The 489186-nt window shown below is 38.2% G+C and overlaps 9 protein-coding genes and 1 non-coding gene across 11 annotated transcripts; 7 read left to right on the plus strand and 3 right to left on the minus strand.

Moving 5' to 3' along the window:
- The first annotated feature begins 10200 nt into the window (after window positions 1-10200).
- Window positions 10201-11213, plus strand: LOC127414483 (C-type natriuretic peptide 3-like). The gene is made up of 2 exons (XM_051652526.1): window positions 10201-10343; window positions 10479-11213. Exons 1-2 carry the CDS (start codon window positions 10260-10262, stop codon window positions 10779-10781), a joined length of 387 nt encoding a protein of 128 aa, XP_051508486.1. The 5' UTR covers window positions 10201-10259; the 3' UTR covers window positions 10782-11213.
- A 2232-nt stretch (window positions 11214-13445) lies between these two features.
- LOC127414482 (brain natriuretic peptide-like) lies at window positions 13446-14332 on the plus strand. 2 transcript variants are annotated; one of them, XM_051652524.1, is made up of 3 exons: window positions 13446-13627; window positions 13708-13963; window positions 14112-14332. In XM_051652524.1, the coding sequence occupies exons 1-3, from the start codon at window positions 13511-13513 to the stop codon at window positions 14126-14128; spliced, it is 390 nt and encodes a 129-aa protein (XP_051508484.1). In that variant the 5' UTR covers window positions 13446-13510; the 3' UTR covers window positions 14129-14332. The 2 variants fall into 2 exon arrangements, with proteins under 2 accessions (XP_051508484.1, XP_051508483.1); XM_051652523.1 differs by having other exon boundaries at window positions 13708-14332.
- A 3856-nt stretch (window positions 14333-18188) lies between these two features.
- On the plus strand, window positions 18189-22148 carry LOC127414481 (natriuretic peptides A-like). Its single transcript, XM_051652522.1, has 2 exons — window positions 18189-18341; window positions 19980-22148. Exons 1-2 carry the CDS (start codon window positions 18228-18230, stop codon window positions 20283-20285), a joined length of 420 nt encoding a protein of 139 aa, XP_051508482.1. The 5' UTR covers window positions 18189-18227; the 3' UTR covers window positions 20286-22148.
- An 8506-nt stretch (window positions 22149-30654) lies between these two features.
- LOC127414471 (H(+)/Cl(-) exchange transporter 6-like) lies at window positions 30655-63722 on the minus strand. Its single transcript, XM_051652512.1, has 23 exons — window positions 63596-63722; window positions 62752-62817; window positions 59106-59171; window positions 58958-59023; window positions 58734-58800; window positions 58538-58644; window positions 57122-57248; window positions 56977-57044; window positions 55963-56021; window positions 54080-54212; window positions 53654-53767; window positions 51760-51926; window positions 51508-51619; window positions 48695-48821; window positions 48171-48324; window positions 45549-45705; window positions 45161-45267; window positions 43155-43341; window positions 41999-42156; window positions 40475-40631; window positions 37946-38053; window positions 35716-35841; window positions 30655-34497 (listed from the first exon to the last, which is right to left on the minus strand). Exons 1-23 carry the CDS (start codon window positions 63665-63667, stop codon window positions 34417-34419), a joined length of 2586 nt encoding a protein of 861 aa, XP_051508472.1. The 5' UTR covers window positions 63668-63722; the 3' UTR covers window positions 30655-34416.
- A 1746-nt stretch (window positions 63723-65468) lies between these two features.
- On the plus strand, window positions 65469-107238 carry LOC127414475 (methylenetetrahydrofolate reductase-like). The gene is made up of 12 exons (XM_051652516.1): window positions 65469-65595; window positions 66968-67217; window positions 75265-75503; window positions 76361-76471; window positions 78115-78308; window positions 87262-87512; window positions 87664-87798; window positions 87920-88100; window positions 88571-88753; window positions 91745-91846; window positions 91934-92053; window positions 101532-107238. Exons 2-12 carry the CDS (start codon window positions 66979-66981, stop codon window positions 101748-101750), a joined length of 1974 nt encoding a protein of 657 aa, XP_051508476.1. The 5' UTR covers window positions 65469-65595; window positions 66968-66978; the 3' UTR covers window positions 101751-107238.
- An 18272-nt stretch (window positions 107239-125510) lies between these two features.
- trnag-ucc (transfer RNA glycine (anticodon UCC)) lies at window positions 125511-125582 on the minus strand. The gene has a single exon. It is a non-coding gene; the product is annotated as a tRNA-Gly (tRNA).
- A 1076-nt stretch (window positions 125583-126658) lies between these two features.
- On the plus strand, window positions 126659-132648 carry si:ch211-40k21.9 (THAP domain-containing protein). The gene is made up of 3 exons (XM_051652520.1): window positions 126659-127629; window positions 128884-129573; window positions 130761-132648. Exons 1-3 carry the CDS (start codon window positions 127541-127543, stop codon window positions 130762-130764), a joined length of 783 nt encoding a protein of 260 aa, XP_051508480.1. The 5' UTR covers window positions 126659-127540; the 3' UTR covers window positions 130765-132648.
- Window positions 132649-188248: 55600 nt separating this feature from the next.
- On the minus strand, window positions 188249-192872 carry LOC127414683 (uncharacterized; the record flags this gene model as incomplete). The annotated part of the gene is made up of 3 exons (XM_051652868.1): window positions 188249-188369; window positions 188611-188615; window positions 192828-192872. Coding segments are annotated over 3 exons (171 nt in total), but the record flags the coding sequence as incomplete, so codon positions are not given.
- A 24586-nt stretch (window positions 192873-217458) lies between these two features.
- On the plus strand, window positions 217459-420892 carry LOC127414484 (1-phosphatidylinositol 4,5-bisphosphate phosphodiesterase eta-2-like). Its single transcript, XM_051652527.1, has 23 exons — window positions 217459-217648; window positions 225248-225725; window positions 351537-351683; window positions 359810-360053; window positions 361255-361384; window positions 367138-367308; window positions 371372-371465; window positions 374671-374874; window positions 375425-375545; window positions 385303-385474; window positions 389483-389590; window positions 390388-390543; window positions 392874-392972; window positions 393464-393564; window positions 393696-393781; window positions 398059-398244; window positions 400293-400400; window positions 400806-400930; window positions 402706-402790; window positions 403783-403929; window positions 404670-404749; window positions 408412-408742; window positions 417449-420892. The coding sequence occupies exons 2-23, from the start codon at window positions 225554-225556 to the stop codon at window positions 419050-419052; spliced, it is 4671 nt and encodes a 1556-aa protein (XP_051508487.1). The 5' UTR covers window positions 217459-217648; window positions 225248-225553; the 3' UTR covers window positions 419053-420892.
- Window positions 420893-423516: 2624 nt separating this feature from the next.
- On the plus strand, window positions 423517-463599 carry LOC127414477 (probable glutamate receptor). The gene is made up of 10 exons (XM_051652519.1): window positions 423517-423562; window positions 423800-423880; window positions 439565-439596; window positions 440058-440237; window positions 445171-445391; window positions 449949-450046; window positions 450309-450526; window positions 456446-456665; window positions 457391-457635; window positions 462614-463599. The coding sequence occupies exons 2-10, from the start codon at window positions 423820-423822 to the stop codon at window positions 462707-462709; spliced, it is 1371 nt and encodes a 456-aa protein (XP_051508479.1). The 5' UTR covers window positions 423517-423562; window positions 423800-423819; the 3' UTR covers window positions 462710-463599.
- The last annotated feature ends 25587 nt before the right edge of the window (window positions 463600-489186 follow it).

Here is a 489186-nt window from a genome sequence, read left to right on the forward strand (position 1 = left end):
GTCGATGTAGTGACACTAGGGTTCACTCTTGGGAGCCCAAAACACCTCTGGTCTTTGAAAAAAGGGCAATGAAAATTTTCACGGCTGTTCATTCACCTCTGCTGGATCTGACGGTGCATTTCAGCGGCTTCTCCCCCTCTGCACTGGTGCACTGCAGAGAATGCCCCTGGGCGCTTCGGCAGAAATAAAAGAGTATATTCTAAAAGAGTATATTTCTCTAAAAGAGTGGCACACACGGATTGTCTTTTTAAAGATGCCCTTCCGTTTGTGTGTTATTCCTGGTTGCGGTCGTTATCTCTCGCCTTCTGACGGTCATGATCGCTGTCTTTCGTGTCTGGGCGCTACCCACGCGGAGACAGCGTTCAGGGACGGATCATGTACTCATTGCGAGAACATGACCATGGCAACGTTGCGGTCGTGGCTTGCCTTCGTAAGAAAGCAAGCCACCCCAGCAGCTCCCCGCCTCGGTCCTGCTACCTACGGGTATGAGGCCAGCGCGGCTAGCACTGGGGGCGATTTGGGGACCCCAATGGGACCACCTCTGCCGGGTATCCCCCCACAGACCTTCCATTCCTCGGCACGCTCGTCTGCCCCGATCAGCTGAGTCCACCGGCTCATCTCACGGCGAGTTCGACCTCTTGTTCGGAGCCCGCGAAGGTGATGGATGAGCTCTCGAGCGCAGCATCGGAGAGCGGGCTCGTCCAGTCAGACGTGGAAGCCTCTGCTGGGCTCCCCCCCTCGGGTACGGTCGCCCAGTCACAGGCTGACGCTGAGATGATGGACATGCTTTCCCGGGCAGCCGCGAGCTTCGGGCTAGAGTGGAACCCTCCGCACTCCCCTGAACCCTCGCGGCTTGATGATTGGTTCCTGGGCTCGTGGCGTCGCTCACAGCCACACCCTGCCCCGCCCCAGTTCCTTTCTTCCCGGAAGTGCACGAGGAGCTGACAAGGTCGTGGGAGGCACCTTTTACTGCCCGTTCCCGATCTTTCAGCTCCCCAGCCCTCACTACCCTCGATGGTGGGGCGGCCAAAGGCTATTCTGCGATCCCCCAGTGGATAAGGCGCTCATGATGCACCTATGCCCGCAGAGCGCCTCCACCTGGCGCGGGCGCCCAAATCTCCCATCCAAGGCCTGTAAGTTTACGTCGTCCCTGACAGCCAAGGCCTATGGTGCCGCTGGACAAGCCACCTCCACCCTGCACGCCATGGCTCTCCTGCAAGTCCACAAGGAACTGCACGAGGGTAGTTCCGCCCAGGGATTGATGCAGGAACTGTGCTCGGTGACCGACCTTGCCCTTCGGGTGACGAAGGTCACGGCGCAGTCTCTCGGGTGGGTGATGTCCACCTTGGTGGTCCAGGAGCACCACCTTTGGCTCAACCTGGTCGAGATGGGAGAGGCCGACAAGGCACGGTTCCTTGCCGCCCCCATTTCCCAGGTTGGCCTGTTCGGCAACACCATCGAGGACTTTGCCCAGCAGTTCTCGGCGGTGAAGCAGCAGACGGAAGCTATCCGACACATCCTGCCCTGGTGTGGCTCAAGATCCCGCACCCCGTCTGCTCGTCGCTAAGGGCGTCCTCCTGTGGTGACTGCACCGGCTCCACCACAGCCCGCCCCATGGCCCAGCCCCGGCGTGGGGCCCATCACAGGAAGCAGACGCCACCTGTCTCACGGCCGGCCGCCAAGAACCCAAGAAAGGCTTCGAAGCGCCCCTCAGATGGGCGACCCAGGGACGAGGAAACCCACTGCTCTGGAGCTGGTAAGCAGACCACTCCATCCTGGGCTGGGAGGAGAATCTTTTGTTACCTTTTCATTTAATTTAGCCACATGCCCAAGTGGCTGCAGTACCCAAGAGTTCAGCAAAAGAGCGGTTTCCTTGTTCCCTGTGTCACATACCCAGTGCGCATGGCCGTCATCACGACCACCATCCACCATTCTATTTCGGCAGGTTTGACCGCTCCAGCGGTGGTCTCCCCGCCCCTGCACACCAAGCTGTAGCACAAATCCACACCCGATATGACGGTCTCCATGGGTTACGAGGACAGACCTCTTCCTACCCCGTCCCAGGCTGTTCCGGGGGTGGTCACAAGGAGCCAGGTAAGTGCTTCGATGTCCCTGAACTCAGCACGGCCACGGCATGACGTGGCGCCTCAGGCTCCGCCCCGCCGCGAGGCCCCACCCGCCAGTACGTCCGACGAGATTGTCCCACCCCGTGGTCTTCCTCGCCCGGAGCTTGGACACGTGGCTTGCACTTTCCAACCCGTCGTGATGGCTGGTCTGGACTGTCCGATTCAGCTACGCGATTCAGTTCACCAGGCATCCGCCCAGGTTCAACGGCATCTACTTCACCTCAATGAAGGACAAGAACGGCGCTACCTTGCGCGTTGGTAGACACAATCACTCAGGCTAGGGCCCCCTCTACGAGGCGCCTGTATGCCTTGAAGTGGCGTCTGTTCACTAAGTGGTGTTCTTCCCGACGCGAAGACCCCCAGAGATGCGCAGTCGGGTCAGTGCTTTCCTTCCTGCAGGAAAGGTTGGAAGGGTGGCTGTCCCCCTCCACCTTGAAGGTGTATGTAGCTGCTATAGTGGCACACCACGACACAGTGGACGTTAAGTCCTTAGGGAAGCATGACCTAATCATCAGGTTCCTGAGAGGTGCCAGGAGGTTGAATCCCTTCAGGCCGCACCTCATTCCCTCATGGGACCTCTCTGTAGTTCTTCAGGGTCTACAGGGAGCCCTCTTTGAGGCCCTGCAGTCAGCTGAGCTTAATGCACTCTCTTTAAAGACTGCCCTCCTGACTGTGCTCACTTCCATCAAGGAGACCTGCAAGCGTTCTCTGTCAGCGAAACATGCCTGGAGTTCGGTCTGGCCTACTCTCACATGATCCTGACACCCCGACCGGGCTATGTGCCCAAGGTTCCCACGACCCCTTTTAAGGATCAGGTGGTGAACCTGCAAGCGCTGCCCCAGTAGGAGGCAGACCCAGCCCTGACGTTGCTGTGTCCGGTGTGCTCTTTACGCATCTATTTGGCTCGCACGCAGAGCTTTAGAGTCTCTGAGCAGCTCTTTGTCTGCTTTGGTGGACAGTGGAAAGGAAGTGCTGTCTCCAAGCAGAGGATTGCCCACTGGCTCATTGACGCCATAGCAATGGCATATCATGCTCAGGACGTGCCGCCCCCAGCAGGGCTACAAGCCCATTCTAGAAAAAAAAAGAGAGGATAAGAGGCCATGACTGGGCTAGCCTGTCTCTATCTTTTGGGCAGTCGACTTGTTCCCGAAGTGCCATTCGACACTCATAACAGCATTGGGGGAGGTTACGTGTCGGCCTGGTGCACTGGCTACGAGGCACACAGTGGTCTGCCCGTCACACACCGCCAGTTCACGTAACAAAGTTCAGCTGTTTGTGGCGTTTCAAATAGGGTCCCCTAGTGTTACTACATCGTCACAATGTCGAGTGAGTGACAGATAGGGAATGTCCTTTGTTACTTACGTAACCTCCATTCCCTGATGGAGGGAACGAGACGTTGTGTCCCTCCTGCCACAATTCTGGACTACCCGCTGAAATGGCCGGGAACTTGTCTTGGCTCCTCAGCACAAAACCTGAATGAGTAGTTGCATACCAGCTCCTTTTATACCTGTATGTTCGGGGGAGTGGTATGCAAATACCACTCGACAATTTTCATTGGCCTTTTTTCAAAGACCAGAGGTGTTTCAGGCTCCCAAGAGTGACCCCTAGTGTCACTACATCAACACAACATCTCGTTCCCTCCATCAGGGAATAGAGGTTACGCAAGTAACCAGGACGTTCACTTGCATTGTATGGACCAAAAGAGCTGAGATATTCTTCTAAAAATCTTTATTTGTGTTCTGCTGAAGAAAAAAAGTCATACACATCTGGGATGGCATAAGGGTGAGTAAATAACAAGAGAATTAAAAAATGTTAACTATTCCTTTAATGTCCTCCTACCTCTGTAGACTGCAGATTTTGAACACAGCCAACAGTCTCATGTCACATCTTTGTATGTTGTTATAAAAAATAAGATTGCCCTTTTAAAAAGTGTTTTCCCATTGTGAGGCACTTACAATGGAATTTAATAGGGCTCACTGTTTCAAAAGTATAGCTACAAGACATAAACTAAATGCTTGTTAAAGGCGCACTCAGTAAATTTTTGTTCACATTCTCTTGGACATATGTACACTGACACCTAGGGGTGTGGATGCAGCATCTTTCAAACTCAATAGTTTTCAGTTTCAGATGCCATTGTAGAAATTCACTATTCACAGCCAGCCAGGTTTAATTAAATCCTTGAGTGAAAGTGTCCAATAACAGGGCAGTTACTGAGATTAAGCAAGCAGTATTCGGCTGGCCATGTGATCCTAACATGGCAGCCACCATGAGGGGACCCTCTTCATGTAAAATAAAACAGCTTTTATAGGGTGACTGATGTGACTGATATCTTTATCTCATATGAGTGTTCATGATTTTAGACATATGTTTCAAAATTACAATTAATTTCTTTAGAAGTAAAACTTTTTAAATAAGGAAAAAAATGACTGAGTGCACCTTTAACATGATTTTAGTGTGATAAAATGATTAACCTTTTCTGTGTAAAGTTATGTCCAATTTTACAAATTTGTTGCCATGACAACATAACACCATTGTGGCGAGCAGGGCAGGGCCGAGCAGCATCTGGGCAGAGCGAGGCTGGGAAGATAAGTGGTGAATGAGTTCCACCCGTGTGCCACACCGGTCTCACATTGCAGTGAGGGGCAGCGGGAGTATTTAAGGAGAGGACAGCAGCAGACAAGAGAGAGAGAGACGCTTGAAGCTATCTGAGTGTGTGTTAGGGCAGTGGTGGCTCAGCGGTTAAGGCTCTGGGTTGCTGATCAGAAGGTCAAGGGTTCAAGCCCCAGCACTGCCAAGATGCCACTGTTGGGCCCTTGAGCAAGGCCCTTGACCCTAACTGTTCCAGGGATGTTGTATCATGGTTGACCCTGCACTCTGACCCCAGCTTAGCTGGGAGATGTGAAAAAAAGAATTTCACTGTATATGTGCAAAATGTATAATGTGTGATAGATAAATATACTTATTATTATGTGTCTGCTGAAGAGCAGAAAGTGTGTAGGGACCGCAGAAAAATAAGCCCTTTGTGTGTGACACTGAAATGTGTTTTATGGTTAATAAATGTCTACGTGTGTTGTCAAGCCGGTCCCAGCTTCCTCCTTTCCCATCCTTGAATTGTTACAGGCGTAAACCCTAAAACCCTGAAATAACTGTAAAAATTGTGATTTAAACATCTTTACAGCTCAAATAATACACAAGTTTTAAAAGAAGAATGAATATAAGTGCTTTTATAATATTTTAAGCTTCACATTTCTGCTTTTAAACCCTCCAAAAATTGGCCCCATTCCCATCCATTGTAAGCGCCTTTTGTTTTGATGTAGAGATTTTGGTTTAAAACATTGGGATGGCATCAGTGTGCATATTAGGCTGTCGAACAGGCAGGGTTGGGGAGTAACGGATTACATGTAACGTGATTATGTATTTAAAATACAAAATATAAGTAACTGTATTCCACTACAGTTACAATTTAAATCATTGGTATTTAGAATACAGTTACATTCAAAAAGTATTTTGATTACCGAAGTGATTACTTTGCATTTTATTGTCAAAAAATTGTTTCATTTCATATTTAGTCCCTTCAGATGGAAAACATTTATACATATAAATGATGCGATCCAAAGTGCATTTGAACAGCGGTGAAACATTTTCTTATGATGTGTTACATTCACACGAGCAGACAGAGAAGTAAGTTTGAAGTAAGTTTGGAGCAGAAGAAATAGAAATAAACCTTGTGTAAATTGTCAGCTTTACGCTAAGCTAAAATGCTATTTCTAGCCATTTTACATGGACGTTACCAAGCACGATCATATTTTTTATCAAGAAAATTCACGTTGGATCATAATTAATTTTTTTCTAGTAAGACCTTTGATATTAGGGCAAAAATCGTATTCTTGATAATAATTTTTGTATTGTTTTCCTGTAAAATTATCTAAAAATCCTTAAAACAAGATCAATTTGATTTATCTTATTTTAGAAACAACACTGCATAAGATATTTAGGTTTTTCAGAGAATGTATTTTTAACATGTGTATTTTGTCTTACTGTACTGTCAGGGTTTTATAGTCAAAACAAGTGAAAAAATCTCCCAGTGCTGAAGAAGTAATCCAAAGTATTTAGAATACGTTACTGACCTTGAGTAATCTAACGAAATATGTTACAAATTACATTTTACAGCATGTATTCTGTAATCTGTAGTGGAATACATTTCAAAAGTAACCCTCCCAACCCTGCATACAGGTTAAAACAGGGCTAAATGCCCTCTCAGGTTTATTTTCTCCCTAATCACATAATAGCAACAAAAACTAGCACAGCACTTTTCTAATTTTCCTGATCCATGAGGTCATCACGAGCAGTGTCTACATGTTGATTTTGAATTACTTTAATTTAACATTGAATAACTTCTAAATGATGCAAAATGCTAAAAAAAAAAAAAAAAAAAAAAAAAAAAAAAAAAAACATTGTTTAATGTTTATGTAGATAATGAGAGTCCTTAAAATTATGGCATGTATTTTGAGATAAAAATATTTGTCATTTTCAGTTTTGTTTAAGGTGACATGGACCCACCAGACATAACCCACACTTCTGCATTTATGTTACATAAAATCACAAAATAAGGCCTCAAAAAATTCGCGTCGCAAATTAGCGCCCCCTAGAGGTAATGGGATAGAAATATTTGTATGAAAATAAAAATCTTTCACATAGCACCTAAATGGACAAGTCATATATCAAATGAAAGACTCTCATTCTCAGGAATGTGACAGCACAGTTAATTTTGTTGCCCAAATACCACAGTTTAAAAGATTTTCAAAAGAATCACAAAGTGAAATATGATTTCTGTAAGTCATCAAATACAAACAACTCTTTTATGCTCTGAAAACTGCTGCTGTAAGCCCCAAGTAGCCAAAAACATTATATCTGCTTTTACATTAGGCAGTTTTCAAAAAAAATAAAAATAAAAAATAGCCATTTTTTACTTGTCTGTGAACTTGTGTGGCTGAATAATCCAATGTTATATCTTAGATATCAGAACAAAATATGTCATCCAGCAGGAAAAGCTTGCAAAACAAATCATCACAAAAATATGTTTTTGACTAATGGTGATAAAATGTTATATATCATCGCCTAAATTGAGCTTCTAGTCCACTCAGAGGACAAGATATTCAGTGAAACAATGAAGGTGGTGCATGAACTGAAAATCAGACTGTATACTCTTAGTAGAAAATGTTCCATATATGACCCAAAAGGGTTCTGTCGCTCGCTTCATATTTGGAAACCCAAAAAGGTTCTGTCAAAAGAACCCTAAATGTTTTTTTGAGCCAGGTGAAAAGGTTCTAAATAGAACCTATCAGGGGTTCCCAGCATGGAATCGTAACATTGGGTTTTTATTTAGTTTATACAATTTGTTTTTGTTTTATTACCAGAAGAACGTTTAATGGATATGTGAATTAAATAGTTAATATATACTATATCACTAAGAAAGTGAAATAACCATATAAAACACATTTAAGTATTATTTAGTGAAACATTTTTAATAGTTTGTTTACAACAACACAAGCAATAACACAATTCATAATGCAATAGTTATAACAATTGACTTAATAAATCCACAGGTTTGTAATAATAAGCTAAAAGTCTAAAAGTAGAAATATTATATATCATCTAACATTAACCATAAATTAAAATTATAACCATACATAAGATTAATAAATAAGTATAAAAATAAGTGAAAAATAAATAAATAAAAACAAATGACCTATCTGTTAAACAATTTTAGTATTGGGGCAGATACAGAATAATTTTGTTGCCAGTAGGTGTCTTCATACAGCATGGTTATAATGAAACACTGAGTGAGGTCTTTTAGATACAACAAATTAAACAAAACTTCACTTCAGCCATCTCCATGTCGTCAGTTTGATGCTGACTCTCTGCCATATGAAAGATTAGGTTGAGGATGGATCTGCTGATCCCTGTAAGTAAGAGAAACATGAAATAGACCTGCTGTCAGTATGCAGAGTAATTACAGACAGAAAGTAATTGATATCTCTCTAAATTACATCTTAAAATTTACATGAAGAAGAGGAGGAAGTGTTGTGTTTTATCTTTTTGAAGAAATAAGTAATGCTGCTCTCCAGAGCCACTGCAAACAGAAATGAATCATTATTAGTATCATAAAAACCTTGATCCAATATAAAATAATGAGAAATAATGGGAAAATATATACCTTTTATGACATTGTTTATGTCATTGTTTTGAAGTCAAATGTAACCTTTTGACTTACACTTCTCATGGCTCTGATGATGTTGGTGGCCAGAACTTCAGAAGTGCTTTCTGAGTTTGTTGAAGGTCTTTAAACCCATGTTCAATTAATATGGCATCTTCACTTAAAAAATACATAATTATTATATTTTTGTGTATATAATTTTATTTTATATTACAATAAAACTACAAACACCAAATACTCACAAGTAGAGAACATTGAAACATTTCCAACACTTTCTTTCTTTGACATTACACATTTGAAATTCTCTTTAATCAGTTGGTGCCAGACGGGCTGGTTTGAGTATTTCTGTAACTGCTGATCTCCTGGGATTTTCACATACAACAGTCTCTAGAATTTACTCTGAATGGTGCCAAAAACAAAAAACATCCAGTGAGCGGCAGTTCTGTGGACTGAAATGTCTTGTTGATGAGAGAGGTCAACAGAGAATGGCCAGACTGGTTCAAACTGACAAAGTCTACGGTAACTCAGATAACTGCTCTGTACAATTGTGGTGAGAAGAATATCATCTCAGAATGCTATTCTGAGATACGGGTTGGCGCTGTTTTGGCGGCAAGAGGGGGACCTACACAATATTAGGCAGGTGGTTTTAATGTTGTGGCTGATTGGTGTATACATACATACTCCCATTAAGCAACTGTCAGCCTAAAGAACCCTTTTGTGCAAAAAGGGTTCTTTTTTGTAAATCTTTGTAAATACAACCTTTTTGGCAAAAAGGGTTGTTTGGAGCTGAGTAAAGAAACCTAGGGTTCTATATAGAACCCCAAAGAACCTTTTTTCTTAGAGTGTACTGTATGTCTATGGACAAGAACATATTTGGGCTTAAATGCGTTAGAGCGCCACCTACATTTCAGATCTTATTATTGTGATGGAATGTGATAGAGAAATGTTTTATTTATTTATTTATTTATTTTTTTGTTATTTATAGTGCTTGCTGCCATGTAGTGGAATGAAATTAGACTTTTCAAATTGAGGTAGAGTGAAAAGAACCAGAATAACATGCTTACAAATTTGGGACAACAACAACAAAAATTATTATTATTATTATTATTTTATTTTTTTTATCTTTGTTTATCATAAGATTATAAACACATACAATATTATGTATGAATAATTGGAGTCTTTTTATTATTATTTGGGAGGTTCTCCGAAAAATGAGATAACTTTTTTTTTCTTTTTTTTTTTTTTTTTTTTGCAATTAGTCCACAGTTTGTGTGAATGGTGAGCTTTTAAATTTAAGTGTGAAAAATGGCAGGCGGCAGCCCAAAAATGCACCAGAGTATAAAGGGTTAAATCAAAAGTTTTTCAATAACTGTACAAAATTTGAAAGGATAGCATAGGATTAAGGATAGAATTTAAAAAAAAAAAAAAAAAAAAAAAAACATTGTTTTTCTTAAGTTGGAGGAATAGAATTGTTATGAAGAATGGTCAAAATGGGCGCAGATTGACTGATCCAATCATAATGAAGATTCATTCGTTTGTAGAATTTGCTCCATCAATCAGTATTCCAAAAACTAATGCATTGTTCCAATCTTGCTACTTTGTGACCAAAAAAATGTATAAAAAATCTTATACTGTACATTCCTGTTAAGAGATGCACATCATAATGTTCTCTACTAGACAATCAGATGGAGCCTCTTCACGTCAGCATTGTATATGTTCGGTAACTGAAGTGGGAAACTTGATGAAAACAAAGAGCCCTCCCCGTAGGGTTTTGTGGGTCGTTTGCTTGGGTGTCTGTGACGAAATCAGCCAAATAAAAGAGCGCACCTGGACACGGCTCTCGGGTACGATCTGAAGGTGAACAGAGACGCGCACAACTACCGCTGAAGAGTGCTGACTGCAGCAATACAAACACAATGATCGCCAACATCTCCTGTTTCTGCGTGTCTTCACTTCTGTTTTTAAGCTTGGTCGGGGCCAAACCAATTTCCAGTTTACAGGTGAGTCCTTAAACTTTTAATCTCGCCCTTAATAGTTTAGTAGACATTTACACTAATAATAATAATAATAATAATAATAATAATAATAATAATAATATATATATATATAATTTTTATTTTATTTTTTTACACCAGAGTCTTAAGGAGTTGTTAGATGAACAAGTTATTACGCCGTTTGTGGAGTCGGAGGAGTCGGCGATGGAGCAGAAAGATGTGAAAGCTGAGAAGAGCAAGCTGGACGCGCCAGCGGAGCATCTGTGGGAGTCAGACGCGCGAAACTCAGCGCTGGCGGGAAAAGATAGCGCGTTCGAGCGTCTCCTAGGAGACATACTATCTACATCCAAGCGCTCGTGGAGTCGATTCAAGAAAGGTGGGCTGCGGAGCTGCTTTGGGGTCAGACTCGAGAGAATCGGGTCTTTTAGCGGGCTCGGGTGTTAAGCAGCAGGTATGCTCAGAGATGAACACAGGAAAAAAAAAAAATGTAAACGCGTATTTGAAATAAAGTACGTCTTATTACTTTATGTCATGTCACTTCTTGCAGTTTGGGCTTTTACTGGAATAGGGCACTGCGATTTCCTTACTTGAAATGTTCAGGCAGGCACCTCTGTTCTAAAAAAGAAATGTGGACTGCAAGTTTACCGTTGATTTGTGTTCAGGCGATATCTGTTGGTCATTATTTATTCGAGATTTAGAAATGTAAATAGTATGAAAATTTGAAAATACTATAGGCCACTGCTACTTGTACTGTTGTACTGTCTATCTATTTATTTATTTATTTATTTATTTATTTATTTTATGTCACCTCTAAATACACTCGTGTTATAGATCATGTATATTGCAGCAAAATAAATATTTTGCATAACATGTGTGTCAACTTGGTCTAAAATTAAAGTAAGAATATTTGGTTATGAATTTGCCTGTTTATGGACATGTCTTAAAATTAAATTCTTGTGAGTGTGGTCCCTTGCATCGTCAAGTTCAGGCCTTCTTATGAGTTTCAATACATGTAGGTGTGTTATTATGGTTGAATTTCGTCAATCTTTATTCAATGAATCAAACCCTCACGAGGAATGTATCTGCAGATTTCATAAATATCTCTTAGTTAGATCTTATATTTTGTATCTGGGTAGGCCTATGATAGTCAAGCAAAAACAAACAAACAAAAAACTGGCTAAAAATGGCCTCAACGAGTTTCATTGAATTAAAATAAATAAATAACAATGCTTTACTAGTATTTCTCTCTGATCTGACTCTTATAGATTACTTCATGTAGACTATTCTGGTTTATACATCCATATTTCATAAAATAATTGAACATGAATAAAAGGTGAAGAACAAAACACTTGAAGTAGACCTATATTTTTTAGGTAAAGCATTTTTTGAAGTGTATATACAGTAGCCTAATAATCAAGATCTGAGGAAAAGATTTACCCATGGTGTAAATAATTTTGTGTGTGTGTGTGTGTGTGTGGGGGGGGGGGGGGGTGTATATATACACTCAATGAGCACTTTATTAGGAATACCTGTACACCTACTAATTCATGAAATGATCTAATCAGCCAATCGTGTGGCAGTAGTGCATTGCATAAAATCATTCAGATACGGGTCAGGAGCTTCACTTAATGTTCACATCAACCATCAGAATGGGGAAAAAATTTGATCTCTATGATTTGGACCGTGGCATGTTTGTTGGTGCCAGACATGCTGGTTTGAGTATTTCTGTAACTGCTGATCTCCTGGGGTTTTCACACACAACAGTCTCTAGAGTTTACTCAGAATGGTGCCAAAAATGAAACACATCCAGGGAGCGACAGTTCTGCGGACAGAAACACATTGTTGAATGGCCAGACTGGTTCGAGCTGACAGAAAGGCTATGGTAACTCAGATAACCACTCTGTACAATTGTAATGAGCAGAATAGCATCTCAGAATGCACAACACATCAAACCTTGAGGCGGATGGGCTTCAACAGCAGAAGACCACGTCTGACAGTTTATCAGGACCATAGTGTTCCTAATAAAGTGTTCAGTGAGTGTATATACAGTGTATATGTAGCCTACATTTAATAGTTTGCATTAAGAACATTGGCAAAACCTTTTAACATTGCATAATGTTAACAGATCACTAGTTAAAATACGTTCAAATGAAATGAAACTGGCAGCTGTTTTTTTGTAAGGTATTGTTAATCACCACACAAACTACAGAAGAGCACATGATGACATGAAGTTCATCAATAGTGGCTCTTCCAGGAGCAATGACCAATAAACATGTATAGATAGTGCTCAGTGTCACTCACACAAACACTAAACACCATCAGGGTAACACATGTGAAATTAAAATAATGTAATAAACATGAACTAAACTACATCAAATATAACACAGAACACCCCAATGTACATAACTGATATAAAAAATAAGAAGAAACATAACAATTCCCTTAAAATATAATGAATAATAATGGGTCATGCAGGGAATTGTGGGAACGCCCGATTATAGTTTTTTACTGTAATTTTAACAATCATTTACTGTAAAAAGTACATGTACTCTCTTGTTAAACATAATTTAAATTTGTACAATTAATTATACAGGATAATCATACTTTTTACATCTAAAAAAATGTCATTTTTACATTTTATTTTAAAAGCAACTGTATTGTCATTTTTTACTGTATATTTTACAGTTAATACTTGTTAATCAATTAATGTTTTTTTTTCCTGTAGCATTTTTACAGTCTTTTACCTTTAAAATTACAGACATTTTTTACAGTACATTCATCTGTTAAGCATTACCTAATGTTTCTTAATTACTTATTAAAGTCAGTTACATTAAGTGTTACAATAAACCGTTCATTTAACACTCCGAAGTGCCATGCAAATTACTTGATATGAATCATTTTTGGGAAGTAGGGTATGAATGAAAGAGGAGTTACAGTGACAAGCTATATGGCACATTTGGACTTCGTCTGTAAGCTTTACAAGGAATCATTTCCGACAGCGCTTTATCAGAAAGAGGTGTTGGAATGCAGTAGTCATTCCCCACATAACTGGCATGTCAAACGTCTAGGTATAAAAGAGCTTGAGTCTCCACTCAAAGAGTACATAGACAAAGACAAGAAAAACGACACGAAGAAGAAAACGACAGAGAAGAAACGAACAGAAAACAGGAAACATGAAATCGTTTGACATTCCTCTAGCTGGCCTCTTCTTACTCTTAACTGTTCAGCTCATGGGTGCATTCCCACTAAAAAACACAGTCTTAACAACCGATGACATGGATGTCTTAAAGGTAAGTCTAAAGACTTCATAAGGACAATAATGCATGACTGTCTGTAGGCCACAATAATGACACATATGCGACTCTTTCAGCTTCTTCTACAACAGCTTGAAGAGTCCATTCCTGGTTCATCTCAAGACCGAAGACTGTCACAGGTGGAAGAAGAGGTGGCCGATCTTGAAGAAATCCACATTCAACCTCAAACCAAAATGGACATGAGAGAGTATCTGTCTGCTCGGGACTTGAAGACAGTCCGACAGGACTCCAAGAGATTCTCTGGGTGTTTCGGGCGCAGACTGGACAGAATTGGGTCCATGTCGTCTTTGGGATGTAATACTGTTCGGTCAAGTAGGTTTTACATTTTTTGTTTGTATTAGTAAATTATTTTTATGACATGAACTAAACTAGGCCTATCGCTACTTTTAATAATGCATTTCCTAATGAGCCAGTGTAAGTCAATACATTGTATGATTCACCGACTTTTTTCTTTTTTCAGGTCCTAAAAGGAAGTGATGTCTTAATGATTAGAGACTTCAATGTCATTATCTATGACAGCCTCCAAAATTGTTCTTAACTATGCATATTTCTTAACATAGGTCTATTTATTAAATTGTTTAAATAGTCAAATATATATTTATGTGCATCTTTAATGTAATTACTTGTAAATCAAATCATATGTAAATTCCTGCTTTAATAGTAATAAATGTTTACACGTGCCATGGTTTTGAACATTTGTATTTTTTCTTAATGTCTGAACCTTGATTAAACGAGAGCATGCATAGTCCTACATGTATATTACGTTGAGTTTTATCCCACTGAATACCAGGGACTGAAAATGTTCCAAGGAACAAAAACGAACGTGTGAAAACGTTATTTTTAAATGTTGGTAACTGGTTAATAATTTAGTTCCGATAATTTCTTTTCATGAAACAAAGTATAAATGGTTTATTACAGTAATTTTGTATAATTACACCACTCTCTGTTGCCCCAAAAATGTGTCTTCTCTCTTTTTAGTTAAACATGATAAGCATGTGCTTTGATTCTGAAGGAAACTGCTGCATCACACATTTCTTTGCATTAATGCACGTTGTGGATGTAGCCTTCTGTGACATGCTGAAGACCTTTTAGAGAACTATATATAATTACTATGTGTACATGCACGGTTGATCCAGATACAAGTAAAAATATTGAGGTAAAAAGTAAATTTCTCATTTGTTTCCAAGTGTTCACTGAATTATTGTTAGATATGGTGCAGTGATAGACTACAGATTTGATGCTGATAGGTTCAGACCGAGAAGCAGATCTGTAATCAACACGAATAATTAAAATAACATGTTTAAAATAAAATTATTTGGCCCGCTGTTAAACAAGGAAGACGTCCAAAATGTGTAGTACTGGGGAAACTCCAGTAACGATTTGAAAATAATTTCTCCACTCATTAACAGTACTACATTAATGTTTCAGCACCATGGACAGCAACAGGTGAATTGGCCAAAAAAATAAAATAAAATAATATTTAACTTTCCTTTAATCATAAATAAACCAAATGTCAAAAATTAATTTTATAAAATGCATTTTCATAGGTGCTAACCAATGATTATGTAATAACAAATCTGAGTAGGACATGAATTGGTCCTCATTTTAGACATATTCAATGCCATTTAGACCTAAAAAATTTTAACTTAAAAATAATGTTGGTTATATACGGTAACATATGCTTATAAAATTATAATATATTTAGTAAGAAAATACATATAATTTCACAGTAAATTATTGTAAAAGTTTTTAAAAATGTTTTTAGATGTAAAATGTATGATTTTACTGTATAATAGTAATTATATTTTATGGAAATCGTTATGTTTCATTTTTGGTATAAGTTATGTACACTGGGATGTTATATTTTATGTAGTTTAGTTAATGTTAATGTATTATTTTAGTGTCATATGTGTTACCCTGATGGTGTTTTGTGCACACACGTGTATCAATTATTGCTCCTGGAAGGGCCACTCTTGACAAACTTTTAAGTGATAGTTCACCCAAAAATGAAAATGTTCTCATCATTTACTCACCCTCATGCCATCCCAGATGTGTATGCCTTTCTTTCTTCTGCTGAACACAAATTAAGATTTTTAGAAGAATATCTCAGCTCTGTAGGTCCATACAATGCAAGTGAATGGTTACCAGATCTTTGAAGCTCCAAAAAGCATATAGAGGAAAAATAAATGTAATCCATAAGACTACAGTGGTTAAATCCTTGCCCTCAGAAGTGATATGATAAGTGTGGGTGAGAAACAGACTTTCTCCATGTTCACTTTCGATTTAGAGTACAAAAACTTAAATATTGATCAAATACAGGTCAAATTTTTTGTTTGCTAAAACTGGAAATTCCCGATCCCCTAGTGGCCACAGCTGGAACTACAGTTGTGCCCATGCAAACCTTTGCATGACGTGCTGTGCATACACAAGACATGACCAGGCATTATAAGAATAAAACATTTGAATAGATGTGATGGCACAGCGCATCCAGTTTTGGGAAATATTTGAATAGTAATTACATTAGTATTCTCCTAAACCTAATTTAAACCCTAAACCTAACCCTAACCATAACAGTACTGAGACCCAGGGCCGTAGCTAGTGGGGTGAAAGCTGGTAACGATTCTAGGGGCCCACACATCCAGGGAGGCCCCACAACAAATTCTAAACTTTATTTTTTTAATGGGAAAGGGGCCCTGACCAATATACAATCAGGGGGTCCAGAATACCTTGCTACGGCCCTGCTGAGACCAGAACAGTTACTTACTTCTTTGCAAATGTATTATCTCAAAAGAAGATCAAAAGAAATGTGACGTCAAGACAGCGTGACCAATTTTCAGGGTATGAACATTTTTGCAAATTGGGGGGGGGGGGTTGGAATCGGGAATAAAGCACTGATTTCCCATGTTATTATGTTGCTCAAGCAAAGGTAAAAAAGCAAACAAAAGCAAAGTATCTGAAATCTTGAGCTCGGTGTCACTAGAGCCACATCTAACATCACAAACATGTTATCAGCATATCATATTGCGAATCACCAGTGGTACATAGAGTGTATCCAAGTGGTACACAGCACAACTCTGGTAAATGACTAAAAATATTAAAAATATACGGAATATCCAATATTATTTCTCTTTAATGTTTCAGTTTTGTTTTATTATGTTCTTTCTAATTTACATTCTATGTACAATCTGCTTTGTATGTCTAAGAATCTGACGCATAGCCCATAGTCTTATATTGGTAATGCAGGATGTGCAAATACAATTAAATTCTTTCTAAATGTTACTATTGTAGTATAAGGCCTGTGTGTTAATTTTAGATGCCACTCTAGTTGGGTCCTTCTACAGATCTGCAAAAGTCCAGTCAAGGGACTGATCATGGTCTTGCAGCGTTATATCTGGACTACAGAAAAATGAATAAACAAAATATGGCATTATGTCTATTCTGGGGTCAATACAAGTTCTGGGTTACATTGAGGCACTTAAAATGGAAGTGAATGGGGCCAATCTGTAAATGTTAAAATACTCACTGTTTCTAAAGTATAGCTACAAGACATAAACAATATGCATGTTAACATGAATTTAGTGTGATAAAATCACCTACTTACCTCTTCTTTGTAAAGTTATATCATATTTTACTTTGTTGCCATAATGACGTAAAACCTAATACCCTAAATCGACTGTAAAAATGACAATTTAAACAACTTTGCAGCTCAAATAATACATGAGTTTTAAGAGAAGAATGAATGTAAGTGCTTTTATAAATATTATAAGCTTCACATTTCTGAAATTTGGCCCCATCCACTTCCATATAAAGGGCCTCACTGTAACCTCGATTTGCACATTTTTAAAGAAAATTATTTATTTGTGGAAATTATTTTTTGTGGTAATCAACATTATGTCACAAATGCTGTCGATTGAGCTTAACTTGTACTGAACCCAGAATATATTTTAAGCTTCTACTCAAAGATTTGATTTTCTCAATGCTGAAAAAATGTGAAGTATTTTTGTGACTAGGTGGTACTTAGCTGATTAAAGGTGGTACTTGCTCTAAAAACTTTAGGAACCACTGATCGAATCAATTCTAGCATATGGGTAAAGGCTCTGATGTATTTTTTACTTTCTGCTTGTTCCGTAAAGCCAATAGGCCATCTTTTCAAGCAACAGCAGTGGCCTATAAATAGTCCATCCACTGCTTTAACCCCTTATGGTATACTTAGATGCAGTTTGTATCAGTTCTTTGGTGATGCCGGAACAATGTGAGACACTCATGTAGAGTATGCATTCCAGGTGATGCATGCCACGTCTGCATGGCACCCTTAGAACTGAGGTCACCCTGTTTGTGTCCGAGTTACCAGAAGAATTATACATCAGGAGATCTCCAGAATGGCACCTTACACTGCAGCAAACAGCCACTTAAAAGGCAATCTACCCCACAAGCCTTATCCTAGATGAGGTGTCAGAATGCACTTCACACAGTCTACAAAGGATGAGCCGTTGACAGGAAACTGTCCCTATATAAGAGCAAGTCAGGCAGACTGCCAGTTCAGAAGGTAAGAACCAGCATCCAGAGGAACACAGAGATGATCAGAGGACTAATTCTTACAGGACTACTGGTCCTACTTTGGCAACAGATGGATGTACAAGCACACGTGTTGAGTAGACACGGTTCATCCAGCAACATTGCCAAACTTAAGGTACAGTTGGACAAATTAACATGAATTTCAGAATGTTTTAGTAAAAGAGCATCTTTCATGCTTCAGTGGAAGCAAAGAAATCTAACCATTTGTTGAAAACATGGTCAATGTCACAAATTGCTTACCTTTGATTGGACACCTAGAAATAGTGCGGAATCTTTAATATTACTTTGTCATTTTGTGTCCTAACTAGGGCTTTCAATTTAACGCAGTACGGTTAATTATCTTGAAAAAAAAAATAATGCGTACGCAATTAATAATGTCCCAATAAGTCAATTCCATAATAAAAATGCATATTTTCCTACCATGGGAGCAATTCAAGCTTGAAGTACATATAACTTGTGTTTTAATGATCTGTGCCAACATGGGGCAGTCAGCATGCTACCATGAACCTCTCAAGTCACATGGATGTTTTTAACAGTTGGAAAGCACAGTAAAATGCTTCTCCACATACCCCAGAATTACTTTTTACTCGAAACAGCATCATAAAAACAGCGAGAAGTTCCAAAAATGTCCGTCTGACGCACATTGACGGAGAATTAAAAATAGCGCAGACGGAATAAAAGAATAAGTCCTGCGAGAAAAGGACAGACTGACGAACTCAACTGCAAAATGAATTGCTGTCGACGGTAAGCTAATGTTATGTTAGCATATGATATGGGAAGAAAGCAAACAATATACTGACTTCTAAAGCCACTTTTTTGTATTGTCTAATCAATGCTTTGCTCATCTGACACAATAATGCAATACATTTAAATCTGAATATTTATAGGTCATACATATTATACTTCAAACTATTTGAATTATTATGTATTATTTATATTGAATTATATTAATCTTTGTGATTAATTAATTAATTTAATGCAATTAATTAATGTGGTGGCATAGTGGGATAAAGCACAGAACTAGTAGGCAGAAGGCTGCCGGTTCTAACCCCACAGCCACCACCATTGTGTCCTTGAGCAAGGCACTTAACTCCAGGTTGCCTGTAATAAGTGCACTGTAAGTTACTTTGGATAAAAGCATCTGCCAAATGCATAAATGTAATTAAGTCATAAGCAATTGAGTGACAAATTCATAACCTCACCATAACTTTGCTTTAATTTTTTTGAAATCTGATTGTCAAATGAAACAAATCCAGGATTTTCAATGTGCTCTCAGACTTTTGTGTCCCACTGCATTTCTGTTTTGAACCCCAAAATTCAAAGTTAAGACAAGAGAATTTATTAACCAAGCATTTAGATCTGTGTTATTTTGCATTAGGTAGTTTGGAGTCTGTTTCTGGAGTTATTTTCTAAAGGCCTTTATCTTGTGAAAGTAATTTTGTGCTAAACAGGGAAACAAGCAGTTTTTAAACACAATTCATGAGTCATGTTGTTGACGTTGAGAATACTAAGGGCACAAAAAAAAAAAAAAAAAAAATAATAATCTAGTCACATTTTCATCAAACCGCACAATGATGAATCGAAGACATTACAGACATTACAGCTTCCATTTCTGTTACAGCATAAATTTCTATAAAGCTTCTTTGAAACGATGTGTATTGTGAAAAGTGCTACAAATAAAAATGACTTGACTTGAATTGACAAAAGCATACTCTATAATGAATTAGTTATGGACTATTGGATTTCTCTCTAGAGTTTGTTGCAGCAGTTTGAGGAGGCCCTGGCCGCAGATGAGACTCCTGAGAGATCAGTTGATTATGATGACAGCAACTCCGCGCTAGATCAGAGCCCTGCTTCCACGTCCTGGGACAGAGACCAAGAGGAAGAGGCCCCTCCGGCAAAGAACACCAACCCTGCAGATGGATTTGAGACACAAAGAAATCATCTCATTGATCTTCTCATGTCCACCCGGAGTAAAAGTCTCTCAGGTTGTTTTGGGGGAAGACTGGATCGCATAGGGTCTTCCAGCACCCTCGGGTGCAACTCTAAAAAAGGTTAGAAGCAAAGAGTGAATATAGTGACATTAATAATATAATATACACTGATCAGCCACAACATTAAAACCACCTGCCTAATATTGTGTAGCCCCCCCTCGTGCCACCAAAACAACGCCAACCTGCATCTCACAATAGCATTCTGAGATGATATTCTTCTCACCACAATTGTACAGAGTGGTTATTCGAGTTACCATAGACTGTCAGTTCGAACCAGTCTGACCATTCTCTGTTGATCTCTATCATCAACAAGGTGTTTCCATCCGCAGAACTGCCCCTCACTGGATGTTTTTTGTTTTTGGCACCATTCTGAATAAATTCTAGAGACTGTTGTGTGTGAAAATCCCAGGATATCAGCAGTTACAGAAATACTCAAACCAGCCCGTCTGGCACCAACTATCATCCATGCGATTATCTAATCAGCCAATCATGTGGCAGCAGTGCAGTGCATAAAATCATTCAGATATGGGTCAGGAGCTTCAGTTAAAGTTCACATCAATGATCAGAATGGGTAAAAAAATTTGATCTCAGTGATTTGGACCGTGGCATGATTATTGGGCTGGTTTGAGTATTTCAGTAACTGCTGATCTCCTGGGATTTTCACACACAACAGTCTCTAGAATTTATTCAGAATGGTGCCAACAACAAAAATCATCCAGTGAGCAGCAGTTCTGTGGACTGAAATGCCTTGTTGATGAGAGAGGTCAACAGAGAACGGCCAGACTGGTTCGAACTGACAAAGTCTACGGTAACTCAGATAGCTGCTCTGTACAATTGTGGTGAGAAGAATATCATCTCAGAATGCTATTCTGAGATGCGGGTTGGCGCTGTTTTGGCGGCATGAAGGGGACCTACACAATATTAGGTAGGTGGTTTTAATGTTGTGGCTGATCGGTGTATATTTATAATATCTAAATTATTTTGCAAAAGAAATGTAGTGGCACATTACAAAAAGGAATGTATTTAAATCTTGAGCATGTGCAGGTTTTTTTTTTTTTTTTCTTTTTCTTTTTTTTTTACAAATGTAACATATGGAAATTACACAAGACTCATCAATGTACTGCAGTTTGTGACATGCTTTATATTAAACTGGTGGCTTTCTTTTAGATTGGATTGTTGATGTAATAATATTGCACAAGTGGTTATAATTTTAATGCTTATGAAGATATTGATATACATGTGTAGTTGACATGAGATACCGTTGGGAAAAAAATTACATGACCTGCAGTGTGACATACTACTCCATCTAAAACTGTTTTAAAGCATACTGATGATTCTCTAATATTTATTATGCATGCAGCTTTTATGTCCTCATTTTAATTGAAAAACTATATGGAATATTTGTATTTTTAGAAATGTATTTGTCAGACCACTGGACCATTAAAAATGAACTAGTGAAGGTTAAAATGTGATTAAATGAATGATGAACAACTTTAAAGAAATGTTGACCAGCTACAGTATACACGTTTGTACATTTATCTAAATTTTAATGTAAAATCCTGATGTTCAAAAAAAGAAGTTTGTGTGCATGTAATGCATCAACTATCCATATATGACATATGATGTGTACTCTTCATGTTTTATTTATTCTGAATCTGAATTTACAAGCTTTTGTGAGATAATAATACTCACGTCTGGTGTGTAGCTTGTTCTTTAAATGAGACTTAAGTAATTTGGAAAAGATTGTGTTATTCTGTTTTGAAACTGTAGACAACTCAAAAAATACGTATATTTTTTAAGTATATATGCCTATATTTTAAATACTTAAGCTTTTTGTTGCAAATACAGTAAAATTAGATGCCAGAATATTGAAGACCTTTTGATCAAACTGAAAAATGTAATGTTAATAAAATCTTGCTTTCAAATCAGTTGCACTGCATTCTTTTCAAAACAAAAGTTAACTTATGTAGAAACACACGGTCTCCATCGGCCCAACTTCTCTCGATATTCTTTGGGCATCTATGTAGTGACTCATTTACCACCCACATGATCTTTTCTAATAGCCATTATCAGAGTCATTAGAGGAAACATCATTACTATACTACAATGAGTGGAACAGCTGCAGGTGGTTATTACTCCAGAGCTTATCAACACCTGGCCTAACCCTTAAAAAAACTACCGCCATGTCAACCTTAATCCTATTCCACAAGCGCAGCAGGACTCTCCTGATTGCATGAATAATGCCCACGTATCCGACTGCTGCCACAGTGGAAGACTCTCATTAGAAATCTCTTATTTCCACTCTGGAGTGAAGCGGAAAGAACTCTGTCAAAGACTGATTTCATTGGTCCAGTGTGAGTCCAAGTGAGATACCACTGACAAGAGAATGATTGATAACCTCATATCCTCATAATTAGACTAGAGCAGTCTGTAGGAGCTCAAACCGCTGTTCCAGTGTTTATCAGCAGGTTAATCCATTGACCTGAGAGGTAAAATTACAGATATGATGTATGACCACACGCAAAACACCCCACAGGAGGTGGATAGTGTCTTTTGTATAATTTCTTATACACTTACTTTTTGCGCCACTTACATCACATCTCAATTTAGTAGCTGTTTGGTAGAAAGCAGTGGCGTAACTTGGATCTACGGACTCCAGTGCAAAGAACTTGTCAGGCCCCCTTTTTGGGGGGTCTCGGTCATTTTTCATCGGCCATCGGGCCCATGGTCGTTTTAATGTTTCCTTTTGGTTGACGTCGCGGACCCCTCTCACCCTGGGCCACCCTGCCCTCCCTGTAGTTGGTGGAAAGGAATGTACACCCAGTGACCTGAATTCTGAAAGGATATTCTAGAAGTGAGACAGAGTACGTCGGGGCTGGTTGTCACACTTTTTAACTTTACCATTATGAAATATGTCTGGCTTACTATCTAGACTAAGAGAAAAACTCAAAGCCTACGTAGCTGCAACACACACGATACAGCCTTGATATTTTATTGCTAAATGCTAAACCTAAGAATGAAGACTCAGTCACCTGAATGACCGTCAGAATCATATAAGTCTTCGAGAAAAGGCTGCTTTATTGTACATTGTGCTGGCCGTGGATTCATGGGTGCCACCATGTTGAGATCATATGACCAAACAAATTAAGAGCGCAAGAGTGCCTACTTTTCAGCCGTTTTGGTTCCCGAAGTATTTTTAGTATAATTTTTTTTTTCTGAACCCGAAGTGTAAAGATAACCATGATATTTATGTTAAATGCCCTGATGTGTATTACAGAAGAAAGCAAATCATCTGGGTTCAAAACGTATGTTTGCAAAGCATATGTGATTGGCTGATGTAAAAGTCTTACATTTTCATACAAATGAAGTCATGAGACTAAGTTGTTGTTTTTCCACAAGGATTTAATAAAGTTAAAGAGTTCAAAGCCACAAACCAAAACAACAAGTTTTGAGGTAAATCACAAAATAACAAACTGATTTGAGGCAACAAAAACAAAGGTACAAGACTGTGTACTTAATGTCTTCAATGAGAAAACTACAATTGAATTAAAAACGACTGTAAAATATAAAACTATTGATTTAAAGTAGCTGACTAAAGTCTGGAAATATTACCCTATATTTTACATTTATTGCAAAATATAAAGATATATGCAATTGTACAAAAGTTAGCTCCGGTCCTCAAATCTGAATGGACTAGAGGCATTCCAAGAGTGCTGATTGCTCGGCTTACTACTACACTATAGCTGAGAAATAGAGTTAAACTAACAGCTTCAGCATTAATGCTGATCACAGCTGAGAGTCACGACAGATGGAATAATCAAAAACGGTCAATCTTCGGATATTACTGCATGTATTTAACCGCAATAGTATTTACATTAGTTACATTATACTATCATATCAATATTTTAGATCACCTAACCCAGCCCTTAAACCTAAACCTAACCACTTTTCAACAAAATGAAATATGTAACCAGCAGATAACTTTTGTCACAATAATTTTAGTTACTTCACAGTATTACACCTAAACTTAACCACATCTTAACAATATAAAATATGTAACAAGCAGATAAAAGTACAGTTACAATAATTTATTTTGAAAAAATGATGAAAAAGCAGTTTAAAAGTATTCCAAACCATAGGATATTCCATGAAATTGCATTAAAAAACTTCGGTCATCATTGGTCACAAGACATGCAAGAGCCAATGGCATTTAACAACGCTGATGTAAAACCTGTGTTGTAATGCTTCTTGAGGCGTCAATGTTTGAATGTTAAAACGAGTGCAGGATTTGTTATGACAGACATCAGGGGACCTTTCTTCACACAAAGCAATCGGAATACTTGGAATACACCTGGAACAAAAGTGAGCCACTTCAGCAGAGCAGAATGTGAGCAGAAAACAATGGATTAGTTATTAATCACTGCAAACTAATAAATATTGCTGAGTTCAAATGAAACCAAAATCATTCCCAAACATGTCATTATGACAAAAATGTACCCCAACATATAATTTAAGAAAAATTTAATGCCATTTGCTTCAGTCTATCATGCAGATGTTTTTCATTGAAAGCAATGTGCTTGCCGGCTAAGTTGCAAAACAGACACTGAAGGCTGAAGACACTGTTGCGCTCTATTATTCGCTTTATCTGGATATCTGCACTAAGCTCAGACGTGAACCCCACTGAACACCTTTGGGATGAATTGAAGCACCGAGCCAGGTGCGACCCAACATCAGTGCGTGACCTCACTGAATAGTTACTTATATGCAGCCCTTGTGACAACTTCCCCATGTAATAACTCATGTAATAACTAGCTTAAATATATGCTAATGCACAGAATCATTTGGGGAGACTTTCTTTTTGACTGGTTATAGCAATCAAACCCTCTCACTCTTGCATTAGTAGAGTATAAATAATAACTGTGGACATCTTTGGAAAAGATAGTTTAAAAAACACACACTGTTCCATTAAAATTGACTGTGTTGCCTTCCTTGTTTGCTATGATTTTGCATCTTCAATAACCTCCAAAATCACATGTGAAGTGAAATGGGAAAAAAAATGACAATGTCCTGATTTGCCATTGAGGAGTGCCATGATTAGCACTTCATGAGGCTTGTTTCCTTAGTGGCAATTGGATCTGTGCTGAAATGGCCCATGTCCGACACATCAGCCTACATTAGGAGGTTTCCATGCATGTGTCAGAACGTGTTTAACTCCACGTACCCAGCCATAAAGACAGTAATGAAATCCAGCACTGAACTCCTCTGTGAATATGACTGACTGAACACCAGGTGCTGAGACTCTTTATTCATAACTCACTTAAACAGGAGGTGTCACATTACTACTATGCAATATATATATATATATATATATATATATATATATATATAACTCAGCATTTTTAAAGATGAAAATCAAATTTGTGTGCTTTTGTCACAATATCACAATTAAGTGAGCATATGGATGAATTTGAAATAATTTCACAATTTTGGTTTGAGTTGATGTTGCCATGTCCCCAGATGCTAAGCTAACATCTAAACTAGAAAAATGTCTATACAGTTGCAAGAAAAAGCAGTGTTGTAGTATTCGAGACCGGACTCATGGTCTTGGTCTCGTCATGGACTCTTGAAGATTTGTATTCGGTCTTGACTCGGACTCGAACAAGTGTGGACTCTGGCTTAACTCTGAGACCAGTCGAGTCCCTTTTAAAAAATACCATGAAAGCTTTGACTTAAATGACCATTTTTTTTTTTTTTTGACTGACAATATCAGCAATCTTGTGCTGCAGAATCAGAACTAGTGATGCCCGATTCACAAACAAATCATTCTATTGAGTCGGTTCTTTTAAGTGAATTGGCAAAACGGGTTAGCACAAAGGTCTGAATCGATTCGCTATTCCATCCAGTTCGTTCGGACTGCTGTCACACTGAATAATTTGCACCAATTTCTCACTCAGTGAAACAGCATTGGGATATTTCAGAAACGGAGAACTAATCAAACATTGGATTAATTGGATATTTACCTACAGTCATTTGAAACAAAAGACTGTTTTTTGAGAGGTATCTTTAGGAAACTTCCATTGGTGCTGTCATGTTAAAAACGTGTCATTCTAAACAGATGTCTTTGACTGTTGCACCACATATTGCTGTGTTTTCGGCGTCTCGTGCAGGAGTGCCACAATTATTTACATTCTTTTGTCCAAAAAAAAAAAAAAAAAAAAAAAAAAAGAACAGTAACTGTTAAAAACATGTCTCGAGATACCTGTGTTCAACTCTATTCGTTGCACTGCATTGGTCTGAACGGCCTCGAAGTCTTTTAGAAATGCTTTAGCCATTAGTTACATGAATGCTACACATACTGAAGAAAATTTTTAAATACTTCTCTCAATGGCATCCAGGGTTGGGAGGGTTACTTCTGAAATGTATTCCACTACAGATTACAGAATACATGCTGTAAAATGTAATTTGTAACATATTTCGTTAGATTACTCAAGGTCAGTAACATATTCTAAATACTTTGGATTACTTCTTCAGCACTGGTAGATTTTTCACTTGTTTTGACTATAAAAACTCTGCCAGTAAAAACCTAAATATCTTATGCAGTGTTGTTTCTAAAACAAGATAAATCAAATTGATCTTGTTTTAAGGATTTTTAGATATTTTTACAGGAAAACAATACAAAAATTATTATCAAGAATACAATTTTTGCCCTAATATCAAAGGTCTTACTAGAAAAAAAGAAATTATGATCCAACGTGAATTTTCTTGATAAAAAAATATGATCGTGCCTGGTAACATGTGCATGTAAAGTGGCTAGAAATAGCATTTTATCTTAGCGTAAAGCTGACAATTTACACAAGGTTTATTTCTATTTCTTCTGCTCCAAACTTACTTCAAACTTACTTCTCTGTCTGTTCGTATGAATGTAACACATCATAAGAAAGTGTTTCACCGCTGTTCAAATGCACTTTGGATCACATCATTTATATGTATAAATGTTTTCCATCTGAAAAGACTAAATATTAAATGAAACAAATGACAATAAAATGTAATCTCTTCAGTAATCAAAATACTTTTTGAATGTAACTGTATTCTAAATACCAATGATTTAAATTGTAACTGTAGTGGAATACAGTTACTTATATTTTGTATTTTAAATAAGTAATCCTGTTACATGTATTCCGTTACTCCCTAACCCTGATGGCATCAGAACTGAATAGTTATTTTTTCAAAAAATAAAAACGGTTTCTGTGCGTACCCGAAATGAAATCTTGCAGACGAAAGTAAACAGAAATGCTTTCTTGACTTACAGTGAATGAAATATAGTAGTACAATTGAGTAAATTGTTAACAATTTGAATGTAAAGGTTTATATTCACTTTCTGCATAAACATTGTCATATTTAACACATTATTGATTGGTTTTTAGGCACATTTTAGTTATAGTACAGTAATACTGATTTTTGTAAAGCAGGAATGTTTACTTGAATGGAATATAATTGTATACAGCAGCTGGTAGTTTGTATTGCCATACTAAGCCACATAGGGACTTTGCAACTTTTATTGAGTTTTTCACTGACATTTTAACGCTGACATGTCGTAATTGTAATACCATTTTGTTCATTTAACCTAAAATGTGGTATTTATTTCATTTTTATTCTCAACTGGAAATACTGTTTAACCAATATAAGCTTGAGCATATAATAAATGAGGTAAATACATTTTTGATAAACAAATTAGTGCAGTGGTAAAGGGAAGTTTCTTTCATCTAAGATCTGTGGCTAAATTAAAACAGTGTCTTTCTCCAAAAGATCTGGAGAATGCAATCCATGCTCTTATTACATTACGTTTGTATTACTGTAATTCTCTGTACATCGGAGTGCCTCAAACTACTATTTCACGTCTTCAAATTGTTCAAAATGCGGCAGCTAGACTTCTTACAGCACAAAAAAAAAGGGATCATATTTCTCCCATTTTAGCATCTTTACATTGGCTTTCCGTTAATTATAGAATTGATTTTAAAATTGCTGTCTATGTGTACAAGGCTTTATCTGGTGTCGCACCTAAGTACATCAGTGACCTTTTGAATCCTTACTTTCCCCAAAGAGCACTTAGATCGTGTAATCAACTTCTCTTATCTGTCCCTCGTTGTCGCTGTAAATCTAAGGGTGCATATTTTGTATTTTCGCATGTTGTTTATTAATGTTGTCACTTGCGTATTTGCACCTGGATTTTTTGTTTTATATTTTACTGTACAGCACTTTGGTGCAACTCTGTTGCTTTTAAATGTGCTCTAGAAATAAATCTTGACTTGATATATGAGCCTAGAGTAAATAGTTCTTTAAACTCTACATTTAATACATACATAAACAGTCTTGTCTCTGCCTCGATTCGGACCTCTCCGGTCTTGGTCTTGACTCGACCTCCTCTGGACTCAGCCTGGTCTTTACAACAGTGCTGATAAAAAGTATGTGAACCCTTTGGAATTTCCTGCCTTTATGTATAAATTTGTCTTGAAATCTGGTTGATCTTCATCTTAGCTACAACAATGAACAAAAACAATCTGTTTTAACTAATTACACAAATTATTGTATTGTTCTTGTACATACTGAATACATTATTCAAACATTCACAGTGTAGGTTGGAAAAAGTATGTGAACCCCTAGGCTAATGATATCAACAAAACCAAATTTGTTATTAATTGTTGGCATCCAATTAATGAAACGAGATTGGAGATCGGGTTAGAGATGCTTTGAATTATAAAAAGCACTCAAACATTTTGAGTTTGCTATTTACAAGAAGCATCTGCTGATGTGGACCATGCCTCGCAAAAAAAGAGATCTCAGAAGACCAACGATCAAGAATTGTTGCCTTGCATTGCATAAAGCTGGGGAGTATTTCAAAGTTATCTCAAAAAGATTAGATATTCATCTGTCCACAGTTAGAAAAGTTGTCTATAAATGGAGATGACTTAATACTGTGGGTACTCTCCCTAGAAGTGGTCATCCAGTCAAGATGGCTCAAAGGCCACATGCTCAATTAGGTAAAAAGAACCCTAGAGAGATAGATAAACATTAAAAGGAATCATTGGAACTGGTTAACATTTCTGTTCATGAATATACTGTATGGAAAACATTAAACAGGCATGGTGTCCATGGCAGGACACCACGGAGGAAGCCACTGCTTTCCAACAAAAACATTACTGCTCGCCTGAAGTTTGCCAAACACCACCTTGACACTCCACGATGCTACTGGGAAAATGTTTTGTGGACTGATTAAACTAAGGTTGAATTTTTGGGAAGAACACACAGCACTACGTATGGCATAAAAAGGGCATCACATAACAATATGAAAACATCATCCCAACAGTGAAGTACGATGGAGGAAGCATCATGATTTGGAGCTGCTTTGCTGCTTCAGGGCCTAAACCGCTTGCCATCATCAAGTTTTTCAAGATATCCTACAGGATAATGTGAGGGTAACTGTGCACCAGCTTTAGCTCAGTAGAACTTTGGTGATGCAGGGGAACAATGACCCTAAACATCAAGTAAATCCACTACAGAATGGCTTTAAAAGAAAGTCCACCTTTTGAAGTGGCCCAGTCAGAGCCCAGACCTTAACTCAATTTGCAGTTGCTGCCCTAGGCTATGGAATCAGCTACCACTTGACATTAGACAAGCTTCATCACTGTCTATTTATAAATGCAGGCTTAAAATGCACTTGTATTATCTAGCGTTTTGCAGTATCAATTGAGATTGTCTTGTCACAATTTATTGTATGTATTTTAATGTATTTGTTTTACTTTATTGTATTGTAGTTTTTTCTGTTCAGCACTTTGGTCAGCTTTGCTGTGTTTTGAGTGTGCTTTAGAAATCAATTTTACATTATATATATATATATATATATATATATATATATATATATATATATATATATATATATATATATATATATATATATATATACACATAATATAGTATTGTGCAAAAGTCTTAGGCACATAAGATGTTTCACAAAAGCATTTGTATTAAGATGGACATGTATATCTTCAGCTTTAGTGTATATCTTCAACTTTAGTGTGTTAATAGAAAATATAAATGTTAGACTCCCAAACGTTACTTTTACAAATAGAGAAGATTAGATGAACAGGGAGCCCTGCAACAGATGTCATGGCCCCCACAAAGCCCCCCACTGAACATCGTGTCAGTCTGAGATTACATGAAGAGACAGAAGCAATTGAGACAGACTAAATAGATAGAAGAACTGTGGCAAATTCTCCAAGAAGCTTGGTACATCCCATCTGTCAACAATCAAGAAAAACTGTGTCCAGGTGTACCCAGGAGAATTGGTGCTGTTTTAAAGGCAAAGGAGGTCACACCGAATACTGATTTAGCTTTTTATGTTTATTGGACTTTGTATGACAAAGTGATAAATGAAAACTATTTATGTCATTATTTTTAAAGACATCCTCACTATGCATCATTTTTCACAAGTGCCTAAAACCTTTGCACAGTACTGTGTATATATATATATATATATATTAGTTGAAGCCAGAAGTTTACATACACTTAGGTTGAAGTCATTAAAACTTATTTTTTAACCACTCCACAGATTTCATATGAGCAAACTATAGTTTTGGCAAGTCGTTTAAGACATCTACTTTTTGCATGACATGAGTAATTTTTCCAACAATTGTTTACAGATTGTTTCATTTTTAATTGACTATATTACAATTCCAGTGGGTCAGAAGTTTACATACACTAAGTTAACTGTGCCTTTAAGCAGCTTGGAATATTCCAGAAAATTATGTCAAGCCTTTAGACAATTAGCCAATACGCTTCAGATAGGAGATGTACTGAACTGGAAGTGTACCTGTGGATGTATTTTAAGGCCTACCTTCAAACTCAGTGCCTCTTTGCTTGACATCATGGGGAAATCAAAAGAAATCAGCCAAGACTTCAGAAAAAAAAAAGTCTGGTTCATCATTGGGAGCAATTTCCAAATGCCTGAAAGTACTACGTTCATCTGTACAAATAATAGTATGCAAGTATAAACACCACGGGACCACGCCATCATACAGCTCAGGAAGGAGACGTATTCTGTCTCCTAGAGATGAACGTAGTTTGGTGCGAAAAGTGAAAATCAATCCCAGAACAACAGCAAAGGACCTTGTGAAGATGCTGGAGGAAACATGCAAACACGTATCTATATCCACAGTAAAACGAGTCCTATATCGACATAACCTGAATGGCTGCATAGCAAGGAAGAAGCCACTGCTCCAAAAGTGTCATAAAAAAGTCAGACTACAGTTTGCAAGTGCACATGGGGACAAAGATCTTACTTTTTGGAGAAATGTCCTCTGGTCTGATGAAACAAAAATTGAACTCTTTGGCCATAATGACCATTGTTATGTTTGGAGGAAAATGGGTGAGGCTTGCAAGCCAAAGAACACCATCCCAACTGTGAAGCATGGGGGTGGCAGCATCATGTTGTGGGGGTGCTTTGCTGCAGGAGGGACTGGTGCACTTCACTAAATAGATTGCATCATGAGGAAGGAAAAAGAGGATTTATTGAAGCAACATCTCAAGACAGGAAGTTAAAGCTCAGTCACAAATGGGTCTTCCAAATGGAAAATTACACCAAGCATACCTCCAAAGTTGTGGCAAAATGGCTTAAGAACAACAAAGTCAAGGTATTGGAGTGGTCATCACAAAGCCCTGACCTCAATCCGATAGAAAATGTGTGTGCAGAACTGAAAAAGCGTGTGCGAGCAAGGAGGCCTACAAACCTGACTAAGTGACACCAGTTCTGTCTGGAGGAATGGGCCAAAATTCCAGCAACTTATTGAGAGAAGCTTGTGGAAGGCTTCCCAAAATGTTTGACCTAAGTTAAACAATTTAAAGGCAATGCTACCAAATACTAACAAAGTGTATGTAAACTTCTGACCCACTGGGAATGTGATGAAAGAAATAAAAGCTGAAATAAATCATTCTCTCTACTATTATTCTGACATTTCACATTCTTAAAATAGTGATACTAACTGACCTAAGACAGGGAATGTTTTCTACATTGAATGTCAGGAATTGTGAAAAACTAAGTTTAAATGTATTTGGCTAAGGTGTATGTAAACTTCTGACTTCAACTGTATATATTACATTTAAGTTGACACTCATGTAAGCAAACTTTCACTAGAGCACTCAATCACTGAGCAATGGCTTTAGCTCTTTATTTTCACCTAGTTTGGCTCCATCCTGTTGGGCATCCTGTTCATTTCCTTGCCATTGTGTAAGTAATCAATGTATAAATCAAGTTTAAAGTAAATGTTTTGTTAATGGCTAAACTTTTAAACAGTTCTTCATTGATCTGTACCTTCTTGTACACTTGTTCCTTGCACTGTTTAAGGTTCAGATTGATTGGATTTATGTAAATTCAGCCAATTCAGATTAATTCAATAAAAATTATTAAACCCATCATTTCAAGTCTTAGAAGTGTATATATTTAAATCCATTACCTGACCCCCATGACACATGCCATGATAACAGAGTATTGAGATTAGAAAGATAAGTATGACAATATCAGATAATGTTAACATGATGCTTTATGACGTTCTTATAACAGACGGATGGTAGATTTAGTCAACTCTCCACACCGGGCAGCATACTCAGTTAACAGAGAAAGCAAATAAATAAACAGTATGTTAGAAAACATACATTTTAAAAGACACATCAAATAAAACTAACAATCGGTTCTCTTCAATAATAATAATAATAAAAGGCAATATAGATAATTGATATTTTAAAAGCATTAACATTATTTGCAGCATATGCTTGAAAAAAATATACTCAGTGGAATCCATCTTAAATAATATAATAATAAAAAAGGAAATTATGATGAACAATATAAAATAAGAAATTCTTGGTGTACAAACGTGCCATAATTTCTTCCAATACTATTTAGTCTGCTTTTAAAAGTCCCTTGAAATCAAAAAGCTGCATCAAACCACAATAATCTTATGACACAAATATCATGACTGTAAGTTACAGTAACAGTGGATGTTATGTTACATTACCAAAAAAAAAAAGCATATTACTATCATGTCCCTGTAATTCAGATTCCCATCTGGAATGTGATTTTATGGTGGTTTGATTAGTTCATTGCAAACACACCCTGAGAATTTTCATCCCTGATAAACTGAGGTCGATAATACCAGGGCATGTCAACGGAATGGACAAAATATGTGCCATTACGTGTAGATTATATTTTTTCCTGCAAAAAATTTATAACATAATGCCACAAAATTAATGGTTCTTCATTATTATTTATACCGATTTAAAAATTGTATTACAATCTTTTTTTTTACTGTATTTGGGGTTAAAATGTACTTACATGTCATGGAAATAATTTTACAATGCAAAACATCTTAATGGTCCTGAAATAGGATTGATTTTCTTTATGCAAAATGTAATGTCTTAATAAATAAAAAAATAATTGGGCTATTTAGGGGGTGAAATATGACCCGTTTACATGAGATTCACCCAAAAATGTTAACCTGGAATTCAATCAGCTTACACTATATATCAAAACAGAACAAATCTGTCGCTAGAAAAAAAGTCAAAGTCATTATACATAACGACATGATTAACTGAAATTATCATCTATGAACATATGCATATATTTTATGGATGGTTCCTAAAAAAATAAAAGAGGCCTTCTAATACTTCAATGCCGCATCTGGATGCTTTTCCTAACTGACAGGAAGGTGTTCCCAGAAAAAAAGATCATCTTGATCTAGTGGTTCATGTCACTCTTTGTGCAAAAGCAAACTTTCATAAATACACAGAAATGGTGCACATGGTTTAAAATATTCAGAACTCAAAATGAAAATGAAAAGTGCTACAGTGAAGTTGGTAAAGCTTAGGCAGCAAGCATTTTCAGTATTGGATATCCAGGATGCTGTGCTGAAATGTGTTGATTAAAGGTACCTCACCTGCATTAGTGTTATCATGATGGATGTGTGTGTGTGTGTATTTGTTTATGGATGGTTGAAGTACCAAACCCAAGTGGTTCAAACAGTAACTAGGAAAGGTTTCAGGTCCGAAGTGGATCTAGTCTCAGGTTTGGGTCCCTAGAATGCTCCGCTCATCTCACATGAGCCGTAACTCGAGGTTGCAGGCTTGTTCGCAGACGGCACGGCTGGCGTCTTAGATTGTGATGTAATGTTGTCGGAGTTTAGCAACTAAAAACTCATGGGTGAGATTGTGTCTGGTGATTATTCCAACAATCTGAAAGAGATGTAAGCTGCATAAAAATCACTTTATATCATTTATACACAACAAAGTTAAAGGAAAATTTAAATTTTGTTAAAAAAAAAAAAAAAAAAATACATTTGTTATCATTTACTCACTCTCAGGTAGTTACAAACCCTTTCTTTCGTGAAACACCATAAAAGTATCATAAAAGTAGTCCACAAGACTTGTGTGCTATATTCCAAATCTCCTGAAACCATACAATAGCTTTGTGTGAGGAACAGACCAAAATTAAAGTCATTATTTACTGATAATCTTAAGTTTAAATTTCTTAAGTTTCTCACACAAAGCTATTGTATGGTTTCAGGAGATTTGGAATATAGCACAGGAGTCTACTGCTTTTGGTTTGTTCCCAATTGTGTCAACTGTATCTGAGAAAAATGTTGAGTTGATACGACAAAGCAATCAAAAGTTATAGCATTACAAATATAATTTATCATAGTGTCCAAAAGCCTCTCCAAGCAAATAAAACATAATAATTGTACACAAGAACTAATTCCACCTGCAAACACAACAATGACTAAAGGTATGCATAGCATGGAGACATAATTTCAGTAATAAGATTTCACAGAATGAGTTTGGTATGTGATATTTTATGTTCTGTTTGTTTTTCATGAAGTTATAAGTGAAAAGGCAGCATATAAACGACACCAACATAATTGTCAAAGACACACTCTTAGCTATTACTCGCTATATTTTTGTCTGGGAGTAAAACAAAAAAGCTGATTGTATTCCATTCTTTGAGAGCTTTCCAACAACATATGACACATGGCTATTTGATCAGTTTGATGTTTTGACTGATTACAAAAATATGTACAGTGCAGTTTAAAAAACAAAAAATGATCAAAACGGAACACCTCAGATTTGTCTGCAAATTTCAAAGCACTTGTTCAGTTCTGGTCATAATGCCTTCATGCATTGTAAAATACAGCTTCTAAGCTTCCAAACGATACCCATTTTGTGTTTGTCAAGACTGTATTTATTAATATTTTGACGATTCTTTTTTTTTCACAAAGCGCAACTGAGCATTAAAGGGTTAAATAAAGAAAATAATTCAGATTGTCATTTGGAAAGACAACTTTCCTTTTGGGTAAACTCTTTCTTCAAATGTAAAAATAAATGCTAAATGCTCAAATGTGGAGTTGTTTCTCATTTAGGTATGTTTACTCTTTGTTGCGTCTACGTAACACTTACCTCTCCCACTGCATTGACTACAGGCAAGTGTCTGAGCCCCATTGTCCTGAAAAGGTTGAACACTTGGGAGGCGCGTGTATTTGGAGAGACAGTATATGGACAGGGGTTCATGTAAGGAGTCACATCCTGTGAAAGAAAAGAGTTTCTGCTTGAGTGTAATGAGTCTAATTATGTTTGAGGGAGAGAGCACTGAACAAACTATTATTGTACAGCTCACATCACAGCAAGTGCACTTTAGCACTTCCTGTGAACCAATTAATATAAATTAAGAGCCATTCTCAAGCAAACACACACCAATAACATACATCCAAACGTTTTTCAATTAGACAAACATTTCTGCCCCCTAGGAAGATAAAGGAAAATAGCCTACCATCTGAGCAATTTAAGCTTGAATTACCACCTGTTTTCTCCAGGGGGCAGTAAGTGAATCTCCAGCTGTATAGGCAATGCGCAGCTTATACAGAGAACAAACCACACATACTGACAGCAGACAGCACAAGATGAGAACACATTCTTGCTTTCAAATACAGCATGATGGAGTGCAAATTACGAACGCAGGGAAGACATGTTTTTCAATTTTTCAATCTACGTTTGGACACAGCGACCTAAAAACGGTACGTTTATGATGCAACGCAACCAAAGTGAGACGCTCCAAAAGCCTCCGCCTTAGGCAGGTGAACATTTACGTGTCCTTGGACAAGCCCATATAATAAATCTCGGACTGACTGACAAATTTAGTTGCAAAATGAATTGCTGTGAACTGTAGGCAAATGATTGGCTTAAGCTCAATAATATGGAAATAAACAATATATTGATTTCTAAAACCACTTTTTGTTTTGTCTTATCAATTCTTTACTTATCTGCAACAATAATGTAACACATTTTAATGATATGAATTATTATTTTTTATAATATATATATTTTATTTAAAATTATTTAATCATATTAAATTATTTCTCAGCAAATATTTATATATGCGATTAATTGCAATTAATTCGATTAATTAATCGGCATACCATGCAATTAATTCGATTAAAAATTGTAATCGATTGACAGCCCTAAAATGAATATAAATTTTGGTTTCCTCGCAGTCATTTGGTCACGGTGAAGGTCGGGGAGATGAGAAAAAGGTTTAATCCAGGTAAAATTAACCATAGTTATACTCTATTAATAATGTAGTAACAAGGTTTTTTGGCGGAAGCCATAGTTTTAATGCAATTAACCATGGTGTTACTATGGTTATATGGTGATAATATAGTAACCATGTTTAATTTTGTAGTTATTATGATTTTACAACTAAATACCATAGTGATACTATGGTTACTGTAATAAAACCATAGTTAATTTTTGTAAGGGAAGGTTAGGGTTAGGTTTAGAGGTAGGGGTTAGTGTAGTAGGGTGTTTGTGGGACACTAAATAAACACAAACACTGCAGTGGTGCCGCCATACTGATATATTACAGTATAATAGCTTTACTTTTTATTGTGTTTAATGACTTTTTCCTCATTTTAAAGAGTGTAGAAACAAATCTGCCAGAATTTTGAGATTTTTTGCAATTTTAAAAAAAAAGTTTTAAAATTCTACTTTGCATTTTTTCCAAAGATATTTATCATATTTTCAATTAATTTGATATGTGTGTACATTTTGTATTTTTTTCCCAAATATTTCTGCCAGTTTGAAAAAGTGCATACTGTATACACACACAAGACCTTCACAGAGCTCCTTTAGAGTGCCTGATATCAACATGCAGTGACAGATCTGAAGCTCAGTTAATACAGGTACACCACTAAAATAACTGAGAATTCTCCTCGAAATTACCATTTGTGCTTAGATTAAATTCAGGTATAATAGGGAAAAATAGTAACAGTTTTTAGCTTGCTTTGTCTTTTAAACATTTTGCGCTTCATCATGCAGTAATACACTGATTTCATGACAAAATACATCAGTCACTATGCCAGAGACCCTCTCCTCGAAATCTGAAAACAAGTTGTCACAGGAGACACATTTGAGATGCACGTTAATACCAGGTGTAAACATGGTCATTTAGAACAATTTTTAGTTTTGGTTTAGGTTCTGATAAAAATAAGAAGTGAAGGGAGCACATCACTGAGTGAAGATTTTGCCCCTAGTTAAAGAGTCGCCCATCTCCAGCACTGTGGGCACTAGTTTATGAACTGCAGTGAGCATCCAGTCATTCTTCTACAGAGTTTGATAGGTCAGAGATGTTTACCACAATCATGCGTGGGTTGAGAAGAGCCAGGTCAAGATCATGGATGTCAGGGAATCGTGGGTAGTCCTCTGTCATCTCTGAATGAGAGAGTCGTGGTTGAGAGGCACTCTACAGTAGAGAGAGAGAGAGAGAGACTGGTCACAAAAGACTATTTTGTTTAAAAATAACACCATTACCAAACAAATACAATTTAACTTCAATTCAATAATTTTTATTATAATTATTATTTTTATTTTTTATCAAACTAAGATTAAAAAATGCACATACAGTAATTGGTACTTAAAAGTCCTAGTACTATTCCTATTAAGCCTTAAAGGTGCTGTAAGTGAATTTTTCATGGAAAGGTATGAATAAATTGTCCTACTCCCTGAAAGATATTCATGAAATAAGTGTCGTGAGATATCTCACTGGTCTCTAACGCTTTCGACCAGTCAATCATTTTGTGCGTTCTCATAGTATTGTAGTTGCAGCAAATTGAGGCTTAATGCCATTTTTATGCCATGTTGCTCATAACATTTGTCAGTTGAGGGTAGGGCTGAAACGATTAGTCGACGTTATCAACAACGTCAACAATAAAAAATTGTCAAGAAAAATTTCCGTTGTCGAATAGTCGTTTGATGTCATTTAACGCAACAAGAGATAATTTGAAACTCTAATGATGATGCGGGAGAGCAGCACATCAGCTCATGCTTGATTGAGGAGAGGAAGAAAACAGCTCACAGTCCAGACACACTCCAAACTTTCCAAACAGATTAAGGTGATGTAGATTGCAAAGTACAAGGGAATTATAATACAAAATAAGTAAATACAGAAGCAGTGTCGCTGTGAAATAAAACAGAGCCATACCCGAGCAAAACTTGCCTGTCAGAGCATCTACAAAGGAAACACCCTGGCATTATATCTTTAATGCATCCTTTATTAAAGATAAAATAATAAGGAAGCAGGTTGTATAAATAAGCACAAACTCTAAAAACTGGCATTTCTCTTTGCGGTATATGAGTTGCGTGAAAAAAAGTGTGAGAGAGTTTCAAACTTCTCCCGGCTGATACAATGTCTCGCACGGAGACGCTCATACCTCGTGCGTGCTTGCTGCAGCTAGATTATAACGTGATGGCCCATGATGTAGTGAATCATAATATGTGTCACAGTGTGTATGTTATCGTGAAGAAAATCGGATATTCGAGCTCTATTAAGAGAGAGTTTGTTTTTTGTGAGTTAAAGATGAATCAAAATGACCATAAAGGCGAGAGAGTGTAGTCTTTGCCCATTATACAATGCAAAGAAAAAAAAAATGGTTTTAGATTGGTATTTTTTGGTTCCCATTATAAATATCTAAAACTCCTTACGTACATTTACTTTAGAAGCTATACTGCTGAAGAAAAAAAAATTATTGGAGAATGTTGCATATAATATTCAACATTCTAATATTTTAAAAAATCCTTAGAACAAGAAACATTTACCCAAGAAGCAACATATAATATATTTAAACTTCCTTTCAGAGAATGTATTTTGAATAAGTATATTTTGTCTTTACTGCACAGGCAAAAGTGAATAAATACACTTATATTCAAGATACATTCTTAAAATAGATAATTTTAAATTAAAAACAAGACAAAAACACTTGATAACACAATTTTTTTATGAATTAAACAATAAAAATCTAAGTATTTGTTTTCCTTGTAATTCATTGAATGTCATTTAGAGGTATTTTTTAAAAGATGATTTTGTCCTCTTTATTGTTAGTAAGTACGTTTAATACAACCTTTTAACTCAGGGCACAAGCAGAATAGTCAGTTAAGAGCTAATGATTAATCATTGAAATAATCGCCCGAATAGTCAAATATTCGTTCTAATAATCGTTAGATTAGTAAATGATCAAAATAATCATTAGTTACAGCCCTAGTTGAGGGTGCTATTTTGCTGCTGTTGTTTTTAACAACCGTTTCTGCATGATGTCTGTCTCTATAAAGCTCATTTAGAATCTTTGGAGTGTGGGGTTTTGGAAAGAGTGGTGTGGCTAATTCAACGGCTCAGTCTTGTGTAAGTAGAATGGCTAAAATCGCTTACAGCACCTTTAATACAATAAAGCTAGGATTGCAAGTAAATGGGTGAATCTATAGAAACCCAAAAAGAACATGTCTGGGTCAAACTGTATAATCACAAGAAAGCAAGAAATTATTTGTTGCATACATAAAATGAAGCAGGAAGTATTTGATAGGCTTTGATTTCTGCTGATTTTAATAGTAAAAAATTATATAATAGTTTTTACTCTATTATTACAGCAATTAGAATATAACGTAAATCACCATTGAGAATAATGAGAATTACACAAACTTAAAAGTAAAAAATCTTTACGCATCAGTAATGAAATTTTAAGGGGAAAATTATTTAATAAAAAAAAAAAAAAAAAGAATTTGCCACTGGTCCTAAAAATAAGCTAAAACTTAGCTTTATGCAAAATAAAAAGGAACAAAAAAAGATGAGAAAGAAAAGGGGGGTTTGAGGGTTTGTTTATGGAGTGACACTGACCGACTGGTTCTCGGCATAGCAGACGCCACGGATCAGTAAGTTGACGAGCTGTGATCGAAGGATGAGCCCATGAAAGGTGAGCGGGCGGAACCTCTCCTCCAAAGTCCAATCCTCACTGGGAGACTGGTCAGGGTTAAGGTTCGGGTACGGAACATGTCTGCCAACATCAACAAAAGGCAACAAAATAGCAGTGAAATCATTCATGCTTGAATCATTTAAAAAACGCATATCATGGAAAAGAGGATTGTTCTTGCTTTTTTAAAGAGTTTGATGCAGATAAACTCTAACATTCACAATGCAAATATTCCTCCTTATTTCACCAATATAATTTGTTGAAACTTTAAATATGGCTTGTTCAGAAATCATCAGGATTATACCTTCACAATATCAGCACATCAACATATGAATGCCCATACTTACATATCAACACCTATTCAGTATTCACAGCAATTTCATTTGGTACACTGAGGTCATTTATTAGTGTTTCTTCAACTTCGGACACTTTCGTGTCTCAAGCTGATGTATGTAATTCCTGCGACACTTACGCCACCAAACGGAATTGCAAAAATAAACTTTGTTTTCAAAACAGCTTTCTGAATACGCCCCCCGTCTGACGTTGGTCAAACAAAGAGACAGTCTCGCCCCAACTCATGCTATTGGTTGAGTAACGTTGTTGGGGCCAGTCTAAGCAGGTCGCTCAAAACAAAGAGCAATTTTCATAGCGCAACAGAAACAGTGTTTAAAGTTTTCAAGAAATGTAGCCTATAAATGGCTTACTAATAGTTGCCTATTATTAATTTTTTTTGCCTCTAATAAAGTTGTCAAAAGTCTACTTGTTAACCAAGTCAACAAAAGTGTCAGTGATTAATTGACAACTTAACTTTTCATTATTTGCAATCAAGATGCAACTTGGCCAAATTACGCAGAAAGTGTGAAAATACTATTTACTTGTATTTAGGATAGATCAAATGTTAGCTATGAAATTAGCCTTAGTAAGACAAAGTAGTCGGCTAATTTATTTCAAAACATTTAAAAATGTCATTTCCACCTCAGAATTCTATAAAACACAATATAGATTTTGAGATGTGCTGGAAATAATAATAATAATAAAAAATACAAAAAAATAATGGCATAAATCTCCAGATTATATAATATATATATATATATATATATATATATATATATATATATATATGTACATGCCTGTTGGACATAGTTAAGAGTTTACTTTCTTGAAGTTGAAGAGACACCCCCATACATATCAAAGTCTTAAAGGTGGAAAATAGTCATTAATAACTACATTGACTGTTTCTGGTGCAAGAAACCTTGACTAACATCATAAGTAGACTTCTGTGAAAAAAAGAAATGCTCAAATAAATGTAGATAATGGCACCTTTAAATATTTGAGTGACAAGTTAAACTGCATTCTTATGTTAGGCTCACTGTTCTCATAATAAGATTAATATTTTTCAAAGGCACCGAGTGATACGTCAAAGGTAAAACGTCAAAGGTCACTCAGCTGACCTCCTCTCCAGCATCTGTTGAAGGATGTCCTGGCCTTCCTCAGCCAGCTCCACGGCAACCTGCTCGTCACACACATTACGCAGCTCACTGGAAGGGTATGATTTCATCGACTGACACCTCCTCCTCTGTTCACCCGCACGTGTCAACACGCTGGTTTTCTGCAGGAGGGGAAAGGTAAATGACAAAGCATTACTTCGCTGGATTAGCATTTTTAAAAAACTAACAAACAATCCTATAAACAATAAAACAATTACTGGATTCGCATGGAAATGTTAATTATTACTCCTGCATAAATACCAGAAAGAAAATGCCTTCCATATTTACATTTTGTAAGGTTGTCTGTGTATACTGTGATGTTCTTGTAAAAAGCCAACACAACAAAGCATTCCTGGTATTTCTTTAAAACTAGAATACTACAAACATATTGAAAGTTCTTCCAGACGGTGACTGACACTGTCAGAATGGATCCTCATTTTCACCTCACAATAATGGTAAGATATAATTCTTCTTTGTACATAGAGTTATGACTGTTGGTATACCAAAATTACTAACATTAAATAATCTTTTATCTTAGAACTAAAGTCACTATAGTGCATTGCTACGTGGTTGCAAGATTGGCCCAAGTCAAAAGAGCACATTCTGGTTTTTAGATTAGGCTCAGGTCCCTCCTTTAATGCAAGTCTATGGGATTTTTCATCCGTTTCATCATCAGCTGGTGAAAAGCATTCATGTCGGTAGCACAAATGGTGCAGGATGAGTTACATGCCACTAATAAATACTTATTGTTAGGGATCTGAACATCCTACTAATGTATTGTCTTCTTTCTTCCACCACTGGGTTCCTCCCTAATTTTAATTCTCTGAGCAATCTGAAACTTTGTATTGGTTAGGACGAAATATTTTTGCTGTATTCCTCATTTGTAAGTCGCTTTGGATAAAAGTGACTGCTAAACGAATAAATGTAAATGTGAACAAACCCCAAACACTTTGTGTGAGTAATAGTAACAGTGATGCTTGCCTCAGGCAACACGACTAATAAAACACATTTTCTACTGAACACAAGCAAGGCACAAAATACCAGTAGACTATTTGCACCATCTTGTGGTTACACTGATATAGTTGAACACTGGTATGATTAATAACATGTCATGACCTACCTTGAATTTGATATTGTTGCTTATAAGGATATTTCCCTTCATGAACTCCTTCTCGTTCTCTCTGTTCTCGGTGACGACAGGGAAGGCATGATAGACTGTGGACCTCAGGATGCTGACCAGAGACTGAATACGAGTGTGAGGATACACATATGTCAGATTGGGCTCCATTATGTCACTAGCTGTCAGTCTAAGAGAAATGAAGGCAGGACAGAAAGAGGAGAAATAAGTCAGAAAAGGAGACCTTTAGAGACAAAAAAAAGAAAAGAAATAGGAGGACACAGGCTGCAAACTGTGGCTCAATATTTAAAAAACACTACCAGTTAAAAGTTTGGATTGAATTTGTGATTCTCATGATCATAAAATCCTTTTGATATGAATAAATGCTTTAAATTAGTTTTGTAGACAACTGTAAATTGTGCCTCTGCATTAATTTATAAAACTAATATATATATATAGTGTCAAAAAAGTATGTGAACCCTTTGGAATTAGCTGGTTTTCTGCATTGATTGGTCAAAAAATTTGATATTATCTTCAAAGTCACAAGTATAGACAAACACGATGCGCTTAAGTTAACAACACACAAACAATTATAATCTTTCATGTCATTATTGAACACATCCCATTAATCATTTATAGTGCTGTGGAAAAAGTAAGTGAACCCTTGGATTTAATAACTGGTCGATCCTCCTTCAGCAGTAATAACCTCAACAAGCTTTTTCCAGTAGACGCGGATTAGACCTGCACATTCAGAAGGAATTTTGGACCATTCTTCCTTACAGAACTGCTTCAGCTCAGCCATATTCTTAGGATGTCTGGTGTGAACGGCTCTCTTGAGGTCATTCCACAGCATCTCTATTGGGTGGATTAGTGGATTTACTTCGATGTTTAGGGTCATTGTCCTTCTGCATCACCCAACTTCTGCTGAGCTTGAGCTGACAAACAGCCACCCTGATATTATCCTGTAGGATATCTTGATAAATTTGCAAATTAATTTTTCCTTCGATGATGCCCCAAATCATGATGCTCCCTCCACCGTACTTCACCGAAGGGATGATTTTTTTCATGTTGGTATGCAGTGCCCATTTTGTGTCATACGTAGTGCTGCGCGTTCTTCCCAAACAATTCATTCTTAGTTTAATCAGTCCACAAAACATTTTCCCAGTAGCGTTGTGGAGCATCAAGGTAATCTTTGGCAAACTTCAGGCGTGCAGCAATGTTTTTGTTGGAAAGCAGTGGCTTCCTTCGTGGTGTCCTGCCATGAACACCATGACTGTTTAATGTTTTCCATATAGTAGACTCAAAAACAGAGATGTTAACCAGTTCCAATAATTCCTTCAAGTCTTCAGCTGTCACTCTAGGGTTCTTATTTACCTCATTGAGCATTCGGAGATGCGCTCTTTGAGTCATCTTGGCTGGACGGCCACTTCTAGGGAGAGTAGCCACAGTACTAAATATGTTTATTTATAGACAATTTGTCTAACTGTGGACAGATGAATATCTATGCTCTTCGAGAAAACTTTGTAACCAATTCTTGATTGTAGGTCTTCTGAGATCTCTTTTTTGCAAGGCATGGTTCACATCAGGAGAGGCTTCTTGTGAATAGCAAACTCAACATTTTTGCGTGCTTTTTATAAGTCAAAGTAGCTCTAACCCACACCTCCAATCTCAATTAATTAACTGGATGCCAGGTTTGCCAACTCCTGACTCTAATTAGCTTTTGTTGATGTCATTAGCCAAGGGGTTCACATACTTTTTCCCAACCTAATCATTGAATGTTTGAATGATATATTCAATTTGTACAAGAAAATATTATTAGTTAAAACCGATTGTGGTTGTTCATTATCTTATGAAGATGAAGATCAAAATAGATTTTAAAACAAATGTATGCATAAATGCAGGTAGTTTATATATATATATATATATATATAAATTTTCACAGAAAATAATAAAGTAATAATTAGGTGTGACTCGTAGTGTATAAACAAAACACAGGTGGGATCTCTCACTTGTCCATCTCGACTTCTGTTTCCCACTCTAGCAGAGGAACTCCTTTTAGATGAATATGAATATCATATATTCCCTTATTAAAGAAATCTCCTGTCCACTTCGCCACCTGACAAAACACAACACCAGTTAGCAGTGCATTTTACTGAAATATTTTGTTTAACAAGATTATATTTTTCATATTTTTGTCACCATTAAATTTTAATTTTGCCAAAATGGTAGGATATCCACAAGAATGTTTCATAAACCTTCACAAACGCTCTTATGATATCTGGGATGCTGTGATGTGTGTGAATTCATATTACCTACTCAACTGAGTTATAGCTATTAATAGTGTTGTCATGTATCCTTATCTACAGTTGGTTATCATATGCATGTCTTTTTTCCTACCATCAGCGTGATCATGATGGGAAGTCCGTATGTGATCTCATTGGTGGATTCGATTAGGATGATCGTCAGGCTGATGGTCATTCTGACCACACCTCCAAGGAAGGCAGCTGCTCCAATTAAAGCAAAGGTCCCAGAATATATTTGCATATGGAAATTTCTGCAATTACACACAATATTAATTTACATTATTGGCATTATTAGCAACATTATTAGGCCCAGCGATTGTGATTTAGTTTTATGTTTACATTTTCTGAAGAAAACGCAAGTTTGTCCAGGCAGGTGATCTGGGTTGTTGCTATAGGTGGTTGCTTACTGGCCCAAGTCATAAGAGCCCAACCGCAAGTCTCTATGATATTCTGGTCTCTAGATATGACTCACACATCAAATTACACCAATTTTAAAAATCTGACCAATCATTTACTATGATTGGTAAAATGTTGCACTGACTGTTGGAAAACAGACTGCTTTGAAGTATGATATACCAGTGTGGGCTTCGCATAAGAACACACTGATGTTGCAAAAGTTTCACAAGTGAGCACCCTTAGGAACCATAATATAACATATGGGACACCCTACAGTTAACTTCACAGATGCAAGCGAACCATGGGCATAAGACCTTCTAGTCCACATCAAGTTAGCCATTTGGGGACAGGGTGAAAAATACACCAAGAACACATGATATTGATGCAATATTGAGTCAACCAGTGGGGGGCAATGTACCTCCAGATAAAACAAGCTCAGCACCAGTTGTTCACATCTCATTAATAAAAGGCTCATGAAATGGGCGTGAAAACATTTAGAAAGGTGGGAAGGTAGGGGTTGGGTCCTCCATATAAAAGGGAGTTATTACTTTTATATGATGATCCATTTAAAAAGTTAGTTCAATCTCTTTCCTGTTGGCTATGAATTAAAGTCAGGGATAAAAAAAAAAATAAAAAATAAAAACTTGCCTGTAATACTTCAAGTCGTCTTTGAGATAGGCTGCTTAATCTTTACATCTAACTACAATACAACTACCACAAGCAAATGTACGGAATGACCCTAAAAATGAAGTCATACAGTAATTTCCAAGTACTAAATTTGCTAACTCTGAATATGAACTAGATGCTAAAATTTACATGAAAGCACAAACAGTATGTGACAAAGAGGTCTGTGGTATCAAAATGCAATTTTATGATTGTATATGATCACACAATACTCAGTGTGCAAGTATGCTTTTTTCTGATCACTAGAGAAGAACATACTTTTAGGGTGCAGTATATGTCTGCGAATTGGGACAAAGTCATTGACTTTCGGTAAATATTTAAAGCTATCTGCCACTGTCAGTTTTGACTTTCAAAGCAAAAAAAAGCTTAAAAAGGTGTTGTAACTGTGGATAAGAACTTTAATCTTGCCTTTAAGTCCTTTTTGGAGCTTGAAAGTTTTGGCCCCCACTGATTTACATTTTATCCACAAAAACACTTCATACTATATATCCTTCCAAAAAAAATCTGTGTTCCCGAGAAGAAAGAAATGTATACGAGTTTGAGCATAAGGGTGAGTAAATGATGGCCATGGGTGCACATGTTGAGATCACATGATGACCAGCTGAATATTACTCGCTTTATCTCAATAACACTGGTAATTGGACGATTTAACTTGAAAAATAAATTAATCATGGTGAAAAGCGTTAACACAACATAACAAAACCTGTCAAGAAAGTGTTCTGGTATTATTTTACTCCAAAATCAAGTGAGACCCCAAAAAACAATGATAAACTATTTAAACTGTATTTATACATCATTGTAGTACTCTCTTCTGCCTTTCAATTTTCAATTATTTTAAAACAAAATAAAAAAATCATTGTACAACAGCATCTTTTTTACTATAATACATTGTAAAAAATGTGTTGTGGTTACAAGAATCATCTTTGAAAATAATGGTAATAGTAAAGATAAAATGTCCAGACACATTACTTACAGTAATGAATAAATGGGGGTAACATGTTTCAGTGTCCTGAAAATAATGTCACAATGAAAAAAGTCGTAACTGTAAGCTTCATTTTTTTTTTTATGCAAAATATATGTAACTTCATGATTTTTTTGGTATTGGTTTATCAAGTCATTTTTATTTGTACAGTGCTTTTCACAACACACATCACACGTTGATCCAAAGCAGCTTTACGGAAATGTATGCTATAACAGAAAATGAAGCTGTAATATCTGTAATTTCTTAAAGTCATCATTGTGTGGTTTGATAAAAACGCAAAGAATCAATCAAATCAATCAATAAATTAGTAAATAATATTTGTATTTAGACCCCCAGTGAGCAAGCTAAATGGCACCATGGCAAGGAACACAAAACTCCATGAGATGCTGGTTAATGGAGAAAAATAACCCTGGGGGAAACCAGGCTCACTGTGGGGGCCAGTTCCCCTCTGGCTATAGGGGAGCTTTAGGGAAATTTGTGGCTAAATATGAACATTTTCTTGACAGGTTTCACAAGAATCATGAAGAGTTCACCTTTAAAAATACTAGAGAATTTCACAGCAAATTAAGGGAATAAATCTAATTAAAATCACAAGAAACCAGGTTATACACATTATAAATAGATATATATATATATATATATATATATACTTACATTTTGAGGACATTGGCCAACAAGCGTCCTAGCGATGCTCCACAGAGAAGAGACGGCACAAACAGACCACTTGGGACGGAGACACCGTATGTCCAACAACTCAGAAAAAAATACAACACAAAGAACAGTGACAGGGTGACCGGACTAAATGTAGCTGTGAACAAAACCAGAGGACAGAGAAAGAGAGACAAAGAAACAAGAGGGTTAGAAAACACAGTAAATAGTACAGCTACATGCATACAGCTCAATTTCTATAAAGGGCAACAGTTGGGAATCCCATTCAAAATCTACCTAGACAAACCGATTTTTAACAATAATGTATAAACCTTTCAAGACAGACCTACCATGAACCCAGACGTTGTTAAGATATTTTATAATTAAAATTCTGCCCGATATTATAGTTAATAAATATTTGTATCTTATTATTACACATTCAAAACAGCAAAATGCAGAAAAATATAATAATAATATCATAAACCCAACCCATTAAGGTTACTATATATTTTTGTGTGTAACTCTCTAACCATTCTGATGGAAGAGCTGGTGAATTGCCACTTCTTGAGGGTTGAAGAACAGAGTAGCCATGTCATTATACGTGTTGTTGTAGCAGAAGAATTGTCGAATGGTTGAGTTCTCCTCATTTACAGATCCCTAAACAAACCATGCCTGCATTAGTCTCATTGACAAACTCATGTATAATGCATACAAAAAAGCAACAGCTTTCTCAAAATGGAAAGCTGTAATTGGATTGGCTGACATCATCAAACCTCTTTGGTTCTTTCTCGTGCATCTCATGACCAAACGTCTTTTCACTCTGTTTATTCCACGTTTTGTATGCGTTAAGACGACTTGGGATATGATGCACAAGTCGCATTGACTGCATGTAGTGCTGTTCCAGTCAAGCAGTTATGTATCATTAGCAGTGAGGTGTGCAGTTGCAAATTAGATCTTGTTCTTATATAATCTGTAAATCTGTGCTGCTTGGGTGCAGGTCTAAACATTTGGAAGGTTTTGAGCGAGACATATTGGCAGAGATGCTCTGAAGCTTTTGTCTAATGCTGGTGCACTTCACCGGTGTTGCGGTTTACACAGGGGACTCTTTCAGTGTGATGTTGTATATATATATATATATATATATATATATATATATATAGTCTGTTGGTTAGAGAAGGCCTTACTGCATCCACACACAAAACTAACACAATCACAGGGGAATGTGTCAATGCCAGAGGCCAGTTCTGTCCATTCAGCTGCTGACAGATTTAGTCTGACAGAGGACAACTGCTCTACTACTCAAAAAGGAACATCATACAGAACATTTGTTTTAGAAGCAGACATATACTGTACAAATCAATGGACTTTCAGTAGATGAACAAAAAATGCTAGATGAATAAATGGGAATAACTTAAATCAAGCCAAAGCGTTTATAAGTGACAGCAATGAAATGTGGATGCAAGAAAAACTAAAATAAAGAACAGAGAAAATAGAGAGATTAAAAAATAGAAATATCAATGAATTAGGTCATATAAATTTTTACTAAATTTGTATTTTTAATTATTAAATAAAGACAAAATTATAAAATATTACAATATATCATTATAAATGATGCAAAAATAAATGTATATATAAAATAACTGTTTAATTAAATAATTATTTTAATTACAATTAAATATAAAATAACTGTATATATACATATATTTACTATATATATATATATATATATATATATATATATATATATATATATATATCTCAGTTGTGCTCATAAGTTTGCATACCCTTGGAGAATTGGTAATATATGTACCATTTTTAAAGAAAACATGAGTGAGCAGGCTAAACACATTTCTTTTATTTCTTATGGGATTCATATTCAACTGTAGGTTATAACAGAATGGCACAATCATAAAACAAAACATGGCAACAATGAAAAAAATGAAATGACCCCTGTTCAAAAGTCTGCATACCCTTAGTTCTTAATACTGTGTATTGCCCCCTTTAGCATCAATGACAGTGTGCAGTCTTTTGTAATAGTTGTCTATGAGGCCCCAAATTCTTGCAGGTGGTATAGCTGCCCATTCGTCTTGGCAAAATGCCTCCAGGTCATGCAAAGTCTTTGGTCGTCTTGCATGAACCACACGTTTGAGATCTCCCCAGAGTGGCTCGATGATATTAAGGTCAGGAGACTGTGATGGCCACTCCAGAACCTTCAACTTTTTCTGCTGTAACCACTGGAGGGTCAACTTGGCCTTGTGCTTAGGGTCACTGTCATGCTGGAAAGTCCAAGAGCGTCCCATGTGCAGCTATCGTGCAGAAGAATGCAAATTGTCTGCCAGTATTTTCTGATGACATGCTGCATTCATCTTGCCATCAATTTTCACAAGATTCCCCGTGACTTTAGAGCTCACACACCCCCAAAACATCAGTGAGCCACCACCATGCTTCACAGCGGGGATGGTATTCTTTTCACTATAGGCCCTGTTGACCCCTCTCCAAACATAGCGCTTATGGTTGTGACCAGAAAGCTCTATTTTGGTCTCGTCACTCCAAATTACAGTGTGCCAGAAGCTGTGAGGTGTGTCAAGGTGTTGTCGGGCATATTGTAACTGGGCTATTTTGTGGCTTTGGTGCAGTAAAGGCTTCTTTCTGGCAACTCGACCATGCAGCTCATTTTTGTTCAAGTATCTTCGTATTGTGCTCCTTGAAACAATCACACCATCTTTTTCCAGAGCAGCCTGTATTTCTCCTGAGGTTACCTGTGGGTTTTTCTTTGTATCTCGAACAATTCTTCTGGCAGTTGTGGCTGAAATCTTTCTTGGTCAACTTGACCTTGGTTTTGTATCAAGAGATCCCCAAATTTTCCACTTCTTAATAAGTGATTGAACAGTACTGACTGGCATTTTCAAGGCTATGGATATCTTTTTATATCCTTTTCCATCTTTATAAAGTTCCATTACCTTGTTACGCAGGTCTTTTGACAGTTCTTTTCTGCTCCCCATGGCTCAGTATCTAGCCTGATCGGTGCATCCACGTGAGAGCTAACAAACTCATTGACTATTTATACACAGGCACTAATTGCAATTTAAAAAGCCACAGGTGTGAATACCAAAATTTCTGCCAGGGTATGCAAACTTTTGAGCACAACTGTATATATATATATATATATATATATATATATTATATAAAAATGTACAGTCAGGGGCATGATTGTGTTAATTTTTTAATGCAATATTTTTTATATAATTAATCACACTGAATTTAACAAGTTAAATGGACAGGCTTACAATATACTGTATATGTCTATATATAAGGAGACATAGGAAGGTGATGTCAGTCTAACCTGTGATGAGTTAGTCATAGTGGGGACTAAATCTCGACACTCCCCAAGAGTCACAGAGGCAATGAAGATCACTAGTGTGGTCACCATACACACCAACAGACTCTCCAAAACCCTGACAATCAAACAAACATAGAATAAAATCTCACATATGCATGTAAAGTTGATAGCTACTCTCTAAATCCTTAAAGTTGTTTTGAGTAGTCTAACATTAAACATGTTGCATGTTGTATAAATCCAAACATTCATTTGCACCTGACGAATCTTGCTTTGGGATGCACGTTTCTCATGCGGTATTTTGCGAGTCGTTTGTTAATGCAGTTGAACAGTGCGCCGAGCAGACCTCCGGCCACACCCATTAATACAAAAAATGCCAAATCTACTGCTGTCCACAAATGACACGTCTTATCTCCATCTAGACACTGCAGACAGCAAACAAACAAATAACATATTACCACAGACTTGTATAGATGAGTTTTTCCCAAGAGTTCATTCATGATTTTTAAAGTCAACATGAAACAGCATTTACAACTTACTTTACTTCTCTAAAATGACAGATTTCAGAGTGAAACAAAAAATGTCTTAATAGACAATCAGATAAAAAATTCACATACTGTATTATAGAAAACAGGATTAGTTCAAAGCATGCCTCTGTTAAAATGTCAGAACTATTATCTCATTAGCATATGACTGCTAACATTTACATATAGTTCAAGGGATAGTTCACCCAAAAAATGAAAATTCTCTCATAATTTACTCGCCTTCATGCCATCCCAGAAATGTATGACTTTCATTCTTCTGATGAACACAAGCACGTTTTTTTTTTTTTTATTTATATCTCAGCTCTGTAGGTCCATACAATGCAAGTGAATGGTGGCCAAATCTTTGAAGGTCCAAAAAGTGTATAAAGGCAGCATAAAAGTAATCAATGCAACTCCAGTGGTTAAATGGTGGTCCAGTGGTCTTCAGAATCAATATGATAGGTGTGGGGGCGAGAAACAGATTAATATTTAAGTCCTTTTTTAATATAAATTCTCCTCCCTGCCGAGTATATGGTGAAAGCCAAAAACAAAAGAAGAATGTGAAAGTAAAAGTATAACTGGAGATTTACAGTAAAAAGTACTTAAATATTGATCTGTTTCTCACCTATCATTTCGCTTCAGAAGATATGGATTTAAGCACTGGAGTCATATGGATAGCTATTGCATACATTTCTTATGCTTTTTGGACCTTCAAAGTTCTGGCCATCATTTACTTGCATTGTGAGGACCTACAGAGCTGAGATATTCTTCTAAAAATCTTTGTTTGTGTTCAGCAGAAGAAAGGAGGCGAGTAAATTATGAGAAAATTTTAATTTTTTGGTGAACTATTTCTTTAATACTATTTCAATATTGCAGAAAGTGTAGAGTATGGCCCATTAAATAGGGTTGTTTCATTTGAAGATTTAAAAGATCTTTTACTTTCTGCGTCAACCCTCTACAATGCCAATAAATCACTCACATATGCAACCAAATTTTGCAGTATGCAACTTAAAATGTGTCTGATTAGTGACTGGCTGGTAAATCCACTTGTCATTAAATAATGTCTCATTTAATACCCTTTCTGTTCTTTATACTCAGTTGTTTATCAAAACCAAAAAAAAAAAAAAAACATTAAATAAGCCATTCGACTCCACTCTCGTTATGTGCGCTTAACCAAAACACTTTGTGAGATACTCGCTGAACTGCTGCTATTCTTAAAGAGACAGTACCACTTTAGCAAGTGTTCTACAAGTCAATGAAAATAATTGTAAAATTATGCAATAAATATGTAACAATATCTACATGGAATACGTATATAAGCAATTTCAAGATTGTATTTATTGACAGAATAAAAATCTAAAATGTGACCAAATTATGAAAAACTAATGATGAAATTTAATTAGTAAAATTAATATTTCATGTACCTAGTTAGAAGGTCCCCTGTTTAATTAACAGCATTAGCTGAGATAATTTCTTTGATATGTAAGCAAAATTAACATTATAACTGAACTATACCCATATGAATCGGAATCTAAATGAATCAAGAGCTTATGAATTGGAATTGAATCAAATTGGGAAATCTGTATCAATACCCAGCCCTTCCCTTTTCATTTTAATTTTTTTATTACCTTGAACTCTCCAAAATTGAGCAGGCCAGGCAGCTGGAATGATCCCCATTTATTGTAGTTGATTCCAGAACGGAAGAAGTTGAGAGTGAAAGTTGCAGACATGGAGCAGAATAGCTGATGTGGGATAGAGAGAGAGAAAATTATCCCTTACAATGATCAAAGATCAAATTTAACTAAGAGCGCATCCACAGGGTAGATTTTACTTTGCGTATGCATACACTGTGAACTTCAATAAACATGCCCATAAAGTTCTTCAGTGGTTTTTGACATAAAAGCTTGATGGCACAATATCACTAACTCCTGGCCTGCAAGCGTTTTAAAGCATTTTTCTGTTATCATACAGAGACTTCCTCAGTACAGGAATTTGTTTTTAAATGGAAATGTACACAGCAACATTTGACCACAACCATACACATATTCACATACCACTTTCCATGTGAGGGCCTGGTTCCAGAAAGACGAGCCCTCCTCCAGACTGAAGAGTGTGCCTCCGATGGGTGCGCCGAAGGCAGCTGCAACTCCAGCCGCTGCACCCGCCGACACAAAATCCCTCTTATCCCTGAGTACACAAAGACTTCCAATATCACTTTGAAATAGGGCTGTGAATCGATTAAACATTTTTAACTAATTAATCACACAGTTTTCTGTGATTAATAGGGTAAAAACAAACTATCGGTATTCAAATATAATCATTATTATATTTACTTTATACTTTGTTTCAAAGAATTCGCAAAACATTGGTTAGTCATCATTTATTTTAATTATTTAAATATGTACTGTACATATTAAAATGTTCAGCTTTTTTGCAGATAGAGTTAGACACATTTTTACAGGTATAAATCTTTGATTAAAGTATATGTATACATGCCATAAAATCAGTGCACAAGCAGTAATTAAAAGTTGGTCAAAATCTTCTGCCGTTTTCTTGTGGACTTTTTTAATAATAGGATCAAATGGGCGGATTTTCAAATCTCAAAACTATTATTTTATCCGGCTGCTGTTCAAACTCTATCGCACGCACACTGGGTCTACCTCACGGTTTTGTTTGTGACTCTGGTTCAGATGACAGTGAGTGAGCTTTTTCTTTTGGACGATGCAAAGAGATTTGGCAGCTTGCCCGTATCGCTCCTACACCTGGCTCACCACTTGCAGGTAAAGTCTCCATTTTCCATACAGTAAATCTGCTCCTGTGTTTATATTCCCAGCCCTGCTCTACACAATCAGTTTCTGTGCTAGGATGTGCAGTAGAGTCGAGTGTGTACCGCCTGGTAATTTATAAATACACTCACTGTGCACTTTATTAGGAACACTATAGTCCTAATAAAGTGCTCGACGTGATCATCTGCTGTTGTAGCACATCCGCCTCAAGGTTTGACGTGTTGTGCATTCTGAGATGCTATTCTGCTCACTACAATTGTACAGAGTGGTTATCTGAGTTACCGTAGCCTTTCTGTCAGCTCGAACCAGTCTGGCCATTCTCCGTTGATCTCTCTCATCAACAAGGCGTTTCTGTCTGCAGAACTGCCGCTCACTGGAAGTTTTTTTTTTTTTTTTTTTTTTTTTTTATTATTCTGAGTAAATTCTAGAGACTGTTGTGTGTGAAAATACCAGAAGATCAGCATTAACAGAAATACTCAAACCAGCCCACCTGGCACCAACAATCATGCCACGGTCGAAATCACTGAGATCACATTTTTCCCCATTCTGATGGTTGATGTGAACATTAACTGAAGCTAATGACCCATATCTGCATGATTTTATGCATTGCACTGCTGCCACATTGGCTAATTAGTTAATCACATGAATAAGTAGATGTACAGGTGTTCCTAATAAAGTGCTCAGTGAGTATACCAATTTTAGCCGCAAGAAGTGGGGAAAACTTTAGTGAAGTTCTAGGAAGTGGGAAAAATAAATAAATAAATAAATACTGCATTAACTGTGTTCATTTATCAACTATTTATTGCAGAAATGAACGCGTTAAATTTCCCGGCTCTACTTTATAGTTAACATGAAAACAAAATTGACCCCATTTGACCTCGTATGACTTTAATTTTTTTTTTATTGTGGGACATAAAAAGAGATGTTAGGCAGAACAGTCAGTCACCATTCTTCTTTTTTCCAAACAAAGAAAGCAAATGGTGACTCAGCCCACACCTACATTTGTGTTCCACACAAGTAAAGGAGTTATACAGGTTTGGAACGACATGAGGGTTAGTAAATGATAACAGAATGAATATTTTTGGGTGCATTGTTTCTTTAATGGCATGTTATAATCAACAATTTAGTGTCTGGCGTGACGTATCACTCACCTGTCACTACGGAAATAGGGAAAGTGAAATCGAATCTTTTTGAATGTAATGCTCTGAAACTAAACAGACAAATAAGCATGTTTTTATTAGAGATGAACTATGACCAGTATTGGGTAAATTACTCAAAATAAGTAATCCACAACAAATGACTAATTACTTCTCTAAAATGCAATCAAATTACTTTACTGATTATTTCATCAAAAAAGTAATCACATTACTAATTATTATATTTTTAAGTTACTTTCTAAATCACTTTTCCTAGAAAAGTTTTTGGTTTTCCACTCAAATTCAAAATGTCTATATTTCCTCCTCATTCATTGTCGCACACCCTTCAGCTGTCACAGAAATGCTAGCAGACGTACATATGAATTCCTATTTTAAATGTATTCTACATATTACTTAAGTGCTGTAATCTGACTGCAAGAATTTAAAATGTTATGCATTACATTACTTTTTTGACTAAAATGTAATTAGATTACAGTAACTAATTACTTTGTAATCGGATACACCCAATACTGACTATGACAATGAAGATAATATATAAATCAAATCACTAAATAAATCACTAACATTCATATATTCTTAATCTTAGTCATCTTGATTACTGAAATCAGTGTATATACTGACCAGTGTCAGAAATTAAGTTTCACGTGAAGCAGCGACATTTGCCCACCGGATTTGATTTTCACAGGCATTTTTTACCTTTATGGGGGCATATTTTTTCTAACTATTTAAAAAAACACAGTCTCATCATCAATTTAATCAATTCATTAATACAAATTCTTTTTTTACTTCTTACCCTAATAATTAAATCAACATCAACCCATATCTTATGCCACAATATGTATACAGTAACTAGAACTATAATATTAAGAAATATATCAGATATTACAAATAAAAACAGAAGAATTCATTATGAATTACACTTTGAACTTGAGGAATTTTTGCCCTGAACCCCTCCTAAATTCTGATACTGATTGTGAGCGGAGTAATAAACAGCAGATGGAGGAATACCTGAGGAAGCCCCGCCCCTACTATCGCTCCACTGTGGATCATTGGTCCCTCTTTACCAACAAACAACCCTGAAACAAAAGCAATACTAAGTTAGCCATACAGAAATTGTGAAATTGTTAGCTGTATGTCATTTGTGCATTATTACCTCCAGCAACAGCAAACAGCACTCCTGTGACTTTACATACGAAAGTCCTCAGCCGCACAATACCGGGAATCTTTACTCCATTCAGGTAGCTTTTAATTTCTGGGATACCTGACCCAGCTGCCACAGGCTATGACATCACACAGGAAATGTATTTAATGTTACAATATTTCACAGATATATATTATGATATTACAAAATATTAGCATTTTTATAGCTTTTGAAAGTTAAATCAATTTTAATTTGTGAATAAAATTTAAATACAACATAAAACACATTCACAATGCATTAGGTTTTAGTGGGAAATTTGGTAGGAAATAAACTATGCATTAAGTATGGGAAAAAAATGATGCGATTAATCGTGATTATTTTAATCGATTGACAGCACTAATTTTGAAAGATTACATATACACAAACATTTCTTTAGAATAAAGCTTACTGAATAATTGTGCACAATATGACAAGAAACATATAATAATAAATTAAATAGGGTAAACTTTGATTTACATGTTTTAAATGCAAATCCAAAATAAGAGATACGTTATTAAAGGAATAGTTAACCCAAAAATGAAAATTCTTTCATCATTTACTCACCCTCATGCCATCCCAGCTGTGTTTGACTTTCTTTCTTCTGCAGAAAACAATCTCAAGAATATCTCAGCTCTGTAGGTCCATACAATGCAAGTGAATGGTGACCAAACCTTTGAAGCTCCAAATAGCACATAAAGGCAGCATAAACGTAATCAATAAGACTCCAGTGGTTTAATCCATGTCTTCTGAAAAGATCTAATTAAGTGAGAACAGACCAAAATGTAACTCCTTTTTCACTGTACATTTTGGCATCTGCAGTCTCCTCGGCGATCATAATTTTAAGCTCGATTACACTTCCTAGCGACATCTAGCACTCTGCGCATGTGTCAAGCTCTAGGAAGTATAATCGAGTTTGAAATCATGATTGTGCCAAGAGACTGCAATGGCAAGATGTATAGTGAAAAGGAGTTATATTTGGTCTGTTCTCACCCAAAACTGATTGGATCGCTTCAGAAGACATGGATTAAACCACTGGACTCTTATGGATTACTTTTATGCTGCCTTTGTGCTTTTTGAGCTTCAAAATTTTGGTCACCATTTACTTGCATTGTATGGACTACAGAGTTCTAAAAATATTTGTTTGTGTTCAGCAGAAGAAAGTCATACACATCTGGGACAGCATGCGGGTGAGTAAATGATGAGAGAATTTTAAGTTTTGAGTTAATTATTATTTTAAGGTCAGCCCTTTTGGATATAGGCTGTGTGTCAAATTAAACAAATATTCAATGCATCATTAAGCAATGTTTTTCATTTTTTAATCTGAGATTTGTGCAAGGTGCTTTCCCACTTGTATGTGTAATGATTTCAGTCTATAACATCAGTATTTACCTCAATGAGCACCAGAACACTGGCGATAAATATGAACAGCATATTGAGAGCGAGAAGCTCCAGTAATGAGAGAGCCAAACAGCCATTCTCACTGCATTCCTCCACAGCTGAACAACAGAGTCAAGGATCTCCTTTCAGAAAATAATGCACAATTCCACCAACCACAACACAAAACAGCACTAAGCAGAAAAGATACATCGTCCAACCAAACTGAACTTGAGCTGAGTGAATAGCCGCACGAAGAAATCAACAAACAGGCCAGTCTGTAAAGAGAGGAAAACGTAATAATACTGATGCCCTCAATTCTTAATGCATATGCAAGAATACTCGTGTAGAAACCTCAATAGAGCTTGAAAACACCATGCATTATTCTCGACTGATTAAACTGATTTTAGATGCATTAACTATCCTAAAATTTACCAGTCCTGTGGACACGCCGATTGCAAATACCAAAACCCACTTTATTGCTTCATACTTCCTAGCTTTCTGTAAGAGAAGAGAACAATATATTTGGCAAGGAACATGGAATCACAGTAATATGAAAAAATTAAAAGATCACACAGTTTACCTTATTGTTTAACCCCTCCAAAACCTCCAAGTATGGCTCATTAATACACCGGTCATAATCCAAACTCTGTAATTTGGACAACACAATTAAATACAACAGATTAAATTGAAAGTTATTATTATTGTAAGTAGAAGTACGTAGTTGACATTTCCTGCCATGTGACACTCTTTTTATGATCATATACTAATTGAGAGACTTCACTGAATATTTGTACTTTGTAAAAAATACATCACAACACAGGACCATTGAAAATGAACTAGTGAAGTTTCACTTGTCACAAAAGAATGGTGAACAGTTAAAGCACCAAATACATGTCTTACGTATACATTTCCTTACATACATACTATATATGGATGCCCAAACCATTTTTTTTTTTTTCATTTTGGTACTTGCCGATACCGATACTTATCTTTTTGTTTTATTTTTTTATGAATTCCATATCAACAGTTTTTCATTTTTTAATCAAAGTGGTGTCTAAATAATTCTATACAAATTTAAACAAATAAAAATAGAACAATTAAAGCTTTTATACAGAACCTCACAGCACATTCCAAAATACAACATTGTTTTTATAAAGTGCTGCGTAACAGAGCATCACAGATGTGCGATATTGCTTAAATATAAAACTGTGCAATTACTATTGATTTATTACTATTAGTAGTAGTAGCAATAGTGAATATAACATAACTACAGAGTACAGTAGTGATATATTTCTGTAGTACTTTTTATCCATTTAAACTGAGCTTTTATTTTGATGGAGGCTTTTATTTTGGAGTGAAGCCCTTTCCGTTTCTGTGTTTTTGTTGGTAGCTTCTCACCGCCGGAAAAGCAGGTCACTACGTCACCCAATGTGATTATCAAACCACAAAAGGCAGCTATTTAATTAAACAATATGTAGTCTGAATGTGCCTTGCCCTTCAAAGTGAATTGACCCTTAAAATGCCCTGCCTTAAAAGTGTTTCTGACCAATCCTGTCTTAGTAACTGTTGCCCCACCGCCATTTCTCTGACCAGCACTTGACTTTTTACAATGAGAGCCTAGGGGAGTAATGTGTTTGAGTAGTTTTAAGCAGGATTTAATCTAAATTATCCAAAAATATATAACGTTGTTGCTGGGACACTTATAATAGTGACACGAGGTACCTAGAAAGGATACACGCAGTGTTTTTTCTTTCTTTTTTAAAAAATCTTTAAAAAAATATTGAGAAGAGCATGCTATGGATTAAAGTGCATCATTCCTCATTCCCATATGAACATGTATAATATCAGCGAGGAGACCCTAAATTTGCTTCAAGGTTAATTAAAGCTAATAACTTAACATTCATTCATTTAGGTTTTGATTCAGTTCTTAGTAAAAGTGATAGTAAATAAAGAGTTCACAGCTCAAAATGAGACGTTATACGCAGTTCTGTTCACTTACACTATTGTTATATTCGCAACCAAAATTACACTTTTCTCTTTTCAAGTGACTGTGATGATGGCCGCTTGATTCACAGTCGCCACAGTTTTCAATCAAATCACTGCGTAATTAAATTTATTTGACAAAAAATGTCAGATACATATGCTTTACAATGTCACTCTTCATTCCAGCCTACGTAATACTATTATCCATTCCGTTTATGAGAATATTTAGCCAAAAACCGCTCCATTCACAGCAATCTCCCATTCATTCCTATGGGAGGTTCTGAAGAGCAAGCAACCGTAACCAAGGGGGTGGGGGTGGAGCTTAGTGAAGGGTCAACTAGCGCTCGTCTCACTGTCATCTGCTACAAACAGAGCGTGTGATGTTCATGATTGTGTTTTCCGTGTATGAGCTCTAAAAGTTATGAGCAGCTGGTGGAACACCAGCTCCACGTGTTTACTTTGAAGTGCGCAGTACATGAAAACTAAAAATGTATCTCATTAAATTGATTTGCGGTTTAATAATCACACAAGGACATAACGTGATTTTAATTTGTGCGCTGAATGTTTAAGGAATGACATTTGTACGTCAGATGGTATTAGGGTTGCTCCGATAGCAAAATTTTGGCTTCGGAATGATACCAGCCCTGGTACCTTGGTATCAATACCAAATCAATACTTGGGCAACAAATAAAAACCTCTGATTTTTGATGAAATTACACAGAAAATGGCGATTAAAAGAACTGCATAAAGTCTTACAGATTCTGTGTTTTCCGTTTAAATTTTTCTGGATTCCATGTTAAATGTTTTAATTAAATCTTATAATTAAAACATGCAGCTTTAATCAAATATAATCAATTTTTAACAAAAATGTTCATTTAATTTTTGGCCAAATAAAATTCTGCACAACAGAGCTTTACAGTATTGATGAAAACATTAATGAAAAAAAAATATGACTACCTCAGGCACAAGGCTGCTATGGCTGAGTCACAACATGCTGATATTCAGGACACTTTTGTGATATTGCTTACAGATGATTAATGAATAATCATAATACAACCGTTTAATATTATACTACGGTTATTATGAGTATTATTGCTTTTTTTTATACACTAGTTATATTTTTCTGTCTTCAATTTTCACACATAAATAGAGCTTTCATTTTAACGGGACTTTTATTTTGACAGACGCTTGAGTTCTTCCTTTTTTTTTTTTGAGGGCTTAGTTATATCAAGCTTCCCATTAATGCTGTAATACTCCTGTCACGAATCTCTGAGCTGCACTGGAGAGGGAGATTTGAGTGTTCATTCAACATTTTAAACACTAAACACATTGCATGAAAATTAAGCACAAGTAGTGTGTGTTGCGTTTGTGTGGGTGTGCGCACGTGCGTGCATCTGTGTGTGAAGTAGATAGAGCAGAGTGGCACCCAGGGGTGTAGTTTCCAGGGGGGATGGGGGGGATAGATAGATAGACAAACAGATAGACAGACAGACATACAACAGATAGATAAACAGACAACAGATGGATAGATAGATAGATAGATAGATTGATTGATTCAGTCAGTCCATGGGTATTGAGCACACACCACCCAAGTATAATATGTCCATTCTTCAGACAGACAGACAACAGATAGATAGATAGATAGATAGATAGATAGACAGACAAATAATCAAAACAAGCAAGTGCAACCCCCCCCAATATTCAAGCCAAATCTACGCCCTTGGTGGCACCTCTCGTTCAATCAACAATCACGCAGCGAATGGGACTGTATATTATTTCTTTAAATGACAACCTTCTGCTGTTTAATGATCACACTTGGCCATATCGAGATTTTATTTAATTTTATAATTGTCAATGATTTAATCTAAAAAATTTCACATCTCATAAGATTTTGCTAATGTCATCATACTGTAAAATGGTACCGAAATTAGGAACGAGATGATATCGTACCGTTTACAATTTTTTGGTATCGCGATATTTCATTAGTGTACCGCGCAACCCTAGATGGTATTGGTTTTTGGTATCAGAGCATTTTTACAAGCACCAGTACACATGACCACGGTACCGGAGCCGATTCCAATACTAGTAACAGTATATATCTGGACATCCCTAATACTATACATATTATATACTGTATATATGTACATATATACACAAATAGATATATTTTAACCTAAAATTTAAAAAGTCCATGGGTATTGAGCATACACCACCCAAGTATAATATGTCCATTCTTCACTGACCTCATAGTCTTTTCTTGGCAGTATTTCATCATCATCATCATCATCTCTGGTTTCACCCAGTATTGTCTAAGAAGGTAAAGTCAACAGTAAAATCAAGTTAATAGGTTCAGAATATTAAAATACATGCTTTAGAAAGTGACAATAGTATACCAATCTTAGGGTTTTCTTATGATAATTTGTAGGTTTTACAGGCTGGAAGATGGACCCTGCCTAGATTGAACAGATGGCCTGTGATGACTCCAAACAATGGACTGACTCATAAAACACCAGCCAGCACATTTCTGACATTTCACTTCATTATACCTACACAATGCAGATGCAAAATACTCCTCTATAACTTTACTAATATCTTATATAAAAAATAATGATTAAAAAAAAAACATTAAATCGGGGTTATCTTTATGATAGGAAATAAAGGATGTGTTTAATGGCTTAATAACTTAATGGTTTAGTAGCTGCTTATCAAGATTGCATTTTAGGGCATTGACAGTGTTGACAAAATAATATGATGCCCCAAACTGCTGTACTGGCCCATGACACCAAAAAATGCCGTCTAGGTAGGGAGCTCATTTGGTTTTGAAACACAGCCACAGTTACACCCTCACACTCCGTGATAATGCAGAAACACTGTTTGAATCACCCACATGTTGAGTTCTCGATGGTCTTTATCTTTAATTGTTAAACTCATTGTTAATGTACACATGACTGCCATGGTGCTGTTTACAGTGAATTTGGGTGGAGAACAACATGAGAAGCATAATTTAAAGTATCAGAAAGCATGCTCATTTATTAAATAAGCAGGGCTGCTTTAGAGAACAGATCATACAAATAAATGATGTCATACCAGCTCCTCTGGTGTTCTGGTTTCGCCTTCATTGCAGCAGAATTTACAACACAAGCATCCTCTGCACGCCATCTTCTACAGCACGCACACATACATACATACACAGCTCAGCTCAGCTGCAGCTCACGCGCATCACATGACCACACACACGCCACAGCTTACGCATTCAAGCGCTCACCGGCTGCGCAGATATCACGCAAACAAACTGGATTCAAGCACACAATCGCTGCGAAAGTTTAACGCATACTGCTGTTTATTGCGTCACAGTTGTGTGAGTAATGAAAATGAAAGCAGTTAAATACAGTATGTTACCATATGTATATGTAAATTATACATTTATCAAAATTTAGCTACTATAAGAACACAAATAAAAAACAATAAATAAACAATAGACAAAATGTTGTTATAATTTGCTTTACAGTAAACTTCCTGGAGATGAGTATTATGTTTTTCTAAACAAAAATAGAACACTTCAAAGATAGATAGATAGACAGACAGACAGACAGACAGACAGACATACAACAGATGGATAGACAGACAGACAGTCAACAGATAGATAGATAGATAGATAGATAGATAGATAGATAGATAGACAGACAGATAGACAGATAGACAGACAACAGATAGATAGACAGACAAAGTTAGATAGACAGACAGTTCGATAGATAGATATACAATAGATAGATAGATAGACAACATATAGATATACAGACAGACAGACAGAGAGATAGACAGACAGATAGATAGATAGATAGATAGATAGATAGATAGATAGATAGACAGTTAGATAGACAGACAGCAGATAGATAGATAGACAGACACACAGACAGTTAGATAGATAGATAGATAGATAGATAGATAGACAGACAGAGAGATAGATAGACAGACAGACAGACAGACAACAGATAGATAGATAGATAGATAGATAGATAGATAGATAGATAGATAGATAGATAGATAGATAAACAGACAGACAGTTAGATAGATAGACAGACAGACAGCAGATAGATAGATAGACAGACAGACAGACAGACAACAGATAGATAGATAGATAGATAGATAGATAGATAGATAGATAGATAGATAGATAGATAGATAGATTGATTGACTGATTGTTTGATTCAGTCAGTCAATCAGTCCATGGGTATTGAGCATACACCACCCAAGTATAATAAGTCCATTCTTCAGACAGACAAATAGATAGATAGATAGATAGATAGATAGATAGATAGATAGATAGATAGATAGATAGATAGATAGATAGATGGATAGACAGACAGACAAACAGAAAGACAGATAGACAGACATACAACAGATAGATAGATAGATAGACAGACAGATGGATAGACAGACATACAACAGATAGATAGATAGATAGATAGATAGATAGATAGATAGATAGATAGATAGATAGATAGATAGATAGATAGATAGATAGACAGACAGACAGAAAGACAGACAACAGATAGATAGATAGATAGATAGATAGATAGATAGATAGATAGATAGATAGATAGATAGATAGATAGATATACAACAGATAGATAGATAGACAACATATAGATATATAGATAGACAGACAGAGAGATAGACAGACAGACAGATATTTGAAAGATAATTTGCACAATATACTAAAACAAATAATGAAACACAATACATAAAATATAACATTACATCATACAAAAAAACAAACAAAAAAAAAATATTTTCTTTTGTGCCTTTGTCCTGAGCATGATAGCTCATTTAATATTAATAACTACATATGGTGTTACCATCATAAGTTATGACAAACCCTACATCCAATAGGAAGGCGTTTTGACCTGGAGTGGGCGTATCTCTTAGGTGAGGGGGCGTGCTCTATGTAAACACTACCCTTCTCTTGTCGAGGCTTTCAGCAGCGGCGAGACACGGTCTTCTGTCCGATTCTGAGGGTACAGCGCCACCCTGGGACAGAAGTATTCTCCACTCATAACGCCTGGAGACTCGGGATAAGCTCGAAGGTAATGAATGAATGACATCTTTAAACTATTACATATATTCCTGGGACCCATGTGATTGTTTTGGTTTCGGTACTACTAGTTTATTAAAGGGACCAGTGCAGTCGTGCGGAGCCGCATGCCCCCCCGGTTAAGACCCCCTCTCTCACAATGTTTAATAATTTCTAAAACGGGTTATCATGCCACTCTATACGCCGTTATCGATTGGTTTACAACACATTTATTTAAATACCGCCTATTATTTAAATCACGTGTCTACCTTAAATATGACAAATAGCTCATAGACTCATAGGACTCAATACATTCATATAATATAACATCATCATATTAATCAGTTGTTCTGTAGACTGCTAATAACCATTAATATTTATGATACAGCGGAGTCTGAGTGCAATTGTTACATTTGCATTTTCCTATAGGCTATAACTCTCAACTACTACAAATCTACCCGCCTTCCTTTGGTTGAGTAACATGCAGATGTGCCAAAAGTAGGTCTAACTTTACCTTTAATAGACTTATTATAAGAAAGAAAAACAGAGGTTGGACACATTTGTAACACATAAAATTATATTTACCCTCTGTATTTCAAATAAGTGCACATATCAATGTAATAGCCTAATACCATTGCTCTAATGTTTATTAGTATTACTGAACAGTTTTCACCTTTAATTCTTTTAGCTTTTATGAATAATAAATGCAAAAGTCTTTTGGGAACCTACATTATGATTATTTGAAATGAGTTTAAGTATCTCTAAAATATACTAAAAAGATATTCAGGCACTGTCTTATGCCAGATATTTTAAAGATTAAAAAGTCATACAATTTGTTACAATGGCCCCGACACATCTGTCATTCATGTCAACTTTTAACCAACATCATTGTGATAAAATAGACATTTGTTTAAATTTACCATCTTGTATCTTTTCTCATGCACCAAATTTAAATATGTGCTTTTCATTTCGCACTAATGATGTTTGAGAGCTAGGGGAGGTTTTCAGTGAATAACAATTTACTATTCTGCCTGTTCCTCACACAGAGCTATTGTTTGACTTCAGAAGACTTGAAATATAGTGCATGAGTTGTATGGACTACTGTTTATTTTGTTTTTTTGGAGCCCCTGGTCATAATTCACTTAAATTATATGAAAAAGAGCAGTGTGAACTTTCTGCCTAACATCTCTGATTGTTGTCTAATGAAGAAAGAAACTCAAATGGGCAAGTAATTGATGACTACATCATTTAATTTTTGCTTGAATTTTCCCTTTAAAAAAGTTGGTTTCCCCTACAAAGGTTTTTGGAGACATTACAACAAAATTGACATTAGCTTAGCTCCATGAGATCAGGTTATGTTTTGTTATGGTGTTGTTCAACCACAGGCACAGGAAACATGGTGAACCAAAGAGCAGACGTCGGTTGGCAGTCATCTAAGAGTGACTCGAGCGGGGCCAGTAACAGTGGAGAGAGCTCTAAAGAGAGCTCCAGGTGCTCCACACCAGTACCAGATGCTGACCGTACTGACCGCCTGCGGGACAAAATGAGACGGCGGACAGAGTCCGGGGACCGCTGGTTCTCCCTTGAGTTCTTCCCCCCTCGCACGACCTCTGGAGCTGTCAATCTCATCTCTAGGTAGGCAAGAAAAGAAAAGGCTGGTTTACTTTTTACGTTTTTGTAATTTGGTGAATCTCACAAAACTTGTCAAGAACATGTCTGGGTCATATTTCACCCCAAAATCAAAAGGAAGAAATTATTATATATCCAAGCCTGCCAGATATATACACAATACAGCCTAAAAATGGTCCTAAAAATTAGCTTTGTTTAGGGATAATGTACCAATCAGGGATAATTGACCAATCAGAATCAAATATTCCAGAGCACTGCGCAATAAGTGATATATATATATATATATATAGTACTGTGCAAAAGTTTTAGGCACTGGTGAAAAATTTTGCATAGTAAGGATGTCTTCAAAAATATAACATAAATAGTTTTCATTTATCAATTAATGTCATACAAAGTCCAGTAAACATAAAAAAAGCTAAATCAATATTTGATGTGACCACCTGTGTACTCCTGGACACAGTTTGTCTTGGTTGTTGGCAGATAGGATGTTCCAAGCTTCTTGGAGAATTTGCCACAGTTCTTTTATCTATTTAGGCTGTCTCAATTGCCTCTATCTCTTCATGTAATCCCAGACGGACTCGATGTTCAGTAGGGGTTCTGAGGGGGCCATGCTATCTGTTGTAGGGCTCCCTGTTCTTCTATTCTAATCTATTCTATTTACAAAAGTAATGTTTGGGAGTCTAACATTTATATTTCCTGTTGACACACTAAAGCTGAAGATATACATAACTATCTTAAGATAAATGTTTACAATTGCAATCAAAATTATTCAACCCCCCTTACCAGCAATTCATTCTGGTGATGTGAATTAAAACACATCAACTAAAACCTCAGTAAACAAAGTAAGTTTTTAATACACATTTGAGTGATTTTGAGAACAAAGAGTTCAGTTTACCCAAACTTTAAAATAAAAAATAACTAATTCTCTCCAAAAATTTAATGTAAAAAATATTCAACCCCCAAAGTCAATCATTTGTGGAGCATCCTTTATCCTTAATAACAGCAAATAAATGTTTCAGGTAATTTTTACACATTTCTCATGAGCAAAAGCTTCCAGCTCATTGACATTCTTTGGTTTCTGTGCTGCCACTGCTTCCTTGAAATCCCAACAAAGGTTTGCAATGGGATTTTAACGATGGACTGAAAGGGCCATTTAAGGACATTCCACGACCTATCCCTGAACCAGATTTTGGACAACTTGGATGTATCCTTAGTGTTATTGTCTTGCTGGAAAGTCCAGTGATCACCAAGCTTCAATTTACTCACTGAAGGCATCACATTTTTCATGCCAAAATGGCCTGATACCTGAAAGAATCAATTGTGTCAGTCACATAGTCAGGATAGTCGTTTCCTGCAGCCGCAAAACACCCCCATAACAGGACTGACCCACCTCCATGCTTGACTGTGGGGATGGTGTCATTCTTGTCATCACCTTGTCATCTTACTCCAGATGTACTGCTGACCCATGGGTCTAAAACTCATTTTCAGTTTAGTGTCATACGTCTATAAAACCTTCTTCCAGGACTCCACAGGTCTTTCCTACTTCTTTCCTATTACTTCTTGAATATTCAAGTCAACATTTCCCTTGGTGAAGTTTTGCTTTCTTCCACAACCCAAGAAGGTTGCTGTTGTACCATAATTACAAAATGTATGAATGGTGCTGCCAGATTTGTCTATTGGAAATTGAAGTGCCTTGGAAATATACTTCTAGCCATGACCTTTCTTGTGTAATGAAATAATCTCCTCTATTAGCTTTTGAGACAGCTTATTTTTAATTGCATTTTTTTGCATGGAAATACATTTTTGCTTACAACGCTAAACTTAAATTTTAAAACTTAAATAAGTGCCATTGCAGATTGATGATTTAATTTTGTTTTAAAACAATTACTTGTGTTGCCTTACATATTTAAGAAACAGCTACATGCAATAGGGGTTGAATAATTATGACATGGGTGTATTTAAAAAAAAATCCTGCTATTTAGAAATATTAGGTTATATATTCACACCATGACTTTGAATGTGTCACTCAACTGATATACAGTGCATCCGGAAAGTATTCACAGCGCTTCACTTTTTCCACATTTTGTTATGTTACAGCCTTATTCCAAAATGGATTAAATTCATTATTTTCCTCAAAATTCTACAAACAATACCCCATAATGATAATGTGAAAGAAGTTTGTTTGAAATCTTTGCAAATTTATTAAAAATAAAAAACAAAAAAAATCACATGTACATAAGTATTCACAGCCTTTGCCATGACACACAAAATTGAGCTCAGGTGCATCCTGTTTCCACTGATCATCCTTGAGATGTTTCTACAACTTGATTGGAGTCCACCTGTGGTAAATTCAGTTGATTGGACATGATTTGGAAAGGCACACACCTGTCTATATAAGGTCCCACAGTTAACAGTGCATGTCAGAGCACAAACCAAGCCATGAAGTCCAAGGAATTGTCTGTAGACCTCCGAGACAGGATTGTATTGAGGCACAGATCTGGGGAAGGGTACATAAAAATTTCTGCAGCATTGAAGGTCCCAATGAGCACAGTGGCCTCCATCATCCGTAAATGGAAGAAGTTTGGAACCACCAGGACTCTTCCTAGAGCTGGCCGCCTGGCTAAACTGAGCAATCGGGGGAGAAGGGCCTTAGTCAGGGAGGTGACAAGAACCCGATGGTCACTCTGACAGCGCTCCAGCATTTCTCTGTGGAGAGAGGAGAACCTTCCAGAAGAACAACCATCCCTGCAGCACTCCACCAATCAGGCCTGTATGGTAGAGTGGCCAGACGGAAGCCACTCCTCAGTAAAAGGCACATGACAGCCCGCCTGGAGGACTCTCAGACCATGAGAAACAAAATTCTCTGGTCTGATGAAACAAAGATTGAACACTTTGGCCTGAACGGCAAGCGTCATGTCTGGAGGAAAGCGGGCACCGCTCATCACCTGGCCAATACCATCCCTACAGTGAAGCATGGTGGTGACAGCATCATGCTGTGGGGATGTTTTTCAGCGGCAGGAACTGGGAGACTAGTCAGGATCGAGGGAAAGATGAATGCAGCAATGTACAGAGACATCCTTGATGAAAACCTGCTCCAGAGCACTCTGGACCTCAGACTGGGGCGAAGGTTCATCTTCCAACAGGACAACGACCCTAAGCACACAGCGAAGATAACAAAGGAGTGGCTCCGGGACAACTCTGTGAATATCCTTGAGTGGCCCAGCCAGAGCCCAGACTTGAACCCGATTGAACATCTCTGGAGAGATCTGAAAATGGCTGTGCACCGACGCTCCCCATCCAACCTGATGGAGCTTGAGAGGTCCTGCAAAGAAGAATGGGAGAAACTGCCCAAAAATAGGTGTGCCAAGCTTGTAGCATCATACTCAAAAAGACTTGAGGCTGTAATTGGTGCCAAAGGTGCTTCAACAAAGTATTGAGCAAAGGCTGTGAATACTTATGTACATGTGATTTTTTTTTTTTTTTTTTTTTTTTATAAATTTGCTTATAAAGATTTCAAACAAACTTCTTTCATGTTGTCATTATGGGATATTGTTTGTAGAATTGAGGAAAATAATGAATTTAATCCATTTTGGTATAAGGCTGTAACGTAACAAAATGTGGAAAAAGTGAAGCGCTGTGAATACTTTCCAGATGCACTGTAGATATAAAGTTGAGAAATTCTGGGTCATCAGAAAAGCTTACCTTTGTAAATCCTTACTGTATTGGAGGGTTGAATAATTTCAATTGCAACTGTATGTGAAACATTTTATGTGTCTAAGACTTTTGCACAGTACTTTATATATAAAATTAAGCAATATCACACGAGCAGGAGTGTGATATGACTTACATCAGCACTGATTTAGGGCCATATAGCACGATCAGGGTTGGGAGGGTTACTTTTGAAATGTATTCCACTACAGATTACAGAATACATGCTGTAAAATGTCATTTGTAACGTATTCCATTAGATTACTCAAGGTCAGTAACATATTCTAAATACTTTGGATTAATTACAGTAAGACAAAATACACGTTAAAAATACATTCTCTGAAAAACCTAAATATCTTATGCAGTGTTGTTTCTAAAATAAGATCAATCTAATTGATCTTGTTTTAAGGATTTTTAGATATTTTTACAGGAAAACAATAAAAAAAAAAAATAATTATCAAGAATACGATTTTTGCCCTAATATCAAAGGTCTTACTAGAAAAAAAGAAATTATGATCCAACGTGAATTTTCTTGATAAAAAATATGATCGTGCCTGGTAACGTGCATGTAAAGTGGCTAGAAATAGCATTTTAGCTAGGTATAAAGCTGACAATTTACAGAAGGTTTATTTCTATTTCTTCTGCTCCAAACTTACTTCAAACTTACTTCTCTGTCTGCTTGTAAGAATGAATGTAACACATCATAAGAAAGTGTTTCACCGCTGTTCAAATGCACTTTGGATCATTTATATGTATAAATGTTTTCCATCTGAAAGGACTAAATATTAAATGATACAAATGACAATAAAATGCAAAGTAATCTCTTCAGTTATCAAAATACTTTTTGAATGTAACTGTATTCTAATGACCAATTATTTAAATTGTAACTGTAGTGGAATACAGTTACTTATATTTTGTATTTTAAAATATGTAATTACATTATATATACACTACCGGTCAAAAGTTTTGAAACACTCATTCTTTATTATAATTTTTTTCTTCACATTTTAGAATAATAGTAAAGTCATTAAAACTATGGAATAACATAAATGGAACTATGGGAATTATGTTGTGACTAAACAAAATCCAAAATAAATCAAAACTGTGTTATATTTTAGCATCTTCAAAGTAGTCACCCTTTGCCTAGAATTTGCAGACATGTACTCTTGACATTTTCTCAACCAACTTCTTGAGGTGTCACCCTGGGATGCTTTTTAAACAGTACTGAAGGAGTTCCCATCTATGTTGGGCACTTATTGGCTGCTTTTCTTTATTATTTGGTCCAAGTCATCAATTTCAAAAACTTTTTTTTATTTTTTATTAAACTTTAGTTTTATAATGAAATAAATTAATATGTTGACACAATTATATTTTTGTCTACAAAACTAATTTCAAACATTTAAGCATACGCCTTCAGATCAAAAGATTTTTAAGATCATGAGAAACATTTCAGTCAAGTGTTTTAAAACTTTTGACTGGTAGTGTATTTCGTTACTCCCCAACCCTGAGCACGATTGCGAGTGTGATATTGCTTATATACAACAGATCAATTAACAAGAATTTTTTAAAAATTTGTACGGTCATAAAAAGCACATTTGTGCATGGAACTACTTTCTTATGCGATCAGAATCTGCCGTTGCTGGTTCAAAACAAATGATGTGTCCAAGCCTCTGTTAGTAATTCAAAAATGTCACTTTAGAACTAGTATCACGGCTTGATTGCCACACCAACATGTGTGTGTGCGTTTGTGTGTGTGTGTGTGTGTGTGAGAGAGAGAGAGAGAGAGAGAGAGAGAGATTGAGCGTGTGCGATCACCTGTTGATGATGCTGTAGTCTGTTAGTCAGCATTCTGAATATAATGTAATTTTGGTCAAATTCATCCTATTTTCTCTGTGGAAAAATAGCCGTCCAAGCGGGGGTATTCTTCCCTATTTCACAGTAGCTGTTGCGCAAAAGTCATTCACTATAGCACATAGAAAACAAAGCTAATTTTTAGGACCATTAAGGTTATATTGTGTATATATCTGGCAGGCTTGGATATATAATACTTTCTTGTATATACAGTATATATATATATATATATATATATATATATATATATATATATATATATATATATATATATATATATATATATATGTATGTATGTATATATATATATATAGTACTGTGCAAAAGTCTTAGGCACATAAGATGTTTAACAAAAGCATTTGTCTCAAGATGGTTATTTATATCTTCAGCTTTAGTGTGTCAATAGGTAATATACATTTTAGACTCCCAAACATTCCTTCTGTAAATAGAATAGAATAGAATAGAAGAACAGGGAGCCCTGCAACAGATGCCATGGCCCCACAGAGGCCCCCAACTGATCATTGAATCAGTCTGGGATTACATGAAGAGACAGAAGCAATTGAGACAGCCTAAATAGATAGAAGAACTGTGGTGAATTCTCCAAGAAGCTTGAAACATCCTATCTGCCAACAACCAAGAAAAACTGTGTCCAGGTGTAAGTAGGAGAATTGGTGCTAAAGGCAAAGTTGGTCACACCAAATATTTTGTGTTTACTAGATATAATATGTTTACTAGATTTGTATGATGTTAATTGAAAAATTGAAACTATTTATGGCACTATTTTTGAAGAAATCCTCACTATGCAACATTTTTCACAAGTGCCTAAAACTTTTGAACAGTACTGTATGTGTATATATATGTATATGCAATAAAAAAAAGAAATTATGAAAATAATGTTACAATATCTTAATGGTCCACAGCCTTCAATTTCTTTTTGCAAAATATAATAATATTTTATCTAAATGTATTTTAGAAAAGGAAATCAAAGTAAACTGACTATGATTCTTTTTATTTTTTGATACACAGCATTTAAATTATCAAAAATCTTCATTAAATATGAACATACCACTAGATCGCAATAACCCAAGATGACCAAGTAAAATGTAACATATTTAAATGATAATATACGGTATTTGATTTGCTAAATTTAAAACTAAAATTAACCCTAAATTTCTGTCCATACTGGGCTAACACTTGTACTGTTCGCTGTCAAAATCGACGAGTCTTCGTGTAACACCTTTTTTCCAATACACATACTAACACATTTTTTGACACATTTTGTATGTCACACCTATTAACTAACTTCCTGCATAATTATTATCACAATAGTTATGCATTTTGGGGTACTTTATGGATTTAGACCTCAATGAAATCAAGTTACACCATTACATTTTTATATAAAATAAGCACATTTTTTGATACCTTCACTTCAGTAAAAAAGCAAACATAAAATTTATGAAAAGGCTGCTATGTGTCATGCATTAGGGGCATCTGCTGGAAAAAACAATGTCATAACAATGACAAGTATAACCTATAGGTGGCCTCAGTGTTCCCCGCATTGTTGCTTGGTCTCTGTAACTCAATGCTGTAACTTAATTTTCACATTTTATCACAAGCATTTGGATATATATTTTGACATTATAAAATAAAAATTATTTCTCAAAAGTTTTTGTATTTTTTGTATTTGTTTTGCATTGTAACTGTTTTTATAACAAAAGTGTTTTTATAATTAAAAAGTTGTAATGTTTTTTTTTTCTTTTCTTGAAGGCTAAACTTTCCCCACAGTGGTTTCAGACATGTAGTTCTGTGTGTGTTTGTGTTCTGTATTGTGTCACAATCTCACCCATTCATTTCCATTCATTTATGTCTGTGTGTGTGTGTGTGTGTGTTGGGGTGGGTGGGTGTGGGTGGGTTTAGATGTGGGTGTGTTCTGCACTGTGGCAGTGTCATAGTCTCATCAATTCATTTCTGAATGTGTGTGTGTTCTTCATTTTGACTGTGTTATAGTCTCACTTATTGATTTCCCCATTCATTTTAATGGTTGGTAAATTTGACCGCAAACAGTACAAGTCAAGTCATTTTTATCTGTATAGCGATCTTCACAACACTGATCTTTTCAAAGCAGCTTTACAGAAAATCATGCTCTAACAGAAATTAAGCTGTATGTCTGGAATATCTTGAAGCCCTCCTTGTTTGGTTTAATTGAATAACTTGATAGTTAATAATGCCTTGATAAGTTATTTGTCTGTAGGACCCCAAAAAATTACAAGTGTTACTTTTTTTGGAAAACTACTAAAACTTAATGGAATATTTTCAGGATTTTGTGTGTGTTTAAATGGTAAAAAAATAACAAATTAAAAAAAAAGCAAAAGTCACAAAGTTTTATATCTATAAAAATGTAATAAAAACTATAATAACCCTGAACTGTACATAATTCTTTGAGATTCACCCAATTATGTGCTTCTAATTGCAATATATTGTTCTTATGCGTTAGATTTGACCGCATGGGTTCTGGCGGTCCTCTCTTCATTGACATCACCTGGCACCCCTCTGGAGATCCGGGCTCGGACAAAGAAACGTCTTCTTTGATGATAGCAAGCACAGCAGTCAATTACTGTGGCCTGGAGAGTGTCTTGCATTTGACATGCTGCAATCAAACGAAAGAGAATATCACAGCACATTTAAACAAAGCCAAGCGGCTTGGCTTAAAGAATATCATGGCTCTAAGGGGAGGTACGACTTTAACAAAATAGACAACATGGTTATGTTCAGAGTGGAATACTAGTGTACTGCTTACAGCATACTGTATTGTGCAGTATACACTGTATGATGCCCACTATTTTAGTATGTGAAACAGTATACATTATGAAAGAGATAATGTAACACTAGTCACAGTAATGACTAGCTTTGTGTACATTATCCAGTTTATTACACAACTAGTTCTCAAATAAATACATGGACATGAAATATTAATTTTGTTGAAATTATTTGATTATATTACAAAAGAAGAGCATGGAGTGCTACAAGAGACATGAAACTAGCACATATATGAAGAAAATCTGTTGCTTTGGACAACGGTAAATTATACCATCTACCATTCATTATACAAAAATATTTGGCCACAGAATGTTGCAAATGACCAATTAGAATCCAGTATTTCAGAGAGACGTGTAATGAGCAATGATAAATGGTACTGTGCAAAAGTCTTGTGCACAATTTTTGCACTGTACGTTTTAAACTGTATTATGCTACGTTGTCATCACATGACCATATAATGTTGCATATTTATGTTCGGTGAGTAGCATCCAGTTATCATCTTGAAAATAAATAGAACTGCATTTTTAATTCTTTTTTTTATGTAAAGTCTTAACTCTTGGCAGTCCAGCCAAATAATGAGTGAAGGAGATTTTAAAAATCACAGCTGGATAATACTTCTGGGTAACTTGTCACACTGGAAATGGAAGGACAAGTCGAGCACATTACATAACATACTGCATACTAAAAATTAAAGGACAAGGGATTTGTGGGAAACTTATCAAAATTAAGAGAAGTGAAAGTAGGTTCTAAAGGAAATTGTGCTGTTGTTGCAGATCCTGTTGGTGAAGAATGGGTGGAGGAAGACGGAGGTTTCAACTATGCCACAGATCTGGTCAAACACATTCGCTGTGAATTTGATGACTACTTTGATATCTGTGTGGCAGGTGAGAATTACACAGAGAGAGAATTTGTGGTGTTTGTTGTGGCAAGCATCACTATTACTATTGCTCATATTTTAAACAGCTCCTAAGTAAACTTAAACTTAGCTGTGTAACTCGCCCCCCACCGTTTGTGCTACAGACATGAATGACACCTCAAATCACGCTGCTTGTTGAGGAGAGGTGTGTTATTATTTTATAAGTGATCAGATTTCTTATTTTCGCCTAGTGAATGATTAATGGATGAAAAAATTCCATAGACTTACATTAAAGGGGTCATGAAATACTCTTTTTTTAATTTTTTATTATCTTATCTTCCTTGAGGTCCATTTAGAAAGTTAGTAAAGTTTTAACTTAAAACAGTCTTAATTTAGTCATATATAATAATTTTCCAGCCCTCTGTCTGAAACTTGGTTTTAAGCTGCCTGGCCCTTTAAGACTTCAGTGTAAACAGCCACTGTTGTGATTGGCTAACATCATGCAGCCCTTCCAATACAGGCATATTCGAAATGCAGTCCGAAGAAAATTTTCCAACTTGCATTTCAGGGTTAACACATAATGTTCACCCAACACATCTGAATGTATCAAACTGTTCACTCAAGAAGCACCATAAACTATCAAAAAGTCATGACATATGAAAAATTAATGAAATAAATTTGTTACTTACAGTTTTTCGTACAATAGTCCAATTTTAACTGCCCCATCTTTCAATAACAGTTCCTTTGCAAAGCTTGAATCATATTGTGACCGTTTCACAAGCAATTCACACTGAAATCTTATGAATACACAAACGTAATTCAATTCACGGTGATGTTGAGTGCTTTAACCGACTTCAACAGACCAAAGCAGAGACGCTGGTCATCACATCTCACATTTTCCCAGTGTGTTTACACACAGAAGGGCATGTGTTTCTCCCAGTCAGTGGCAGCAGCAGAATGAGACGCGTTTTTTGCCGCTTTTCAAATGCATGGCACATCACCGGAAACGCGTCAAAACGGTCAAAGACATCCATCAAGTGCATGTTTACAAAAGACCAACAATTAAAAATAGCACAGTCCTGGATGCCTTCAAAACAGCACAACAGCAAGACAGAACAGCTGAATGAAACACAATGGGGGATTAATTTTAGAGTTATAACTTGACATTGCATCTTTTAAAAGCGGCGTTGCATATGCAGATGTATTTGGTCCTTCTGACGTCACAAGTTCCATGAATTACAAACGGGCCGTTTTTGCAGCTTGGTTTAAATAAGTACTCTTTTTCTATTAAGGAGGAAGTTTTCAGTTCTGAAACTTACAGTATGTTTTTATAGCACAATGACCTCTTATATCAAAAGATCAAGGAAAAATGTATTCCTCATGTCATGACCCCTTAAAAAACTCAAGCCATATATAGAGACCAGAATATCATAGAGACTTGGGGTTGGACTCTTTTTCACTTGGGCTAGTAAGCAACAACCTTGGTATTTCCCAGAACACCCTAGCAACTGTATGGCACTAAAAATCACTCAGAACACACAGCATAGCAACTTTGCATAGTGACGACACGTTATGCATAGGCACTTCTTCAGAAAATGTAATTCATGTTTGTTCATCATGATTTCTGCATGATCCTTGAACAACTCAAACCCTCCACGACTGTAATGATAGGTTACCCCACGGGTCATCCTGAGGCAGAGAGCTATGAAGAAGACCTCTGGCACCTGAAGGAGAAGGTTGATGCAGGTGCACACTTCATAGTCACTCAGCTCTTCTTCAGAGCAGAAACCTTCCTCAAGTTCGTCAAAGACTGTCGGGCCATTGGTATCACCTGCCCCATTGTGCCAGGAATCTTCCCCATCCAGGTACAAAGACACATGTACACACCCCACAGGATATTAAAATGTAATTTGAATTGAATGGGCCACACTCATAGGATGTTGATTTGAAATTTAAATTGAATTGGTCACGCCCATAGTACATTGAATTGTAATTGGCCACACCCACAGAATGTAAAAATTGGAATTTGAATTAAATTGGCCACACCCATCGGGTATTGAATTTGAGTTGGTCACGCCCACAGGATTTTATTATAGGAATCTGAATTGAATTGGCCACATCCACATAGTTTTGAATAGGAATTTAATTGAATTTGCCACACCCTAAGGATATTGAATTGAAATTTGAATTGAATTGGCCACACCCACAAAACTGGTAACTAGAATTTGAATTGAACTGGCCACACCCATAGGATATTGAATTGGAATTAGCCATGCCCATGGAATGTTGAATTGGAATTTAATTTGAATTTTCAAACCCACAGAATGTGGAATTGGAATTTGAATTGGCCTCACCTACATTTCTTTTTGTGATTAACATTTTTATTGATTCACACAACAAACAAAGAAAAACAAAACATATATATACAGAATCAACATTTATCCCCTACTACCACCCCGACCCCCTCCCAGTCTCCAACCCCACCCCGACCCTCAACAAACACCCCTGTGGCCACACATGAGCACATACACACACACACACACACACACACACACAAAAATAAAATATATACAGGTGCTGGTCATATAATTAGAATATCATCAAAAAGTTGATTTATTTCACTAATTCCATTCAAAAAGTGAAACTTGTATATTATATTCATTCATTACACACAGACTGATATATTTCAAATGTTTATTTCTTTTAATTTTGATGATTATAACTGACAGCTAAGGAAAATCCCAAATTCAGTATCTCAGAAAATTAGAATATTGTGAAAAGGTTCAATATTGAAGACACCTGGTGCCACACTCTAATCAGCTAATTAACTCAAAACACCTGCAAAGGCCTTTAAATGGTCTCTCAGTCTAGTTCTGTATGCTACACAATCATGGGGAAGACTGCTGACTTGACAGTTGTCCAAAAGACGACCATTGACACGTTGCACAAGGAGGGCAAAACACAAAAGGTCATTGCAAAAGAGTCTGGCTGTTCACAGAGCTCTGTGTCCAAGCACATTAATAGAGAGGCGAAGGGAAGGAAAAGATGTGGTAGAAAAAAGTGTACAAGCAATAGGGATAACCGCACCCTGGAGAGGATTGTGAAACAAAACCCATTCAAAAATGTGGGGGAGAACCACTACGCACAGACATATGCAAGACATGGGTTTCAGCTGTCGCATTCCTTGTGTCAAGCGACTCTTGAACAACAGACAGCGTCTGAAGCGTCTCGCCTGGGCTAAAGACAAAAAGGACTGGACTGCTGCTGAGTGGTCCAAAGTTATGTTCTCTGATGAAAGTAAATTTTGCATTTCCTTTGGAAATCAGGGTCCCAGAGTCTGGAGGAAGAGAGGAGAGGCACACAATCCACGTTGCTTGAGGTCCAGTGTAAAGTTTCCACAGTCAGTGATGGTTTGGGGTGCCATGTCATCTGCTGGTGTTGGTCCACTGTGTTTTCTGAGGTCCAAGGTCAACGCAGCCGTATACCAGGAAGTTTTAGAGCACTTCATGCTTCCTGCTGCTGACCAACTTTATGGAGATGCAGATTTCATTTTCCAACAGGACTTGGCACCTGCACACAGTGCCAAAGCAACCAGTATCTGGTTTAAGGACCATGGTATCCCTGTTCTTAATTGGCCAGCAAACTCGCCTGACCTTAACCCCATAGAAAATCTATGGGGTATTGTGAAGAGGAAGATGCAATATGCCAGACCCAACAATGCAGAAGAGCTGAAGGCCACTATCAGAGCAACCTGGGCTCTCATAACACCTGAGCAGTGCCACAGACTGATCGACTCCATGCCATGCTGCATTGCTGCAGTAATTCAGGCAAAAGGAGCCCCAACTAAGTATTGAGTGCTGTACATGCTCATACTTTTCATGTTCATACTTTTCAGTTGGCCAAGATTTCTAAAAATCCTTTCTTTGTATTGGTCTTAAGTAATATTCTAATTTTCTGAGATACTGAATTTGGGATTTTCCTTAGTTGTCAGTTATAATCATCAAAATTAAAAGAAATAAACATTTGAAATATATCAGTCTGTGTGTAATGAATGAATATAATATACAAGTTTCACTTTTTGAATGGAATTAGTGAAATAAATCAACTTTTTGATGATATTCTAATTATATGACCAGCACCTGTATATATATAATAATCACACACATCAATAACTACACCTCTCTCTCCACTGCCCCACCCCTAGAGCCCTCCAAGAATGCCAAATATTTGCCCCATTTCCCAACAAACAAATCCAAATTCCCCAGTCTTCTAGATGACCCTTCTTCAAAAGCCGCCACCCTCCCCATCTCCAAGCACCACTCCTGAAATGGGGGCGCTCCAGCCAACTTCCATCCCCTTAAAACAACTTGTCTGTTGATCATGACACTGGTTGGGGCCCAATTTTTTATGTGTTTATTCCCTATATTGATGACTGCCCCATCGCCTAAAATACAGAGTCTGGGGCAAAATGAAATTTGTGTGCCCAATACGTCACACATAAAACTCGGAACCTTCAACCAAAATTCTTGGATCTTAACACACCACCAAAAAACATGGGTTGTGTCTCCAACTTCTGATTGGCATCGCCAGCAGGTGGGTGTGTCTTTAAGACCAAGCCTATACAATCTAGAGGGGGTCCAATAGAATCAATGTAAAATTTTGAATTGCATAAGACGCACCCTTGCATCTCTAGATGCAGACTTGATGTTTTTTAGAATCCTAGCCCACACTCCCTCCTCCAATACCAAGTTTAAATCTTTCTCCCATAATCTCTTGATAGAAGTTAAAGCTCCATCCCCCAGACTCTGAATTAGCAGGGAGTAATACACTGATGCCTCATGACCTTTTCCAAAAGCAGTAATCACCACTCCCAGAGTATCTGCCATTTTCGGGGGGGTGTATGCTACTCCCAAAATTAGTACAGAGCAGGTGGCGCAGCTGTAAATACCTAAAGAACTGAGATCTGGGAATTCCAAAATGTTGAACCAAATTTTAAAAGGATCTTAACACTCCACTCTCATATAGGTCACTATGGCAGGGCGGAGGGTGGGGCCGGGGCGTAACTCTCTCTCTGTCACACTGCTGTCTCCGGTCGCCTTTATCCCTCTCGGGCTTGATCAGCCTGATTAGGGGCCGGGTGTGCAGAATCGCCCTCTGCCCTGCCACAGTTACCAAGTGTATTAACCTCCCTCACAATCCACTCTGACCAGCAGAAAGGGGACTTATTAATACATAATTTTGGGTTCAGCCATATGCTCGAGGCAACATTTAAATAAATGTCAGAATAAAAAACACTCTGGATACTTTTGTCCATATCGGGTGCAAATGCAAGATAATGGGGTGTAACTTAACTTCTCCGATTAGTTTGATGGAAAGGCTTTGCAATGGCGAAATTGGGGCAAGAACTTCCTGTTCAATACAAAACCAGGGAGGGGCTCTCTCAGGTGGAAGCAACTAATGAGCCAAATGTCTGAGACCGAATGCATAATAATAAAACAAAATCTTGGGTAGGCCTAGCCCACCTTTGTCAATCGGCCTATGCAACTTACTGAAATGTAATCTGGGACATTTACCCTTCCAAATGAAGGACTTCACTATGCTATCAAATTGTTTGAAATAAGAGAGGGGTACATCTACAGGCAGTTGAATTTTGGAATACAATTCATTTTAATAACATTAACCATCCAAATCATAGATAAATGTAATGAAGCCCACCTGCCCACATCGCTCGAAAATCTTTTTATTTAAAGGGTCAAAATGAACTCTAACTAAATCACACAAATTTGCTGGGTATAAAATCCCCAAATACTTAATGCCCTGTTTGGGCCACTGGAAGGCATCCGGTTGAAAAGCCGTTACTGGGCAGTATGCTGTCAGAGACAAAGCTTCGGATTTAGACCAATTGATCTAGTGGGGTCGGAGACGAATAATAAAATATCATCAGCGTAAAGCAAAAGCTTATGCGCCATACCTCCCGCCACCACCCCTGGAAAATCATCTTCCTTTCTTATCGCGGCTGATAATGTTTCCAGGGCAAGACAGAACAATAATGGAGAAAGAGGGCAACCCTGCCGGGTAACTTAATCCACCCAATAAAAGTATTCCCAAACCTGTATATTTCCAAAATCTTAAAAAGATAATCCCATTCTACCCATTCCATATCAAACGCCTTTTCGGCATCAAGTGAGATGGCAGCAACCGGCGTCTGGACATTCGCTACTGTCCACATGATATTGATGAAACTCCTAATGTTATCAGAAGAGCTGCGTCCCCAAATAAACCCCACCTGATCTATATGTATAAGAGATGTCTTAACTTTACTTAATCGGTTAGTCAAAATTTTTGACAATATCTTTACGTCTAGCTGGATCAGGGAAATTGGAAGGTAACTCTTACACTCGCTTGGATCTTTGTCCTTTTTAAGAATCAGACTGATCTGGGCTTGTGTCATGGTTGGTGGAAGCTTTCCATTCTTTAATGATTCCGTATAAATTCTAACAAAAGTGGCACCAGTTCTGTAGCATAAGATCTAAAACATTTAGCAGGAAAGCCATCTTGCCTGTAGGCAAGGCCTTAATTACCTCGCCAAGCTCCTCCAAGGTTATCTTGGAATCAAGAGAATTTTTTTGGTCAGTCATCAGTTTAGGGAGTTCTAATGGTTCCGCAAAGTTTCTAATATCTTCATCAGTAGACGAAGATGTGGAACTATAGAGATCAAGATAGAATTCTTTAAAAGCATTATTAATATCAATGGCCGAGGTACAGTGGTGCTCAAAAGTTTGCATACCCTGGCAGAAATTGTGAAATTGTGTCTTTGATTTTGAAAATATGACTGATCATGCAAAATCGTCTTTTATTTAAGGATATTGATCATATGAAGCCATTTGTTATCACACAGTTGTTTGGCTCCTTTTTAGATCATAATGATAACAGAAAACACCTAAATGGCCCTGATCAAAAGTTTACATACCCTTGAATGTTTGGCCTTGTTACAGACACACAAGATGACATACACAGGTTTAAATGGCAATTAAAGGTTAATTTCCCACACCTGTGGCTTTTTAAATTGCAATTAGTGTCTGTGTATAAATAGTCAAGGAGTTTGTTAGCTCTCACGTGGATGTACTGAGAAGGCTAGATACTGAGTCATGGGGAGCAGAAAAGAACTGTCAAAAGACCCGCGTAACAAGGTAATGGAACTTTATAAAGATGGAAAAGGATATAAAAAGATATCCAAAGCCTTGAAAATGCCAGTCAGTACTGTTCAATCACTTATTAAGAAGTGGAAAATTCGGGGATCTCTTGATACCAAGCCAAGGTCAGGTAGACCAAGAAAGATTTCAGCCACAACTGCCAGAAGAATTGTTCGGGATACAAAGAAAAACCCACAGGTAACCTCAGGAGAAATACAGGCTGCTCTGGAAAAAGATGGTGTGGTTGTTTCAAGGAGCACAATACGATGATACATGAACAAAAATTAGCTGCATGGTGGAGTTGCCAGAAAGAAGCATTTACTGCACCAATGCCACAAAAAAGCCCGGTTACAATATGCCCGACAACACCTTGACACGCCTCACAGCTTCTGGCACACTGTAATTTGGAGTGACAAGACCAAAATAGAGCTTTATGGTCACAACCATAAGCGCTATGTTTGGAGAGGGGTCAACAAAGCCTATAGTGAAAAGAATACCATCCCCACTGTGAAGCATGGTGGTGGCTCACTGATGTTTTGGTGGTGTTTGAGCTCTAAAGTCACGGGGAATCTTGTGAAAATTGATGGCAAGATGAATGCAGCATGTTATCAGAAAATACTGGCAGACAATTTGCATTCTGCACGAAAGCTGCGCATGGGATGCTCTTGGACTTTCCAGCATGATGATCCTAAGCACAAGGCCAAGTTAACCCTCCAGTGGTTACAGCAGAAAAAGGTGAAGGTTCTGGAGTGGCCATCACAGTCTCCTGACCTTAATATCATCGAGCCACTCTGGGGAGATCTCAGACGTGCAGTTCATGCAAGACGACCAATGACTTTGCATGACCTGGAGGCATTTTGCCAAGACGAATGGGCAGCTATACCACCTGCAAGAATTTAGGGCCTCATAGACAACTATTACAAAAGACTGCACGCTGTCATTGATGCTAAAGGAGGCAATACACAGTATTAAGAACTAAGGGTATGCAGACTTTTGAACAGGGGTCATTTCATTTTTTTCTTTGTTGCCATGTTTTGTTTTATGATTGTGCCATTCTGTTATAACCTACAGTTGAATATGAATCCCATAAGAAATAAAATAAATGTGTTTTGCCTGCTCACTCATGTTTTCTTTCAAAATGGTACATATATTACCAATTCTCCAAGGGTATGCAAACTTTTGAGCACAACTGTAAATATTTCACCACCTGCAGATTTCACTGAGGGAATGGTAGAAAAAGACTCTCTGGCCACACCTACATTTAATTAAATTGCAATTTGAATTGAATTGGCTACACCCACACGGCTTTTAATTTGAATTTTAATTGAATTGGTCAAACCCACATAGTTTTGAATTTGAACTTTAACTGAGTTTGCCACACCCACAGATTTGTTAATTAGGATTTGAATTGAATTGGCCTCAGCCATAGAATATTGAATTGAAAATTGAATTGGCCATGTCCCACAAGATGTTCAGTTGTAATGGCAGGAAGAGTAATTTTCTAAATTGCAATTCAACACGGAAATTAAAAGCAGTCACATAACAGAGGAATTTCATTAGTCCACCATGGTGCATAAAGTGAAATTTGATTTATTACATTTAATGGAATATAAATAAATTAAATGCAGATTTCTATAGGTGGCATTTAAATCATTTTTGTTTCATTTCAAATGTTTAATTAATATCTAATGAGTCCCTATTTGTTCTGCAAGATATCTTGTTAATAGGTTATTCGCAGAAAAAATTTAATCTACTAAGAAAAATTACACATAATATTATTTTTGAATTTCATTTTATTTTAAATTTAAATTCTGCATCCTTTGTTACCTCAATTCAAATTCAATTCAAAATCAGGAATTTAACTGTAATTTAAAGCAGCTGTGGCTCAGGTGGTAGAGTGGGTTGGCTACTAATCACAGGGTTGGCAGTTCAGTTCCCAGCCCAAATGACTCCACATACCAAAGGGTCCTGGGGCAAGACACTGAACCCTAAGTTGCCCTCAATGGCAGGCTAGCACCCTGCATGGCAGCTCTGCTATCATTGGTGTGTGAATGGGTGAGTGAGTCACAGTGTAAAGCACTTTGAAAACTGCTAAGGTTAAAAAAGCACTACATAAGTGCTGACCATTTACCATTTAGAGCACTAAATGGTCCAAGTCTTTTTTTTAAAGACTCATACCAATCACTGCACCTCAGTGCTGTGGAAGCTGTCCAGTTCTCTTATCAAAATATTATTGCTGATGACCAGTTAAGATCTACTCCTGTTCCTTATCATGATCAAAGAAAATATATCTGGAAATTGAAGCAGTGAAATGATTAATGTTTTTGTTGCATTAAAGGTGCACTCAGTCATTTGTTTTCCTCATTTAAAAAGTTTTACTTCTAAACAAATGAACTGTAATTTTGAAACAAGTATAAAATCATGAATACTCACGTGAGATGAATTCTCAAGTCATATCAGAAACCTTATAAAAGCTGTTTTATTCTACGTGGAGGGGGTCCCCTCATGGGGATTACTCGCTTAATCTCAGCAACCACCCTGTTATTTGGTGCTTTTGCTCAGGGAATAAATTTCATCTTGGCTGAGTATGAAAAGTTAATTTCTACAGTGGCATCTGTAACTAAAAACTATTGCGTTGAATGATGCTACATACATGCCTCTAGGTGTCAGTGTAAGTCCAATATGACATTTTCAAAAAAATAACTGAGTGCACCTAAATGTTAGTGCAATTATAAATCAGGTCACACAAAGCTGCATTATTAGTTCAAACTACTGGTTATTCATTTATAAGCTATATATATAAATTTATTCCCTTTTCTCCCAATTTGGAATGCCCAATTCCCACTACTTAGAAGGTCCTCGTGGTGGCGCGGTTACTCACCTCAATCCGGGTGGCAGTGGACAAGTTCAAGTTGCCTCTGCTTCTGAGACAGTCAATCCACACATCTTATCACATGGCTCGTTGTGCATGAATGTGGAGGCTCATGCTACTCTCTGTGATCCACGCACATCTTACCACACACATTGTGAGCGAGAACCACTAATTGCGACCATGAGGAGGTTACCCCATGTGACTCTACCCTCCCTAGCAACCAGGCCAATTTGGTTGATTAGGAGACCTGGCTGGAGTCACTCAGCACACCCTGGATTCGAACTCACGACTCCTGGGGTGGTGGCCAGCGTCAGTACACGCTGAGCTACCCAGGCCCCTACTCATACTTAGGGGGACTTGAACAAACCTCTAACCTTAAAGGGGCATTTAGGCACTTTTGTTTTGGTTATGTTGCACTGGATGATATGGCAATCTTTGATGTATACTGACACCTAGTTACTATTCGATTACTGCTAGAAATATGCAATTCGCAGTAAGCAAATATTAATTACTTCAGCAAGACATGACATGAATGATACTGCACATTGTGGAGCTTCTTAAGAGGTGTGCTAAAAAATGTGTCTGGTGGTCAATAAAATGGGCGAAAAAATGTACTAGACTTGCACTGAAAGAGGGACCAGACTCATACCTAGAGACCAGAATATCATAGTGACTTATGGAGCAGGGGTTAAATTGGTATTTTTGCTGTCATTGGTATGAAACTGCACTAAATATCTTGCGTTTCCTGCTCAGGGATATCACTCTCTGCGTCAGCTGGTCAAACTCTCCAAACTGGAAGTGCCGGAGGAGATCACACAGGTTGTTGAGCCCATTAAAGACAATGACGCTGCCATCAGGAACTATGGCATCCAGCAGGCAGTGGATATGTGTAAGGTTCTGCTGAACAGTGGTGAGGTGCCAGGACTGCACTTCTACACACTCAATAGAGAGGTGGCCACCACGGAGGTGCTCAGACAGCTGGGTTTATGGGCAGAAGATCCACGGTGAGTGAATGACAAATGTGTCATAAAGGCAGGATCTGACTTTTTTTCTTTCTTCTTTATAATGGCGAATACTACATGGGGTGGGGGATAAAACATATATCATGTAGGTTTCATGAGATTCAAATTTACACTGATCAGATATGTTCTTTAGGCGACCTCTGCCCTGGGCTATCAGTGCTCATCCAAAGCGTAAGGTAGAAGACGTCAGACCGATCTTTTGGGCTTCTCGACCCAAAAGCTACATCTACAGAACACAGGACTGGGACGATTTCCCCAATGGAAGATGGTACAGTTTTCTGCCACATTTCTGAGCTCACAAGACTTTGAGTCTGTTTGAGTGAGTAGTTTAAGATGCAGAGGCCAAACAAATCTCATAAAGTTAATTAAAGTGTCTGCCTTTTTATTAGGGGAAACTCCTCCTCACCCGCATTTGGCGAGCTGACCGACTATTACCTGTTCTACCTGAAGAGTAAGTCTTCTAAAGAAGCCCTGCTGCAGATGTGGGGAGAGGAACTAACCAGTGAGCAGAGTGTTTATGAAGTCTTCACTGACTACATCACCGGCCAACCCAATCGCAATGGACACAAGGTAGAGTGACATACAGCTAAAATCAGTAGGGATGGTAATCGTAAGGAAATTAATGATTCTGCTTAAATGAATTGTTTGCTCTAAAATGAGAATTTGGTCATTATTAACTCACCCTAATATCGCTTCAAACCTGTATGTTTATTTATTTATTTTTTGCCACATTATGAAAGGTAATAGGCAAACATTTCTGTTGTCATAGCACTGTGGATATAGTAACACTACTGGAGTATTGTAGTATGGTTTTTCAACCACATTGGCAGAAGAATCCAAACCTTTAAGAAGTGCTGTTGGAATAGGAACCGGTAATGGTTGTGTGAACTGCTATTGAAAGAGAATGACAGAAAAATCAATGTCATGATTAATGGATTCATTCTATATGTGTCCTAAATTCCCTTAGAATGTGCTGCAAGTTATAGATTAACACTTGTCATATGTTGAATGTGTATATGATATATATGTGCTTCCTGTAGGTGATGTGTTTGCCATGGAACGATGATCCTCTAGCTCCAGAGACCAATCTGTTAAAGGATGAGCTAGAGAAGGTGAACCGCAGAGGTGTGCTCACTATTAACTCTCAGCCCAACATTAATGGCAAAGCCTCATCTGACCCCATCGTGGGCTGGGGCCCTGCAGAAGGATATGTCTTTCAGAAGGTCAGCAAAACACTATTAATCACTGTTAAAGAAATAGTTTACCCAGAAATGTAAATTCTTTCATTGTTTAATCATGCTGACTCATGTCATTCCAAACCTGAATGACTTTCTATCTTGCATATAACACGAAAGCAGATGTTTAGCAGAATGTTGACACTGCTGTTTTCCATACAATGAAAATAAGTGGGGACGGGTGCTGTCGAGCTCCAAAAATGACAAAAAAGGCATCATAAAAAAGTGCTTTTACAGAGGTCTATATGACTTTGTGCTGTATTCCAAGTCTTCTGAATCCCGATGTTAGCTTTGTGTGAGAATTTCAAAATGTTTATCTTAAGTGAACTATCCTTTTAAATGTCTTACAACTGAACGTAATGATGCTGTCTGAGTCTGCATTCAGAGGTTATTGGGCTTAGTAGCTCTTGACAAACAAAATGGTGATTTGAGAAACTTTATCTAAAAATGTATTAATCCTTGTGTTGTGTTCGTTTGTGTTAACACCTTTTGTGTTCCCGGTCAAAAATGACTGGCCAGCTAAAGATTTTTATAAATCTCTCATATTGCATATATTATCACTAGATATTGCCTTAGATCTTTTTGTCAACTTCTTTTTTAGTAATTATGACAGGATTTGTACTTCTTTTTGAAACGTATTTTTTTTTAAATGTGTGTGTGTTTTTTTGTTTTTTTTAAATCGATTGAAGGTCTAATTGAACTGAACTTCAAGTAGGGGGATCTCCCTGCAGAAAACAAATCAAAAATAAAAATTATGTAATAAATTAATAACCACTTGCTGGAATGTTGTTCAAAAGCTTAAAATCTGGACTTTGCAATGCATAAAGCATATATAAACTATAAAGTGGGAATTGGGCGTTCCAAATTGGGAGAAAAAGGGGATAAAAAAAAATAAAAATGATGAGATAGCCATGTGATATACTGTATATCGATTAGTAGAATACAATGAGCAAATTTGTTTCACTCAGAGACCAAACTACATTGAATATTACTGTATGAAATCACCTTAGATACACATGAATATAATAAACATGTGTCTTTTTGTCATATTTATTCTTATTACTTCCTGAAATATACTTGGAACATAACATGGAAAATGGCATATCATAATTTACAGCAGACAACCCTGATTCAAACGAGCCCAAACACAACATAATATGATGTGTAGATATTGAAATGTTCCTTAAAGTGTACATGGAAAGACGATGCACAAAAGGGCACTCAACACACGTGTGTTTGCATGTATGTGTGTGTACACATGTCCAAAGACTTTTTTGTACAAGCGTACATGCACATAGAGTGGCAAGAAAAAGTATGTGAACCCTTTGGAATTTGGTTTTCTGTATTAATTGGTCATAAAATGTAATATCATCTTCATCAAAGTCACAAGTATAGACAAACAACAATGTGCTTAAGATAACAACACACAAACTATAATAATACTTCATGTCTTTATTGAACACATTCCGTTAAACATTCACAGTGCTGTAAAAAGGTAAGTGAACCCCTATCCTAATGACTTGAACAAAAGCTTGGCAAATCTGGCATGAAACTAGATTGTAGTTGTGGATTAGAGCTACTTTGATTTATAAAAAGCACTCAAACATTTTGAGATTGCTGTTCACAAGAAGCATCTGCTGACATGGATCATGGCTTGCAAAAATCTGTCCACAGTTAGACAAATTGTATATAAATGTAGACAATTTAGTACTGTGGCTACTCTCTCTAGAAGTGGCCGTCCAGCCAAGATGACTAAAAGGGCACACCACAGAATGCTCAATGAGGTAAAAAAAAAAAAAAAAAAACCTAGAGTGACAGCTAAACACTTGAAGGAATCATTGGAACTGGTTAACATCTCTGTTTATGAGTCTACTGTACGGAAAACATTAAACAGGCATGGACACCACAAAAGAAGCCGCTGCTTTCCAACAAAAACATTTCTATGCACCTGAAGTTAGCCAAAGACCACCTTGACACTCCACAACACTACTGAGAAAATGTTTTGTGGACTCTTGAAACTAAGGTTGAATTTTTTTGGAAGAACACGCAGCACTACGCATAGTGTAAAAAGGACACCGAATGCCAACATGAAAACATCATCACAACGGTGAGGTATGGTGGAGGAATCATCATGATTTGGGGCTGCTTTACTCCTTCAGGGCCTGGAACACTTGCCATCATTAAGGGGAAACATGAATTCCCAAGTTTATCAAGATATCCTACAGGATAATGTCAGGGTGGCTGTGCGCCAGCTGAAGCTCAGTAGAAGTTGGGTGATGCAGCAGGACAATGACCCTAAACATTGAAGTAAATCCACTACGGAATGGCTTCAAAAAAAGAAAATTCACCTTTTTGAATGTCCCAGTCAGAGCCCAGACCTTAACCCAATAGAGATGCTGTAGAATGACCTAAAGAGAGCTGTTCACACCAGACATCCTAAAATATGGCTGAGGTGAAACAGTTGTTTAAGGAAGAATGGTCCAAAATTCCTTCTTGACATTGTGCAGGTCTAATCCGCAGCTATTGGAAATGCTTGGTTGAGGTCATTGCTGTCAAAGGAGGATCGACCAGTTATTAATGCAGAAAACCAGCTAATTCCAAATGGTTTACATACTTTTTCTTGCCACTTTATGTGCTCATCCAATGGATCAACATGTTCCTGCTCAATTTTTCTCTTATTTTTTTTAATCTCACCATTAATTTCCAATGGCCAGTCATTTATACCCAGGAACACCACAGGTGTAATAAAAATTACATAAAACCAATAACATTTTATGAAAATGGTCTATTTTTTTTATTTTTTTTATTCAAAAGTCGTGGCATTTTAATTCAGTCAGATTTTTTTTTTTTATTTTTTTTTTTGTGGGGAAAAAAATAGTTAATTAATTGTGTCAAAATGACCGGAACACAACATGACGGTTAACGGATGTTACTGAAATTGGTTTACTCAGCATATATTTTACCTCTTAATATCAACAGGCATACCTGGAGTTTTTCACATCAAGTGAGAATGTTACTGCACTTCTGCAAGTGTTAAAGAAATATGAACCTCGTGTGAACTACCATATAGTCAATGTGCAGGTAAAACACCAGTTACCCCCTCAAAGAACCACCCTACATTTTATAATATACAGTTTTTCCATTGACATTTTGAAATCTTGTTTTTAGGGCAGGAATATCACGAATGCCCCTGACATGCAGCCCAACGCTGTGACGTGGGGGATATTTCCTGGACGGGAAATTATTCAGCCCACTGTGGTGGATCCAGTCAGCTACATGTACTGGAAGGTGACGATTTTTACAGCAAATTTTCTTTTCTTGTCTACTAGCTACATAGGTAACAGCCTTCTAAGGCAGTATCCTAAATGACATAGAACATCATAAGTAGAGGTGGGAATCAGCAGGGACTTTGTATGATATTGTATCAGTATCGAGGTTCTGAAGAAAAATGGCACTTGCTTGTTTACTTTATTTAATATCCACTCTAAAGTGCAGGGGTCAGCAACCTTTTTGACATGGAGTGCAATTTTTTTATTTTCCTGGTCAATGGCTGTGCTGATCCCCCCCCCCCCAATATATACATGCGCATGTATATGATTTTCTGAAGTTTGAGTCCACTTGTGAAAATGTTTCTATTTTGCATTTTTCTATTTTAATAGTTTATTTTTCATTATAATGATATTATCAGCATAACAGTTTGTGAAAAATGTGTGCAGAACCCGCATGTGAAAAATCTTGCATGTGAATTTTCACAGAGCATCTTGTGAAAGTGCTTTAATGAAAGAAAACCTGTCCTTTTGTACAAAATGAGTTAACACAGTTAATGTCACAAATTTGCTTATTTGATTACTGATCACGAAATTGTATGGAATCTTAAATATTTCTTATATTATGTCATACATTTTTCAAAATCACACAGAGGGGTAATCACTAGCCCGCAAGCAACAGCGAGAGAGGAGCAGTCTATTTTATTTATATGAAGTTTTTTGCACCTGACCTGCATTCCAATCTACATCTTGATGTAATCCTTCCTCATGCTCACGCAGAATGTTTTCATCAGCTGAATGGGAGGCTAAACACTATTAAAGTGTGACTAGACTCGTGCTGCATTGCGAGCCATTCACACATCACAAGCCATTCAAACTATTTATCCCTTTTTGGTGAATCTTACCTGCACAACCCTGAAACTTTATTTCCAGGGGCCAGTTGTTCAAAAGTAATCTGATCGGATTATGGCTATTGGATTGGATCAAATCTTGAAAATGGGTTGTTCAAAAGAAAAAAAGGATTCTGAAATCGGATTAGATCACAAAATCCAATCTTGGTTTTGATCTGGATCAAATCGTCAGTTTGTGTTGTTCAAAACTTTTTAGTAAGATTGGGATACTTTTGATCCAAAAAATCAGGATTATACTGATCCCAGTAGAAAGGTGGATTTCAACAACAAAAATGTAATAAAACTTTAAAATTGGTCGAAAATACACCATTTGTATCATGTAATATATACAAAAATTTAGATTTTTTTATTTTGCTCTTGATTAGTTTAACCGTTATAGTGATAAAGTATACAAGTATAAAGTACACACTGGGCTACCAATTAAGCCTTTCAGTAAAGTGAAAAAGAATAAAAGATTTTGTCCCTATAAATAATCCCCCAAACAGATGTCAATAGCAAAGAAAAATATTTAATTTTAACTGTCATTTGTCACAGTATATTAATTACAATCAATCATCAGAAATCAACCCGTCAAAAGTAGTTTTTAACGATTGCATCCCTTATTGCACGTCCAGTCAGTTCCTCACTCTGAGAGAATGCCAGAGGTTGGTCTGGGTATTCAGCAGGCTCAGGTGGATCATTATCATTATCTTCATCACAGAGAGGGACATTGCGCCTTCTAGCAATGTTGCGCAGGACAATACAGGCAAGTATTATGTTGCATGCTCCCTGTGGTTCCACTCGCAAGTAGTTAAGGAATGCAAAGCGCCTCTTGAGGACACCATTCAAGCGCTCAATTGTACATCTTGTTTTGCAATGAGCAGTGCTGAAGCATGCCCGCTCAGGTGTGTTTGCTGCAAGAAAAGGGGTTATCAGCCATGGTAGGAGTGGATAGGCACTGTCTCCTAATATTATGCCATCCGGTCTGCTGTTTTGGAGCTCTCTGTATAGAGAACTCTCACTCAGGATACATGTATCATGGACAGACCCAGGCCACCTCACCACGCAGTTTGTGATGATGAGGTCAGCGTCGCCCACAAGTTGGATGTTGATGCTGTGTCTTCCCTTTCGATTGACATAATCCCACTACCTCTCATGGGGTGCTTGTATGTGCACATGAGTGCAGTCAATAACCCCAAAAGTATTGGGCATGTTTCCTAAAAGAAAAAGCTTGTGCTTGCTCTGGGCAATCTGGTCATCCTTTGGAAATGAAACAAATTGATTGACTTGGCTCGCCAATGCGATTGACACAGATTTCACCACATCACTGACAGTTGATTTGTTCACTCCTATATTGTCACCAACAACTTGGTAGAAAGTCCCAGTTGCATAGAAGCGTAGAGCAATCAGGACCTGTTCTTCCACAGACAGAGCGTGACTCCTTCGTGTTCTGCGTTGAAGTTTTGGCCTGATAAGGTCTGCAATGTACTTAATATCAGCATTCCCAAAATGAAACCGAGCATACAGTTCCTCAGTGGTGTACAGCTCCAGTGGTTTTGTACACTCAACGTACACCCTTTGATGAAATTCTCTCCCTCCAAACTGGTGGTGGCGATGGACAATGCCTGTCATGTCAGTGCCTCTCTGTAAGTCCTCTGAGAAAGGCTGAATAAGACGACTGTGATTGGTCTTTTCAAACACACACCCAGTAAACGTCAATTAGCTCATGTGCTTTGGCTTGTGTTCACTTAACTCAATCAAGACCAAGACCTATAAACTCTACATTCACTACACCAAAGAGGTGGTACCATGGACTCAAAAGGACCTAATTTCACAGTTCAAATCAAATCAAATCAAATCAAATCAAATCAAATCAAATCACTTTATTGTCACACAGCCATATACACAAGTGCAATGGTGTGTGAAATTCTTGGGTGCAGTTCCGATCAACATAGCAGTCGTGACAGTGATGAGACATATACCAATTTACAATAACATCAAATTAACACAGCACAATTTAACATCTGATATACACATGATTACACTCAACACTGTACAGTATACAATGCGCACTATATAGATATACATTATTCAATAAAAATAAAAAATAAAAATATATATATAAAAAAAGTATATATAATATAATAATAATATAATTTATGACAGTCCAGTGTGAGATATAAGAGTAAGGGTAATAAAGTAAGGGTAATAAAGTGCAGTGCTGATGTATTTTGATCGTGGGAGATCAAGAGTTCAGAAGTCTGATTGCTTGGGGGAAGAAGCTGTCATGGAGTCGGCTGGTGCGGGTCCTGATGCTGTGATACCGCCTGCCTGATGGTAGCAGTGAGAACAGCCCATGGCTCGGGTGACTGGAGTCTCTGATGATCCTCTGAGCTTTTTTCACACACCGCCTTGTATATATTTCCTGGAGGGAGGGAAGCTCACCTCCGATGATGTGTCTGGCAGTTCGCACCACCCTTTGCAGTGCTTTGTGGTTGTGGGCGGTGCTATTGCCGTACCAGGCGGAGATGCAGCCAGTCAGGATGCTTTCTACAGTGCAGGTGTAGAACCGTGTGAGGATGTGGCGGTTCATTCCAAACTTCCTCAGCCGTCTCAGGAAGAAGAGGCGCTGATGAGCCTTCTTCACAACGACTTCAGTGTGGATGGACCATGTGAGTTCCTCAGTGATGTGGACACCCAGGAACTTGAAGCTGCTGACTCTCTCCACTGGTGCTCCATTGATGGTGATGGGACTGTGTTCTCTGTCTTTTCTTCTGAAGTCCACCACAAGCTCCTTTGTCTTACTGACGTTGAGGGAGAGGTTGTGCTCCTGACACCAGTGTGTCAGCGTGTGCACCTCCTCTCTGTAGGCTGTTTCATCATTGTCAGTGATCAGACCTACCACCGTCATGTCATCAGCAAACTTAATGATGGCATTGGAGCTATGTGTTGCCACACAGTCATGTGTGTACAAGGAATACATTAGTGGGCTGAGAACACAGCCCTGCGGGGCTCCAGTGTTGAGGGTCAGTGACGAGGAGATGTTGCTGCCTATTCTAACCACCTGGCGTCTGCTTGACAGGAAGTCCAGGATCCAGCTGCACAGCGAGCTGTTTAAGCCCAGAGCCCGGAGTTTCTCATCTAGCTTGGAGGGCACTATAGTGTTAAATGCTGAGCTGTAGTCTACAAACAGCATTCTCACATAAGTGTTCTTTTTTTCCAGGTGGGAGAGAGCAGTGTGTATTGTAGATGCAATGGCATCATCAGTGGAGCGGTTGTTGCGGTAAGCAAACTGCAACGGGTCAAGAGAGAGAGGCAGCACAGAGCAGATGTAATCTCTGATTAGTCTCTCAAAGCATTTGCTGATGATGGGGGTCAGAGCAACAGGACGCCAGTCATTTAAGCAAATTATTTTTGATTGCTTTGGAACAGGCACAATGGTGGATGTTTTAAAGCATGTGGGGACTACAGACAAAGAGAGGGAAAGGTTGAAAATGTCCGTAAAAACACCAGCCAGCTGGTTTGCGCATGCTCTGATGACGCGGCCCGGAATGCCGTCTGGGCCCGCGGCTTTGCGAATATTTACCTGTCGGAAGGATCGGGTTACATCCGCTACAGAGACGGAGAGTGAACTAACCTCTGTAGCTTCGGCCGCGAGAGCTCTCTCCACGAGGGCGGTGTTATTTTCCTCAAAATGAGCATAAAAATATTTAGCTCATCCGGGAGAGAGGCAGCGGTGTTTATGGTGGAGTTTTTATTCCCTTTAAAGTCCGTGATGATGTTAATTCCCTGCCACATGCTTCTAGAGTTGGTGGTGTTAAACTGTCCTTCAATCTTGCTCCTGTACTGATGTTTTGCGGTTCTGATAGTTTTTCAGAGGGCATAACTGGCTTGTTTATGCTCCTCCGTGTTCCCGGAATTAAAAGCGGAGGTCCGCACATTAAGTGCCGCGCGAACATCGCTATTTATCCATGGTTTCTGATTCGGATAGATCCGTATTGTTCTGGTCGGAACCACGTCCTCTATGCACTTTCTGATGAAACACATTATGCTATCAGCGTAAAGCTTGATGTCGTCATCAGAGGCGGACCGGAACATCTCCCAGTCCGTGTGATCAAAACTGTCTTGTAGCATAGAATCTGATTGGTCAGACCAGCACTGGATCGTTCTGAGGGTGGGTGCTTCCTGTTTCAGTTTCTGCCTGTAAGCGGGCAGAAGCAGAATGGAAGAGTGGTCCGATTTGCCAAATGGTGGGCAGGGGAGGGATTTGTAGCCATCCCGGAAGGGAGAGTAGCAATGGTCCAAAACCCGGTCCCCTCGTGTGTTGAAACTAATGTGCTGGTGGTATTTTGGTGCGAAACTGGCTTTATTAAAGTCCCCGGTCACAATGAACGCGGCCTCAGGGTACGCGGTTTCCTGCTCACTTATACTCCCATACAGTTCCTTGAGTGCCCGGTCTGTGTCGGCTTGTGGGGGGATGTACACAGCAGTGTACCACTGTGAATTCCCTCGGTAGCCAGAATGGTCGACACAGAAGCATGAGAAATTCCAGATCAGGAGAGCAGAAAGACTTGATAGAATGTACGTTCCTCTGATCACACCAGGATTTGTTGATCATAAAACATACACCACCATCTCTGCTTTTACCTGAGAGGTCTTTCGCTCTGTCCGCTCAGTGCACGGAGAACCCCGCGGGTTCAATGGCTGAGTCTGGAATCTCCGCAGACATCCAAGTTTCTGTAAGGCAGATAATGCAGCAGTCCCTCGTCTCTCGTTGGAAAGAGATCCGCGCTTTCAGCTTGCAGAGCTTGTTATCCAGAGACTGAACATTTGCCAGTAGAATAGTGGGTAGCGGGGGTCGATTTGCGTGGTGTCTTACTCTTAAGAGAACACCGGCTCTGTTTCCCCTTTTCCTCCTGCGTTTCCGCGGCCGTGCTGCCCAGACAAAGGGCTCCGCTTGCGTGTTTGTAAACAACGGGTCAGCATTGAGGAATTTGAAGTCCGGTTTACGGTGTGAAATTGCTGAACCAATGTCCAAAAGTGTTTGTCTGTCATAGACAATAAGGCAGACAACATCCAATACAAAAAACATAAGAATTGTGAACAAAACAAACAAAACATTACTATGTTGTGTCGGAGCTCGCAACGCAGCAGCCATACTCGGCGCCATCTTGAGTCCTATCATCCTATCATCATTCAGTCCCAGTTGCAGAAACCCACGCATTGCTGGAGGGTGTTAGGCACCATTATGCCTCAATAGTAGGAAGTTTTAATTCTCCTAAGGGTGGAGAAGTGTCTAACAAAAAGAAAAAAGCTGAAGCCCAAAATGTGAATGCCATGGGGTGTTGCCAGAAGAGGACATCAGAGCAAGTGAAATTTAGATGGAAAAATCTGAAGGCCAGGGCAACAAAGGACCATGCTGAAACAAAATGCACCCAAACAGGCAACAGGCCTTTTAGGAGAGGTGATTACACAGATGTGGTTCTTGACATTATTGGAGGTAGAAACTCTCAATCTCTGCATGGGATTCAAGGTGTTGTTGGGGGACTGTGAGTCCATGACTGAAAAGGAAAGCGACACCGATCCTTCTAATGCAGAAGGAACATTTATTCTGGATCTCAGCCCTGTTATTGAGGAAGCAGGTGGATCCTCAGTGGTAGAGCCAGTAGTTATTGCCACAGGAGCTCTGAAAAGAGGCCAGAAGTGTTCTTTCCCAAACACAGATGATGATGCCTATAAATCACTTGTTAAATGAGAAACCGAAAGAGCAGAAATACAGATTCGTCTGGCAGAGGAACAAATCACTCTTACCCAACTACAGCAAACCAAAGCAAGACTTGAGATCCAACTCCTAAAAGCAGAGCTTCAAAAAGCTGGACTCTCTACAAATGAAGAGCTCTAAACATTCTTTCTTTTGTTAACTATTGGACATTTAGCCTTTTAATGATTTAAAACACATGTTCTAAATATCCACCATGTATTTGTGAATAATGTATATTTGTTTGTTTGTATTTATTTGTTGTGGCTTAGATGAGGGGTCTGACTGTTTAAAAGAAATTTAAAAAGGAAGGGGATGTTTGCATTGTTTTATTGTGATTTTTTCTGTCTCTTCAAATAAAAACACTTAAAGTGACCCCATGCTGGCTATTCTACCTGTTGTTCTTTACATAGCTAGTAGCCTACATTGTGATATGTAGTCCCATTTAGAACACTGGTAATCCGGATTTGGTAATCTTGAAAAATTTGTATCTGGATCAGGGTGATCCAATCCAATGTTGCTTTGAAAAACTGACACAAAAGTATGATAGATTACCTGATCCTGGATAGCAAAACATGGGATTTCCAAATCTGGATCATTCCGATCCAGATTAAACTTTTTGAACAACTGGCCCCAGGTTTAATTTATATTTTGAATAGATTCCGATTTTTGAACCCCACAGTGTGGGTTCATGTTTTTCTTTTAATCGTTTAATGTAATTTTGAGTGTGACCATGGTTTAAGGTTGGTGTACCTGTATGCTTTGATTAATAGTGGTGTTTTCCTTATTACATGACATGTTGTTCTGAAAGCAAAAAGAAACTAATGAAACACAGAATGTAGGCTGTTCTCGCATGATTAACCGAAAGTGAAGCGCTGCCGGCTCATGATGCATGAATGGCTTGCACGTGTTGCACGAGTCTGTTGGGCATACTGTAGTCTCGTCACATTTTAACTTTATGTTTAGCCTCCCATTCAGCTGATGAAAACACACTGTGTGATCACAGATTTGGCTGTTTTGGAAGTAAATTTGTACTTTAATTCACCAAAGTGGCATTCAACTGATCACAAAGTATAGTCAGGACATTACTGATGTAAAAACAGCACCATCACTATTTGAAAAAAGTCATTTTTGATCAAATCTAGACAGGCCCCATTTCCAGCAGCCATCACTCCAACACCTTATCCTTGAGTAATCATGCTAAATTGATCATTTGGTACTAGAAAATCACTTGCCATTATATCAAACACAGCTGAAAGCTATTTGATTCTTTAAATGAAGCTTAACATTGTCTTTGTGTTTGTTTCTGAGTTGCCACAGTATGCAATAGACTGGCATGTCTTAAGGTCAATATTAGGTCAAAAATGGCAAAAAAGAAACAGCTTTCTCTAGAAACTCGTCAGTCAATCATTGTTTTGAGGAATGAAGGCTATACAATGCTTGAAATTGCTAAAAAACTGAAGATTTCATACAAAGGTGTACACTACAGTCTTCAAAGACAAAGGACAACTGGCTCTAACAAGGACAGAAAGAGATGTGGAAGGCCAGATGTACAACTAAACAAGAGGATAAGTACATCAGAGTCTCTCGTTTGAGAAATAGACACCTCACATGTCCTCAGCTGACAGCTTCATTGAATTCTACCTGCTCAACACCAGTTTCATGTACAACAGTAAAGAGAAGACTCAGGGGTGCAGGCCTGATGGGAAGAATTGCAAAGAAAAAGCCACTTTTGAAACAGAAAAACAAAAAGAAAAGGTTAGAGTGGACAAAGAAACACAGATATTGAACAACAAATAATTGGAAAAGAGTGTTATGGATCTTAACCCCATTGAGAATTTGTGGGATCAGCTAGACTGTAAGGTGCGTGAGAAGTGCCCAACAAGACAGCCACATCTATGGCAAGTGCTACAGGAAGTGTGGTGTGAAATGTCACCTGAGTATCTGAACAAACTGACAGCTAGAATGCCAAGGATCTGCAAAGCTGTCATTGCTGCACATGGAGGATTTTTTTTATGAGAATTCTTTGAAGTAGTTTAAGAAGTTCTGAAATTTCCTTTCAAATTGTAATAGTAATTTTTCACGTTATTAATGTCCTGACTATACATTGTGATCAGCTGAATGCCACTTTGGTGAATAAAAGTACCAATTTCTTTCCATAAGAGCAAAATCTGTACATTATTCCAAACTTTTGGCCACCAGTGTATAAATAAAATAGTCTACTCCTCTCTCGCCTTTGCTGGCATGCCAGTGAGTACCCCTCCACGTGCCAATGCTGGCATGCATGCCATAGGTTGCCGACCCCTGCTATAGTGAGTGTTGCGTAGTTTGCTATATGAGGAAAACATGAGTGAATTCAGACAGCTGAAGACAATATTCTGCATTTAATATGATGTTAATATGCATTTTTTTCCCCGAATGATGAAAAAACTACTTGAAATCTGATCTGACCGCTCAGACTGAGACTCATTCCAGAAAATAATTTTAATCAGATTTCAAACCATATATGGATCTGATTTGGATTGTATTTGTTTTGTTTTTCTTTTGCTGTTCAGGAAACAAATAGCAAAACAGATTTGAGTCAGATATGCCAAAAAATCAGATTTTTGCTGTCTGTCTGAACAAAGCCTGATAGATGCTCGAACTACTTACAGTAGGTGTTGAAGGAGGTGTTTAAATGACACCATCTACATGTGACACTTCCAAAGTCCTCACATTTACACATTCTCCCAGTTTAGACAACCTTGACACTTTTACGAGTGCACTCACCATTTTTATCCTGCTGATAAGAGCAGAGCTGAGCTGTAGTAAAAGATAAAAAAAAACTGAGCTCATTTGGGTCTGTTTTACAGGACGAGGCATTTGCTCTGTGGATTGAACAGTGGGCAAAGCTGTACGAGGACGAATCGCCCTCCCGTATGATCATTCAGTACATCCACGACAACTACTTCCTCGTCAACCTTGTGGACAACAACTTCCCTCTGGACAACTGCCTGTGGCAGGTCATTGAAGACATGTTTGCGCTGCTGGACTCGCCTCCAGAATCTCTGGACGAGAGAAGCAGATCATAGCATCACAGAACACAAAAGTCTGTTAGTGCTGCTGTTTGATCACGAGACCTCTAAACACACAAGCTAGGGATGTGCCCAAAGCTGAATACCTTATTCGGAGAGGCACGAATAATGACTTCAAAATGAATAAAGGATTCATCCGAATAATATAAAAAATATTAATATGACTGATTATGCAAGAGGAACAAGGATAAAGCGACATTTTAAATAAACATATAAAAAATTACAAAGAATTTATTAATCTGTGCAGCTAATATTTCTAAAGTGTAAACCTTATGAATGAAAATGCGCACGTTGTGATTTCAAATCGAATGGGAGCGGTCTCAACTCCGTTTGCGGTCTCTGTTAATTGTGCACGTGTGGAGTTTATCAAGTGTAACATTAAGATACGATATCATATACACTTTCCACTTCTTGAAATGTCTATGTTAATGTATCACACGATTCACACGTGATCCCATGTATTCATTTATAGCCTAAACTTGAGCGCAATGTTAAATTCCTGACCTGAAGTGATGATTTCACGTCGGAGCCTGTCTATCCGTCTTTTAAAGTTGACCAAATGGGGGGAGGCATGCAGAGGGGGGCTCTGTAGTGGCCCCTTGAAAATGACCATGTAAGATGGCCTCTGTAGCACCCCCATTTTCACCTACAGTCATCAAACTTGGTACATATATATTTCTTATCAAGAGGACAACTTTCATAATTATAGTTATTAGCTCCTCCGTCCGAAATTTGTTCAACATCATGCCAAGACATTGTAGATGCTAAATTGCGAACTGATTTTTGATATTTTGAACGGTGTCACCATGGCGAAGCAATAAATTTATGGCTAAAAATGTGAAACAGGAAGTTGCTTACATCTTCTGTGTGCATTGTGTGATTTTGATGAAAATTCAGCTATATGTTTGGTAATGGGGGCTTTGAGTGTAGTGTCAGAAAAGGGCTATATAAATGTAATGTTCATTCATTCATTCATTTATTCATTTATTCGCTTTTAACAGACTTTAAAAGAGCCCTCTTATGTTTATATGATTTGCTTCAAAATTCTTTAGAATAATGTCAAGACACTGCTGATGTAAATTTGTAAAGGGATATAAAAGGAGGCACTTCGCATGCTTATAGTTTCCTGAAATTTTACACACACTTCAGAGTCGTTGGCCATTAGGGCTGTGCAAAAGTTCACTCATGGGTGTGGGGGGGGGCTCTGTAGCGCCCCCTTCAAAATGGGCGTGTAAAATGGCCTCTGTAGCACCCCCATTTTCACCTACAGTCACCAAAATTGGTATATATATATATATATATATATATATATATATATATATATATATATATATATATAGTTCTCATCAAGCCGGACAACTTTCATAATTATAGTTATATAACAGGAAGTCTTCCATTTTAGATTTTTTTAATATTGCAGTCTCTGAACTTTTAAATACTCTTAGGGGATTCATGAGACTGTCACCACATTTAGACAATATTATGTCAAGACATTGAAGATGCTAAATTGTGAAGAGTTTTTTGATATATTGAACAGTGTTGCCATGGCGAGGCATTAAATTAATGGCGAAAAATAGGAAACAGGAAGTGCCTTATATCTTCTGTGTACATTGTGTGATTTTGATTAAAATTCAGCTGTATGTTTGGTAATGAGAGCTGATCACATTGATGTGGCTATTATGGGTCACGGTCATAGCACCACCAACTGGCAGCAGGAAGTATGGCACTTTTATTAGACTTTGAAATAGCCCTCTTCTGTTTACATGAATTGCTTCAAAATTCTTTAGAATAATGTCAAGACACTGCTGATGTAAATTTGTAAAGGGATATTTGATATCTTAAATTTTATTGCCATGGCAACACATTCATTGTTATTATTCCTTTCTATATTTGGGTGTTTTTGAGGCACTTGGCATGCTTAAAATTTCATAACATTTTGCACACACATCAGAGTCATCTGACATTAGGGCTGGGAAAAAGTCTCAGGGGGGAGGGGGCATGCAGGGAGGGCTCTGAAGCACCCCCTTTAAAATGGGCATGCAAGTTGTTCTCTGTAGCACCCCCATTTTCACCTACAGTCACTAAACTTGGTAGATATATAGTTCTCACCAAGCCAGACAACTTTCATAATTATAATCATTAGCTCTGCCCAACAGGAAGGTGGCCATTTTGGATTTTCTTAAAATCGCAAGTTCTGAACTTTTAAATATTCCTCCTAGGGAATTCATGTGAGTGGCACCAAATTTGTGCAACATCATGCCAAGACATTGTAGATGCTATATTGCGAACAGATTTTTTATATTTTGAACGGTGTCAACATGGCAAAGCAATAAATGTATGGCTAAAAATGTGAAACAGGAAGTTCCTTATATCTTCTGTGTGCATTGTATGATTTTTATGAAAATTCAGCTATATTTTTGGTAATCAGGGCTGATCACATTTATGCGGCTATTATGGGTCACGGTCATAGCATCACCAACTGGCAGCAGGAAGTATGGCACTTTTAACAGACTTTGAAATGTTTACATGAATTGCTTCAAAATTCTTTACAATAATGTCAAGACAATGCTGATGTAAATTTGTAAAGGGATATTTGATATCATAAATATTGTTGCCATGGCAGCACATTAATTGTTATTATTCCTTTCTATATTTGGGTGTTTTTGAGGCACTTGGCATGCTTAAAATTTCATGAAATTTCACACATGTCAGAGTCATTGGCCATTAGGTCTGGGCAAAAATTCACACATGGGCGTGTAGGGGGGGCTCTGTATCACCCCCTTTAAAATGGGTGTGTAAGACGGCCTCTGTAGCACCCCCATTTTCACCTACGGTCACCAAAATTGATACATATATAGTTCCCATCAAGCCGGACAACTTTCAGAATTATAGTCATTAGGTCCGCCCAACAGGAAGTCGCCCATTTTGGATTTTTTAAATATTGAACTTTAAATATCTGAACTTTTAAATACTCCTCCTAGGTGATTCATGAGACTGTCACCACATTTAGAAAACATTATGCCAAGACACTGAAGATGCAAAATTGCTAACAGATTTTGATATATCGAATGGTGTTGCCATGGTGACCCGAAAAATGGGAAACAGGAAGTGTCTCCTATCTTCTGTGTGCAATGTGTGATTTAGATCAAAATTGAGAAGTATGTTTAGTCTTGGGGGCTAATCACATGGATGTGACTATTTGAGTCACGGTCATAGCGCCACCACCTGGCAGTAGGAAGTGTTGTTCTTACAACAGAATTTAAAATAGTCCTATTATATTTACTCATATTGCTTCTAAATTGTTTAGAATAAGTCAAATGCCAAATGCATGTCCACTTTGCATTGTTTTCTGAAAGCCGCCAGGTGGAAATGGACAAGTTGTGCTTGGGCCCGTCACCACTGCTTGCAGCTATATATATTATTATTACTATTATTATTATTTGTAACTAAATAAAGGTGTTTTATCATAGAAATTCCTGATAGATTTATGGGACTTTCACCTGTTTGTAGGCTATATTGATTTTATTTTCATTTCTTTTAATGTTTGAATTTGTATTTATTATTCACTGAAAAATGTGTGTTTGACATTTCACATTTTGATTGACATATCCTGCTTTCAGAATAATGTTGTTATACATGCACAGTCAAATGAAAATTCTGTTTCATGCAGATATTAATATCAGAAATACCAGGAGAAACCACAATTAACAACATATTCCACAGTTAATGTAGCCTACAAATTCAGCTTCATCTGGTAAGAAAAAAAAAAAAAAGAATACAATAATATTTTCAAAGTCATTTTCCAGAGCACATAATGAGACAACTAACTTTATTTGACCACTAAAAGAATAGTTTGCACAACAATAAAAAAAATTATGTCACAATATATTCACCCTCATGTCATTTCAAACAGATTGGTTGTTCTTTTTAATGCAGTTGCAATGAATTGGAAATGGAGCTTTTAAGCATGCAAAAGCACCATGAAAGTAGTCCATACGAATTGTGCACTATATTCCAAGTATTCTAAAGACATACAATACAGTAACTTTGTGTTTCAGTTTTTATTCACTGAAAATTCTAACTCTCCTTGGCATGATCATGAGTTCATGAGAGAAGTAGCGATATCCAATTTGTGATTTGTCTAATCTTTTCAATGAATAAGTTGATTCGGTTTACAAAATTAGTCTAAATTATTCTTTTGAAATTGGTCATCGTTACTTCTCTCATGTGCTCCAAGGGATAGTAGGGCAGATGCTGAGATTTTCAGTGAATAATTACTTACATTTCAGTCTTTTTCTCACACAAAGCTGTTGTGTTGGTTTAGTAGTTGTATGGATGCTTTTACATCCTTTTTAAAGCTTGAAAGCTCCCGTGCTCATTGTAATTGAACTAAAAAGAGCGACCACTACATACAGTAGTTTAACTTTTCTCCCCTTTTATGTTCCATGAAAGTCATACAGGTTTGGAACAACATGAGGGTGAAATTTTTGGGTGAAGTATTCCTTCAATGGTCACTTAAATGCAATTTTTTATGGTCCTAAATATAGGATTCATTGTCTTTATGCATTTTTTTTCTTTTGATTTAGATGAGATATGTCCCAGACATTCTTTACAACCCTTATGGTCTTTTACTGTCATGAGAGAATTGATAGCAGAGGAATAATTGGTTGGTGACAGTGGCAATGTGTGATTACTATCGTAATCAATGACAAATGTATGTGGTGCCTTTTATAGATCTGAAAGCTTTTGTTTGATTTTTTGTATATCTTTTCCTATGTGGCCCCCCCCCCCCCACACTTTTTTTGTTTTTCTTTGTCTTTTATCAGTAGAGCAGTCTGACCATTTTTGTTCTGCTGGAAATATAGCTCAATAAACAACACTCTCCCCCTACACACTTCATGTCCAAGTCCAAGAATGTTTTGTCTGCCTGTGATTCATGGATTTACGATTATATTTGAACTGGAGTTCACCTGTTGGACAGATCATGGCAACAGATTTCGTAAAGACAAACTATAGGAGAGTAGGACTTTGTTTGCTGATCAGCAGATGTTATGTTGAAGTCACTTTGACAGCTGCACACATTGGACTACACATTCGGTGTCTTATCTTCTCGTCAGATGAAACATGACACTTGGAAGGAGGCCAACTGAAGTCATAGCATGAACTTGACCTCATCTGTGCTTGAGCAGGCATGTGAAACATCATCAGTTAAACATAGTTATTATTACAGAATTGTTTTAGTTCTTCTGCTTTTACTCACTGCAGTACTTTCTTTTGAAATAATGTCTCATTTTCTCTGCACATGTGTAACACCCTGTCTACACCGGACACAAACGAAATCGCTCCCATTATAATCAGTGATGCTGTCTACACTGGAAGCATCCAACGAGATGCAAGCAAAGTGGTCAAATGCCCCGTTCTATAACTGCTGACGTGATGCACAGCTACTTCATCCATATTATTATCCCGCCCGTCTGAAATAAAATATTTCTCACCAATTTTTTTTTTTTTTTTACTTACATGTTTCATTGACATACAGTAGCTACAGTACCTTTAAAACCTTTTAAAAAGTTGCTTGGTGAGAGTTAGGTTTTTCATACTTTCATAAGCTGAATGCTCATTGCACATGAGAGCAGGAGGCATGGCCTGTAACCTGAAACACTTCATTTTATAGTTACTATAGGACTGGTTACATAAGTGAACCCTATGAACTGCTCCCTGCCAACTGTCTCACACATTTCTTATGGAAGTTCTGGGAATTGTGTTTCTTTGTGAAGGAAACTATCTATCAACACTTGCCTTGAGGACTAATATCAGAACATTCTTATCAGAGCTAGATTACTAATATCACCTTTCCTACAGCGTTTCTACAAAGGGCATGAATGATACCTCAAATCGCATGGTCTCTACAGAGAATATCATAGAGTTTGCTACTAGTTGGGCAGCACATTGTTCTAAAATGTTTCTGAACAGCGTTTAAGGTTACTTGGGAGGAAATGCAGCCAAAGTGAAGCTAAATTTATCCACAAGGGTAATGGCTTTGGGACTGCCATCAGACAGGGGGGAGGGGAATCCATTAAAGACCACATCTCCCTTTAGCTAGAATACTTCTGAGAGCCTGTTTAGGGAATGTTTTATTGTACTGATCAAAATGTCTGGTTTAGTTGTGGTCTAAAGAAGAATTTCAAACAGATAAAAGCAGACTGTTGGCTTGGTGTGACACTGCTAGTCAAATTGAACTGTCCTTCAAATAAGGTGTAAAATAAAGATTTAAAACCTTAAATAAAGATTTAAGGTGTCTTGAATAGATTTGGTTAAAGGTTATAGTCGGCTACTAGCTGCCTATTGATATGGTCAGGAAGAAATAAAATGTGCAGGACTTGATTTGATGTAGTCTGTTCAAATGCATAACCCTGAGTATGAACAAATAGTAATAGTGATGCATACCTGCATCTGCATTAACAGATCATAATTAAAGCTAAAACTATAGCTAAATAAGCCACTATACTATGACTGTAGACAAACATTTAGAGATTTTAAACCACTCACATTTAGATAATACACAGTTGAGCACTACATATTATTGAGATATTTAAATATACTTTGGAACAGGCCAAATAAACAGCCCACAATAAAAAGAATATATATAAAAAAATCTGCTTTTACTGAAACTACACTGAAAATAATTATTTTGTGTTGAAGTAAATATAGCAGTAAGATAAAGTACTTTCTACACTGAATAAGTTAAAGCATGAACTTGAAAATATTAAGTAAATTCAACTTAATTCAAACATGTAAAAAAAAAATATATATATTAAAAAAAAAAAAAAAAAAATTAATGCTCTAGCTCATTCCCAACCAGTTTTACCCTTGGGAAAACCTGTACTATCAAAATATACCCCAGAACTTTAGGGATCTTTAAACTAGAGCTCACAGTAAATATCATAAATATGCATACAACTTATTAGGTGAACATCCAATTCCACAATATTACTGTTCTTAAATTATTAGTTTTATTTTTCCAAGTTTTATCGGTTAAGTAAAATTAATACATTTGTACATTAGTGATTTCTCCTCCAATGCACTGATGTTCACATTAACAGATTAGATTTATCTCATGTTACAAAGAAAAGCATTCAATTCATTAATTTCATTCAACAAAGAATAAATGAATATATTGCTCATGTCAATTATTTAATTTGGAGAGGGGGTCATTCTGGATTTTGAATGTTAAAATAGGGGTCCCCTGGAAAAAAGGTTGGGAACCACTGCTCTAGCTTATAAGTAAATATTATTTATGATTGTTTGGTATCTTTACAATGTGTCAGTATGTACCAATCCTAAAGTAGAAAACATTGTCATATTTATTTGCAAATTTTAGTAAATTTCACTTAAACATTTTACTTTACTTTTCGAATAATTCATGAGCTTGCATGATTTCACTGTTTGCAAGTTTATTTACATAATTTGTATTGTTGATTTTGTTGTTGTGTTTGGTAAATTCTTGTTTTGTGAAGACTGAAGTAAATTTTAACTCAAAATGACCCATTCATGATCAAAAAAATATCTGTTGATCATTACTGTCATGGTGTTTTGTGCAAGTGTTAAGGTCTGCATGCACAGCTCTGGATTTTGTTTCAATTGCCAGCAATGCAAGGTGATGTTTTCTAATAGACTACACAACATGCATTAAGCTTCCCTGTGGAAGGCTTTTGTTTGTTATGTGGTACATGATTACTCGTGTTAAAGTAATAAAGTAATAAATAAGTAATAAAATATTTATTTACATTTTACTAAGTTTAAGTACAATACCATGTACATCAGATTTATATGGTAAAAGTTACTGTTTTAACTGAAATGTTTAAAGTTAACACTAACTTTAATCAATATTATGATGTGAAGTTAAGTAGACTTTATTTTATACCATTACAATTTACTTAGAAAAACTGTGTGGAAAAACATGCAAAATAAAAATTATATATATATAAATCTTACTATTGATTGTTTTTCAGTGTACTTAAACACAAAGGCATTTGTTGATATGTTGTGCATGAATACCCTGTGAGAAGTGGTCATAAAAGATTTTAAGTAAATGAGTTAGGAGCCATTCAGACCGAATACGTTCTTGCACTAGTCACAGTGCAGCAAGGTGAGTTGGAAGGTGATCTAAACTTCTGCTGAATACTATGTACGAATCGTTGATGTGAGCTACTGCAGTTCTGGCTGGTGTCCATCTCTTAACACTCTGTTTGCAAACACACAAGACTGTTTAGGACTCAAGGCCTGCCCACATGACTCCCTGTCACAACACTCTGAACATCTGCCAATAAAACACAGAGGACAAAATCTTTATTTGCTATCTGCACAGAGACACAGTTGGATAATTATCAAAATATGGTAACAAACATGCCCCTAGACTTTTCAGTCATAAAAAAGATTTCAAATAGTCAAGAAACCCTATTAAAAAGGCCTCATTCTAAATTCTATTCTAACTTTTATTAAATAATATGAAATGGTTTTTCCCATTCTTTTTTTAGAAAATATATTGGAATTTGTCAGTTGCCTGGAAAAACCCTTGCCCCCTTCATCTGCTGCACTATGGGCCTCATTCATGAAAATTTGGTAAATAAACGAAAGAAGGAGCATAGATTCCAGGGGGGATGGGGGGGAGGGTAACCTCCCCATTAATCAAAACAAGCAAGGAAACCCCCCCCCCCCCCAATATTTATACCATGATCAATGGAAACATGTAGATTGGTTTCTCCAATGATGCTGGCGATGTACTCAGCTGAACTAGAGAGGTGGTGAACATCCTCCTGTCTGCATTTTTACACTAAAGCTTCATGTCAAACCATTTTTATTGACCTCTTGGTCTGTTTAATTCACAAAAGAACCTATGATGAAAGCAAAGATAACTGTAAGTTCCTCACTTTCTTCTTAGTTGCGAGTGTTTGCTAAATCAATATTTTACAATGTGAATGCACTTTTATTGCTGTACGCATATATGTTAAAAGCTTCCTATTCTCATTTACTAGCGAGTCTAAAGCCTTCCTTATATGGCGTTTCATGGGCGTGGGTTATGATAATTGTGAATGAACGTGCATGTGCGCTCTATTTACAAAATGTCTGGAATTTACTAATATACACAGGTTGTACTAACATATCTGGGGAATTCGAAGCGTTCGGAAAGTTTTCGGGAAGCTTCATTTTACTCTGAAATTATTCCTAATTCTTTCGTACAAGGACGTAGATTTGGCTTGAACATTGGGGGGGGGGGGTTACAGTGTGATGCAACAGGAACAATCTTCAAAGAAATTGATAGAATGCCTAAAGAAGGTCTGAAATGCTGTAAGATATTACAGATTTAAAAGCTATACGACAGTGTGCGGGCTTTTTCTTAATATAGTGCATTAGTAATGTCTCATAATACACCTTATAATATGTTATAACTTCTCATAAATTATTGTAACCACAATTATAATACATTATAATACTTACATATTCATAGTTATAGTTTAGAGTAACACAATCAACATCCAGTTTTATCAGCATAAGTTATAATGTATTATATATACAATATTTGTAATATATATATAATAGGTATGCTTTAAGTAAAGTGTCAAAAGCTATTTCTTCTTATAAACATCCTTAAGCTATTTTAAGTGGTTATAAGACATTACAAGTCTTGCTGGAAGTTATATACATTACACATGTTCAAAATACAAAATAACACACATTAAATGTAAATTTAGAGAGATTATGAAAAACACTTGTAAAGCTACAAGGTTAAAATACATTAGAAACTCAGATAAATCAGAAATAAAATATGTATGTTGATCACACATGTAGCCAGTATTCTTAGGTGTAAACACACCCAATAAAAAAATAAAAATAAAAAAAAAATTCATACTGATTCTATGCTGGACTCTTTAATAAACTTGTTTGTGCATCTTATTTGCACATACTTATTTTATAAATAACTTCCATTATATAAGTTTGATTGTATTGTATTGAATGTTACAAGTTTATGTTATGGCTGTTTATTAGAAGATATTGTTTTATAAAGCAGGCAAAAACCACTTATAATATGATCACGCAATAAAGCTTTTTGATTGTTTACACTATACATCACTTATACGATTAACTTCATTAACTTCTGCTGTGTTAAAATTGGATGTTGCTTGTGTTATAATGCATTATACTCTAAAGTATAACTACGAATAGGGGACATCTTATAATGTATTATAACTATAGTTATAATTATTTATGAGAAGTTATAACTTATTATAAGGTGTATTGTGCGACATCAAGGATGCAGTATAATGCATGTATAATGCCTTTACAATTCATTTTATATATGGGCTTCATAGAATGTTACTGAAACGTGTGTAAAAAAAAAAGCTTTTTTCTCTCTCGGTTTTTATTTACGGTTAATTTCACTCATTTAATTTTTTTTTTCATTACTTATTTACTTTTACTTCTATTAAAATGTAATTATGTCTTTCGCATGATTTATACGTGGTCGGGAGCAGGTGTAAATTTTGTTCGTACCGACTAATGTTTTGAAAATACAAAAACTTTCATAAATCCGAAAATTTACGTCAGACCGGCTTTACGAACGTTTTACACAAAAAATGGTTCTGCTTGTGTTTTATGAATGAGGCCCTATGTGTTCATTTTTTACTAATTTTCTTTTCTCAGGTCAAGCATTAGTACAAGGCCTAACAAGTGTGCAAAAAAGCAAAGCAAAAAAGTAAAAAGAAAAGTAAATAATAATTTTTATAATTTTAAAAGAATGTTTGTCCATTGATGTCATGTCTTTGGTGTTATCAATGTTAAAAACATGTATTTTAAAAATACAAAAAGTTGCAAAAAAGAACTTTCAAGGTCAACGTTTAGAAATGCTGCTCAAATGTATACATCGTTTTATTCCCCCACCACGTTGAAGAAGTTATTAATTTACATTTTAACTCAAATTTTTTCACATGTATGTGATATGTCATTGGTTTTACATTGTTTAATGTTCATGTGAAAGATTTTTTTTATTGGAAAAAAGTTATTTAATGGTGTGATTTATTGATTTTATTCCAATCTGTGGTGTATTTTTTTGTAATGCTATTGAGACCATCTTAGAAAATTAATCTTTTAAAAGAATTTGTCACTGGTGTTAAAACACTTTTCGTTCGTGAAACAAAATAAAATAAAGATCTTTTAAATGTGAAATGTGGCATTGTACAAGTGAATACTGTATGCATCCTGCATTCCAAAATCAGCCATTTGTGTCTTGGAGTCTTTTCTCTATCAGTAGTAGCTGTTTAAAAAGTACATGCAAATTTTTTTGTAATCTGAAATGTATCCTCCACTCTACCATCAGTATCACAGCACACACTGAAAAACACTGCTAAGACAGTGTCAACATTCAGGGTAAGTTAATGTTTATAGATTTATTTATAGCCACATGGGTTTGATTAAGCACATACAACATCACTGTGACCTAAACTGTTAGTGCTGTCTCAGAGATACTAACATAACACAACCATGGTGTAACAGGGTTTAAAATGGGCAAGGAGGAGGCGGGAACTGGACAAACCATCAAAATAATGTTTAATGTTTAACAGCAGCTGCGTGTGGCTCTCTCCCGAACTGCCACATCCAGCTCGGCCTTATACCTCTCCTCGGCTGATTAGCCTGTTTGGGGGCAGGCCGTGCGCAATCATGTCCCGGACCCGCCCTCCTCCTCGTCACACTCCTCCCTCCTTTGCCTCAGGCCGGGGAACCCCCGGCATGACGTACCCCCCCCCTTTTCGAGGGGGGGAGTTGCCCTTCCTGCAGGCTTTACCTGCCTTTCGAGACCTGGGAGGGAGACAAGGGGAGGGAAAAGAGGAGAGGGAAAGAGCAAGGTGGAGCAACAGTGAGAGAGAGAGAAAGAAAGAGAGAGAGAGAGAAAATTGCTCACCGGTTCCCAGACACGCAGTCGCCTGGTCCTCGACCACTCCTCCACCCTCTGGCAGACAACAGCTGCTCCTCCCCGGGCAGACCGGAGTGAGTCCTCTGACTCCTGGCAGATGGAACACCCCTCCGCGTTCTTATAGTCATAAGGAATACTACATACCTGAGAAACAGTTAAGGCTGCACCTGAAGAACTGCAGAACTCACAGCATGAGGTGCAGCAACGTTGAGCTTGTAAAACCGAGTGAAAGTGCATGGAGAAGCCCAGGTGACAGCAGCACAGATATCTGCCAAGGAGACTCCTCTAAAAGCATCCCATGAAGAAGAAATGGCTCTATTGGAATGACAGGACAACCCTTTATGCTACAGTCTCTGGGCCTCTTTGTAAGCCAGAGTGATTGCTTCCATTATCCAGTGTGACAACCTCTGTTTTGACATGGGGGCACCTTTCCTCGCACCACCGTATCAAACAAGAAGCTGATATGACTGAAATGAGTGGTAGCCCCCACATAATGCCTTAAGGCATGTACTGGACACAAGAAAAGAGCCCTCGAATCCTCTGGTTCGAAGGAAGGCTGAAAAGCAGCCAGGTCAATGGACAGATTTATAAATTGAGGAATGAGAACCTTCGGAAAAAAACATGGACTGGGCCGAAGAACCACCCCGAAATCCTCTGGCAACCATCGCAAGCACAATTCACTAACAGATAGTGCATGTAACTCACTAACATGTTTAGCAGAAGCAATAGCCAGCAAAAAAGCGGTCTTCAAGGACACCTATTTAAGATCAGCACTCTGTAAATGTTCAAATGGGGAGGAGCACAAAAATGTAAGCACAAGTGGCAAATCCCACACAGGAAATGGGGATTGTGAGCTGGCCTCAGACGTTTCGCACCTTTCAAAAAACTGCAGACAAGACCATGAGAGCCAAGAGTAGAACCATCAACTGGAGCATGGTATGCAGAAATGGCAGCAACATACACTTTCAGTGTGGAGGCTGCCTTGCAATCATCCAAAAGATGTTGGAGAAAACTCAAAACCCTTGCAACATCACACTTCCCAGGATCAACCCCACGCTTCTTGCACCATGTAGAGAAAAGGTTCCAACATGCAGCATAGAGCTGCTATGTGAAAGCATCCCTGGGATTAGAAATAGTGTGAATAACTGCCAGATCACAGTTCTCTAAAAGAGGGTTGAACTCAGAGTCTACACCCAAAGCTGCAGGCGAGCTGGATCTGGGTGCCAAACACAGCCTCCCATCTGAGAGGGGAGGTCCCTCCTGAGTGGAAGCTGCCATGGAGTGCCCGCCAAGAGCTTCAGAAGCAGAGGAAACCAAGGCCTGGCCAGCTACCTTGGTGCCACCAGAAGAACCCAGTGTTATGATATGACGAACCTGTGCAACATTACCCACAATAGTGGAACAGGGGGAAATGCATATAGTAGGCAATTCGGCCATTCGTGAGACAGTGCTTCCTGAACCAAGGGGCTGGATGCTTCTGTCCTTGCGAACCATAAACGACAGTGAGTGGTCCTCTCTGACGCAAAAATATCCACCTCTGCCCTTTCGAACCCATCGCATCTGCTATCTGATTGTCTGACCCTGGAAAATGAATCTATCTCAGTGAGGCCAGTCATGGCAGGGACCATGTGAGAATCTTGTGAGTGAGTTTCAGGGACCTGCGGGACTTCGTACCCCCCCTGATGGTTCAGGTGGAACACTGTCGAAATGTGGTCTGACCGAACAAGTACATGATGGCCTGCCAGAACTGGCAAAAAGTACTATAAGGCCAGGTACACAACACGTAGCTCCAGAAAAGTAAAATGGCACCTGGATTGAGCTGGTTTCCAGCGACCGCAAATGCCTCGCTGGTTCCACATCGCCCCCATCCCATGAGGAAGGTGTTGGTCATAATTACTTTCTGGCGAGAGGGAATGACACCTAGTGGCACCCCCACTGTCAGGAATTCCAACTGACTCCAGCATCTCAGTACACATATGCAATGGTGAGAAATAACAATCAACCAATGACGATGTCTGGTAGGATTCAGCACTATAAACTGTTGTTCCACCTCTGAAGTGGTCTGAGGTGGAGTAAACCCAACAGAATTACTGCTGTGGCAGCAGTTAACATCCCCATCAGCCGCAGGAACATTCCGTACTGTAGTGACGCTCCAGGATGGAAATGAGTCAGAAGTTGCAGGATGCTGGTCGTTCTCATATGAGACAGAGTTGCGGTCATTGCAAGAGAATTCAGAGTTATTCTTAAAAACGTTGTGGATTGTACTGGAACCAGGCAGCTCTTTGACTTGTTCACAGAGAGGCCCAATCTCTGCACATGTTCTAGAAGCAGTCTGGAGTCGCACATCGCTTTTGCTTTGTGGGGGCGCAAAGCAGCCAGTCGTCCAAATAAGGCAAAATTCATATTCCTCTTGACCATAGAGGACACAGTGTTGCACTTATGCCTGAAATGTTTCTCATGATCTTAAAAACCTTTTGATCTGAAGGTGTATGCTTAAGTGTTTGAAATTAGTTTTGTAGACAAAAATATAATTGTGCCAACATATTAATTTATTTAATTACAAAACTAACATTTTATTAAAAAAAAATTTTTTTTTTAAAATGGATGACTTGGACCAAATAATTAAGAAAAGCAGCCACTAAGTGCCCAGCATATAGATGGGAACTCCTTCAATACTGTTTAAAAAGCATCCCAGGGTGATACCTCAAGAAGTTGGTTGAGAAAATGCCAAGAGTACATTTCTTCAAAATCTAGGCAAAGTGTGGCCACTTTGAAGATGCTAAAATATAACGTAGTTTTGATTTATTTTGGATTTTTTTAGTCACAACATAATTTCCATATTTCCATTTCTATTATTCCATAGTTGTGATGAATTTACTATTATTCTAAAATGTGAAAAAAATAAATAAAGAATGAGAGTAATGTTGCTACTGCTGCTGGCACAGGCAATGATGAAGACGATGACGATGATGAAGTGTAGAGAACCCAAGTGCAGTTTATTTACAAACATGATAACCCATAACCCTAACTACAAACGTGAAACATAAAACATAAACATGAACTTGACTATAACATGACTTGACTATAAACAACATTACTATGCACATACACCTTCAGTACTTGACAAGGGACAATGGAAAACATGGGGGCTTAAATACAAGACATGAGAGAACATAAACCAATGAACAAACAGAACTCTAACAAGATAATTAAATAATAAACCAATGAAAAGATGACACATGAACATAGAGGGAAAACATGAAATCACATGACAAGGGAAACAGGAACTAAACATTTCAAAATAAAAGACAAGAATCAACAAAATACACATGACATATCCCCCCCACTAAAGGGCAGCTCCCGACGCCCCAACACATAAATAAAACACGTAAAAACATGACATAAATTCAAAGTTCTGTAGGGAGCTGGGGGTGGGGTGTGTCTTGAGGCGTGGTGAGAAAGGGCGAGGGGCATGGGACCAGGGCAGGGTCCGTGGGGGGTGGAGCCATAAGAGGCTCGAGGGGCGGAGCCATGGAACTTGATGTCTGGAGAGTAGCCGAAGACTCAAAGGGCCAGGGCGGAGCCGATGGCAGGGAGGACCAAGGTGGCGCTGGCGGCTCAGAGGAGCAAGGCGGAGCTGGGGGATCGGAAGACTGAGGTGGAGCTGGTGGGACTGAGGACCAAGGTGGAGCCGTAGGGAAGGAGGTCCCCGGTGGAGCTGATAGATCGGAGGGACAAGGCTCAGCCAGAGGATCGGAGAGCCAAAGCGGAGCCAGGTGACCGACAGACCAAGGAGGAGCCGGAGGGACGAGGGACCCCAGCAAAGCCGACAGGCTGAAGGACCGCAGTGGAGCCGAGGGAATGCAGAGCTAAGGCAAAGTCGACGGACCGACAGGCCAAGGCGAAATCCAGGGCTCGGAGGGTCCACGCGGGGTCGGAGGGCCGAAAGTTCCCCTTGCCTGCTCAGGAGAACTAAGGGTGGGTATAAGGGTGGGAACCATCTCCAGGTCCAACTGCTCAGGTGTGGCTGTGACGTGGCATGGACCAGGCTGAGGTGTTGCTGTGACGTGGCATGGAGCAGGCTGAGTCGTTGCTGTGATGTGGCATGGAGCAGGCTGAGGCATTGCTGTGACATGGCATGGAGCAAAAGATGCCGCTAGTTCAGCGACCATGACTAGGAACTCTGGTTTGGTGGCCATGATGTGAAACTCTGGCTTTGCAGCCATGATGTGGAACTCTGGCTCGGCGGCGGCCATGTCGTGGAACTCTGGCTCGGCATCCGCTTCCCCCACAGTGAACGTGGAACCAATGATCTGTAGGGCGAGGTCGATATATTGAGCCAGGCTGACGGAACTGCGACCGTCAGGCATCAAGGAGGAGATCGGCTCACTCAGACCAAAGCAAAAAATATCTTTGAGGGCAACCTCATTAAAGTTCACCTGGCTGGCCAAAGCGCAAAAGTCCTCTACATACTCCTCCAGGGGACAATTCCCCAGACGTAGCCGTATGAGTCTAACTGCTGGGTTCATAGTGGGTCAAGTATTCTGTAACGTTGCTGGCACTGGCAATGATGAAGATGATGACGATGACGAAGTGTAGAGAACCCAAGTGCAGTTTATTTACAAACGTGATAACCTATTACCCTAACTACAAATGTGAAACATAAAACATAAACATGAACTTGACTATAACATGACTTGACTATAAACAACGTTACTATGCACATACACATTCAATACTTGACAAGGGACAATGGAAAACATGAGGGCTTAAATACAAGACATGGGAGAACATAAACCAATGAACAAACAGAACTCTAATAAGATAATTAAACAATAAACCAATGAAAAGATGACACATGAACATGGAGGGAAAACATGAAATCACATGACAAGGGAAACAGGAACTAAACATTTCAAAATAAAAGACATGAATCAACAAAATACACATGACGATGAGTAAGTGACCCTAAACTTTTGAATGGTAGTGTAAATTCAGACGTCTCATATCGAGAACAGGACAGAAACCGGTGTCCTTCTTCGGAACCAGAAAATAGGATGAATAGAACGTCCCTTTTAACGAGGGGATGAACCTTTTCTATGGCCTTCTATAACAATGAAAGAAATTCCTGAGAGAGAGCCATGGAATAAACTGTATCCCTGACAATCGTAGGGATAATTCTTGAAAATCTAGGGGGCCAGCGACAGAACTGTAGGGTATACCCCCTGCTCATAGTAGATAGGACCCGTTGATCCGATGTTTTGTCCCTCCAGTATTCCAGTTGATGCACTGAAAAAACGGCCGGCCGCCGACCAGAGAAACTCAGGTATTTTGGGTGTGACCTTTGGTGGCAGTGGAAGGACACTGATGTAGTCTCCCCAGAGGCTGTCAGTGCGGTGGTCGAAAACTTCGAGTATCCTCCACAGCACGAGGTCTCTGAGTGGTTTGTGGCTGTGGGGTAGTGTGTTGCCGAAAGCACTTGTTCCGGCACCGTGTAGAAATGTTTTGCAATCCTCAGGCAGTTTCGCCTGGGCAAGCCACACTTGGCGGCGTGCTGTTTGGAGCGTAGAGGTAAGTGCACCCAGCTTGTGAGTCACATGGCCCATTGCCAAAAGAGCTGTTTGCATGAACTGGGAAATGGAGGGGGCGATATTCGCTGTCTCCAATGTACTGGTGGTGGCGAGTAGAAACTGGCAGATAGTATTTTCTGCACATGTTATGTAGGTGGCAGACTCGTATGCCTTTTTCAAAAGTGTATCTGTGCGTCCACATTGTGTACAAGGGCAATGCACATTACCCCACAGAGCCTCGTCAGGAGACACAACCATGACTGCAACAGGTTGCTCTATTTCCGGTGCATGACCCACCCCGATGGAATCTGCTTTAGCCATGGATGCAAGCATATGGGCCATCCTCGATCGGCGCTTAGGTGCACTGGGACATGCGAGGGTGACTGAAAATTCTGCCACAAATTCCTTACATGGTGGCATGCCAAAGAAAGTTGTTGTTGACGACTATCTAAAGAAGACACTGGATTTGGTGGATTGGGCAGATGGGCTATCAAGCCCCAGATGAGCAATGGCCATTTGGAGCACATTCAAAATATAATCAGAAGTGTTGGAGCATTACCTGAAGACTGAACAGAATCCCCACTAGAGCCACCAGCTACCAGAAAACCAGTAAAAACGTCCTGGGGGAAGGTTGCACAACATCATCATTCAACTCCCCTGTTCATGAAAATGGGAGTTGGAAGTACTCGTAGAGAGAATATCCATGTCTGAATGATGTGCGAGATAAGAAGAGTCAAGCGGTTCCTCCCCAATTCCTGGATTTGAAATGTCCTCTTCCTCTTGTGTCACGGATCCAATTTGGCAAGACGAAGCCATCTCTCTGACAGAGGCAAAAGGCTACAGTGCAGACACGAGACAGTGAGAGCATCTCCCAGATGCTGAATTCCCAAACAGGACGGGAAAACATCGTGTCCATCATTGGGGAGAAGCGCTTGTGGACACAATATACAGGTCGGCGGAAAACCGGTAGCAATAGCGTTGTGAGCCATGATCCCATCGGTAATGAACACCTTCGGATTGGACCAAAAGGCTATAAATAGAGAAGCGACAAATGACGGGGAACTGTTGGGTTGATATAAACACAATATCCAATAACTGGCCATTGGATATTACCGTAAGACACAGTGTATCAAAGTTTGGCAAAAACACAACAAAAAAAACCTGACTATCAGCGCGGTTAACACCAGCCACCAGATAGCACTGTGAGGCACAAAGTGTTACCAACAAACAGAAAGATGTAAAAAAATTCAAAAGACAAAAACAATTCAATAATGAAAATACAATCCGTCAAATGGTGGAAAGCGCGCTGTCACAGCTTGCGAGGACGATACTTCGCTGCTCTAGTAAGATGCACTTGATGGTGCGAATAGCCTCTGGAGAAAACTACCTATCTCTAACAGACGAGAAAGCGAAAGAGGCGGAGTGCTGAGCTATTATGGTGTATAATCCTCCGAGCTCAGCCCACGTCACCACATGAATTTGTTGGTATATTTTCTTGACCTATCTGGCTGACACAGCGATAATCCACAAGTGTTTTACACTGCCTCTGGCAGTCATCCGGAATTCACAGAATCACAGTTACATATGTAACTAGCATTGCACATGATTACCTGCACCTGATCTCTATTCCCTATTGCCTTCTTAAGCTCCTCTTATGTGCTGTCCTGTGCCAGAATGTCTTGAGTTGTTCACCAGCAATCAGCCTCCTCCAGTCTAGTTGTTCAGTCTGTTTATTGTTTTCTGTCAGTCTGTTTGGTTCTCAGGTCCATCACCTGGTTATCGACCTGTTTCACCCTAGCCCTCGACTGTTTTGTCTACCTTCTCTGGATTACTTGCCTGTATTTTTTACTCTGCCTACCTATGAATTAAGACCACCCTTGGCTCTTCCTAGGACTGTTTTGTTCTGATCCCCATGCTTTTATGCTGATCCTGGGCTGGTTAGCCCTGTCTGGGAGTCATTGTGTTTCTGAGTTTGCCTTTCCTAGGCCAAGTTCACACAGCAGCAGAATACGGTTGTCAGACCTGTTTTGAATGCTTAGTAAGGTTGCGTTCACACACAGGATGGTTATTTACGAGTGTGACAACCGTATTCTATAACCGAACTGACAGCCACAAATTTTCAGGTCTCACAACCACATTCTCTTCAAACCTGTGCTGTGTGAACGGAACCGCACTGGACAACTAGTTGTTAGTCACGTCATATAATGTTAAAGCCACACTGCACTGTACACGCACGCGTCTTGTGTTAATCATGAGGGGGTTTGTTAACTCTCAGAGACAGAGATATGAGCTGTGTATCATCCGAAGATCAACCACTGTCTTTCCCTGAGCCACGCAACAAATGCTGCACTCTTAACTCGGTTAAAAAGCATTCAAAGCTGCTGTCGGTTAATTATGATCTGATGAATGAACTCGCGTCTCATGTAGACTTGTTTATTTAATAACATACCATCAATTGAGACTGTTGTTATGGACGTCGCCATCTTTGATATTTACTTTAGTAACTGTCACTATGGTTACAATTGTTAGAATACATGCTTGACTTTGGTTGTTCACTCATACAGACAGTATTCAAGCCGCTACTGTAAGCTGTTGAATGAACAGGACAGTTCAAGACTCACACCTGTAAGTAAATGTGGTTGTCAATGCCAAATACTGACTGTGTGAATGTAGCCCTAGTTTTTTTGCATTGTGCTCAATAAAGTGTGACTCTAACTGTTCTTTGTACTGTCCTCTCCCCTACACACACCTCGTTATGATGGTGAGTATTCTTTTGTGTCGAGCCTTTCTTGCACAATGCTGGCTAAAAAGATGAGTCTTTAGTCTAGACCTTAACTGAGCAAGGAGTTAATAATATTAAGAAGAGGTTCTGAGATTACAGGGAATACCTATTTTAAGAGCTTAGTTGGTATTGGATCTAACAAACATGTTGTGGCTTTTGATGTGTAATGTGTATTTATTATATGTTTCTCTGTTGAATGTTTTATGTTTCATTTCTGTCCAGTGTCCTTGAGCTTTGGAAAAGGGGTATACAAAATAAGCTTATTATTATTATTATTATTATTATTATTATTAATCATATTCATCTACAGACACACAAATCTAGTTTTAAAAGTGACTGATAGCTCTACTGGTGGAATCCCCAAACTGCAAATGCAGGAACTGATTTTAGACTTTGTGGTGAGTTACACTACTTCATCAACATACATGTATTAATTTAGCAGATGATACAATACACCCATAGTTTGCAAGCATACACCCACAGATAGCGCAAACACTCCCACCCACACCCACTTGTGCTTTGTGCTGGCACAAAAATTGCGCTTAGAATTAGCGATCTCATGAAAATTGCATAAGATGTAGCGCACGGTCATTGTGCGTTGAGTAGCGCGGTCACGGAAATAGAGCCCTGGGTGTTTCCTAAATCCTAAAATCAAATATACATGAGGAGTGGGATCATATTTACATATAATGGCAATTAATCTACAATAATGGAACCCAAACCCCAAAGCGTAGCTATAAACTGCTTAAAGGGGTCATGACATGCCTTTTTATTATTATTTTTAAATGTTCCTGAAGGTTCACTTATAATATTAGAAAAGTTTTTTGAACAAAAACAGTCATATATTCATGAAACATGATACTTTTCCATCCTCATTCTGACCCTCTGTCAGAAACATTCAGTTTTTGTGCTGCTTCTCCTTTAAGACTTGACAGTAAACACCCACTGTTATGATTGTCTCTCTGCCCTTGACTGACCTGCTCTCCTCTTGCCATGTCACCGCTCACCACTACTGGGCGGGTTATGAAAGTGATTAAAGGTAAAGTAGGTGTTGATGTGTTGTTGTGGAGGCAGTTAGATGCATATGTCTACCACACTGCTACATCGTAATGTGGAGGAAGTAGAGAATGACTTGTTTTGGCATCTTGGTTTCAACAAAACTATTTTTGCAGTGAGGAGGTAGTTTTGAGTTCTGAAACTTACAGTATGTTTTTATAGTACAATGACGTCTTATATGTCAAAAATCAAGGAAAATGTGATTCCTAATGTAATGACCCCTTTTAATGCCCAGATATACTTCATACGAAATCGAAGAACGAATGGGTATGGCGTCATTTAGAACAAAATCTGGCCAAAAAGGTGTTTTTGCATTTGTTTTGGTGGTTCATTTAATCTCGCCTGGACGAACTTTTAGGAAAACTTCTAACCGGCTGCTTCTACTGCCATTGGACCACATCATCGGTAGGTGTGACCTAAAGCTCCACCTACTACTTTGTTTACGTTTTTCAGTCAGTATTCATTATGAACACGCCGGCGCACAAGACCATGTCTTGATTTTTTTGTTTGTTTGTTTGTTTAATTAGTCTACAAAAGGAATCAAATCTACTCAAATACTCTCAAGTGCCCATTCACTCATGTGCCATCTGCTGTGAAAGCCGTTCACACATCTGCCCAAAGTAAGATATGCCTCTTTCACCATTCCTTTGTCTTTATTCTGAATATTAACACTCTTTTATGAACTTGTAGCTTTGCAGTAGTATCAGTGTCAACATAAATTACAATCACAGCGTTTAATCGATGCATATTATGGCCATATAGCGTGTTAGCGCAATAGCGTCATGAATTCAGAATCTAAACAAGACAAATTAAAAATGTTCTACTGCATATATATTACTTAAAAGGTGCACTCAGTAATTCTAATCCAGTACACTTTTTTGTCAGATTCTGCAAATATCTCCTCACAGTCTGCTAGCTATCCATTTTGTGGGTGGGCTGAAAAAAATCTAGTATAAATGAGACAAAAACAGAAATCGGACCAATCCACACATCACTACTCCAGCCAATCAGCAACAGTTGGTGATTCTTGTGCGTGCACAGGATGGGGGGTGGGGGCAGAGTGAGAGGGAATTTCATTAGAAGAATGACGGCAAATCTGGCTGATGCGAACTTTCTAAACTCCAAGGAGGACAAATGGCTGAGAAACGGACAAAGAGAAAAAGGTCAGACGAATATAAACTAAAAAAGAAGGGTTATGATAAGTCGAGGGCTAAGAGCCGCGTCAACATCAGCGAGGCTTTTCAGTGGTGGAGAGACCTCTGAGAGGTAAAAGGCTTGAAGACAGATGCAGAAGTTGGGGGGTGGAGCTTCCAAAGGAGCACTGAAGGGAGGGGTGTGTTTGTTTTGGCAGTTGAGTTCGAAAATCAACAGTGTTTCTCAGGAATCGCTGAGTGCACCTTTAAACCATCGAGTGTTTAAAAAACATATTTTACTGATCTAGAGTGAATTCTACTCATAGAATGAGGCATAAAGTCTTTTTAATGTCATATTAGTTAAGGCTTTACCAAGCATCCTCGTATTTAAATGTACTTTTAAACACCTCCCACAGTGGTGTGACAGATGTCTGAATGTTCGCAAACAGAATACCACTGCTTGGCTATTCAGAACGTATTTTTACCCGTGAACTCAGTATATTCACCATATGTGCCAGAGAAACTAGCACGCAGCCATCTTGAAAATTTTGTCTTTGATCTTCCGGTCTAGCGGTTGCTCTATAGATTTCTATGGTGTTGATGTCTAAATGTAATTATCTAGTGAAGTGGATTTACAGGTTATAGAGATGCCAAACATTATCATTAGCATTTTAAAGTGTTCAGGGGATGTCATAACAATGGAGCGGGGAGCTTTTAAAGCAAGTTTCATTCATAAATCCACTAGATCTTACCTTCACGCTGTGGATGTAATGATATGCACTCATGAAACTCCAAGAGACAACACAAAGGCAATTAAATCTCTGTATTATACTCCCTTTAGCATCTGTATTAGAAACCTCATCACAGAAGTGTTGACTATATTATGCTTAATGCCAAAACAAAATGCAGTGGTATAAATGATATACATTATATAATGTAAAGAGTAAAAACAAATATATATATATATATATATATATATATATATATATATATATATATATATATATATATATATATATATATGCTAAAATAAGATAAAAATAAGTAATCAAATTTTGTGAAAGGGTCCCTTCGAATTGGAACATATTAAGGTCAATTTTGAATTTTACATTTGATTATAACTGCTTAACTGCTTGCTATATTCAGACAACATGAGTTAGTTTCACTTTTCCACAGTGCAGTGTGAGCTTTTTGAATGGAATGTTACAGATTTATTTACAACTTTCATATTTTGAAATAAAAACAGCTTGCGTTGGCCGGGAATCGAACCCGGGTCAACTGCTTGGAAGGCAGCTATGCTAACCACTATACCACCAACGCTCATGTTGAGGAATAAAATCAACATAGAAGAGGTTGGCCGTCTTGTTGAAAGTCTAACGTTTGGATTATTAATATGTGATCCGTATGAAGACAAAGCCTCATTATGTTGGGCTACACGCACAAATTATTATAGATTTAGCCAAATTGTGCATAGTATTTAAGAAGACCCTGTTTGAACTGTTCCGTCTCATTAGCCTCTGCTTTATTATGGGGAATAATTATTACTCTCTTATAATTAAAACGAATGTTAGAGATTTAGGAGTTGTATTTTGAATGCTGTGTATGTGAATAGATTTTTCATAGAAAAGTGAGCAGCTCAAACGCCGAAGGTTTTTTAGCCGTTTAAATAAATCAGTTCAAAGGATTGGTTCCTAACACGCTGCAGGAATCTGTACTCCTTCTGTAGTAATCAAACGACTGTGATTGATCCATTCTTAATAGCGAGGAGAAAAGTAATGGGTACCACGTGATAACACCGTCTGTAAATGGTGTCGTGGTGCAAGGAACAGCAGCCGGTGGAGTTTTTGGTGCCCCCTAGGGATAGATGGTGCCCCCGTCGGGAGTAGGTGCACCACGCAGACTGCGTAATATGTGTATAGGGAGCGACAGTACCGGTCAGTAATACTACACCGAAGATGATTAATACCAAGAAACTGACCATGTATTCTGATTGTCCCTTATCACATCCGTCACAGTTTAAGCAATAAATTATTATTTTTTCCCTTCACCTGTACTTCTTGTCTTTATGACTCAGTGATTGTATTCATACATTGTTGGATCTGTGTAATTTTGTATGTTTTACTGAACCTTAAATTGAACCTGTTTTTCAATAATAAAACAAAATCCACAGTTTTAGCACAATATGTGGACTTTTCAGACAGTCCCTTTCCACCAGTGGTGGATTTAGGCATGGGCGACATGGACAGTTTCCCAGGGCGGCATCTTGTGGGGAGACGGCAGGAGGCACGAGGGGGCAGCACCACCCCCGGTCAACAACTGAATGGTCCGGCGTCTGGGGCGTTCTCATTTACAATCACCACCACCACCCCCCCCCCCCCCCCCCGCGGTCAACAACTTTGGGGGAGTGATGAAGCGGGTTTCGCCCAGGACACCATATAAGCTAGAACTGCTACTGCTTTCCACACCCTCAGTATTAGCAGATTTCAGCACAATGTGTGGACTTTTCAGACGACCCCTTACCCACCATATAAAACATTTCCAACTTATATCAATGTTAAATTAACAATCTGGAATGATTTTGCCGTGACGCCATCTGACCAGCTTACGGGACAAATCATGTCCCATATCGATTCGATGCAGTACGGGATGCATCATTTACGATCCCGTATGAGCCAAGTGTGGATGGAGAAAATCGTGAGTTTATCGGGAGGAATTGTAAATGTTAATGTTAGCGTTTGTCTGCCGCAAGCCCACGGATGCATTGCAAGAGATGTGAAGAATGTGAGCTGCTCTATGAAGGTGGTGTATTTGGACACAAGCAGGAAGGAGAAATGCATTCTACCATAATAATTGCGATTGCGAGCCTGCAAAGACGCAAATTATACGTCATCACAAGTGGTTCACTTCTGCGATTTGGTACGACTGCGTTCAAATCAGCAGCGAACCGTAGGCTACCAGAGTTCAAATGAACCGTAACCCTGACCACCTTTTTTAAGTGGACTTGGTGCGGTTCCCGTGCGCGCACCCGAGTTCGGAAAACAGCGTTCACTTTATCCAAACGAACCGAACTTTGACATCATTCGACCCCGGTGCGCACCATAAGTGCTAGTGTGAAAGCACCCTATCAGGTAAATCTTTTCCCCGCCACAAGCAATGCACCAGACTCCAGCCCAATAGGCGGCGGAAATTCACCATAAACTGGCTTGGAAACCAGTTATAACCATAGAAGAAGACCCAGAAGTTCGGTTGTCCAGGATAACAGCAGTAATGTTTACCTGATGTGTGTTTTAAAAGTGAATATGCCTTCGTGTTCAGCTTACAAATGCACTAATCGCTACTCACGAGGCTCCAGTGTCAAGTTTCATCGGTAAGTTTGTTGTTATTTCATTTTTGTAGCCCGGTTTGATCGTCCAGGCCACATTGTCAAGTAAAACCTCTGCTTTGGTTGTTTATTTTTACAGAGTTGTCAAATGTCAACCAAGTTTAACTGACCTATGAAAAAAAGAACCCCTTTAAAACCTTCATGTGCAGTATAGTTACATGGAAAATTTAAGTAGTGAATTCATTTCGTACTTGAATAAGATGTACTAAAACTTAGACATATAATGTGATTATTAGAGATAGACTGTTAACGCATCCAACACATTAGCCTACAGTATGACTTGGATTTGGATATTCATGTTAGTAACTATTGTAACTTAAAAAATGAATGTTGTTGTTGAAGAATTTCTGTAAAAGGATACGTCAGACTCTCAGAAACATATTCGTAGAAATGTAATATATGTGTTCATGTTGGCTTCACAATTTTTTTTTAAAAACGTTTATTGCATGTAGTTTTTTACAAAATTGATTTAATGACTAAAATGTCATGTGGTGTAACCATCAAGTAAAATTGATTAAAATATTTCCCTCGCACCTTGAGTGAAAACAAATTAATCATTCATTTAAAAAAGTTTCCAAACTTAATCTGAAAAATATTTATTACAAATATCATGAATTGTTAAGTCAAGAATATCAAGAAGTTAACTCGGGGTTACATCAAATGCCTTTTTATAACAATGTCAAAATATTCATATTTAATGATAGGACAAAATAATAGTTTTGGTACACCACACTAACAGTCTTGAGGGTCTAATAAGGTTTTGTTTTGTCACATGACAACACAATGACTTCCTACATGTTGGTCACACCACATTAATTTGATATGCTGAACAAAAGTTTTTCAAATATTAATCATATATATAAAATGTTTGACTGCTTAAGTAATAATAAAGTATTATTCTGGACTAGTCATGCCACCATTTCTTTTTTTTTTTCAAGAATAACAGCTTTTCATGACACTAATGGCTACACCACATGACTTTTGGAGTTTAAGACCCAGAAAAAAAATACCTAAATGACTTTGAATTCAGTAATTGAAAACATGTACACCATAGAAGAGGTGTATTCAAGTAATTGTGCAAATTGCATTTTTAATCTGTTTTTGAATATTTTATTAGTTTCTGGACAAAAAAAATGTCTTGTCAAATGTTATTGACCCATGTCCTGCAGAAAGCAATCCTCTCTCTCTCTCTCTCTCTCACACACACACACACACACACACACACACACACACACACAGATTCCCTTTAGGTGATAGCAGTAGGCTTCAGCGCTGGCTGGTGAACCTCCGATGGGACAACTGGAAGCCAACTCCATTTTCCCGTATATGTTCCCTGCACTTTGAAGAGAACTGTTTCTTCACAAACGGGCAAGGCCAAGTGCGCCTCACTAAAACTGCTGTGCCCACCATCTTTTCATTCCCTGAGCATTTGCAGAAGAAGGTACGATGCACCAGGTTAAGACAGACGAGTTTGGAAAGGACTCCACCAGTTAGCAAAGAAGCAAGAGGACACAATGATCCACTTCATGGATTTAGTTTAGATCATACATATAGCCTCACCGAGGATGCTAGTTTGACTGACTCCAACGGCAAAAAAGATTGCAGTGAAACTGCGGAGTTTGATAAAGAGGAAGTTGTTTTGGAGCCTGACATGGCTGAAGGGAGCAGAACCTCTGAGATTTACCCCAGCGAACAATGTGGCGTTTCAGTTAGCCGCAAACCTTCAGTTTGTTCTTACACGAATCATACCTGCACGGTGGATGAATCGCCAGAGACCCTGAAGCGCATTCTGGCCTTGACCCAGGAGAAGCTTAAAGCTTGCAGGAAACGGTTGAAAATGCGTGGTGCCCAGATTAGACGGTTAAAGAAAAAAGTGTCTTTACTGTCCTCTAACCGGCACTCCAGAAGCGAAAGAGAAATGCTTTTCAGGTAAGCAACAGTAACATAGAATATAAGCAAGCATGCACATTTGCTATATTTGGGAAGGTATTTTATAAAAAGAGAAAATATTGAAAAATAGTCGTTGTTTCAATATTCTGTGAAACACCAAAAAATAAGTATTGGTTGATATGAAAGTAAGGTAAGTATTGTTGCAGGTAGGGATTTTCTATTGTGTAGGTTAAAGGAAGTTCACCCAAAATGAAAAGGAATGGGGACTAGGTTTGTCAAGCTCCAAAATGAGTGCATAGAGACATAGAGAATGCTGCGAAAAACAAAAAACAACCAATGAGTGGCAGTTCTGTGTGTGAAAATGCCTTGTTGATGACAGAGGTCAATGGAGAATGGCCAGACTGGTTCTAGCTGACCGAAAGGCTACTGTAACTTTTTTTTCACACCATTCTCTTTACACTCTAGACTAGAGACTGTTGCGTGTGAAAATCCCAGGGGATCAGCAGTTATAGAAATACTCACACCAGCCCGTCTGGCACCAACAATCATGCCACAGTCTAAATCACTGAGATCACATTTTTCCCTATTCTGATGTTTGATGTGAACATTAATTGAAGCTCCTGACCTGTATCTTCATGATTCTATACATAACACTGCTGCCACACGATTGGCTGATTAGATCATCGCATGAATAAGTAGGTGTACAGGTGTACCCAATAAAGTGGCCGGTGAGTGTATATCGTTATCATGATAAGATTTTGGTCATATCGCCCATCCCTACATTGACCCCTCCTCAACATTACAAGCTGTGTATTTTATTCTGTTGCTGACATGACATGCAGTGTGCAAGCTGTCAATTGATTAATTGACGATCGATAAGCTTAATCGTTCAAATGATAAATGACGATTACTCATTAACATCCCTAAATGAAAGTGAAGTGCATGGTGACTGAGGTCAGCAACATTTTGCCTGACATCTCCTTTTATGTTTCAAGAAAGAAAGTAATACGGTTTGGAACAACATAAGAGTAAGTAATGACAGATTTTTTCCTTTTTGGGTGAATTATACCTTTAAATATCCCTGATGTAGAGTATTTCTGTTGCATAAGAACTAATAAGACATAAATGCAGTTAATTTGCAATTCACAAAAGGGTGTAAATGTTTTAGTAGAGGAAATGGTAATATTTTGTTCTGAAAATTAATGTCACCCTTCATTTCTCCACAGCTGAAAGGTTCTGGATTGTGGACTTCAGTCTAATCCAACATACAGAGCCAAGAGATGTTCAAAACCTTTGGCTTGAACCTTCAAGCCAGCCCGTTTTATCCAAGACCGGACAAATCTCGCACATGTTGGGAATGACGTTTTCACCTTGGACTTTCAAGGTTTTGTTACATGTTGAAAAGTTTGAAATGTATAGATGTTTATAGTGTATGTTCTGTACAGTTTTTGGTTGTTACATTACTTTTACTTTTCTACTCATGAATTTATGCACTCCTTGCAGAATCTGCAAGATGTGAATCATTTAAAAAAAGAGGGTCATAAAAATGCTTTTGTTTTGTTAGTTCTGCCAAGATGAAGCTATTTGACAAATACTGCACAAAATGATAAATGAAAACACAAATTACCCTGTTCAAAAAGTTTACACACCCTTAAAGAAATGGTTCACCCAAAAATGAAACTTCTCTCATCATTTACTCAATCACATTCCGTCCCAGATGTGTATAACTTTCTTTCTTCTGCTGATCACAAGTGAAGATGCACTGCCTGGCCCAAAAAAAAGTTGCATACTCTAATATTTCGTTGGACTGCCTTTAGCTTTGATTACGGCACACATTCGTCATGGCATTGTTTCGACAACCTTATGCAACATCACAACATTTATTTCCATCCAGAGTTGCATTACTTTTTGGACGAAATCTTGTATTGACCACGGAAGAGTCGAACCACTCCGTAAAGTCTTCTCCGGCACATCCCAAAGACTTAATGGGATTAAGGTCAGGACTCTGTGGTGGCTAATTCATGTGTGAAAATTATTCCTCATGCTCCCTGAACCACTCTTTCACAATTTGAGCCAAATTAATCTTGGCATTGCCATCCTGGAATATGCCCATGCTGTCAGGGAAGAAAAAAATCCATTGATGGGATAACCTGGCCGTTCAGTACATTCAGGTTGTCAGCTGACTTCATTTTATTGCTGCATAATGTTGCTGAGCCTAGACCTGACCAATAGAAGCAACCCCAGATCATCACACTGCGTTAAATCCAAACTTTTTTTTTGGCCAGGCAGTGTAGTAGAATGCTTTAAGCACACAATTAAGTCAGGGGGTGTATCAGAGACAGGCTGTGACTGGGACCAGTGCCACCATACCTGGTCGTGCACTGGGAGGTCTCACAAGCTGCTCACCTTTAAAGCTGCTCTTCAGGGCATTGGACGTCCTGAAGGTGGCACTGTCACTCTGACTAAATCTTGTTTACCTCTTAATATAGAAAAAATATGGAGCTCTGTGCCTGAAGTACTGAAAGAATTCCAAGACTTGAGAATAATAATAATGACCACAGAGACAGTAATATTGTTTATGCCATGATGTTTCTTCATTCAACATACTGTATGGCAACATGGACACAGATCTTCCTTAAGCCTGTTGAGACACTATATAAGCAAGCTCTAAAGGTATTTAATTTGAGTTTGCACATAAAAAAAAACAGGTGCTTTAAATGATATACAACTGGTACTTTTAAAAACAATTTACAAATGTAAATGAAATGGCCTTGATGATCAACACTCCTGTGGTCATCTGGTTTTCCACACAATTTTGCCAACTCCCAGTCTTGCCATTGCAGCTTCCACTCTGAGGTGAGGACGGCTGTGAGCGTTCTGATGTTGTTGAGATCTCAACTAAAGGAATGGTTCTCCATCGCTGCCTGTTCTGAGCCCTCCGGTTCTGGTACGGAGGGTTCAGTAGAGGGGTTTGAGGGTTCCACTGCTCCTGAGCTGCATAGACTTGCAACCTGCAAAGAACATAACCCATGACATGTAGCAAGGTGTCATTTTCAGAGCTTCCTTTATTACATTTAAAGCTGAAATGATACATTCTATTAATAAAAAAATGCACTCAAAGATGCTATAGATGCCAGTAAAAATAATCTCCAATTTTAAAACGACCACAGATATGCAAGACATCTCATGGCTTGACCAGAAACAGAATGTGTCTCTTCTGACGTGGCCTAGCACAAAGCAGAATTCTTCATCTGACCTGGTCCCCTGCTCTTCCATTTCAGCCTCATCATGGACCTGCTTGATGGTCTTGGGACCCAGAGCATCTCTTTGAGGAGGGGAAAACAAAATTAGGACTATAATAACATCTATTACCTTGAGTTCCACATACCTACACTATTTAACACTGAAAAACACACACAACTCACCAGTCACTGGTCCATGAATGGACCTGCCTAATATTGTGTAGGTCCCCCTCGTGCCGCCAAAACAGCGCCAACCCGCATCTCAGAATAACATTCTGAGATGCTATTCTTCTGCTGATCTCCTGGGATTTTCACGCACAACAGTCTCTGGAATTTACTCAGAATGATGCCAGAAACAAAAAACATCCAGTGAGCGGTAGTTCTGTGGACGGAAATGCCTTGTTGATGAGAGAGGTCAACAGAGAATGGACAGACTGGTTCGAACTAACAGAGTCTACGATAACTCAGATAACCACTCTGAATATCAGCTGATTTATCGCCACGCTGATATATCGGTAGACAGGGCCGGCCCTTCCTACAGGCAATATAGGCGACCGCCTGGGGCCCCGACGTGTCTGAAGGGGCCCCGTGAACACGTGCATAGTATATGAACAAGTCATAGAATTTAAAACAGTGATGACTTTTAATTTGAAACTCTCCACAGTCCAATGGTTTCCAGAGCGCTTACATGCTGGATAGCATGCAACCTGATCATCTAACACAAATCACAATGACGGTGAAAACAAAAAACATCATATTATGTATAAAATGAGCACTGAATAATCACAAAAAGACAAATAACTGAAAGTGACAAGAAATAAAATAACAGCAGTGTATCTAAAATTGGCAAGAAGTAAAGCTAAGCAGTACACACTAATCTGCATAATTTATTCATAACACAAAACATTGCTGGGAACTAGAGCGCGGCTTCTTTTCACAGTATTATTAGACAGGAAGGAATTCAGACAATACCGATATAAAGACGAAAAAAAAACTCAGTGAAAATATGAGCAATTAATCTGGAAAATAACCAAACCATCCTATCTGCAAAGATGTCAGCTCTCTAAAAGGTATGCTTTTTCTTTACATTTGTTTACAAATATATATTTCGAGGTGTTGTGTTAATAGGCCCTTTTTAAAATATGTAATTTTATTTATAAATAATTATACATTATACATTGCTGTAGTTACCTTATTTTCCCTGATGTTTTAACTTTTATTAATTTTTGCACACATTCTGGCCAACTTTTTGTTTTCATTGATTTTGTTGCTCTAAATAAACATTTCAAGCATTTTCAGCAGAATTTAAAATGGTGACATGTCAAAGCACCTAAAATACACATATTCCCTTATGCATGCATGTACATTTTAACCTGACCTAATTTCACCTAGGGCCCCACTAACCCACAGGCCAGCCCTGTCGGTCGACCACTAACTGCAGCCTTACAGGTATGTGTGTTAGTATGTGTGCTGCATCTGTCTTTCACCTGTGTAAAAGCATTGTAGTGTTTACCTGGGTAAAGGTGTTTGTGTGTGCTGGGAAGCTTCCTGGTGTTGCTGGTACTCTCTGACCCACTCTGTCTAAACACTCTTCTCCCTTCCAGCCAGAGAGCTATAGCCTCTGACTTCGGTCTCTGAGCTTTATATTTTGGTGGAGATAATACTCTTTAAAAATATCATATTAGCTAAATGACCCCATGCAACATGTTATCCAAGCAATGCCTGTATGCATCATTTCTATATTATCTAATAGTGTCTAAATTAATCTTATAGTGTCAATAAGGCAAAGATGAGGAAATAATATAAGCATACCTTTGGCCCGCAGAGACCACGTCCGTAGAGCTAACTGAGCTTCATTTATTGTCTTCTTAACACAGAACATGTCTGCTACGTTGATCAAGTCCCTGTTATGTGTCCAAAGCAATATTGTTACTTAACAAATGTCAGAAAGTGGAAATGATTAAAGTTTTACTGCTGTTTTATGCAGTGAGCAAATAATAAAATGATCAACGTTATTAAAACAATTTTTATAGTTCTTCTCCCAACAAAAATGGTCTTTTGTCAAAACTTTAATCTTTTTATATACAAAGATTAAGAAAAATATCTTTTAATATTATTTTTATTAGAGGTTGACAAATAGTGGATTTTTCCAAAAATGATAACTTAGTTGGAGAAAAGGCAGATAACCGATTATTCAGATTACTGTTTATTAAATCTACATTTAGAATGTAAAAAAAAATTCTTAGTCTTTCTTTACTAAGACGGGCACTGACAAAGAGGCTACAAGAGTCCAAAATGAATAAAACCTCATGCACAGTTTATAGTGAAAACAAAATCCCACTAATAACCAGATAAACGAAGATTTGGTGCATAACATAGGACTATACACAAGTCCAAAATACACTTACTTATTTAGGGACTCTTATTTTGAAATGACGGAGACTTGGCTTCATTACAATGCGCTATACTTAAATATTTACCAAATTATATCCTATATATTTACCAGATTAGAGATTTTGTGTTTGTGTATAAATATATATACTGTATAAATGCAGCATTTTATTATTATTTACAAGATATGAAGTTAGAGACACGATATAGTTGCATTTTTTTAACATTCGCTTAAATTTAGAACACTTGATTTACCTAATCAATATAACAAAATATGCACTGATGTGAGGTTTAATATATGAATGAATATTATCAATGATGAAAGATCTAGATACAGTAAATCCCCACAAGGTGTCAGTAACCTAGTTCCCATCCACTTTTCGTGCTATTTTGTTATCAACAAAAATATTTTTGCGAAATTTGCCGTCTTCTGCCTATTTACATTCAAATGGCCTTTTATCTGCCCTTAATCCGTTTCCATACAGAAATGTGTGTATATCGATAATTGTGTACCTTTCGCCTCCCAGAGGTCCCTAATTTTTGGTAGTTGGTAAAATGGGGAGAGTATTGAGACAATTCGTTGAAATTAGCCAGCTTACTGTCATTTTGATTTCACAAATAAACGCAATCAGAAGATGAGGAATTGCAATCAAAAGGGAACAGTTGCCCTTCTGATAGGACTGTAATATTGGTCCTGATGTTGCGCCTATCTCAGGTTTCCACATGTTCTGGCCCTGTTCCAGCTGGCAACCTGCTGTGTGCATAGCTATAAAAAAAAAAAAAAAGATGCGGTGTAATTTCAGGGTTTAGATATGATGCATTCCTGATATTCAATAGGCTATTATGAACAATCATCAAATCTAATGCATTACCATCACAACTGCATTATGTCCCGCATATTTGTCCAGTGACTTTTAACGACTACTGAACTTGATTGTCATCTAAAATTAATTTTAGCGTCATAATGGAATTTGCATTTTCTGAAGAAGCTCAGCAAATGCGATCCGAGGTAAAGGGTTAGATTTAAAATATTTAAATGTTTTAAAATGTTCAAAAGCTCATTTTCTGAAAGTGAACTCAGCATTAGACAAATAGTTCTGATAGTTTATAGTCTTGAAAAAAATTTAGAACATTCTGAGAATGTCATTCAGCCAACTTTTTTCATCTACAGAATAGGGTAAGGCTAATTTAAGTTTGTGTAAAGAAAAGGCAATTATTTTTTCATTTGGTAATTTAATGCTTTATTCATTTGTTAATTTAATGTAATACAGGGAATTTTGCCAGCATTTTTTCAAAAGCTAAACAATAATTTTATAGAATTGAGTTATATGTTAGTGTTCCAAAAAAGCACATTGAATCTTTTCTCCTAGTATTGTGTATTTATTTTATTTATTTATTTATTTATTTATTTTATTTTCTCCCCCTTTTTTATTCCCAATTTGGAATGCCCAATTCCCAGTGCGCTCTATGTCCTCATGGTGGCATAGTGACTCGCCTCAATCCGGGTTGCGGAGGACGAATGTCAGTTGCCTCCGCATCTGAGACAGTCAATCCGTGCATCTTATCATGTGGCTTGTTGAGCGTGTTACCACAGAGACGTAGCGCGTGTGGAGGCCCACGCTATTCTCCATGGCATCCACGCACAACTCACCACGTGCCCCACCGAGAGCGAGAACCACACATTATAGCGACCATGAGGAGGTTACCCCATGTGACTCTACCCTCCCTAGCAACCGGGCCAATTTGGTTGCTTAGGAGACCTGGCTGGAGTCACTCAGCACGCCCTGGATTTGAACTCGTGACTCCAGGTGTGGTAGTCAGCGTCAATACTCGCTGAGCTACCCAGGCCCTCTAGGGTGCAGTTGTGTTAAACCCCCCCCCCCCCCACGCCATAGTTGGAAGCATCCGTCGATACAAATGTGGGAAGAGAGGGGTCGAATAATGCGAGGACCGGCCTTTCAGCAAGCAGAGCTTTCAGTTCTTTGAAGCTGCAATAAGCAGACCTAGTCCATTCAAACGTAGTTTCCATTGTTTCTCAGGAGCGCGCGCAACGGCCTCGCTACAAAAGCAAAAGTGGGCAGGAATTTACTGTACTACAAAATCGGTCGCAAGAATGATCGTAGAGAAGCTATGTCATGCAGGGCAGGGGCTTCAATGATTGTTTTCATGTGCTCACTATCCAGAGAAAGTCAGTTTTTGGAAATTATATGCCGCAGAGGCTGCCGAAAAGCACACTTCTGACAAACGCTGCATGACATGTCGCATCATGAATAGCCTGAGTAACGCCATAAACAGTTATGTCGTCCAGATAGTTCTGCACTCCTATGCCTTACAGCACAACTCCCATCATTTTCTGGAATGCAGGTGGCACAGAGGCAAGACCGTACGGTAGTCGGCAGTATCTGAAGAGGCCGTCGTGAGCTATTAATGCTGTGATGTCCCGGCTGTCCTCGTGCAAGGTATGCTGATGATAAGCAGGCTAGGTCAACTGTAATGAATACTGGTGCTCCCCTAAGTTCACTCTGGAGTTCATCCATGTGCAACAGAGGGTGACTGTCAATGATCAGAGCCTTGTTCGGTTCATGCAGATCAAAACATAGGCATATTTTATTTTACCCCTCTTCTTTGCAGTAACCACAATAGGCGAAACCCACTGAGAAGAGTCAATCTTTTCGATGATGCCTCTTTGTAACAGTGAGTTCAATTCTGTGGACAGAGCTTGTCGGACTGAGAAAGGAAGTCTGAGGAGCTTTTGATGAGCAGGAATGGCATTAGGTCGGATTGTAGGCTTATGAATATAGCCTTTCACACAGCCCACCAGAACATCTGGAGCTGTACTAGTCTCACTGACAACTGCATTATCATCTGATGGAAGAGCAGTATTGAATTGGAAGGAGCAGTTCAGGGCTCGGATTAAATCCATACCCATCAAGGCAGAGCCACCTCTGACAATGGGTCAGAGCATCATTCAGTAAAATACTCGCTGAGCTACCCAGGCCCCCTGGTTATTGTCCAATATTAATGATTTTTCTAATTAATCGTTAATGGTCAATATTGAATACTTATTGTCCGATAAGCAAATGGTTGTCATCATGTTCGTTGTGCACAGGGTTGGGAAGGTTACTTTTAAAAAAGTATTCCTTTACAGTTTACAGAATACATGCTGTAAAATGTCATTTGTAATGTATTCTGTTAGATTACTCAAGGGCAGTAACATATTCTAAATACTTTGGATGACTTCTTCAGCACTTGCAGGTTTTTTCACTTGTTTTGACTATAAACAAGTAAATAATACACTAAAGTAAAGAAAATACACTTCACTGTAAAAATACATTATCTGTATTTTTACTTGCTACTCAAGTAATTTGTCTTATTTTAAGGATTTTTATATATTTTTACAGGGAAAAAATATTTAAATTCTCATTATTAATAACATTTTTGCAGTACATCTTTTCCATAATATCAAAGGTCTTACTAGAGAAAAAAAGTTATGCTCTTACATGACTTTTCTTCATAGAATTCATTATAAAATATAACCGTGCCTGGTAACAGATGCATGTAAAGGCAAGAAATAGCATATTAGCTTAGCATAGAGCTAAATGTTCATATGACAATTTACACAAGGTTAACTATTTTTGCTGCTCAAACTTCGAAACCCCACAGAGTGTACACAACGACATCATTATCTGATCGTATGTGGATTCTGTTCATAGAAAGAGGTAGAAAATATATTATTTGTAGATTTCTATACAATGTTAAAGGCTACATTGGTATTTATTGGATTTGTTTCATCTGTCAAAGTGTTTCTAAATGTTTTTTTTGTTAAGCTGCAGAAACATGATGTTGCTCCTCTATCAGGCTTCCAAGGGAAAGTTCCTCAATGACGTCATATCCACCTTTTCACTCACAACAATGTGAAAGCACTCGTATGATGAAACAAATCATAAGTGTTTCACCGCTGTTCAAAAGCTCCTTGGATTGCATCATTTATATGGATACATGTTTTTCAACTGAATAGACTACATATTAAATAAAATAAATGACAATAAAAGGCAAAGTAATCTCTTCAGTAATCAAAATACTTTTTTGAATGTAACTGTACTCTGATTACCAATGATTTAAATTGTATCTGTAGTAGTGAAATACAGTTAATTATATTTAGTATTTTAAATACGTAATCCCGTTATATGTATTCTGTTACTCCCTAACCCTGGTTGTGCAGACTTGAAGCACCATAATGAAGGTGTGCAGTGATTGTCACTCACATTGTTTGTCTTGTCTCAACTGCTGTAAGAATGCTTTGGCTCTCAGGTGGAGTGTGTGTTGTACTCTGATGTTGGTGAGCCGCTGCTGAACACAAATGATTCTCCACTGACACAAACACACACTCAAAAGTCTGTACTGCTCAAAGAACAGAGCCGATGCCTTCCTCTCTTTACATGCCTGCACACACCTCTGCCACACTAAAAACACCCAACAACACACACATATGCTTGTGTCATGGAAGAAGTTTCTTATAGCTTTTTTTGTACATCAAACGTTTCCTATAGTTAATAGAATGTATAGTTTAAGTAAAATATTTTAGCTTTCCACAAAAATATGAGCAGTTCATGAGAACATGAAAATGTTTGAGGTTTAATACAATTAAGCTCTATGGACAGCATCTGTGTTATTTCAAATCATGAATAGTAATCAAGGCTGCATCCGATAGCTAAAGCAGATGCCTTGCTACTTTGCTGCCTAATCAGTTAATGGCCTAACAACAGCATTTCTGTATAAATGTACCTCTTATGGAAACTGGTCTCAGAACAGTTTAAAGGTGTGTTCACACTTGTAGTTCGGTTCTCTTTGTTCTGTTGGTCCAGACCAAAAAAGAAAATGATACATTTAGTCCTGGTTCGCTTAGAGTTCACTCTGGCATTTTTAAAACCAAACCTGATGATACAAAACAAAAGGCATAAGGATAAGGTTACAACCTGATTGGACAGCTTTTATGACGTATATTTTGCGACGGAACTTGCCAAACATCCAAAACAATGCTGGCTGCTGGGCTAAATGCACTCGTTGGATTTATGTATATATGGTGGTATTTTTACCAGCTGAGAACAAACGAAGAGCTAATAAAATGTGTAAAGGAGTCAAAATAGCACCAGGAATTCCTCCATTGCACACACAAACGAAGATATGCTGCAAGGACGGCTGAGGCGGTTCCGACGCCTGTACTGAACTGTAATGGGCAACATACCTCCTATGATGGGAAGAACCAGGTATGCAGTAAAGGTCAGTAAAGGCTAATTACTTCCTGTTATTGGTCCATTTAGACGTCTTTGGTCCATGCTGCATTCATATATCAGTCGAACTGCACCAGAGTTCGTTTGGAAGCGGAGCGAGACCCACTATTCAGGGTGTCTCGGTCCACTTGTTTGGTGCGCACCAAGGTTCAGATGGCAGCGTTCACACTTGTTCAAATGAATCGCACTAACAGAGCAATCGCACCAGAGTTAGTTTTAATCGAACCAAACCTGCCAAGTGTGAACACACCCTAAAATACTTTTTCATCCTACCTCCACATTTTCCAGCTTTCAGACACAGACACTTGTTTATAGTAATGCATTTACAATTGAAGTATAGGGAGCAAGACAGCAACTCATATTTTTGTTAATGTGCTTATATTAATTCCTCCAAACACGCATGCACACCGCATGAGTTGTAAAGTTGTCTAAATCATCTTTATAGTGGTAGGGCTACTGTTCTATGTGGATACACTTCTGGATATGTTTAATTACTGTGGGTGGATTTGTATCTGTAAACCGTCCCTTTCTAGAGGTCGTGGCCATGTGTTTTACTGTTCCCTTCTGCATATTGCGGCACCGTTTTGTGGCCCCCTTCATATCACAGCCCAGTCTGGCATATCGTGGCCCTGTTTCTCAGCTGGTCTCCCGATGGCCAATTCGCCCCTGATGTCATGTGTAAAGTCTTGTGGCTATACTTGTGAAACAGTGTGTAATTGTGTAAACATTGCATTGCTCCTTTTACTTTCATCAAATGCATTACTCCAAATGTGATTTTTGCTTGCTTTGACAAACTGAAAGACTCGTTTGTGAACGACTTTGTGCTACAGATGCTGTCGTCAGAGAACCCAAAAGATTAATTTAAAACATGAATATGGCATCTCATATTCTTTAGTTAGTAATTGATGCTTCTATGATTAATCACGTCACCACTTTGTATGATTTAGAACCACTTAAAAATATTACAGAATAATGAGGTGTCCTAAAATTGCAGCCTTGTGATACTGAGTGATTTACCTGTTGTGTAGTGTGAAAGCAGAGACAGCTCGAGCAGTCTATTACTGTCTTACACATGTGACCCATGCGGTAAAACTCATCTTCAGTCTGTGTCTCTCCATTCTGCTCTCCATCCATTCCACAGCACACTTCTGCTTTGCTGCCCCATAGCCTACAACACACATACAAACATGAGGCTTCAAAGCTTACTGCAACAACAACAACAACAACAACAAAAAAACAGCCAGCTGCTTCACCTTATGAATGGCTGGTCATTATTAGTTCAGGTTTGGTTATAGGACTAGACAGAAGTACTTTTCAATGTAAATATTACGGATTGTCATGTCATGTCCTTCTTCGTGTCACTTCCATGGCATGGGTATGAAGCGAAGATAAGCAGGTTAACTTGTTTAGCTGGTTTTAGTGTTAATCTCGTCAACAGTATTCTAACAAAAATGTTCATTGATGAAGGTTTTTTATTTTTATTTTGTCAACGATACAAAGACAAGACAACAAAAGCAGCATGGTGATAATCAAACAGTTTTAAATAAGTAATATTAATTTAGTATTTTCATTATGCTCTATTATTTTAGGAGAGCAGGTTTTCAGGACATATACTAATATATATATATATATATATATATATATATATATATATATATATATATATATATATATATATATATTATACAGTTGTGCTCAAAAGTTTGCATACCCTGGCAGAAATTGTGAAATTTTGGCATTGATTTTGAAAATATGACTGATCATGTCTTTTATTTAAGGATAGTGATCATATGAAGCCATTTATTATCACATTGTTGTTTGGCTCCTTTATAAATCATAATGATAACAGAAATCACCCAAATGGCCCTGATCAAAAGTTTACATACCCTTGAATGTTTGGCCTTGTTACAGACACACAAGGAGACACACACAGGTTTAAATGGCAATTAAAGGTTAATTTCCCACACCTGTGGCTTTTTAAATTGCAATTAGTGTCTGTGTATAAATAGCCAATAAGTTTGTTAGCTCTCACGTGGATGCACTGATCAGGCTAGATACTGAGCAATGGGGAGCAGAAAAGAACTGTCAAAAGACCTGCGTAACAAGGTAATGGAACTTTATAAAGATGGAAAAGGATATAAAAAGATACCCAAAGCCTTGAAAATGCCAGTCAGTACTGTTCAATCACTTATTAAGAAGTGGAAAATTTGGGGATCTCTTGATACCAAGCCAAGGTCAGGTAGACCAAGAAAGATTTCAGCCACAACTGCCAGAAGAATTGTTCGGGATACAAAGAAAAACCCACAGGTAACCTCAGGAGAAATACAGGCTGCTCTGGAAAAAGACGGTGTGGTTGTTTCAAGTAGCACAATACGACGATACTTGAACAAAAATGAGCTGCATGGTCGAGTTGCCAGAAAGAAGCATTTACTGTGGCAATGTCACAAAAAAGCCCGGTTACAGTATGCCCGACAACACCTTGACATGCCTCACAGTTTCTGGCACACTGTAATTTGGAGTGACGAGACCAAAATAGAGCTTTATGTTCACAACCATAAGCGCTATGTTTGGAGAGGGGTCAACAAGGCCTATAGTGAAAAGAATACCATCCCCACAGTGAAGCATGGTGATGGCTCACTGATGTTTTGGGGATGTGTGAGCTCTAAAGGCACGGGGAATCTTGTGAAAATTGATGGCAAGATGAATGCAGCATGTTATCAGAAAATACTGGCAGACAATTTGCATTCTTCTGCACGAAAGCTGCGCATGGGACGCTCTTGGACTTTCCAGCATGACAATGACCCTAAGCACAAGGCCAAGTTGACCCTCCAGTGGTTACAGCAGAAAAAGGTGAAAGTTCTGGAGTGGCCATCACAGTCTCCTGACCTTAATATCATCGAGCCACTCTGGGGAGATCTCAAACGTGTGGTTCATGCAAGACAACCAAAAACTTTGCATGAGCTGGAGGCATTTTGCCAAGACGAATGGGCAGCTATACCACCTGCAAGAATTTGGGGCCTCATAGACAACTATTACAAAAGACTGCACACTGTCATTGATGCTAAAGGGGGCAATACACAGTATTAAGAACTAATACTGTGATAGTTACAAGTGTATTACCTGTAAACACAAACTGAAGGGCAAATATTCCTTAAAATACACTAAAAAATAACAGATTTTGTATAAGCCTCTACATGCTAATATAGATCAGAACAGATTTTGCTCCCATTAATAATCTTAAAGGGATTATTTTTATTTTTTTTAGTACTTTATTTTTTCCCTGGGGGTCCATTTAAAGGGTTAAAAGATGTTTTGGACCGAAAACTGCCATGTTTTGTGATATTCATGACAATTTTCCACCATCTCTCTGACCCTTAGAATAAAATAAAAACATTTTGCTGCTGTTTTAAAGACCTCCATGTGCACTTCTGCAGTCAATTATTAATCTTACAGTTCAATATCCTTTTAGTTTTAAAAATTTCCCACCAAAAATCTACTAAGTTTATTAAATGAATACATGACTTGTATTATACATAGCTAACTAATTTTGTCATTATATTTATTCTGTATAGCCAATGGGGAACTAGCTCCCCCAGCTGAGCCTAAGACCCCCCCCCCTTTTTAAGGCATGATTTTCAATTACGCTTTTCAATAAAACTGCTCAACGAGAACTTTACAAACATTAAATGATATTATTTTCTGTAAAGCTGCTTTGAAACGATGTGTACTGTGAAAAGTGCTACACAAACAAAAATTACTTGACCTCTATGTACAGGTAAATGCAGATTTGCTGTCAGATCCAGTTTAGTTAGTTTAGCAATTTAGGACTGATGCGCCATTCCTCCATAACAGCCTATTTACAAAGCCTGTGTTACATTGTGACAGTGATATTGTTAAAAATAAACTTCAGCCACTTGTTTCTAACACTGGGATCCTTTGAAAGAATGCAGACTATGCAGACTTCGCAAGGATTTGAGAAACAAGACATTTTTGCAACCTAAGCAAGATAAATGGTCTTGCTTTTGGACTGGGCAAGAGGTTTTGAGTTACGGTATGTTTTCATAGTACATTTAACTCTTCTATCTCAAAAAGGAAAATTTGATTCCTCATAAAATTACTTCTTAAGCATATTGTATTCCTGAGACAAATCCATGACATCTACTTAATATTCCATCTTTACCAGTGTGCTCCTTGTACAGAAGCAGTGTCTGAGAAGCATGGTTTTATGGGTCAGCACAGCATGTTGTTCCAACATGTGTTTCCTGTGTCTCAGTCAAAGCGCCTGTCTCCACTGAATGACAGCGTGAGAGAGCAGCCCTCTCTCCTGTTCAAACACAGAAAAACAACAGATCAACTTTAAAGTACAAAGCTTAATGTTAGACTTTATGAAATACAGTTGCAAGAAAAAGTATGTGAATTAGTATTGGAATTATCTTGTACCTATGTACCTATACATTTGGTTTGATCTTCATCTAAGCTACAAAAATGAACAAACACAATCTGTGTTAACTAATAACACAAATTATTGTTGTGCTTGTACATATTGAATACATCATTCAAACATTCACAGTGTAGGTTGTATAAAGTATGTGAACCCTTAGGCTAATGACATCAACAAAACATCAACGCTGCTTCGGGGACTGGACCACTTGCCATCATTGAGGGGAAAAATAAATTTAAGATATCCTACAGGATAATGTCAGGGTGGCTGTGCACCAGCTGAAACTCAGTAGAAGTTGGGTGATGCAGCAGGACAATGACCCTAAACATCGAAGTAAATCCACTAGAGAATCCACCTTTTGAAATGGCCCAGTCAGAGCCCAGATCTTAACCCAATAGAGATGCTGTGGAATGACCTGAAGAGAGCCATTCACACCAGACATCCTAAGAATATGGCTGAGCTGAAGCAAGAATGATCCAAAATTCCTTCTGAAATTTTGTGGTTGAGGTTATTGCTGCCAAAGGAGGATTGACCAGTTATTAAATCCTATGGTTCGCTTACATTTTCCACAGCACTGTGAATGTTTAATGAGATGTAAAAACATGAAAGATTATAATTGTTTGTGTTGTTAGCTTAAGCATATTGTGTTTGTCTATATTTGTGACTTTGATGAAGATGAGATCACATTTTATGGCCAATTAATGTTGAAAACCAGCTAATTCTAAAGGGTTCACATACTATTTCTTGCCAATGTAGTTCACACATTTACTCTTCGGTGTAGCACAAATGGAGTTATAAATGAGTGTGGACTGAAGCTGTCAAGCTCCAAAAAATCCTTAAGTCTTGTGCTCTATTTGCCAAATCCTCCAAGTAATATGATAGCTTTTTGTAAGGAACAGACAAATTTTAAATTCACTGAAAATCTTCCCCTCCACCATAGCTCTAAAATCCTATTAGCATTCATGTATGTTTAAACAGCATAAAGTCAGTCATGATGATCAGTCATAGAACCAATGACGTTTAATAACATTCACGTCAAACTTGGTGCGACACATCTTGATGCACTTCATTTAAATGTTTGTAAACAACTAAAATGTAAGAACTACGACAGAGAAGATTTAACTAACGAATAACAAATTACATTTTGGTCTGTTCTTCACACAAAGCTATCGTTAAGTCGTAAAGTCAGAAGACTTTAGTGTACGAGTCATACTAGATTATTGTGATGCATTACTGGGAGGATGTTCAGCAAGATCAATAAATAAACTTCAATTGGTTCAAAATGCAGCTGCCAGAGTGCTGACGAGAACCAAGGAATATGATCATATTAGCCCCATTTTATCATCGTTGCATTAGCTACCTGTTAAATTTCGTATTCATTTTAAAATTCTGTTACATACTACGTACAAAGCTTTGAATGGTCTAGCTCCACAGTACTTAAGTGACCTTCCACCATGCTATATTTCATCATGTTCATTACGATCGTAAAATTCTGGATCCTTTTCCTATTTGGCTCCTAAACTATGGAATAGTCTCCCTAACACTGTTCGAGATGCAGACACACTCACTGAGTTTAAGTCTAGACCAAAGACTCATCTATTTAGCCAGGCATACACCTAATTTATCCATGAACTCACAATTAGGCTGCTGTAGTTAGGTCTGCCAGAACCGGAAACATTTCTCAGAACTCTGCAATAAACTGAATGGCATCTATGCTGATATTATTCTATTTGTTTTCCTGTCTCAACCTCAGGATTTATACCAGAGCTGGCCAGCTCCAGCTCCGTTCCTACTTGGTGTCGGACTCCACTGCTATGTGTTGTTGAGTGATGATGACAAACTACAGCTGGTACTAGCCAGACATCACTTCAGTTTCAGAGGATGAACTGATGCCAACTCCTACTGTAAGACATTGGATACTTCATAAGCCACTGCCTGAACCTTTGACTTAGGATGGACCCCACCTAACCTCACCGAGATGACCTGCAGGTTGAACCATGATGCACCTCACTGATCTCTGCCTGCATCACCTTTGTCTATTGATGGACTACACTCTTGAAATGAAATACATAGACTATCAATTAAATACCAACAAAAGACTTCATCAGCCAATTAACAAAGGACAATGCATCTATGTGAACTTCTGCAGTTAATCCAGGATGGACTTCAAAGACATTAGTCATTAATCTTACAGTTAATACAAAATCTTTGTTTAAACACTGGCCCTTAACACTTACTTAGTTTACAAATTTTAATCAGGATTTGCACTGCACACAAATAACTAATATTGGCATTATATTCATGTTGTTAGCCAGAGGGGAACTGGCCCCCACAGTGAGCCTGGTTTCTCCCAAGGTTATTTTTCTCCATTAACCAACATTTTATGGAGTTTTGTGTTCCTTGCCACAGTCGTCATTGGCTTGTTCACTGGAGTTCTAAATAAAATTATTATTTAATTATTTCTTTTTATACTCAATTTGCAATCATATTTAATCAAACTACACAATGATGACTCTGAGACTTTATAGATATTACAGTTTCATTTTCTGTTAAAGCATGATTTTCTGTAAAGCTGCTTTGAAACGATGCGTGTTGTGAAAAGTGCTATACAAATAAAAATGACTTGACTCATATGGACTATTTATATGATGCTTTTGTCTCAGTTTTGGAACTTGGCAGCTTCGGTCCCCATTCATGTTCAATGTATGGAAAATAAAAAAATCTCCTTTTGTATTCTAAGTAAAAAAGAAAAAAAAAGAAAAAAGCATACGATTTCAATTCCAGTCAATTCATCACACAAAGTGTCTTCAGAAGACTTGAAATATAGCACATGAGTTGTATGGGTAGCTTATGGAGCTTTTATGTCAATTTGTAGCTTGACAGTCACAGTCCCCATTCATTTTTATTTTAAGGAACCAACTAGCTTGGTGGCTCAGTGGTTAAGGCTCTGGGTTGCTGATCAGAAGGTTGGGGGCTCAAGCCCCAGCACTGCCAAGATGCCACTGTTGGGCCCTTGAGCAAGGCCCTTGACCCTATCTGCTCCAGGGGTGCTGTATCATGGCTGACCCTGCACTCTGACCCCAGCTCATCTGGGAGATGTGAAAAAAAGAATTTCACTGTATATGTGCAAATGTATAATGTGTGAAAAATAAATATAATTAAAAAAAAAATCTTATGTTTTCTACAGTAGAAAGAAAATTATACAGGCAGTGCACCAGACTGCGAATAATATGGTCGCAAATGCAACCAAGAATAATTGATTGAGACCATAATTTAAAATCGAATTGTCACTGGCGACAGTCAGGTTGTGCGTTCATATGCGGTTTCGTCAGATATTATCTTGAGAGTTACTGAATTCATATTTCAGTGTATCTTGTGCTGCTTTTCATCTGTTCCATTTCTGATGAGCTCGCTGCACCACACGCAACAACAAACCCAGTGCGAGGGAGTCGTGAACAAAAGACTCTTTTGAACCGGATCTTTTTCATGAATCACCCGAAAAGAAATGTAAGCGCAGCGTAGTTCTAGCGGGAAGACTAGCAGCTGTACATCATCGCACCATTAGCTAGGTAACTCCTAGCCAATCACATGTAAGCCATTGCTTTATAAGTCTGCTCACAATCTATCACATTGCTGTTTCTGTTTCAGTGTGCTAACACGGCAACCTCCACCACCCCACCACACAGGTTGAGTCCCGTCCTGGACAGGGGTAGGCTCCTCGCCCCTGCCTACTATCTCCGGCAGGATATGACGGTTCCGAGTACAACTTCTTCGGACTGCCAGACGGAGCTTACGCCAAAGAGAGACATTACATTTCTGTTTTAAATTCATCAAATAAATGTCATCTTGAATTTCACTCAAGTCTGCGAGTCTTCTTGATAGAACTGAGGGTTTGAACTCAGGAGCTCAGTCCCGTATTATGGACCACTTTTTTTCTTCTGATAATTATTGATTGGGATTGGAGTAGCACAATAAACTACATCTGGGATTTCATTAAATTTGCACTCTTGTAGTTTCTGTGTCTGGGGCCATCCGGTAACAGTAAAGAAAGACTAAGGCTATATTAATATCTGTAATGTAGATTCTGAAGAGCAGTACTAAATAAAAATATATATATATTTATCTCTTATATTTGTATAAATTATGAAAGGGGTGTGAACATTTACGAGACAATAGGGAATGCAAACTTATCTTCTCAACTATATATACTGTTTATTAAACCTCAGATTAATGGGTTATCAGCTATTATTGGCTTTCTATCTTGTTTCTGGACAGCAATCTATATCGAGAAAATTTGTGATTTGGCTACTAAAAAAAGCCATTTGGCTCCTTAATGTTTCAGTTTAGGAGCCAATGGCTCCTAAGTCATTTTTTTTAGTCTGGAGCCCTGACAGGTTTGGAACGACATTATGGTGAGTAAATTATGACAGGATTTTCATTTCTGGGTAAACTAAACCTTCATGATTTTGTAAACTGATGGAGCTGCATGTGTTACTGTATCCTGTGCTGAACAGCACTACAGTGCATCTGGGTATGAGCTTTCCACATCCTGAAAGACACAGTCAGTTCTTTATGTCTCCAGCTGTTTCTACAGAGATCGGCCTGTAGTCAGATGTTTTTGTACTGAATTGACTACTGATATGGAAACAGCTTGCCTTCTTCTTCAGTTTTCAATATGAAAAAAAGGATATTTTTATAAGAGTGTATTAGAGGTGACCCTGTCTCAAATCAAATCCAAACAGTGATTTTGCATATAATATTGCTCCAAAAATGCCCTCCTAAATGAGGTCACAAATCACTGGGATACTAAACCTAACAAGTCTTTTACAGTATGTATTAATCCTGTTTAATGTTAATTACTATATGTATTAATACATTTTTTACATTTAAAGTTGTTTTTTCAACATTAGTTAATATATTATGAAATAACATAAGCTAACATTGAACAGCAGTGTATTTATAGTCTAGGATTAACCAAGATTAATGAATGCAGTAAAAAAAAAAATTGTATTGTTAGTTCATGATACCTATTACATTAATATTATCAGATATAGCCTTAGTGTAAAGTGTATCCATTAAATCATTATTTTTTCACATTGCATTAGGGTAGTAAGAATTGGGGGAATGTGCTTACCAGTAATTGTCATGAAAATAATGTCTGTATATATATCTCCAGCTCTGCATTGACTGTAGCCGCAAACATGAGTCTTTCTCTCTAGGTCTCCTCCATGCTCTTCAGCAACTTTAAAGTGGGTAAAACAAAAAGCAGAATGGCTTTTATTACAATTGCTTTAAAATTATTGTAAAATGTAGATTCGTTTTGAAATTATGTAGCTGGCATAACAGAACAGGCAGGCCACTATAAAACTGAATACAGAATAGATCAGATTTACGCAGTACTGCGACTAACCATGAAATGTGCCTGTGCTGTGCTGTGCTGTGCTGTACAAGCCTGCAGGGGGCAGTGTTGCTCTCCCTGTGTCAACACCTCGATCCAAACTCTCTTCTGCGGTGTTGTTTTCACACCCAACCATCGCACCCTGATGGACCATTGAAATCTTCTTCTCTCAATATACGTATAAATATGCTTATACATAATAATAATAATAATAATAATAATAATACAAATTGTTTTATGACATTTTCCAGTTGATTACTTAAACATTTTCCACATGAATTGAAACAAATATATCACACATCACATGGTAGTAACATGGTACGTTTTATAGTGTATAAAATCAAAATGCGCCTCTCTCTCAAGGCAGGCAGTGGGCAGTTGGCACTGAATCTGTACCTGTGGCACAGCTGTGATCATCAGAGGAGAAGAGCAGAGAGACAGTGTTTGATGTATGAAGCTGATCCAGTCAGAGCAGCCTGCTTAAGTGTGTACCACTGCAGAAGAACATCCCTCTGAAGAGCTCTGATACCAGCGGATTTATGAGATCTGTATGAGAAAGAATACCTGAGAGTGAACAAGGATGAAGAGAGAAAAAGAGAGTAGAGAAAGAGTAGGAAGAGCACTATCATACTGTGCCAGCTGCTGGTAGTGTAATCTTCATCTGATATATAAGATTTCTGTTTGAATGCTTCCATCATCGTTTCCTGCCCTACAAAAAAGGATAGACAGACAGACAGTCAGAATGATGGATGGATGGATGGATGGATAGAACAATGGAGGGACAGACAGACAGACAGACAGATAGATAGACTGTTTGTCATGGTTAGTTTTCATCTCATACACATAATCAGACTCATGAAGAGCACTAACCTGTTTGTCTGTCTGGTATTAAGCCATTTGATGATGAAATGCTTGTGAAGACAGTGTAACTGCAGAACTCTGCTCCACTGCTGTAAGGATGTCTTGAGTGTCAAAGCCTTTCTTTGATGACAGTAATGCACCAGCAATGCAGTACGCTGAACTAGTGCTCTTCATGCTGATACACACCTACAATAAACAAACAGAGAATCAGGGCCTTAACAACCACAGACTTTCCCACTACTTTACTAAGTGACTGAACTTGGGGTTTTCACCACCCAAGTAACCAATTTACAACATCCTTGCAACCACCCAGAACACCCTAGCAACCTCTTTAAAATGCCCTAGCAACCAACCAGAACAACACCCTGGCAGAACACTATTATTGTCAACACGTTTTGTATGGGCAAGCACATTCACATTTTCTTCAGAACACGTAAAAATCTCATTAGGATATCTCATGCAAAATTAAACACATTCTGCTTTATGTTTCACAATATACAAAAGAGACCATATGCATGTGCATCAATACTGCATATAATTAGAAAATAAACAATCAAACATTTGTTTAAATCAAAGAGCATCATGTAGTGTGCTGCTGATGCAATGGGAGTGTCATTCTATCAGCTGTTATTAATGTAACACTTTTGAGGCCTTTAAAAGCAAGCATGATATAAAAGCGATGCTTAATTGATAACGGCATACTATACATTTAAAATGTCAATTCTGTCAATATAACACGACTTAAGACCTGCAGTACTGTATACCATGCATCAAAATTAAAACTTTATTCTACTCTGTGAGAACTTTTGTGGTTTAAGCAGGCTTGATGGGATATTTTACCAAGACTGCAAAATGACTGTAATATAAATGTTACAAGCTCAGACTCATGGCATCAGAAAATCATCCTTGTGAGATCTTATAAATTTGTCTTAGTGAACGGCATCTCTCAGCAAAGTGTTTTCCCACCTGGAAGTCCCATCAAAAAATGGGGTTGTTAGAAATCTCTGAGGGGGTTACCTGGGCTACCAAATTTGAAGGTGAAAAGTTTTAAAATAACACAATTAATATCATTTAAAGCAATTACTCACAATTATTTTCATGATTGTTTGTAGTGACTGTGTTAACCTGTGGTAATGACTTTTTTTCTTCTGCTGAACACAATTGAAGATTTTTAGAAGAATATTTCAACTGTTGGTCCTTACAATACAAGTGAATGATGATTCGACCTTTGTAGCTCCAAAAATCATCACATATAAGAAACACAAAAGTAAGCCATATGACTCAAGTGGTAAAATCCATTTCTTCAGAAGCGATATGATTGGTGTTGGTGAAAAACATACCAAAATGTAAGTCCTTTTTACTCTAAATCTTCACATTCACTTTCACAATCTGAAAGTGAAAGTGGAGATTTAGAGTGAAAAGGACTTAAATATTTATCTGTTTCTTACCCACACCTATCATATTATTTCTGAAGAAATTTATTTAACCACTGGAGTCATATGGATTACTTTTATGTTTCCTTTATGTGATTTTTGGAGCTACAAAGGTCTGATCACCATTTACTTGCATTGTAATACCAAGATAGCTGAAATATTAAATCTTCATTTGTGTTCAGCAGAAGAAAGAAAGTTTTACACAACAGGGATTGCATGAGGGTGAGTAAATGATGAGAGATTTTTCATTTTTATGTGGACTATCCCTTTAAGCACCTCCTTTCACTGACATGTTATTATTTTTAAGCACTTCAAGTCATGTTTTATACCCTATTCCTATTAGTTACCAGCTTTTTAACATCGCATTTGAGTGTGACAGTTAAAATGCTAAGGCTGTTCAATTAAAGAAAATTTCAAATCGATTCTGATTCCAGCTTTGCAGAATTAATTAAAGTGATTCCAAGAGTGACTAATTTTCTCGATTCTTAAAGGAATATTCCGGGTTCAATACAAGTTAAACTCAATAAACAGCATTTGTGGCATAATGTTGGTTACCACAAAAATACATTTTGACTTGTTCCTTCTTTTCTTCAAAAAAAAAAAAAAGCAAAAATCTGGTTTACAGTGAGGCACTTACAATGGAAGTGAATGGGGCCAATGCGTAAACTTTAAAATACTCCCTGTTTCAAAAGTATAGCCACAAGACGTAAACAATTTGCATGTGAATATGATTTCAGTGTGATAAAATCACTTATTAATCTAATATCTATGAAGCACAGTATAACAAGTTGACTTACCAGAGCTGAGCTCCTTGTAAATTCTCCTGCATTATCCTTAACCCCTTCGTTGCCTGAATGCTTTGACTACACGCTGTAAACACAGTCTGCAGTCTACTCTTATCCTGCAGGTTGCGCTCCCACTCCAGACATTTCATCATGTCATGCTCATCATGACGTTTCATCTCTGTCACATCTCTCCACTTTCTGAAGGTTACTACACACAGCCAAACAGTCCTATTACTCCCAGTCTCTCACCTCAGTGGATGTCCCTCATGTACACTTTAAAAAAGACCTTGTGGGGCCTAGGTAGCTCAGCAAGCAAAGACGCTGAGTACCACCCCTGGAGTCACAAGTTCAAACCAGGGTATGCTGAGTGACTCCAGACAGGCTCCCAAAGCAACAGATTGGTCCGGTTGCTAGGGTGGGTAGAGTCACGTGGGTTACCTTCCTCGTGGTCTCTATAAGGTGGCTCTCACTCTCGATGGGGTGCATGGTGAATTGTGCGTGGATGTCGCATTGAATAGCTTAAGCCTCCACACGTGCTAAGTCTCCATGGTAACGCGCTCAGCAATACATGTGATAAGATGCATGGGCTGAATGTCTCAGAAACAGAGGCAACTGAGATTCAACCTCTGCCACCCGGATTGAGGCGAGTCGCACGCCACCACGAGGAATAAGAGCGCATTGGGAATTGGGCATGTCAAATTGGGGAGGAAAGGGGATAAAATCAAAACATGTTGTTATTGGACACTGTCTGTCAGTCACACCTGTCCAAAAGAGGGTATTTCAAAAAAATGTTTTATTATGATTTCCACTCACCTACTAATGTCCATCTGGAAAGCACCTTGTGCTCAAACATGTGAGCTTTGTCTTCTGGACGTAGCAATGCCAGGGTGCAGGGTGCATCTATACAGGGAAATATACAGGAAATTATGTTATATCAAGTATACACCGATGAGCCAAAACATTATGACCACCTACCTAATATGCTGTTGGTCCTCTGCGTGCTGCCCGACCTGCCGAGGCATGCACTCTACAAGACCCCTGAAGGTGTCCTGTGGTATCTGGCACCAAGATATTAGCAGAAGATCCTTCAAGTCATGTAAGTTGCGAAGTGGAGCCACCATGGATCGGACTTGTTGGTCCAGCACATCCCACAGATGCTTGAACTCTTCATTATGTTCCTCAAACCATTCCAGAACATGTGTGCAGTGCGGTAGGGTGCATTATCCTGCTAAAAGAGGCCACTGCCATCAGGGAATACCATTGCCATGAAGGGGTGTACCTGGTCTGCAATGATGTTTAGGTAGGTGGCACGTGTCAAACTGACATCCATATGAATGGCTGGACCCAGGGTTTCCCAGCAGAACATTGCCCAGAGCATCACACTCCCTCCACTGGTTTGTTGTATTCCCACAGTGCATCTTGGTGCCATCAATTCCCCAGGTAAATGGCGCACACGTGGCTGTCCACGTGATGTAAAAGAAAACAGAACTCATCAGACCAGGCGACCTTCATCCACTGCTCTAAGATCCAGTTCCGATGGTTGTGTGCCCATTGTAGGCACTTTCAAAGGTGGACAGAGGTCATCATGGGTACTCTGACCTGTCTGCGGCTACGCAGCCCCATACGCAGCAGGGTGCGATGCACTGTGTGTTATGACACATTCCTTCCGTAACCATCATCAAAACTTTCTGTTTCTTGTGCCACAGTAGACCTTCTGTCAGTTCAGATTAAACGGGATAGCCTTCTTTGCCAATGCACATCGATGAGCCTTGGGCGCCCAACACCCTGTCACTGGTTTGTGGTTTGTCCCTCCTCGGACCACTGTAGGTACTCACCACTTCTGACTGGGAACACCCCACAAGCCTTGCCATTTTAGAGATGCTCTGACCCAGTCGACTGACCTTAACAATTTTGCCCTTGTCAAAGTCGCTCAGGTCTTTACTCCTGCCCATTTCTCCTGCATTCAACACATTGACTACGAGAACTGATTGTTTGCTTACCATCTAATCTACCCAGACCTTGACATGTGGCCTTGTTAGAAGATGATCAATGTTATTCGCTTCACCTGTGAGTGGTCATAATGTTTTGGCTCATAAGTGTATACTGCAGACTACTGTCATACTGCAATTTGCACTGATATCTACACTTTAAATGTTTTCAGTTTATGAAGAAAATGTAATGATGCTTGCCCTGGTGGCTGCTTGCATTTTTCACACCTCACCTTATACTTATACCAGATTCCTGCTTGTGGAAAACGGGACAGCCCCCTCCCAGCAAAAATGAAATTGACGTATCCTTACCTAGGCTCATATCAATGTGAATTAGAGGGTGCATCTGCATCTGTAACTGTTGTCACCTTGTACTTTTCGCTGGCAGCATTTTTTCTCAGTGTGCACTTTTTTCGTGAAATGCAGAGCAGTCTAGTCCAAAATTAAGACGTACGTAAAGTATTGGCTTCATGACTGTTACACTGAGTCTAGATTTATCCAGTGTCCATGCTGCGTTCATTAATGAAAACACACACTCCACAGATGCAGATGTCCCAGGCAGGCATAAAACAAATTCCATGACCTTGGCTAAGACTCCGAAGTTGATGGTCTTGCTCTCCAGCTCACGAAAAACATCTGTCCATCTCTCAGACACAGCCATCTTATTCATGTTCCACTCAGTGATGCGACGCGTGACAATGTTTTTCACGCAAGCCCACTCATTAAAGAGCGTGGTTTCGTCAGTCAAACTGAGAACGGGGATTCTGGAGTAGAAGTGTTCGAGGCTGCTCTGAATGTCTTTCCACTCTGGGATGTCTCTCAGTAGGGCCCACTCAAGTTTATCTGTGTTCTCCAATGAGTGGCTCCAATTTTGGAGGTAATCCACTGATGCTGAATAAAAGATTCTCACTGCACAAAAGAAATCATCTGCTCACATGTCACCAGCTTCAACCAGGGCATCTAACTGCTTCTTAATGTCAGAAGGTATGAATGATTCCTCCAGCCTGGCCTGCAAGACTTTTCTTAGGTCACGAATGTGCAAAGCTATGGCCGTGCACAACAGAATGATAAGCAAAATGTCCTTCACTTGCGTGCACCTTGTCAGATTCGGAACTTTGCTTCACAAAAAAACTACTTGGTGTGGCACACTTACTTTTAGCATTTTTAGAAGTATCCACAGGCTTTTTTGAATGAACATGCTGGGCGATGTGGGTGCGGCCTCCATGGGTGATGGAAAAGCAAGCTCCACAAATCTCACACCTCACTACTAGGCTCTGTCTGTGACTCCTTTTTTAGAAATGTAAACTCTTTTTGAAGATCCTCATTAAATGTACATGCACGCTTCCTTGGCATTTTTCCAGCCGCAATTTCATCTGTGTGCTCTTTCAAACTGACTCTTCAATCAGTTCACTAACTGGATGTCTATTGATAGGGGATTGTGATTGAATAGTTTAATCAAATCATGTACTTCAAATAACATGGTGTGATTTTATTGGTTTTACATGCCGTATTCTTGGCTACCTTTGATTAGAATATTGGTCTCATTTTACAGAAAAATCATTCCAATAATTCATAAATAATGCTATATACAGTATTTTTGCAACTATGATGAACATTTATTTATTTATTTATCATCCTGTCTTTGAAAGCCTGTGATTCAGGCTCTGTTTGCTCTAGGTCCCTGTTAAAAGTGTTAGTTCACTGCACTAGATGGCAGCAAGTACTAGAAAAATAAAACTGTTCTCTTTCACCTTCAATCACAATATATACAGATCTGAGATGCAGGTGGCACTCTAAAGGCCTGTTCACACCAAATCTGTGACGATTTTGTGAGATGAACGTCTGATGGAAGGTCTATTTACATTGAGTCCGTAAAAGTATGAAATGAAAAATTATTTCATTCCTGAAATAGGTAGGCGGCGCTGTTGTCATACCAGTCTCCTGTCCAAACCCTTCAGCTGTTAGAGACTAAAGGTGCAATATGTAATATATTTACTGTACTAAAGCATAAAATTATCATAATATGTTATCAGAGATTTAGGAAACATGCTAAGTTGAAATACTGGCTTCTCCAAAAACAATGCTACTGCCAGTATAGTCTACTTTGAAATGTCGGTCCCATCTGTATTTCTGTTTATGTTTTGGCCAGTGTGATCCCGCCCACTGCCCATTTCCCAGTAGTATTTTTACACCCCAGGTTGCCAGATTTGAAACAAGTTAGCGGGCAAACACAGCATGCTGCCGTCATGGAAGCCAGAAATAAATATAGTTAACATTGACAGAGTTATAAAAAAATCCACATGAGCTGGTTTATAATTTTCAAACAATAAAAACATTGCAAACATATACATTAGCTGATCAACTTACAGTGAAAGGCTCGTCGCTTGCCATTGTCAGTTTGCTCGTTCCTGTTGTGTGCCTTCAACCTGGCAACCTGTGTGTTTCAAGTCTGGGGAGGAGGGGGCAGGGAAGACAACTCTCTCCAATATTTTCAATTTGGACTGCAGTATCCATTTTAAATGCTTGATGTCAATGTTACATATTGCTCATTTAATATACTGAACGCTGTTAAGGCATTTATTTACCTAATTCGGCATAACTGTTATGTTCTTTCCATGGTGTTGAAGCATTTTGAGGAGCATATAATCTGTTTTTTGTACGAGTGAGATGAGTTAAGAGCGCTGTTGCATAAATATATGTCCTATTTATATTTGAACGTACTATTTATCTATGAGTATCTTCCAAATGGACTCCAGAACCCAAATTCTCTTTTTATAATGCCTGGACAATATAACACAAATTACAGTGATATAAATACACGTGGAATAATGTACATTAAGAATAACAGTTTAGTATAAAATAGGATGGATTCTGTATATAAAAAATAATATAAAAGAAAATACTGACTCACTGCCTTTTTTTTATTTAAATTATTGCAATACTTTGTTATATTATCATTGCAATAAAAATAGCAGTGTGGTTCTGCAATTTATTTGTCTAAAACTTTGCATGTAACAAATCTTTTTATGGGATTTTACTACGAGCTTTGTCCAAATGAATTGCTGAACCTCGCCGCTATTTTTTAATGCCATGAGAATATCACAGGCACAGTTATATACATATTAAATAATGCACATTAAGACAAAACACCATAAGCAGACTTTCAAAAACAGAGCGGGTTTATGTTTGCAGTACCAAGGGTTCAATATTCATGAACTGCAACTATTTATTTTTAAGTATATAATTTTCGGGTATGCATCCAGTGCTGGTGTTTGCCAGTTGATTAGCACCCACCAACATACTGGATTGAGCAGCTGCAGCGACTGACAAAAATCTCTTATCTCATTGGCCAGTCAGTTTTCATCATAGTCCGAAGAAAAAAAAAACGGAACACTCTCCGTAAAAAACAAAACTTCGGATTATTGGAGGACGACTTGTCGGACTCAGTATGAATAGTGGTGTGGTGGTGGCATATTGGACTAAAGCACATAACTGGTAAGGTTGCTGGTTCAATCCCCACAGACATCACCATTGTGTCCTTGAGCAAGGCACTTAACTCCAGGTTGCTTCAGGGGGATTGTCCCTGTAATAAGTGCACTGTAAGTCGCTTCGGATAAAAGCGTCTTCCAAATGCATAAATGTAAAATGCAAATGCATAAATGAATAGTGTCATCGGAATCCATTGTTACTGTACAAAAGCTTGTTTGGAACGAACATTCGTACCGAAAAAATGGATTTGGTGTGAACAGGACTTAACGTAGCTGAGCACTCGCCATTTGCTCTTCCATAAGCATTCAGTCTATTTTGTGATCCCACACACCTGCCCCACTGTTTTGTCAAATATCCCGGCCTGTGAGTGGACTAGAAGCTTAATCTAGGTGTCATGGGGGGGGAATTTAACACCTGATCGTATGACTTCAGAAGACTTGGGATGTAGTGCACAAATTGTATGATACTTTTACGTTTTTTGTGTGTGTGTGTTTTTTTTAGCTTGGACAACCCTTTTCACTATATGAAAAAGAGCAGTGATTCCTCAAAATCCTCCTTTTGTGTTCAAGACAGAAAGTCAAATGGGTTTGGAGCAACATATGGGTGAAATGCATGCTATCATGGTTCTAGAATGAGAGCTAATCATAAATCAATAGGGCAGTTCAGTCATGACATCGATTTGTAAGCCAACCCGGAAGGCTAATTTGCCATGGGTTTCCTTTTGGAATTTTTAATTTCTAACTACCACAGGGATGAGTTCTAATTGACAACTTATTTAGAAACTGGTTTGCAACTTACACATTGAAAGCACACAAATGTTTCAGAATTCATGTTTGTGGTATGACAGCATGTACTTTACTGTATGTTGTACTGTATTTTTTTTAAATGTCTCTTCAAGTAATGTTAACCACAAACCTTATTTTACTCATAAATACAATTAAAAAAAAAATGTTCTTCTAAAACCCATTACAAATTCCAGAGGAACACATGGCTCAAAAATGCTAATTCTCTTCTGGGTTTTAGGACTAAACTAAGGCAGACTGGCTCTTACCAGCTTAAAACTACTCTTTTCTCTCTCTGTCTTTGATGGGATTCTGTTCTATTCTGCCAAAGATGGAAAGTTTTCTCCTCTGAGTGAACTGCAACAACTTCTCTAGCTTCTTCTTATTATTCCAAATCTTCCATTCTGTCCATGCTGATGCCATTAAATGCACTCTATAAAAAAAATAAATAAAAAAAAAATTAAAAAAAAAGACACACATGACATCAGGCACAGTGGTGATATGTCATGATTTGAGTGCTGCTACCTCTTACATATAAACATATTATGCTATTTACCATTTCATAACATAAACTACACAAAATATTTATTTTAAAGGGGACATATGATGGAAAACAGGATTTTTCCTGCTCTTTTGAAATAAAAGAGTTTGATGTACATGTGTTATGTGTAGTCAGCTGTTGTCTTTGCTAGGTTAATATCCACAATGTCCAGGCTTTGCTCTTGAGTTGCCTGTCCCACCACACACATGCACACCACTCCTGCTGTCTCCTGTAGACCTGCCGAAAACAGACAGACACACAGACTGTCAAGGTGAAACACACTTTACTGTACTGTACTTTACAAATCCTTGTCTGAAAGTAAAAAAAAAAAAAAAAAAAAAACAATCTTAAAAGTTTGAAGACACAAATACAGCTAGAAGTCAAACAGCAAACAGCCAGAAACTCAAAAAGGCAGACAGACAGATAAACACAGAGCACTCAAACAGGTAGAAAGTACATTAATTATAAGTGGTTGCTAAGGTCAATTGAGTGGTTGCTAGGTCATTGCTAGGGTGTTCTGGCTGGTTTCTAGACTGTTAGCTTGTTGGTAGTTTAGGGTATTTCCAGGGTATTTTGGCTGTTTGCTAGCCTTAAGCTAGCTGGTTGCTAGGCTGGTTTTGTTCTGTTGATCGTCGTTGTGAGGATTTTGTGGCTGGTTACTAGACGTTGCTTTGATAGCTAGTTGCTAGTCAGAAGATATAGAAGAAAAAGAGGCCTTGCATACGTGTGTGTGTGTGTGTGTGTGTGGGTGGGTGTGTGTGGGTGGGTGTGTGTGTGACAGTTTTGACAGTTGGAGTTTTGGCCTGTTTGAACATTCTTTCAATGTATGTCAATGGGATTTTGGGCATTTCACACTAAGTCAGAACAGTCTGAAGGTCTGTGCCACATTTGATGGATGTAGATTGAAAGCTTTAGGAGGAGTTACAATTGATAATTTTGATCTTTGGAAAAGTTTTGGAAAAACCCTAAATGTCTGCGGACTTTATAAGACTTTATATTCTCACTATAAGACTATATAAGAATACATCTTGAATTAAGTTTATTTTTCTTACTCCACTGGCAAATAGTTTTTTTTCTTCTTCTTGTTTTAACTCTGTAAAGCCTGATATATGAAAAAATTGACAGAAAATTCAAATTGTTTTGACATTAAACTGTTTTTAGTACCATTAGACACACTATAAAAAGAAACTGTAAAAAAAAAATAATAATAATAATAAAAAAAAAACATATATAAATCACTTTTTTTTTTTTCATGTGTCATATTTTATACATTAGGCTTTAAAGGTCATTGTCCTCCTGAGGCCCAGCAATTCATTTTTGTGTAGCACATTTATTATTTAAGTTTTTCTTAGCCCATACATGCTACCATGGTAAATCTTAGGGTATTATCAGAGGACTCCCTGGGCTTTTCAGAGATACCAAATGTTTGAGAGTTTGGCCATGATAGCTTCCTCTCCTTGGTCTATAAATATGGACTGAAATGTATCACAGTTCAATTTAGCACATCAAATACAATATGAATAAAATAATATTTTTTTCAAAAAAGAAAAAAAATATTATCATATGTATTTTATGCACCAAACACTATATTGACATTTAAAAAAGGGAAATTGAAAAAAAAAAAAAAAAAAAATTCACTGGGTCTCAGGAACTTATGGTAAGATGAAATCATAGTAGCTTGAAATGTAAAATAATGAGATCTTTACGACAGAGCAGGCTGCATATATGAATATACATGGAAATATTAGTTCACATTTTAAATATATCTTCAATTCAAAGCTCTGTGTTTTTTTTGTTTTTTTCTGGTTGTGATGAATGGAATGGTGATTGAGAGATATATATCTCAAAAACCTGTTGCATCATCTTTGATACGTATGGATTTCAACTGGCTTTTTCAATAAAATAATATCCACAGTTTTAACATCATGGTTACTTGTGTAACCTCCGTTCCCTGATGGAGGGAACGAGACGTTGTGTCGATGTAGTGACACTAGGGGTCACTCTTGGGAGCCCGAGACACCTCTGGTCTTTGATAAAAGGCCAATGAAAATTGGCGAGTGGTATTTGCATGCCACTCCCCCGGACATGTGGGTATAAAAGGAGCTGGTATGCAACCACTCATTCAGGTTTTATGCTGAGGAGCCGATATAAGGTCTGGCCATATCAGCGGGTAGTTCAGCGGTGTGGCAGGAGGGACACAAAGTCTCGTTCCCTCCATCAGGGAATGGAGATTACACAAGTAACCATGACATTCCCTATCTGTCACTCACTCGACGTTGTGTCGATGTAGTGACACTAGGGGTCCCTATACGAAACGCCACAATTGGCTGAACTGTGTTATGTGAACTGGCGGTGTGTGGTGAGCAGACTACTGTGTGCCTCATAGCCAGCACAACAGGTCGACACGTAACCTCCCCCAACATATTTATGTGTCAAACGGCCCATTTTGGGGACAAGTTGACTACCCAAAAGATAGAGACAGGCTTAACCCAGTCGTGGCCTCTTTTCCCCTTCTCTTTTTTCCACTCCCTAAAAAAGAAGGGGGATTATCCGACTGGGCCGCCAGGTCTAGTTGGGGGGTGTCCCTCCCAAGGGGAAGACACAGCAGAGACCACACATCGCCCAAAGAGAGGGGGGGATATTTAAGTGGAAGGATACGTCACATGGTCTTTCCAACCATGTGGAAAGTCTTCAAGATAGATCCTGCCCAATGGGGGAGGAGTTACTACAAACATGGAGACTGGGGCAGAGGGGCTCTGCCCAAGGAAGATGCAGTTTGCCAACAGGGAAATTAATTAGCGGAAGATTTCTGTCACATGGGGTTAGCCTTACAGGGAACCGCCACATGCGGAGCACCTACCCCAGAACAGGACTCTTAGTTAGCACGTGTACTGGGCCGGCAGCGAATCTCTCCAAAAACTCGACTGCCACAGGGCTTGGAGGAAGTCAACCAGGGAACAAACTTATGAACACTACTGGGAATTAATGGCGCACGTCTTCAGCTCAAAAGGAGGTGGAAGGCGCTATGTGCAAGCGATACACCCGCCCGGCTATCCCGGGCTTATCCGCTTGTGTTGTGTGCCACTACCTGGGACGAAACCGGTTCCACCCGGAGGTTGTAGAACCTTGCAAAGGTGTTGGGTGTTGCCCAGCCCGCTGCTCTGCAAATGTCTGTTAGAGAGGCACCCTTGGCCAGGGCCCAGGAAGCCGCTACATTCCTGGTAGAATGGGCTCGTAGCCCTACCGGAGGCGGCATGTCCTGGGCAAGATATGCCATAGTTATGGCATCAATGAGCCAGTGAGCAATCCTCTGCTTGGAGACAGGGCTTCCTTTCTGCTGTGCACCAGAGCAGATAAAGAGCTGCTCAGAGATTCTAAAGCTCTGCGTGCGATCCAAATAGATGCGTAAAGCGCGCATCAGACAGCGATGACAGGGCTGGGTCTGCCTCCTCCTGGGGCAGCGCCTGAAGGTTCACCACCTGGTCCCTAAAAGGTTGGTGGGAACCTTGGGCACATAGCCCGGTCGGGGTCTCAGGATCACGTGAGAGTAACCTGGACCGAACTCCAGGCACGTTTCGCTGACAGAGAACGCTTGCAGGTCACCTACCCTCTTGATGAAAGTGAGCGCAGTCAGGAGAGCAGTCTTCAAGGAGAGTGCCTTAAACTCAGCTGACTGCAAAGGCTCAAAGGGGGCTCTCTGTAGACCCTGAAGAACTACAGAGAGCTCCCATGAGGGAACGAGGTGCGGTCTGGAGGGATTCAGCCTCCTGGTGCCTCTTAGGAACCTGATGACCAGGTTGTGCTTCCCTAAGGACTTACTGTCGACTGCGTCATGGTGTGCTGCTATGGCGGCAACGTATACCTTCAAGGTGGAAGGGGACAGCCTCCCTTCCAACCTCTCCTGCAGGAAGGAAAGCACTGATCCGACTGCGCATCTCTGGGGGTCTTCGCGTCGGAAAGAACACCACTTAGTGAACAAACACCACTTAAAGGCATACAGGTGCCTCATAGAGGGGGCCCTAGCCTGAGTGATCGTGTCTGCCACCGCCGAGGATGACATATGCCCCAGGATCCTCTGAAAAAGTTTCAGTGGACCACTGTTTTCTGTTTGAACGCCTTCAAACAGGCCAGCACCGACTGGGCGCACTCGTTTGTAAGGTGCGCCGTCAAGGAGACTGAGTCCAACTCCAAACCGAGAAAAGAGATGCTCTGAACCGGGAGGAGCTTGCTCTTTTCCCAGTTGACCCGAAGCCCTAGTCGGCTGAGGTGTGAGAGCACCAGGTCCCTGTGTGCGCACAACATGTCTCGAGAGTCAGCTAGGATTAGCCGGTCATCAAGATAGTTTAGAATACGAATGCCCACCTCCCTTAACGGGGCAAAGGCAGCCTCTGTGACCTTCGTAAAGACGCGAGGAGACAGGGACAGGCCGAAAAGGAGGACTTTGTACTGATACGCCTGACCCTCGAATGCAAACCGCAGGAAGGGTCTGTGTCGAGGAAGGATCGAGATGTGGAAGTACGCATCCTTCAGGTCTACCGCCGCGAACCAATCTTGATGCCGGACGCTCACCAGAATGCGTTTTTGCGTCAGCATCTTGAACGGGAGTTCAAGCCACAACCCACCACCTTTTTCGGTACGATGAAGTAGGGGCTGTAAAACCCTTTCTTCATCTCGGCTGGAGGGACAGGTTCTATCACGCCCTTCCGTAGGAGGGTAGCGATCTCCGCGTGCAAGGTGGCAGCGTTTTCGCTCTTGACCAAGGTGAAGTGAATACCGCTGAACCTGGGCGGGCGCCTGGCAAACTGAATTGTGTAGCCGAGTCGGACGGTCCGGATCAGCCATTGCGACAGATTGGAAAGCGCTAGCCACGCGTCCAAGTTCCGTGCAAGGGGGACCAAGGGGACAAAGTCGTCGGACGTACCGGCAGGTGGGGCCTTGCGGCGGGACGGAGCTCGAGGTGCCATACCACGTCGTGGCCGTGCTGAGTCTAGGGACATCGAAGCACTTACCTGGCTCCTTGTGACCACCCCCGGAACAGCCTGGGACGGGGGAGGAAGAGGCCTGTCCTTGTAACCTGTGGAGACTGCCACATCGGGGGTGGCTGTGTGCCACAGCTGGGCACTCAGGGGCAGAAAGGCCATCGCTGGAGCTCCAATCCTGCAAGAAAAAACTCGTGGACGGTAGTCGTGTAGACGACCGTACACACCGGGTATGTGACCCGGTGAGGAAGGAAGCCGCTCTTTTGCTGAACTGTTGGGTACCGCAGCCACTTGGGCATGTGGCGAAATCAAACAAAAAGTCAACAAAAGATTTTCTGCCCGGCCCTCCACCGGGGGATGGAGTGGTCTTTTTACCAGCTCCATGTGAATGAGTCACCCATCTCAGGGGCGCTTTGAGGACCTCCGTGGGTTCTTAGGCGCTGGCTGTGAGACGGGTGGTGTCTGCTTCCTGCAGTGGGCTCCACGCCGGGGCCAGGCCGAAGCGGCGGGCTGCGGTGGAGCCGGTGCAGTCACCGCAGGGGGATGCCCTTGGCGACGAACAGACGGGGTGCGGGATCTTGAGCCGCGCCGGGGCAGGATGTGCCGGATTGCCTCCGTCTGCTGCTTCACTGCAGAGAACTGCTGGGCAAAGTCCTCGACGGTGTCGCCGAATAGGCCCACCTGGGAAATGGGGGCAGCAAGCAACCGTGTCTTGTCGGCCTTGCCCATCTCGACCAGGTTGAGCCAAAGGTGGCGCTCCTGGACCACTAGTGTGGCCATCGTCCGCTCGTGGGACCGCGCCGTGACCTTCATCGCTCAGAGAGTTCCTGCATCAAATCTGGGGCGGAACTACCCTCGTGCAGTTCTTTCAACGCCTTGGCTTGGTGGACCTGCAGGAGAGCCATGGCGTGCAGGGCAGAGGCGGCTTGTCCAGCAGCGGTGTAGGCTTTAGCCGTCAGGGACGACGTGAGCCTACTGGGCTTGGACGGGAGCTTAGGGCGTCCTCACCAGGTGGCGGTGCTCTGCGGGCATAGGTGCACCACGAGCGCCTTATCCACCAGGGGAATCGCCGTATAGCCCTTGGCCGCCCCGCCATCGAGGATAGTGAGAGCAGGGGAACTGCGGAATCGGGGCCGGGCAGTAAAAGGTGCCTCCCACGACTTCGTCAGCTCCTTGTGCACTTCCGGGAAGAATGGCACTGGAGCGGGGCATGGCTGCTTTGAGCGGTGCCGCGAGCCCAGGAACCAATCATCAAGCCGCGAGGGTTCAGGGGAGAGCAGAGGGTTCCACTCTAACCCGACGCTCGTGGCCACCCGGGAAAGCATGTCCATCATTTCGGCATCGGCCTGTGACTGGGCAATCGTCCCCGAAGGGGGAAGCCCAGCTGAGGCTTCTGCGTCCGACTGGACAAGCCCGCTCTCCGATGCTGCGCTCGAGAGCTCATCATCTTCACGGGCTCCAAACAAGAAGCCAGACTCGCCGTGAGACGAGCCGGCAAACTCATCCAGAAGCCTGATTGGGGCAGACAAGCGTGCTGGGGAATGGGAGTTCCACGGGGGGGATACCCAGCGGAGACAATCCCATTGGGGTCCCCAAATCGCCCCAGTGCTAGCCGTGCTGGCCTCATACCCGTAGGTAGAAGGACCGAGGCGGGGAGCCGCTGGGGTGGCTTGCTTTCTTACGAAAGCAAGCCGCGACCACAACGTTGCCATGGTCATGTTCTCGCAGTGAGAACATGAACCATCCACAAACGCTTCCTCCGTGTGGGTCGTGCCCAGACATGAAAGACAGCGATCATGACCATCCGAAGTTGAGAGATAACGACCGCAACCAGGAATAACACACAATCGGAAAGGCATCTTTAAAAAGACATGCCTTTAAAAAGACGTTCCATGTGTGCCGCTCTTTTAGAGAAATGTATACTCTTTTAGAGGAGGAAAAGCTCTTTCAGAAAATATACTCTCTTGTTTTTCTGCCGAAGCGCCCAGGAGCTTTCTCTGCAGTGCACCAGTGCAGAGGAGGGAGAAGCCGCTGAAATGCGCCATCAGATCCAGCAGAGGTGAATCAACAGTAGTATTCAGCTCAATCAGCATGAACGTTCGGCTCTGAAGAGAAAATCTGAATGAGTGGTTGCATACCAGCTCCTTTTATACCCGTATGTCCGGGGGAGTGGCATGCAAATACCACTCGCCAATTTTCATTGGCCTTTTATCAAAGACTAGAAGTGTCACGGGCTCCCAAGAGTGACCCCTAGTATCACTACATCGACACAACATCGAGTGAGTGACAGATAGGGAACCAAGCACAAGTTTCTTATATTCAGCAAATACTAATTTTAAAATATCAGTAACAATATAATCATTACTTTCACTTTTACTTTATTAAAATAAGCTGTAATTTATCCCAACATAAGAGTCAATTTTCACGCAAGTCTGCCGCAATTTTAAATAGATCGATGTAAACATTGAAACCAGCTCGTCATCTTCAGGCTTGTCAGCTTCAACAGAGAGTGAAACAGAAGCCATCAAACGTTGTGTATCTGTCACATCACTCTTATGTTTTCCCCAAAGGACTCTTATTTTGAAGCTTTGAAGAGACTCTTATTTTGAAGTTTTGTATCTTCCTCTGTTATGTCTATCTGCCAGTCCATTGCCCTAATTGTATCCCAGGTGTCCCTCGTCTTCTCGTTAGCTCATGTGTACATATACCCTCATGTTCTATGTTCCTTTGTCAGTTCTTGTTTGTATGTAGTGCATTTTTACCCAGCATACTGCTGTAGAGTTTCTGTTACTTTCTTTTTTGTATGTTTACTTTCATCGTTGTATCCTCTTCTTTTGTTTACAGTTAAAGTTCTGCATTTGGATCCTCACTCTCTCGTCTCTTCCCTTCATAGAACCCTGACAGAAGAACCGACCTTACATTATGGACCCAGCAGATCAAATTGGGAAACTTTCCCAAGGGTCCACTCCAGCAGGGTGTACTGCTCCATTGTTTTGGAAACTGGCTGCTCAATTGAACTGGCATGAGAGATCCCTCAGAACCATGTTCTGGTTAGGAGTTAATGACCCTGTGAAGAAGCTGGTCGCTTTAGACTGTGATTGTCAGCCTCTTCAAGATTTTATCATTGAAATTATAAGGGCTTCTGCTCTCTACTCCAGTGATTCCGGAGACCCCCTCGACAGAGGCCCCTCTGCTCCTAGCTCCGGTTGTTCCGGAGACCCCTCGAAGGAAGCCCTTCCCTTCCTGCAGCTCCACCCGCTCTTCCCCTTGCGGCTCCGCCTCCTGCTTTGTCTGTAACCACATACAGTACATGGATATAACAAAACTTGACGTGTGGAAAAGAAACCATCAGTAGTCTGAGTGAGTTATTCGTACATTGATAGATCGTTCATCTTGTTAATGATATGATCCATTGAGCACTGCTGCAGTTTATATTAAAATACTCTACCCTGCAGAATCTTGATTTTTAATGACAAGAAAACAAATTACTTGTCAAATAAGAATATCTTAGTTTTACTAGCAATAATTCTCATCTGTGATAAGATTGTAAAAGGATACACCAAGACGTGCAGTCCAGCACAAAACGTGTGTGAACGGGGATCAAGATGTGTTCTGTGAGTAAGACATATTCATGGTGAGGTTACTTTATATTTGATCCACATTACAGAATGACTCCTACTAATGGTGAATCACAGCTGTTCTGAGCTTATGGAGGTAGGTGGAACGTCTAATGCTCATCACAACCAAAGATCTGCTGGGATCAGTGAGTCGTTTTCTTAAAGCAGCCGTGGTGAGCTCAAAGTGACAGTCAGGGAATGATTTCACCAGATGTCTGATCTCATAATAATTCTTCCACTGGAACAAAATGTGTCAGATGTTATTACCCTTAAAATAGACATAGTGTTGAAATGGTGACTTGGATCTATGTATTACAGTGTTTGCTTGTTTAAACAACTGTCTAACACCATGTTATTGTTAGGCATTTTGGCTTTCAGTCATCACAGTTTCACTGTGCCTTGTAATAAATCATACATTATAATTTACATTTCAAAGCCTATTATTTAATTTCAAACTTGATGTTTAATTTCAATAAAAGTTAAATTTAAGTATAATTAAAAATATATCCTATATAACAGTTATTAACAGTTAGTTAACAGTTACTGTATATTGAACAGTTACATCATGTATCTGTTATGAATGGGGGCATCCAAATTGGCTGATATTCTGATGAATTATTTCATTTTAAATGTATTTTGCATTACACACTAAAAGTTAAAACTCAAAAAATGTGAACAGGTGCAGCATCTGTAATTATTCCTGTCATTTGTATCAGTAAGTCATGGGGACACAAATGGCACCATATCCTGAGATATGAGCAATATATATATATATATATATATATACTGTATGGCAACCTATGGTCCTCTTTTTACCATGTAAAAACTCTTACAGAGGAGTAAAGTATTTCTCCTCACTGCATCAGTCTGAGTACAGACCCATCTCAGTGCACACAGAGCCTTGCTCAGAATCCATTTCCTGTCATAACTAGTCAAGTCATTTTTATTTGTATAGCACTTTTCACAACACACATCGTTTCAAAGCAGCTTTACAGAAAATCATCCTTTAACAGAAAATGAAACTGTAATATCTATAAATTCTTAGTCATCATTGTGTAGTTTGATTAAATATGATTGTAAATTGTGTATAAAAATAAATAATTAAATAATAATTGTATTTAGAACCCCAGTGTGCAAGCCGATGGCGACTGTGGCAAGGAACACAAAACTCCATAAAATGTTGGTTAATGGAGAAAAATAACCTTGGGAGAAACCAGGCTCACTGTGGCGGCCAGTTCCCTTCTGGCTAAACAGCATGAATATAATGCCAATATTAGTTATTTGTGTGCAGTGCAAATCATGGTTTAAATTTTGTAAACTGAGTAAGTATTAAGGGCCAGTGTTTAAAAAAAAGATTTTGTATGAACTGTAAGATTAATGACTAATGTCTTTGAAGTCCATCCTGGATTAACTGCAGAAGTTCACATAGATGCATTGTCCTTTGTTAATTGGCTGAAGGCTTTTGTTGGCAATTAATTGATTGTCTATGTATTCCATTTCAAGAGTGTAGTCCATCAAGAGACAAAGGTGATGCAGGCAGAGATCAATGAGGTGCATCGCAGTTCAACCGGCAGGTAATTTCAGTGAGATTAACTACAGGCTTGAGAGAGCAATCTGATTCTTTTGGTCCATGTTCTCAAACAGCGCAATTGCAGACGGAACCTATACAGATCTTGGAACCTGCATTGAATCCACACATAAAACAGTGATGCCAACAGGCTGACGCCTCACACTACAAACATACCTAACAACAAAGAATTTGATTCATATTTACCTGGCCAAGCCCCAAATCCTACTTTAAACTGTACAGGTCACAACATGTTGGAAAATTATTGGACAAACTTCGCTATTCCTAGAAGATTATTATGCTTTAACAAACACGGACAAAGTTACTAAGATTTTCTTTACCTTCCTTCTAATTTACTTTCATCAGAGTTGTCATGATAAATCTCTGGTGTCACTGCAAGCTTTTTAAACAAAAAGAAACATGTTAAAAATGATCACAGTAAGGTAAAGTGCCCCTTAGAGGACAAGGAGGGATTTAAAAAAAAAAAATAAATTCTGAAATAGTTTTGCGTTCTCTCACAAAAAGTTTTGTGTTTCCTTGCTATAAGTTTTGTATGGCTTACAACTCAGTACACTTGACACTGCGTCACTAAGCTGACGCATATGGGGAATGTCCTTCTACACAACCTTGCTGAAACCTTTCTACAATAACGGCAGGATTGGCTATGGTCTTTAAGCCCCACCCTTTTAGGCGTGAAGCTGTCCGGTATAAAAGCGGGCACGCAAACACCATTCCTCAGAAAAAGACAATGATTCATCTCTCATCTAGAAGCCTTCTACTACTTCATCATCAACATACATGAGTCAGTGGGTGGGATCTTCACGCCAATGAGAAGACTCTCTGCTCCCCTGCAGTTTTCTGGCGAACATTTACTCCACCTTGACGCTTCGCTTGTGAACGGGCCGCTTCAGCATCCTGATTCCCCGCAGCACTTCGGAAGGAGTTTTCTTTCCTTATAGTATCCTTATAAGCTATTGTAATATTGTGTGTAATATTGTGTGTATAAGAGGACGCTTACAGGGGTGGGGATAAAGTCTTGTACAATCAGGCCAGGAACACACTGAACAAGGAAATCAGAGTGGCTAAAAGAAGATACTCTGAGAAGCTGAAAAACAAGTTGTCAGCTAACGACCCTGCATCAGTGTGGAGTGGCATGAAACAACTCACAAATTACAGGACTTCTACCCCCAACCCTGTGGTGGACCAACAACTGGCTGACAACCTGAATGTGTTCTACTGCAGATTTGAAATGCCCAATCTCACACCCCACACCCACCTTCACTTCACACAAACACCAACACCTCCTGCAACCCCCACCCCTTCCCCCTCCTGCTACTCAACCTGCACTTAAGATCTGTAAAGGTGATGTGAGCCGCGTCTTTCAGAAACAAAAGACGAGGATCGCTTCAGGCCCAGATGGTGTCTCACCAGCGTGTCTTCGATCCTGTGCTAACCAGCTGGCCCCCATCTTCACACAGATCTTCAGTAGATCACTGGAGCAGTGTGAAGTCCCATGCTGCTTCAAATGCTCAATCATTATTCCTGTCCCAAAGAAACCAAAAATCACAGGACTTAATGACTATAGGCCTGTCGCCCTGACGTCTGTGGTCATGAAATCATTTGAGAGACTGGTGTTGGCCCACCTGAAGAACATCACTGGACCCTTTCTAGATCCCCTTCAAATTGCTTATCGAGCAAACAGATCTGTGGACGATGCAGTAAACATGGGATTGCATCATATCCTGCAACATCTGGACAGACCAGGGACATATGCAAGGATGCTTTTTGTGGACTTCAGTTCGGCTTTCAACACCATCATCCCAGCTATTCTCCGGACTAAACTACACCAACTCTCTGTTCCCATGTCTATCTGTCAGTGGATTACCAGCTTTCTGACAGACAGGCAGCAGCTTGTGAGACAGGGGAAACTCACTTCCAGCACCTGTACAATCAGCACTGGTGCCCCCCAGGGATGAGTGCTCTCCCCACTACTCTTCTCCCTCTACACCAATGACTGCATTACCAAGGATCCCTCTGTCAAGCTCCTGAAGTTTGCAGATGACAACACTGTCATCGGCGTCATCCGAGATGACGATGAGTCTGCATACAGAAGGGAGGTTGAACAGCTGGCTGTCTGGTGCAGTCAAAACAACCTTGAGCTGAATACGCTCAAAATGGTAGAGATCATTGTGGACTTTAGGAGGAACACCCCAACACTGACCCCCCCTCACCATTCTAAACAGCCCTGTGGCAGCAGTGGAGTCATTCAGGTTCCTGGGCACTACCATCTCACAGGACCTGAAGTGGGAGACACACATTGACTCCACTGTGAAAAAGGCCCAGCAGAGGTTGTACTTCCTTCGCCAGTTGAGGAAGTTCAACCTGCCACAGGTGCTGCTGATACAGTTCTACTCAGCAGTCACTGAGTCTGTCCTCTGCACTTCCTTAACTGTCTGGTTTTGTTCAGCTACAAAATCAGACATTAGAAGACTACAAAGGACAGTTCGGACTGCTGAGAGGATTATTGGTTGCCCCCAATAATTTGGCTGGAAAAATCACTCTGGACCCCACTCACCCTGCCCATTACCTTTTTGAACTGCTTCCTTCTGGCCGATGCTTCAGAGCTCTGAGCACCAGAACCGTCAGGCACAGGAACAGTTTTTTCCCTCAGGCTATCCATCTCATGAACAGTTAAACTGCCCCATTGAGCAATAACTATGTGCAATACACAGTTTAGTCTTTTTTATATTTATCCAACACATCCAACCTCTTCTGCCATTTCATTCCTCTGAAAAAAAAAACAACAAAAAAACAAACAAACATTTGCACTGTACATTACAGATTTGTATTTGCACTGTACATAACAGATAACAGATTTGTATTAGATTGCACTACGTATGTGTATGTGTGTTTGTATGTACATATGTGTATAACTATTTTTATTTATTTATTATTATCTATGTCTTGCTGCTGTTTTTGTATTGTTTTTGTATTGTTGTACACTGGAAGCTCCTGTCACCAAGACAAATTCCTTGTATGTGTAAGCATACTTGGCAATAAAGCTGATTCTGATTCTGATATACACTGATCAGCCACAACATTAAAACCACCTGCCTAATATTGTGTAGGTCCCACTCGTGCTGCCAAAACAGTGCCAACCCACATCTCAGAATAGCATTCTGAGGTGCTATTCTTTTCACCACAATTGTACAGAGCGGTTATCTGAGTTACTGTAGACTTTGTCAGTTCAAACCATTCTGGTCATTTTCTGTTGACATCTCTCAACAACAAGGTATTTCCAACCGCAGAACTGCCACTCACTGGATGTTTTTTGTTTTTGGCACCATTCGGAGTAAATTCTAGAGACTGTTGTGTGTGAAAATCCCAGGAGATCAGCAGTTACAGCAAAAACTCAAACCAGCCCATCTGGCACCAACAATCATGCCACGGTCGAAATCACTTAGATCAAATTTTTTCCCCATCTTGATGATTGATGTGAACATTAACTGAATCTCCTGACCCGTATCTGCTTGATTTTATGCACTGAACTGCTGCCACACGATTGGCTGATTAGATAATCGCATAGATGATTGTTGGTGCCAGATGGGCTGGTTTGAGTATTTCTGTAACTGCTGATCTCCTGAGATTTTCACGCACAACAGTCTCTAGAATTTACTCTGAATGGTGCCAAAAACAAAAAACATCCAGTGAGCAGCAGTTCTGCGGATGGAAACGTCTTGTTGATGAGCGAGGTCAACAGAGAATGGTCAGATGTCACGAGTAATTGCTGAGATGAGACGGGAGATGCTGGATCTAATTGCAGGCTTTTAATGAAGATGATGAATGTGAAACAAACAAACGTGAAGTCAAATAGCAACAAACAAGAACTGACAAAGAGGGAACAAAACTAGAGGGTATTTATACACAGAAGGGCTAATGAGGGAATGGAGAACAGGTGAGAACAATTGGGAACAGATGGCAGTGATGAGGGCAGTGCATTATGGGAAATGTAGTCCAGGGGAAACAGAAGACAAAAACCACTTCAAAATAAGAGTCACTGGAAACACGACAGAAACACACTGTGTTTAGTGTGGGGGACTTTAAGGGGGACTCCTGGTGCCCCAAAATGCAGATGAGGAGGGTAGGATGATGCTCAGGTGGCCAGGGAGGAGACCCCAGGACAGGGACTGGGTCCGAAGGTCTGGGGGGCGGCCTCAGGGCAGGGATAGAATAGGGAGGCTTGGGGGGCAGCCTCAGGGCTGGGACAGGATCGGGAGACCTGGGAGGCGGCTGCAGGGCAGGCACTGGATCAGGAGGCCTGGAAGATAGCCACAGAGTGGGGACAGGGTCAGGAGGCCTGGGAGGCGGCCACAGAGCAGGGACCAGGTCAGGAGGCCTGGGAGGTGGTCACAGAGCAGTGACAGGAGGCCTGGGAGGTGGCCACAGGGCAGAGATGGGGTCAGGAGGCCTGGAAGGTGGCCACAGGGAGGGGACAAGGGCAGGAGGCCTGGGAGGAAGCCACAGAGCAGGGATCAGGTCAGGAGGCCTGGGAGATGGCCACAGAGCAGTGACAGGAGGCCTGGAAGGTGGCCACAGAGTGGGGACAGGGTCAGGAGGCCTAGGAGGCGGCCACAGAACAGAGACCAGGTCAGAAGGCCTGGGAGGTGGCCACAGAGCAGTAACAGGAGGCCTGGGAGGCGGCCACAGGGCAGAGACGGGGTCAGGAGGCCTGGAAGGTGGCTGCAGGGCGGGGACAAGGGCAGGAGGCCTGGGAGGTGGCCACAGAGCAGTGACAGGAGGCCTGGGAAGTGGCCTCAGGGCAATGACAGGATCTGGAGGCCTGGGGGGTGGCCACAGGGCAATGACAGGATCCAGAGGCCTGGGAGGCAGCCACAGAGCAGAGACAGGAGGCCTGGGAAGCGGCCTTAGGGCAATGACAGGATCTGGAGGCCTGGGAGGCAGCCACAGGGCAGAGGTAGGATCAGGAGGCCTTGAAGGCAGCCACAGAGTGGTAACAGGGTCAGGAGGCCTGGGAGGTGGCCACAGAGCAGGGACTGGGTCAGGAGGCCTGGGAGGCAGCCACAGAGCAGGGACCGGATCAGGAGGCCTGGGAGGCAGCCACAGAGCAGGGACAGGAGGTTTGGGAGGCAGTTCTAGGAAGGGAATGGGGTTCGGTGGTTTGGCCGCAGGAGGTGAAAACCTAGGGGGCAGAGCCATAGGTGGATCCAGAGGCAGAGCAGCGGGAGTAGGGACTTGAGATCACAATGGGAGAGCTGGAGATGGGTCCAGAGATGGAGCGGGTGGAACAGTCAGAGGAGGAGTCTCAGGATGAAGAGCGGGCGGAGCCGCAGGATGAGCCGGAGTTTGAGATTCAGGAGGTGGAGCTGCTGGAGGATCAAAAACTGGACACTAAGGAGAAGGACCCGGAATGGGGTCGAGCGGAGCCACAAAAGGATAGAGGATTTGGGTCTTGAGAGGAGGAACCAGAGGTGGAGTAGGCAGAGCCACAGGAGGATCGGGGATTTGAGACTCAGGAGGTGGAGATAGTGGCGGAGCGGGCTGAACCGTAGGAGGTGGAGTTTCAGGGGTTGAGGGCAGAGCCATGGAAGATTCTGAGGGCGGAGCCGAGAGAGGCTCGACAAAGGCAGGTGGAGCCGTGGAAGACTCTGAGGTCGTGAGCACTGGCAGTGACTGGGGAACGACCTCCTTGGTCGTGAGCACTGGCAGCGACTGGGGAACGACCTCCATGGTCGTGAGCACTGGCAGCGACTGGGGAACGACCTCCATCGTCGTGAGCATGGGTAGTGCCTGGGGAGCAGGAGCCCTTCTTCTCCTCCGCTTCTGGACTACCATGAGCACAGCTGTGGGAGGCTCGAAGTGTGGAGCCATGGTGGCCCCCCCTAAAAATTCCACTAGGGCTGAAACAGGTGTGTGAACGCTGGCTCTGGGATGGACGTGGCAGGCTCGGGCACTGGCTCGTTGCCCGTGGCAGGTGCGGGCACTGGCTCGTTGCCCGTGGCAGGCTTGGAAATTGGGGCCATGGAAGGCTTGGATGAAGGAGCCGTGGGAGGCTTGAAGCAAGGAGATGTGGGAGGCTTGGAGCAAGGAACCATGGGAGGCTTGGGGCAAGGAACCATGGGAGACTTGGAGCAAGGAGCCGTGGATGCAGGTTTTGGCCCGGGGTTCCCGCCATAATCCACAGTGTAAAGGGAACCGCAAAGTTCCAGAGCCTTCTCCACATACTCACAGAGTGTCCAGTGAGGATCAGCAGGAGGCATCAGTTCCTTCAGTGCACTATTCAGACCGGTCCGGAAGAAAACCACCAAAGAGCAGTCAGGATAGTGCACTAAACTTGCTAGTTCTAAAAACTCACGGACGTGATCCTCAACTGGACAGTCCCCTTGCTTGAGCAGAAGAATTCTGACAGCCACTAGATCCATGTCGGTAAGTACTTCGGTCACAAGTAGTTGCTGAGATGAGACAGGAGATGCTGGATCTAATTGCAGGCTTTTAATGAAGACGATGAAAGTGAAAAAAATCAAACATGAACTCAAATAGCAACAAACAAGAACTGACAAAGAGGGAACAAAACTAGAGGGTATTTATACACTCAAGGGCTAATGAGGGAATGGAGAACAGGTGAGAACAACGGGGAACAGGTGGCAGTGATGAGGGCAGTTCATTATGGGAAATGTAGTCCAGGGGAAACAGAAGACAGAGGACAAAAACCACTTCAAAATAAGAGTCCTTTGAAACATGACGGAAACACACTGTGACACCAAACTGGTTCAAACTGACAGAGTCTACATTAACTCAGATAACCACTCTGTACAACTGTGGTGAGAAGAATAGCATCTCAAAATTTGAGATGCAAAGAATAACATCTCAAAGTGGCGGCACAAGGGGGACCTACACAATATTAGGCAGGTGGGATTAATGTTGTGGCTGATCAGTGTGTAAACTTCTGACTTCAAATGTATATATAAATTTGAAGTCAGAAGTTTACATACACCTTAGCCAAACACATTAAACTCAGTTTTTCACAATTCCTCACATTTAATCGTAGAAAACATTCCCTGTCTTAGGTCAGTTAGGATCACTATTTTATTTTAAGAATGTGAAATGTCAGAATAATAGTAGAGAGAATGAGATATTTCAGCTTTTATTTCTTTCATCACATTCCCAGTGGGTCAGAAGTTTACATATACTTTGTTAGTATTTGATAGCTGTGAGAAATATAGATTTGCTCTCAGTTTCAGGCCTACTTTTTCATTTTGGGCCTCCATTGCCACTAGTCTTTACTTACACGTAACACCTGTTTTTCTGTTCTTTCTGCTCTCCTTATCTGAAGCTCAAGGATTTCTTAATCTCGTCTTTTAGTACAAACTGGTATAAACTGATATTCTGATAGCAGAGAGCGCCTCTTAGACTGGCACACAGATAGAGATGTCTGTTATTGACGCATTATGATTTTCCTTTATGCACTTTTCTGGTATAAATATATTTGATTGTCAGTAAACCTTTGAAGATGCTTTGATATCAATTTTGTGTCAGAGTCTCTTCCCTTGCAAGCATATTCCTGAGCGAGAGGACAACAGAGAGTGCTGGGGGGCGAAAAGGTCAAACTATATAGATTATAGGAGAAATAATCTAACAGTAGCGTTGCCTTTAAATTGTTTAAATTGGGTCATACGTTTTGGGTAGCCTTCCAAAAGCTTCTCACAATAAGTTGCTGGAATTTTGGCCCATTCCTCCCGACAGAACTGGCGTAACTGGATGGATGACTTGGACTGAATAATAAAGAAAAGCAGCTAATAAGTGCCCAGTATTGATGGGAACTCTTTTAATACTGTTTAAAAAGCATCCCAGGGTGATACCTCAAGAAGCTGGTTGAGAAAATGTCAAGAGTATGTTTCTGCAAATTCTATGCAAAGGGTGGCTACTTTGAAGATGCTAAAATATAACATAGTTTTGATTTATTTTGGAATTTTTTTAGTCACAACACAATTCCTATATTTCCATTTCTGTTCTTCCATAGTTTTGATGACTTTACTATTATCCTTAAATGTGAAAAATAATAATGATAAAGAATGAGTAAGTGACCCTAAAATTTTGACCGGTAGTGTATATATATATATATATATATATATATATATATATATATATATATATAGATATATAGATAGATAGATAGATATATATATAGAGAGAGTACTGTGAAAAAGTTTTAGGCACTTAAGATGTTTCACAAAAACATTTGTCTTAAGATGGTTATTTATATCTTCAGCTTTAGTGTCAATAGGAAAAATACATTTAAGACTCGCAAACTTTACTTTTGCAAATAGAAAAGATTAGAATAGAAGAACAGGGTGCCCTGCAAGAGATGGCATTGCCCCCACAGAGCCCCCCCGTGCCCTCCCACCTGCCTCTTCTGTGACTCCCGAGGGATCACACAAGGAGTCACGGCGGGGCCGCGAGGCCAAGCAGGATGAATTTGAGGTGGACCTTGTGCTGGCACACGCCCCGCGAGCCCCTCAATCTCCATATACTGCATCTATGCCGATACAGTATGTGCGTGATGAGCCTCGGCCCTCTGCAGGAGTGCATGGCCTCGTCACGTTCGGCGGTTGTGACACTGGGGATGATGTTTCGTCTCTCGCTGCATCTGGTGAATGGCCAGTGGATGACACTGCTGCCCCTTCCCCCAGCGAGGGTGAGGAGCAAGCACGCACCACTGACAAGGAGATGCTTCGCTTCCTTTCAAGGGCAGTTGAAGAGCTCAGTCTCGAGTGGTCTCCTCCAGAGGAACCTAAAAAAATCTCACCTTGATGAATGGTTCTCGCAGTCCGGACGCCATCAAGTGACCGCATTCTGCAGATCTGCCTCACATTTAGTCATGCAATAAAGACACTCACAAGACGCTCACACTTTTTCAGTAAAGAGATTTCCCACTTGCCACACATTATGCACAACCGCTTCCCAATGATGAGCGCTGCATTATATCATGTAATGAACATACAAAGATTGCAAAAAGAGTACAGCGCTCATTGTACATGCATGAGACGCTCACACTTTTTCAATAAAGAGCTTTCCCACTTCAAAGCCCACACATTATGCACAACCACTTCCCAATGGTGACCGGCGCATTCTATCATACAATGAACAAACCAAATTGCCCTCTGTCCCATTCGCGGGTGCGTGGCGAGTCCTTACGGGCATTTCCGACTGGGCGCTAAAAACGATCGAACATGGTTATATGATCCAATTTGCACGTCGGCCGCCCCATTTCCATGGTGTTCTGTCTTCCACCGTTCCGTCTGAAGACGCGCTGGTGTTACGAGCCGAAATAAACAATCTTCTCGCAAAGAACGCGATAGAGGTTGTTTTAGATTATTAAATAAGCCTGCTGTCTTGCTGCGCGAATGCGTGGCAAGCCCTCATGGGCATGTCAGACTGGGTGTTTAAAATGATCAAACACGGTCATATGATTCAGTTTGTATGCCAGCCACCTCGCTTCACCTGCATTTGCAATCTGTGGGCTGACCACAGAATGTGCCTGTGTTGCACGCAGGGATTCACTGTCTCCTCACAAAAAACACGACAGACACTGCCCCAGAATTCGACACACATAGCGGGATTTACAGCTGTTATTTCCTCGTTCTGGGGAAGGATGGTGGGTTTCAGCCCATTCTAGTTCTGAGACGCTTGAATCGCACGCTCATGACACGCCCATTCAAAATGTTACCTCAGAAACAGATCTTATCGCACATCCGTCCTCAGTACAGGTTTGCATCAATAGATCTGAAGGACGCGTACTTCATGGACCAATTGCACCGCATTACAGGCGGCTTTTTAGATTCGTGTTCGAGGGAACTGCGTATCAATTTAAAGTCCTTCATTTCAGTCTGCTTCTGGCTCCCCGCACGTTCACGAAATGTAGCGATGCGGTGCTCACCCCATTGAAAATGAACGGTGTGCATGTTTTGAATTACCTTGGCGATTGGTTATTACTAGCCAATCAGAAGCACTACTGAGCGAACACTGAGACTTGATGCTTTGCCATATGGAAAATCTGGTCTAATGTCAACTGGGTGAAAAGCACTTTCCCCAGCCAGTAAATCTCCTTTTTAGGATTTCGTCTCGACTCCGTGAGCATGCATGTACACCTCACGAATGAATGCGTGTAGACCATTCTTCGGTGTCTGTCTCAGTTCAAACTGGAAAAACATTACCACTGAAGTCATTTCAGAGATTGCTGGGTTTTATGGCGGCAGCATCCCCATCATACGGTTAGGTCTGTTACATATGAGACCTCTTCAGTACTGACTCAAGCGATGTTCCACATTGCGCCTGGAGCCTCGGGCACATGCGTATCGCAGTAACTTGCCACTGTCTGGCTGCTCTAGCACCATGGACAGCGCTGGCCTTCTACCAACAGGGTGTTATGTTGGGTCAAATTTTCATAAGGAAAGTGCTGACCACAAATGCGTCCAGCACAGGTTGGCATGTAGTGTGTGATGGATGCCTGACTTTCGACACCTGGACAGGTGCGAAACGGGCATGACATGTCAACCGCCTATAGCTACTGGCTGTCTCTTTAGCTTTAAGAGCTTTTCATTCCGACATTGTAAATCACCACATTCTGATTCGTTTGGACAACACAACAGTAGTGGCATATATTAGTCAACAGGATGCTATGGCCAGAGAAATGCAAGTATGCGTTTCCCCCGGTGTGCCTCCTTCATTCTGTCATCAGCAAAGTCTGAGTGAAAATGGAAACAGTTCTGTAAATTACGCCGAAATGGCCCAATCAGTCCTGGTTTCTGGAGATGGTAGAAATACTAGATGGGCCTCCATGAGAAATACCGCTGAAGAAATACAGCAAACTATTGCGAGGGAACGCAAACTATTGCGAGGGAATGCAGAACTTATTGCGAGGGAACACAAACAATAGCAAGGGAATGCAAAACTTATTGCGAGGGAAGGCAAAACGTATTACTATGGAACGCAAACTATTGCGTAGAAACGCAGAATTTATTATTGCAAGGGAATGCAAAATTTATTGCAAGGACTATTGTGAGGGAATGCAAACTATTGTGCGGGAACACAAAATATTGCAAGGTATCCCAAAACTTATTTTGAGGGAACGCAAACTATTGTGTGAGAACGCAAAGTTATTGTGAGGGAACAAACTATTGCGAAGGAATGCAAAACTTAATGTAATGGAAAGCAAAATATTGTGAGGGAACACAACACTTATTACAAGGGAACGCAAACTATTATGAGGACCTTTCTAAAATTACATCAAAAGGATGTCAGTCTAACTGAGTAGACATCTGAGGGTGTGTTGAAACCATGACTTTCTGATTCACAAATGCTGAGTGTTGTTTTGATGTAAGGGACTGCCCATAAGACATATTTTCAGTTCTACTACCTGTTTTACCTGTATCCCATTTGCTCTCTTCTCTAAGAGAAACTCTTTGTGATCTTTTCATCTGGTTCTTCAAACCCACTGACTGAAAGCCCAGTAGGTGCATTTGACTCAATATCTCTCGCATTTCAAATATTTCTTGAGTATAAAATTTGGTTGCAGTTTGTTTGCTGCTCTATCAAAGGTCAATTTGTGGGCATCAGGCCTGGAAAACCTATCTTTAACTGGAAAAATTACAAAATCATAATCTTCCTCAGATTTGTTGTGTACTGGAACACTTGGGACATGACTATAGCTGAATTTCGCATTCCAGTTTTGGCACAGCTCATTTCCTGATTGTCTTTTGATTTTCTCTCTTGGAAGGACGCTATTGTTCTTTTCTCTTTCACAGACAACAGGCATTGTGGGAGAGAAAACTGTTGATGTGGATTTGCAGTTTCCTTGATGTTCCACAAAAATGACTGCATGTTCGCATGTGTTGAAGTGTAGCATCGAACAATGCAAGTGTTCTGACATCCATGAAGACTTGAGAAGCTGATGAAATGTAGAGGATGAAAGCTGTTCATCTTGCCTTTGAAACTTGAGCCCTTCCTCGAGAAGTTTATAAGCAATTTCTCCAGAATTCAAGCAGATTGGTTGTCTGTTGTTCTTTGAAATTGTAAATAATGAGGAATTCCCTGTGAAATCACTGTCAGGAGTCTGCCATTGCACACACTTGTGCTTAGCTACTGTGTTACAACTTCTGAGGGCTGTAGTGTCACTGGTTGTTGTATCTCTCCTGGCATACTTTGAGCTACTTGTGTTCTCTGAAACTGAAGGCATATCCTTGTTCCACACAGTGTGCTGAGGAAGATCAAAAGTGCAACCTGCTTCCTTGCTGTAGAGTTTTTTGTTGAAGAAAAGGCTCAGATCCAAACACTAGTATGGAAAGTCTGCTCAGCGGGGTGTTCTTGTTTGAAGTTGTACTGTCTTTTAAAGCATACAGAGGGTCCAGCAACTCATCTGTATTTTCCTCAGGTGACGACATGCTGTTTCTTGCTGACATCTTGAGCTTGCTGTCTCAAGACAGATCTGCTTAGAGCTAGCATAATTTTAAAACAATGTCTTATTCCTTCAGACCAATGAAAAGTGGGTTGATTTACACAGTTCATAGGAAAAGTTCACCCAATAAGTCACAAGTATAAAAAACACAATGTGCTTTAGCTAACAACACACAAACAATTATAATCTTTCATGTCTTTATTGAACACATCCCAATAAACATTCACAGTGCTGTGGAAAAAGTAACTGAACTTGAACACAAGTGAAGTGAACACATGTGGATTTAATAACTGGTTGATCATCCTTTAGCAGCAATAACCTCAACCAAGCTGGGGATTAGACCTGCAAAATGTTCAGAAGGAATTTTAACCATTCTCCCTTACAGAACTGCTTCAGCTCAGCCATATTCTTAGGATGTCTGGTTTGAACAGCTCTCGGGGTCATTCCACATCATCTCTATTGGGTTAAGGTCTGGGCTCTGACTGGGCTACTCCAAAAGTTGAATTTTCTTTTATTTTGAAGACATTCTGTAGTGGATTTACTTCGATGTCTAGGGTCATTGTCCTGCTGCATCACCCAACTTCTACTGAGCTTAAGCTGGTGCATACCCACCCTGACATTATCCTGTAAGATATCTTGATAAACTTGGGAATTCATTTTTTCCCTTGATGATGGCAAGCGGTCCAGGCCCTGAAGCAGCCCTAAATCATGATGCTCCCTCCACTGTACTTCACGGTTGGAATGCGATGCCCTTTTTTATGCCATACGTAGTGCTGCATATTCTTCCCAAACAATTCAACCTTACTTTCATCAGTCCACAAAACATTTTCCCAGTAGCGTTGTGCAGTGTCAAGGTGGTCTTTGGTAAATTTCAGGCACACAGCAATGTTTTTGTTGGAAAGCAGTGGCTTCATTCGTGGTGTCCTGCCATGGACACCATGCCTTTTTAATGTTGTCCATATAAGAAACTCATGAACATAGATGTTAACCAGTTCCAATGATTCCTTTAAGTCTTTAGCTGTCACTCTTGGGTTCTTTTTTTACCTCACTGAGCATTCTGTGGTGTGCCCTTTGAATAATCTTGGCTGGACGGTCACCTCTAGGGAGAGTAGCATTTATAGGAAATTTGTCTAACTGTGGATAGATGAATATCTAAGCTCTTTTAGATAATGTTGTAACCCTTTCCAGCTTTATAAAAAGCAACCATTTTGGATAATAGATCTTCTGAGATCTCTTTTTTGCAAGACATGGTCCACGTCAGCAGACGCTTCTTGTGAATAGCATACTCAAAATGTTGAGTGCTTTTTATAAGTCAAATTAGCTCTAAACCACACCTCCAATATCGTTTCATTAACCGGATGCCAGGTTTGCCAACTCCTGACTCTAATTGGCTTTTGTTGACGTAATTAGCGTAGGGGTTCACATACTTTTTCCAACCTACACTGTGAATTTTTCAATGATGTATTCAATATGTACAAGAAAAATACACTAATTTGTGTGTTATTAGTTTAAACAGATTGTGTTTGTTTGTTACTGTAACTTTTTTTTAAGACAAATTTATACATAAATGCAGGTAATTCCAAAGGGTTAACATGCATGTTCTTGCCACTGTACTCTAGGTCTTCTGTAGTCATACGACAGCTTTGTGTGAGAAACAGACTGAAATATAAGTCGTTTTTACTGAAAATCTGCCCCTCCACTGCAGCTTTTAAATCTAATTTATTGTGTATATTCAGATATGGCGTGTCAAGGTTTGTCATGCCAGGTTTGATGTCAGTGATGCCCAAATCAAAAATTCTAGCATGTCTTGTAACTGATCCCAACAAGGAACATTTAAATGAGGTACATATTCAAATTGCGCAAATGAGATTTGTGAGCTACAATGCAGGTAAAGATTTTCAGAGAATAATGACTTAAATTTCTGTTTGGTCCTCAAAAAAAAAAAAAAAAAAATAAAAAAACATATTGCATGGCTTTGGAAGTTTTAGAATATAGCACATGAGTTGTATGGACTATTTTTGTGGTGCCTTTTGTGTAACACTCACCATTCACTTTTGATGTATGGAAAAGAACAGCATGAAAGTTTAACTAAACATCTGCTTTTGTGGTGTACAGAAGACTTTGAGCAAAATTAAGGTCAGTAAACAAGGCATAACAAAATGGAAACATATTATCCATTTATCCACTGCAAAAAATTTAATTAAAAATCTAATCATTTATACTTGTTGTAGTGACAATTAAATAAATAAATAAAATCATATAACTACATGAGGATAATAAGATGGCAATTATGAAGATCATTAAGCTGTAGCTCTTTTGTGAAGTATTCATTTACAAAAATTACCCCCTTGGGCAGCATGTTATATTTGCTAATGCTTCCATTTTTTGTAATCTCCACCACATGATCTGTATAAATGAAACCTTCAGACTGCAGAGCACACATAGTGTGAGTTCAACAGATTACAAGCCGATTACTGTACAACCAACTCCTTGGAGCCAGTAAATGAACTCTTTTACCCTTTACAACCCTTTAAAACATTTTATTTTATTTTTACATTTTTTTACAAATGTGAGTGGTTCTTGTCCGTGGAAAACTACTGTCACTATTCTAGAGTGCTGCAATGTGTTTTTTTGGGTGTTTGCTTACCGGTCCAAATCAAAAGAGCCCACCCACATATTCTGGTCATTAGATATGGCTCAGGATTTATTTCCTTTTTATCACCCTACGAGCAAAAATCGTATTCATTTTCTAAAAATAATTTTACAGCTTTAAAGCTAACAAATAGCATTTGACCTTCAAGTCCCTTAAGTTCAAAACACTTATGAAATCAACAAAATAAGAGTGTCATACCACAGGACAGTAAAAATTATACCTTTAATGATCAAGTTAAAACTGTGATTGTTTTAAAATAGCATGAAAAGCAAAAACTTAGCTTCTTACAGACAGTTCTTCTCAAGACAGTCCTGGACTTCTTGGATTGTAGGTGCGTTAAGTCATGTCAGAAATATGGTATTTTCGAGTTAAGTGGGCATAAACACCACCAAAAGTGTTACGAGTTTAATACTCTGGATTTTCTTCAAGCCCCGTCTTTCCGAGTTGGGGGCGTGTCGATTTAAGAATCATGGTGGAGGCAAATTGTTATTGGTAATAATTCTGTTGTACTTGAGGATTTTGACTACGCAGTTTAATTTGTAGTAGAGCTGTCAAAATTAACGCATTAACGCATGTGATTAATTAAAGTTAATGTATTAATTTTTCTCAATCGCGGTTAACACATTTACCGTTAACACTGCATAAACCAGCATAAACACTGGTTGGAAGGCTGGAACCTTTGTGATGTGTCTACCTGGTGTCATTACACTGATGCACACACCACAAACACACACATCGGTGATTCATTGTCAGTGATAAGTGATGGGGAAAAGACCTCTTAACGCTATTTGATGTACAAAACAAACATAGATGGAACTTGTGACAGAAATCAAGTATTTTTCGGCACATTTTAATGACCACAGAAGCACGGCAAGTCTTAACTATCGATAAAAAGCAGAATGAGACATTTTTATCTGCAAGCACTTTTCATGTGGAGTTCAAAATGGCCCTGACGCGAAGCATGAATGCGGTTTCACGACTGCTGTAACAAAGCGGATAGCCACAGTCTCCTGGCAGACTAATATTGTGGAGGATGAGAGTTTAAGAGATTTAATGCCCATTGCAATAAAATGCAACTGATGTGTGGACTAGTTCTTTCAATTAGTCAAACTCTCACTTAGACTGTTTAAAGTTACTTGAATTGGTGCTATTTTAGAGAATTTCTATCTTTATACTGTGGAACACTTTGTTTAGAAAATGTTAACAAAGCATTATACTGTTACATATTGTTTTATTTTCAATCAATGCATTTCGACTGGAAAATAAATATATTTAGAGTCAAATTTCAGCAATTTAAAAATCTGGGATTAATCGCAATTAACTACGAAAAATGATGCAATTAATGGTGATTAAAAATTTAATCAACTGACAGCACTAGTTTGTATGCATTTTTTATACTGTTAATGAAGAATGGTGTTAGAACTTGCTAGAAAATAAGACTCATTTAGCTGGTTTATGCAGCAATAAGCGTTTGCAACAAAACTACATTTCCCATCATTGTATGTGGTCACACAAGAATGATAAAATAGGTAGATAAAGCATTAATTACACACCTAATGCGTGGCTTTGCTATTCATTTTGTTGCATTGGTGCTAAAAAGGGTTTTTGCATATGCTAGCATCTGAAAAAGAGAGAAAGAAATATGAAACTGCAAAACCGCTCATCACATCATATCATATTTACAATTTCTGACCTCATAAGTACGGACTTCCCAGGAGGACTTGAACACATCATAAATCAAAGGCTTTGTAGACACTGTAGACAATTTAAATTTGTCTACATTTTAAAAATTGTCTAAAAAAAAAAAAAAAAAAACATTTTCTCCATGGATCATATTTATACAGGTATCATCTTTTAAGACAGACCCCTATGATATAATGCCAGATGGACTGGGGACATACCAGGCTATATTTCTACATTCCGCTCAAAATTGCTAGATGAAATTGAGACATATAGAAAATGTTTATATTTGAAAATCATGAAATTGCGGATGTACTTTTATTTTAAAAAAATGGTAAAATCTTTTTTATGAAGGGACAGTGACATGATGTCACATCAACTGCCCCTATATCAATTTTACATCTACGGTGGCCTGTTTCCGGGCCAACATGTGCCTCGCAGCTGGGGACCAGTGACATTCAGAAGGCCCACTGGCCCTATTGGCCCAATCCAAAACCCATCCTTGACTAAAAACGTACAATTTCAAGCTTGTTTGATTTGCTGAGCAATGTCAAATAAATTTAGCATGACTTTGCCAATTCATTAAATAAAATAACTCTATAGTTTACTAGAAATGCTATAATTTATTAAGCCCAATAAGTTTATAATGTGACCATTTGAACTTTAATGCATCCAGCTAGTCCCCTGCCTGTGGTGCTGGGGAGGAGGAGTGTTTATGAGAGAAAACTCTCATAACGTCCTACAGTGAGACCGGCTTACCTGCAAACAACTGTGGCAAGACAATTTAGAGGGAGTACATGAGTTGATTGGCTGGCAGTTTATAAGTCAAGGACTTATCAGCTTGCATCATGAAGAGTGAACTTAAAATCAGTTCTTTCTTTTCTATCTGTGCTTTACTAATACTCACTTTTCAGCTCTGCAGGTCTGCATTTGAAGTGTCCTACTCGCTTTTCTGAAATGAGACAACCTCGATGACGTATGTGGCAGACAAATGCGACCTCCGGAGGAAAATACGTAGCTCTCTAATAATTTTAGTGGGGGGAGGGGGGTTACTGGAGGGTCTTGCCTAGGGTGCCAAATGGGGTAGGACCGGCACTGATTGCATCACTCAGTAATGCACTCCCAGCAGAAGAGATGACCACAGGGAGTGCAGGTAGAGTGTCTGCACTCCTCCAAACACAAGATACGGCATGAAGAACAAGATGATGACTGACTGCCTGGAGGACTGAAAGAGTGAAAGAGATAGAGAATGGATAAAGGTTAATAAAATCTGAGTAACAGAGTATAAAGTCTATTAAGAAAGTGCCCCTGATACTTCATGATACTTAAATCATTCTTAATGTACTATATAATTGGTGCTGTCTGTGTAGCGGACTACCTGGGGAGCAGGTTTCTGTGCTGTTTCCACTCCTGTCGAGCTCTTTTTAAAAGATGAATTACCACAGCTCTGAGGGGGTTTCTATTACAGCTGCTGAGAGAGTGACAGTAAATTTGGCATATTCTCCCATTTTACTATCTCAATCCACCGCTCTCTATTTTTTTACTCTTCTAGAAAGCCATTCAAATGTAATAGTGGATTCTTTCTTTTGGTCTTGGAGCAAATGGGTAAGTGAAAATATTTACTGTGATCTCTTATTCACTCTCATTCACCGCTGTCGAAGTTTACCCTGCAAACGTTTACTTCTGCGTTCCAAAACCCCAAGTGTGAAAAAGGTCTATTCGTCTGTCATTAAATAATGTCTTTTAATATCCTTTCTGTTCTTTACAGTAAGTTGTTGATAAAGAAAAAGCTACAAAATTTTAATTAAAGAATCTGTGCCACTCCACTCTCGATAATATGTGCTTAAATGAAAAAGCTGCACTGCCGATTTTCTTATAGAGACAGTATAATTTTAGCATTTGTTTTACATATACTGTAAATGTAAATACTTGTAAATAGTAAAAATGGTGCATGTAAACAATAAAAATGTAGGTCTAACATATATATATATATATATATATATTTATACAGTGCATCCGGAAAGTATTCACAGTGCTTCACTTTTTCCACATTTTGTTATGTTACAGCCTTATTCCAAAATGGATTAAATTCATTATTTTCCTCAAAATTCTACAAACAGTACCCCATAATGACAATGTGAAAGAAGTTTGTTTGAAATCTTTGCAAATTTATTAAAAAGAAAAAAAAGAAGAAAAAAAAAGAAAAAAAAAATTCACATGCACATAAGTATTCACAGCCTTTGCTCAATACTTTGTTGAAGCACCTTTGGCACCAATTACAGCCTCAAGTCTTTTTGAGTATGATGCTACAAGCTTGGCACACCTATTTTTGGGCAGTTTCTCCCATTCTTCTTTGCAGGACCTCTCAAGCTCCATCAGGTTGGATGGGGAGCGTCGGTGCACAGCCATTTTCAGATCTCTCCAGATATGTTAAATCGGGTAAAATCTGGGCTCTGGCTGGGCCACTCAAGGATATTCACAGAGTTGTCCCAGAGCCACTCCTTTGTTATCTTGGCTGTGTGCTTAGAGTCGTTGTCCTGTTGGAAGATGAACCTTCGCCCCAGTCTGAGGTCCAGAGTGCTCTGGAGCAGGTTTTCATCAAGGATGTCTCTGTACATTGCTGCATTCATCTATCCCTCGATCCTGGCTAGTCTCCCAGTTCCTGCCACTGAAAAACATCCCCACAGCATGATGCTGCCACCACCATGCTTCACTGTAGGGATGGTATTGGCCAGGTGATGAGCGGTGCCTGGTTTCCTCCAGACATGACGCTTGCCATTCAGGCCAAAGAGTTCAATCTTTGTTTCTCATGGTCTGAGAGTCCTTCAGGTGCCTTTTGGCAAACTCCAGGCGGGCTGTCATGTGCCTTTTACTGAGGAGTGGCTTCCGTCTGGCCACTCTACCATACAGGCCTGATTGGTGGAGTGCTGCAGAGATGGTTGTTCTTCTGGAAGGTTCTCCTCTCTCCACAGAGAAATGCTGGAGCTCTGTCAGAGTGACCATCGGGTTCTTGGTCACCTCACTGACTAAGGCTCTTCTCCCCCGATCGCTCAGTTTGGCCAGGCGGCCAGCTCTAGGAAGAGTCCTGGTGGTTCCAAACTTCTTCCATATACGGATGATGGAGGCCACTGTGCTCATTGGGACCTTCAATGCTGCAGAAATTTTTCTGTACCCTTCCCCAGATCTGTGCCTCGAAACAATCCTGTCTCGGAGGTCTACAGACAATTCCTTGGACTTGGAATTCCTTGGATATATATATTCAAGTTGACACACGAGTTTCCAAGTTGGGACATTGGAAGGGGCATGTCATCATAAAAGATGATAGGAAGTAATAATTGGGCAAAATAATTTCAGCTTCTGTAATTTATTTAAATAATATACATTTGTTTTATATGACAGTCAACTAATGACTCACCCTTTGTGGTTTGTTTTTATGCAAATTAATTAATAATAAGTTAGATACCATGCATGAATAAATCATCTATGTCATTTATAAGTGATGCAGGTTTATTCACTAATGTTTATTCACCGGTGCAACAGAAAAAATTGCTTTTGCCATCGTTCATTTCGTAATTGTTTAAGTTTGGCTTCTTTCTATTTTGTTTCTCACTTGAATGCGTGACATGTCATTGTATGAGCTTCCCAGGTTCACTTGAAGGCAGCATCACTTACTTTTTCCACAGCACTGAAAATGTTTAATGATGTGTTCAGTAAAAACATGAAAGATTATAATTGTTTGTGTGCTAGCTTAAGCACATTGTGCTTTGTCTACCCTTTTTAATGAAGATGAGATCACATTTTTGACCATATAATGTGGAAAAACCGCTAATTCCAAAGGGTTCACATAATTTTTCTTGCCACTGTATACAGCTGAAGTCAGAAGTTTACATACACTTTAGCCAAATACATTTAAACTCAGTTTTTCACAATTCCTGACATTTAATCGTAGAAAACTTTCCCCGTCTTAGGTCAGTTAGGATCACTACTATATTTTAAGAATGTGAAATGTCTATGAAATGATTTATTTCAGCTTTTATTTCTTTCATCACATTCCCAGTGGGTCAGAAGTTTACATACACTTTGTTAGTATTTGGTAGCATTGCCTTTAAGTTATTTAACTTGGGTCAAACATTTTGGGTAGCCTTCCACAAGCTTCTCACAATAAGTTGCTGTAATGTTGGCCCATTCCTCCAGACAGAACTGGTGTAACTGAGCTTGCACATGCTTTTTCAGTTCTGCCCACACATTTTCTATCAGATTGAGGTCAGGGCTTTGTGATGGCCTCTCCAATACCTTGACTTTGTCCTTAAGCCATTTTGCCACAACTTTGGAGGTATGCTTGGGGTCATTGTCCATTTGGAATATCCATTTATGACCGAGCTTTAACTTCCTGGCTGAAGTCTTGAGATGTTACTTCAATATATCCACATATTTATCCTACCTCAAGATGCCATCTTTTTGTGAAGTGCACCAGTCCCTCCTGCAGCAAAATACCCTCACATCAAGGCTTGCAAGCCTCACCCTTTTTCCTCCAAACATAACAATGGTCATTATGGCCAAACAGTTACATTTTTATTTCATTAGACCAGAGGACATTTCTCCAAAATGTAATATCTTTGTCCCCGTGTGCACTTTCAAACTGTATTCTGGATTTTTTATGCCGGTTTTGGAGCAGTGGCTTCTTCCTTGCTGAGCAGCCTTTCAGGTTATGTCGATATAGGACTCTTTTTACTGTGGATATAGATACTTGTCTACCTGTTTCCTCCAGCATCTTCATAAGGTCCTTTGCTGTTGTTATGGGATTGATTTGTACTTTTCGCACCAAACTACATTCAGCTCTAGGAGACAGAATGCGTCTCCTTCTTGAGTGGTATGATGGCTGCATGGTCCCATGATGTTATACTTGCATACCATTTTTTGTACAGATGAACTTGGTATCTTCAGGCATTTGGAAATTGCACCCAAGGATAAACCAGACTTGTGGAGGTCCACAATTTTTTTTGAGGTCTTGGCTGATTTCTCAGATTATTCATGTCATGCACAAAGTAAAGTCCTAAATGACTTGCCAAAACTATAGTTGCTAATATGAAATCGGTGGATTGGTTAAAAAAACGAGTTTTAATGACTTCATCCTAAGTGTATGTAATCTTCTGACTTCAACTATATATATATATATACACACACACAGTATTGGCCAAAAATCTTGGCACCCTTGGTAAATATGATCAAAGAAGCCTGTGAAAAACAAAATCTGCATTGTTTATCCTTTTGATATTTCATTCAAAATATTCACAAAAATATAACCTTTAATTGAAATAAAACATTTGAATGACTAATTTAATAACTAATATTTTTTTCTCCAAAATACGTTGGCCACAATTATTGGCATCCCTAGAAATTCTTATGAGTAAAATATATCTGAAGTATATTACCATTTATATTTTAAATGTTTTAGTGCACCTGGGTGACTAGGAACATGAAATTGTTCAACCATGACTTCCTGTTTCACAGGGGTATAAATATGAGGTAACACACAGGTCAAATTCCCTTAATCATCAATCACAGTGGGTTAGTCTAAAGAATATAGTTCTGATGTGCGGCAAAAGGTTGTTGAGCTTCACGAAATGGGAAGTGGCTATAAGAAAATAGCCAAAGCATTGAAAATGCCCATTTCCACCATCAGGGCAATAATTAACAAGTTCCAATCAACTGGAGATCTTAAGAATTGACCTGGAAAAGGACATGTCTATATTGTCTCCATGCACAGTGAGGAGGATGGTTCAAGTGGCCAAAGAATCTCCAAGGATGGAGAATTGCAGAAATTAGTTGGGTCTTGGGGTCAGAAAGTCTCAAAACAAATATCAGACATCGCCTACACCACCACAATTTGTTTGGGAGGGTTTCAAGAAAAAAAAAACGTCCTGGTTACTTGCGTAACCTCCGTTTCCTGATGGAGGAAACAAGACGTTGTGTCAATGTAGTGACACTAGGGGTCACTCTTGGGAGCCCGAGACACCTCTGGTCTTTGATAAAAGGCCAATGAAAATTGGTGAGTGGTATTTGCATGCCACTCCCCTGGACATACGGGTATAAAAGGAGCTGGTATGCAACCACTCATTCAGGTTTTATGCTGAGGAGCCGAGACAAGGTCCGGCCATTTCAGCGGGTAGTTCAGCGTTGTGGCAGGAGGGACACAACATCTCGTTCCCTCCATCAGGGAACGGAGATTACACAAGTAACCAGGATGTTCCCTATCTGTCACTCATTCGACGTTGTGTCGATGTAGTGACACTAGGGGTCCCTATACAAAATGCCGCAACTGGCTGAACTGTGTTACGTGAACTGGCGGTGTGTGATGGGCAGACAACTGTGTGCTCGTAGCCAGCACACCAGGCCGACAAGTAACCTCCCCAAACATAGTTATGAGTGTCGAACGGCCCATTGGGGACAAGTCAACTACCCAAAAGATAGAGACAGGCTAACCTCTTTTCCTCTTCTTTTTTTCCACTCCCTAAAAAACAAGGGGGATTATCCGACTGGGCCGCCAGGTCTAGTCGGGGGGTGTCCCTCCCAAGGGGAGGACACCGCGGAGACCACACCTCGCCCAAAGAGAGGGGGGGATATTTAAGTGGAAAATACATCACATGGTCTTGCCGACCATGTGGAGAAGTCTCATGGTAGATCCTACCCAATGGGGGAGGAGTTAATACAAACATGGAGACTGTGGCAGAGGGGGCTCTGCCCAAGGAAGATGCAGTTTGCCAACAGGGAAACGAATTAGTGGAAGATATACATCGCATGGGGTTACCTTACAGGGAATCACCACATGCAGAGCACCTACCCCAGAACAGGGCTTTTAGTTAGCATGTGTACTGACGTTCCGTGTGTGCGCCGCTCTTTTAGAGAAATATACTCTTTCAGGAAAATATACTCTCTTTTTTCTGCCGTAGCGCCCAGGGGCGTTCTCTGCAGTGAACCAGTGCAGAGGAGGGAGAAGCCGCTGAAATGCACTGTCAGATCCAGCAGAGGTGAATAAACAGTCATGAGAATTCAGCTCAGTGAGCATGACTGTTCGGCTCCAAAGAGAAAATCTGAATGAGTGGTTGCATACCAGCTCCTTTTATACCCGTATGTCAGGGGAGTGGCATGCAAATACCACTCGCCAATTTTCATTGGCCTTTTATCAAAGACCAGAGGTGTCTTGGGCTCCCAAGAGTGACCCCATTGAAAATTTGTGGCATGAACTGAAGAGGAGAGTACACTAACATGGACCTCTGAATTTGAAGGATCTGTAGAGATTTTATATGGAGGAATGGTCTCAGCCAGTCCCTTGCCAGGTTTTCTCCAACCTCATCAGGCATTATAGGAGAAGACTCAGAGCTGTTATCTTGGCAAAGGGAGGCTGCAAAAAGTATTGAATAAAAGGGTGCCAGTAATTATGGCCAATGTGTTTTGGAGAAAAAAATGTATTTAATAATGAGATATTTCTCCTATTTCAGTTGATTTACTTCAATTAAAGGTTCGATTTTTGTGATTTCCTTGAATTTTTTTTATGAAAGATCAAAAGATTTTTTTTCACTGCTGTTTTTGCTCATATTTACCAAGAGTGCCAATATTTTTGGCCACAACTGTACACATTTTATATTATATATAATACATATCAATTTTTAAACATATCAGCTGATTAATCAGTTATCAGCCACTTTCAGTTATCTTTCTTTGACTTTCTCTTTTGATTCTGAACAAGCATCTAAATCGTTTCATGTTTCAGTTTTGGCGCCAATGGCTCCATAGTCACTTTTTTTAGTCTGAAGCCCTCATTATGTTAATCCTTCAGTGCCATTGTACCATGGTATTACAATTTGATATCTTGGTACCACCAGAGTGCTTTTTTAAGGGATGTAACAAATCATCTGCTTTTTTACTGTACTTTATTAAGGCATAATGTACAGTCAGCTGGTAGTTTTCACAAAATAAACCCTGATAGGGGTTTGTATAACCCTGGAAGTGTTTATTTTTTCAATAATCATCGGCTGACAGTACATTATCCTGCTTATTACATGGCTACCTTCCAAACAAATAAATAAATGGACATGAAATATTGAGATGCTCTGAAAATTATGTTATAATGTGAGAAGAAAAAAATAAATACAACTGAATTCCACCTCTGGTTTCAAATTATTCTTAGCTTTCTTGTAGAGATCACAGATTGATAGCGATGTAGGAAATATGACTCGCTATGAACCCAGATGACGGTCTGATATCACTTTATCCCAGGATATGATTCAGAAATATCAAAACACTAGATGGCACGAATTACCAATCAAAATAGAGTATTTCAGAGAGCTGTGTAATAATAAAGTATAAAAAAAGGTTATTCTTTTAGTACCAATTATGTAGCAGTAAAAGTAGAGTGGTGGTGGTGTAGTGGGCTAAAGCACAGAACGGTAAGCATAAGGTTGCTGGTTCAATCCCCACAGCCACCACTACTGGGTGGCACTTAACTCCAGGTTGCCCCTGGGGGTATTGTCCCTGTAATAAGTACACTGTAAGTTGCTTTGAATAAAAGCATCTGCCAAATGCAAAAATGTAAAAGAACAAATACTTACATAACTAACACCTGCAGCTCTTTTACCCATGTGATAAAAGGCTCTACTGATGTAGAAGAGAGTCACATGAAGCCTGTACAGGAGAGTTTTTCCCTGCTGCACGGCAAACACAACCAAATCCTTTCTCTGGTGTACCTAGGAGAATTGGTGCTGTTTTAAAGGCAAAGGTGGCCACACCGAATATTGATTCAGCTTTTACTGGACTGGTTTACTGGACTTTGTGTGACATTAATTGATAAATGAAAACTATTTATGGCATTCTTTTTTAAGACATCCACACTATGCAACATTTTTCACAAGTGCCTAAAACTTTTGCACAGTACTGTATATATAGTAAGGATGTCTTCAAAAATAATGACATAAATAGTTTTCATTTATCACTTAATGTCATACAAAGTCCAGTAAACATAAAAAAGCTAAATCTATATTCGGTGTGACCACCTTTGCCTTTAAAACAGCACCAATTCTCCTAGTACACCTGGACACAGTTTTTCTTGGTTGTTGGCAGACAGGATGTTCCAAACTTCTTGGAGAATTCACCACAGTTCTTATATCTATTTCGGATGTCTCAATTGTTACTGTCTTTTTATGTAATCTCAGACTGACACGATGTTCAAATGGGGGGCTTTGTGGGGGCCATGACATCTGTTGCAGGGCTCCCTGTTCTTCTATTCTAATCTTTTCTATTTGCAAAAGTAATGTTTAGGAGTCTAACATTTATATTTTCTATTGACACACTAAAGCTGAAGATATAAATAACCATCTTAAGACAAATGCCTTTGTGAAACATCTTATGTGCCTAAGACTTTTGCACAGTAATGTATATATATATATAACCTTTGCACGGCAGCCGAAACGTAAAATATAGGCTAATCATGTATAATTTCCGAAAAATATATAAATATGTTTCATTTCCTAAAAATATTTCTAGAAGTAAGGGTGACATGTTCCCCCACCCCAGGTCATAATAATTGTTACAGCCCTGGCTTTGTTACTTCAATTAAAATATATTTTTAATTATTGAACATGTAAAAATTGGCTATATCATATCAAGATATCAAATGTAGGCTACATACACAAAATTATTTTACTACTGAGAATGTAGTGCAGTCTCTGACTGGGATAGAAATGGCAATGTTGAATGAAATGAAGTGAAATATATAAATATTGTAAGAAAAGAACAATAGATTTAATAAAGGTTCATTCAAATATAATAATAATACAGAAAATAAAGTGCAAAGATGTAACATTAATTGTATTTCAAAAGGTTAACATTACTTAAAATATCAGGGGGTACTTCAAATAAATCATTTAGGTTAAAGGGGTTTGGCTGACAAAAAAGTTTGGGAACCCCTGACTTAGAGGTTGCAGAAGTTACGCTATTGTACATTTTCCATCTTGGTCTGTCTTTAGCCTTCATTCTTGTTTTCATTTCAAAAGTACTGGGGCTACATCCAGGGGTGTAGCATCCTTAATTATGGCATATAGCCTACATGACAGTGAATATATGATGTCAAGTCAAGTCAAGTCAAGTCATTTTTATTTGTATAGCGCCTTTCACAACACACATCATTTCAAAGCAGCTTTACAGAAGATCAGGCATTAACAGAAGATGAAACTGTAATATCTATAATGTCTTAGAGTCATCATTGTGCAGTTTGATAAAATACGATTGTGAATTGTTTAAAATAAGTAATTAAATAATAATTGTATTTATAACCCCAGTGAGCAAGCTGATGGCGACAGTGGCAAGGAACACAAAACTCCATAAGATGTTGGTTAATGGAGAAAAATAACCTTGGGAGAAACCAGACTCACTGTGGGGGCCAGTTCCCCTCTGGCTAACATCATGAATATAATGCCAATATTACTTATGTATAGTGCAAGTCATGGTTTAAAATTAATAAACTAAGTGTTAAGGGTCAGTGTTTAAAACAAAGATTTTGTATGAACTGTAAGATTAATGACTAATGTCTTTAAAGTCCATCCTGGAATAACTGCAGTAGTTCACATAGATGCAATTGTCCTTTTAGTTAGCTGATGAAGGGTTTTGTTGGCAATTAATTGATAGTCTATGTATTCCATTTCAAGAGTGTAGTCCATCATTAGACCGAGGTGATGCAGGCAGAGATCAGTTAGGTGCATCGCAGTTCAACCTGGCCAGTAATTATGGTGAGGTCTATCCTAAATCCAAGGTTCAGGCTATGGCATTTGAAGTATCCCATGTCTTATGGTTGGAGTTGGCATCAGTTCATCCTCTGAAGTCCATCGTAATACACTGAAGTGATGTTTGGCTGGCACCGGCTGATATTAGTCATCATCACACAGCGACACGTAGCAGTGGAGTCCAACACCAAGCAGGAATGGAGCTGGATCTGGTCAGTTCTGGTGACCTCAGGATAGGAGACCTGAGGTTGAGACAGGGAAACAAATAGAATAATATTAGCATAGATGCCATTCAATTTATTGCAGAGTTATAGATCATGATCACTGTTTCTGGTTTCTGGTTCCGGCAGACCTAACTAAAGCAGCCTAACTGTGAGTTGAAGGATAAATTAGGTGTATGCCTGGCTAAATAGATGAGTCTTTAGTCTAGACGTAAACTGAGTGAGTGTGTCTGTATCTCGAACAGTGTTAGGGAGACTATTCCATAGTTTAGGAGCAAAATATGAAAAGGATCTACATCCTTTTGTGAATTTTGATATTTTAGGAACTATTAACAGGCCAGAATTTTGCAATCATAATGAACTTGATGGAATATAGCATGGTAGAAGGTCACTTAAGTACTGTGGAGCTAGACCATTCAAAGCTTTGTACGTAGTATGTAACAGAATTTTAAAATGAATACGAAATTTAACAGGTAGCCAATGTAACGATGATAAAATGGGGCTAATATGATCATATTTCTTGGTTCTCATCAGCACTCTGGCTGCTGCATTTTGAACCAATTGAAGTTTATTTATTGATCTTGCTGAGCATCCTCCCAGTAATGCATTACAATAATCTAATCTTGAGGTCATGAACGCATTAATTAGTTTATCGGCATCAGCAACAGAGGTCATGTGTTGTAATTTAGCAATATTTCTTAGGTGGAAGAATGCTGTTCTACAAACATTGGTAATTTGATTTTCAAAGGACAGATTGGTATCAAATATAACACCTAAGTTCTTCGCTGTTGAAGATGATGTAACAGTACATCCATCGAGAGTCAAATTATATTTTATTGGCTTATGTTTAGAGGTTTTTGGTCCAATAATTAGTACCTCTGTTTTGTCGGAATTGAGTAGAAGGAAATTTCTGTCCATCCAATCTTTTATTTTATTGATACACTCTGCTAATTTGGAGAATTGTGAAATCTCATCAGGTTTTGAAGAAATATAAAGTTGGGTATCGTCGGCATAACAGTGGAAACTTATTCCATGATTCCTGATAATATCTCCCAGGGGAAGCATATACAAGGAGAAAAGCAGAGGCCCTAAAACTGATCCCTGTTGCACTCCATTCTTTACTTTTGTTTGGTTTGACAATTCCTCATTTACATAGACAAAGTAGTAGTGGTCTGCTAAATAGGACCTAAACTATGCTAATGCAACTCCACAAATGCCAACATAATTCTCCAGCCTATTCAAGAGAATGTTGTGATCTATGGTGTCGAATGCAGCACTAAGATCTAATAGCACCAAAAGTGAAATGCAGCCACGATCAGATGATAAGGGCAAGTCATTTGTAACTCTGATAAGTGCAGTCTCTGTACTGTAATGAGGCCTAAATCCGACTGACTTTACCAAGGTCCTGATTTAGATGTTCGGCTTGAGCATTGGATTGAGGATGGTAACCAGAGGTTAGACTCACACTGACGTTGAGCAATTTGAAGAATGCAGACCAGACTCGGGAGGTGAATTGGGGACCACGGTCGGAGACAATGTCTTGGGGTAGGCCATACAAGCGGAAGACGTAATGAAACAGGTTCTCAGCACATTCCATAGATGAGTGGAGCTTGGGCAGAGGAATGAAACTACAGGCCTTAGAGAAGCGGTCCACCACGGTTACGATGGTAGTAAAACTTTGAGAGTTGGGTAGATCCATGATGAAATCTACAGCGATATGGGACCAAGGACATCGAGGGGCAGGTAGAGGCTGAAGAAGACCAGATGGGAGCTGTCATATAGATTTAGAGGTGGCACACACATTGCAGTCTTTTTTACATAGTCAGCGACCTCAGTCGCTAGGTTCTCCCACCAAAACCGGTTTTGCACTAACCTGCAAGTAGCTTGAGTGCCTGGATGTCCCGAGCAGGCCAAGTCATGAACCCACTGTAGTACTCTGTTGTGTAAGGAGCTGGGAACAAAGACCTTATCTGGAAGGCAGTCAGCGGGAGTGGGTTCTTGGTTCTGAGCTTGGGTGATGTCTGCCATTATGTCCCATTGTACAGGAGTGACAATGAGAGTAGGTGGGATAATGGAAGTCACAGGGTTGTTGCCAGTAGTGGACCCATAAATGCAAGACAGGGCATCGGCTTTGGTGTTCTTGGAACCAGGTCGAAAGGTGATGGTGAAATAGAACCTGGAGAAGAAGAGGGACCATCGAGCCTGACGAGGATTTAAGCGTTTAGCAGACTGAATGTATTCCAGGTTGCGATGATCCATGATTACCAGAAAAGGATGACGAGCTCCCTCTAGCCAATGTCTCCACTCCTCGAAAGCCACCTTCATGGCTAAGAGTTCTCGGTTGCCGACATCGTAGTTTCTCTCCACAGCAGATAACCTGTGTGAGTAGAAGGCACAGGGATAAAGTTTGGTAGGAGATCCTTGTCTTTGGGAGAGTACCGCACCAACTCCTGAGTCAGAGGCATCCACTTCCAGCACGAAGGGTCGAGTGGGGTCTGAATGATGGAGAATGGGGGCAGTAATGAAGCAACGTTTGAGGTTATTGAAGGCTTGATGAGCAAGAGGTGTCCAGTTAAGTTTCTGGGCTTTACCATGGAGCAATGAGGTGGGTGGGGCAGCCACCAAGCTGAAACCTCGGATAAATCGTCTGTAGAAGTTGGCAAAATCAAGGAAGCACTGTAGTTCCTTGACTGACACAGGTAGTGGCCACTGCAGCACAGCTTGTACCTTGGAAGAGTCCATGGTGACCCCCTCGGGAGAGATGACATATCCCAGAAAAGAGATGGTAGGCTGATGAAACTCACATTTCTCTATCTTGGCATACAGTTGATGTTGGATGAGGCAGTTGAGCACCTCTCAGACATGTTGAACATGCTCATCGAGGGAAGAAGCGTATATAAGAATGTCATCTATATATACTATAACCCATTTGCCAATGAGATCGCAGAATATGTCATTTACAAAGGCTTGGAAGACAGATGGACTGTTGGAAAGTCCGAAAGGCATTACCTGGTATTCGTAGTGGCCAGTGTGTGTAGAAAAGGCAGTCTTCCATTCATCCCCCTCCTGGATGCGGATTAAATTGTAGGCATTATGAAGATCCAGTTTGGTGTAGATCTTAGAGTTTCATAACTGCTCTAACGCTGCTGGTACCAGAGGGATAGGATAGCGATTTTTGATGGTGACTGAGTTCAGGCCTCGATAGCCAATGCATGGATGAAGACCCCCATCCTTATTTCCTATGAAGAAGAAAGCAGCAGAAGCAGGAGAAGTGGATGGTCGAGTGAATCCTTTTTCAAGAGATTCCAAAATGTACTCCTCCATGGCTTTAGTCTCAGGTTCAGATAAGGGGTATATCCATCCGCGTGGAGGAGAGGAGCCTGGTATAAGGTCAATGGCACAATCGCAGGTACGGTGAGGAGGAAACTGAGTAGTCTTGGCTTTGCTGAATGCCTCCTGGAGATCTGAATAACAATGTGGTAGGATCGAACTCTCCTTTTCAGGGAGGATCATCGTGGTGCTTACAGGAGGGAGAGAGATGGGTTCAGGAAGGTTGAGGCAAGACTGGAAACAGGGAGCACTCCAACGAGTGATTTGTCCATCTCTCCAGGAGATCTCAGGGTTGAAGTCTCAGCCATGGCAGGCCAAGAACAATCTGGTTCTTAGGAGAGTGAGTAACTAGGAACTGAATTTCCTCATGATGAAAGATTCCAACTTGAAGATGAATGGGTTGGGTTATTTGTTGAATCTTGCCAGAGCCCAGGGGTCGTCTGTCTAGCGCTGAGACATGTAAAGGAGGGACACATGGGACAAAAGACATATTAAGACTCGTGGCGAGAGCCAGGTCAATGAAGTTACCTGCAGCCCCTGAATATAAAATGGCAGACAATTGATGTTCACTGTTTTGAACATGCAACATGACAGAAAGTTCAAACTGTTCAATAAGAATTAAGTTTGGAAGTTCTGAACTTACCGTCGCGTCCCCCTTCCTAGGGGGATGAGTTGGGCAGGCAGCCAGTAAATGTCCCGACTGTCCGCAGTAGATAAATTATCTCTCTTGGAGACGGCATCGTCGTTCCTCAGAGGAGAGAGAAGAAAGACCCACTTGCATGGGCTTGTGATGACTGGTTGCAGCGATGTCAGTGAAGTGACTGTAGAGAACTGACTGGACGACGGGCTTTGATCAGATTATCCAGGCGAATGGCTAGTTTGATGAATTCATCGAGAAATCTCCCCTCATCACGACATGCTAGCTCAGACTGAAGATCAGGATTTAACCCCTGACGGAACAACAGCTTCAAAGTGTCCTCCACCGACACAGTTTGTGCTGCTAGTGTGCGGAAAGATAAGGCAAATTCAGCAACAGACTTATTCCCCTGTTTTAAACTCAATAGAAGTTCTCCCAGATCCTTCCCACACTCAGAATGCTCAAAAACCTCCCGTAAACGAGCTAGGAAGTGAGACAAGGAACACTTTAAAATGTTTTCACGACTTCAAACTGCCGTAGCCCAGTCTAATGCTTTTCCTGACAGCAATGATACAATGAAGGAAACACGAGCTTCATCACTGGGATACATTAGAGTTAGTTGAGACAGAAAAAGCTCACATTGTAAGAGAAATCCTTGACACTTCTCAGGAAGCGAGAGTCCAGGATAAACAACGGTTGCAGAGTGCGTTGTGCTGCAGGCAGAGTTGTTAGTGGAAACCCCCTTCGGAGATACTTGCGGGTTTGGCTGCACAGATTTAAAGAGTTATTCCGTGATTGAGGTGAGCTTGCACAGCTGCTGATGGTGATTGTTAAGCATGGCTGCTTGCGCTGAAACAAGCTTGTGTAACTGTTGGAAAGCTGCTGGATCTAAGTCTGGCGAAGTCTTCTGTAGCGACGATGCCGAGGCAGGAGTGTTAAGAGAGTTTTAATAACAGTATAAATAATAAAACAAAGTAACAAAACAACAAAGAAAACAAAAGGCAGGCAGTGTTTCGGTACACAGGCAGACAGTCCAGGAAGGCTAACCAAGTAAATCCGATAGGCAGAAGGGTAATCCAGTAAACAGGCAACAGTTCGATACACAGGTAAACAGTCCAGAAAGGCAAACCAAGTAAATCCGATAGGCAGCAGGGTAATCCAGTAAACAGGCAATAAATCCACAAAACTCACAAGCAGGCTGGGAAATAAGAGGAACAGGCAGGAGTCAAGACACAGGGAAAACAGGATGGGTAAATAACGCTCAGAAATCTTGACAAGGCAAACAAGACTTCGCACTGAATACGAGAAAACAGGGAACTTAAATAACCAGAGTTAATGTGAAACAAGTGTGAGAGTATTCAGTCTGAGAGGAGGATTGTGGGAAATGTAGCTCGTGAGAAGTTAGTACTCTGGGGATGGCGACCTCTGGCAGCATACTGGAGAGATAGCAGGCGCTGCGGGTGTAACATTTAGTGCCTGTCTGTAGCTACAGACACTATCCTTCCATGCACCGCGAAATACCTCTGATTTTGTATTCTTCCACTTGCGCTCCATTTTCCGAGCTGCTCTCTTGAGAGCATGAGTGTGATCATTGTACCATGTTGCAGGGCTTTTTTCTTTAATTTTCTTTAATCGTAGGGGGGCGACACTATCAAGAGTGCTAGAGATGACTGTATTTATATTTTCTGTTATATCATCAAGTTCTTCTAGGCTTTGGGGTTTACGGAGTGTATGAGATAGATCTGGAATATTATTAGTGAAGCTATTTTTAGTGGTCGAAAGAATAGTTCTACCTGAACGATAGCATGGTGTAGATTGAGTAACATTAGTTGATCGCAGCGTACAAGAGACGAGGTAATGATCTGAGATGTCATCGCTCTGCGGCAGAATATGCACATATTATCAACATCAACTCCATATGACAGAATTAAATCTAGCGTATGATTATGGAGATGAGTTGGTTCTGTTACATTTTGTCTGACTCCAAGAGAGCTGAGAATATCAATAAATGCTAATTCCAAAGTGTCATTTTCATAATCTACGTGAATATTGATGTCACCAACAATTAAAGCTCTATCTACAGTAACTACAAGATCTGATAAAAAAATCTGCAAATTCACCAAGGAAATCAGAATACGGCCCGTGATCTATATACCGTAGCAAGGGTAAAAGTTGACAGAGTTTTTTTTATTTATATTTATATCTAATGGTGTCACATTTAAGCATAATTAGTTAAAAAGACTTAAATTTATATCATGTCCTCTGAGTAATACCAAAAACTTCACTGTAAATTGTAGCAACACCTCCTCGACCCTTCAGACGAGGCTCATGTTTATAACAATAACCTGGAGGAGAAGATTCATTTAAACTAATATATTCATCCGGTTTAAGCCAGGTTTCAGTCAAACAGAGCACATCCAAACAATGATCTGTAATAATATAATTTACAATTAGTGCTTTGGTAGAAAGAGATTGTAGCACTTCTCAGTGGAAGGAGGAGGCGAGAAGCAGATTTCCTGGTTCAGGTAGGCGTTTTTATTTTCCTCACTGCAGCACATACACACTCTCAAGGCTTTACGTTGTTCGATAACACAGTCTAAAAACATCCACAAACTAGCTCACAAAATAAAGTCTCAACTTTGTAATAATAATAACTCTTGGCTTCACAGTCCGTGCCCAGGCTCTCTCTCTCGTCTAACTGCTGTGTGGCTCTATTTATGCCGCTCTCCCCGTGCTCACTGAAATTAGAGACAGGTGTTAGACATAATTTAACTCAGGTGTAAGTGCCCTTACCGCTTTCTCTCTCTCCGGAGAGATGCTTGACCACGCCCCCGCTGCCACAGAGATCTAATGTTTAGTAGCCCTATCTTTACATGGTGTTTATCTTTAATTTGTTTTTATAAAGACAATATGTGTTTGATGTGGTTTTTTTTTAAACTTCTCATGTGCAAATCGGATAAAACCTAAGAGTTCCAGGGTGAAAGTTTTATATGTCAACTGCTGCTCTAAAAAAACAGCGTTTTTGTGCTCTTTTGCATACACATGTACAATAGGCTCCTTCACAGAACTTTAGTGTGCCTGATGTCAAAATGCAGTGACAGATGAGAAGCACGAACACCTGAAGCTCAGTTAATACATGTATTCTACTACAATAGCTGATAATTCTGCTCTAAACATCACATTTGTGCTTAGATTAAATGAAAGAATAATTGTCAGAAACAATGATGGAGAAATTTCAGTTAACTCAACCCCTGGTTACATGTAGCCTATGGCTAAGTGATAGCTAATGAAACTAACAACAATAAAATTGCTTATTTTTTCAAATGTGTTAATTCTCCATGAAATAGTTCACTACAAAAAATAAAATATATATTTATTTTACCTTTATTTTACCAGGAAGTCCCATTGAGATCAAAAAATCTCTTTTATAAGAGAGACCTGGCCAAGGTAGCAGCCATACAAACTCACAACATATTAAAATGTAACCTTTAAACATCAACGAAAAACAGTCACATGCCTCCTTCACCATATTCATTATTATGCCCTTAAATTAATCAATGGATATAAATAAGTTTAATTTTAGATGTCTCTGTAGATTATTCCATGTCCAATGAGCATAGTAGAAAAATGCAGTTTTCCCTAGATCTGTCACAGCCCGGAGTACATTAAAAAGCAACCACTTGGAAGAGCGCAGTTGATAATTATGAATGCTGAGACAGAGAAGGATACAGAGGTAGGCTGGAAGTTTACCTAGAATATCTTTATAGTTAAAAATATACCAATGCTTTTGTCTGCGATTGGACAATGATGTCCAACCCACTAAATCATAAAGAATACAATGGTGAGTAAGAGACTTTGCATTTGTAATGAAACATAGAGATGCATGGTACACTGAATCAAGGCTTTGTAACATCGAGGAGGCTGCATGCATATACAATATATCTCTGTAATCAATCACAGGCAGAAATGTAGCTTCCACAAGTTTTTTCTTGGCATTAAAAGTAAAGCAAGATTTATTTCTAAAATAAAAGCCAATCTTTACTTTGAGCTTTCTAACTAGATTAGCAATATGTACATTAAATAAAAGCTTGTCATCTATCAATATACCCAAATACTTGTACGAGCACACCCTTTCAATGGATTTACTATCGAACATCAGAATTCTAACATCATCAAGCAGCTGTAAACAAGCTTTTGAGAAGACCATAAACTTTGATTTCTGAGCATTCAAAACCAATTTTAAACTCAGCAGAGCAGTTTGTAATGACTGAAATGCAGTCTGAAGCTCTTGCACTGCCTGTACTATGGAAGGAGCATTTGTATAAATGACAGTGTCATCTGCATACAGGTGTAATTTTGCTTGAATGTCGTTACCCAATTCATTTATAAAAATGGAAAACAAAATAAGTCCCAAAATGGAACCCTGGGGGACACCTTTAGTTATCTCAAGAAAAACAGATTTATGGCCCTCTGCACAGACACACTGAGTTCGATCTACAAAAGAATTTCTGAACCAATTAACAGCCTTAGGACCAAGACCAGCATTCCTAAGTTTGTTCAGCAGCAATTCATGGTCCACTGAATCAAACGCCTTAGACAGATCCACAAATAAGGCTGTTTTTTTATCCATGGCACCAATAAGATAATTTGTCACAGCCATAGCAGCAGTAATGGTACTGTGGCCAGTTCTAAAGCCAGATTGAAAATCACTTAAAATATTATTATCAGATAAAAACTGTTTTAACTGCACATTTACCTGTGATTCAAAGATCTTAGCCAGGACTGAAAGTTTGGAAAATGGACAGTAGTTGTTCAACTCTGAGGGGTCTCCACCTTTAAGTAAGTGGTGAACATAAGCAGCTTTCCACATTTTTGGTATCGAATTTGTCAAAAGACTCAAATTAAAAATATAAGCAATGGGCTCAGCAAGAATATCTGCCGACACCTTTAAAAGATAAGGATCCAGATTGTCTGGACCTGCAGATGTTTTGTGGTCAATGTCTTTCAGAGCTTTACAAACTTGAGCAAATGAAATGGGTTTAAAATCAAGCAAATCCTAATTTCCATCAATTTCCATGGTGATAGAACAAGGGACTGAGGTATTTGCATTTGTGCTATCAAATACAGACCCAGCATGGATGAAGTATTTGTTAAACTGATTGACAATAGCGGCCATGTCCTTTATTTCCTCTGAACCAACCAGAACACGTTCAGGGAGGCTTGAAGCAACATGTGTACCTGACAAAGTTTTAATTAATTTCCAAAATTTTGATGGGTTATTTAGGTTCTCTGTAACTGACTTAAGATAAAACTCTGATTAGGAATTTCTGGTTGTCCAATCAGCAGAGGAGTTTGTAAATCTAGCTTGTGCCCATGATTTATTTCTTAAACAAATTAGTTCTGAAAGACTGTCAGAGAACCAGGGATTGTCCCTACCACTGAATCTAAACTTCTTAACGAGAATATGTTTATTAGAGATAGACAAAAAGATTGAATGAAAATATTCCCATGCCATTTTAACATCTGGAATCAGAGTAACTCTGCTAAGATCACTATGGCAAAAATCATGCAGAAAAGCCTGCTCTTCAAAACTTTAAAAATATCTTTTAAATATGAAGCAGGGTTTTACCTTGGGAAACTTACAAGCAATAGCACAATGATCGCTAACATCATTGCAAAAGATGCCAATTGAAGTGTATTTATAAGATGTATTCATTATAATTAAATCAAGCAAGGTAGATTTATTTTGTACTTTGGGATTTGGCCTTGTTGGTGCATTAAAAAGTTGTACAAGGTTTAAGGTGTCACACTGTTCTTTAAAACAATCTGAGGTCCCTGAAAGCCAATCCCAATTTAAATCACCCATTCAGAATCATTTAATTTCTGTACAATATCTGAAATAGATTTAAGAGCATCCTCTGAGGCAGACGGGGGTTTATAACAGCCAACCACAGTGATATGAGAATCCTTTGATACACCCACTTTGACTGCCAAGACTTCAAACTTGTTTATCTTTAGTGACTGACAGAGTTTCAGAGCTAATAAGCTTGGATTTGACATACATGGCAACCCTGCCTCCCTTACCAGCCCGATCAGTTCTATAGACATTGTAACTATTAATACAAATCAATTCATCAGTTACTGATTTCTTAAGCCAAGTTTCAGATAAAACCATTATGTCAGCGTTTGTCATATTTGCCCTAATCTTAATCATATCCATTTTAGGAACAAGACTCCTAACATTTAAATGTATGAAACCAAGTCCTGTTCTACTTTTAAAATCTGAGGGAGTAGGTAAACATTGCACAGAGGTAATAGGCCTCTGAATATTTCCAGATAGCATCAATAAAAGCATAACCATACATCGCAATTTTGATTTATTGGGCTGAACATTTCCAGACAGCATCAATAAAAGCATAACCATACATCGCAATTTTGGTTAATCAAAAAATTGACCATTAAAAATGGTTTATCAGAAGTGCCGTGACCTACGAACTGCAAGAAGGAGTCCTTTAACAGCATTAGATTCTGAAGATGCAGTCTCTTGTTAACTTGCATTTGAGAATGGTAAATCTTCAATTGATGTCATGGACTGATTGACTGGTGATATGACTCAGTAACTTCTGTCGAAGAAATTGAGAATTGTCTTAATGTAACATAGTGAATTCACTCTCCCTGTTATGCCCATTTAATTTAATTAATCCAGGGTTGCATTGAATAAGCATCAAAAATATAAAAAAGTACACGTCAGCTTAAATGCCATTTTGATAAGGACAGACCAGGTAGCAGTGCAGGAATCTTAAACTGAGCAAATAAACTAAATAAATGTGAACAGTGGACAGACATTTGCTGTGCCTGAAATCACTCGTTCATTTACTATTCCCTATAGCCTGTGGATGCCACATAGTGCACTATACTTTAGGGAGCGATTTTCAGGCTGTTCTGAAGGGAACTAACATCATAAAAGCTAAACACCATCTAAAGCTTAAGCAGAAGGAGAGCAGTTTGGTTAGAAATAGGTTAATAATGTGTTGATCTGGAAAATAATTCCAAATAAATAGCTGTGTGTCTCAATTTCTTTGCCCAATTGCCTCCCCCGCTGGGCTGCTGCCCTACAGCTAGCCTGTACACACTGGCCCTGAATAAATGCGAGCTTTTATCACCAACATCCACACATTTACATTAAATATGATTAATACTGGATAATTTAACGTGCACATGCTGCTTTTTGTCCATGTCAAAGTGTCTGTTATCAGATCTGTTGAAGTTACATTTTCAGTTCAGATTGAATTTCAAGATTTACAACCGAATTCCGGATGACAGAATTTCTAAAAGGGTACATTTACTGTGATATGAAATTACTATAACAGTGATATAAGATTTTGGTAATATAGCCCACCTTTAAGTCGTTCATTCAATAGAGATCATTCATTCCCTATTTGACCTATTTGACTCAACCACAAGATGTCACTGTGGCCTCCAAGCTTCACTCTGGAACTGAAGTAGAAAACAAGCCCCCTCATTACCATGTTGTGGACAAAGAAATGTATAAATACATAAATGTGAATATAAATAAATGTAAAAAAGAAATAAATCTGGAAAGAAAAAAAATACAATATAACATAAATAAGGAAATACATGTATAAATACTCATTTATGTCTGATATATACTGTGTGTGTGTGTGTGTGTGTGTGTGTGTGTGTGTGTATATATATATATATATATATATATATATAAATTACATTCGGTCCTCCATAGATTTGAGATCAATTTTGTAATCTTCAATTGGCAAAACGTCTTAATAAAGCTTAATGAACTGAGCTCAGTCTTTAGAAAGAAGGGATGATTGGTCAGCTTGGTGTAGATGTTAGGTTTCTGCTGGGGGTACAATCTTCCAGATACTGGTGATGGTGGAGACGAAGTTTGCTGAAACTTTTAATAAACTGAATTAATTGCTTCGCAAAATGATTTACTGTTTCAAAGTGCTCGAATCTCCGCACACTGGGGACATTTGCTGGTCACAGCCATGTTAATTCAATAAAAAGACTTGCGACAAACAGCAACAGTAGATTTTTTTTTTTTTTTTAAATATAAAATATACATGTATAATTAACTCTTAAATTTATAATATATATTTCATATATTTACTAACCAAATAGTTTTATTTAAATGTTTTCTACAATATCAACCCAATTAAAAATTGAAACGGCCAGAATTAGTATGATGAACTGAAGCTTTGTTTGCAGAAATTAAAAGTTTAATTCATGCTGAAGCTGAAGACGGTGTGGGTGTGCTTTTTATTCATACGGACAACACGTGTTCGATTCCGCCTTTTGCCCCACTTTTTTTCCCATCCTGTTTCCTGTCTCCACTCTTAATATTTCCTTTAATACTACTTATAATAATAAATTAAAATGAATATAAATATTGATTTCCTCACACTGATTTGGTCACAGTGAAGGTCGGAGAGTTGAGAGAAAAGTTTGATCCGGGTAAATTTAACCATGGTTTTACTATAGTAAAATGGTATAACCATGTTTATTGGCAGAAGCTCCAGTTTTAATGCAGTTAACCATGGTGTTACTACAGTAATATGGTGTTAATATAGTAACCATGTTTAATTTTGTGGTTACTATGTTTTCACTACAAATCGGTACCCATTTACTTGCATTGTGAGGACCTGCAGAGCTGAAATATTCTTCTAAAAATCTTCATTTGTGTTCACCTGAAGAAAAAAACTCATAAACATCTGGGATTTCATAAGGGTAAGTAAATGATGAGAGAATTTTCATTTTTGGGTAAATTATCCCGTTAATAGTAGGCCTATTCTTTATACACACATAAAATGTCTTTACTGTGCTATGCCAAAGTCCTCGGGTGAGCTCAGAATGGCATACTAACCATACTACTCCTACTACTTCTGCCATCTCTGTCTATGCAAGAAATAGTAAAAGTAGTATGCCATACAAATTCATACAAATTCAGTCCACTCGGTGGCCATGTTTTGAACACTTCTGGGCAGCTATCGTCCATGAATATAAGCGGCATAAAAGTAAAGCTCCTATCTACAGTATATGAATGGGGAAAGACAAAAATCTCCTTAATGGTTGGTCAAGATTACGATCAAAAAAACATATTTCAAATCAGCATTAAAATCTGACAACAATTGTATCATTAATTGTGCTGCTTTAGCTCAGAACAGGCTAAAAAATACTTTTTTGTTTCAGGCTGGTCCAGCTAATGTGCACACGCATTTTTGAGTTGACTGACAGGTGATGTCTGTATCTAAAATGTGATTGGCTCTTTTAAGTGTAAGGCAGGACTTCCTTTTCTAAATCCGCCATATTGGGTGTTCCAATTCCTCCCATTCATTTTATACCAGTGCTCCGTCTCTGGCTAAATAGTCTCTGGCTACAGTATGCACATTGCTGAAATAGTACAAGTGGTAGTATTCCTAACACAGCCATTGATTCAATACATGAATGTGGTAAATGATTCAAGCACCATTTCAATAACAAGTTCAAGATTTTAAATACTACATTTTGTTAATGATATTTGCTTTATAGTTTTTTTCTATTTCAACATAAGAGCATTTATAAGCCTCTCTTTGTGCTCAATCCTTCTTTATCCACTTTCTTCTCCCTTGCTTTCTTCTTGGTAAGCTGCTAACAAAACCAGCTTCTTTTACAAGGTTGTAAAACCTGTTTCTTTGTTACACTAATACACTTAGATCATTCAGCACCATTAAAATTCAAAACACACACCAAACATCTTTATTCAACCCTTTCGCAAGGCTGATCACGGAACCCATATTAAGGGTCAGACTGCAGTTTTTTGTTCAGCTCTCACAGAAGACTGTTTACTTACAGTTGCAGTCAATGAAGCAGTCCTATATGAAGGTAAAATAGTGCCTAAATGATTTGCATGCACAGAGTACGATTTGTGAAAGCGTAAATCAAATTGCCAGCGTAAAAATAAATTGCATGCGTATAGAACGTTTTTTAAAGGTGTAAATCAAGTTGCAAGCATAAGAAAAAAATATTAGCAATACTTTAATGCTTTGCATAAGTGTAATTCGTGTGTTGTGTAATTTCATATTAACACAAAGTAAATTTGGGGTGTATTCTTCTGACCTTTTTTGCGCGCTACATTTTTGGCACTGTTTTTATGCCTAAACATGGCAAAAAACATTGCAAACCTGCAATCAGCGATATGCAAGCAAAGAAAGGGTGTCATGAACAGCAAAACAGATTGACCGCGTAGAATCAGTCTGTATGTGTAACATAAACTACTGTAAATGTGTAAATGACTTGTGTTTGTGGCATAAATATTTTCCAGAAATAATCCGATAAACACTGTTCCATCTTCCCTTTGTTGTGCTCACACTTTTGGCACAAATTTCACACTGAAAATAATTTTGCAAGTGCAAGGGGGAAGGCAGGTCTACCTGCTTCTAGTAACCAATCAAAGGTTTTCGTTGACTAGTTTACTCTGACCTGATTGGTTTAATAACTTGACAGACTGCTTGTTCTTCATAAGCTCAGCATCGCTCCGTATCTCTCCTCTCTTAAATATTAAACTGAAATATTAATACATACACATTCTTGCATATCGCTGATTACAGGTTTTTCTTACTCTTAATCTGCACATGCAAATCATTTAGGCACTATTTTACCTTCATAGCCCTACTCTTTGCACTGGAGTAAGGGCTGGTCTTGCTTTCTCATTGAGACTCACATGCCAATATTTGCAGAGAGAAGTGAGGTCGTGCAGAGGGCAGTTAGGGAGGCCTGAGCATGGATTTAACAGCGTTAGAGCCAACTGAGGTAGGATGATCATGAATCACTGAGTTATGAGGAAATATCAGTCTGGTAAATGCATCTACCTAAATACAAAGACTGTAGTAATAACTGCACCAGTAGAATTCGGCTAAATTAACATATTCATCTTTAGATTCTATGAGAAAATAATTATTGCTCATTTTAATAATTTATTAATATTATTAAAAGTTAGTCATGAATGCAAATTTGGTCTTTTTATGGATAAATGAAGGTCTGTTCTGCAGTTCCCTATACCGGAACTGAAATTATGATGGAACTATGATATTATGTGGCAAAAGAAGCAGACAAGCAGTTTTACACCTTTACTCAAATACTTACAAGGTATAAAGTCTAGTTAAATGTCATACATTCTCATTTAGTTATATTTCTTTGACATAATGGAGCAGTAAAAATATCAAATGGTGTTATTAGAAGTCACTTCAAAGGACTTTGAACCCTTTTGGAGTTGATTTATGACAGCAGACAGCAGCTGCTTAAAGTTTCAGAGACAGATATCAAGAACAGAAACTGCTCCATTGAGCACTGCACATTTGGTTGATTCCATTTAAAGATCCCATAGAGCAAGATTAGTCATTAAATTCATATTACCATGGTTGCATAACACCATTTAATATGTTCAAAAGGTAACTCATTTACCATTAACCTGGTCTATTCAAAGAGAAACATGTCTCTTCATTCAAAATGAGGGGAATTTAAAAGGAATAGTTCACCCAAAAATGAAAATTCTGTCATTATTCACTCACCCTGCTTTAGTTCCAAGCCTGTGTGCTATTTTGTTTTTTTCAGCAAATGCAGAAATTTGAAGAATAGTTACATAGCGCTTGCCAAATAAAACAAGAGTTCATAATGACCAGGGGCTGTCAAAAACCATAAAAGCACCATAAATGTATATAACACATGCACTATATTCCAACTCTTCTGAAGTCACATGATAGCTTTGTGTGAGGAGCAGACTGAAATTTAAGTTGTTATTAACTGTTAAACCAGGTTTCAGAGATTGTATCTAGCCCGAGTTAACATCAGATGGAACTTACACTGAAAAACAAAACAAAACAAAAAACTATAGAATTTGGAATATTTTTCAGTAAAACTTTAATACATAAAAATCAATCTGATCTGGAATCCAGTTCTTTAAAAAAAAAAAAAAAAATGTCCTATTAACAGTGCATAAGCTTGTTGCTGTATTTAGTTAGTACTTCATTGTTCTCAAAATGATAGCAAAAGCAAACATTATTCCTAATTTTTTCAAAAGAAAGTTTTCCATATCACACGGGTGTACAACAGCTAGTTCTGTGTTGAATTCAAATGGGCTGCACAAGTTGCGCTGTGTTTACCACTGTACATCAGGGCGCGAGCGCAATGCAGGTTCATCAGGTTTAATCGCGATGGCGACTCTATCCTCGTATCCCAGTCCAACAGTGGCAGAATAATGATTCCTTCATTGTTGATATGAAACACATACCTGAGCCTTAGTGAGATGCTGGCAATTTTCCGTGATTTAACAGCAGGACTTTAACACTTCTGACATCACGGAAGTTTTAGGATCCATGTGCAGATGTTTATTAGTGCATTCAGAAGAGTAAATAGGCAAAGTGAAGGTCATCGGGGATGGTCGTGGAACAGGAAATGTCAATAACACAGTAATTTAGTCCAATGAGGCAAACAAGTCAAAAGGGATTGAGATAAAGACGTGGGTCGTAGAAACAGGCAAAAATCCAAACCATGACAAGAAACACAAGCAATGAAAAACACTCAGAATTGCAGACAGGCTAAAAAGACTTTGCAAAGAGTGCATGGGCTAGTCAGGCTAAATACTAGCAAACAGGAATTAAAAACCAGGTGAATGCAATGAAGAAATCATTGATGTAACAGGTCTAGAATTCGGGAGACGTCTCCCTCTGTCAGGCTGGAGGGGGAGCAGCAGGCTCAGATGCTACAAGGTCCAATTGAGTAGACTGCATGGAAAAACAGAAATATTTTCAGATTCAGAAATCCATAACACAATAAACATGCATTCAAATAGTCATATCTTTTAGTATCTAAACAGAAATGCGCTTTTCTACTTACCTGCGACAGTAAAAAGCATCTCGTCTGTCAATATTTCTGAATTTGCTCGATTTGAACTCCAAAAAGGCGGCAAAACCTGCAGCGTCAGAAATACTCTGATTCAAAATGTGCACCGCACGATAATGTAAAGCTTGGTTACGCATTAATTAAAATATAACAAATATAATGCTACTTTATTACATTATCTTAACCCATGATAAAGGATTTCATTCAGCCCTTTGTAAAATATTCCTGAGCTGGAAGCTGGATCTTATATGAAATTGTAAAGCTTTTCCACTTGGATAAAACAGATATAAAATTCGCATAAAATGTCAATTTCCTTTCAATTTGCTGAGTATAATATAAACACACACACACACACACACACACACACTATATATATATATCTTACCTTAAATTCTATGTCCAAATAACATTTTTCTGTCGATCCTGCTGGATGTCCGATGTTTTTGTCACCACGTCTCTCCTGTGGATAGTGCATGTGCGCATGCGTATGTGAATGAAATTTATTTTAATAGAATTTATGAGGCTTTTCTATGTGGTGGTTTTTAATTAAATTATTGGAGGAGATTTTCTGTAAATATATCAAAGGAAATTTACTGCTTCTAATTAAATAAATATTTAACTGTTAATTATTAAGTAAAGCTACCTAAAATTACTAGGTATACTGAAGATGAATATTAGTTAACTCCCCCAAAATAATATTTTCAGTGTACTGTGAATTTGACAACAGTAGGTCAAAAGTTTTATTGCTGAAATCGGTTTATGCTTATCAATATTCAAATCACTGCCCCCAGTGGCCAAAGCTGGAAGCGTTGTTAAACGTATGGGCATGTGTGAGTTCAGTTTCTGAGGTGAAATGTCCTCAGAGTAAGTAGTGTATAATTTATACACCATATATACACTGTATATCATCAGAAGGCTTGGAGAAACGGGATAAAGCCATCAAAGAGGAAATTGATGGAGAATCTACATTTTTCATGTCATGTTTATTTATTAGTTTACCTAAAGTTATTTGTTTCTCACAGATAATATCACTAAATAATATCATTACATATGCACCTTGGCACCCATGACACCCACTGAAGCTTCGCTATAGAATACAGTGCATGAGTCATGGACTACTTTTATGGAAAAGAGCTGCACAAATATTCTTCACATTTTTATTTTGTGTTTAATGGAAAAATAACAGCATACGGGTTTGGAACAACAAATTATACAATATACATTTTTGGGTGAACTATCTCTTTAAAGACTGCAACTCTGTGTGTTTCTTCAACTTTGGAGACTTTTGAATTTATAGAAAGTAAAGTCTCATTTAAAAATGTGCACACTTTTACTAGTTTATACTGTAGAATTTGTCTACAATTACCATAAGTGTATATACATGTACCACAGGAGACATGTCTTTTTTATCATTTTTTTTCATGAAAATTCTCACCACAGTGTCATTTCCAGCACATCTCAAATTCTGTATTGTATTTAATAGAATTCTGATGGAAATGACATTTTTTATGTTTTTGAAATTAAATGGTAGACCCATTTGTCTTGCTAAGGCAATTTTCATAGCTAAATTTATGTATCCTAAATACATACAATTAAACATAATTTTACCACTTGATTGGAAATGACGCCCATAAAAAATATTCTTCTCAAAAGTGATATTTTAATTTTTCTTTGTTTTCTTAAAATATCACTTGTTTCATATTTCATTGTCAATCATGCTCTTCACTGACACATTTGTTGACTTGGTTAACAAGTAGGCTACACTATTTTTTTTTTTTTAATGGTTTATGTTTATTTCATTCTTTGTTTAGATTATAATAGTTTAAACATTAGTATTTTATAATGGACTTGGTTAACAAGTAGGCTACACTATTTTTTTTTTTTTAATGGTTTATGTTTATTTCATTCTTTGTTTAGATTATAATAGTTTAAACATTAGTATTTTATAATGGATTTCCATAGTTTAATATTGAAATTCTGGTTCTGGAACAAGGCTAAAACTGTCAAATATAATTGAAAAGTGCCAAAAATAACTGATGAATGCCTGGTAACAACATGATCACACAATGAGACCTTCATATAACAAAAAGAAAAAAGTTGACATGTTAGTTGTAATAAAAATCAACCTCTGCAACATTAAATTGTCCAAAGACCCAGAAAGAGAAAACAAATCTAGACCTAAAGTCTGAAAATGTAACTCAAACAAAATATGTCTATTATAAGCTATTAAAACTCTTTTAAAAGAGACAAAAGTCAAAACAATCGTAATACTGGCTGAAAATGTAGGCAATTTCTCATACACTCAAGCTGTCTGTACTCCACCCCATATCCCGCCCACCTGTGCAACGACTCCTCTGCCCCTACTTGTCCAGTGTCGACACAGGGAAAACTGTTGCTCCATAAGGGAACACCCACTGTCTACAAAGAGCTTTCAAATGACAACTTCCTTTACCTTTACTGTGGAGCTGTGTGCCTCAAGCCTTTTCTCTGCGATGAAAAAACACATATTCTTTGTACAGAAGGGATCCAAGCCGTAAAACTGGTGCCTGGAGAAGCATTTTACTCACTATCACATCATCTAAAGCTCTTACTGTGAACTACCTGCTTCTGTTCCTCTTTCACAAAGGTAAAATGATATTTAACAATACTTTTTCTTTTCAACATTTTGCAATAAGTAAGTAAGGGAGATTGTGCTTGGACAAGTTTACGTATTAAAAGTTTGCTTGCTACTGTTAACATACACAGAACTAGACCACAGATTGGAAAGTTAGTTTATTTGTTTCGGTTGGGCTTTTTTCTCTCAGAGTTTTGTGTTCTGAAACTCAACACTTCTCACCTGGGTGCTGCAGGTAGACTGAAAGAATGAGAAAAATACTGAAGACGCAATGAACTTTTGAAGGGTCTGTTGTTTTCTTAACCTTGATAGGATGACGTCTTGAGAGTGAATCTCACAAAAACACATCCAGGTTACATTTCACCCCAAAATCAACAAATAAATAAGAAATGACATTGCATTAAGCACTCTATTTTTCATTGTGACATTATTTTCATGACCTTTTATTTTCAATAATGTTTCTCATTACTTCAGTGCATTAATAATAATAATAATAATAATAATAATAATAATAATAATTTTTATTAGAGGAATGTGAACATAATATCAAATTGCAAAGTATATTAATGGTCCTAAAATAGCCTTCACTTTTTAGAGCAAAACATCATTTATTTTATTTTTTTCTTATTGTTTTTATTAAAAAAATAAATACAAATAAATTTACCTAAAGTTCTCTGCAAAAACACTTTTAAGTTCTTCATGCTAATTCACAACATATTTAATATAGCAAAGCATGATGACCATAATTAACCACTTTAAATTAAGATGCATTTTCATAGGTTACTAATGTTGAATAAGTGTTATTAAGCATTTATAGCATGTGAGGTCAAATATCTCACTGTATTTGGCAAGAATTGCATAATAGTCACCCTATTATTCATGCTCTTATAACCGCATAGAAATAATATTATAAAGCATGTTTTGTTTTGTTTTTTGTTTTTTTGTGTGTGTAAAATGACCCTCGTGAGATTCACCCTTGTATTTTCTATCGTGTCCACAATTTATATGTTGTATGCTCTACAGTATGCATACCTCAGAGGAGAAACCTGATTTAAACTGTGTCTGATAACTTGACCCGTGCCTCGGGCAAAAACATGAATCAGACAGCCATAAATGAAACCTTAACCGGTGTACTTTAACAGGGAACACCCTTCTATCCATGTCATATTAAATGTTTATGTGCATTGACAATAATTCATCTTTGACTGTTGGCTTCATATACTGAATATGCATTATTTCCAATTAAAGTAGATTTTGTTTTGTCAGTGTGGATGAGACAGTCCTGTACTGACAAATTTAGTCGTAATGCAAACCGGTCAGTTGAAACTGAAATAAAAGCTCTATTGTGTCATCGTCTCTGTGTAGTAGTGAGCAACTCTGAGGGATCAACAGTCACCAGCCTGCCAGCTGCTATGCAGTATAGTTTGTTAACACACATAAGCTATGATCTTTCCATGTGGACAACAGAAAGAGAAAGAGAAGCATCTATAAATCAGTATAAGCTATATCTTTTTACTGCAGTGAAATACTTTTCAGCTTCTATAAAGGCACAAAATACATATTTTTCTGCTGTTATTGGTCTGGAAAAAAGATACAGTTCATTGACCACACGTTGACCCATAGCAGGGCACGTTGTCACACTATATGGGGTAAGCTGTCATAATGGAACCTGCCATCAAACCGTCTATTAAAGGCTTTTGAGCAAAATTTAAACATTAAAACAATTATGAAGCACAAAACAATTGTTCAATTCATCAGCAAAAATGTAAATGGTCACATAAAAAAATATCAAACCATTGTTTTGGCCAACAAATATTGTAATTAATAAATTGAGTAACACTTTACATTAATATTCCTTTTTTAAAGGGTTTATAAAGGGGTTAATTAATGATTAATTATTCATTTATAAATGCATTATACATCATTCATATGCCATTATAGCAACATACTTAAAAAGTGCAACTTTCTTCCAATATTTGCCAAAAAGTGAGCATTTTAACTTACATGTTATAAATGTTTAATAAATACACTTATTCATACTTAAAATAATTAAAAACTTAAAATGCCATAATTCATGATTTATGTAACAATGTAGCAAAAATCATATTACTGATGTCATTCTTCTATAGTCCATTTTGTGTTTATATTGATTATATATATTCTGTATTTATATTAAATTAATGTCTTGACTCACTTTTGTTGTCACTTTCCTTGTCATGTTGATGCCAGTAGAATGGTGCTACTCCGAGTTGTGTCCCAACTTAACTACTCCTAGTTACCTAAAGTTATCTGCAAAAATCTTCATGCTTATTCACAACATATTTCATATAATCTAGCTTGATTACCATAAACCATAATTAACCTTATATACATAGCTTTCTAATGTTGGCAACACCTTAATAAATGCTTCATTGCTTTTATACTTTTATGTGGACACAATGCACATCACTTTACATTAAGGTGCATTTTCATAGGTAACTAATGTTGAATAAGTGTTATTAAGGATTTATAGCATGTGAGGTGTTATTCATGTTCTTATAACAGTTTATACCACAGGGCTGTTGTATGCTTGATTCTGATTGGTTGACGAACATTCTAAGGTGTGCTATTATTTTTCAATAAACCAATGGCTACGAAGAAGTTCCAGGCCTTGACCGCATAAGGGTTCCATATCACTTCGCCAAACTATTTCAGTTATTTCAAATAGCTGTGCATGCTACCAAAGCAAAATAACCACATAAAACAAAGACAATTATTTATTTATTTTATTTATTTATTTTTTATTTTTTTTTCTGAGAACACAGTTTAATCTTTTGGTTAAAATCTGCCTTCATTATACAGTTGATCCTGGTCTGAATGTAAATCAGTGTGGTTTCATTGTGTTCACTATTTTAACAGCTATTTCATAAATATAAAATTATATTGAAATTTTAGTTTGGGGGATAGAATATATTAAAAAAGCAAGTTTTGAATCAGGAGTTTTAATCCAACATACAAAACCACTGCTAGAGACAACACACATTCATTTAATCAGACTTGAAATCTGTGTGTGTTTGGTGTAGCCAGATTAACCAGATCTCATGTTATGTTGTGTATTGTGTGCATTGTGTTGTTTGCTGGTTTGTTCTTTGGAGATGTTAAGACAAACCATGTGTCTTTGTTATTGCTTTTCAAAAAATGGCTTTACTCATGTGAAAGCAAATAATCTGCACATTAGATCGATATCGGCACTCCTTTTGTCTTACTTATATTTTGTATGACAGGGAATAAAAGAGCAACATTTACATGCTCACTGTGTTTCCTGTTCACACTGGGCTCAGGTTGAACACACAGTGGCTTTTGTGTGTCTTTCAGTAGCAGATTTAAAGAGGTGCCAGGGGCCCGAATAGATGTTTTGTAAGGTGATGCACCTTACATGGCTTCCTCAGCTCCTATAAAACTAAGCTTTAATTGTCTCTGCCTCTACTTTGAACCTGAAGTCAGTGGGAGAGTCTCTATACACAGTAATTCTGATTCTTTCTGAAATCTCTGAACTATTTAAAGTAGGGATGTGCCAGTACCAATACTGGTATCGGAATAGGGTCCGACACTGCGCTCATGTACTTGTGCTAGTAAAATGCTCCGATACCAATAACCAATACCATCTGACGTACTAGCACACAAATTAAAATCACGTCGTGTCCTAGTGAGATTATTTAACCGCAAAAGCTGAGATTTAATGAAAATATATAATTTGCATGTGTTGCATGCTATATACAGTATGCATGCAAGCGTTTGTGAATGTGTGGAACCGGTGTTGTGCTGATATAAAGACACAAAGAGCTCATACCATTTAGAGCTCCTTGACTCATACACGGAAAACACCATCATGAGCATCGCACGCTCTGTTTATAGCAGATGACAGGAGGCAGAGCACTAATTCACTTTATAGCGCAAGGCACATACAGATTACATATTTATTTCATTAATTAGTAAAGTTTGTGGTTTAATAATCACTTTGAGTCATGTAGTGACCGGCTTTTCGAAAAGAGAAGCTAGCGTCGTTAACAACACAGAAACACTTCAAAATAAAAGCTCTGCCAAAATAAAAGCTCAATTTAAATGGAAAAAGTACTAAATAGGTTACTACTGTATAGTTATGTGATATTCACTGTAATAATACTGCTACTACTATTACTAATAAGAATAAATAAATAATAATTGTATTATATTTAAGTAATATCTCACATCTGTAATGCTCTGTAATGCAGCACTTTATTTGACAAAATATAACTCCAATGTTGCATTTTGGATTGTGCTGTGAGGTTCTGCACTTAATTAAAAAAAAAAATAAAAATAGTTCAAGATGATATTGAAAATTAATTGCTCTGTTTCCATTTGATTAAAGTTTTAATTAATTAATTAATTTAAACACAATTTTGATGATGAGATAAAATGTTGATATGGAATTCAGAAAAAAAACAAACAGGTAGCAGATTTGGTATTGGCGAATACCAAAAGGAAGTATCGGTACTTGTACTTATTCTAAAAAAACTGGTATTGGTACATCCATAATTGAACGTCATTTAAAGCCACTGCCTGTTCTCTTCTTCTTCTTTTTCTTCTTTTCTTATTTATTTATTTATTTATTTATTTTTTATTGCTGTCACATTAATTAGTTAATAGAACAGAATCTCATGGAAACATGTCCAGGTCACATTTAATTAAAATTCAAAAGGAAGACAAATAAAAATTATATTTTGCAAAAAGAAATTAAACCTATTTTTAAAGAAACAATGCATTTTTTGTGGCATAATTTGCATTATTTCATTACAATTAAGCACATTTCCTTCCAAATTCTTGTTTTTGCTTTTAAGTTTTATGTGTTTTTTTTATCATTCTCAATGGTGACTGTCATTAGTTTGTCATTACTGTAATATATTAATTTTTTTATCCGATTTTTTTGACATTAATTTTGTGAGATTAATTCTCACAGTAATGAGAATTAGGCGGAGAAGTTCTTTATTATGATGAAATTAATTTCACAATTCAAAACGTCTTAATGGTACAAAAATAGTTGTTTTTGTTTTTTATTTAAACAAAATATAGGCTAATTTCTTTTTTACTTTCTTTTAATTTAGGGGTGAAAAATAACCTGGACATGAAAGTTTGTTTTTATTTTATATATATATTTATTTTTGTCAATTATTTTCATGACAATAAAGAATATTTCCTCCCAAATTCTCATTACTGTAATGTGTATGAACATATTACTTTTGAGATTGTTTTGTAATTCTTATTATTCCCAATGATGATTCTCATTAGATTCTCATTACTGTAATACAGTATTTTTTCACATAATGGTAATTAGAGATTAAAGCAGCAGAACTAACTGTTGTATAAAATGCCTTATAATCAGTTTTATGTTCTCGTAAATAATCGTATCCGCAATTATAATACATTATAATACTTGTCTATTCATGATTACACATTTAAAGAGTATAATGCCTTAAAACTCAAATTTCATGTGTTATACAGTATCATGCATGTGTGAGTCAGGCATTACACACTTTTAAGGTATAACCATGAATAGGCATTATAATATAGTATAACAGTTATTACAATTATCAATTATTATAATGTGTTATATTATAATACATTCAGAATACCTTTATAATCCATTATATAAACAGGCATCAAGTGAAGTGTAACTGTGCAGACATCTGCTGTTTTGTCTACTGAGTAATTCAGTGGGTCTTAACCTAGACAAATTTGTTTTAGTGGAGACTCAGAGGGGCATTTTATAGGGAGGGGATCTCTGGTTTCCCCCCGGTTGCCCCTGTCATCGCCTTGTCTGTTACCTGAGGCCAGGTGTTACATTGATGACACGTCCCATCCTGCACCCTCAAGTATCAACATGTCACAGTCAAACCCAACAAGCACTCACAGTTAACATTACTGCTTTTGTTCAGATCAGGAGGCAGTTGACATGTCTCTACCGCAGAAGTCTCTCTCCTGACAAACAGAATGTGCAATTTTGAAAGACACCATGTAAGAGATCGGCGCTGATTTTAATGGGAGTGTTCAACTTGTGTTGTGTCACTTGCTTGTGACTTTAGAGGCAGACAGAAAAATCAAAGATATGAGTTGCATGATTTTATCATTTGCTTTGAATCAGTAGAATACTCTGAAAGCTTCCTTTCATTCCTGATGTTATGTTTTTGGACTTTTATCATGGCAACACAATGCTTTTATTTGAAGCACACTGTAAAAATTTGTTTTCCTGTGGAAAGTCCTGTTACATACACTTCATGATGTCTGTATATTTTATTATGTGTAATAGGATACAGATAGTGTCTTTAAATATATCAAGATGCTTATTTTTTAGATGTTAGATATATAAAGTTGTTCACTTCTTATTTTCACTTCTAGAGAATGTTAACGTGTAGTGGCTATGACTACCAGCACTTCACTGTGCTTGCACAGACTTGGAGAATTAAGAGTGTTCATTCGGTATAACAGATGATATTGAGGTTACTGAAGTATTCTAGAAGTGATATTGATTTCAGTGAAACAACCCAAGTATGATGCTACAACGGAGATTCCATTTTTGTTGATATGGTACCATGGTTATACAAAGTTGTTGTTTTTTTGACATGGTACCATGGCAGTAACATGTTTTTTTTTAAAATATGGTACCATGGTAATACCATGTTGTTGTTGTTTTTTGACATGGTACCATGGTAATACCAAGTATTTTGTGAGATGTAATATGGCATTACCATTTTTTTTTAAAAAAATTTTTTAATTGTACATGGTATTACCATGGCTTCTGTGCATGGTTCAATGGAAATACTATGTTTTTGGATATAGTACGATGGTAATACCATGTTGTTGTTGTTGTTATTTGACATGGTACCATGGTAATACCATGTATATTGGAAATGTAACATGGCAATACCATGTGTTTTTTTTTTATTTTTTATGATACATGGAAATACCATGGGTTCTGAGCATGTTTCCATGGAATTACCACATTTTTGGATATAGTACCATGGTAATACCATGTTGTTGTTGTTTTTCGACATGGAACCATGGTAATACCAAGTATTTTGGAGATGTAATATGGCATTACTATGTTTTTTAAATGGTACATGGTTACCATGGCTTCTGAGCATGTTCCATGGAAATACCATGTTTTGGATATAGTACCATGGTAATACCATGCTGTTGTTATTTTTATTTTTTTTCATAATTTTTTTTTTTTTACATGGTACCATGGTAATACCATGGCATCTGAGGATGGTTCCATTAAAATACCATGGTTTTAACATGGTAATATGGCTATACCATGTTTTATATGGTGCGATTGTTATTCATTGAAGTACCTTGGGGTGCCATGTAAATACCATGGTATATGAATATAGTACTGATTCAGTACTTCAGCATATATCAATGTATCATTGTATTACCATCTGATACTGTACTATGGTACTGCTACAGTACTTTTTTGTAATGCTCAAGAGTGAGTGGATTGGTTTAGTCAATCATTTAATTATTTAAGTCCTTGTTTATGATATTTTTGTACAGTGTCCCTCCAATTAAACTCTTGCATTTGCACTGTGTCAACAGGTGTGCACTCCGATCTTGCTGCAGGCTATCAGTACTCTGACCTCTGTCTACAGGGGAATTACTGTGGAACTACATCAGATGTTGTACCACACTTCCAACACTAATCACTCCTAAACCCATACATCCAGTGAACATCCTGCAGCAGGCGAGAGGATCTCAGAGGGAGTTTTATCAAGAACAGCACCATTTGAAAACAACAGATACATCTGTCAAGGATTTACTTGAACCTGAAGTCCACAACATGAAATAAATATTATATGAGACTGCAGTCCCAAGGTTTCCATTGAATTAAACCAACTAAGCGATATGGATACAGTATCTGTGAACACTTCCCTGTTCCCTGGCAGTCAGAGCATCAGTACAGATTCTCCCAATATGTCCATGCGATCTGTGGGCTTTACCAATGATACGGACTCGTTCCGCAGCAGCACACTTTTACACTGGAACTTTTTCCTGGCTGCCAACTACATCAGTGTGGGTGAGTCAGTTTGTTATTATAAAGTGAAAAGTTATTCATAGTGCTGAGTGGCTATGTGATGGAATTGCTCTTGTAGGGATGAATATTTGCATGAAGGAATACTTGCATATTTTGGAGTGTTTGGAGTCTTTTTCCGATTAACTGTTTAGGATTTGTTTGTGATTTGCATTCCATTATATTTGCAGTTGGAGTAAACAAATGCATGAGAACACAAAATGATTAATCGCAGAGTTTTTTCCTTTATTAAAACAATCAAGATTCTTCACCAAAACTCTACAAAAAAGTTTTCGCTCTTATTTTTTGGGCTGATTATGTGTTATCTTCTTAAAGGAATAGTTCACACCAAAATGAAAATTCTGTCATCATTTACTCACCCTCATGTCTTTTTAAAAGCCATGTGACTTTCTTTCTAATGTGAACACACAAAAGGAAATATTTTAATGAATATCCAGGTCTGGTTTTTTTTTTCAATACAATGACAGTTGATAGTGACTTACTTTAAAGCTCATAAAAGGAACAGCAAGTATAATAAAAGTAGTCAATTTTCCAAGTGCTTCATATTTCATGTCTTCTGACGGTTGTTTGCGTGTTATCGTGAGAACTTGCATTGTTTTTAGAACTAAACAACAAGTTCTCATGTGAACATGCTTGCAAGCCACGGTGAACAAGCTTCTCTCATAGCGCACATGAACGGACGTTAAGATTTTAACTGAAAAATGACTTGAATTTCAGGTTGATTCTCACCAAAAGCTATTGTATTTCTGTAGAAGACTTAAAATATGATGCACACACCACATGGACTAGTTTTATGATAGCTCTGCATACTTGTTAAGCTTAAAAGTGAAACACTATCCACTGCCACTATACTGGAAAGACAGTCCGCGATTTTTCATTAAAACATCACTTTTGTGTTTTGCATAAGAAAGAAAGTCACACAGATTTGAGTAAATAATGACAATTTTCATTTTTGGGTGAACTCTTTAATGAATGTCACTGCTTGCAACACTGTTTACAGTGGTTGTCTGTCTTCCGTTTCCAAGATGAGTTTAGTGGGTGTGTCTGACTCTTTCATGTATGTGAGGTTATCTCAAATCACTCTCAGCTATCACATAAAGTACAGAGTCTAAATCAAATAAAGACAGCAACTGACAGTCCTCACACATTCAGTTTGGAATGAAGGACTTGTGTTTTGCGGTTTGGGTAAATCCCCTATGGCATCAGTGATTGATGACTGCATTTTGGAGCGTTGAGGAGACAGCCTTTAACAGTGGAAAGATGCTCTTGAGGACAGAGAACTGTTAGCATTAAGTTAGCAAAAAAAAAAAAAAGACCTTATGAAATGGCTTGATGAACCATTCTGTCCTGTGTTTAAGCATTTTCCTGTTGAAGTAGTATGTTGGGGCGAGACATTTCGAAGGTTGAGTCTAGATGGTAAACTCTCAAGATTTGCATTGCTGCTTGACTTGCTTTTTTTTAATAGCCACAGTGGGGCAAAAACACATTTTATTAGATAAAAAAATTTATGGGCCTGTGATAGGGACCAGTGCAGTCGCAAGGAGAATCATACCAGGAAGCAGGAATGGCGTTCCAAAAAGATGCTTATTTCATAGCAGATATGCAATATGGGCAAATAAATAGTGTTTAAAAGCAAACAAAACCAAGGTTACTTTATCAACAAAAAAAAAAAGTCTAAAAGCTACAACCATTTCTTGTACTAAAGCAGTACTTACTCCCCTCCAACAATAACAGAGGAAGTGATGGGCACTTTCGAAACACTTATCAAAATGTTTATGAATCTTATGTTTCGAACTAGTGCTTCGGACCGAGTATCAAACTAGCCAAGTCACATGATTTCAGCAAACAAGATTTCATTACGTCATACTGCTTCAAAACGTTTCAAAATTGTCCATGGTTGGATGCTAGGAGGCATTGAATCAGTATCAAATGCAGGCTGTAACTTATCTCTAGTCAGTTTCACAACAACATAAAATCAGACTAATTCAAACAAGAGTTTGAATCTAAATTCATTCTAAATTAAGTCATTTTGAATATAATCACCTTGAATTATACCAGAGAATATTTAGAGACGGGCCACTCCTATTAAAATGAATAGGAAAAATAGGATCACCCATCGGTCAACGGATGTAGAAAGGAAGTCCCGCCTTACAGGTAAAAGAGCCAATCACCTTTTAGATACAGACATCAGCTGTCAATCAACTTGAGAATGTGCATGAACATGTAGATTAGCTATACAAGGCAGGATTTTTTTTTTTTTTTTAAAGAAACACAATTTGTGATTCCAATGTTGTCAGATTTTACTGCCGATCTGAAATATGTTCTTTGATCATAATCTTTACCAACGGTTTCAGTCTTTCCCCATTAAAGTAGATAAGAGCTGCACTTTTATGCCACTTGTTTACAGAAAAATGGCTGCCTGAGAGCATTCCAAAGATGGCCGCCAGTGGACTGACTTGTTAGAAAGACTTTGGTTATACCATTGCAAACATACTGAAAATTAGCACCCAGTCAGTCAATTCATTACAAGATTAACTGTTACCACACAAAAGCAGTTGCAATGAGAATCACGCTGGCACCAATTGAAATGAACTGGGCCTCACACAAGACACCAAAATATGTGGTGATTTTTTATCACACTTCACTTAAGGTGTATGTGTGTGTGATTATTAATATCAGACGGCCCCTCACTCCATCCTCAGGGCACCAGCTAAGGAGTTTCACCTTAGCAGTAAAAGAATGATCCAAATGGACCATTCAATAAATAAAAATTATGTAAATTGGAGGGAGTTGGTCATCTGAATAATCTGAAGGATTCAAAAGCAGCCTAACCCTATAGAGCTCTTCTGTTTCATCAATGCAAGGAACACACGATTGTAATACACTTAGTTTTATTTAAAAAAGATAAACAAGAATAACTAACAAAAACTACAAAATGGTACTAATATGCTAAAAGATCAAAAAAATGAATAGGTAAATAAAGTGCATAGGATGGAAAGATGTACGTGGTTGAATTGAATGTAGCAATGTTAAAGTATGACTATTAACTTATGGAAAGATAAATAGTTGCTTCTCTGTTAATTAATAAGGTGAAAACCTTATTACTATTTAAACAAATAACTCAAAGTTTATTTGCTAGACGTTTGATACACAGGTTATGCATTCTAAAGAACATTAGAAAATCATAAACTGATAGTATACACTAATGCCAAAGTCTCTGGAAAGAGGTTTAGTAATGATATTTACGTTCTCCTTGACTGACTGATGAGTTCGGTGATAGCAACGTCTTCCACTGGGCCACATTACAGTGTGGAAAGTGCTGGATTCCATTTTAACAGCATTGGACACGAAGGAGATGAGGAATGCTGATCTCCTGGAAGCACCGAGTGGGTTCTGGAACACACAGATATACAGCCCATATGTCGGTGCAAGATTCATCATCTGGAACACGCAGATGCATGAAAATTGAAGCGAAGGTTTGCTCGCCAGAGCTAAACCTTGTCGCTGTAGTTGTCTCCCTGGTATAGGGATTCCGAACTTGCCGTTGCAATAGTGAGACTTGGTACTTGATCGATCTTCTTCTGTCTCTCGGATGGGCACGAAGAACGTTGGATGATCTTTTATCCTCTCTCTCATGGAGTGAGACTTAGCATGTTGGATGGTTTGTAATCTGTTACATCCCCTACCACTCAGGCCATAGATTCATAATGTTCATTATTATTTTATTATTGCCTCCCTCGTAGAGTGAGACCAGAACAAAGGTGTTTTAGAAGTGTATCCTGTTAATGACCCTCTGAACAGGGACTCAGCACAAAGGTGTGGTCATCTGGAGGATAGTTTTATACCTTCCTGTTGAGGTGATTTCAGATTGGCGCTTCTTGTTTCAGGGTTATAATTGGCTGCTGACATCGGAGGGGTCCCACCCAGTGTGGCTCACCCTCCATTCTCTGTGTGGAACATTTGCATATTTTAAAGTAATTAGTTAGAACAATGTCTTTAAAGATTTATCTATGCATTGCTCCTTTTGACGCTGTGGTTGACGTATAAGAACCAGATGAATGAGGCATCTATGTATGTATATCTATGGTTAATGCCATGAACTGACATCTTAAGTATTTCATATTTGAGTTTGAGTTCCATGCTGATTGTATACAAATTATCATCATCACATTTTGATAAAAAAAAAAAAAACATATTGCACAAACTGTATAAGCATGAATATTGTTTTTAATTTGTGCATACAAAACAAAGTGTTGTTTTAGAATGGAAAAAAGCACTGTTTAGTATTTAAAACCAATTAAAAACTATAATCACAAAAAGGCCAACTTAGAGGCCTATATGAAGGTCTACACACTGAAAAATGGGAAAATGCAGGTTGTCTGATTTACTAAATCATGTTATTTGTGATCTACACAACAAAATTGTGTTTCTCTTCTAAACTTGTTTTCTTTGTGTTTGATTAATGTAATTCTCTTTAATGTGCACTCTACTAGATTACATTATTTAGGGTGAATGTGAACCAATCAAGTATGTTTAAGGGGATTTGTAGTTCCCAGCATCATTTGCATGGTACTTGATGAGTAAAATGAGAGTAAACTCATGAGAGTAAAAATGTTTAAATTAAGTATTATTTTCCGCATTTTTGAGAAAGATAAGAAAAGGGGGGACTTTATAGTGTTATATTGTTATTTGGGATTTAGAACCGATTCTGATATGGGTTACCGTTGCGGTGAAGAGTGGAGCTTTTGCTTAGGTTGAGGACGGGTACACACACAACATGTTATATGTTGATATAATCAAGTAGATTAAGCATGCTAATGTATGCTATTGCTAGCTAAAAGTTAGCTATCCATCATAACTTTATAACATACTGTATATCAGTAATATGATACAAAAATATTATATAAAACTGAAGAAATTAATAATGTTAGGGACACCTATAAAATCATAAAATGAGAGTTAAAAACAACACCAATGAATACAATAAAAGGACGGATAAATCATTTGTACAATAAAACAGTTAAGATTTCCTAAAATAGCTAAAATGAGCGCTTCCCACAGGTATGCGCTTCCTTCAATGGTTATGCCCACTCGCTAACAGGAAATCAAAAATAGCAAACCCCACATGATTACTAAAAAGGTGAGTAAAAGAATAAATAAGTCCTTGGGACACAGTTAAAATTCCATGATGCAGAACCATCACAGCACCCGTTAGCAAGAGATGATTTCATACATTTTTTGGTCCGTTTTCCATAGAAAGAAAAGACTGTACCTTTAAAATGTGGATATAAAAAATTTAATTATCCTATAATCCAATTTGATTTCATTAAGTTTTTAAGAAATAGAAAAGAATAGTATTGTTAGGATACAGAACTGTTAGTGAACGGTCTTAAAAAGCTAAATTATACAGATATTTTACCATTTTGCTCTACAAAATTATGATATTCCACTATTTGATCTTTAATAATCAATTAAATTGAACTGAACTCTATTACATGAGTACTAAATTCCATGTCTAACCTCTTGTGATTATGAATCCACAGTGATACTAATTCCTGCATCACAGATGTGTAAATGTCGGGCAGTTAATTATCATGACCAGTTCTCTTGCATTGCACTTATTTAAGCGTACATGTGTTTGCTGTCTCAATAGAGGCCAATTGCTGCTAATAACTAGTTAACTCGTACATGGAAACATGTTGCAACATCGTCAGGATTCCATAACACTAAGACACATTTCATTTGAAAGTGTATATGCAAAAGAAGTCTAACAGTCTATAGTGCACAATAGGTCTAATTTAACTGTGGACAAATCAGTCATTCATAGTAAAATGTTTATCATTATAAGATCATGTGTAATTTGACAAGGCATTCATACAGACTGGGTATTTCTGAGTAACCAGTTAGAATTAACTTGCAACCACATGTTGTGTGAAGGATAATATCAGCAAGAAAGAAATGTTTCATGTTCTTGAAGCTTCACTTCTCCTTATACAAAAGCACCATCGAATGTTTGATCTCTGTTTAACAAAGGCAGAATCTATAGTTCACTTCCAAACTTAGGGATGTCAAACTTTTCGCCTCGGATTCCACTGTCAACTTGTCCCAGCAAGTCTCTGTCTAGGGCTCGTTGAAAAAACGACTACAAAAGAAATCGAAAGCACAGACCCCATTTATCATCATCTCATGACAATACAGCTCGCTCTTACAGGTTCCCTGCAGCTCATCGGGTGCTCACACTCTGATTACTCACCAGGCTTGATGTCACTTCCTGTTAGAAAATACGTTTGTCATACTTTCAGGTTTTAACGCAAATGTAACACTGTTGACACACCTTTATGCAGCATATTAAAAACACCATAGTGAGTTTGAGGTTCTTTCAGGATTTTTACAAGACAGACAGTATTTGTGGTGGTCTTCATTAAAAGCTTTCAAAGAAAACAAGCAAAGACTTTGATTTTAAAGGAACAGATCACCCCAAAATGAAAATTCTGTCGTCATTTATTCGCCCTAATGTCGTTCCTGTCATGAAACAAAAAATTTGATATTTTGAGGAATCTTCATGCACATCTTTTCCATAAAACAACACTTCATAGTGACCATGGCTGTTAAGCTACAAAAATGACAAAGAGCACTATAAAAGTAGTAGGGCTGTCAACAGAATTTCTTACTTAAATATCACCAAAATTCAAATTATATTCCAATTTTAAAGACATTATTTCAAGTAGGGGGAAAATATCTACAAGACATCTGATTTTTAAATTGACGTTGTCTCCTACATCCACAAGAGGGTGCAATAAATCAATATAAACCACACAGCACTGTGTCATGGCTATTGTTTATTGCAAAGAACATATCTGGCTGTTTATAAAAGTGTAATACGGATACATTTGAAAATGGCATTTTCATTTTCTAAACACTCTCCATCCACACTGCCGTTTTCAAGAGTTTTCCGAAAGTTGCTCGTTTACACTTAAACGTAGTTCCTCTTACTGCACATGTGAAAAATCGCCATTCCAAGTACAAACTGAAACCCAGTTGTCCTTGTGTTCTGTTGCCAAAGGTTGTACAAAGTAAAATTTTTCTTTAACAATGTTATCACTGTGAATAGCAGACACAACAACCACGCTACAAGATGGGCTGCCATCTTGATTGTTGAATGGATCACATGACTGCGTCACATGACAACAAATATGTCAACATTTTCAGATATCTCCATTTTCCCTGTCCACACTGCAACACGAAGACAGCATTTTCAAATTTATCCACTTGGTAGAGTGTTTTCGAAAAGCTCAGTTTTCGCTGTCAAAAATGCCATCTGAGTGTGGACGGAAGGCCAAAATGTAGGGAATTTTTTTTTTTTTTTCATTTTTTCAAAGGAAAATGTATGAGTGTGGACGTGGCCTCAAGCTTCATAACACCGGTGGTACCACAGTATTTTTCATTAAATACAGTTGTAGGTATGCACCTAAAGCTAATGCAGCAAGACTGACGTCTTTGACTGTTGCGGCTTGTCTCACTGTTTTTTCAGCATCTCATGCAGGAGCGATGCATTTTTTTTTAGATGCTGTGTCAGTTTAAAAGATAATTCAACCTTTAAAGGAATAGTTCACTCAAAAATAAAACAATTTTCTCATCATTTACTCACCCTTATGCCATCCCGGATGTGTATGACTTTTTTTTCCAGCAGAACACAAATTAAGATTTTTAGAAGAGTATTTCAGCTCTTTAGGTCCATACAATGCAAGTGAATGGGTGCCAACATTTTGAAGCTTCAAAAATCACATAAGTCAGCATAAAAGTAATCCATAGGACTCCAGTGGTTAAATCAATGTCTTCAGAAGTAATATGATAGGTGTGGGTGAGAAACGCATCAATATGTAAGTCCATTTTTACTATAAATTCTCCTCCCTGCTCAGTCAATCTCCACTTTCACTTTCACATTTTTCTTCTTGTGTTTTTGGTGATTCACATTCCTTATGCATACGCTCCCTACTGGGCAGGGAGAAGAATTTAGAGTAAAAATTGACTTAAATATTGATCTGTTTCTCACCTGCACCTATCATATCACTTCTGGAAATAAAGATTTAAAGGAGTAATAACATGGGGAATCAAATTTTCCTTGATCTTTTTACATATATGAGGTCATTGTACTATAAAACATACTGTAAGTTTCAGAACGGAAAAAGAGCATTTATTTAAACCAAGCTGCGAAAACGGCTCGTTTGGAAATTGTGGAACTTGTGACGTCACAAGGACCAAATACATTTGCATATGCAATGTCTGTTTGTCCGTCATTGCACCCTTGGTCCCGCCCACTGACTAGTCATCCTAAGTGGACTTACACAGGACACCCTTCATGTGCCTGTCTGGATTTGAATGTTTTTCTACATAAACATGCATAGACAGACGTCTTTGACCGCTTGATACATATCTCGGGTTGCTTTTAAAAGACACTGTGTCAAGTTATTTAAAGAATGGGCAGTTAAAACACTTGGACACGATCGCAAAAACTGTGAGTAAACTGTTTCATACATGAATATTTCATATGTCATGACTGTGTGATAGTTTATGGTGAGATATATCTTAATGTGTACTCTGCAGAAGAAAGAAAGTCATACACATCTAGGATGGTATGAGGGTGAGTAAATTTTCATTTTTGGGTGAACTATCCCTTTAAGACGCATTTCGAGACCTGCGTTTTGTTTCTTTCGTTGCACTTCGTCTGTTTTAGCCTAAGAATGCAATAGTAAGTCATTGTAAGTGCTTGGCACACATCCAAAATTAGAATGCTCAATTTAGCATTCGAATGTGCATTTTTGTCTTAAATTCAATGAATATTAGAATTTTAATTTCACAGCCTTAAAAAGTAGTCCATACAGTGCACTTATTTTGACTTATAGCGCAAAAGATTGGAAGATTATTTCAGTCTTTGCATTACACAAAGCTATCATATGGCATCAGGAAACTTGAAATATATAGCACACAATTCACATGGACTTCTTTTATGGTGCTTTTTGGTGTTAATTTTACTCATTTTTGGAGCTTAATAGCCGTGGTCACTATGAACTGCCATTGAATGGAAAAGACCTGTGTGAAGATTCTTCAAAATTCTTATTTTGTTTACCACTGAAAAAAATAAAATAAAAAACAAAACAAAACAAAAAAAATACAGGTTTGGAACAATATGAGGGTGAGTAAATAATGACAAAATTTCCATTTTGAAATGAACAGTTCCTCTAATATCTGAATGGGGTATAGTACATTCAGAAGCCTACTCCTAATATCCAATAGAGGGCAGATTTTGTCCTTTTGTGGTCTTGGTCAAGTCAGTTTCTGGCTATGTTCAAAATAGGATACAACAATACTACCTCACTATTTCTGCAGTATGCAGTATGTATGTTTCCGAGATGTTCCACTCACTGAGTTAAACATGCAATGTATTGAGGTCTTGACTCATCAGATGATACAATATATACAGTAGATACATTAAATAGGGTTAGAAACTATTTTACTAAGTTCAGATGATAATAATAATGTAGGTCACACTTAAACTTTTTCTTTAAACACATATTATTCCAGATAGCTTAATAAGGACCATACTGTACATGTGAAAATGATACAGTAATATTAATAAGTATTAAATCTATGATAATATTACTTTGAAAAGTGCTTTTCTTTAAACTAAAGTGGGTTGATATAATTTTTTTCAAGGGTTACAATTACCCCCAACGAGTGTATGGGACGATTGTAACGTAACTCCTTGTATTAAATTTGATATTGTGATCAAGCCTTAATCACTATAGGATACATCTATTAATGGTACAGTTACTTTTTGCACATATAAATGTTTCTTTAGGAACATTTGTAGTAATTTGTGAGCTATGAAAGAAAATTTAAAATATTGTTATAATTTCCCCTGGTCTTCCCTGGTGCTTGCTGAATCTGATGCTATCCTTCTTTTCCTTTGTCCTGCTTCTTAGTAAAAGCCATCTCACGGATGTGGAATGCTTACAAATGTCCCTCAAGGTCTTAGTATAATCACATACACCTTGTCTTTCTCTCACTTGCATTTATTTTATTGATTGATTGATTTTTTACTAGGGCCATCTTCATATTGATGTTCTTGATTGCACAGGAAGCAATTTTGTTTAATGGATTCCAGAGCCATAATCAAAAAATCTGAAAAAAGGCTTTGATGGTTATTTATGTACCGCAGAGCCCGAATAATCACAAGACTAAAGTAGGCCACTGATTTCCCAGGACTCATGCGCCCTCACTTTATTTAACAAACCGAGAACACCAGTTTTATTCAAATAAAGCTCTTGCATCCAGAGAAACATTCAAGGGAATATTACCGGACAAAAATAACTTCTCCTTGATCGTTCCTTCAGTACCCAGATTGGCACTGACACAAACCATATTTCCAACAGTACTGCAAAACTAGATGAAGAACATCTGAAGAATGCGTGAGTGGTGCTTCCTGCCACAGTGGTGGAATTTGACTCTGTACGTTGCCTGGGAAAAAAGCGGTTCCTTTAAAAAAAAAATACCGGGACTGTTTTATTATTTTTTTTATGACTTTCGGGTCCATTAATGGTTTTTGAACGTGCATTCCTCTGCCGATGCGAATGGGACATCAAGCTTTCATACTCATGAAAACATGACAGTGTTTTCTGCGCTACCATTCAGTGGCGTGAAACATACAGTGCAACCCATATAGTCCGATATCTGAACAAATTACTTTGATTAATCGGTTCTTTTGAACTTCTGCGTGAAACGTACAGTGTGACCAGTGTAGTCCGATTCCCGAATTGGACTACAGTGTGAGAACTGTAGTCCAATTCCCGAATGAATGACACATATGAGTTGGTTCTTTTGAATGTACTTCACCAAACATACAGTGCAAACATTGTAGTCCAATTCCCGAACATTTGACACTTTGAGTTGGTTCTTTTGAATCTAGATTGCGAACATACAACGTGACCAGTGTAGTCCGATTTTCGAACGACTAACTCTTATGAGTCAGTTCTTTTGAATGTACTCCGCAAAACATACAATGTGAGAAGTGTAGTTCAGTTCCTGAATGAATGACACTTATGAATCTGTTCATTTAAATCTACTCCACAAAACATACAACGCGACCAGTGTAGTCCGATTCCTGGTCAAATGACTCTTTGAGTTGGTTCTTTTGAACCTAGAGTGTGAACATACAATGTGACCAGTGTAGTCTGATTCTCGAACGATTGACTCTTTTGAGTCAGTTCTTTTGAATGTACTCTGCAAAACATAGCTACTACAGTGCGACCAGTGTAGTCTGATACCCGAATGAATAACACTTATGAGTAGGTCTTTTTGAATCTACTCCGCAAAACATACAGCGTGACCAGTGTAGTCCGAATCACGAATGAATAACTCATTTGAGTCAGTTCTTTTAAATCTACTCCGCAAAACACACAGCGTGACCAGTGTAGTCCAAATCCTGGTTGAATGACTCTTTTGAGTCGGTTCTTTTGAATCTTCTCCGCAAAACATACAACATGAGAAGTGTATTCCAGTTCCCAAATGAATGACAATTATGAGTCAGTTCTTTTGAATCTACTCCACAAAACATACAGTGTGACCAGTGTAGTCCGATTCCCGGTCGAATGACTCTTTTGAGTCGGTTCTTTTGAATCTACATCACAAAACATCCAGCGAGACCAGTGTAGTCCGATTCTCGAACGGTTGACTCTTATGAGTCAGTTCTTTTGAATGCACTCTGCAAGACTACATACAGTGCGACCAGTGTAGTCTGATTCCTGGCTGAATGACTCTTTTGAATCGGTTCTTTTGAATCTACAGCGGCAACATACAGCATGACCAGTGTAAACTGATTCTCGAACAATTGACTCTTATGAGTCAGTTCTTTTGAATCTACTCCTCAAAACACACAGCACTGTCTCCTGAATAAATTACTCTTATCAGACGGCTCTTCAGATGAAAAACTTACTGAACCACAAGTCATTCATTTCATCGTGTCTGACTCTCAATGAAGCAAGAATTGTTGTGTTATGTGTACTTAATGCTTGTGTGATTTAAATCAGAGTAATTATTGGATGAATGTTATGACAATGTGTAGTTAAAGAGACACATTATGAGTTTTGTTGTTATTAGTGGTATTTTATAAAACAAATATGAATTAATACATTATCTAATCTAATTAAGTGTATAAAATATTTTAATTAAACTTTATCAATTACTCATTATTTGGTAACAGGCTGCTGAGGCTAGTCTGAAGGAACCGGAATTGTTAAGCGGAATCAGAATCAGAACTGGAATCGTTAAGAGGAATCAGAATCAGTATAAAATCTAGTTTTTCATCAAAAATACTAAGGCTTCATTTGTCCCCGTTAAATGCAGTTGTCTTTTAAAAGAGCAATTTCAGAGCACAGGGCACACAAATTGGATTTTCTGAAATACATTAACTTCACAGTTTACAGTTCTGCACATCTGTGGCTGAGATACCCTCATTTATCTGTTGTTTGGATCAGCTTCAGTGGTTCTCTTCTCTAAATCTATCGCACTTGTCATTAAAGTGTTTTTGTTTTTTTGTCTGCAGTGCATACAGATGTGGAGCTGGACACTGCTAGGAGATTTTGAATTATGGAACTGAACTCCTCCTTTCACTAATAATTGGATTCATTTATATTTGTTTTTAGAGTTGAGATGATGGGTCATAGTGTTGACAGTATACATGTGGTGTTGAACTGGATTTTCCAACAGTTTAGCTACTCTCTCATTCAAATGTATGTATCATTTAATATATGACGATCTAATGGTTTATTAAGCTTCATTTGGTTAGACTTATCACTGCTGTTGTCAAATTTAAAATAAAATAAATAAATATCTTGTTTGAGACAATACTGGGATTTTCGCACTTGTTAATCCAAGCAAGGTCAAGGAACACCAATATTAAGGAATTATAAAATTGTGTTTGCCAGGCCTGGAAAAGTCATGCAACTTTGGTCTGTTGGCTTTTGGAGATGATTTGGGCACTTTTCAGTTGGTCAGGCTAGACAAGCTGGCCACCCACCTAAAAGAAGCTGAGCTCCTGCTTGTCCTGCCAGGAAGACCATCTTAAACCAGCTAAGACCTGCAAACCAACAGGCTGGTTTAAGATGTTTTTTCAGCAGGGTAAAACGTGCTAACAAGCCCGACTTTATGATGTATGATTTGGAAGCGAATCATTCTTGAGTTGATTCTGTTCAATGAATCAGTCAAACTGGTTCACTAATTGGTCTGAATGATTCATTGGTGAATCGGTCTGAATAGTAATGATTTTTAGAAATCCTTATCTAGTAATCACAAACCAATGGAAACATACTGGGAAGGTTAGTTTATGGTTGAAAAATAATATTAATTATTATGCACTGCAGACAACATTCTGGGAGCTAAAGTAAGTTTATGGTTATTAAAAAAAATAAAATAGAACCTAAAGAGAAAGTTTCTAGAAAGTTAAGAATTGGTTGACAAAAACAGAAGAAAATATCAAAGCGGGAACCATATGCTAACGTTAGGTGAACACACTGTGTTTGCTAGGACCCTGCGTTGTTGCTGGGTAATCTTGTTCCATGTTTCATACTGTTGGAAATATTTAGCTGTTTCCAACAGTCGCTGAAACTAATCAGAGCATCTGAAAGTTTTTGCAAAAACACCATTAGTTTGTGATTTATTGTCAGTTGCTAAACAATTCAATGTAGCATGCTAGCACCACACAGTTTCACATTGTATGTACACCTTTGGCATCGCAATTCAGTGCTAACTCTGGAGCAGGCTTTCATAACCCAGGGTTAAAAGCGGCACTAACACCCTTTTCAAAATTACAAGTGTGAAAGATTTCTTGAGCCAGCATTAAACCTGGCCTTAAGCAAGAGTTTAAAAAGAGGTTAACACCAGTGTGAAAAGCCTTTCTGTGCTCACTTCATTGTCGGTTCAGCACAGAAAACAGTGAATGCTCAAAATATTTCATACAGTGCTAGAAGCAAACATTACAGTCATCAATAACAACTTCAGTCAGGTTACGGCACTTAAGTAGAGTTAAGAAAAGAGTTTAATTTTAATGTACGAGAGCCACTAAATGCAGTAGCATTAGCTTTCTCGCTAGTTTAGCCATTAAAAATATTTGCAAGTGAAAGCTATTTGCGCTAATATTTCACCTAAAACAAAAGTGAAGACTGAAATGTGACTGAAAAGACACTCAAATAGTATCAAAAAAGTGTATTTTGTGTGCTGATGTGGGGGTGTGTGTATGTGTTTAGTTGTGTTGTTGGTACTCTGATGAGCTTTAGGAATGAAATTGTCCCCCATTTCTTAGTGAGCACACATGCAGTGTAACTGATCATCATGCATACATAGCATAGTATAGTTGTGCTGAGCAATACAGTAGAATCAACAGGCTTTAATAGCTCACTTAGAGAAGCCATCAGGGCTAATCAGGATAATGCGGTAGGCCACCAGTGTAAATCCACAACCATCTTTTTTCACAAATAGCCCAAGCTTTATGTGTTTATGTGCTGCACTAAAGGGCACATTAAGACAGAAATACAGTGCTTTAAGACACAGATATGTTGGCTTAATGGCCTACTACTGCCGGGATGTACATAAGTAAGCAATTCAGGGAAAGGATACTAGCATACGTGCTATTGCTCTTCCTTTGAACATTGAGAAAGATTGATGTGTAGAAGCCTTTTCTTTTCAGGGAAATTAAGACAGAAAATGTCCTGGTTACTTTCGTAACCTCCGTTCCCTGATGGAGGGAACGAGACATTGTGTCGATGTAGTGACACTAGGGGTCACACTTGGGAGCCCCAAACACCTCTGCTTTTTTAAAAAAAGGCCAATGAGAATTGGCAAGTGGAATTTGCATGCCACTGTCCAGGACATACGGGTATAAAAGGAGCTGGTATGCAACCACTCATTCAGGTTCTGTGCTGAGTAGCCGAGACCAGGTTCCGGCCATTTCAGCGGGTAGTTCAGCGTTGTGGCAAGAGGGACACAACGTCTCATTCCCTCCATCAGGGAACAGAGGTTACGAATGTAACCAGGACATTCCCTATCTGACACTCACTCGACGTTGTGTCGATGTACTGACACTAGGAGCCCCTATACAAAATGCCACAACTATCTGAACTGTGTTACGTGAACTGGTGGTATGTGATGGGCAGACCGCTGTGTGCTTCGTAGCCAGCACACCAGGCTGTCACGTAACCTCCCCCAATGCTCTTATGAGCGTCGAACGGTCCATCAGGAACAAATCGACTGCCCAACTATAGGGACAGGCTAGCCCAGCCGAGGCCTCTCTCCCTCTCTTTTCTCCCCCAAAAAAGTGGAATTTGTTAACTGACTGGGAGCCATAAGTCTCTGCATCAGGGGCGTGTCCCTCCCAAGGGGAAGACACAGAGGAAACCACACCCCACCCAAAAAAAGGGGGGGGGGGGGGTATTTTGAGTGGAACACGTCACATGGTCTTACCGAGTCTTGTCAGAAGTATGTCATGTGGAGAGGTCCCATGGTAGGTCCTACCCGAAGGAGGAGGAGTTTCTACAGAGCATGGCGACCAGAGGCCTCTGCCCAAGGAAGATGCAGTTTCCGACAGGGAAACGATTTTGCGGAAGATATCACATGGGATCGCCTTCGGGAACCAGCACATGTGGAGCACCTACCTCAGTACAGGGGCTCATTAGCACACGAACTGGGCCAGTCAGTGAGTTTCTCTGCAAACTCACCTGCCAGAGGGTTAAGGAGGAAAGTCATCCAGGGATCACAGTCTGTGAATACAACTGGGAGTCAAGAGTGCACATCTTCACCTTAAGGGAGGGGAAAGGTGCTATGCGCAAGTGGTACACCCGGCCAGTTGTCCCGGAACTTACCTGCTCGTGCCTGCCAATACACAGGATGAGACCGGCTCAACCCGGAGATTGTAGAACCTCACAAAGGTGTTGGGTGTTGCCCAGCCCACTGCTCTGCAGATGTCTGCCAAAGAGGCACCACTGGCCAGGGCCCAGGGGGCCGCCACACTCCTGGAAGAGTGGGCTCATAACCCCGCAGGGGGTGGCACGTCCTGAGCCTGATATGTCATCGCAATGGTGTCAATGACCCAGTGGGCGATCCTCTGTTTGGAGACAACGCTTCCTTTCCGTTGTCCACCAAAGCAGACAAAGAGCTGCTCGGAGCTTCTAAGGCTTGATTGCTGTGTGTGATCCAAATAGATGCGTAAAGCTCGCACCGGACACAGCAACGCCAAGGCTGGGTCTGCCTCCTCCTGGGGCAGTGCTTGCAGGTTCACCACCTGATCCCTAAAAGGGGTTGTTGGAACCTTGGGCACATAGCCCGGTCGGGGTCTCAGGATCACGTGAGAGTAACCCGGACCGAACTCCAGGCACGATTTGCTGACAGAGAACGCCTGCAGTTCCCCTACCCTTTAGATGGAAGTGAGCGCAGTCAGGAGGGCATTCTTCAAAGAGAGTGCCTTAAGCTCAGCTGACTCCAAGGGCTCAAAGGGAGCTCCCTGTAGACCCCGAAGGACTACAGGGAGGTCCCACGAGGGGATGAGGTGCGGTCTGGAGGGATTCAACCTCCAAGCGCCTCTCAGGAACCTGATGATCAAATCGTGCTTTCCCAAGTACTTACCATCTACTGCATAGTGATGCGCCGAAATAGCGGCTACATACACATTCAAGGTGGAGGGGGACAGCCGCCCCTCCAGCCTCTCCTGCAGGAAGGAAAGCACCGATCCGACTGTGCATCTCTGGGGGTCTTCGTGTCGGGAAGAACACCACTTAGGAAACAGATGCTACTTCAAGGCATACAGGTGCCTCGTAGAGGGCGCCCTAGCCTGAGTGATCATGTCTACCACTGCGGGTGGTAGGCCACTTAGGTCTTCCACGTCCTGTCCAAGGGCCAGACATGGAGATTCCAGAGGTCTGGTCGTGGGTGTCAGATGGTACCCCGTCCCTGAGAAGGAAGGTCCTTCCTTCCAGACAATCTTTTCCTGGTTTTGGACTATTCGGACGATTTGCTGGATATTTTAGTTGGAGGTGCAGCTGTATTGTTTAAGCGCGCTATGAGATGCAGGCGAGGGAAGCGAGCCGGCGTGCTGGTCAAGCTCCGTCAGCATGGCTTTCGAACAGCACTGCCGAGTATTCATCTAGCGAATCTCCGCTCTCTCCCTAACAAAATGGACAAACTAAATCTCACCTGTACAAACAAGGACTTTTCATACTCTGCTGCCTTGTGCTTCACAGAAACCTGGCTGAGTGAAGCCATTCTGGACAGCGTGTGTTACATCTGCCGGGCTTTCAGCTGTTCAGAGCAGATCGCATTGCGGAGTTAACGGGGAAAACGAGAGGCGGTGGAACATGCTTTTACATCAATGAAAGTTGGTGTACAGATGTAACAACATAAAAGAAGATGTGCTGTCCTAATTTGGAAGCGCTCTTTATCAACTTTAAGCCTTTCTACTCGCTGCAGGAGTTTTCCTTGTTTATTCTGGTGAGTGTTTATATTCCTCCACAAGCGTGTGAATGCAGCGCTGCAACAGCTGGATGATCAGATCACAGACATGGAACAACAATACCCGGACTCACTTATTATTATTCTGGAAGATTTTAATAAAGCTAACCTCACCTGTGAACTGCCAAAATACAGACAGCATATTACATGCCCCACCAGAGACAGAAACAAATTGGATCATTGCTATGCAACAATAAAGGATGAATATCGCTCTGTCCCTAGAGCAGCTTTGGGACTCTCTGATCACTGTCTGGTTCATGTTCTTCCAACCTACAGGCAGAAACTAAAATGAGCTAAACCTGTATTAAAGACTGTAATGAGATGGACCAATGAAGCAGAGCTGGAACTACAAGCCTGCTTTGACTGCACTGATTGGAGGTATTTGAGGCTGCAGACAACAATCTGGATGAGCTCACAGATACTGTGACATCATATATCAGTTTCTGTGAGTTTCATGTGCATTCCTGCTAGGACTTATTTAACATACAACAATGACAAACCATGGTTTACAGCAAAATTCAGGCAGCTTCTTCAGGCCAAAGAGGATGCTTACAGAAGTGGGGATAAAATATTGTACAATCAGGCCAGGAACACACTGAATAAGGAAATCAGAGTGGCTAAAAGAAGCTAATTTGATAAACTGAAGAACAAGTTGTCAGCTAACAAACCTGCATTAGTGTGGAGAGGCCTGAAAGACTTTACTAACTTCAAGACACCATCCCCCAACACTGTAGGGAACCAACAACTGGCTGACGACTTAAATGTGTTTTACTGTAGATTTAAAAGGCCCAGTCTCACACCCCACACCCGCTCTGACCTTCACTTCACACAAACATCATCACCTCCTGCAACCCCCCTCCTCCCCCCTCCTGCTACTCAATTTGCACTTAAGATCTGTAAAGAGGAGATGTGCCGTGTCTTCCGGAAACAAAAGACAAGGAAAGCACAGGGCCCAGATGGTGTTTCACCCATTTGTCTAAAATCCTGTGCTGACCATCTGGCTCCCATCTTCACACAGATCTTCAACAGATCACTGGAGCAGTGTGAAGTTTCCTGATACTTCAAATGCTCCACCATCATTCCTGTCCCAAAGAAACCCAAAATCACACAACTTAATGACTACAGACCCGTTGCTATGACATCTGTGTTCATGAAGTCATTTGAGAGACTGGTGTTGGCACACCTGAAGGACATCACTGGACCCTTTCTAGATCCCCTTCAATTAGCTTATCAAGCAAACAGGTCTGTGGATGATGCAGTCAACATGGGATTGCATCATATTCTGCAACATCTGGACAGACCAGGGACATATGCAAGAATCCTTTTTATGGACTTCAGTTCGGCTTTCAACACCATCATCCCAGCTATTCTCCAGACTATATTACACCAACTCTCTGTTCCCACGTCTATCTGTCAGTGGATACAAGGGAAATTCACTTCCAGCACATGTACGTTCAGCACTGGTGCCCTCTAGGGATGTGTGTTCTCCCCACTACTCTTCTCCCTATATACCAATAACTGCACCACCAAGGACCCCTCTGTCAAGCTCCTGAAGTTTGCAGAAGACACTACTGTCATCAGCTTCATCCAAGATGACGAGTCTGTATACAGAAGGGAGGTTGAATGGCTGGCTCACTGGTGCAGTCAAAACAACCTTGAGCTGAACATGCTCAAAACAGTGGGGATGATAGTGGACTTTAGGAGGAATACCCCAACATTGACCCCACTCACCATTCTTAACAGCACTATGGCAGCAGTGGAGTCATTCAGGTTCCCAGGCATTACTATTGACTCTATTGTGAAAAAGGCCCAGCAGAGGTTGTACTTCCTTCGCCAGCTGAGGAAGTTCAACCTGCCACAGGCGCTGCTAATCCAGTTCTACACAGCAGTCATTGAGTCTGTCCTCTGCACTTCAATAACTGTCTGGTTTGGTTCAGCAATGAAATCAGACATCAGAAGACTACAAAGGAAAGTTCGGACTGCTGAGAGGATTATTGGTTGCCCCCTGCCCTCCCTTCAAGAACTGTACAATTCCAGAGTGAGGAAAAAGGCTGGAACTGTTGCCTTCTGGCAGGCGCTACAGAGCACTGAGCACCAGAACCGTCAGGCACAGGAACAGTTTTTTCCCTCAGGCTATCCATCTCATGAATAGTTAAAACTGCCCCATTGAACAATAATTATGTGCAATACACAGCTTAGTCTATTTAAATGTATCCAACATACACTACCTCTTCTGCCATACATTCCCTTGCACTGTATATAACAGATTTTTATTTGTACATACGTGTGTATATATATATATATATATATATATATATATATATATATATATATATATTATTGTCTTATTGTATATTTCTATATTTACTTGTATTTTCTATTCACTTTTTACTTTTATTCTATTTTTTTTATTATTATCTCTGTCTTGTTGTTGTATTGTTTGTGCACTGGAAGCTTCTGTCACCAAGACAAATTCCTTGTATATGTAAGCATTCTTGGCAATAAAGCTCATTCTGATTCTGATTCTGATATAGCTGATTAATCTCACATATATAGGATGTGTTTACGAAATTAACACTGCTCAGACAGGAACGGGCCATCAGTTCGCTTTATTATGTCATATTTAGGAGGCCGCAGCATTGCCACAAGCAGCAGCATTTCCCTTTTGCATCTTTATACCTCACCTTACCAGCATTGGGCAAAAGAATGCCATATTGGTAGAAATCAAATATATCATGTAGGAATATTCCACATCCAACTTATATGAATATAATGCAACATTTGTCTCAAACAAAACTCTTCAAAAATATAAAGATTTGATGCCATAAACCTCACAAACTGTGAGATTCAGCAATTAGTCCTAGTTCTTTCTCATAAGTGCTCATTGTAGCAACCTTGTAAATACAAAATTTGCTTCTGATTTGCTAAAGCAGCCAATCAGAGCTTGATAGTTTGTTAAGCTTTGCCTTTTTTGTTTGCAAAATGCCTCAGACAGTCTGTGAGCATTCTGTGAGCTTTCCTTCTGAAGCTGAGACTATTGCCACCACATACAGTACATTACAGTTCATCTCAATTAGCATGAGAGCCCACTCCAAATAATGCATTTTCATTCACACCATGTTGAAGTTTCTTTCTGTATATTGCTTCTAAAGACAGTAATGTTGTTTTGTAGATGAGACAGTAAGTATGTGTTTATAGTTCGGAAAAAGCTCTTAGTTTGATATGCCTGGAGTCATTCCAGCAGTAAATCAGCACAGGAGACATTATGAGCTGAAGATGATGGATAATACCAGTGAGAGTACGGCTTATCTCACTAGCTCTTTCAGGAAAGTGATTTAGCTCCATTTCTGCTCTTTTTCCACCAATTGTTTTGAAGAGCGTGGAGCTCAGAGGATGGGGGATAATGTGCAGTTGAATGGAAACCTTCTACTGGGGGGTGAAATAATACTTTAGCTCCTTTGGTGTTGTGTTTGTCTGCTGTAGAAGCAGGAAACCATTTTGCTGCATTTACAAAAGAGCAACAGCTTTCTTGACAACACCTGAACCGTATGTTGTTGTTTTTTTTGTTTTTTTTTTTCAGAAAGGATGATGTAGGGAAAGTTTGGTGAATGCTGAGAATGACATTTTAAACCAGCCAAAGATTGTTTGCTGGTCTTAGCAGGTGTTAAACTGGTCTAGCTGGTCTCAAAGCCTGGCCGAGCTGGTTTCCCAACCCTGCCATGCTGGATTAGTGGTCTACATGGATTTGTAGACTAGTCAAGCTGGTCTCAGCTGGTCTAACTGGTCTCCCAGCCAAACCAAGCTGGCCTTAGCTGGTCTAGCATGTCCCCCAGCCTGGGCAATCTGGTGTTTAGTTGGTCTAGCTGGTTTCACAGCCAAGCCAAACTATTTTTAGTGGTCTAAAAATATTCTCCCAGCCTGGCCAAGCTGGTCTTAGCTGTTCCGGATTGGTTTCCCAGCCTGGCCAGGCTGATTTTAGTGGTCTACTGGTCTCCCAGCCTGGCAAAGCTGATCTTAGCTGGTCTCCCAGGCAATAAAGCAGGCATTGAGGTGTTCAAATTGGTCTCCTAGCCTGCAAACGCTGGTCTTAGCTGGTCTACCTGATTTCCCGGCCTGACAAAGCTGGTCTTAGCTGGTCTAGCAGGTCTCATAGCCTGGCTAAGTTGGTTTTAGTGGTCTATATGGTCTCCCTGCCTGGCTTAGCTGCTCTTAGCTGATCTAGCTGGTCTCACAGCCTGGCTAAGCTGTTCTTAGCTGGTCTGCCTAATCTCCTACCCTGGCCAAGCTGATCTTAGTTGGTCTAGCTTGTCTTCCAGCCTGGCCAAGCTAGTGTTTAGCTGGTCTAGTTGGTTTCCTAGCCTTGCCAAGCTGGATTTAGTAGTCTAACTGATCTCCCAGCCTGGCAAAGCTGGTCCTAGCAGGTTGACATGGTCTTCCACCTTGGCACAGCTGCTCTTAGCTGATCTTTCAGTCTGACCAAGCTAGTCTTAGCTGGTCTAGATTGTCTCCCAGCCTGGACAAGCTAGTGTTTAGCTGGTCCAGCTGGTTTCCCAACCCGGCCAAGTTGGTTTTAGTGGTCTGAACTGGCCTCCCAGCCTGGCAGATCTAGTGTTTCCCAGCCTGGCCAAGTAGATTTGATAAATAGTATATTTGCCCTGTGTAAATAAAAATATATAGGAACTGTATTTAAAATAAATAAAGGGTGATAAATAAATACTAATAAAACAGGCTGGAAAAATAGATATTTATTCATTTTAATATCCTATATGTATTTTGAATGTGTTAAACCTTGACACCGGATGATGCACCCTGAAAACAGCACCATTTGAATGGTTTCATGCTAAAGAGCCTTAAATATTTAGTTCATATGTAGGGTTACGTCATACCTAAGTTTAATGGTGCAACACTCAAATATTTAGTAGTGCATAAATTGTGACTTAGTGCCCATTTACACAACAACTAGGCTAAGTTGTAATGTACGTATAGCTGGTGCAACCAGCCCCTGGTCTCCTAGCCTGGCCAAGTATTGCAATTAATGTGATGCTTAGAAAACAGCATAATGTTACCTGTGACTTTTTGAAACTACATTCACATCAGGAGCTTGATTATGATGGCTTTAAATACTGCCTATGTAGGTAGCTCAGCAGATTTGTTTGCACAGAGCCCATGTCACATTTTATTCTCAGAATCTTGTTATAATCTACAATGACGTAATACTTTCACCAAATGGTTGACCTAAGAGATGTGCCATTCATTACTACAGCACACTCATTAGACAGTAGTTAGTCTTGAGGATGTGGTAAAATATAATCTAAATGTTAATGGAGACCCCAGGGTCAAGAGTCGTGTATTATACAACATGAGTGACTGTCATACAGTAGAATTGCACGGATGATACTGCTGGAGTAATCTAGGCAGACAGTAGAAGGATTACATTTACAGCCATGGCTTTAGCAGCCCAGATCTATAGACCTACACAACCCCAACCATGTCATGTCATATCTCACAAATCATTGATATTCCCACTTTACCCTGTAGTTGTGACATTTGAGTTGACTTGGATCCATTAGGTAGGTTTAGTGAAATAGTATAGTCAGTAAAAATAAACAAATACAGGAATAAGTAAAATCAAAGTAAAAATCAGTCCAAAGGTCAATAAGCTGTACAAATACTTTATGAATTGTTAAAAGTCATTTTATGAATCTCTCACACTATCTTTTGCATTTCTCTCACTGAAGTTACCTTGCAATGGTTATAAAAAATAAAAGAAAGAGTGAAATGTAGCTAAAATAGCAGCCACATTAGATCACATAATGAAAGATAGGCCAACCAGGAAATGCAATTTAGCCACGGATCAAGTAATTCATGCCACACATGACCCACATATATACAGTACATTTACACACATGCATGCCTCAACACACTCATATGAACTTAGATTCATGGATACACTGCAAAAAGATTTTTTCTTATTCAGTATATTTGACTTGTTTTACAGTAAAATATCTAAAAAATAAAAAAAATCTTAAAATAAGATACATTTACAGAAAACAAATTGCAGAAGATGTTAAGAGTTGTTTTCAGAAAATATATTTTGAATTAAGTTTATTTTTAAAGTTTTTTCCAGCCTGATCTCATGAACATTACGTGACCGTGGCAACATTTTTGCTGAAGAAATCACGTGCTTCATTACATGTTTGGCTGCAGTTTCCTAGTTAAATCCATCGGGGGGGCGCCTAAAGCGAATCAGACAAGGTTTTTAAGGTGAATATTATATGGAGGTTTTAATGAGTAAAACATTCCCCTCTAACATAAAACTTTAGCCTAAACCTAACTAATAGTGTTCTAAATGCAAATGAGTGCTGAACAAAATCTTATCCTTTACCAACACCTAAACCAAACCGATAGTGTCATAAACACAAATGAGAGATAAATAAAACAGACATCCTTATCCTAAACCAAACCGATAGTGTGGAAAAAGCAAATGCGACATGACAAGCACATTTTCTAAGCAAGCATGTCATTTTGTGTCGCTTTTATGACACTTCCGTCTCACATGTCAGCTTATGTGCTTGGCTGGGCTTGAGCCTTGGTCCTCTGAGTCTAAAGTCCAACACTCTATGAGGTGAGCTAGCATGGAAACTAATTTCATTGGAATATGTGAGTAAATGTAGGTTCGTCTGTAATACAAGTGTTAAAATGTATTGTTTTTCAAATGATGCGTAATAGTAAAAGTGTTTCGATATCATAACATAGCAGTGTGTGAGTAAAAAGTGTTTATAAAGTAATAATCAGCCGTTGTAGTCATGATTTGTGTGAAAGTGTATGAAACGCACAGTTGTTGTAGTGCCTCTAGTGATAATTTCACCAGGAAACTTCACTGAAATGTAGAACGGGGCACGTAAAAGTCCATTTGCAAATATGTAGTTATAGTAAAGTTCATTTTATGAGACTAGTTTCTGTGTGGTTTATGTAAAAAAAACAAAAAAAAAACATTTCAAGCGATATTTTCTGAAAACAACACAATTAACAAAATTTTGCTTCTCGGTTCATTTATCAGTATCATTTATTGTTTAAATATTTTTACTGGAAAATAAGTCAAAATGCTGAAAAAGAAAGGGATTGTTTGCAGTGTAATTTAAAGAGCTTTTGAAAAACAGTTGTGGTCCTCATCATACAGTACATAATGTGACATTTAAAAGCATACAAGGCTGGCCATCTGAAAAATAATAATCTTCTTGCCAGCAATATGTACTGCCCACACCCCAAGCTTAAAAAAAAAGATTATTAATCTGTTGAGTTCTGTCCATGCTAATTACCTTGAATGAACACTTAATGAAACATGATCCTTGAGCTGCAACAGACCTGATCCAGCCCAGCTGAATAGCTCACAGCCTCACACATTAGGCTGCACCTTATTGTCCTAGGAGATCAACTGAAGACTGGCTTTTTTTTTTTTTTTTTTTCTTTCAGACAAGCATACATACATTGTGCCCCCACAATGGTGGCTGCTGGCTTTTGTAAGGTCTGAAAAAATGGAATAAGAGGAGAAGGCACTGTGTGGCGTTGCAATTAGCTGCAATGGAGTGGACCAGCGTCCAGCTAAACTAGATTTACTGGGACCTCCCTATCAAAAAATCTAGAGTTCAATATTTTCATAAATCTTCGATTTTGTCGAGATGCATGTGCATGATATGTCAGGCAAACGGGGAGTTAAGTTCCATATGAGTTTCCAAATTGGAAGTTCGACTTCAAGTGGTGTTTAATTGTACTTTTCCGACTTTCCAAGTACGAAGACACAAGAGGCCATGCGTTACAGTGATTTTACCATGGGTAAGGGTGGTTCTTAGGCATGACGCAAAGACTACCTATGGTAAAATCACTGTAACACACATACTAAATGGCTTTCTTAAAAGGTTGAAAAAAATATACGATAAAAGACACCAATTTTCAATAAACTTTCAATTTACCCAGCATCAGGCCCAGACGGAATCTTCAGATTTTCCCACATTTTCTGTGCTGATTTAGAAGGAACATTTTTGGATTGATAGAAGAAACGAAACTATCCGTTTCATAATAGTTGTTTTTTATGTTAGAAGATACATGATTTCTTTGTCATGTATAAGCTTTCCCCTCCATTATTTTCTTAAAAATACTTGAGCTTTTGCGTATAAAGAAACTGCAGTTTCTTTCTTCCTGACAAATATTTTATGTGATTTAATTTTAGAATACATGCACAAATCAATTTGATGAAAGGTGTTGTGCTTTCACACTGCCATGTCATCTTCAACTAGATTTGGACATTTTCTGAAGAAAAAAATGTGAGAGGTGCTTGTCCATTCTCGGCACCAACCTCGGCACCACAATGCTTGTTGTGGGTGGTTGCCAGGGTGTTGCTATATGGTTGCCAAGTTGTTCTGAGCAGTGGTGTATTTGTTGCTATGTGGTTGCCAGGGTGTTCTTGGTTGTTGTTAGGGCATAGCTAGGTAATTGCTAGGGTGTTTTTTGACTTACTGGAGCAAAGTCAAAGAGCCCACCCCCATATCTATGATATTCTGTTCTCTAGATATGACTCAGCTCCCTCCTTCAGTGTTGGTCTATGGAATTTTTTCATCAAATAAGGCAAAAATGGTAATAGCACACCTCTCATCCAAGCCACACAATTTGAGGTATCATTCATTTCTGTAGCACAAGCGGTGCAAGATGAGTTACGCAACAAAGTTTAATACTTAAGATTTTGAAAAATCCCTAACCCGAAGCATGATCAATTTTAATAGCAATGCTTGGCAAAGCAAACACCATTAATAATTTGATAACATGAATGATATAATACTTTGATCATCTAACTGCCCCAATTTCTTTTCTCTCCTTTTATTTGTTGTTTCTTCCAATGCGATACTTCACCTATTAAATTAATAGCAAATCAGGAGCTTTGACCAGAAACCTTTTCCATCTAAATTCAAAACTGCTCCTTCGATATGAAAGATACATGATTCATGCTGTCTGATAACACGATTGAGATCAAGGGGTATCAGTGTGAATACATGAATACTGAATGAATGGTGGCAATGAGGGACCAGGGAAAATTGCCCATGGCTACTTCATTCTAAATTCAGGGGGATACTTGCTGTGCAGTTGCATGAGTTTTTTCTATGTAATTACTAGTGTGCGGGAACTGACCTTGCTTTCCACTGAATTCTAAAGAGCGTTAAGATCAAATGCAAAGGTACTGACTGCTGGCAGGAGCACAATTGGGTGAGAACGTAATGACATGTATTGAGAGCAGCTTTCCTGCCCATCTCCAGAGATGTCAGTGGAGAAACTCCAGGCGCAGGGAAGTTCTGTGGCGGCAACCTCATATTCAGCAATTCTAAAGCACTCCTGAGGGATCGAGCCATGGAGTAGAGGGATGCTTTCTGCTTTGCTGGATAAAATTGCTACCCAGGGATTTCAAAACCAATAGAACAGAAGGGAATGGAATTTAGCTTTCTCATTTCCTTTGTTTATGCTACAATCTTCCTGCTGCTCCAACTTTCTCCTCCTGGTCTTCAAACTGTCCACCATGTCACTGTGATATTCTCCCAGAGAGAGTTGTTTTTCCTTTCCTCACAAGCTTTTGAGGACCCTAGTGAGCTGTGTATTTAGACAGCATTGTAAATCATCAAAACCACACTTCCGGAGGCTGTTTCAAACAACTCCAAACATTACCTTGTTTTGGCAAGTGAAACAATTCACCCAAGATGATGAATGAAATGAGAGATGTTGATTATAAATACACTTATATTTCATTCTGTAATCTGTACCAAAAAAGTATCTATAAAAACATTTAAAAACCTAGCAAGATGCCTACATGAAGACTGATCCAAAAGGTACAAAATGCCAACCTGGTCTCATACAATCACATTAATATACCTACATTTTTGCAAAATTATTTTTACGTGCCTCGTTGAATGTATCAGTTTCCTGGTGAAATGAACACTAGAGGCGCTACAACAATGATTACTTTTATTCACTTTCACACAAATCATGAGTAAAATGATTATCATAGTTCATAAAGCCCTGTTCTTCACACAGTGCTATCTGACTCTGTTTCCACCTGGTATTAAAATGCATTTCAGGTGATCCAATCACATGTGGTCAGCCCTAAATACAGGTGTGGAGGCGAGGGCGTGGTCAAGCATTCGTCTGAGGAGAGAGGAAGCGGTAAGGGTTTTCATCTCAGATGAATTGCTGGTAATTGGGGGATTACCAGCAAATAAAAATAAAAGGGGCCAGACCTCAGAGTGAGGGGGAGAGAGACCAGCTGAAGCTACGAGTGTGTTGGCAGCTGCCAGTCCCACTTTATATACAGCATTTGATTGTTTGTGTGAAGCTTTACCGTTACACAGTCAAGCGAACGTGTTTTTGTGTGAAGAATAAATTTACCTTTTGAGTTGGATTCGCCGTCTCCGGCTTCCTCATTCCTTGAACTTTGTTCAACAGGACTAAAACGGTCTAAACCGTTTTATGATTGGATCACAAAAACCACATACGAATATGGTAAGAAAACGCATATGACCACATTGCATCTGAGGTGTAAACACTAATCCGTCCCGTATGCGTCCCGGCATCAGTGAAGCACCAGCCTGGTTGATATCAACACAAGATGAGAAGCACGAACACCTGAAGCTCCTTTAATACAAGTAATACACTAAAATAACGGATAATTCTGCTTGACATGTTGCGTTTGTGCTTAGATTAAATTTTAACTGCATCTGGGAGAAACAGTGCACCTTTTTATTCGAGCTTTCTTTGTCTTTTCTGACTTTGTTGCGCTTTATTATCAGGCAGTCACACACTGACATAGTGATTGATGTATGCTTTTGTGAAACAGAGACCCTACAAATCCAAACACAAGTGGTCACAGGAGATGCATTTAAGTGACCAGGTGTAAACAGTGATGTGTCTTACCTGACTACATGTGATCGGATCACCCGAAACACATCTTAATACCAGGTGGAAACGGGGCATCTTATACATCAAAAGATGTCTCTTTTTGGATCTTTTCATCTGGAAAGCATCACAATCTAATTAACATCTGCTTAACATCTTAAAGCGATCAGATTTACAAACATTCTAAATCATAAACATCTCAAAGACATCTGCTGAATGTCTTATTGACATCTGAGACATACTAAATACTAAAAATACGTCTTTCAGATGTAAACACACACATCAAATAGACGTTTGGGTGATGTTTGTGTATGTACTATCAGGTTATGGTGTGTGACTTGTAAGGCGATATATTTTAATGTTTACATTACATTACCAAATATGTTTACTGATAGAGCGTTGTACTTACAACTCAAAGGACCGGGGTACGAGTACTGAAGAACATGCAAATCGACAAATGAGCCGAAAGTGTCATAGAAGCACCACAAAATGACGTGCTTCAGCTTTTAATGTCCCATTTGCTTTTTTTGACACCATCGTTAGGTTTAGGTTTAAGGTTTCAGGCAGGGAGCTAGGTTTTGTTGATTTAAAATTGATAGAGCATTAACCTTAAAACATCATCTGTTTAGGAGAACATTTAGCTCGCTTTTAGTGCCTCACAGTGGACATTTCAAAATACCTTCCTTTTGCCAAATTTTAAGGCTGCATTGCACAGACAAAACAAGATAAACATCTACTATAAATATACTTAGAATTTACTCAGTACCAGGAAGTAATACATAAATAGTTGAATCTAATAAAAAACTGACTATTTTACCCAATATTTTTTAATGTGCTGTGTATTTTTATGCTTATTTATTAGCCTAGCAACATGCTAACATTAAACACTATTGGAATCAATCGAGCGCAACAGTCTGGTTCCGTAAGTAAAAATCCCATTCATTTTTTCCATAGACGAATTGATTTCAATAATAATTTATAAACCTTTAAAGACAGACTTACCATTAGCTCCCAGGTTGTTATTAAAACTTAATTGTTTAAAAATCATGTTTGATAGCAGAATTCGTGGTATACAACTACACAGTGGAGGGCCGTGCATTTAAAATCTAGGCCTTCAGTGTAATTCATGCCATTAATAGTTTCACAAAGAATAAGACACCCTATGCCTTTGGGCATCATACATTATGTCGGCGCTAACTAGTAATACCAATTGACATTTTAAAACCATGTCCACGCACGAAAGCTAGAACTTGAAATGACACTTAATGCTCAAGCAAGCCTAATTTTAACGTTTTGTGAAATGAACGTCTCCCAAACAGACATTCAAAAATTATATTTTTTCATATGAATCTACCAAGGAGGTCTATAATACCTGGAAAAATCGATCTAATAATATTTGCGATTTAAATGTTGCTTGCAGTACATTTTGTTTCGTCAGGGTACACAGTTACGCTGCGTTCCATTCAAATCGGATGTGAGATATTCCTACTTAATATCTCTGACCATAAATGCATTCTATTCCCCGATATTCGGAAGATGACATTTAAGGAAACAAAACTGCAATGCTCCCATTAGCTTAGCAGGGGTTTGACTCTCATTAGAGATGTCTCCTAACAACCCAACTGATAAACAATGCTGCAGCGCTAGCATTTGTGCTTCAGGTGTATGATTATCAAAAGAGATTATAACGTTTTATTCAACTGTTTCTGCAGGCGTTTGTTAAACAAGCTTTAATATCATGTAATGTGGAAACAAACTCATTTATTGATATTGCATAATAAAGTGAATGTTTATCACTTACTTTGTTTATTTATTTATTTATTGACCTTTATTAAGAACAAAACATAATTTACATACAGGAGTACATATAACATGTCAGGGGTAAAAAAAAAAAAAAAAGAAGAATGAAAGAAAAAATAAAGAAAGAATGGCATTTTATAGAAAAAACTTTTAAACCTATTAAACAGCTGTAAAGTTTTCTTTGCTTTTAAGTTTCTACTTTTGGATATTGTTTCTAAATATATTTTAACATCAATTTTAAATTGTTCAAAATTTGGCATTTTTTTCATTCCATTTGACTTTATGAATATAATAACGGGCAATTATAATAATTAAATCAAATATAAACAAAATATTTTTATCACCATCAAATGAAAACATTTTAGCATAACATCAACTTCTTCAAAGTTAACAAGAATCATAGCTTTTCTTTGCAAGTAATTATTGAGTTCTTTCCAAAACATTTGGATTAATAGTCTCAGGGGAAATTTTACAAAAAACAGAAATATCTTCCATGTTCACTTTAAAACGCTGTACCACAAGCGACTTAACTGGGTAAACTCGATGGAAAATTTTATATGAAACCTCTTTCACTTTATTTGTGATGCAATACTTATGAGGTGTCATCCAAATTTTACTCCAATCAAGACGTATTTTAAATAGAGAATTCCAGTGAGTAGTAACAGCAAGTATATTTTTAGATTGAAGAAGGGAACGCAAGAAAATATGATTACATCCAGAACTTGTGAAATCCTTGCCCTGCAACTTGATACAAGCAGTAAATTCTTCAACTGTTTGTAAAGAATAATTATTATTACATTCTAATAGCCTCAAAATTTCCTTGGGAATTGCATGTAAAACCAAAAAAATATATTGGATAGGATCAACTGAAATGTTGTAAATATGAACAAATTCAGGATAATTGTATAAGACACCATCATTTTTGATCAACTGTTTAACCCAAATAATTCCCTTTTCAAACCAATTCTCAAAAAAATATTGGTTTGTTTCTAACCCTTATGTATCTATTATTCCAAATGGTACATTTATGGTTGCAAGTTTAATGGGTATTTTGTTAATATCATAATCACATTTCAGTATGAATTCTATACCACCTACTTTTTGAAATATAAAGTTAGGTACTGTATACCATATACTTTGCTTATTTTTTAAATAATTTTGGAGCCATTTTATTTTAAATATCATGTTAGAGGTTTTAAAATCCAAAACATTCAATCCTCCAATTTTTGACCTACAAATATTTTCTTTTTTAATATAGTGTGATTTGTTCTTCCAAATAAATCAAAAAGTTTGATGTCTATCATTTTAATTAATGAGGGGGGTATATCTAACACTTGAGCAGAATAAACCAACCTAGATAAACCCCGACCAGTTATCACTTACTTTGTATATCTCCCTGAGTGTCGGCATATTTGTGTGACATCATGCCCCTGCATCTCGGTGAAATCAGAGTTGAGAATTTCTGCACGAGCTTACAAGTTGTAATTCTGACTTCAAGATGCATTCCATTGCACTTTTCCTGGTAGGAAGTTGTAAAATCTGACTTTCCGTGTTAAATGGAACACAGCACTTCTTTTCAAAACTTGATCCGACACTGAATGCTCAAGCAGCCTAATTTACACTTAGAAAACTCCTGATGTTGCTATAACAATGCAAAAAGTACTTACCAATTTGCTTGAAGTGAAAATTAGTCCTCCTTTCCTGTTTAATAAATTAAGCAATCACACGGTCATGCAGAACATCTCGTGTTTTTAAATCCATAAGGATCGCTTTCTCAACGGCAATACCAGAAGTGATGACAGCAGACTCGTCAGACAGATCTCGCGCTCTTCGCTTTCAAATTACATACATCACTTAAAGTGTGATTGCATCACTCAAGGCCAGCTAGAAGGCCTCGACCGGGACATATCCTAAAAATCACACCCACCAAGAACAAATAAATCAATCTGATTGGCTGATGAATCTGACAGTCTGACTTTAGTTGCCCATTCATTTGCACTGTTGAGGGATTCTGTGGAAATTCTGAAGGCCTGAGGGGGTGGAGCTCAAACTCACACGCTGCTTCGGGCATGTGATTTGTGAAACAGTTGTCACACTTTGCTTGTAAGCATCAAGGAATAAATTCTGACTGGACAAACTTTTAGTTTTTCTCTATTTGTTTGTAGATTAATTAAGAGTGGAAAGCAATTAAAAATACATAGGCAAAAAGGTGATTGAGAATGAAAGGATGAAAAATATTTATTTATTTATTTGGCATGTTAAGCCAGCAGAGAAGGCTTTGCTGGCCCTGAGAATTCGCCACTGCAACTGCATTACCCATGGTATAGCAGACAAAGCTTTACTAATCAGAGAACCACTGCCAACAAAGCCCAAAAAGCATTCCTCTGAGTGACCGCCCACTCCCATGATGCATTGTGAAAGACGTAATAGAGATCGTCTCTCTTCACCCTTAAACTAAACTAAGCAAAAAAAGAAACTTCCCTTTTTCAGGACACTGTATTTTAAAGATAATTTTGTAAAAATCCAAATAACTTTACAGATTTTTATTGTAAAGGGTTTAAACAATGTTTTCCATGCTTGTTCATTGAACCATAAACAATTAATGAACATGCACCTGTGGAAAGGTCGTTAAGACACTAACAGTTTACAGACGGTAGACAATTAAGGTCACAGTTATAAAAACTTAGGACATTAAAGAGACCTTTCTACTGACTCTGAAAAACACCAAAAAAAAAAAAGATGCCCAGGGTCCCTGCTCATCTGCGTAAATGTGCCTTAGGCATGCTGCATGGAGGCATGAGGACTGCAGATATGGCCAGGGCAATATATTGCAATGTCTGTACTGTGAGACGCCTAAGACAGCGCTACAGGGAGACAGGAAGATAGCTGATCGTCCTCGCAGTGGCAGACCACGTGTAACAACACCTGCACAGAATTAGTACATCCGGATATCACACCTGCGGGACAGGTACAGGATGGCAACAACAACTGCCCAAGTTACACCAGAAACGCACAATCCCTCCATCAGTGCTCAGGCTGTCCGCAATAGGCTGAGAGAGGCTGGACTGAGGGCTTGTAGACCTGTTGTAAGGCAGGTCCTTACCAGACATCACAGGCAAAAACATTGCCTATGGGCACAACCCACCTTTGCCGGACCAGACAGGACTGGCAAAAAGTGCTCTTCACTGATGAGTCGTGGTTTTGTCTCACCAGGGTGATGTCTGACTCGTGTTTATCGTCGAAGGAATGAGCGTTACACCAAGCGTTACACCGAGGCCTGTACTCTGGAGCGGGATAGATTTGGAGGTGGAGGGTCTGCCATGGTCTGGGGTGGTGTGTCACAGCATCATCGGACTGAGCTTGTTGTCACTGCAGGCAATCTCAGCGCTGTTTGTTACAGGGAAGACTTCCTCCTCCCTCATGTGGTACCCTTCCTGCAGGCTCATCCTGATATGACCCTCCAGCATGACAATGCCACCAGCCATACTGCTCATTCTGTGTGTGATTTCCTGCAAGACAGGAATGTCAGTGTTCTGCCATGGCCAGCGAAGAGCCCAGATCTCAATCCCATTGAGCACCTCTGGGACCTGTTGGATCGGAGGGTGAGGGCTAGGGCCATTCCCCCAGAAATGTCCAGGAACTTGCAAGTGCCTTGGTGGAAGAGTGGGGTAACATCTCACAACAAGAACTGGCAAATCTGGTGCAGTCCATGAGGAGGAGATGCACTGCAGTATTTAATGCAGCTGGTGGCCACACCAGATACTGAATGTTACTTTTGATTTTGACCCTCCCTTTGTTCAGGGACACATTATTCCATTTCTGTTAGTCACGTGTCTATGAAACTTGTTCAGTTTATGTCTTAGTTGTTGAGTCTTTTTATGTTCATACAAATATTTACACGTGTTAAGTCTGCTGAAAATAAAAGCAGTTGAAAGTGAGAGGATGTTTCTTTTTTTGCTGAGTTTACATATATATTTGTACATATCGGAATATTTTGCAATAAACTTAAAATATATTGTTTCTATACTTAGAATCAACAACCTAATATCAATAGTTTTATATATTCCCATCATTTTTATTCAATTACATCATTTGCAATGCTTCATGGGATTGTAGTTCGTGCCCTTGTGAAAGACGGTAAGTACACAGTCTTGTACCTTGGTTTTTTGTCTGATTTTCAAATACTTTTCAGCTTCAAAACCTATGCAAAAAATAAATAAATAAATAATATGGGAAATATACTTCTGGAACCCAGACGGCTGAAAAAGTGGCAGGGCACTGTTGCACTCTATAATGAGTTGAGTCTCCTGTTCTGTTTATAGCATTAGGGTTAGGGTTTATAGCATTAGAGTTGCTGCATATGAAGAGCATTCCAAATCAGTCACTTATAAAGTTTCATTTCAGTTAGGCTGCTGCCTTGAAATGTAGGCAGTAGACAGCAGGGCAGCTCACTAGGTTTTGGAACAGAGAATATATTTCAAATTTTTGCCCTGATTTCTAGAGTCAGCAGAGCATTGGCTTGTTCGGTAGCACCCCGAGGTATCTTTATTCTGCTGTCACTGTGGATATGAGACTTGTGCAGTTTTACTCTTTCCTGAGCAACTTGGTCTGGAAGCAGATCTTTCAGAGTCGCTGGGAAGAGATGAGCTGAATGTTTATTTCACTGTCAGTATTGCAATGCTGCTTTTTCGTGCTGATAAATATGTGACACGTAAAATATCAATAGCATCAAGAGAAACCGCATGACTCTAAATATCTGATGGACAAAATACTGCTGTGGTTGGTTCATGATTACTTCTGAGAGCAAGTTAAAAATAAACACCTGCAATTCAGAAAGTGAATCAAAGAAAAAAGAGATACAACATGAAATCAAAATGTATTTCCTTTTTACTTTCTTAATACATGTCATACTTCTTTCATTTTGATCAAATATTACAAAGACAAACATTGTGTTTTTTTGGGATAACATGCATTGTTCACAAGAAGACCAGGGAAGTGTATTAAGAAAGTAAATAATGTCAATTTTGTTTTCAGGTTGACTTTAAAAGGAATAATTCACCCAAAAATGAAAATTCGGTCATAATTTACTCATCCTTATGTCGTTCCAAACCTGTATGACTTTCTTGCTTATGCAGAACATATTTTGCAGTGAAAATGATCATTGTTAAGCATTAAACACCAACTTTTCTCACATGAACATGCAATGGATGCTAGGACTGGGTATTGAAACAGATTTCCCAATTCAATTAGATTTACAAGCTCTCGATTCAATTCAACTCAGATTTTGGTTATGATGTCCATTTTGCTTACATATGAAAAAAAAATATCTTACATAATGCTGTTGATTATACAGGGACCTTCTAAATTGGTAAATTACAAAAATATTAATTAGACAAATTTTGAAAAAATTACAAATTCCCTGTATTCCATAAATAAATATGATATCTTGGAATTGCCTATATTATAATGCATATATATTAGGGCTGGGAAACTTAACATGTTAAGTTAAAATTTCTACAATTAATAGTAGACTGTTTAATGCATTTAAGAAAATGAAGTGGTGAGCCAGGTGTGGGAGAGATATGGGCAAGCTGCTGTGTCTCGTCACATCACCCGAAAATGCTCACTCATTGTCATTTGAACCAGTGTCAAAAGCACTGAATGGCAGTCAGAGAAAATAATAGTTTTGAGATGTTAAACTTCAGCAGATTAAACTTCAGCATTCAATTTGTTTTATATCTGTATGTATAGTGTCTAATAATGCATTGGCAATGTACTCTTGCCAATAAAGCTTGTTATGAATTGAATCTGCCCATTTGATCCTATTATTAAAAAAAGTCCAGTGGAAAATGCAAAAGATTTTGCACAAATTTTAATTACAGCATGCCCACTGATTTTATGGCATGTATACATACTTGTCTCACAGACCTGTAAAAATGGGTCAAATTAACTCTATCCACAAAGAAATTAACATTTTAAAGTTTTTATACATATTAAAATAATTAAAATAAATGATGACTAAACAATTTCTTGTGCGTTCTTTGAGATACAGTATAAAGTCAATATATTTATTATTATTATTTAATATTATATTTTAATGTATGTTTTAATGTACCATGTACCATGATTAATCATGATTAATCACAGGAAACTGTGTGATTAATTAGTTAAAATTTTTTACTCAATTCACAGCCCTAACATACAGTATAAATTAGTTCTGTCAGTTGATTTCAATTTTTAATCACGATTAATCACAAATTTTGAAAATGCTGAAATTTAAAACCATATACCTCTTTTCCTGTCAAAATGCATTTATTTCCATATTAAGGAAGAAAACAAAACAATATATAACAATATAATGTTTATTAATATTTTACTCAAAGCCTTTTCACAGTATAAAGGAATGCACTAAAATAGCACCAATTCAAGTAACATTAAACATTTCCCAAAGTCTAAGTGGGAGTTTGACTAACTGAAATTTCTAGTCTCCATATAGGTTGCATATTCATTGCAATGAGCATTAAATCTCCTAAACTCTCATCCTCCACAATAATAATCTGCCAGTAGACTGTGGCTATATGCTTTCCTACAGCAATCGTGAAGCTGCGTTTATGATTCACATTAGGGCGTCAGCGCCAGCGTCCAGCGTCGCTTTGAACTCCACATGAAAAGCGCTTGCAAACAAAAATGTCTCATTCTGCGTTTTGGTGATAGTTAAAACTTGATGTGCTTCTGTGGTAATTAAAATGTGCCTTACATTGGTTGAAATATACTTGATTTCTACTCACAAGTCCCATCTAGGCTTGTTTTGTACATCAAATAGCACTAAAAGGTCCTTTTGTCCATCATTTTATCACTGAGAGGGAAGTGCTGTTGTGTGTGTGTTGGTGGTGTGTGCGTCAGTGTAATGGCTCTGGGCGGACACATTACAAAGGTTTTACATTTTACATTACAATGTACATTTTACATTTTACTTGTTTACTCCCAACAAGTGCTTATGCTGGTCAATGCTGTATTAACGGTAAATGCGTTAATCGTTAGTAAGAAACATTTACGTGTTTCAACTAAATGCAACTATATATATATATATATATATATATATATATATATATATATATATATATATATATATAGTTGCATTTAATTGTTTACATGAATAATTTGTTTACAAGTATTTATATAAGTATTTATATAACTATTTACAAGTATTTATACAAATGAGGAACAAGTTCTAAAAGGGTAATGTCTCTAAGAATAGCGGCAGTTCAGTGAGCATCACACAGATGTGTTTTGAGTGCATTAACAAGAGTGGAGTAGAATGTGTGATTGGAATTAAATGTGTCTTTTTTATCAACAACTGACTGTATAGAACAGAGAGGTTATTAAAAGAGACATTATTCAATGACAAATGGATTGTGTGGATCTCGTCTTTGGACACACATTACACGGAGTGAGATAAACCAAATTTTTTACTCTCAACATGCAGTGAAAGGGTCTCGGACTGAACTTTTTAGCCACTATACTATTCAGTTACTGTTGAAAGTAAAAAATTGATCTTGGGATTTTAAGAATCGATATCAGGATTATTTTGGAAAATCAATATTTTTTCTTGGCCCTAATGGACCACTTTTATGACACTTATGGGTTCTTTACGTTTAAATTGAGACACTATCTACTGCCATCGTATTGAAAAGACGGACAATATATTTATAAAAACATCTCCTTTTGTGTTTCGCATAAGAAAGACAGTAATACGGGTTTCGAAATAATGACAGAATTTTCATTTTTGGTTCCTTTAAGTAAAGAGCAAGAAATGTAATCTTGCAAATAAATTGAAGATGGATGATGGATTTTGTAGGACTACAGGGCTTACATTTAATTGCATTTCCTCTCTCATTATGTCAGATCATATCACATCCCCTCCCCCTTATCTATTTCTCTATATTGTTCTGATTACATCATTTTCCCTGCAATTTCAGGTCTCATGTTTTCGTTCTCTCCACTCACCCTCACCCTCACCCCCTCTCTGGATCAACCTTTTCTCTTAATCTCAGCACCCTGTCATTGATTTCTCTGCTTATCCACTCTTGCTTCATTGTTTTATGCTCTACTATTTTTCCCTCACTCCCTCCTTGTCTCTCTCTCACTGTTTTTTTTTCTCTCATCCCATCCACTGTTACAGAGATAGTTTACCCAAAAAATGGAAATAGTGTCATCATTTACTCACACTCTTGTTGTTCAAACTAGGGATTTGTGGTATGAAAATAATCTTATAACAATGTATGAGTACATTTATACTATATAGTGGTAATGGTATATGTAAGAGATAATGTACAGTTAGCCAGTCATTTTCGCAAAATAACAATTGTGATCAGGGGTTTTATGACCCTAAAGTGGTTTATTGGTTTATATTATGAATGACCAGCTAACTGTACATTATCCTGCTTATTATACAGCTACTTTCAAATAAATCTATTCATGGACATTCAGTTATTTTATGAGTTTACTTGTAGAGACCGCTGAGACACAGAGCATGAACACAGCTATGTAGGAAACATGTTTCCCAAACGAGTGGTTAGTTATACAGTGTTGCTATGGACAACTGTCATTTTCCAGAAATATTACACTACTGAATGCAGCAATTGACAGAATCAAGTATTCCATGTTAACACTTTACAATAATATTCCTTTTGTTAACATTAGTTAATACATTACGTATTATGAACTAACAATGAACAATATATTTTTTACAGCATTTATTCATCTTTGTTAATGTTAGTTAATAAAAATACAACTGTTCATTGTTAGTTCCTGTTAGTTCATAAACTAATGTTAACATATACAACTTTTGATTTTAAAAATGTATAACTATATGTTGAAATTACATTAACAAAGATGTAATAAATGCTGTAAAAGTATTTTTCATTGTTAATGTTAACCAATGTTGTTAACTAATGTTAACAAATGGAACCTTATTGTACATTTTTTACCTATTCCATAAATTACGATATTGCTATTTTCGCTGGAAAATCAAACCAAAAATGTTTTATATATTATATAACCATGTAGTAAGGCTTTTTTTTTTTTTTTTTTTTGGACAGTTCAGTGAATTAAATACTTAACAAATGAAAGAGACTTTATTAGGGTCGGGCAAAAACATTGATTTTCCAATGAATCGTGATCTTGATATTGATTCTCAAATCCCAAGACTGATCTTTTACTCTGTGTGAAACCCTCTGCAATGAGAAGAAATCACATGCATATGCAACCACATTTTTTGCTATGCATCTAAAAATGAATGTGATAGGCCACTGGCTGGTAAGTTTTCAGCTTTCATTCCCCATTGATTGAGTAGTATATTGGCAAAGAATTTTAGCACTGAGATCCTTTCACTGTGTGTTGAGAGTAAAAGTTTGGTTTGACTTGTTCTGTGTAATGTGTGTCCAAAGACAAGATCCACGCAATCCATTTGTCATTCAATAATGTCTCTTTTAATATCCTTTCTGTCCTTAGTAGTAGTTGATAAAAAATGACAAAAGTAAAATTTAGGGCTGTCAAACGATTAAAATGTCTAAATGAATTAATTATATAGTATGCCGATTTATTAATCGCATATGTAGATATTTGCCAAGAAAGCCCCTCAAATAACAATAATGAAATATATGATTAAATAATTATAAATAGTTATATTTCAATAATTATAAATAATACATATATGTATATATTATCAAAAATAATAATTTAGATAATTAAAATGCATTAAATTATTGTGGCAGACGAGTAAAGCATTGATAAACCAAAACAAAAATTGGCTTCAGAGCCCAATATATTGTTTAATTCCATATTATTGAAAATAAGCCTATCATTGTCCTACTGTCTACAGCAATCATTTATTATAAAGGCTTTTCTAAGGACGCATCAATGTACACCAGCATCAGACAGACGCTTTTGGAGCGTCTCAGTTTGGTTGCGTCACATCATAAACATACTGTTATTAGGTTGCTCTGTCAAGTTAAATATAGTTTGAAACTTAGAAAAACACATTTTGAGATCCCTGCATTCAGATTTGCACTCCATCTAGCTGTGTTTGAACCAAGGAGCTCTAAAGTATGGTTTGAACGCAAGAATGTGTTCTCATCTTGTGCTGTCTGCTGTTGGTATGTGTGGTTTGTTCTCTGTATAAGCTACGCGTTGCCTATACAGCTGGAGTTTCACTTACTGCCCCCCAGAGAAAACAGATGGTACTGCAAGCTTGAATTGCTCCAATGGTAGGAATATCCCTTATTACGGTCCGGGGACATGATTAATTGTGTTTATTTTTTCACGCGTTATTTTTCATAATAATTAATCGCACTGAATTTACATGTTAAATCAACAGCCCTAGAAAAACTTTTAATTCTAATCACACATACCACAGAAGTGGTACACATACCACATTCGACTCCACTCGTTAATATGCACTTAACTAAAACACCTCTGTGAGACGGTCGCTAAACTGCCACTATTCTTAAAGAGACAGTACAGTAAAACTGTGCTCTACAAATCAATGTAAATACTTGTAAAAAGTACAAATTACACATTTAAACAATACAGTATATGCAACAAAATACTGTATATACATGTATATATTCAATTTCCAGACACCAAATTTATTGACTGAATGCATGGATATGTACATTTGTTTAAATGCTAAAATGTCCCAAATGAATCAGAATCAAATCGAAATGAGAGCTTGTGAATCAGAATTAAATTGAATCGGGAAATCTGTATCAATACCCAGTGCTAATTATTATATTATTATTATACCCTTTCCCTCCTCTCTCTCTCTCTCTCTCTCTCTCTCTCTCTCTCTCTCTCTCTCTCTCTCTATCTATCTATCTATCTCTTATCTCTCTCTCTCTCTCGTAACATCATAACCCCGTCCCCCTTGTTTCTACACTGCCACTCCTGGCGTGAGCCAGGCAGCACACACGAGTGGGAAGGATCTCTCTCATTCACTCATTCATTCACACACATGTGCACTAAACTCTCAGAGGAGCATGGAGAACATCGGCACGCTGCCTCAGAAGCACAGTACGTACATTTGAACACTCTCTTGGTTTTTCTTAGTGTCTAATTGCCTTGTTTCAGCGTATGCTGGCTCATATTCTCCTGATGTCTCTTTACTTTTAATTAGTGCTGTCTAGCTCTGTTGTCAAACCTAGATCCCTTGTGGAGCTGTTGCTTCCGGCATTTGACTGTGTGTCTGACTTCATTATATGAAGACTTACTGGTCTGTTAATGAAAATATGAGACAGGTGACCTGCGGTGAAGTTTTAGAGTCTGTGTGCAGTAAATGAGCTTTCGCAGTGGTTGTCTTCTTCTACTGAATGGCTTTTTAGCGTTGGTTTCTAGATTTGTGAAATATAGTCCCATCTGTGACAGCAAACAGATAAGAAATGTTTTGTCGAACACAAACTCTGTTGCTATAATCTCACCTGTGATTATGATTATGAATTAATAAAGAATAAAGGTAGTCATGCACTATAAAAGATGCAGTTGTTACTTTAAGGAATAGTTCAGAGAAAATACCATGAGACATGGGTTCTGGTCCTGTTGAAACCAGAAAGTAATGGAATTCACATAAACAATGGTGACCACGATTCTGAAGTTGCATTTTTGGTCTAAAAGTATATTTTTACTCCACTGACGGTTAGGTTTAGGGTTTGGGTAAAAGGATAGGGTTAATAAAATATGCATTCCTATTGACTGCATTACATCATTTACAACTAAAAATACAAGTCGCTTTAGGTGCCACTCTGTGGACATTTCACCCAGAAACTGGAGCTCACACGTGCAATATCCAAGCAATATCAGAGAAATGGCTTTTAGGGTCAGAACACTGGCAGACCTTTGAGAATAAGAGATAACAGAGAATTTTGGTTACAGCCAAGGCATTCACACAAAACTACTTGTTCAAACATTGTTGTTATAAAACAATTTCCAAATGTAATTAAAATGTAATGCAGCTGCTAGGTGTAATGCCTTCTAACTGGCCTCCAGTGGCTGCGGTTTCTGTTGTAATGAGATTTTGTTTTGATGAGAAACAGGGATGAATGAAATAATGTATGCACTTCCGTCCTACTGAGTTGCACAACATTGTAGTGTTTCAGCTCGATTTTTTTTCTTTTTTATGGGTACCTGCGTTCAGTTATGGTCACATTGTGGTAATTTTATGCTAGAATTGACTTAATTAGAGCAAGAGAAATGCACTTTGTGCATGAAAACAGCCTGACGGGGTTACCTAATCCACTGTTAAAGGGACAGTTTACCAGACAATTATGTGACCAAAATTATTTCACAGTATGAGTATGTTATATCTTGGTATATAGCACAATTTAGTTATTTTGGCTGGAAATTCTACCATGCTACATTCTACCATAACCATGTAGTAATGCCCAGTTGATATACTTTAAAAATTCATCTCATTAAATTAATCTTGTTTACATTCTTAGTTGGAACTTGATGGATGCAAACCAAAAGGTAAGGTTATTTATAGCAAAATGAGTCTGCCGTGAGTACAACAGCTGCTTCACATTATGCGACACTTGAGTTCAAAACAAAAGACTCAGCTCAGTAATTCATTATTGGATGAGCCACGTTCAACATCAGCTGAATTTTATAAAAATCGCTCTCATTATAATCGTTTGACACATTTTTTACCATTTCATGGTATAAGGCGTCATACCGCCCAGCCCTATTCCAAACCCATATGACTTTCATTTTTACATTGTATGGAAAAGAGCAGCACTTTTCCATACAAATTGGATAATAACTGTCAGGCAATATGACTTTATTTACACTTAAAGGAATATTCTCGATTCAATACAAGTTAAGCTCAATCAACAGGCAATTACTCACTTTTTAGGTGAAGTGAATGGGGCCAATTTTTGAACATTAATTACTCACTTTTTCAAAAGTATAGCCATACGACATAAACAATATGCGTGTTAACATGATTTAAGTGTGATAAAATCACTTACTATATTCTATAGCCAATTTTACATTTTGGTTGCCATGACGATATAATGACAACAAACCCAAAAACTTTCAAACGACTATAATTGACAATGATGATTTAATCATCTTTACAACTCAAATAATACAAAAGTTTTAACAGAAGAATTAAATTAAGTGCTTTTATAAAATTATAAGCTTCACATTTCTGCCTTTAGACTCTCCAGAAGCCTCACTGTAACATCAATTTAGCCTTTTTTTTCTCCCTTTTTTCTCCCCAATTTGGAATGCCCAATTCCCATTGTCCTCGTGGTGGCGTAGTGAGTTGCGGATGAATCTCAGTTGCCTCTGTGTCTGAGACCGTCAATCCGCGCATCTTATCACGTGGCTTGTTGAGCACATTACCGCGGAGACATAGCCCATATGGAGGCCCACGCTATTCTCCGCGCCATCCACGCACCACTCACCACGCACCCCACTGAGAGCAAGAACCACACATTATAGCGACCACGAGGAGGTTACCCCATGTGACTCTACCCTCCCTAGCGACTGGGCCAATTTGGTTGCTTAGGAGACCTGGCTGGAGTCACTCAGCACACCCTGGATGCGAACTCGTGACTCCAGGGATGATAGTCAGCGTCTTTACTCGCTGAGCTACCCAGGCCCCAATTTTGCTTTTTTTTTTTTAAAGAAAAGGAGGGATGAGTTGAAATACATTTTTGTGGTATTCAATATTATGACAGAAATGCTGTCGATTGAGCTTAACTTGTATTGAATCCCGAATACTCCTTTAAGTGCTATATTCCAAGTCTTCTGAAGCCATAATTAAGTGTGCAACACGATCACACAGGAAATTGGTGTGTTACTTCAAAAACATTTTCCACCCAAACTTGAACCCAATGTGCCGCATTCTTGTCAAGTGCCATCATGTGGCACAGCATAGTTACACGGGAAATCAGCATGTTGCATACAGGCCCATGAACTAAAGAATATGCTAATATTGTTTCAGATGATTATTTTTCAGGCGAATTAATCCCACATTCATTTATCCTAATTCAAAGAGCATGGGAGTTGACAGTCAGCTTTTCAAGCTGTAGTGCTTAATTGTTATTGCACTCACTAATGTTTGCATTATTAATAATTCACAGCTGCACAGTTTTCTGCAATCCACCGTTCCCATAATTGCTACAAGTCTAGTTTATAAAGTACATTTCATAATCATTCTGAAGTTACGACAAGATGTAATAATGTATGGTTATGCATAGAACAACACAATTAAACCTTTAGATCTTTTTAGTGCCAATGAATTTTTGTGGATGTGCTGCTTGCAAGACGAGTACTGTGTGAATCTTTGTTTCAGCACTGCTGTGTGTGGACAGCTCCTCATAACTGACTGCTCACACACTAAGGCTTCATATGAGCACTTTACATCTATATTTGCTGTCATTTAAAAATGACAAAAAGCCAAAACAACAAAAACAACAAAGAATTGCATATGTGTGAACAGCAAAAATCAGTATGAATCTTACATTTTCCACTATAATATGTGGAAATAAATCATATGTGATACATATCTGATTTTTTGCAGTGTGACTTAAGTGTGAACAGTTAGGTTGAAATTATTATTATTATTTTTTTAATGCAAATCCAACTCAACAGTTAATTGTCTGCTTTATTTAGCCTTGAATCATAAATCATTTTGAATGTTTTTTTTTGTTTTGTTTTGTTTTGTAAAATCATGTTTGTACACAGGAAAGTGCAAAAATACACTTTCTATACTTGCATATGAGACATACAGTGGCATGAAAAAGTATGTGAACCCTTTGGAATTAGCTGGTTTTCTGCATTAATTGGTCATAAAATGTGATCTCATCTTCATCAAAGTCACAAGTATAGACAAACACAATGTGCTTAAGCTAACAACACACAAACAATTACAATATCATTCATGTCTTTATTGAACACACCCTATTAAACATTCAAAGTGCTGTGAAAAAAGTAAGTGAATGCTACCGGTAGCTGCAGATTAGACCTGCACAATGTTCAGAAGGAATTTTGGACCATTTTTCCTTACAGAACTGCTTCAGCTCAGCCATATTCTTAGGATGTCTGGTGTGAATGGCTCTCTTTGATTCCACAGCATCTCTATTGGGTTAAGGTCTGGGCTCTGACTGGGCCACTCCAAAAGATGGATTTTCTTTTTTTGAAGCCATTCTGTAGTGGGTTTACTTCGATGTTTAGGGTCATTGTCCAGCTGCATCAGCAAATGTCTACTGAGCTTCAGCTGGCGCACAGCCACCCTGACATTATCCAGTAGGATTTCTTTATAAACTCGATCGTTTGTTTTTCTCTCGATGATAGCAAGCGGTCAAGGCCCTGAAGCAGCAAAGCAGCCCCAAATCATGATGCTCCTTCCACCATAATTGTCCACTGAGATGATGTTTTCATGTTGGCATGCAGTGCCCTTTATACACCATACGTAGTGCTGCATGTTTTTCCCAAACAATTCAACCTTAGTTTTATCATTCCACAAAACATTTTCCCAGTAGTGTTGTGGAGTGTCAAGGTGGCCTTTGGCAAACTTCAGGCACGCAGCAATGTTTTTGTTGGAAAGCAGCAGCTTCCTTCATGGTGTCCTGCCATGGACACCATGCCTGTTTAATGTTTTCCGTATAGTAGACTCATAAACAGAGATGTTATCCAGTTCCAATGATTTCTTCAAGTCTTTAGCTGTCACTATAGGGTTATATTTTACCTCACTGAACATTTTGCGGTGTGTCCTTTGAGTCATCTTGGCTGGACGGCCACTTCTAGGGAGAGTTGCCACAGTACTAAATTGTCTCCATTTATAGACAGTTTGTCTAACTGTGGACAGATTAATATTTAAACTCTTCGAGATTACTTTGTAACCCTTTCCAGCTTGATGGCATGGTCCACGACAGCAGATGCTTCTTGTGAACAGCAAACTCAAAATGTTTGAGTGCTTTTTATAAGTCAAAGTTGCTATAACACAACACACTACAATCTCGTTTCATTATTTGGATGCAAGGTTTGCCAACTCCTGACTCTAATTAGCTTTTGTTGACATCATTAGCCTAGGGGCTCACAACCTACACTGTGAATGTTTAAATGATGTGTTCAATATGTACAAGAAAAATACAATAATTTGTGTGTTCTGAGTTAAAAAGATTGTGTATGTTGATTATTGTAACTTAGATGAAGATCAAACCAGATATTAAGACAAGACAAATGTATACATTAATGCAGGTAAATCCAAAGGATACTCACATACTTTTTCTTGCCGCTGTAAATATGAACTTGAACATGGTATTTTATCATACACTGTATTTAATTACATAAAAACTGGAAACTGAAAACAATCAATGGATTACTAGAGTAATACCTGTGTTAAACATACCCTGTACACAGTAAATGGGTCATATACAGTAGGATCCACATACTATAGTCTTTCTCTGGGTAATGATGCAAACTCTCTTATAATTAAACTACATTATTCAGCGAAATTTTAAAAAGTCACCTTAATTGAGGAATACCCAGAGTGGCAGATCATTTTTGACCTATTTTAAGTTTATGTGAAAAATCTCATAAAAAAAGGATTTGAGCAGAAAATAGGAATTGGTCACTTTGGCATATGTGTGAATGTAACCAAAAACAGTGTTTTTGAGATTAGATAGTTGGAAACTAAAGCCTCTAAGGGACCAGAACTCTAACCTACACAAAAAAAAAAAAAAAAAAAAAAAAAAGTACCTAAAAAAATGCGCTTCCTGTGGTAACATCTGAATCAGCTGGTTTTATTCAAGTCAAAAATATTATATTATATTATATTATATTATATTATATTAACTATGGACATGTTACATTAACATCTCACAACCAGAAAGTTTCAGAATACTTTTTGTCATAATTTTGAATAGGATATCTATTGTTTCATTATTTAAAACCTAAGAAACATCTTAAATAATGCAAAGACATTCATCCATTTTTAAGTGTAGCTTAATTGTCTAAATAGCACTTTTGGAGCTGCTGTATGTCTGTCCTCTCTTTTCTATTATAAACTACTTTATATACATTAATTTGCTTCATTCTGGTGTATTTTGTGTATGCATTTGGAATATTTGCTTCTAATGTTTAAATGAGCATGTTAGCATACAGCTGTGTTAATTACTTGAGTCTTGCATGAGTGCACATGCACGACATTACCATTCAAAAGATACACATTATCATTTAATAGCACACCTCTAGGTTGCAACATATTATCTGCGCATGCAACCTATATCTCTGTTTATGCATTCATCTCCACGTATTTGATTAGAAAAGCTGCTTGGCTGCATATGGCAAAATTGTATTTATTTATTTATTTATTTTTTTAAATGCAAAAGCAATTAAAATGATAAAACTATGCAATATTCCACAAGAGTGGGAAACAATTTAAGTCTATTTAAAACAGTATGTCACACGCTAAGTACTGAGAAGTAAATGAAGTGTGCTGTCAAACAGTCTTTTGCTCTTCAAACACACATAGTAAAGATGTTTCCTGAGCTCACACAGGCATAAAGCTACAGGGGAATCTGGGACTTTACCTTCAGCTAACTACAACAGTGATGAGTGTGTAAGTTATGCCTGACAATAGCTCTGATTTAATGTGTGTGTATGTGTGTAAAAGAGAAAGCCAGATGGGAATAATTATTTATCTCTTTCGTAAACAGGAGACAACATGACTTGTGAATCTAAACGCAGGTGCTGGCTGATTAATCGAGATGTTTTCGCAGCTTGAGGGCATTTCCTCTGCTGGAATGATAAGATGTTTCATTCATTGGCTGAAATTGATTTTAGCTGGTTTTGACTTCAAGCGTCTAACAATGAATTAAAGACATGTTTTGAGTTTGAGACAAGAAAATACGTTTTTAGAAACATCAAACAAACTTAAATATTTGTTGAATTTTGCTGAAGGAACAAAGTCTAAACTCTCTCTTTATCTGCCTGTAATACTAGTCTGTGGTCCGCACATTGCAGTATATTTTGGCCAAGAACCACCCACTTACACAGGAAGAGACCGTGTGTCAACATAAAGTGACCAATCACAGGTTGTTTTGTTTTTATGTGCTGTTCAGGGGCGGGGTTATCTAAACCACAATAATAAACTGACATGAGTAAATGTAATGTTTATGAACATTAAGATTTTTTTTCCCATTCCAGACAATTACCGTGCTTTCTGATTTTTGAAAAAAGTTTATGTAAAAATAAAACACATTTTTACAGTTTTCACTGATTTGCTGAATAATATAAAGTTACACTCTTTATCGAAAAAAAAAATATCTGATTTTTTAAAAATATAATAATCTGAATAGAATCTGTACATTTTACTAGGTCAACATTGTTCTATTATTTTCTGTATACTTTCTGTTACATACATTTTAAAATAAATAAATAAAAAAATAAAAAAACATCTTTTACTTTTGAGTTTGTAATATAGTAATCAAATCATCCTGTTTGGACACAATTATTATACTTTTTTATTTAAATATAGTGCTACAAATACTACCATGATGTATATTTACAATTCTACTTTACAACTATACAATTTATATAATAATAGCATTTTTCCTTCACATTAAAGTAATTAGATCAATATTTTTTTTAAGTAATGAGAATTTTGGCGTTTAATAAAATTCGAATTTTGAAATTAGAATATTCCACAGTAATGAAAATAAAATTTTTGGAAATGTGTTTCAGCCTGAATGGTGATAATAGATTTCAATGTTACTTTTTTATTTTTTTAAATGTGACATTTACGTTAAGTCATACACAATGCCAGTGTTGGGTAGTAAAAGACTACATGTAATCTGAGTTGTTAATCTGAGTTGTGTAATCAGATTACAGTTATTAAGTGCTTGTAAACGCTTGTAATTCATACCGGATTATGATTACTTTTTTGGATTACATGATTACATATGGATTACATTATCTGTCACTCCTGACTTCAAAAGCAAATAGCTGTTTGAGTTCATTTACAAATGTTTAATGACATGAGTGAAAATTAGTTCTTAAAGGGATAGTTCACCCAAAAATGAAAATTCTCTCATCATTTACTCACCCTCATGCCATCCCAGACATGTATGACTTTCTTTCTTCTGCAGAACACATAGATATTTACAAGAATATTTCAGCTCTGTAGATCCATACAATGCAAGTGAATGATGACCAGACCTTTAAAACTCCAAAAATCACATAAAGGAATCATAAAAGTAATCAATACTACTCCAGTGGTTAAATCCATGTCTTCAGAAGTGATTTGATGAGTGTGGGTGAGAAACAGATCAACATTTAAGTCCTTTTTTTGTAAAAAAGGATTGAAATATTGATCCGTTTCTCACCCAAAGTGATTGCATCGCTTTAGAAGACATGCAGTGTATTGATTACTTTTATGATGCCTTTATGTTATTTTTGGAGCTTGAAAAGTCTGATCACCATTCACTTGCATTGTATGGACCTACAGAGCTGAGATATTCTTCTAAAAATCTTTGTTTGTGTTCAGCAGAAGAAAGAAAGTCATCCATATCTGAGATGGTATTAGGGTGAGTAAATGAGAGAATTTTCATTTCTGAGTGAACTATTCCTTTAATAGATTTAAAATGAGATTTTCATCAAAACATGCAATAATCAATAGTAATCCAAAAGCAATCAGATTAGATAACAACAACAACAAAAAATTGTAATCTTAGTCCATGTCCATTTAATTATTTATTTGGTAAGTTGCTGTGTGATAAGAAGGATAATTTACAGTCTTCTGTATTTGATAGAAATCTGTTTGCTTTTGGTTTTCTTCATCATAAATGTGAAATGAATTAATAAAGCTGTTCAGCCAACAGTGTATTCAATTAAAGCCAACTCAGATGAGTCAACACATTTGTTACCCATAAACTATTTATGGAGGTAATAAAGTGCATCTTCATGGCTTTTGGCCTTTCTGTCAGGGCTGGTTTGCACTCATATTAACCCACACTCATGTACAGAAAGGTCAAGGCCTGTGCTGTTACAGAAAGGTCAGTGAGCTCTTTGAAGGTTAAAGCTTTGAGTTAACATCAACAAGAACTCTTTTACATGCGAGGAGTTGCCACAGGACTCTGAAAATGGTTATCGGTGGCAGGGAATGGGAACATCGACTTTTTGGTTAGATCAAATACCCAAAGTAGATATGGCAACTCAAGTTCAAAAAGTTACTCGCCTCAATCCGGGTGGCGGAGAACGAATCTCAGTTGCCTCCACTTCAGAGACAGTCAGCCCACGCATCCTATCACGTGACTTGCTGAGTGCGTTACCACAGAGACTTGCACAATATTTACTGTGGCATACACGCACAACTCACCACACGCCCCACCGAGAGCGAGGACCACCATATAGTGACCAAGAGGAAGACAACCCACCTGACTCGATCCTAGCTGGAGTCACTCAGCACACCCTATGTTCGAACTCACAACTCCAAGGGTGGTAGTCAGCGTCTTTGCTCGCCTTTGCTACCGTAGCCCCCTACTCAACTTATAGTTGTATGAAAGTGCTAAGATTTTGTCAGCAGGCATCCTTACAGGTCGAAAGTTTAATTTTTCACACATTGCATGATCCAGAGAGACTGAAGCTTTGGCTGCTCTCGCTTCACCTGCACTTCGGGCAGTAGCTTATCCATACCAACAAAATTGCCTTTGGTGTTGATGTCACTTCAAACTCTCAAAGTTCTTCAGCTAGCCGTCATATTTCAAAATATTTACCAAAGATTGGATCAGTTGAACTGCCTGAGGTCTTTTAAAGGTATACTCACATGGTAGTCCTCTAGACACCACACAATGTTTGTGATTTATGTGTTTCTCATTCTCATTCCTTGAATCTGTAACAACCAGCAAGTTTCTTCTGTAGCCTAAGAGCTATATACAGTTGCAATGACTGATCTGGGTTTTTCAACCATGCCAATGCCGATACTTATATCTAGAGATCAGCGTGGCTAGTAAACAGTGTTGGGTAAGTTACTCAAAAAACTTAATCCACTACAAATGATTTATCACTTATCAAAAATTGTAATTAGATTACATTTTTGGTAAAAGTAATCACATTACTAATAAATTTACTTTTAGGTTATTTTCTAAAACAATTTTCAGAGGAAAGTTTGTTTTTCCACTTAACAAATTCAAAATAATGTCTGTATTTCCTCCTTGTTCAATGTCACGCAAGTATACACTCAGCACCACACTTTTTTCCCTTACATATGAACAATTCATGTTTTAAAGGTGCACTCAGTAAGATTTTAGCTGGCCCTTACTCGTCCCATCGGTCCTAGTAGTACTTGTGGTTTTGGACTCTATACTGACACCTGTCATCCTGGATACTGGAAGTTTGCTTACTAACTTGCTGCTGCTTAACACCGAATATTCTTGTTTATCATCTGTTTTGTTACTTATAGTCTGTTTTTATCCATCACACAGTAAACACATCCCTACAATGGACATGCTTGCAGTCAATCCAAATGAATTTTTGCGCGTAATTGCGCTCTGGACTGTGACCTGGCAGCTGCGTCTCGCAAGCTCTCCGTGCCGGCTGAACACCGCCTTGTGCTCGCACTTGCTGTTTGATGTCACACCATTTATCCATAATCCGTGAGAGCTGCAGATAGTAGCGGTATATTTCATGACTCCAGCAGGGACCTATGATTTGGACATTTTACATTTCCACTTGCAATTATTCTGTTTGGACTGTCTGTTGACTTGGGCTATGTTATTGTCTGTACAGTAAGTATATTGTGTTTATTGTTATATTGTGTGGTTTGCTTGTTTTGTTTACATGTACTTTTATGTTTGAGCATTGGCTAAAAGTGCTATATAAAGTAAACATGTTATTATTGTCACATTATTAGTGGTAGTAACTCAGACAATTGCATGACACAGTGTCATGTGCTGTCAACATGGCAGCACCCATGAGGGGGCGACCGCTCCATGTAAAATGAAACAGCTTTATTGGGTTTCGGATAGGATTGGAGTCTTCATCTAATGTGAGTGTACATCATTTTCAACATATTTTTAAAACATGCTATTCATGTTTTTATGTGTAAAACGTATTATTATTACATTTTATTTAGCAATGGAACCCAAGTTATGTAATTGGTACCAAGTAATTAAAGGAATAGTCCCCCCAAAAATGAAAATTCTCTCATCATTTATTCACCCTTATGTCATCCCAGATGTGTATGACTTTCTTTTTTCAGCAGAACACAAATAAAGATTTTTTAGAATAATTTTTTAAGCTATTTTGTTCCATACAATGCAAGTGAATTGGTGCCAAAATTTTGAAGCTCCTAAAATCACATAGGTCCGCATAAAAGTAATTCATATGACTCCAGTGGTTAAATACATGTCTTCAGAAGCGATCTGATAAGTGAGGGTGAGAAACACATCAATACTTTAGTACATTTTTACTATAAATGATCCTCCCTGCTCAGTCTGTCTACACTTTAACTTTCACTTTCACATTCTTCTTGCAATGGAGAAGAATTTCTAGCAAAAATTGACTTAAATATTGATCTGTTTCTCACCCACACTTATCATATCACTTCTGAAGATATGGATTTAGCCACTGGAGTCTTTTATGCTGACTTTATGTGCTTTTTGGAGGGTACAAATTTTGACACCCATTCACTTGCATTGTATGGACCTACAGAGCTGAGATATTCTTCTAAAAATCTTAATTTGTGTTCTGCAGAAGAAAGTAAGTAATACACATCTGGGATGGCATGAGGGTAAGTAAATCATGAGAGAATTTTAATTTCAGGGTTAACTATTCCTTTAACTTTGATTAAAAATCAATAACTGTAATCTGATCACTTGAATGTAAAATGTAATGCACTACAATACTTTTGACTACAAAAGTAATTAGACTACAGTTACTAATTGCTTTGTACACAGTACAGATACGTGCATTTTAAAACTGAATGGTAGCAAATGAGACATTAACAAAATTGTGGAAATTAAATGAACACTTCTTTTAGAAACACTTTAACACTGATTAGAAAAAAAATTGAAATGTTGCATCAGTTTAGCACACTGCATATTATTCACTAACCACACACAATTAACTCTGAAATAGCACTACACCATATTTAAATTAAGTCATTGTAATTAATTTAAGAGCAAACATGCCTTCTTTCTATGTAAAGTATGCTTTTTATAGATGATCATCAAATAATGAAGAAAAATGTTATAACCAGGCATATAAAAGACACCAAAGTAAACGTCCACCTTTAATTTCGAAGTGCAAGTTATGCCATAAATATATACAGAAAAAAAATATAACTGCAAACTCAAAATTCATGCCATTTTTTTAACCGACGTTTTGGCTTACCAGCCTTTTTCAAGGTACATTTTCACCACAGTGGATGATTTTGTTGAAATTGTGGTGAAAATGTACCTTGAAAAAGCTGGTAAGTCAAAACGTTGGTTAATAAATTAGCTTGCATTTTTTTCTGTATATCCAGGCATACATCTAAATGTGCTCTGTTGTCAAGCGCACTTTCAGCTGTATTTAAGAGCTGTAGAGTGATGCTGTAGTGGAAGTAATGCTGTAGTTTTTATTGAATTGGGTGCTAAAACAATGCAGACAGCACATGCAAATAAACAACGCTATCAGCGGGTGCAGTTCATTCTTAGTGAACTCCCACCAAAATGTTTATCAATTGTTAAGGCTATTAGTAGATTTTGGAAGTGATAGGCCTACAAGAGGGAACTAACAATTCTTTTAATCAGCCAAGCAGGCATGTTTATCGGCAAATGCAGATAATATAAAAAATATAGACAACACAGTCATTCTATTTCATTCTCAAAGCATTTAGCCATTTTCCAAATCAGTATTGTGCTCTATATCAATAGGGCAATATCTAGATCCTCACCAAACGTTTGATATTTTCTTAATCTCATTGAGTCTGATGGTTGACCTATTGAAAAGGCATAAATGGAGGAGCTGACCTTAACTGTGCTCAAATTTCACAAACACCTGTGTGTTTTGGTGTCCACCGCTTCAAATAGTCAACAGAACAGGATGAAAAGGATTCAATTTGATGCCCTGACTGTCACTAATCATAAATCTCTGAAATATATTCTGCTGCTCGAAGGAATTCTTTGGACTCTGGGCCGAGATTCTCCCCAAGAGAATTGCATTAGCTGGTCTCCAGATGAATAGTCTAATGTTTGTTGGAGGTTTCTTTGTTCAAACACATCCTCAATGCAGCAGTGCTATATCTGAGGCTGATATTTCTGTCAGTGAAACTGAAAGCTCTTTTTCTGTGTAATTTATTAAGCCTCTGAGTGCTTTGTGGAGAGGAGAGAAAGCACAAAAAAGCCACTTCTGAAGATGCCATAGCTGCCTCCAATCCTGCACTGAAATGGATTTGCTGTTTTGACTCCCGTTGGCAAAGCTAATGAATCCTTAAATAAGGGGGATAATATGTTCCGCTTGCCAGAATGATGGAAATTCAGCAGAAATATTGCTTGCTCAATTATTCTTGTCACCTGGAGCCAGTGTTTTGTATTTTTCTTGTTAATGCGTAGCTCATCTGCAATTGATATTGCACATTGATGTCTTCTAACTGGTATGATTTTCAACGGTGTTTACTAGGGCAAGCATTACGATTACTGTTACTCAGGGATTTGAAAACCCCTAAACCTAAGTATTAAAAATATGTCACGTAACTCGTTCTGCACCATTTGTGTCATGGTTTTCACCAAGTAGACGATAAAACAATGGAACAAATTCCATAGGACTACATTGAAGAAGGGACCCAAGCCAAACGGTCGATTCTATTCCTATTCAGGGAGTCACAATCTGATACAAAACAGGTAACACATATTTTATTTTTAACTACACATTGTCATATGAAACCAAGCAAGAGCTGCTTTTCGTCTTTTTGTTTGTTTTGCTTCAGTATCTAAGCAACAGAGATATGAGATGACAGTATTGTAGTATGGTCTCGGACTCGTCCTTGAGACCATATTTTTATGGATTCTCATGGATTCTGGAGCATTTGGACTCAGTCTTGACTCGAACTCGAACAGGTGTGGACTCTGACTTTACCCTGAAACCAGTCGAGTGCCTTCAAAAAATATCCTGTCTTATCTGACAAACATTTCTCTGACTGACAATATCAGTGATTATGACATGTGTCCTGTATTTCTGTCAGCTGTGTAGAATCCAAACTAGCAATGCCCAAATCACAATTTTATTTTTTGAAATTTGTTTTTGTCGGTTCTTTTCAGTGAATTGGCCAAACTGGTAAGTAAAAAGGTCTGAATCAATTTGCTACTCAGTCTGATTCATTCACAGTTCACAGTAGCTTCCCCAACACTGACGTGCGAGGGCTCGGGATGCTTTAACAAGAAGCAAATAGGCAGTGTGCTCTACAAACTCCCCCCTTTCCATTTTTTCTATGTTTGTTTTTTTATGTCTTAGGAGAGTACTTTGAAATTCAGAAAGCAGTGGTGTGTATTTTGGGGATCGCTGATAAATAAATTACAGATCCTGTGGAACTTCAGGGGCTCCATAAATGATTCACACTCAACATTACACGCTAACAGACTGAATTCTCACTGGTGTAGATGTTGACATTGTTTGTACATGTGTTCAGCTCAAGTCAATCAACACACACCCAACATCAGTAAGCATATTATCAAGAGCAGCCTGCTTTGGTTTGAACTGTCACTCTTAGAATGTAACTACACATCTTTCTTTCCCATTAAGAATATTCCAAGTCTTGTTTTCCATACGATAGCTTTGTGTGAAATTTGACATGTAATTCACAGTGAGCTGTGAACTTGAGAACTGTGAACAAATCATTCAGTCCAGTTTTGAGAACCGGTTCAACCAATATCTGACTCAAAAGAATGATTCATTGATGAATCAGACATGAATCCGACATGATCACACAAGGAAAATTCGAGTAGATGCAAAGTTTTTCTGTGAATAACGACTTAAATTTTGGTCAGTTTCTTTCATAAAGATATCATATGATTTCAGGAGACTTGGAATATAGCGCACCAGTCATATGGACAAGGTTTATGATACTTTAATGGCGCTTTTGTGTCCTTTTGAAGCTTGAAAGCTTTAGTCCTCGTTCATTATAATTGCATGGAAATGAGTGACCAGCACAGTCTTCACAAGTTCTCATTTTGTGTTCCACATAAGAAAGAAAGTCATACAGGTTTGGAAATAAGGAATGAGGGTGAATAAAAAATGACAGAATTATCATTTTTGGGTAACTATTCATTTAACTTTAAGTGTTGGTCTGTTCAATTAAATGCATATTAGTTTGCCAGAGCCACAATCTCACGGTCACGTCCAACCAATATTCATAGAGGTCAAACTGGGGCAGGGCTCTGTTGGCACATTATTAGCTGTGCACGATGTATAATATTAAAGCTGCATGACCTCACAGAAAGGATAGATGACTGAGGGATTTGAACATATCAATCCCTCCAGTGTTAACACAAGGATCCTGTCCAAATCCACCACTGACTCCTACATGAAGATTATTGTGATTAAAAGTCTGGCATTAGCATATGGCAATATTATATGAATAATCATACATTATTAATGCATGCATTATTAATGCATGTTATCAATGCAGATGATATTTTATGATATTTTATGAATATAAATTCTGCAATTCTGCATATATATATATATATATATATATACATCCATCAATCTATCTATCCACCATCCAACCATCCATCCATCCATTCATCCATCCAACCATCATCCAACCATGAATCCATCCATTCATTCATTCATTCATCCATCCTCCAACCATCCATCCATCACTCCACTCAATCTTCCATCCAACCATCCATCCATCCATCCATCCATCCATCCTTTTTCGATCATCCACCCATCCATCCATCATCCATCATCAAACCATCCATTCATCCATCCATCATCCAACCATCTTCCAATTATCCATTCATCCATTCATCCATTAATCCAGCCATCCATCATCCAACCATCCATTCATCCATCCTTTAACCATCTATCAATCGCTCCACTCATTCATTCATTCATTCATTCATCCATCCTCCAACCATCCATCCAACCTTCCATCCATCCATCCAAACAACCATCATCTATCCATACAACCTTTCATACATCCATCCACACTTCCATACATCCATCCTTACATACATACATCCTTCCATCAATCCATTAGATGTTGTGCATGCGTCTACGCAGTGGATCAGTGAATTATTATTATTATTATTTTTAATGGAATGTGCAAATTTACTAAAATAATATGACTCCCCAATCCTTAATAAGGATCCAGTCCCAATCCAGTTTAGGTGATTGTGTTTGACTGTTACAGTATCTCAGTTCACTTGGTTGTAAAGCTATGCGTGCAATATCATGTGATGAAAAAATATTTTGTCACGTTACACTGCTACTTGTTGAAAAAAGTAGCTGGTTACTGGATAAGCAACTCTGTTTTGAAAACATCTGCGCTATTGCCATGCTACAGACATGTGTGTAAAATTACATGTGTGTTACAAGTGTGTCATTTTTTCTGTGTTAAAATACTTCCTCCTTTCCCAGCTTACAGTAAAATGCAGTGTTCTGGAAACCTATTTGAAAACAATCATTACATTTGATGTCGCTATAGGTGCAGAAATTACAAACTTCAGCTTTAAGATGGTAGTGTTGCTTCTTTTAGTTAGTAACGATACAACACTGTACTCTTTTCAGAGTCTGTACGGTAAGCGGTTGGAGCTGAATTAATAGCAGAAAATTGTAGACAAGAAAAAGGAGAAAAAGAAGAGGAATTTCAATGCACTGTAATGACATGTATACACACACACACACACACACACACACACACACAGTCATTGATTCCACATTCACTCATTCTGTCTTCAGTCAGGTCTTTAGTTCTGTGGGTGATGAGTAACAGACGCTAGAGTTTCTGTTAATTGCTTTCATTCAGAATAGAAGCTCTATAGATGAAAAATCTCTGACAGAAATATCTTCTCAATAAAAACCCTGTTCTCCCACCGCAGCACTAATGAGACCTCCACACACTTACACTGGTCATCTGTGTAGCGGTTTTGGCATAATGCAGTGGTAATGTGTTGCTGAATGTCAAGTGTTTGCGCTTACCAAACAAATGTTTAGGGGCTGCTGAATTCTTGTGTTAATATTGTGGACTGACTGTCGCATCCCGTAATAAACCGTATCCTAACTTTTTAACTTTTAGTGTCGTTTGAGGCACGTAGTAGCAAGTAAAGCAGATATCCACAAAGCAGAACTTTATATTCTGCTTCGTTTTCTTAGTTATGTCTGTGAAATAAAAGAAAGAACCTGCCCATGTTCTCGTGATCTGCTCAAGGTTATTAGATATCAGACGTACAGTTTCTCTCAGCAGTCAGGGGTCTATAGGGACATTTTACACTCCATTAGTGTCATTAAATGGTGGAGTATGTCCAATCTGACAGCTCATTACTTCGTATTAAAGTGGCTGTTGAGAAACTAATTTGTGAGATCTCAGTTAATGTGTGGAGCTGCATGTTCTCATTCTGAGACATTCATCTCGGCTCAGATAATGCTGCTCTTCACAAACACCTCCATACAGTTTTTAATGGTGTGTGTGGTATACTGTCTCCATCTGTCTTCTAAACAATCTTTCCTCTAAATAAGGCTTAAAACTGCAGTGAGCATGTAATTTTCTGTATTGGTCTGTATTGGCTCTAGAGGAGAGGTCAGAGGTGACCCAAGGCTACAAGACTCCAGAGAAACAGGCCGACAACAACAGTGCTGTAGTGGAGCTTTAATGGATGCCAAAAAAAAGCAGACAAGGCTTTGGAAGATATTGCAATATTATTCATTGTGATATTACATGGTTCCTAACACGTGCGGCAGTTCCGAGGTGAAACGTCCACTGTGTGTTGTTAAAAAAAAAAGAGTTATATGTTCTCCTAAACAGATAAACTGGTTAATAGTCCATTTAATTTTTAATGAACAAAACTGACCTCCCTACCCTAAACCTTAAACCTAAACCTAACCGATAGTGTCAGAAAAATGTGAGATGAAAAACTCGATTACTGAAGCAAAAATGTCATTTATTGGAGCTTCTATGACACTTTCGGCTTACGTGTTGACTCGTATCTGGGCCCTTTACATTGCAAGTGCAATGGCTCTATTAGTTGAACAAACTTGTATATGTAGTTGGTTATGTAATGCAAATGTTAAAATGTATCGCCTTACTAGCCATGCACTATTGTAAAAGTGTTTCAATGTCAGAAGATATCTTTGTGTGAGGAGCAGGGTGTAAAGTAAGAGTTTATAAACTGATAATCTGCCATTTTACTAATGATTTGTGTAAAAGTGAATAAAAGTCATTGTTTTATGTAGCGCCTCTTGTGTTAATTTCACCAAGAAACTGCAGCAATAGGTACAACAAACTACATAAGAAGCATTTTGAAAAAAATGAAAGTATCAAAATGCGATTCTACTAGACCTGGTTGTTTTTAAGACTCATCATTAAAATGCTGACTAGCTAGGCAGCTCTCTATGTTTTTTAACAAAGCTAATGTAGTTCAGTGCAGTTTCACACAGTTTGCTTTCAACCTGCCATCTGTAAACTGGAATTCTTGCGCATTATTGTGCGTTTCAGGTGAATGCAGGTAATTAAAATGAAAGTGTATCCCAAACCTTCCTAGAAATCTAATTTACAGTATATGTCAGCTTTATTGGGATGTCACATCTGCCTACAGTGTATAAAATCTTATTGAGCTATAACTAATGAGCTTTAAACAGTTGCACAGTTCTAGTAAAGTAACACAGATGCTGTATATACACCGCATGGGTATCTTTTTCTCTTTTTTTTTGAATGTGATATGCTAAGTGAATAACCTCATTTAACTCTGTGGACCAGACGTTAAAGGAACAGTTCACCCAAAAATTTAAATGCTTTCATTGTTTACTCACCCTCATGTTGTTACTAACCTCTATGACTTTGTTTATACTGTGGAACATAAATAACACAAATTCTTTTTATACAATGAAATCATATAGCGAAAATGGGGTGTCAATAAAAAGCAATCCATACAACTCGTGCAGCATATTCCAAGTCTTTGGAAGCCACATGACAGCTTTGTGTAAGAAACAGATTGAGATGTAACTCATTATTCACTGGAAATCTTCGCCATAGCTCTTAAATCTCATTTGCACTTTTGCATACTTTGCATATTCATATATTACACATTAAAAGTACACATTTCAACTTGTTTTTCAAAACAGCAGACATATTTTTTGTAAGTTTGAGATAAAACATATAGGGGTAACATTTTATAAAACTTTCATTAAGAAGTCATCAATAAATATTCTGCTTAAAAGTAAAAAATGTACATTGAAATACAGTATGATTAAATATATTTTTTAAAAGTCTAACTAATTGAATGTTCATAAATGGTCCAATGTAATAATGTTTATTATAAAGTTATCATTGACTATAGGTTACCAGATCGAAATATAGCAAACCATTAATGCCCTTCTATCATATCACACATATAAAGCCCAAAATAAATTACTGCTTAAGTTACTATACAGCATATCAAAGAGTTTGTCATGATCATGTGACTTCTAGTGCACTTGGTTTGACAAAATGCATAATATCAGTGTCTTTGGCTTTATTTTAATTCAAAGGAACATATTCCAGGTTCAGTCAAAGTTAAGCTCAATTGATAGCATTTGTGGTATAATGTTGATTACCACAAAATATTAATTTGTACTTGTTCCTCATTAAAAAAGGCAAGAATCTGGGTTCCAGTGAGGCACTTACAAAGGAAGTGAATGGTGCCAATCTGTAAATGTTAAAATACTGACTGTTACAAAAGTATAGACACAAGACGTAAACAATATGTGTGTTAACATGATTTTAGAGTGATAAAATCGCTTACTAACCTTTTCTGTGTAAAGTTATAACAAATTTTTAAACTTTGTTCCTATGACGACTTAACTCTGTAAACCCTAAAACAATCTTTAAAAAGACGATTTTAACGACTTTACAGCTCAAATAATACACACATTTTAACAAAAGAATTAATGTAAATGCTTTTATAAAATTATAAGCGTCACACCTTAAACTCTATGGACCCGCCGGCAAAAAAGTTTACGCTTAAAAGTCAGGCATATGATGTATCATTTGAAAGCTTAGAATCTGAACTTTTCAGGGATAACTATCACTTCTGCATTTATGTTACTTAAAATAACAAAATAACACCTCAAAACATTCACGTTGAAAATCAGCGTCCCCTAGAGGTAATGGGGTAGAAATATTTATATAAAAATAAAAGTCCTTCACATAGCAGCTAAATAGACTACTCATATATCAAATGAAAGCTCTCACTCTCAGGAATGTGACTGTACAGTTAATTGTGTTGCCCTAATACCACAGTTCGAATATTTTTCAAAAAATATTTGATGACTTACAAAAATCATATTTCACTTTGTAAAGTGAAATATGATTTTTGTAAGTCATCAAATACAAACATCTCATTTATGCTCCAATAACTGCTGCTGTAATCCCCAAGTAGCCAAAAATTTATATTTGCTTTTACCTTAGGAAGTTTTCTAAAAAATAAAATAAAAATGTTTTACTTGGCTGAATAATCCAATGTTATATCTTAGATGTCCAGAACAAAATATGCCATCCAGAAGGAAAAGCATGCAAAACAAATCATCAGAAAAACTATTGATGATAAAATGTTAGATATCATCTAATGACACCCAGATTGAGGTTCTAGTCCATTCAGAGGCAGAGATATTCAATGAAACAACAAGGGTGTTGCTTGAACTGAAAATTAGACTGAATGTCTATGGACGAGCACATCTTTGAGGACTAAAATGCGTTAGAGCGCCATTTTTCTCTGAAAAATGAGACCAATTTTTTGCAATTAGTTCACAGTATGTGAGAATGGTGAGCTTTTAAATTTGAGAGTGAAAAATTGTGAGCAGCAGCCCAAAAATGCACCAGAGTTTAAGGGGTTCGCTTCCAAAAATTGGCCCCATTAACTTCCATTGTAAATGCCTCACTGTAACCTCGATTTTTGCTTTTTTAATGAAAGGAGAGACGAGTCTAAATAATTTTCGTGGTAATTAACATTATGCCTCAAATGCTGTCAACTTGTATTGAACCCCGGGAATTTCTTTAAGAAGCATCATACTGCCATATTGAAGCACAGAAGCCTTAGTTTCCATTATTTTAACCACACATTTGCTATGCAAACTCACAACTGGTACACAATGCAATCAACGAAATATCTTATGCAATAGGCTAACTGTTAGTAAAACTAGTTAAACAGTACTAGTCTTTATAACATGACTCTCTGGAGTACCTACAGTAATTTAATCTTATCGGTAAATTGCACCACTCAAATATTTTGGTATAATGAGCGCTAAACTGTGTAATTGACCGTTGTCCCAGGCAACCGATTACCTACATAGCTCTGTTAGTTTCATGTCTCTTGTATCACTCCGCACTCTCTTTCTTCTCGCATAATTAAAAAAATGTGGGTTTCTCTGATTTCCCTATCTAGGTTTATTTTGCAATAATAACCAAATGACTACATATCCCTTACTTAATTTATAACATATTAAGTTTGAAGAAAATATTTAAATATCATGAAGAAATAAATAAATACATTAAAAATAAATCAATAAAAACAAAATCAATAAACAGAAATTAAAACACTGTAATCCATTATGGTGTCAAAAGGGCTATATTTAATGGTGTTAAAGGTGTCTGTTGTGTGGAGTCTTTTTTAAAGCAGCAGTCCTCCAGAGAGATGCTTGTTTGCCAGAAGCTGTTTAACATGGCCGTGGATTATCTGAAGTGCTACCTGTTATATTTTACATTACAAAACTGTATATACAGTTAGTGTAGCACATTCAATATTTATACATGCTTTATGGCAGGGGTCAGCAAACTTTTTGACATAGAGTGCCATTTTGTATTTTCCTGGTCAATGGCTGTGACAGTTTTGCAATGAGAACCATTCGGCCCGATGGTGGAAAAGCAGCTATAGTGGGCCGGGGGGCTATCTACGCTCCTGAGCACTTCTGGCGTAATAGCTCTGCTCATTATAACAGGAGTGCTGTTCACTTCCAATACTCTCAAGACTTTCACCTGGCACTGCAGAAAATCCTGCATGCTCACCTCTCAACGGCCCGAGACAAGGGCCGGGTGATACTTATTCGGAGTCCAGCCTGGCCATGCAATTCACTCACTCATTGAAGCGCTCGTCTTATGAAAATGTCACATGGTGTCATGAATAATTATGAGATAGTGCCTTCACATAGGATAAGGCTGCACAGTTTCATGAATAATCATAGGCTCGTTTGAGATGCCAAATGCCTCACTTTGAAAGTAGATGAAAGTAGGCGGGTGCAGTCAGGGGAGGAGTAAAATAAATGCTGTCAAGGTGGACAGTTCTTACTTCTCGTACTGGATCTAGATTAAATCGATTTCAAGAGTCGATTGCAGACTCAGGCTCGTTTGAGATGAGCAAGTTCTGTGCAGAAGCGATCACTGGTGACCACCGGCAGGTGCATGCTGGTTAGAAATCTGTGGCAATGTATGTCAAAAATACTCTTGCAAGAGCAAGGCAGCCCGCAGTCTTTGGAGGCAGGTGGCGGAGTTGCTTTTTCCCAGCTGTGCTAACTGCAAGAAGGATGGGAAATCACTTGGTGATGACACAGCTTAAAGGCCCAGGTACACTTTCTGCATTCTGGATCAGATCACGACCGGTTGACCACATTGCCTTTCAAAGTAAACTCGTTTGACCTCAAGCAAATGTGAACATGTTCGAGCCATGAGCAGAGCGATCAGCAACGTAGACAGCCAAATTATACTCAGGCCTTAACGCTCATTGGCTTAAACAACCATGATGTTTTGTTCTCCTTTAAAATATTTGCTTTTTTAACTCTGATATCATGTTTGTATGGGTAGAAACTATGTGTGAATATTCCCAACACTCTGACAGTGTGATCCCTGTATGGGATATGTGATTATCATATTTAAAAAAATTATCAAATATGTGTCTTCATTAAACTGAAAATGGATGAAAAAGACAAGGCTTTTGGGACAAATGATATAACAGGTACATTGGGTGACTTGTTCATCATATTGATTTTCATTTAAAAGCAGCACAATTCAAATTACATCCACTTTATCAGCAAGAGCACATGAACACAAATTTCACAATATCTGCCTTTGATCTCGTAGGTGGCTGATCCACTGCGAGAATTGAGAACTGTCCAACTTGACTGCACTTATTTCACTCCTCTCCTGACTGCAGCCGCCTACTTTGTCTACTTTCAAGGCAAGGCGTTTGGCATTTCAAACAAGCCTTAAAGCAACTGCGCCGCCAAAAGATTTTCTATTAATAGGTCTACTCTAAAAAGAAATATGGGCCTACATTCACATCCCAATGCAAAATGCTTGGGATGTAATCCCATAGGATGAATTTGAGGGACATTTAGTAGTATTTAGAAGAACTACTGCAAATAATGTTAAAAGCACCATTTTGCCTACAGTGAAATTGCCTGTTTCCAATCATCAGTTGTTCTTGTTTAGAAAGCGTTTTATAATAGTATGCAATTGTCCACTACCTTTTGTCACTGAATAAAAAGTCCAAACAATACACTTTAGTTGAATTAAATCAATCAATCAATAAATAAAAGTTAGTGTAAAACTGGATTTTTTTCATGCAATGGATTTTTTTTTCCATAGTGTGTATTTAAATATAATTTGATTTCATAGAATAATTCTAATGTAAAATTGTGAAAAATGTAGGCTAATGAAAAAAAAAATATTTACATTACGTTACAAAAGTTTGAAAACGTGATGTAAAAATGTCGAGTGCTAGATGAAGAGCAGAAGCACTACAATCACTTTACATGTGCAGTCCATTGATCATTTAAACTTTAACTTACCGATTTATTGATACTAGCTCAAATTATGAGTAGTTTGTGGTATGGCAAGCTACAGTTTCAAAGTAGCTTCCCTAAAACTGAATGCAACTAAATCTGATCCTGTAACATCAGTGAAGTGGTTACTGTAGTATGTCAATTTTTTTGTCACAAATTTGGCATTTTATTGATTATTCATTTAATCCAAAGTAAAATACCAGCAGACTATATCAGTATGGAAAGCAGCTGTCTGATGTGTTGAAGGGCTTGTGCGATTGCTTCAGATGTACAAATGGAGCGAATTTACTGATGGCTGACTGACTACAAAAATTAGTTGGGAAATTATGATTGTTAAGCTGCAGTCATTTTATAATCCTTTTGTAATTTGAATTAGTGCTGTTAAGGCTTCTGGAATGTGTAGTTGTTTAGTCGTCAAGGAAAAAAAAAAAACAGTCATATCACGCCCTGATTCCAAGCTTCAGAGTCAATTCTCGATTCCTGAACACCTTGGAATTGAAGAATCTGTTCTTTTTGGAATGGATTCCCAGCCCTAAATGGATCAGCCACTTACGAGATCAAAGGCAGATATCGTGTGATTTTGCATTCATGTGCTAATAAAGTGGATGTAATTTAAATTCTGTTGCTTGCAAATGAAAATTTATATGATGTACCTGTATTTTATAACCTGTTATATAACTATAACAATCACATATCCCATACAGAGATCGCACTGTCAAAGTGTTGGGAATTTTCACACATTTATACACATTAAAACATGATATCACAGTTAAAAAGGATAAAACATTTTTTAGAAGAGAACAAAACATCACAGTTGTCTAAGCCAATGAACATTAAGCTGTTGTCAGCAAGTCTTTTCCCTTCGTGCTTGCAGTTTACGCAGCTGGTAGAAAGCAACTGTGCCTCCTGGCTCTAAAAACTCTGACCGCCTTGCTCTCGCGAGAGCATTTTTGACAAACATTGCCATAACATCACAGCAAGTCACGACAGATTTCTAACTAGCATGCACCTGCCGGTGATCACTGGTGATTGGTTCTAAGAACTTGCTCACCTCAAACGAGTCAACTGAGATGCAATGATGCACTATATTATATGCACTATATGCACTATGTATGGAAACGTCATGTCCTGTGACACTGGCTCAATGTTGATTTTAAACCCAGAAGATGAAAATAGCGCAAAAAATCTCTAAATGAACCACTTTCCTATTGTAATTAAAATTGATGCAGATGCTAAAATTGTCTTCTATCATGTGCAGCACATACATATCTGTATGACTGACACTCTTCACATGCGCGGAAGTTTTGTTTGTAATACATGTAATGGACATGTCAACGAATATTTGTATTGGATTGCAAAGTTTAGTGTACATGTGAGCAGTATTCCGATTGAATTTATTCAGATTGATGAAAATGAGTAAATGTACTCTATACATACTCAATGATAATTCAATGCATCAATAACATAATTAATAACAGGCTATAATTACTATAATATTTACTATAATAATTGTAAAATATTTTGTTTCAATTCAATAAATGAATAAAATAGTAAGTAGCAAAACCTGCTGTATTGTTTTTGTCATATTCCACTGCAGTGTAATTCATCCCTCCAGTTACATTTGTGTCTTCAGCATATTTTTGAAAATAATTATGAACCATAATAATTTTGTTATGTTGAATAGAACCAAATCCTGACCAAATTGCATCACTTAGTAAAAACTTTTGTCAAATCTAATGTTCATTATTATCAGACATTTTTGCATCAATTCAAGTGTGTTCACATTTCCCTCTAGCACTATCTCTGAGACGTGGGTTCTGGTCCTGCGGAAACCAGGAAGTAATTGGTTAGGTTTAGGGTTGTGGTTTGGGATATGGGGTTGGGTTAATAAAATATGCATTCCTGTTGACTGTTTTGCATCATTTACAATTTAAAAGAAATAAAAACTTGCTTTTAACGCCAATCTGTGAACGTTTCACCTAGAACAGGAGTTTGCATGTGCCCATACATTTAACAACACTACCCTCTTCAGCCACTGGGGGCAGTGCTTTGAAATTCGGTTAGCACAGACTGATCCCAGCAGCAGAAATTTCAAACTTCACATTTGGCTTCCCTTGTTCATATCATTTTCATATAAATTAAGCTATGTATTTAGTTTTGTCACATTTTGTTATTGTCCAGAAGATTTTCTTCAATGTTTACAGTATATTGAGCACAAATTCTCACACTGCCAACTTTGAAACATAACAAATGCAAATGAGTGTTTTGAAAAATGGTATTTTGTGCACAGCCTGTTTTGTTGTGAACACCCAAGAGACATTATTTCACACTTGCATAATGTTTGGCTGCTGTGCGCATAGGATCATTTACAGTAACATATGGAATGAATGTGTAATAAAACTGCTGATGATTTTTGAAGGGAAAAAAGGGTACAAATATTTCCCTTAAACATGTATAAGTACACTTAAACACCTGTGTACTTATAAAAAAATTCTTAATAAAATGTAATTATAGATATAACATCATCATCATCATCAACATCATCATCAGAGTAAAGGCATGCATACAAGATGCTATTTTTGGATGTCGTGCGAGCTCCCGACCATTTTTTTCCAGTCGGGAGAGATCGTGTGGAAATCGTTGGTGCTCATGCGGTCGCGGCTCTCATCGTGTGAGAGGAATTATGAGCGGAGCCGAGCAGCTTACAAGCATTTCACGACCTCCCAATAATAAAAAAAAAAAAAATGATGTATAATAATAACTGTCTAAAAAATGGGGGTGCTCCCGGCTTGAATTTGTGAGGTGTGTGCGGTTGAATGAGCCGATTTGGTGATCTACCTGAAGTTGACCAATCAGTAGAAGGTGTCACAACCCACACAATCAATGAAAACTGAGTGTTCATGAAGGTTTTACACATTTGGAGAAAATGGTTGTGTTAAAACTGTGTTTTTCCCATTTTATTCACGACCACATCACTGGAAAGGAAGCTCTTCAAACAAATCATTTGCCATACGGGTTGCGTTAGAAAGCAATCTTTATCTTTATAATTTCCGTCATGGTCTATTTTTATTCGTCATACTTGCATTCGTTTCAGTTCTAGGGCTACATTTAGGGGGGTATAGCATCTGTTATAATTGTATATACATGATAGTGGATATGTGAGAGATATTTTCAACTCACCGAGCGCGAGTCTGGTGAAACCAAGGACTTCTAGGTTAAAAGTTCCACCTGTCAATCAGCCACTATATTTATAATATAATTACAAAAAATGCTTTCTGACATTTGACAAATTCAGATTTCAAAGGGAGGCTGTGTGATTTCATAACGGCATACATCAATCATAACGACAGTGTGTTGCTGCCAGTACTGCATGATAATAATGCGCACAAAATGTATATAATTTATATATTTAAATCAGCAGATGAGTTTTCAGCTAATGCAGCCCCTGGCCATGCCAGTCTTCTTTTTTATTTCTAAATCGCAAGCTACAAGGAATGAAAGCAATGTCCTCCTCTGGCTTTATGTCTTCTAATTAAAAAAAGCACAAAAAATTGTGCGATTGCTTTGAAATTCACCAGGTCATTAAGTCGTGACGTGTACGATTGCAACTGTGCGATTATCAGATAAACTGACTTGTAACGTGTGCAGGGGCTCACGACCTCCTGAGTGTCAGAACTCACACAGTGTATGCCCGGCTTACTCAAGATGGGGTACAGAAAGTCACTGTTAAAAGTAAGGACATGAGAGGCAGTTGATATAATGCAGGGTGCTTTATGGAATGATGGTAATGGAGAATAATGTGACAGATATAGTTTGTGAAACCTTCATGTCTGAGCCGCCCAGTCCAGTTACACTATAATAATATCCATGTAATACATGTATTATATTTCCATTTCTTATCCAAAACTAAAATTCTTGACCTGTTTTCAGTTGCAAAAAATTATCATATACAGATACCGAATCTACTTTTGAGTGTATCTCTACTTTCACTTTCAGATATGAAAGTGAAACTAAACAGGCACCACAGACTTCTACATTACTTTCATATGTAGAAGTGAAAGTGGAGATGGAGAGTAAAATAAGGACTTACATTTTGATCTGTTTCTCACCCACACCTTTCATATCACTTCTGAAGATATAGATTTAACCACTGAAGTCATATGGATTACATTTATGTTTCATTTATGGGACTAATGTTGCTACAACTGTCTGGCCACCATTTACTTGCCATTGTATGGACCTACAGAGCTGAGATATTCTTCTAAAAATATGTGTGTGTGTTCTGCTGAATAAAGATAGTAAAACACACCTGGGATGGCATGAGGGTGAGGAAATGATGAGAGAATTTTCATTTCTGGGTGAACTGTCCCTTTAAGATTTATGCTCTGTCATCTCACATTTGCTTTTATGACACTATGAGTTAGGTTTACGTTAAAGATTTGGGTTAGGGAGGTAAGTTTTGTTCATTTAAAAATCTATAGAGCATTAACTTTAAAAACCATCTGATTGGGAGAACATTTAAATTGCTTTTTTTTTTTTAGCAAAAATGTCGCCACAGTCACGTAATTTTCATGAGATCAGGGCTGCATTTCCCAAAGGCATCGCAAGCTTAAGTTGATCGTAGAGACAACTGGTGCCAATAGTTTCTACAATCTAGAACATTTTATTTGTGTATTGAAACGATTTGAATTTTTTTTGTTGATGGGTTGGTGTGTATGTGAATAAAAGTCGTTCGTTTTCGTACAAGGCAAGACGTATGACATTGGACGATTTCGCCATGTCGTACGAATTATTACGAATTGTCATAAGACTGTTTTGGAAATTCATTGTTCATGTGTGGGAATCCTGTAAATTGTCCCTCCTGTTACATTTGTGCCTTCATCATATTTTTGAAATTACAGTATATATGAATTGTCTCAAAATAATTCAATCGAAACAAATCATGATCAAATTTCAGAAGCATTATTGAAACTAATCTTTGTCAGAGCATATATCCACACCCCTCATAATCATACGCTGAAGCTCCAATATATTCTCTACTGGAGATTGGAGATCACTAAAATGCTTGGTGAAGTCATATCATAAAAAATCGACAGTAGAACTCACGGCTATGTTTAATAGTGAAAGTAAGAGCATTTCCACACGCACAATGGGATGAGAATTTACAGGATTGGGACTAAACAGCTTTGTGGCCACAAGAAAGCCACTTGTTAGTGAGGCTAGGGAGCATAAAGATTGGACTGTGGAGCAATGGAGAAAGGTCATGTGGTCTGATGAGTCCAGATTTACCCTATTCCAAAGCAATGGGCATGTCAGGGTAAGAAGGGATGCGCTAGGGTCTAGGGTCTAGGGTCAAGTCTAGGCTCAGCAATGTTATGCAGCAATAAAATGAAGTCAGCTGACTACCTGAATGTACTGAATGTCCAGGTTATCCCATCAATGGATTTTTTCTTCCCTGACGGCACGGGCATATTCCAGGACGACAATGCCAAGATTCATCGGGCTCAAATTGTGAAAGAGTGGCTCAGGGAGCATGAGGAATCATTTTCACTCATGAATTGGCCACCACAGAGATCTGGCCTTAACCTCACTGAAAGTCTTTGGGATGTGCTGGAGAAGACTTTACGGAGTGGTTCGACTCTCCTGTCGTCAATACAAGATCTCGGCCAAAAATTAATGCAACTCTGGATGGAAATAAATGTTGTGACATTGCAGAAGGTTGTTGAAACAATGCCACAACGATTGTGTGGCGTAATCAAAGCTAAAGGCGGTCCAACTAAATATTAGAGTATGCAGCTTTTTTTTGGGGCCAGGCAGTGTATGTAGACAGCAAACTGTGATCGAATGTTAATTTGATGTCATACTGGGATTGGGATTTGGGATGTGAGATTAAGCTATCCGAGAAATGTGTGAATCAAACTACCTCATTTTCTCATGCTTGTATCCCTAGACACGTCGACTGCCAGCTCTGTTCATACTGTGAATCTTACAGGAATTCAACATGGCCTGAAAAACTGGCCTTGAAAAGAATGTGACAGTCAACAGTGAGTGTTGGTCTTTCAGTAGCACAATACTCTGGATCATGATGTCTTCAGGGTTTCATCAGATGAATCTTTGTTGTTATTATTACTGGAAAACTATTTAGAATCGGATCGTCACATTCCTAATGTCTTGCTTTTAATTCAAATCGCATTTCAAATGTTGGGATGGCATGAGGGTGAGTAAATAATGAGAGAATGTTCATTTTTGGGTGAACTATCCCTTTAATTGTTTACTTCTCAAAGATCAGTTTAGTAATGATTTATAATGATTTGAGGAAATTCATATGGATACAATGGGGATCAAATTTAAATGTCCTTTGTCAATTTACCCATATTCACCCTGTATTATAACATTTGCCACATTTACATTCTAAATTAAACATGATAATACAACTAGATAGAGGTAACACAAGACTGCCCTGAGAAATGTTATGATGTTTAGACTTTTTAAATTATACCAGTAAACGTTCAGCTTTGGCAGCCATAAAAAATACTAAAACTAAAATAAAAACTAACTAAACTGAAACTGAGAAAACGAAAACTAAACTAAAACGAACAGAATAACTGTGAAAACTAATGAAAACTAAAACTAATTTGGAATGAAAAATTGAATATAAAATAGAAATAAAACCTAAATTAAAAATCCAAAACTATGATAACACTGGCCAATGCATGATGTTAAAACAAAGAGAACAGAAACAATATAATATCCAGTAATTGATTCTGACTTTCTTTTTCTCCGACACACACACACACACACACACACACACACACACACACACAAACTTGTTTTTATATCACTGTGGGACTCTCCATAGACTTCCATGCATTTTATGGATTTTATACAGATCTAATGATAATTTCTATCCCCTAACCCTAACCCTCACAGAAACCTTTTTGCATTTTTACATTTTCAAAAAAACATCGTTTAGTATGTTTAATAAGCCGCTGGCTGGGCCCCATAAAGTAGATGATCTCAGGTTTTACTATCCTTGTGTGGACATTTGGTCCCCACAATATAGGATAAACATGTACACACACACACGGTCTTTTCACTCATTCTGTCTTACACCATCAATCAGTGATTTGTTTTACATTTCATTTGGAATTGGTATAGAGTTTTGTTTGATGTTCAATTTTCAGAGTTGCAACAAGACTTACTTTCTCATGTCAAATGCACTAAAGAGGACTTTGTGGTTAAAGTTCAATAAAATAAAAGGACCATTCTTTTATCGGAATGATAATATCAGTAATGAAATTCAGTTGATCTTATTAAAATGAAGATTTTTAATATTATAAGTATTATTTACAAACTGTACATTTGGGTGTCCAGCTATACGACCCACGTTGCACAAATGCCTGTTTTCCACATTCTCATCTTGATATAAAAACTAAACCTAAAATAAAAACTAAATGTAATGAAAAATTAAAACTAGAACTAAACTATAAAATATTAAAAAACTAAAACTAAACTAAAACTAACAAAGAACTAACAAACAAAACTAAACTTTATTGGAGCAAAAAAGTTAAAGCGAAATAGAAATAAAAACTAAATAAAAAATGTAAAACTATTATAACCTTGATCTATACCTCACTGTGTGAAACTCATTGGGGGTACTCTTTTTTTATTAAAAGAAATACAAACCTCTAACTACAGTAATTCCACTGAAAGTCTTCAGTAGAAAAGAAGCCAATTCTCTCTGCACATTTTATTTTCAACTTGTATCTGGACTTAAAAGGATTCAGATCTCTTTTTTTGTTTACTTTAGTTGAAATAGGATATATAAGTCCACTTTTCATTCACACAATTATTTTTTGGAACCAGTCAATGTAAATATTGTTGTAATTTATAAATAAATAAATAAATAATAATAATAATTATAATAATAATACTTATTATTATTATTATTATTATTATTATTTTTTATAAAAACTTTTTAGAATTTAATTAAACAATATTAATATATATTCAGTCGTTCCTTCTTAATTTTAAAACCTTCTGGCTTTTATTTTGGTGGAACTCTCCAGGAAGTCCTTTGAGTGTGTATGCAGCCTAGTTCACAGTAGTTTAATATGCTTCTTATTAAAAATCTGGTGAAATGCTCCTCCAGGGCCATTCTCAATGCATGCTTTAAGAGAACAGTATTATTAAGCATCTACATCTGAGATGTTGTTTGTGTGTTGCTGCTCTGAGAGCTGAAAACAGCACCGCATCATGATAGCCCCACGCGTGCTATGAGTGTATGTCAACAAAGCAGCGTGCATTCACTAAAACTCGCTGCGGATGCGGACTATATATTAAGTTATTAAATGCAACCTTTTGCAATTCACAAAGCTATCGTTTGTCTTCAAGAGACTTTAAATAAAATGCAAGAGTCATATGAACTACTTTAATGGGGCTTTTATTGTACTTTTATTGTATTGTAAGGTTGCTGCTGGAAGAGGTATAAGAGAGGCCAGCAGGGGTTGCTCACCCTGTGGTCTGTGTGGGTCCTACTGCACCAGTATAGTGAAGGGGACACTGTATTGTAAAAAGGCACAGTCTTTCGGATGAGATGTTAAACAGAGGTCCTGACTCTCTGTGGTTATTAAAAATCCAAGGGCACTTCTTGTAAAGAGTAGGGGTGTAACCTTGGTGTCCAGGCCAAATTCCCTCCATTGGCCCTTAGCTATCATGGCCTCCTAATAATCCCCATCCCTGAATTGGCTACATCACTCTACTCTCTCCTCTCCATCAATAGCTGGTGTGTGGTGAGCGTACTGGTGCACTATGGCTGCCGTCACATCATCCAGGTGGATGCTGCACACTGGTGGTGGTTGAGGAGATTCCCCCTATACTATGTAAAGTGTTTTGAGTGCCTAGAAAAGCACTATATAAATGTAAGGAATTATTTGTATTATTATTATTATTATTATTATTACTTATAAGTAATTTTTTGGAGCTTGACAGTAACGACTATGACTAACACACAGTATCGGATTTGGATCGGGCTCATTAGACCAATACCCGATTCGGTTAAAAACGTCTGTATTGGAGCAATGCATTTTTATTTTATAACTTATTGTTAATAATAATTTCTCCTATAGGAGAAATTAATGGGATTTTTATTTCTGGAACCAGACTGTTCTGTTGCACTGTGCAAATTGTGTTCAGCACAATTTTGTGGGCGTGTTTGCGCCATTGCCTGGTCTGCATAATTCCTTTAGTAAATTAGGCGTGCAAGTAAACAGCGCTTTACCAGTTACAGATCTTTCTTAGTGAATTCCCCCCTAAAGACTTATCATAGCCCACCAAACAACCAACCAGAACACACTAACAACTACTTAGGAATGCACTAGCAACTACCTAGCAACACGCTAAAAACCACTGAGAACATCCTTAGAAACTGAATAACAACACTCTGTCAGCCACCCACAACCTCTCAGCATTGTGGCACAGAGTTTTGCCCAGGCAAACGCCACTCATTTTCTTCAGAAAATTTAAAAATCTAGTATTTTTGTTTTCCTGTTGCATATTTACCACTTTATAAGCACCAACAATCATGTTCTTCACATAAATCATCAATTCAGCCCTTTGAGATTTTATGTGAGCTTGTCAGACCTAGCAACAGTAACCATGGGGCCAGAGGGTCAACTGCATTTTGTGTTTAGAAGCTCTGTCAAGTCATTGCAATACTTCATTGAATTAGAGACACAGAGAGAGGTGCTAGTGGTGATTAGCTGCACACCGCACAGTAAATGCTAAAATCACTTTATAATCCATATTATTGATTATCCGTATTAGAAAACTAATGAGTGTGCAACAGCAGTTTAGCTGAACACAATCAGTATGATTGGCTTGTAGTGCTGAGCGGAGAGCTCTTCCTTATCTACTGAACATACCGGTTTAGCACATCACTCACTACAGCCGAGGGCTGATCCACACGCTAGGGATGTGTGCAAACCCTATTACGCTGTACACTCGCTGTGTGTGGCACCAGCCTAAATTAGCCTGCTCTCTCCGAGAGAGAGCAATTACGGAAAATGTTCCCTTCCGCCACAGCTCTCTATTGTCATTCGCACATCCCATTATTTACAGTATGTCATTTGCACGTCCTATTTCTCCTTTTTCTTTTAGGTTGTTTACGGTTAAGTTTAACCCTTATGGGATGTTCGGGTCAAAATGACCCATTTAAAATTTTTACTAAAAGAACAATTATACAAGGATAACATTTTTCTATCTCAAACTCCATGGCCTTGGCTTATTTTCTGTGAAGAACATATAAAAGAAAAAAAATTCATTGAGTACACATGCTACAATGCCCCCACACATTCATGTCCTTCATACGATGTTCGGGTCAATTTGACCCGCAAACACACAGAGAAACACAGACAGACACACAGAAACATGCACACACACACACACACACACACACACACACACACTCACTCACACATAGACAGAGAGAGAGAGAGCACACACACACACACACACACAGATAGAGAGAGAGACATACACACACATACACCTGCTATATTGTTACAATCCAAGCACCGAGAAGCTGTCTGCTCCCACTTTCCCGCTCTCTTTTACTCTCTGTAGTGTGGGAACCTACAGAGACACACAGACAGACTCAAAGAAACATGCACACACGCACACACACATGCACACACACTCACTCACTCACTAGATAGGTACATTTCCTGAAGAAAATGTGAGTGGTGCTTGCCGTGGCAAAATTTCTCACCACGATGTCCCACCAACTGCCCCAAGTTGAAAAAGGCCACCAACATGACAGTAGGATGTTCTGGTCCAGAGATATTGGTGTTGTTCCATAGTTGCTAGGGTAACCACATCTGGTTGCTAGGCAGTTACCAGGGTGATACTTATCAAGCCTCTTTGCTATCTTGAGTGAAATAAGTCAACCCCGAAGTCTCTATGATTTTCTGGTGCAGAGATATGCGTTTTGCTATTTGGTTGCTAGGGTAAGACAATGTAGTTGCTAGGCAGTTGCCAGGGTGATACTAAGAAGGCTGCTTTCTGTCTTGAGTCATACAAGTCAACAATGAAATCTCTATGACATTCTGATCCTGAGATACACATCTAAGCGATTTGGAATGGAAGTCAATGGGGTTTGGTTGCTAGTGTGCTCTTAAGTAGTTTCCATGATGATACTTGAAGACTGATTGCCCACCCAAGTTAAACAAGCCAATTCTCATGTCTCTAGGACATTCTGATCTGAAGATATCCCTCTCAGCCTTTTTGAATGGATGTTAATGGGGCTGGTTGCTAGGGTGCTCTAAATGGTTGCTAGGGAGTGGTTAACCATTTAACAGAGTGATTTTTATTGGCTGCTTACTAACCTGACTCAAAGGCGCTAATCCACAAGTCTCTAAGACATTCTGTTCTGAAGATATCCAAGTCTTTATTATAGTGGATTTTTTACATAAATTATAACTTTATCACAAAAAACGAATGACACTTCCACTGTTAAATGTGATTTAGCAGAGATTAATTGCAAACATTAATCATATATGTTATCTATATTGTTTGGAATTGAGATAAAGACAATATACACTACTGGTCAAAAGTTTTGAAACACTTGACTGAAATGTTTCTCATGATCTTAAAAATCTTTTGATCTGAAGGTGTATGCTTAAATGTTTGAAATTAGTTTTGTAGATAAAAATATAATTGTGCCACCTATACATTTATTTCATTATAAAATTAAAATGTTATTAAAAAAAAATTTATGACTTGGACCAAATAATAAAGAATAGCAGCCAGTAAGTGCCCAACTTTGGGAACTCCTTCAATACTGTTTAAAAAGCATCCCAGGGTGAAACCTCAAGAAGTTGGTTGAGAAAATGTCAAGAGTACATGTCTGCAAATTCTAGGCAAAGGGTGACTACTTTGAAGATGCTAAAATATAACACAGTTTTGATTTATTTTGGATTTTGTTTAGTCACAACATAATTCCCATAGTTCCATTTATGTTATTCCATAGTTTTGATGACTTTACTATTATTCTAAAATGTGAAAAAAAATTATAATAAAGAATGAGTAAGTGTTTCAAAACTTTTGACCGGTAGTGTATGTTAAGGAGTTTTTTATGTAATTTTTTATTTCTGTATTGCTTTTTAAAACCCCAATAATGTCCCGGGTCAATTTGACACAAACAGTACCAAAGGGTCCAAAAAGTGAACACCACACAAAGCTTAAAGGAATATTCCGGGTTCAATACAAGTTAAGCTGAATTGACAGCATTTGTGGCATAATATTGATTACCACAAAAAATAATTTCGACTTGTTCCTCCTTTTCTTTAAAAAAGCAAAAATCTGGGTTACAGTGAGGCACTTACAATGGAAGTGAATGGGGACCAATTTTTGAACGTTAAAATACTGACTGTTTCAAAAGTATAGACACAAGATGTAAACAATATGTGTGTAAAAATTATTTTAGTGTGATATAATCACTTACTAACCTTTTCTGTGTAAAGTTATAGCCAATTTTACAACTTCGTTGCCGTGACAATGTAATGTCAACAAACCATAAAACCCTAAAATGGTTGTAAAAATGACAATTCAAACAAATTTTCAGCTCAAATAATAAATAAGTTTTCACAGAAGAATTGTGTTTTTATAAATGTATAAGCTTCACATTTCTGCATTTAAACTCTCCAAAAATTGTCCCCATTGACATCCATTGTAAGTGCCTCACTGTAACCTCGATTTTCCACTTGACTTTAAACATACACTCGCTAACTTCCCTAAGCACTCTCCCTCGGGGGAATTCCCATTGCCATTTTGGAAGTCTTTTCCACTTTGTTAAGTTTACAAGGGAATTTTCTTCTGACAGACCCTCAACCCCTCGATTTTGACCAAGGGATTGTGCCTACACATATGTATGCTACAGGCAGCTCCATCTCCCAAAATGCAGCTAGACTGTTATATCACACCAGATCATGCTTAACCTACCCCCACCCTACACAGAGGTGGGTAGAGTAGCCAAAAACTGTACTCAAGTAAAAGTACAATTACTTAAAAAAATAATTACTCAAGTAAAAGTACTAACATAAATAATTACTTGAGTAAGAGTAAGAAAGTATCCAATTAAAAGAGTACTCAAGTAGTGAGTAACTCATTACTTTCACAAATGACATAATAGACGTTTACTACCCTATATTCCATTACATAATGCACATTGAACATGTACTACAGAATTATTATTATTATTATTATTATTATTAATGGAAATTGTCATCATTCACCATCATGTTGTTCCAAACCCGTATGACTTTCTTTCTTCCATGCAACACAATAAGGAGATATTAGACAGAATATTTGCCTGAGTCACTATTTACTTTCAGTGAATGTTTTTTTCTCCATATTTTGAAAGTGAATGATGACCGAGACTGTCAGTCCCTAACATTCTGTCTAACATATTTTGTGTTCCACATAATACAAAGGGTCACACGGGTTTGGAACACATGAGGGTAGGGAAATGATGACAGAATATTAAATTATGGTTGAGCTATCACTTTAAAGGGATAGTTCACCCAAAAATGAAAATGCTCTCAACATTTACTCACCCTCATGCCATCCCAGATGTATATGACTTCCTTTCTTCTGCAGAACACAAATTAAGATTTTTAAAAGAATAATTTAGCTCTGTAGGCCAAAATTTTGATGCTCCAAAATCACATAAAGGCAACATAAAAGTAATCCATAAGACTCCCATAGTTAAATCCATATCTTCAGAAATTATATGATGGGTGTGGGTGAGAAACAGATCAATATTTGTCATTTTTTGCTAGACAGCAGGGGGCGATATGCAGAGAAGTATGTGAATCACCAAAAACACAAGAAGAATGTGAAAGTGATCTGTTTCTCTGTTTCTCGTCCACACCTATCACATCGCTTCTGAAGATATTGATTTAACCACTGGAGTCTTATGGATTATTTTTATGCTGACTTATGTGATTTTGTTTAGCTTTAAAATGTTGCCACCCATTCACTTGCATTGTATGGACCTACAGAGCTGAGAAAGTCTTCTAAAAATCTTAATTTGAGTTCAGCAGATGAAAGAAAGACATACACATCTGGGGTGGCATGAGGGTGAGTAAATAATGAGAATTGTAATTTTTGGGTGAACTATCCCTTTAAGGGCTCTTGTCAGATCTGGATGAATTTGTCAATAAGAGAGGTTTGGAAACATTTCTAATAATTATTACAGTGAAAACATGAAAATGTCCCACAGGGACATTATATATAATGCTGAAATATAAACCAAAGCAAGATCATGCTTTATTAATGCCTTCTTTCGCTATTTCATAGCTTTTAAAGTCCTGCGTGGATTCTTATTTCAGTGTAGTTACAGTTTTTAGTGTTGTAAGTATTTAGATCATTAGTTCTGTACAGCAGTACCACTGCTCTCTAAATGTATATGCACAGCCTAGTGCGTAGGGCACCAACCCCGGTCGTGGAACACTTGCTGTGTCTGAAACCACCCCCTATCCACTGAGTGAGCCACTTGTTCCCTACTTTTGTTCACTCATTATTACGACAATGCACTCTAATTTCGAGTGTACATTTGATGTACACTTGACAGTGGTTAATTGCCCGCAATCCACCATGGGGAAGACGTATGAGCTGGGAGTTTACTGCTTCCTTCACTCTTGCAATGTTTTATTTCATGCTGAATGTAGTAAATTACTTTTTGACAAATCATTACTTGATTAAAATAACATAATAACATATAGAGAGACAAAACATACAGATACATTTTAAAATGTACTCTTTATTTGATAAAAATGTGTTTACTCTTTATATTAACACACAGTATATATTAAAAATGACTGAATGACTAAGAATTAAGATTTATTATGTTAATATATTATTTAATAAGAATAACAAGTAAGGCCCAAGTATTTTAAAATTTCATATGTGACGTTGTTTCTGCGACAGCCCCAGAGCTCCGACACTCGGTCAATATGTCAGCATCCGAATTCACTCATTTCGTTCACTTACTGCTGAGATATAGTGCACTAACTGCCATTCACTGTATAGGAAATAGTGAATGAGTGAACGATTGCGGACACAGCCACTCTCTTTGCCTTACGATTGCCTCGCACCCGCACATCTCACACTACCTCGCTGTGCACGCACAGAAATGCTGTCTGTTCGCTCTCCAGTTGTCGTTCACGTGAATGGCAGTGATTTACACTTAACTTGGATGTTTACATGGATTTATACAGTTAATCTGCCTGAAGTAGCTGTGATAGATTCCAGTACCCCTGCGAGGATGCAGGGTAAATGCATAAATACGCTCATGACTTGCGGGACGTGGGAGAAAGCGCACTGATATATTGCTTCCTTGATTTAAATGTGTACACTTAAAAACTGGTGTCATAAGAGCCCAGTTACATTATCACCCTGAAAATGACCATCTCATTACACAGAAAAGCCCGCGTTAGGATTAGAGCCTAAATTTACCTCAGGGTGCTGTCTTAAGTTGAAGCTGTGATTTTAATCTTGAAATATCAGCTTGTCTTGGTGTGACAAAACTATTCTTTTTTTTCACTGTGCGAAGCGAAGTGTTTCACTTTGAAGAGTTTGATGCTGCAGCAGTGATTGAGTGACAGTCTGTGACAGTGTGCGCAGCTGTGTGAACTTCCGCTGTTGTAAAAGTCCCATTCAATAATCTCTCAATGAATTACACATGAATTAAAATTAAACCCAGTAATGTAACAACAGGAATGCCACCCATTATAAAGAAGTAAAAGTAAAAAAAATTCATTAGAAATTTACTTGAGTGAGAGTAAAAAGTACCCACTTTTAAACCTACTCTAAAAGTAATTTATTTTCAAAAAGTTACTCAAGTAAATGTAACAGAGTAAATGTAGCGCGTTACTACCCACCTCTGCCTACACAACTCTAGTGTATAATGGAAGGGAAGCTGTTTACAGCTGTAAATAAAGTAACAGACAAGATTTCTATAAGTCGCTGAAAGCTAAACTTTTATTAATCTCCAAAGATGTTGGGTGTGTCTCAATCAGCTCCCTAGTTCACTAGTCAAGGCACTGACCAGGGAGTTGGCCATTTCTAGGGGAAGTTAGTGAGGGAAGGGCATATAAATTTGAACTGAAATGTAGCCTTAGAAGTTATGGCAGATAGCAGACAAACTGAAAGGTGCATTGCGCCACCTAAAGTACCGGAGGAAATTTCCTTTTCAGTAGGATCAATACAGTGTATTATCACTATCATAGTGAATGGTTTTGCATTTTGCGATTCATTATGCTTTTTCGTTTTGCTCTTTGTGTGAATGATCATCCCGCATTTAAAGATGAAATGATTGAATCCCGTAAAATATGGGATTGTCACGTATTTATAGATAAAATTATTGAATCAATACTGAATGCGATTTGTCCCATATTTAAGCTGGTCTTATGGCGTCACCGAGAAATTGTTCAAGATCATTAATTTAACCTTGATATTCCTTGTAAATTGTGCCTACGGTGGGTAAGGGACCATCAGAAAAGTCCTCATATTGTGCTAAAATGTGCTACAGCTGTAGAGAGAGTTTCCCCTATTTTATAACTTTAAAAGTGGCAACCTAATGAGAAACTCAAAAGCTTCACTTGCTCTACTGTAGGTTACAGTGTTTTAAGGGGGTAATAGTATTGAAAGCAGGATTTCTCTTACTTCCTCCTCCAATTTTTTTAAAACTATCTCCCAAGTCCTTCCAGACCATTTATTGAATCTAAGCTACGAAAACATTAACATAATACCTCCCACATACTGCATATCAACAGCTTTTCAGTATACATCAACTTGACACACCCTGATGAACGACATTGTGAACCACACCAGAGGTTTTCTCATACAAAGAGATTAGCCAATCATAACATTTCCATATAAAAGTCTTAAAGGTACAGCAGTCAAAACAGTTTAATTCTAAGGTCATGATCAGAAACCTCAAAATTACGTTTACACGACAACGATGTACTAAAAACAGGAAAGTTTTTCCTTTGTGTTTTTTAAAAGTTTCACGTACAGACGTTGTCAAAACGATCCCCGTTCACACGGATCCGCGAAAACGACTAAAAACGCTGTATTATGCATGCCAGGCCAGTAGTTGGCGATGTCACTTTGTAAAGAAACACTACATGCCTGCGCACATAAGCATTCTTCCACAGAGCGGTGAATACAAACAATGAAGATGGCGATCGTAGTAGTGATGCAGTAAATCTACACTGTGCTGGAGAAGCGTCAATAAACTCAAAATCTTGAGCAGCACAAACACAGTCCTGTAGTCCACTATTGTAGTTTTGAATGTCTCGCGCATTGTTTTGAAGTACTCATGCCTATAGACTGAACTCTCAAGATTATTCAATAAACTCTGCTCATTTGTATCATCACTTCGTCTCCTGCCTTCTTCTGTATTCCCCGTGCTGACATATTTAACAGGAGAATATGTTAACATAAGCTGTTGATGTTGACTGGTTTTGGATATCAGACAGAACTCTGATATATGGATATCTTCTGACGGAGAGAGAGGTCTTGTGTACACTGGATCTAACATGCATTGCCTCACATTTTCATATTCTAAGCATATTATTGATTACTGTACATGGCATCACATCTCTGTCTATAGGCTATATACATAAGCGGTGGGTGAATGAATTGCAGGGTAAAGGTACATCAAATAAAATTAAGTAAATGTATAAATAACTTTTAAAATACAAATACATTTTTCCCATCTGAATCCATACATTAATTTCAAGATTTTCAAATTGCAGGTTCTGCCTACTGTACAACGTTCACACTCCATACAAAACACTCCAAATGAATAGATTGTTGATTATTGTTATTTGCACAGACACCAGTATTCATATTGATAATTATACATCTCAAATTGTACATCTATCCATCATTCTTTATATAACACGTAATACGAGTGCGCATGACGTCATCATTTTCACATATTCGCGTTTTTGTACGTTTACATGGAGACGATAACGGCATCGTTTTCAAAAACTTGCACTTTGAAACCTGTTTTCAAAAGTTTGCGTTTTCAGGCCCCAAAACGCCATTGGCTTGTAAACGAACAGCCAAAACGTATAAAAAGTTTTCCATTTTTAGTTGAAAACATTGTCATGTAAACAGCCCCTAAGACTACAGTAGTTTTGGTGCAAGAAACCTTGACTGACATTTTAAGTGGACTTCAGGGAGAAGACATTTTTTTTTACAAAAGTGTAGGAAATTGTGCACTAGGAAGCTCTGTGTTTGACTCTTGCTCTAATTCATTTTGTTCCTCAGTGTAACATTCAGTTTTCTGAAAGATAGGTCAATGAATGTGGGTGTAAATCTGTGGCGCTCATTTATCATCTCTTACTCTTTCTCCCCTGAACTGTATTGTCGCTGTAACAGTGTCACATGTGTGTGTGTGTGTGTGTGTGTGTGTGTGTGTGTGTGGGTGGGTTTGGGTGGTTTATGAGGACTTTTTTTAGGTTACAAACTAGTAATTACAAGGGTATTATGCTATAAATGTGGCTTATGGGGATATTTCTAGAGTCCCCATATTTCAAATCGTTTAAAAAACATACTAAACGATGTTTTTTTTTGAAAATGTAAAAAGGCAGAACGTTTTTTGTGTTAGGTTTAGGGGTAAGGGATAGAATCTATAGTCCTTACAGTATAAAAATCATTATGTCTATGGAGAGTCCTCATAAGGATAGCTGCACCAACGTGTGTGTGTGTGTGTGTGTGTGTGTGTGTGTGTGTGTGTGTGTGTGTGTGTGTGTTGTAATTGCTCTGGTCTTCCCCTGAGTTCCAATTAGTCTTCACTTCTGTGAAAGTATGACCCAGTGGTTTGACAAAAACTGATGATGGTGGAGCGAACAACATGCTGCGGTAAGCAAACAAATACAGTGAGTATTATCACAACTCAGTACTGCTCACTATTACAGACAGAGTGGGAAATTATATGTTTTGCCATGTAGTCACAGTGGCTGGTGAATGAATAAATGAAATTGAACAAATGTGTAAAGATTTGTGGACCAACAATCCATTCATACACATCTGTCAATCTGTCCAAGTAGATGCAAATAATTCATAAACCTGTGGTTTGGTGTTTATTTATTTTGGCTTTTTATTTATTCATGTGTTGAAGAGGAGTATTATTCAGTATCTCTCTCTATGTCTGCGTAAATAAATTGAGAGCTGTGTTTATTTAATTTTAGAAGCCTTAGTATTAGAAGCAGAAGCAGAATGAGCTTTATTGCCAAGTATGCTTCCACATACAAGTTTTTTTTTTCTTGGTGACAGAAGCTTCCATTGCACAAATAATAATTAAAAAAATAAATAAATAAATAAATAAATAAAAAATACAAATAAAGAGCGAATAGAAATGTAAGTATATATAGAAATACACAATAAGACATATACAAATCTGTTATATACAGTGTAAGGGAATGTAATGTAGAAGAGGCAGGATATGTTAAATAATATAATTGACTAGGCTGTGTATTGCACGTAATTACAGTATAATTTTATAATTCAGCGGCATGAACATCAAGATGAAGACGCAGGGCCAGTAGACGACAATGATGCGGAGGCGCCAAGCCGGAGGGATGTGACAGAGGCCCGCGTGATGAGCGTCCATCTCCCAGGCCATGCTGATCGACTACATACTGACTCGGCCGCCTTTTCTCGTAGCGCAGAACCGATACTTACATGGCCAGGAGCCTTTCTTTGGAGGAAGGGATGGATTCAGCAACACCTCGGCAGCTGCATGAAGGAACTGCAACACAACCTCCAATATCGGAGCCAAGAAGCATTTAGTCCACACAAGATGTAGACCCAGACACCCACACGTCAGCTCAGCAGCCTCTTTCAAGAAGAGAATGAGACAGCAGGGACCGGACCCCTGGGGGGTCGACGGATGGGAGCAAGCAAGCTAACTTCAACATTCCATGGAGGCTTGAGCAAATGTCCCTGGGATATGCAGGTGTGCAGACAGTCCAAGAGGCCACATAAAACTTCAGCAATATAAAGGGTCGGTACCACCAGAGCCAAACTTCGCCCAAGTCCAGTTCGCAGTGTAGCAGGCCGGCTGGGGTGTGGAGGATGCTGCAGCCCACTTGGCGCTGGTGCTCGACAGACTGACTTTGCAAGTTCTCCTCAAACTTGCGCCAGCCAAGCAGCAGAATTACCAAGCACTCGTTGGTGCACTAGAACAGCGGTTCAGTGAACGAGACTCTGCAGCTGCAACGGGAACAGCAGGGTGGAAAACAGAGAAGAAAGGATGAGAGATTGGTATCCATAGCCTGAGATATACAATTCTATGTGAGACGTGGGTATGCTCAGTGTGATGGGACCGCACAAGAGGAGTTGGCCCTTCTCGTGTTCTTGCAGGCTGTCCGCCCTGAAAAATGGAAGCAGCATGTCAAACCCGCCACACCAAGAATGCTGGCACAAGCGTTAGCCGAGGCGGAGTAGGCAGTCTTTCTAATGACACAAGCAACAACGGCCGTCCACAGCTCACATGCGAGAGTATGGAAGGCTGAGTGTGTTGATGTCGGTGATGCCAAAGGAGTGTGTCACATCAGCACGGTGACCTCTTTGAGATGGCGGAGGGGAGCTATGGGCACAGCCCTTGTTATCGCTGTGTGCATAGCTAGCATGTGGCTAGAGATTGCCCGGTGCCTCGGACAACACCCCCCTTCATGCCATAAGACACCTGCAACTTGGTACTGGACTTCCTGACACATTTTGTGGCACGGAGGTGGTACCTCTGCGAGTAGGTCGGGGGAACACTGGGTCATCCCAGGCAGGCAGGCAGAAAAGTGAGGACAAGCAAAAGCGCTCAGAGCCCAGAGACTATTTGGCCATTCATGAGCTGCTGCCATGCAGAGAACTACCACAGCGACAGAGGAGGTGCCCAGAGGCCCTAAATGGAAATGTGTTCATGACTGAATTGATGGAAAAATTTCTGACGGGGAATTCTACTTGTCAGTAATTAGAATGTCAGTACAACATCCGCTGAAAAAATGTAGACCCTACTTTGTGTATTATTTGCTACTACTTTGTCATCTCATTAATTTCAGATTTACCTTTATATTTAATGTTTCTTGGCCAGAATAAGCTACAAACTGGAACATACTTTATGCACACAGTCAAACCTCTGGTTATGAAAGACTATAGTAGAGTAGATGTGTTAATGTGCGTGTATAATCTTATATGTGTTCGATTTGACCCCAACTCTCATGTGTCAGGTTGGTTTTATGTTCTGGAGGAGAAAAAGGTTGAGCCCTTGCTTCAGACACTGAATCAGAGCTTAAGATAAAATCCACCTGGTGAAAGACGCTATTGTTCCCTTTTCATCCATATCCTTCATGCCTTATCTTCCTGTACCAGAGCCTGTGAAGCCAGAGGATCTATCGCCAACACACCCAGCCAGGTCTATCTCACATAGATTCGAACCGCATGGAGGAGGTAATGCTCCATTCAGATTTAACAGATTTAAAAACGGTCTCAGAAATGAGATGAGGATTATAGGAACTTTATAACCATTTTTGATAGGTAATATCTAGGAAAAATAGGTTTGATTGCTAAGGTGTTTCAAGTGATTTTTAGCATGTTGCTATGCTGTTGCTAGGGTCGTTGCTATGGTGTTCTAGGTGTTGTTAGGTGGTTGCTTACCAGCCCAAATGAAAAAAGCTTACTCACAAGTCTTCATAATAGTCCCGTCTCTATATCTTTTTGCCAGTTTTTTCAGCTGGCAAGAAAAAATCTGAAGTCTGATTGCTTAGAAAAGTAACAATACACCTTTCCTCAATAAACAGCTTGGTTTAAGTATCATTCTATTGTTCAAATCCATGAACAATAGTAATAATGTGCATGCTTTGGTGCTTGCAAAATGCTTACCTTAGCAAACACCACTAATACAGTAGTATTTACATATAAAACTCATGCATGTTATAAAGCAATAACAATTCTACAGAATGCAATTTAAAGGTAGTGTGATATAAATATATCAATATGTTAATAAAAAGGAGGAAATTGAATTAAGTGGATTTCATTCAACCTTTAAATGTCCTGTTTTGGATTTGAGAGACACAAAAGCCATTTTAATAGCCTGAAAAACAGACTATATACTTTTTGGGGTATATATATATATATATATATACCCCAAACAGAAACAACGTTACTGTATTGGATAACAGTCGCATTTCTGTACATGTCTACTTCAGCAGGGTTGAAGCTTTAATAATATCTGCCTATTGGGTTTTTGGGTTTTATTAGGTCAGAATAAATTATTAAAAGAATCTGAAGTGGAAATAAGATGTTATTTTCAAAATTACTATTATTATTTATACACTTACATCAGTGGGGCCTCTGGGACCCTAAACATAAAACAGTAAAGTCATTTTCAACAGAGCATGAGGTTTAAAGGAATAAATCACCACAAAATGAAAATGCTATCATTATTTACTCACTCTCATGTTGTTCCAATAACTTTCTTTCCTCCATTGAACACAAAAAGAGATTTTAGGCAGAATGTTAGACTCATCTTAACCTTCAGAGTAACTGTTCACTTTCATTTTATCTTTTTTTTTTTCTTCATATAAAGACAGACAATGGTGAATGAAACTTACATTCTGCTTAACATTTCCTTTTGTGTTACTCAGAAGAAAGAAATGTATATGGGTTTGGAATGACATGAGGGGTTGTGAATGTTAAAAGAATTTCATTCTTTTCATCTAAGACTATCCAGTGCATTTAGTCAAACTAGTATGTCATCAGTTGAATTAACAAAGAGCCATCTAAAGAGGTGTTTAACGTACAGATGTTCCAATGCAGTACAGTCTCTTCTGACCTACTTTCATTGAACTGTGGGTGATTCCCACAGGCAGACTGCTGCCTCTGTCAGAACCGCAGACAGCCCCTAATGCTGCCGCACACTCTTACGGCACTTCTCCTGGGCTTTGCATTCCATCTTTAGAGTGAACGCATCCAAGCATTCTGGCTTCATTTAAAAGTAGCAGTAGTCAAAAGTACACCGGAGAAAGGGGTTACATACAGTTGTTACCTTAAAGTTGATGTCTGTAATGTTTTCAATGTTAAAATACTTTGTATCCAAGTTTAATATGCATAAAAAATCTATAAATAAACCATATGATCGTTGATTTCCCTGAAAAGTGTAAACATTGTGGCTCTATGAAGCTATATTGCTCTGGGCTGCATTTCCCAATAACGACTGATCTAAGCGGTTAAGAGCATTTTCTACGAGCAATTTTACGAACGTTCGTAAAACATTTAACATGAACGTGCGAGGACGCACTTTAAGTTCTACTTAAGAGAGTCGCTGTCCGTGAGACAGTGCTGAAATGTGACTGTATAGTGCTGTTTGTCATTGTAACTTCATTATATTTGTGCGTAACTTTACAATTATTTGTAATTTACCTCGCTAAAATTTGCTTAAAAATATTTTCTTAAATATTCGACCTAATTTACAACATATTTACATATTGTTTTTACAATAATTTTGTGCAGGACAATCTATTTCTTTTCCACAGTCTGCTTCCATTATCAGGTGTACATTTGTAATATTTCTTTTTCACAATTTTCTCTCGATATAAAATCTTCCAGGACTAGTGAAGACAAAGGAGGCCCTGTGTATGATCCTGCTTATTACAAGCATTAATTGAGTATTACGTGTTATCGCAGAGCGTAAAATTAGGAGACGTTTGGAAGATGCGCTTTAGGGACATTCACCAGTGCAGCGGAGGTCTGCTCTTTACTCCTAAAAGTGATAACGGTGACAGTAATGCTGCATGTGCGGTGCTACACAACCTGTAGTGCTGGCGAGATAAAAGCGTCTGCCAAATTAGTAAATGTAGGATGATGAGACAATATATACAGATGATTTTCATGCATGGCAGCAAGTTCATTACTTTTTTCTTCTTTTCTAATATTCATTTATACAGTTGTCTGCAACAATCATGCCACAACAAGGCCCTGTTTGTTTGAGCATCCCAACCGGCCCTAAGGTGCTATTTCTACGTCATCTTATCCTTAATAATGACTATTGTTGGTGTAGTCAGGTTTGTTGTCATATAAAAAATATTTGACTTGAAATGCACAAGATAACTTAGATGTTACCAAATAAAGTACACTTTTTTACCTGACCATTATATTTATTATTTTTTTGGAGTGTAGTCTTGTTCAGTTTTTGTGGTTAATTTGCAACTTGGGGATTGTCTGTGTTTCTGAATGTCTTATTCTCAACACCATCCAACATTATCTTTCTCAGTCTCTTTCCCTTATTGTGTCCTATTTGTTTCCCATTCTGTTCTCGTTAATTGCTTTACACGTACAATATGGGACCTGACTTGTGTTTGTGGTTTATGGCAGATAAAGCTTTGGCGATAGTATCTCAAAAGGAGGCAAAATGTTTGTCTTTGACATTATACAAGTGTCATTTATCAAGAGGTGCTTTACATGCTGGTTGTCATGACAGGACAAATGGTGTTATTTCATTATGGCATGAATGAAGAAAATTACATGTAGGTTACAATAGGAATGTTTTCAAAACACAATAGGACTTTTGGAAAGAACATGGAAGTTATTCTTATGCTTTAAATATTTGTATTTATAATTGTAACCATTTACAAGTTATAATATACAGTCAGATGGTCATTATTGCAAAATAAAACACTTCGTGCCGGGGTCATCATCACCCTGTTGGGTTTATTTTGCATTAATGACCAGTTTACTGTCTATTAACCTGCTTTTTACATGGCTACTTAACCAAATAAATAAAATAATAAAATTGATTTGAAATTATTTTATTATTTGAGATGAAACCGCATAGTGATACGAGAGACATGAAACAAGGACAGCTACAGTATGTAGGAAATCGGTTGTCACAGTATGGTGGGCATTGAACGAAAATATTTGACCGTAGAATGCCACGATTGGCCAATCACAATCAAGTATTCCAGAAAGCCATGTAATAAATAACTATTTGTGGTTGCACCTTGATATATCAAATGAAATTTGGTGTTGATCATTTGGTTTATTGCATTAAACTCTTTAAACTGAATAAAGTGTTTTATGTTGTAATATTTAAATTGACTGCTTTTATTCAAGTTAAAAATATAACAAAGCTGAATCAACCTGGATATATTAGGTTAACAAAACTAATTTTAAGGGTTTTATCAGGTAGATATAGCTCTTCACAGGTGTAACTTTTTGCTTGTGTCATCTACGACTTGCAGTGACACCTTGCAGCGTGGATGCAGCATAATTTAAAATCAATAGTTTAATGTTTAAACATTAAAATTCATTTTTTTAGGAATAAAACTTTTTTAAATGAGGAAAAAATGACCGAGAGCACCTTTAACCCTGTGGCCGAAAGCAAAAAAATTTTTTCAGATGTTGTTGTAGGAGGCCTCTGATGCAGAAAAAAAGGTTATTAAAAGTTTTTACATTTTTTTAATGACATGCTGTAATATTACAACAGTGGTCAGGGAGGGCAGCAGAAATCCTGTATTTGTACTTGCATTGTCTGAACAAATATACAGAACAACTAAGTGTTCATTTGCACATTTGATTGCTTATGTAGCCCCATAACTGTATATATCATGAATAATAATCACACAACAGTCATATTTTTATGAATTGTTATTTATTAATAAAAAATATAGGAAAACAGTAAAAAATGTTTTTACAAAACTGAACTTAGACTTAGTCCCAAAGTTCAGGTATGGTAGTCCCAAAGACAGTTCTTGTCCTCCGAAAAACAAAGACGAACGTTGCACTTGCGGCATAGAGTATTGGTGTAGCCAGTTTTTCAGAGTCTGCAGCATCCTCTTGTTGTCTTCACTGGTAAATGTGCAACCATGTCCCTACGCACGTCCTCCGGGGGGTGTGCAGATGGCCTCTTAGCTGGGGTCCCATTTGGTTCACTCCCATCTGAGGACGGTCTCTTGTGAGCATTCAAAGGGCTCCAGTAGGATTCAGAGGTGGACCAACATGACCCACTGATTATTTAAATGTGGTCTGAAAAAAAAAAAAATTAAAGATGTTTTTTTAGGATAGCTCAAAATAATTGTTGTAATATTACAACCATGGCCCTCACAGGGTAAGGTAACATGACATCTTATGCAATAAATGTCTCCTCAAAAAGTGATTAATGTTCTATACCACTTTAAGAATAACAGAAAACTGCATTAAATGTCAGTTTGTCTCCATCTTCTTTAATGGAGAGACAAACAACTGGCAGCATTGTACTGTATTCTCTGCTCAAATGTGAGGAATTATGCAAAAATGTATAAGTGATTTGTTCCTTGGTGCCCATATATCACGCTCCATTGCATCATAAGTGCACTGGTGTTTGAAACACTGAAAGCATGTTTTATCCTCAATGTCTGCAAAGCTTTTATTTGAAGCATGCACCCCATGTGTGCCAGACAAAAAGCATTATCAACCTCTAAAGTACTTAAGCAACTGAATGAGTCCCATTGTGATGTGAAGAAATCTGTGATGTGCTGTAAGAGCTCCTACTTCACACACTTTAACCATTTTTATGTGGTTTTATCTTGCTTTCATTTAGTTCTTTTTCATCTGCTTTAAAGAAAAGTTAACTCAAAAATGAAAAATCTGTCATCACTTACCCACCCTCATGTTGTTCTAAATCCATATGCTGGTATTTTTATGAAAGGAGAATTTTTGAAGAATCTTGATGCAGCTTTTTTCCATACAATGAAAGTTCATAGTGACCATGTTTGTCAAGCTCCAAAAAGCACCATTTCTGTGGATGTGGCAATATTTTTGCTAAATGATATTACATGTTTCATTGCACATATCGCTGCAGTTCCGAGGTGAAAAGTCCACTGTTTGGCGTTAAAAGTGAGATAAATCTTCTCCCGAACAGATGCTCTATCGAGTTTTAAATCAACAAAACCGACCTCATTACCCTAAACCTTAAACCTAAACCCATTCATATTTTACATTTTTTAGTACACCTGGGTGACTAAGAACATGAAATTGTTCAGCCATGACTTCCTGTTTCACAGGGGTATAAGTATGAGGTAACATACAAGCCAAATTCCCTTAGTCATCCGTCACAATGAATAAGACCAAAGAATAAAGTTATTATGTGCGGCAAATTGTTGTTGAGCTTCACCAAATGGGAAGTAGCTATAAGAAAATAGCTAAAGCATTCAAAATGCCCATTTCCACCATCAGGGCAATAATTAAGAAGTTCCAATCAACTGGAGATGTTATGAATCGGCCTGGAAGAGGACGTGTGTCTATACTGTCTCCAGGCACAGTCAGGAGGATGGTTCGAGTGGCCCAAAATTCTCCAAGGATCACAGCTTGGGGTCAGAAAGTCTCCAAAACTACAATCAGAAGTCACCTACAAGTTGTTTTGGAGGGTTTCAAGTAAAAAGCCTCTGCTCTCATCCACAACAAACTCAAGCGTCTTCAGTTTGCCAGACACTACTGGAACTTCAAATAGGACTGGGATCTATTCCCAGATGAAACAAAAATAGAGCTTTTTGGCAGCAAGCACCAGAGATGGGTTTGGTGCACACAGAGAGGTAGCCATATGGACAACTTCCTCATGCCCACGGTTAAATATGGTGGTGGATTTTTAACGTTGTGGGGCTGTTTTTATGCCAGATGACCTGGACATCTTGTTCGGATACATGGCATCATGGACTTTATCAAATACCAAGAGATAAAAAAATCTAAACCTGGCTGCCTCTTCCAGAAAGCTTAAAATGGGCCGTGGATGGATCTTCCAGCAGGACAATGATCTAAAACAAACATCAAAATCAACATAAAAATGGTTCACTGACCACAAAATCAAGATTCTGCCATGGCCATCCCAGTCCCCTGACATGAACCCCATAGATAACCTGTGGGGTGAACTGACGGGGAGAGTCCACCAGTGTGGACCTCGGAATATGAAGGATCTGGAGAGATTTTGTATGGAAGAATGGTCTCAGATCCCTTGCCATGTGTTTTCCAACCTCATTAGGCATTATAGGAGAAGACTCAGAGCTGTTATCTTGGCAAAGGGAGGTTGCATAAAGTATTGAATAAAAGGGTAGCAATAATTGTGCCACATATATATATATATATATATATATATATATATATATATATATATATATATGAGTGTGTGTGTGTGTGTGATAAATGTTAAACAATAATGAGATATTTTTCACAGCCTACTTTGCTCATATTTACCAAGGGTGCCAATATTTTTGGCCACAACTGTATCTACAATGAGCTATGTAAAAATAGTTTTTGCAAAACTGTAGGTATAGTAATGTGATTCTATGAGACCAGGTCAGAATAACAACTTAATTATGGTTTGTTCCTCATACAAAACTTCCATATGACTTCAGAAGATTTGGAATATAGTGCATGACTCATATGAACTACTTTTTATGGTGCTTTTATGGTACTTTTCAGAGCTTGACAGTCGTGGTCACTATGAACTGTTGTGGTACGAAAAGGAGCTGCATGAAAATGTTTCCAAAATTCTCATTTTGTGCTCCACGCTAAAAAATAACAGCATACAAGTCTAAAACAACATGGGGAGTCTAAAACATAGTTTTTAGGTCCCAAATGATGCCTTTAAATGTTGCTTCTATGACCTCTCTTTCGGCACTCTTTCATGTCCCTGGTTTCCCTTCACCTCGGTGTCTCCAAAGCTTTTCTTTCCTTAACAGACACACCCATTCACTCCCTCTGAGCAGAGCACCGTTGAATAAAACATGAGATGAACAGAGAGATGCTCAGCTTCTGCAAATCACCTTACGCTACACTCTCTTTGTCTTTCTTTCTCTTGTGAGTTAAGTTCTCTGGTCCTTTATTGATCCTCTATCTTGGATTCTTCACTTTTATCCCACCATCCTTGTTAAGGTGCCAAGACACCACTGACCCGTCCATGCACGTGGACCTCCTCTTTGAGCGAGCTCTTCTTGTACTCTCAACAGCGAGTGGAGGGAAAGAGCGCTAGTCGAGAGGGAGGAGGAGGAGGAGAGAAAGGAAGGGAGGTGGAAGCAAAGAAAAGAATCAAAGCAGGAAGGAGAGAGAGAGATAGGAGCAGATGCTTTGTTTCCCCATCTATAGGATGAGGTGCAAGAATCTGAGTATTCAGCCATTCTCTTCTGGAAAAGCTCCTGGGATTGTTCTCCTGGAGAGCTGCACACATCCCGCCACCTCTCATTAGTACATGGAGGCTTCTGAGTTTCAGTTATGGAGGATTGTAGCAATATTAGGAGTCTTAGTCCGGAGAAAGGTAAGCTTTTGAAGATTTTGTTGCAGAACAAAAAGATAAAGATGGCAAAAAAGATATTGCAGGTTGTTTTGTAGGTAGGAGTTCTTTTGAACACCTCTTTCTTTCTCAGTGGACCATTTTATTCTACCATTGTGTGTATGATTTTATTTATGCACTACTCTATGGCAAATACACTGAAAGATGTTCTCGGTTTGCTTTCTGGGTAAATTATGACTTTCAGATCTTCTCTTTCAGACTTTCAAAGTGCAGTGTGAAAAGTGAAAATGTGCTGTTTTGACTTCAAGGGGTAGTTCATCCAAATAAGAAAATTCAGTCATCATTTACTCACCCTAATGTCATTCCAAACCTGTACTTTCTTTCTTGGAGCATAAAAGGAGATATTTGGTGGAATGTTAGGCCCTGACAGTCTTAGTCACCATTCACTTTCATTGTCTAATAAATCTATGTGGGATCAGGTTGATTCCGTCATACTGAATAATAGTTTTGACTTGAATAAATCCAGTTCATTTATTTGTTTCCATATGAACCACATTTCCTGGTTACCTGACAAAACATTTTTACAGTGTGTGCTCGTGTGGATTGTTTGTTTAAGTCAGTGTTACTCTCCAAGATTATGTAATTTTCTCCTAACTCCCAAAGTTACTTACAAAGTTACTGAATGAAAATGGGTTGATATTGGGTTGTGATTTGTTAACTGTAGTGTTCTAGATATGAGATGCTGCTTTCGCCAGAGGAGGAGAGTGCAAAGAATATTGTTTTGTTTTAATTACATCACTATAGTAATGTGAATAAGATATGGGTATAACATACCATTCACTTTCTTTAAAAGAAGCTGGATTTTCCACCTCACATCAATGTGTTACAATGGTCACCTAATGACACGAAGGCTCTATGAAGACGTGATCATGAGGAATGTATTGTAAATGCATCAAAAATTTGGCAAACGTAACCGTAATCTTATTTATAACCATAATCATGAAAGCTCTCTCAGGACATAAAGCTGAAATGTGTTATTTTTGCAATGTTAAAATTCCTGTATTCCATCTTAATATGCAGAGTCAACTATAAACAATCAGTGGGAGAGAGAGATAAGGAGGAGCCAGGGACACCAGAGAGAGAGAGAGAGAGAGAGAGACACACACGCGGCAGTGTGTGTGTGTGTGTGTGTGTGTGTGTGTGTGTCTACATGACAGCGTAAAGTGTGTGCGACTGAAAAGTGCAACAATAATGTCTATGTGTACTGTTCAACCTGGTCCCAGCTTCCTCCTTCCCACACAACAACGAACCTTGTTACATATTCATTATCGTAGTCATAATCGTAGGTGTAATTGTAGTCGTAATTGTAGTCATAATCTTATGTGTAATTGTAGTTGTAATTATAATCATGAAGGCTTTATGAGGCTTTAAAATTATTTGTGAAATCTTCAAAGTTTGCTGATTGTATTAATAATTGTAGTCGTAATCTTAGGTGTAATTGTAATCCTAATTGTATGTGTAATTGTAGTTGTAATTGTTATCATAATCATGAAGGTTTTATGAGGGCTTAAAATTATTTGTGAAAGCATCAATGTTTGCTTATGGTATTCATAACCGTAGTCATAATCGTAGGCGTAATTGTAGTCGTAACTGTATGTGTAATTGTAGTCTTAATTGTAATCACAATCATGAAGGCTTTATGAGGCTTTAAAATGATTTGTGAAAGGATGAATGTTTGCTGATTGTATTCATAAGTGTAGTGGTAATCGTTGGAGCAATTGTAATCGTAATCATTTTTGTAATTGTAGTCATAAATGTAATCGTTATCATGAAGGCTTTATGAGGACTTAAAATTATTTGTGAAAGCATCAGTGTTTGCTGATTGTAGTTATTATCGTAGTCTTAATCGTAGGCATAATTGTAATCATAACTGTATTTGTAATTGTAGTTGTAATTGTAGTCATAATCATAAAGGCTTTATGAGGCTTTAAAATTATTTGTGAAAGCATACATTTTTGCTGATTGTATTCATAATTATAGTCATAATCCTTGGTGTAATTGTAGTCGCAATTGTAATCATAATCATGAAGGCTATATGATGACTTAGATTTATTTGTGAAAGCATCAATGTTTGCTGATTGTATTAATTATCATAGTCATAATCATAGGTGTAATTGTAGTCATAATCATGAAAGCTTTATGAGGTTTTACAATTTTTTGTGGAAGCATCAATGTTTGCTGATTGCATTCATAAGTGTAGTCGTAATCATTGGTGTAATTGTAGTCGTAATCGTATTTGTAATTGTTGTAATTGTAATCCTTATCATGAAGGCTTTAAGATGACTTAAAATTATTTGTGAAAGCATCAATGTTTGCTGATTGTATACATAATCGTAATCGTAAGCATAATTGTAGTCATAAATATTTTCGTAGTCATATGTGTTAATGTAATCGTAATCATGAAGGCTTTATGAGGCTTTAAAATTATTTGTAAATGCATCAATGTTTGCTGATTGTATTCATAATCATAGTCCTAATCGTATGTGTAATTGTTGTAATTGTAGTGACTTGGGAATTTTTGTAAGCATCAGTTTTTGTAGTCATATTCATCATTATAATCGTAGTCATAATCGTTTTTGCAATCATAAACATCTGTCTCTTCTGTTTAGAATTACACTTGGAACAATCTGAAACTAGCTCAGGACCAAAATAAAAGTGCAACAATAAAATGAAGTAAATTGCAAGAGAGAGACATATAGAATAAGAATCAGGGTTTCATTGTTGAAAACAGGGTGTTGATGAGTCTCATTTTACTGCAGTGTTGCGACTGCAGTGTTTCACAGGGTTACCTGTGATTCTCTAATGGTGCTCACTGCATACACAGGTTTAAAGGACAGTGCAAGCATCATTGCCTTCAACCACACCAATCCAAAATAGAGGTGCTCTGACAATCTGAAGTTTTGAGCAGCCTTCATCTTGTCAAGCCATGCTCACTGCTTCATGTCCTACTGTCACGCTTCTCAAGATTCTTTAGCCTGTACCTGTGGCCCTTGCCAACTTCCTGTCAGCTGCATCTGCACACTGTGGTCATGGCGTGACTCCCATCTGAAGAACACAAGCCGCTTATACTCAGCCCTCTGATTACAGTTCCCCCACTGACAGTTTTTTTTTTCTTTATTTTTGAGGGTTCACCCTTTCAGTACCAGAGGCGGCACAATAATGCGAAACAAATCACAGAATCACAATGGCCCTTTCACATAAAAAATTATCACCGTTAGCACGTCCACGCCTTTACAGTAGGCACTAATCAACAAGAAATCTGCCCAGTGGCCGAAGCTGGAAGTGCTGTTGAATGTATGGGCACATGTGAGCTCCAGTTTCCAGGTGAAATGTCTACAGAGTGGCGCCAAAAGCGAGAAGCATTTTTCTCTAAATGATGTATTACAGTAAACAGGAATGCATATTTGATTAAATCTACGCCCTAACCCAAACTCCAACCCTAAACCTAACCATCAGTGGAGTAAAAATGTAATCCTAGTTGGAAAATACAACCTCAGAATCGCACTTACCATAGTTTTATGTGAATGCGATTACCTCCTGGTTCCCATGAGACCAAAACCCGTGTCTCGGTGAGTGCTTGCGGTGATTCAATGCGCTATCAGTAGCGATAGAGGGAAATGCAGGTTGAATTTATGCAAAATATTTGATGGGTGATGTCTCTTGTCAGTAATTTTGCAGAACGAGGTCATTTTCAGGGTACATGAACTTTCGGAAGCAACATGCCAATTTCCTGTGTGATCATGTTGTCACAGTTAGTACTGGTCTGCTAATCTGATTGGACAGACGGTGTCCAATCAATCAAAGTGCTGATATTTAACAATGGGACGATTTGCTGTTTGTAGAGACAGGCTGTCGGTCTAGATATCTTGGCTAATGTTATCACAGAAAGCCGTTGCTTGAGTGAATAATAATTGTGGTACTTTTATTAGAGAAGTTCATTTTGCATTTCTTGTTCAAAGTCAATCTGGCTTGTGCAAGACTAGAGAGGGCTAGACTTGTTGAAAAAGAAATTACGCTCTTAGTAAAAATTAATCTGAGTGAATCTGTAAAGGTCAAAGTCCTACCAAATTAGACCCAGTAGCAGCGACCACATACAAAGAGCAGAAATCACCTCCATTTGTTTGTGTGCAGATGCCTGTAATAGCTTTTGAAGACCTCACGCTACTATTTCATTAGAAAGTCACTGAGAAAAATTCTTCAGTGCTGAGGATGTCATACACTGGCAATTTGAATAACACTAGAGGCATTGTACAAACTGAAAATACCCCACTGGAAAGATGTTAAAGATGAGGAGCATCACTTTGCTCAAATTGCTCAACTTTTGAAAGTGAAAACTCTTGACACTTTCTTCAATGTTCCTGTGAGCTTATTCCTTGATTACATCACACTGAACTGCCTCTTCGGTTGTGCTTTGAGAGGATCAAGCATTCTTCAGTGTTTCCTGCCTATCATGACATCTCTCTCAGGAGATAAGAGAAGGAAAAAGGTGTTTTTACCTCAGCAACGGTATCATTAAATTTAACACAGTGGAGAACAAAAAGCACCACTTCTTAGAAGGTTTTATCTTTGACTTCCAACAATCAGTTCTGTTCAAAAAGTGCACATCTTCACCGGTTGTATTTGAAGTTCCCATGCAGCTCCTGTGCGTCTTCTTATTATAATCATATTTTTAAAGTGTTCCAGCTATGTTATTTTAAAGGCTTCTGTGATGTATTTGCTTGGATGTTTCTGTTTAGTTTAAGTGCATATTACTTCCAGAAGCATTTATGTCTTGTAATATTGCAATATTAAGGGTAATACTAAGTGTCTGTCTTATAAATCAAGGTATGTGGAATTGTACAGCAGATATATACAGTATACATGTACATATAGAATTTTTTATTTTTATTTTTTTCTCAGCTAGTCAAATCTAAATCAAACAAATGGGTATTAAAGTCAACATGAAATGGCATTAAAAATCCATTTTACTTCCGTAATGTGACGTATTTAAGAGTATAAATAACATTCTAAAAATGTAAGATGGTGCTTGATTTAGAATGAGTGTTAATCCCAGTGTGAATTCAGTGACAGTAGGTGGAAAGTTCTTTAGCTGAAATCGCTAAATCACTGCCTCCAGTGGCTGAAGCTGAATATGTTTTTGAACTTATGAGCACATCTGAGCTCCAGTTTCTGGGTGAAATGTCAAAAGCGCCAAAGTGGCGCCAAAAGCGAGTTGTAATTTTAGTTGTAAATGATGAATACAGTCAAGATGACCCTAACCCAAACCCATAACCATCAGTGGAGTAAATACTGAATCTTAGAGTGAAAATGCTACCTCTTAATCGTGCTCATCATTGATTATATTAACACCATTACTTCCTGGTTTCCGCAGGACCAGAACCCATGTCTCTGAGGTTGGGTTCAGCAATATCAGCAGCGCCAAAGAAAAAGCTAAACAAATTCGAATTGATGCAAATAGGATGGCGCTTGTCAGTAACCTGGCAGAATGGGGTTAGAGTGTCAGGGTACCAGAACATTCAGTAGCAACGTGTCGACTTCCTGTGTGATTGTGTTGGCTTGATTTTTTTCATCAGGAATTGATTGGATGGTGAAAAGTAGGCGTTCGATTCCAGAATGGAACCAGATCTGAATGTGAGTTTGCAGCACATTGTGGAGGACTACTCCAATAATTAACATACTAATAACTTGCGTGGCTTACGTGACATCAAAGAAAAACTTTCAGACAAATTTTTTTTTTAATTATTATTTATAACGTATTAAACGTTTTTTAAGAGAGTAAATAGGATCAATTTTGATTTCACGTTGACTTTTAATCTAGTTTAAGTGTTATATGGTATCCTACAAATACATTTTATTGTTTACAGATCCTATTTAGTTCATAAAGAATACCAAAAACCTTGTCTGCTTTGTTGATATGGTAAGAGATGGTTTGTTCTTTTTTCTGGAATATGGCAGAAATAATGCTGTCACAGAGACAAAGCGAGCTGTATGTGGGAGGTGTGCTTTATGCTGACGATAGTGAAACATTTTGCTATGCTTATACACAGTTTTTATTGTGTGTTAGAATTGTGAGCTGTAGTCACAGGTAGACATGTAGAATGTGACATTCTGGTTTACTGTGACAACCCAAAAATTTTATTTTCTCTCTGCACACAAAGGTTTGCACACTACATGCAGGGGCTGTTCTAGAGATGGAAGCCTGGTCCCCCAATTGGCCCCCAACTCACAGCCACCAACCCACCAATTTCATGGATTTTCATGGATTGTTATCGTGTCTGCTATAATGAGACTCACTTACCCCACAGCTGTTTGTAGATTTGAACTTTTCACAAAGGAATCGCACAAACTACGATTGCAAATCGCTGTTTTTAATTTCCAAAGTGCAACCGCTGTGACAGATATGAGGCTAATTATGACCTAACGATGATTTTATATGAACAAAACCCATGGAAGGTCTAACGAGAAGAATGGGACCCCGTCTCTACCATCGCCATGCATAGGCTTCTGTTTGTGAAAGGATATGCGAATAAAAATAATGTCATACTGGTTAAATTATGTCTTTGCATTTATTTTGAATGCAGTAATAAAAAACAGCTGAAATTAAGTTTGAACATGGAATATGATGATATGAAAGTCAAACATTGTTATTTACAGTATGTGGGTTTACAGTTTAACCAGTAAAGATGCATATTGTATGTCTGGTGGTAGTTTTAATATGTGCATCCATCAAGCTACATGTTACATGTCCGACATAATCATACAGCCATAGTGAATAAAGTTTTTCTGATAATTTAGAAAGAACATAATAGGGTTGCTTGTGGTGTGAAGTCAGAGTAATTTAATCGTGTGAACTCAAGTTTCTAGAGAAGGATATAGCTGGAGGCCGAGCTCCAAAAAGGGGCAGGAGCTCCAAACCTAACCCTTTCCTAACCCTAACCCTAACCATGTGTGGATGTGTTGCCCCCTTTTGGAGTTGGCCAAGCCCTCTTTTGGAGTTGGCCCAACCCCCTTCTGGAGTAACTCCGCCCCCTTACGGAGCTACCTCGCCCTGTTTTGGAGTTTCCGCCCCGTTTGGAGATCTCCAGGCTGCAGCAATACCTACTTGTTTCTGGAAATGTCTACAGGGTGGTGCCAAAAGTGAGCTGTAAAGAGAGCTGTTTTTAGTTAATAAAGTTAACAGGAATGCATATTTTATTAACCATACCCCCTAACCCAGTGTTTCCCAGTGTAAGTACACCCACAGCACCATCAGTAAAGCTCTAGTACCCCCTGGGTAATGGAACATTCGGTAGCAAAATGTCGATTTTATGTGTGATCATTTTGCTTTGTTTATAAGCAGCATAAATGCAACCAGGGTATGCTGTAAACACAGTACATATGAGATGGTTAGTTTTTCATATTTAATGGGAGCAGTCAGTGTCATCCACAGACTCCAGGCACAGTATAAGCTAAACCAGAGCCCACCCCCTTTCCCAAGCTTTCACCCAGGGAAAGTTTACCAGCAGGGCACAGTATCCTTTCCCCTGTGCCGCCATCTGTTCAGCCAGACTCCTGTTCTCTCCGCACTGGAGGCCACCCTCTCCATGGCGCTTCTGACACTTGTGATCCAACAGGAGCGTTTCCTGTGAGTGTGTGAGTAAAGGGGAGTGTAATGTGATTTCACTTTCATCTCACATACAATTAATCAAAACAGGCCCTTGCTTTTGAAGGAGACAGAACACAAGCTCAATACTAGCAAATTAATGGAGAGTTAATCTTTTAACATAGCATAAATATATTTATGACTACCAGTACACAAGGGCATAGATTTGGCTTGAACATTGGTGGGGGTTGCAGCGTGAAGCATCTACTTGTTTCCATAGTGTCAATCGGTACTTACTTGTTTTGATTATTGGTGGGGGGGAGGGGGTTACCTTGACAAAGACAAATTGTCTGAGGTAAAAATGTGATGTCCAGTGTCTCATTAACAATGTAGCCTTCTACAGAACAACTTTTGAGCTACAGCGATGACTAATTTAGGCCAATAGCAAACCAATTACACATTTTGCTATGCATGTTTAGGCTACGCTTGATAGGTGACACTAGAATTTCAATATTTCACAAAAGGGATTTTAAATCATTACATTTCGGAAAGTGGGTCTTGCTGAAAGCTAATTAGCTATCTTGAGAGCATGAGGAAAAGCTCTTCATCTGAAAAAAAGTTCTGAACAATGACCTCTCTGAACTTCTGTAGGAGTTAGATCTTAAAGCTGAAGTGGGTGATTTCTGTGTCACTAGCTTGGCCAGGCTGGGACACCAGCTAAGACCAGCAAAGCAGCTTAGTCTGGTTTAAGATGTTTGTTTTTGTTCTTATTTTTTAGAGCAAGGTTAGTGTGAAGCCCAAAGTACACTTTGGTCAGACGCGGACGCTCAGAACGCGTGATGCAAATTTTAAGCCCGATTTTTCTAACCGCGCTTCTGTGAAAGCACAGAATGTGCATGCGCCTGGAAAAATGTGCACTACTTAGTGGGTCCACAAGGTGGCAATGCTCACATTTGAGCCATTGCTGTCAAGAAGAAGCACAAGAAGAACATGTAATCACTGCTAAACATCAGGAGATGAAGGTAGACACAACAACAGTGGATGTGCAAGTCAAGAGCGCATGTGTGAGGAGGTCTAGAAATACCTGCATTTATACACCTCGAGTCTGAAGCAATATAAAGACATCTTTATGTCTTTCTCATGAAGATAAATTGTCCGGGATCTCATAGCAGTCTTAGCGCACATGTGCCAACAGCCTGTGTATGCACGCACAGTTATATTGAGTATATTTTGACAGTCTCGCGTTCAACTGTACGCAGATGCTGAGCATCAAAATGGAAGTATACAGAGCTTTAGAATCACAAGGAAGTTGCTCAGCTACAGCAATAATGTGTGCCCAAAAACCACAGTAAGACCCTCTACTAATGAGCTGATGAGTTTTAATCAGGTGTGTTAGTTAAAGATGTGCAGTGCTGGAGGGCCCCCAGGAGCATACTGAGAAATACCGCACTAGAATATCATGCAAATGTAAAGGTGGCTTCAAGTCATGTCAAAATGTTTGTATTTATGAGGTAAGCACATACAAATGCCACCAAAATGTTGCAGTGGGAAATACTGCATTGCCCTGTCTTTGAAAGTTTAGGGCATGCTCATTGGCAGGTTTTTTTGTATGTGAAGGAATTAGTATGAATAGGAGCAAATTGCTGTCTATGTAAACACACACTGATGTCTGAATTCCTACACTGCAAAACTTAAAAATCTTCAATCTTCAAACTTAAAAAAAAAAATTAAAAAAAAAAACTTAAAACTTAAAATCTTCAGAAATCACAATGTCAGCATAAATGTAATCCATAAGATTCCAGTGGTTAAATCCATATACTCTGTAGCAATATGGCAGGTGTGGGTGAGAAACAGATCAATATTTAAGTAATATTTTTCTGTAAATCTCCCCCTTTAACCAGCTAGACCCGTAGATGGCGATATGCATGAAGAACGCCCCCAAAAACAAAAGAAGAATGTAAAAGTGAAAGTGAAAGTGGAGATTCATGGTAAAAAATGACTTACATTTTTATCTGTTTCTCACACACATTTATCATATCACTTCTGAAAATATGGATTTAACCACTGGAGTCTTTTATATTACTTTTATGCTGCCTTTATGTGATTTTTGGAGATTCAAATTTCTAGTCACCATTCACTTGCATTGTATGGACCAACATAGCTGAAATATTCTTCTAAAAATCTTCGTTTGTCTTCTGCGGAAGAAAGAAAGTCATACACATCTGAGATGGGATGAGGGTGAGTAAATGATGAGAGAATTGTAATTTTTGGGTGAACCATCCCTTTAAGGATGCTTAGATATTTTTACTGGAAACCAAGACAAAATAGTCAGAAAAAAAATAATTTTGCAGTGTGAAAGGTATACTGTACATTCTGACATAAAAGACTGTTAATGTCTGATTTTTTCTTTTACATAAGCTCTCACAGTGGTCATATCATACATAACAAGCAACATATCTGACAAGCAAGAATCGTAAAGGACACAAAAGATTGCAGAGTGTGCACCGTGCTTTTCCATATTTTCATCATATTCATTTTGGACAATGTGTACATTCTGGGATCTTGCGCTTTGAATCAAGCATTGGGTGAAGGCGGCACAGCACTAGCTGCAGTGTGTGTGGGCAAACAACAATGAATGTTTAACCAGATGGCCATATGCCCCATCTGTTGAAGGTGAGCTTCCAAGAGAACAGTTCCTTCAAGAGCTTGCTGCCGAGCAGAACCCCTGAATCCAGAGTCTGTGCTTTCTTGAGAGCACAGATTGCCAGCTGTACCTCATGAGTACCATGCTGCAACTTTGAGGGTTATAATGTTGTCCCACCTGTCACACTGATAGTTCAGCATCATCTGACTTTATCGCCACACAACTAGGGCCGAAAGAATTCATTGCCTTGACTTTTACACAATGTCACCACAGAGCAACACCATGAACCTATTACAGGCACAATCCCCCTGGAGTAACCTGGTGTTAAATGTCTCGATCAAGGGCGCAATGTTGATGGCTCATAGCTCACTCCATGCAGAGATTGAGCCATAAATCTTCCAATTACCAGTCCTAACCTTAACCACTACACCACAGCACTATTGTTTGAAGTATCATTCATGCCTGTGGCACAAATGGTGCAGGATGATTTATTTGCAGAAGTTTTGTACTTAGGGTTAGGGGTTTGTTTAAATTTTCAACCCCAAGTATGAGCAGTAGCAATATTGATGCTAAAATAATAATTGGTATGATATAATTGGTGTGATCTTCCTGTGTGTTTTCTAGACCAGTGGTTCTCAGTCAGGGCCGGGGCCCACTAGGCATTTCAGCAAATATCCAAGGGGCCGCAAAATGTCTCAAAATTATTTCAAAAAGTTATATTAAAATAAACTTCAAGGCATACTCCAGGTTCAATACAAGTTAAGCTCAATCGACAGCATTCGTGGCATGATGTTGAATACCACAAACAAATACCCTCCTTTTCTTAAAAAAAAAAAAAAGTGCAGAAATCGAGGTTGCAGTGATGCACTTACAATGGAAGTAAATGGGGTCATTTGTTTTAGGGTTTAAATGCAGAAATGTGAAGCTTATAAAAAGCACTTATGTTAATTCTTCTGTTCAAACTTGTATTGTTTGAACTGTAAAGTGTAAATCATTATTTTTATTGTCTTTTAGGGTTTGTGGCATTACGTAGTTATGACAACAACATTTTAAAACTGGACAAAGGTTAGCAAGCAATTTCATCACACTAAAATCATGTTAACATGCTTATTGTTTACGTCAACTGGCTATATTTTTTTGAAACAGTGAGTATTTTAACATTTATAGATGGTCTCCATTCACTTCCATTGAAAGTGCCTCACTGGAACCCAGATTTTTGCTTCTTCTTCTTTTTGTTTTTTTAAGTCAAAATTATTTTATGTGGTAATCAACATTAGGTTACAAATGCTGTCGATTGAACATAACCTATATTGACCCCAGAATATTCCTTTAAGTTTTATTTAAAAATAACTTATTTGAAATAAGTTATTTAGTAAGTTATAATAAGTTATGAAATATGGACCTTAAAATATCTTGGACAGTGGGGGGGCTTGGAGTCAAAAAGGATGAAAACCTCTGTTCTAGGCAGTCACAATTGCGTTATGTATGTCACAGCTTTGGTAATTGTCCACAGTTCAGTGGTTAGGAAACAATCACGTTGATGCATTTTTGATTATAGTGATAGCGGAAAATAACTCTCAATATGAGTTCTCTCTCTCTCTCTCTCACTGTAGTTCTGCGCACAGTAAGCTATCTAAATCCCTGGATAACAGTTCTGAGGGGATTTAAGTGTCTGCTTGACAGGTGTTGCAGAGTCAATAAGTTAGCATCTTTACTAGTACTGCATCTCTTAATGCATGCCATCAGAAAGAGGACTGAATATGAGCTAAAACACTTCTGATGCCTGCATCAAATCTTCAGCTTTGGACGTACCATTTTTATTTTCTTGCCATCAGATTTTGTTTGGAGAAACATTGTTGGATGGAGGCCAGTCTAGACATTTGTTTGAAATTGTGAATTTTAGAATATATAGACAGGAACCAAAACTCGAATAAGAATACTAGGACAGTAAGTCAGAAACAGCTTGGAGGGATGTGCGCAGCTGTCCTGCGGGCCAGTTCGGTCACTTCTGCTGTGATACCCCCTACACTGGCCCCTGAAGTGAAGTCAGCTGCTGCCACCAAGCCAGCGACCCCAGTGGCGGGCAATGCCTACTCTAAGGCTCTCCACAGGCTTACCCTGTCGCGACTCCTGGTGGATTTCCTCTGGACTAGAGATAGTAATGTGTATGGATCCAAATGGAAGCTAGGCGTGTTTGGTAAGACCTGGATAAATAGGTTGGAATGAAGTTAGACTGATTATATTTGTAATTGTTTTTGTTTATATGCTTCAAATTAATAACTGCAATGATTTATTGAAATGCTTTACTTTAGTCGATAACTCATAACTCCTTTTGGAAGGGGTCGTATTAACCCTGGTTCAATGGTTAATCTCTGTACACAGTAGCCTTGTAGATAGTGCTCATGGATTCAGGGCTATTGCTTGAGAGTCAGGAATGGGAATCTGTTTCATTGCTAACATAGCCAAAAGATGGTCAATTATTATTGTTTGCTATGTCACACATGACTACTACATTGCTCTAACCTGACATGACATGATAACGCAACAAGCGATAAATAGTAACTTTTCCATGTTAATCCGTGTTGCGTTTTTGTCCTAACCAGCTGCATTCGCGGCAATCAACGAGTGACAGGAAGAGATGACTGTGCCGGGTCACATAGGTGTTCACGTTTAGTGTGGACAGAGAGATTGCTTTTCACTAGAAACGTATCGCACTGTTTCTGGTTAGTTACACTCAATACATTTACATGGACTTTAAAAGTACAATTTCTTTCAAAGTCAGACTGATTTTTGTGAACTCGGACTAACAGACATATAAAATTGTAGCTCGGCTTTGCAAACATAGACATTAAGAGACCACTACTGGCCTCGACATTGTACACATGCATGCTTTGAAAGACAGAGGCAACGCACAATGTGTATTTGACGTCCTAACTTCAAATATACAGGTGCTCATTGTGTCATGTATTCTTGGACATACTACACAAAAACTCCAGTATAGCTTGATTATAACTGCGCAATGTTAGTGTTAAACTCTGGCGAGTAGCACTTCCGGCATGTATAACCGTTTGGGCTATGGACATTTATGATACCTCAGATAATAGCGTGCTTGTTATAGCTGTGCTATTACCTTTCTTTTTTTCTTTGTCTTTTTTATTTAATTATCTTTTTGATGCTATTACTTTTCTACGTGATTAGACTTAAAACAAACAGGTAATAAAATATCCCAGAACACCAGCAACCACTTAACAATGCTCTAGCAACCACTTATCAAGGTTCCCACAGTCATGGAAAACCTAGAAATTTCATGGAATTGTCAGTTTGCCATTGAGTGCATTTACATGCATATTCTTACACCGATTATGCTTAATAAGCATACAATGTGTGCTGTCAAGTAAACACAATAAACCATGTTTCTTTATCGGCATAAAGGTCATAAACAGCTTATGAATAACCCGGTCGACACGGGTAGATTTTTGCCCATTATGCCAATTTCATGTGCCATGTAAGCACCTTTCCCTGTGTTCTTCCCTGCTCATCCAATATTCGCACTTGTTGAGCGCACACCTCTTCACAGTTTGATGTCAAAAGTACAGATTAGCACGATTATTTCAAATGTCATGTAAACACGATTTCTTGCCTTGTCAGATTTTTAAATAAGATGATTTTAGAGAGTAATCAGCATATTGGTGTACATGTAAACGGGTTCATTGTAAGGCCTGGAAAAGTCATGGATATTAATACAACCTTAAAAAGGGGGCCTGGGTCGGGGCCTGCGTAGCTCAGCAAGTATTGACGTGGTAAGTTGTGCATGGATTGCAGAGAGTAGCATGAGCCTCCACACGCTGTGAGTCTCCGTGGTGTCATGCGCAGCAAGCCACGTGATAAGATGCGCGGATTGACTGTCTCAGAAATGGAGGCAACTGAGACTTGTCCTCCGCCACCCGGATTGAGGTGAGTAACCGCGCCACCACGAGGACCTACTAAGTAGTGGGAATTGGGCATTCCAAATTGGGGAGAAAAGGGGATAAAAAAAGGGGGGTCTGGGAAACTCAGCAAGTAAAGACGCTGACTACCACACCTGGAATCGCAAGTTCAAATCCAGGGCGTGCTGAGTGACTCCAGTCAGGCTTCCTAAGCAACCGATTGGCCCGGTTGCTAGGGTGGGTAGAGTCACGCTGGGTTAACATCCTCGTGGTCGCTATAATGTGGTTCGCTCTCGGTGGGGCACGTGGTGAGTTGTGCGTGGATGCCGCGGAGAATAGCGTGAGCCTCCACACGCCCTAGGTCTCCACAGTAACGCGCTCAACAAGTCACGTGATAAGATGTACAGATTGACAGTCTCAGACACGGAGGCAACTGAGATTCGTCCTCTGCCACCCGGATTGAGGCGAGTCACTACGCCACCACGAGGACTTAGAGCGCATTGAGAATTGGGCATTCCAAATTGGGGAGAAAAGGGGAGAAAATCCAAAAATAAAAAAAACCTTAAAAAGCCTTGGAAATTTCTATAGCGAATACATGTATTTCTAGTTAGCTAGAAAAGTTTAATTTTCTAGAAACTTCTCTTCATAAGTGCAATCTATATAACATTATTCTGAAAAATCCTAATCCAGTAATCACAAACTAGCTCATGGTGTGACATCTGCACACTATTTTACAAGTCAAATACTTAATTTGTGTTAATACTTTAATTGTGTTGTTACTGTGTTTAATTGCTACTTAACCCTCTTGGTCAGTGTTTGAGTTGAATTAGAGCTCTTGGGGGCGGGCAGCTGGTCAGGGGCACACCAGAATAAATGGACAAAGATATTTTTCAAAATAGCATCCATATAATTACTTTACAACTGTTTGATAGTGAGCTTACATATACTGCTAGATAAATACCAGCAAAAAAAGTGCATATTAACTGCGTGCATAGTAATCAACCTCTTGCGACTGTTTAGTTCTTAGATAAAAGATGATTTAATGTTAGTAATTTTGGTGTACCAACAGTCAAGTAAAAATCTAATTTGGACTTTTCATAAAAAACTGGGACACATAATGGTAAATTTTTGCGTTGTGTCAACCCAATCATTTGAATAAAAAAAAAATCTATTTTTATGTTTTCGACTTTATTTATGGTCTTTTAACTCTTATTCCCCATAAGGGCCCTGCCTTTTTGTCTGCCTTGTGGGCATTTTTATTCTGAAATAAAAACCTTTTAGATAATAAACCATGATTCTGTATTTATTTCAAACAGATACAATGTGTAAGTATTCCAATTATAATATTTGTTCTCTCAAAATAAAGGATTTACAGTATATCTACTGTATAAAAAAATATTGTACCATCACTGATGTATACGTACACTAGGTGGTTATTTTTCAAGATGAAATGATTCTATAAAAGCTTGTGTTCAGTGTAGAAAACAAGCATATGTCAATGTTGATGATTATGATTATAATCAAAAGGGAGGTGTATCTGCTGTACATTACCGGGTCATTTTTGACCCAAACAGGGGTGCGTTTTTTACACTTACCCCAGAAAGCCATTTAATGCAAGAATGCTGCTGAAGACACGAAAGCAGCATGAACTTTGTAATGCGACAGATACATTGCATTGCAATTGTGGGGTTTCCCTTTACATCAGACTTCGGCATTTCCCTGACGCACTTGAGTATATGCACATGCGCACTATTCAGAAACATATTAACGCCACTTATGCATTAACATAACACATTAAAGCTGTGTTCTCCGACAGAAACCGTGTGTGATAAAGCGCTTTCTATTTACGAGTCATTTCCAAACGCCACTTTCTGCAAAACCCCCGACTAAATCGTTTTCATAAATGCAAGTAAAAGTGGTCAAAGTGTTGACAGAATGAAAGATATATATGGAATGAAAGATACAGAAGCCTAACCGATGTCAAATGATGTCCAGACAACAAACTAACAAGGAACTATGTTTCAAACCACAGGTGGAGAGCTGTAGATCAACCACACAACTTTGTGATGCTGTTTGCGAATGTTCGTTAGAACTACTGTTTCGGGAAACACCAAATCACTGAACTATGTTGTTAACGATGGAACTTGCAACCTATACTTGGCTAACTATGCTTTTGGGAAACACAACCCAGAACAGATGTTTAGAAGGGTTGTTCACATGTGGGTAGAGCAAAAGTAATGTAAATTAGCAAACGAATACCACTGCTGTCACACAATATTAGTTGTTTACTTGCTTTCTAGAACTAGTTCTTTCTAGGTTGTTTACAATGCATCAATGTGACATTTGGCTTTGTAGGCACGTTCAGACGTCAAGAAACATGATTTCTTGTGTGGCATGTTGGAGCGGCACCTGTTTGTACAAGGAGTGACATATGGGCAGTCCCTCTAAGCTGTAATTCCCTGATGGATGAAGCGCAAGAGATACACATCCTGTAGACGAGCCCATCTGAACTGCAATGTGGCAGCATTAGAGGCTCAGAGCTTGAACGGCACCAATCGTTGCAGCTTCATTTTGACCTGTTAAGTGACGTTAACTCAGAAAGGGGTTGCAGTAATATATTGTCGCCAACAACATTCTTGTACAATCTCAGAATTCGAGATGCTCAATGAGTAACATGACTAGTCCTGCCCACGAACCACTCTCTAACCCATCTGATGCATATTGCACATGAAACTGGAAAGCACTTTCTCGATCTGGCAAGCTCTAATCTGATTGGGTGACTTTACAAAACAAAAAAACAAAAAGTCATTTTACAAGTTAGTGGGTCGATACAACAAATACCTCTGAGAAGTAATCACTGGATTTGCCAAAGTTTGCCAGGTAACATCAAATCGTTGAAAGATATTCAATGTGTTGTTTGAGACTTTTCTTCACAAGCAGAACTGTATATTCAACTTTGTTTTTGAGTTATGTCAGTGAAATAATCAGTTATTATTTTTCGATAGACATAAATTCTTAATGCTTTTCCACAATTTTTAGGTGTTTTCTTTACAATTGTGCCATTATTTAAATTATTTTCATTTAAATATACCTATTAATGTGGTATCATCTATTTCAGATAATCCTTTCAAATTTCCATTCAAGTTTCTTAACGCTTCAACCTTGAATCTGGTTTCCATAGCAACCCTTTCAGACCCACTAAAGGAGGGTTTTTGAAGATGTACCACACGGGAAATGCTGTTAGGCTGCTTTTTAACAACATGGGATACATTCACAAAAGCATTAAATTTTTTATTTTTTTTTTATTTTTGCTGCGTCTGCTGTTCATGCAATCAAAAGTGGTTGGGCTTAACCCCTATTGATTCTGAATATCCTGCTGTGTATTCAGCATTAAGGATCAGTTCAATTTAAAAGACCTCTGCTCTTGCAGCTATATCAAGGAAAGAAACGCAGGCTAAACTAACGGTGCACTGAGCCGCGACTGTTTAGTAGAACTTCATAGAGCATTTGTAGAATAACGCTACACTTTGTCTAAAGGTTTAACTTAAAATTTTATAGTGTTCTTAATTCAACACTATTAAAAATAAAGGGTTTTCAATGGTTCTTTGTAGCATCTTATATATACATTTTTCTGTTGCACGGGTTCTTGCGTTGGCATAATTTTTTGGAGATAAAATGTTCTTGATGTTTCTTCAAATCAGCATAATAGTTTCTGTTTTTTTTTGTTTTTTTTTTTAAGTCATCATGAAATCAGAATTGACCTTATTTATTTTCTTACTAAACATTCCTGGTCTTACTGTGCACAAATCATCAGTGCATGTTATTCCAAAGAAAATAGATGTTTGTCAATGTAATAACTTGCTCCACTTTCCTTTACAACTGATGTCACATAGGCTGGAAAACAGTGTGGTCAAGGCTATTAAGTAGGGATGGGACACTGTGATATTTTGAATTTCGAAATATCACAAACCAAAATAAATGGCAAAACATATTTTGCCAAAATTAAATATTTCAAAATTTGCAATGTTTTCTGTCTATGTGATCATACAGGAAATGACCCGTCATTCGCACAAGGTCCTTAAAGTACTTGAATTTAGCTTTTAAAATGTAAGTACTGGAATACCTGCAAAATCACCTTGTTTTGTTGAAAAGTGCTTAAATGTGCTTGAAATTAAAATGGAACATTTTTTCCGTGTTATGTATGTACATCAAAGATGAGATCCACACACTCCACTTTCATTGAATATTGTGTCTTTTAATATTCTCTATTTTCTTTACTGTCAGCTGTTGATCAAAAAGTAAAAAGTAAAAGGTATTTTAATCACACATAGTATAGAAGCGGTAAAGAATCCATGCGACTCCTCTCTCGTTAATGTGTGCTGGACCGCAACACTTCTGTGAACAACGCTTCTTGAACTGCCGCCATTCTTAAAGAGAGAGTACCAATTTAGCCCTTGCTATATAAATTAAAGTAAACCTAATGTTAATACTTGTATATTAAACACATTATTTTAAACAATAGCTATGTTTCCAACCAAGTTACGAATTTAATTACATTTAATTAAAAAAATCATAATATCGCAAAAACAATGTGCGAATAAAGCCACATTTCCATCCCATGTGTTCAAAAGAGCAAAATCGTCACTTCCGGAGAAATTGTAGCCACTGTGACGCTTTTATTCATAAAATACTCTGGGTTTAGAGCACACAGACAAAACACTGTAAAGAACTTGTCTCATGTCTAGGAGCAACAGCGCATCACACAGTTCTGGGAGCACTATGTTTGTGCACTCCTTCCATGCCTTTGCTCTTTGTGTTTGACTGATTTGCTCTGCAAATTCTATGCAGCCTTTGGATTTTCTAAACACCATTATTTCAGGATGACCAGGGGTGCGTTTCCTGTACAACTACGTAACTCACTGCTTAACCACCATAGTACTGTATGATGCATCATTGGAGAAATGAACTAGCTAGTGATGACTAGTAACTATGACGCACATCCATCATTCGAACCACATTGGTTGAGCTGTCCTTAATGACGTTACTCGGGGGGTGGAGTAATAACTTGCAAATATTAAATTATAATAGCTCACTTACATGTACTCCAGAAAGGTGTTTAATGTGCGAAAGCTGCTGAAGACATGAAAGCTGTGTGCACTATGTAAATGCGACAGATAAATTGCACTGCAATAGTGGAGTTTCCCTTTACATCAGACTTTGGAGTTGCCTTCGACGCACTTGAGCACATAGGCACATGCGCACTCTTTGAAAACATATAAGAACTTCACTTATGCATTAACATGGACACATAAGCTTTGTTCTCCGACAAAAGCCGTGTGTGATAAAGCACTTTCTTTTAATCGTGTTTGTGCGACGTGATGCATGTAAACGTGGTCAAAGTCTTGATAGAACGAAAGATAGCCTCAGTGAAGTCAAATGATGTCCACACAGCAAACTAATAAGAAACTATGCTTCTAACTACAGGTTGAGAGTTCCAACCACACAAATTTGCAATGCTGTTTGCAAATGTTCGTTGGAACTACGGCTTCGGGAAACAACAAATTGTGGAACTATGTTGGTAATGATGGAATTTTTGACCATAGATGGCTAACGATGCTTTTGGGAAATGCACCCAACAGCAACATTTGATTGGTCCACTGGTTAGTCCAGTTATGAACATGTTATTCAGTCACATTACTTTTTTTGATGCGCATCATGCATTCCTAATAAATTCAATAGTTGTTTATTCAGTAAATGTCTTTCCATCATAGTTAATGTGCATTTCTTCTTATTGAAGAAAATTGTATCCACCTCAAGCGAGCGTATACATTTTTATGCATATTTTGGAGATTTTATTTGCATCGTGGTGTTTCCATCCAGTAGTTTTTATGTGATATCCCAAAATGAGCATAAAAATATGTGGATGGAAACCCAGCAAGTGACAGCTCATATCATTATTACAGCTCCATCCCTATGATTTAAGCATTGTTTTAGGCTATTGTTGTAGGTAATGCAGCTTTTTGAAAATCTTGCCACTAATTAACACAGTAATTTCATGCAGTTAACATTATTATAATAAAGATTACGACAATAATAGCAAATAATGAGAGAACTATAAAGAAGTGTCACCACTGGCATACATTGGAATGCTCTTGAAGGTGAACTTGACCTTCAGCCTTCATGTCCCGGTCAAACGCTTCAAAAGATGGTGCCGGCTGTGGAGAGGAATCGAGTCAAGTCATTTTTATTTGTATATTGTCACATGATGATGTCACAACACACATCATTTTAAGCAGCTTTACAGAAAATCATGCATTAACAGAAAATGAAACTGTAATATCTATAAAGTGTTAGAGTCATCATTGTGTAGTTTGATTAAATATGATTGTAAATTTTGTTTAAAAATAAATTAATAAATAATAATTGCATTTAGAACCCCAGTGAGCAAGCCGAAAGTGACTGTGGCAAGGAACAGAAAACTCCATAAGGTGTTGGTTAATGGAGAAAAATAAACTTGGAAGAAACCATGCTCACTGTGGGGGCCAGTTCCCCTCTGACTAACATTATGAATATAATGCCAATATTACTTATTTATGTGTAGTGCAAGTCATGGTTTAAAATAAGTAAACTAAGTAAGTGTTAAGGGTCAGTGTTTAAACAAAGATTTTGTATGAACTGTAAGATTAATGACTAATGTCTTTGAAGTCCATCCTGGATTAACTGCAGAAGTTTACATAGATACATTGTTAGTTAGCTGATGAAGGGCTTTGTTGGCAATTAATTGATGGTCTATGTATTCCATTTCAGGAGTGTAGTCCATCATTAGACCAAGGTGATGCAGGCAGAGATGAGTGAGGTGTATCGCAGTTCAACCGGCTGGTCATTTCGGTGAGGTCTTTACTAAGTCCAAGGTTCAGGCAGTGACATATGAAGTATCCCATGTCTTATGGTTGGAGTTGTCATCAGTTCATCCTCTGAAGTCCATCGTAATAGACTGAAGTGATGTCTGGCTGCCACCGGCTGCATTTAGTCATCATCACTCAGAGACACGTAGCAGTGGATTCCGACACCAAGCAGGAACGGAGCTGGATCTGGCTGGTTTTGGTGACCTTGGAATAGGAATCCTGAGGTTGAGCGAAGAGTTAATAATATTAAGTAGAGGTTCTGAGATTACTGGAACTATCTCTTTTAAGAGCTTAGTTGGTATTGGATCTAACATACATGCTGTGGCTTTTGATGTTTTGATAAGTTTTGTTAGCTCTCCATGACCTATGACAGTGAAGGATTGAAGCTGCTCGTGAGGAAAATTATGAGACACTGTTTTCTGAGGTACTGTGATAGACGATTGCATAATTCAAATTTTATTTCTGATTATTTCAATTTTATCAGTAAAGCAATTCATGAAGTCATTACTATTGTGCTGCGATGGAATATCTGGTTCAGTTGAGGTTCATTTTTTCCTAACCAATTTAGCCACATTACTGAATAAACACCTAGGATTGTTGTGGTTATTTTCTATGAGTTTGCTAAAACATGCTGACCCGGCAGCTTTTAGTACCTGTCTGTAGCTACAGACACTATCCTTCCATGTACCGCGAAATACTTCTAATTTTGTATTTTCCACTTGTCCTCAATTTTCCGAGCTGCTCTCTTGAGAGTATGAGTGTGATCATTGTACCATGGTGCAGGGCTTTTTTCTTTAATTCGCCTTAATCAAAGGGGGGCAACACTATCAAGAGTGCTAGAGAAGACTATATTAAAATTTTCTGTTATTACATCAAGTTCTTCTAGACTTTGTGGCTTACTGAGTATATGAGATAGATCTGGAACATTATTAGTGAAGCTATCTTTAGTGGTTGAAAATGTAGTTCTGCCTGAACGATAGTATGGTGTAGATTGAGTAACATTAGCTGATCGCAGCATACAAGAGACGAGGTAATGATCTGAGATTTCATCGATCTGTGGCAGAATTTCTGTAGTATCAACATCAACTCCATGTGACAGAATTAAATCCAGTGTATGATTATGGCGATGAGTAGGTCCTGTAACATTTTGTCTGACTCCAAGAGAGTTGAGAGTATCAATAAATGCTAATCCAAATGTGTCATTTTCATTATCTATGTGAATGATGAAGTTACGTACAATTAAAGCTCTATCCACAGTAACTACTAGATCTAATAGAAAATTTGCTAATTCACAAAGGAAATCAGAATACGGCCAAGGGTGATCTATATACTGTAGCAAGGGCAAAAGATGACAGAGATTTTTTATTTGAATCTGATGGTGTCACATTAATCATTATTATTTCAAAAGACTTAAACTTACATCCTGTCCTCTGAGTAACACCAAAAACTTCACAGTAAATTGTAGCAACACCTCCTCTTCGACCCTTCAGACGAGGCTCATGTTTATAACAATAACACGGTGGAGTAGATTTATTTAAACTAATATATTCTTCTGGTTTAAGCCAGGTTTCATTCTAACAGAGCACATCCAAACTATGACCTGTAATAATTTCATTTACAATTAGTGCTTTGGTTGAAAGAGATCTAATGTTTAGTAGCCCTACCTTTATATGATGTTTATCTTAATTTTTTATTTTTATTTTTATTTTCATGTTTTACCTTAATCAAATTTTTTCTAAATAATTTAGTGAGAGTTTTGTGTTTGGTAGTATGGGGAACAGACACAGTCTCTATATGTTATCTAGGTGATACAGTCTCTATGTGTTGTTGTTTATGTGACCTGTGTGACATCTCAAGGCAGCTAGCAGATGTTCAGATTAGCCAGTTTGTCTGCTTCCTGACCTGGGCCCCAGTTAGTCAAATACTATCACTATTAAATCTATGAGCCAAATTACTAGAGAGAAGAGCGGCACCTTCCCTGTAGGGATGGAGTTCGTCTCTCTTTAGCAGGTCACATCTACCCCAAAAAGTCTTCCAATTGTCTGTAAATCCTATGCTACTGTGCCAGACACCACTTAGACATCCAGCCATTCAGTGACACTAATCTACTATAAACCTCATCACCATGACAAGCAGGGAGGGGGCCAGAGCATATACATTTTCTGACATTGTTTTTGCAATTTCACACACTTCTTTAACATTATCTCTAGTGACCTCAGACTGGCGAAGCCGGACATCGTTAGTGCCGATATGAATAACAATTTTAGAAAATCTACGTTTAGCATTAGCCAGCACTTGTAAATTTTATCTGATGTCAGACACCCATGCCGCCGAAATGCATTTAACAATAGTGGCTGGAGTCTCTATTTCCACGTTCCTTAAAATAGAATCTCCTATAACCAGGGCGCTTTCAACATGATTCTCAGTGGGTGCATCACTGAGTGGGGAGAATCGATTGGAAACCCTAACAGGAATGGGAGAGTGGTGACGCTTTGCTGAGTGAGTATGGCGCCAAGACGTCACCCAAACACCCTTCTGCAGGGGCTCTACAGCCGGAACCAAAGTGTGTGTGTTGCTCGCTGTACTACTCGCATCCGAAACAGTATCTACCGGCTTCTCTTTCTCATTGACCTCCACTAGCGTTCAGATGCGTGTCTCTAACTCATTAATCTTCTCTGTCAGCCTGACTAATTCCTTACATTTATCACATGTAAATCCCTCACTGCTGACGGGAGAAGCTATAGTAAACGTGGCATGTAATGCAGGAAGCAATAACATGAGAGGATGCTATGACTTAGTGCAATTGTTTGTTGTTGTTGGTTGTTCCTGAGCGGCGAGGGTTTGAGATCGATGTGAATGCCTCATGCAATTGTTTGTTGTTATGGTTGTTCTTGATATGTGGTGCTTTAAGATCGATGCAATAATCCACGCAACACAGAGGAGAAAACGGGTGCGCACGGTAAAATGCATGCAGTTTAATCATGATAAAAATAGAAAGCGGATGCATGCGGAAAAATGCACGCAGTTGAATCGCGATAAGAGAATAATGCAATTATAGAGTACTTGCTGTAAATGCTTTTCTGAAGAACCAGAAAATACATTCTCTGTGGAACTTAAAAGGTTCTCCTTTAAATCTACCTGTTTACCCGATTTGATTCTAATTGGAACATTTATTTAAAGAGTACAGATGACCGAATTACTCACAATTCTATTCTAACAATTGCTCTACAATTAGTGTATTATCATTTTTAAAAATAAAGTGTTCACATAAGTGTACAAACCAATCACTCAAACTAGGATTTAGTGATCAGCTGAAATCTTCTTATATTACATCCTGTCTGTCTGTGTGGCTATGTACTGCTTCCTGTATAATTATCAAATAAAGAGCCACCTCAGATGAGCTCTGTTATATTAATTCAGCATTAATACTAAGATATGGAGACACTATTGTGAACTCATCAGTGATTATTATATAATGGTCTCTCTGCTCATCTGTTGTTTATGTAACAGCGATCTGTTCTCTGAAGAAACTGCTTTTATAAAGCCTGATCTGCTGTTGTCTTAAGTGTTACTTCACACATTTGCTCTTCATAAGTGCATAAATCATGCAGAACAAGAGCCTGCAGACTCATCATTTTTTCCGGAAGGCAATTTGGTGAATTGCAGTGAAGTCTGAGTTTTCACTTTAGTTATTTTCATTGCAACGTTATGATACTTCCATAAAGGTACCAGGTTTTTAGATAATATTTCCATGTTTTTGGACATGTATCATGGTAATTACATTTTTTTTTTTTTTTTTTTACATGGTACCATAGGAATACCATATTTTGACATATGCCATGGACACATGCTATGGTATTACCATAATTTTTTGGACATGTGTAATGGCATCACCATGGTTTATTTATTTACTGGACATGTATTACCATACATTGTATCATGTTATTACTTTGTTTTTGGATTAACATGATAATATCACACCTAAAATAGTATTGCCATGTTTTAATACATGGTACCATGGTATTAGCATAGTGTTTTTGGGACATGGTATCATTGTAATTCCATGTTTATTGGACATGGACCAAGGTAATACCATGTTTATGGATATATACCATGGTAATAACATGGTGATTTTGATATTGTGCCACTGTAATGTTATGTTTTGGGGGAAAAAACATGGTATTACCATGGTTTTGAACATGGTACCACAGTAATACCATGTTTTTGACACGTACTGTATCACGGCAATACCATTTTTCGAAACATACCATGATATTACCATGTTTTTTATATATCACATTTGATATTACCAAAATGTGTGTGTACTTTGCATATTAATGCTCATTAGAGTATCGCATTGTTCCTCTCTCACATCACCTGTATTGAAATCAGTTGCTAGTGGAGTCCCACGTGTGCTGCGCATGTGGAGTGCTATTTGAATGATACGCGGAGCTGCCACCTATGTAGAGTGTCCAAATCGGTCTCTTATGAGGCATCATTTCAGTAAAGATGCTGCCATAGAAGACAGCTGCCTATGTAGGCAGGAGACACAGAGGCAGCTCATTAAGTTTTGGAACAGACCCTATGATTTACGTACCATGTACCATGTTACTAAAGTGATTATTTTTACATTGTAATATTGTAATTTCATGTTTTGTTTTGTTTTGTTTTTTTGGACATGGTGCCTTGGCAATTCCATGTTATTCTTTGTATCATGATTATACAGTTTTGTTTGGAAATACTATGGTGTTACTATGTTCTTGGACATGGTGCAATTTTTTACATGATTCATGGCAGTACCATTTTGGACATGTACCATAATAATATCATGTTTTTAGAAACATATTATAGTATTACCATGTACCATGGTACTACCATTGTGATTTGGAAAGTGTAATATTGTAATGTCATGTTTCTGGACATGCATCATGATAATACCATTTGGTTTGGAAATGTACTGTGGTATTACCATGGTTTTAGTCATGGTACCATTGTAATACTATGTTTTGACATGTATCATACCATGGTATGAACATGATTGTTTGGACATGTATCATGGTAGTACCAGGTAGTACCTAAGTACCTTAGGGTACCATGTAAATACCATGGTACATGAAAATTATAATCATTCAGCACATTCAGAACTTTTTTGTGAGGGGAAGAGTGAATTGGGAATGTTGTGGTATGGAGTTTTGTTTTTTGAAACTCTAATTGATTATTTCGTTTAGTGTCACGTAGCAGTTTAGAAAAGTACAGACAGTTCATCATTTTACAGCCTTGTGTCAAGAATGTTTCCAGCAAGCATTTGTTTTCATTAGAGCAAAATATGAAGAGGGAATCACTCAATCTTGTCAAAATACAGTGCAGTTGTTTAGGGAGGGGGATGTTTGAAAATGAAATGTATTGGATCAGGTTCATAAAGGTCACAGTAATGATTGCCAGACACATTGAGCTGAGGGCTGATTCAGAGGCCTGTCAGATATTTTAATGGATGGTTCAGTCCTCTGGGAAGTGCACACATACACAGACAAATGCTGAAAAATGCTCAGGTGGGGTTTATATTCAGTGAAGCAGGCAACTTAATTTCAGCCATGTGAAATGCTAAAAATAACTTTGGCGCACATTTGCGCTTGGATAGTTTTTTCTTTGTAATATTTTCCTTTAACACACAGCAAGTATAACAGCAGTGGTTTCCAACCTTTTTCGCATGGAACCCCCATTTTACACATGATATACATCAGGGGACCCCCCCTGTATGAACCATATGCATTTACGTACCTGTATGGATAATTTTCCATTTTATAAATATTTTATAGTTTTAATAATATCAGAATGAAGTGCACTTTGATGCTAGGCCTGAACATTGTGCAATTTTTAATGTAAATAAAATAACTGATAATTTGTGCAAAGTGCAAGTGTCTTTCAGACCAGTATTTTCGAAAGCACAATTTCTGTTCATAATGCATATTGTTTAGCTTTATTTAACCACCTGAGACCCGAGCATGACTGCTGTGTGCATTTTCCATTTCCCTTTTTGATTTGTAACTAGTAGTACCAAATAAACATGCAAAAAAAAAAAAACAACAACAACATCCAAATAGTTTTCCTAAAAATTGATGTCAACAAATGTGGACAGTGGGACTAAGTTGTGAAATTTTAAATAATACCAAGCTAAAGAAAGTCAGATGTTTTTTTTTTTAAGTGTTGAGTGTTGGTTATTCATGTTTTTGAGACATTACAGACATTACATCAGAAATATGTATAATTAATTCTGATTCAAAGTAATGTCCAGCATCATCCAATCACTGCCAGCCATGTTAAAATAAAATTATACATTATCTGAATCTATGTACTGATTATTATTGTCCCATGTCTGTCAAACATGTTAAGTGGTCCAAACATCATCTGCAGCCTGAAACTGAACTTTTGGTCAGACTTTAGGAGTGAATGCACTTATCTGCATAGGAAAGCTAAAGGATGCTCCCTTGCTCCCTATTTAGTGAATGACAACCTCCAGTGTGCTCTCTGTCTGCACTGGTGTCAGAACAGTTTGAAATTCACGTTATTTTTATCCTAACTACATATAAATCCTCTGAAAGCAATGTTTTTCAGCTTTTGGATAAACCGATTGATTCTAAATGTGAAAATGCACAGTGAATATAAGATTTCTAATGAAAAAAGCGCTCACGTACACATTAGTGTACATTGTGTTTAACAGCGTGGTGTTTCGTGATTGATCGCTCAAATTTAAATAATGGCATATCAGATGAAACTAGAGACTCTAGTCTTTTGACTCAAACAGGTTTCAATGTAAACACTTAATTAGGTTTCTTACCAGATGTAGTTTTGTTGGCATTTCTCCCATAGACTAACTCTGCTGTGATCGGCGCCATGTTGTTTTGTCACATGACTCAGTGCTTCAAATGTTTGACCCTTTAATGACAGCCTAGAGTCTCCTGAACTGAGATCAGTCAGTTTAAATTAATTTAAATGATGTGCTGCATATAGCAAAGCCAAAATAAATACACCTTCCAAGCTTGTGTACGCGGGGTCGCACGAGGTTCATTCATTTTTATAGATTATTAGGGCAGTCGAATTTAACACTTTAATTTAAACGTAAACATTTAACCTTAAACTTTAACTTATGGCATTTAAGCTTGGGGCGATAAACTTGAATGACCCGCTTTAAAGGTGCACTCAGTAACTCAGTAACTTGTCTTTTTGTCATTTTGGTCTTATACTGACACCTAGCGGCTTGGATGCAGCATCATTTAAAATCAATAGTTTTCAGTTTCAGATGCCATTGTAGAAATTTAGTATTCACAGTCAGCCATGATTACTTCAATCAATGAGTGAAAGTGTCAAATAACAGGATGGTTACTGAGATTAAGCGAGCAGTATTCGGCAGGTCATGTGATTTTAAAATGTCAGCGCCCATGTGCGGACCCTCTCCATGTACATTACTGTACAAAAGTCTTAGGCACATAAGATGTTTAACAAAAGCATTTGTCTTAAGATGGTTATTTATATCTTCAGCTTTAGTGTGTCAATAGGGAAAATACATTTTAGACTCCCAAACATTACTTTTGCAAATAGAAAAGATTAGAATAGAAGAACGGGGCGCTCTGCAAGAGATGGCATTGCCCCCACAGAGCCCCCCACTGAACATCGAGTCAGTCTGGGTTTACATGAAGAGACAGAAGCAATTGAGACAGCCTAAACAGATAAAAGAACTGTGGCAAATTCTCCAAGAATCTTGGTACATCCTATCTGCCAACAACCAAGAAAAACTGTATCCAGGAGTACCTAGAATAACTGGGGCAGTTTTAAAGGCAAAGGTGACCACACCAAATATTGATTTAGCTTTTTTTAAATTTACTGGATTTTTATTATGTTAATTGATAAATGAAAACTATTTATGGCATTATTTTTGAAGACATCCTCACTATGCAACATTTTTCACAAGTACCTAAAACTTTTGCACAGTACTGTAGAATAAAACAGCTTTTATAAGATTACTGATATGACTGGAGTCTTCATATTAAAGTGACTGATGTGACACATACAGTATATTGCAAAATTACAATTCATGTCTTTAGGAGTTACACTTTTTTAATGAGGAAAAAATTAATGAGTGCACCTTTAACTACTATGCACTAATCTTCCTGCTTCCCATATATGACGGTCAGATTTTTTATGCAGTTTGAGAAATATACAGTCTGTGTTTGTTCTTTTTTAACTGTGAGACATGTGGTTTCTCTCTTTGAAAAGAGAGAGGTGCGAGTGAGGCAAGTAAAGAACACTGTTACAGAAATCTTTACATACAGCTGAAGTCAGAAGTTTACATACATTTGAAGTCATTAAAACAAATTTTTTAACCACTCCATTGATTTCATATTAGCAAACTATAGTTTTGGCAAGTCGTTTAAGACATCTACTTTGTGCGTGACACGAGTAATTTTTCCAACAATTGTTTATAGACAAATTGTTTCATTTTTAATTGACTATCACAATTCCAGTGGATCAGAAGTTTACATACACTAAGTTAACTGTGCCTTTAAGCAGCTTGGAAAATTCCAGAAAATGATGTCAAGCCTTTAGACAATTAGCCAATTAGCTTCTGATAGGAGGTGTACTGAATTGGAGGTGTACCTGTGGATGTATTTTAAGGCCTACCTTCAAACTCAGTGCCTCTTTGCTTGACATCATGGGGAAATCAAAAGAAATCAGCCAAGATCTCAGAAAAAAAATTGTGGACCTCCACAAGTCTGGTTCACCCTTGGGAGCAATTTCCAAATGCCTGAAGGTACCACGTTCATCTGTACAAACAATAGTATGCAAGTATAAACACCATGGGACCATGCCATCATACAGCTCAGTAAGGAGACGTATTCTGTCTCCTAGAGATGAACGTAGTTTGGTGCAAAAAGTGCAAATCAATCCCAGAACAACAGCAAAGGACCTTGTGAAGATGCTGGAGGAAACAGGTTGACAAGTATCTATATACAAAATAGATGACAACATGAGAAAGGAAAATTATGTGGATATATTGAAGCAACATCTCAAGACATCAGCCAGGAAGTTTAAGCTCGATCACAAATGGGTCTTCCAAATGGACAATGACCCCATGCATACCTCCAAAGTTGTGGCAAAATGGCTTCAGGACAACAAAGTCAAGGTATTGGAGTGGTCATCACAAAGCCCTCACCTCAATCCGATAGAACATTTGTGGGCAGAACTGAAAGCGTGTGCGAGCAAGGAAACCTACAAACCTGACTCAGTTACACCAGTTCTGTCTGGAGGAATGGGCCAAAAATCCAGCAACTTACTGTGAGGAGCTTGTGGAAGGCTACCCAAAACATTTGACCCAAGTTAAACAATTTAAAGGCAATGCTACCAAATACTAACAAAGTGTATGTAAACTTCTGACCCACTGGGAATGTGATGAAATAAATAAAAGCTGAAATAAATCATTCTCTCTACTATAATTCTGACATTTCACATTCTTAAAATAAATAGTGATCCTAACTGACCTAAGACGGGGAATGTTTTCTATGGTTAAATGTCAGGAATTGTGAAAAACTGAGTTTAAATGTATTTGGCTAAGGTGTATGTAAACTTCTGACTTTAACTGGAGCCTGCATATGCTACAGTGTATATTCAGCTATGTGTGTCATCCACACAAATTGCAGAACCCAACACTTACAGTAAACATGATTTAGTTTTCTTTCATTAAGCTGCAACTGAATGTGTTAACGCGTAAATTAATCGTGAATTATTTTGATCTTTTTACACCTTTAAAATCAAGTAGCTCAGGAAACCCATGTCGTGATCCCCAGGTTTGCAGTGGAAAGATTTCTGTGACATTGTAATTAAACATTTGTACTGTATGTCTTATGATATTTTTGCATGGCATAACAGATTTTTTTTTGTTAATTGATTTATAATGAATTTTGATATGAATGCTTTTTTATTATTATTTATCTATTTAGTAATGACATGATTCAGACCTGAATCTCTCTTTCTCTCTGGTGTCTGTCTTGTGTTAGTGGAGAAATGCATGGGCTCAATGCAGACTGGCACTCAGATGGTGAAACTACGAGGAGGATCTAAAGGTCTGGTGCGATTCTTCTACTTGGACGAACACAAGTCCTGCATCCGCTGGAGGCCCTCTAGAAAGAACGAGAAAGCCAAAAGTAGGTGTCAAGGGCCGCATGCTCATTCATATGACTGATGTTAAATACAGCAACTCAGTGTCCTATTGAATTGACTTAATGAGCAAATACTACAGATCTCAACTCTGGATAAACATATCACATACTTTTATTTATCAAAACAGTAAAAGATCATTTAAATTATCTTAGACAAATTAGGTGTCGATAGCATTGGCCAAATCATATACATTTTAAATCATTTGAAGAGAACTTTGATATTTGAAACCTCTTGAATTCTCCATCAGTGATTTTTGGGTCTGTTAGTGTTAGTTTCATGTTATAAATATAATTTGACTGTAATATAATGTATGTTATGCAATTCCAGTATCTCTTGCTTTCTCTATTTCCTCAGAATGTTTTCAGCTCTCATAAGCTATTTTACACCTCGCAGGGGAACGTACACTTCAGTAGCGCTGCTGATGATTCATGTCTAAATGACAGAGCTCATTGTGTCTCGCAGGGGGATAAAGTTTGAGCCCCGACAATCCACCGCAGCCCAGGGAACTAATCAGCTTCTTAAGTTCACTCAATTACTCATCGCACTTAACTAGAAAGATTTTAGACACACACACACACACACACCAGGTGATCCTTTCTCAAAAAGTTGTGTGTGAGATTCATTAGAGACACCAAATTACAGGAGACGAAGGCTAGTTATCACACTTTTTACCCTAGTGAATATTTCTCAGGGAAGGCATTTACCTTAAAAAGCTATTGAACATTGGTTACTGTTATTGGCCATACAGTTTATTGAACACAAGTTCAATAATATCAAAGCATTGGACAACAACTATTGAAAGACCCCGTTTCCACCTGGTATTAAGATGCGTTTCGGATAATCCGATCACATGTGGTCAGCCCTAAATACAGGTCTAACGGGGTCTAAAACGGTTTTGTGATCTGATCACAAAAACCATATACGAATGTGGTCAAAAACGCATGTGACCGCATCACATTTGAGGTGTAAATGCTAATCCGTCCTGTATGTGTCTTGGCAGCAGTGAAGCACCACCCCTTACCTGTCAATCAACTGCTGCACTAAAACAAGAGTTTAAACTTTGCTGCTTATGAGCGGCTTTAAAAGGAAATAAACCGTCCGATCAGAAAATTTCAAAAAGCAGATACATACACAATCCTGAGAGCTTCACGGATCTTCTTTAGTGTGTCTGATATTAAAACAGACGAGAAGCACAAATGCCTGAAGCTCCTTTAATACAGGTAATCCACTAAAATAACGGATAATTCTGCTTGATGGGTTGAGTTTGTACTTAGATTAAATTTCAACCGCATCTGGGAGAAACAGCGCACCGTTTTTTTGCAATTTCTTTGTCTTTTCTGAATTTGTTGCGCTTTATTATCATGCGCGACAAATCACTGACATAGTGATTGATGAATGTCATCACGAAACAGAGACCCTCCCCTCCAAATCCAAACACGTGGTCACAGGCGATGCATTTAAGTGACCAGGTGTATACAGCAATGTGTCTCACCTGACCACATGTGATCGGATCACATGAAACGCATCTTAATACCAGGTGGAAATGGGGCCTATATTTGGCTCATTCTATAATTTAGGGTTCATTTAATATCCATTGATGAAAATTATGTATTTTCTAACCATTTTCTTCAGAAATATGCCATTTTAAGCATGTTATACAATCACACAAATATTTTGTGCACCCCATGTTACAGTTTGCTTGAAATTGCCATGTTTCTTAATTGACAAAGTCAATATTATCTATATTTTATTTATTTTTAAATTCTGAACACTTCAGAAAAATAGTACAAACCCAATTCCGAAAAAGTTGGGACAGTATGAAAAATGCTAATAAAAACAAATAAGAGTGATTTGTAAATTATATTCACTCTTTGCTATATTGAAAGCACTACAACTACACATTATACGATGTTTTTCCTTGTGAATTTCCTTGTTTTTTTTTTTTTGTTTTTGTTTTTTTGTTTTTTTTAAATGTACAGTGATTTCAAATCAGATGATTGCAACACACTCCAAAAAAGTTGGGACAGTCGAGTGTTTACCATTGTGAAACATCACCAATTCTTCTAATAACACTTATTAAGCATTTGGGCACTGAAGAAACAAGTTTGTTAAGTTTACAAAGTGGAATTTTCCCCCATTCATCCATTATGCATGTCTTCAGATGCACAATTGTACGGGGTCTTCATTGCCATCTAATGTGCTTCGTAATGCGCCACACATTCTCAATTGGTGACAGGTTAGGACTGCAGGCAGGCCAATCTAGCACCCACACTCTCTGCTTACACAGCCATGCACTTGTAATCCGGGCAGTATGTGGGGATGTAGGGATGTCCCTGGAAAAGTATATGTTGCTCCAAAATTTGTACATATTGGTCTGCATTAATGGTGCCCTCACAGATGTGCAAGTTACCCATGCCATGGGCACTGACACACCCCTGGCCCATACAGACACTGGCTTTTGGACCTGACACTAATAACAGCTTGGATGGTCCTTTTCCTCTTTGGCTCAGAGAACACAACAGCTGTGTTTCTCATCGACCAAAAAACACAGTTCCACTGTTCTACTTTCCATTTAAGATGAGACCGAGCCCAGAGAAGTCGGCAGCGCTTCTGGACAGTGTTGATGTATGGCTTCTGCTTTGTGTAGTAAAGTCTTAACTTGCATCTGTGGATGCAGCGGTGAGTATTGTTGACTAACAAAGATTTATTAAAGTTATCCCAAGCCCATGTTCATGATATCCATTATAGATGAATGATGTTTTTTATGATGTCTGAGGGATCAGAGATTGTGCACATTCAGAAGTGGTTTTCGTCTTGCCCGTTTACACACAGAGATTTCACCGGATTCTTTGAATCGTTTAACTATATTGTGCACTGTAGAGGGTGAAATGCACAAAATCCTTCCAATTTGTCTTTGGGGAACATTGTTCTCAAAGTGCTGGTTTATTTGCTGAAACATCTGTTGGCAAATTGACAAGCCTCGAATGATCCTTGCTCTTGAAGGGCAAACAAACAAACAAAACAAACAAACAATGAAATTCACGAGGAAAAACATCATATAATGTGTAGTTGTAGTGCTTTCAATATAGCAAAGGGTGAACATAATTTACAAATCACTCCTTTTTGTTTTTATTAGCATTTTTCATACTGTCGCAAACTTTTTTCAGAATTGGGGTTGTATTTTTTAGATTGAGTTTGACATTTTAATAAAGAAAATATCTTATTTTACTCAGGTCCACAAAAGTTATGTCAACTATGTTTGCAACTTAAAAATGGTGTATCCCAAAACCATGTGACCAGCATCATGTGATGTAATTTTCCTAATTTTGAACACATAATGGCGAGCGTCCTTTCATTTTATTCAATATTTTAACTACAATAGCATTTTGTCAAGAAGTATATTAATTGACCATCAACTATGTTGGGTACATTGTTATGGTTTGCAATATTTTTATGATTTTAACTCAAATATATATTCAAATTTGATGTTAACCTGATCAAGAAAATGACATGTGGTTGGCAAGGCAAGGCCAACTATTGAAATTATGAGTCAAAATGAGGGAATTGTCAAATATGTTACATGTCAACTAAGCTACCCTAGGGCCAACTCTTGGGTAACATAGTTGACATGACCCTACTGTATCCACCGATGATAATTAATTATTTTCCATCGATAATTGTTTTGTGTGTGTGTCATATTTTAAGCCTGTATGTGTCAGAGGACTCTGTGTATGCGTATGAATCATGATGATTATGGATTAAGGGACATTTAATTGATTTTACAAAATTAACTAGATATTTATAATTAGGTATAATTAACCATATAATTTGCAAGTTAAAACAGAGATCTTCTTATGTAAATGGTGTTATTGTATTTTGTGAAAAAAGCAGGATATTGCTTTTTCAACTATATTACTTTCACTGGTAACCATGTTACAGCTGATTTTTTTACATTTCAAATAACAAGAATGCTGCTTCTGATATCCTTTAAGGTATATTTTACATCCACAAAGGTTGGAGTTTTGCATAACATCTCTTAAAACTACCAAAATAATAAGGCAGATTTATGATAAAAAAAATTGTTACTGTCACTAGTGACCTTGCTGAAAATATCACATGAATATTTGCAAAAACATTCTTACAATAATTTTAAAAGAATGACTGCACATATGGCAGTATATTCAAAAGAATCCTTAATTATGTGTGTCACTGGAAGTGTTGAATTTAATCAGTGTCTATAATGGCATGCAGTGTGTCCGTAGCATATTTGACAAACTCACTAGGGAAAACATCCTTTCCCGTATAATATCAAAAATGTGTTTAATGCTTAAGCTTTGCAACTAGTAGATATGTTACATTGAAGAAATATATTAACTTAAACAAATAGTTGTTTACTGAGAAAGCACTTTGTTTTTGTACTTTTTTGTTGACATGAAATGTACCCCCAATTATAGAATGAGCCATGTATTATTACACAGCTCTCTTGAATACTCCATTCTGATTGATCAAAGGCGCCTTCTAGCGGTCTGATATTTCTCAGTAACAACCACACATCCATGTATCAGGCCGCACCTCTGGGTATTGCGAGCCATCTTTCCTGCTTCTTGGATCACTGTGCGATCTCTACAAGTAAGCTTATAAAATACTATCAACTCAAATCAGTTTTTCATGTGCATTTATTTATTCATTTTGCAAGTAGTCTTGTAATAAGATGCATAATGAGCAGTCAGGCATTCATTAATCACAAAATAAACACCCAACAGAACTGGAGGTGGATTTCAGCTGCTTAGCTATTTGTTTATGTATTTATTTATTTGGTTAGTTGCCGTGTAATAAGCAGGATAATGTACAGTCAGCAATCGCAAAATAAACCCACACAGGGTGATCAGGACCCCAATGCAAAGCAGCTTACTAAATGTATAACATTTAAAACGCATGTATCAAATTTCCCCAGTAAAAATGTGACAATTAGCCAGGACAATACCCTTTTTACAACACATTTTACAACCTTTAGGTTAAAATCTAACTTCATTATATAATTGACTCTAGCTTGAATGTATGTCAGTGAACATTTAATGTGTTCACTTGTTTACCCAAATGTTATTCCAAAAATATCATGATTTTGGAATTTTAGTTTGGAGAATAAAATTCACATAAATATTCTAATTGAACCGGGTGGTAGATACCAACACACAAAACCTCTGTTAGAGAAAACACACATTTGTGTATTTAAACATTTGTATCAAAACCTAACAGGGGTAGATATAGCCCTTGTGATAGCTTCCCCATGTGACGACTAGCCCTGGTTCCCCCATATAGACAATGTACAACAATAAGACCATCTCAGTTTTTGCTACCACTATTTCCTGCATTATTTAGCAGCCTAGTGGTCTCTCGCTGGAAATCACACGCATATGGCATATTTTATTCTGTTTATACTTATGTTTTCCCTGCTTTAGTATAGATGGAAACCAATCATGTCTATTCATAACTTTGACCTGCCTGGAATCAGTGACAGCAGAATTCTGCAGAACGCCTGTCACTCATAAACTTCTACATGGGTGAATCTCATGAATAACCTAAGAGCATGTCATATTATTCTCCAGAATCAAAATAAATAAATAACTGAGGCTATTAAGATTCCGATTTTGTATTGTGTTATTATTTTACAGCCGGGCTGATATTCAGCACAACAGCACTCTTCTCATGTTATATACTTTTAACCGTATAAAAATTATAAAAATTCTTCAGCAAGATTTTATTCCATATACAGATTCAGTGGCCCCAAAAAGTATTTGAACACTCAAGTCAATCTTAAAAAAGTATCAATGCCATTACAACAAAAAAAAAAAAAAACCTAACAAAATTTCAAAGCTAGTGACATTTATTTTAAAGAAATATTGCATAGTTCTGAGAAAAGCTCATCATAATTTTTTGAAGATGACACTTGGTTTGATGTTTTTTTATATATATTGTTATGACACACAGACAATTTTAAGTGCAACATATTAGTCCAAACTGCACATTATGTGGATCAAACAGTTCACAAACAACAGAAACATGTTTTCACTAAATCTTGTCTTGTGAAGGTGTTACATTTCTAAAGTGAGTGTTACAGAATAGGCACGTGTTGAATATTACTGTCACTCTGCAGTTGTCAAATTGTTTTGTATCGTAGTGCAGAAATCTATTCCTGCACCCTTTTCATATATGGCTTCTATCAGGAGCTGGTTTAGATTCACACTAATTGATTAATTAAATCCTTGTAAATGATCCAGACTGGTGTTTTAGAGTGTTTATTCTGAGATAGCCATCTGCTCTTCTTATTTACATTGTCTATTCTTGAGAGACTTCATTACTTACATTTGTAGCATTGGGAACTTTGTGCAACATTGTCTCTTTCAGAAAATTGCTCATTGATGGAAGTAGAATGTTAATGAACAGCATAACTACAGCATAAATGGCACTTTCCATGGATGCAATACACTTTGGTGTCCAATAATTATTATTATTATTTTCAAAGCATCATACAGTAGGCACATATTTTCTGTTGGGAGAACTGTTTACGCTTAAAACGTTAAAGTATCCGTATACATAAGTCAGGCATATGAGGTATCATTTGAAAGTTTAGGATCTGAGCTTTTCAGAGATAACCATTACTATTGCATTTATGTTACTTTAAATAACAAAATAAGGCCTCAAATCATTCATGTTGAAAATTAGCACCAGAGGTAATGGGTTAGAAATATTTATATAAAAATAAAAGTCCATCACATAGCACCTAAATGGACAAGTCATATATCAAATGAAAGCTCTCATTCTCAGGAATGTGACTGTACAGTTAATTGTGCTGCCCTAATACCACAGTTCAAAAGATTTTCAAAAAAATCACAAAGTGAAATATGATTTCTGTAAGTCATCAAATACAAACGTCTCGTTTATGCTCCAATAACAGCTGCTGTAAGCAGAATTGTATATCTGCTTTTGCCTTAGGAAGTTTCTAAAAACATTTATCAATTTTTTACTTGTCTGTAAATTTGCTTGGCTGAATAATCAATTGTTATGTATTAGATGTCCAGAACAAATTATGCCATCCAGAAGGAAAAGCATGCAAAACAAATCATCAGAAAAATACTACTATTGTTGATACAATGTTATATATCATCGCAATGGGGATCACAGCTTTCTAATGACTTTTAGTTTGAGCTTCTAGTCCACTCAGAGGCTAAGATATTCAGTGAAACAACAAGGGTGGTGCTTGAACTGAAAATTAGACTGAATGTCTATGGACGAGCACATCTCTAAGGGCTAAAATGCATTACAGTGCCACCTACTTTTCAGATCTGTATGATCGATATATTAACATTTGCCGACATTTAAAATAGAAGCCTAATTTTTGTGCTTTCCAATTCAGTCAGTTGGGCTTCTGTTTAATGTCTGGCATAATAGCATTGGGGGACCACAAGGGGGTGATATAACATTTACAGAAGAAGGTCACAAGTCACAGCCATGTCATCCGTCAGATGCGTCTGGTGTGTGAACCCCCTTTAACCATGCCGCTCACGCTTTACCAAAGTTGTGTTGAGAAACATGTTTGAAAAGACAAAGACTATTGTGCAATGGGTAGCCCTATTTATGTCTGAAAAAATCTTCTGATTATCGATGCATGAAAAAGGCATAGATCCTAAGCCTGCTACCAGTGTTATTGTAAGAAAAAAATGGTCAAACGTGCTACCTCCTACCGAGAGATAGCTTAATTAGGCCAAATTTGCAAACCTGTTAATTGCAACCCTGTTACCATTCTTGAGTAGTTGTTATTTTTTAATTGTTACATTTTGTCTAATTTTTACTTTTATTTAATGTTTATTGCAATTGCAAGATAACAAAAAAAGAGTTTTAAACCATTTTTAGACCTGTCCCAAATTTTGGTAACTGGGATGAAAAAATTTGCAGATTTCATATAAAATAAATAGAAAATAAAACAGCACAATTTATATTTTTACTGACTGATCATTTGTTGAATAAAAAAGCCCTGTTTTGTATCTTGTTCATGAAAAGTGCCAAATGTCATTTCTTTCTTTAAAATCACAGTGTTTCTTCTTCCTCTCAGTCTCGATTGACTCTATTCGGGAAGTGTGTGAGGGGAAGCAGTCAGAGATTTTCCAGCGATATGCCGACGGCAGCTTTGACCCCAACTGCTGTTTCAGCATCTACTATGGCGAGCACATGGAGTCTCTTGACCTGGTGTCAGGTACAGGAGAAGAAGCTCGCACCTGGATTACTGGCCTTAAGTACCTTATGGCAGGAATCAGCGATGAAGACAGTCTGGCCAAACGACAACGCACTCGTGACCAATATCCTTCTTAATGGAACTCCCATCACAGAAGCTGTATACGATTACGATAAAGATAATACTTATGAAGCATTAAGTGGATTAGGGAACACAAATATGTTGGAAGTAGATCTATTTACATTCAGTTTTACATTCTATTTATAGTCAATATAGCTACCCTTTAAAAAAAATAGCTAGCAACAGTCAAGCTACCCCTCTGAAAAAAGTAGCTAGCAAGCTACCCTTTTAAAAGGTAGCTAGCAAGCTATCATTTGAAAAAGTAGTTAGCTGCTGTTAAGCTGCCTTCCTGAAAAAGTAACTAGCTATAGTCAAGCTACCCTTTTTAAAAAGCTGCAGTTAAGCTGCCTTTGAGAAAGTGGTTGGCTACTGTTAAGTTACCCTTCTGAAAACAAAGCTTGCTATAGTCAAGCTACCCTTTTGAAAAAGTTACATCACCCTTCTGAAAAAGCAGCTTGCTATAGTCAACCTACACTTGTGAAAAAAGTAGCTACAGTTAAGCTACCCTTTTGGAAGATGTTAGCTACTGTAAAAATAACCTTCTGAAAACAAAGCTAGCTATATCAAGCCTTTTGAAAAAGTAGCTAGCTACCGTCATGCTTCCCTTTTTAAAAAGAAACCAGCAACAGTCAAGTTACCCTATTGAATAAATAGCCATCTATAGTCAAGCTATTCTTTGAAAATAGTAGTTAGCTGCAGTCAAGCTACCTTTCGAAAAAGTAGTTACTTTAGCTACTGTTAGGCTACCCATTAAAAAAGTACCAAGCTATAGTCAAGCTGCACTTTTGAAAAGTAGTTACCTTCTGTAAGGCTACCCTTTTTAAGTAGGTAAGTTAGTAGCACAACTACCTTAAAGTAAGGTAGTTAGTTTCTCATCAAAACTGGTTACATTAAAGTGAGAAGTGTAATGAAAATTCAGTTTGCTACATATGGTTACTACATATAAAAATCATAATATCAGCATGACTACAAAGGATATATATCATGCCACAGGTATTCCTCCTTTGACCCTCAACACGTCAAGGGAGCGGTGAAAATGCTTTTTGAATGTTTAACTCTGCTTGACAAACTCCAGTAACACCTACAACATATAACATATGTTCAATGGAGCACATCATGAAAATATCAGGCCTGTTGTATTGTCTTGTTATCAGTGGAAGTGCTGTATTGCTCTGTGTTCAAAGACCCTCAACTCTACTCATCACATGGCTAAAGCAGACCTTCGTGGAGGCTGATAAGAATGGAGATGGCTGCCTCAGCATCAGTGAAGTCCTGCAGCTTCTGCACAAGCTTAACGTTAACCTGCCCAGACAGAAGGTCAAGCAGATGTTTAAGGTACACTGACCTCTGTGTCATTGTGATTAGCTGCTGTCACAGGAACATTAGTATTGACTAATAAAGACTATAGCCAATTTCCCACATAAATCCAATTAAATTGCTGTAAAACTGGTGAATTAACTGCAGAATTTACTGCCAAATTAACCTTTCTGGTAAAGATACCTCATCTATTATTCACCCAATAAATGTTGGCTGCAATGTCATTTGTCAGAAATGAACTTTAACTGGCTAGAAATTGATGAGCGTGGAGTAATTGGAAAAACATGGTGTGGATAAATTGCTCTCGAACTTCTTACTTGAGTCGGTAAATTTCACATATCACACAATAGACTTTTTACGTCAGGCGGTAGAATTCTAACTTCACATGTTTGAGTACTTATGTCAGATAGTAGACTTTCTCACATCACATAGTAGAATTCTTATGTCAAATGGCAGATTTCTTGTTACATGGTAGACTTCTTACGTCAGACGGTACATTTTTTATGTCACACCGTAGACTTATGTCACACGGTAGTCTCTTATGTCAGACGGTAGATTTCTTAAGTCAGACGTTAGAATTCTTACGTCACACCATAGATTTCTTACGACACCGGTTAGACTTCTTATGTCAGACAGTAGAATTCTTACGTCACACCATAGAATTCTTATGTCACACGGTAGACTTCTTTCGTCAGAAGGTAGAATTCTTAGGTCACACCGTAAACTTCTTATGTCACACCGTAGTCTCTTACTTCAGACGGTAGATTTCTTATGTCATATGGTAGAATTCTTATGTCACACCATACATTTCTTACGTCACACGTTAGACTTCTTATGTCAGACGATAGAATTCTTATGTCACACCATAGACTTCTTATGTCACATGGTAGACTTCATACGTCAGATGGTAGAATTCTTACGTCACATGTTAGACTTCTTACGTCAAACTGTAAAATTCTTATGTCACACCGTAGACGCCTTATGTCACACAATATTCTTTAATGTCAGACGGTAGATTTCTTACGTCACACGTTAGACTTTGTAACAATTAATGAAAGGAGGAAGCTGGGACCGGGTTGACAAAGCCCACAGACATTTATTGTCGAAGACTTTTCAGCTGTACATTCAACATATGCACTGCTTTCCAGCACCTGCACTTCTGACACGCAGACCCACACAAACAGCTTCACGCGTCTCTCTCTCTCTCGTCTGCCGCTGTCTCTTCTCCATAAGTACTCCCGACACCCCTTGCTGGAACGCGAGACCGGTGTGGCACGCAGGTGAAAGTCATTCGCCACTTATCTTCCCGGCCACGCTCTGCCCAGACACCACTCGGCTCCGCCCTGCTCACCACATATCTGTTCAGTATGCTGTGTTTGTATATACTAGATGTGGTAATAATGAAAATGTTTGACAAATTGACATTTAACACATTTCCCTTTTTGCATGTTTCTGTGGGCAAATCCATGGACCCTATTATGATGTATTTACAGTATGCCCTTACAAAAATCGAGAGTTCTTGCAAACTTGCTGCCAACTTGCTGCAAATTTTCCATTTATTATTTTTACATTCCAAAGGTTTGCTGCAGGTGCACTACTACCGCTGAAGAGCTGCAAACTTCTGGCAAACATTTGTGGTGAATCACAAGCTCTGTTGCATGTGAAAATTATGAGTGGGAAATTTGCGGCGAGTTTTCAGCAAGTTTGTTAGAGTTCTAGATTTTTTGTAAGGGTGTGTGTGACCCCCACTGTGCTGAAAAGTCTTGTTCCAGGCCTTGCGGATTACTCTGTGTGAGTATGTGTTAGAGCTCACCTCAGCTGTTTGCTGGTCGCTGAGCTTCACACTCCATCAGTGTTCACCCATCTGCTGTAAACGGACACAGATGGCCTGTAGTGTCAGACACAGTGATAAACAGGAGGGCAATCTGGCCCTGTGTGTGTGATGTGAGAGTATTGTCACCTGAAGGTTTGGCCCTGTTTTCTCTGGCTTAAGCCTTGCTAACAACCTGTGTGAAGGCAGCACTCACAGACACACTGTATGCTGGGATATTCTGCTTGTTTATTGTTTTCCTTTTAAGCTGGAATCAAATATATTCCTTTATTATTATTATTATTATTTAGAGCCTTGTTATTTGTTTTTTTATTCAGTAGTGTTTATTTGATATAGAATCTTTTTTTTTCTTTTTTTTTTTAGTATTGATAGTGGCGCTTGCTACTGTATCACTATTATTATTGTATGAGCAAAAATAATGTACTATTATTGCTCATACTTAGGGTTCAAGATTTGAACAAAACCCTGTACTGTTTGTTCTACCATTGTGAATGATACCATTGAAATGTCAAATTGGGCAGCTTGTTGAGAAGAGGTGTGCTGTTACTTTTTTAAGTGATCAGACTTATGCTTTTTGTCCAAAAACTTGATAAATGATCAAACATTATGCAAAAAAAATCCATAGAAGGAAGGAGCCGAGCTGTATCTACAGATAAGAATATATAGAGACTTGAAAGTGGGCTCTTTTGACTTAGATCAGTGAGCAACCACCATGCAGAGCACCCTACTGTAGCAACCACATAGAAATGTCCTAAGCAACCACTCAGAACACCCTAGCAACTGCATAGCAACCACTCTAAACACCATAGCAACTGCATAGCAACTACCCAGAACACCCTAGCAACTGCATAGCAATACCCTGGCAATCACTTACAACCATAGGCGTAGATTTAGGTAGAGATGGTATGGACATGTCCCTATCAACTTTTAGAAAATCAGAAATGTCCCAACCAACATATGGGCAATGTTACTACATAGAAAATAGTTCAACTTTATACTATGTTTTCATTTTCATTTTAATGACTATTAAATTTCCTCAGTATCATAATTCATGTTTAAATTATTGTCCCACGTCTTCTGGAGCAGTGCAGAAATGGTGTTGTCACATGGCACCTGTTACTTTTCTCAGCGCTGTTCATTTTTGATTACTGCATAAATATTTTGTTAAATAATTTTCTGGTGATTAAACGGGCGAATTTCCATTTGTATTTTACGTCCAGTCCTTAAATTAATTGATTTAAACAAGCATACTGTTCGTGTACAAATGTTTTCTGTCTAAGAAAAAAAAAACATCCTGAGTTTTGCATGCGGCCCAATGGAGGATTCTGTTTCTATGTCCGGTAAGCACCCTCTAAAGGAAGACTGAATTTAAGCGACTGTGCCAGGGGGCGAAATATGTGGGAGTGAGGGGAGTTGGAAACTAGAAAGTGGGGGAAAATGTAAATTCTTCATCTTGAGATGTCATTTTGCACATGTAACGTGTTAATTTAGCTGACCTTTTGTTTAGATTTCTATTTGTTTAATGCTGTTTAAAACATTTTACAGAATGTCACTTTATGTCCCTTGGATATCATTGTTTTCTTAATGCAGATCTACTAAAAAACAATTGAATTTGATTTTGACACATTAATCTTTGGTTTATCGTATTGCATATCATCATATAATCCAACAAGTTTTTCCACATATGGCATTTTTCCTCTATATTGTGCAACCCTAGTTGTCAGTTCTAAACCTTTATAAAAAACAAACAAAAATCAGGCTTATATTTAATGTGATGGGCCAGAGAAATGGGAAATATGACTTGTTAAATATATGAGAAAATAATGTTATTTTGCCTATATTACCAGACTGATGTTCTCGCATTTTCTTAAAACCAACATTTTGAATATTATCCTCCTTGTAATATGTCCCTACCAACTTTCTAACAAAACCTATGCCCTTGCTTACAACACAGTTGATAGAATTACAATTGTCTAACTAGTCTTAAAATCAAATGCAATTTTGCTTCTCAAGAATATGTATCTTTTTTTTAAAGATGTTTAGATATTATTACTGGGAAAAAGGCAAATATGCTGATTAAGAAAATTAGTTTCTGTAATGTAGGTACCAAATCAAATCTCTGTCTCAAAGGAAAGTGATGACATCTCCTCTTAGGCAGGACTGTGAATATGGCTTTTCTCAGCATCTTCAGTGTTTATGACCTGTTTTCACACTTCTCGTCTACAAAGCACTGATCCTCAGACGCTTAGCGCAGGGTTTATTGCATCCTCCACGCCCGGCTCACCGCAAGCCTTTTTGTGTGCGCTAGACTCAGCAGCTTTCTGGCTCAATGCGGGTGTCTGAGCCATGGAGTCAGCGAGCTGAGAAAACATTTTTCTGTTCTTACGGGCCGAGAGCTGTTGGGGGTGTGGAGGCGCTGTTGTTTTCTTTCTTTTTTTTTTTTTTTTTTACTTGACAGCATGGCAGAGGTTTAATTGTGGCAGTGCTGCTGTGGAATGAGATGTTTCAGTTGCACTAGTTGACTGAAAATCTGCTGGTTTATCTTTCATTTCTGCCAACAATCAGTGATTAATATTAGGAAGCAAATCTACTGAAAACTGTGCAATATTTTTTTGTCAGTACAGTTTTACATAATATCACCTAAAATATTTCATATTTAATCAATGCATATTATTATTAACCAACAATATACTACTATTTAACATTGCAAAGCAACTTACAGGACAATTATTGTAGGAACAATCTCCCATAGATTATCTGGGGTTAAAAGGAATAGTTCACACAAAAAAAAAAAAAGTAATATTGTATTTACTAGCCATCATGTTGTTCCAAACCTGTATAACATTCTTGTTTGTTTGTTTGTTTTTTGTTTATTTTTCTTGAGAATGAAAATTCTCTCTTTATTTACTCACCCTCATGCCATCCCAGTGTGACTTTTCTTCTTCTGCTGAACACAAACAAATATTTTTAATAGAATATCTCAGCTCTGTAGGTCCATACAATGCAAGTGAATGATGGCCAGAACTTTGAAGTTCCAAAAAGCATATAAAAGCAGCATAAAAGTAATTCATATGACTCCAGTCGTTAAATCTATATCTTTAGAAGCTATATGATAGGTGTGGGTGAGAAACAGATCAATATTTAACTTCTTCTTTTTTTTTCTTTTTTTTAATTATAAATCTCCACTTTCACTTTCACTCTCACAGTCTTCTTCTTCGTCTTGTTTTTGACGATTCACATTCTTTGTGCATACTGCCACCTACTTGTCAGGGAGGAGATTTTAGAGACAAAAGGACTTAAATATTGATCTGTTTCTCACCCACACCTATCATATCACTTCTGAAAATATGGATTTAACCACTGGAGTATGGATTACTTTTATTCTGCCTTTATATAATTTTTGGATCTTCAAAGTTCTGGCTACCATTCACTTGCATTTTATATGGACCTACAGAGACGAGATATTCTTATAAAAATCTTTGTTTGTGTTCAGCAGATTAAAGATAGTAAAACACTTCTGGGATGGCATCAGGGTGAGCAAATGATGAGAGAATTAAATTGTTGGGTAAACTATCCCTTTGAGCTCTACAAATTCCCAGTCAAGAACTGCACTACCCATAATTTAGAAGAGAGATCCACCAATCAGAGAAGTTGCTGTTACCATGGAAACTGGAATTATACCAAAAGAGCTCAGTAGTGCTCTCGTGAAGAATATGAACGGCATAATCATGTCGGTTGTCCTACAATTTCATACTGTATATATTTGGATAAATGTAAATATTTTTCTGTATATTTAAAGTTAAAGATGAAGTGTGTAATTTCAGCGCCACTAGCACCACCGAATGGAATTGCAAAAATAAACATTGTTTCAAACAGCTGTCCAAATATCAGTTATAGACAGTATCGTTTCAATCCAGTTCTATCTGTCCATGATCTTCAGGAGGCAGATACTGATGATAACCAGGGCACTCTGGGTTTCGAGGAGTTCTGCTCTTTCTATAAGATGATGTCAACACGACGAGACCTGTACCTGCTGATGCTTACCTACAGCAATCATAAAGACCACCTGGATACAGATGACCTCATCCGCTTCCTAGAGACCGAACAAAAGGTAAGGCGTTATTGGCTGCAGTTTAAAATCCACTAGTAAGGTAAACAGAATCTACTGTGAGGTATCTGTGGTTTGTGTGTTTTTTATTCCTCCTTTTCAACTCAGCCACGTAATTGATGAAAATACAATCTGATCTCTCAACGCTAATGTGACCATCGGCAATTCTCCCCAACACTTTCCTGACACACTCTCAAATTTCCTCTTTCATGGTTTAGAAGAACAGCACAGAATTTAATAAAGCATTGCAAAAGGGCAGCTTAAGTATTAAATGTTATTAGTAATCTGAAACACAAGGCATTAACAGGGACTTTTCTAAGACTACCCAACCTGATCATGTTAAATTGTGTTTCCATATCAGAGTGCATCTTACAAAACCAAGAACATGTCTGTCAAGAAAGATATTAGAAATTACACTCACTGAGCACTTTATTAGGAACACTATGGTCCTAATAACGTGCCCGACGTGGTCTTCTGCTGTTGTAGCCCATCGGCCTCAAGGTTTGACGTGTTGTGCATTAAGAGAATCTATTCTGCTCACTACAATTGTACAGAGGGGTTATCTGAGTTACCGTAGCCTTTCTGTCAGCTCGAACCAGTCTGGCCATCCTCCGCTGACCTCTCTCATCAACAAGGTGTTTCCGTCCAACAGAGACTGTTGTGTGTGAAAATTCCAGGAGATCAGCAGTACAGAAATACTCACACCAGCCCGTCTGGCACCAACAATCATGCCATGGTCCAAATCACAGATATCACATTTTACCCCATTCTGATGGTTGATGTGAACATTAACTGAAGCTCCTGACCTGTATCTGCATGATTTTATGCAATGCATTGCTGCCACACGATTGACTGATTAGATAATCGCATGAATAAGTAGGTGTACAGGTGTACCTAATAAGGTGCTCAGTGAGTATAAATTTTGCTTAAAGAAAATGACTTTAAACACATTTTCCCTCCAATTCTTATTACCATATTGTAATAATTTTTCATTTTTCTTAATGTGTTGTTAAAAAAAGAATGATATATTATTAAAACATACATTGTACATGGTAGTATTTGTTGGACTGCCTTTAATTTATTTAATTTACTTAAAGTTTTAATCTATTTATTTAAAGGAAATTATTTCAGTAATTACTGCAACAAAGTAAAAAGTACCATATTACAGTAATGCGACTCCCCTTTGGAAATTGAAAATTATTCAAACTCAAAAGTAAAACTCCTGGACATTAAGGTAATGAGGAAAAAACAAATCTGAAAAGTCTTGAAAATCTTAATGGAGCTAAAATATATATATATTATGCTTCATTATTTCATCATTATGAAAAATGTTTTTTCTTATTTTTTTATGTTGTTTGATTTTGAGGTAAAATGTGACCTGTAAATTTTTTCGTGACATTCACCCAACACCTGATTATGACTTCAGTCCAGCATCAACCTAAGTGTATTAATATGTCGACATTTATGAATATTTCCATTTTGTTCATTAGGCAGCATTCAGTAATCTAAGTAACCTCACATGTGAATTTACCCCTTGGTAAATTTTCTCATTACTTCATTTGGCAAATCAAACATCCACAAAAATCCACATGATGTTTGATTCAAGTGGCATTTAAGTCCTTGTCAGAAAGCTAATGTATTGTTCAAACAATCAGTAAAATCCCATTTAAAAGTTAGATTGCATTCATGCACCACCTTCTAAATATCAGCAAGCTATTCACATTTAAATTAAAAACAGAAAAAGCCCATCATGAAGTCTAGTACCATAACTGAGAAAATTGGCATCTCAAGAAAACTGTACCGCTCAGAATGACCTTTTCACCATACTACTGTACATTTTCTTAACCCTTCTATTGCATTCAAAATATGCATACACCTTTTGCATTCGGTGGTCAGTTTTGACCTGGTGGAGTTTTAAACTTATAAACTTACATTCATAATCTAATTGTTTTCATCACAAACCATATTGCAGCTCATTGTTAACTTCTTAGCTGTTCATACATGTAAAAAGATCTATATTTTTTGGCACGTTAACTGAAAAATATAAATGTTATTATGTGTGATGTCAGTTTTTTTTTTTCATTAAAAAATATAGAAATGTTCTAACATTTCAAAATATACATTAACTACAGCTAAACCAGTGTAATACATGTGAAGATATGTTTCTTTTTTATTATCAAGGTTTCTATGAAATTTCATTTGCATATAACATTGCATTAAATTTATATAAACATTTAAAGTGAGAATTTCTAGTACTTCTCCTATTTACTTCCATATTAATTAAAGGTGCTGTAAGCGATTGTTTCATGGAAAGGTATGCAAAAAATGTTCCTACTCCCGGAAAGATATTAATGAAATAAGTGTCCTTAGACATCTCACCAGTCTCTGTGACAGCTCTAGACTCTGTAAACAGCATACAAAAATGTGTCCGTGATCCGCAGTCAGTGACGCTTTCTGCCTGTCAATCATTTTGCACGTTCTCATAGTATTGTAGTTGCAGCAAATTATTGAGGCATTATGCATTTGTATGCCATGTTGCTCATAATAGTTGAAGGCTGCTGTTATTTTAAACAACTGTTTCTGCTATCCTTAAAGCTCATTTTGGTATCTTTGGAGTTCGGGGTTTTGGAAAGAGTCGGCGTGGCTAATCCAACGGCTCAGTCTCGTGGAAGGAGAATGGCTGAAATCGCTTACAGCACCTTTAATTACTCATTACTGCTGAAAAACAACTCAGCAGTCAAAAGCTACGCAACCAAATATTTTTTTTCCAACCAAACAACATCAAAACAACTATACAACACAACTACACAACATCTGTACTTGTATGCATGTTATTTTTATTAACTGAACTAACTGTAGAATGTTTATTGCATTAAGTGCTGAATGTTAATTTGTGATTATGCTGCAAGTTGGTTCATTATCAGATCAGTCTGTAGAGTGTGGCAGAGTAAAATGTGGACTTTTCTTCATTCAGCCTTTATTCAGACCATGTATGCTTGTACTTTTACTCTTGCCACACCTCCCTTTAGGCAGTTCTTCCTTTGATATAGTTTATTTATTTGTTATGTTTGTTACATCTGTTTTGTCAGTTCTGTGTGTGCGTGAGACTGTATGTGTGTGTGTGTGTGTGTGTGCATGTTTGTAAACAAGATGCAGTCCCATTTTGGGACTAAAAATGTGTGTGTGAGAGTATGGGAAAGATGCTAAATGTAAGTTAAAGTATTTTTAAGAAAAATAGAATTCTTAAATGTGCAAAAACTTTATAAGAGTGGTTGTATCTCTTTAAAAAATTCCAAAAATCAGATTTTTTTTTTTTTTTTTTTTTTTTTGTTATGTTCATTTTAGAAGTCTTGACAAAGTCACAAAGTTTGGTTCCCATACGAAAAATGATGTGATATTTAAAAATTATGATTTACCTCTACCGGGTCAAAAATGACCCGAACGCGATAGGAGGGTTAATCAATATTTTTTGTCTTGTTTTCCAATAAAACCATTCTTAAAATAAGGTACATTTTCTTCTGAAACAAAATGATGCAAGAGTTTGGTTCATTTTTGCAAAAATACAACAATATTTAGTAAAGTGCATACTTAAAATAATAATAAGAAAAAACATATTAATAAGATAAACATCTTAATATTTTATGTAGTTTTTATTCTCAAGTAAATGTACCTCTTTTTAAGTGTTTACTGGCAGCTGACCATCAACAATTGTGTTGAAGTACTGCACAGTTTACTGTTATACAGTAACCACAGCTGGCAGCACCCTCCCCCACCCCGGCCCACATTACAATAGCTGGAGGAGAGATGTGACACTGATTGGCATGGATGGGAATCTGATTGACTAATCAGTCCATTTAAGCGCCAGCTGTCAGCTTTAACAATCGGATTCCAGAGCAAATATGGGCTAGTCTTGTGTGAGGATTGCTCCCAATAGTGTTATTTATTACACATTTTGTATGTAATATGTTTAATTACATACAGAATGAATATGTTAATATGTGTAACCAGATTTTTAATGTGCATTTGTTTGATCACCCATCTCTCTTTGTGTTTGTTTCTATTTCAGATGACCAACGTGACAAAAGAGCACTGCCTCGAAGTTGTGTCCAAGTTTGAGCCTTGTCCTGAAAACCAGACACAGGGCGTTCTGGGCATTGATGGTATAAACCTTTTAATTTTATTTTTTCAAAGGTTGCTTTTCCAGAGTTTAGAAGAGTTCTCAGTTATCCTGTTTCTCCTCAAATAGCCTTAGTAGATATAAAAATAGACACAAATTTGACAATATACAGTAAAAGTTTAGTAATAAAATTATTTTTGGATAGCATAGCTCGGATATTAGACATTCATTGAAGTATCAACTTTGTCTGTGATGCTTCTCAATAAATTCCTTAGGAAAAATAATAATAGATCAAATAAATGTGAATAGCATAGTTCGAGTAATGGAGTTTCTCCTAAAAGTCTTTTGATAATTAGGTGTTAAAAGGATTTAATCAGAAATATTTGAGTTCATATTGAAATCTCTTTTGATTGGAAACTTTAATATCTTGGCAAATCTGAGCACAGTTTCAGACATTGTAAAGATCTCTACCAAAACTCGAGAGGAGATACATGTGAGATTACTAGGATTCCTTTCTCAGGAGAAAAAACTGTGAAGCAAAAGACTCCATTTGCACTACATTTCGTCCCACTGCTCTCTAGGAGAAACAATTAAAATATTAAAGAGGTCTAAAGAGATTCATCTCATTGTAACCACATTGTAATTTAGTCTAAGCTACTAATTGATTTGTTGTTGTAGTTTGTTAGATCTGTAGGTTGTTTTGTTATTTTCAAGACTACACACACTGAGCAATTTATTAGGAACCCTATGGTCCTAGGAAAGTGCCCGATGTGGTCTTCAGCTGTTGTAACTCATTCGCCTCAAGGGTTGACATGTTGTGCATTCTGAGATGCTATTCTGCTCACTACAATTGTACAGAGCGGTTATCTGAGTTACCGTAGCCTTTCTGTCAGCTCGAACCAGTCTGGCCATTTTCCGTTGAATCCATTGCTGCCACACTATTGACTGATTAGAAATCGCATGAATAAGTAGGTGTACAGGTGTTCTTCATAAAGTTCTCAGTGAGTGTATATGGCATTATTTTCCCATCTTGTATCCGAGAGGAAGATAACCAGCTCAAGCAGAATATACAGTGGGGTCCAAAAGTCTGAGATCACATTGAAAGTCTGGGATTATTGTAGACTCAAGCTTTTTAGCACTTACAATGGAAGTGAATGGGGCCAATTTTTGGAGGGTTTAAAGACAGAAATGTGAAGCTTATAATTTTATAAAAACTCTTACATTAATTCTTCTGTTAAAACTCATGAATTATATGAGCAATAAAGTTGTTTAAAGTGTCCTTTTATGGTCAATTTAGGTTTTTAGGGTTTACAGTGTTACGTAGTCATGGAAAAGTTGTGAAGTTGGATATAAATTTACACAGTAAAGGTTAGTAAGCGATTTTATCCCATAACACAAACTGATCTCACATTGAAATGGGAATCACAAGGTTGACTTATCTTCGACTGAAATTCGAAACACTGCCCCCAGGGGTCAAAGAGGTAAGTGTTGTTGGGCGTATAGGCCAAGTGTATCTGGCTGAGCTTGGAACTGCACACTACCATACTACTCTTACTATTTCTACCATAGACAGATATGGCAGAAGTAGTACGAGTAGTATGGGTAGTATGCAATTTTGAACTCAGACTCTATCTGCTTCATGCAAGATGACAAGGAACACTCACTACATGACATGACCACTCCAAGTAACATCCCCATTGGATCACAAAGCGATTCTATTGGCTGAAAGAACTTTTAAACTCTTATGCAAATTCTGTATGATTCTATGTAAATATGACAAATAATAACTTTTAAATATTATGTCATATATCATATTATTAAAGCAGAGATAAATATTTCTCTGTTCTGTTTTCTCCAGCCTATTAGCTTAGTTAGCTTAGCATAGTTTCTTCTCCTCTTCATTTACTTCGCATTTCTCCTCACTGTCGCCACCTAGCGGAATGATTGTGTTCTATAGAATGTTTAAGTTGTGGTATTTTTTATAATTTTACAAACTGTTTTTTTATTTTTTTGCAAAATTGTATTTAATTTAATTGTGGCTAGGAGTAGATATAGGGGTAGGGATTTGGTTAGGTTTAGGGGTAATGATAGGTGTAGTTGTAGGGTTGCTGCGGCACTCCAAAAAAATGCAACAAGCACAGTGTATGAAGATGATCCAAATGTTGCAAGACCTCAGCTTTACACCAGTTATTTGAAGGGGATGTGCCTTGTAGTGGCCAGGACGCAGACAGACCCTTCTCGTATAGGCACGTTTGAGCTCCATTTTCCGGTTAAAATGTCCACGGAGGGGCTCCAAAAGAGAGTTATTTTCAATTGTACAAGATATAATACAAAAGATGAAGAGGAATGGATATTTTAAAAACTGTACTGCCCAACCCAAACATCAGTGGAGTAAACATTTAATGTTGGGGGGGGGGGGGGGAATCCGAAACCTCTGAATCGTGCTTGTCAATGATTATGCGAATGCAATTAATTCCTGGTTTCAATGTGGGATGCGAACTCTGGTCCCCCATGCTGCTTACGCAACACACTTCCGGTTGTACCACAGGGGGAGGTAAACACACGTGAACCGAGGCAAAAATGTCTGATGGGCGCTTGTCAGTGAGTCCGCATAATGTGGCTGATCCTAGGGTACTGGAACTTTCGGAAACAACATGCCGACTTCCCGTGCGATCATGTGGTTAACACGCATATTATTTAACTTGTGGCTATACTTTTGAAACGGTGAGTATTTTAACATTTTAGTGTTTTAACGGATTGACCCCATTCACTTCCATTGGAAGTGCTTCACTGTAAACCAGATTTTTTTTTAAATTAGGGATGAAATTCATTTTTGTGGTAATCAACATTATGCCACAAATGCTGTCGAATGAGCTTAACTTTTACTGAATTAAGAATTTTCCTGTAAAACCTTTGTATTTACTTTGCTTCCATTGAGGCACACACGATGCTCTTTGGAACATTCTCAAATCATGCTGGAAAACATGATCATCAGGTTTTGTCAATGCCAACTCGAATGTATGCTGTCATTAAAGCAAAAAGGGGACATACCAAATATTGAAATTCACGTTCAACTTTCCACTCAAATTGTTATGCTGAAAATATAATTTGTAAATGTAATATTAAATGAGAAAATGAAAAATATAAGCATTTACACCAGTAGCCTTAGACTTTTGGACCCCACTCTATTGTATATGCATTTGTGACAGGAATTCACAATGAGCTCATGCTCTCACTGTACATCACAGGTTTTACAACTTACATGCGCAGTCCTGCAGGGGATATCTTCAACCCTGAGCACTATGAGGTGAATCAAGATATGACTCAACCCCTAAGCAGCTACTACATCGCTTCCTCACACAACACGTACTTGATGGGTGACCAGCTCATGTCTCAGTCACGGGTGGATATGTACGCCTGGGTTCTGCAGGCCGGCTGTAGATGTGTGGAAGGTGAGAGCGCCCTTTCTGTAGTGCTTCTAAACAAACCAATCACTGCATTTTGATTTATATATTCTGTGATCCAAATGAGAATTAAAGCTATGTGCAATATTTATATATGTTTTAATTTTCTTTAGAAGTACATAATTAAGTGGTAAAATGGATAAGAAGCTGCAGCTTTAGTTATTAACGATGAATGGTAGGTAGAATATTAGACAGATGGAAATTAATAAAATAATCTTTATACCTTTTTTTAAATTGAAATGAACTCAGCAGTATGTTTTTCTCTTATATTTATCTTAAGTTATAATTTTCATTACATTTTAATTCTTAAAGCAATAGTGTTATTGCTATTCCACTGGTATCACCAAACAGAATTCCAAAAATAACGAAACATGTTTTCAAACTGGCTCACAGCTGACTCTGAATAGTAAAACTGCGACTAAAAGTATCAAGAAAATTACACACAGCAGTTTAAAGGTTAGCAACACTATTTAGATATTGATAAAGATAAGAAAATAAAGTCAAACAACCCCTTTTATTCTTTTGTATCATCCTTTAGTGGACTGCTGGGATGGACAGGATGGAGAACCAATCGTACATCATGGCTACACACTGACCTCCAAAATCCTCTTTAAAGATGTCATTGAGACCATCAACAAATATGCATTCATCAAAAACCAGTAAGAGACTACTGATGTTTGTTATTAATCGATATTAATTGAGGGTTATTAGATAGAAGTGATCGACTGATATACTGTATATCTGTATATCTGTCTCTTCAGTGTTTGTCTGATCTTTTAACAATATACACCCCGAAGCGCAGGGGCAGACTTAGCACTAGGCAAAGGTAGGCAACCACCAAGGGCCACCAGCAGCCAGAGGCCCCCTAAAAATACATACAATATGATTTTTTTATTATCATTAATGCTAAATAAATCGTGCTGAAAATTTAAATGTCACTGTTACAACACCAATATGATAGAAACCGCTGTTATTTTCAGCACCATCAATGCAAGCAACCCCCTTCCCCCTCAGATCAGGCTGTAATGGAATATTCCAAGGTTTTAGGTGTTTACACAAGTGTATAAACAGGTGAAAGTGAACCAAACCGCTCGGACAGCTTTGTGGGATTTCACCGTGTACTCTCAGATTGCTGCACAGCCTGCACTGCCACCCACCGCTGCTTCCACGAGCACAGCACTCACTATAATCAACAACGCACAGTGTTGATGATGATAATGATCTGCACGTTGAAACTCGTAAATAAATACATTTAAAAAAAATGATCCTACTGTTTACTCGTTTTCGTCTTTTTTAGCAGCATACTCTAAATCTAAAAAACTTTTCAAATTTAAAAGTTGATCAAAGCCTTCTGGAAACATCCAAAATCAACTTTTTGTGTATTCATTTGGATATAGTTAATTCAAGGTGAAGCTGATGGAGGAAAAGTGCATTAACCTCGTGTGACCCTGCATCCACATGTGTGGACATTGTATTTTGGCTTTGCTATATGTAAAACATAATTTAAATGAAATTAAAACCAGCTGAATACTGTTCACAAGACTCTACACTGTCATTTAAGGGTTAAACATCTGGCTTACCGCGTCATGTGTTGATTTCCAGGAAGCGCTACTACGGGCGCAGCGCCAGCATAAGTGCCACTGGAAAAAACCTTGTTTGTAAAGACTAGCGTCTCTAGTTTTGTTTGATATGCCGCTTTAAAAAATCCATTCATTTTTCACGCATCAGAACGCTAATAAAAGTGAAGTCCACATATATGGAAATTAGGACTGCATTCCCTCAAAAGTTGAAAAAAAAAACATGTTAATTTTCAAAATTAACACATCTGTGGGTCAATTCGCTTAATTTTTATATAAATTTTGTTATTCTTTTTTATTTTTTTTTCACTGTACAATACGGTTCTATTCATTAACATTAGTAAATGCATTCCTATATATTTATTGTGCATTTTCACATTGATAATAAATGTATTCATGCAAAAGCTGAAAAATGTTGTTTTCAGAGGCTTTATTTGGAGTTACGATGAAAATAAGGTGTATTTCTAACTGTTTTGAGACCAGTGCAGACAGACAGCACACTGAAGGTTAAGCCATTCACTAAATATGGAGCAAGGGAGCAAGGGAGCATCCTATAGCTCTCTATACAGCTAAGAGCATTCACTCCTAAAATCAGACCAAAAGTTCAGTTTCAGGCTGCAGATGATGTTTGGACCACTCAACATTTTTGACAGACATGGGACAATAATAATCAGTACATAGATTCAGAATTTATAATGTATAATGTTATTTTAACATTGTTGGCAGTGATTGGATGATGCTGGACATTACTTTTAATCAGAAATATTTATTCAGCTTAATAGAAAATCAGCTGTAATGTCTATAACGTCTCAAAAACATGAATAATCAACACTCCTGGACACATAATAAACTATTTGATGAAAAAATCTGACTTTCTATAGCTTGGTATTACTTAAAATTTCACAACTTAGTCCCACTGTCCACATATGTTGACATACATTTTTAGGAAAACTATTTGCTCTAGAATTTATATATATACTGATGAGGTATCTCAGGACATTTATTGTATTTCAGTGATATCTTTTATCACTCAATTTATCTAGTTTTGTTTTCTGATTTATTATTAGTTGTATATTTGATATGCATGTTTATACATTTCATATATGTTTATGTTTTGTATTCTTTTATGCATGTTTTATTGTGTTTCATCTTCATGTTTTGTATTTGTTTATTTTTGTTTTCACTATGTAAAGTGCCTTGAGAAGCTACTTTTAAAGTTTATTATTATTATTATATCTACATGTCTGATAAACTGGCAGTATTTAGTATTGTAAAGTTATATAATTTCATTATTAAATTAAAATTATAAATGAGTAAATTAGAAATAAGTTACAAAATAATAGTTTGTTATTTAATTAATATTAAATTGTATTTAATATTTTTTTTTTTTACAAATTTACATGTAACAATTTAAATTAAGAATAAGTTATGAAATAAAATTAAATAAAATAATTAAATGTTTTAATTATTATTTTAAATGGATTTAATTTAATATAAAAAAAAGAAAATGTCTTTGTGTACATCACTGACGTGCACAGAACGGGGGCAGCAGGGGCACAAGCATAAGGACCCTGTAGCATTTGCGGAACACAGTCGATCGCCTCGCGCTCGCACTTTCTTATAGCGCCTTCAAACCGTACACCATGTTACCAGGGTAATGCCAAGGTACTGAATGACTGATCATGTTCATATTTCATGATACTGTCATGGTACTCCAAGGTACTTTAAAAATACCATGGTTTTACTATGACACATGTCATAAACATGTGGTTATCACAGACCATGTATGAAAATAAATAAATAAACAAGTGTATTAACATGGTGCTTTTTGTGAGAAATATAACAGAATACAATATTATTTGTGATAAAGGAAAAATGGAAAAAAAAATATGTACAGTATATACTGTATATACAAGAAAATGGTTAAATACTCAAAAAGCAAAGAAATTAGTTAATTATTATAATTACTACTCATTAAAAAAAAGAAAAAAGAAAAGAAAAGAAATATGTGGCCTTTTTTATCCTTCCGCCCCTGTCCCTGCTAAGGTCTGTGCACATCACTGGTGTACATTATAAATGTTACAGAATAATAACACTTATTTAATGTTATATTTTGAGCAATTACTTTGTGAACAAATTACTATACTACATCTGGGATAACCAAGCTGCTAACACATTCCTTTTTTTCTTTCTTTCTTTTTTTTTCTAGTTTTCTATATCTGCCATACTGGGTGTTCCAATTTCTTCCATTTATTTTAATACAAGTGCTCTGTTTCGGTTTAAATATTCTTTGGTATAAGCCACTATAAATTTTATATCAACATCACCTAGTGTTGGATTTCATGGGCTTTTGCCAGAATCGTAAATGATGTACTATGGTAGTGCAATATTTGGCACTGTACGTTTATGCCCATTTTCTGGATTTAGTTGTTTGAATTTGACAGTTGCACTCTCAAACTGAAGTTTTATCCTCAAGACTTACTTTCCTGACAGGCAGTGAATGGCGCTCAATGCCAGGCCAGAATAGCAGTGTTGAAGTTTTGTTAGTGTCCTGTTCTCACGACATGCTGGCGAGAGGTCCAGACACCGTGTGAACATGATCGTGCGTGTTTCTACTTGACTTCCTCCCTCTCTAAGATTTCCTGGTGTTGCTGTTGCTAAAGGTGATAATCCAATTAAGCCGCCCGCTGTCGGGGTTCCTGAGGTCGCAGTCAGTGAAAAGCTATTTTTAGATGTGTCTCTCAACATTACTCGTATGTCAGACGTGATATGTGACTATTTGGCTTGTCATTTTAACTCTAATTTAAGTATAAACTGCAATGACAGTAAGACAGTACAGCAAACATCTGACTGTCAACAGTATCCAGGTCTATATGTTCATGTAATATTTCCTCTCTGTTCACTACTGAAAATAGTTTTTGGCCTCATAAGATGTAGAGACAAGAGTGCAGTGTGCAGTTCATTCATGTCTGCTTTATTCAGAATACTGTTTGTTGCTGTACCTTTAAGACTTCTATATGTATATGACCTCTGTTACAATTGGCTAACCCCTTTCATGTGAATTGACTGGAGGAGGCGTTGATGTGTAACTGTGGATGGTCATATGTTAATAAGCTCATTGCTGTGACTAGGGCTGAGCACTGATACAGATTTCCCAGTTTGCTTACATATGAAACAAATACATGGAACCTTCAAACTTGGTACATTATGAAAATATAAATTTTAAAACTTAAGAACATGGCCCAAACTTTGCAGTTCAATTGCTGTTTATTAAACAGATACATTACAGTAATAATCAACACTACCAAAACTGAAGTATACTTTAAACTACAAGTAAAAGATTGATCTTGGGATTTTAATAATTGATATAAGGATCGTTGAAATGAAGATAGTGATTTATTGGAAAATCAGTTATTTTTACCCAGTCAGAGCTGTGACGTCATAACGTGAATATGTCTGAATGAGCCACAAGTCTCGTTGGGCTAAGGAGGAAGCTGTGCGTTGTGAACATTAGAGTATATACTGTAAGGCATAATTCACAATTAGCAGGTCATTATCCAGTACATTCCAGGATCCTCACCACACTATCTGGGTTTATTTTGCAACAGTAACAGCTGACTGGACATTATCCCACTTTTCTATATAAATGGCCATGAAATATTGATTTGAGCTGAAAAGATTTTTCATGTGTGTGAAATAAAGAGGGTGCGGACTGATACGAGATGTGAAACTTTGTTGGAAATCAGTCAGTTATACAGTTTATCAGCTACAAAAATCTACAGGTTACAAATACATCATTTGTATAGGTTACAAACAAAATTGTTTTTAAGGGTTAGGTAAGGTAGAAATTGTGGTTTAAAGGGACAGTTCACCCAAAAAGGAAAATTCTGTCATTATTTAATCTCCCTCATGTTGTTCCAAACCCATATGACTTTCTTGCATCCTCGGAACTCAAAAGGAGATTGTTATGCAAGACGGCGCCGAGTATGGCTGCTGCGTTGCGAGCTCTGACCCAATGTTGCAGTTTTTGTTTGTTTTGTCTACAATTCTTATGTTTTTTGTCTTGGATGTTGTCTGCCTTATTGTCTACGATAGACAAACACAGAGATTACATCTGCTCTGTGCTACCTACCTCACTGGACCCACTGCAGTTTGCTTACCGCAACAACAGCTCCACTGATGATGCCATTGCATCTACACTACACACTGCTCTCTCCCACCTGGAAAAAAGGAACACATATATGAGAATGCTTTTTGTAGACTACAGCTCAGCATTCAACACCATAGTGCCCTCCAAGCTTGATGAGAAACTCCAGGCTCTGGGCTTAAACAGCTCGCTGTGCAGCTGGATCCTGGACTTCCTGTCAAGCAGACGCCAGGTGGTTAGAATGGGCAGCAACATCTCCTCATCACTGACCCTCAACACTGGAGCCCTGCATGGCTGTGTTCTCAGCCCACTCCTGTATTCCCTGTACGCACATGACTGCGTGGCAACACATAGCTCCAATGCCATCATTATGTTTGCTGACAATACAACGGTGGTAGGTCTGATCACTGACAATGATGAAACAGCCTACAGAGAGGAGGTGCACACTCTGACACGCTGGTGTCAGGAGCAAAACCTCTCCCTCAACATCAGCAAGACCAAGGAGCTTGTTGTGGACTTCAGGAGAAAAGACAGAGAACACAGTCCCATCACCATCAATGGAGCACCAGTGGAGAGAGTCAGCAGCTTCAAGTTCCTGGGTGTCCACATCACTGGGGAACTCACATGGTCCGTCCACACTGAGGCCGTTGTGAAGAAGGCTCATCAGTGCCTCTTCTTCCTGAGATGGCTGAGAAAGTTTGGAATGAACCACCACATCCTCACACGGTTCTACACCAGCACTGTAGAGAGCATACTGACTGGCTGCAACACTGCCTGGTACGGCAACAGCACCGCCCACAACCGCAAAGCCCTGCAAAGGGTAGTGCGAACTGCCAGACACATCATGGGAGGTGAGCTTCCCTCCCTCCAGGACATATATACCAGGCGGTGTGTGAAAAAAGCTCGGAGGATCATCAGAGACTCCAGCCACCTGAACCATGGGCTGCTCTCACTGCTACCATCACGCAGGCGGTATCGCAGCATCAGGACCCGCACCAGCCGACTTCATGACAGCTTCTTCCCCCAAGCAATCAGACTTTTGAACTCTTGATCTCTCACGATCAATATACATCAGCACTGCACTTTATTAATCTTACACTGGACTGTCATAAATGATATTCTCTCTTAACAACACACTAGCAGCTGACTATCAACCGACAGCCTGAATGTCAATACAGCATATACAACCTACTGTATATTTTATATATACTATTTTTATCGTATACTGTGTATTCTATATTTTGTGTATGCATATTCTATATTGTGTATTATATACTGTATATTGTATATTATTATTTATATATTGTGTTGTGTGTAATTATGTGTATTTTAGATATGTAAATTGTGTTGTGTAAATCTGATGTTTATTGAAAATTGGTATATGTCTCATCACTGTCATGACTGCTATGTTGCTCGGAACTGCACCCAAGACTTTCACCCACTGTTGCCCTTGTGTATATGGTTGAGTGACAATAAAGGGATTTTATTTGATTGAGATTTAGCAGATGTCTCATTAGCAGCTGTCCTGTGTCCACCATATTGGAAAGGTCAAGAGTCATCCATAAACTTGACAGATGTGGCCTGCAACAGTCTGGAGTATTTTCCAGCCAATTAACACAAAGATTTGTTTTGCCATAAACTTCAGACAATCTTGTAGATCAACATTTCTTAAACTATGGGTCGCATAGCCATACATGTTGGGTCACGATGTATTTTGATGTACATGTAAGTATTTCTTCCTAAGTTAAAGTAACTGAAATTGTTAAGAGCAAATGCTGTCTGTTCAGTGCACACTTTCACGCTGTTGCGCTGGCCGTGACTGTTTTTCGGCTGTTTTCCACAATATCATTTGATAGACTCGGTCTCTCACCACGATATCAAGCAAGGCGGAGGCGCAGTTAGGTGCGGAGGAGATGCGGCCAACAGGTCACTTCACATCACACACACCGCTGTAACTGTGTACACTCGCCAAACAGAAAGATGACAAAGTATCAGTGTGACGAGGAGGAGGGAGTGGCCGGGCCGTGAAGGCTGGTGCTGATCATCTGATCCGCGAGAGAGCGAGATAAAGGGGAGCCAGAGGCGCCAGTTCGAGAGAGAGAGAGACGCACACGGCCGTGCTGCATGTGTGTTCGTCTAATGTTTTATGTTCTATGTTGTTTTAAGTTCATTTATACCATTAAACTTTACATTGAATGGTCAGCCAGTTCCTACCTCCTCTTTGCCCGTCCTTAAACTTTTACTGTCATGTGCCAGTGGAGCAGCCGGAGGAACTGCTGCGGTCTGCCGAAGAAGGGGGGAGGGGGCGGTTCCATCCGCCAGGGGCCGGAGGACTCGCTGCCGTCCACCGGGGAAGGAGCGAGCTGGCGTCCACCAGAGTAGAGGAGTGGTTGAGGACCGGGCGACAGTGCGTCCAGGAGCCGCCAAGCAAGTACTTCCCTCTCTCTCCTCTCTCTCTCCCTGTGTGTCTCTGCTCGCCCTTTCCCTCTCCCCATGCCTCCCCTCGTCTCTCCCCCAGGTTCACAGGAGGCGGGGTGACCACCAGCTGACGGAATGGCCGGAAGGGCAGCATCTGCCCTCTAGAGATGGAGGGGAGTAAGTCAGTCCGGTGGCACCCTAGCCTGAATGGGGTGGGGGAGGAGTGTGACAACGAGGAGGGGGTGGCCGGGCAGTGATGGTGCACAGCCAGCACTGAATCAGCTGATCAGAGGGAGAGAGAGATAAACTGAAGCTGGAGGCGCCAGTTCGAGAGAGAGAGAGAGAGAGAGAGAAAGACTCATGCGGCCACGCTGCATGTGTGTTCATCTTATGTTTTATGTTCTATGTTGTTTTAAGTTCATTTATACCATTAAAATTTATGTTGACTGGTCAGCCGGATCCCGCCTCCTCCTTGCCCATCCTTAAACTGTTACAATAAGAAAGAGTGAGGAGCGCCAACAAAGCGTTATGTGGGCAAGTTCAAAGTTTTGAGTTGCACTTAATAAGATGACATCTCCTCACACGGCACCTGCAGGTCGAGAGAAAGCCCCGAAAATTCTGTCAGAACAAGACGAAAAGTTAGTCAGGAAAATAGTTCAGAATTGATGTACTGTAGCGGTGAAGATAAGCAGAAATATGCAAGTACTGTCTATCAAAGTTTGGGTCCTGAGCCAAGAAAGTTTAAGAACCCCTGTTGTTAAACAAAGTATTGGTAATACACTCTTATAAATAATGCTGATCATCTGTACACTGCCTAAAGCTTTGAGTTTCTAATGACATCAGTGGGATAAGTGATCATAAACACAACATTATGGATAGGTCATATCCATACATAAAGCTAGCTCCAAAAACATCCATAATATATTTATTTATTAAAATCATATGTTTGTTTTTTTACTAAATCATATAGTACCAATCAAACACTAAGTTGTATCCATATACTGTATATTATAAACAGTGTTGGGTGTAATCCAACTGCAAAGTAATTATTTTCTGTAATCTAATCAAAAATATAGTGTAGTGCATTACATTTTAAATTCTTGTAATCAGATTACAGTTACTGACTTTCAATTAATTTAATTACTTTTAAGTACATTATAGGGTTATGCTTATTTCTGTAACCCTTTTGCACAGCTACTAACCAAATAAATAAATACATGGACATAAAATATTGATTTGCATTGAAATTATGTAATTTGATAAGAAATAAATAACTGAACAGATGAAATCAACTTCCGGTTGCGTCAGAGTTCCGTTGCTGGTTTCTTTTTGCGAAAAGAAACCAGTCTTACTCCTCATTATTCAGCCTATTACAAGACTACTTGCCAAATAAACAAATAACTGGACATGAAACATTGATTTGAGTTGAAAATATTGTATTACCTTACTTGAAGAGATCACAAAGTGATCAAAGAAGCAAGAGAGATGGTTCGCAAGGACCCGGATGAGCGGCCTGTTATTGCTCTGTGAGATGGCACTACTGAGCAATTACCTCAATCAGAATCGAGTATTCCAGGCCACTGTATGAAATATGGCCCTGTAATGATTCATTCTGAAGGTGAATTGTGAGGGGCTGAGTGTATGACTTGTGTGTAACAATGAACAAGAAAGAAATAGAGACATTATTTTAAATTTGTTGAGCAGAAAAGTGTTTTAGAAAAAAACACTTTTAGTGTTTTACAATAGTTATTGCTATAAATAAATCCTGCTAAATTCCAGCGACTTCTCTTCTACAGCAGTTGTTTCATAACAAACTCCAAATAGAGTTCTCTACAAATGAATATATCATGGCAAATATATTGAAGATTAGCATACAAGCAGACAATTTAGTATCTGATGAACTGTTTCCACACAAAAACTGTTTATGAAGCACTCTGATGCATCTCTTCTATTGACTTGCATACAAACAGGTCTCCTTGTTGACCGTTCTAATATTGTGGCGTGGTTGACATATCCAGACTAGCCGAATGCGGTATCTACATATAGATATCTATGGGACTGACAGCTTCAGTCACCATTCATTTTCATTGTACGCAAGTGAATGATGACTGAGGCATACATTCTGCCTAACATCTCCTTTTGTTTCAAACAGAAGAAAGTCATATGGGTTTTGAACAACATGCAGTATTAGTCTTTCCATTTCTCTGTAGTAAGTGCTTTAACCTCACTATCATCACAGATGTTAAAGTGCATTTATGCGCTATGTTTTCTTAGGTATCCAGTGATTCTGTCCATCGAGAATCACTGCAGTGTCCCACAACAGAAGAAGATGGCTCAGTATCTGACTGAAGTGTTGGGTGATAAACTGGACGTGTCCTCCATCCCCACAGACGAGTCTGGACTTCTGCCTTCACCCGAGGCCCTGAAAGGCAAAATTCTCATAAAGGTGACCGTCCAAATGCAAATGTTCATTTCGGATAATAAATGGTCAGATTTCATTCAGATACACATGTTATAAGTCAACTTAAATGACTTTATTTGACAGTCACAATTCCTACACTATGCTGTTTTTAATAATAATGTGAAATTAAAATAAACTTAAAATGTTGAGTTGTCAAACTACTGTTAAACAATGTAACAAGTTAATATAATAGGAATGAGAAAGATAATCATAGAAATATATATATATATTGTTTTTTGCACTCAGATGAACATTCAAAGATTGAATTTGATAAAATTAATTAGTTATCATAAGGTTAACACTATTTAAAATCTCAAGTATATAGTTTATGCAATTGGGGTTCAGCTGAAAAAAAAAAACGTTTAGGAACCCTGTATTAAATTATAATTGGTGCAAAATTATTTTATATACAGTGGCAAAAAAAAGTATGTAAAAAATAACTGTCGGTTGATAGTCAGTTGCCAGTGTGTTGTTAAGAGAGAATATAATTTATGACAGTCCAGTGTGAGATAATAAGATTAATAAAGTGCAGTGCTGATGTATATTGATCGTGAGAGATCAAGAGTTCAGAAGTCTGATTGCTTGGGGAAAGAAGCTGTCATGAAGTCGGCTGGTGCGGGTCCTGATGCTGTGATACCGCCTGCCTGATGGTAACAGTGAGAGCAGCCCAAAAATAACTCTTTGGAATTACCTGCATTTATATATAAATTTGTCTTAAAATCTGATTTGATCTACATCTAAGTTAAAATAATGAACAAATACAATATGTTTTAATAACACACAAATTATTGTATTGTTCTTGTACATGTTGAAAACATCATTCAAACATTCACAGTGTAGGTTGGGAAAAGTATGTGAACCCCTAGGCTAATGACGTCAACAAAAGCTAATTTGAGTCAGGAGTTGGCAAACCTGTCATCCAATTAATGAAACGAGATTGGAGGTGTGGGTTAGAGCTACTTTGACTTATAAAAAGCACTCAAACATTTTGAGTTTGCTATTCACAAGAAGAATCTGCTGATGTGAACCATGCTATAAAGCTGGAAAGGGTTACAAAGTTATCTTGAAGAGCTTAGATATTCATCTGTCCACAGCTAAACAAATTGTCTATAAATGGAGACGATTTAGTACTGTGGCTACTCTCCCTAGAAGTGGCCGTCCAGCCAAGATGATTCAAAGGGTACATGCTTGGTCGATGTTATTGCTGCCAATGAAGGATTGACCAGTATGGCGAGCAGGGCGGGGCCGAGTGGCATCTGCGCAGAGCGAGGGCGGGAAGATAAGGGGTAAATGAGTTCCACCTATGTGCCACACCGGTCTCACGTTCCAGTGAGGGGTGGCGGGAGTATTTAAGGAGAGGAGACAGCGGCAGATGGAGAGAGAGATGCATGAAGCTGTGTGTGTGTGTTTGGCATGTTTGCGGGGAAGCAGCACGTGAAGTTATTTTATGTTATGTTTAAGAAATAAATGTCTACATGTTTGTCAAGCCAGTCCCAGCTTCCTCCTTTCCCATCCTTGAATTGTTACACTGGTGCTGAACCGGGGCAGAAGGAAGGATGTGCTGTCGTGGAGTCCTCACCACTGCTGTCCTCTGGGAAGTGGAGGAGCCACTGCCGTCCACCAGGGGATGGAGGATTCACTGCCGACCACCAAAAAAAGGAGTAAGCTGGGACTGGCTTGACAAACACATAGACTTTTATCTCTTAAACATAACATAAAACAACTTCACGTGCTGCTTCCCCGCAGACACACTGAACACACACACAAAGCTTCATGCGTCTCTCTCTCTCTCTCTCCATCTGCCGCTGTCTCCTCTCCTTAAATACTCTTGCCGCCCCTCACTGGAACACAAGACCGGTGTGGCACACAGGTGGAACTCTTTCACCACTTATCTTCCCGGCCTCGCTCTGCCCAGATGCCGCTCGGCCCCACCCTGCTCGCCACATACCCCCATCGCCAAACTCAGACTGGGGAATTCTCCAGGGAATTAAATCCAAGGGTTCACTTACTTTTTCCACAGCACTGTGAAGGTTTAATGGAATGTGTTCAATAATGACATGAAAGATTATAATTGTTTGTTTGTGTTAGCTTAAGCACATTTTGTTTGATTGTACTTGTTACTTTGATGAACGTAAGATCACATTTTAAGGTCAGTTAATGCAGAAAACCAGCTAACTCCAAAGGGTTCACGTACTTTTCTTAAAACTGTATTACAAAAATAGCAGATTCAGATATAAGAGTATTTTGCTTTGTTTTGTGTTTCTCTTTATTTTGTGCAGTTCCTTGTCTTTTTTCCATCAGAGATGCTTTTAAAGCAACAGCAGAGGAGTATGTTAATGACTTGAGATGTGTTTGCTGTAGTGCAGCCCCTCTCCTGTGCTTTTAATAAAGTGTGAGGGTTGAAAACTGGGTAGTAGATGGAGCAGCTCTGCAAATAAGCGAGTTGGCGCTATAATTGGAAGGCAGACTGACATTCCCAATAGAGAGTAAATCCTGAACTGCAAACTGGGCCAGCCGGTGGTATTGACAAATTGCTCTGCACAGGCTGTGGATCTTCGTGCATGTGGCAACAGTGAGCCCAGATATACAGATTGCTTTATTACCAATGGATTGTTAATACAACATCAAACCCAATACTGATGTATTAAACCGTATCTACACTGCACACGAGTAATGTGACTCAACTAGAAGGCTCACATATTATCAACAAAGCTGTCCGCACTGTGAGCGTGCAACAATTAAGTAATACATTTAAGTAATGTGATGTATATTGTGATATTGTCACAGCTAAAGGCCGTTGTTAGGCATGATGCGCAGCAGAGTGATTATATTCACAATATAGCATGAACTTGAGTGCCTTCTTGCTTTTATAAAACTGTTACTACATAATAAAAATATTTAGGGCACATATTTTCATTAAAAATTATTTTATCAAGCAAATTAATTAAGTGATATCCTTCTGCTGGAACTAAGGTTATTAGTTGGCCCATCCCGGTCTCATGATAAGTCGTAATAATAGTATGTTATATATTCTTAAAAACATCAGAATTTGGATAGCGAATGTGGATGGCGTAGCGTGGATAATTTGGTCTTGGGAGAATTTGATGAGAAATGTTTGAGTACATATAAAGGAGAAATGAGAAGATGGAGATCAACTGTAAGCAAAAGTCTGCATTTGCTCTCCATTTAATCCCATTCTTGGAGAAATAATTAAGGTGATTGAGGTGCAAAAAGTGATTGCTTATAAAATGCTCTGATTCTAAGAAATAGCTAAAAGATCTTTAAATTTTAAATCCATTATTATTTAATCCTGATTAATTAATCCTTAAATGGTGTTTTGCCAAACATTATTGCATATCCCGTGTCTTTAGTGACCCGGAACGTGCATCTATCAAAAATGGTCTACAAAATGCACAGATAGTATTACGTTTTCAAGCTTTTATTTTATATTTTATATATCAAAGACATCATACTTCCACATTACTTCTTCATCACATAGCAATGTCAAATGTAAATCAAGTTAATCACTGAAACAACAGCTCCACCTTGAGGAAAAAATAGCATATATAATATGCATGTGTACATGCATATCAGATCCTGATAATTTCATCATTGTGCAGAAAATCTACATGATATGATTTGTGTGAATATAGTACTCATTTGTCTTGGAATAAACAAATACATTTATATACTATGATTAGTAAATTTATATATGTAAACTAGATAAAAAAAATATTATTTATGGAAGCGCAGATATATATTGCAACATTATTACATATCTCGGGTCACTATAGACCCTATAGGCCTATACTTTTGGTAATGAAGCAATTAAAAAATTTTCCCCCCAAAAATGGATGAGTTAGATGGGGTGGAATCAGGTTCTGGGTCTTTTACAGTCTGTTTTGTGCACATCATTTCATTAGTGCTGATATGAATTAGATGCATTTGAAACATCTTTACATGTTTTTTTGTATGTTTGTTTGGGTTTCATAGGGTAAAAAACTGCCTCCAAACATAGATGAGAATGCGGAGGAGGGGGACGTGTCAGATGAAGATAGTGCAGATGAGATGGAAGACGACTGTAAGCTCATGAACGGAGATGTAAGTGATGTTATCCTGCCACAGTGCTGTTTTACTGAGTTAAGTCTTTCTGGAGAGAAAGGGCAACCCCTGGGGCCTCAAACTGCCAAAGCCTCAGGCCGCACGGCCCGAAAGAAAGTTGAATACCAGGGCCTTTGGTGTGTACAGTGTAAGCTAATCACTAAAGCGATGGGGGGCCTCCAAAGACATCGCAATTCACTTTGTATTCAGACTTCTCTCTGTCTCAGAACTATCTTGATATTGGCTTTAAAGTCAACACAAAATCAACACTGATCCTATGTACTTCATTAATAAATATCTTAATGGTGCTAAAAATATTATTCTTATTTTTCGTATAGTAAAATATAATTTCTTAATCTAATTTTTTATTAATTTGGGCTGAAATATGGCCCAGATATTTTCTTGAAAGCTTTCATGAGATTCACCCTAACTGTCAATTCTTCAGAAGTCCTTCTGTTCTTAGTTCAGCTGTGCAATGCAATCATATGCACAAGGCTTTTAGTGAAAACTGAAAGATTCATATATTTGGAACGAAAGCTCCTTGTGTCTAAGTGCTCCATGTAAAAATAAAGGGGGTATTTTGGAAAGTGAACATTTGTCATGAATTCTGTGTGTAAAATAAGGTCAAGGTCTTAAAAGTTTAACTGACCCAGATCCTGTGATGAATGGTTTTGTCATTCAGATTCCCTGTAGAAATCTTAAGAAGGCTCATATTAAGAAGTCAGTCCACCCATGAGGTCCATTAAATTTCACACAGCTAACTCTCTGTCTCTGTTTCACTCTCTCTCATTTTTCAGACATCTATGAACAGGAAACAGGCCGAAAATGTTGCAAAGAAAAAGTTGGACAATCTCATGAAGGAGTCAAAGATTCGTGACCGAGAAGATCCAGACAGCTTCACCATCACTGCATTGCCGTCCACAGGAAAACCTCTTGATAAGTCGGCGTTGAAGGTAAAGGTTACCACTCTGTACATAAGTTATAGTGCAACAGTAACAGTCTTACTCTGTACCAGGACAGTAAATGTTACCTGATTTACACACAAAAGCAGATGCACTGTGCTGTATGTTCAAATGCATTACAATAATTTTGATCCATTTTTTTAATTATTTATTTAGATAATTTGTTTTATATTATTTTTTTGTTTGCAGACTGAAATTAATCACTTTTTATTCACTTCTAATTTAGATAAGACAGATAGTCATACAGACACAGATGGATGGATGGATGGATGGATAGATAGATATCAGTAGCCTTTATTAGTTGTAAATAGTCAATAGTAATGAATTAACTGTTCATTAATTTGCTTGTAATAAATCATTTTTTATTATACTTTGTGTGTTGAATATTTACTGTATAAAAAACAATGGTGACATTTTGCAACTCTGAATGGTTTTCCAACATGTACCTCAAAACAAAATATACATAAAAGTATTTTATTAATATTATTATTATCAGTGATTTCCTGAAATCACTGTCAAGGAATTTAAAATCTTAACTAACTAAAGCTAAAACATGCTAGCAATGACTATCAACATGCTAAATCATGCTAGAAACACCTAGCAACATGCTAGCAATACCTAGCTACATGCTAAAACATGCTAGCAACATCATGCAAGCAACGCCTAGCTACATGCTAAGAAATGCTAACAACACCTAGCTACATAATAAAACATTCTATCAACTCAAAGCAACATGCTAGCAGTGCCTAGCTACATGTTAAAACATGCTAGCAATGCCTTAGAACTGTATAGCAACACCTATACCTTGTCACCAGAATTTGGTAGAGACATGGGGGTGGGCTCCTTTCACTTAAGCTAGCAATCAGTCTTTTTAGTATCACCCTGGAAACTGCCCAGAAACCAGATGGAATACCCTAGCAACCGTATTGCAATATCCATATCTCGGCATTAGAACATCGTATAGACATGGGGGTGGGCTCTTTGGGCTCAGGGAAGTGTAGCGAGGCCTTGTCTTTAGTTAACTTCTCCCCAACACTGACATATATCATAATTTACTTCAGTTGCTAACTGTCCTCTTGCCTTTCACTCATTAGGTTCATTGTACCCTTGTACAGATGTGTGTGGTTATTTGAGGACATACTCAAGAGGCTTTTATAAGTCAAACACAGGGCACTGTTACATCTCTCTCCTTGACAGCCCATTGTTGTGCTCCAGGCAAGGTTGCTTAAAGGGGCCATATTCTGCATTTTTGCACCATTGTATTTTTTGTCTTGTGGACTTTTAATGTTAGTCAATGTTTTTTGCACCAAAGACAATAATAGTTTAGTATTTAGTTTCTCCAGTCCATTTTCCACCCTCTCCCTGACCCTTACAATTAAGCAGGCTGTTATTATTATTTTCTTTTTACTGTACATTTAGGACTTCTGTATGTAAATAACCTCTGTTGTGATAAGCTAACTTTGCCTTCCAGCAGTTCACTATGTTCACCATGGGCAAGTTGCTAAACGCTGAATAGGTGTTTATGTTTAAATATGGATGGTCATGTATTAATGTTCTCATTGTGATGCAGCTTATTTTTCATAAATAGTGTGAGTGCACTGCAGGGAGCTTTGCATTGTGAATGTTAAAGTATGTCTAAATAGTACATACTTTAATTTCAAGAAAGCAAGAAAAATCCCATGTTCCACCATATGACCCCTTCAAATTATGTTTTAATAGGTTGCTACCGCCACCTAGTGAGCATGGTTAAATATTAATCTGTTTTCCATCCATTGCCAGACTTTTTTAAATCAAGCTTTCTTTTATTAATTATAAAGCACCTGTTTGTATGCATATATTCTGCTTTAATCAAGAATAAACCCCTAAATAACTTGCAGTTTATCATGGGATTCCAGTAACACTTTACAGTAAAGTTTTCACAAAAAACATTTACATTTGTTAATGCATAAGAGTTAACATGTATCATGAACTAACAATGAACAATTGTTTTACAGCAGTTATTAATATTGGTTAGTGATAACTTCTAAATATACTGTCATTCAGTGTTAATGTTAACTGATAACATGAACTAACTATACTTGCACAGCATTAAGTTGTACGTGTTCAATATTGCATCAAATAATGTTAACAGAAACAACCTCATTATAAAGTGTTACAGGAAATCCTTTGTGATATTCTGCTCATTATAATGAACAGTTTGTCATAATCAGTGTCTACTGCACATTTCTTCTATATAACCTCCTCTACATGCCCCTGCCAAAATTTTCAATGGAATTTATAGTAGGCTATGCTACAGTATAATGTATGTGTTTTGAATTCAGGGAAAACAGGAAGATGGCACTGACACTGGAGATGAGGCCAACATTGGAGGCAACAAGCGTCTGGCCCGATCTTTCATGGGAAGCTTCTCCAAACGCAAGGTAATTTTACATATAGATTATTGTGCATATGTATGCACACACACTAAAACAACAGCATTTCCTCTTAAGTTGAACATACACCAAATAATATGTCTGTGTCTTATAGGTACTCTCTCCGCTGATGCATATCAGTGTAATCAATTATTCATACTTCATGAACGATGAATAATATAATATGCATAAAATGCATAATTACACGGCATTCTGGAATACTCATGCATCCTACAGTCAAAACATTTTTTTAACTGGTTTTGCTTCAGGACAGGTTTTAGATAGGACGTTCCAAAAAATAGTGAAAAAAAATAATTAAACATGAAAGTTACTTAGTGTTACCATAAACTGCATAGACCCAATAATATGTAAAATGATTAACCTGACATAGGCTGAGTAGGAAAATTGACAGTTGTAAACACAGACATGTACTTTTGTAAACACAGAACAACTATAATGTATTATCACTACATCTCCTCACCTCCACCTGTTTGCTGTAGAAAAAGACAAGCAAAATAAGAAAATCCTCCAGTTTTGAGGACACAGACACCGATCAGGAGAGCTCGGGTGGGGCGTCTAAAGGCCCCCCGCATCACAGCAGGTAACACTGGATTTGATCGTATGGATTTGTGTCTGTTGTCCAGAATACTGTATATTGTCATAAATGTGGTTAAATATTTTGTATGAATATGTTTCAGCTTTAATGTCTAAATCTTTTATCTATTCTAACAGAAAGAAAAGGACCATGAAGTTGTCACGAGCACTCTCAGATCTGGTCTACACTAAATCTGTGGGCATGACGGACTTTGAGGCACAAGGTGAGGCAAGAACAGGAGAATATGAGAAAATCTCTTAAAGGGGTCATGACAGTACAGTATATATATATATATATATATATATATATATATATATATATATATATATATATATATATATATTTATATCATTTTATTATTATTCCTGAGGTCCATTTATAATGTTAGAGAAGTTTTATTGTACCAAAACTTAGAAACTTTCACACAGAACTTAAAATTTTGTAGTAAATGATAATTTTCCACCCTGTCTCTGGCCCTCTGTCCGAAACGGTCAGTTTTGCCCTCAGCGTCTCCTTTAAACTTCAAACGGCAACCTGCTATGGTTGGCTAACATTGTGCAGCCCCCCGTATACAGCCATATATTTGAAACACATCCAGAAGAGAATGAACCAGCTCCTCAACAATAAAAAACTAAATTTCAGGGCGTACACATAATGCACACCATCAAACTGTTCACTCAAGCACAGCAGCACCATAAACTATAATATCAAACAGTTATGACATATGAAACATTCATGAATGAAATTGGTTATTTACGGTTTTGCAGTCGGGTCCAATAGTGTTTTTAACTGCCCCATTTTTCAATAACAGTTCCTATGCAAAGCTTGAATCATATTGTGACACAAGCAATCCAGGCTGATTTAAGCCAAAAACCCATATAACACGCACTGAAATGAGCCGAGAACACATACATTACACATGAAATATGATGAGAAAACATTATACAGTCCATGGTAAAACATGACGCACACACATAATCTAATGCATGGTGAAACATGATGCGCACATGTATCATCCTGCACCGATGCAATCAGGAACATGGTTAAACTTCAGTTACTATTTCCTGATGTTGGGTTGCTTCAACAGAGGCCAAAGAAGAAACTCTGTTCCCCTTTCAGGCGCAACATCTCACATCTTCCATCGTATGTTTACTCTGTATGACACGTGGTTCCCCTAGCCAGCGGTAGCAATTGAATGGAGCAAAACAGACAAATGTTTAGTTTATACCGCTCGCCAGAAACACATCAAAACGATCAAAAACATCCATCTAGTGCATGTTTACATAGACCAACAATTAAAAATGGTGTAGATGGGTACTCAAAGCAGCAATACGTAGAATGACGGTCTCATTTCAAGAGTTATAACTTGACACTGTGTCTTTTAAAAGCTGCTGGGGATGCATGATATTGGTTGAAGCAGTTCGTCTAGTGCATGTTTATGTAGAAAAATGTTTAACAATTGTCCAGATGGGCACAACAAGATGTCCTTTGTAAGTCTCCTTTGGTGTGCAGGAACATTTGGCCTATCTGTGTTGTTCTCTCCTCTTCACCTTTCTGAATTAGCGCCAGTGAGCTGGGCTAAGGGTGTGAGGATGTAAAAATAGGCATTGCCGTCTTGCTGTAGAGGCAGTCATGTGCTGATGTAACGAGCAGTTTTAGAAGTTTTGTTTAAATAAATGCTCTTTTTGTATTGAGGAAGTTTTGAGTTCTGAAACTTACTGTATGTTTTTATATTATAATGAACACTTACATGTCAAAATATAAAAAAAATAAATAAAATGTATTCATCATGTCATGACCCCTTTAACATTTGCACTTAGAATACTTCTTGTGAGGCTCAGTATCGCAAGGTTAATTAAAAATGTATCCCAAGAGCCCTATTTATTCAAGCCACTAGAGTGTGGCTCTATATGGAGGACTGTGAGTGCCAAAAAGAAAAATTAATTAATCAATTATCAGTGAGTTTTTTTTTTGTTTGTTTTTTTTTTGTAAGGGATGTTTAATAAAATTCAGTTTGAAATTCATTAGTTGCTTCTATGTGATCAGACTTTCAATATTTTGGATGACTGTGAGTGCCAACTAGAAAAATTAAGAAATCAACTATGTGTTTTGTTTTGTGTTGTGAAGTGTTGTTTTGTTTTTTTTTTTGTTTTTTTTTTTTTTTTCATAAAATGCAGTTGAAAATTCATTAGTTGCTTCCATGTGATCAGTCTTTAAATTCTTTAACTCGACTGGCAAATGGATGAAGAAACGCAAACAGCAAACTAGCAAAATTCTATAAAAAAAAATAAAGGTTTCTGTAGGACTAGGAGTGCCACTTAAAGAAAATGAAGGAATTGTTTTATTTTATTAATACAATTTAAAAAGGCAGATCGAACAAACAGAGTCCCGCCCTCAACTCACAGCATTGTTCCGCAGAGACAGAGATAACAGAGATTCTGTTATACTGAGATGTCAACCACCACGGCTTTACAATAGCACTTTTCACAGCAGCACCATCTTTGATTTTTGACAGGGATGACAATGAGCATGTGAGAAGGATAGACGTACAATCTCTTCAAAGTGTTATACAGTTTTATTCAGTGTTTTTGAATAGTTCCGCTGACAAAACATTGAAATAATATCTCCAGACAACATAAGTTGTTGAAAATTTGATTTGATCTAGCAGTTTTTTGATAGCTTTATACAGTGCATGTCAAGAGATGGTAAGTCTCTCCCTCACAGCTTCATTTTCATTTCCATCAAATAATCATAGATGGTGCTACTGTGAAAAAGGTCTATAGGAGAGAGCATAATGGTCAGCTTGGATCAAGTGAGTGTTTTGACAAACATGCAATGTCCCTGACGTCAATGAACTGTGTTCGGAGTGTTACAGCAGTAAATCACTGTTTGAGGATACCATACAAAATGAATGGGTTGAGCCTCTCATTTGGAATAATAGTGATATTCTCTAAAAGAATAAATCAATATTTTTCAAAATTGGTTTAATAACAACATTCTATTGGTTAGTCAGTTAATCAACTCTCAAGGTTTGTTGTTTACATATAGGGAATTCTTAGATCATTTTCAGTTTCCCATTACATCAAAATAATTGTCCATTGTCTTTGGTTCTATTTCATCAGGCGAGGTTGCTTTATTAAAAAATACTGATTCGTTGTTACCAATCTCACTTGATCCTGCTGATATTCCTGTTGGCAGATTGTGCATTGCTTCTTCCTGTAAAAATAATAATAGATTAGTCTGATCATTATTTCAACAGGATATTGTTACTGTACCTGCTGTGACTGTTTGTTGGAAAAATCTAGTAGGTAATATTTGCTGGAAGAAGGTGTGGATGCTTCCTCAAATTCTTTTTGACAAACAAAGTAAAGGAGATTTCTTTCAAGATAATTCACAAGTGTTACCCTGCAAACCATTATATAAGAAAGAATAAAAAAATGATATTTGTTCCAATTGCTCTTTTTGTGGTGAATCTGCTGAAACTGTTGTTCATCTTTCTTTTGGCATTGTCCATTTACCAAAAAGTTTTGTCAAGAAAATGAAATTTATAATGAGTTTGCATTGTTTTGGAAGGATGTGGTACTTGGCTTTGTGGACAATGACCAATCTAAAAAAAAAGGACAGATTTATATTATAAATTTGCTTCTGTTGCTTGCTAAGTTCCACATTCTCAAATCAAAGTATTCAAGCTCTAGACCTCTCTTTGTTGTCTTTTTAAAGGAATTTGAGCAATACCTTACATTGGTTGAAATGTCTAAGAACAAAAAAGCTGTGAAAACATTGTATGTTTGCAACTCTTTTCCAATTTGTAATTTATTGTAATTCTCTAAAGTGTATCTATTTTAAGTTTAAATGTATTATATTTAAATTCCCCCCTTGTATTGTTTGAGCATTAATAAATAAATAAAAAAGAATGGGTTGAGCCATAAACTGACACCTAACTGTCACAAAATCATCCATGACTTCTCTTAAAAAAACAGCAATTTTATCGTAGTAAACTCCACACTTAATAACTCCAAAAGGATTGTTTCATGTAAAACATGCTGAAGATTAGTTTACAGGCGGTCAATTCGTTAAGTGATGAGCTGTTTCCTCACAAATGCAATTTATTCAGTGAACTCAAGCATCTCCTCAATAGACATCCATTCAAAAAGAACGGCCTCGTCTCCTCGCCAGTGTACCGCCGCATTATGCTTTGTTTTGTTAACCTTGTAGGCTCCCCCTTGGTAGAGCGGTTCTGGCTCAACACAAACAGGAATTTCATAGTGCCAGAGAGACAGTGTTTACAGTTTTGAGAAAATGAACCTACAAACAGCTTACTTATAGTTGTCACTGCATATTAAGCTGGGATAAGGGAAAGTATTTTAACACCAAAAAAGTTACACACCAGTTATAAGTGGCAGTCACTCTCCATATGGCTTAAGTCCCACAAGTCATTTCGGAGTGCAGTCCATCAGTATGTCATTGTATCTGATGCATGTGTGTTGTGTTGCATTGCAGTGGGCAGCTGCAGTTGGCAGGTGTCGTCAATGAGCGAGACCAAAGCCCATCAGCTCATGCAGCAGAAGCCTGTGCAGTTCATGCGATTCAACCAGCGACAGCTCTCGCGTATATACCCCTCCCCGTACCGTGTGGACTCGAGCAACTTCAACCCGCAACCCTTCTGGAACGCTGGCTGCCATCTGGGTATAGCAGTCCACCCACAAACAAGAGACACAGAATAAACAGCATTTCTCAAACATACTGGGAACCTGTTACTCATTGCAGCACTGCAGATTTTTATTTTTTCACTTAACCCTCCTATGGTATTGAAAAATGGCAGCTCTCTTTGGTATTTGCGATAATTTTTGACCGGAAGGGTCAGATGTGTAACCCTTTTTTTATGATGATAATGATACAGTTTCTTCCCTGAAGTAAGAACAATAAGATTATGCATTTTTGGGGGGGATTTTATGCTATTTTTTATTTTATTTACATGTAAATGTTACAATTAATTTGTATATACAAATAAGCAACAAAAAAAAAAACAAAAAAAAAAAAAAAAATATATATATATATATATATATATATATGTATATATATATATATATATATATTATTATTATTATTATTATTATTATTTTTAATAAATAATGAAGTTGAAACATGAAGAAAAAATGAGAATGTGACACAAACTGGAGGCAGATTGCTGCCATCTGGTGAACAGAATATAAATACCATGACTTTAAAACCATGTCATGCCAGTAAAAGCCAGTAGATGGCTGTAGCATCCTACTGTGTAGTATGATGGCTTGTTGTAACCTAATTTTATATTTTGTCACAAGATAGGCATTTGGATATATATTTAGACATTATCAAACTATAATATGTCAAAGATTAGCATTTTAAAATTGATTTGGCATGTCAGTTTTTGCAGTTAATGTCATGCTTGCAATCAAACCTGACCATGGTGTTACAAAGAGAAGACACAGAATAAGCATTTTTCTACCAATAAATTATTTTAAACCTAAAAATTGAATAACTCAATGCATAATAATGTCAAGAAAATGAATATTAAGAAACAGAAATGAACTGCAAAATATGTCTGAATTCTGTCATCAGCTGGAAAACGACAGATGACTTGTAATGCCAACAATGAACAAAAGATGGCTGTAGAATGTGTGTGTGTGTGTGTGTGTGTTGTCTGCATTGTGAGTGTTTTATCGTCTTACCCCTTCATTTCTGATTGTGTGTGTTTAGCATTGTGACTGATTTATTATTATTTTTTTCTAACTAATGTTAAAAAAAAAGCTCTGTGTTATAGTCTCACCAGTTCATTTTTGTTAGTGTGTAAGTGTGTTTGTGTGTGTGTGAGTGGGTGTGTATGTTTTGCACAGAGGATAATTTAGAGTCTCACCCTGTAACTCCTGTCTATTTTTTCTGCATTGTGGCTTTTATTTATTGTGGATTTATTTATTGTATTCTTCAGAAGAAAAAAATTGTCTTTCCCATTCATTTTCAATGATCTTTCCATTTTGACCGTGAATACCAAAGGCGTTGCTTTTTTTTTATTCTTATCGAATCATGCCAAATTTTTTTTTGTATGTTCAGATGGCAAATGGAGGAAAAGTCACCAAGTCTTGTACTACTCAAATAGAGGAAACCATTTTGATTAAATGAGGAAATTTTATTTCATTCAAAAATGACCGAATACCATAGGAGGGTTAATAAAAAAATTAAAAAAAGGGTACAATTCTTGAGAAAGAGAGAAAAATAATTCCTACACAACTGGAAAAATGGCAATAAAATTAATCAAAAAATTAATCAAACCTACTGTATGCACATAACACATCGAGATGCTGGTGGGCAGATGCATCCATGACTTTATATACAGTAGTTTGAGGTGTATATGTGTATTATACAACATGCCATTCCTATAAATCTAGTTGTGAAGTAAATTCTTGTAGCACAAACCCTTATTTGCCATGCATTACTTGAATTAATTGCATACTGCAAAACTGTGCGACTAGCATGTAGGCTTTAAATATTCTATTGTATAGGATTTTTTTTTTAAACGCTATAAAGGTGTTTCATGTAAATGTAAATAGTCATGTAAATCATTTGCAGTTCATTTGAGTTTATTTATTTAAAATGTCCAATCAGATTAGAGGACTGGAGCTACCTGTTGTATAATTGTAATTATTGTTGTGAAATAATGTTTTTTTATTTATTGTATTTTTTATGCTTTTGTGCAGTGGCTTTGAACTACCAGTCGGAGGGCCGAGTACTGCAGCTCAACCGAGCCAAGTTTTACTGCAACGGCAACTGTGGCTACATCCAGAAACCTCTCTGCATGTGTGAAGGTGAGTATTTTCAAATAACATATGCTTGTTTTTGGTCATTAATTTTATATACAGTATTGTGCAGAAATTTTAGGCAGTTGTGAATATATTGTATAGTAAGGATGTTGTGAAAAATAATGGCATGTATAATTTTATTAATGAAATATAAATCTAAAATTTATATTTCCTGTTGACACACCAAAGCAGCAGATACTACCGGTATAAGAGAAGTCAAATGTTGTTGTGGAGCATCTAATAATGTGCCTTTTCTTTATCTAATAAGACTTTTCACAATACTATGTAAAGAAAAAAATAATAATATTAACACTTTAAATAGCATTAGGAAGTCAAACTATGAACTTCCTAAAAGAGTTGTTGACATTCAGAGATTGAATATGAAGTCGTGCCTTTCCTTTCTTCTGTCAGGTTCCTTCAATCCAGTAGCTGAGGATCCATTACCCGGCCGCTTGAAGAAACAGCTGATTCTTAAGATCATCAGTGGTCAGCAGTTACCTAAACCCAAAGACTCCATGCTGGGCGACCGAGGAGAGGTGACTGCATACCTGAGCACACACATTTATATTCACTGGATATTAATGTGCCCTACATTTTGGTTGTGTGAGATGACTCGCTGTACTGTGCAATTAAATTATTACCTGAAGACAACATGAAATAGACTTTGCAACACATTTAAAGGGATAGTTAACCAAATGAAAATTCAGTCATCATTAACTTACCTTCAAGTTGCACGAAACCCATATGACATTCTTAACAAAAGTAGATGTTAGGCAGAATGTTATTCTCAGTCACCACTCACTATTGCATGGAAAAGATACAATGAAAGTGAATGGTGACTGAGGCTAACATTCTGCCTAACATCTCCTTTTTTGTTTCCCAGAATACAGAAAGTAAAACCGGTTTGAAATAACTTGAGAGTGAGTAGATGATGACATGATTATTATAAGTATTTTAATATGATTATTTATTGATAATTGGATGCGTGTGATGGATGACATACCGCGTTCTAAAATTCAAAACAATTATTTTCTAGGGGGCCTGGGTAGCTCAGTGGTAAAGACGCTGGCTACCACCCCTGGAGTTCGCTAGTTTGCGAATCCAGCCAGGTCTCCTAAGCAACCAAATTAGCCCGGTTGCTAGGGAGGGTAGAGTCACATGGGGTAACCTCCTCAGGATCGCTATAATGTGGTTCATTCTCGGTGGGGCGCGTGGTGAGTTGAGCGTGGATGCCGCGGTGGGTGGCGTGAAGCCTCCGCACGCGCTATGTCTCCATGGCAACACGCTCAACAAGCCACGTGATAAGATGCGCGGGTTGACGATCTCAGACGCGGAGGCAACTGGGACTCGTCCTCTACCACCCGGACTGAGGCAAATCACTACGCGACCACGAGGACTTAAAAGCACATTGGGAATTGGCCATTCCAAATTGGGAGAAAAAGGGGAAAAGTACACACACTTCACGGGCTTGCCATCTCTCGAGGCTGCTCAGAAATCTGCAGTGAGACCTGGCTGGTGTCACTCAGCACGCCCTGGGATTCGAACTAGCAAACTAGCGAACTCCAGGGGTGGTAGCCAGCGTCTTTACCACTGAGCTTAGCATAGTTTTCCATCAAATCATTATCATTATTTACGCTAGCCATCAGTGGATAATATATGTTGTATTTGCATCTTGTATATAGCCTACACAATGTGTTTTCAGTTACAAGTATGTCTTTTTGTAGTTTGACAGCTTGAATGAAACCTCTTCAAAGTACTTACAGATAAATTGCTTAATCATTTTTAATCGTTCAGTTTGCACTGTTAAACCAGTTTACACTAACCTGCAAACTCATCAATGTTACTTTCATTCTTGAAAAGTTCAAAATATCTTTTGTGTGTATGCATCCTGTGTAAGAAGCTCTAAAAAACCTGTCATATGTTGTGATACATGTGCCTTGCGACCTGCTTCAGTAAATGTTTTATCCCCCCATTGTGGTCTTCCAACCCTATTATGCCAGACTTTCAACAGAAGCCCAACTGAGTGAATTGGAAAGCACGCAAATTAGGCTTCTAATTTAAATGTCGGCTAATGTTAATATATCGATGCCTCAAAAATATATTGATAAAATAACATGCCGATCAATAATCTATATACTGATATTTTTTGACATGCCGAGTTTGAAGGATAGCCAATATGTTTGCTTTAATTCCGTTCCTTGAATTTAAGTGAATCCAAGAATTTTTAGAGATGTCTTTCAGAAATTTGTATCTTACCCAACAATTAGATATTTTGAGTTTGTTTTAAAGCTCTTTGAACATTTCTCTTTAGATCATTGACCCATTTGTGGAAGTTGAGATCATCGGTTTACCAGTCGACTGCTGCAAGGAGCAAACCAGAGTGGTTGATGACAATGGTGAGAGCCAGATCCATTGACATCTTTTACTAAACGCACACAAACAACACTTTAACTTTGCCGTTTAACCTGTAATTGTTGGTGAATTGGTCATTAAAGTGTCTTTAAATTTTGAAGTCATTACTTGAAGTGTAAACTACATCTGTATGTGTGTTTGTTTGGAAGAGGTGCGGTAAATTTATGCACACTCACACCACATCTATCCTCACACTGCATCTCATGGCCACTAAACCATTCCATAATTCATGAACTTGGTTTACATTGACATTTGCATTTATCTTTTTGGCAGGCGCTTTCTTTCCAAAGTGACTCAAAGTCGTCTAGTGTTTAGTAGTTATAAAAATATACAAAAATATACAAATTGGGGGAAATTGCCATTAAGACAATTTTGTCATTGAAAATAAAAAAGGAAGCACACAATTCTCTTGAATGTCATTGTATGGAGCAGCATTAAGATTTGTCTTCACTGTAATGAATGGAAAAGCCAAACCTGTTAAAGGTGCATTCTGTAATTTTTTCCTCATTTAAAAAGTTTTACTCCTGAAGATATTATATTGTAATTTGGAAACATATATATAAAATCATGAGCACTCACATGAGATGAAGCCTTCAGTCATACCAGTAACCTTATACGGCATCTGTAACTGAAAACTGTTGCGTTTGAATGATGCTGCATCCACACCACTAGGTATCAGTGTAAGTCCAAGATGACATAAAAGAAATACTAAGTGCACCTTTGCTTAGAAGTGGATGTCCATTTAACTTGTCCATAAAGTGTATGTATGATCAAAGGTAATAACACTCTGGCTGCTTTAAGTTATTCAGTCACTGTGAGGAGAGCAATTTCAGTTAAGTGGCAATTTTGTGTCATTTGGGAAGGTCAAGCAGGTGATTTTATGCAAGTGAAAGAGAAATCTGACTCCTCCGATTCCTTCATTCACTACATTTTCTTCTGCATAAATTCACTCATCTTTTCTCTGTTTTTTTCTTAGGATTTAATCCAATGTGGGAAGAGACTCTTGTCTTCACTCTTCACATGCCAGAGATTGCTCTTGTACGCTTCCTTGTTTGGGATCACGACCCAATTGGACAGGATTTTATTGGCCAGAGGACCATTGCCTTTAACAGCATGATCCCTGGTACCATCTTTCATTTGATACAATTGCCAAACCCACTTTATATTAGGTGTCTTTAATTACTATGTACTTAAGCATTTGATACAATGTACTTATGTATATATCTGTTGTTGCATTCTACTTACATTTAAAGTACCTGCATTTAATTACAACTGTAGTTACACTGTTAACCTTAACCCCTAACTCTAAACCTAAACCTAACCCTATACACCAACCCTTACCCTTAAACCTTAACCCCTAACCGTAACCCTACTCCTTAACCTACCTGTACAGCAACCTGGATCAAAAAGCAAATGTAATTCTTGTGAGAATTTTGCAGAAAACCATGTAGTTAGACAATAAATACATTGTATTTTATGTATTTTAATGTTAGTAAAAACCCTAATATAAAGTGGGATCCAATTTCCTTTAAAGGCATAGTTTAACCAGTGAATTGATAGTTCTGTCATCATTTACCCACCCGCATGTTGTTCCAAACCCATATGACTTTCTTTCCTCTGTTGAGCACAAAAGATGTTAGGCAAAATGACAGCTTCAGTCGCCATTCACTTTCATTGTATGGGAAAAAAACAAAAAAACATGCAATTAAAGTGAATAGTGAATGGTGCTGTCATTCTGCCTAACATCTTTTTCTGTGGTTTTTCCACAGAAAACTTAAATCATTTGAAATAAAAAACTTAAATCATTGTACAGTATATCAGACACTTTCTTTCGCCTTATTAGTCTAAATATTTGTTTTTCAGGTTATCGGCATGTGTATTTGGAAGGCATGGAGGAAGCTTCCATCTTTGTTCATGTTGCAGTTAATGACATCACTAGTAAGGTGGGCACCTCGTGAATTCTTTGGAGAGAACAGTTGGCTTACTTTTTTACTTTTAATGTTGAATAGTATTTACAAAGGCATTAATCACTCCATTGTGTATTGGGCATGTCTAATGTTAATCTGTAAGTCAATGACTCAGATAATGTGCTAAAACACAAAGTGTGAAAGTGTTCTTATTATTCATCCTAGTCATTAGGCAATACAAGGCTTAATTATGATGTTTAATTTATTTTTGATTGCCACGGTAGGTTCTTAGCATGGCTAATTGGTATCAGACAACTTCATTGAAGAAATGAATATTTAAAGGAATAGTTCACCCAAAAAGGAAAATTCAGTCATAATTTAGTCACCCTCATGTTGTTCCAAACTCAAATGACTTTCTTTCTCCTCATGTTGTACCTAACTCGTATAACTTTCTTTCTTCTGTGTAACACAAAAGGAGAACTTTTCATGAATTTTTCGGTCCATCTTGTCAATACAATAGCAGTTGAGAGTGACTCACTTTAAAGCTTAAAACAGACCCGAGCATGACTGCTGTGTGCATTTTCCATTCCCCCTTTTATTTGTAACTAGTAGCCCCTAAGAAGCATGCAAAAAAAATCAATTAAAAAATAAATAAAATTAGACCAAATAGTTTTCCTAAAAATGTATGTCCACATATGTGGACTGCAGGACTATGTTGTGAAATTTTAAATAATACCAAGCTATAAAATTATTTTGTTTTTTTCTAGGAGTGTTGATTATTCATGTTTTTAGACATTACATCAGAAATTAGCATAAATAATTCATGTGGATGCAGAGTTTTAAAATGAGTCATTATCAACTGCCACTGTATTGAAAAGATGGCCTACAATATCCATAAAAAATCCTTTTGTGTTCTGCATAAAGACTGGAATGATATGAAGTTATTAAATGATGACAGAATTTTCATTTTTCGGTGAACTATTCCTTAATAAGATATCCTGCAATTGTAACAGTGTCCTGTTTTTATGTTTGTTTGTTTGTTTTTGGGTTTTTTTTACATTTAAAATGATATACGATGTAGTAAGCACACTCACTGCTGAATTATATATCATGCTTTAGCCCATAATTTGTCCCGTATACATTCGGTGTGGACGACAAATGTTATTTGTGTAGTTTGTCTGTTACTCTCTCTTTCTCTTTCTCTTTCTCTTACTTCTCTTTCTCTTATGTTTGTGATTTCAGTGCACTCATCTTAGTGCTGTCTATAAAGGCAGGAAATTGTTAGGATCCTCATGCAAAACTCAGGTGTAGTGAGACCCAATCAGCACCCTGCATGCTTCTTGCAACCCCCCCCACCCACACTGACCAGTTAAACCCAGACTCATTTGCTAGCATTCACCTTGGCAACTCATGCAACATGAGTTGTGACATAACTGTGATTGCCTACCTTGGCTGCATTCTCATTGACCCCTACAGCAGATCCAGTGTCAGTGTCCCTACAGCGGGAGACAAAGATCACTCCTATTTCACTGAACTCAGGGCATTTCAAGGCTGCCATTCACAGTAACAGAGCACTCAAGCTTATGAGATGCTGAGAGATGAGAAAGACACGCTACTCTTGGTTTGTAGAGTGTGTTGCTTATTCTTTATATGGGACTATGATGGTCTGCTGTGAAAGCTGCGGTTTAGCAGGTACTTTTTTCATCCTTCTCTGAAGCTAGGTAAATAGTTCCTTAGAGCTGGCCAACTTTATAATGTGGATTGACATCCGAGGTCAAGAAGTCTATAAATGCATTATAAATGGAAAAAAAATAAAATGCTTGAACTTAATATGTATAACTTAAATTTATGTGTTAGTCATTATTAAGTAGTTTTTTCTTCATTCGGGACACGTGTATGTAGGGTCATACAAATTGTGCAATATAGTCTGGAGCTTTATATGAAAGCATTCATTTTCACTCACTCTTTCGAACAATGTGATGTTCACATGCTGTGTATACTAATATAGTGAACTATATGATGTTTACCTTGTACAGAATATGCATGAATGTGTAAAATACCTCTGTTGCTGAAGTTTTCTCATGTGTCTGGCAAGTTAATCATCACAAGAGGCAAAATTTCCATATTTTCTTCCTCTTTTTTCACACTAACAGCTACTCTCAGTTGTTGTATGAAAAAGTCTCTTGGCATTGTTGTCAAGTCAAGTAATTTTTATTTGTATAGCACTTTTAAAAACACACATTGTTTCAAAGCAGCTTTACAGAAAATTATATTATAACAGAAAATGAAGCTGTAATGTCTGTTATGTCAAGTCATCATTGTGCGGTTTGATTAAAACATGATTGTAGATTGTGCCTTAAAAAAATAAAAAAAAATAAAAAGTAAATAATATTTGTATTGAGGCTTAAATTATTACAATGGCAACTGATGTAGATACACCAGATATTAACTACACTGTCTGAACACATGGATCAGATTTCAGCAGTTGCAAATTTACAGTGCATATAGTCAGTCCTAAAGATCATTGATCCTGAAGATTATTGGAATATGCAGTGTGAACAAAGCCTTAGAGTCTCTAAGGATGGATCTACTTGGATATGGTCCATGAAATGACATTGGGTGTTGTGCAAATTACAAAACAGAGCATAGGACTAGATTTAGCTTGGTGGTCTTCTGTTTTGAGCAAATAAACCTTAAATGTCTTCAATTATTCTATATTTCATAGTAGGATAGTTTACTAGAGTAAAGTTGTAGAAGTTTCCTAATGGATCAAAACATAATCTAATAGAGATTCAAACATTCGTAACAAGGTGAAATTAATCTAGCCTGCATCAAAACAGACAGCCCAGTGTCATTTTGTAATATACTGATGGACATGAATGTTCTCTCACCTTTCACCTCACATTTTTAAAGTTATTCACATTACCACCATACATTCCCTACATTGACTTCATGTTCATTTCTAAAGATCTGTGTTGATCACCCATGTTTGTTCAATGATTCCAAATTTCCAACATCTGTGCTAACTTGAAATTATCATACTGTTTCTTAATTAAACTGTCAAATTATGTATCTTGATCATTGTAACTGGTGTGAAAGATTTATATATCTTTGTATTTATTTTTCTCGACACCCTGATCAAAAAAAAAAAAAAAACAGCTTAAAGCCTTAGGTAGTTTGATGGTTTTAGCTTGCCACCAAGCTAGTTTTTACTGATCAGGCTGATTTGTTTGGATAGTTTCGGAGGGATTTGGGGCAATTGTCAGCTGTTCAGGCTGAAAGACAAGCTCGCCAACCAGTTAAACTAGTTGAACACCAGCTTGACCAGCCTTGGAGACCAGCTAGACCAGCTGTACATTGGCTTGGTCAGGCTGAGAGGCCAGTTAAACCAGCTAAGACCAGCAAACTGCCTTAGTCTGGTTTAAGTTTTTGTTTTTTCAGCTGGGCACAAGTTTGGTCATTCAAGTAATATGATCAGCAGTTTTACTTCGGTTTAAGAGTTTGAGGAAGAATGCAACTTGTCATTAATCGTGAAGGGGTTTGAGGAAATAGTTGCTGCTTATAAATATTTGTATATTGTAAATAGATACAATGAACAGTTATAGCCTCGTTCTTAGTTTCTAAATTACATCTTTGTTTATGTGATTTCCTTTATCATGTCTTAGATTCATATTTCCTCTCTGAATGTCCCATTGCAGGTGCGAGCAGTCAGTGGTATAAAAGGACTGTTTCACAGAAACCCAAAGCAGGCATCTCTCGACAGCCATGCTGCTGCTCTGCTCAGCCGTAAGCCCACCTTCGGTGCTCACCTCTTGCGCCGCACAGCCAGTGTGCCCACCAAGGGCCAACCCAAAGTCAAGAGGGACTTCCCTGAGATCTCCATTGACACAAAAGACTGCAGCTCGGAGGGCGCCAGTGAGGAGCATGAATCAGAAGCTGGGCCACTGGTCCACCACAATGGAGACACAGCGTCGGCAAAATTTTGGGGTCACGGCACCAACGGGCAGCTTCATCCTGATGACAGTAAAGGTAAGAGTGCTTTCTTTAATCACAAGCCTCGTGCCAAACCTTACCTAAACAGGGGAACGATGAGTGAACCTCTGAAGCGAGCCAACAGGTTGCAGCTCCAAGATCCATTGGACGAGAAGCAAGGTGTGTTTGCACCTGTAGCGATCAACAGCTCCAGTCGGGTTGGGATGACTTCCAATTGCATAAAGTGTGCAATTGGCTCCAAGGAAAGATCTGTCTTGGAGAGGAAGGTTACAAGTACCAGTACCCAATGTACACAGGTTCCCGTCAGGCCTGAAAGGGCTTCTCGGTCTCCAACATCTTGTAGACAGGTTCAGCCAGAGCCCATTCTCAAACCCCAAGCCTTGGCCCAAACTGACTCAAACCCCAAGCCATACACTCAGGTTCAACCCAAGCCTGTACCCTTACCTAGATCAAGGGAAAAGGTCAGGCAAATGTTGGGTGCACCACCCAGTCAGCCTCTTGAGGACCCTTCTGCCAGAAATGTTCACCCTTGTAGTGTTCCACTCCGACTCTTCCAGTCCCCATCCACTCCAACTCCTCAAATAACAAACAACAAAACTAGCCTGTGCAGACAATGCCCTGCCCCACCCAACTATGGCAGCAACTGCAAAGTGACTAGATCTGTGAATGATGTCAAGAGCTTGTCTGACAGTGACTCCAGCAGCTGTGACAGTTTGGCCATTATTGATCTTCCTGCCATGTTCCCACCATGGAGAATGGTGAACAAAAAGCAAGCTGCAGGGACACTGCAGCGTGAGATGAATGCTCTGTTTGCCCAGAAAATGGAGGAGATCTGCAGTAAATCCCCCTTGTTTTTTGACGGTAAGGTGTTTGTAGTTGGATGGATCCCAAATAAAAATCATTCCCAGTGCCTCAGTAGGGTAGATCTCTGTAGGTTGTGATGAAACCCAACAAATACCTTTGCCCTCTAAAGACCTAGCGGATGGTGAAGATCATCTCATTGAAGGCTGATCTTCACTAGAACTCTGCAATTTTATTAGAGACCCCCAGTAAAAGTAACAAGACAAACTAAAATATTAAGAGTCCTAGTAGATTGATTTCAGTAGGTTGTGATAGAACCCAAGAAATACCTTTGTCCTCCTAAGACCTTGCGGATGGTGTGGATCATCTTATTAAATGCTGATCTCTACTAGGACTCTACCATGTCAATAGGGACATCCTGTCAAAGTAATAAGAAAATCTAAAACAATTGGAGTCTTGGGTAGATCTCTGTAGGTTGTGATGGAACCCAATAAATACCTTTGCCCTCCAAAGACCTTGCGGGTGGTGTGGACCATATTGGTTGAAGGCTGACCTTCACTAGAACTCAGCAATGTCAATGGGGAAATCCTGTCAAAGTAACAAATAGCAAGAGTCCCAGTAGGTAGATCTCAGTAGGTCCCAGTAGGTAGATCTCTTGTGATGGAACCTAACAAATACCTTTGTACTCCAAAGACATTGCATATGGTGTGGATCATCTTGGTCAAAGGCTGATCTTCACTAGAACTCTGTAATGTCAGTGGGTAAATCCTAGGAAAGTAACAAGTTAATCCCAAATATTAAAAGTCCCTGTTGGAAATTGACTAGTTTCACTTTGCATTCACCTAACTTTTTCTCTTAGTGCTTGTGTCCCTAAATCAATGTCTTGAAACCAGGGCCAGTATTCAAAAGATTCTTATCTTACCACTAGGAGTTCTCTTAAGAGTTCCTAGATAGGAGTTTGCTTAAAACTAGAGCTGTCAGAATTAACGTGTTAACGCATGCGATTAATTTAAAATGTTTAACGCATTAATTTTTCTTAATCAAGTAGCATTTATCATTTATACAGCATAAACACTTGTGTGAAGGGCGGAACCTTTGTAATGTGTCTGCCTGGAGTCATTACACTGATGTACACACCACAGCACCAGAGTCCTTCTACCAAGGAGAGCCTACAAGCTTAGCATACACGGCGGTCCCATGGACATTCTATGGGTGGAACTGTCTTAACATGCTAAAATGGACTGTTACGCTCTCTCCTATGATAGAGAAATACCTTTGTCGGAGGTTGTTATCTCAGTAAATTAAAAGAATCTCTAACAGCGCTTCCCTGTCAGTGATAAAATGATAGAGAAAGGAGCTCTTAGTACTATTTAATGTACAAAACAAGCCAAGATGGGACTTGTGACAGAAATCAAGTATTTTTCAGCCTATGTAAGGTGCATGGTGGGTTCAAAGAGGCGCTCGACACTGGCGTTGACGCTCTGATTTGACTCATGAACGCAGCTTCACAATTGCTGTAACAAAGTGGATAGCCACAGTTTACTGGCAGATTAATATTGTGGAGGATGAGAGTTTAAGAGATTTAATGCCCATTGCAATGAATATGCAACCTATGTGGTGACTACTTCTTTCAATTAGTCAAACTCCCACTTAGACTTCGGGAAACGATTGATGTGACTTGAATTGGTGATATTTTAGTGCATTTCTATGTTTATATTGTAGAAGGCTTTGTTTGGAAAAATTTAATAAAGCATTATATTGCTACATTTAGTTTTGTTTTCTTCCTAAGAATACATTTTGACAAGAAAAGAAGTATATATTGTGTCAAATTTCAGCACTTTTGAAATATGCAGTTAATCGCAATTAACTACAAAAAAAGTATGCGATTAAAAATGTTAATGGATTGACAGCACTACTTAAAACCTATTCACAAAACTGCAAAGAGCAAGTTTTACTAATGAAATCTTAAAATAAGAGTAAGGCAGAGTTCACCTCATTGCTATGGATGATGTCACATTTCATGAGCGCGCTCTTTTAAATTGCTCACAGTGATCGGTAGACAGGGAACCGCTATTTGTCAGTGAAGACAAAATTTTGGAACAATGTACAGATTTTGCTGTTTCAGAAGGAAATTGGTACTTTAATTCACCTAAGTGGCATTCAACTGATCACAAAGTATAGTCAGGACATTACTGATGCAAAAAAACAGCACCATCACTATTTGAAAAAAAAAAAAAGTCATTTTTGATCAAATCTAGACAGACCCCATTTCCAGCAGCCATCACTCCAACACCTAATCCTTGAGTAATCATGCAAAATTGCTAATTTGGTACTAGAAAATCACTTGCCGTTATATCAAACACAGCTGAAAGCTATTTGGTTTGTTAAATGAAGCTTAACATTGTCTTTGTGTTTGTTTTTGAGTTGCCACAGTATGCAATAGACTGGCATGTCTTAAGGTCAATATTAGGTCAAAAATGGCAAAAAAGAAACAGCTTTTTCTAGAAACTCATCAGTCACTCGTTGTTTTGAGGAATGAAGGCTATACAATGCTTGAAATTGCCAAAAAAACTGAAGATCTCATACAAAAGTGTACTCTACAGTTTTCAAAGACAAAGGACAACTGGCTCTAACAAGGACAGAAAGAGATGTGGAAGGCCAGATGTACAACTAAACAAGAGGATAAGTACATCAGAGTCTCTAGTTTGAGAAATAGACACCTCACATTTCCTCAGCTGACAGCTTCATTGAATTCTACCCACTCAACACCAGTTTCATGTACAACAGTAAAGAGAAGACTCAGGGGTGCAGGCCTTATGGGAAGAATTGCAAAAAAAAAAAAAAAAAAAGCCACTTTTGAAACAGAAAAACAAAAAGAAAAGGTTAGATTGGGCAAAGAAACACAGATATTGGACAACAGATCATTGGAAAAGAGTGTTATGGATCTTAACCCCATTGAGTTTTTGTGGGATCAGCTAGACTGTAAGGTGCGTGAGAAGTGCCCGACAAGACAGCCACATCTATGGCAAGTGCTACAGGAAGTGTGGGGTGAAATGTCACCTGAGTATCTGACAAACTGACAGCTAGAATGCCAAGGATCTGCAAAGCTGTCATTGCTGAATGTGGAGGATTTTTTTATGAGAACTCTTTGAAGTAGTTTAAGTAGTTCTGAAAGTTTTTTCAAATTGTAATAGTAATTTGTCATGTTATTAATGTCCTGACTATACTTTGTGATCAGTTGAATGCCACTTTGGTGAATTAATGTACCAATTTCCTTCAGAAACAGCCAAATCTGTACATTATTCCAAAATTTTGGCCACCAGTGTATATATATATATATATATATATACAGCTATATATATTTTGATAGATTATTCTGCTGACGGATAACAGAAATTCCCAGTTTATCTGCACTACACAGTTTCATTTTGTTGTGGGCAAGGAGCACAGAGTTGTCAACTTTTTTGAAGGTTGTTTCGATTAGTTGGAGAGGAAGCCTACCTGCATCTCTAACTAAGTTTACAATAATGAAAACACTGTTGCAATTCAGGTTATACATTTTTAAAGTCAATGTCAACATTATAATATTTATAATATTATAATATTATATTATTAAAATACATCAACTCAATTGCAATTCAGGCAATACCTTTTTAAACGGTCAATGTCACAATAATATTCTAATATATTGTTTTTAATATGGATTGTAGACAGCAGCCATGCTTTGAATCATTTGTGAGTCATTCTTAGGGATTTAGAAGTCATCAGGAGGACTTCTAAGCTGTCTGGGGTTTAGGAACTACTTTTAGCGTTAAAATTCTTCATGAATTACTCTTAGGTGAAAATTAGGAGAGACACACCCCTAATTTATCAGAGTTGCTCTTAAATTTCTGCATTAGGAGCTACTTTTAGTCTTAAGATTTTTGGTGAATACAGGCCCAGAATTAGATACAAATGTAGCTGCACCGTGGCAGTGTGGACAACTGATACATTGAGGACATCTGTCCATATTTCTCTGGGATTTTGAAGCAATTGATTTGTGAATTAACTATAGGAAAAAGGTTTTGCCAATACTTTTAAAAATACTGTAAGACTTGATCTACAAATCTCTTAGTTTAGTGAAACCTAATTAGATAACTTTTGAAAAAGAATATTGACAAAAAAACATCTTCCAATGAGAAAGAAAAAATTCACAAATAAAATTATTATCTCATTTGTTTCCCCTAGACTGCAATGAGATTAGAGGGGAGCAAATGGAGACTCCTGCTTCTTAGATTTCCCTCTAAAAAAAGATTAGCCAAGATAACCTATAACAGGAAGTCTGCAATCAAAAATCAGAGATCTCAATTTAAACTAATTTCTCAACAAATTCTTCGAAGACCAAATGGCCTGGGCTATGCAAGCCACATTAAATGTATAGCTCTATACCTTCACTGTATGTCTGCAGTTGTCTCATTTGTATCTACTTTTATTTCTCCTGAAGAATTTTAGGAGGAACATCAGAGTTAAGTATATTCTTAAACGAAGCATAAATGAGAACTCCAATAAGTCTCCTGAGCTATGAAAAAGCAACCCGTGTGCAAATAACATTGTCTTCTGTGCACCTGGAAATATCAGGGAATTTTACCATTGTGTTTTCCATGCCTTGTAAACATATTGCAACAAGAGTCACAAGACTCTTATGTAAGTCTTTAGGATGTGTTCTTGTCCCACGCATTTGAGCTAACATAAACCAGATGCTCGGCTTCACCACTGGGGCAGATCATAAAATCACAAGTCTTCTGTATGGGAAATATACTATACGCTTCCTATGTTTGTGCATATTTATGTGTGAGTGGGGGGATATGTATGATGTGATTTATGTATGACAGGGTGCAGCTGCATATTAGTATTCCTGAAGGTATCATTCACATTGTAGATTTTCAGCTCCTCATCATGTTTGCTAATCCTCTTAGTCCTGACAAAAATGTAGATATCTTTAAAAGCTTAAGGAATAGTTCACTCAAAAATGAATATTTTGTCAATGACTCACTTTCATGTTATTCCAAACCTGTATGACTTTCTTTTTTCTGTGGAATACAAAACGAAATGTTAGGCAGAATGTTGGGCTCAGTCACTTATAATTGTATGGACAAAAGATGCAATGAAAGTGAATCATAATGATGACAGAATTTTCAATTTATGAATTAATTAACCCTTTTGACCTTCCCATAATATTTATATTGGAACATAACAGAACATACATGTTTTGTCAGTACATTTTCCTGGTGTAACCTATCCTTCCTATTTACTCTGAATCCTTCTGTTTCGTTCTTCACTTCTCCTGCTAAATTGCCTGTTTGTTCCTTTCTTCTTGCATGCTTTCTGTCCTTAGTGCAAAACTGAGGGGCTGACAAATTACCAGGTAAACATATTTTGAGAATTTTAACAAGTGTATTGTCTTTTCATATTCTTTAAAATGATGGGGGGGAAATTGTGCATTGACTTTAGTCAAATAAGGGGCTTTTTTAATATGTAGGCCTAAAGCAATTACTTCACATACGAATGCACTGATTACCTATATTTTAGTCTGTGAAGAGTAAAAGTAATAATCATGATGTTGAAAAGTGGAGTGTCCCTCCTGAATTACATGCTCCATTTTTTGTAATTTCCCCTTTTTATATAAGTTATGTACATCATATCAAATATAAAATTATATTTTATCATATATAATGTATGTTTTATGTGCCTTAGGTTTTGCAGTTTAATTTATTACATTCTTTTATTTATTCATGTGGTGTTTTGCCCAGTTTTGTTGTAATATAAATTGTTCTAATTTTATCAAATCTTTCATTCAAATCTTCATTCAGTTTTCCATTTCAGCTACAGTAAATTGTTTAGATATGCATGTTACATGTTTGCAACACATTTGTGTCTGTATTTGGTTTTGTCAAAATGTGCTTAATTGTTCATTTTTTGTTTGTTTTTTGCACTAAATGTGCTGTGTAAAAATGTATTTGCATCATTTAATTCATTTGCAACATTGTTTATATGTTTTTTGCATTATGATAAAACCCATAACAAAATATCAAAATAAGTGGCATTTATTTGAAAGATAATCTGCACAAACACACTTTTCAAGCAAACATTTCAGAAGTTTGTTAGGGTCAAAATTTAAAAATAATAGATATTTGGGGCTCTATTTTTGTGAGTGTGCAAAGCGCAGTGCAAAGCGCAGTACAACGTGCTACGACCGTGGGCAAAATCGTATCCAATTTTCGTGAGAGCGCTAATTCAAAGTGCAATTTTTGTGCAAATGGGTGTGGGTGGGATTGTTTGCGCTACTGTGGGTGTATTGTATGTAAATTAAGTCGCGCAATTTGGTCATTGTGCCAAGACGTTTCAATACCACGTCTAAACTCAGTGCAAAGTCATAATTCAGTACCTGCATTTGCAGTTTGGAGATTTCACCTGCAGTTTGTAATTAAGTTCATGTCCAAATTCTGAAAGTACAGAACATCAAATGATGTCCCTTCAATCGCTGTTGAAGCCGTTTGCTGAAACAAAAAAATTATGAGACTTATGAGATAGAGGTCATAGTTTATTTTTTTAAATTATTATTTGTATTGTTATGTTTAATTTTGACTAGTAATTTTCCACCAGTTTTCATAGAGTGATTTTTAAGTCACTGCAAAAGGGGCTGGTGGAACAAGTTGGAGAGAGTAAAATGTTTGGATTTTTTTTTACAACTTTTACTTTTACCATTTTTATTATATTTTCAATTCATTTGAAATGTAATTAGAATTTTGAAATATTTTTGGTTTAATTTTTTTTTGTGTGTGTTTCAATAAATGAATTTAATTTTTCAAAATCAAAATCAACCGGTAGAAGTGAAGTGTGCTGATACAATCACTGTTTATACTAGCCATGATTTTTGTGTCAGTAGATGAAAATGTTTATAATAATAACTTTATAATAAAATTTAGAGGAGCATGCATCCAAATGCTGACAAGAATCACATTTTCCATGCGTATAAAAGAGCATGACGCTGTCATAGAAATATGCCTTACATTCATCAAGGACGCAGTTAATGCACAGAAGAATGTAATTTTAAATTCTTCTAATTCATTGCATTCAGTCTATTTACACTACCAACTTCATATTAATGTGCTGTCATTGGAGCTTGAGGGGATGGACAATATAATGTGGCAGGTGGTAGAGCGGGTTGGCCACTAATCGCAGGATTAGCAATTACCGGCCCACATGACTCCACATGCCGAAGTGCCCTTGGGCAAGACACTGAACCCCAAGTTGCTCCCAGTGGCAGGCTAGCGCCTTGCATGGAAGCTCTGCCATCATTGGTGTGTGAATGTGTGTGTGAATGAGTCACAATGTAAAGTGCTTTGGAACCGCTAAGGTTAAAAAAGGCGCTATATAAGTGCAGACCATTTACCATATAATAGGACACAGATGTTGAAGAACCTCAAAATTAAATGGCACTTGGTATGCCTTTTGCGCATTAAAAGTTATTAGCTTAGAAGTGTGAAGTTAGTTCTGAGAAAAGATCTAGCATTATTTGTTTGCAGATGCCACTCGGTTTGATATTTTGTTATCTACTGCACTGGTCCTCAATTCTGGTCCTGGAGTCCACCAGCACTGCACATTTTGTATGTTGCCTATATTAAACACACCAGATTTAACCTAAACCTAACTCATAAGGAGATGCTCCTAAGGAAAACATCCAAAGTGTGCAGTGTACTTGAGGACCAGTATTGAGGACCTCTAATCTAATGCACTAACATTCATACATTTTATAGAGTGACTTGAGTGTCCAAAATGTCCAGTATTTTGTGTCACAATATATTTGTTTCATTCTTTTTTTAATTTTCTCAAAAAGCATTTCAATTGTCATTACGTCCATATTTATTTCTAATTCCTAGTCTTCTTGTCATGTTCCTACAGAACATTCTGAAGTGCAGAGTCCAATTCCTTCACTGAACGCCTCATGTCTGGAATCCATTAATGAGGAAATTCCGGAGAATAACCCTTTGACCTCCACACATAGTCCTGTGGATACCTCGTCACATTGTCCCAGTCACTCCACTATGTTGTCTTCACCATCCACAGCAATAACAACTTCTTCCAATGTTAGCTCTTTGAAAAACAATGAGGCCATTCTAAAACCATCAGCGCTAGCCCAGTGTGTCAGTCCATATAGCAGTGGTGGCAAAGATTTGGGGAACAGCCACATCAACTCTTCACTCTCCATGAATTACCTTGACATTGGATGTGATACACCCCCTCCACCTGACCGGGCAGATGCTGAGATTGTGATAAACACAACCATTGAACCCAACATTGCTGAAATAAATTCAAGAAAGATTCTAAAGATAGACACTGTAAAAGAAACAGCCATCGTTCAGAGCTCTCAGAGGGTTGAGGTGTTGAAGGCTGTGTTTGACCGAGACATTGGACAAAGCTCCTCACAAGGGCTGAGAACTCCAGTCAGGAGGACCAAAAGTGAAGGACAAATGAAGGTAGTGAATAAAGTGGACAACCCGTCTGCAGTCCCTGAGGTCTCTATCGACGCCACCCTGAACGACAGGCTCTGGAGCAAACTCGACCCCAGCAGCCATAGGGACAGTGTATCATCGTCTTCCAGCATTTCCTCCAATGACACTGTGATTGACTTGTCCTTGCCCAACCTTTCCAGGAAGAGCCTTACCTTCCTCAGTGCAACCCGGGACTACTCGGACAACCAAGTGCCGATGGCCAACAGGAGCAGCCAACCTAGGTCTACTGTTGTGCCACGCAACGTCCCAAGGGTCAGCAAGAGTAAGTCCAACCCCAACCTCCGGGATGGTGAAATGTGTGAGCCAGAGGACGAGTTACATCCCAGGCCTCTGGTGACAGAGAAAGATGCCAACCGGCTCATGCAGAGACGCCACACGTGGAGCCGGTTGTACATGGAGGGCTTAATGCAGTCATCGACCCTCGCTTCTGCTGGCTCCAAGAGGTCAACCACCCCCTTAGCAAAAGACATTGACAGCAGCTCCAAATCCAAGAGTCTTGGAGATCTCACTTCAGATGATATTGTCTCTAACTTTGAGAGCAAGTACCGCAGCATTAGCCGCAGTTTCATTGTGAGGCCCAGTCGCCAACGAGGGCAACTTCAAAAGAAACCACAGAATGACCTAACAGAGCAGCTCAAGAAGCTCACTGATGTGGAGCCCCTCACCAGCAAAGACTTTGCTCAATGCAGGAGTGAGGCTGAGGTGGGACAGGATGAGGAGAAGACACCCCCTTTGCGTAGAAGCTCCTCGCGGAGCCAAAGCCGGGTGAGATACATCGCTAACCGTGCAAGGCAAGCCCAGGAGAGGCAGCGGCTGCAAAGCCTCATAACGACTGGCAGCCCCATCGAAGAGCGTGGCAATCCAGAAGGAGCTTGTAGTGTACCCCACAGTCCCTGTTCTAGTTTGGACCTCCTAAGCCAGCTTCCTCCAGGACCGCCCCAACAAAGCCCGCTGAGCCCAGACAATGAGGTCTTCTTCATGCTCAAGCTGTGAAAGGACAAGAGTGTGTTGAGTGTTTTGTGGGTAGCTAACAAACACAAAATCCAAACACAATCATCCATCACCATTCATTAAAGATATTTCATTGTAAAACCAATGCTGACATGTCTTAAGTGCACCTACTGTAATACGCCTTCCATTTTAGCTTGATAGAATAAGTTGCACATCTATATTTTTTTTTTTTATATCCATTGCTGACCTACTCCCAACCATGAATAATGAGCAGTCAAAGGAGATGAAGCTTTAAACTTTTGGATGCAATGGTTTGCTAGTTTGTACAGATTATTTGTAAATGAGCATGTACTTGTTGAAAAAAGCCAAAGTTGCAAGACCATAGGAGTTTTTTGCATTAGTGTATTAAAAATATGTTTGCACCTAATTTAGAATAAAATACAAAACTGAAATGTTCTAAAATTAGACTATGCCAGTGGCATCTGCGGTACTGTAATATGAGAAGTATTTTTTATTTTTTTTCAAAGAACACCATGTCTTAACCAGGTGCAAAACTTTTATGTAATTCTGAGTTTTTGTCCTAACAAACTCGCAACTGTGACTAATGAAAGGACATTTTTCAGCCATTTGTTGTCTGTTTCTGTGGCATCGCGCTAGGTAGTCTTGCCCACAATGAAATTTCATTAGTCCAAACCTCACTCCACATAACTGTATATTAAACTTCAAATGTGTTCTGATTACCTCTGAATGTGTCGTTTCACACAGCATTTTCATTTTAAATGTTGATGGACAAAATTACTACAGTCACTGGAAAATTTGTTGTACTGTCATACTTGGTTAGGACATGGTGGATGGTGCAATTATCAATTGCAGCAATAGATAATAAAATGCACATTGAGTTGTTAGCACTACTGATTAACCCCAATTAAAAATAATTCCCTGAATTTACATATTTATTAGTTTGCAGCCAAATACAAATGCATTGTGTCTTTACTGTTAATTGTATGAGAACAATTTTGTAACCAAGCATGGAATGTCACAATAATTTATTGTCCATTGAAATTACTTTTTTTATATATTATTTTTTAAATAGTTTTAGTGAAATTAATGACTGCTATTTTATATTGTTTTAGTTTTAACTTACAGTTAAATTGCATCTTACAGTATGAACTAAACAATTAGCTCCTGATGTTTCGAAGTGTACTCAGTAAAATCTTCACATTATGTACAGTATTCGACCTTTTGAATTTTACTGTATGTCACTTGATGTTATTATTTCACCTATAGTCTACTGTATTCTTAAGTTTGAAAGGTTTTATGATTTATAAATGTACAGTCTATTGGAGTCTTGGTGTGAAGAGTTATGTAGATGTTATTCAATGTCAATGCCCTTATACCTTTTATTAATTTTTTAAATAATACTACTCAATTAGAGGGAAATACATTTTTACCAAGTACAGTATATCTTTCTCTTTTCTTGCTGTATTATTTGTGCTGGTACAAGTTAACCAGGGCCAGACTTCCACACGGGCTGGGCCCTGATTTGTAGGGGGGCCCCAAACAGTGTATGTGAGAAGTGAGGAGTGGAAGCGGAGTGGGAGCATGATTTTGCCTTGAGAGAAGCACAGTTTTTCTGAAAGTCAGAGCATCAGACTGTTTTCTCTTGCTCAAAGACCGCTCCAATATCGCTCCGTCACAAGCATAAAGTCATCATAATTGACCGGTCAGAAAGAACGTTGGATTGTCAAATATTTTAAAGGGGTCATGAAATTAATTTTGTTTATAATTGTATTATCTTCCCTGAGGTCCACTGATAACGTTATGAAAGATTTTTCTGCACCAAAACAGTCATAATGTAGTAATATATGATCATTGTCACCCCTGTCACTGGCCCTCAATCTGAAACGCTCGGTTTTGGCCAAAGCGCCCACTATTGTGATTGGCTAACATCGTGCAGCCCCTCAAATTCAGCCATATTTGAAACTCAATCGGAAGAGAATGAACAAGCCCTTCAACATTATAAAACTACATTTTAGGGTATACACATAATGCACATCCAACACATTGCATCCGAATATATTAAACAGTTCACCTACAGTAAACACAGTCATGGCATTTGAAATATTCATGAATGAAATAATTTACTTACGTTTTTGATCAGGTCCAAGTGTTTTTAACTGCCCAATCCTTCAATAACAGTTCCTTTGCAAAGCTTGACTCATATTATGACTGTTTCACAAGCAATCCATGCTGACATGAGCCGAAGAAAACACACACATATAGTCCAAAGCAAGGTGAAATGATGCACACACATTAGTGCACTGAGGCGCACATTGCCAGAAACACATAAAAACGGTCAAAGACTTCCATCTAGTCTACATACACCAACAATTTAAAATAGCGCAGATGTGCAAAAGAATGCGTCCATGACGCATTTGTGCTCAAAACAACAAGAGGCAGAGCAGATGAATGAAAGAGAATGGCGTCTCCTCTTCAGAGATGTAACTTGACACCGCATCTTTTAAAAGTGCCGAGGTATAAGACAACAGTCAAAGATGTCTGTGTAGTGCATGTTTATATGCAAAGTAATTCAAAATAGTCCAGATTGGTCCCCTTTGGTGTTCAGGAATAATTAGCTACACTAGGCCTGTCTGTTCTGCTCTCTCGAACTGATCGCCAGAGGGCGAGGGTGCGATGGCGCATGTTGTGGGATGTGTCAATACAAATGTGCAATGTCTCGTAAAGTCTGTATAATTTGTAATTTCTATTTTTGTGTTCAATTTTATCAACTGATTTAAATGAAAATATTCCATATATGCTTGCAGTTTTAAATTCAAATGTTTAAAATGAAATATGGTTGGTGGTGAATGACATGTCGAATGGAATTGCACTACAAAAAAGTTATCTGTAACAGAGGGACGTAGAATGACTGAATTATTAAAATCTCCATTATGGGTTGGGTTTCCTGAAAACGCTGCAACTAACGGTTTTAGAGGGATAGTTCACCGAAAAATAAAAATTATCTCATCATTTACATACCCTCATGCCACCCCAGATATGTATGACTTTCTTTCTTCTGCTGAACACAAACAAAGGTTTTTAGAAAAATATCTCAGCTCTGTAGGTCCTCAAAATGCAAGTGAATGGTGACCAGAACTTTGAAGCTCCAAAAATCACATAAAGGCCACAAAAAAGTAATCCATACGACTCCAGTGATTAAATCCATATCTTCAGAAGTGATATGGTAGGTGTGGGTAAGAAACAGATCAATATTTAAATACTTTTTAAATAATTCTCCACTTTCACTTTCAAAATGTGAAAGAATGTGAAAGTGGAGATTTTAAATATTCATAACATTAAACACACCCTTCTAAATATTTCTGCAATTAGATTCAGTCTAGTTTCTGGGCATCAGTGGCACTGTCTCAGCAATTGCATACTGTGTCTTTAATGCTAATATCTCTATAAAGAAAACACAGAAAAGTTCTGTCCAAAAATGTCGCCCCCTGAGCGGTAATTATGGTCTTTATTGAGAAGACCGGCTTTTATTCACGCTTACCCTACAGAACCTCTCTGGCCTTGCACTGTGGACTCCCGTTGAGAAAAGATGTCGTGGAATAAACCCTGCCCTACACTTGATGCCCAATTACTTCTCAAACCAAAACACCATTAAAAGGTCTTCTGTTCATTATTTTTCATTTTCACAGTGCCAGTTTTGACTATAAATGGCTACTGACATGCACCGAGATTAGCCCCCTTGTTTTAACCCTTGATCACTTCATAAACACCATGACTACTGTTAAGACCTATTCATGGTCACTTATGAGTGATGTGCTGGATAAAAGCAGGGGCATGCCGAGGGCCATGGTTACCACGGCTACAACGGCTGGTGAGAGGACCATAGCTGAATCCTTCTGTGTGGTTAAAAAAACACCTTGGGATTTACATGACTGTTTGAGTGACAGTGATTGTAGGCTGTTGTCACCCTAACAAAAGTTCTCTTCATTAGGATTCGAGAGGCAAAGGCACTCACTTTGGATGCATATTTATCATGGTAGTTTAGTCTTAGTTTTTAAGTTGCCTTAGAGACATTTTAGTTTCTTTGTAATGGAGCCACGCTGTAGGAGTTGAAAACCTTGTATGTATCATACCAGTGTTCAGTCTATGGCGTTATAAATTATGATCAGGCCATTTTAGGGAGGCAAAAGGAATTCGAACAATAAAAATTCAGCTAATCCTTGGCTTTTCTTGGAACATCTGCACAAAATCATTTCAGCATGCCCGGTGAACTGCATGGATCTCAAATCCCTTGTTTGCGGGATCACATGCTTGTTATTCTTTGTTCGAATTTCAATCCCCCTCATCTTGCTTGCCTAGCCATAAATCGTGGTGGATTTGTTGTGGTCAGACATGGTCACCCCTTTTTACTCAACTCAAGAACTTCCCCTGTTCTCTTATTGGCTGTTTCCAGACTCTTGAGGATTTGTGCATGCTTTATATATTGAGCTGCTTTGTACATTGTGCAATAAAGAGGAGGTGACCACAGTTTAGGGTAAGCATGATTTTTTTCTTATTTGAAATTAAACTTTTTCTCGAAAAACTTGATGCATTTTGATCTGTGATATAAATATAAAAGTAAACCTGTAAACAATAAAATAAAAAAATAAAAAATAAAATAAACATTCTAGAGATCAGTTGACCTTCTTTGGAAAAGCTGATTGCATATCTGTATCTGATTCTTGAATAAAGCATGCATTGATACAATAAGTGCAATGAAATGTATTTCTAGGGCAACTCATTGGCAGTAATATGGCTTCATTAGAAATCATCTTTATCACATCAGCACTGCTGGCTGGGGTCTGCGCTGCAGGTAATGCCATTACATAATATCAAAATCAGACATACTGTAGTTTCATTTTTGGGGAAGCTACTTTGAAGCTGTTGCTTGCTACGCTACAATCTACTAATGATTTAAAACTGTTAAACTACAGGCAAGCTACTCTTAAAAATAAGTTAGTTATCTACACTACAACCTACCATCAAAACAAAGCTAACTACTTCATAGTCAGCCATGATTTAATATTTTTGTGAGTGAAAGCTTTTACATTTACATAACAATTACACTTGATACATAAAACACATAAAACTAGACCCTAATTTACTATACATGAGCAGGAAAAACATAGTGAAAAATGTATCTAAATACTTTGCTAAAAAAAAAAAAATTTGTAAAATGCCATGCAGGCACTTTTCATGAAATTACGAACTGTCTGATGTAATGTTTTGTCGTGCTACATTTCTTCTCATAGGAAAAAGAAGCTCTTTACTAGAAAAGCTAAATTATTTTTTAAAAGAGCTGACAAACTGGCATGCTATTGAAACATGGTTGCATTTCTACTTTTAGGCTACGTCCAAATTAATCCGGATATGCCGTTTTTCGAAACGCTCTCTTTCCACACTGCCATTTTCAGGTGTTTTCCAAAAGTTTCTCATCCAAACTGAAACGTATGGAAACTCTTAAATCCCCTTAAAATCCCAATTGCAAAAAAAAAAAAAAAAAAAAAAAAAAAAAAAAATGCCATTCCATGTACGGTCTTAAACACAGTTGTCCTTGTGTTCCGTCACCAGACAGCAATTCTGAGTAAACTTACCGTTGCCTTTGAAGTAATGCAATGTGAAGTGATTTATCTTTAACAATGCCATAATAGTGAATAGAAGTCACAACAACAATGCTACTGCATGGGCCGCCCTCTTGATTAATTTGAGTTGAATAGATCTTATGATTGCGACACATGACAACAAATACTTAATTGTTTTCAGATATCTCAATTTTCACTGTCCACACTACAACGCAACGACTGTGTTTTAAAATGTATCCACTTGGCAGAGCGTTTTAGAAAAGCTACATTTTTGCTGTCAAAAACGCAGTCTCACTATGGATGGAAGGCCAAAATGTAGAGAAAAAGATGCGTTTTCAAAGTAAAATGTATTAGTGTGGACGTGGCATTAGTTAGTTACTCCTCAAGGTCAACCAATATTGGATTTTGAAGATACTGATAACTAAGGAGTGGAAAAAGCTGAAAACCGATTAATCGCCCAATAGTTTTTAAAATCAATTTATTGAACTTTTTTTTTCTTTCCTTACTGTGATGGGCAAAGACATAGAGGCTACAAGAGTCCAAATTGAATGAAATCCCAGATGCAGTTTATTGTGAAACCAAATTCCCGAAGAAAAAAAAAGAAAGCTTCTCACTTCATAATCGCATAAAACAGCCTTGCGTTGCCATGTTCTGGAGAGAATGACAACCGGCTTATGTGAATCTCAAGTTGTAGAGAAACACTGGACACATTTGTTCACATTGCAGCAAAATGCTTTTGTGCAATGAAAAAGCGTCATAAAAATAAAGAGCCAAGGAAAACATAAGGTGAGAAATTATATGACATAACCTATCGATTTGTTATTTTAATATTTATTTATAGACGGAAATGTTTTGCCATCATTGTTGATTTTTATTTTAATTAGACGCTAATTCCTTGACAGCCTTTTTTGTTATGGAAAAGCAGCTATAATGAACAAACATTTATAGCTTGACTTTATTGTGTCATTATTAGCCTATATCGCATTATTATGCATAGTCCATCACCTTACAGCACAAAATAAACACTGAAATTAGATTACCAGATTTTTTTCAATTTGTCTGGCAAACTTTATCATTCCCGAATACATTGGCCGGCACCAGAATTTTTTTAACCGAAAACTCAGAAACATTGTTTTATAACAAATATGAGCAGTATGTCATCAAAAGCAGATTATCGGCAAAACCGCTATATTAGTCGACCTCATACTCCCTAACGCTGCATATTTATTTTTATTTTTTTTATTAATTTTTATCCCCTTTTCTCCCAGTTTGGAATGCCCAATTCCCACTGCTTAGGTCCTCGTGGTGGCGCGGTTACTCATCTCAATCCGGGTGGTGGAGGACAAGTCTCAGTTGCCTCCGCTTCTGAGACAGTCAATCCCTGCATCTTATCACGTGGCTCGTAGTGCATGACACCACGGAGACTCTGCATGTGGAGGCTCATGCTATTCTCCGCGATCCAAGCACAAATTACCAAGCACCACATTGAGAGCGAGAACTACTAATCGCAACCATGAGGATGTTACCCCATGTGACACAACCCTCCCTAGCAATAGGGCCAATTTGGTTGCTTAGGAGACCTGGCTGGAGTCACTCAGCACACCCTGGATTCAAACTCACGACTCCAGGGGTGGTAGTCAGTATCAATAATTGCTGAGCTACCCAGGCCCCAACACTGCATAGTTAATGTCTAGCATTAAAATCTGGCAAATGTGAAAAAATACTGTAACATTAACTTACATTAATACTAAGTATTAACTAAATATTAACTAAATATTTTCCACATTTTGAAATGTCTATGTTAATGTTTAAAACCTTTTGAGCGAAACAAATGAGATTGCTTCTGTATCTCACTCACTCCTCAGGCAGGTAACACAGTGCGTGTGAGGTGAGGGAGAGTAGGGCTGGGCGATAAAACAATTTTTATATTTATCGCGATAAAAAAATCCACAATATTGATGATAAACTTTTGTGTTTTATATTTAGCCTGTGTTCTACATCTAGACAATCAGGTGCATGTATAAAAACGCAAGCAGTTCAGCTTTCTCCGACTGCATGAAGTTGCTAACGATAGCTGCCTTGCTAAAGATTTTCCCTGCATGTGAGTAGACATGAGGCGTGCATAAGTTAACGAAGTTCCAGAGTGCCTTTAGATCATATTTTTTTTACTTCTAAATGTAACGTTATTAATCAGCATGTTACGAGCCTTTAATAATAAACACATAGACTTCTGTTCTAATTTTGTGAAATTAGGAAAGACAATAAAATTACTAGTTTGTAGCATAGTCTTTTTCACTTTAATGAAATTATAAAATTGGTCCATTCAGACTCTTACATTTTCTAAATTTTCTTTTAGGGGATACCCCTGAACCCCACATTAGTATCATTCTTCAGTCACAAGGGCTTCTATGCCCCATACTTGGGTCTCTGAATGTAACAAAATATAAAAATAATTTGAAAGTAAAAATTATATGTTGTCATTATGCTTTAAAACTAACATATGATCTTTTAACATTCATATCCAACTGCACTCGATTGATAAACTCTATAAAATAGTTTAATATTTTGGTAGAAGGTCCCTCAATCACCACTGCTCTGGGCCCCCAATGCAGTTTTGTATAGACTATTTTGACTGTTTAAGTCAAAAAACAGTTTGACTGTTTGACTGGGTTTTTTTACCCTTCTTTTCTGCTGGCAACTTGAAAAAAAAAAAAAAAAAAAAAGTGCAATGTGCAAATGTGAATGTATATTTTGATAAATATCGAATATTTTTGGCCTATCGCCCTGCCCTAAGGGAGAGGTGAAGTTTCTGAAAACAGTAAGAGCAATTTCTTTCTAAAAACAAAGAAATCACAAGTAACATGCAAAGAATAAGCACAGACTGTTGTGTAGGGCTGTTTAGGGCATCACAATGATTTTGCTGGTGATATAAATTTAAGCAAAATTGTGAATTTCACAATGAATTTAAAGTGCTTTTTATTTGGCTAAATAAAATTGAGCGCATCATTAAACTAACTTCATGATTCCTCAGGGCTGCACACATAATCAAAATAACATCAAAATCGTGATTGGAAATGTGATTATTAAACCACAAAAAAAGATGGGATGAAATGAAATGAATAGCCTACATGGTTTGTGTACGCTTCAGAATGAGCATGTGATGCATTCTTCTGTGTTCACACAAACCACAATCATGGATTGGTTTGCGTGCTATAAATGACTATTTATTATATTATATATAAATGACTATAAATTATAATTATAATTACGACTATTGCATAGGCTAAAACAAATCTAATCCTCAAAATAATACAATAATAATTCAGAGATCAAAAAGTATTTGCACACCTTATTCATTCACAGAAAGCATGTTTTAGTAAAACTATATGTAGGTAAATACTGCATTTTATTACTGTAATGATGTATATTTATGCATAGAAATGAAAATTATGAAATATTATTTTTCTTCATGTTGATTCAGTGGAAAACATGCCATCACTATTTTTATCTACCGGAAGTTTTTTTTACTTCATGCATTAATCATTTTAAATCTGCTTGTCTAGAATGCCTGTTTGCTTGAAATGATGGTGCCTTTAATTAAAAAAAATCACTTAAGTATTTTCAGAGCAAGTACATATTTATCGAGATATATATATCGAATAGGCTGTGTAAAAAATTCTGTTGTTGTTTATTTCTGATTTAAATGAGGGCTCTATTTTCGTGAGTGCGCAAAGCACAGCACAACGTGCTACGACCATGCACAACGTCTTATACCATTTCGTGAGAGCGCTAATTCTAAGTGCAATTTTCTTGCCAGCGCAAAGCGCAGATGGGCGTAGGTGGGAGTGTTTGCGCTAACTGTGGGTGTATTGTGCCGGAAAAGAACCTCCATTGACCTGATAAGCTCCTTGCGTGCGCAATTTCACCAAACCCACTTGCGCCTACACTTTCTCACCTGCATGAAAATAGCAATAGTTCATGGCCATGCCCATTGACTTTGCGCCTATGAGTTAAGGCATTGTGCTGCACTTGCACACTTAAAATAGGGCCAGAAATCTTTTTTTTTCAATATGGATGATAAGGGAAAGCATACACATAATCAGCTTTATCTCGTAAGAAAAAAATAATAAAAATAATTGTGACGAGAAATAGGCATGTGTGCGTGTTTGTTTATGTTTGTTTTACGCTGAATTTTACATTAAACTTTACATTGACTGTTCAGCCGGTTCCCGCCTCCTCCTTGCCTGTCCTTTTAACTGTTACAATGTAATAAAAATACTAATATTAAGATGTAGAAGAAGAAATAATTTTAGGAAATATACAAGGAATATTTGTTTTATGGAAACTATAAATGAAGTCACATTTAAAATGGTCTTTAAATTTTGTTTAATTCATTCGGGTTTAAGCCCAGCCCACATCCGGCGATATCCGAATACATACTGTATACAGATAATTTTGCCATTGCAACAGATACAGATGCAGATAATGGCTTCATTGCACTGAAAAGTAACTGAAAACTGCACTGATTTTTGGATATATTTGCACCATTACCTGATTTGCAAAATTCCTTGTATCAGGTGCTAAAACACTGCAGACAACGCATGCAAATAGAGGCCACAATCAGTGGGTGCAATTCATTTAAGTGAATTCCCCTGATTACTTTTCCTCTCAATATCTTCAATGCAATATCAAATTCAGCAACAAAATCTTCCTCAGAAGCGCTCATTGTAGCAGCCTGGTACCTTGTAAAAACAACTTTGTTTCCCATTGGACTAATAAAAACCTGTGCCACCTGACTCAAGGAAATTGCATAAAGCTAGCCAATCAGATCAGGGCTTGCTGTTTTTTGTGTACAACATACATCCAACAGTTTGTGAACAGACTGTGAGCAGTCCAGGGGTGTGGCATCTGTGGCTGAGACCAAGCAGGATGTAGACAGAGCCAATATTAATCTGACACTGCTTGTTTCAGACAATGGCATGGCACTGCGCTGGCCCTCTCTCAGGGCATCAAGCCTGGCATGGAGCAGTCTAGTCCATAGAAAAGTGCTGCCATCCACTATAATGAGTGTGATTAATCAATTAGCTACCGCTAACCAAGCAGTTACTAATGTGGGGCAAGCCATGGCATGACTTCAGTTTTGATGGCATGTACGTTTTTCATGGTTTGAATGGGAGGATGAAGAGTGTCAGTGATATGCTGTGACACTGATGGACACCTGCTGAGTCGCACAGAAGACACAGAATTTTAGCAGGACTTATTCAGGATTGCTGAAACAGTTGCATAACTATAACATTTCCCTCTTAGAACGTATATCTGGATGCAAACAATTAGATGTATGTTCTTTATAAAACTGTTTTGTCAATGAAAATACATTTTTATAATTTAGATTTTATTTTAATTGGTTAAAGGAATAGTTCACCCAAAAATTTTCTAATCATTTACTCATCCTTATGCCATCCAGATGTGTATGACTTTTCTTCTTTGGCAGAACACAATTGATGATTTTTTTAAATAATTTTTTAAGCTGTTTTTGTCCATACAATGCAAGTGAATATGATGCCCAAATTTTGATATATATACCATGAGCTCTGAGTTTAAGAAATTATATTTGCTACTTGACACCAAAATTCAGTGTAATTTCAACTTCAATTTTTAAGAATCTTTGTAAATAAACTACACTACCCATAATCCTGATGACATATCCACCAATCAGAGAAGTCGCTGTTACCATGGAAACAGCAATCACTCCTAAACAGCTCAGCAGCGACTGAATGACACAGACGATTCGGTCTCCCTACACTTTCAACTACTTATATACAGTATTTGTATATTATAGTTGCATGTTTGCAATAAACTTCAAATATAATATTTTATACTTATAATCAATGGCTTGTATAGTTAATATAGCTTTATACTTTACTATCATTTCAGATTCAATTACGTTATTCACAATGCTTCATGGGATGAGTAGTTCATTCACTACCCTTAAGAAAATCGAGAGTTCATGGAAAATTTTCTGCAAACTTGCCGCACATTCGCCACTGATAATATTCACATGCAAATGAGCATTGCGGCAAACTTTCAGCAAATTGTCCATTGTGGCCAAAGTTTTGCTGGAGGTTCAGATCTGCAAACTTCTGGTAAACATTTACGGTGAATAAAATGCTCATTTTCATGTGAAAATAATGAGTGGCACATTTGCTGCAAATTTGCGGCAAGTTTGCGGCTAGTTAAACATTTTTGTAAGGGAAATAAAATAATTTAAGTACACAGTTTTGCATCTGATTTTCATATACTTTTCAAGATGAATATTACAAAATTAGTAATATTCACCTTGGACCTGGTTGGTTTGGTTCATTGCTTAAAACTTGTCACATCCATTCGAAGATTCTTGTGCAGTGCGTAAAACAGTTCCAGCTTCAGCCACTGGGAGTGTACGGTGATTTTAGCAGTCAAAACATTTGACCTCCTGTCACCGATATTTCCTGAGATCATTCTGGTAAAGTCAGCCATCGAGATTAGAGCTTGCCGATTTGGGGAAGAAATTTCCAGTTTTATGTCAGTAAATGGACTGCGGGCAGTCTGTGTGCATGCTGTCTGAGGCTGAGACCAAACAAAAGATTAAACCTTCATTCATGTTTTAGAATTCCCATACACATAAATCTCTCACGAATCAAGATGTCTGCTGGTTAATGTGGACTGCTCTGCATGAAAAAAGACGGTCAAAACAATAAAGGGAGCAACTTACAAGAGCACTAAGACTCTTTAGCCAGACAAGGGGGGGCACTTTCCCATCATTTTGTAAGCACTCTCTTTAGAGAGTTGCTGGAACTTTCACAAACTCCTAACGCATCCGTTCCGCTGCAGGAGGCAGTGCACACTAAAAAGCGAGCTTTTGTTTATCCACAGCTATCTCCTTTTAAGTCTCATTTGGTCAAAGTAAGATTAGTGGCCGTGAGGCAGAAGCTGTAGCACAAGTGGGACATTGTCTGCATCTGCTAAATTTGGGAATTTTAGTGGCCGTTTGAAGAAGACTGCAAAGTACATCACAGCATGATAGAATGCTTAATTAGCAGCCAGGAATGCCATCCAAGTGTACTGCCCTCGTGAAATTAAGACAACTTTTTCTGTTTACTATACTCATGAGGTGTTCTCTGCCTGTTGCTAATCACTGACTGTAAAATTGGATTATCTCTCAAAAAAAACCTGACATCTAACAGCCAATTAGAGACAATAGGAATCATATTATTTTCTTAGAATTAGAGGCAAATATCACTATTATTATTGCTCATACTTAGGGTTTGAGATTTGAACAAACCCTAAGTATTAATCTTACATGTAACTAATCCCACATTGTTGTTGTTCTACAAACACAATTGATACTGCAACAGAGCACAGTGCTCGTCCACATTTTAATTCATCTTGGTTCTGAAAGAATTTTTCCCATTCTTTTATTCAATGGGAATTCCATAAAATTCATAAAAGAGTTCTAATCCATTAACCAAAGCGACCAGCTTCGAGGTGAATCACAACATTACAAACATTGATTTGAAGCAAAAATATTTGAAAATCAGACAAAAACACAAAGGTACAAGACTGTGTACTTAACATCTTTAATGAGGGAATGAACTACTATCCCATTAAGCATTGTGAATCACGTTATTTAATTAAAAACGATAGAAAAATATAAAACTATTGATTTTTAAATGTATTTATTATAACAATATATTTTAATTTTATTGCAAAATCTTCAGATATATACAAATATATAAGTAGTTTAAAAGTGTAGGCAGACCGACTCGATTGCATCATTAACTGTGCATCATGGGAGTGGGCTGTCACTGCGGGGCACTTTTGCTGCATTTTGTTGGCCACGATTCTCTGATTGGTGGATCTTTCTCTGCAGGATCATGGGTAGTGTAGTTCTTCAACAGAAATTCTGCTATTACGTTTATTTTATTTCGTTTAATTAAAATAATGTTGACTGATGGCGTCAGCAGAAGCATAAACCATAAATTAATTACCTCACATTAGGTCTGTCTTAAAGGTTTATAAGTTATCGTTTGAAAAAATTCCCCTATGGGAAAAACAAACAGGGACAGTTGCACTCATGGAAGGGGAGTAACGGATTACATGTAACGGGAATACGTATTTAAAATACAAAATATTAGTAACTGTATTTCACTACAGTTATAATTTAAATTGTTGGTAATCAGAATACAGTTACATTCAAAAAGTATTTTGAATACTAAAGAGATTACTTTGCATTTTATTGTCATTTGCTTCATGTAATATTTAGTCTATTCAGTTGGAAAACATTTATCCATATAAATTAAAGAAACACTTTCTTATAATGTGTTACATTCATATGAGCAGACAGAGGGTGCTTTCACACTGTTTAAAACAGCGGTTCTCAACTGGGACAGTACCGCCCCCCAGTGGGCATTCAAAGGATGCCATGGGGCGCTGAGAGCAAATTAGTGTAGAGCGGGGAGTTAGGTTACAAATGGAGGCTGTCATGTTAATCAAATCTATCGTCAAGTTCCTGTTTGCATTAAAGTTGCATTAACAAGTTTATCTAGACTCCATTATATGGGTTGGTACATATTTGTACCACAGTTCATCTGATTCTGAAGTCTAGCGACTCATCTGAAATGTCTGGTTTAGCAGCGTCAAATAGACAGGCGAAGTTACAACCTCCACTAATGCACCTGTATGGCTCTGTAAGTGGATATGGCTCAATGTACAGAGCAGCGTGAGCGCAAAGCAGGTGCATTTTTTACCACAGACCGGTCTCGAGCTCTTAAACGTGCACCTCTGATCCAGTGAGAAGCACGGCATAAGACAAGGAAACCATTTGAATTCGCCACAGAATTCTACATGACCACCTTTAATTTACTACAGTAACAATAACTGTACTTTGGGCAGAAATAGATTCATAATACATATTATCATATCACTACTTCAGCTCTATTAAATTTGTCATAGGCTACATTAGAGGAGTGAGGGAATTCAATACATTTCTGTTACAACTTTTAAATGTTTATATTTTGTATTTGATTTTGCATATGCTTAGAGTAGGCCTACTGTTTGTAATAACAAAAATGCCATAAACTGTTTTATAGAAATCATGTTACATCTAACCATGGTAGTGAAGAAGATCCATGCTTCCATGTGCTTACTATGGTCTTGTTACAAATACCAGAGTTAAAACTATAAAAATAAATACATAAATAAATTACAATTTTCATAAGGGCAAATGCAAAATACACTCTTTTTGAGATTAAATAGAAATGCGTATATCCTATAAAAAAATAAAAAAAAATAAAAAAAATAGGCTAAAATATTTCTGTTTGAGTGTAAGAAAATATAACTGATTTTGTTTGTCTTCAGAAATTCCAAGAGATATAGGGAATGGAGTAGGGGGGCATTCATCAAAAAAAGGTTGAGAACCACTGGTTTAACAGGTGAATATAATGTCATTGAGGAAAAAGAAGTAAGTTTGGAGCAGCAGAAATAGTTAACCTTGTGTAAATTGTCATGTGAACATTTAGATTTGTGCTAAGCTAAAATGCTATTTCTTTTTTATGATTAACAATTTTATTGATTCATACATCGAGCACAGAAAAGCAAAACATATATACACAGAATCAACATTTAACTCCCACTTCCCATCTTCTGTTTGGCATTGCCAGCAGGTGGGTGTGTCTTTAGGACCAAGCCTATACAATCTAGAGGGGGTCCAATAGAATCTATGTAAAATCTTGAATTGCATAAGGTGAACCCTTGCATCTTTTGATGCAGACTTGACGTTTTTTAGAATCCTAGCCCACGCTCCCTCTTCTAATACTAAGTTTAAATCTTACTCCAATAATCTCTTGACAGAATTTAAAGCTCCGTCCCCCAGACTCTGAATTAACAGGGAGTAATACACTGATGCCTCATGACCTTTTCCAAAAGCAGTAATCACCACTCCCAGAATATCTGCCGCTTTAGTGGGGGTATACGCTACTCCCAAAGATAGTACAGGGCAGGTGGCGCAGCTGTAAATACCTAAAGAACTGAGATCTGGGAATCCCAAAATGTTGAACCAAATTTTCAAAGGATCTCAACACTCCAATTTCATATAGGTCACCAAGTGTATTAACCTTCCTCACATTCTGACCAGCAGAAAGGGGACTTATTAATACATAATTTTGGGTTCAGCCATATACTCGAGGCAACATTTAAATAAATGTTAAAATTAAACACTCTGGACATTTTTGTCCATACCGAGTGCAAATGCGAGATAACGGGGATTAGTTTGATAGAAAGGCTTTGCAATGGTGAAATAGGGGAAAGAACTTCCTGTTCAATACAAAACCAGGGAGGGGATCTCTCAGGTGGAAGCGACCAATGCGCCAAATGTCTGAGATCGAATGCATAATAATAAAAACAAAATCTTGGGTAGGCCTAGCCCACCTTTGTCAATCGGCCTATGCAACTTACTGAAATGTAGTCTGGGACTTTTACCATTCCAAATGAAGGACTTCGCTATGCTACCAAATTGCTTGAAATAAGAGAGGGGGACATCTATATGGAGAGACTGTAGCAGGTAGTTTTGGTATACAATTCATTTTAATAACATTACCCTCCCCAATCATAGATATATGTAATGAAGCCAACCTGCCCACATCACTCGAAAAGATTTTTATTAAAGGGTCAAAATTAACTCTAACTAAATCACACAAATTTGCTAGGAATAAAATACCCAAATACTTAATGCCCTGTTTGGGCCACTGGAAGGCACCTGGTTGAAAAGTCGTTACCGGGCAGTATGCTATCAGAGCCAAAACTTCGGATTTAGACCAATTAACTCTGCATCCCGAGAACTTAGAAAAGGAATTAATAATTCTGTGGAGGTAAGGCATATATCTAGTAAGGACAGAGATGAATAATAAAATATCATCTGTGTAAAGCAAAAACTTATGCGACACACCTCCCACCACCACCCCTGGAAAATCATCCTCCTTTCTTATCGCGGCTGCTAATTGTTCCAGGGCAAAACAGAACAATAATGGGGAAAGAGGGCAACCCTGCCATGTGCCCCTATCCAGAATAAAACAATCTGAAATTAATGAATTTTGTACCACTGCTACCGGGTGTCTATAAAGTAACTTAATCCAACCAATAAAAGATTTCCAAAATCTTAAAAAGATAATCCCATTCTACCATATCAAACGCCTTTTCGGCATCAAGCGAGATGGCAGTGACCAGAGTCTCATCATTTGCCACTGACCACATGATATTGATGAAACACCTAATGTTGTCAGAAGAGCTGCAGCCCCGAATAAACCCCACCTGATCTATATGTATAAGAAATGTCATAACTTTACATAATTGGTTAGACAAAATTCTTGATAATATTTTTATGACTAGCTGGATCAGGGAGATTGGATGGTAACTTTTACACTTGCTTGGATCTTTGTCTTTTTTAAGAATCAGACTGATCCGGGCTTGTGTCATGGTTGGCGGAAGCTTTCCATTCTTTAATGATTCCGTATAAACTTCTAACAAAAGTAGAGCCAGTTCTGTAGAATAAGATCTAAAAAATTCAGCGGCAAAGCCGTCTGGTCCCGGAAACTTGCCTGTAGGCAAGGCCTTAATTACCTCGCCTAGCTCCTCCAAGGTTATCTCAGAATCAAGATAATGTTTTTGCTCAATCTTCAGTTTAGGGAGTTCTAATGGTTCCACAAAGTTTCTAACATCTTCAACAGTAGACGAAGATGTGGAACTATAGAGATCAAGATAGAATTATTTAAAAGCATTATTAATATCAATGGCTGGTAAATATTATACCACCAGCAGATTTCACTGAGGGAATGGTAGAAAAAGATTCTCTCTGCTTTATATATCTAGCCAGAAGTTTTCCTGCTTTGTCCCCTGACTCAAAGTATGACTGTATTGCCCTGAATAGCCAAAACTCCACCTTCCACGACAAAATAGTATTATTTCTGTATTACAATCAGATCAATTCTCTGAGGCCATCAGATGACATTCTGCGCTTCAGCTCTGCCTCAGCACTTTTAATATTCCCTTCCAACTCCAAGAGTTCTCGTGCTTTGGATTTTTTGATGAATGAGGCATACCGTATAATCTGACCCCTAAGAACTGCCTTAAGTGCCTCCCAAGCCACGCCCACAGAGGATACTGAGGACCAGTTGGTCTCCATATAAACACTGATTTTGGCCTTTAACATTTGTTGAAATTCAGGATTTTGCAAAAGGGATACATTAATTACATTAAGCACCAACTATATGATTTATTTTTCTCCGTATGTGGCAACACCTCTAAACTCACCAGGACGTGATCTGAGACTAAGATGTTTCCAATTGAGCAACCAACAACAGATGAAATGAGGGTCTTAGATATTTAAAAAAAAAAAATCTATTCTACAATTAATCTTATGGACTGATTAAAAAAATGTATAGTCCCTACCAGATGGGTTCAACAGTCTCCAAAAATCTGTAAGACCAAGATTTTTACACATGCTGTGAAGCGTCACTGTTGCTCTAGGGGACTTACACACTTTTGCTTCACTATGAGTCCATCAAAAGATTGAAGTCTCCTCCCAATATTATATCATTTATATTCAAGATCTATAAAAAAGCCCTGATCATCAGCGTTAGGTGCGTAAATATTAGCCAAAATCAACCTTTGCCCCTGAATTTCTGCTAAAACAACAATGACTCTTCCTAATTTATCTTTAATCTGTTTGAGACATTTGAATTGTAGATGCTTACTTATCAATGTAATGACTCCCCTGTTCTTACTTGAGCCAGCACTAAAGAAAACATGTCCACCCCGTATCTTCCCAAATTTTTCAGCTTCCTGTGGGGAAATATGCGTTTCTTGAAGAAACACTATATCATATTTCTTACATTTAAGAAAAGAAATAACCTTCCTTCTTTTTATGGGGTGCCCTAACCCATTCACATTTCATGTGGAGAGAGACAATCCACTCATATTAACATTTGACATTTTGACATTAGAAAAAATAGATTGTGTGTCAAAAAATAAATTATAACGACTGCATTCCAACATTAGTGCAACAATCAAAGCCCGAACATCCCCCAAAACAAAAAAAACATGCGCATTAACCCTATGCACGACAACGGCAACTGACGTCCATCTCTCTAAACTCAAACAGTCTATGTACGCCTTCGAGAGCCCCTCGTGACAACTTTGCCATTGGATTGCTCAAGTCTGGTGTTTCTATACAAATTCTGTGAGGCAAAATTACACAATGAAAGATAATCTATAAAATAAACTCTAGCCAATAGGCGGGATAAACACAAAGAACATGTAGATTCATCCACATAACTGTCCCGAAGGTGTGTTCCTCCACAAAACAAACTCCAGCCGCTAGCGGAACCAGCACAAAAAAAAAATAAATAAATAAATATAATCTGTTCAGATTCCTCAGGCAGTCAAACAAATGTTCAGTGAGTCAGGCCCATTTGACTGTTACATGAGTGCAATAGATGACCTAATCACTCCATTGTCCTGCAAGAAATACTCCACAAAACAAACTCCAACCAATAGGAGGCATAAGCACAAAGAACATGCAGATTCATCCACAACACTGTCCCGAAGGATTTTTATTCCACAAAACAAACTCCAGCTGCTAGGCGGGTCCAGCACAAAAAGAAACAAAAAAGGCACTCAGTTTCCTCGGACAGTCAAGTGAATGTTCAGTGAGTCAGGCCCACTCGGCTGTTACATGAGTGCAACAAATGACCTAATCACTCCAATGTCCTGCAAGAAATATTCCACAAAATAAACGCCAGCCAATAGGAGGCATAAGCACAAAGAACGTTCTGCTTCATCCACAAACTGTCCCGAAGGAGTGTTATTCCACAAAACAAACTCCAGCCGCTAGGCGGAACCAGCACAAAAAGAAACAAAAAGGCGCTCATTTTCCTCGGACAGTCAAGTGAATGTTCAGTGAGTCAGGCTCACTCAGCTGCAACGTGAGTATCACACAATGACTTACTCACTCCATTGACTTTATGAAGGACATCGCTTGCTGTGGGCATGTAAATATTTTGCGTCCATCCTTAGCATTTATTCTCAATTTGGCCGGGAACATCAGTGCAAAAGCAACCATTGATGTAAGAGTTTCTTGCATTCCTTTAATCTATCACTTTTCTCTCTTGTCGAATTCGCAAAGTCTGGGAACAAGAAAATGCTGTGGTTCTTCCAAGAAAGCCTTCCTTTAATCCTCGCCTCGCGTAACACAAGATCTTTATCAGATTATCTCTGAAATTTGGCCAGAATTGATCCTGGCCTGTCTCCCTCCGCAGATCTCAGAGCCGGAACTCTGTGAGCTCGCTCGGTTTCCAGCTTATGGCCTGTTATGTAGAGCAGACTTGGAAAGAGCCCGTCTAGGAATTTCACCATATCTCAGCCTTCTTCGTCCTCAGGAATTCCAACAATTCGGACATTGTTTCGCCGGTTACGATTCTCCAAGTCAGATCAGCAATCAGACTTAACAATTTTTGCCTCTTGGCTTGAGACAGTGAGAAACCACCCAGAACACCCTAGCAACTACCAAGCAATCCCCTAGCAATCACTCAGAATGCAACCGCTCAGCAATGCCCTAGCAATCACCCACATATCCACAGAAATGTTACCATGTACTGGTATCAATAAGAATTAATTACTACTTTTTTGATTATTTTTACTTATTCTATTTTTTACCTTTTATCTTGGCATCTATGCTGTTATATTTGTTTACAATTGACAATGTTAAACCAGACTGAGCTAAGCGTTTAATTTGCTCTTCCCTATAGTAAATGAGTAATTACAGTTACAGTGGTGTAGGATTCTTATGGATTTATAATAAGTTGAAATAAATGTTTTGCTTTTAGGTCCGCAACCATTAAGGGTGACAACGATCAAGGTGAGTTAAATTAATTTCATCTGGACAGCTTATTTATAACCATCCACCATCCATTGGCATGAAGTGAATGGAGCAGACATTTTCAGTTCATTCACTATGAGAGTTGAGCACCAGGCTCGTAGAGGGGATTGTGGGATTCAGGTCAGAATTCCAAAACACTCTTGGTAACATTCTAGATAACATGGATTATCAGGTTTTGTTCATGACAGTGCGAGTGCATCCTGTCAATAAAACAAAAGGGGGACACACCTAATACTAAGATATTCTGAAATGCATATTGATTTTTCAATCAGTATCAAGCTGATATGCAGAGATGTAAATTTGTAATAAAAAATATTGTATATGAAATTAGAAAACTGCTAAATTTAAGCTTTTTCATAAATGGTACTGTATATACCACTCTGATTTTTTATATTTTTAATGATGTGTAACTGAATAATATTTTCCACAATTCTGTTCAGGAGGACCCTTATGTGATGTCTAAAGGCTCTGAGCTGGAAGGTTTCTGTATTGATCTGCTGTCAGCTCTCTCTAAGAAACTGGACTTTAAATATGATGTTCACGTGGTGAAGGACAGCCGATATGGCACAACCGATGACAGTGGCAACTGGAACGGCATGATTGGAGAGGTTATCAGAGGCGTGAGTTCAAAGACTGTTAACTTTTTTAAATTAATCTTATCGTGTCCAACCAGGTGTGACACAACAAGTTTCCAGTGAAAAGTGATTTGGATTTGAAGCTAATAGTATTTGAAAATCAGGATACAACAGTGTGTATTTAACAGGTTCAAGGAATGAGGAAGCAGGAGACGGCGAATCCAACTCAAAGGTAAATTTATTAATAACACAAAACATGTTCGCTTGACTGCGCAATGGTGTAGCTTCACATAAATCACTCAAATGGTGCTCTCAAGGAAACGGCAATGGCCAACACACTCATGGCTTGTCAGCTGGGCTCTCTCTCCCTCACTCTGAGGTTTGGCCCCTTTTTATTTCCCCCATCTCTCACTGTGAACATAGAAACAGCAATTACCTTCAATTCATCAGAGTGAAAACTCTTACCACTTCCTCTCTCCCCACACGAACGCTCGACCACGCCCTCACCTCCACTCAGGGCAGGAGAACTGTCCAGCCTGATAACTCCACCCCCCCCCTTCTGGAGAGGAAGTCTGCGACAGCCATCTGTGCCCCCTGGCCTGTCGAACTTAAATGGCTAGAGTGCCATATACCAATGGGTGATCCGGGTGCTGGCATCCTTCATGCAGTGGAGCCATTGGAGCAGGGCATGGTCCGAACAGATGGTGAATGTTCATCCCAACAAATAGTAGCGGAGAGTGAGAACCGCCCACTTGATGGCCAAGCACTCCTTTTCTTTATCTCTTTGTTAAATCCAGTGCTGATTAAAAGCGAGCCGTGCCCAACTGATTGAGCAGTTCGTCAACACGAGGCATTGGATTAGCATCAAATTTCGATACCGTGTTAACCTATAATCCTCACAGAACCAGACCGAGCCATCGCTCTTATGTACCAGAAACACCGGGCTGGCCCAATTACTGTGGGATTCTTCTATTACCCCCATATCAGGCATGGCCTTTAATCCTTCCCCTACTACCTGTTTCTTGTGTTCGGGTAAGCGGTAGGGATGACTACATACCACTACCCCTGGGGTTGTCTCGATGTGGTGTTTTATGAGATTAGTGCGGCCGGGGAGAGGTGAGAGCGTGTCAGATAAATTATTTTGCAATCTGGCAACCTCCGTACATTGTGATGCTGAGAGGTGGTCTCCATAAGTGACTGGGGTGAACTGATTGTCTTTTAGATTCACCTCCAGTCCGAGCTCCTCCCTCTCCAGAACTACCTTCGCCAACGACACAGAGACCGCCTCTCTCCATGGTTTTAGTTCAGTAAATCTGATGTGCCCCACTCCTATCCGTATGCACTACCTCATAGTTGACTTCCCCAACTCGCCGCGTGACCTCAAAGAGCCTTTGCCACTTCACAAGTAATTTCGAGTTCAATGTGGGCAGCAATACAAGTACTTTATCTCCCTGTGCAAACTCCCGTAGCCGAGTTCCCTTGTTATACAGCCAGGACTGACGTTCTTGCGCCTGTAGCAAATTCTCCTGTGATAGTCATCCCAGTGTGTGAAGTTTTGCTCTCAGGTCAAGAACATATTGAATTTCATTTTTGCTTTGTGAAGGTCCCTCCTAACAATTTTCCTTCATGACGTCTAACACACCCCCGGGCTTATGGCGTATAACAATTCAAATGGGCAAAACCCTTTGGAGGCTTGTGGGACATCTCGCACTGCAAATAACAGGGATTTGAGCCACTTATCCCAGTTCTGAGCATCTTCGTGCACAAACTTACGAATCATATTCTTTAAGGTCTTATTAAATTGTTCGACCAAGCCGTCCATTTGTGGATAGTATACACTTGTCCGAATGGATCTAATACCCAATCATTTGTACAGCTCACATAGTGTACGTGGTATAAAAGCAGTGCCCTGATCAGAGAGAATTTTTTTCAGAATCCCCACTCGGGAGATTATTCTGAAGAGTGCCTCCGTAACACTACATGCTGGGATGTTGCACATATCACATTGCGTAATCCACCAGGACTAGCGCAAAGCGATGTCCGTGTGCAGTCCGTTCTAATGGCCCAATGAGATCCATGCCAATTCATTCAAAGGAGACCTCAATCATGGGAGGGGCACAATGGCGCTTTTGGAGCACCCGGTGGATTCACCAGCTGACATTCACGGCATGCTGCACACCACCGGAAAACATCCCTGTGAACACCTGGCCAATAGAAATGGGCAATGAGACAGCTTAGTGTTTTCCCCTGTCCCAAGTCGGATTATAATGAGCCGCCTGGAATAACATTTCCCAACGGCTCTTTGGTACCAACAACTGGGTCATAACTTCTTTCGTGTGAGTGTCCTGTGTCACTCTATACAACCGATCTTCTATCAATCACTATCACTTGGTCAAATACACGCTTCAGGGTTTCATCTCGCGACTACTCTAGAGGGAATCCCCTACCGGGAATTCCCTAAGGGCGGAGGATGACACCTGCCCTTCCCCAGTGTCAGCCTGATGCGGAGCAACCACAGATGGCCCAGGCCACGCCACCCCAGCCAGCGCTTCACACATAGCACACAATTCACATTTTCACAGGACCCATCCACACATAATCCCTTCAATAATGACTGAAAAGCCAGCCAGGCCAAAGTTCCCAAAATTAGCAGATGGGTGAGGCGAGGACTAACCACCGCCTCAATATTATGCTTTTGTCCCCAGAATATTACTATAGGATAATCATGAATATCCCCATGCACACACACCTCACCTTCACCCGATTATTTGCCTCCAATGCCCCGTTTTGAACCAAGCATTGATGAATGGAGGTTTTATTACAACCTGAATCCACCAAGGCTTGGTATGTACCCCCCTTAATACCCACAAGTATTTGGTATGTCTCTGCTCGCTCAGGGGCAGTCTGTGGGGTGTCGGGGATATGGATCAAGGCCCCCACCTCCATTACCAGGCACTCGGCTCTTGGACATGAACCGGCTCCCGCAACTCCAGCAGACCGGCCCAAGCCTTCCGCCCACACTCGTATCAGCGGATTCCTTCACCTGGGATGAAGAGAGGGGAGAGACAGGGTTTATGGGAGCAGGGAACCCCCATGAACAGGGAGCCAGTCTTTGGGGAATTTTCCCCCATTTCCAGGGAAACGGAACAGGACGGAAGGAAGGAGGGGGGAGAGAGAATAGGGAGGAGACATTAGAGGAAGAAAGGACGTGGGGCATGCCAACCCCTGGATACGCTTCCAGATGGTCTTCAACCAGCTAGACCGCTCCGTCCAGCGACGCCATTCGGTGGCACTGGACCCACTCGGCCATCCCCCTTCAGCAACCGGGAGACGAACTGCTCCAACACCACCAGGTCGATGACATCATCGGCGTCGCCGCCCTCCTTGGCCAACACCCACTGCCAGCAGGCGTTACGGAGCTGCTGGGCAAAGGGAAATGGGCGGCCAACCTTGAGGTGTTCTTCTGGGCTGTGGCAAACCCGTTACAAGATGGACTTCTTTAGCACCAAGTAGTCCAGGAGGTTGACAACCGAAAGCTGTTGCGCCAAGATCCGGGCTTCCCCAGTCAGCAGCGGCAGAAGATGGACTGCCCCCTGTTCCGGCAGTGACTTCAGAGCTTCGGCAGTGTGCTTGAAGAGCTCAAGGTCATCTTGAGGCCCCATCCTGGTGAGCAACATGGAGGGGGTGCGCTGCTGCCGGGGACGGGGTGGCTGCCCCCTCCTGAGGTACTAAGCTCCACAGCACCCGCTGGTTCTCCTCCTGGGCCCGAAGGAGCGCCTCAAAACGCTGTTGCTGCTCTCACCAAAGCTCCATGAGGGCCTGGTGTTGACCCTGGTGGATGCTGTCAAGGGACCGGAAGACTTCCTCCAGTGGCGATGACGTCATGACAGGGTATCCTTCTTCCTCTAATCCCGGGTTTCAGCACCTGTGTAACAGTTTGCAAGATAAAAGGGAAAGTGAATTCAGGAGAGTGCAATAATGGCCCGCCGCAAATTGCAGCTTTCACCCACATGAACGCCTGCTGACACGGCTCCGTCCACTGGCCCGGATCTTGTGTCCCCTTTTTAGTGAAATCAGTCAGCGACGGTTAAAGTTGATTATAAGTATAGCATCAATATATTTAAATTTTATTGCAAAATATTCAGATATTTGCAAATACTCAAGGAGTTTAAGAGTATAGGAAGACCGACTCGATTGCATCATTTACAGTGCATCATGGGAGTAGGAGGTTGCTGCAGAGTACTTTTGATGCTCTTTGTTAGCTGCGATTCTCTGATTGGTGGATTGTTTCTCTTCAGGATCAAGGGTAGTGTAGTTATTCACCACAAATTCTGCTATTAAATACAAATGTTTTTTTTTTTTTAAATGAAGTTGAAATAACACAGGCTCATGGCTTCAAAAGCATATACCATCGATTAACAACCTCAGAGCTCATGGTAGGTCTGTATTTAAAGGTTTATAAGTTATTGTTTAAAATTAGTTCTGCTCTGGAGAAAATTAATGGGATTTTTACTTCTGGAGCCCAACAGTTACGCTTAACATACAGCTACATACAGTACAGATCAGGTGGAAATTGGCAACTCTTATTGAAAATCACTTCCAGACGCTTTGATGCTGCAAATCACTTTAGACAATTGTTAGCATAGGCTATTTATTATAGAGTCCCTCTTATGAAACAATTAAAATTAAATGAGAAGGAAAATTAAATACAGTAAATGTGTCTAGAATTGTTAAAAAAAAATTAGGAAAAGAAAAATGGAAAGGGAAGGGAAAACAAATATCAGTATCTTTGAATTTTCACCTAGATAGTCCCAAAATTTGTAGTAATATTCACTTTTATTTATTATTTTTTGTAATAATGTATTACATGTTTAACAATGATAATGAGAGTTTGTGGCTTTTATATTCAGGAATAGCTAAATTTTCCTTAGTTGCCCAAAAACCCTCTTTGTTTGCGTGTTGTTGTTGGCCTCTACAGGAAGCAGATATCGCAGTGGCACCGCTCACACTTACAGCAAAACGTGAGGCAGCAGTGGACATGACTAAACCTTACATGCAGACTGGCATTAGCTTCATCCTGAGGAAGGATCTGGTCTCTGAAGACTTCCTCAGTCTGATCAACCTCTTCTCCACTGAGATGTGGATCGGTGTGCTGGTCGCTTACCTGTTGACCTCTGTCTGTATCTTCTTAGTGGCACGGTAAGACAGAATTTACTCTTAGCTATACCAAAATCCCTTTCAGGCAAGTCAGGTCACTTGGTACATATGCAGCTCCTATCTTCTTGAACAGAGAGAGAAAGACCAAAATCTCATCAAAACAATATTAAGTTCATATAACATATGCAATAAAATCTGATAATCGTGGTTTCATAAATTTTTCTTCTTTACATTACATGCTAAAAAACAATAAGGTTATTACTGTAACCACGGTTCCCTGAAAGGAGGGAATAAAATGCTGCATCACTGACGCTTTTGGTTATCTCCGCAGGTGTAACCAATCTCTGAAACTCTTTGAAATCTCGCCAATTTTAATTGGCAGATATCGTTTAGTGCTCCACCTCCCTGTGTGTATCATGGGGCATATGTACTGCGGTGCACGCTATCTCCTCAGAATATTTGACTGAAGGTTACAGAGCGATACTCGGCCCTTGTAGCGATGATTTTGTAGTGTGGCTAGCTTATGCAGCATTTCATTCCTTTCTTTCAGGGAAATGTGGTTACAGACGTAACCGTATCTTTCCCTTTCAAGTCGGTCATTTCAATTCTGCATTGCAGATGGGGAATGTATACCATCACGCCGTGCTACTGATTCGCACGCGCAACGATGCCTAGTAGCCAATAGGGTAATTAAAGACACCCACAGAATCGCCTCTTCGTTTCATAATAAGAAGAGAGAAGTAAATTGATGAAACATGGTGATGACGCTAGCCAATTTGGGTACCACAGCATCGCAGGATGATTTAAATCATATAAAATATGTAATATGAAGGCACTAACCGAATGTGTTGTGGAAATTCATATAGGGTGACAGCTGACTGTGGCTTATGGAATGAGCATGTATAAATAAGCTGGTAGTAAGCAACATAATACACAGTTTAGCTCTCCTTCAAAATAAGCACTTGAGAAGGGAGAGAGGTGACATCCAGGTTGTAAAACTGAGCGAAAGTGCTGGGGGAAGCCCAACCTGCAGCTAAACAGATGTCTTCAAGGGAAACACCATTAGATAGTGCTCATGAAGAGGCCATGCCTCTAGTGGAGTGAGCTTTAACTCCAGTGGGGCACTGTATGACTTTTGAGTCATATGTGAGCGCAATGGCATCTACGATCCAATGTGAAAGCCTTTGTTTGGAAACAACCAAACCCTTAAAGCGACCTGTTACGCACACAAAAAGCTGATTTGATAACCTCATTTGCCTTGTATGATTAGCATCTGCATGTAACGCCCTTATGGGACATAGAGTGTGAAGTCTCTGTGCCTTGTCCGAATCAAATAGAGGAGAAGAGAAAGCCTAAATGGTAATAACTTGTGCTCTGAAGGGAGTGGTCAAAATTTTTGGCACGTAGCCATTTCTGGGTTTGAGAACAGCTTTTGACAAGCTCTGTCCAAACTTTAAATAGTAGTTATCGACCGATAGTGCTTGAAGGTTTAACTGAAGCCAAAGCGAGAAGCAGTGCTGTCTTTAATGAGAGCATGCGTAAACTCACAGTATCCAGTGGCTCGTACGGCAGTGCCATGAGGGCTTTTAACACAAGCACTAAGTCCCAAACCGGATAACTAACGTGGCTAGACGGCCTCAACCACTTAGTGGAACATGTCCAGTTACTATGACAGCGACATACACTTTAAGCGTAGACGGGGTAAGACTCGTGTCCAAGCGCTCTTGCAGAAAGTGAAGTATGTACAGCGCATTGTAGGTACCTAGACTCAAGAGAAACACCAATCAGCGAACACTCTCCATTTCAAGGTGTATTAACGTCTCATCGAAGGGGCTCTGGCCTATAATATGGTGTTGAGTACTGGTTGTGAGAGCCCTTCTGCATAAAATGGATACCGTTCAGGGGCCAAATGTGAAGTTTCCCCAATTCCGGTTGTGGATGCCAAATTGTGCCCCCTGCCTGCATGAGCAGATCCCTGCTCAGTGGAATCCTCCACAGAGGGTCATTCAAGAGCTCTATTAACTGTGGGAACTATGGGCAGTTGGGACATTGAGGACCAAATAGCAGTACAGATTCCTCATCCTCCCGGATTTTGCACAATACTTGGTGAAGTAAGTGGATGGGATGGAATGCATACTTGTGTCTGGCTAACCATTTGTGGTCTAGAGCATCCAGGCACAGCAGAGCATGTGTCAGGAAATACCATAGGTGACAATGCGTTGTCTCTGGGAATGCAAATAGATCTATGTGACAGATCTCTTGCTCCCTTTATTAAGGAGGAAGCGTAAGCTTGGATAAACAATCCAACATGAGTCTTTTATTTAAAACACTCTTTCAGTGTAACATACAAACTAATGGCTTTTCAGCACATTCAGAATCACACAGTCAGCTTCGTGCGTCTCTCTCCCCCTACTGCGGCTCTGGCTGCTCCTTTACCTCTCTCCAGCTCTCACTGTAAACACAAAAAGCTGATGAAGAGATAATTTCCCAAAGGTGTCAGTCCTTACCTTTCTTCCTCTCCCAGCCTCGCTCTCCACAGATGTCGCCCATCCATGCCCACATCACCACATACCCCCATCACCTGACTCAGGCTGGGGTGTCATCCAGCCTTTGACTTACACCCCCCCCCCCCCCCATTTATAGAAAGGAAATCTGCCACAGCCATCTGCGCCCCCGGCCTATGGACCACCTCAAACTTAAAAGGCTGGAGAGCTAGATTCCGACAAGTGAACTGCACGTTGGCATTTTTCATGCGATGGAGCCACTGGAGCGGGGCGTGGTCCAAACAGAGGGAAAGCACATCCCAACAGATAGTACCAGAGGGTGAGGACCATTCAATTGATGGCCAAACACTCCTTCTCTATCGTGCTGTAACTAGTCTCCCTCAGAGAGAGTTTGCAACTATTGTAGAACATGGGGCGCTCCTCCCCCTCCACCGTCTGGGACAGTACCACTCCCAACCCCCTGACCGATGTGTCGGTCTGCAAGATAATAGGAAAAGTGTAGTCAGGAGAGTGCAATGATGGCCCGCCACAAAGTGCAGATTTCACCTGCGTGAACGCCTGCTGACATGGCTCCATCCACTGGTCCAGGTCAGGTGACCCCTTTTTAGTGAGATCAGTCAGCGGGCTGGTGACGGTTGAATAAAAAAGCACAAACCTACAATAATAGCCAGCCCGTGACCCATGACCCAAGTGGAAGCCCAGATACCGTACTTCCACCCACCCAATTGCGCACTTCTTTGGGTTTGCCGTGAGTCCCGCTCATCTCAACGACCTTAGGACAGCCCTCAGATGCTGCAAGTGCCGCTGCCAATCATTACTGTAAATAATGATATCATCCAGATAGGCATAAGCAGCATGCGGTCTGAGGATTCGGTCCATGAGCCGCTGAAACGTAGCTGGGGCCCTGAACAAACCGAGTGGAAGCATCTCGAATTGGTGTAATCTGAACGGTGTGGACAATGCCATCTTTTCACAGGCCATGGGAGTTAAGGGGATCTGCTAGTATCCCTTCGTTAAATCCGGTGTCGAATAAAAGCAAGCCGCACCTAACCGATCGAGCAGTTCATCAATCCGAGGCATTGAGTACGCATCAAATTTAGACACCACATTGACCTTTCTATAATCCACATAGAACTGGACTGAGCCATCACTCTTCAGAACCAGCACCACCGGGCTGGCCCAGTAACTGTGGGATTCTTATTTTACCCCCATATCTAGCATGGCCTTTCATTCTTCCCGAACCACTTCTTTTTTTGTGCTCGGGTAATCATTAGGGACAACTGCGTACCACTACCCCTGGGGTCGTTTCGATATGGTGCTCTATGAGATTTGTATGACCGGGAAGAGGCGAAAACCCTTCAGAGAATTCTCCTTGCAACCTTGCAACCTCCGTGGCTTATGATGGTGAGAGGTGGTCTCTGCAAGTGACTCGATGTGTGGCGTTTAAGAATACGATTTTTGCCCTAATATCAAAGGTGTTACCTTAATTTTCTTGATAAAAATTATGATCGTGCCTGGTAAAGTGCATGTAAAATAGCTAGAAATAGCATTTTAGCTTAGCGTAAAGCTGACAATTTACAGAAGGTTTATTTCTATTTCTTCTGCTCCAAACTTCAAACTTATCTGTCTGCTCGTATGAATGTAACACATCATAAGAAAATGTTTCACCGCTGTTCAAATGCACTTTGGATCGCATCATTTATATGTATAAATGTTTTCCATCTGAAAGGACTAAATATTAAATGAAACAAATGACAATAAAATGCAAAGTAATCTCTTCAGTAATCAAAATACTTTTTGAATGTAACTGTATTCTAATTACCAATGATTTAAATTGTAACTAGTGGAATACAGTTACTTATATACTGTATTTTAAATACATAATCCCGTTACATGTATTTCCTTACTCTTCAACACTGCATAACTATTCAATGCAAGTGGCACTAACAATAGCGCAGTTGTGAACAATGTGAAGCTTCCCTGTTTGCCCTTAGAGCTGTGAGGTTCATGTGGTAGAACATCATTAGAAGCGGATTATAGGATGATATAACAGTCATAGGCTTGTGAATATGTGTGTTATGATGTTGTTTTTTAGGATTAGCCCCTGTGAATGGGAGCAACCAGAGAAAGAACAGAATTCCTTCACACTGTCACACAGTTTCTGGTATACTGTTGGAGCACTGACACTTCAAGGTAATGTACCCTTGGTGAGTGAGGTTATGAAGACACCCTCACATACACCTTTCTGAATGAGAGAAACAATACAACAAATCAACTTTATAGATACAGTCAGCCCTGCTAGAACAGCTTAGGTGTGTTTGGACCAGTTTAATTCCAATTTGTATAATTAAAATTCAGGTTTTATTTGTGCAATAATGGTCCATTACCTGACCCAGCTAGTTACCCCAAAAAGCGAATCTGTAAAAGTTGACTCTAAATTTGGCTTGTGTGATAGGTGCTGGTCCTCACCCCAAGGCCTTGTCAGGACGGATTATTTCCGCCATCTGGTGGCTGTTTTCAATACTGCTGCTTGCCTGTTACTTTGCCAACATCAGTTCATGGCTGCATACAGACAACGAACAACTGTCAATCAGGAGCTTTGAAGACCTTGCCAATCAAAACTTGATCGAGTATGGCACCATTAAAGATTCTTCATCTTTTGCCTTCTTCAAGGTAGGACAGAACTTAAGTCATTATCATTTTTTCACATTCAACGACATATTTATCAATGTATTTATATGTCATTCCTACACTTCTGCTTTGAAACTTTTGAAGAATGAAACATAATTTTATACATATTTTTGTCAGCATTAAAGGGACATGTTAAAGATTTTATAAGTCAAGCTCAATGACTTAAAAAAAAAAATCAGATGTCCATCCGGTTAAACAGGCAGGGTCAGCCTGGACAAGAACAGGGTGGACATTAATAAAATGATCCACTACATGGTCTGTAAATGATATCTGGTAAACATATTTGTACATTTATATTGATGACTTAATTTCTGTGAACATAAAGATATTGACCTTTTTAAATTACATTCATTTTCACATTTTCTTCTCATTATGGGGTGGACATGTTATGCTTTACCACATATAACTATCATCCCAAAATAAAAGGAAAACATAAGAGTTATTGTAACAAGGTTAGTAGTTCAGGGAACCGGTGAACGTTCAAAAATACTTTAATTATAAAATAAACACAAAACTAAAGTAAAGTGGCAGCCACTCACAGACGACTGCCGCACAAACAAAACACAACGTAAATAGTCCAGGTCTGGTCCTCTCTCGTCCTTCACTATCGTCACACCTTCTTTTATCCTCCCGGAGCTACTCCATGAGACACGAGGCCGGTGCGGCACACAAATGACGCTTATTAGCAAGCGCCGTTCCCACGGCTCTCGGCCCCACCCTGCTTGCCACATACCCCCATCACCCTTCGCAGGCCGGGGGGGAACCCTCGAGACTGCGCTCTACTCGCCCCTGGGGGGCCTGTCACAGCGGCCGCAGAACCTGGGGATAAGGACAGACGTGGCGAGAGAAAAGGAGAGACCGAGGGGAGAGAAAAAAATAAAAGTCTTGGTTCGTTTCCTGGACACACTGCCGCTCGATCCTCTACCAGCCGAGAGGCCCTCACTCACGGTGCCATGCGATGGTACTGGACGCTCCTCAGTGGACGGCTCGATACTCCGCCTCCTGGCAGCCGGCGATTGCTCCTCCGTTACGGCACCCGGCAGCAAACTCCCCGTTCCATCGGTCTGCCTGCTCCTCCCACATCATGGCGTAGGTCTGCAGGTCTGGTCTCCGGCAAACGGCGGCAACCCCTCCGTCCCCTCACGGACGGCAGCCACCCCTCCTCGATCCAGGAGCACGGCAACGAGCTCTCCGTCCCACCAGTCATTCAATCGCTCCAGCACCACCGCCTAGGGCAGCCACTGGCGGTCACCGCTCCCTTGTGCTGCCTGGCCTCCTCAGCAGCGTGTGCTCTCCGACAGTGTGTCCCTCCTTCTGTCTTGGGTTTCGGCACCAGTGTAACAAGGTTAGTAGTTCAGGGAAGGAGGAGGCGGGAACCGGTGAACGTTCAAACATACTTTAATTATAAAATAAACACAAAATGACCCCTCACAGACGACTGCCGCATAAACAAAACACAACGTAAATAGTCCAGGCCTGGTCCTCTCTCGTCCTTCACTATCGTCACAACTTTTATCCTCCCGGAGCTCCTCCGTGAGACACGAGGCCGGTGCGGCACGTAGGTGATGCTCATTAGCAATCGTGCCAGCGGTCTTGCTGCATTCCCACGGCTCTCTGCCCCGCCCTGCTTGCCACAGTTATGTACTTCAAATAAATATAATTTTGGTTAATAGCTTATGTCGCCTCCACTGTGTGTGATGTAATTTCATAACCTATATCCTCAATGGCATAACAGAGTGGATCAATCCGCAAAAAAACCTCAACTATCAGTGTTGAAATAGTCAACTCTAGTACACTATTTGTAATATTAGTATTACAAATAATGTAATACTAAACACTTAATTGAGTCTGTCCTGTGTACATCTATAACTGTCTGGTTTGGTTCAGGCACCAAATCAGACAGAGGGAAACTACAATGGACAGTCAGCACTGCTGAAAGGATTATTGGTGTCCCCCTGCCCACCCTCCAAGACCTGTACGTCTCCAGAGTGAGGAAACGTGCAGGTAGAATCACTCTGGACCTCACACACCCTGCCCACTCCCTATTTGAACTGTTGCCTTCTGGCCGGTGCTACAGAGTAGTGAGCGCCAGGACATCCAGGCACAAGAACAGTTTTTACCCTCAGGCCATTTTCCTCATGAATAATTAAACTGCCTCAGGACTCCCCCATAGTGCAATAATGAAAATACAGATCTCATGTGCATATGTAAATTCACATATTTAATTCAATAACCGTACATACCTCTACCTTACACATACATTACAACTTACACATGTACATACGCCATTCTGTTATATGTCCTATCATTTGTATGTCTATTTATGCTCTTACCTTGTTTTATATTCTGTCTCACTGTAATGCTCTTTGTGCACTTGTTTCTCCTATATATTCCTTGTGTACGTGAGAACACTTCGCAATAAAGCTCATTCTGAATCTGATTCTGATTTAGATTCTGATTAAAGGTGCACTCAGTAATTTTTTCCTCATTAAAAAAGTTTAACTCCTAAAGACATTAATTGTAATTTTGCCATATATGTAGGAAATCATGATCACTCACATTAAAATGAAGACTCCAGTCATATCAGTAACCTTATAAAAGCTGTTTTATTCTACATGGAGATGGTCCGCTGCCATTTTAGAATCACATGACCCGCCGAAAACAACTCGCTTTATCTCAGTAACCATCCTGTTATTTGACACTTTCACTCATTGATTAAAGTAATCATGGCTGACTGTGAATATTTAATTTCTACAATGGCATCTAAAACTGAAAATTATTGATTTTAAATGATGCTGCATCCAAGCCGCTAGGTGTCAGTGTAAGTCCAAGATGACACAAAGACAAAAGTTACTGAGTGCACCTTTAATTGTATGGAAAAAATAAGAAATCCATTGATTTAGCACTTATTTTTGACAAAGATGATTAACATGCACCTCTGAGACATGAGGAAATGACACTGGCGCAATAATTGAAAATGATTTCACTTATTTAAAATGTGACTTTTAGGCCCACAGCAGTGTGTAACATTATAAATAGTATTTTTAGGTAAAATAGGTGAAAATAAACAATAGAAATACCACAACTTGTACTGGGCACTTAAATGCCAACAAATTGTAGGAATGACCCTTATAATTTTCAGGTAATTTCTCTGTTATTATCACAAGGTACATTATGCATTTGGCAGACACTTTTATCCAAAGCAACTTAGTGCATTCAAGGTATATTTTTGTATATTTTATATTTTATTTTATAAGTTTGCTCTACAAGTTGAGCTACAGGAACCCTAAAACCATCCTTTTCTGGACTCAAACTCGCTATCTTTGGACATATAGTCCAGCGCTTTTATCACTGTGCCACTCAATCGACATTATACTCAAGTCTATTTATACACAATTATACCCAATACTAGTTAAACACAAGTTAATGGCTTTGACTGGTTACATTTTGAGACAAACCAGAATAATCTTCTCATATTTCACCAGAAACAAACAAGGCTGTCGATTTAACACATGAATTCTGTCACTTTATCATACCCCCTAACCGTACGTAAATTCCGTAATAAGAAATAGTCCATCCAACGGAGCAATTCAAGCTTGAAGTGCCATCTCCATGTTTTTGCGAGTCTGAGTCATATGCTTGGCTCCAGCTGTACAGGCAACACACAGCTGAAAAGACAACAAACATTTTTTAAAGTTTCAAACTACATTTAACTTGACACAAAGTCCTAAAAAGTGAAACGCTAACACGGTGAGATGCTCCAAAAGCATGTCTGTCTGTCTGTGGCCCGAGTTTTCTAACAGCACGTACTCTGAAGATGCATGCGCCTGAAATTATTTACACTAATTAGTGGGTCCACATGGTGGCAACACTCACAATTAAGCCGTTGCTTTCACGAAGAAGTGCAAGAAGATGTAATCACCAGTAAACAACATGAGACGAAGGTGGAAACAACAACAGTGGATGTGCACATCAAGGGCGTGTGTGTGAGGAGGTCAGTAGATACCTGCATTTGTATAACTCGAGTCTGAAGGACTATGAAGACGTGTTTATGAGTCTAAACTCCTGAAGAGAAATAGTATCTCAGAGCAGTCGTAGCGCGCATGTGCCAACCACATGTGGATGCGTGCCAAGTCATATGGAGTATACTTTGAAAGGCTGACCGTTCGACTGTATGCATACATTAAGCATTCGGATTAAAATTTTAAAGTTTAATTTGGTTTTAAGAACAGACCAAGTCTAATTCGGACAGATTGACGAACTCGGTGCTTTACTCGCGTGCCACAATGTAATGTCTTTGAGTTATCTGAGTTATTATATTATTTATTATTAGGGATGCACCGATATAACAAGGAATTATGCTTTAAAAATTTACAAAGTGGTACAAAAGCTTTTTTACTGTTCTGATAATAAATTATTTCCATTAAAACATGGATTGGATCACAGGCCAAAATTTTAAAGAGAGCCACAATGAAAGATAAAAACAAAATATAACTAAAAAATAAATAATAAAATAAAAATAAAAAAGCCCTGACTGAAGCGCTGAATGCAGACTATATTTTAAAATGCAACCTTTTAGAGTTTAGTAACTGCGCAAGGACATCTTAATTCGATCAATCATGCAGCATTAATGGATATCATACCCATATCTCAGAAGTCACAGTCTGTTGGTTTAAAGCTTTTAAAGCTCAGATGGTCCTCATCATGTAGCCTATAGGAAAGTGCTGCTTTCACAACTGTCAAGTTCATTTATGGCAGTTTTTCAGCATTAACGTGAGTACGAGAAAGAATACAAATTTAATTAAATCCAATATTTTTGGACTGCACATTTGAATTCACTGAATTTTTATAGTGTTACTAATTAATTATAAATAAAACAATTGTTTTTCATATCTGTGTTTACATGCTAATAACCGATATGCTGATAGTTTTAATTTGGTCAAAAATTGGCCGAAACAAATCGGCAGCAGATACATCGCTGCATCCCTATTTATTAATATATATATTATATTTATAAATATTTGAATAAATATACACTACCGTTCAAAAGTTTAGGGTCACTTACCCATTCATAATTTTTTTCTTCACATTTTAGAATAATAGTAAAGTTATCAAAACTATGGAATAACATAAATGGAACTATGGGAATTATGTTGTGACTAAACAAAATCCAAAATAAATCAAAACTGTGTTATATTTTAACATCTTCAAAGTAGTCACCCTTTGCCTAGAATTTTCAGACATGTACTCTTGACATTTTCTCAACCAACTTCTTGAGGTATCACCCTGGGATGCTTTTTAAACAGTATTGAAGGAGTTCCCATCTATGTTGGGCACTTATTGGCTGCTTTTCTTTATTATTCGGTTGAAGTCATCCATTTCAAAAACTTTTTTTTATTTATTTATTTTTTTTATAAAATTTTAGTTTTGTAATTAAATATATTAATATGTTGGCAATATTATAGTTTTGTCTACAAAACTAATTTCAAACATTTAAGCATATGCCTTCAGATCAAAAGATTTTTAAGATCATGAGAAACATTTCAGGCAAGTGACCCCAAACTTTTGAACGGTAGTGTATATTGTTTATTTAGGGGCAGTTTCAGGAAATATAGATTATATTGTGATTAATTTTATTATATAATCAGCACCTTATTTAATTAATTTGATTACAAATTAAAACAGCCTTAGATAAAATCAGATTTAAGGCAAAAAAGTCACAAACATGTTCACCCTGAGTTTCTTTAAGCTCTGTTATAGCTTATTTTTGACACTATTGATGGAGATGATTAACAGTCATTTCTGTATAAAGGACGAAATGATGAAAACAGTGTCCACAACTATATGATGTGCCCTCAACAGATGTCAATCATTCTTCAATTGTTATCTGCCTTTGAACAGAACTCCAACAACCCAACGTACCACAGAATCTACGAGCACATGAAGAAAGCCCAAAGCGTTTCTCTCAGTATGGAGGAAGGCATTCGCAAGGCTCAAAAAGGAAACTATGCATTCATCGGCGAGTCTGTGTCTCTGGATCTGGCAGCGGCGAGGTACTGTAACCTCACACGAGCCCCGGAAATCATCAGCATGAGGGGCTACAGCATTGCTGCACCTTTGGGTGGGTACATTACACTATCCCTCACTATCCCTCAAAAAAAAAAAAAAAAATTCAGTAAGGTATCCTAATTTTTGTGTGGTTACAAATATATACACACCCTCACATATACACTTCAGATAGAGAGGGGGAAAAAAAACAAAATAGCTTTATAGATACTAAATTCACTCATGTTTAATTCAATAACTGTACATACCCCTACCTTGCACATATATTACCACTTGCACATGTAAATATGCCATTCTATGATATATGTCCTATTTTTTTTTTTTTTTTTTTTATGTCTATTTATACTCTTACCTTGTTCACTTGCTTGTTTCTCCTATCACCAAAACATTTTTTCCTTGTGTATGTGAGCACACTTGGCAATAAAGCTCATTCTGATGCTGATTCTGATTCTGAAAATAAATGTACATGTAAAACCTGTAAACAAAATAAAAATTAAATGGAGGCCATAAAAATACAGAATGATGCACAATGCTCACTGCAGAATGTTATTTAATGAATAATATACAGTATTTGTGAGTTTGTTCTTGCAGTACATGTGTTTGCTTTTAAGCTGATTTTATAAAAATGAATCTACTAATACATTTGAGTTTATACATCTTGTAGTTCATTACAGTGATTTCAGGGGAATGCACTAACAAAAGAATCTAACAAAAGAGTGATTTGTACAATGTTAATTCCATGTTTTTGATAGGTCTTACTATGTGTGTGGATGTCCTCAGGTTCTCCTTTGATAAAAAACCTCAGTGTTGCTATTCTCCATCTGAGTGAGTCTGGTGAGCTAGATTATTTCCGAAGTAAGTGGTGGGCGAGCAGTTGTGTGGCTAAAAATGGCAAGAGCTCTCCACTGACGCCTGCCAGTCTGAAAGGAATCTTCTTATTACTGGTGCTGGGTCTGGGACTGGGACTCTTCGTGGCTCTCATGGAACTGGCGGCCAAATCACGCAACATCGCTAACACTCAGCAGGTGAGTCTCATATGTCCATGGTACCAAAAACTGCCATGGTAATATACTGTTTTTGTTATTTTTTTTATTTTTGTGAAAAAAAAATTAAATTTTTTTGTACCATACCACGATAAACTTTTGGACAATATCACAGTATTCTTTTTAAATACCTTGAAGTACCATGTCAGTATCATGGTACTGTGCATTAATATGGTTCTCATTCAGCACTATAGTATGTATATATACAGTGCAAATATTTTAGGCAGCTGTGAAACATTTTGTACAGTGAGGATGTTTTAAAAAATAATGCCATGAATAATTTTTATTTGTCTGTTAACTTCATATAAAGTGCAGTAAAAATAAAAGATAAATAAAAAAACACTGATTCAATTTCCCCTTCTGTCATTGTGACGAGACAGGAGAGGAATGAGGATCTAAATGTAGTCTTTTTTTAATAAAACAAAAGTAAACCAGGTAACTCAGAACATAATGAAACAAAACACAGGGAACAAAGCACGGCATAATACAGATGAAGACTGACAAAAAACCAGGGGAAAACAAGGGCTTAAATACACAAGGGAAAACAAGGGAACGAGGAATACCTGGGGAAACAATCATGAAAAGAAACTACAAAGGACTACAAAACTAACAGGAAACTAAACCAGAATTTCAACATAAGTCAAAACAAACAACAGGGAATATGTGACAGAGCCCCCCTTTTATGGAGCGGATTCCAGACGCTCCAAAAAAACAGAACAAAAACAAATTGTCCATGGGGTGTGGGGGAAAAAACAGGTAGTTCTGGGTGGGGGCACAAGGGGCAAGGGGAGCAGAGGAACAAGGCAAAGTCAGAGAGGCTTGAAACCATGGCGGAGCCGGAGGAATGGAGAGCCAGGGTGACGCTGTATGCTCGAAGGACCAAGTAGACCAGAGCAGATCAGGCGGGTGGCCAGGAGACCAAGGAGTGCAGAGCAGATCAGGCGGATGGCCAGGAGACCAGGGAGACCAGAGCAGATCAGGTGGATGGCCAGGAGACCAAGGAGACCAGAGCAGATCAGACGGACAGCCAGGAGACCAAGGAGACCTCAAGGTGGGGACTGGGTCAGGAGTCCTGGGAGATGGCCGCAGGACTGAGACAGGGTCAGGAGGCCTGGGAGGCGGCCACAGGGCCGAGACAGGGTCAGGAGGCTTGGGAGGTGGCCGCAGGGCCGAGACAGGGTCAGAGTCCTGGGAGGTGGCCGCAGGCCCAAGACAGGGTCAGGAGGCCTGGGAGGTGGCCGCAGGTCCGAGACAAGGTCAGGAGGCCTGGGAGGCAGCCACAGGAGAGGGACAGAGTCAGGCCGTGGAGCCGCTGTAGGAGGAGTCTCTGGGGGAGCGGGCGGAGCCACAGGAGGAATAGACTCTGGGGGAGTGGGCGAAGCCGCAGTGGGAATAGTCTCTGGGGGAGCGGGAGGAGCCGCTGGGGAAATAGTCTCTGGGGGAGCGGGCGGAGCTGCAGGAGGAGTAGTCTCTGGAGGAGCCGCTGTGGAAATAGTCTCTGGGGGCGGAGCCGTGGAAGATGGAGCCGTGGGAGGCTTGAGGGGCCAAGCCGTGGAAGGTGGAGCCGTGGGAGGCTCAAGACAAAGAGTCCTGGATGAATGGGAAATGACCTCCAGGGTCGCGAACATGGGAAGAGACTCAGAAACGACCTCTGTGGTCGTAGGCATAGACTCAGAAACGACCTCCATGGTCGTGAACATGGGATGAGACTCGGCAATGGAAACTTTTCTTCTCTTCCTCCTCCTCTGGATGGACAAATTTGGTAACGCTGGCTCTGGGACGGGCGAGGCTGGCAACGCTGGCTCTGGCGACGGACGAGGCTGGCAACTCGTTGGCCATGGCAGGCGTGGGCGTTGGCTCGTTGACCGTGGCAGGCATGGACGCTGGCTCGTTGACCGTGGCAGGCATGGGCACAGACAGTTTTTGAGGTAGGGTCTTCATGGACCGATGCACTGACATTAGTGGCAGATCATACAACTTGGAGACAGGGGCCATGGAAGGCTTCTAGACAGGGGCCGTGGAAGGCTTTGAGACGGGCCGCAGATGCAGGTTTTGGCCCGGGGTTCCCGCCATAAACCACTGAATAAGGGGAACCGCTAAGTTCCAGAGCCTTCTCCACATAATCGCCGAGCGTCCAGTGAGAATCAGCCGGAGGCATGAGTTCCCTCAGTGCACTATTCAGACCAGCCCGGAAGAAAACCACCAGAGAGTGGTCTGGATAGTGCACTATGTTTGCCAGCTCTAAAAACACATGGGTGTGATCCTCAACTGGACGGTCCTCTTGTTGAAGGAGTAGAATCCTGACGGCTGCTAGATACAGTCTTGTATCTTCTCGGTCAGTCTTTCTGTGACGAGAGAGGAGAGGAATGAGGATCTAAACCTGCCTTTTTTAATAAAACAAAAGTAAACCAGGTAACTCAGAACATAATGAAACAAAACACAAGGAACAAAGCACGGCATAAAATGACAAAAAACCAGGGGAAAACAAGGGCTTAAATACACAAGGGAAAACAAGGGAACAAGGAAAACCTGGGGAAACAATCAGGGGAAAACCAATCATGAAAAGAAACTACAAAGGACTACAAAACTAACAGGATAAAGGAAACTTCAAGGTGGAGGCGGACAGCTGCCGCTCCAGCCTCTCCTGCAGGGAGGAAAGCACTGATCCGACTGCGCATCTCTGGGGGTCTTCACCTCGGGAAGAACACCAACTCGTGAACAAATGCCACTTCAGGGCATAAAGCTGCCTTGTAGAGGGAGCCCTGGCCTGAGCCAGTTTCGTCCCGTGTTTTGTACAGTACGAACAGGTAAGTTTGGTAATATGGAACAGCTGGCCGGGTGTATCACTTGCATATAGCGCCTTTCCCCTCTGTGAGGCGAAGACGTACGCTTCTTCTCCCATGCAAGTTCACGAACCGTGAACCCTGGATGTCCTTCCTCCCTAGCCCTGTGGCCGCAAATTCGGCGGAGGAATTCGCAGCCGGACCCACTAATATGCCCTGTACTGGGGTAGGTGCTCCACAGGTGCCGGTTACTCCAGTAACCCCCTGTGATGTATTTTCTGCAGTACGGTCTCCCTGTCAGCAGACCTGCGTCTCCCTTGGACAGAGCTCTCTCTGCCCCCGGTCACCGTGTTTGTACAATGCATCATGTATCCCCTTCAAGGCAGGACCTACCACCGCGCTTCTTCCTTGTGTGGCTGGTAAGCCCACGTGACATATTGCCACATGTTACCTCCCCATCGGGCAGGATGTGGTCTCTGCGGGGTCTTTTCCCCATGAAAGAATAGGAAAGGGAAAGAACACCTTCTCCGATACCTATAATAGTGTTAGATGGCCCCAGCCGAATCTAATACTCTATGGAGAGAAACTTAGAGAGAAAAGGCTGGCGCGGCCTGCTCCCATGCTAGTTACGTCGCTTCCCCCCCTCTGGGATGTGGGGAACTACATGACATCTTGTGGGGCGTTGGGGGAGGTTACGTGCGGACTGATGCACCTGCTATTACACGCAGCAGCTTGCTTGCACCTGCATCGGCAGTTCACATAACATGCTTGATTTAAATGGACGTGTAAAATGGAAAAAAAAAAAATGAAAAAGAAGACAACAATATATTACTACTGAATAGTAATGTAATGTTTACTTAATTACATTTTTTGGATTTTGTTTAAAAGCACTTGATTTGAAAAAACATAAGGCAATGTAATGTTGAAAAATTTTAATAATTTTGGTTTTAATCAATTAATTTGATTAGACACAAATAAAATTTGATTCGATTTTGGTAATAAAATGTAAAACATAACTGAAAATAACCATCCGATAACCTCAATATACATTATGGTCTCGTGTGTTTGCGTAAATATTTCACCCTTTGGGCACATACCTGTAAAATGTCCTGGAAAATTGTGCCTTGAAAACACAGTGGGTACCCTGTTGATTCTGTTTGGTTAATCGTGGCTTTAAGTGAATTTTTTTTTTTTATAATGGCAGCTAAATGGCTTCATCATTTATATTTTGTTACTTTTCAATGCAATGCATACACATATTTTATAGTTTTTCTTTGTTTCAGACCCAGACTTTCAATATTACACTATGAAAATCCATTATAAAAATAAAACATTTTTAAAAATATTATAATCTAAACAAAGAGTGAAATAAACAAACCATTTCAATGTTTGTTGTGTGGACATTATTTCTAAAAAAAATAAAAAATAAAAAAATTACACCTGTTCCACAGTTGTGGTGTCATTTCCACCACAATAAACACTTTTGCCCTTCAAAATTTAGTGTACTTGTTAACCAAGTCAACAAAGGTGTCAGTGAAGAGTATGCATAAGATGAAATTTGAGAAGCAAATTCAAGGTAAATATCAATTGTGAGCAGAATATTTTTATAAGTCATTTCCAATCAAGCTGTAATTTTGCAAAATAATACAAAGGTGTGAAATATAATTTTGTGGATAAAATGTTATCTATGAAATTTGCCTTAGCAAGACAAAGGAGTTGATCATTATATTCCAAAAATGTTAATGTCATTTCCATCAGCGTCATTTCCACCAAAGAATCCTATTAAATACAATACAGAATTTGAGATGTGCTGGAAATGACACTGTGGTAGAAATTTTCATTACTTCCAGAAAAATATGGCAAAAGACAAATCTCCTGTGGTGCATGTATATACTGTACACTGTTGGACATTGTTAGACACATTATGTAAACTAGTGAGAGTGTGAAAAATGTTTTATTGAGACATAACTTTTTAGTGCACGGTGCTAAAAGTGTCCGAAGTTGAAGAAACACCCTATCTTATTAATATTTCAATTAAAACCACTTTGTGAATATTGAATTTTACTAACCAAAAATTAAATGAAGTGGCCATCTGATATCTTGAGGAATGTCATTTGTGACTATGATGCACAGATTCTGAAACTAAAAATGACTTTCAACATCCTCTTCACTCACAGAAATCCTGCTGTTCCGTGTTGTCTGCTGAGCTCAGCCAGCGCTTTAGAGGTGGTGTGGTGATGTCACAGGAATCTTCTGACAAAAACAAAGCCTAAACCTCATCAAAGCACTCACACATTCATTTAATCACTCAATGTTCAGAATCTCCAGTACAAAGTTATTATATGTATTACTAATTCAGCTGGGTAATACTCATTAGCTATAGACAATATATGGCACTATTAATTCCAATTTAATTAAACAAATCTAAGGTTTAGTTTAATTTAGGTTTAGCTGAGAAAATGAAGGATACGTCAATAATTAAATGATACATTAATAACATGTTCTTTAAGCGATATCACACAGTAGTGCTGATATTCAATACAACAGCACAGTTGCGAGTGTGATTATTGCTTTTATACAACAGTATCATAATAGAGAAATTTATGTAGATTGACGTATGTTTCAGACTAAATTTATCTAGTTAGTTCTTTGATTTGTTCTCTGCCCAATGAAAATAATTACAAAAGTAGCCAAAGCATTAAGCTTTGCATGTCACCACAGACAGGTGGAGTGATACAAACCGTGAAGCGCCCCAGTGCTGTTATACTAAAAATCAGAACTCTTGGAATGCCCCTTGTCCAATCAAATTAGAGGACTGGAACTAACTGTTGTATAATACAAGCTTATTTACATTGCATATATGTTTAAAAAAGTTTAATTGGAGCAAATACCTAAATTTATAAGAATGTACCTGAATTTACCTGAATTCTGACAAAGTTGTTATATTCAACGTGTTTATTTTGGGGTTATTGAGGTCACTTAATAACTGAACAATACAGATCATTAAGTAAAAACATGCAGATTATTGAGTACTTTCTGCAATGACTGTATATACTGTATACACAGCCTTGAAAAGAATTCAGACCCTTATTTTATTGTGCCGGTGTTTTTTGTTAGAGAACTTTCTTAACAAAAATAAAAATGCTGAAATATGCTATCTGCATATTTATTTCCTGTTTGCAGTGTTCATTTCTCACATTTCAATGTTCTGTAGACTCATTTTTGTCACCTTAACACCAAGTCTTTTGAGTACGTACCAGATTGGAATATTGTTCATGGGTCGTATGCATAAAGCCACTTAGAGTAAAATTTTAGTCTTAAGTGTGTCAAAATTCTAAAAATGATGTAATTTGTCTGAGCCATAGCCTAGCGTGCTGCGCTCATGACATGTGGTGCTGATGCATTGCAGATGACCCGAGTTTGAGTCCTGGCTCGTGAGGTCCTTTCCTGATCCCATTCCCACTCTTCTCCCTCTCATTTCCTGTCACCTCACTACTTTCCCTATCCCATAAAAAAAAAAAAAAAAAGCCAAAAATGCCATAAAAAAAAAAAAGAATGACGTAATTTTACTCTTATTCCTAGACGTGTGAATTCATAAACGTTCATAAGTGTTAAGATTTGGTCTCAGCTCCTAAATTGTTTAAGAGTGCTGGAGAGGTCTCCTAACCTAGATAGGAGTAGCAAAATGACTGTGTTCCGTGGAGACAACACACACTACAACAAAGAAACAATGTGTTGGACTTATGATAGTGGAATTTGGGCAAATGTGTTTTGAAGTTGAGTGAAATTAAATCCATCAATATATATTTTTTTAATTGCAGCACATTTTTTCATCGAATTAATACATTGAAACCCATTGTGAATTAAGAATTTGAAGAATGTGATGGGCTACATGCCTAAACTTTCATTGGGCTGCAACAATAAATTAATAAAATCTAAATGTCACTTAAATGATAAAATTCAATGATTAAAATAATCAAAAATGAATTCAATTATGATTAGTTGAATAGCGTTGCACTGTAACCTCCATCAGTGACACCACTTTACAGTAGTGAAAACGTGTGTCTATGGGGAAAAAAGACATTTAAAAAATGGTACAGAGCTGCATCTGAAAAAAGCCCAAACCCAAAAACTATATAAAATGTTTAATAAGGTCATAGGGAGGTGTCAGGTGCTTTGACAGATTCCTTCTGCAGTTTAATGTGATTGAAAGACGTTTAACCCCAGCTCAAAACTTACATTTTACTGATATAGTCTTATTTGTAAATAATATAAACTCAAAGTCATACAAGTTTCCATTTCCATTTTGCAAAACAACTTGTCCAAAACAACAAGCAAGTCATTATTACTTAAAATAGGGCAAAAAATAAAAAACAAAATAGATTAAAACAAATGCCGCTCAACCAGATGGAGTACTACGATAAAATATTGTTGATATGTTAAACGTTAACCGTGTTTAACAGAAATTTTACAAGTAACTGTTTTGATAACGTGAATAGCATATGCAATTTATATTGCAAGATTTTGCATTTCGATTTTTTGTTGCCATCAATTTGCACGATGTTTGAGGACAACATTCGGCAAGATGTGGTATCATTTTTTTAAATACAGGAAATTCAATTTGGTTTCTCATTTGATTAATCAAAGAATTCATCAACAGAAAATAACCTATTATCAAACTATTGTTTTATAATGTGTTGTATTAAATCATGAATGAATGAATGAATGAATGAATGAATGAATGGTGTCATACCAGCTGGGACATATTACCCTAGCAGGCTCACTATTGGCTTATTCAGTGTTTGAGGGCAGCCATTTTGGGTCGACATCATTGAATTCCTTATTTCACAGCACTTAAGTATCACTTCAGTCAGCAGTTAAGAATCAGTCTTAGACTTTGCTGAAAGTTGCTTTTAGCATCTTTATAAATAGCTCCTACTCTACAAGACCTACTCTTTGCTAAGAATTTTTTGACACTTAAGTCAAAGCTTAAGACTATTCTAAAGAGCATTTCTCAGACGTTTTATACATACGGCCAAGGTGTGATTTTAGCTCCATTGTTTATGGTAGATTTGTTCCAGCTTATTCAGGTAATTGTGGGTACTACAATTATTCCCTCAGGCCCTCTATTAGATGTAGACCAGGGATTTGATTGTGTCCTGCTCAAAGAATAAGAAACAGGTTCTCTGGTAGTACACTGAAAAAAAAAAGTGGGGCTTACTTAAAAAAACAAAACAAAAAACTAGGAAACAATTTCCACTCAGAAATTGCTAGTAAATTTTACAGACCATACTTTGCAATGCTCTATTTTAAGTTAATTTTGCACACTCTTTGTACAGTTTACTCAAGCAATGTAGCATTGAATCAAGCCATGCTTTTAAAAGTGTACTAGCATTAAAAAACAATTTTTACAATTATTATTATTATTATTTATTTATATATTTAAAGTGTAACTGAGAAAATTGACCTATGAATTGTTTACTTATTGTTGTCTCTACATATTAAGCTGGAATAGAAGAAAGTATTTTAACAGTGAAAAAATGTTATACATCAGCTATAATGGCAAAAGAAACAAAACACAAAACACGATGATGGTAACAATTAACAAATACTTTTTTTGTTTTTTTATCATAAATGGGTCATTTTTTGTTGAAAATGAACTTCAGACTTCACAAAACAAGAAGTTTGCCAACTTAACAACAAAATCAACAATAAAAACGACGTAAATCAACTTGCAAACAATGAAACCATGCAAGCTCATTAATTATCCATGCCCGGTGCATGCTAAGAACAGCAGCTTCAAAAAGTTACATAAATTTGACTTATTTAATTTTCCTGTGAAATTTGCTCAAATTAGCAAATAAATATGACACGGTTTTCTGCTTTACGACTGATACATGATGCATTGTAAAGATAGTAAACAATCATAAATAATATTTACTTGTAAGCTAGAACATTAATTTTACATGATTAAATTGAGTACAAATGTAAAATGTACTTCATATTTTCAAGTTCACACTTACAGTAAACTAACTTATTTATATTCACTTCACCACAAACATTTTTTTTTTCAGTGTATTTTACTGGAGTTTGCATTTCCTTTTGTTCCACAGTCCGTTAAGGAAAAACATACCCACAGAAGATTATTCCAGGTTGAATACAAGTTAAGCTCAATTGACAGTATTTGTGGCATAAAATTGATTACCATAAAAATTTATTTCAAATCATCCCTCCTTTCCTTTAAAAAAAGCAAATGTCTGGTTAAAAGTGAGGCACTTACAATGGAAGTGAATGGGGCCAATTTTCTGGAGGGTTTAAAGGTAGAAATGTGAAGCTTATAATTTGATAAAAGCACTTACATTAAGTCCTCTGTTAAAGCTTGTGTATTATTTGAGCTGTAAAGTTCTTTGAATCTTAGTTTTTAAGATCTTTTTAGGGTTTGTTGACACTACATTGTCATGGCAACAAAGTTGTAAAACTGGCTATAACTTTAGGTTAGTAAGCGATTTTATCACACTAAAATCATGTTAACACACATATTGTTTAAGTCTTGTGGATATACTTTTGAAAAAGTGAGTATTTTAATGTTTAAGGATTGACCGCCATTCACTTCCAATGTAAGTGCCTTACTTAGTAACCCAGATTTTTGCTTTTTTTAAAGAAAAGGAGGAGCACGTCAATATTAATTTTGTGGTAATTAATATTGTGCCAAAAATGCTGCCAATTGAGCTTAACTTGTATTGAACCTGGAATATTCCTTTAAGAGCCATGTGTATTTACTGATAAATTGTAACATGCATCATGGTGCACCATCCATTATATTAATAGGGAAAATGAATGGAAACATTTGCCAATTTAATTAGCACAAAATTGAAAATCAGGCAAAGAGGCCATTTTACCCCACTACAGGGTAAAATTTTCCCAGCTGTCATCTGATTTTTACAGAATGTATAAAATATATATGAGATACTTTTTAATTTTTAAAGTGTCATAAATGCATAATACTTAATCAAATACATTTTTTAAATTTTACATCTTATAAATGTAGGTTATAAAAACTGAATTAAAGAGATAAATTACTTATTTTAAAACATGGAAGAAACATCACAATAACAACAATGATAATAAAGATGTTAAAAAATTATGCAATGGAAGCAGTACAGGGTAGATAACTTTTTAATTTGAATCCGGTACTGATTAGAAATGCATGGCTAAAATTGTAATCACCAATGTAATCTCTTGGATTATCTTTTATAGGTAATCTAATCAAATTACTTTTTCATTACTTTTGAAATAACTTTTTGTAAAGGATCTTAGTTCGGGGGCAATGGAGGAGCCAGGAGACAGCAAAGCAGGTTCAAGGTCAGTCTTTTTATTCTTCAGCTTCACGAAATGGACGGTAACAGTCAAAATAAATAAATGCTTTTCTAAATAAATGAAAACACGCTCTCTGATTGTGGTGTTGGGCTTGCTGGTCACTCTCTCCTCTCTCTGATGCTCTGGCGAGCCTTTTCAGGTCTCCCTCCACCATCACTATAATGAGAGACAGGTGTTAGAGATAATAACGACCCAGGTGACGAGCCTTACCGCTCTCCCTCTCCCGCAGACCGACACATGACCATGACCCCCATGCCACATACCCCCACCGCTGCCTACTCCCCCCCCCCCCCCCATTTCTGGAGAGAAAGTCAGCCACAACCATCTGCGCCCCCAGTCTGTGGATCACCTTGAACTTAAAGGGCTGAAGAGCCAGATACCAACAGGTGATCCGTGCGTTAGTATCCTTCATGCGGTGGAGCCACTGCAGAGGAGCGTGATCTGAACAGAGGGTGAAGGCCCACCCCAGCAGGTAGTAGCGGAGGGTAAGAACAGCCCACTTAATCGCAAGACACTCCTTATCGATGGTACTATATTTCATCTCCCTGAAGGAGAGCTTGCGACTAATAAAAAGACTGACCTTGAACCTGCTTTACTGTCTCCTGACTCCTCCATTGCCCCCAAACTAAGATCCTTTACAGTGGTGCTGAAAACCCGGCTTTGGAGGAGAACACCATTATGGAGTCCTCACCACTGGGCAAAGTCTTCAAGACCCTCACCAACATCCAGCAAAACCAGCACCAGGCCCTCATGGAGGTATGCCTGGAGCAGGAACAACGCTTCCAACTCCTGCTCCAGGCACAAGCAGAGGACCGGCAGGTGCTCCAGAGCCTGATCGCCAAGGCCGGGGAGGCGCAGCTAGCGGCACAGCAACTTCCCGCTGCCAGCCTCCTTGACTACAGCCACCTAAAGAAGGCCATCCAGCAATGGGTCGGTCGGACCCCGGAGCAGAGTCAGCAGCTTTTCCGGTCCCTGAGCTTCGGGAAGTACGGCCGCCCATTCGCTTTTGCGCAGCAGCTCCGTGACGCCTGCCGGAAATGTTTGCTGGTGGGGGGAACCCATTGCATTGTGGAAGTCGTTGATCTGGTGGTACTGGAGCAGTTCATCTCCCAACTTCCCCGAGGCATGTCCGAGTGGGTCCAGTGCCACCGCCCAGCATCGCTGGAGGAGGCCATCCAGCTGGCACAGGACTACATGGCAGCATTTCCTGGAAGCGGCGAAGCAGTGTTTTGTTCTCTCTCTCTGATTGTAGTGTTGGGCTTGCTGGTCACTCTCTCCTCTGACGCTCTGGCGAGCCTTTTCAGGTCTCCCTCTGCCATCAATATAATGAGAGACAGGTGTTAGAGAATTACGACCCAGGTGACGAGCCTTACCGCTCTCCCTTTCCCGCAGACTGACACATGACCACGCCCCCCATGCCACACTTTTGTTTATTTGATGTCACATGCATTTGTGTATAATAACCCATGCCATTTTGAAATAATGTTGCTTAAATCCATAAAAACAAAAATGAATGAAAATATGAGAATTGATATGATGTTCGGTGTTTTAATCGCTGTTTGTCTGTTACTGAGTGAAATAAAATAGGCACTGAAAGGGTCATGAAACACAAAAACACATTTTAATTAATATGTATGTTTTGTTCAAGAGGGCAGAGAAAGATAGTGTGTATTTTTCTTATTTTGAAGAGGATGTTTTCACTCTTTCATTTATTTTATTTTGTTATTTTTGTCCAGATTTCCAGAATCAATAATTAGTGAAAGTCAATGGATTTGATGTAGCCAGGTCTAGATATTGTTTTTAAAAGCTAAACATCAGCAGTATTTAGTAACTTGCAGAATTATTCATCATGAGAAGGCATGGTCTAATCTTTGAGTTGTGTTTTTTGTCTACAAATTCAGAAGCATGGATTGCAAATGTATTTACATAGTGTAAAAATCTGAAGGGCGTTGCATGTTTTCCATGTTGCCGATAGAGCTCTAATTAATTCATTCCTTACATTTATAGAACGCTGTTCTAGGAAATCAAAGTGCTTTACATTGTAGTGGGGGAATCTACTCAACCACCACCAGTGTGCAGCATGATGCGACAGCAGCCATAGTGCACCAGAACGCCCAGCACACATCAGATACACAGATGTAGCCAATTCATATACAATAAATATACCTTGTAAATGGGGGGGTTGTCACAGTCCTTTTCTGCATATCGCAGCCCCCTTCGGCATATCGCCGGCACCGTTTTGCGGCCCTCTTCAGCCAGTCGCGGCCCGTTCGACATTATGCGGTGACCCGTTTCAGCTTATCGTCACCCATTCGGCCCCGTTTCATGGCCGGCCCACAGGGAAAAGTCCCAGTTCTCCCTATGGCCAGTCCGCCCCTGTACATATACAGGGTTGGGGAGTAACGGAAGACATGTAACGGGAATACGTATTTAAAATACAAAATATAAGTAATTGTATTCCACTACAGTTACATTTTAAATCATTGGTATTTAGAATACAGTGACATTCAAAAAGTATTTTGATAACTGAAGAGATTACTTTGCATTTTATTGTCATTTGTTTCATTTAATATTTAGTCCTTTCAGATGGAAAACATTTATACATATAAATGATGTGATCCAAAGTGCATTTGAACAGCGATGAAACACTTTCTTATGATGTGTTACATTCATACGAGCAGACAGAGAAGTAAGTTTGAAGTAAGTTTGGAGCACAAGAAATAGAAATAAACCTTGTGTAAACTGTCAGCTTTATGCTAAGCTAAAATGCTATTTCTAGCCATTTTACATGCATGTTACCAGGCACGATCATATTTTTTTATCAAGAAAATTCACATTAGATAATAATTTCATTTTTTCTAGTAAGACCTTTGATATTAGATAATATCATATTCTTGATAATAATTTTTGTATTGTTTTCCTGTAAAAATATCAAAAAATCCTTAAAACAAGATCAATTTGATTTATCTTGTTTTAGAAACAACACTGCATAAGATATTTAGGTTTTTCAGAGAATGTATTTTTAACATGTGTATTTTGTCTAACTGTACTGGCAGAGTTTTTATAGTCAAAACAAGTGAAAAAATCTCCCAGTGCTGAAGAAGTAATCCAAAGTATTTAGAATATGTTACTGACCTTGAGTAATCTAACGAAATATGTTACAAATGACATTTTACAGCATGTATTCTGTAATCTGTAGTGGAATACATTTCAAAAGTAACCCTCCCAACCCTATATATGTAAACAGTTGAAGTCAGAAGTTTACATACACTTAGGTTGAAGTCATTAAAACTAATTTTTTTAACCACTCCACAGATTTCATATTAGCAAACTACAGTTTTGGCAAGTAATTTAGGACATCTACTTCGTGCAAGACACTTTTAATTGACTATAACACAATTCCAGTGGGTCAGAAGTTTACATTCACTAAGTTAACTGTGCCTTTAAGCAACTTGGAAAATTCCAGAAAATGATGTCAAGCCTTTAGGCAATTAGCCAATTAGCTTCTGATAAGCTAATTGGAGTCAATTGGAGGTGTACCTGTATAGGTACCTACCCAAGTATCTAAATCCATAGTAAAACGAGTCCTATATCGACATAACCTGAAAGGCTGCTCAGCAAGGAAGAAGCCACTGCTCCAAAACCTCCAGACTACAGTTTGCCAGTGCACATGGGGACAAAGATCTTACTCTTTGGAGGAATTTCCTCTGGTCTGATGAAACAAAAATGGAACTTTTCAGTCATAATGACCATCGTTATGTTTGGAGGAAAAAGGGTGAGGCTTGAAAGCCAAAGAACACCATCCCAATCGTGAAGCATGGGGGTGGCAGTATCATGTTGTGGGGGTGCTTTGCTGCAGGAGGGACTGGTGCACTTCACAAAATAGATATGTATATATTTAAGCAACATTTCAAGACATCAGCCATGAAGTTAAAGCTCAGTCGCAAATGGGGTCTTCCAAATGGAAAATGACCCCAAGCATACCTCCAAAGTTGTGGCAAAATCACAAAGCCCTGACCTCAATCTGACAGAAAATTAGTGGGCAGAACTGAAAAGGTGTGTGCGAGCAAGGAGGCCTACAAACCTGACTCAGTTACACCAGTTCTGTCTGGAGGAATGGGCCAAAATTCCAGCAGCTTATTTTGAGAAGCTTGTGGAAGGCTACCCAAACATTTGACCCAAGTTAAACAATTTAAAGGCAATGCTACCAAATACTAACAAAGTATATGTAAACTTCTTACCCACTGGGAATGTGATTAAATGAAAAAAACATTTAATGAAATAAATGTATGATCCTGACATTTCACATTCTTATAATAAAATAGTGATTCTAACTGACCTAAGACAGGGAATGTTTTCTACGATTAAATGTCGACTTAAATTTAAATGTATTTGGCTAAGGTGTAAGTAAACTTCTGACTTTAACTGTATATATATACGTATATATATATATATAACACTGGCGGCCAAAAGTTTGGAATAATGTACAGATTTAGCTGTTTCGGAAGTTAATTGGTACTTTAATTCACCAAAGTGGCATTCAACTGATCACAAAGAATAGTCAGGACATTACTGATGAAAAAACAGCACCATCACTATTTGAAAAAAGTCATTTTTGATCAAATCTAGACAGACCCCATTTCCAGCAGCCATCACTCCAACACCTTATCCTTGAGTAATCATGCTAAATTGCTAATTTGGTACTAGAAAATCACTTGCCGTTATATCAAACACAGCTGAAAGTTATTTGGTTTGTTAAATGAAGCTTAAAATTGTCTTTGTGTTTGTTTTTGAGTTGCCACAGTATGCAATAGATTGGCATGTCTTTAGTCAATATTAGGTCAAAAATGGCAAAAAAGAAACAGCTTTCTCTAGAAACTCGTCAGTCAATCATTGTTTGAGGAATGAAGGCTATACAATGCTTGAAATTGCAAACAAAACTGAATATTTCATACAAAGGTGTACACTACAGTCTTCAAAGACAGAGGACAACTGACTCTAACAAGGACAGAAAGAGATGTGGAAGGCCAGATGTACAACTAAACAAGAGGATAAGTACATCAGAGTCTCTCGTTTGAGAAATAGACACCTCACATGTCCTCAGCTGACAGCTTCATTGAATTCTACCCACTCAACACCAGTTTCATGTACAACAGTAAAGACAAGACTCAGGGGTACAGGCCATATGGGAAGAATTGCAAAGAAAAACCCACTTTTGAAACAGAAAAACAAAAAGAAAAGGTTAGAGTGGGTAAAGAATCACAGACAGTGGACAACAGATAATTGGAAAAGAGTGTTATGGATCTTAACCCCATTGAGCTTTTGTAGGATCAGCTAGATTGTAAGGTGCGTGAGAAGTGCCAACAAGACAGCCACATCTATGGCAAGTGCTATAGGAAGCGTGGAGTGAAATGTCACCTGAGTATCTGGACAAACTGACAGCTAGAATGCCAAGGATCTGCAAAGCTGTCATTGCGGCACGTGGAGGATTTTCTGAAGTAGTTAAGAAGTTCTGAATTTTTTTTTTTTTAAATTGTTAAAATTCTGAGATGCTATTCTTCTCACCACAATTGTACGGAGCAGTTATCTGAGTTAATGTAGACTTTGTCAGTTCGAACCAGTCTGGCCATTCTCTGTTGACCACTCTCATCAACAAGGCGTTTCCGTCAACAGAACTGCTGCTCACTGGATGTTTTTTGTTTTTGGCACCATTCTGAGTAAATTCTAGAGACTGTTGTGTGTGAAAATCCCAGGATATCAGCAGTTACAGAAATACTCAAACCAGCCCGTCTGGCACCAACAATCATCCATGCGATTATCTAATCAGCCAATCGTGTGGCAGCAGTGCAATGCATAAAATCATGCAGATATGGGTCAGGAGCTTCAGTTAATGTTCACATCAACCATCAGAATGGGGAAAAAATGTGATCTCATTGATTTAGCACGTGGCATGATTGTTGGTGCCAGATGGGCTGGTTTGAGTATTTCTGTAACTGCTGATCTCCTGGGATTTTTACACACAACAGTTTCTAGAATTTATTTGGAATGGTGCCAAAAACAAAAAACATCCAGTGAGTGGCAGTTCTGCAGATGGAAATGCCTTGTTGATGAGAGAGGTCAACAGAGAATGGCCAGACTGGTTTGAACTGACACAGTCTACAGTGTAGGGCAATACTGGTTGTTTAGATCGGTGTTACTATCAGAAATAATTAATAATTATTTCTGTAGTTATTAATTAATATTTAAATTAATCAATTGAATCTAACTCATTAAAACCTCATATGGGGCTCCAGTAAATGTAGTGTGCTACGTTTAGGAGCAAGTTTGGTTATTAGCAATAATAATTATCAAAGATAATTATTAATTATTAAAATCAATAGAACATTGATGAGAATCAATGTTAGTTTTTTAATCCTTTAAAATCAATAATTATCAAAGATAATCATTCATTGTTAACATCGATGAAACATTAATTAAAATTAACAGTAGCTTATTGATCATTCAAATTCAATCATCAAAGATAATTATCAATTATCAAAATCAATAGAATATTAATAAGGATTAACATTGACGGGGCCCACCCTAGAATTAGGGACTAATAACCAAATAGTAAAACAGTCTCAATATTAGATTGTTTTCTTAGGAAAATCGACATCCGAAGAATATCGATTTTCCGGAATAAAAACAATGAATGAAGGTTTGAATCCGAGCACTGACATCCCGTCAGCATGACACAGGCGTATGCAAAACAAACCAAAACACTTCTCTTTGTAATATAAACGAAGTTTATTTATGCAGTAATATCAATTAATAATGAATACAATGCATTCAATAAACTTCCGACTTACAACTACAAACTAAACAGTGATATGATTAGATATGGAAATAAAATAATCCTATAACACATAAGGTGTGTGTGTGTGTGTGTGTGTGTGTGGGTGTGTGGTTAGTACGAGAGAGAGAGAGAGAGAGAGATGATTAAGTGACAGCCCTAAAGCCGATTTCGCGATAGTGGGAGAGAAAACAGCTGTCAGTTTATCACTCAGAGACGCGGTGGACGGCTCATAAAAGTCGTTATTTGACTCTTTAATGGATGAACTCAGTTGCTGTCTCACCCGCGATGGCGAAATTGCACAACAGTCCAATTTGGTTGGACCACAATACAGCAAAACAAATTCGTGATAATTAATACCCCGAGTATTAATAATGAGCGGACATGGCGGTCCGTAAACTGTACAAGCAAAAACCTTGGTACACAAGAATAACACGCTATAATATTCTATCTCTGCCCAGACATAAACCTCTTACTTGAATCGCATGAGGACACAGGTAGAATGTGTTTTCTTTAACTCTGACCCAGTTCCTCGAGGCTCGGGTGATGACGGGAGGCCGTTTCCTCGCTCTGTCGGCGGGCGGTACGGCTGTTGATTCTCGGCGGGCTGGCGGAGAACTCAGAAATGTCGACTTGATTGAAGATGGAAGAGGAATCTTTAATCTCTTCACTTCTGTAGGCAAACGGATGAAGATGCGAATTGCTCGGCGGTCTCCTTCTGATCCGTTAGAGTGTTCGATTGAACACAGAGAAATCTCAACTCATCCAGCGAGATGGAGATTGTATGGCCACAGTTTCAAGTCGGAAGTTACTTCCTTGTGCCACGAGGTTGCACCGGAGAGCAGCGAAGAGCTGCGTCCACACGCTGCAAACAAAGTCGCTGGAAGCAAATCCCGGAAGCATTTCAGAGGTATTTCAACTCCTGATGATGTCATGTTTGAGGGATGTTGTGTTGTGTGCCTCATACAATAGGAGTTGAGAGTTCGATCCTTTAGTGAGCAAGGCTTCATAGATTTGTAGTCTGTTTTGGACTCCCTTTGTTTGATTTTGGCGCGATTTTTATCAGTAAGATTTACGACTTGGAATGCGGGGGCCTGAGTTAGGTTTTTACGACTGTTAGGCCTGCCTTTGTCTTCTATCTGAATACGTGAGGCCCAACAACAGTAACTCAGATAACTGCTCTGTACAATTGTGGTCAGAAGAATAGCATCTCAGAATGCTATTCTGAGATGTGGGTTGTTGCTGTTTTGGCAGCACGAGGGGGACCTACACAATATTAGGCAGGTGGTTTTAATGTTGCGGCTGATCGGCGTATATGTGTACTGTATATATACTGTATATATTAGGGCTGTCGGTTGATTAAAATTTTTAATCACGATTAATCGCATAATGTTTTAATAGGGACATTTAACCTACTTCTTTTCCTGTCAAAATGCATTTATTTTAGAGCTGTCAGAATTAATGCGTTAACGTATGCGATTAATTAAAAAAGTTTAATGCGTTAATTTTTCTTAATCGCGATTAATACATTTACCGTTAATACAGCATAAACACTTGTTGGAAGGGCGGAACATTTGTAATGTGTCCGCCCAGTGTCATTACACTGACGCACACTTCACAACACACACACATCAGCACTTGTAATGTAATCTATGTAAGGTGCATGTTAATTACCACCAAAGCACATCATGTCTTAACTGTCACCAAAACGCAGAATGAGACGTTTTTGTTTGCAAGTGCTTTTCAAGTGGAGTTCAAAGCGGCGCTTGACGCTGGCGGAGTGCAACTCGCATAGTTTTCCATTAAATTCGACCCAATTCATAATCAAAGGACGATATATTATTTACTCTAGCCATCACTGGATGATATATTGTGTATATGTTTCATTCATATAGCCTACACAATGTGTTTTCAGTTACAAGCATGTCTTTTGTGGTTTGACAGCTTGAAAGAACCCTATTCAATGCTGCAGATAGAGAAATTGCATAATTAACATCGCCATTTCTAATTTATTTATTTTTTTAAAGTTTGTGCAGTTAGTCTTTCTTCACCAACAACAACCATCACACCCCACCCACTATCTGACGATACATCTGACGATACAAACAACATCGCCATTAATCTTTTCTTATGCATTAAGGGCATTTATACAGAGTTTACTTGCAATTTATCAGGTCCATTTCTCCTTGTATGATATTCTTTTCTAACTGGAAGGAAACTTTTGCTCATGCTGGCTGGCTGAGTACCAGCTGCTATTGCATTGAACAGCTCCGAATATTGTCCTCCTCATTCACTCACAATCCAAGGAATTACATTATTCTATTCTTATAGATGTATACATTAATATCTTTTTATGGAATTTACTTGCTATTAGAGCAGTCGAATTACCGAATTGGCAGAAGAATGCCACGTACCACTTGGTCGGTCCAGCCAGCTGCTATTGCATTAAAGAGCCCCAAATTTTGCACTATCATTCCAAAAAAATAGGCTACATAAATCTATTGGTATGGTTCTATTCTAATGTATAAACGCCTTTATAAGGAATTTACTTTAGAATAATTTTCAGAATTCTGTTATTCACTTAGCCAGCCATAGAAATGGACATGGGCCCTGTTTCCCAGTAATGATAAATCTTAGTTGTTAAAAGCATTTTATACGAGCAATTTTACGAACATTCATTGTTTTTTACATGCGTTTCCCAAAACTGCACTTAACATAAACGCGCAAGGACGCAAAGAGCTACTTAAGACAATTGCTGTCCGTGTGCGACGTGCTGAAATGTGACTGCATAGTACTGCTCGTCATTGTAACTTCATTATATTTGTGCGCGTAATATTATAAACATATGTAATTTACCTCGCTGGAAATGTTTATACAAATTTAACCTAATTAATTACATAATTACATGTTTTGCAGTAATTTTGTGTAGAACTATCTATTTTTATTTTACACAATCACTGCTTAACAAGGCAACTTCAGTAAATTGTTATAATGTTTTTATCATTTTCCTATAAATATCATCATATTCTTACTCTGAAGTTCAATAGTCTCACAGATTAACATTTTGAGCATGTGATCCTTTTATGTTTCAACAGTAAGATACGCACCACAGCTAAGAAATAGGTGATGTAGTAATGGTAAAACGTAAGTGTGTTTTGAGCTGTTAGCTTTGACCTAGCAATGTCATTGCTGTTGATTTCAAGTTCAAGTGAATTAACTATATATATTTAAACCTCACACAATGGTGTGCTCACACATTGAACTTAATTGCTTGAAAGCATCTAGTGGATGCAATCTCTAAGGACCCTGCCCGCAGGTTACACAAGTTCAACTGCTAAATGTGCAGCAATATGGAACAAAGCCCATCGCTCTACTGTTGCTGCTGATGCAGTGGAGTCCACTGAATGAAACTTGACAACTTGATACAATTGTTCTTTGTGTGACTTGGTGGAACTCTGCTGTTTCAAAATATTCTGCACTTTTAGAATATTCTTGCTGTTCAAAAGATAATATTTTGTACCTCAGCTTTGGAATCAGGGGCGTAACTACAGGGAGGCCAGGCTAGATGGCCACCCTAAGGCCTGGGGTGAGAGGGGGCCCGCGACGGTTGACCAAAAGGAACCATAAAAACAACCATGGGCCTGAAGATCGATGAAAAATGACCGAGGCCCCACCCCAAGGAGGGGGCCTGACAGATTCTTTGCACTGGGGCCCATAAGATCTAAGTTACGCCACTTTTTGGAATAGTCGATGGACTATCACTAAGCAGTAAAGGTTAAAAGTGTTTCAGTGTTTTTAGATGAAAGCTTTGACCTAGGCAACGTCGTTACTGTTGATTTGATGGTAATTCATTTTCGTTCATTTTATGATCGTTTTATGTTGATTTTATGGTCATTAATGTTCGGAATGCTGTTATTGTTTTATGCACTTAAAATGAACTTGATGTCTCAGTGTTTTGAATTATAAACTTTGTACCTGATTACAATTCACAAGTAATCCGCCCAGCACTGGTAGTACTACACAATGCGTGGTGTGTACGAGAGTGCCCTTGGGTGTCAGAGAGGAAGAGGAGACGAGGATGAGGAGCCAATATATAGAGACGATTTTCATGTATGGCAGCAAGTTATTGACTTTTTTCTGTCTATCTCTGACGTATGTATAATGATATTAAATGATCATAAAGTGTAGCTATAGGTATTTAAATTGTATTACGTGTCATTTTTTCAATTGTCCTGTGTTGGAGAGGCCGATTACGCACACACCTGTCACCAGTGCTGGGCAGATTACTTGTGAATTGTAATCAAGTACTGATTACAAATTACATGACAAAAATTGCAACCAGTAACATAATCTCATATATTACATTTTTGGGGTAATCTAATCCGATTACTTTTGGATTACTTTCAACCTAATTCTATTTTATTTTGTCACATGCATTTGAGTTGGATAATCATTTTGACATAAAAGTACAGAGGAAGAAAATGTATTCCATTCTTCATTACTAACAAAAAGAGCCTCACAAAAAGAGCTCCTTATGACATTTTTAAAAAGTGCATTTAAATAATTAAATTTTTTAAAAACATATCTAGTTCGTTTTAAGTGCATAAAGCAAGAGAAATTTGACATGAACAAACAGTAATGAACCTGAAATCAACAGCAATGACATTGCTAGGTCAAAGCTAACAGCTCAAAACTCATTTACATTTAACCTTTACTAAGAAATATTCCATCACCTATTCCTTAGCCGAGGTGCATATCTTACTGTTGTAACGTAAAAGGAGCACATACTTAAAATGCTAATTTGTGAGAATATTGCGCTTTGGGTGAAGAATATGATGGTATTGATATGAAAATGATCAATAAATTAACAATTTACTGCTGTTGCTTTGTTAATATGTAATCATGTAATCTATAAAAAAATAACTGTAGTCCGATTAAGAGTATTTTAAAATGTAATTTTATCCAATTACAAGTAGGCTACTTGATTTTTGTAATCTGATTGCTTAATTCTGATTACATGTAATCCGTAACTACCCAGCACTGCCTGTCACTCATATCCAGTCAGCATCCGAAGCGTGAAGAGGGTCAGTTGCTCTGTGAGCTGGAGATTTCCTGAATGCGTGTGTTGAAATGTGTGTCTATGAATGAATGTAACCTGTTCAGTTAGTAAATGATAACTGTCAGTCACAGAGTTTATTACAAGTGTGAATATGATGCTTACTTCGTCATGAAGCTCAAAACATCTGTTAACGTTCATGCCTTGTAGTGCGCGCTGTTAAGCGCATTTGCCTCATTGTATTTGTTAATTACTCATATTTTTGAGTGTAATTTTACATTTAATAACTCAATATTGGTTCTTTGTGTATTTCAACATGTTATAACATTGGCAATGTGAATATCTCCTTATTTGAGGTTTATGCATACGATGTGTATGCTTCATGCTCTTAATTATGCAAATTACTGTATAGATGGATGTTCCTTTGTTTAATGTGCCTTTGCCATATCTAACCACTAGATGGCAATATTGTATAAGGTTTCATTGTGATTTAGGATTACCTAATAATTACCTGGGATTATGTAGACATATTTGATTTATGTGAATAATGTTATTGAATAATGAGAGACGTGCAAGTTAATTAATCTCTTTTTTTTCTTAATTTCTATTTTTATTGCAGAACCACACACACACACACACACACACATACACACATACAAATGTACATTTAAATACATGCTCAAGCAATTGTACTTATGGATACAGATCTAACCTGTCAAGCCTATGTGCTGCTGTTGTGTTTTGCTGTTGCGATTAATAACTCAATAAATCTCTTTTGAACTAAACCTGATTGAAGATTGTGTTCTGACCGATACTCCTGAGGAAGGCTAGATAATTCAGCCTCATGTACTACAGTCCTAATACAGTCCTACTATTTAATATTGGTTCTTCGAGAAGGATCTGGCATTTTTCTTGGACAAAGAATCGATCAATAACAGCATGCAATCAAAAGGTGCATATACAGAAAGTGGAAGACCCCAACGTCACGTTCATCTTCCTGCCTATCTTAATGACTATGACCTCACAGCAGTGCATCGTAGATAAGTCAGTCAGCCAGTATTTCCTCACGCTACACAGCGTACACAAAGGCTTGAAAAGCCTGATGCTACTGGAATTGTTCCTTCACCTTCTACCAGAGCATTCAGACCAATAAGTCAAGGTCAGTGGGACACAGTGGATGAATGGTCAGCTGTCTTCGAGAAAGGACAAACCCACCACACTCAGTGCACCAAGCTGCCGCAACCTCGAACCCCCGAACAGCCTGTTCATCAACCTCAGTCTTCTTCATATCACAGGACATGGGAAGGACATGAGCCTCAGCTATTGCCACAGATATCTTACACTACACAGGATAGGCTACCCTTCTCACATAACACAGCATTCCAACACCCAGAGTCTATGCTGTCTTGACCATTTCCTCCGTCTTCATATATTCAGCCATCACAGACAGCTTGCACATCATCAGCCTCAGAGGGATTACTACAAACTTCTCCTAGGATGAGCCATGGCACCTCCTGTGATCCCGAAAAGGTGACCGATTATCAAGATCATTCTCATCTGTCTAACCAATTGATGAACACGCCGACCATACCGGACTTTGTTATTAAGGACCCCAGCGAGTTTACCAGGCTGAAGATAGCCCTTGAGAATCTCTTACCCCCAGATGCCACTGAACTTTTTAGATACCAAATCCTGATGGAACATCTGAAGTTAGATGAAGCCCACCTGGTGGCAGACTCCTATCTCAACTCACCTTTCCCATACTCTGATACCATGGCTGTCCTGATGGAGAGGTTTGGACAGCTACACAAGTTGGCCCTCAGTAAGATTGCGAAAGTAATGGACTCCCCAGACAATCGCCGGGGAGATACTGAGGCATTTGACAGATTTGCTTTACAAATCAGATCCCTTGTTGGTACTGTATGTTGAAGACATTGGGGCATGAGGGAGATGGGGGTCTCATGTAGAACAACTACTCAGTAAGTTACCAGCTGAAATGAGGTCAGCGTTTCGAAGACGCATGTACCACTGTCCTGGATCAGTGTACAACCTCTTTGACTTCTCGGAATGGTTACAGCATAAGGCGTAGTGTCAGAGTAGTGAAGGCCATAACAGCTACTGGGGACGGAGATTGGAGCAGAGGCAAGAACGTGACAGAGTAGTCAAACTTGCCAGGCATTCAGCAACCATACTCCAGGGAGCTGATGGTGGCACTGTGAAGCTACCTCCTGAAACAGATTTAAGCCCACCAGTCAAATCAGGAAAGAACAAAGCATCACCCAAAAATTTCTGCACAATCTGTGATAAGGAAGAGCAATATCTTAGCCAGTGCACTACCTTTAAGTCATTTAACAAAGAGCAGATCACAGATTGGATCCAAACAAATCATTGCTGCTGGCTCTGTGGGCGAACACACCAACTGTACACTTAAGAAACTATGTAGCATCTGCAAAGGCAAGCATCTGCAGATTCTGCATGATGTCAATATTGAGACTGCCATGGAGGGTTCCTGCCTAATTAGCTCAGCCACTGACACCTTGTACCTGGATAGGCCCACAGACTGTCGATGCATTCTTCTGAAAGTCATCAGAGTTTTGCTTCACTACAAAGGCAAGACACTTGACACTTATGCCATCTTGGATGATGGGTCAGAGCAGACTATCATTCTGTCAGCTGCTGCCCACAAACTTAAGATTCAAGGTCCAGCTGAGAACATAGCCTTACGGACAATATGCCAAGATGTACAGACAGTCAGTGGTGCATCAGTCTCTTTCCAGATTTCTTCAGTAACTCAACCCCAGAAGATTATCGAGATTACTGCAGCTTTCATTGCCAAATGCCTTGGTCCGGCTGACCACTCATATCCTTTGAATATTCTGGAGAAATACAAGCACCTTAAAGATCTCAAACTACAGGCCTTCAAGAGAGTCTGCCCTCTATTGCATATTGGGCCTGATAATTCACACCTGATCATGCCTATTGCACCTGTTCATCTGGGCCAACCCGGTGGACTGGCCACCATCCAGACTAGGCTTGGATTGACTCTATAAGAACCAGTTAGACCCGTGGAAAGTCATCTGCCACTGCACCAATGCTTCTTCCTGTCTCTCACCCCTGCCGAGTTGGACATGAAAAGAGATGTTGAGAGGTTGTGGCAGATCGATGTTTTGCCATATCATTGTGAGAAAGAGGTCACAAGATCCAAGGAGGATCAAGAAGCCATCAACCTCTTGGAGGCTAAGACAACTCATGTGGAGGTAAATGGAATCCTTTGCTATGTGATACCCTTGCTGCGTAGGAAGTATTCACCATTCTTCTGTGCTCCCAAGGAAGCAGTGATGCCAAGTCTCAGGAGAATGGAGCGATGACTAATTCAAGCTCCAGAGAAAGCAGCTGTGTACAAGTCCAAAATAGAGAAGCTGGAACTCAAATGTGCCATTACTAAACTGCCGACTGAAGAGGACAAACCCCTTTTGCGTTTTCTCTGGCATGACATGAGACAAAGCGAGCCCCCTGATGTCTATGAATGGCAAGTCCTCCCATTCGGGACTACATGCAGTCCATGCTGTGCATCCTTTGCCCTTCAAAGACATGTCACATCATACAGAACACCAGAATAGGATGTGAGATTTTCCATTGACAGATGCTTTTATGTAGACAACTGTCAACAGAGCTTACCATCAGCTCAAGGGGCAAGGCAGTTGCTGGACAAACTGTGCAAGCTCCTATAATCCGGAAGGTTTTATATCCATCAATGGGCCAGTAATGTGCCAGAGGTTGTCAGTTACTTACCTCCGGATGCCAGATCCACCAAGCTAGAGCTGTGGCTCTCACATGATAAAGCAGACCTGTGAGAATCCACCCAGGGCCTGATCTGGCATTGTGAGTTGGACAACCTAGGATTCAAGTGCAGACCTGTAACTCACGCTACCCTGACGATGCAGAACATATATTGTGTTAGCACGACATTACGATCCCCTCAGTGTCATTCTTCCTTTCACCACCTGGGCAAAGGTGATTTTTCAACAGCTCTGGGCGAAGCACAGGAATTGGGACAACCCATAAATTCCTGATGATCTCCTGCAAGCATGGACTGCGTGGTAATCTGAGCTTCAGTATTTACTTCTGGTAGTACTTCCTAGGTGCTACACCCCCACCAGTATGGATCATCCAGATGTTCTACGGGAGCTCCATATATACAGTGATGCCGAAGCTTGCATACGTTCAGAGGATCACAAGGGGAAGTTCCAGCTTGCCTTTCTTCTGGCCAGATCCCGAGTGGCTCCATGGAAACAGCACTCCATACCTTGACTAAAGCTCTGGGCTGCTCTTACAGGACCTCAGCTAACTAAGCTTTTTCCAAATGAGCTTACCCTGAAAATACAGGAGGTCAGCTTCTGGACAGACTTGACAACCATCCTCTACTGGCTGCACTCTAAATCCTGCTGATTTTCAAGGTCTTCGGGGGCACCTGTGTGGTGGAGATTCAAGGGCTAACAGACCTGAAGGCATGGCGTTATACAGACTCTTGCGCTTAGTTCGAGTTGGAGGGACCTTACTGAACACAATCAGTGGACCCAAGGGCCAGAGTTCCTCCTACAACCTCGGAGTGATTGGTGATATCACACATCCTGGCACAGCCTAGAGTCTGAAGATACCACAGAGCTAAAGCTAGGTACATTCTTTGGTATGACTACCTCAGCACATCTGCCGCAGACGAAAGTAAGTTTAGCAGTTGGAAGGACTTAGTAGAAGCAGTCGCACAGGAGCTGCATGGGGCGGCAGATTAGAGTGGTTACCCTCCAAGACGCAGAGCTTGTCATGTTGAAGAAGGTCCAAATGGACCGCTTTCCCGAGGACAATCAGCTGTTTAAGGCTGACAAACCACTTTGCTCTAACAGCTGTTTTAATTTGTCTATCTCCAGAGTTCGACCAAAACAGCAATCTTATCTGAGTTGGAGGACGATTAAGATGAGTGGAAACCCTAGACCCAGGCAGAGTACACCCTATTGTCTTGGACTCTAGCCATCCTAACACTCAGCAGCTCATTAAGGATTGTGACACTCGACTCTGCCATCCAGGACCAGAGTGAGTGTTTGCTCAGCTTCGCCGGAGGGTGTGGATCTTAAGAGGCAGAGAAGCTGTGAGGATGCACTAGTGCACATGTCCTGAGTGTTGTACAGTTGTGCTCAAAAGTTTGCATACCCTTGGAGAATTGGTAATATATGTACCATTTTTAAAGAAATCATGAGTGAGCAGGCAAAACACATTTCTTTTATTTCTTATGGGATTCATATTCACCACCATGCTTCACAGTGGGGATGGTATTCTTTTCACTATAGGCCTTGTTGACCCCTCTCCAAACATAGCGCTTATGATTGTGACCATAAAGCTCTATTTTGGTCTCATCACTCCAAATTACAGTATGCCAGAAGCTGTGAGGCGTGTCAAGGTGTTGTCGGGCATATTATAACCAGGCTTTTTTGTGGCATTGGCGCAGTAAAGGCTTCTTTCTGGCAACTCGACCATGCAGCTCATTTTTGTTCAAGTATTGTCGTATTGTGCTCCTTGAAACAACCACAGAAGATTATCGAGTCTTTTTCCAGAGCAGTCTGTATTTCTCCTGAGGTTACCTGTGGGTTTTTCATTTGTATCCCGAACAATTCTTCTGGCAGTTGTGGCTGAAATCTTTCTTGGTTTACCTGACCTTGGCTTGGTATCAAGAGATCCCCGAATTTTCCACTTCTTAATAAGTGATTGAACAATACTGACTGGCATTTTCAAGGCTTTGGATATCTTTTTATATCCTTTTCCATCTTTATAAAGTTCCATTACCTTGTCACGCATGTCTTTTGACAGTTCTTTTCTGCTCCACATGGCTCAGTATCTAGCCTGCTCAGTGCATCCACGTGAGAGCTAACAAACTCATTGACTATTTATACACCGACACTAACTGCAATTTTAAAAAGCCACAGGTGTGGGAAATTAAACTTTAATTGCCATTTGAACCTGTGTGTGTCACCTTTTGTGTCTGTAACAAGGCCAAACATTCAAGGGTATGTAAACTTTTGATCAGGGCCATTTGGGTGATTTCTGTTATCATTATGATTTAAAAAGTAACCAAACAACTATGTGATAATAAATGGCTTCATATGATCACTATCCTTAAATAAAATACTTTTTTTGCATGATCAGTCATATTTTCAAAATCAATGCCAAAATTTCACAATTTCTGCCAGGGTATGCAAACTTTTGAGCACAACTGTAAATGGAGGTCAAAGCCAGCATCCCAGAAAATGGTCGATCTCCCTCCACCATGGCTTAGGCTATTCAAGCCAGCATTCCATTCAGTTGGAATGGATTGTTTCTGACCATTATTGGGCAAGGTAGGGCATCGGCTGGAGAAGAGAAGGGGACTCTTATTTAAGTGCCTCACCACTCGGGCCATGCACATTGAGGATCTGACGTCTATGGACAGTGATGCCTTTCTGATGGCACTGTAATGGTTTATTGGTCACCTTGGACATCCCGCAGAGTGAAACTCAGACCAAGGCACAAACTTCTGAGGGGATGAGACAGAACTTAAAGATATCTTTAGTAAACTCAGTCATGACCTACAGCAGCTACTAACTAAGAAACAGGTTAACTTTCACTTCAACCCTCCAGCCGCTCCACACTTTGGAGGTGTGTGGGAGCGGGAGATCTGTTCAGTGAAGGCTGCAATTTACATCACTCTGGGTTCAGAAGCAGAAACTGAAGAGGTACTTCAAATGGTCCTGATAGAAATTGATGCCATTTTGAATTCAAAGTGGCTTGGATATCTTTCAGCAGACATTGCTGATTAGGACCCGGTCACCCCTGGCTACTTTCTGATGGGGTGGTCAAATGGGTTCTTGCCCCAAGCTGTTTATCCAGAGTCCGAGCTCCTGACAAAATGGAGATGGAGGCATTCCCAGGTGTTGGGAGGCTGATTCTGGACAGCTTTCATAAAGCATTACTTACCCAGAATGCAGACCAGTGGAAAGTGTCAGAGCCCATCACTGGACATCGAACCTGGTACAGTGGTCATGCTGGTTGACCCTTAGTTGCCTCGCTCATTTTGGCAGATTGGGAAAGCAGTGAAAATTTTCCCTGGGGCTGATGTTCAGAAGAAGAAAGTTGCCAGGCCAGTGACAAACAGGAGGCCATTTGGCATCAGCCTTTCAATAGGGCAATTTTGGACCCAAAAATGGAAAAATAGAAAATTGGTGATGTCAATTATTCCAAAAATCTAGTCACAATTTAAAAAAAATAAAACTTAAGAAAATGAAAGAAAAGATCTATTATCCTTCCTGAATAAATGAAAGTTTCAAACCATTTTTCTATATTTGCATTTGAATTGGTATGGTCTGAAAAATGAATTGGTTTTAAATTTCATTTTCATCACTGCATTCACAGTATTTAATATTATCAGGTTTTATGCTCTATATCGAATGTCAAGCGTGTGCACAAGAAGGCATTCAGCTGGCCAAGAGCTCGCGAGTCTCTGCTGTTTGGTCACAATCCAGCATGCAATAACGCACAACAATTCATTTGGATTGGATACAACAATGTCTATAATTATAGGTGTGTACTATCAGACGGATAAAAAAACAGACTAAATGTAACAAGTACCCACTAGTTTCAAAGGAGAAAAGAAACGTCACCTTAGGTGGGAACAATTCATTAAATTGTCTATTTTTGGAGCTGTGGTATGCTGACTTTTCTCCTTTGATACTATTCTCCCTTTGGTTGAGGCACAGGTAGAAATAATGCATATTTAATTTTTTTGTAAAATAATATTTTCTAACATAGTGCCACATTAAAATAATTTTGAGTTTGAGTACTTAGAAATATAGCAAAATATAACCGGATTTGTGGGGTTTGAATTCAGTAACATTATGGAATTGGTTAAGAATCAAAATATTTTTGTGCCCATATTTTTGGTCCACCAAAGCCTGTCCACTTTAATAAAGAAATACATTATATAAAGAAAGAAAAATACATGTTTATATTTGCATTTTATGTAATATTGTGCATGACTCTGGAAGAGATATGGGTGTAGTGTAAAAACAATCATGCCACTGTCCAAATAATTGAGATCACATTTTTCCCTATTCTGATGGTTGATGTGAACATTAACTGAAGCTCCTGACCCGTATCTGCTTGATTCATTGCACTTCTGCTACATGATTCGATAATCACATGGATGATTGTTGGTGCCAGATGGGCTGGTTTGAGTATTTCAGTAACTGCTGATCTCCTGGGATTTTAATGCACAACAGTCTCTAAGAATTTATTCTGAATGGTGCCAAAAACAAAAAACATCCAGTGAGCGGCAGTTCTGCGGATGGAAATGCCTTGTTGATAAGAGAGGTCAACAGAGAAGGGCCAGACTGGTTCAAACTGACAAAGTCTACAGTAACTCAGATAACCACTCTGTACAATTGTAGTGAGAAGAATAGAAGAATGCTACTCTGAGATGCGGGTTGGCGCTGTTTTGGCGGCACGAGGGGGAACTACGCAATATTAGGCAGGTGGTTTTAATGTTGTGGCTGATCGGTGTATGTATATGTATATGTGTGTGTATATATATATATATATATATATATATATATATATATATGATAAATATATACTATATATATATATATATATATATATATATATCCAGAAATGAAAAACAAACTAAGATATATATATATATATATATATCTTAGTTTGTTTTTAAATATCGTGCTTTGAATGTGAATCATGGTCATGCCTAGAAGGGATCCCTCTCTCGTCAGCTTCTCGTGCATGCGCATTCTGTTAAGATGCTTTCGCCTGTGCTTTTTTGCTCGCATCTTAGCGTATTAATGATGGAAAGCATTAGAAACTTAAATAATATAACATTATAATTATTATTATTATTATCAGTATCATTATCATAGAGTGACTGTTTGCACAAGGTGTAAATACCTGCCACATAGCGTGCCTATCTGCACTGAAATAGTCTAGAGGAAACAAATTATTATTATTAAGAAATCCTGTTGTTTTCTTGAAATCTCATATACCATGTTTCTTGGATACAGTTATTTTGACATAAATGTGGAGTAAGTCATTTGAATCCAATGCACTTTTTGTCAAATTCCGCGAATATCTCTTCACGATCCGCTAGCTGTCCGTTCTGTGTATGCGCTGAAAAAAGTCCGTTTTTTGTACACAGCCCTGGCTCTGTAAATGAGAAAATAAACGCGCATGCATGAATTTGGGGGCGGAGCTTCTGAAGGAGCACTGAAGGGAGGGGTGTGTTTGTTTGGCAGCTGAGTTCAAATATCAACAGCCTTTCTCAGGAATTGCTTACTCCACCTTTAAGGCACATTTTACTTTAAATCTTAGATTCTGTTATTGTGACTTAATTGATATTAATAGTGATTCTTGAATTAAAAAGTGTTTGTGTTAAAAAAAACTAGCTGCTTTTTAAA

The sequence above is a fragment of the Myxocyprinus asiaticus genome, chromosome 24, assembly GCF_019703515.2.
Source record: "Myxocyprinus asiaticus isolate MX2 ecotype Aquarium Trade chromosome 24, UBuf_Myxa_2, whole genome shotgun sequence".
NCBI lineage: Eukaryota > Metazoa > Chordata > Actinopteri > Cypriniformes > Catostomidae > Myxocyprinus > Myxocyprinus asiaticus.

Excerpts from the sequence above, each read along its gene's own strand:
- LOC127414471 (XM_051652512.1), bottom strand. The coding sequence starts at position 63,667 with ATGGCGTGCAGAGGATGCTTGTGTTGTAAATTCTGCTGCAATGAAGGC. Across the intron at positions 45,268-45,548 it reads CCATCATGATCACGCTGATG|GTGGCGAAGTGGACAGGAGA; the intron begins GTAGGAAAAAAG and ends GTGTTTTGTCAG. Across the intron at positions 42,157-43,154 it reads GCAACAATATCAAATTCAAG|AAAACCAGCGTGTTGACACG; the intron begins GTAGGTCATGAC and ends CCCCTCCTGCAG.
- LOC127414483 (XM_051652526.1), top strand. The coding sequence starts at position 10,260 with ATGATCGCCAACATCTCCTGTTTCTGCGTGTCTTCACTTCTGTTTTTA. Across the intron at positions 10,344-10,478 it reads AACCAATTTCCAGTTTACAG|AGTCTTAAGGAGTTGTTAGA; the intron begins GTGAGTCCTTAA and ends TTTTTACACCAG.
- si:ch211-40k21.9 (XM_051652520.1), top strand. The coding sequence starts at position 127,541 with ATGTGTGTTTTAAAAGTGAATATGCCTTCGTGTTCAGCTTACAAATGC. Across the intron at positions 127,630-128,883 it reads TCCAGTGTCAAGTTTCATCG|ATTCCCTTTAGGTGATAGCA; the intron begins GTAAGTTTGTTG and ends ACACACACACAG.
- LOC127414481 (XM_051652522.1), top strand. The coding sequence starts at position 18,228 with ATGATCAGAGGACTAATTCTTACAGGACTACTGGTCCTACTTTGGCAA. Across the intron at positions 18,342-19,979 it reads GCAACATTGCCAAACTTAAG|AGTTTGTTGCAGCAGTTTGA; the intron begins GTACAGTTGGAC and ends ATTTCTCTCTAG.
- LOC127414482 (XM_051652523.1), top strand. The coding sequence starts at position 13,511 with ATGAAATCGTTTGACATTCCTCTAGCTGGCCTCTTCTTACTCTTAACT. Across the intron at positions 13,628-13,707 it reads ATGACATGGATGTCTTAAAG|CTTCTTCTACAACAGCTTGA; the intron begins GTAAGTCTAAAG and ends CGACTCTTTCAG.
- LOC127414484 (XM_051652527.1), top strand. The coding sequence starts at position 225,554 with ATGGATACAGTATCTGTGAACACTTCCCTGTTCCCTGGCAGTCAGAGC. Across the intron at positions 389,591-390,387 it reads GTAAGCTCATGAACGGAGAT|ACATCTATGAACAGGAAACA; the intron begins GTAAGTGATGTT and ends CTCATTTTTCAG. Across the intron at positions 400,931-402,705 it reads TGCTGGGCGACCGAGGAGAG|ATCATTGACCCATTTGTGGA; the intron begins GTGACTGCATAC and ends ATTTCTCTTTAG.
- LOC127414475 (XM_051652516.1), top strand. The coding sequence starts at position 66,979 with ATGGTGAACCAAAGAGCAGACGTCGGTTGGCAGTCATCTAAGAGTGAC. Across the intron at positions 76,472-78,114 it reads CTTTGATATCTGTGTGGCAG|GTTACCCCACGGGTCATCCT; the intron begins GTGAGAATTACA and ends CTGTAATGATAG. Across the intron at positions 87,799-87,919 it reads GATTTCCCCAATGGAAGATG|GGGAAACTCCTCCTCACCCG; the intron begins GTACAGTTTTCT and ends CCTTTTTATTAG.
- LOC127414477 (XM_051652519.1), top strand. The coding sequence starts at position 423,820 with ATGGCTTCATTAGAAATCATCTTTATCACATCAGCACTGCTGGCTGGG. Across the intron at positions 450,527-456,445 it reads CATCTTTTGCCTTCTTCAAG|AACTCCAACAACCCAACGTA; the intron begins GTAGGACAGAAC and ends GCCTTTGAACAG. Across the intron at positions 457,636-462,613 it reads ACATCGCTAACACTCAGCAG|AAATCCTGCTGTTCCGTGTT; the intron begins GTGAGTCTCATA and ends CTTCACTCACAG.